Source organism: Dermacentor silvarum, chromosome 2 (genome assembly GCF_013339745.2).
Source record: "Dermacentor silvarum isolate Dsil-2018 chromosome 2, BIME_Dsil_1.4, whole genome shotgun sequence".
Lineage (NCBI taxonomy): Eukaryota > Metazoa > Arthropoda > Arachnida > Ixodida > Ixodidae > Dermacentor > Dermacentor silvarum.
The window spans coordinates 241474537-242007782 of NC_051155.1; the positions used below are offsets into that span (position 1 = coordinate 241474537).

The window sequence follows — 533246 nt, forward strand, 5'->3', positions numbered from 1 at the left end:
GACCTTATAGTACACCTGTAGCACATACCCAGTGAAGAAGCCACAGCGGCGAATGATGATGGCCACGGAATATTTCTTTCTGTCTGTTTATGGTGAGCAGAATCAGAAGATAGCATGAACGCGCATGTCAACTTAATTTCATAAGCTAAAAATTAAGATAACAAAGGGGAAGCCTCATATCTTCTGCCAATGTTCGAAGCATAAAAAAATTGAGTGACAGCGATATATCTTGTCCAATTCAAAAACCACGCTGCTTGAGAATGTTGAAAGGGTGTAAGCTGAGGTGAGTTGGTAATGCATCTTGACCACCACAGCCACTACGAAGGCACGACGGATGAAAATACAAGGATGAATAGTGGACGGGTTTGCCTAATCTCTTTTTAATCAGTGTGCTTTGTACTGAACTTTTTTTTATTTCTATTTTGCCCCACACCCCAGAATTTCATTTGACAAATTCCAATTTGTTAATTCACCTCATCCTTTTCTCTTAAACAAAGGGTTTCCTACAATGAAAAACCATGCTTTCACCACCCGATTCATGGGCAATCTCTCACTGACATTCAGGAGAACTTCGATTTCTTAGAGAGCTGTTTCAGTGATAATGCTGATGCACGATGGGCTCTTTGGGTTTCCTTTCCTACATAGGTGCAAAAATTATTCCTTGCCTTCCGTCCTCATCTTTTTATTTTTATTTTCCTTGTAACTTTTTTAATCGTGCGCCATTATACACATGCGCTGGTTCGAAGTTCAGTGTTTGTCCTTGTCTTTTACGTTCATGCATGAATTTATTCATGTCCTGGTTGTCAATAAATTTAAATATGAATCTTCCTTCTTTCTTTTCCTCATTTCGGGATTAAGCATCATTTTGTCCTTTTCTTAGATTTTAAGCGCGTGAGGTCAGCATTTGGATATTCCGCCGGTCCCATTTCACACAAAGTGACGGCGTATAGCGGATTTGGCGCTGTTTGGCGCGGGAAATGATGTAACGAACTACGAGATCTCGTTTACGCACATCTCTAATGTTTCCCCATAAAATTTGAACTATGTTCGCAGTGAAACGAAAACAAACAAACGCCACCGTTGTCACAGGCGCCGATGTTTAAAACCGAAACGTAAACATGGCCGCTGTTCATCTACGTCACAAACATGTCTGACGACTTACGGTTGACTGTGCTCTCTTGTACATAACTATTCACTCTCGGCAACCGTTGTTGTGCCAGTGGTTGCGCGTCGTACGGACCGTGCAAACTGTGGCCATATTTTAACCTGTTTTCAAGATGATTTCTTGGTTATTCCTTTTTCTGGCATGCGTTCCAACTTGTAAGTAAAGTTTCTACCGCTGCGGTGGTTAATTTTTGAGCCACGGCTTGCAGTAAAACTTGGTCAAAAGTCGGGGTGCGGCTGTCTGCACTCCTCTACATTCCTCCGAAGTTGTCAAACTTCCGCTACCAATGATCGGTGTTTTCTGCATTTCTAGTGTAAAAGTTATTTATGCGTGTGCATGATGAACGTCGTAATTGTAACCTTTCCCGTGGAAATAATGGTCACCAGTGTCGCGCATGGTTTTCGTGACTTTGAAACACCGATTGATGACACGATCCTTGCTCGCCTTGTTGCAGGCTTTGCTTTGGAATGCTACGTGTGTACGAGTCAAGACAAAAATAACGAGAAGTGTACCGAGACCATCAAAACGTGTGATCCTACTGAAACGCGCTGCCTTACCGAAGTTCGCTGGGGAAGTAAGTATATATATATATAAAAAAAAATGCACACTGCCAATAGCAATTCACGCTTCTGTTGCTAGATTTCTCGCCCTGGTTAATGTTATTGATTTATAGCTTGTCCGCTGAAATTCTTGTTTCTTTTTTACTGTTGTTGAAAATGCGTTTTACCATCCCGGTACAAGTACCGCTGTCAAACTCGCCTTTTGGCGCGCCATATATGCGTTGTCCCGTCGGAAAAAATATAAGACACAGATTTAACTTGACGCTGTCACTGTGTGAAATGCATCTGAAGTCAGATGTTAGCGAGCTGTGGCTTGAACATTGGACTGATGTTTTCTGGTAAACTGTGCGCAATGTGCTGCAGATCAGATCATCAATAAGAAGCATAGATGCTTATGTGAAGGCTGCATAGCCAAAGTGTGAAGCACAGCTTACTAAGGTTTCGCAAGTCAGTCCTTTGTGAATGGACAAAATGGTAACGCTGAGTGTTTAAAACCAGACATTGGTGTTCATAGCCATATAAAACTAACACCAGGTGATTGACTGCCTGTCTCCGCAAAACTGATCTTAAATCAATGTAGTCATTACTAGGCTAGCAAGGCTAGCTTAGTTCTTTGTGTCAATGCAACCTGAAAGTAACGGAACTAGTTCATTTGGAAAAGCAGGCAAAATAAAGAAAGTGCAGTGGACATAGCGAAGGCTTTCGACTTTTCAAAGACGGGGCACAAGTTTGTCAACTACTGTTTACATGCTGCATGATTGGATTGCTGTTGCCATGATATCTGCAGAGATTAGTTATAAACTTTGTTTGCTTGGCAAGTGGAGTGGGGAGGGAGATGGACTGTGCATATGCAGGTGCTAGTTTAAAATGTGTGTATGCTCTCATTAGATGGGACATTTACCTGAATCCCAGTGTCATGTCATTTTTTTTTGTTTTGTGTGGTATTGAGCCATTGTGCCTGCACCAATTCATATAGGCACTGTATATAAGGTAAATGTTCATTTTATTCATTTGGTAGTCCAGCATTGTCAGCATGATAAAGAGCCATAGTAGGGTGAAACTTGCACTCCAACAGTTTGGAAGCTCGTAAAATGTATACTGAAATACGTCCGTGCTTGATAGTGGAGACATGACAGTAGAGAAATTCCGCTGACACATCTGTGCTACTGCCATGTCTGTCCGTTATTATCACGTGATACATTTATGCCCAGGATCTGCCACCATGTTGTGGATCAGTGATCTTTGCAGCGCCCTTTGCCTCTCCAGGTTAATATGAGGAACTGTAAACTGTCACCATGCATGCTTCGCTGTGTGGTTTAATGTGGACTTTGTACTTCATACAAAATGGAGCTTAGCACCCTCTGCACTTCAAATAATCCTGTCTAAAGTGCAGTCACTGCAGTCAGAACCATGAAACACTTAAAATAAAGTGATACTTCAGATAAAGCAATTTCATTGTAATGACGGCTTACTGTCACTTGTCACTTGTTTGTTGCCACAATTCTATCAAAACCTGATCCTGGTGATAACAGTGACACAAAAGCAAACAAACCAATGACAAAGGGCAAAAAGAATAGAAACTAAATGGATCAGCCTCTAATTAGTGCTAAGCTTTTGCATCTCTAAATTTAAAAGACGGATTAACGAGGCCATGGCAGCACCTTTTAAAAAATGTATGTAATGTGTTTGTGCTTGGCAATAAATGGCAGCATCTCAGAAACTATCTCGAAACAAAAGGTTTCAAATGTGCTTTGTATGAGTGCCATTAATAGACAGTTATAGCGAAGTGTTCATGGTCAGCTCCGCTCAGACCAACGCATCCCAACAATTTGCACACAGCCACTCAGTGGAATGCTAGTGGGAGCGCTAATGCCCGTGCACACAATGCTCATACCGGCAGCAAAACGTGAAGCGTGGCCTCTGGTCCACTACAAGCCGATTGAATGGAGCGTGAGGGTGTGCCTACTGGTTTCTTTGTCGTTTTACAGCCAAGCTGAGAGTGTGTAGCTCGCGTCACTGTGAGATGCGCTTGGTAAATAAGCAAAATCAACACAGTTCATGTAGCCACCGGTGCGCATAAAATGCAAGTAGAGTGGAGCGTAAGCACTGCTCTGCTAAAACTGTCTATTGGCAGTCTGTTTCTCCTGCAATGCTTTCGCTGCCTTCCTCTCTTGTTTGTCCCTGGTGCACTTAAAGCTGTGCTGACAGCTGCACTTGAAGCTGCACTGCTCCACCTATCATCATGCCATCTTAGTTTCAGGGCTGTTGTGTCGTTTCTTGCCACTACATGGCACCTTCGCCTTATCAGTGATGAAATTTCTTCAGTGTATTTCATCAGGCCTTGCTGCCGACAAGTTCCACTTGAGTGAAGCACACAATTACTATCGTGGAGTGTGGTGGTCGACACACCACACCCTTGACACCTTAGCCTATGTTGATATAATTTCACAATGCTTGCACAATTTTCACAGGTACGAAAGGCATGAGACCATGAAAGCACAGAGGATAAGGAAAAGGGGGAACTGGTGATTAGAGCGTTGTCTGCTCTGGAGCCGACAGCCATCACTTAAGACTAGAAATGCAAAATTCAAAGCTAAAGTTCATTTTTTTTTGTGTGTGTGAGCGAGTTCTCGGCTCTCGCCTGAGCCTCCTGTGCCATCAGTACCATAGGTATGCACCCCCACAGCAATGCCGTCAAAAAGCGCAGACACTGACTGTGGCGACAAGGCCACCTTGAGATAAAAGCTTCTGCAACAAATTCATGCAAGCGCTGCTATAATTGGCAGCAGCATAAGACACTACTAGGTGAATGTAAATGAAATGTAAAATGAAACACTTTTCATTTTGTCTGCTTCTCTCTTGAATTTCGATGTTGAATAAGTTATGTTTGCATGTGCCATTTTTTTTTCTTGTGTGTGTGTGTGTGTGTCTGTGAACACAGCACCATACAAGGAAGCCTTTGAAGTGAAATGGTTTACTGCCAAAATTACAGCTTTAAGCAATGTAGAACTTTCTCCGTGTGAGTTAGGTATCAGTAAAGATTTCAGAATTCTGTAGAGACATTTATTCCTCCAGTGCTGCAGAAAATACTGTCAGTAAGGGGCTTGATGAGCCCTGTGTGACCCCTGTCAAATTGAAAAATTGCAGGTACGCCTTACTGGGCTCCATCCGGCGAAAAGCAGTACTACATCAGCAAGCACTGTTCCACTGAGGAACACTGTACGAATCAGACTATACTGTATCGTGAGCGCTGTGATCGCATCTGGTACAACGACTGGGAGTGTGTGGAATGCTGTACTGGTGACCGCTGCAACTATTATGTAACGGTATGGCTGCTTTATTGTGTACTGTAGAATCCGTTAGCTCTTTCCATGCCAACTTTTTTTTTCAGGATACCACCAGTATTTGCCAAATTTTTTCACAGCGAAGCTGTATATACCTATGCGAAACGTCCGTCTGTGCCCAGGAAGGCCCCTAGCGCTCTTGCCACTGCTCGCGTGTTCGTTGTCGTCTTCCTACACAGCTGGCAGGCTTTTGCCTTCACGTTTTAGAAACGTGTAACACTTGGTATAATTTTACAGCGAAGCTGTATATGCCTAGGCGAAACGTCCGTCCGTGCCCTAAAGGGCCCTCCGCAGGAACCAGTGTAAGAGCAAGAGGAGAGGGAATGTCCGGGTCGTTCACCTCGGAGTAACACGTGCTGGTGACATACATACACCTTCGCAGCGTTGGCTTGGCATGTACACGCGCCAAGTGTGAGGGAGCAAGAAGAAAGGGAACGTCTGGTTCTTTCACAGCATGGGTGTGACGTAGCACAGCCTGCGGGAAGTGCGCACGCGCCAAGTGTGAGGGAGCAAGGGGAGAGGGAACATCTGGCGTGCAATTGGCTGCGCGGTTGGTGACGTTCCTCTCTCGCAGCGGTGCGTGCACGCATCATTCTCTCTCCGACATCGCAATGGTACAGCCACGTGTCGTGCATCACCAAGATTACCAAAGTAATTGACATTCCACTTCGACAACATTTGGATTAATGCGACTCATGATTTGTTTCTCCATAATTGTTGTTTGACTATCACAGAGATTGCTGAACATGTAGGCATCAGCTTCAGATCCTTCGAAGGAAATTCTGACACGAAAACTCAACATGCATTGCATCGCTGCTAATTTCTTCGTGCCCCATGTGTTGACTGAGTACCAGAAAGCGAATCATGTTAACATCAGTCAACACTGACTTGATCGTGCCAGTGCTTATGTAAACTTATTGAAAACCATTGGAATAGGAAACAGAACCTGGGTCTACAGCTATGACGTCAAAACCAAGACCTAGTCGTCATTGCGGGTGCGGCAAAGATCGCCCTAACTGAAGAAAGCTTGGATGAGTCGATGCAGCATGAAAGTAATGTTGGCGGCTTTTTTTGATTGGCAGCAGATATCACGTGGCCAAGGAGTTAAATTTAGCATTTTGAAGCATCAGAGGGAAGCCTTATGCCAGAACAGACCTCAGCTGTGGACAAACCAGAGTTGGATGTTGCACCACGACAATGCACCAGCTCACTTTTCGCGTTTTGTGCACAATTTTCTGTCAATAAACAAAACGACCGTTGTGCACCAGCCACTTTACCATAAGTTGAAGTCTGCTTGTTAGGATGCTATTTCAACACATTTGATGAGATCGAGAAAAATGCACAGGAGTTGTTCATTATGCCTAAAGAAGTGTTAGAGAAAGCATTCCAAAGCTGGAATAAATGTTGGGAGTGGTGTATTGCTAGCATAGGGAACTACATTGAAGGTGAAAAACTTGAGTAAGTTGCATCTGCTAAAATAATGTTTTCATTGCAATAGTCCAGTCTTTTTCTTTTTTGGTCACATCTTGTGCTACCTCTGATTGTCACCTAGACCAGAGAAGGTAGCATAAAATGCATAATGAAATCAAGACTATATCTCCATCAGTGGCTCTGCTTAGCTGCTTGCAGAAGCTCGGCAGGCAGAGAAGATTATGATGTAAAAGCACTATGTACAGTTTCACCTTTTTGGAGGAGAAGACCATGAAAATCCATAAACGTACCTTTGCCGCTCAGAGTTATCCCAGGCTTCTGGCATTTAGGTCAGCTAGGGCGTGATGGGGATCAGAGAGACTGTGCCATCAACCCTTCCCATGATGGTGTAGCTACTTATACATCCCACTCCACAAAAAATGTTTTTGGGCTTTTTTTGTCAAGACATAGATGAACTGTAGAAAAATGGCAAAGCTGGCGAGTTGGAATGTATCCATTGTACCAGTGCACATGAAACAACACACAACAAAAAAGAAAGGAATACAAGATGAGCATTGATGATACAGCTGAACAAATGTGGTGAAAGTCAGAAACAACAAACCCTAAGTGACCACAATGTGTTCTGCTAAAAGCAACGAGACAGTGACATGTTTGTGGAGACGCTGAGAGATGGTGTCGAAAATTGCGAGTTGTATACACATGTATTTTGTTAAGCTTAGATTGAATTGTGCTCTGAATTTTTCATGGATGCTGTCCTATGCATTTCTTGCTCTTAATAAATTGTGTGGAGAACAGCATTTGCAATGTTAAAAGCTCAGAAGAGTTGGGAAATGTGAACTGTCTAAAACAACGGCAAAATACACTGATTTCGCCATGCGTTCAGCACTTCTAGAGGATGCCGTCTACTTCACGGGCCAAGAATGAAATTTTCGTCATTGGTGGCACTGTTCGCTGTTCCGTCCAGTATTATTGGCAGCTGTACGGTGCCTACAGTAATGAAATAAGTTATTCACATTGCAGGTGATTAACTTGTCACAAACGAGTGCTTGGGCTATTTGCAAAAGTGGTTTGTTTTTGTAAAATATTGCTGTGCAAATGGAAGAAAGGAACACACATGCTGTCGTGCTGTTTCTAAGTGTCTTCTTGTGTGGCGACCATTTTTCAATTTGTGCAGTAATTTCTCATGATATCACAAACCAACTAGGTCCCAAGATACTATACTGAAGTGGCTTGTAGGGATAACAGCCTGCATGGGCTTCTAATACTCCTAAAATTTCACCAGTGTTGTTTCTCTATCCTAAATTAGTTTGCACATTCCGTTGTGAGAATAAGCTAAAACTTCGCATTACTTAGCCATGTTAAAGCCCATTTTGCAGTGCACTGACGGCCTTTGTGTCCAGTGGGGAGTCCTGTCCACTGTACTGTGCTTGGTATACTGTCTGCGCGGGCCATGTTCACATTGAAACTCATGGTTTTGTAGAATGATAGATATGGTCTTTATTATGACAATGAAAACCAGTGTCATGCTATGCATGCTGTGTAGTGGAAGCTCAATACACCGGGACGTTCTGTATGATGAAGAAAATGTCTGAAGTTGTCATGTATAGTCTGTATTACAGTCTGATATTCACAACATTAGCACCACAGAGTCACTCCTCCTTTTTCTTGGTTGCAGCTCGGTGCAGGTCTCTCAAGGCCGTCAGCATGGATCTGCATAGTTGCCGCTGCTGTTGCTCTCCTGGCCTCCTATACCAGGGCATCATGATGCAGTGTCTCCCGCCTTCCTCATGGTTGTCATTGTCCCTCACGGATCGTTGCACTCAAGCTTTTGGTATGTGAGGGCGTTTCGTGAGGGTGTCCACCTGGCTCCAAGTTGCATGGTTCATCATATTTAGCAATACTGATTCTCAGGAGTGGTTTCCACAGTGCTCTTCAGCTGTATAGAAAGAATTTAATGTAAACTGTTGTGCAGTGAAAATTCTGCATTAAGATTCATGCCAGGGCAACAGGCAGGGGTTCAGTTATTTTCGTTAATATTAGTTATGGTTGTTAGTACTCTATGCCTTTCAGACATTCTGGTTTTTAGTATTCTCTTAAGGTTAATCTATTTTAGGAAGCATGCTGCAAACCTCACCATGGGTACCTGCAGTGAAGGTTCCTATGCTGACAGCAGCAGCATAATATTAAGCTAGTGAGTAGTGTAGGTGGCATTTAGTAGGATGCTCACTCTTTCATGGCACCAACTACTGTTGCTAAACTAGACACATGACTGTCCAGTTTCTGCTAAAGGTATGACTGGGCTCAGAAGTTTTGAGAACATGAGATCGTTGAAGAATTGATGTTTTCACAGTCTTATGCACAGCATGTATTGAGAGAATATGGGGTGTTGTTCTCCTATTACTGTACAGTCTGCTCACTTGGGTTCCATAATGTGCATGTCTTCTGTGGGCGGTGCTATAGACACCTTGATTGGAATATTGGCTTTCGAGTCTGACTTCACCTGAACGATATTTTTCACAGTACCCCTGTTCTCTAGACTTTTGTGGTCAGTGATACAAGTGTATGCTCCAGCGCTGAGGCATGTTCAATCGCAGTATCTATGCTAGGCTGGCTGCCCCATGCATACATGTGACGAAACAGACCTGTGCCTCAGATTGTTCAGAATGTTGTCCGATTTTCATTGAAGCCCAAGCGGTTGGTGTCTGCTGCTCAGCATGCTACACCGAAGTAGTGACAATGTCATCTGGCATGTGGAGGTAGTAAAAAAAGCTTACAAGAATTTCCATTAGTGCAGTAGACTTCCATTAATTTGACTCTGGCAAATTATATTTTTCGGTTTATTCGATCATGACCAAAGGTCTCAGCTGGCCTCCATGCATTTCTATGGACCCAAACTTTTGTTATTTAGATCCTAAAATTGGCCTTCGCCAGATAAATAGAACTTAGACCAGCCAGCATGCACATGCGTGACCCATACGGTGACCCCAATAGCGACCCCTGTAGTGGCAGCATCTGTGTTGGCAGAGTTTAAGCGACAGTGAATGCGTTGAGCACACATCAATTCCCGTCAAAAACGCCCGTTTTCGGCCTGCCCTAGAAGATGTTTATGCAATAATCGTAGCTCACAATTTCTAATTATAGCAGAACCTCATTGATACGTTTTAGAAAAAAAAATGCGATGACCAGGACAACGCACTAATGAGAAAAGGGAGCTCGCGCATTAAACGACGTTCGGCACAGCGAGTCGGATCATGTGTCCGTGGGCCTGGTGTGCAACACTCACGAAGGTCTGTTCATGGCGGTACCCGCAGGACGCCCCGCGAAGTTGTTTATGGCTGCGGGAAGGGGGGAGGGGGTGGTGCACCATCGCCGCGCCACTACAGATTTCTAAGCTGATGGTGGTGTTGGACTGCAGACCACGTGTGTGTGTGCCGATGAACCGCTGTGACGTCTGTGCAGCGTTTCGAAGACCAAATGGAATTCTCAAAAATTCAAAGAGGCCAAATGGGGTGGTAATTGCTGTTTTTGGAATGTCTTCTTCTGCCACAGGAATTTGGTGGAAGGCTCGCACCAGGTCAGTTTTGGAAAATGCTCTTGTGCCATCCAGTGCCGACGTGAAATCTTGGATGTTAGGCAGTGGGTACTGATCAGGAATGGTTTTTGCGTTCAGGGATTGGTAGTCCCCACATGGCCTCCAGTCACCTGATTTTTTGGGGTCCAGGTGGAGTGGAGACACCCAGCTACTGGACGATGGCCGTATGATTCCAAGTTCCAACATGTGTTCGAACTCTGCTCGGGCAATTTTGAGTTTGTCCGCGGCGAGTCGTCATTGGCGAGCAAAAACAGGTGGACCAGTTGTTAGGATGTGATAACGAACGTCATGTTGCAGGGGTTATGTCCAGTCGTTTGGTCGCATGACGTTGGGGAACTTTTGAAGGAGGCAAGCAAAAGGATTACCAGCAACTGTTGTGGTTGGGGCGACTATAGGTGAGTCAGAGGGAACGATACCGTGAACAGAGAGCAATGCAGCAGTGTCTAGCAGCCGTTGGCTTTTCACGTCGACCAGCAGTCCATGGTGGTTCAGGAAGTCAGTGCCAATGAGAGCACGGCGAACGTCAGCGACGAGGAAAACCCAACGGAACACGCGGCGCAGGCCTAGGTTGAGGGACCACGACTTGTGAACAGGGATCCTGCTACCATTGGCAGCTTGAAGGTAGGAGGTCGGCGGTGTCGTTCGGTCGGAACGTTGCGCGGGAATGATGCTGTCTTCTGCTCCACTGTCCACCAGGTACTGCTGGCCCGTGGTTCTGTTCATGACATGAAATAGGCGACTTTTGCTTTGGCCCTGACAGGTTGTCGCCATTAAAGGTCAGCCGGCTGGTTTCCCTGCCACGTGCAAGGGCGGAGGCAATGGCGCGCGTCCTGCCCGAAGCGGCGATGATAAAAGCATACCCATGGTGGCGTCTGAGACCGGGAACGTTCTTCTCTTGTACGCTGTGGTCTACTTGAGCTGCGGTACCTTCCGTGATGGGGTTGAGTGTGATGACGCTCTGCAGCACAAACTAATTGTGCAAGGTGATTGCAGAGCATGTCGATGGGAGAAGCGGCGGTGGGTAATGTTTGCGAAACTGGACTCACAGTGGTGTTTGATGGTGTTACGTTGCACACTACTACTGGCATCACTACCTCCATGACTTTGTCCGCCAAACTGGCCAGGCTGTTGAGGTTCATTGCACTGGCTGTAGTGAGTACCATCTGAACGTTAACTGGAAGGCATTGCATGAACAGTTCCCACAGGAGGCGGTCATCGGTGGCTGCTGTGTTGCCGCTCATGAGCTGTCGCATACGGCGAAGGAGCTGGCTTGGCCGGCGGTCTCCCAAGTCCTCCGCGGAGAGCAACTGCTGCATGCGGGCACGCTGCGATGTTGTTGTGCTCTTGAGATCGCTGTATGGTCGCCAACTTCTTGTGCAGCGGTAGGTGACAGCGCCGAAACAACTAGGTGGTACTTGCATTGTTCCGTGCGAACGCCAGAGAGAACAAATTACGATTCCGGTTGAAGAAACCAAGCTGCAGAGTTGCGGTCCCAGTATGGTTGGAGTCAGATTGAAACCGCGGAGACGTCTTGTTGCTCGGTTGTGGCGGTCGGTTCAGTGTCTGGCTGTATCTCGTTGCTGTGCATGGCTCCACAACAACTTCGGAAGTGCCGCGAAGATGAACTATGGGTCGCCACTTTGTAGAGTCGTGGTGAGAGTTGAGAGGAGAAAAGAGGGCAAAGGAGCAGAGAGCAGTACGGTGCACGGACCTAGCGCGAAAGGAAAGCAGCACATAAAGTAATGAGAAAAGGGAGCTCGCGCAATAAACGACGTTCAGCACAGCGAGTTGGATCATGTGTCCGTGTGCCTGGCGTGCAGCACTCGTGATGGTCTGTTCATGGCAGGCCCGCAGGATGCCCCACGGAGTTGTTTATGGCTGTGGGGGTGGTGCACCATCGCCGCACCGCTACAGCACGATCCGAGGTCACTAAAAAATTTGGCAGACTCAAATGTAGTTGACATCTGCGTAATGTGAAGCGTTGCATCAATTGTTGTGGCACGAGACGCTGATGCGCGCGCTGAGCTGGTGGGGTCCGAGTGTCCCGAGACACATTCTCATTACCTGCCATGGTGGCTTAGAGGCTATGGTGTTGCACTGCTAAGCATGAGGTCGTGGGACCAAACCCCAGCCACGGTGGCCGCATGTCGAGGGGGGCAAAATGCAAGAACGCCCGTGTCCTGTGCATTGGGGGCATGTTAAAGATCCCCTCGTGGTCAAAATTAATCCAGAGTCCATCACTACGAATTAATTGGAGACCCCACTACGGATAAAGTTACGCTTTAAAAAAGAAGTTTAACTGTATTATTTTTTGTGTTCTCGATCGCGAACGTTGGTGCCGGGAAATCGTATGAACAGGATCGTATCAACAAGGTTGATACGATCCTGATGCAACGTGTTTACCCAGTTCTAACACGCGGCTTTATATATATTTATATTTTTTCAAGAAAATTTGGCCGAAAATTCCCTGCATGGTACAATTGGATACAGAACTAAAACCGCATTCCCGGCGTTCATGTGTTTTATTTACCGCCTAACAAATTTACTGCGGTGAAGCTGGCATTAGGAATCCGGCCGTCATTGTGCAACACATATTAGACCCTTGCCCATTTTCTTTTGCTGAAAAATTGGGTGCACGTTAGATTTCTACATTGTTTAGATGCTTTAATGTAATTTCTACGTTAGTTTTCTACTTTGGACACATAGAAAGTGGATGTGCATTTGATTCGTGCATTTGATAGACTCGGCAAATACTGCCAAATGATTCAGCGGTGTGTCTTGCCGTTTTTTCCTGCATCTTGTTTAATTAGACCTGCCGGATAAGTCAATCAATTTCGTTAGTCCTGTCAGGGTTGAATTAATGGAAGCCTACTGTAATAACCTTGTTATTCTAGTATGGCAGCCTTGGAATGCGCACTTCTGAATGATTTCGTTTGTAGTTAGAAGCATGTAACGTGCAAACGAAGATGGTCAGAGGTCAAGAAGATGGGACACATATAATAAACTTGCAAGTATGTATACAGTCATACCTCTATTTAACAAACATTGATATAATGAATTATTGGCTTTAACAAAGTGAATAACAAGTTTGGCTGATCGTGCTTTATTTCAGTAGAGTATTCTGTTATAACGAAACAAAAAATGCAAGATCTATGTTTCCTAACACTTGCACTATGTGGGAGCTTTTAAAATGTACCGGGTGTTCAAAATTAAGCTTTACGGAATTTCGAAAAATTGCCTGTGGCAGGTAGCATAATTGTTATCATTGAGCTGGGTTATTCGAAGAGGCGGACATTAGTAGCACGAGAAATCGAAACACATATTCAACTAATTAACAAAAATTTACTAATGAACTTCTTAGTTAATTACTTTATGGCACATATTGCAATTTCCGAATTGTAGACGGTGAGCTTGCAAGACGCATCCACTTGAAATGAATTTCCAGGATGACACCAGTTTTCAAAGTGTGGGACGAAATACATGGGTGTTCCAGTTAGTTTTGTGCTTTAATGTATAAAACAGAATTTTGGTAAAAAAGTAAGTGGAACAACATTGCATTTTTACGGCGAGTTTGATGGCGCATATCTCCAAACTGGTCTCATTCTGGAAATTCATTCCAAGTGGATACGCCTGACAAGCTCACCTGCTACAATTCATAAATTGCAATATGTGTCGTAAAGTAATTAACTAAGTTAATTAGTAAAATTTTGTTAAGTAGTTGGATATGTGTTTCGATTTCTCGCACTACTCCGCCTCATCGAATACTCAGCTCAATGATAAGAATTATGCTACCTGCCTAAGGCGATTTCTAAAAAATTCCCTAAAACTTGAAAATGAACACCCTCTGTATTGAAACAAAGCTGTGCTCGATAAAGACAGCATGACAGTGTCGAAATTGTGCTGTGGTGTGTTAACAGCTGCCTTGTCTGTCAGTTTTCATCATCAGATAAAGTCATAGTCCTGAGGAGCTGCTGTCTCATGGTGGAGCAGCTTTCGATGTTCCCTTTGACTCTCAAGGTTGTTACGAAGAAAAGGGTCACTGTCTATGCTGCACCGAGTGGTTTCATGCAGATTTCCACTCGCGCCTTGTACTACACTGAGTCTGGTGCCACTCAACTTATAATAATCTGGTCTAAATTTCATGCATGGCAGTCAAAGTCATAAAAACTTCGAATAAAGTGATTTCATTATAACAAGGGTTTGCTATATATGTATACAGATACGGATTTTGCAACACCATTAAATTTTGTAAATTTGAAATTGCCACTGCTCAGAAAAACAAGTTGAAGGCACCAAGAAGTGTAAATGCTTGTGCTGGTAATGCAACTTATTTGCAACATTCTGTGGCAAGTCCTTTGTTTCACTGTCTTTACCTTGTTCTCGCCATGCAATGCACATTGAGCAGCTCTTTGACCAGTGTAGGGCACCAGAAGCTCCGTGGACAGGAGCGTGCAGAAAACACTTGCATTCCATTTGAACACATGCCTGAGACAATCTTCGTGCTGGGGGTGAAATTTTTCCCTGCACTCTTGCTGCCATTGCCATTCAGCACAGTACATTGAGGAAACATTCCACATATTGGTGGTGGTGAAATGTTAATGCAGCAGACTATGATGCGTGTTACAAGCATTCAGATTTATGAAAATTGAGCAACTGTACAGTTCAGCTTTTAATGTAGTTCTATACATTCTGCTGGGTTGTTGATCAGCAGTCATGCTGGAACTTGAAAAACTTATATTTGCATGGAAAAGATTTAACTGCAATATTTATCTGTGGTAAACTTCTACATTCCTATTTTCTGTTTTAAATTCATGATTTGAAGTCGCTAATGGTGTGCCTGAGAAAAGCACCTGTCTTGCATGTCACTCTGCCAGCACTAGTAGTTTGCAGCAGTAAAAACAGAACTGCTCAGCTACTGCTTACGGCATTGTATCGTTCGCTAGATTTTTGTAAGGTACCTTTTATTTAACTGCGTTGTAGTGAGGGGTACTATGGTTCCATAAGGGGACATTTATAGTATACAGAAAGTTGCATTTTTCACAACACTTCTGTGCGCTAAACCCCAACATTCATAAGCACTGTAGAACTGGGTCAACCTAGGTCCCTGCAAATTATTAGCTCTATTTTATATATGTCATATTGTAGGTTTATAATGTAGACTGTCCCATTATGTGCTTTACCTCTTCTCTTTGTTGTCATTTTCACCCATCTTGTTCTCCTTTCCCTCTTCACAAGTGCAAAGTGGCCAGCTTGAAGAATGTGGCTCAGGCTGACCTCTCTGCCTTTCCCATAGTTTGACTTTTCTTTCTCCCTCTTTCACTAGGTTCTTAGACTTAACTTCATTGTGCAATTAGGCATGCAAGCAAACTTTGTTGCTCTCACTGTGGAGGAACCTACTGCACACAGTTCATACTGCTAATGCGTTCCGGCTGTGGAGAAGCGTAGTTGCGATTCCAGATTGTGTGTCCTTACAGTTTGAAAGTGCATGGCGGTTATCATTTTTTACACAACTACAATAGTCTCTGCCATAAGCAGAACATGCAGACTAAAATGGAACTGTTTCGAGTTCTTTAGAACTTGCCCCTTTACGTGCGACTACTTACCAGCTACGTACTTGTACAATGTGGGATACCGGTGTTGAATGTTATATAGTTCAGAATACAACTGTACACTAGTGATGTTTTTATCATGATGAGCTCATAACTGCCTGTTGACTGCACTGCATTGTTATAATTGTTATGTGCCTTTAAATGACAAACACCCAGTTTCTTTTTTCTTTTTTTTAAATTAAAATATACCTTACCCATGCTTCTTGTAATGTTATGAATGAACACGTGGCTATATTCACTATGTTATAACATCCGTGCAGTGCTGTTTTGCTTGGCATAACTTTATAGCATTCCACTAAGTAGCATGGCATTCACAACTCGCAGTCATAGGCCCTGGTTTTATAAGTCCAAGCACAGTTGACTGAATTTAGTGTGTTATTAAAAAGTAGTGTTACAAACAAGCAGACATGTTGATGACCAGGTTGATATCCGTCCATTTTTTGTACATAAAGATATCTTCTGATGCATCTTCACGGTCATGTATATATATATATACTTTTACACAAGAAATATATATATATTTGTGGCTTTTCAGTAACTTTTCCAGTGTGCTTTCACTTTTAGCTAGCTTTCTTGTGACATGTTTTATTGCGATAGCAATTATATGGGGCAATTATATGATCACTCTAAAGCGGATTTCTGCCATCGCCGTCGCCGTGAGGTTCCGTATGACGCAATGGCAATGAAATCGTCGCCGCGCGCCGTATGCTGTATGTGCGAGTGAAAGGGCACGAGGGACGCGAACGCACGGCGGAGAGCAAATGCGCGTTCTGCGCCGTGCTCCCTGAAGGGCTGCAGAATTAAGCGTCTCTTTCCTCCTTTACAATCACCATATATATAGAGCAAACGCGACTTCCTCCGTTGTGCGAAAGGTCGTGGGGGGACGGGAGGGGAGGCGACGTTTAGCTGCGGCACCAAATGTCTATTTATATGGGTGGTAAAAACTTCCGACGCTACTCGATGAGTGTCCCGTTCTGATCTCGTCGAGAAACCTCCGAGCCGCCCCCAGAGGCACCGGCAACAGTCACCAACGCCGCGCGTTTGGTGCGAACGCGGGCAAAACGCCGACGGCGTCGACAACAGTTCTGCGCATTGATGGTGCTGCTGCATGTCCAAGTTTATACTGCTGATAAAACTACTATCCTTACTCTGTATAGCTCTCTACTAATTTGCTATCGCAATTGTTGCTTTGTCTTTCGGGTGAAACTGCAACATTTTTGAACTCTTGGCCAGAATCTCGTTTATGTTGGATATTTCAGAGTGCCACTGAAGCCGTAAAGATCTTGTTGCATGACATCGCATGATCTGAATCTCATGTTTATGTCCTCAAAAGAGGGCTGCTTTATACACGCAATGATCTGTACAACAAAGTGAGATATTAAAACATACTTTTGTGACTTGATGCCCTTATATGGTTTATCACATGTACAATAAATCAAGATGTCCGTTTGAGAACATGACCCTGTTTGGTTATTTTTACCGCTAAGAGCAAGCCACAGTGCTTTTCTACCAGTACTGCTTCTTATTCATAAATGTGACCAGCTGCTGCTCTACTACATTGGACTACCAGAGAGAATAGCTAAATTTGTGCTTTTAAGTAGAGGCTGGGGTATATTTAGAATGGCACTGACGCACTCCTTGTCCACAATTAGCCGTGTTTAAATTATTCGAATGATTTTGTTAGTTTTACTGCAGTACATCTTTTGTTACATCAAAAAAGTAAGAAAACAAGTGCTGGTTGGTGTCCTCATGCCAGGATAATGAACCGCATGTGGAAGGGAAATGCCCAAAAAGGAGAATAAAAAATTGACTGCTTAAAGGGTCCCGAAAAGATTTTTGTCATAGTTGAGAGTACTGCCTGAACATGGAAAGCATCTCCCACGGAATGCTTTTGTACAAGAATTTTATGTCAGTACGCTACGTGAAAAGTGCTAAAAGTGATTAGACATTATCTTCCTTCTCAAGCCGCAGCATTACCCACAACTCGTATCCCGTGTGGCCACGGCTACGTCTCATTATCTTGGGAACAATGTCACACGGTGACACAAGTGCTGTCTACTGGTTAATTTGAACCGAGTGTGTTCCAGCATCCGTCTACGATGCAGTTTTTCTTGTTACTGTAGTGATGGTGGCCTCAAACTCAAGTTTATGTGCTAAACTAACATTTTCTACAGCATTCAGTTGTTGCTGTTTACTTCCTACACACACCTGCTGTGTGAAAGGACGAGCACAGTACTGTGATGGTACAATTAATTTTTCTGCCACCAGAAAAAGACATTGCTGCGCCTATGTACATGCGAGATAATCCCTCGTGTGTCCCATCGGCTGCTGTTGTCACTGTACTGTTGTTAACCTTTGTCACATTCTTTCTGACTCTTCGCCTTCCTCCATTCAGCCCCACAATACTATGACAGAGCCCAGCTTTTTCGAAGAAACTCTTTATTCTAGTCCTCCTGTCACATGTGCAAATGTGCGTGCACAGACGACAGCCGTAGCAGACTATCTACATTTATTGCATTTGTTTTCATTTTTACACGCACCTAAATTACTATGTGTACATGTTCATATTATTAAAAAGAGGCCTAATGGAACAACATGCTTCAAGTATACCTGATAACGTCACGTGGAAGGGCAATCAGATGGCTCGCCTGGGTGACATCACTTGCCCATTCTGTGCTTAATAGGCAGAGGCAGCTGAATATGCAGGGATCGGCACTGCTGTAGTCTGCAGCGATGCAGGTGTTTAAAACTTAATAAATTACACAGTGCCTAAATTTGACCCTTGATGATCACAAGGACCTACCCTATTGACTCGGCGCATTTGTACAAAATCATTTCAGGGTCCCTTTAACTTGCATCCTTCCAGCATACACACTGCCTGCCTGCTGATGCAAGTTTGTTACATAGGTGCATTGCAGATGTGAATGCAAACACCATATAGTATGTTCACAATGAACCACACAGAAATGCTTAAAAAATTTATCCTGCCACATGTTGCCAACAATGTTAGCCGTTTCATGTGAACCTGTTCTGGATTGCCTGATGAAGCTTCACAAGTTTCAGGGGAATAAGACTTCTTTCATCGCCATTCCTCGGGGATTTGATTGTTTCTCGTGTTTATTCATTCTTTAGGGAAAGAACGTCTTTGTAGTGCAATTCTAGGGGGTTCTCTTTTTTAAAAACAACACAATTGCTTTCTTTTGCTGCTGCTGAGTAGTTAGAATGCAGCTCTTTCACTTTCTTCGTTGTCTGTACCCTTATGAGGAAAAGGTGGCCTGAGAGGTGCGCATAATTTAACAGTGCAGGTAACATGTAGCGTGTGCTGTACACTCGGAATCTTGACAGAGCTGTAGAGCCTTGTTGCACTCGGCTTACTGATTTTAGTAGCATTTATGGTAGTGAGTGCAAAGACTCTCTTGCTTTTCCAGGACACATCCAGTTTACGTGTCTATGTTAGGTGTACAAAGCACAGCCAAGTGCATTTTTATAGGCAATGAGGTGCTGTGAGCAGTAGATGAATACTTAGCTTGGTCATTTACCACATATGAGCAGCATGCATGTTAGCCAAAGCAGACAAGCACAATTGTGTTAATGTAAAACGATTTTATTCTGGAGGACACAAATGTATAGACACCGGAAGGAGAATTGTGGAAGAACATAACATTTGCCCAAAACACATCATACCTGGTTCTTTTTGTTTGTTTTTTCCACATTGTTTGGGCGTCGCATTACATGATCTTAGGAATTCTGCCCTTGAATTGAGGGTGGACACTGCAACAGCAGAGGAAACGATTGTGCTGAAGATAACAATGTGCAAGCCTCTATATTAGTATGAAGAAAAATGACATAGGTGAGCATTGAAAGAAAAGTGCATTGTCAGAGACACATCACAAAATCAATCTTCTTGAAATGTGAGTATAGCAGGTTGTTAGTTACAAACAAAAAAACTGCTGCATGTTGTTTATCTGCCAGTGCTAAGCAGTAATGTATTGTGGAGCTTCCTCTCAAAGAATTCTGACAACATGCAGTACTCAGTAAGTAGCAGTACTACACGCCTTCTTCGGGCCATTTGGGGCATAATTTCTTTTTACTTTATACCCTTGTCAATGGCAACATACACCATCAGATGCACATATGCCAGGTAGCTTAATAGCATGTTTATATCCTATAAAGTGCACAACAAATAAGATTGTAAAGGCAGAAACACAGGCAAGAAACAGGTGTGCTGTCCACACTGCGAAAACAAAATGTGTCTGCATTCAAGGACTTGCTGGCAGATGTTTGGGGATTCTTTCTGTAATCGTTTCACTACAGCAGCTCCCAACAGATCATACGAAGTTTAAAAACATCTTGACAGACCTATATTGCTCACATTTCGTTGTATGCTAGATGGCTGAAACTCTAAAACACGTCAATCATACCTAGCCTAGTAGATCTGTGAAAACACAACGCTGATTAGCGGGAGGTTACACGCACTTCACTATCAGCCGCTTGCACTTGCAGCTGAAAGTGTTGTGCTCTTGCATGGCACTGACCCCTGGCCCAGCAATACACGGAACGACCCGAGCCCTTGCAATGTGGTCTGCGGAATGCCATGTGAAACCTCTCCTCGTCTGTGGCTGTCCCGCAAAGATGGCTTTATGGCCACGCTCTTCTCATCAGGCTCATAACAACCCCTTTCCTATAGCTTTCATGAAAGGCAACCTCAGCTGCATCTGTTCCGGTAGCCACAAGAAGCCTCAGATGCCTGTATTTGCAGACTAAGCATTGAGCCTGACATTCGCTTACATGGCTGCTGTAGTGCTATTGCCCCCTTGTCTAGATCATTCTGAGACACACTCTGTCTGTGCAGTGCACCTATTGTGTTGCGTCCATGAAGCTTTGAATGCTGAGAGAGTGACATCTTCAACTGTAAGAACGGTGGGTGCTGAGCCCCCACTGAGGAAGCATCACACGATCATAAGCAACGGCCTAGGTGCATGCCAAGCTTGCTTTCCCTGCCATGTGCTTACCCTGTAATGTTTCAGGACAATGGAACATGCTCACATAGGCATAGCAAACTGCCCTGCTGAAATTTGCTGAGCAACTAACCGGATTCAGCCACTGAATGAAACCACAGTGTGAAGTGAACGACACGGTGCCTGTGCAATTTCATCCTGCTGGACAAAAGGGCAATGGACATGCTACGACCTCAATGGCCTCGAGCGAGGGCTCTCCTGTGCTTAGAGACTGTTGTCTGGCATCTATAAATCGGGTCGCTCCGTGAAGTCAATTTTTGCTGAGGCAAGCTTTTGCACAACCGAAACTTGAGGAGACGGGCATGACATCAAGCCTGCCCACCCGAGGAAAAGGGAACATGCTCCAGCAGCCACTTCTTCAACACAGTGTTCTTTGTCTGAGAACACCACCTGTGGCCGCTAAACAGACAAACCTAAGAACACACTTCGAAACATTAAGCCTACGTACTCGGCAAACACTTCTGTCTCACAATCATATAGCGACCATCAATATGTAGACAACGCATTCATATATATATAATATATATTTATTTATTCATTCATTTATTTAAATCATTTTTTGTCACATTAACACTGACATTTATATGTACATCTATAGAAACAACCTTTGTCTTTTAATAGAAGGGGATAAATATTTTAGTCCTACTATTTACACGAGGGAGACTGAAACAGCGGTAATATATGTATTTATATACTTACAGCAAAAAGCAGGAAGAGTGCTGGTGAAAAATAACTATAAAACGTGATTACGACATGCATTACTTGTATACCCTTTCTCATTCCCTGCTGAAGATCACCGCTCCCCTGTCAATTGGGCCGGTCTGTATTGCCTTCCCTTTACATTTGGATTTCACGACTCGCATCTCAGATCTGTGGGTTCTTTCACTGTTTCCGTCATGAGTTCACGCAAGCTTTTATGCTCGCATCAACGACAACTTGCACGCCACAGTGAAATGCGTCGCATGTGGTCGCTTCCCGCTTCATATGTGAAAAGTTGTGTTGCAATGATATTTCAGAAACAAGCATGGCTGAGTGCTAGGTATTGGTATAATTTTGTATTCTTTCCATAGGAGCATAAGAATTAGAAACACTTGAACGAAATGACAAGAGAAACATTGATGAGTCATGTGCAGTATCCTAGAAATCTTGCCCCTTGCTACCATAGCAGACAGTAGCAAATATTTTACTGGTCAGAGGGATAGAAAGAACGAACAATGGATGCATGTTTTATGCTGCTCACAGTGCAACTGTGTTGTTGCTTTCATTAAGTGTGTCTGTGGACATCTTTTGTCAGCGCGAAGCATATGAAATGAATAGGTTCACAGTTTGCACTCAGTGATGCTTGTTAGTGCTTGTGCAAAATCAATGTTTCACAACGTGCTTGCGCCGCACCTTTTTCTCAATCCAAAGTCAACTAATGCTGATGTGTACTTTAATTGCTCACTTCGCAATGCCATGGGAGACGGTAGGTAGCAATTTGCCAAAATGACATAGCTGAAGTTCTGTTTTCTGCCTCGAAAATCTCAAGCTTGTCACATGGGACGGTACTCTGTAAACTGCCCGAAGTATACAGTGCTGTACTGCACTATACTGCGAGCAGTTTGGATAGTTTTTGTAAGTGCCATGAGCACCTCAATGCTTATGATTTACATGACCAGGTTCCTGCAGGTCATTATACAGGGCAATAATTATTGGGGTTTTACATCCCAAATATAGTGTGGGCTACGAGGGACACCACAGCGGAAAGTACCAGTATAATTTTGACACCCTGGTGATTTTTAACATGCACCTAAATCTTTATACACCGAGAATTTTTTTATTTTGTTATATCTATTTTTTGCATTCCACCCCCATCCACTAGCTAGGGCAAAACTGGATATCTCCCAGGCGATCTGTAATGCACTTTTTGCTAGGTCCTTAAGTAAGACTCGCACAGAGCACTGCATATGCACCTGGCTACGTGTCTGAGTCAGCTTACATGCTTGGCATCAGTGCACACTCGTGTGGAAAGGGTGACTGCACTCGCAATACGAGCACCCTCACTGCAATCCAGGCACGCATTTAACAAGTGCAGGTCAGCCGTTGTGCTGGCCCCCACTGGACAGGTGCACGGGCCTGTTTTGGCTGCTGAATTAGCTCCCCTTTCTCCATATTCATGAACTCTGATTGGTAGGCGCACAGCTTGCCACCTGGGCATCACCTGCACACCGCTTCAGCATACAGACATTCAGGCGTGTAAGTTGACACTGACATGTAGCCAGACCAGTATGCAGGGCTCCGTGTTGATCGGGCTTAGATTCCACTGTAATGTCTGTAGCTGACCTGTTCAATTGCAGCAAGCCATCTAAGTGTGGAGTACCTTAACTGTGGAAAAAAAAAGAAAAGGCGCTTCGTGACAGACATGCTGTTTTCAGTAAAAAAGCTCTTTGCCTGGTGATTATGCAAGACTTGCCAAAGCTCCGTTGTTGCTGTGAGATATGCACTCGAAGATGGTTATAAAGTTGGGGGGGGGGCCGATTATCAGAAAGGAAAACGAAGCACAGCTGAATTATTGTTTGAGGCTCGAGGAGTAATTAGAGAACTGTTCCACGTCACAATACCCCCAGCGAGCCACAATCTTTCATTTGCGGGTGCAAAGTCGCATCAGGAGAACATGCGTGAGCACGACGGAAATGTACGTTCGCAATTTTTGGACCATGGTGGCACATTGCAGTATGAAATTTTCTTCTCCCATAAAACGCGGCCTTGTCTACCACATCAAACTCTGGCGGGTGACAGGGAAGCGAACGAGAAAAGTAAAGTTTTTCTGCTCAGGAGCATCCACTTTCTTTGCAACAATGGCTACCAACGCGATTACGCGAACAATTTCCACAGCCTGGCAATGTATCACCTACATGCCTGACCTACGACGCAAGACGGGATATGTTGTTGCCGAAAGAGAGAGAGTGACCAAGGAAAAAGCCTCCTACTGCGTCTGACTGAATCTTCGTAAATGCCTATAAAAAACGTGGCAGTGAGAGGACTACATCTAGGGGAAGGGAGGAGGTGCTGCTGGCTTTCAGTCAAAGGTGAGGGGGCCTCCATCACGGAACAGCGACACCGCATGCACCGCAAAAACGATACTGCTGTCTCCTAGCACACACACTTGTCCAGCAAAAGGTCCATGTCGGCTCATACATACAGGAACATACCATTCCTGCAGCTACTCAAGCAGTGCTATATGTGGTTTTCTCATCTGCTTTCGAATTGAAGCTTAGCAGAGGATAAGTGAATTCTGCTGATTTTGTACTCATTTACGTCTGAACTGCACTATATGTAGCGAGGAAAAAATAAATAAGTTATGTGGGATATTCAGTGCTAACAGCTTGGCCGCTGCATGCAGTGGCAGTGAGTGCAGCAGACGTGCACTTGCTGCATATTGTGTGTGCTAGAGGACTGCAGTGCAATCAATTATGTTTGCAATATAAAAGGCTACTGGTCATTTTCAGCACTCAGTAATGAGATTGCCATAAGTGGAATGATGGAAGTAACTAAAACCTGTATTTCGGTTTCTTCTTTTTTCCCTCCTTATTAATGTGCCGCAGGTTAATTTCATCAATTACGTGCAAGATTTGACATGCTTGCATGCATTCAAAATCTAGGGTGCTGCTAGGTTGCAAGTGAATGGCAGCTGTGTAGTTCTGTACACAATGCCACTTTGTGAAACGTGCAGGGAGCATTGCTATTCAGGTCTGTGTACTCACAGAGAGAGTCCCTGTGTACTCACAGTCCAGTGGCATGGGCTTGAATAATTTCTCTTTGGCACTGAGCATCATCATATGTAATCAGTGTTGACGCATGGCTTGAATATTCGTACTGTTCAAATGCATGCAGGTGGAAGGTTCAACAGGCATGGACACACAAGAAGCAATTAGGGCAGCTGGTCTCAGATGGTCTTTTCAGATTTGTCTTTATTGCATCTTGTTGCAGTACTTCCCTAGGGACCACGCTACGTAACAGTCTGAAGAAACAAGCGCAATTCCAATTCTGTATCTAACACAGAATGGCAATATCGTAATTACTATTTGTCTTTATAAGTGAGCATCTTCGAGTACTGCCCGTCTGGCATACTAAAAGACTATCACTCTTAGTAACTGCCATTTATCGCAGTTGAATGTTCCAATGTTCACCGTTTAGCACAATAGTTTCTGGAACATGCTCACAAAAGCCAAATTCAACATTCTATGCTATCAACAGCAAATGAATGTAACTTAGATACGCCATTCTCTCGGCTATAGCTTTTAAATCCAATCTTTCACGCAGTGTTTATTGCATTCAACTCCAGGTATTAGCAAGCAGCAATATCCCTTGGCATCACTTGCACAAGCCAGGCACCCCAAGCACAGCTAAACATGCCACGTGCATCCTTGAGGCTATGCATTCAAGAGACATGCTCTTTGCATATTGAGCGCCACCTTTACATTCGTGCAGTAAACATAAAAGTGCCCATGACTAGGTTTGGTGAATATTGTAGTACACAACCTAAAAAAAGAAAAAGAACGGCTTGCAAGCTATTGCTGACATGTCCTCAAAAACTGATACGGCCAAATAATATTATTTGTAGTGGCAATGAGCGGTGACGCTCCAATAGAATCACAGGCGCTGTTGCCTTTATGAGTATTTGACAGGAGTATAAGCTTTAGTATAGAGAATGTTAGGAACCTGCATTGGGTGTGGAATAATAATTAATCTTCATTACCCTTTACTCGGAAAAGAAGCATGCACACAAAAAATTAAGAATGCACCTCACGTGAAGTTGTGTGCAGGTTTTTCATTTTTCTTCCTAGCAGCATGCGCCTGTGTTGCTCCATGCGGGAGGACAGGAGAGGAATGTAACATTGTACGTCGAAGACACGATCACAGCATATGACTAATGGTTTCTTCCATTTGTTTCTTTAAATTCTCTCTCTCTCTCTGCCTATAGAACCGTGTGAGCAGCACTATATGTATATAATGTGTGTGTGTGTGCATGTGTGTGTGTGTGCGTGCTCATGTGTATATAGGAGGAAGGTTGACAGGACGACGCTTCCATCTGGAGGTAATGAAATCCGAGCGCTCGAGAGAAAAGCAGCATTCTCGGGAGATTTGACGTTGACTTTGATGTATACTTGAGACAGTGCGCCCTCTCAGGAGCCCAGAGTGCCAACGATACCTCGGCCCACCTTTTCCATTTCGGAATGCTCTCTGGCAACATTCGCCATGTGACCACCCAGTGACGTTGGGAAGGTTATGTTCCAAGATCTTTGTGGACATGGAGCCTCGAGAAAATGAGCTCGACGCCCAGGGATTTCTTGGACAGCTAGAACTGTTTTTCTTGTCGCACCGTGGTGTCACGCCCCAGCTCTTCAGCTCTTTAACAATTGAGATGCAGCTGCCTCACACACAACAAAGAATTCAAGGAACATAGACAAACCACAAGAGTCAATACATCTCAGTGAAATCTTGTCGTCAGACTTACTGTGCCTGAGAAGGAAAATGTTTGAGAGTAGAGGCGCATAAGTTGAGCTCTGCTTGTAAGGCACAATCAAAAAGGAAATCGAGTCAGACGGGTATCCAGCGCCTCATCTCAAAACTACAAGCTGCACCCTCATACTACATGTCGAGATTTTGTGAAGTGTCTACATGGCCTGAATCGACCGCATTTGGCATGCTGGAATCCCTGGGCGCGTTGCTCAAGCACACCTGGGTCCCAGTAAGCTACCCACTGAAATGAGACGGGGCCGCTGGCAAAGAGGGGTCCACAGGGCACGTTCGTCGCCAGCATGGGGGATTTCCCGTGAATCCACCGCCACTTGGCGACGCATAGATATTGTGTGCACACTCAGCACGGTGGCCACCACAACCAGACGTCATTGCTTGGTGGCCCGCATTTGCACTGCAGGCAGTGGAGCCACATCGCCTTAGCCTCTGGGCTTGTCGCTGTTTCCCAGAGGTGGGTCGCCACAACAGCAGATCATATGTGATGATTCGAAAAAAGTGCGATGGCTTTACAAGTGGTGGTGACTGAATTGTCTCCGCGGGCAGGCGTCTCTTTTGATACTTTTAAGCGAGGTACCTACCTCTTTAGACATTGAAGACATCCCATTACATTCCAGTATCAGCAGCACAACAAGTGCCTCATGCCTACACTGTATGGCAGCAATGTGATACCAATCAGCAACAAACTTGTTTTCAAGATACTAGTTTTCATGCAGGCAGCAGTGTTACACGTTCTGTCATCACATTTCTTGGGGCGCAAGTGGAAGCTCAAACATGGAATAGCATATATAAACCTACTGAGGTTGCTTTGTCAGTAAGTTGGCATTCGAAGCAGTGCAGTGCGGGTCCTTCGCTCTCAAGCGTTTTTTGGCTTGCTATACTGTTGTTGACCTGTATATCAGGCAGAGCTGGAGGAGTGATGAAAGCAGGAGATTGTTTAGCGCACTGTTAACCACACGGTGCAAGCACTTCACTTGAAATTTCACACCCGGCAACAATCGAGCCTGGACTCCCTCGCAACTGCATGACGAGAAAAGAAGAAAAAAAAAGGCAACATGGAGTCATCTATTGCTTTTATCTTTGGCTCTTTGAGACAGAAACGACCTCGGTTTCACCCATGAGGAAACGTCGGGGAAGACGTCATGGAAAAAGGAGAAAACGGGAAGCGGTGAAGCGTCTCCCGAAGGAAGACAAGAGTCTTCAGTTGCGACGTTGCCTACCACATGATGAGAGGCTGGGTATTCGGAAGACTGTAGGGGGAACATTCGAGAACTCCGAGGCTCTGGGAAAATTTGTACGTTTCTCACTACAGGAAACAATGGGGGTAGGGGCGGCTATACAATGTGCACTGACTGTAGAAAATGACAGCATGAACAATGAGGGTGGCTTCAGTACACGAAGGTAAAAACCACGGAATGAGAAACCAGGACGACAATATAGGAGGACTGTTGGAAACGGGCTCTGCTATCCCGGCCTACTCCATTTCCACTTGAGAAGGCCCTTCTTTAATTTCCCGCCTTCAATCATCGACAACCTTTGTGAACAGGAACAAAGCCACTGAGCGTTTGGCTGCAGCTTACTTCAGGTGGCCTCCTGTTGTGCCTGCACTAAACTCTGCAGAAAGAGGCCAACTTATGTGCTCACTTCCAACACCAGAAGATTCACAGACCTGACACAACACAGCCAGGATTCGGCAGCATTCAAACATTTAGTGACTTTGTTTCTTTTCACAAATTGAGTACCGACATGAAACCGATGTATCCTAAGTGGTGCCAATTGGCAACAACCATGAGCGATTATGCAGCATCCTGGAAACGCTACAGTGTGCAGGCTCAGTATTCCACAGGACTTTTTCTCCCACACTGGCACTGTAATATTGCTCCAGTCAACCCCACATGCAGCCCAGAAACGGTGACAGAAGCCACGCAGGCAAAACTGGTGGACTACGGAGCGAGGTGCAAACACGAAGAAGAAAAAAATTTGGAACCAAGAGCCTCGCTGCCTATCACGGGACTGAAAAACAGGCAAGTTCTTAAGTCTGCAAGCCAGTGCAAACTATGTGTATTGCGTCTCGCTCATTCTAATTTAAAGCCTACTTATTGCCCCAGATTTTAAATTAGTTGACCAGTTCATGTATTCCACGCGGAAGGTTTCCAAAATCAACGTGGCAGTCCACGCTAGTACTGTTTCAGTAAGACACGTAGTAAGCTGGCTTTAAGAGCCAGACTACATCTTTAAGAAGTAGCATATTTTTCACTTCACACTCAATGTAAGAGTGCAAATAGCTTAAAATATGACTAGATTTTTGTGTCAAGAGTCGCCCGCTCCGACGGAATGGCACCTTGCCACATGAGTAACTTAAGGAAAGGGTTCATGGATGCACTCACTTAATAAGAAGGGAGGGAATGAAAATGGGAAGAAAAAACCGTTTCAGGGTCAAAACCCACCCACGACTTGACGTGCAAGCGCGCAGTCTTAACCACCGGTTAGCAAGGTTATGGTAGCAGCTCATTACTGTGCTTGCTTTGGAAGCATATTGCCCCTCATTGGGTAAAGGTTGTGCAGACAGATAGCACAGTTTTGGGAAAGCGAGGGAATGCGTTGATTAGGCTTTTAGCATCGGTAACTTCAGGGCAGCGGCATGGTCCAGAATGTTAAAGGATTTATGTCAGCAGTGCCGCAGCGGGGAAAATAATTAAGCTTAACGCGCCTAGGCCTAGTAGGCATTGGTGTTTTTCAGTGGGTAGTTTAGCACTGGGTGTGTCGAGCAGAAATACGGAATATTAGCGCAATTTATAGCTCACTTTAGTTCATTTCCGGCGACTGGGCAGCGCACGTCAAGAGTGGGGCAGACAGGACTACATCTGCTCTGACCACCGACCGGCAGCATGCAGTTCTTCTGCAACAGCATGAACACAATTCAGTCATGCACTGCACGACACAGCATTAGAGAAGCTTAAAATAACGCCGACATTCGTCTGTAGCTTTTTGAGGTATGGCACAGGGTTAGTCAAAGAGCCAAGCAAGGTACAAAAGCAGGAAAAATATTGTGGTCAAAACAAAAACAATATGTTACCAATTCATGCATTTTGTAAGCAAAATTAGTTGTGAAATGATAAAAGGTTGTCAGGCACTGCTGCTGTGTGGATCGGTGATCAAGGCAGAACTACCGAACCGCAGCTGAGCTGGCGAAGAAGGCATACACAACTGCTGAGGCCGCGCGCACACTGGCTAGGCGCGCGGTGAACGTCGGCAGCCACACGTGCCAGTCATCGCCAGCCCATACCTACGGCTGCTTAGTCCCGCTTGGATTTTGACCCTAAAAGAGTAAAAAAGACACCCTAGTGCGGCGGGCGTCCTGCTTGGGCCTCCGGGGGCCCATCCCGTACTGTCAGATGCCCGGGTCTGACGAGCTGACGGCGCCTGGGCCGCCCTTAGACCCAAATCCCGTGCTGCCGCCTCCGTCACTGTAGCTGTACTCCTCCTCCTGGTAGCCACACTGAGAGTGCGCCCGGCCAGCTTCCGAGCCACGGAAGTCCAGGTTGTACTGTGCCCAGAAGCGTGTGCATCGATTGGTGTTCTGTCTTCACTTAAACTATGAGCTGCACGCTATGCCAGAGCCACAGTCAAGTCACCAGGATGATGCATTCTACATAGCTCTAATGTTACCCTCTGCAATGTCTTGCCATCTGCTACCTGAGTTCGTGTCAAAAGCACAGCATGTTTTTACACTGTTAACAAAAGGGTAAGATATATGCTGCTACACCTCTGCACCTAACCACAGTGACTCCCACTGGGCCAACTGGACCAGCTCACTAATGCTTGGGATGCGATGCCACAGGCACCAGATTGCACTCCAATGTCCGCCAAAATGTCATTTTGTCACGTTTAATTTCTGAGAAAGTACTTGGTTCATAATTTTTCACAAGAGCTAGTGAGTCTCAATAAAAAAAAAGATGTTTTCTAATCTGAGTGTATCTTGCAGACCCTGATGTTCTATGTTCGGATGTTACAATGAAATTTTTACTTCATTGTAATCGATGTTACAAATTTACTGGTGCATACAATTTAAAACGACTGGTGATTGGCAATATTCCGAAGGCACAGTTAATGTGCATAGAACAAGATTTACTCGTTATTATGTTCTTCGTTAAATCAAGTTAACTTCATAATATGTATATAAAATACGGACACAATATGCACCATGTAAGAACCTTAAGAAAAAGAAGTGAAAATTGTTGGTACGCCGGCTTAGGTCTGTTATCAGGTGCTCATTTCTCAGCACTGTAGCCCAACTGTGTTTCAAAGAACTGAAAAGCCGACGCCCTGTCAAATGTATACTGACTAATAACACATTTTTTAGCTTTGTCTCACATGCTGATCCTACACACTGAGACCACAGCTTATAAGCACTGCTTTGTTGCATGTTTTTGATTACGGAGTGAATCATATTAATGTATCCAATACTTTACCTAAGTCTGACTGCAGCCGTAAGATAATGTAGAATTATTCCTGTGGTAGCAAGAGGTATTCCATTATGCACATGGCATCTTAAAGGCCACCTGCTCGGTTAAAAAAAGCAATTCTGTAGAGTGTTCTGTGTTCTTTATTGCAGTACCTACTAAGTAATGTGCTCTAAACAAACAAAAAAAAAGTGGGTGGGTGGGAGCACACCTTTGCGTACACCTTTGCAGTGCTTTGTTATTCAGTTAGTCAGCCTTAGATTTGTTCTTGCGCTCAAGATTATCAGGTTAACAGTTAGTTTTATAAGTCACCGAGGTTTTTAATTGCCAGAATACACACAAACATGTTAAGTGAAATGCACAACAGGTGAGATCACACTCCTGCAAGCAGTAGCATGCTTTTGTTGCACACTGCATAAATGTACTGTTTACTTACCTTTGTTGCGCAGACTAGACAGGTTGTGACCACTTTAGAGATGACATTCATCAGGTTTTTCGTTTCCTGGATGACATTGTCAACCTGCAAGATTAACAAAAAGCACAAGACGTGGTGGCTACACATTTCAAGTCGATTCTAAGCTTGAGTAACAATAATGCAACACATATTGCCACACTGCCACTGCATGTGGCCCTTGCTTTGCTTGAGAAGATTGTACATGATGGCACAAACGCAATACAATGAGAAATTACCTTGGTAAAAGTAGCCGCCTTTCCCACTGTTGGGTTCTTCACCGTGAACTGTAGCTGCTGGACAAATGTGGGCACCTTGTCCAGAAACTCAAGCAGCTCTTTCTTGTGCTGTCCCGTGGGAACCTGCCAAAGAAGCATATGCAATTAGGTGACCAGATTAGTTTGGGTCCACAAGCCCTGTCCAAGCCCAAATAAGCTTGTTGCTCAAATATAGCCCAATACAAGTAGAGCATGTTACACAAAGAAAAGTCAGCTCACCTATATTTGTGCATCATACATTCATAGATGTCCTAGTAGTTCATTTTGATATTAAAGAAAACATTAAGAGGAAGCTGTCAAGATTCTGTTGTAATCTTTGGTTATCACTGACCACGAACAAGCAGAGAAAACTGTAGCAACTCGGGAATTTTGCAAGCAGCAGTAAAAGCCACAAACAATAACGCACTCTCATTAAGTGGAAATGGTAATTCTGATATCCACAATACTGCTTTGTGTGCATGCAGAAAAAGCTAATGGCTGAATATGCTCATTATTTTCACTCTTATTGAACATTCTGAAAAATAACAACTTATACACATCAGCTTAAACAAGACTGTTTTCAATGTTTTCACGACACTAGCCGAAAAAAAAATTCCCAACCCTTCCAGTTCCATCGTGGGCACACAAAATTCTGGTCTTCCAGTAGGAGCCCTAAGCATTAAGACAAGCTCACAAATTAACCTAGTTGAGTGATAAACCACTGTCAAATACTTTTCCTGTCAAAAAGCGTGCAAAAATGAAAAGCACCAGATGGGGAAAATTTGACGACAGTCCATGACCAAACAACATCAGCCACTACTGGATCATTCTCGTGAAGATGAAATTGTTTGGCGAGAGTATTAGCGGCATTATATGTCAGATTTTGATGAAAGCACACCTTGGCTTGTTCAGTGCAAGCTTTTGCCAGTTTGATTTAAGCTGTACTCAAAAAGTGAATAAACTGCCATTAGTGATGAGCTCCTTCTATAAATGAAAATGCTTAGAAATAAACATTTGTTTAAAAGTTGAATAAGTATTTCACAATAAATATGTCTCATAAATATAGTTCGGAGATATAAAGCACTACATGTGTATCATTGCCACAGTTTACTATTGGTTTGCACAGTAAAGTAGTTGGCAGGAGCGTGAACACAAGTTCAGGCTTGGTTCACTCATATCACTCTAATAATAAGACTAATGTTTAAGATTACTAAAAAAATGAGTGAATGCTGCACTGAATGGAAAATTTGCAAAAGAAGAGAGGCGAGGCAGACAGGAAAAAACAACAGGAAATATTCATGGAGAAAGTGCACTACAGTCCACTTCTGCTAATTCAACCTTGATGGGACCGACATAATTGACCAAATTATTCAGTGGGTCGAAATAAAAGAGGGAGGAAAGAAGACAGCAGACTTCAGCGATTCCTTCGGCTCTGAACTCATTTACTGCGACAGCAGCATTGTCCCACTGGGAAGACGACCATTTTGTTGTTGTTGTCCAGCAAACACATGGCTCATACCCACTATGCAGGACTGGCCAAGAAATGGGTAGATTATTCCAAGATATAAACAGAAATAAATTTTCAGGACTGTCAATTGCTGTTGAAAGGTGAAATCAAATGTTAAAATATAAGCAATAAGTACATATGTACTGAAATTGTTGTTTATTTTTGCTTGCCTGCTTCTTCTTCGATTAATTGCACTCACGCACTGTAGGGGACTGGACAAAAAGTCAATGGTTATTGGGCCGTTGGTTGAGGGGAGAGGTGCGGTCGCATAAAATATATCAATTTAAAGTAAGACTTTGCAAAAAATGAAACAATATTCAATATTTAAATGATAATTTTAAACTCTGTGATGTTAGAAAAAGAAAGTGTGGATTGCATAAATAAGTTGTGACGTCATCTTTGCAGTATATGCAATTACTAGAGGTAATTTTTGATGGTCTCTATCCACATAATGCTAAGCATTTTACATCCACAGCATTTTAGATGGGCTGGTACAGGATCATTTAATGGTTCTAGCAATGGATGCTATCATTGCTACAGCTGCATCAAAATGTGAAGAAAATTCAGGTACTGGCATTTTCTCCCCTGCTCTTGGTTGGTCTTTCTCCCTCAGAATTCCTAATTTCATACCAGTATTTTTGGCTGAATTCATGGCGGTAATATTAGCCCTGTAAGAACCAAGTTCACCACCTTAATCAGTAGTAATAATAACAGATTCATTATCTTTATGATGCCATCTCACATCTCACGTGCATTCATTCTCTTGTGCCTGCCCAATTAAAATTAATAAGACCTGTCTGGATACCTGGACATAAGGGATTATTTATGAATGAAAAGGCAGATAGCCTGGCAAGAGTGGGCCTCAGTGGCCCAATTCTTTCGGAACATCCAGTGTCAACATACATTACTACAGCTAGAGTCAGGTAATATGTTATCATGCTCGACTTTTTAAACCCAGCTATAACAAATTTTGCAGAGTATCGACACCTACTGTTCCCTTGGCGCGAAAATTCCTTTCAAACTTGTAAAACTACTTCCTTTGAAACAAACTTGCTGTCTCTATGGCATAGCAATGCATGTAGTGGAGTTCTAAATATGTACATGGACAGGCTTTAGGCCTCTCAGATTCCCCATGTCTAAGCAGGCTAGATTTATTTAGTTGAAATCTATAGCTTTATGGAACCCTTTGTTTGCAGGTGTTGGCCAAAGGCTTATGCTACTGATATATATATATATATATATATATATATATATTTTTTTTTTGTTCAGGGTGGTTCAACATTTTACTGTTTGAATATATTTGATTCATCCATTCTTGCTGCACCATGTTTACTTTAGTTTCTTTTCTGTGTTATTCTGGTGAGGTTGCGTTGTGGTCAGTGTAATAAGTTTTGAGAACTTTTGTGAATACAGTCATATTATCTGTTTCTATCATTCAGTGTGACAACATCCAAACACCTACCTGCCGAATGTGTCGGCAGTGTGGCATTTTAGATGTCCGTTAAATATAAAGTTTCCTTACAGCATTTTTTTTTAACTTGGTGTTTGTCATCAGTTGCCCTCGCTGCCCTGTTGGCTTTCTGGACTGAGGAAGCTAGCCAGAACAAATGCAACAACCGCTTCAGTAAACATTTATTCAATCAATCAGTGGTTGTGTAAGTCAATGTTTAACCCACTGGGGATGAGAAACTGGCTGTATTAAAGGCTTCTTGCGTTTTAGGCTCCAAGAGTGATTTTGAAGGCCCCGCCTGAGGATTAAGCAACTCTGAGGCCATAACTTCAGCTACAACTGATGTCACGGGCAAAATGATGCAGTGCTGACTACAAGATTTGAGTGATTGTTTTTTCCCAGTACATTTGCAGTGCTGCTATATTGGGCACTTGGTGGCTATGAATCCTGTGAGCTACTGTGTAAACTATGCAGCGTTATTGCTGTGACGTCATTGCTGGCATTCATGATGTCGATGCTTTCAACAATGTTTTCCACAAACCGCCTGAATCTCAGCATGCCATACTTAAAACTGATCATCATCGTCATGTATGCCTCCTTTGTGCTGCTGATGCCGTTTTCATGAGCATGACAACGAATAATTGCATGCCAACACACTGCCATCTTGTCAAGAACAATTTCTATGCAATGCCACATAATAATGTCATCCTCGTCCACTATTGTTCAGCCTCCAAAATACATTCACAGGCACCACCGCTTTCAGAGTCTGTGTAGAGTGCAAAACCTTGCAGTGATTTCTCAGCGCTGTTGTTGCGTGATAGTGCAGTGGTTGGTAAACGTGATTCTGAAGTGCACATTGCTCCAGTAAGATGAGTTCGATGTGGATACATTTTCTTTTTCCTCACATTGTGGTGATGGTGAAGCTGGGGATGATGAGGTGGTCTGATGACGACAAAAATCATTATGTGTCATCAATGATGACAACAGTGTGATCAATGATGACGTTGTCAGCATAACAAAAAGGACGGACAAGGCAAACCCAATTTCGAGCAGTTAACTGTTGTCGCAGATATATATATGTAAAACGTATTATGTCCCCAATTCTGGCAATCAGAAATAAGATGAAACTGCAGAGTTTACCTTCACAGAATGGAAGTTTAGTTATACCCAGGGTCAATCATCGTCAGTCTCAGACTAGCTGTCTATAATCATTGCTGTCCACAGACCACAACATGTTGCCCTCCTAGTGATCCACTGTGTTTGATGTTCTGCATTTCTCGGAACTCCTCGATCTGCTGCAGTGATGACTTACAAGGTGGTGAGCTACACGTAGTCTAATCACTTCGCCAGTTCATCCTGCGAAGCACAGAAGTCTTCGGAGCGCCGAAAACATATGACATGACTCTTGTTGTCACTAGCTTAGCATGTAAAATAACTTTCGAATGAGCTTTCATAATAAAGGCCTGAAAGCAGCACGTTGTTGCCATTGTCACCATGAACTTGTTTTTCCACAATCTTGTGATGACAGTGATGCTGGCTCTGATGGTAAGCTATTGCTAACGACATGGACATGCACATTTACAGAGATTTTGCTGGAGCTAGTTCATCTGACATACTGGCATATAAGTATTATAGTGCGAAAAATCGAGTACAATGAAACACACATTGCCCACCTGGCAATGTGTTTTTTGTCTTCCTTTTTTTTTTGCACTGTAATACTTATATCACCGCACGTTAGAATTGGGCATATGGATAATTTTATTTATGAATATTGTGATCTCAGAGCAGGGGAGGTACATCATAGCAGGGGAGGTACATAACCAATTGTTTCATAGAATAAGGAAAACAATTCATTTATCTGGAGTCGATTTAACAGAAGCCTACTGTGTATGAAAGTTTGTCCTCACACGCTTGAGGAAAAAAAAAATAACGATTGTGTTCTACACATGCTGACAGCAGAGTAAATTGCACATGGTAAACATATATATATGATTCAAAATCGGCGCTTGTTCTGACTGCTTTAAAATATTGTCTTAACCAAAGTGATGAACATTGCACTTTTTTTTTCTCTTTCTTTTTCTTTTTACTTAAATATTCACTGTGTTCAGCATATACAGAGTTCATTTTCAAAGTCAGACAAAGGACAAAGTGCCAACAGTTTTCTTATATCACAAAATGATCTGCACATATATAATTGCTTAACAAGAACGAGCAGTGGGCTTAAAATATTCTAGAAAGTAGTAAAGTGGTTGTGAGTGAGTACTGACATGACATTTCTCATTGCCAAAATGAAGGTCCAAACTCTCTAAATCTAAGAACAATACTTGCAAGCATCAGAGCACCCCCTAAATAATTTACTGTAGTACTTGTTTCCATGAAGAAAGTAGATGCATCATGACATAGGTTCGCTCTGTTCCTGTCAGTGCAGCCAGAAGACTATAGTGTGTCTTTGATGAGCAACATTATCTTAGCTATAGCCTTACTGCTACACTACATCAGCAAATTTTGCTCTTTGTCATGACGCCACAATATTGACGATGACGCCACGATGGAATTTCGAGTATAAAATTTAAATATCCTATGTTTCTCAAGTTTCACACTTTCTTTAAGTTTTATCCTTGTACATGTGAGAACCGTTGGTATAGTTTCTACAGCTTGGAATATATGAGTCCGTACACCTTTAAATAATGTACGGCACGTTGAACGCAACAATCATGCATACTGCGCTAGTGGAATTCAAACATTCTCTTACAAAAATATGCTTGTGCATAACCCTTGAATGACAAGACATATAAAAACCCTTAAAAAATGTTTATTTTCTATATAAATCTGCAAAACACATCAAGAATAACCAACAAAAAGAAAAAAAATACTTTGCGGAAATTTTTTCAGCAATGGGGGGGAAACCCCAGGCAGGAAACTGGAAGTGGGCTTCACCCCAAGCCACGTAAGGCTTCGTTTTTAATCTGTATAGACAGCTCTCATCATATGTGAAGCATAGGCACATATTTCATTTGCTTTACATCACATGTGTGACACCACCGCAGTTGGATATCTTGCATCGGCCTGTCTCCTCTGGCCTTGCTTTCAAAAGGCAGTGAGTCGCGTGCCAATCTTCTTCCTCGCCCATTGCTGCTCTAAACCAACAAATGGCACTTGCTGCCTGTCATTCAATGTTGGCTGAAGACATTTAGCTGGAAACTTCGTACTCAATACTGAAACTCGGCAAGAAAAAAACATTTTTATGGTATGTTGCCTGTAGGCAACACTCGTCAATAAAATGATGAGCTCATATGATGATGATGATGATTTATTGGCATCCCCTTTGAAACGGGGCGGTGACAAATAGTCACCTAGCCTGCTTGAGTTACTCAGGTATGCTATACATTAAATATAGTGGAATTCAAACATTCTCTTACAAAAATATGCTTGTGCATAACCCTTGAATGACGAGACCAAATAATAATAATAATAATTATAATAATAATAATAATAATAATACATGCTTTTCATTCTAGCATTTTTATATAGATCTTTTAATCTTTTTTCTCTTCCTCAAAATTTCGCTATCTACCTTGTACCGCTATCTATGCCTGTAATGGATAAGGCCGTATCAATCTCTTCCCTGCTTTTTTTTTCCACCAATACTCTAAACATCTCTTGCTTTTGTCCAATTTAAATCCAAGTGATTCTGGAAGGTGTACACTACCTACGGGTCTCACTGGGTGAATGCCCTCATATTCCATTCGGATGCGCTGAGAGGGCTCCGGATCTTTGCTGCAGCATACACATGCCTCATCTAGTTGCGAATATTTGCTCCGGTATGTTTTCGTTCTTAGGCAACCAGCTCGAACTTCAAATAGCACAGCACTTCCCTTTGTGTTATTTCTTTCTTTCTTAGCGACTTTACCACCACTTTTTCGCATCGGGCATGTTTCAAACCTCTTTCCTGGGATGATCCCGGAGGTGTGCACATCCACGCCAATAAATTTACATCATTTTCAGGTTTGAGCTCTGTTATCATTTTGCACATTTCATATTTGGGTCTGAGAAGATTTAAGATAAAAGGCACGCGCTGTTCGTGTTTTGTTTCATGACATTTGTTTGTGGGCTGCCATGCTCAAAATTATGAGGAATAATTTTGTCAAGAATGTAAGACCTGGGTTAGCAACCGTAGTGATAGAATGGTGTGGCAATATAACGCGTATACACCGCATGCCGTATATCATGGCATTGCATATAGCACACATATAGCTAAATATATACAGAACCTCACGGTGATGACGACAGCGAAAATTCGCTTGGAGTGTCCATATAATTGCTATCACAATAAAATGCTGTGTTAGCAACATAGTATGGCTGAATATGATACTCTTTCAATGGTAATAAGAAAACCAATGCTTTTTACACGTGGCTAAATTGCTGATGCATAGTGACACACACGTTCACCCACCTGGTATGAAAACTGCCGTACAACCTTATAGAGCTTGTTGGCTTCTTCTGCAAAAAACTCGGCTTGAGTGAAGAGATCCTAGAAAAGAGCAACAGGTGAGCCAATTACCTAAAACTGAAGGGAAGGGAACATAAATGCCCTTCATCAGAACTGAGAGCTGGGCGAGTTGGTGTGGTTGTTAAGATGGAACATAAATGCCAACTGCCTGAAATAGCTTAAAACATTTGTGCACTGTATACATACATGTTCTCATGAAAATGGTAATCAAGAAATATTTTTTTAACTTGTCACCTAAGTCATAATCACCAATTATGATTTGGCCCAAAAGATATTCACAGAAAAATGAACAGCGCAAACCACAAGGGGCAATGAAAGCACATGCCGCAAGTACTGACTCATAACTAAATTTAATTTTGAAAGTCATGCATGCGAAGAGCGAGATGGAAGCAATGATAACGAGCTTGTTTTGTGAAACTTAAAAAAAAGAACTGTTAGGTGAGTTCTGTGTCAATAATATTTTGTACTAATTTAATCTTGTACTACAGAAACAGTGTTCAGTTTCCGACTACTTATTTTTTTTTTTTACTTTACATTGTAAAAATCAAAGTTAGCAGACTTTTAGCAATATACATTTGTGCTGCACATTTATGAACGTGGTCAAACGTGTGTTCAGAAGTTTACTGTGCAGATGTACGACATTATATTCCTGCACTTGTATTATTTTACTTAATAAGGTTGAGCTTAATGCAATTTCACTGTTCAGGGCTCTTTAGTGGAGCAAGGGGAGCATGAATTGCGAGGTTGATCTTTCTCTCTCATTTTCGAATGCAATAAAATTATTCATTTATTTATTTGTTTATTTGACAATGAACTACTCCCCTCGGCCGGTCATCGCGACTGCCTTTGGCACCACAGGGAGCTGCTTCCAGAACAGAAAGGCCATATTGCCACCAGTTCCTTCATGGCATACCATACCTCTGCTCTCAGTGAAAATCAAGTACATTTGATACAGAGTTCAGAAGAATAGACTGATGTGCTAGTTGGTATTGCATTACGTGAGGTATAGCGCAAATGGGGCACACAAGACGTGTCTTTGTCTTCTCTGCATGCCATCCTGCATGCCCCATTTGCGCAATACCTCACGTACATTTTATATTTCAGGAGCGTAATGTACTAGTGAAGCTTGATACTTTTCTTTGGGGCTCCACTAAACGCCTTTATGCATGTGACCAAGGGGACCAGCAGTTGAGATTAAGAAACGTGCCTGTGTGGTCTTGAGATCGCCCTCTCCTCGAGTGAACTGGTACATAGAGAAGGCCATCTGAGACATGGCGCGTGCCCGGCCTACGATGTCATTCTCGGCGGCGGGCCACTTCTCCGTCTCGGCGTCCATCTCCGACGTCAACAGCTTCATCTCGAGGCCAAGCTTGGCAATCTTGGCCTGCTCCTGCGAATCGATGCACTGCGCTAGACTCGACACGTGTGCCAGCCTTTCGTGTTTCTCTCCCTCTGCTAGAGCTCTTTTCTTACAATGCATGTTGAAAAGGCGGAATGTCACGTGCTTGAATAGACAGACACGGCGGAAGTACCTGTGTGGAGAGCCCGCTCCGCTAGCTCTCAACAGATGGTGATGCAGAGGTGATAAGAATGTATTTGATGTCAGCTGTTGTGTGTATCATACAAAGCTAAATGACTTGCTAAGTAACTATCAGCGAGCACATGAACTCCATAAATAAATTGAGTTTAATATTTATATGCCCCAACAACCACTTTGGCCTTAAAGCAAATGAAATTTCAAAGTCACTGGCAAAGGCACTTCATGAAAATTCAGAGTATCTCTTCGTATCATTCCAATATCTCCAATTAGCACACATTATGTAGTAAATCATGCACATCAACTTGGCTTACAGGCAGCACAAAACAACAGATTCTTTATGAAGTGAATGAACGTCTAGAATTCGCTAAGACCTCTCACTTGCAAGAGACACCCACACACTTCCACATCGATGGTGCCTCGATACACCTTGCACAAATCACTTTCAGCACCTCATCAAAAGTGTCTCGCTTTCTGCTTGTTGCTGCGATCATCACGACGAGGACGGGCATCATGACATCTACAACCTGAACTAAAAGTTCTTTAAATGCACCAGCCTTTGACACTTGTCAAGCTACTCAGCCTCCTGACATTGAAACCAGCACAGTGGAATGTTGTGCACTTGCTTTCCAGTACCCCAGCCATGCTGCATACAGGCGATGTCTACAACATGAACTAAACATGCAACGTTTCTTACGGGGCACTGGCACACTCGTAATGTATCAATATGGCTGTAGTGTGTGAGTTGTGAACACTGCTTATATTCCTGAAAACAATCAGCATGCTTTGAGCTTTTTTTTATAGGTCTTCCTGTCTACTCAGCTATAAATCTAGAGCATTAAGTGCATATATTTATATCATATTATGCCAACACACAAATTTAGGACCACGTCGGGGCACCTATATACATGCTTCCTTGCTCTCTTCAAGCAAGCTTTCACAAATGTTTTGTGCATTATGTTAATTTTTCTTTCTCTTTTTTCTTCTTTTAACTTATAACTTTTTGCATGCCTCAGTGAGAAAGTGTAGCCATGTGCAGCTCTACGGTGATTAATTATATTTTATTATTTCCCTTTCAACGACAAGAAAAAAGGACTATTTTCCAGCCTCCAGACACCCAGCGTGCTTGTTAGAAGAAGTTGAAACAAACTGGAAAGGGAGTGACATACAAGGGCAGTTATTGAGTGCGCTTCTCAATATATAAAGTACAAGAGAGCCACAAGATGGTTTAAGTCAAGCATGAATAATCAGAAATGATACCTCAGTGTCAAGCTTCATGGGCTTTAGGGGCTTGCTCGTTGTGCCGTGGCGCTGCAGGACAAGAAGGAAGAGAAGCAGACAAGAGAAAGGAAATAAATGGAAAGGCATGATTACACTAATATAGGTTGTGCAGAGAGTGCAGCTACTAAGATTCACTGAGTTCACTTGGGATTTTTTTCTAAACTGCTTGTTTTCAAACTGAGAACAAGTTCATTTGCTGTTTGGTTATTATTATTATTATTGTTGTTGTTGTTGTTGTTGTTGTTATTTGGTTTGCACGCATGAAAAATATCACAGAAGAGGAACAACAGTGAAAATTCACTCATTCTCCACTGCACAAATTCTCCACTCATTCAGTAACTGGAACACCTAGCAATGCAATGCACCCATCACCATTAACTCGAATTCTTTGTCACCGTAATTTGCCCCGCGTTCGACACGCAAGGCTCAGCAACAGTATGATCAAGAGACTAGAGCATCAAGACAGATTCTTGCAAATTTGCACCCACCGCCTCTGACTAAGGCGGGCCCACTATGTATAGGTAGTGAGCACGCTTGCAAGATTATCCCGTAGGATATCATAAATTAAGCACGTAAGCTTTCTAATGCGTGAATAGATTTTTTTTTTTACTTTGGTATTGCTGTGTTGAGGGAAAAATGCAGCAGATCCAACGAGTTGGAATCTATATACAGCGAAGCTTTGTGTGAGTGCATAAAGAGCCGAAACACGAGTTTGTGTTTATTGAATGTCTGCACAAGGTGACACTGAAGACTTTATTCTGGCATTGTAGAGAGGCTAACGCAATGCCGCCGCCACTCCCGCGGATGCGCGGAGGCGAGCACCATCTGGCGGTGGTGCAAGGAACTCGGCGGCGGTGATGTCGCGCACGTTCTCCGCTGTGATTGGTTGGCCTATTTGGCGTGGCACCCACGGTCACGAAAACCCGGCGAGGTTCGCAAAAAAAGCTTCGCTTTTAAAACAGCATTACTCGGCAATGCATGTGTCGTCTGCACAGTTGTCACGCCACGCAAGACAATCGGAGCTAAATTTAGCCTCCCGTGCGGCGTCCAGAGAGGCAGAGCTCGGCACTACATTTGTCGATCAGAGCGGCAGTGGTCGTGTGTGAGAGATATCCAGGTGTTATTTATCAAACTCAAACTATTGCTCATCAGGAGTTATAAAGCCTACCAAACAATTTGATGCAGTAATTTTATGCTTGCTCCGATATGTAGACCCCCTGCGTTCGACACGTCCAGTCCAGAAATGGCGTGAACAGACTCGAGCAGCAAGACAGAGGGATACCCAACTCCTCTGACCACAGCGGAACGTGTCCCTCTTTATGTGCAGCGCAAGCGCGGTAGATTGAGGCGACTGAGGCAAGCTCAGGAGCTTACGAGTGCGACGAATTCGAGCGGCGCAGAGAAACAAGTTAGCCTCGTGCGCGACCGAAGACGGCGCTGCAAACGGCGCTCCAGTGACGTCAACCGGGGAACTAGCCTTTGTCGTCTGCTACGTTCCGGCTAGAATACTTTATTTTAACTCTTTCCCTACCATGGGGAAAATATGTTTTTTTGTATGTTACGGCAGATGTTTTTTCTGACGGATATACTGCACTCAATATTTAATGTAATACATAAAAAGAAAGCAAGATGAATGCACTTTTCACGCATAAACCTTTTATTAACGAGATGTATGTCATAAAAAAGATATAAATTGTTAAAATCAAGATTGTACGATCAAATCGAACAAAGCTTGTAAAGACACGCTTGTATCTACTAAGAAAAAAATGTTACGAAAATTACGAGATATACAAAATGTATTCCCGCCGATTAGGCACTATCTCCGAAAAAATCAAAATTTTTCATTGAATAGGTATTTCGCTACAAAAATTTAACTGCAAGCACTACAGTTGGGAGTGGCGACCGCCGATGTTCCGGGCCAGTTTGCGTCGTCATCGCTTTCAGACTCAAAGTCCGACGAAAAGTGAGCGTCCTCTGACTCGCTGCTATTCGATGTATCGATAAGATCAGCCACAGAGGCAGCGGAATCGCGATATCTGCGATTTTCCGAAGTGCGCGTGCCGTTTCCGGAGCCGGACATTTTTGCGTTCTGCTTTGACGTTCGCGAAACTTCGGAGCGCGTTTAAACATAACCGCTTGGCGGGAAAAAAGCGAACTGCTCAGAAAACAAAAATACAGTTTCTCCTCTTGCACGTCCGATGGCACAGTGTGTCCGTGAGCGGCGCGGAAGGTCTCGAAAGCGCTGTTTCAAACTAGAGCGTACTATTTCAAATTTCAAACCATCGATAGCGGGCGGCCATTTTTTCGTTCTCCTTTGACAATCGCGAAACTTCGGAGCGCGTTTAAAAATCACCGCCTCGCGGGAGGAAAGCGAACTGCTTAGAAAACTAAAATATAGTTCTCCCTCACGTCCGATAGCGCAGCATGTCCGTGAGCGGCGCGGAAGGTCTCGAAGGCGGCGTTTCAAACTATCGATAGAGGGCTAACCATGCCCAATGCACGGCGCCCTCCAATTACTACCTGTATTTTAGAGTAAAGCTGTTAGGCTTTATTTAGTAGGTCGGGATTTTTCGTGTCCGCGTGCGCGACCTTTGATCACAAAAATGTAGGCCGATCCCGGAGACAGTGCAAAGAAGCGGGAAGCGCACAGTGTGCTGCTTCTCCAAATTAAAATTAAATTAAATTATGGGGTTTTACGTTCCAGAACCACGATCTGATTATGAGGCACGCCGTAGTGGGGGACTCCGGAAATATGGACCACCTGGGGTTCTTTAACGTGCACCTAAATCTAAGTACACGGGTGTTTTCGCATTTCGCCTCCATCGAAATGCGGCCGCCGTGGCCGGGATTTAGTTGTATGTTAAGTAACCCCAGGGGGTCAAAATTAATCCGGAGTCGTCCACTATGGTGTGCCTAATAATCATATGGCTGGTTTTGACACATTAAGTCCCAGAATTAATTTTTTAAATGATAAAAATTTCTTATATATATACACAGCTCCCGCAGCCAGAGCCGCAATCTCAAGACCCAGTCATAAAACATCGTGCTGAGCGAGTGAATGAGTCTACGCGGCTTTGGGAAAGAAGCACGATCGCAGGGCTCATTCGCGAAATTTCGCGTCGATAAGTGGCGTTGTAGTTGAATACAAATTTTAATTTTCGCTAATAATTCTAGTCAAGTGGTGTCGCATATATAATTGTTTATTCTGACAATAAAAATCGCACCATTTCACTGACAAGCGGTTTATCTCCAACATCAGTTGCACTACGCTCTATCATGTTTGCAATCGTCAAACATGCATGATTTACGCTAATGCAAATAAATATCATTACCACTTCTAATGCAAAATTTGCATGTTTGTTTAGACTAGCATACGGCTATTTCTGTTTAACGCGCTTTCAGACTACCGCGGGAACTACTCGCAAAACATCAATTTATCTCTCGCTATCTTTCGCCTTAGCTTTTTGCATTACACCGATCCCGTTAAAGTCTGCTTCACTTTTAAACAAAAATGCATTGCTGGGAAGACGTTTATCTTATATTAAAATGTGAAGGCCCTAGGACCTTTCTTTATTATTTTATTAATTGTTTGCTATTGCCCCGACGCGCGTGTGTGTCCAAAACGCATTAGGCAGGCTAAATCCCAATTTGACCTACCGAGGATGCGAGCGCCACCTGGCTAAGATTTTCGCAATTAGCTTACCCGAGCGCCGCTGTTGGTATGGTAGAAATTCTGGCAAAAGGGGTTTGGTTTAAGTTTCCTCGTAACAGAATTATGTTTTCTCGTACAGACAATTAACAGTCCGACGCCACCATGTGTGCATGTTGTAGTTAAGTCGTACTTTACCATTTTTCTGGCGGATTTCACTGTGAGAAATTTAATTTTTGTTCACTAACACCTTGCACCACGCGGAGGGCTTGCGCGGTCGGGGTGGTTCGGGATGATTTTCTCCGCCACAGACGCCGACATCCACGCCGACGCCGGATTTTCTGCAATACGGGGCCCTTAACGCTATCACTTTAAAAATAAAACGCGGAAGCCTGTGAACATTTTGTTGCAACTTTGTACGTCTCCCCCCCACACCTTTATTTTCCTTTTCTTTTTTTCGGCGTGTTTTGCGCTCGACTACTTATTCGGTCAAGCACCAGCACACCCAAATTTCTCAATTTTCTTGTTTTTGTTTGGAATACATATGACGCGCTTACAGAACATAATATATTGAAAACGGTGATCTAGGCAAATGTTGCCTGTTTTTGTTAAGCAATAGCACTAGTTCTCGTCGCTGGACGAACCTCGCCTGTGCTCGCTACCCATGGCGGGAGCAAAGAATGAATAAAGAGTTACCACGGCTGCTGGATTTACCGCAGCCATAGAGTTCCAATCAGTCGACTAACATGCAGGGGCGAGCTGTGTCGCGGTGGAAATAATCAAGGTTAATTAAAATGTATTTACCCTAGTGCCCCAACTCCCCAAACCCCCTCTGCAAAACAAGCGGGGCCACTACGAATAGCGAGCGAGCGCGATTGCAAAATTAGACCGTAAGGACCCCCACCAGATGTAACCTAATTAGGCATGTAAGCTTTCTAATGCGTGAATAAATGTAACTTGTGTATTTGGTTGCGTCATTTCTGTACCCTAGCGCACATACACTATCTGCAGCACGCACAAGACGTTTCGTGTACACATGTACTCATGCATGCATGTACCCCACTTTTTTTTCCCGCGATCCTCAGGTATTCCCCCCTAGTTACGTGGTGTACTCATAATTAGAAATAATATGAAGTAGAAGCTGAGAAAATCACACTTTTATATAGTGTGCTGTCGACAAAAATAGGGTAGGAAATCTAGTTTTGGGAGGTCCCATCGCACGCACTGCGAATCACGCGGCTTTCCGTTGGCGCAACGCCATCTTGTTACTGTTGTAAAGCCGCCATCTTGATACCATCTTGATACCGTCGGGAAGATAAAGAGAAGAGATCGGAGCTTCAGATAGCCTGTGCGCCGTATTTCGCCGTGCAGGAATAAGGGCAAAAGCGTTTCTGGCCCGTGTCTCTTTCATTAATGCATCCAAAATGCAAAACTGTTGAATGAACGAAAGCTTATTTGATTGCGGAGGCTCTGCGGTCGCTTACCCCGGGCCTTGGCAGCGACATGTAGACGGATCGTGCGCTGTCAGGGCCCTGCACCGGCGGCCGGCACTGCTGGCTGGCCTCTCGCGATATCGAGGCCACGTCGTTGACCAGCGACTGCCACACCTCCATGAACACCTCCACGTTCTCCTTGGCGATCTTGCTCACTGGGTGCGTGCTCAGGGTCTGGCAGGCGCTCACCACCTGCGTCGATTACACGGCTCCAGCACCACGTACCAGCTACGGCGATGTGGTCTGCAAGCAGCCTCCGCGTTGTGTGTACTTTTGCAACAGGTGCCCGTGCGACGAAAGACGTTTCATGAAAGCTCGCTCTCTCAGTCGTATTACCAAGGCTTCAGAATCGCAACGCGGCTACTAAGTAAAACGCCCGCAAGGTAAATTATAAAACACTCTCAGGCATGTTGTTCAGGCGTCGGGTTCAAAGGCGGAAGGGCACACGGTTGAGCCAAGTCCCACTTTACACATAACGATACAGAACCGCGGAGTTCGAGCATGTCTCGGACAAAACGCAGACACATCAAGCCTTTGTGCTCCGGCTACAACTTTTTGCGATGCACTGTATAGCGCATGCAATTCTTGTTCACTGTGTTCAACTATACGAGCAGTGTACTTTTGCATTTGTCAGCATACAGTTCAGGAGAGCGAGACAGGTTTGATGGCCATAATGGCCATAGACGTGTGCTCACCTGGGAGCCGTAGACCTTGATACATGCATCCGTGTTTTTGGCGGTCACCTGGAGGGCCTCCGTGCTCGCCACGTGATAGAGAAGCCGACACACCTGTCGCGAGAAATGTACCTGAGGTGAGGCGGTTGCGTAAACGAAGGACTCGGATAGCGGCGACATTGTTCACACAGCACCTTCTTACTAAAAGTGGTAATGGTGTTTCCACACATTCAATTTACCGGCAGAAGCGAGGTTGATAGTGGAGCCCACTAGTCTGCGGATACTTGTACCAGTTACTGCTAGATACTTATGAATGTATGTTTGCTGCAACAATTCAGCACATATGCGCGGTCCTCCTCATGGCCTCAGCTTTGCCGAGTTGTTAAAAAAAATTAAATTATGGGGTTTTACGTGCCAGAACCACGATCTGATTATGAGGCACGCCGTAGTGGGGGACTCCGGAAATTTGGACCACCTGGGGTTCTTTAACGTGCACCTAAATCTAAGTACACGGTTGTTTTCGCATTTCACCCCCATCTAAACGCGGCCGTCATGGCCGGGATTCGATCCCGCGACCTCGTGTTCAGCAGCCCAACACCAAAGCCACTGAGCAACCACGGCGGGTTTTGCCGAGTTGTGACACCAGGTGCGAATCGCGGTCGGGGATCGCGCAATGATCGCCATACACAGGCGCAGGCAGCGTCCGGCGTCTTATTAGTGCAATTACTACAATGGCGTATCCCAAAGGGGGCCTTCCGCCCCCCTCCTTTCCCTCTTCACAAAAGGATCACAATGGGGGAGCCCTCCTCCCTGCGTCCTCTGAAACGCGTAGCCACGTCTCGTCCCGTTACCGATTGGCTGAGTACATGTTCTGTATACGTAAGCACAGATAAAGGAGTCTCGACTCGCAAAATTGTTCCTCGTACCCATATATTCGGCCTCATGCGCGTAAGTAAAGCTTCACGGTGCATATCAAAATGCAGAAAGCAGACAAATATTGGAGAGAAACATCAAAAGCGGTCTCTCTTCAAAAAACAGCCATGGAGTATAAGCATACTCGCGAACGCTGCCAGATAAGACTCGGTGACGTGCGCACGCCCCAAGTTCAGACTACGCTGGACACCTAGTCGCCGCACTCCTGCCGGATGAGGACCAGTGGGAAGCGCTCACCTCCTGGACGTGTTCGGCGTGCTCGGCGAATTTGTCCGCGTACTCCTCGAGCCTGGCGTGATCTCCGGCGAGCGAGGCGTTCTTCAGCCGGTTGAGCAGCTCGCCTTCGTCCATCGTCTTGAACAGCTCGTCCGCGTGGTCCAGTGCCGTGTCGCGTAGCTGCCCGACGACAAAAAAAAAAAAAAAAATGTCGCAGTTTTGCCCGAAAGGCGAAGCATCAATTGCGATAGCAAATTAGTAGAGAGCTATTCGGAGTATGGATAGTAGTTTTATCGGCTGCATAAACTTGGACACATTCGCTTAATACCTGAATTAAAAAGCTTGGTGTCAGCGCACAAAAGCAAGCATGAATAGATCACACCCAATGACCGCATACGACTGTCAAAACGCTGGCAGCAAGCGCAGCCGCCGCAGCGAGCGAAGGTTCGTGCGGTCTATCGCTTCAACGGAAATTGAGCGGTGAATGCACAGCGCATACAAAGGTCTGAGCCGTGTGGAGATCGCTTTTAAGAGACGGTGCGGGCGACCGCCACATCCGGGCAAAGTACAAATGCAGTTCTTGGCTGAGAAGCTGCCCCCCCCCCTTCCTCCCGCGCTGCCTTCCCGCTTTCTTGCTTTCGCGCGGGAGATTGAGAGGCCAGTTCCCCTTGCGCCTGGTTGCAAGATAAGCATTTGGTGCCGCAGCACAGCGTCGCCCCGCCTCCCTCCCTCCCATACCCCCACGGCCTTTCGTGCGACGAAGGTCGCGTTTGCTTTCCGCCGTGCGTTCGCTCTCCGTGATAGCGCGCGTCCCCCGCGCGCTTTCACTCGCGCATACGGCGCGCGGCGACGATTTTATCGCCCTTGGACTTTATACAGAACCTCACGGCGACGGCGACGGCAAAAATCCGGTTGAAATGTCCATATAAATGCTATGGCAATAAAAAAAAAAACAAGAAGTGGTTGTGTACAGTACGAGAGAACACACCGGGTTGGGGAGCGTACCTGTTGCTTGAGGTCTGCCGTCGCCCTTAGCGTCTGCTCGATGGCGTTTTCGAGGTCCTCGTTGGGAGACGTACAACCTGCCTGATCCTGCACGTGTCGAGTGAGAGGAGAGGTGCGATACACAGTTAGGCAACGCTTCGGACCAGCAGGCGAGAACGTGTGGGGCCACGAGACATGCAGGCATCGTGTACTACCAGGCTGACGCCGATCCTGAGGAGCTGGTTGAGCTCAAGCTTGGCCCTGTCGCAAAGCAGGAGGATCTTCTCGCGGTGCTCGTGCGACGTGTAGGCCGAGTCGGTGAAGTCCTGCGTGCGCTCCACCACCGCGTCTAAGGCACTCGACAACCGCTCACGGCAACTGGGCCCCACCAGCGTCATGCGCATTGTCTCCACCAGGTCCTGCATCACATGCGTCGCCTATTCGAGCCTCCTTCGCTGCCACACATTTCTACAGCTCATATCAAGAAGCCGTGGCGACTGAAGCAACACCATTATAATGTCACCGACGCATATTGTAGCTGAGACATAAATAGTCAAACTACGAAGTCTGTCCGGAAAGTTTGCGAACTTCTCAGTTTCCTGGTCAGTTAAAAGTGCCAGAATTTATACTGGCAGACCACTGTAAAGGATCCGAATGCACACTTTTATTTCACAGTACACGTGCTCTAGGAAACTACTAAAAGAAACGCAAATTGGTACATGACGCTAGTTGCATGAAAAAGGAGTCCGATACTTGTGTAAGCACTGCGTCTATTGCACATGTCGAACAACAAGAACAATGACTGTCTACGTCACCGGTTGGTTGCGTGTTACACGTTGTTGCACTTGTCCCACAAGTGGTCCCGCATGCGCCATCTTTTGAGCATTTAAGTATGTTAATTGCCGCGTGACTTTTACGGTTTATTTTACAGGGCAGCAAATCAATTGAAGACTAGCGCCCTTCCTGTGCTATCGTTTTCTCTGTGTTCAGAGGTGTCTTTCTTTTTACCCGGATGTTCAACCTGGTTGAATTTTGAGCAGACAAGCAAGCGGCATGTCTCGTGTGCTATCTGCAACAAAACATTTAAATGCACCGTCGAACGCCTCTACAACGAACGCCTATACAGCGAAATGACCTGTACAGTAAAGGATTGATTACGTCCCGGCTGAATTCGTGTTTCATATGTATTGTGAACGCCTCTAGAACGAAGACCACTACAACGAATTTACCTGTACAACGAAGTAATGCCGGCGGCTGATTTGTTGCTTTACAACGAACGCCACATAGTGGTGCTGGCACTGCTCTAGCGCTAACAGCATTTCCTTTTTTCTCTTCTTCTTCTTCTCCTTCTTCTCCTTCTTTTTTTTTTTTTTTTTTTTACAGCTACGCACTTGAGGAGCTTGCCGTTGTCAGCAGTACTCATGCTGCAGTGCTTCACTCACGAATCGCTCATACTCACCTCGAGCTCTGCTTGTTTAGCGCATCAGCGGGTGCGACGGCTTGTCAATACGTCACTTTTGATGACGGCGTGATGATGCGATCGTAACTGAGGACCGAAGAGGCCTTTAAAGCCACCTATAGGGTGTAAAGCGCGCGAATGTCGAAGGTAACAGTGATGAAGATTCTGTAAACGAACAATGAATTTTGACGGCAAGGGAGCCGACAGCAGCCATCGATGATCTGCAGCTTTACTTTGCGTAGCTCCTGCGTTTAGCCCCTATAAGCATGCTGTGAACCTCAATGCAATAAGGTTGGCCGCAATAGCACATTCCGTAAGTCGAATTGTGCACAAAGAATTTGCGGCTTACTTCACTAAGTCTCTCTTGAATTCATGTTAGATAAATATTTTCTTTTATTGGACACATGTGCATAGCCTGCTTTGTTGTGAGTGGCACGGTACGCGATTCTTACAACGAAGTGACCTGCATAACGAAGAACTTTGGCAGTCCCGAGCACTTCGTTATAAAGGCGTTTGACTATCTTCATTTTTTTTTTGTTGTAGGCTAGTTTGAGAAAGCCCATGTCAGTCACGTCTTACAATTTTCTTAGCCTGCTGAAATCCGTTACGTAATTTCATGACCAGCGATAAAGAACAGCTGCATAGTTGCATAAAGAATCCGAAACTACAATGATGTCCGACGAATTAAATTGAAAAACGGCCAGTCCGTGGTTTCTTTGGGTAATGTGTTCTGGCGAGAGAGAGAGAGAGAGAACTTAACGGAACGAGCAACGGTGCAGTTACTGCTACGTATTGGTCAACTTTTACTTGTGACAAGCTAAAAGGCGGCGGCGGCATGTGTGTGTCTCGCATAATCAAATTGTGGTTCTGGCACGTAAAACCCCAGAATTCAATGGCAAAGGAATATCGCCAACCAACCGTGCCTTACACAATGTCTACAATTCTAGTAATTTGAGGACGCTGATAATTTTGGACGCTTATAAACGAACTGAAAATAACTGTTACTAACTAGAAAGTACCAGCAAATACGACTAGAAACGACTTCACGGTTCTTTGCTTCAGCATAGCTTGCTTGACAATGTGAAATCCACTTATGACGCACTGTCAATGCCAAAAAAAGACATGTAATCTGAAAGGCGAGCGATGTAGAATCTAGCAGAATACTACGGGAAGTGTGACAAGCTGTGGCAGTATAATGGATGTGCCCCACTTTTGTTTAACATTTGCTTGCGCTTCACTCATTCGCGATATTTAGTCCTCGATATGTGGGGTTCACTGTCCCGTCATTCGAATATGAAAGTCACTATGACCAGGCCTGTTTGAAAGGCTAATTGAAGCACGTTCACCGGCTGATCGGTGAAAGCGGTAATAAACATGCAGCTCGCTTGTGATATAGGCCGAACATTGCGAGCGTCGCATTAGTTGCACGGGGACTGAATGACAAGCGACAGCCCAGCGGGAAAGCGAAGGAACAACTTCGTATGCGATCGGCGTCGCAGAGCACCGAGCCCACCTCGAACATCTTGACGGCGTTGTGGACGGTGGCGCATCGGTCGAACTCGTCGAGGCGCCAGGAGCCCCTGCGGGCTCCCTTGCGGCGGTACTCGGACGACGAAGCGGAGGCGGCGCAGGCGAGCTCCGGTATGACGCCGTCCTTGACCACGAAGTGCACCAGGTCCATGGCGCGGCGCATTTGCAGGAACACCGTGTCGCGGTTCTCCCGCGCCGTCTCGCACTCCGGGTGCCTCAGGCAGGCCTGCGGACAGCGGGACACATGGTCACCCCTCTCTGCGCCAGATCGCCCGCAATGGCCGGGCAGCGCACGCGATCGCGTCGCGGGGAAGGCAGAGACCAGCGATCTGGCTCTCGTCGTCCGGCTAGACGAACTCCCTTGTTGGGTTTGGCCTTCGCTGCACGAAGCAGCAACAAGCTTTTTGCTACGGTCCGTTCACGTTTTGCCACTACACGTGCACAGGTGGCACGTGCTGGCGCCGCCCCGCACCTGCTTGTACACTGTTGGAAAAATAAGGCCGTCATAAATGTTTCTCATGCATCGTATTTGCAATGTTTTTTTTTTTTTTTTTTTTTTTTTGCAATATATACAGAGAACGAAGATCTCTGTCAAGCGTGACTGCCTCATGCGTCGCGCGTAACTCGATTATTGATCAGAAAGTAACGTCTGATCAAAAAAATAAAAATAACATCGCTCGCCCAATCTCCAAAGGCCCTCCATGACTTTATGATATTCACTTTGTTGTGCTGGCTGTGGCTCGGTGTCGCGTTTACAAATTCGCACTCGTTTATAATTGTATGAGCCGACAGCCCTACCCGGCCCTTGCCTGCGGTTGTAATGAAAAAATCGTACATCTTCTGTGCATTTGCCCACGTTATAGTATAGAAAGCCAGTTGTGTACCGCGGTAGACACCGGACAGCCGGCCACTGCCAGAGCAAAGGCTACTAATAGGACTGTGGTCACAACGGACGTATGCGCTAAAGGCAGCAATAACATTAGTTTGCTTCCTGCGAAATGGAAATCGGCGCACAATATTTTGAGGCCGAACACGTCACTATTGTAGCCTATCTAGCAAGCCCGTATATAGACTAGACCGCAGGAAGCGAACTAGCGCCGTGGCTGCCTTTAGCGCTCACGTTCGTTGGGACCACTGCACTAGTATTTTTTGGTTTGACAGTGGCCGACTCTCCAGTGCCTCTAACGCGGTACAGGTGTAGCACCTGCCTTTCCGTCTCGTCTTCGTCCCTTACTACCTCTTTAAATCAAATGTTCTTTCACGCTTACTGATAATCGACTGATCTGATGTCAAGAGGAGAGAAGCGAGATGCTGACATGCACCATCGGAGAAGTGAAAGATAACGCGCGATAGTCGAGTATATATCCATCGCAGCATTCTGCATATTCACGATATACATGATTTTATTCTGCTCGAGTTGCTAAACACTTGGTCTGTGACAGAAGCACATCCGTAGTGTGTCCTCCGGCATTTATTGCTCCATTTGCTCAAATATTCAGGACGTTAAGATTCACCACGGGAAAACACTGCCCACCTCCCAATTCCATGGTATACAAAATATCGTTTTTAGAGATAAAAGGGGGGATAATAGCATCTGCCTCATATTCGACACAAAATTATACTTACTACGTCAACAACGCGTGTTGATAATGTAGACTGCTGTGCTTCTGCATGTCATCGCTACTGGCGCCATCAAGTGCCCCAGCATTTCTCACTGCGATAGAATCTCCGTCGCCGGGTGTTTATCTTAAATTCTTTCCGTGACTATATACGAGAGCACTTCCACCACCTTCGGCAATTACAGTCACCGATTTGCTCGGTACTCCTGCGTTAACGTTGGGTATAGTCGCAGCTTTTTGACCGGTGCGCTATATTTATTTCGACACCAACTCTCACGCCAACACCCGCCGCGGTTAGGCGCGGTATCGCAGTGACTACGGCATTCTGCGCAAGAGCACGGGTACGATATACCCGGCCGCGGTGGCCGCACTACGGCAGGGGCGGAATACAAAAGCACTATTGCCCGTGTTTTGGGTCTACGCTAAATAACCCAGGTTGTCGAAATTATCCCCGAGCCCTCTACTACGGTGCCTCTCATAGCCCGCTAAATCGATGACTTTCGGTAAGCGACGAATCATTCGTGATCACAGACAGCGAGACACTATGGCACTGGCAAGACGCTGCGATTGTTTGGCAGACATCATGGTTCACGCCAGCTTTAAGCATTTCGCGTGCTTAAAAAGCGCCGAGCTCTACCAAAGATACGTGCGAAATTTCAAGGTCCGCTCTGGGACACGATGTAACGAAGACTCCACTTGTGGCATATACAACCTCACAGGGTACTTGCGTCAATGTCTCTGAGTGAGGCGCGCGCTCTGCTCTTTGTGGAGAGACAAACGTACCAATGATGATCATTAATGGCATCCGCTTTGAATCAGGTAGCGACAAATAATCACCTAGCCTGTGTGAGCTGCTTTTAAGCGTTACCACATACTAATATAGCATTCTACCAACATCTGCTTTATATCGTAAAATTATCTATCTCTGTGATGATTCCGTCCCCATCTCTGCCCTGCTATTTTGCCGCCAATACTACAATCGTCCCTTACTGATTTCCACTTCTGTTAACGCATCAGTATTGAACCTTCTGATATAGATATATTATATTGGATATATTGCTATATTATATATTATATCAGATATATTACCCGCCGTGGTTGCTCAGTGGCTATGGTGTTGGGCTGCTGAGCACGTGGTCGCGGGATCAAAATCCCGGCCACGGCGGCCGCATTTCGATGGGTGCGAAATGCCGAAAACAACCGTGTACTTAGATTTAGGTGCATGTTAAAGAACCCTAGGTGGTCCAAATTTCCGGAGTCCCCCACTACGGCGTGCCTCATAATCAGATCGTGGTTTTGGGACGTAAAACCCCATAATTTTTAAGGTATATATCCCTCACAGTTTTGGTTACGCGTTTCATTGCAATGTGCCGAGTCGTCCCCGAATTCCTTCTGCAGCAGGAACACGGCTCATCCTGTCGCGAATGTTTGATACTGTATGTTCTCGTCTTAAGAAAGCCATCCTCGGACCTCAAAGAGCCATCCTCGGACCCCGACCGGTGGACGATACGGGCACTTGCAGTGGTGAAAAATGAACTCGCGCGCTTGAAGCAGCGTAATACCTTACTGCGTCATCTCCTGACGTTTGTGTACCAACAGTTATGATCGTCGATTTGCCAAAACCGACAATGCTTCCCTGGACTCGCCATGGAAATGCTTATTTCTCCATGACAGTATCGCGTAAGAAGCCACGCGACACTAATCTTCGACGCCTTCGATGAAGAGATATTTCTAGTTGCACTTTTAGAAGAGCGGAAAAATTGAGCATGCTCAGTGCGTCACGGAAAAACAGCGCGATAGAAAGCACGACGAAATAGGAAACAATGACGACCATTACAGATGAAATTTCAACGGACAGACGCCGTGAACATATGCACACGTGGTATAAGGCGTACACAAAAATTAATCAAGAGCACAAACCGGCAACAAACGAATTGTAAAAAAAAAAAAATGGTTTGCAGTAACGGAAACGGAAACTGCAAGTGCCCGTACGTCCACCGGTTGTGTACTGCCTTGCTCTTTGAGGCCCGAGGTTCCTCGATACAAGAATTACATTTAAAGACGATAATCTTTCTTGGGCTACCTAAACGCGAAAAACTTTGTCTGTCACTCGATTCAACCGCCCCGCCAAAACCAACCAAGCTACTAGCACTGGTGGCTACTACTAGTGGTGGTCATACACGTCAACATTATACAGCGCAAAGGAAACCTCAGGCTTATTCGAGGCAAAATATATGTACAGAACCGTGATCAGCAGCGTTCATTTAATTAAGAATACACATTAGACTGGTTTTTACGTTAGTAAATCAAAAATCAACGCGTTAGAAATGGTGTCGAAGAGACTGCTACGCGTCAAAAACAAGCCGACCGAAGCCGCGGCTCTGTAGCCGGCTTTAAGTCAACAGTAATAAAAGGTCCCAACAGAGTTCGCGAGAGCAAAGCGAACGCGGGAAATTTGAATGGAATTCAGCAAAACCTCCATTGCATCTTAACGGCAGGCGTTACTGGATTAAAGGAAGCCTCGAGCTCGCTCATTTCCGCCGTTGCCCCGGCTGCTGGGGCCGCCAGGGTACCTTCTCCGTCGGCGTCGCCGCCGCTGGGAGGCGGCCCTGAAAAGTTCGGAGCTGGAAGACCAGCTCTGGGCCGTCAGGCAAGCCGAAGATGCCGCCCGAGTCCAAGGAACTTCGAGCCGATACCTGAGGCCACTAAAAGCAAAGTGCCGGCACTTTAAATAAAGTTTATTTCTTCTTCTTCCATTGCATCTCCATCATGGGAGGAGTGAGAGGGGAGGGGAAGAGCGTGAGGGGTGAACGTATCAGGGGCGGCAGAAGACTATCGTCTTTCGACGTCACTTGCAGCGAAGTAAGCAGATATGCGGCTATTTTTTTTTTTATTTTCTTCACTTCGTTCGCTGCTATTTTGCCTTCTTCTGTGTTTTTTCTTCTTTTTTGTACACTTTACTACAATGTACGTGTGTACTCCTGTCTGTCAATTAAAACTGTAGTCGTCGTCCTCATTCCCTTTTTCGTCATCATTGTGAGCGTACTATTTTTCTACACGCGCGGCTCAACGCAGTGGTTGCCCTGTGTCTACGAACAGCAGTGGTGTAGCCAGACATGTTTTTCGGGGTGGGGGGAGGAGGGTGCACGGTATGGGGAGGAAGGGGGGCAGTCAAGCTGGGCAGGCCGCATACTAAAAGAGGAATGAGAAATTTCGGGCGGGGGGGGGGGGGGGGGGGTCACGTTCCTGGTGTGCAACTCCTGGCCATGTTGCGCAGACACATCTGACATGTGCCCTTGAGTCACCGTCACGACGTGCAACATTGCTCAGCTTTTCCAATACGGTAGACTATATATAACGATCGAGACTGCAGAATGGTTGACGCTTGGGCAGCGTACCTTTGAGGCCGTGAGCAGCAGCATGGTGGAGCGCTCGAGGATCAACCTCGCTGAAGCCATCTGGGCTCTTCTCTTGTCGTCCTTCATGTCCTGCGGTAGAGGATAGCAGCCCCTGATGACGTTAGAGAACGAGGTACACAGGGGCCGTGTTTCCCGCTGATCGCGTTCGCCTAACGCAACGACCGCGGTGTGCGTTCGCCTACTGGTTTCCTTCGTCACGTCGACTCTCGTTGGCTTAGCCAATCGGCGCGCACTGAAATATCACCGAAGGCAATCGGGAGAGAACACGGCCCTGGGTTCCTAATGCAGTCAGCCACAATAGAGCAGTCTATGTTGAGAGTCAGCAGCCACTGTAGCAGTAGAAAGAGAAGCGCCAGAGTGACGCCCAGCAGGAAATTGAGGTGCTGCTGTCGAACTTGGTTCTATACGCCTCTGTAGTTAACGGTTAATGGGGAAACCGGAGAAACCAAGAGATTACGTTCGCAACAAATCACAGCTAAGGAAGGCTAGAACTGCAAGCGATCGAAAACGCTATTCCGACGTGAATGGTGGGAGCAACACTCTGCTGCGAGCGAACTGTTAGTCAAGTTAGCATTGGCTGAAGGCTTTTTTTCAGCGAACAGGACTAGATATGCAGCTTCAAATGTCGCTGAGAAAGCGTGTCTGTGAAAAATAGCTAGTGTGAGTTACACTACACGACCGAAAGCGCATCAATCATACGTTGAAAAGCATTAGATAAACTATTTCGTTTTCTTCGCGATTTATGAGACCTTTTACAGGAAGCATCATTGTGACCAAATCATGGACGCAGTATCGCGAAGCAATGCGCTGGAAAGGTATACTCACGTTCTGTCTATCTCCAGTGAGATGAGCCAGCTCAACCATTTCGGTGCCGAACTGGCTGAATGCCTTCACAAACTCCGTGAAGTTAGCGACATTCTCAAGGCGATTCAAGCTTATAGATACCTGCGCATAAGCGGGATACGAGACATTCAAAAAATACAGGTAGGGCAAAACAAGCAGCAGTATGCACGGCAACTGTCAGTGTTTTGTAAATGTGCACTCATCAGTAACACTACATTCGGAGCGGTTAACGCAGGCGCAAGCCACAACTCGCAAACTCAGAAGTACATCCTTTGTCAAACGTGTACGGGATACTCCGAGCCTTCGCCATATCTAATATACCATGTGTCCCACTTAACTTGTGCCAAAATTTGAATATATGCAAGTGCCACGAAGTTGGGCACAACCAAGGTAATGTCATGGAGGCAAAAGGCGTAGCGCATCAGACACAGATGCGCTACGCCTTTTGCCTCCATCATGTTATACCAACAAGCCCAGCGTGCAACGTTAGTCAAGGTAATGTCGATCGTTTACCGTCGCTTGGAGCAAGACATACTACGTTTTGTACTACGCCTAATTGTATAATTAGTTATTATTAATCAACTTATCAAATATTATATTCAGAGCAACAGTGTCAATGAGAAAATTGTATATGGTTCTGAAAAATTCCCGATCCAGCTTTTTGTTACTCAATACGTGCTACATGCAAGTTTTTTCCAAGCCTGAAAGAAAGCCGACAAAACATGAAAAAGTGCTGCTCGACTCGCGCGGCACTTTCTCGTGTCTCGGTCGAATACGCTGCGCGCGCATCTGTCCACGACTGTACGAGCCACTGATGAGATGTAACTGCGCACAAACAGTTTCTCAAAAGCTCGTGTCTAAGCTCCACGTTTTATACCTGCAAATACGCACTCATTTCTATTTCTATAAACACTGAATACAGAACGCAATTGCACATGCGCCTCACGATGATGTCAAGGTGAGACGAGATGTTCAACGTATGCGGCAGCTTAACATCTAAAAGAAAGAAGAAACAAATTCGCCAGCCCTTCCCCTGTCGAGAAAATGGCGGTAAACGAAGCTTGTCGTGTGTGTATCTGACCTTCGTCAGGGTAACGTAAAGTTCACGACATGTCACGGTAATAAAACATAAACGTTTATTAAATGTATGCATCGAGGGAAGGAAACGTACAACGCAACGGAAGGAAAAGTTGCACGAAAGGGAAACAAAAGTAGAAGGAAAGGGAACGAAAAGTACCACGAAAGGGAACGAAAAGTAGTAGGAAAGGGAAGGGAAAGTAGTAGGTCAAGTACACACACGACAACTTTCGCTCACCCCCATTTTCTCGACAGGGGAAGGGCTGGTGATTTTCTTTCTTGCTTGCTTTCTTTCTTTCTCTCTCTATTTCTTTCTCTCTCCTTATTTCTTTCCTTCTTTCTCTCTCTCTTTCTCTATTTTTTTCTCTCTTTCTTTTTTGACCCTGGTATGTGCCATTGAGCTTGGACCCTTTCTGCACTATCACCACGATCGGCCCACTTTTCAGCGTGACACCACCGCCACCACCACCGAAACTTGTGAGCCTATAAAGCTTCGCTTAAAAAGAAAGGATGTTGCAGATATAGTGGGAATGTCTAGGACCATTAAAATGTTTATCTGAGCCCTCGCTTAGCAGAAGAACCTTTATTATAACGGAACTTCACTGTCTAAGCGAATCATCCAAAGTCAAATTACAGCGCGTGATTAGTGCTAACTAACGCAGAAATTAAACTGCGGCCGTAGAGATGAATGTCGGTGGCCTGATCGCGAGATATACAGCGTCGGCTTTGTCATGGCACTTCTTATGAGCATTATTGCGTTCTCCGACATCCCGTTTCAAGCTTTGAGCGTATGTCTGTGTACAGACTCTCCGTTCAAAGCTCACAAGCAGCACGTTCACACTCGTCTGCACGCACTCGTCTCGGTGGTCACATTCATCTAAAGTGATACAGTGGTCGGCTGCTGACGCTCTCAAGTTCAGGGCATTGCGCATGAATCGAGCATGCGGCATGTCCATGCGTTGTCTTATTGCGGCGTCGGCCTGTGCTTTATTCCGCAAGAGATGGCGACCGAATCGGCCGACTGACAACTAGACAAGTTTAATTGACTGACAATACTTCCAGACTGCCAGCGCGCCTCGCGACATCATTGCACGAAGGGGCATCAGAACTGTTGGCCACTAGGCATAGCACGTTATAGTACACCTAAATGCGAACCTGCCACTCGTATACACGTTAGACTGCCTTCGATGCCACCAGGGCTCAAATGAAGGGTGCACTCGTATATACTGCTGGACGCCGCAAAAGGCGGCTGCAGCCGTTGGCGAGAGGCCACGTACTCACCCTGTCTTTAGCGCTGAGAAGCTGCTTGACCACGACGGTGTCTGCTAGGAGGAGCACGCGGGTGACGGAGGCGAGCAGGGCGCGCGCGGCCCGCGCCAGCGCGCCCCGGTCCTCGGTCGCCTCGTCCATGCGGACGTCGCACAGCTGCTCGATGCTGGCGCCGGCGGCGCGCGCGCTTCGGCACGCGTCGTACATGTCGAGCTTGATCTCGACGTTGTCGTCAGCCAGGGCCTCGCCGACGGAGACGAACCGCTCCACGGCCAGGTTGACAGCCTGGCCGACGCGCGCACGAACCGCCTGCTCGCTGCGCAGCGCCCGGTCCTTGGCGCTTACCAGCGTGCTGATCTGCGCACATCAACAACCAGTTACGGCAACTCTCCGGTCATGGCGGGCGCGAAATTTCCGTTAATACTCCCTTCACGCGCATAGTGCCCAATATTCGGTCACTATAGCAAACGTGCGTATACCCACTATACGCTCACGAGAGGCATTGACAATATGCGTATATATAGAGACGTTCACTCTGCGACGTTCTGTAGCTTACGCTGTCGCCGCAGGTAACGATATGATTTGCAGAGTTCCCTAATCATCGTTCAGGTTTTCGCAACGAAAACGCCGGTAAATATGCAGTCTATAGCATCTAATAGTAAGCGTCACTTGCGGCAAGACCTTGCCTGTTTAAAGGAAATACAGACATCCTTCGCCATGTTCTTGGCCACATTATAGCCAAGTTCGCACGCACAGCAAAGAGCAGTGGAGAGGGGCTTCTTTTCTATAGACAAATAAATAACTTGCCATGGTTAAGGCAGAAAGCTAGGACAAATGGTACGATTACTGAAATAACTTTATTTAGGTCCAGAGAAGACGCAGGGGAGACCCCGTGTCACCCGGCTAGTCCCACGTGTATATATAGGGACCGCCAAGCCGAGCTTGACGGCCCGATCGCGTGCACTCTGGACAGCAAGAAGCAGACAGGACTGGCACTGATAACGATATATTATAGTTTCATGCTATGTGTTTCCGCTTTTTCAGTGCTGCAAATATGTCAAACCAGTGACTCGCCACCTCCAAAACAACTTAAGCCTCGCACCATGGTGCTCTGAAGAACCAGTTCTCTGTAAAGTAATATTTGGAGGACGCTTAAGCTTTGCTTTCAAGAGTGGAACGCGATAGCATTCAAAGATCCCTGACTGCTTCTTACGCTTTCCGACAACTGCAGCTTATGCAACCTTAATGGTTACCGGGAAACGCTGGCTCCGAACGCTATGCACGAACGCGCGCTTTCTGGTAGAAACGCGGCATCTTGCGTGGGCCGAACCCGGAGATAGTGCACAACCGCGCAAAAAAATTTAAAAAAAATGACATCGTTTTCAGGTTTCCGGTATTGTTTCGCACTTCAGTCTGAGAAGATTTAACATAAAAGGCATGCGCTGTGGGTGTTTTGTTTCATGACATTTGTTTGTGGGTTGCCATTCTCAAAAAATTCCGAGCATTAGCTTTGTCAAGAATGTAAGACAAGGTATGAGCAACATTAGTGATAAAATGGTATGGCAATATAACCCGCATATACTGCACGTCAGATAGCAAGGCGTGGTATATACATATACCTAAATATATTCTGAGGGCCCGCGTGGTTGGGGATGATTTTCTCGGCCGCGGACAACGGCGCCGAGGCCGACGCCGGATTTTCTGCAACACGGGGCCCTTAACGCTGTCGCGTTAAAATGTGGCTCTGTGGAAACAATGCACGACTACGCATTGTGCACACATGGACTTTTCCCCACAGCACCGCAGTCACTGTTACAGTCTGCACGAGCGTGCAGACTGTAACAAATAAAATGATACAAACGAAGAACAATACGTGGCCTGCACGTCTACTTGGCGCGCTGGACAGGACTTGCAGTGGACTTGCTTTTCAGTTTACTCATCGGGGGTTTGAAACAGGTGAGTAATGCGACTTTTTTAGCGTCAGGTTCACTGTCGACTTCCATTTTGCTAAGATGGAAGCCATCTTGGAAACATTCCTTCTCTCAGAACACAACGACGCAGCGAGCAACAACCTAGCCGTGCCGGTCGTCCCTATAATACACATTCACACGAGTCGCTTTCATTATTTCATTGTACTATGTGCCAATAAGCACATAGTACAATGAAATAATGCTTTAAAGGGAACGCTTAATTACCTCCCATCTTTCAGCACGTTGTAAAGCATGCGGTTGTCAGCCTTTCTTCGGTCAAACCAAGATCATTCGTTAAAAAAAGTACAAGAAAGCTCGTGAACTTGCAGAAGCCTATCTATCTATCTATCTATCTATCTATCTATCTATCTATCTATCTATCTATCTATCTATCTATCTATCTATCTATCTATCTATCTATCTATCTATCTATCTATCTATCTATCTATCTATCTATCTATCTATCTATCTATCTATCTATCTATCTATCTATCTATCTATCTATCTATCTATCTATCTATCTATCTATCTATCCGCCTACGATTCGGTGCTCTCATGGTCATATCGTTAACTTGGTATTTACCAAAATTGGCATACTATGACAAAAGTGTATGACGAACATAAATGATAGGTCATGACATGAATATGATGACACGTGTGTCATGTAGGTCATGAAACAGCTGCCTACGTCTTGGTGCTCTCATAGTCGTTTCGTTAACTTGGTAGCCTTCCCGCACACTGCTTCACATAGCATCGATTTCCACAGGGCGTGGGATCTGCCGGCTTTTTTCGCTGAGTCATTGTCATTTTTGCTGAGTCATGCTCACGACTATGACTTGTAGCATCATCCTTTAGTGTTTCCTTCACTTAGTGCCCACGTCCGAACCCATTCCAGTGGTTTTTGAGTGTTAATCTTTTTCGCTGAGTCATTGTCATTTTTCTTAATAAACTTCAGTTTTTAGACAGCGCTCGTCCTATGTCCTTCGTTTTTGTGTTGCCGTCATTTTCCGCGCTGACTCAAAAGAATTCACATAATGTAATCGCGATGGAAAGAGCAAAAACACGCAACACAAGGTAAACACGAGACGAACGTTGTTCACATTCGCTCGGAGCAATGCCTGTTTCTTTACAACTGATAGCGACACGGCCAGACGACGCTACGTTCTAGTGTTGCCATGGACAGAAACGGAGCAGGGTAAGGACAATAGCCCCGCCGTGTGAAAAAAAAAATAAAATAAAAATAAAGCGCACTATGCGTGCGTTCCAGCGCATTAATAATTTGCAATACCTGGAACATGTCTATAGATGGCGACATCAAGACTGATCAATGTTTTCTTGCTCAAACGCAGTGACAAACAACACAGAATTATTTTCTTCAGAGAATGCTGCCCCTCTTGAACACACGGACGTGGAAGGATTTTAAGCTTTAAGTAACCTTCCAATATTTTTTTTTTCGAATTCGGAAGTTTCTATGTAAAGAAGAAGCGTAAATTTCGCGTAAGTTTGCGAATTTGCCTAGTCTACTGTGACCAGGGGCCGTATTGCGTAAAGATTATTCGTTTCATTTTGCATTCTTTTTGTCCTTTGCGATTGGCTACAGTGACGCCACTCCTTCGTCATCGCCGGTATCGGCCACTCGCTGCGACGGGTGATAAGAAATAGAACCGAAGAAAAAGAATCCGTACACTACAGCCCAATATACGACCCCAGAGATTTGTTCCGCGTCATTAGGATTGAAAGATATATCTGCAGTATCACACGAGTTTCAGTGCTTCATAAGAAAGTAGAAGAAATAACATAAATTTGTGCTAGTCGTACCCAGTAAAATGTGGACGGGCTCCTAAAATTATATGACGTTGACTCGTGCTGGTAATAATACCGCTTTTTTTTTTAAGAAAAGAAAGGAACATTCCTTGCCACTTTCCTGCCATTCATTGTTCACGCTGTAATTCCAATGCCCTTAAGCCACCTCAAAAAAAAAAAAAAAAAAAAAAAAAAAAAAGACCAACCTTGCACTAGGCCGCGCAACGCTTGAAACAGCGAAGCTGGGCGATCGTAGTCCAGCATTTTCCAGAAGTGCGCGCGAACTTTTCATGATGATGATAATTTCTTTTCGCGCGTCTCGGACTTGCGGCAGTCACTGCGCGTTGCATAGCGCAGTTTGCAACACCGACACCGCGTTGCAATGCCGACAACGCGTTCCAGCAGACCCGCTCCGTGAATGTCTCTCTCTCTCTCTCTCTCTCTCGCTCTCATTTTCTTTATCTCTCGCCCGAGCAGAGCGCGCAAAACCTCTTCTTCACCTCGCAGAGCACGAGCGCGTGCGAACGCGCCAGCTGTGGACGAAGACGACGACGCTCGAATGCAATCATATGGTTCGCATAAATGCATGTTCTGCAAGCGTGGCTGTATAGCCTAGTGGTTACGACGCTCGCCTTGGGACCATGGGCACGCCGGCTCGAATCCCGCCTCGGCAAGAAAGTTTGTTTTCTTTCTTAATTGTTGACGATAATAGTTTCTTGATACGAACCACAAATTGCGGCTGGCTTAAACAGCTTCGCTGTTACAAATATGATTCGTATTCACGAAAAGTTCCTACGCTGGAAACCTTCGTGAGAGCAAAAACCGTCCAAAAGTGACAGCGAACGTATTAGCGAAGGTCGCCGACCAATCTGGAAACTTATCACGAACAAAAATTTTTGTGAATCTTTGCATACGAGAATACTAGTAACCCGTGGGTATACGAAAGCCTAGAAAATAACCACGTCCAAATTCCATTATACACGTTACCACGACTTTGCGCAAGAAAAATTAATCGTCTTTAGTCCTATGTTTTTTTACTATTTGAATGTAGTACACTTTGCTTAGTTTATTCATTCATAATTCTACACTCACCTATCAAAACATTGTTTTCTTTTTGTTTTTGCGAATGGCCATGAAATCTATACGTTGGCCGTAGAAAATAATATGGTACAGAATATGTATTCGTATAATATTTGGATATAGTATTCTAATCGTGTTTGCATTTCAGTCGTATCTAATTGAGTTTCAAAAACCAGTATTTGCACACCGCTGCCTAGGGGCACAGAGAAACAGAAAGTAGAAGAAAAGGCAACAGGTCACAGGTTGTGGCTGAACCAACAGTCCGACGCCTGAACGTTATAAGTGGATCTTGCTCGCAAGCTGTAACTTTCTTGGGGCCGCGAAAAACTCTGCTCGTGGTTTCTCGGCCACAGTCAGCCAGCTATTGCACGTGGCAATATGAAGTATCGTATCAGGGGCTGCGCTTGAGAATATGCAAAGGAAACGTCACGTCTCGCACAACGCTCGTTCTACGGGGTCTAGTTCGAAAAAAAGAAGAAATGAAACGAAAGGACGACGGATGGCATACGCACGGCCTCTGCGGAAACGTAATTTCACTCGGCAAAGAGCAGCACGTTGAGTGATGACCGTCACACCGCCCATGAACACACACAAGCACCGCGAGGCGTCCCGTGTTGCGAGGTCTTGCCTATGCGGCCAAAAAGAAGGGATCGATACCGAACACGGTCGTACGCGAGAAACTCAATAACACCAGCGGCAGCAGTGGCGGAAATCAAATAGGCGCGCCCCGTCGCCGCGCGGGACGGCCTTGCCCGATTTCGGGTGATTACGGTTCCCGGCACAGAAGTCCTGCGCTACCGGTGCGCGCGCCGCCCACCCTGCCGCGCGATGACCAACGCGCACTTCGTCATCGGCACCGCCGGCGCCGCCGGGAATGCCAATCGCGGCCCGCACACTTTTGCGGCAGGTCACGCGTCGCCCGGGTGTCCGCACCCGCCGCCTTCGGTCCGCTGTCTCGGTCGGTTCTCCGGGAATTCGCGTTAATGCGCTGGTCGGCCAACTAGCTCGGAATACAGTGTTCTATCTCTCGGAGCTTCGGGGCCCCTGTTCTGCATAGGTTGATTGCTTAGCCTCAATAAAGTGCTTCGTACGTTTCATGTTCTCGATAAGTACCCATTGCGAAGGAGTTATCAGGGCGCGGCTTTCCTACACGGCAGACGCGCGGGATGTGGCCACGTTCCCCTTAGCTAGCTCGGGAAGCGGCGCGAAATTTTCGTCTCACCGGCATGCCGCCGATCAGGCGTCGCGCGCTCGTGCAGCAGTGTCCTCGCTTGGCGACTGAACACCGGTCGTGTGCGACACCGTGCATAGCGACCCGTGAGCACGCTCACGACTTGAATGCAGGATATGGGCCGCAACGTTCGTACGCAGGCCGATTTCATCAAACGAAAACAAACAAACAAACAACAGCACCAACAGCGGGAAGCAGATTGCGCATCGTTTAGATTGTGGTAAATATTGGTGTTGTAGTCATGGATATTGCAGGAACAGAAAGACAAAAGGCAGACAATGTCCTGATGGTGCGAGGGGCATCAGTAAGCTAGGATGCAGTAAATATGCAATGGTGAGACGGGGTACATTAAACAACTGATTTAATATTATCACGGAAAAAGGAAGTTTCTGACAGTTTGAAAAGAAGTTCACCAATATTGGAGGAAATACAGGGTACATTGAACAAGGTTCGCACAACATTGCATATTCTTCAGGAAACTTAATTTCTGTCGGGGTGAATGAGGCCGACGACCGGAATGATAACGTGGGAGTCAATTTCCTTTCCTTTCTTTTCATTGTTTGGACATGCATGTGTTTCGCTATGAAATAAAGAAAAGTCAACAAGGCAGCAGCAGTCATCGGAATCTGGGACCTTGACAGTGACAAAGCAGATGCACATTTTACAGCAAAGCTGTTTGCCTCCACCCCCGTATGCATCCCCCGCATGCGTTCCCAGGAAGGGGGTTAGCAGGAAAATGTGGCAACGGCGCCTGTGCACGTGGCCTGCGCTTCTGTTTTATGACGTCACGCGCGTCGGAGGTGCCGGCGCGGCTGCAGCAGCGGTTGCGGCAGATACATGGGAGGTGCGGTGACCGCGGCGGCGCTTGTGTCGGCGTAGTGTGGTGGCGCATGCCGGAGGAACGAGCGGAGAGGCGTCTGCAGCAGAAACGGGAATACAACCAGCGACAGCGGGGCCGTGCAAAAGCGAGTAATTTGTATGCAGCCCGAACAGCTTCGCTGGTAATCCGTCCGCATATGAATGTTGCAGCCCATGAATTTACGGTTTCTTTTTAAGAAACGTGAGAAAGATAGTGATGACAGGCACCTCCAAACATGCGCTTATTTAGATGTAAAGTGAAGTCGCTGCCATCGCCTACAGCTACTAAAATCCCCTGGCAGACATTTCATGAATAAAAATGACATCGAGGACAGAAGTACTTGTACACTGTAATAACGAGGTGCTTATAAATAACTGCCAATAACGCCACGCCATAAAACACGAGAAGAGGAAGAAAGAAGCACACAAAAATGGTACCTTGCAGCTAACTGGCAGTTTCGGTAAGAGAGAGACATCACAAAACACAGAGAGTTTAACACTTTGGATGTTGGTATATACCAGAGACAACAGCGGATGACACTCGAGTGCCGGTATGGGAAGGCGAATGGGGTATCAAGCGCAGTCAGCACAACAATACACACAAAGCAGTTGAAAAATTCCCTTACTGGCCGGCAGTTGTGACCAACAAACGAAAATTCAGGAAGGTCTACGCAACTTTCAGCAGCTATAAACATCATAGACGGCGAGCAACTGCAGTCGTGCCGCAGGCTGCAGTGATGGTACAATGGCGTTTACATCGACATTAGAACGTTAATACGTTAAAACGCTTTAAAGCAAAAGCTGAAGAACTTAGTTAGACCCATGAAGAACTGAAGTGTACAGTGTTGAACCAGCTACGACGTGAATAGGTTAATAATTCTTCGCCTCATATAGCTGGTTCAACACTGTCTCGCGCACTGTGGTGTGAACGGGTGGCCAGTAAGCCAGTGCTGGTTTCAAAACTCGCACTTCGTCAACAGTGTCGTCGGTTTCGTCAACACTCGCGTGTTATCCGTGTGTTGTGCCCTACACGGATAAGCTTCACTCCGGCCGCAAGAGCGACTACGAAGCATTGCTTGGACGCCTCAAGGACGTCACGAAAGTATAGTTGATGCTTCTAGAGGAAACATCTTGTAACACCGAAGGCGGTTAGCAGCAGCACTCGGTGCCTCTTCCAGTCAGTGATGAGGGCCTACATGGCAATGTGGAAGCTTAATGCGATCTCCCTGTTGATGACGACGTAAAAGGCAACTTGCAAGAAAAAAAAAAAGCCGTCTGACGATTGTTGCATAGAAGTAATATAGACAACGGGCATTTAGGGAAACGTCCAGCGCCCTCTTATGGTTGCCGCCGACAATGTAACGGGAAAAGTGCCCTCCTGTGTTTCTGGAGTCCCGCCATAGCAGTGGTCGGCCCCTCCAGCGTTGACAGTATATATGGTGTCGTCAGGAACTGTCAGGGAGGGGCTACAACGTGAACCGAAATGGCGTCTGCATTCACACTATGTGTCGGAACAATCAACGTGCATACGGTAATGCTGGTCCGGGCTAGCTTGTTCGTTACGAAAAAGAAGCGAACTGCGCGAAGCGAACGATACATACGTGCTAGTGTTGCAGGATGGCAGACGGAAGCGACCGTTCCTGTGGGCAACACTTACTGGCAATGGTGCGGTCTAAGAAAGCAAATTTCGTGAGCATTATGTGGCTCATGCTATGCCAAGCGTCTGGTGCCTCATGCAGGCTGGCTGTTCTCTGTTCATCATAAAACAATCGGATTAGTCACTGTGGTTGTTGGACGTAGGTGGGAGGTGTGTTTCATTACATGTGACGTCTTTCTTGACGGCATGAGTTCGCAATTTATTAACGTCTACGCCCCTTTGAAGGTGACGGAAAAAAATGTCGCAGTTTCACCCGAAAGGCGAAGCATCAATTGCGATAGAAACTTAGTAGAGAGCTATACGGAGTAAGGATAGTAGTTTTATCAGCTGTATAAACTTTGACATGCAGCAGCACCAGCAACGCGCAAAACTGTTGTCGACGCCGTCGCCATTTTGCCCGCGTTACGCGCGCGGCGTTGGTGACTGTTGCCAGGGCCTCTGGGCGCGGCTCGGAGGTTTTCAACGAGATCAGAACGGGAAACTCGTCGAGCAGCGTCGGAAGCCTTTACCACATTCTCGCGTCGCAACGTTCCCTCCCTCCCTCCCTCCCGCCCGCCCGTCCCCCCACGGGCTTTCGCGCGACGGAAGAAGTCGCGTTTGCTCTCTCTCTCTCTCTCTCTCTCTCTCTCTCTCTCTATATATATATATATATATATATATATACCCGCCGTGGTTGCTCAGTGGCTATGGTGTTGGGCTGCTGAGCACGAGGTCGCGGGATCGAATCCCGGCCACGGCGGCCGCATTTCGATGGGGGCGAAATGCGAAAACACCCGTGTACTTAGATTTAGGTGCACGTTAAAGAACCCCAGGTGGTCCAAATTTCCGGAGTCCCCCACTACGGCGTGCCTCATAATCAGAACTGGTTTTGGCACGTAAAACCCCATAATTTAATTTTATATATATATATATATATATATATATATATATATATATATATATATATATGGTGATTGTAAAGGAGGAAAGAGAAGCTTAATTCTGCAGCCTTTCAGGGAACACGGCGCAGACCGCGCGTTTGTTCTCCGCCGTGCGTTCGCTCCCCGTGAAAGCGCGCGTCCCTCGCCCCCTTTCACTCGCACATACAGCGTCCCGCGCGCGGCGACGATTTCATCGCCTTTGCCATCATACGGAACCTCACGGCGACGACGACGCCGACAGCAGAAATCCTCTTTGAGTGCCCATATAATTGCTATCGCAATAAAAATGATATCTTTTTACAGCGAAAGCTGTATATGGCTAGGCGAAAAAAAAAAAAAACGTTCGTCCCATGTTTCGATAAACGTCTTCATTGGCTGCGCCGTCAGTTACGTCGTTCTCTACGTCCACCCAAGCGCGCGCGCCATTGGCAGCGCCGTTAGTGACGTCGTTCTCTGCGTCGTACCTGCTATGCCCGCAACGCCACCTCATCGGCTCGCCGTTGTCGCATGCGTTCGATATGTCGAGTTAGCTCGGCGTCGTGGTTAGCAGCATCCGCCCGCCATTGGCGCTTGCGTTCCACTAGAAACACAAACATGTAACCAATAATTGAGAAACGCTTTAATACAGCGTCGGGATTAACCCACTGCTAAACACCGGGGCCGCACGTTTCAGTTTCGCTGGTTAACCATCTGTACGGAGTACTTGGGCGGTGTTTTTTTTATGCGAAGACGTCAAATGGCACATTGAGCGAAAAGTCCGGCGTCTGTAGCAGAGAAACGGCACCTAAATTTCCATTGGCTGCGACGCCACGTCACGACAGCGCCTTGACGGAGCAGAACGGGCGAATCGTAACGCCTGCTGCCACATTAGCGCGCCAGGTGTTGCATGAGGGGAGAGCGCATCTCGGAAGCCGGCACGCGGTCCGTATCACTCTCTCACTCTCTCAACCCCACTGGGCGTAGCTGCTGCGCGCGCCTGCCAGACTTGGTGCGAGACGTTCATTGTGAAAGGCAGCACTATATTAGTTAAATAGGACGGAACACGAGAACATTGCTCGTCCTTGCGTTTCTCCTGTCCGTCCATGTTCAGTCTGCGCTGCTTTTCACAATGTACTACGTCTACCTGTTGTATAAGTGCATAACATTGAGCGTGAAAATCTCTTTCTCTCTGGTTATAGCTGGCTCGGGAAAAGATTTCATTAGGCATTAAGTCGCACCTCTTTGAGGTCGCGGACTCCTGCATGGTTTAAACCGCTTTCATCATGGTGCAAGTGCTGTTCAGGAGCTAACTCGACACACGTCCTGCCTCTTCGAGGAGTGAAGTGTAACTGACGGTGGCCCGGATATATATATATATATATATATATATATATATATATATATATATATATATATATATATATATATATATATATATATATATAACAGGTTATCGTTTCATCCACTTTCATTTTCATTTTCTTCCTTATTTTCTATATTTCAATTCATACCATAGGTAAGTTCCCCTATAATTTCCTTGGCTTCATTGCCTGTTAGCTTTGTATGGTCGTGTCTGTATATATCTAGCTCTTCTAAGATCTCCTATCTATGCTACCGCATCAAAAAGAAAAGAAAAAAAAAGACAAACAGACGTCTCGCATCCGATACCGACCAATGAATTCAGCGTTCGCCTTTCACTTAGGATGAGGTGGTCGTTTTATAAAGCGAATTTATTAGTGACCAGAGATAAAAACGAAGGTTCATGCAGACACGAATCTTTAAAGCCCCGTCTCTCCTCTCCTTGCGGCGTTTCTCCGGCACTGCGATTAACAACGTCTGCTGGTGCATCCCGAGCCGAAACGCATCTGCGGGATTTTGATGCTGGCGCCGCAGAACAAAAAAGAAAAAAAAATAACTCCCAAGGAAATGCATCCCCAGTTGCATGCTACCAAAGTTACGGCGTCGGGAAACGTTTTTCGTATACAAAGCCAGGAATATACGCAACTCCCTATTTCCCCAGAAGGGAGACGCGCGAAAATAATAGTAATAAAAGGAGAAACGCAAGCAAACGCAGGTGAAGAAGAAAACGACAGTATAGGATGGGCGGGACGGATCCGAGCACCGCAAACCGCGTGGTGGCCGAGTTTCCCCCGAACGAGGTCATGACCGTGTGACCTTTCTCGGGGAGCAGGTTCCCTCGCCCCGCTCCCGATTTTTTTTCGGGCGCTCCCTTCCTTGTCGGCGGCGGTCGCGGCGGCGTGCGCGCGGATTCCAGGGGTGATAAGGAGACGGCTGTAAACACGCTATCGGCTCGAAAACCACCGGCGTCGTTACATACGAGAAAGCAGCGCGCCCACGTTGTTGACGATGTGCACGGCCGCTCGGCACAAGTCTCTGTTGAGCTCGGATTAAACTTTTTCCTTCTTCACTGTGGCCGCTATTGTGCGAAGGAATTTCCCCGGTGAAGCGCTTTGATAGCACGTGCTTCTATTTTGCTGCAGAAGTTGTCGCCATGTTGGCAACAACAAGACGCCGTCGTATCCCGACATACACAATAAAAAATAAAATAAAATCTATTGTTTGCGCCGAAAAACACCGTTCATTGAAGGGGTGCGCCCCGCTGTTTCACGCAACCACAACTTTTTTTTTATTATTATTCTACAGACACAAGTTCGCTCTTTAGGTGTTTGCACAGGTAGGCCTAGTGAGACGAACGTTTTATCTTAGCAGTCATATAATGTCATGCTGCCAAAGTGCACTTAAAGCTCCAACTTTCAGGGTTCTCAGAGGCTTATTTCAGTCTCGATTAATCAACACAGTCCGAACAATTCAGTCTATAGATACAGTCACAAGTCCCTCCAAGGAAGCGCTGGTTGCTATCTGTATTGCATGCCACATGAGTTGGAAAGCATTCGACGCTGTGCGCTATGGAACCACGATTGACACTCTCTTTATGCGAAAGGGAATGTCAAGAGTACGCCATAATTACTGAAAACAAGTGTTGTTTCATCTTGGGCGGCCAAATTTTAGGGGTTGTATGGTGACAAGAACGGTAGCAGCGAGTCTGCATCCTCAGACCCTGCTGCTCTCCTGTGCTCGCAATAATTCCTGCAGCGCCCTATAATACGTCAGTATCACGGACGGCGCACACAGTGCACATAACAATGATTTACAGACAGGGCGCATCAGAGGCAGCATTATCATAGCAGTTTAAGTTTTGAATAGGTAAGTCGTTTTCATGTTTTTTTTTTCTGTACCTTACCGTTCCATGAATAAAACGAAAACATCTAATCAATACCGCCGAGTTGGTCGCAACGCTACGGGAACGCGGCATAAAAGCGCCCACGCCGCTGCCGTACAGCACGAATGGGGGCGAGTGAAGTACTGACGCCAAGAACTGCCGGGAGGAGAGGGGATATGCCGTAATAATGGAGCGCGTGGATGTAGTGCGTGCGAGATGATGTTTTCGGTAGTCCCGGCTCCCTCAGCTTCGCGACCTGTGTGCGCCGTCCGCTGGAAACGAGGGCACTCGACCTTATCACAAGTAAGTTGGCAGAAACGAGCTTGCTCGGCAATAATACGGAGAGCAGACGTTTTCCTGTCAGGGAGGAGAACAAGACAATACGTACCTTTTGCATTAAAGAAACGTGCAAACAACCATGAAAGAAGAAGAAGACGAAATAAGAACATGAAATCCAGCAGAAAAGGAGACACACCGGCGAGTTTGTCGTCGGAGCCGGCGAGCCAACGATCGACAGATTGAGGCCACTCCCGAGTCGCGAGGAAGAAAAAAAAAAAAAAAAGAAACAAAAAAGCGCTACGAAGCGTAGTGCACAGAGTGGCTCACGTGACGTAAACCAATGTAGCAAGTAGAAAGGATCATTTTAGGTGGATGGCACAAAGGCAGGGGCGCCGGGAGCGGTGAGAAAAATATTCGCTAGAGATAACAGTGCTGGAGAAAAAGACGGTAGGTAGCCGAGTGTCTTCGTTATCGTGTCCAGCAGTACAGGAAGAGCGTGTGCGAAGGTAAGCGAGGACACGGGGACATTTCGCGCGATGTGCGTCAGCCCACTTCGGCCTTGTCCTCTGGCGCCCTCCTCCTCCTCTTCCTCGGGGAATCGATGCCGCCGCTGCTGCGATCGATTCATTGTTCCGGGCCGATGAGGGGCTACCGGGAATGGAGGAGGAGGAGGGACTCGTCAAGTTTCCATTGTTTCGGCGCAGGACGCGCGAAGTGTCGGACACGCGGACGTCGTTCGCGCGCCGGCGTCAGCAGCAGCGGGGGGCGCGTTTTCGTGGGAGAAGCCGCGCTTCCCTTTTCTTCCCCCATTTTTTTTTTCGCTCCCTCGTTTCGTTCGGTCCGCGCAGCTACGCGACTGGTCGCTCTCGTCCGTCCCCGAGTCCTTCAGTCTTGACGCTTTATTGCCCCAGCGCCGCTTCCACCCGCTCAACTTTCCTACACCGTCGCCTCGCCTTTTCCCTTCGGTTCGTTTTTCTTGTTTCTCCGCGACACCGAAGTCGCAGTCACCAGGAGCATTGCCGCCTCATTGTCCTTCCTTTTTTCTCTCTCTTGTGTCCGGTCGCTGCTCTCCGATCAGAAACCACAGAAGCGCGCGGGGCGACAGCGGTGCACCGCTGTCGTGCCGAGATACTTTTGTTTTGCCTCGTTAAACGAAAAAAAGGTGCTGCGGTCTGCCCACTCCCCCCGTACACCCTTCTTACTGTTCTACACCGCTCCGGTTTCTGCGGCTCTTGAAAGTTTAATGGCCAACTGCACTTTCTGTCTCTCTCCCTCGGCGAGCAAGCCTTGCGCACTGCTGCTGACGAGTTTAGCAGCCAATCCGGGTGTTGCGCTTCCGCGGTATACGTGTTGCGCACGTTGTACGCCTATGAATCTTTCACGAGGAGACCACGGGAGCGCGCAGCCGGGCCCGATTACCGCAACACGGTTTCGCACGCGACCCCGCGGCGCCGTAACGGAAGACCGAGACTGCGTTGACAGCAACATGCGCGGAGACTGCAGCGCACTGTATACGAACAGGGAACGGCAGGGCACCGTATCACCGATGCTCGCATCGGGAGGGTGACGAGCCATGAATTATGCAGCGACGGTCGCCTGGCGGTATATGCCTCTGACGGTTCGATCTCGAAAGAATGAATCCAAAAATTATATATTCAGACAATTCTCAGGACAGCGGTGTCACGCCATCCTGTAGCGACGATATAAGTTGGCACAATAAACCACGTTCGCGAACGCTAATAGCGACGTGCATGGCGTTTTCAGTGGGACTATTAATTGATCGCGCCGTGCACCCTCTCGTAGTAGCAAAATCGGTACCCGTTTGAGTGCATTCATTTCATTTATTTGCTCTCGATGCCTTCAGGCCTTCCCCAGACGATGGGGCTGGATTAGCAACATCTTAGCACTAATTCGCAGAAAGTTTGCAGGCGTCGGTGTGATTTCATATCCCATCATTGAGTTGGCATCTGTTGTTCGTCGGAGATGCTTGCGTCGGTGCTCTTAGGATTTATTAGACTGCTACTTTAGCTGAGATCAGTTATTCGACACCTCCATCCCCTCCCCTTCAACGATATACCGTAATCCTCGGGCCAGGGTGACGCTTCGAAGAAAACGACACTGGCGCAATGTTGCCACTGGTCATAAAAAAGAGTATAGATATTTTCATGAAAATTTTAAAAAATCTGTAGATTTATTTATACTAGCTGGCAAAAGAAGCATTTTAAACAAAGCCTGTACTGGCACGGATCCAGTGTTTATTGTTAGTTTTAGAATGTATCATCTGCAATGACCTCCAAAATTCATGGCGCAGTGCGTGATCTGAAAAAAAAAAAAAAAAAAAAAACAGAAAACACCACACAGCGCACAGGGTATCCCGGACACCCAGCCACTAATAAGACGCCTTGTTTCAACCTTCATAACGGTCTTTTAAGTGCCTCAGATTAGGTCTGGTATCTGAAGCCTGAAGTGTTTAGTGTGTTGTGCCTAAAAAAAACTTACAGCCTTATGCTGAAAAACAAAAAGAATGAGAGATAGCGCTTGTTGCTCTTGCGAAGAAATAGTTGAACGAGCTTTAGCAGTTGTCTATAGGAAAAATGAATAATAAGTTTTGTAGAAAGCAGTAAAAAACGTACAATTTCTTAACAAAGAAGTAGACTTCGCTATCATATTTCGGGAACACGCCGAAGATCAGTAGATCCCGAATCCATATCACCGAATCACTAAAAAATGTGATTAAAAAAATCAGTAGACCTACTTACAAACCAGTAGCTGTGGAAACACTGCCCCGGCGGTTCGGAGTGCTTCCAGACCCTTTGTTTGCTATGCCGTGCGCATGCAAATGGAAACTTCGACGAAGAAAATGTAATCAATGTTATGCAAAGCGTTTTTTTCAGCAACTAGCTATCCAGCTCCGTTTGGGATACTGCAAAGCGTTACCAGATGCACCAACGTGCTTTATGTACGTCAAGCAATAGTGTGTGTGTGTGCAACGTGAGCGTGTGCGTCAAAAGCAAGCAGCAGGAAGACGATGACGGCGACAGTAATCGAGAGTGCTTCCTTTGAAAACGTGGGGGAAGGCATTAATATGACGGCGATAGTATGACTACATTTTTTTTCTTCGTACTCCTGCGAAGAAAAGCGAAAACCTGTCTCGCTACTACATGGGCCGATCTCGAAGCCGGTGCAGTGTAACACAGCGTCTCAAAGCGCTATAGCAGCCACGAGGGAAGGGTGAGAGAAACTAGCGCGCTCTCCCTTTTGCACGCAAGCAACTTGCTGACACGGCGACGCCCGCGAAAGACAGATGGTAAGGTTGACTATCACTCACGCGTTTCATTCCCGCGTCTGTGGCCGAATGGAAAGTGCGCGTGCGCGCATGCTCTCGCTCGTGCTATGCGACGTACCGCACGCACCAGACGCACCAGCTAGCTCTCGTTGGCGTAAGAGAAGTATGCGGGTGACGGACAATGTAAAAAAAAAAATAAATAAACTCCTCTGGGAGTCATCTAAAACATGCGTAAGCATTTGCTACTAATCGCCTGCTTTTCGTCGTCGTATGCTGCTGTGTTTGGCATAATGGCGAGAAACACCACGAAAGTCGTATAGAGAAACGGAGAAACACGGTTGCAACGCCGTGATATTAATTAGACGAGCATAAGATGACGGCGTCATGCTGCCCGTGGCGTCGCTGTCGGGCAGCATGAGCTTCTTTCTTTTTCTGTTGTTGCTGTAGCTCTTGGTCGCCATTATAATCCCTTGACTCTTGTTGCTTTTGTTCCCAGCTCGTCCCAAGTGCCTCATTGAGTTGTTTCTGGCGTAGCCTAAGCTGCCGCTCTGCATGCTTGCTACGGATGCGAAACACGATAGACATGTGGTTTTCCGCCGCTTTGCGAGAACGGATGATTAGCGCCGTGACTAAGATACCTGATTGAGTGAAGAAATCGCATGGTTCGAAACTCATTTTGCTAATTTACGCTTATAACCATCTGATTTATTTTTGTTTCGTTGGTTTATTTTCATCAATACATTTTGTTTATGCAGTGGAAGCATCAGCGACGGTTTTCCTCAGTGAGTCGACATAGAAATGCTTACGCATTTAAAGATTCTGAGGTATTGCGTGCCAAAACACCAAGTTGACCATGAGGCACGTGGGGGACTGCGGATTAATTTTGACCACCTGGGGTTATTTAATGTGCACCTAAATCGAAGTACACGGGCGTACTTGCCTCTCGTCAGTGCGCTCCGCGGGACCGACCCGCGGAGGCCATCTCGATCCCTCGAACGCGTCTTCGTTCGCGGTTTGGTGGCCGGCATAGGGCGAACATATTCGCTCGGTATCCTTTCGTCGTGAATCGAACCCCCTCGATTCCTCAGCGTGTTCTATTCCTTGTGTGCAGTTCAGCTAGCCGGCATTCTTGTGTATGAAGGTGCATTAACTGCCTTTTGTTAGTCAGCACTACCGTGTGTTGCGGTTCCTCTGTTGCCAAGAGCACTTCAGACCCCACAGTTGGTACTTTAAGAAATGAAAACAAAACGTTGAGACTTCGCCATTCGACCGACTGGACGATTTGAAGGTGCCAAAGCTGAGTCATTATGAAGTATTATATACGTAATTGTGACAAAAGATTCTTTGAGACATAGAGAAAACTCGACGCACGGCGCTTTAACAATCTCGCGTATTACGTGAACAAACCACGTCAAACAATATTACAGCAGACTCGAATCAAATGCATGCATCGAACACTTCCGACGTCTTTAAGTTTTTCTGGTGGTTCTTGGCAATAGCTCCACTGATAATCACGGCAATAGCACCAGGAAAGTCCGCACACAGCGGTATGTGCATGTTCCTTTTCTCAAGCGTGAACATGCAAGAATCCCGCTTCCTCAATATAGCGCCCTTCGCTCAGGCCTTTCTGCAGTAGCTCGCACAACGACCTCGCGCTCCAGAGCCTCTTCTTCACAAGTCAAGCCGGGCAGATACGCTAAGCAAGTTTTCAAGTTTCGAAAAGGATTAGGCATGCCAGAATCACGAACGGCGTGATTCTATTCCTGAAGCTAGGATCTCTGTAAGCTATATGAGGGCAGCATGCCACGACGCTGCAAAAGATGCTACAAGAGCCACACACGCGCATTTCAAAGCTGTGCGCGCTGCATTCATCTAGTTAAAAGTAAAAGAGGAATTGAAATATCAAGAGAAAAAGAAGCTTATCATTTCAATACTGCGAGCATGGCCTTGCAGCCTAACGCACTTTGATTCCATGCGAGGCAGTCTCACAGTACGACAAAGAAATAAACGAGAGAGCTCAGTCAAGGACTTCCGAACGTTTCGTCATCGAAAAACGCTCGTAACGTTACTCGTCCTAAACGAACGGGCGTCGACAGTAGGCCGTGTTTATGCGTTTCAGCTGGATAACTGTAAATCGACGCCAGTGTCACACGCGGACTCGCTCGCTCACATGCAGAATGATGCGATGTCCCCGCGCGTTGAGTGCTTTGCGGCTACATTCTGCTAAGCCGGCTCTGGCAGAGGTGGGCACGCGCACGCCCACTAGCCAGCGCTGCCGCTGTTTCACGGCGACAGCAAATCGGAGCTCGCAAATCGTTCTTTCCGTACATCCGTTCTCTGTGTGACGCCGTCATCGTAATCGTCGGGGTCATCTCCTCATCGCGAGCTTCGACCTCACCACGTGGCGGAGAAAGACAACACTGTGCCTACCACGGTAACCGTAACTTGTGCACTTGCGACAATGTGCAGTTGGGAGATGAACGCGCTGACCAATGATTTGTCTATCTCCCGACCTTTTTTTTATTTATTTATTACGTGAGAGTAAAAAGTATCCCCCCCCCCCAAAAAAAAAAAAAAAAAAAAAAAAAAACACTGCAAGCACAAAGCACTACAACACATTCACTGAAAAGTTAGACAAGCAAATGCAAACGCCCAATAAAGATATACAGTCCTCCGGTGGCTGTTGCGCTGACATAGACACTTCCAACATAAAACAGCCGATTTCTGGAAGAACGACCGAGCGCTTCGCGGTGTTTCAGCATGCATGTCACGCATTATACCACTATGCAGGAAAAGTAACATAAACATGTGTCATATATGGTAGGTCACAGGAATATTTAAAAATCCGGAAAACAAATTGTGTATGGGGTGTGATATCTGAATTCTGCTTATAAGCGTTCTTTAAAAAAATGTCCCAGGAGAAGACGGCATCCCGAAAGCCTACGAAACGACTCCGAGCTATCGCCCAACGCTTGCGCTTTGCAATTTGTGCGGGGTTTTGTACGCCACGCAGACACTGGAGCGTGTATTTCGGAGACCACATCAAACAGTAGCGGACGAAGATGGCGTATAGTACGCATAGCAAAGAATGATTTGAAAAAATGGTGTTGCTCGATTTAAGAGCCTGCTGCTTTCACGCAGTGAATGAGTTGAGAGCCGAAAGAATCGCTGCTGTTGGTTTTTTGTTAACGTATTGCGTTTACGAGTCAATTGCGCTGCAGCAGCCTTACGTTCTTATTATATGCCAACCACCCGTTCGCATAAACATCGCTTTCGAGGAAGGTATGCGCGGTCTTATTAAAGAGGGAGTCAGCGCAAAGGGAAGGCGCGCTGATATTTCAGAAAAGCAAAAAATTCCAGCGAGATACATTGAATGCAGGGTGACACACTCCGTTAACCTTACTGAAAAGCACGGGGAACTAACGCGTTTTATAAATCGAATAGCTTTATTTGGCATTTCGCCCGCTTTCGTGGCCGGTGTTTGGGCTTTCACCGCCGATACAGAGGTGCAGACGCAAAGGGCAAGTTCCTTTATGCAGCTGACTTGCGGGGCGCGTCCGTCGCCGAACGCTAACTATTATAGCTATTTTACACGCACGTGTTTAGTCGCGCGAGAGCTTTGAGGCGTCAGAAAGTTTAGAGGCAGCAATCGCCTTCTACGCCGGCGCTCGCGCCGCTGGAGACAACACACTGATAACGAATTGGCTTTCTATGTTGGCCACCTATACTACCGCTACAGGTGTGCTGATTAATGACTCTGTTCTCTGCGGAATTACACAGTGAAACAGCAAACGGTACCTAAAGATGTCATCGCTGCAACAGATATAAGCTTTCAAACGTATCATTCCTGTAATTAAGGAAATTGCTTTCTAGAAGAGTTCGGCCTATTTGCTTACATATTGACAATCGGCGACGATTGGTTTCTGCAAAATTTATTAGTATTATTATTATTCGGGTCCAGAAAATGTTGCTAACCAAATATCATCACCGCTTTGCTAACACAGGCACTGGACCTTGTTCAAGGACTGTTGGATTATTGTCATTACCCTTACTTCGCTGCCGACGAAATCGCGCTGACATGTTTGTTTTCAAACTCCTTCACGGTATCCTCACCTGCCCCGAACGCCTCTGTTGTATCATGCTGCGTATTCCGCGCAAGGTCAGCACAGAACATGGACCTTTCCATGTTCCTGCCCGTCATCATTAACGCTTATTATTATATAAGTCTTTATAACACTTATTTTCACGATCACGATATTTTTATTAACTCGCTGTCATTGTTGTTACCCGAGCTTTGCGTTGTTGTGTCATAATTTCACACATTGTTCAAATGCCCTTCTCTTTTTGTATTCACCTTGTACCTTGCTGCATGTACACTTTTCTTTTCAAGATTGTTATTTTTATTCATTGTTTTTTTATTTATATTATTTTTTTCTTTCTTTTTTTAATGTATGTGAGCGCCAGCACTCAGACCTCATGGTTGTTCCGCGCCTGGGCACGGTAACTAATTGATTGATTGATTGATTGATTGATTGATTGATTGTAAGTTCTGTTGCCGACATACATCAGCAACACAAGTTCACGTTCACGCTACTGGCAACGTAATAAGGGAGAGCCCTCACGACATCATGATACCCACGTGGTCGCTATAGACTTTCTTGCGCGCGGCTTGGCAGCCGTGAGCCTACTGCCCTAAGTACCTTCCGGTCTCGTATTCCGTTAGCCTACTCTGCCGAAAAAGAAAAGTGTAAAACTTACAAAATGCCTCAACACGCGAGACGCCCCTTTCTACGTTTTCAAATGAAAGAAACGCCGTGTCGTGCCTCAAGCACATATATTTATATGTTTTCGTCTAACATAAACAGCGCAATTTATCTGTAAACTTGTGGATCGCACCAGAGGAAAACAGCTGAAAATCCGCGGGGGCTTCTGTTCTGACGCATTATACGGCGGCTCGCCATTGTCTTTCTTGCTCGCTCTATTTCTGTGCTCAGGAAAACCGGAAGCTTGCCAGGGTCTCTGTTTGTAGAAAGCTAAATCGTCGGTAAACACCGTGTCGCAGCGTACGCGGAAAAACAAAAAACAAATAGAGGAAACCTCCAGACGTCGGTTTTACGGTTAAACAGAGAGTTCGCGCGACTACACGATAAACTGGAACACCCTTAAGCACAAGAAATAGCATTTTCGCCCAATGAGCGAAGCAGTGGCAGCAATATAGCTAACGCATTAGTGCACACAACATCACTCGCAAAAAACATTCTCGGCGGAATTCGAAATTGATGCTGATAACGACTTGCAAGTCATGGAATAATTATTGAATTCTAGGGTTTACGTTCCAAAACCACTATATGATTATGAGACACGTCGTAGTGGGGGACTCCAGAATAATTACGACCACCTGGGGTTCTTTAGCGTGCACCCAATGCGCGGTACACGGGCGTTTGCATTTCGCCACCATCGAAATGCGGCCGCCGCGGCCGGAATTGAATCCCGTGCCCTCAGGCTTAAAAACGCAAAGTCATAGCCACTATGCCACCAGAGCGGGTCTGAGTCGACGTCATCAACAACTAGTGCCTCTAGCAGCTGTGTGATTGGAACAGGCGCTTTTCTTCCTTCTTTTTTTATGTAGAAGCGACGCTCTTTGCGGCTAACTAGTTACAAGGGCCACCATGCAAAAAATGTCAAGGGAAAATATATTCTGCGCGCCTATAGCTGGACATCCCGCCTAAGTGATACTGTTCTCCACGTCCAAAAACTGCAGGTTCCAAATTGCGTGAGAATTATAAGGTACGCCAGTACATGGATGGCATCCACATTGAAGAGAAATTCTCACGCAAAAAAAAAAAAAAAGACTTGAGAGGAACCTACCCTGTCGACTAAAATGTTCCGGGCGTTTTACAAAGTTCGAGGACTTCGCTTGTAGCTAGTTTCGAGCTTGTCTCGAAACGATAAAGAACTTTCTGAAATTTCTGGCTACATAACAGGGCAAAAATAAATGGTAAAATGCAAAAAGCAAAATGGTAGATATCAGCCCGTGTCAGCGGGGGACCGAGCAGTTTTAAAAGTTGACGATCGCTCAGTGATGAGGTGATCGTGAGTTTGCATTCTCGTTTCCGGCGGTCGGAGTGTGTAGTTTACGCGAAGCATTCTTTGCACGAAGCATTCCTCCGCGCTGATTTATACGGAAGATGCCACGCCTCTACGCATCCGCCGGATTCTCCTACACAAACAGACGAACACGCTAGGGTCGCCTAGACGCCGTGACCCGTGGGGGCCCGGGGCAAGGTAACGAGGCGGCATGTGGCCTTGCTACCTCACACTATGGAGTTCTACCTTATCATCTGCGACGCGGGTCTCCCGATCTCGATGACCATTTCTACGCGAATTTGCTGTCACTTCGAAATGGCACGAGTACGACCCTTCCTCAAGTACTTTAACCGAGAGAGACTCAAACACATCACCCCTTCCACATCTTTAAGGACCTGGTTTTAAATGGTCCATTTGACTGTGTTATCTTGATCACGTAACTGTATTTTCACCGACATTTGAAACGCATCTCGACCGACTTTCCTCTATCTTTTCAGTGTTTCGCAAAGCCGGCCTGTAACTTAATTAATCCAAGTGCCACTTCGGACGTCAGCAACTTACAATGCTCGGTCATCTCGTCGACTCGACCGGTGGTCGCCCCGACCCTGACAAAGTTCGAGCCGGGCAGAAGTTCCCCGTTCCGACTTGCACAAAGGAAGTTCGCTACTTTCTGGGACTGTGCTCCTACTTCCGTCGTTCTGTCAACAATTTCACGAAAAACGCACGCCCTCTCACAAACTTACTGAAAAAAGGCGTCTCGTTTCTTTTTTTTTTTTTTTTTTTTGCGGGGGGGAGGGGGGGGGGGTGCTGCACATGTTGCCGCCTTCTCTACCCTCATCACATCACTCACTACACCACCTGTCCTGGCTCATTTCGACGGCTGCGCTCCAACAGAACTCCAGACTAATGCCAGCGGCCACGGAATGGGCACTCTTTTGGTCCAGCATCAGAATGCGCATGTCCGTGTTATCGCCTATGCCAGCCGTCTCCTTTTCCCAACCGAAAAGAACGACTCCATCACGGAACGGGAGTGTCTTGCTCTCGTTTGGGTACTGGGCAAATTCCGCCCCTACTTACATGGCTGGCATTTCACCGTCACTACCGATCACCACGCACTTTGCTGGCTTTCGACCCTTAAGGATCTCATTGGGCGTCTTGGTCGCTCGGCACTGCGGCTCCAAGAATACACCTATGTTCCTTTTAAGTCTCGCCGATCGCACCGGGACGCTGACTTTGTGTCCCGCAACCGCGTGGATCTGCCTGAAGCCTCCGATGATGCGCCTGTATGTGTATTCTCGCTCTCCGCTTTAAACCACATCCGTGATGAACAGGGCCGTGATCCCATCTTACGTGAGCTTATTCGGAAGCTGGATTCCGCAGCACACGATCCGTTCCCTTCGCCTCTTCGTGCTTAAAGATGGCACATTATATCGCCACAATGTCCACCCAGACGGAAGCGAACGGCTGCTGGTCATTCCTAGGCATCTGCGCTTGAGCATTCTCGGCCAGCTCCCGGACGCCCCGACTGCTGGTCACCTTGGAGTTTCCCGGACCAACGACTGTGTTCGGCGTCGCTTCTTTTGGCCCGGTCTTTAACGCTCCGTTCGTCGCTGTGTCGCTGCATGTGAACCATTCCAACGCCGAAAGAAACAACCCATGCCTTATGCTGGCCTCCTTTAGCCCCTTGATGTCCCATCTGACCCCTTCTTCCGAGTTGGTCTTGACCTCGTCGGTTCTTTTCCTGCCTCTACTTCTGGAAACAAATGGATTGCAGTGACCGTGTGACCACACCACCCGATACGCAATATACACGGGCTCTCCCTACCAGTTGTGATACGGACGTCGCTTATTTCTTGCTACGTGATGTCATTTTACATCATGGAGCCCCTTGTCAACTTCTCACCGACCGTGGCCGCTACTTTCTCTCCAGAGCTATCGATGACCTGTTTCGCTCCTGAGCGACAAAACCCAAATTTACGACGGCTTACCACCCGCAAACCGACGGTTTGACTGAACGATTGAACCGGACGCTAACTGATATGCTTTCTATGTATGTCTCTTCAGATCATCAAGACTGGGACGTTGTGTTGCCCTTCGTTACATTTGCCAACATTTCCTCCCGTAACGATGTCGCTGCTTTTCACCCTTTTCTGTTTGGCCGTGACCCAACGTTACCTTTTGACACTATCATCCGCACTGCCGTCCATTTGCCCGCTGGGTACACCTGCTACGCCATTCCCAGAGCTGACGAGGCGCGCCAGATTGGTCGCCATCGCCTTACTATATCGCAAGACCACCAGAGGCACCGCTATGACTCCCGTCGACGCGACGTTATCTATACCCCGGGTGCCCTTGTGCTTCTATGGACTGCGGCTCGGCGTGTTGGACTCTGAAAAATTGCTTTTCCGGTACTCCGGACCCTACCATGTCTTAAGACGTGTAACAGACGTCCCTTACGGGATTGGCCCGCACGAGTCTTCCTCTCGCTCCGTTTCACCGCCTACAGACGTTGTTCACGTATCCCGCATTATACTTTACTTCTCGCCAACACCATAGAAGGCAACGTGAAGGTGCTTCAGAAGCCGGGGTTCATGTCACGGTACTGTTTCTCTAGAGGAGCGTCGATGAAGAAGACGCTTTTGATCTGACTCGCGCTCTCAACCATATGGTTCAGCGCTTGATCGCCTTCTAAATATATTGTAAATGCGTTTTCCTGATGTGTCTGCTTCCACGTAACAATACTCCGTTTTCTTATTCTGTGGGTTCTTTACCGCTAAGTAGGGTTGCTGAAGTCAATGATCTCTGTGTACTCTTTAATGCCTCGTTAAGCTTTTCATCTCATACTGCACACTTTGCTATGCGTGGTCTGCGCTCTCAAGGTTCTGCCTCAGGCGAATTCAAATCTCCCAATATTTTCCTAATGCTTTATCAGTTTATATGTCTTCCGTAACTCGAATATGCACCAGTCGTGTGGAATTGAACTTCGAAATCCCACAGTGATAGATTAGAAAGAGTTCAGAAAAAGGTCGTAGCAATTTACCGCCATCGTTGTTTGCTGGCATTGGCAAATAGTGTAGCGCTTGCACTTTGTTCTTACCTGCCGACGTATTTCGCGCAGACCTTCTGTTTTTCTATAAGCTCCTTCACGGAAACCTGAGCTGCGCTGAGCTACTTAATTATGCCGCGCTTCGGATTCCGCAGAAGGTCACAAGGGGGCACCGACCATTCTTTGATCCTGCTTGTAACGGCAACCATTCTGCTTTGTATAGAACTCAAAATCTGCATCAATACCTATTTCGCTGATCTTCATATTTTTCATCAGTCGCTTTCGCCGTTCTGTTCACAGCTTCGTATTATCGTGTCCTAGTTTTTCTCGGTATAGGTGCTCTCTTTTGCCCCGTGTGCGATTTATACATTTTTCAGCTTGCCTGGCGACACGTCTAATGTTTCAGCTGCTTTTTTTGTACATTTAATGTGCTTGGTGAATTGCATTTACATTTATATTGCATGAATAATTTCTCCTTTCTCTATTAACTTTCCCTTACGTTTGTATCTTTAGCTATACAACTTTCTTTTTATTGTACTTGCTCACTAATCTTCTGTTCATTTTCGGTTTGACTTTACCTTTGTCGATACATAAGAGCTTGTTTTAGCAACTTTACTGTTCGCATCCCCGTGCCTTTGTATATATATAAGAAATGGAGCTGGGCAGGCCATGTATTGCGTAGGGTAGATAACCGGTGGACCACTATAGAGTTACAGAATGGGTGCCAAGAGAAGGGAAGCGCAGTCGAGGACGGCACAAAACTAGGTGGAAAATTGGCAAATTTGCAGGTGGAAATTGGAATCAGCTGGCGCACGACAAGGGTAATTGGAGATAACAGGAAGAGGCCTACGTCCTGCAGTGGACATAAAGATAGACTGATGATATATACAGGGTGTCACAGCTATAACGCAGCACGATTTTTAAAAAAAGAGGAACGGCGTTGCGCGAAGCAAACCTAGTGCGTATTGTTTCCAGTACAGTGGAGTAGTCGCCAGTATTTTTTTCGTTAATGAGATTTAATTAGGTAATTGTAGTTAATTACCTAACTCGAGAAGCACTGCTGTCCTAACTATCAAAGTGTCAATGAGAAAATTGTAGAGGAACATGAGAAACTCTCGATACAGCTTTCTGTTGCTCAATACGTACTACATAAAAGTATTTTTCCGAGCGTGAAAGAAGCCTGCGAATACACGCAAAGAGCCTCGAGCAGGCAAATCGCGCTGCAATTCTGTATGTATTCGCGGTCTATATATATATATATATATATATATATATATATATATATATATATTAAGCTGTGTATTAGCATTTTGTTAGATTAACTGTGCGCCAGTATTAAAACCTCACGGTTTTTCGTGGGCACATAATCTAAAGGCTGGATTGGCTAATTTATTTTTTGTACCTCTCACACATTTGTTGTTTTTCTCCGTCTTTTTGTTTTAATTCATCTTGGTTTTGTTGATTGTCAGCTGTTCCATTTCGTAATTGTGGTTTTCTCTTTTATATTCCTTTTTTTGACGTAATTGTATTTGAATTTGTATGTTTGATTTTTTACCCGTGCACCAGAACTCAGACCTTAGGGTTGTCCCTGGGCACGTTAAATAAACGATTGATTAATTGATTGATTGAACGGTTGACCAAGCATACGTTTAATTCCAAGCGTGATTTATCACATGAATAAAAAGACACGAAAGCGGCCTAGTCAATGGACAAGTAGAGCGCCAACAGCGTTCTTTCCCGTCTTTTTCTGGCGTCCGTATTTGTCACTACAATCACTCCCCGGTGAGAAAGAAGCTATCCTGTATACTTAGGGAAACGGCGATACTGGCCGGTCGAATAGTGCGGTTTCAGTCATTCGACGTGAACCGTTTAGGCACACGCGGAGCCGTTGTTCCGTAATTTGCTGGATGGGCTCAATGACGTAAATGACGCCGAATCCGGTAAGGACCGACATACTTAGCAGCTTTGTGGAAAGGCTGGGAGCGGAGGAGGAAACACGGAGTCACACCAATGCGCCAGGTGAAAATGATGGAGAAGATGAGCTATACTGTCGTGACAGTGTTTCTGGCGGCCCTGGTCTTGCGAGGTAAGGGAGAGCGCGATCTGGCGACATTCTTCTGCATAAGTGGTGACTTCAAATAAAGTCGTGGATTCGGAGGCATCGGGGACATACGGGAAGATAGTGCCCATAAAGGAGGAAGGCTTCCGGCCGTAAAGAAGGAATAACGGGGAGAACCCTGTGGCAGACTGAGAGGCGCTTTTGTTAACGTAGATAACGAAGGGCAGTATCCTGTTCCAATTTGTGTGGTCCGCGGAAACGTACATGGCGATCATATGCACCAGTATACTGCGATGGACAATGCCGCATTCGCGTAGAAATGCTTCTACTGCTTCGGATAAGAAAGAACATCCGCAATCACTGAGTAGCTCACAAGGCGCAACGTGCCGGCCGAAGAGCGAGGTTGTGAAGGATGAACAAGGCCACTTCAGGCGCTGTGGCTGCCGGAAGCGCTGAAGTTTCGGCGTAGCGCGTGAGGTGATCCCCAGCGACGATGACCCAGCGAGTGCCATTTGGAGTATTCGGGAGGGGTCCGTATACAAATCGATTCCGATGCGGTTCATTGTACGCGTGCCGAACTTGCGTTATCGTCGATGTGTGATGCGCCCTCTGTGTTGTCTTTCTCTCCTCCCCTAGCGGTGGTACCCCGCAGACACGGACATCACTCATTTTCATTCTGCTTTCGTGCCTCTCTCTGGCGACTGTGCTCCCTATTCCACCGCTCTGTTTTCACCCTCTGAAGCCACTTCGCATCTCGCAAAGACTTTCTCCTTCCCTTTGCACTCATCACAACCGAAAACCTTTGCGACGTAATTTATGTTACGAACCGGTTTTCTTCACCAATCACTATATTCCGTGGTGAATCTCTGGGTCGACTTGAGGACACCGATTCCGTTTATCCTCATCAACTGCCCGATGCCACGACAGGCCTTCATATCGACAGCCCCACTCCTGCTACCGGAGCTGCTCCGTCATCCTCAGATGCCTTCCACCCGTAAATTGATTCAGAACCCTCCGCTGCTCAGCGCATCCAGCACTTGGCATTCCTCAACCGTTTTCGGACATCTGTTGACAGCCAGCGACCTCCTTTGAGCCGCACATCTGCCATCGTTCACAATATCGACACCGGCACCCATGCACCTCCGCGCCAGCGTCCTTTTAGGCACTGCACTATTATTATTATTATTATTATTATTATTATTATTATTATTATTATTATTATTATTATTATTATTATTATTATTATTATTATTATTATTATTATTATTATTATTATTATTATTATTATTATATTAGAGGAAATCTCGTTCCTGAGCGAAGAAGTTTCCCATCTGCGAGAGGAGAATGAACATCTTCGCAAGGACCATTCCCGTGGCGTGAAGCAACAAACCCAAGCCGTCGCCTCCCTTCAAGCAGGGGATCGTTGCCTGCGCGACGAGCTGACGCGGCGTGCACCTGCCACGCCTATGAAGACGCCTGTCAACTCCAGAAGGTCTTCTACTTTGGCCTCAACGCGATCCAGTGTACTACAACACACAGCTGAACAACGGGCTGCCGTTTCACCACCTGCTTTCGCTTTCTTCACTGAAAAAGTCGCCGAGACTAAAAAAAAAAAAAAAAGCAATTGTCCTGCCTCGCTCCAGTACACGTGAAGAGCATTTTCGCCTGCTCGACTCTATAGCGGAGTAGAAGTCCAAGCCGCCACGGATTGTTTTGCTGCCCATTTGTCATTTTTATATAATGCTTCAGGTTTCAACGCTGGTGCCATTCAGCTGCACACGACGGCTCCTACATCTAGTGCTGTGCTATTTGATGAAAAGCTCATCATTGAATGCCTTAAGCGCTTGAACCCTTCTCTATCGATCCTGCGTCCCTGATGATATTCCCCTCCGCAATTCTAAATGTGTACGGCAGTATACTTGCGCCAGAAATGATATCTATATTTAATAACTCTTTAAACACTTCCACTTTCCCTCACATGTGGAAAACTGCTCGTGTTTTTCCAGTTTTCCCGTATTTAAGTCTGGCTGTAAAACTGATGTCTCGAATTATCGCCCGATCTCTCTTCTCTTTGGCACGTCCAAGATTTTTTAGCTTGCTCTTCACAGTATATTGCCTTTTACTGTGAAAAACTCATTGATTCCGAATCAGCATGGATTTCTCTCTGGCCGCTCCACTATAACAAATCTCGCAAGTTTCATGACGCATGTCTCCACGCCGGTACTTCAAATGCGGCAAGTTGACACCATTTACTGTGACCTCAGCAAAGCTTTTGATGTAGTCAGCCACTCACTGCTTCTGATCAAGCTTACGTACTTTGGTGTTGGCTAATCAGTTTTCAATCTTTTGAACAGTCATCTTCTTGATAAATCATGTTATGGTAATGTCAAGGGCCAAACTTGTTCTTTTTACTTGGCAACTAGCGGCGTCCCTCAAAGACTAGTATTAGGACCACTCCTTTCTAAAAATTTCTTGCCGCTATCCTGAATTCTTCTTTAGTTCTATATACCGATGACATCAAGGCTTTAAAGGAAATTCACACCGTTGGTGACTGTCGCATCCTGCAGTCTGATCTGTTTTCTTTTTCTGAATGGTGCAAATACCTCATCTTGAATGCTGCTGAGACAAAAGTCATGATTTTAGCACGCAAGACAGCAAGCATTTCTTTGTCTTATTCTGTAGATCCTGTACCATTGTGTAAGGTCCGTGAGATAAATGATATCGGTGTACTTTCTGATACATCCTTACACTTTTATTCTTAAACTAAACGCGTTGCAATGCGGGGTATGCGCTCTCCGGGCTCTGTTTGCAGACTATCGAAGAAATTCAATTCTCCTACACTGCTGCGCAAGTTGTACACAACAATCTGTCTTCCTCAACTCGATTACGGGCCGGTCGTCGTATGGAATGGCATTTCGAGATCCAACAGTGCCATTATAGATCGGGTCCACAAAAAGTTTGTAAGCATATATTATCACCGCTTTGCTAACACAGACATTGAACCATGTTCTGGCACCGTTGGATTATTGTCCTTGCCCTTACTTCGCTGCCGACGTAATCACGCAGACCTTCTGTTTCATTTCAAACTCCTTCACAGTATCCTCACCTGCCCCGGACTCATCAGTTGTATCCTGCCTCGTATTCCGCGCAAGGTCATCAGAGAACATTGATCTTTCTATGTCAATGCCTTTCCTAGCCTGTCATCACTAACACTCAACCGTCCACAGAATACGGAGTCTTTATAACGCTTATTTTATAACTCGATGTCATTGTTCTTTTTTTTTTAGCTTTGCGTTGTCGTTTCATGATTTTATGCATTGTTCAACTAACTTTCTACTTTTTCTTCGTTTGTATTTTCCTTGCGCTTTGTTGTGTGTGTACTGTTCTTCTCATAATTGTTCTTTGGATTAATTGTGGTTTCTTTTTTGGCTTATATTACCCTGTAGATTTTTTATGAATGCGTACGCGCACACTCAGTCCTTAGGGCTTGTCCTGACAGACCTTAGGGTTGTTCCTGAGCTCGGTAAATAATAATAATAATCATCATTATTATCGTCATCATCCCCTTCCGTGGCGGCGACAAATAGTCACATAGCCTGCTCGGTCTAATCAGATATTTCAGTCTAGCATTTTGCGTACATCCCCTCAATCTTCTCTCTCTTTCTTCAAACCTTTATATATAACTTGTACAGTTACATATGCTTGTAACGACCCCGGCTCCATCGACCTCTTCCATGCTTTTTTTTCCCCAACATTACTCTGAACGCCCCTAGCTATATCGGCAGCTGTCTAGTTAATGCTTCCCTCCGCTTTGAACTCAGCTTTTATGGAAGGTGGATGTTCCCTGCGGCTCTTACTGGACGAATATGTTGGCATTCCAGTACGATGCGCTCAATCGTCTCCGGACTTTTGCTGCAGCAGACACATGTATCATCCTGTTGCAAATATTTGCTCCGGTACGGTTTTGTACTCAGGCAGCCAGCTCGGGTCTTTAATAGTAAGGCACTGCCTTCCGTGTTATCGTACAGGCTCTATCCCTTGGTTTTTTTTATTGCAGCATTTGTTTTTTGTTTCGATCTTTTGAATTCAATTTACCATCTCTGTGTCTTTCACTTTCTTTTTGATGACTAAAAGCACGGCCAACAGCGACGCCGTGAATGCGTGTGGGAAACGCCTGCGGCAGCTATGGCTGCATAAGTTAACTTGCAGCTGAATCAGAACGCGAATGAAGACTCCAAGAGCGAATGCGTACGTTTCTTCATGATTCAGTTTCCGCTTGCATAAAAATATCCGCCTTTTCCATAGTGAACGGCTAGTTGTACGTGCAGGAAAAAAAAAGTGTCGTTTTGGACCTCAAGGCAAAGGTGAGCAAAATAGTTCTTATAATGAACAGGTACACCACACTACAGGCGCTAAACTGGCGTAATGCAAAGCAGTAAGGACAAAAGGCCCGAGCCTGCTTGCTACTCAAGGCTGTTGCGCAAGTTTTCCTGAATCTCTTCGTCACAAAATGTGGCTCATGCAATGCGCCTTGTGCCACAGTTTCTTGCTGAAGCTGTTGGTAACAGGAGTGCCGTAAGAAAACTGCGTAACCGAGAACCACGCACTTTACCTTATTTGACAAAAACGAATAAATAATCGCTTTTATTTTATGTCACTCCTATCGAAAATGCCCATGTGGCCCATGGCCCTCATATCCAATGACCGCACTTAACACATAAGCATATAAACACCACACAGATCTATGACCACTTGGTATTCTCAATGGCTATATTCTGGCATTGACTAAGCTCATAGCACCAGTGTAAATAACATAATTACGGCATGAAGGACGGTGAAACAGCACAAACACAGTTCAGCAGAATACGTTTACACAGACGCATTTCTATTCTTTCACTTGCATTCGCGTAGTCTCGCTGTCTTTCGATCATGTCGAGTAAACAAGCTCAAACGTCTAAACTGGTTATTGACGACGACAACGCTACTATAATAGTAACAAAATGCAATTAAATGTACACTTTATTTCGCTGCCTATAAAGGCACAAATTTAAGATGATAATTCTTACATCGTTGCACACTGCTGGCCTTGTAGACAGCTATCTTACCAATGGCTATAGAAAATGGTGAGTACAGAACTTCTGGCCCAACGCAAAACGTCCTAACAGGTGAACAACTTTAAGAATCAAGCACCCAACTGGCGGAGAGTGTCTCATGCTTCCACAACCCTGCGAGGTTCACTTTTCAGACACGGTTCAGGCTACAGGTGACGGTAACCCTGCATGCCGTGTTCAATCTTTCGAATGCGCGTCCAACCAGTGACGGTCTCGCAGGCTAGCCATTGCACGCTCGCCGAAGCGCAATATCATGACCGGCTATCCGCGTTTACAACCACACCGTGATTGGCCGCACACAAAGACCACAAGGATCTCGCACTCGGACTAATAAACAACTGCACAAACGGCTGCGTCGACACGACACCAAAGCCGCACTGTATTTGTCTTAAGTCCGTGCACGTCACTGGCGGAGGCGTCTCTGATCTTCGGCACTCGACGAAAGGACGGCGTTTCCTTCACAAATAAAGCAGACGTCAGCGAAACGCACAATAACAAACGCGTCGCGTAAAGCTTGAACGAGAATTGGTGAACACGGACGCAAACGTTGAAAAATAAAATGCCAAATAGAAACTGCGATCACGGAATTATATATATATATATAAAGACAATCTAGAAGACAACAAAACCAACCCAGGACTCCAGAATCCCCTCATCGTTCGTAAGACGACGACGGCACGGCTTCCAAGCCATTCCGCGAGGTTGGCCGCTCCGCAAGACTCCCAAGTTTGACAGGCAAAGCACGCTTTACAGGCTTCCGCTGTGAAGGGACACTAGAGGGAAAGAAGCGCCTCCTCAAAGGCTTCGCCTCAAGGGCCAACAGAGACGAAAGGATTCGCTCGTGATAACAAGACTACAAAACAATGCGTTGCACTTGTAGAAGTGGGCGTGCCTTTGTTTTTATTTGCTTCGCTTTCTTTTCCTGCCGGACCCGTACACCTGCTCTCGCTCACTACGTCATCGCTGCATCAGCGAAGGCCGAAACGGGACAAAAACGAGACTACACTCGATATTTGTCTCTGCCAGCCTAGCGAAAAATAATACGATGCAGTGTATCCTACTGGTACTTGTTCAAATATTTGTACGTGACCGGCCGCTTTTCATGGCGGAGAATGCTTGACTAGTGCTTACATTCTCTTGCTATCATGGTTAAGGCTGGTTGGCACCTCGCTGATAAATAATCAGCGTGAAAAAAGAACAGGGAGTTTTCGAACGGTCAACAACATTTCCATTGGTTGCTTTTTCTCTTCTTTATCGTATTTTTCTAACGTGAAGCCAGTTCGTATGAGAGCTTTAGACTTGCTTTATAATTTCGTTATACCGCTGTAGGCATAAATAATCGATACTTCTGTAACAGTTAAAGGCCGCACAGGCCTCGCATACACCTCTTATTAGTCATGATTTGAAAGGCTAATTAGGTTTCGTGCCTTAACTTTAGCTCGGTGCGACCGAAGCATAAAAAAATAAAAGAAAGAAACGATTGATAACTCGGATGAGGCAGCTTGGATGGTTACATTTCTGAAAGAACTCGCACGAATCACACACGACCCAGGCGCAAAAAAAAAAAAAAATGCGTGTAGCGCGAGCTGAAGCCCTAGCTTTTTTGTGTGCTACGTCCGATAAAATTTTCACTGAAACCTAAAATTAGTATAGGGTGAATTTATTTCTGGGTCGTACAGGCCCATCTGGCCTGTAATTCACCAGAGTAACCTCTTCAAGTATAGCATGGCGCGTGCTTGTAGTCACAGTAGTTGTCTACTGTCATGTCTTATGCAAATGACTTCTTTTGCGGCCATCGTTGCAATGTGCATGTCGGGGCGGGCGGTACGGGAGACACACATAACATATTTTGTGCTATCTAAATATATTTTTGGTATATTTTACCTGGTGTCAAAGTAAAACAAAAAAGAAAGATAGATAGAAATAAATAAATTATTTCGCGGGTTTTACGCGCCAAAACCGATTATGAGGCACGCCGTAGTGGAGGACTCTGAATTAATTTTGACCACCTGTAGTTTGGCATGCACCCAATTCCAAGTACACGGGCATATTTGCATTTCGCCCGCATCAAAATGCGGCCGCCGCGGCCGGGATTTCATCCCGCGACCTCGTGCTTAGCAGCGCAACGCCAAAGCCATTAAGCAACCACGGCGGGTGATTGATTGATTGATTGATTGATTGATTGATTGATAAATAGATAGATAACAACAGTCACTGAATACACGCACATAAGTGAGTTGAGTTGCTCTATTATATTGAAATCTTGTAACAAAACGTGATTTTACGTTCCTGTTTATATTCGAAATAGGAGTAAAATCATTATTTACAACAAGATCTATCTCGAATGAAGATATGTCAACAACCCGTGTGCTTCCCTTGGCTTCAGTGACAATATATCAACGCCCCTTATCAAACATAAATCCTACATTTCTTTGGTTCAGTCTCCCCTTAGTTTTTCTGTAGTTACTTCACTGGGTCGAGCTTTACCGCTGATTCCAACGGGAAAGCAAGTTGTCTACGAGTAGCGATATTTAGGCCACCAGAATAGAATGGCGATTTTTTCTTGTATTTTCAAATTTCGTATTTATTTATGCTTCTTTTACGTATTCTCAAAGGGGCTGTGATAACAAATTATCGAACCTGAACTGTGCATCGAGTGGTAATCTGTACGCATCCCATCACAAGCTGGCAAATTTGGGCGCATCCTGTGCGGCACATATTTTACTTATAATTATTTGATATCACACTTGAACCGTACGGTAACACATATGTGTGGCCTCATGAAGTAGCATTCCGCGTTGTTCTAACGTGGCTTCGTTCGCGTATGCGCACCTCAGGTACTGGCGATCAGTCAGACATCGTTTCTACAGGCGTTCTATGGCTCGTGCTGTCCTTAACGCGCAAGTGGAATTGATTGCTGACACAATGCATAGGCGACCTCCTTGCTGATTCCTCGGTACGGTGTGTACACGGTTTTGTAGTTTGGGAGCAGACGACACAGATGGCCCTGCGACTCGTGACGTCACACACATCACATACAATACATGGCTGGGACGGTATTCTGTAAGGGTCTACCTAGTGGACTGTTCATTTCGGCTGTCGCTGATTGGCTGCTGCTGGATGTATAGGAAGGAGACTGGCTGGCACCTTCCTGCACATCAAGCAGCAGCCAATCAGCGACTAGCCGAAATGGACAGTCCACTAGGTAGACCCTTACAGAATACCGCCCCTGGTCACCGTCGGTAAGGGGGGGGGGGGGGGGGGGGGGGGGGGGCACAGTGAGAGATTTCACTTCAAAAATTCGGTTTAAAATCTGCTCTCAGAGCGCAGTTTTTTTTTTCCTGAATAGTTGGACGAACTATGCCATAACCCCTTTAAGAGGGACAAATGTGGCGTACGAACGACGGTGCACTGTGCTTGCTTGCCCTTAAAGCTACTGCATATGCTCCCGCAGGGAGCATATGCAATAACTTTTTCTTGTCAATGGTCTTTAGTGAGCAAAATTTACCACAATACACCCACAACGTAAACAAACCAGCCTGCTGGAGCCTGCTGCTGTACTGCTGCAGGCAGCGTAGCATCAATCCGCTAACTATCCACGTTCGGAAGAACGTCACAAAAGTTGTCCATCTAATAGTTGGACACACCTTGAAAAGGACGGGGTTGTCCTGAGCAGCACTCACTTCGCAAGCCAAATTGAATGGTAGCTTACACGGCCGCCTGTGATTAGACCAGTGTCTACGACAGCTTTCAACGTGAATGAAAATAACGTCTCAAACTGTATAAGTGGGTACAAAAAGAGCTACCTATAACGGATGCAATTCACGCGCATTAATCTTGCATGTAATAAAAATTATTTGTCACGAGTGTCTTGCACCTATATTTACATAAAATATCAAAGTACTTTGTCCAGTCATAGTCGCCCATGAACCGATTCTACGTTTCTACCTACATTCGCGCATTACAGCGCTCAGTGGCGAAGAAAACTTTTCAGGCTTGCGAGGGGTCACAAACGTACGCCAAGTTTTGTGATCATCGGGCCACAAAAGAGATTGTGACAAGATTTGCAACAACAAATACAGGAATGGTATTCCGGTTTTGGCCCCCATAACCAGAAAATGCTGATTATATGCGCCAACGCAGAATATCCGAATATGTTTTTGACATCACTAGTTGATATGCAGAGAAAACTTCCAAAGGAAAAGATTTTTACCTTTCCTGCGAAACGAAATCGCAACTGAGACTTAATGGCTCTCTAATAAGGAATATTAGGTCAGGCTTTATCGTAAATTACTCTTCTGCAATAGCATAGCGGCTTTTGTACATGGCTTGGTAAGCCATGCACAAAGCTGGTAAACCAGCTTTCTCTCCTCCCATTACTGCACTATATGGTCATTGACTATCGGCTTAGCTGAAACATACACGGGGCATCGTAAAGTAAACACGTTTATCTCAGGAAATTCCCCACTGATACCGAGCGTATGCTCTATCATGGCAGCAGGTGGAACAGAAAAAGTCTGGAGAGCACTTCTCACGTCACTTAATAATATACCTAAAACAACTGGGTTATTTGCGTGAGGCTGTCGAAAGAAATAGACTTTATTTGAAAGAGCACTTACATAATCTGTGTAGGCTCTATCCCAGTCGTTTGTAACTACTGCACCTCGAATTTACTTTTTGGCAACGTTTGTAATCTCCTTACGCTGATTTCCGCATAACTGCAAAACTACACAGCGCATCACACCCCACTCCATGCGATCTCCACTTGCGAGATGTACCTTTATACTCTGGCAAGATAAATGAGAGCTTCATTTCCACTTCACTGCCTTAATTTTAGTATTGTCTAAACCTCATTCAAGATAGTGTGCTGTAGCCTGTCGATAATTTTTTTATTCCAGCAAAGTAAATTATATTACAGCTGCCGGTTTCTCGAAACACGTTTGCTCAAGCACCACCTTGTATCAGCTCCTAAACAGCATTGCCATTTTCGAAACGTCAGCGCGTGAACGCTGACGTCAAGGCACCGTTTCCAACTTGGTTTTCTTTTTACTTTCTTGTTTCACGATAGCGACGTAAAAGTAAGCTGAATGTGAAATATCCGAGTAAAAAAAAAAGTGCCTCGAACACTTTCAACGTGGACACACGAGGCCAGCGGAAGCGTCGCGCCAAGCACGAGGCAGCGCCACAGTGAACAGCAGCAGGCGGGTGTCCTGTGGCGTCCACCGGCGCCCGGTATCGGGGGCAAGGTCGCGCGCTCGACTAGGTCTTGCGTGCGCCGCGACACTAGGTTAGGGGAGCGCCGCAGGCAGTGATCGCGGGGCACACAGCGACGCACAACGGGGGGCCCAGCGACGGCCCCGAGAGGGGGGTTCCAGCGAGGTGGGCGACCCCTGGGACCCACGGGGTCCACGACCGGGAGGAGGAGGGGGGGGGGGGGGGGGGCGCATCCCAGTCGCGTACTCACTCGTCGCGGCGTGTAGCGCCTCCGGCCTGGTGGCTGCTCGAACGTTACTCCTGGCAGCGGCGATTCACAGTCGGCGAAGTTGACGCTGGGCGAGCGCAGGCAGCGTTGAGTCATGGCGACGCCGCTGACCAGCGCGGACTCGGAACGACGGATCCGACGCCGGAGCCCCGGTGGCCGCGCATGGTCCCGCCGCAGACCCGTAGTCGCGCCCCCCTGCCTCCGCCCAGGGACGCTGCTGGCCAGGCCCTGCTGCTGCCCTTCGGCACCCAAGGCAGCCGTGGTCCAGGCCTCGCGGCCGCCCGCTTCACCGAAGAGCGTCGTTCGCGCCGGAGTAGTCGGTCCGCCAGCGCAAGGAACACGGCGGGAGAGAGGAACGAAAAAGGAGCAGCGGGAGGAGCCCCGCTGGACGCGAGGGTGCCGACAGCCCCGGGCACCGTTCCAAATATGGCGACCGCCGGTCACGTGGCGGCAATAGCTTCGTCGAGCCCGTGGATACACTGCCGGCGCATACAGCTCGGTCCCAGGGTGCAACAGAATGGCCGTGCGCGGTCAGGTGGCGCGAAGAATGCAAACCGAGTTACGGCTATTCGCCGGTGCGCGTCGCGTGGGTCGGGAGTCTGGGGAGACCGTGGGGATGCGCGCGCTCCACTGCGCAAGCGCGGCGGGAAAGGCGCGAGCGGGACCAGGGTCTGATTTGGCCGGCGCGTCGATGGAGAAGGTGCGTCCGCGGTCGTACAGGTGGCGGTACGCGACAGGGATTCGGTACCCTTTCATTTGTAACGAGGGTGAAAGAAGTGGGATACCGGCGAGTTGCGAGAGGCGGCGCGGCCTCGGCAGGAGCGCCGCGTTCCCAACGAAAAATAGCGCACCTGTCAGGAGCACACCCACCTGGTGAGTAACCGCGGGGAGGCAGGAGAGAGACCCGCAAACGACTTCGTTACGCCGGCAGGGAGGAGGTCCACGAAGAGGCGACGCGATTCCGAGCAGCGACACGGGAGTTTCAATCAACGCCGAGCTTCAATTGCTCCCGCTTTCTCGCTCGGCGCCCATACAGGAGCGGTGGCGAAAGGCTGTCGACCAGATTACCAGTGGGCTCTGTAAATCGACGCGCGCGAGGCCCCGCTGGACGGGGCCCCGCTAGCTGACATTTCTCCTATCGAGTTCTTTCACAATATATACACATAACACGGAAATGACCAAAACACCGCCGCCAATGAATGTCGCAGGCCTTTTCGAATAGCGCAAGAAGGTTGGTGAACAGGGAATATTACAGAGGGTGTTTTATTTTAGCTGCACAAAATTTTTAAAAATTGCCTGTGGCAGATAGCTTAATTGTAATCCTTGATCTAAACTACTCGATTAATCGGCCATTACTTCCGCGAGAAATCAAAACGCCTAATTGAATTATAAACATAATTATGCTAATAAACGTTTTAATGAATTACATTTCAGCGCATATTTCAATCTACAAATTATAGCCGGTCAGTTCGCAAGGCGTATCCACTTGGAACGAATTATCAGGACTGAACTAGTTTCGAGATATTAATTTTCAAAGTGTACGACGAAACGCATTGGCGTTCCAGTTACCTTTTTGAATAAAACGCTGCTTTATGCATTGCAGCACAAAAGTAATTGGAACACCAACGCATTTCGTCGGACGCCTTGAAAATGATTACCTCGAAACTAGCGCAGCCCAGAAAATTCGTTCGGATTGGATGCACCTTGGAAACTCACCAGCTACATTTTGTAGATTAAGATATGTTCCGTAAAATAATTCATTAAAAAGTTAATTAGCGTAATTACGTTAGTTATTCAATTAGGCATTTGAATTTCTCGTCGAAGTAATGGCCGCCTCATCGAGTTTAGATCAAGGATTAGAATTGTGCTATCTGCCACAGGCAATTTTAAAAATTTTGGTGCAGCTAATATAAATAACCCTGTATATGAATGCGAACATGAAAAAAAAAAAAAAAAAGAAGGTAGAGAGCACACAATCGGTGCAATTTCATTATATATAATTTTGTTTGACAAGACTAGCGGAAGGAAACTGTGAATAGCAACTATACCAGAAAGTGATCTCCAGACATTTCTGAAGAAGAAGAGGAGTAGACGAACGAACCAAAAGAAGGAAGCGAGGAGGCGCATGGAGCACATTTCAGTATCCTTATTGCGAGTTTCAGTGATTTAATTATTGTCTGATTGATCGTTTGACTGAATGACTGATGTTGACGTTCCAAAGAAAGAGCTCGGTTATGAAAAGCCCTGCAAGGGAGCGGAATTCAAATGAGGATAACTACCCTAGGATTCACCTAGGGATATCACTAACGCACATCTAAATCTGAGAACACGATCTTTTCTGCACTTCGCCTCCGCTAAAATGCGGTCGTCACGACCGGGAATTGAGAGCAACATCATGATCATGTCTCCCGACTTCCTTTTATAATTTTTCTAGACGGGTTATCTCAACGGCAAACAAATACCTCGCAACTCGTGAGAATAATCCACTTTAACGATGTCCTACACTACATGAAGACGCTATAGCTTTCAAGGACGCAGTCGAACCGCAGTTCTCACCGATTCCAGCATGTATTCAACCTGAATGACGTGGTTCGTTTTCTGACGACAGTGGAAATACCAGAAGCAACAAGTTCATGCACTAACCCGCATAGCCCGCAAGACATCTATGCAGTGGCATAACCATGGAGCTCGCAGGAATCTAAGAAATCATTCGCGCACAGCTGCTGCTCCGACACTCATCTAAGCTGGTACACTAACCCCAATTAAACGGGTACCAAGCCAAAATAAATGGAGAAGAAATACGAGTACGAAGGCGCGTGCGCCCTCCCTTGCAATGAAAAAAAAGAGCACCTCCTACTTGCGACCCGGTCGCCAATGAGCTCGTCACAGAACGACATTCGAGCCCCTTCCTCTAGGCTTCACTAGAGCTGACACATCCATACTCGACGTGCAGCAAACATACACGCTCATGACGCGCCACTGCATAAACTATAAACAATACCCTCACGGGAAGAGTCCCCGCTGCGACGAATATACCATTTAGATGCTCATTTCTTAAAACATCGTCCAAATGTGCAAATCTCGCATCAAATTCGTTTTCTCTATATTTACAAACTATTTTAGTTCACTATATTCCAAGCTCCACACTCAAAGCAGGAATACTGCCTCACTGCGCCTGGCGGCCGCTGCAAAATATTCGCTCGAATCCGGCACGTCCGCCGCGCGATGGGCGAGGATTGGCGGGCGTGGTAATCATCGGTAGTACTTTCTTCGCAAACCTGGGCTGTCCCGGCCTGCCTCGAATGACCTCAGAGCGAGAATGTAGTACATCGGAATGGTTTTCCTTTTTTTTTATATATTGTCTCCTCCTCTTCTCTCTCTTCCTCTGTTTCAAAATACCGGTGTGGTACGTCCCTCGGCTGGTTCTTTGGTTATGTCGGCAAAAAAAAAAGAAATAAAGCAACAGCGCGCACTTCGTTCTCATTCCCCCCACGGTGCCCATAAGCGTGCTCGCGCGCGTCCTTGACGGAGCACTCAGAGAGCAGCCCTATCGATCACACGACCAAACACGCCCTGTCAAAACTTCGTCCCCGCCAGTTCGCTCGAGGCCCTCAGGCTCGTGCGATGTGCGCACACAGCGGACCGCATCCCGACGCCGCGTACATAGCACGTCCGGGGACCAGCCGTACAGCGATGCCGTGAGTGCGGTCCGTTTTCGCCTCCAACGCATTTCGCACGCCGCCATGTCCAACTCACGCCACGAGCACGGCAAGCGTGCCCTCGCACGCACACGATGTGGGACAGCGCCGGTGGCGCGTTGTTCCGTCATTTACGGACCTTTATGTACCGGTCAACTTTAGCGCCTCGCTTCTCCGCGACGTGTACACGCGACGTCCCTTCTGGCAGAACGACTCTCGTCCCGGGACGGTGTGGCACGCGCGGCGAGCAAGATGTCATGCGGGTGCTGAAGCGCAAGTCGAATTAGATGGAAAAAAAGATAAAAGGCTTCTATAACCACGTTGTGCCATAAGAAGTGGCGAGTGTAGGATTTCCTAGTTACAGAAAAAAAAGAAAGCATGCACATTACACGAATAATACCACCAGGTTTTTCTTTTTAATTCCTGTGGCAGCTGGTACCATTCCACCTCCTTTATTTTCTTTTCTCCAGCACACATGTACACTTATTTATTTATTTGCTCATTAATTTATTAAGTTATTTACTCTATTTATTTATTTATTTATTTATTTATTTATTTATTTATTTATTTATTTATTTATTTATTTATTTATTTATTTATTTATTTTCAGGTGGGCAATCTACGCATGAGTGGGCAATTTATTTATTTATTTATTTATTTATTTAGTTATTTATTTATTTATTTGCAATACTAGTGTTGCCCGAAGGCATTGCAGTAGGGGGTGGCATACAAACAGCATAAACACTTGAATGCGCCTACATTTACCAGTAAGTGTTAATCTTGCGTACATAACTCAGTGTGACGATGACATTTCTGTCGTTTTTGTAGCTGTTCGTGATGCAAAATCCCACGAATGCACTTTTTCTTTTGCTACAATTTTGTATTGTTACTCAGATTTGTTGCCGACTGCTGCCTATGGCTCGTCAAGCTGCTTATGCGCTTGTTTTCCTCTGCACTCTCAAGGTACTCCGGCAAATAAATGAACTTCAGAGGTGGGTTACTTTAGGAAGCGACCATTACCTACGCGACAGTGTGCTGTGCGCACATTGTGCACCTTCGTCTTCAAAACACTGAACCCACTCAATGCGAACCGGTTTTGAGACACGTTTTAATTGGCTTCTCAGGACTGCGTGTCACAAGACATAACGTCACCCACGTCAGAGCGCGCCAGCCGACGAGCTTCTTCTGTATCGCCCATGCAGCGTTAATTTGCGCGAGCGAGACGTAACACTGAGCGCAATAAGAATGCTCGGTGAGCAATTGATGATGCGCGGTTGAGTTTTCTTCTTGCCATTAAGATGATAAATTAGTTATGCAGATCCGCTACGCACAATAAATAACTGCTCCAGTATTGCTTCGGCTAGCGCTCGTTTTCAGGTGGGCAATCCATGCATGACTGGGCAATCCATTCGCTTGTATTATTTTCCGAGAGATTTGTCGCGGGTGTACAGTACCTGAATTACAGTGCTGAAGCGGATGTACTTCTGCACAAAACAATCAGACTTGCGAAATCGAAGAACAAAATAAATTCACGGCCCGTCACGATGGCGTGAATACGTCGACACATGCATTTGTCTCACAGCGACAGCGGCATGTTACCACTCATTAGCATTATTAAGGCCAAAGCCTTATATGTCTCATCGTTCAGTCGACCTTCAAAGTCCTTGAGCAAAAACGCGTCGACTACACGAAAGGTACAAAAAGGAGTCGAACCCTCGAGATTTGGTGGGATTCGAACCCACCACCTTTGGTGTTAATTAAGGCAAAGCTACTTAAGATAGAGTTAATTCAGGCACTCGAACCCACGACCTTCAGTAGGAGTCGAACCCTCGACACGAAAGGTACAAAAATGGCCGAAGCAAAAACACGTCAGGAAATGCTCGGATTGACGTCAGATTTCTCAGTGACTTACTACACCAACCCGGCATCGTGTCTTACCTATATTCAAACGCTCACGCAACAATTCTTCTATGAGTCTTCTATGAGTCTTCTATGAGTCTTCTATGAGTAAGCGAATTAAGAACATGAGTAAGGGGGATGACTAAGCGAATTAGACTAATTGAATTAGGGGGGGTCAGTCTTTAATGCATCAGCACATGGGCTTTCACCTTCAAGTTGTCTTAGGGATAACATAAGAGACCCTTTGAGTTTATTGATATGTTCGACGATCAACAAATTTCGACGGCATATTTCTGCACACGCTGCCTCAGCGCAACGTCAGGCAACGTTAAAATGACGCTGACAAATAGACCCAACCTATGACGTATTTCACGTGACATTTATTCAGCCATTCAGCACACGAACGTGCATTACGACTACCTCAGAACGCCACAGTTATTTACTCAAACTGCAAATGCAGGGTAGGGGCTCGTGCGCGCAACCATTGATAAATTTTTTCAGCGCGAACATCGCTCAATGTACCCCAAAAACAGTTTCTTTCAGATTTTTTTGTTTTTTTTTCTCAGATTCCGTTCTTTTAGCAAGAGTTTAAAAACCCGAGAATTATTCAGAGAGCCAACATGGCGGATGACACGGCCACCACGCGTGTTCAGGACAGCTCCTTTATGTGTATTGTCTTCGTTTCTATGTGCCTTTCAACAGCGTAGTTGCGAAAGAATTACGGAGTGTTTCGAACTATAGCCCCTACAGCTGCGTTGTTAACAGTGAAAAGAGAACGCATAACGAGCATGTGCCTAAATATCAAGATGGCGATACCAAAAAGACTGTTTTTGAGCAATAGTGGCTCGCCTTCCTCCAGTTCCACGTTTCATCTCGTTTAACACGTGTAACGTCTTTCTTTTGCTTGCAAAAGTCGTTAAACGAGATCTGTGGCGCACTGCGTCACTGAGGCCATTGGCAATTTACACGTTCGGCGCCTTTATACCTGGCAGCAGCTGCTCGAATGCTAGTAGCTAATGTCGTGTTAGAAGTCTAACAAGCTTTACTCCGTTCGAGACTTTGAGTAAATGCATTATTCTAGTCTGCAAGAATTTTCTAACAACCGCCTCACCGCGGCATCGCATTGACCCCGAATGGCAACCGAAATTTCCTACAAGCGCGGTCTAGCTATGTAACTAATGGACGAAGAATTCAACATAGTCATGTAATGCGACATTAACTTTATCAGTAGTTGTCATTCTTCGGCAGTCTTACTGCGGCCTGAGCACAAAATCCACCAACATATATGCGATGATATGGTATGTATGGTTTACATAGCCTGCTCAGCACCATTTCTTTCTCTTACTCTCAATTTCCTCTTGGTTATTAAGGCCCAGGATCAGACCTCTCAAATCCTGGCAGTCCAGAGGGCCCGCGAGAGGGCCGTCAGGTTTGACCTGATAGTTTAGCCAGGTGACGTTGACTTTAGTCGCGTCTATTGTGGACCGAATAAAGTTGTCTCACTCACTCACTCACTCACTCACTCACTCACTCACTCACTCACTCACTCACTCACTCACTCACTCACTCACTCACTCACTCACTCACTCACTCACTCACTCACTCACTCACTCACTCACTCACTCACTCACTCACTCACTCACTCACTCACTCACTCACTCACTCACTCACTCACTCATAATTTTTCGAATGCATCAAGATCAATATATCCAAGACTATGCCTGTCCTACAGGATCAGTGCGCGAAATATTTCGCTCCAACACTGAAGGTTTGGGGCCTCGTATGTTGTAAGGATTCTCGTCCTATTCATTTATCATCATCCGCGCCACTGTGTGGCTGATATTGACGATAGCGGGGACGCAGCTTAGTGCGAACCAATGACGGATGAACGAAAAATATAGAGGATGAACAAAGTTGTTAAAAAATACGACGACAGAGGGTTCAAAGTACGGCATTACTCCTTACCTGAAATGAACGGCGCACATCAGCGAAAATTCAGAACATGCGCACGTACAAGCAATCCCACATGTAACACCGCGGCCGCCGTCGTTACAATTTTAATGCTACGCGCGCGTTTTCATGCAGTACGGATACGACTTTACATTGAAACGAATAACATGGATAGCGACAAAGACAGAGTGCTGGCAGAGCTATTTCACTGAAGAAATAATCTTACCCTCGTGTACGACGTAGACACAACGTTGTTTTAAGAATCAGCGCATATCCACGCAGCTGCTCTCATCTTTCGGAAATGAAAGTACCTGCCTGCGCCTTCTTAGACCCCGTCAAATAATTTCGAAAACAGTCATGCATGCAGAAAATTGTTCGAAATCGGCCCCAAGCATTGACAACACAACACCAAGTGAAACGAGGTTCCAGGACTGTCCGTCGGCACATAGTGTAAGGTTCGAATTCTGTGCGCTGGCCTTCAAAATTAGCCAGGAATACTAGTGTAGCGCATACAAGACGAGAACACGAGAAAGGCACACGAACACAAAGACAGCCGTGCTCGTGTCCTCGTCTATAGTTTGTGCTACACTAGCAATCCAAGATGACATAACAACAAGCACGCATCGAAGCCCTAGTTATCCATGAGCTATATGCATCGTCATTCGCTTGCGCTGTCACGTCGCCACGTCTTACTAAACGCTACTGACAGCGCGCGAGCGAGCGTTGCTACTTACGACGCCTGTAATTCGTCGCCACTCTTTAGTATCTGTCGAGGAGCTGCAAACTAGCCCCCTGGAACGCTCGGAGAAAAAGAACTTGGAAGAAAGTTGCCGATCTCAGCCGTTGAAGGCAGCTTAGGCAGGAGAAAATTATTGGAAGACACCAAACACCGACAGCGCCTGTCGCTTCCTAAGGAGAAAAAGAAAAGGGATCTCCATTTCGAACAAAGGACGCAAGCGTGACAGAGCCGACTCGCTTGGCGCCCTGCTGCGGAAAGGAAGGCTAAATTGAGTTTAACGCAGAAAGAGGCGCGCGCGGGACGGTGGAGCAAAAGTCGTTTCCGTAATGAGCCCGGGGGATTAGGGCGAGAAAAGGTCAGGGCAAACGCGTGTAATGGGAGCTCAACGAGCAGCGGCAGCCCAACTTGCGCGGAGCGAGATATTGCTGCTCCTTTAATCTCGCACGCGAACAAACGAGACAGGCAGAGCACTGAAGTGCGCGTCCCACGAAAGGCAACGCGGGGCGGCGCTGCATCGGCCCCAGCTACGAAGCACAGAGCCCCTTCCGCGCCGTACATACACGTCATGCAAGGAAGACCTTCTGCTGCGCGCTCTTGTGCCAGGCGGATCGGACGAAGCTGTTTCCTCGTAGAACGGTGCAACATATCATCTACGCCTGCAACGTAAAGGGGCAACAGCCGTCCATCATAATGATATAAATGAGAACGCATTACCCTTTTAGCTGCAGCTGTGCACTCGATGCGCGTTTCTCTGACGCAAGTACTCTATGCGGTATTACGCGCCTATCTGCAGGAACATCGTGCCGCGGAATGGTGATTTAGTTCTTGAATGTCATATACTATACAAACAGCCACGGATTATGTGCCGTGAATGCAAAAGCATCCCCGCGGGTATATTCAGTTTTCGAAGATCCACTGAAAACCTCCACCATTGTATTACACCTATATATGCGATTTGCAAATGACAAGGTTAGCAACGCACAAGCTTCCAGGTGTACGAGTATAGTACTTAGTATTAATCCAAGCCAATGGACATCGCGTTTTCGTGCTTCTTCAAGCTTTCAACGCCCATACATCTCCCGAATATCGGGTCTTCTGTATATAGCACGTGGAATAATCTATACCTCAATAGACTATAGCTGAAGAGTGTCATTCAAGTGGTTATATGTCCGTCGGGTAGTTGTACTGTTGCATGTTTTTCTTGACGCACAATATGCCTACCATGCTTGCTGTGCATACCCACAGCGCGCATGGTAGGTACACGGTAAAGCCAGCCGTCATGTTATCATTTTTGACAAGCCATCGACATTACTCCGACAAGACGTTTCCATCGCCGTGAACAAGGAGAGAGTCACGAATACCACCTGAAAAAAAAAAAAAAGAAGCAGAAGAAGAAGAAAGAAAGAAAGAATGATAACGCGATTCGATTACCAGCCGTGCGCAGTACGTCGTGGGGTGCGCTTTACAAAAGGAAAACCTGCCGTCATTTTGACGGTTAAATGCTTAGAAATTGAGCTGCCAAGATATTTCCACGTCATTTGCTGCATACTTTTATTGCGATAGCAATTATATGGACACTCCAAGCGGATTTCTGCCGTCGCCGTCGCGGTCGCCGTGAGCTTCCGTATAAAGTCCAAGGGCGATAGAATCGTCGCCGCGCGCCCCATAGTAAGTGCGAGTGAAAGCGCGCGAAGGACGCGCGCTTTCACGGAGAGCGAACGCACGACGGAGAGCAAAGGCAACGTATTGCGTCGTGCGAAGGGCGGTGGGGGGATGAAAGGGATGTGACGCGATGATTAGCTGCGGCATCAAATGAATATCTTGCGACCGGGCGCAAGGGGAACTGGCGACTAAATCTCCCACGCGAAAGGAGCAAAGCGGGAAGGCAGCGCGGCAGGGAGGGGGTGCGCCTTCTACTCTACCAGCAACTGCGTACTTGTACTTGGCGCGGCGGCGAGCTGTCGCGCGTACCGTATCTTGAAAGCAATCTCCACACGGCTCTTACCTTTGTATGCGCTGTGCTTTCGCCGCTCAGTTTCCGTTGAAGCGATAGACCGCACGAACCTTCGTTCACTGCTGCCGCCACGCTTGCTGACGCGAGCGTTTTGACAGTGGTTGTCTGCGGTCATCGAGTGTGATCTGTCCATGTTTGCTTGTGCGCGCTGACACCATGCTTGTTAATTCAGTTAGTAAGCGAATATGTCCAAGTTTATGCAGCCGATAAAACTAATATCCCTACTCCGTATAGCTCTCTGCTAATTTGCTATCGCAATTGATGCTTCGATTTCGGGCGAAACAGCAACTTTTTTTTAACGATGCACTGTAAAAACCCGCCATGCGGCGTCGTACGCATTCCTCACTGTCTCCAATATCTGTTGTTATCGCTAATAATATTAATAACCCACGAAGTTTTATGCCACAAAGCTACAGCTCAGCTATGGCAAGGGCCTTAGCGGGGAAGGAACTAGAGGTTAATTCAGGCACCTCCTAGGGTTCATTAACGTGCGATAAAATCTCACCGCCGGGATTTCTTGCATTTCTTCCTCGCCCAATCGGGACTTCGTGCTCAGCTGCAGCGCTTTATGAATCCTTTCTTTTACACACCCTCTCCCCACGTCTAGGGTAGCCAGCTGCTCAAGACCTATACTAACCTACCTGTCTTTCCTTCCTTCTCTGTTTCCCTCTATAAACACCGACTCACAGCTGCGAGTTTTCGTTTACACTACCTGTGTTAAAGGAATTGGCCTTACTCGAGGTTCCAAGCCTGACCACTTCACATTCGCACATTAAATGAATCTAGCTGCCCCTAGATTTACTCCGGTTAATTTTTTTTGTTTTATCGTAACAGCAAACAGCCGCCCGAAAGAATATTGATGATGATGATGATGATGATGATGATGATGATGATGATGATGATTATGATGATGATGATGTAGTGGCATTCTGTTTGGAACGGGGATGTGACAAATAGTCACCTAGCCTACTTGAGTTAATCAGGTATGCTATCATGCTTTTTATTCTAGCATTTTGGGGCGTCTCCCCCTTAGCATTTCTTCTCTTTTTCAAAACTTCTATATCTACCTTGTACCGTTACCTATGCAAGCGTGTAACGGCTCCGGTCGAATCAATCTCTTCCCTGCTTTTTTTTTTTTCATCAATGTTCTAAACCTCTCTTGCTTATCTCGATCTTATTGCTATTTTTATAAATCGAAAGAAAGAAAGAAAGAAAACGCAGACGAATATAGTGAGAGGTTAAGTTTTCGACCATCAAAGTAATGCGCCACCGCACTTTAAATAAAACGATGTCGCACAAAAGTTTCAAGGAGTAGTGCACACGTTGTGACCGTGTGAACACCTCCCCGCAAAACAAACCGCTAGAGGAAGGCGAGGATATGCGAGCATAACCTCGGGAAGGACGGCTGCACAAGGAATGTAGCAAATTGACACAGTGATGTGGGACTTCCGCACCGCGGGAAGGCGCGCGCAAAGGTCGGCGCCATGAAAGACGATGAAGCGCGTAAGCTGCTCGTTCTTCTTCCGACCCGCCATTAAAGGGACGCGTCTATTTTCAAGCCACCGTCTTCAGCCTACGTAGCCTTACATTTTTCTGGTGGAGGTGCGGGGTACATGCTACCGCTCCCAGATCGAACCCCGTCTATAAGCCCAGCACGAAGTCCGATCCAGCTGACTCCTGTTCACGTACGGACAAGCCGTCGACTTCAAGGACCTGAGCACGAGCCTCTACCGCACCGTGTCAGAAGGATGAGTACATCAGTTCCTTCTTCCTCAGCTGCACCGACCGAGGTCGTGCTTAACCAGCCGCGAATCCCCAAATCATTCCATGGGGACACCTTCGAGGATGTTGAAGACTGGCTCGATCACTCTGAGCGCGTCGCCGAATACAACGGCTGGACTCCGGAGCGCAAGCTACGCAACGCCTACTTTGCCCTCGAGGACTATGCGCGGACATGGTTTGAGAACCGTGAAGCGGCTCTATCGACTTGGGACGAATTCCGACGGCAACTAATCAGCACATATGCAAGCCTCGACCGCAAGGAGCGAGCTGAATCTACAATTTAGGCGAGAGTACAGCGGCCGAACGAAAGCGTCGCAATGTTTGTCTAAGATATGTGCCGACTTTTCCGACGCGCGGATCCATCCATGCCGGAAGTAAAGAAGCTCAGGAACTTAATGCGCGGTGTCAAGCAAGAGTTATTCGGTGGCCTGATACGCAACCCACCAAACACCGTTGCAGAGTTTCTCGCTGAAGGCATATCAAAGAAATATGCACTGCAGCAGCGAACAAGGAAGTACAACGGCGACGTGTCTACCTTATCGCGTGACCCTCTCGCTGTACCCTTTGACAATACCAACGCCTTGCGTGAGCTCATTAGGCTTGTTGTTCGAGAAGAGCTCCAAAAGCTTCAGGTGGCTCCGGCATCGGTACCGCGACTCGCTCTGGCTGAGGTCGTCCGGGAGGAAATCAGGCAGGCAGTCCAAGTCCCAGAGCGAAGCGAGACACCACAGCACGAGTTACGGCAGCCACAGCCTCGCATGTCGCATGCGGAAGCTGCGCGAAGTTCGTTGTCCCCGATTTTTCACGGTGTGAGCGACGTCCCGGACTTTCATGGTATGCGCGCCATCCCGCGGTGCGGAAGCCCCACATCACTGTGTACGTAAGGCGATTTGGGCGACGGGTCGAAGGAAGCCCCGCGCAAATAGACAGCCGCAGCAAAACCGACATCTTTTCATAAGGCGCACCATATCGTACTATGAAATCACATTCGCTGGTCAATCCGCTGTCTCTCTCCAATTTCGCTTAACGGCGTTGCTGTCACGCACTTTCTTCCGACCACGAGTCGACATCGCGAGTAGAGGTTGCGCGGCCTGCGCGCGCCACGCTTTTCCTATAGCGGTCACCAATTTGCCACTGACCGCAACGCCCGCCAACAAGCGTCGGTGTGCCCGGCTGTTCACGCATGCGGTGCGCCAGTGCGAGGCGGGCGAGGCGCGCACCTGCCCCGAGCTGCTCCGAGGGACGCACGGCAGCGCGCTTGGCTGGAGCGGCGCTATTTTGGGGACCCAGGGGAATCGATGTCCCCCTTCGGATATCGCTGCTTGGGGAAGGAGAAGGGGGGGGGGGGGCGCTTTCGTGCACGGCCCCGCCCCTTCCCCATACCACCCCGCACGTCCGTTTCGTGGAAGCAAATTTGCGCGAGACGCAGGCCAGGCTGCGTAGCGCGCTGTTGCTCCAGTGCACGCACCAATTACAACCGCAGTTGCGTCGTGTCAAGCAAGGGCGCGCCTCGCATTCCTGTGCCTTGTAGACATGCTTCGCTCCCGTGAAAGTGCTTCGCGGACGAGGTAGAAGTTGGTCAACTTCCGGGTGTTAGTTTAGCTTCCTCGTATCGCGTATTGCAATATGCCCTTATCGTGTATTGATTAACGTTCGGGGATATCACTTTAAGCGGACGTTGATTGACTAACCGAGCGGGCAGAACGCCCGCCGCTTCAAAGAAACATCGCGCCGGACGCACATCACGCAAAAGTGAAAGTCCAAAAGGGATCAGCCGATAGAATACGGCTCTCCTCCGCCCTGACTCTTCATTTTATTCTCTTTCTTGGGGGAAGGGGAGTTCGCGATCGTTTATTTCATTTCATTTTCATTTATTTGTTTATTTTCCATTGGTTAAGACAAAAAGAGGTGATGAACCTCCTGACGGGGGCCAGCTCGCGCTGGGCGTAACAGCAGTAGTGCTCATTTTACAATGTGTTCATAAAAAGTATTTTATTGCGATAGCAATTATATGGACACTTAAACTGGATTTCTGCCGTCGGCGTCGCCGTCGCCGTGAGGTTCCGTATAGATAACATCATCGCCGCGCGCCGTATGCCCGAGCGGTAGCGTGCGGGGGACGCGCGCTATCACGGAGAGCGAACGCACGGCGGAAAGCAAACGCGACCGTCGCGCGTGGGGGTATGGGAGGAGGGAGGGAGGGAGGCGGGGCGACGCTGCGCTCCGGCACCAAAGGCCTATCTTGCAACCGGGCGCAAGGGGAACTTCCCACTCAATCTCCCACGCGCAAGCAAGGAAGCGGGACGGCAGCACCGGAGGGAGCGGAGGGGGGGGGGGGGGGGGGCGCACTTCTACTCTGCCAACAACCGCGCTCGTCGCTCGCCGGCCGCACTGTCTCTTATCTCCACACGGCTCTGACCGTTTCTATGCGCAGTGCATTCGCCGCTCAGTTTCCGTTGAAGCGATAGACCGGTTGAAGCGATAGACCGCACGTACCTTCGCCCGCTGCGACGTATATGCGCTTGCTGCCAGCGTTTTGACAGTCGTTGTCTGCGGTCATTCAGTGTGATCTATTTATGTTTGCTTGTGCGCGCTCACACCACGCTTGTTCATTCAGTTAGTAATAGTCGGGCCACATTTTCCAACGCACGCTACACATGCAATGCTGCCCGGATCGGCAGTGCAGCGCTACAGGTGTGTCCCTTCGCACGCGCTGCCCACGGGCAGCGCTTCTCATCAACACCACCGTTTCACACGCGCCTTCTCGTGGTCATCGAGTCTCTCTTCATGTCGGTCTACTTACGCCGCAGCACACCTGCTTACTTAATCAGCTCATGTTTACTACAATTCATATTGCTACCAAAGCCGCTCACCTTACTTCGTGTCGCATTGCTGTGTTGCTATCGCATTCATTGCTTCGCCCTTAGGGCGAAACTGTGACATTTTTTTTCTTGTTCGTTAAAAGGCCCCTAAACCACCTCAGATATTTTTTGAATATTGCAAGTAAACACGAGCATCGAGTTCAGAATGCCGTCACGATCAACGATGCCAAACGCGGCAGCGCTACGCGCCGCGGGCGTGCCACAAAATTAAAAAAAAAAAAAAAAAACAGTGCCGTCCACCTCCCCTCGCCTTTCCGGTATCCCCAGCGGTCGTCACGATGTCAGCAGGGGGAATCTGCTGATGTCAACTGCGGAAGCGATGTCCATTGGTTGAACAAGAACCTACGACTTCCGGTTAGTCTGCTAGCAGGTACGCGCGCTTTCTGCTCTCCCTCGTCGTGTTCGTGCGACAGTGTTGGCCTTTCCAGACATGCGCGCAACATAGGGTCTATAGCGGCACGCTTCGCTGCCTTCGCATCACGGGCCGGCACCGCAGCAACAGCGGGTATAGCCGAGAAGCGCGGAGTCCACGTCAACGTTACCGACACGCTAACTCGCCGCACGCCGTTTGCCATTCGCGGGCCGCCGTTCGACAGCGGTTTTGCTCGCGAGCGGCGAGATTTCCTTGCCGTACGTAGAGAGGGTGAGACCGGGACTCATTTGTGCGGCAGCCTCACCGCCGCTGATGGCTCGACGGCGCCGTTATCATCGCTAGGCCTTTTCCGTTTCCCTTCAAAGCTAAAGCGGACGGCGCTTCGAAATGAACTACCGACGCTCACAAGCCGCAATATTTTCTTATCGTTGTTATCGCTCTTCGCAATAATTGTACACAAAGAAGAAAAATACGCTGATATTAGCGGCGCCGTCGGCTGCGATGCGAGCACAGCCGAGCCGGTCGTCTCCCGTCGGTGGCATTCCACTGCAGCTGAGCTGCAGCCGATGTTTTCGTTCCGGTGGCGGAGGCGCGCAGCTTCGCGGTCGTCGATTGGGCCGTTGATGGTGCAGCGGGCGGGGCGCCGGGCGAACTGCCGTCTACTTTGGACACCTCTCGCGCGGCAGACGTTCTACGGCACTGGCGGTCGCTTCGCCGTCGGTATATGTGCCGCTAGCATGGCTAGCGTGGACGTGCCTTAACCGGAAGTAGGCAGTGTTTTGAAAAGCGCGTTGGCGAGGACGTATGTCACGTGACATTTCGAGCATCACTCGTCGAGGAGGGGAGACCAGCCGACGAGGAGAGTAGCGAAGAGAGAAACGATCGAGAGCCGTTTTTCGATCATCAAACGCGTGTAACTCCGCTATTACGGCACCATTTCCAAAAATTATTGCGGCTACGTGTTCGTTGTAGACTCGTGCACAACTGCAACACCACAACTAAATTTCGACCTCTGGGTGGTTTAGGGGCCCTTTAAAGTGAATAGAAAACAAAGATTATTAAGCAACAATCAGATTAAGCGTGATTACGGCACAGCGCCTTTTACTATCTTACCCCGAAAGGATAGATACGCGAAGGCCGAGAATAAAAAGAGAAGCACCCAAGAGCCATAAAGCCGCAACTTGAGCCAATACTATATGAGCTTATATTCAAAAGAACACTTAAGAAGCAGAGAAGAAAAAAAAACGGACAAAGGAAAAAAAAAGAAAGAAAAGCTCTTGTCGCAACGCGCTCAATGACTGCCACTGCTTTCGAACGCCCGTCCCTGTCACGTAAAGCAAGCCGCCGCCAGTTGCCTCCAATCGCAGCTCAGGAAAGAGTCCCACAGTGCAAAGGAATGTGAAAGAGCTAGAAAGGCGCACAGCAAAGCTTGTCGATATATAAAACAATACATAGCATTGCAGTGCGCGCCCGGGCCTGGCCCTCATGAAATTACTGGCCCCAGTGGCGCATCCGATGATTAGGCGCGGCCGCTGTACAGGCGGCAACCATGGCGGTCTCGCTGCTGATTGAGTTGGCGCAAACAGGCGCGCCACGAACTGCGATTGGTTATGAACGGCACGGGGCGAAGGAAATGCGGGCCTGGCTGCTCTCGCAACGATGAAAGTCCTCCCTCCACGCCCTATATATAGTACGGCACAAGTGCACGGCCCCCTTGCCCCATAGCATTTCATGCAAACGCTACTCGCGGTCGCTCGGGAGCAGCATGACAGAAAGTATAGGATGCCCAATACTGGGCTGGAATTGAACGCGAACACCGAGGCGCATGCACGGTACAATTACTGCTGAAGTGTAGCGTGACAGGTGCCCACAGTTCTTACACCGCATCACTGGAACGTGAATGACTCTGTTAAAATTTCATTCCGGCCTAAAGGCGTATGAATTTTGCTCTAAATTAGCCATCGCGTCAGGAGGAGACGCAGTGCGCTTTATTACTTAATGTTCAGTGTTGTAGTCTCCACGCATCCGAGCGTTGCTTTACAGTAATTGAGTGTTAAGAGTTCGGCAAATCGAGTGACAACTGTTTACCATACGTGGTCGCTGAACTTCGGTAACCAGGAAGACTCGTTAATGTTAAATTGCTTTTCATTGTATACAATGCCTCCTGTGGAAATTTCCGAGAATAGTTGGACAGTACTGCTGGGAAGTAACAAATTAACTATTGCCTTATGCAGAAAAAGACAGCAAAATAGCTCTAAGAGCGCGAGAGAGAGAGAGAGAAATGCAGGGAACTTAACCAAGCACAAGTAAGTCTCCGGTTTGCTATACCTTGCACGGGGGTTTGGGAAAAAGGGGTTAAAAAGAATAGAGGAGGAGAGCTAACGTTAGAAGCCATCTATCATACCACGCGAGAAGTTGGCTTTTCTTTTTTTTTTAAGAAGTAGCAACGGAGTAGAATTGTTACATTATTTCAGCCTAGTTTTTCATTAAGCACTTGGTCTTGCACAACTGCAGCCCATTATCTACCTTTTCAGGATTGTTTCACCGTCACTTTTATTTCTCATCCGATGTGCAGTGTTTCTTGCTTTTTCACTCTGAACACTTTAAAAAACTACAAGATTTACTCGAATCACGCCACTACTGATGGATTACCTGCCGAGGTGGACATAATTAAAAAAATAAATACCCATAGCTATCCACTAACTATACTAAATAGATCAATCAACTTTTAATTTACAAACTTTACGACACACGTAAACGTCACAAGAGTCTATTTTCACGTTTCTACATTCAGAAATGGCCATGGAGGCCGGAATAACTGGCGCCAAACTATTCGTTCAATTTACCTCGATACAAACGCGGGACCGCGAAGCGCGGCTCGCGGTCCAAATCCTCTGTGACGTAGAAAAGCGGCGTAAAATGAAGCTGCCGTTGCGCTTCACTCTTTCCGCGAGGTGACTCCGATTTCCGCTTTGCGCAGCTCTCGATTTACATTTACGCATAGTCGCTTCACCAGCAGGGAGGAGGCTGGCTACTTTACCACTCGGTATGGCGAAGCTTAATTTTACGACATCCGACACCTTTGACGAACACGTGATCAATTCAATAAATCACCCCCATGTACCTTGCGACCTCGCGCGACCGCGTAGATCTTCCACTATAGTCTATCCGGCGAGATGTCCTTTGTAAATGTTCTTTATCGTGTAAATGTTTTTCGAGCTTTTCCTTTCGCACCACAGATGTGTGGGAAAGCCCCCACTACGTCTACTTGGTGAGACGCCAAAACTGCAGGAAGACGCAAAGAAGCCAGGTCTACAAGATACACCTGGGCGACTGCAATGTGATGACATTATTAGGATTATCAGGTTTGCCCTGCCTGAAGGATCCGCTATAGGCTAGAAACCCATCAAAATTAAACTCTTTCGATGGCACATATCGTGCACCGGTGTAATGTCTGGAAGTGGGCGCTGGCAAGCACGAAATTTTTCATCATATAGATCATCAACATCATCAGCGCACGTCAATGGTACTCAGTGCGAGTACCAGTATTTCCTCAGTGCGAGGAAATATCAAGATGCCTTCAACACCTTTATGTGGACATTTACTTTACACATTTTGTGGACTTTGTTCATAGTATAGAAAAAATAACCACGTAACGAATAACGCCATGGAAACAACTTATTGTTTTCATGAGCCCGCTCTACAGCTTTTTCAATACAACTAGATTATGTAGCTCTAGCTACCAGGGCTCATTTTCGCACGAAAGTTCTTACGCTAGAACAAATCGTGGTGCTAACCAATCCTGATACTGGACATATTGTTTAGCGAAAGTGGCTGACCAATAAGGAGCAGCACTTAGCGAACAAAAGCTATATGAGTTCGGTCCCTGAATCTCACTCAACTCCATCGTAAAAGTGAACGCTATCCACAATCCACAAGTTCTGTAAAGCCGGCGCGAAAGAAAGGTTGAGCATTAAGTTATGGTGACCGCGAACAACGCCCAAGGCTTCGATAAAACAACTGATAATCTGAGCCCGTATTCGCACAAAGAAAAAAAAAAAGGAAAAGAAACAAATTATTGCGCAAGAACTATTCGTAAGAGAAGATGTCAACGAATAGTGATGTAAGACGTATTATTACCGAAACCGGCCGGCCAATGGCAAACAGCACTTAAAAAATAAAAGCTTAGCGAATTCGGCCCCTGATGCATATAAATGATCGCCAAGAAACAAACCCTCCACTACAGCATGGTACATCGTTTACTCGTGTAACAAGAGAAAGTTGGCCGCTTGCCAAACAAACGGCAACATTTCGCAGCATGTCGAGATGAAAGACAGGAAATCTGGTTTCACGATTAATGGCGATCTTACAGAACCACTCCAAGTCGTAGAAAGGAAGGCAACAGGCCTATGAGGTGCGTTGCTGTGACAGAGGCTTTGTCAAGGGCTTGTCAAAAGAAAAATATTTAACCTGCTGTTAATATATCAATTTGTCAAAATATCGGCACTGTAGGCGCGCCATTTACTGAAGTCATCTGATACTTTATGCTTTCTATAAAGCTTAGGAAATAGACCTTTGCTATTCTGAGCTTCGCAGTGTGAAGAACGTACGCCACAGCTAGAACCATTTTTCTTTCTTGCACTGTGATATAGAAGCTTTAAAGTTGTCCTGTAGCAACATATATATATATATATATATATATATATATATATATATATATATATATATATATACTTGGGGAATTAGCTGTACGGCTATTATTTAGGACGCTTTATTATGACCGGAACCGCTGCAAAGCGGTCACTCCAGCCAACGAGACTGCTTCACTCGTAGGGCGCAAAACTTTACACTCCCTACGATCGCAAAAGTAAGACACCGTCAACAAAGCATCAGGGGCGGAAGAATTCACAAAGTTTTTTGGTCGTAAGTGTTTTTCACTATTGGCTGCTCGCCTTCGCTAATAATATGACCAGCATCGGCACTGGCTGGAATTTTCTCTAACGAACGATTATTTCAAGAGTACACGAAGTGAACACGTCACAGCCTGCGAACGTAAACACGCATGGTGCAGGAATGAATTACCGTGCATTGGGTGCTTAGTACACGTCTCACACGGCCAATCAACGCGATTGTAGCGTAAGAGCGTTTTTGTTAATACGGGCCCAGAAATGCGCGACGCGTTCACCGTGACACCAAGTAAAAAGCTGTAGGGAGCGAACTTCCCGAAACCTGACCAGGCTGCGCTATGTCCGACGAAAGCGTCAATGCATTGATGAAGGAAGCGTCACTGCAGGAGGCAGGCCGGCGCAATTGGTTCGTGACCCGATCCATTAGCGCTAATTGGTCACGCAAGTCCCACCACATCGGATCACCGCAGCACGGCCCAACTCTAGGCCACGCTGCGGGCGGACATTAAAGTTGCCTTTGCTTCCACTGCCTCCATTCTCGCTCAGTGCAATCTTATTCTGCAGCGGCCGTCCTTCAAGAGCAGCAGAATCGCTGGAGCCCAGCGGTGTATACGCTACGGATGATACCCGACCGGACCGTGCCGAGTGGTCGTTAGGAGACGAACACCCCGCCGGAACCGGGACGCGGCTCGATGCAGCGGGCGAGACTTTGGGAGAGAACGGGAGAAAGCGCCCTGGGGGCCAACCGAGCAACTCGGCCTGCAGGAAAAGGTCCCGCGCGCTCCTATAGCCGCACAGACACACGCGGCGCGCGCACAAACGCACCCATGGACCCATCGATCTGCCGGAGACGCCGGGACGTCGTCTCCCTTTCTCCCAACGCCTCTCGCGCGCACACCTCCCGTCGCTTGCTTGGCGCCCTCGGCCGCTGATCTGCTCTACACTGCCCTTCCTTCGTCCCGCCGCCCCTTATATTCTCGACGGTAGGTCCGTAAAAAAATGTATTTTTCACTCCTCCTTGAAGTCGAGGAATTCTACTTTCGCTCTATCTCCCTTTAATAGTAGCGTCATTCATAGTCTGTTTATTTTATATTTTGTTTCTGAAGGAACGTTTCATGGCCAGACGTGGTGGTTAAAGTTCGTCTTGTTCACGCGAATAAAGCTATACGTGCCTCCAGGTCGGCGCAGTAACGTTTCCCATCACGTTTGCTTTGAACTCTTCCTTATCGCCCAAGACAGAGAGAAAAGAACAAAAAATACATTGTACAGCGGGTGGAGGGAAGTCCAGAGCGCCAAGAGGCTTGTCACCCAACTCGCAATGGGGTTTCGCCGTTCGCGGAACTCGCCTCCTCCTCCTCCTCCTTCATCTATCTTCAAGCGGGGCCAAACGAGCCGTCGTTCGTTCTTTGCGAGAGCCAAGAAAGCGACAAAAAACTTCGCCAGAGCGACAGCCCAGCCGTTCCTTCATTTCTCCCCTTTCTCTCTGTATTATCCTCGCTTCACGGAGTTGCGTTTCGGGGAACAGCGCGCTTCGGGCTCCGCAGCGCCGCGGAGGATCGCCAGCGTGCCTATTTGAACCAAGTGCCGTTCGGTGCGAAAACCCGTCCGCCCTGAGTTCTCGCCCCTATAGGCAGCGCTTCCCCGCCCACCACCACCCGCCTGCCCAGTTATGGATGGCTCGCGCCCGGAAGCTACGAGACGGCCGATTAACCTGTAGGTATAACTGATGCGAAAATCAAAACACTGCGCAGGAATTTCCGCTTTGGGCCGACATTTATTCCCCGTGCTGTAACGGGAGAAAGATATAGCGCTGGGAAGACATCCGTTTGACTATGACGTATAGGTCGATCGACCTAAAGGTTTCAGATCATTCAGAGCCACGCGTCACTGCTGCCGGAAACTGAGACACAGTAAGAAAGGCGCGTGCACGTGAACAGAGAGACAAGTGAGTCAGGCGTGAAAGCTTGAGAAAACTGTGATATAACTCAAAAGCCAGACTTAAGTTATCACACTGTGAGCTGCCAGCCACGCTCCGGTTACACAGGCTTAGTAAGCGTGTAATACAAGGAAAAAGCAAAGCACTCAGCAAACAACATCGTGTATGTTAATTTTTAAACTGCTGACATCAGCGCCAAATTATATACATGCAAACCAAAATTGCACGCATGATATATATAATAATCATTATACACATAAATAATCAAACCTGGCAGTAACGCTATCAAAGCAAGCTTTCAAAGTCAAAGCTCCCGGATGATCGTCCTTGTTTGCGTTCCATTACGAGTCCGTCCATGCAAAAGTTATTCAAGCAGCAAACGGGTCTGTCGTGGCTCATGCTCCGCGAGCGAGGCTTCTTATTCAGGCGTCCAAAAACATGGCCCGGCTGCTCAATTACTAAGTGCTTTCACTGGTACCGCCAGGGCTCAATACGAACGAGAGAAATCAACCGGGCTCCTATTCAGTAATGAGCACCCATAGCTTTAGTGAGACGCGCGCTGCCGTAAATATTTACGTGTACTTCCATATGTAAACGCAAGTCAGCCTGCATGGGCAGCGACCGCCTGCAAGTATAATGATTGCTATAGATTACTATATATATATATATATATATATATATATATATATATATATATATATATATAGGCATTCACATATTTGTTTTCAAGGATAGCGGTAATGCTGTTAAACATGACTTGGTAATGCCTGCCGTACGCGTTCCAACCCATCTTTAAGTTCTGTTAATTTCCTTATTATGATCAGGGTGCCCTGTGACTAATTCATCTATATCGATAAACGTAATCGTGCACAGATTCTAGGGGCTAAATACCAGTCATGCCGGTCTTCAGTATATAAAAACGCAACATGGATCGCAATCGCTATACACAAAACACACGGTGTGTAGTAATAACGGTTAATTACGCGCGGCAGTAATGAACACGCTAAGGCATCATCATGGTCCTCAGGAATTCAACTCGTGGAGACCACCACATAATGTCATTTTTGTTATTGTTTAGTTATTCTACGTAACTATACAGGCATTCTCAAATATTATGGCGTTTAAGAAGAATAAAATAGTGCTTCGTACGCGATTCGAGATTTTTAAATTCGGATTCTTAAGCATTCGTGATGTCCAAAGAACACGGCGCAGTTGCAGTTATTGGAGGCATCAGGGAGGAAGAGCTTCGGATATGAATACAGGCCGCTTCAAACACCAGCTGTAAGCAAACTCCACTGGATGTACTCGGCCATGCTTGCGGTTTCTTTTCTCTCTTTCCTTTTCTTTTCTCTCTTTTTTTTTTCTCTCTTTTTGCCGACGGCTACTTCTCCTCAGAAAACAAGAAGAAAAAAATGTAAGCACAAAAAAAAGGAACTGACACACTTTGTCTTGAACAACTTTACCACAGGGGCATTGGTCCTGCGCAGAGACCGGTTACTGATCGAACCAATTTAGCAGCTGAATTGTCTTGTACGATAACTCGTAGACATTTAGGCAACAGTGCTCCAATTATAGACCACCCGCAGATTTATTACGTCTATTTGCGTAATGTAACCGTTAGTAATCAGCTGTTTATCGGTATTACTAAGCAATCTTCCTGTCCGAGTGACATTTGACAGTCATTCTGAATGGTAAATTAACATATAACGAAACAAACATTCCTAAGTGCATTTAGCCGTGCGTAGGTAGTAGTCCCTTTCTTTCGTCACTCTTATTGTGACGTCACCACACGAGAAGTACCCACCCTTCGCCTTGTATCGCACATAGCGCTGCGGCTACTGGTGCACGCAGCGGCAGGTTTAGACAACGAACTATCATTTGGCGCGTTTCGCTCTGACCGTTATAGTTGGCGAGCTACAGCCGCTGGACTAAGCACGTGCACAAGCTGTTCGTCGAATTAGTGCCAAAGTGACGATGAAAGAGCTTGAAGAACAACGTGTGTGTGTGAACTTTTGCTACAATCTTGGCAAAACTTTTATGGAGACATTTCACTTGCTTAGGCAAGCGTACGGGGAGGACTGTATGCGTCACACACAGTGCTATGAGTGGTTTAAGCGTTTTGAACACGGCAGAATGTCGGTCGGTGACGATCCCAAGCCCGGACAACCTTTTACATCAACAGAAGATGACCACGTCGAGAGACTTCGTGCTGGGATTCCTGGAAATCGTCGTTCAACTGTTCGAGACATCAGCGTATGATCATGACATCAAATTTTGTGTGACAAACTTGAGATACGTTGTCTCAGTGCAAAATTAGTGTCGCGGTTGTTGACTGGCGATCAGAAACAGACCCGTATTGAAAAGCCAGGAACTGCTTGCCACTGCCAATCACAATGAAAACTTCCTTCAGAACAACATAATAGGTGACGCGACGTGGGTTTATGGCTATGAAATTGAAACGAAGGTGTAGTCGTCGCAGTGGGTGGGCAAAGGGTCTCCTCGTCCAAAAAGGCACGCATGAGTTAGTCAAAGATCAAGGTGATGTGGTTTGTGTTTTTTCACTGCATTGGCATTGTCCATCAGGAATTTGTACCACGCGGTAAGATGGTAAACGAAGTCTACCAGGGAATGCTAGCGCGTTTGAGGGATGCTGTGCGCAGTGAGAGACTTGAATTGTTGGAAAACCAGACTTGGACCTTTCATCATGCGCCGGCTCACGCGTCGCTCCTTGTACGCAGCTACCTAGCAAAACATCACACTCCCGTTGAGACCCATCAACCGTATTTTACGAACCTAGCCCCCGGCAGACTTTTTCCTGTTTCCCAAACTTCAAACCACGTTGAAAGGAAGTCGTTTCCAAGCCGTAGATGAGATTCAGGAGAATGCGACAAGAGAACTGCGCGCCATGCAAGAAAGTGCGTTCCAGGAGGCTTTCCAAAAATGGAAGAAACGATGGGTACAGTGTATTGCAAGAAGAAGGGACTGCTTTGAGGGGGACAGTGCTTAAAATGTTGTATAGTAAGCAATAAAGATGTTATAGCAAGTGTACTTGATGTTAGAAGCCAGCTTTTTTAGAATATTAGTTTCGCTAATTCTTCCATTGGAACAGCCTTAAATTACTAACGAAGGGCACGCGTTGTCGTCTGCAGGGGTCAATAAGAATGGCGACATAAAAAGGAGCCCCTCCCTTCTTGTTCTGCTGGTAGGTGTCTGAATGCTTGAGAGTGAAGAAACGTTTTTTTTTTATGCATTTCAAACCATCCCTGTTCATTATCCCGGTTCCTGGGCGTAACCCGCCGTTCTTGAACATCAGTGAGCTCAAAACTGACTATTTCTTTCTTGTTCCGGCTATATTAGCTACATAAGCGGTGGAAGACCTGTCCCCAAGTCGCAGTATGCTTCGAGCAGTCAGCCCGACCAGACCAGGACCTAGAACAAGCCAGGGGGACCCACCTACTTTTGTAAGTTACTCCCTTCCTCTTTTACACTGCGTTGCAGAGCAAACAACTTTTCAATATGTCCAATTTTTTAAAAGTTGGTTGCTCTGCAAGGCAATGTTCAAGTTTTTAACGTTGGCTTTTTCGCAATGCACTATTGCATTGCAGTGAAGCCACCTTTGCAGGTACAATAAATTTTGAGTAGTTTTGGTGGCATTTTTTTTTTTTTTTTTTTTCAGAATATGGTTGAAAATCGCGAGAACAAGCGCGAAGACGCCAGCAGCTGCGAGGACGAGGAACCTCTGCATTACACTTTGAAAGTATTTTTTTTTGTGATGATGAATGTATCCAGGGACAAGCTACAGGCTGTGTTGCTTCAGGCAAATAAAACTGTCCCAGTCAGTCTGGTGAAGGTGTGGGCCAAGGTTTAAGTGCAGGTTTTGCCGAATCAGGAACGTCACGAGGAGGAGTATCACAAAGTGTGCAATTCCCTCCAGAGTGGGCAATGCAGCTACTCGCAGTTCCTAAGCGAAGAGTTGTGCACGATATGTTTCCCACCCAAGACGACAGAGAACATGAGGACAATTGTAGCGAAATTACTACACGGTTCGAGCTCGGAAGAACGCAGTATGGAGTCGCAGCAGTCTCACTTCCCAAAGAGGCACGGGCCTCCCCCATGTCAATGTCGAGCACGACTGCAGATAGTCAAACGGCACCGGCCGATGTGTTATCTTCTTGGGGTTCCTACGAATACCAAACCGTTCGTCTGTTTTGTCTTCAAACACCACGGCATGCGATTTCTTCTATCTTATCCAATATTTGTATATTGAGCCTCGAGTATGGAGGTATGTTAAAGTGGGAGGAGCCGACTGGGGATGCGACTGTCGCGCTGAAGTAGTGGGACAATGAAACGAGTTTTGAAAGTACTGCAGTCGCAATTTTCGTGTCCAATTGCGTGCGACGACGGCTGCGGAGGTGCAGCGCGCAGTCGAAACACTGACGAGGTACGCCCGCAAGAGAGTGCAAAGCGCCGAAAACGTTCAAAAAGACAGAAAGAGGAATCCATGTACGATTGGCATCACGAAAACCTCGCATCGCTCTAATATTGTCCGCACTTGGGAGTGTGGACAATGCTAGTCGCCTCCCTTGAACCTTAAAAAAATAAATAAAAACTAACACGTTGAAGAAAGAAATATGCAGTTGTTTCCATTTACTTGAAGGTTATAGTGTGACTCACACAAGTCACAAACGTTTTTATCAGTCGTTCACGACTTAACGGTCGGGATGCAGTAAATAGCTTACAAAAGAATGTTTTGGCTGCCAGCAGGACCAGAACATTGTAGAGCATAGTAGAGTGGACACTTTTGTGGAAGTGGCACAGCACACGCTCTGAGAGAAAGACAGATATTGTAGAGAGAAAGAGGTAAGTTATAAGGAGAAAGGCAGGAAGGTTAACCAGGCTGAGCTATCGGGAAGCGGAGAAATAGGAGGGGAAAAAAGCAGAAAGAAAAGGACCCATGAGAAGGAGAGGAGAAATGTTAACAGCACGCACATACACACTCTAGCGTTTGCCGTAAAATCACGAGAAGTCATGTATGCTGGTGGATTGCCAAGAATCGGGTAGAACAAATATAAAAAAATTGGAATGAAACACAAGTTTAGTATAGGCAGGCTAGTGCTGATATTATCTAATTTCGCACCATCACAAGATATACACAAACTAGCTCATGTCCCTTATTATAGTAGAGCGCTTTAGAATTATCGTTCTGGAATGCTTCCATTTGTATGGCTGCACGGTAGTACAGTAATATACGTCCTTGCAGCTTTTTTGTTCACACGGTTTCATTCTGCCGGATGGAAAGACCTGGGTCCGTATTCTCCACCTAAAAAATGCTTTAACGCAATAATTCCTCGTAATTGCAATTTTTATGAAATATTATGCTGGACATATTATTATCGAATGTAGCCTGCCAATGGCAAAGAGCACAACGAGAATCTTTGTGAATTCGGCCCCTGCTGTACGGCCAGGTGTTTTTCCTGCAACCGCATCAGGTGCTGCTAAACTCTCGATAGTGATCACGAAGTCAACACATCCTGAAGCGATAAAGTGCAACATCGCGCCGCCTACTATGCTTGGGCCACCTATTCTTTCGCACCGCGTATTATTTGTATTTTTATCGCACTGTTTACTGTCATACGTTCGCTATTTGCTCCTGCGATTGAGGTTTTTTAAAGGCCCTGCGAAAAATCTCTGCGCCCACCGCGGCGAAGAAATTAAGGCTAGAGTCAGACGCACGCATGATCATCGCATTATCTGCACGGCCACGCAGCACCACGCAGTGGTCAATAGGCTTTCGCTTATTATTTCAGCTGCAGCAATGCAGTAGTCGACCAATCAGCGTGTGCAGCCATAACAGTGTACCGGCCGATGTCACCTCGACCGGTAAAAGGAGAATGATGCCTGCGTATCCGTCATTTTATTTTGCACACACTGGAGCACAGCATTACTGGCCGGATATAGCCGCGTGCTCTAACCTCATTTCGCGTTCGTGTACAAAGCAGTAGTATGTCATTGAATGATTTCGTAAACGTTCGCACACTACGATACGATCTAAACCAGCGAAGTTCGTTGCGTAAAAAAAAACTAAAATCTGGACACGTGAAAATTTTTACTGAAACAAAGCAGGTAAACCGAAGACTTCGACACCAGGACGTACCTATTTTCAGTGCATCGCGTGCTAGACGTTTTCTATATATACATGTATATGTCTACGCGCATGCGCCAGCGAATATGTTTGCGCGCAAGCGCACTAAGGGTAAACACAATAAGGCAAACACAAGTGATAACGCAAACACAAGTGAGGCGCTCGGGCCGCTATGAAGAACGCATTTCCGTCTTTCCGCGAAGCTTGGTGAACCTCACACTGGTTCCGATTACGTTCGCTGACAAGCACATTGACTTCACGGTGATCTTTCAAAGTACGAGATACGAATTCTTCTGTGTCGAATCTCGCAAAACGCAAAAGGCAAAGCCCCGTGTGGTCGGCGCGCAATTGTCTCGCGGTCAAGATCGCCACAGTGCAGTCGGCTGCCACTCAGGCCAATGGAACGCATCTTGATAAATGGCGGGGAAAGGTTTGCCAACGCTCATCGCTCACCCCATGGCGGCAGCTCGCGAGTCGACAACCGGGGGTCCGCAAGCGCAGCGCGTTCACACCAGCACGAGAGGCAGTAGGACTACAGTGGAGCACATATTTAGTTGCACACTGATGTTAAGCCACGTGGCAACCCAAGCGAGAAAAAAAAAACGTGTACAGTACTAATTTTATTGTACGTCTCGTAAACGGCACCAGAACAATTAAAATTACTGCGTCCAGAACATACACAAAGTCCCAAAGCTTACAGCGTCGTTTTGCAGCGTATTCGTTCAGCACATTTAATTGTAATTAATCGTATACAAGGAGTGGAGGGCTTCTGTTTCATGTTTTTTTCTACAAGGAAACAATAAAACTGGAATGAAAAAATTTTGCTGGGCGCCGATACCTCCACGCAGAAGAAAACGATGACGTCATAAACATACGGAGCAAGGAAGGTGGCGATGAAAAATAATTATTGCGAGAGGAAAGGGAAAGAAAAAGAACACACAGCGAAATATCAAGGATGAAGGCGCACGAAAAATACGAAAAGTGAATGCCGTGTGTTGAGCCGACAAAGGTCCTGCAGTGTCAAGCCTAGCTGCTTTACGTATTCGGAATACCCGACATGCCCTTCGTGCCGCGGTCTAAGAGCAAGAAAAGCATGGACCTGTAAACGTCACGTTCATCATGCGGCTTTAATGGTGAGCTACAGAAAAATGGCAACCACCCTCAGAGCCTTCGAACAAACACTTAACCTGAACACCACACCGTATTACGAAGAAAATTATATTTAAAAACGTTCCCAAAGATGCCTATATAAGACCGTGCCAAGCATCGTGAAAAAGTTATCGTTTGGCGGAAAACTATACAAGAAACAAATCTGCTAAACAAAGTATGTTGCCAAATGCAACCGACAACCTGATAATAATGCTTGTTTTAAGAGATGGGCAACTGTACCTGTTGTTGTGTCCTCAAAAGATGGCTTATACTCACCATAAGATTTGTCCATACTGATAAACACATCACGTGTAACATGGAGCAGTTCAACTGGGCGATACATCTAATTTTTCAGTTAAGTGCCGGTTATTATTCGGACAAAATTGAAAAAAAGAGAACACATGGCAAGAATCGATGCCAGTACTAGCAACGACGGCCTCGCGTGCACTCTCTAACGTGCAAGTTGCACGAGGAGGAACCACTTGAAGCGGATCTGCCGGATTTCTCAGGACTAATTTCTATATACAGGCGGGAAACACTAAACAGTTCGAAACGCCGATCGAGAACGACAGTATCGTTCCGAACAGCCCATTGCTACCGGACACCGTGTTTGCTACCAGGCCATCAGCGCAATGTGTTGTCAGAGGCAAAGGCTGAATACACAACACGGCAAGGAGAGACTGCCAGTGCGCGTGTGGTGAGTAACCCGAGCCCTTGATGAGCCGTCCGGAGGGGGGCCTGTGTGTCCTATGCACAAGTGAGACGGGTATACGCAACGGGTGACGTGCGCAAGCATTGCGCGGTCGTCGTCGAGGCCTATATAGAACACACTTTCGCATGCACGCCTTGCTCCGGCAGAATCTCTCATAAATAGAAGCCCATGTTCCTAACCCTTTCTGTACCAATGGTTCCTGTAGGAAGATAATGCTTTACAAGGACTGCCCGAGACAGAAAAGAACATGAACCAAAACTAACCTGAAAAGTCAGAGTGCTAGCAACCAAGTTACCATTGGTTCTCTCTGAAATTTAGAGAAATGTCTACAGGTTGGTGCATGCTGAGATTAGGCCTCTGCATCGTGCTGGCAACTCTGAAGCCCATTCTAAGGCCGGCTATGAGAATTTGGGGTAATGCAAACAGCCTTGTGACCATAACTGACAATTTTACCTCTGCGAATTTAGAAACTTGAGATGTCACTTGCTGCCTATACGATATGGAAATATCGTGAGTGAAGGCGTCGATATAATACGGATAACTACGCTGGGAATTTTCCGTTCAGCTTTATTTTTCTTTCCTTTTCTCGTTCATTTGCACAAAAACAGTTGTGACGTCAAAATAAAGATTTGGACCAGAAAGCGTCAAACTCACAGCGGCTTAGTTCCACCATCTCTGCACACAGCACCCAAAGGGCGCATCCAAAAATCTCCGAGCCGTCGGCGGTTTCGAATATACCTCGGTGGCATGGGTCGCTTACCCTGTTTCTATACATCCTTTGTCACAAATATACAGGCCACCTGCAAGCTCCAATGTTCCTCCTCGTTCTGGTAAGCCTTCAAGCTGAAGAGATGCACCAGGAGGCGCGCAGTGAACTTACAGGACACGCACAGAGTTGGCCATGATTTTCCTGTAATGGCCGCGCGTACACATTTCAGCCGCTGCCTTTACACAACCAGAGACCCGCAGTTTGTAAATGCTGGTCACCATCCCCAGGCGGGGTTGGACTGCAGACGACAGGGCTTGGCCCACGCTAAATCTTGCACAATCTAGAATGCAAAATATACCGGCATCTACCGGCCGCATTTCGTAACCTGCATATTTAGTTGTTAGAAAAAAATCTTAGGACACTTAAGCAGTTCATATTAGTTGTGAATGAGAAAGCATTACAGTCAAATTGAACGCCGCTGAGCAGTCTTTCGAGTTATGAACTTCTCGTGGGCAAGCAAGTGCGTTGAGACGCTTGGCGCGTTTTGATTTGGCCTTGCCCATAGAGTTTCTCACTATTACACCTAGAGGGTAATCTGGCGCCACCGTCTATGCGAGTTTCTTAAAGGGCGCTGTGCTGTCATGGGAATGACGGGATATGTGTCTGCGAGGCTTTTGTTGGCTGGTGTTGCACGAGGCTTCGTCTAAACGTGGATATGGCTACATAAATACTGTGTTCTTAAAATAACATCTACATAAACGGCTTTCATTCACCCATATTACGTCCCTCAATAAAGTTTACTCACCTTCAATGCAGAATCAATCGAAGAAAAGCAAGAACAGATGACAAGTTGTTCCAAAGCGAGCGAGAATCTTGACGTCTGTCCTCCAACTTTAGCGGCCAGCTGATAACTTTTACGTTTCATATAACTGTACATCTAATAATGAGTCCTCAAAATTACACAAAACATGTTTTTGTGTAATAAAAAAGCTAAAACAGCTTTTTACAGCTGTTTACAGCTGGGCCAGGCCTTGCCCGCTCCGTCCGGAAATACGTTGCGGCATGTGAGAAATGCCAGCGCCGCAAAACACCACGACGCTCCCTGTCGGGTGCCTTCAACCACTCGACATTCCTTCGGAGCCGTTCTTTCGCGTTGGCTTGGACTTGCTTGGCCCTTTCCCTCTATGAACGTCTGGCAAAAAGTGGGTCCCTGTGGCGACAGATTACGCCACACGCTACGCCATCACCAGAGCGCTTCCAACAAGCTGCGCCACAGATGTCGCCGATTTTCTTTTACACGACGTGATTCTGCAGCATGAAGCTCCACACCAACTACTCACTGACCGTGGTCGGACATTCCTTTCTAAAGTCATCGCCGACATCCTGCAGTCCTGCTCAACCAGGCACAAGCTGTCTTACCGTCCACAGACAATTTGTCTGTGGAGCGTCTGAATCGAACCCTGACAGACATGCTTGCAAAGTATGTCTCGTCCGACCATACTGATTGGGACCTTGCCATACCCTATGTCACATTTGCTTACAATTCTTCGCGTCACGACACTGCCGGTTATTCCCCGTTCTTTCTGTTGTTCGGCCGAGAACCCACATTGCCACTGGACACATCCCTTCCATCCGCCGCAGCAGAGACCACCGAATATGCGCCTGAGGCAATCACCAGGACAATCCAGCACGCGAAATTGCCCGCGCTCGCCTCCTGACCTCCCAAGAGAACCAACGGCGTTTTGTACGATCGCCAACACTGAGACGTCCACTTATCGCCTGGATCCCTGGTACTCCTGTGGTCCCCGACTCGACACGTTGGCCTGTCAGAAAAACTCCTATCTCAGTACACAGGCCCATATCGAGTGCTGCGTGCCGTGACTCCAGTTACGTATGAAATCGCCCCAGTCAGTACCAGTGCCTCATCTGCCCCGAATTCCACTGACGTTGTGCATGTCGCACGCCTAAAACCGCACCACCCTCCTGTTACCACCGATACTTAGACGCACCGGGATGGTGCTTCTGCCGCCGGGGATAATGATATGCATATTGCGTGTTTCTTGTGGACGCTGCGCGCGGGCGCCTCGACGAAGAAGACGAACTGCTCCTTGCTCTCCAGCTGTCGGCTGAACTGGCCAGCCCTGCATTTGCATTTTGTAAATACACATTGTAAATAGTCTCCAGTGCATAACCCTTCGTTCGCGTAACAATGTCTACTGTTTACAAAATCGATCGAAGAGGGCAGCCTGCGTCTGATTGGAAAAGGGCAAATGTAGCATCGGTGCACAAATCTGGACCACGAAATTTGGTGTTGAACTACCGTCCCATGTCGTTAATTAGTACAGTGTGCAAGGTTCTGTAACATGTTCTTTTCTATAACATAATTATACATTTAAATAAGAACACCCTGCTAAATAATTGCCAGCATGGTTTCCGCAGTGGATTTTCCTGTGTCACGCAGCTCACGGAATTAACTCATGACCTATAGCAAGTGTATTGGATAAAGGCGGAACGATTGATTGTATATTTCTTGATTTCAAGAAAGCTTTTGACGTTGTGCAGCATGATTTGTAAATAGAAAAGTTGTCATGGTATGGCATTGACACTACTGTAATTAATTGGATAAACATTTATCTGCAGCTTAGACGTTTGAGGGTTGTTATTAACGGAGAGAAATCGGGTGAGGATGACGTGACGTCGAGAGTACCACAAGGGTCGGTGCTTGGCCCACTGCTCTTTTTGATGTATGTTAATGAAATTGTTGACAATAATAACTGTACTGTGCACATGTTCGCAAATGACTGCGTATTGTACAGGGTCATTAATATTTTAAATGATTGTGCAAAATTACAAGGTGACGTCGACAGGATTACAACACGGTGGTGTTCGACATGGCATATAAACCTTCACGTAAAAAAAAAAAAAAACAGTACACATGTGTTTCTCTAAAAAGAAAAAGAAACTAATTTCAGTCTAATTATAATACTAATGGGACGCAACTGCTGACTGTGTCAGAATTTATATATTCGATAATTTATTTCACCACTGATTTATCTTGGACACGTCACATATTGTCACATTACTGCCAAAGCATCTCGTGTTCTAGGTTTTATGAAAAGAAACACAGAACAATCTCCAATCAAAGCAAAAGGCTCTACTCTATCTTTCCAGTGTGCGATCAATACTTGAATATGCCAGCGCGGTTTGGGATCCTTGGACACGAACAAACATAGACAAACTGGAAAGAGTTCAGAGTAGGGTCGTGCGCTTTGTATTTAAAAATTACACAAGGAATTTTAGTGTAACAGAGGCCAAAACGAAAATTGGGTGGGACATGCTGCAAAAACGACGTTTAATTCATAGATTAAAACTGTTTCATGATATTTTTTCATTCAAGAACAGGTATTGATCGTATGAAATATTTACATTTGTCCGACTTCGTGTCTATGAGAGTTGATCAAGAACTCAAAGTGAACAAAAAAAAAACTTTATGTAGAACTAACGTGTTTAGCAAGTTGTGGTGTTTTATCCTATGTTGCTTGTATTATGTTTCTTTTTTTTTTTCAACAAGCCTACAGCTCTCGAGAACCTGAGACCAATCTCTCTCACTTCGTGCGTTGGTAAGCTGTTTGAGCATATGGTCCACGACCGGCTGACATCGCACCTCGAAGACAATGGGCACTATCCAGACACCATGTTCGGCTTCCGCCAGCTTCTTTCTACGCAAGACGTCTTTCTTCTCCTAAAGGATGACCTCATTGACCACCTCAGCAAGAACAACAAGTCGTGCGTCCTTCATCGACGTGAAGGACGCATTTGACAATGTAAGCCACAAAGAAATACTACAAAACCTCGAGGAGACCGCCTGCGGTTCAAAGACCTACGGCTATGTCCGTAACTTCCTCACCGGCCGGACGGCCACGGTGGGGATATCCAACTTGCGCAGTAAAGAATTCAAGCTGCCGAACAGGGGAACGCCGCAAGGCTCCGTCGTGTCGCCCCTCCTATTCAACGTGGCACTCCTCAAGCTCCCCTGGCTTCTCGAAAACATCCCAGGCCTGCGTCACGCCTTCTACACGGACGACATTACGCTCTGGACACGAGGAACGAGCACCGGAGAGCAAGAGCGTTGCCTTCAAGAAGCGGTTGATGTTATCGAGCACTACCTTGATAGCTGCGGCCTCCACTGCGCACCTGAGAAATCGGAGCTACTCGTACTCAAGGCACGCACGAGGGGAAGACCTCCCACCTGCGAAGCTCCAGACCCATGCGTCACGCTCAATGGTATCCAAATACCGAAGGTCGCCTCACTTCGAGCACTCAGCTTGCACCTGCACCGAGACGGATCAGGAGTCGCCACGCTCCCACGGCTCCAACGCACAATCTCCCAACTCACACACCTCGTAAGGAGGGTAGCCAATCGACGCAGTGGCCTCAAGAAGCAAGACACCCTGAAAGTCGTTCAAGCTCTACTGACCAGCAGAATACGCAACCCCGTACCTGGCTCTCCAGAATTGCGAAGTCGACAAGCTCAATGTCATCATCCGCAAAGCTACGAAGCTCGCCATGCGTCTACCACCCGTGGCATCTACCACCCGACTTCTCAAAATGGGTGCTCATAACACCTGGCAAGAGCTGGTGGAAGCCCAGAAGACCAACCAACTCAAGAGGCTGAAGCTCTCGCCGACGGGCAGATCGGTCCTTGCGCGCCTCGGCTACGGAGAACGCTACATCTCCGACGCGGACCGCAAGGTCAAGATACCGCCATGCATAAGAGAATCCCTGAGCATCGACAAACTACCGCGCAACATGCATCCCGAGCATCATCGGGGACGCCGGCTCGCTCGAGTCGACGCCATCCGAAGACGCCACAAGCACGATCCAGATGCTCGCTACGTAGATGCGTCGAAATACCCGGGCAAAACTGCTTACGCCTTGAGTGTGGTTGACTCGAGAGGCAAAGAACTGGCATCCGCCACCGTCAGGGTGCGGAACTCGGAGACAGCGGAAGAAGCGGCGATCGCTCTCGCCACCACCACGAGCACGAACGCGGTCGCAATCTTCACGGACTCCCAATCCGCAGTACGCAATTACACGAGAGGCCGAATATCGGTGGAAGCAGTCACAATTCTGAAGAAAAGAAGCACTCCGCTCCCTTACACCTGCGTCACGTGGGTACCAGGGCACGAGGAGCTCGAGGGAAACGAAGCGGCACACGCCGCGGCCCGCGATCACGTCAACCGGGCTTCTCTCGCCGCCTCACGAAATCCCCGGCCGACCGCCTGGTGACGCAGCGGAAGCGGAGACAATACCCCCCACGTATAACGCCATCCTCCAACACTACCGACTGAGACGCAGGGTGTACCCGCCACCTCACCCAAAACTAACCAAAGAGGAAAGCACCGCATTCCGAAGACTGCAGAGCAACACGTACACCCATGGGATCCTCATGCATCGCATCCATCCGACACTACACACCTACAACTGCCCGATCTGCGTCGTGTCCAGACACTCTGGCTGATTTACTACTCGAGTGCCCGTGGCGCCCCGAAGACGCCGTTACCAAGCATACAACGTCCGAAGACGTGAACCTCCTCGCCGAGACGTGGGAGGCCAAGATCTCCACCCCGGCCCTGGACGAACAACAACGTCTTGTCGCCAGAGCCCGGGATGCTATCGCGGCCAGAGGATTCCTGGAATGAGGGACCCTCCCACCTAGAGTGGTCCACAGCTCAAACGCTCGGGACACTGTCTCGAAAATATAAAGTTTATTTCATCATCATCATCTGTTATGTAATCCCTATTGACGCTGTGGGTACTCTGGTAAATAAATAAATAAACAAAACTGAAAGATGTGACGTCGAGGTGAGTGACATACCCGCGTGCATGATTAAAACTTCAATGTGCAAAACGCTCCTTTTATTGTACGACAGTAAATTGCAACCTTACACGAAATCATTCAGCGAAGTTCTTGAGTTTATTGTGATCGCGTTTGAAGTAATATGTTACCGTTTCATTTGTACACGGTAGTAGATCATGTAAAGCCCCATTCGACTTGGCACTTCAGTTAATTCGGCGAACTCGTGTCCGGTAGTGAACGCTCTCGACCTGTCCCGCAATTTTATTTTGTTTTACGCCACATTAGCTCGGCACACACGATGATACGACAAGTCACACGGATACGCTATCGAGGATAAAAAATTGTCCGAAATAGCCGAACTCGGAGCACGGTTTCGAAAGCAAGCCTCATCAAAACTGTATTTTCCCCGTGAGGCGGCTGCTACGGGGGCTCTATCAAGAACGAAATCGATCGCAGACATTTGCTCGCGAAAGACCCCGCTTCATCCCCCACCCTGGTTTCTTCTTTTATTCGATTCTATCGCTGTGTACACACATCCGCAAAGCACAATAAATGTCCTTTCTAGCTGCTCTCGCGGGCGCTCCGTCCTTTGTGCACACTTCTTGCGGAGGAGGAGTGTCTCTCGGCGTTGTTGACACAAGCGCATAGACAGAGAAAAATCCGTGAGGATCCGCACAAGCGCTGACTTAGTGGCCGTCGCTAAGGCGCAGCTGTGAACAGGAGGCGCGTTACTTCGCCGTCCTTACACGAGGATGTCGTCACGGGGTGCCGGGATACAGAATCTTTCAGCAAGTTCGATATTCTCTCTTCATCTACAGGCTTTTCCAACTAAACGTCGCCAAAGATATATTGATTGCTTTATCTGGTCTACACTGTGGCAGGAGGCTTCCGGAAGGATAAGTAGTTCAATGACGTCATGAGAGCTTCCTCCATACCCCTTTATGACAGTATGCCGGAAATACGCAACGCAGTATTACAGCCTTCGATTGCTTTGAGCTCCACATTGTTTTGCGGAACGATCGAGCCATGTGTACAAAGAAAGCAGAAAAGCGTAGAGCTAGCTTATACAACAAAGAGAGCCGCTAGGTCTGTTACTTACGCTTAAATGAGACATATAATTCCTCTGTTATTGTAACAATTTAACATTCGTGGAAGAACGCACTGAAGCATTTGAATGTCATAATTAGTACGAGAATAATGAATGTTTTAAATTTGTTCTTGTTTTTTTAATGCAAATATTGTGCAAGAACGAATGTAATTAAGTGTACACGCGGCTTCAGTTCTCCGTACCAGTCGCCAGCGTATCTTTAGCGGCAAGTGACGGAATCTGTAATTAATTGATTTGGCTAACCTATTCATTTCACTTATGCCAGAGCTGTCAACTATAAATTTCTGGGGTGAACTGAGAAACACACGAATCGAGGAAACCTTGCAAAAGCCAACTTTCGCGTAGTTCTGTATCTCTTCATGTAGACCTTGATAATAACCCATTAAGAAGAAAGCGCCAACTTACTGCATTACCGCACACCTAATCCAGCTGAGCGCGAGACTGCGCAGAATAGAGAAACGTAATCCATGCACCAGGGAGGGAAACATTAAAGAAAAGGTTACTTCAAACATTGGGGCTGACAACTAGTCGCACATTTAGCAATTTGTTACCAGCACTACACTGTTCTAAGAGTGAACGTACGAGACACTACAGGTACAAGACACTAAAGCTACGTTAAGTTCTTGGCGGTGACGCGCCGTTTATTTACTGCTAAACAAGCGCATGAATACGTCCGTGCGCGAAGTGAGGTGGACAACGATATCATCTGAAATTGAGCTTGCTTCTTAGAAAAAAAAAACAATTCAATTCAAAGTAATATAATAAGGAAAGGATCGAGGACTTAGCGGCCACCTTGAATTATGCACCGCGACCGCAGTATCCATTTCAGAAGTAATGCAGGCTGATGCATTCACAACGATGGAAAGAATGTGCAAGCGTCCATGTGCAAAAATATTTTTTTTTTCGGTAAGAAGCACACAAACTCGGGCCATCTCGTAAACACATTCTATTTAAAGTTGTAGCTGTCAACCGTACCATAGAGATGAACACACAGCGGTGTCTATAGTCGTGTCATGACGCATTCTAGCACATTTGGCATTTTCCGCAGCGCTGTTTCAGAGCTTCGCGAATTTCGTGCTTTATCGCGGACTTTCAGCGCTTCCTAAAAAGAAATAATAAGTTTAAAAGAAAGCACATATCTCGTCCTGTAACAGATGACTGGCGTTTGCTTAAAAGAATTCGTGGGTGGCGATGCCGACAAACGCTCGCTCCCATTGTGCCACGCGTGCGGCCCCGGTGGCAGGCAGCGCAAACGAGCCAGGGGCGCCGCCAGCAGCTCAGCCGCGGATCGTGAATCAATAGCCGAGACGTCAACGCACTGATGAATGTTTATTGTCAAAGCGCGCGTGGCCACCGCTCAACACTCGCGCGGTGGGAGGCCTGCTCCTCGCGTATCGCACAAAAAACCGACCTGGCGTTCTTCCAGTCGTTTGTCGACAGGACACCGCGACGGCTGAAAAGCACACACAGTTCGAGTGGGCCGCGCTAGAAGCGACAGCAAGGCGAGACTGCCAACGAAGGGGGGCCGGTAACAAAAGGGGGATGGAAAAGAGAGAAATTGCGAGAAGGCGAAGAGAGCAGCACTTGCGGCGACTGAAAGGGGTGTTGAGGTGCATCTCCAAGGCAACCGCGCAGTGACCAGCACACACTCCAGAGCTTCTTTTTTCCGCCCCGATGCCTTCTTCTCGCGTCACTTCCCGTCCCTCGTTCCGGTGGCGCTTCCGGCCGTGGCTCTTCCCTCCCGGAAGAAAGAAGCAAGCAGGCGCCGTGAAGTAGCCGGCCAGTGTAGCACTTCCTCCGCCCAGCGCCGTTTAACGAGCGCGCGACCTTTTCTGCTATTGCGACGCGTCTATACGCCGCAACCAGAGGTCTCCGCAGCGCTAAGCACTGCGTACGACCGGAGCGCGAGTTCGCTTTATGCGGCTATTCACACCATAGCGTCATAATAGGCACAGAGTGATGCTATATTACAGCTTCTATTAAGAGCGAAAATAACAAAAGCGCGGAAGCAGCGAACGAGAGAATCTGTCATCCAGCGCAACCGGGAGACCGTTTTAGAATACCGGGCCGCGCGGTTCACAAAGGCACGCCCATTAATGGAGTCTGGCGCGTTATATACCCTCGTCGTCCCTTCTTGCGCTTCAGTCCTTAATTTCCGTGATCTATCGTCGAACACAATTACGCCCTCGCGCGCACCTACGCATCACTAAAGAGTGCAGCTGCCACTGGCAGTCTTTCCCGGTCAGGCAGGGCACGAGACGATTTCTACCCCCCTTAATAGGAGACTTCATAAATATATGCCAGCATTCTTGCGGGTGAGCGATCGTCGTGCCAAATATCGTCGACCACCGTGCAACATATATGGGCCGCGTAGCTGGGAGTAGAAAATCACTCTTCCAATGTCGCGAGAAGCCACGGTTACACGTACAGGTGCTCCTCACCAACCGCACCGCGAGCACAATTTCCAACAGGGCGTACTGCGATGAAGCCACACCAACACAGCACCGGGGAGGACCGACCGCTTTGAGTTTCTATCCCTGTCTCCACGGCCATTATTCCACACCAAATCGCTGTCACGTGACGGACGCCGGAGGGAGTATACTACAGCGGGTCTTGCAGTGGCTACAAGGTACCTCGTTTGCACGTTACTAAAGAAGAAGAAAAAAACTTCTCAGAGTACCGCTGCGTTTTGTATGTAAACACACGGAGGAAAAATGACGCCCCGCAAGAAATGTGAAAATGCGAGGACTTTGATGGATGCGCGCCGGTCGCGAGTGTCGTCAACGGTACCGGCGAGATGGGCGACGGCGGCGTCTCTGCTCCCGTCCCGGTGCCTCGATCGTCGCGCCAGATTGCGCAAACGAAAATAGACACCCCTAAGCGACAAGCATGCAGTCACTGCGCAAACACCGTACTTCTGACCGGCCGCACGGAAAGGGGCGTCGTCCGCTGCTGATGCATAAGCGCTATACTGTATATACTGCACCAAACTATTCCGAGTCTTCAGCGCGGTTACTTAAAATACGCTCAGTGCATAACAAAAAGAAGAAGAAAAAAGACATGGAGTCTAACGTCCCAAAAGTGCACAGTTGATTACGAGGGATGCTGTAGTGGAGAGCGCCGGGTTAATTTTGATCATCCGGAATTCTTTAACGTGTTCCCAAAGGACAGTACACGAGCGGTTTTCTTTTTTTTTTTTCTTCTTCTTCTTCTTCTTTTTTCATTCCGCTTCCATCAGAGTGCGGCCACCGCGGCCGGAAATCGAACCCGCGACCTCGTGCTCAGAAGCGATTCGATCCCGCTATCTCGTGCTTAGCAGCGCAACACCAAAACCCGCCACCACGGCGGGTTGGGGTACAACATTGCAACTAAAGGCGCTAACGTATATAGAGGGGAAAAAAAGTTCACTCTTTTTCGCAAATTTCGCCGATGGCACTTCGTCATGTATATCGCTCAGGACATCCGTCGTAGAAGCTGTGGTATTTCGGGTGGATAACCGCAGCCGTGGCCTTCAGAGGGACTCATCGAGGTCGAAGAGCGAGAAGGCAGCAACTTGGGAAATGATAGGCTTACCGCGCACGCCAGGTAAATACTTACTTTAAATTACCACATTAATCTTCAGCTGTGCTCCCCTCCCACCTCAAATCACTCGATATAACCCCTGTATTTTTGGCCGAAGAAATCGCTGACAATTTGTAATGACTCGTCACAGCTGTAGAAAGAAGGCCACCGTATGGACAACCGTTGGGCAAGGAGGTCACAGCCGAAAACGTGCAGATAACGTGGAGATGGCGAGATGTGTTATTATGGGTAAAAAGGTGAATAAGCGAAATAATGAATCTGTTCGCCGAAGTAAGCCTTCCTGCTGGCAGGAGCGCCTCCCATCCACGGCGTTAATTAACGTCATAAACAATGTGACCGTAAAACAAAGGTAAACAAATATAACGTGCAAATGTGACATTTGCAAACGCGAGAGCAGTTCTGAATCAAGAAGAAAAAAAAAAGAAATGACTTTCACCTATACTCCACCATCTTGACGCTGGAATTTCGAAAAGATTCATTTACAGTGTCAACCGCTGAAGAGCGGAAAAGAACTAGGAAAAGCTTTTTCCTCCCAGCGATGACCAAAAAACGAGGTGTTCTACAGTCTCGGTTTAAGTGACACTATACGTCATCACTGGGTGGGTCGTGTCAATTTTTTCGTGTTTCGCTATAGTGACGGCACATTTGAGGCGTACGTGTATATAGGTGGAGAATGAACGATGCGTCAGTCAATTCGCGCACGGCGTCTCCGGAGTCCACTCAGACAAGATACGTCAAGTTCATGTGTCCCCCGTTCGTGAGGGCGCCGATGCACGATGTATTGTTGGATGTGAAGTCTGGCTCATGTGTAGCGCCATAGAATGAATTAATGCTGTGTCGTGTTGACGCACACTTGCGGTAGTGCTCGTCGACACACTCATCTCGCAGTGAACGAGGTATGGATCCGCTGAAATAACGGTGCTCAGCCTGAAGTGTAAACAGTCCAAAATACTGGGATTCTGGCCACATCCGTCGCAGGCGATTTAAAAAAAAAACTATTCGCGTACTAGTGCAGTTTCTTGAAGTGCGCCGGTTTGAGTGAATTTTTATAGTCACCTCGCGCATCCTCCTGCGTGCGCGCAATGCTCACTCTCTTCCTCTTTTCCTTTTTATATTCCCCCCTTCCTTCGTCCCCAGCGTAGGGTAGAAAAGCGGACGCTCATCTGGTTGACATTCGTGCCCTTTCCTATCCTTGCTTTCTCTCTCTCTCTCTCTAATGTGGCTCTCGAGTTGCAACAATTCGGTTCAACCTGGTAGTCAACGTCGATTACTATCTAGCGTAAAACGGACTGTGGTCACGAAATTTTGAGGCTTTGCCAGCGCTGGCCGAGTATAAGAAAATACAAGTGCCGCTGCGAGGCGCTCGTCGTGAGAGTCAACTATAAATCCCGCCGAATACTTCCCTCCCCCTCCCCTCACTTCCCAAAGAATAGCAAAAAAATATATATTTCAAACAAATAGCAGTGTGGCATGCAGCAGGTGTACCTCTGGCTAAAAAAAAAAAGCTTTGGCCAGCACCACGGGATCTAATAAAAAAATAACGACATAAAAATTTCCTCACTGCCAGCGCACCCGATATAGTATAATCGAAGAGCACACTTTACAAATTACAGTGCGAGTGCGATCAGTGCACCTAGCAAAGCGGCAAGAAAATTTAGACTTTTTTTGCGACGTCAGTTCTCCGAAAATTTCGGCAGTAGAGTGTACATGCTCTACATAGCACTAGACGAAGTCAAATCCACTTCATTTACGGTAACAATTACAACGTGTTCACCTTTCCTGTCCATCGGACACACCACCGATGTTCCTTGTATCTCGCATGGGCGCAGCTTCTCTCGGATGCAAATGATATTCGGTGAGAGCGCTGCTGCAGTTTTCGGCTCAGAACTGCTGCGTTTGTCTGTGCGTATATACTTTAGCCGAGTTTGCTTGGTTAGTTTTCGTGACAGTGCAGTTTAATTTTTATGTACTTGTTGCTCAGTTCGTCAACACGTGTACGAATTATTCAAGCAGAAAAAGCCAGAAGATGAAAAACAAAAAGAAAATCGCCGGCCCTTCCACTCCGCGAAGATGGTTAACCAGCGAAGTTGAAACGCGTGCGGCCCCGGTGTTTATCACTGGGTTATTACCGAGGGTTCATTAAAGTATTCCTCAATTATGAGGTTACACACACGTTCGGCTGCGACGGAAAGGACGACGTCACTGACGGTATGCCTGCAGTCCGCCGTTGTCGCTTGCGTTCGATTTCTCGAGTTTTCTCGGCAGCGTGGTTAGCAACATTCGCCCGCCCCCCATTGCCGCTTGCGATTCTTCAAAATTAAATCTGTCCGTCACGTAAGACAATGAATGGCTCCTATCCCCGCAAACGAGGCCTCCCCATTACGACGACAGAAGAAAAGTGAAAATCTACGCTGGAATGATGAGCGGCAACGCAGCCAGCTGTGGAAGAAGACAACGACGACGAACGCAGGAGCCGTGGCATGAGCGCAACCCGAGGGTCGACAACGAGCCAGCTACGGAAGAAGACGACGACGCTCGAGCCAATGCTGATGATGATAATTTTCTGCACACAGGCGTTTTCGGCTAGCCATATACATTTCGCCTAGACATATAAAGCTTCGCTTTAAAAAAGAAACAGATGCGCTGTGAAGAAAGGTAGGTGCTCATCAATGCTGAACTTGTTGAGTAGATTATTTACCAATAAGTGCCCGCGGAGTTTGAAATATTCCTTATAAGTGCTGGGAAACCTGATGCCTAGATTTAGCGTTAACATGGTAACTTTTCGCCGCTGCGTATATACCAAAACGAGCGAATGAACTCACGCGGCAGACGCGATCAAAGTACCAGAACAGCATTAGAACAGGCGCCATAACACAAGACAAGAAAGAGTGGAATGACTACAGTTTAGATGTCGACAAGTTTCATCGAAGTTGAGAAATAAAGAGGCCTACTGACATTTGTCCATCGTCAAGAACAGGGCGAAATAAAGAAGCTTGCGATAACGGTGTAGGCGTCCCTCTTATTGAATACCGGTGGAAATCACTCGTTTCTTCCACTCGTGAAATGTTTGCTTCTCGAAGTTACGAGCGAGCAGACTGTCAGATGGCACTTGTCTCCATATCGCTCCTCGCGTCGACTGTAGTCGACTAGTCGGGTTATTGTATATATAGCTTAACACGGGACCGCAAGCAGGAAACAGCATATAGAGCAAAACAGCGCCAGCCGGCGACAGTAAGACTTGCTGAAAGCGGGTACTATACACAAGACAGCTGGACGAACGAGACGCGTCGGCTCCCGGCGCTTTTCAGGAGGAGACCTCCCACTCAGTGCATTATACGGCACGACCACATTTAGCGCCGGACCTGTGACGGTAAGCGCAGGGAGTAAACGAACGACGGCTTTCTTCTGTACACACAGCCCGAAGATTCAATTAACTTCCCACATGCCGCCGCGGCACCGTAGGAGAGCTTCCGGCGCCCATACGCGCGCGCAGCTCTCGCATTCATTTATTAGAAGGCGGCTCTCGAGTGAGCCTTCTAATAAGAACGGCTCCGCGCGGCTTTGTGCGTGAAGCGCTGTCTCGGAGACGGCTCTCTCTGCCTGCACGTCGTGTAATATTTAGCGAGCCATTCGGCGCATGTGCGCGAGACTGTTTGGGACAAATATGCGGAGCTACGGTTGCGCGTGTAAAAGCAGAACGTCGTCTTCTTGGCGAGCGGAGATGACCGCAGGCGTCCGACCGAACCGCTCCGCACGCACACCGTCGCAGGGAGTGGAGCGGGGGAGGCGACGGTGTCGACGGAGCGAACAACGTCCCGTGCTGCGGGAAATAAGGTGGCTGCAAGGAAGGTGCAGTCGATCGGTCGCCGTCGGCAGTGTGCGGGAAACAAAGCAAACGCGCGGCGAAAACAACCTCCGCAACTGCAGGCAGGCGTGCTCATGCGCGTCCTCTGGACTTGGTGACTCCAAGCCGGAAGGAATAAGACGCAAAAGTCAGGAGAGCATCGACGAAGTTATAAGGAAATGCGGAAAGGTTGACCCCATGGGTTGACTATCCAGAGCTGAAAGCGCTTGCTGTATATAGACCGTTTCACTGATTACAAACATAGGCCCTGCATGGTTTCCGGTTTCGCCCACTGACGTAGCTGCTGAATGTAACTGGCAAAGAAGCAACCGTGCGTTAAAAAGTAAGCCCTCAGATTTGCAACACTTTTACCCTCTATATACATAACCATAGTTTTACAAGTGCAGTTTCCAGTGAATTACACGAAAAAAGAAAATGTAGGTATTAGCCTTGAGGCATTATGCGTCATTCTTTTATTTGAAAACGTAAAAATAGACTTTCCGTACACTGAAACAACTTGGAAACATGCTTTTTGTTCCCGCGTAGCAGACTGATAAGGCACGTGACCGGAAGTTTATTGGGAGCGGCACGCTCGCTGCTGTTATCGCGAGCATGAAACCGTCTATAGTGTACGCATACAGTAAGTGCTTCCAGCCCTGGGCGTTCAACGCTCGCAATAGTGGGGCGATCCCCGTTATTTTTATTCTAAACGATATGCGGCAAAAAAGGATTTGCTTGTTCGACGAAACATGTTAATTCAAGATAAAATTCCAATTTGAAGATCTCTCATCTGATCTCACGCGGAACGGACTGCACGCGTGCACGCATTTACTCGAGCAACTTGCTCGTGTCGTCTATATCGTACGTCTTGTGGAACAAGACGCAATTGTGCATACTGCGTGCGTGGGGTTTTCTTTACAGGCTCTTAAGAACACAGCACCCCTAAGCCTTACGACCACGTCGAGCAGGCGCTGTGTGCTAGCCGGATAACACATTCCACCATGAATAACACTTGGAACACACTGCACAGAGCACGGGAAGGTTCGAGCTTTTATCTTGCACAGACGTATTTTAACATAATTTGCACTCATACTTTCCACTGACACAGTATGAGCACAGGTGTCTTGCATACACATGGGCGAGCGCGACCAGCAGGTAAATTTTTTAAAAAATCAAAGAAATAATCATAATAACAAAATCAAAACAAATTTCGAGCTGTGTTGCTGCTGCAGAAAGCGCCTGGCTCCTGCGCGCACAAGGAATGGCTTTACCACATGTCTTTGGAATGCAAGATGGTGGAGGGACCGCGAAAGCAGACGACGTGGTGTGCTGCCTGTTGGCTGCATCACATTTGGTTTGATCCAACTTTATCGTTCTTTCCTTCTTCTCTCTCTCTCTTCTATTTTTGTTTCCACGTTTGCTAAGTCAAAGTTAACACCGTTTTATGCTGTCCAGAAAAAGCGAGAGTCTTTACCGAAAACTGAAGATACCGACCCTGCTACATTGAAAACTTGCCACTTCCGTTGGAGGTAGTTGAGTATATAGATATGAAAAGGGTAAATAAAAAAGAACTAATCAAGTCCAGGTACACAAAGGCTTAGCAGGCTGCCTACGCTATGAGGTGCGTAGTCGAGTGGAATACGCCCCAACACCCTCAAATGCGAGCGCTCGCCTCCGCAGCTCGCCGCGCTCCCGACTGCAGCATATCCCGCGTGTTTGGGAGCTACGGCGCAATCGCTAAACATAGCACAACCCGCTGAGACACAAATTCGGCTCGTCCCAAAGCTGTCGCCAAACACAGCTGGGTTACTGGCCGACTTACCGGAATGGACGGTGTTTGCTCGTAGCTCCAGGCCGCGCAAATTTGATTCTCCAAGTGTGCGGGCGTACAGGTTATTGTGGAAGCTGGCTACTCGCGAAGCCCCCCCTTTTCGGAACGCAGGCAGGCTTCGATCGCGAACGTGAGCCGAGTGGGAAGGTGAGCTAATCCACTTCCAGAGCTGCTAATGCTTTACGCCCCACGCACTACTCTTTTTATCTTATTTTTTTTTCTTTTTGCAAATTCATTGCAACGAAGTTTACCGGTGTTTTGATAAGTATAACAAGTAATGCAATATGACGTTTATTTTCTTATACATGCGCACATTTAGTACAGGTGGCTTAAGCAAAAGATGCGCTTGCCTTCAAAAGAGTACAGAAAGAATAAAAAAAAACAAGTTTTCACATCCCATTTGCCAGCCACGCCGACAAATTAGGACGATCATAGATAATGCGCGCCAGTGCCACCATATCTGACAATGCAAAGCACTAGAGAGAGACAGAATAATTTATTGTGGAAATACAGCGAGGTCGGCCTGAGGTAAGAGTCCTCTAGCCTGCTACTATGCTCAAGGGGAAAGGGAAGAGGAGAAATGATACTGCGCATATACTACCGCCAAATTCATTTTGTCTGTTTTCTTTCTCATTCGTCAACGTACTACATGGCGGAATAACGCATAACGCGTAACGGCTGCATATATTTTCATTTCTTGGACGAAAAACAACATGGAACTACGTAAATATAATGTCCCCACATGTTTATTCAAAAGGAATCTTTTTACAGAGGTTATGACTAAATACAAATTGTGGGTATTGAGGAATGTGCCGGCGCCATTGCGCGGGCTTCACCTGTTCTGCCGTCCCCCGCCTATCCCCGCCCACTCGCAACCGGTTTCAGCGGTGGCGCTCCACTCGCGGTGGATTGCGTTGGGGGCGGTGCGCTGACGTCATGACGCGGCCGCGTTCGGCTGCGGGCTGCTGAGCGTGGCTCTCTTATTTCCGGGACCAGCGCAGGGTACGTGAGCAAAAGTATACGGACCAGGGCTCGCGCGAAAAAGCAGATTTTTTCCTCTGCCTATGAACATAACTTGAAATTGAGGACTGCACTCCAAACTTGGCATTGCGAAATTTTCAGCGTACTCACCAATTTCAGTTTATGCTTGGTAAGTACGAAGAAGTTCACTTTTTTCGGCGACCCTGTGGTCTGTATACTTTTGCTCACGGGTGTAAATGCTTTCCTCCCGTCCGCCGACACCTTTTGACTAGGACTTGAGCTCGCGCACGGTGCCTTTGCCCGTGCGGGGAGCGCGTACTTGGTGCTCATCCTTTCCTGACGCTAAGCCGAAGAGCGGCTCCTAGTGCTCGCGCGAGGTCGTACCACGCCGAGCCGCACTTGCCGAAGGCCCAAGCCGAAGAAGATTGCCCGAGCTCTCGCGAGTTGGCCCATTGGTTATCGCCAGAGCAAGTATAGCATAGCCGCCGGGACTTTTCCTAGCGGCGTGTCCCAGCTTGAGCCTGTGCTCTCGCAGCGACGTGCTATAGCCACCCGTGTCTGTATTTTCGAAATTGGTGCAGGACCCCTTTGGCCCTCCGCCGCCCGGGTGCTTGTGCAGTGCTGGTGCCGCCGGAGGCAATAAACGGCTTCCGATAACTCAAGGCAATACTGTGTTCTTGCGTGCTTCGCTCGGTAGCCCCTTGCGGCCTGAGCACGTGCGCAGCGGTGCTGGAGACGACGGCTGACGCGGCCCTGTGGCTCGCTAAGCTCGAACCCGCAGTGGTCGGTCTCCTGTGAGACCCTAAGACCCCACAAAATAAACACTCTCACGTTTTTACGGCACGAGAAGGTGGCGCCAAAGGCATATTTGCCTCGTGGAAATGCGGCATCTGTTGAGGACACAACAAGAACCTTCTCAAGAGAGAGAGAAAGGAAGAGGGAAAGGTAGGGAGGTTAAGCAAGGACGTGCCCGCTTGAGTGCCCTTCACTTGTGGATGGAGGAAAGGGGAAGAATAGAATAGAGGAAGAAAGAGAGCAAAATAATAAAGAAGTAGTCATTTTAAACACATTCGCAGAGGAACGTCCGCTGTCACAAGCGCTCGCGCAGTCCAGTCTATAGCCTTCAAGAAGTGCAGAAGGGCTCTTGTAGCCTTTTGCATGCAAGTATGCATAGGCCGTATTAACCTTCTCAAGATTGATATGTCACATGTGCGCTGATAATTAATGTTTGAACACATCTTTGGGGCTTTTCTTCTCAATACTGTCCCTTAGCGTACAATGTGGCAATTTTACGAAGCTTTACAGTGGGAATGTATTCACCTCGTGGTTATAAAGATCAACGCGTATTTGGCTCGAAAGCTCTTAAATATTGGATCTCAAGGCAACAATTGGCGAAATCTCCACAGTGTATTCGGCAGTACCTAAAGGCGCCCAGGAGCAACCGGGAGAAGTCACATTGTACGTACTATAGACGACGAATACGGGTGCAAACTCATTAAGGCTTTCCACATGAAAAGAAAATGTAATTTTGTTAGGCCGTCGCCAGGACACATCAATTATCTGCTGCAAAGCGAACTTCTTCAAAGATCCGGGATTCAGCTACCCGGCGCGAGAACTTCATAATTTGATTCCCAAACAGGGAATTCGTCCGCGTTCGAATATCCTCTTAAACATCTCGTTGCATTTTCTGTGATGCTACACAGGTTCAACTTACTGAAAAGAGGTAGTTATCCATTAAAGACTGAATCTGACATAGGTCCTTTCAATAGCTGTTAGTCTCTCTCTCTCTCTCTTTCTCTCAATATATTCTAACTTATGACTCAAGGAAAAGTAACCGCTTTCCAACATGGCACCGTCTAGAGCGGCAGAACCTGACATTCTGGAAGCCGTGAAATTTATCACCGAAAACGAATGCATCTACGACTGCATAAAAATCAATGTGATATAACAATTTATTGTGCGATAGTTCCTCTCTCTCTCTCCCATTCTCTCATATCTCCGACACTTTGACACTTAATCATTCTCAGGCCAACATATTCGCCTACTATGGGTAACCCTGCAGCCACATTCGCATAGAGGCAATTAAGTGGCGGACAGGCTGGCTACGGCGACAGTACCTTAATCTATATCAGACACGAAAAAAGAAAAAAAAGTTAAGTCCAGCGACATGACACTTTTTCAAGGTCAGTAGTTATTGCCGATGGGAATGTCATAAATGTGAAAAACTGTGCTCGGTGAAATGCCACACTACGGCAGAATGTGTGCGTCCCTCTCGAATTTGTTCATTTTTTTTTTTTACTTGACAAATCGACGTAAGTCAACGTCATGCAGCAGTCTCTTATGTGCAAGCTAAGCATTAAATTATGAAACAGACAATAGATCTCAAGAGTGTAAACGTATATCTCCTCACCCGACGCAGAACATCTCTGCGGCCTGCGACACAAGTAATAGCGGACTATATGTGGTTTGATGACCCAAGATGGCAATCATGGTAATGGATTTGATGAGCAGCGAAATGGCCCCACATTTGCGGCATAACAGATCCCTTGCTTCGAATTCTTTAAACCGTTTACACAAGATACACTCCAACACCCCGTACTTCTACGCGCTCTATCTCTTTTATGGCATAATTGCAGTGCGTCTAAACGAGCGCGTTCCCTTGGTTCTGTGGAGCACTGCTTCATCGAGCGTAACCGCGTCAGCCTCTCAGATAAATCGTTTATCTGTGGAGAAAGTATTAGGACCCGGGTCGTGTCCCGCTAAACAGATTCGCGGTCTCAACGTCCTGCGGCATCTTTTTTGGACAGTGACCGTATTGATTGTGCGCGAAGAACACTGTACAAGTGTTCTTGGTAGTGCTCTTGGTAATTTTAGTGCTCTTGGTAACTTTCCAAGCACGTGCGCCTTTCCCGTGTGTCCGAGCGCTCAGCCTTTAGAGAGCAAGTGCAGCACAATTTTGGTGCAATTGTGTCTCTTCTATCCAGTAGCGTAGCCAGGCACGTGCACCGAGCACGTGTTCCCCCCCTTTCCCCAGGTCAAATGCGTGTCCCCCCCCCCCCCCCCACACACACACGCACACTTTGAAAGAACTTTTCGGGCTACGCCATTGCTGTCATGCTTTCTCTTTTCAGAATTTCGTTGACATAGCGGCGGTTTTCAGAAAGCCAGCAAGTAACCAAAGTTCACCTAATTTTGCAGAAATTATGAGAAATTATGCAGGAGTATTATACAGGCGTATCTTGCAAGAGCAGTCTTGCAAAAAACACGCGTAACTTGTCAGCGTTACCTCTGCAGTTGTTCCGCCCATCTGTGTGGCTTGTAGTGACAAATACGGACGCCAGCAGAAGACGAAGAATTATCATCATCATCATCCTACTCATATCCACGCACTGCAAGGCGAAGGCCTCTCCCTGCGATCTCCAATTACTCCTGTCTTGCTCTAGCTGATTGCAACTTGCGCCTGCAAATTTCCTAACTTCATCACCCCACCTAGTTTTCTGCCGTCCTCGACTGCGCTTCCCTTGTCTTGGTATCCATTCTGTAACTCTAATGGTCCACTGGTTATCCATCCTACGCATTACATGGCCTGCTCAGCTCCATTCTTTCCTCTAATGTCAACTAGAATATCGGCTATCCCCGTTTGCTCTCGCGGTATATATATATATATATATATATATATATATATATATATATATATATAGAGAGAGAGAGAGAGAGAGAGAGAGAGAGGACGACGTACGTTGTATTAGCACAGTATATTTTGCAACGTTTCGGCTGGTGGACCAGCCTTCGTCAAAGCAACAAGTACATGCGATCGCGTTTACTTATATACACGCTATACATAAGATAGTGTTGTGCACAATAATGATAATGACAATGCAACGTAAAAATCGCGCTCACAACGGCGAAGCTGATCATACGGTAAGGATTTGGCATTCTCTCAGTACTCGCGACAGCATAGTCAATTCGCACGTGACAGAAAAAAAAAGAGTAAAAATAGAGATACACTTCGCAACTAACTACACTATATGTAGACATGTTCCGGCCGTAACTAATCATGTAATATAAGCAGGGGTGGCACACAGTCCACGTGGCACACAGCACAGAGATCATTGCAATGCAAGCCACTCGATATCAATAACAAACATTGAAATGTGGCTCACACGTGGCATACAGTAAAGGAATGAATCGTTAGTTTACTAGCCAACAACCTGTGGGGATAATAAAGCGCCATGCGACAGTACAATGCAGGTGATACGCACTGCTCAGTAACCGCCATAGCTGAGCAGGCTGAATGATGATGATGATGAAATGATGATGATGAGGGGAAAAAAGCAGTTTTTAAAGAAAGCGGCGTTTAATGGCAGACATCGGGAGTCACGGCTAAAGTCAAGGATGCTTAGTAGGAACGCTAGTTAGTGTGCCTGTGCTTTCGTTAATGCCAGATGACACGGTGTTAAATTTATAGATCAGGTAAGACTCGCGGACTTCGCAATCGTGATGGGAATGAAAGCCTGATTCAAATATAGTGACCCTGAGTTTTTCGAAAGAATGCCCTGGTAAGCGAAATGTCTTGATAATGGTAGGCTAGGAAGCGTGTTAGCATGCGATCTGTGGTTATTAAAGCGTATTCGGAACGAGTTTTCTGTTTGGCCAATATACTGTTTTCTGCAAACGGTGCACTCAAGCATGTATATAGCATTGGAGGTATCGCAATTAAGGGATCCGCTTATTTTTAGGGCAAAGTCTGAAAACGTGCTAATCGCTTTCTGGGTGGTTTGCATATGCACACACCCCTTGCAACGTGCTTTGTTGCATGGGGCGCAGCCAGATGTTTTATTCTGCTCATTTAATTTTGAGGATGTTAACATATCGCGGAGGTTCTTACCCCGTCGGTACACGACGCGAGGCGGTTCGGTAAATATATCGGAAAGATGGTCACTTTGGGCAAGGATATTGTGGTGGCGTTTCAATATAGAAGAAACTTTTGGCGCTGATGCCGAGAATGTTAGCACAAGATTGGTATTGGTACGTCTTTCGGGTAATCGATTACTGCTAAGAACATCGGCTCTACTTAATTGGTCTGCTCGGCATATGGCGTCGTCAATTAAGTTTGATGGAGACTACCATTTAACGAGAGCAAGTTGTTCGCAATTAGAAATAAAATCTTTGCGATCGGAACGCAACCGCTTGAAGCGGTGAGCCTGACTGTAGGGGATACCGGTTTTGCAATGTCGTACATGGCTGCTCTGGAAATGTAGAAGCTGGTTTCTATCCAGTAAGTTTGCGATGAAGTTTTGTCAGCAGTTTACTTTGCGATAGCGTAACTGTGACGTCCAGAAAATTGACCGAATATGACGAGTAATTGTGCGAAAATTTGATTGAAGGGTGAAAGTGGTTAAACCCTTCTATGAACTTTAACAAGCCAGCTTCCCCATGTGTCCAGATCAGGAAGATATCGTCAATAAAACGCTTATAAAAGAAAGGATGTAGGTTAGTTTTGGACAGGAAATCATTTTCTAGAACACCCATGAAGATATTAGCGTAACTTGGGCCTATTCGAGTTCCCATTGACGTACCACCGATCTGAACATAATGACAGCTATTAAATTCTAAGTTATTGAGCTCAAGAATTAGCTTTAACAGCGATCCCAGGGTTTCTTTATCAACAGGTTTCTCGAAACGAGAATCTTCATAAGTCTTAAGGATTGCTACATCTCCATCGGCATGCGGTATATGTTAGTATAAAGAGAGGTGACGTCGAGCGTTACAAGGATTGCGTTATGCGGAATGGCAAGATTTATTTACCTTGAAGAAAATGGTTCGTATCCTTTACAAATAAGGGAAATGTTCCGGGAATCTGGTTGATAAAAGAGTCTACGTAACGTGACAAGCTCTCAGTTGTAGTGTTTGTGCCGGAAATAATCGGGCGGCCTGGGTTACCTTGTTTGTGAATCTTCGGGAGCAAGTAAAATCTACCCGCCACAGGACTGAGCGGTACCAGAAGCCGAACGGCTTTTATTGCGATAGCAATTATATGGACACTTCAACCAGATTTCTGCCGTCGCCGTGAGGTTCCGTATAGATTCCAAGGGCGATAAAACCGTCGCCACGCGCCGTATGTGCGAGTGAAAGCGTGCGGGGGACGCGCGCTATCACGGAGAGCGAACGCACGGCGGAAAGCAAACGCGACCGTCGCGCGAAAGACCGTGGGGTATGGGAGGGAGGGAGGCGGGACGACGCTGTGCTGCTTCACCAAATGCTTATCTTGCAACCGGGCGCAAGGGGAACTGGCCACTCAATCTCCCACGCGAAAGCAAGAAAGCGGGAAGGCAGCGCGGGAAGGAGGGGTGGGGAGGGGGGGGCAGCTTCTCTGTCAACAACTTCTCCTCTGCACTTTGCCCGGCGCTGGCGGTCGCCCGCACCGTCTCTTATCTCCACACGGCTCTGACCTTTGTATGCGCTGTGCATTCGCCGCTCAATTTCCGTTGAAGCGATTGACCGCGCGAACAATTCGCCCGCTGCGGCGGCTGCGCTTGCTGCCAGCGTTTTGACAGTCGCTGTCTGCGGTCATTCGGTGTGATCTATTCTTGTTTGCTTGTTGCGCGCTGACACCACGCTTGTTAATTCAGTTAGTTCAAATGTGTCCAAGTTTATGCGGTCGATAAAACTACTATCCCTACTCCGAATAGCTCTCTACTAATTTGCTATCGCAATCGATGCTTCGCCTTTCTGGCGAAACTGCGACATTTTTTTTCATCTAGCTTTTTCTCTTTTTGTAGTGCCATAAGCGTATCTTTCAAATTGGCCTTAAAATTATCGGTTGGGTCATTCGGAAGTGCTTTGTAGAAACTGGCATCCGTGTCTATTAGCTTCTTCTACATAATCCTGCTTATTAAGGAGAACGATTGCTGCTCTCTTATCTGCAGGTTTAAAAACAATGTCATGGTTATTACCTAATTGTTCTAGCGTTGATTTTTTTTTTTTCCTACGTCAGATTCGGTCGGTAGGGAACACGAGTCTTGTACGCCTCGAGGATATCACGTTACACAGCACTGATGTACACATCTACACTTATCGCGTTGCGGCGGTGGTGTCCAGCGCTTGTATGTGGGCATAGGTAGTCTAGTCTCGTTAGGATTTTCACTGTTGTGAAAGTACTCTTTAAGGCGCATGTTTCGAGCAAAGTGGTCTAGGTCCTTTAAAAGCTGAAATTCACTGAATCCGCCTGAGGTTGGGCAGAAAGTGAGGCCCTTCGATAAGGCAGTTATATGAGCACCAGAAAGAGTAACCGCGGAAAGGTTTACAACATTGTTACACGGTTCAGTGGGCTTGTTTATAATAGATGATTCAACGGGAACATTATTTGTATTAGCAATTCAATCAGAAGGGGCTACACCATCGCGGATAAATTTACTGCGTTTGAGCGCGCATAAGTTGTTCTTCTTGCTATGTTTGTAGGATGCTAAATATTCCGATTCACGCGTCTCCAACTGCGTAGTGAGGCGCCTTTCTTCGCTCTGAAGACGTACCATGATGTGTAGTGATCAACAACTACACGCAATAACTCTAGCGAGGCGTTTTTTTTTTTAAATATCAATTGCCACTTTGCTTTGTTTAAAGCGGAAAGTTCGGAGGTGGCCGGTTTCAGTCTTAGCTGTAAGCCTCTTGGGACTACAGAAGCGCTCAAGTACGACGACAATGTGGTGACATGCAACTCAGAACGGATGCCTTTCTCAGCAACTTTTAGGAACGTTCGAGAAGGAATATGTAGAACAGAGTTACCGGGGACTGACAGTCAGTTTGCGGCGTTGTCTCGAGCGGAGTTCTTGCGGGAAGGGTAGCGGCGGCCCACCGACGGAGTTGTCTGTGTACTTTCTTCACGAAGGTTGTGATGGTTTGAGGCGGGAGAGCCATGCAAGGCGTCTGGCGAAGGTTGAGAGAACGACGTTCTAGGAGAAGTCTGGGTGGCACCATGCGAGGGGTTGCACGACGCGAATTCGCGCCACAGTTCACGAATAAGGCTATAGCTATGACCGCTACACCTTCGAACCTCGGATGAAGGCCGTCGGCAGCCAGTATACGGCTTGGGGGCAGGTATTGAAAGCCGTGGTCCACGAAAAATACTTTTCTTGGGCGACTGCAGAATCCGCGTAGCAGTCGATTGAAATAAGTGGCCTCCCGGTTGCAGCGTCGGGCGAAGGAAAGGTTGCGGTTGCCACTGCGACGGTTAGTACAGCGGGGAAGGATGAGCGTAGCATAGAGATATTCGGCATGGTCCTCGTAACAAGATGGAGCAGAGGTCGGTACCTCTCGAATGCTGCTGCTCCGTTAGATGACACCATGTCAGTGGTACCAAACAGAACTATCAGGGTGTTTGCCGTTTCCGGTGACGGGACATCTTCAATGTTGGCGCCTACTTGCGAAACGAAAGCCGGTGTTCCTGGTGAACTGGGATTGAAGCACTGATACAAATACTTCGACTGCGAATCACCGATGACGACTGTGGAAGTTTCCGTCCTGGGATACCGTAGGTTGATGTGCTTTAACGTAGTCGTTGCGGGGGCCATTGCGGGTGAACAGTTGTGCATAAGGAAATCACGCTGACCCCGGTAGTATAATGAAGAGAGGACGACGTACAGAGGTCAACACTCATGTCTAGAACAACGGAGCGTCGCGCTCGGGACTGCACGAGCGACATCTACAGTTTGAAATAGGCCACATCTGAGCATGCGCGGTGCCAATGACGCGCCTGCCTCGCATTTTCTTTCCTTGTTTATCACCGCGGCTGCAACAACTGCTTTGGCCGGCAGAAGCGCTGTCAACGGTGTAGCGCCGCCAAAAAAGAAAACCGCGCGGAATCGCCCGGCTCGGCGCCCTTATACTGCAGGCTTATTCTCAGTTCGCGGTATCGTCATACCGCCATTGCATCGCACATATATCTCGCGCATCACGCCGTATTGCGTTTATTGCCGTCTGTTAGGAGTGAATTTTACACACCTACTTTCATCGTTTTTTGGTCGTCAACCCGCCAACGTTAATCGCGAATAATTGTAGGTTTCGATCGCACATACAGAAAAAATGCTGCCTAGATATCTTGAACTTATGCGATTTATTGAAATCAACACATGTAGGTACCTCAAGAACGCTGTCAAATGTAAACACAACATACATGAGTGGTATAGCGGAGGCACTTCCATATGCGTTTCGTGAGCGAACATTGTCAATAATAAGCTTAAAGCACAGCTTGCACCGGGCGCCGAGAACAATTCGCTGCGTTTTTGTTTGTTTGTTTTTGTTTTTGCCTACACCGTTCACAGCGCTTTTGACGGCCAAAGCAGTTGTTGCAGCCGCGGCGATAAACAAGGATATAAAGGCAAGGCCGGCGCATCATTGGCACAGCGCATGCTCAGATGTGGCCTATTTCAAACTGCAGATGTCGCTCGTGCAGTCTCGAGCGCGACGTTCCGTCGTTCTAGACATGTGTTGACCTCTGTACTATCGCGATGGAAAGAAACGCGAACAGCGGAGCGCGTGGCCGAAGCATAACTGAAGGTGTAGTGCGCGCCGTCCAGTTATCACCATTGACAGGCGCGCTAGTCCGGTTTGATTGCGCTGTGCGATGATGCACTCCCTATACTGCGATATTTTTGTTTCTATTCTACTTATCTTTATTTGAAAACGAGAAAATGTGATGGCGCAGTAATGATGACAGCGCAAACAGGACAGCGCAAACAAAAATATCACAGTATAGGGGGTGCATCATCTCACAACGCAATCACACCGGACGTGGAAGTCTGTTAAGATGGTGCTAACTAGACGGCGCGCACTATACCTTCAGTAATGCTTCGGCCACGCGCTCCGCTGTTCGCGTTTCTTTCCATCGCGATAGTACGTTGTATTAGCACAGTATATTCTGCAACGTTTCGGCTGGCGGACCAGCCTTCTTTAGAGCAACAAGTACATCAAGCCACCCCTGCTTATATTACATGATTAGTTACGGCCGGAACATGTCTGCATATAGTGTAGTTGCGAAGTGTATCTCTATTTTTATTTACTCTTTTTTTTTTTTTGTCACGTGCGATTTGACTATGCTGTCGCGAGTACTGAAAGAATGCCAAATCACTTACCGTATGATCAGCTTCGCCGTTGTGATCGCGATTTTTACGTTGCATTGTCATTATCATTATTGTGCACTACACTATCTTATGTATAGCTCTTTCTTCGCTCGTGGGCACTCGAGCAGCACTTTCGGCATGGCCCGTAACTCTTGCTTCTGTCCTGTGCAGGCTGCTATCGCACTCCTGTTGGCGCTATCAACGGACACACTCACCGACTTGGAATGCGTTTCCGCGCATCTTCATGACGCAACCTGTGTTTGCATCGATGTCGACGCGCATTTTCCTGCCGTGGTGTCATCAGCAAGGCTCGTCTTCCGTGCGCCAACCACATCGACCACTGCATCGTCCATCAAGGAACACTTAAACGACTTCCCTGGAAACTTCACCTTCAGTGGGCACTCGAGCAGCACTTTTGGCATGGCCCGAAACTCTTGCTTCTGTCCTGTGCAGGTGTGTGCTAAACTTTCCTTATACGCTAGAAAAAAGTGATTACCGCTTCTTAGTGCTGTTCCCGTGCCCACGGGTACTGTGCGAGACCATTTGCGAATGCTTGACTTCGTCGTTTGCCTTATTGTTGATCTGTTCAGGGGATGCTGGGACAAACCTGGGCCTAATACTAGGGCGGACGCACTTTTTGATATTGAAACACTGCCTCACGACCCTGCGGAACAAATGAAGATAATGTTTCGCTTTATTAAACATATACACACCCGCTCACTCCAGTCCTCAAAAACTTTAGCCGAACAAGTCACCGATATTAAAGCTATCAGGAATGGCCAAAAAAATATGGAAGCGAAATTCACAGTATTGGGCAAACGGATGGACGGTATCGAAGAAAAATGCTAATAATTTCGAGGCACAGGGCGTAGTACTGTCTACTATGAAGAGCGCTGTCGGGGCCCTAAAAGAAGAAAACGCGATTCTGCGGGCTCGCGCCAATGAGCTTGAAGCATGGAGGAAGGAAACAAAACAGGAGAGGCCCTGACGTCACTTTTCTGAAGCCGGAAGTGCAGCCATGTTGGTGTGCCACCTCTCTTTGCGCCTCCAATCAGGGGTTCTGCAGCTCGCCGGAGCAGATGGGCGCGAACTTTGAACTTGCATTGTTACCACCCGCCGGAAGTGTGTGCTCCTGACGCGCGTCAGAACAAAGCCTACAAAACTTCTGTAGCAGTTTGAGTGAAGCAGACGCGCTCCTGTGTTTTTCTGTGGCACGTTGAAGAAGACGACGAAGACCCGCGCCGTGATTGCTTGAGTGTATCTGTTGCTGGCTGACACTCACACTCACAGACCCAAAACACAACTTTCAAGCTTACACACCACACTCCAAAGTCCGCTTTTCTCGCGAACAAAAGGTGCTGCGAGAAAGACACCGACGGAAAAATCTCATCTCACTTTTCAGAGACCGAGAGCAGCAGCGAAAGCTTCAGGAGCACGGTTGCCATGGCAACGTTGACATTTGGGGTACCCGTCCCAGTGCTCCTTTGCGAAAAACAGCACGTGACTTCCGCCACACCTTCTCCAATACGTTCGTGCTGGCCAGGGCCTCTCCTGTGGTTTCCTTCCTCCATGGCTTGAAGACAGATCTCGGCGAAACAACCTAATCATTCGCAACATTCCAGACGCTAAAGAAACATGGGAACAAACCGAGAGCAAGATTATATCTGCTTTGAAAACCGTACTTCCATCTTTTTCATCCGACTCAATTGAACGTGCTCATCGCTTAGGCGTTTTTTCACCGGGAAAATGCCGACACGTAATTGTAAATTTCTCGAGTTTTAAAATAAAAGAAAATGTTCGTTCACTACGTAATCATCTCAAAACAAGCAGTATCATTCTCAGCGAAGATTACCCCCCCCCCCCCCCCCAAAAAAAAAAAAAAAAAAAAAAAAAACCGTCTCGCTCGGGGAAATCTTATCGGGTTTGGTAAAAGTCAGCCCGGTGCACCTGCGTTTAAACTCAGATACGACAAACTACTTATGAACGACAGGTGCTACGTTTTTGACGCCGAAATGAAATGCGTGACAGAAAAACCGTCGCAGGTCCAACGCGCAAGGAACATAGTTCCCGCAGGTAATTTGACTTAGCGGAGCGAGAGGGGAAGTGGACAGACTTCACAACACCATGTGTCCATCTTTTTTACTAACATTGGAAGTGTGCTGAACAAATATTTTTCATTGTCCTCAGCTATTGACACTTGTTCTCCACACATTGTCGTCTTAACAGAAACGTGGCTTTCAAACAACATTAATTATTCTGAAATCTTTGAGGATGCTCATCGCTTCGCTATTTATAGGGAGGATCGTGCTGCGCGTCGTGGAGGCGGCGTTCTACTTGTCATTTCTAACGACATTGCTTCTTCACGAATTTCTGTTGCTACTGACCTCGAAATCTTCTGGGCTACATTTAACATTCATCACCAGAAGAGGCGTATGATACCGATCTCCTTCTTCCCTCACCCACATTCGTTAGCGAATTGCACGATGTAATTAATAACGTATCACCACGCTTTCCATTATCGCCCCTTTATTTATTAGGCGACTTTACCCTTCCGAACATTAAATGGCACACTCAACCTCCTTCATTACTGTCTTTTTCGTGTCAGGCCAATGAATTTTTAGATTTATGTTCCACTTTTTTCCTTTTCGCAAGTGGTCACTCAACCTACTCGGAATACTGCTAGTATCTCAAACACTCTCGACCTAGTACTTACTACTGAACCCAAACTAACTTCCAACATTACCTTCCTTCCACCTTTAAGTGACCATTCTGCTATGCATTTTACCATTAGTGCCAACCATCCGAAAAATATCAGGAAGAAGAAACAATACTCGACTATAGGAAAGCAAACTTCGAGGCCATCAATAGCGAGTTATGCACGTTTCTTGACACATTCCTCACTAACTTTGATGACCGTTCTGTGCAAGCTAATTGGGACATGTTTACTCATAAAGTTAATGAACTAATGAACAAATATGTTCCCAGCCGTACCTTAACTTCCAACCCACAAGCCCCTGGTATAACAGTCGCATTAAACGACTTTTTAACCGTAAAAAGCGTATCTACCGCTCAGCTAAGTTGTCCTCGAGTGCTTCTCGTTGGACGGCATACAAGGCGGCTTCTAACGAATATATTCAAGCGTTAACACTTGCTAAACGTACTTTCCTTACTGTTACTCTTTCATATATTCTTAAAACTAGAATTAAATTTTTTTGGAAAATAATTAGACCTGTTTCTGATAACTTAATCTTATTAGACGACTCTACTGCGTAGCCTGTTCCTAAAAATGGTGCTGCAACTCACCTTAACGAAGCCATTATCAAAAATTTTTCGGCGGTTCTTAATAAGCAACTTCCCGAGTTGCGTAACTATGATTATCCAGTCATGTTCCCAGTCATGTTCCCAGTAATAGTTCATGCATCTGGTGTTGCTAAACTTAATTACAAACTAGACTACAATTCTTCACCTGGCTTCGTTCGACTCAATTAACACCAAGTTCTTAAAGAACACTTCCGCGTGCAGTTCTATTATACCAACAAAAAATTTTCAACAGTCACTCAACACAGGCACTTTACTTTATCAGTGGAAGGTTGGGAAGGTGGTTCCGCTTCACAAATCTGGTAGCAAAAACATAGCAACCAACTATCGCCCCATCTCACTTACCAGCACGTGCCAGCACGCAAACTACTCGAACACATTGTATTCAAAAACCTCGTCGACTTTCTTGAACATAACTTTTTTTCACCTCCACAACATGTCTTTAGGAAATCGTACTCAGGCGAGACTCAACTCGTATCCTTCACTCATCAGTTGCATCGAATTCCTGATCGTTCATCATGCGCTGACTGCATTTTTTTAGACTTCTCAAAAGCTTTCGATAAAGTCTGTCACAAACTTCTAGTCCGCAAACTAACGTATTTGAATATTGATGGTAATCTTTTAAAATGGATCGAATGTTTTCTTGTTCATCGCTCACAATACGTTACTGCTAACGGCTGATGTGTTCTGTTGCTTCCGGAGTGCCCCAAGGATCGGTTCTCGGTCCTTCGTTGTTCTTAATATATATTAACGACCTTCCTTCGCAAGTAACTTCTAACATTCATCTCTTCGCTGATGATCGTGTTATCTTTAGAGAAATAACCACAGATTGTCATACTAACCGTCTTCAATCCGACCTTGATATAATATCTAACTGGTGCAGTTAATGGCTAATGGAATTAAATGTTAACGAGGGTAAAGCTATGCATGTATCTAGGACACCTGACGTCTCTCAAGTAAACTATTTAAATAACCTTCCTTTAGAACAGGTAACTTCGTACAAATACTTAGGAATTCATATCACGTACAACCTTACCTGGGCAACCCACATTAATAATATAGTGAACAATGCTAACCACGCTTTTTTTTAAGGCTCCACACTGTTTGAAATTATTGCTTTATAAAACATTAATACGCCCGAAATTAGAATACGCTACATCAGTCTGGGACCCTAATAACCTAAACTTAATTAACACATTAGAATTAGTTCAGAATAACGCTGCTCGTTTTATTCTTTCGAATTACAGCAGAACTACCAGCGTAACAGCCATGAAAACTAGCCTTTCTCTCCCATCTCTTGCAGCTCGACGTAAAGTTTCCCGTTTATCATTATTTCACAAAATTTTTCACCATACAATACTGCATGATGTATTCATTCATACTCCACACTACGTATCTCGTCGCATCAATCATTCTTACACGGTTCACGTCCCTTCTTGCAGCACAAATACATTTTCCCTGTCATTCGTACCTCGGACGTCATTAGAGTGAAACCACCTTCCCGCAAACATTGTATCCATCAGCGATAATTTCTTTTTTCGTGATGCCTTAACCAACATTACTTGCTAGAATGCGGTTTCATGTACTTGCATATCTTGTCTTTTTATTGCAATAGCTTTTTTTTTTTTCCTTGCTCATTGTGTTCCTACTGAATTATTTGTCAAATTGTATTTTTATGTTGTACTTGTTTCTCTTGTAATACTTACTGTTTGAATTTACTTGTAACCCACTCCCCTCTGTAAAGCCTTCACAGGCCTTGAGGGTATAATAAATGAAATGAAATGTATAGCGTGTATATAAGGAAACGCGATCGCATGTACTTGTTGCTTTGACGAAGGCTGGTCCACCAGCCGAAACGTTACAAAATATACTGTACTAATACAACGTACGTCGTCCTCTCTTTTCTTCATTATACTACCGGGGCCAGCGCGATTTCCTTATGCACAAATATATATATATATATATATATATATATATATATATATATATATATATATATATATATAGGGTGTTTCAGCGAACACTTTCAAAAATTCCTAAAGGTTACCTGTGGCAGATAGCACAATTCTAGTTCATGAGCTGGTCTACTCGACGAGGCGGACATTACTTGCACAAGAAATTTAAGTACATAATCGAACAATTAACAAATATTCAATAATTAAGTTTTTAACTAATTACCTGATGGCCCATATTGCAATTTACAAATTGTAGCCGTGGAGTTCGCAAGGCGGATCCACTTGGAACAAATTCTCGGGATGACACCAGTTTCGAGATATTAATTCCCGAACTTTGCGGAGAAATGCATTGGCGTTCCAGTTAGTTTCTTAACAAAACGTCGCTTTATGCATTGAAGCGCAAAATTAACTGGAACGCCAATGCATTTCTCCGGAAAGTTCGGGAATTGTATTTAAGGCAACCTTAAATACATTTTGAAAGTGTATTATGTATTACCTGTATTAGTGTATTATGAAAGCTAAGAGGGAACAGCCGTGAAATTGAATTTTGTTCGGCGGGCACGCCTTTATAATCTTAATAGCTCGCTAAACGTTATTGCGCGAGTATAGATAGAGTGACACTTATCCATAGCAGAAAGTGACCCACGACTACAAGGTATACGAGCGAAAGAGGCCCCGTATATAAGCGCGATGACTCGTCTGAAGAAAAATCTTGCGAAGCGCCTTTTCGCCGAAGCACAGACAGACGGCGACGAGCGAAACGAGAATCGTCAGAAGAAGCCAAGATAAACAACGCTGTGGGCGACCCCGCTTGCAGCAGTCGGTCAGAAAAGCTATAGCGATGCGGGTGCCTATTCCGGACGAACTGCCTCGCATGCCTCTGCGACTGGGTCCGTCGAGTTTGACGCACTTGAAGCACGTCCTTTCCTAATTCTGGCAATGACCGAATGTAACGACCATTCCGTGGTAACGACTCGTACACATCTGCTACTATACCATCGCCAAAAGAGAGAAGAAGAAAGAAAGAAATTTAAGAGGAACTGGAACAAGAAACCAGTATTTCCCATCTATACCTCTGAACAGAAAACTTGGCAACACATGTTATCGAGTTCTTCATGCGTGTTCTGAGATCGCGTTTCGCTGAATCCGCGTCGAAGAGTAATGGGCAGCGTTATTTAGCGTCGATCAAAATATATTAACTTCAACTTCAAAAGAGGAAGAGTGATTATGAAGAGAAAGAGGCGCTAGTTGCCTCTCAGTGGCTTTTCAACGCTGACGGCGATATTTTCAAAAGGAACACGGATAGCTTGACTAAGGCAAATTTTTAATGCGAAAGCATTATATGCCCCATGAAGAGGAAAATCCGGCGTCCGGCGTTAACATCCGATGGTACCAAAATCCACGTGACCAAATGATGACGTCATCTTTCAATGTCAATGAAAACCGACCTGGCCCACACCCAAGAAATTGACCTTGCCCAATTCGAAAATTGAGTTGACCCACGTTCAAAACCAACCTGGCCCACTCCCAAAATTGACTTGGCCCACCCCCAAAATATGGGTGGCCCACCCTCAAGATTGACTTTGCCCAATTCGAGCACATGACCATCATGTTATGTGACATAGCACGTGACCAAGTGAGAACCGTAAGTTGCAAGGTCACATGATCAAGTGATAACGTCATGTGATAATGTCACGTGACATGTACGTCGATATAGTCGACACGCCCAGTATGCTTTTGCATTCAATGCACGCAAGGAATGCAGTGCCTTTAAAGACGTGCCTTTGCAACTTCTTTAAAGTAGAGCTCCAAGTCGGGCTAGTTGGTTGACATGCATGGTAAGCTTTTTCAACTGCGCTAACCCACACGGACGAAGACGTCGGACAAAGACGTCTTGTCTGCCTCGTCTTTGTCCGTGTGGGTTAGCGCAGTTAAAAAAGTTTACCATGCAACTTCTCTAAAAGCTGCTTTGGTAGCTCTTTGCAAGGGCGATCAACAGTTTTTGTAGTTCCGTCCTTCACTTTGCCGAAATAAAACACTTCAATGACGCAGAACTTCGTTTTAGTTGTGCAGTGTCTCGTAATTTGAAAGTATATTCATAGCTCAGTATTTCGTGCTCTACACAGATAATTTTGAAATTTGGTATATATTTAGTATTCTACCGAGTAAATTTTTTGCCCAGTGTTTAGTGCATCTTGGATGCCTTTTTGGAGTATCTTGTATACATGTCTGCCCCCAACACACGCCTTGGTAATACGATTGCGTGAGAAACCATTCGAATGATCGGTAATTCAAGACCGGATTTTGGCACAGCCAATATTCGTAGTCTTTACATTTGCTGTCGGTAGCGAACGCTGGCCACACAATCTCTCACCATTTCACGAAGCAGCGCAAGGCTTGCCGCGGTGCTAGCGCGCACATTTAAATTGTCTGAGCATATAGATGGCATCATGCGGCGCTGACGAGCTACCATTCGTTCGGTTTCTTGTGTCAGCGGCCGTGTGCTCATGAAGGCTGAAAGCGCTAATGTGCTAAAGTCAGTGGTCCAAGTTAGCCATCAACGGCTACTCTTGCATGCAGTCCGCAGTGATTCGTATGTGATGAACGCGTCATGAATGCAGCACTGCATCAGCATTTACGAAGTACAGTACGCATGCAACCAGCCCATCGCCGTCAAGTTGAAACACGGCCTTTTAATTAACAGACAACAGCAAATTAATACATCTTAAAGAGTATTCAGATATGCACTGCACGATGATGCGGCTGGCCGTTGTAAGTGCAGCCTGTACAGCAGGTCACCTGTATACCAACACTTAAAAGCATAATACCAGCATTTGCCAAAGGATAGTTCACCGTTTTCAAGAAATCGAACGAACGGCCGTGTTCTATTCGGCAGCCGTGCTCGTCTACGGAATGCTTCTAAAGTCACTTGTGTGCCAGTTCTTGGAGTTTTCGTGCCCGTATGTATCGAGATGAGCCGCGTCGGGAGATATCATTTTTTTTTTTTTTCGGGCGTTGTTTGAGGAGATGCACACTTCTCGGGAGACTCGGACGCGGCCCAAATGAGCTTCTAACGAGCGCCATCACACTGGCCAATAACATCGGCCGCTAATCAGCCTTGAATATTCATTATAGGCTGGCATGCAACGCGATAGAAACCGCGGCGGGTCGTCCTCTCATCCACCATCTCGGCTGCGCTTCGTTTTTACATGACACTGTTCGTGACTCGATCGTTTATTTTATCTCACTTGGGCGCGCAGAAATAACGCACGAGGTTATACTGCCGGCCCGAAATCGATCAAGAATTCGATACACACTCTTTGCCGGTACCGTTTTTCGTCGGATTATCACATTGGTATCCAGTAACCGCTCGGCGCGAGGCGTCCGCACTTTATCCGAAATTTCTTGAGTATTGTTGTCGATTATATCAGGAACGAGTCTTGTCCATAGTCATTTTGCACGCGTGACGCGAATTGTGTTTTACTATACGTGCATGCTCTAGAGTACCTATACGCAAGCACCGCGCGCACCCGCCGCGGTATAATTAGCTCAGAGCTCTTCAATATTTATTCCTATAGATGTTGCGCTGCTCTCGAGGTCGCGGGTTCGATCCCCGTCCCGGCCGCATTTCGATGGGGCCGAAATGTAAAGACGCCCGTGTACTTAGATTTAGGTGCATGTTAAAGAAAAATTAATCCGTAGTCCCCCTACTACGGCGTGCCTCATAAGCATATCGTTATTTTTGCACGCAAACCCCAAGAATCTAATTGACTATTTAGCACCATGCAGCGATTGCTCTGGAATGTACAGTGATGATATATAAATATTGGACGTACTTGATCCGTGAGTTAGATGCGACAATTGCTTGTCACCGCTATATCTTGGTGTTGCTTGTTTTTTTTTTTTTTTTTTCTGGGCACAACTCCTAATAAGGAGATTCTTAAATGGACACTAATGAGAAAACTGATTTATTCGGTATCAGTTAATTACCCTTCTACAATATCAAAAGCACCACTCTTACCACGATAAGAGGTTTAGTTCAGCCAGAAAAAAAAACGCAATCACAAAATACAAGGTGTCACCGCCTCCTCGTAGTTCCATGGAACCAGCTCGCTGTGACGTCATGAATACTGACAGCGCTTTCTAGGGCCTATAGTTAATTCTTTAGCGGTAAATATAAACTACATTGTGTTCCAAAGGAGCCAAAGATTGAACATGGCGAGTTTCGGGCACTTTTGCTGAGTCAACGCGGCCTAAACACGACAAAAAAAAAAATAGTTTGAAATCTGTTACATCACAGTGGCGTCCCGGCGTTGGTGATTCGGCGCGAAATTCAGAAACGCAAACTTTGACCTTCGTTTTCTCTTCAAATCGTCAAACTATTATTTCGAAATTAACGACAACAGAGTTTTCAAGGAAGGCTTTATCCGTCTAAATTGATTTAGTGATTTTGCTTCAGTGTCACTTTAACTCACTGTTCTGGTGGTGCTTGCTTGTTCCCCATGACTACAACGTGACCCACATCCGGTGGCCAACGAACCTCTTTTAAAAACACGAAAGTTGTTCACGGAGGTGCAAGTTGATGAAACGTAACAGGCGGCCGTGCATGTTGCACTTCAGTCGACATAGCCTTGCATCATATCTGCACTGCGTTTTGGCTACGTGCAACGGCGATGAAGTTCCGAGCTAAGTGTACAAGGTCGGAGAGGATGGCTTCGCCTGTCGCCAGGCACACATGCAGTTACGGCAGGAATGTGCGGTCGTGTCCAAGGCTTACATCGTAGCGTACACTATTTGTGTGTTCACATAATCAGGTCATGATAAAATGTGTGAACGATAAGGGGATTGCGAAGAACCTGAGAGGGAAAAAAATTAAGACAACTCCAACACCTCGCTTCATTGCAATATAAAAATGTTGTTTGAGGACGCCCGTACATTTTGTCAGTGTGCTGTGTTCGCGAAGGTAATGACTACTGATGCATATATATATCACGTGTTACCGCATATATATATAAAAAAACATTTGAAAATCGCGATGCAAAATACGATTGGAAGACTTGCGATTTCAAGTTGTCGGAGGTCTGACGGCTGTGAATCTTATGTGAAGCGAAGTTTTCAAAGCTGTTAATCAAACGCTACACAACTAAATGCGACGTACACAATTAAGTTTATGTTTATCCTATGCAAAGTTTAATATCATGCAATGTTTATGTAATACCCGGCCAGTGCCCAAGAATGGAGGGAAAAAAGAAACAAACTGCGACGGCCGATCGCTAGACATTCGATTGTTCCGAAAGGCAACAAAGCCGGAACGTTACGTAAAGTTGTCTCGAAAATGCCCACATCAAAATCGTTACAAAAAAAATTTTTAAGGCGAAAGCCTTAGATGGCTCATGGGCCGAAAAATTCGACGACCGTGCGGCGTTATGGCACCAAAATTCAAGTGACGTCTCAGGTGACGTCTAACACACATTAAAGAAACTGTTATCATGAGTAGAAGCAAGTTCGAAAGGACTGTGAAAGTTACGAACATAGCCACATTTGGTGACGCATGCGCCAGCAAGCCACCAATTTCTTTATCACTAAAAGAGCTCGATCACCTCTGTTCGCGTTGAACGGACACCTTTCTAAATAATCAGTGTGGCCACAAATGTGTCTGCATGCAGTTTGCCCACTTTTGTTAATATTTGCCGAGCAATGTACGCGTGTCTTGTGACGTTTTGAAGAGTATAAGTAGGCCTGCAAGAACTGGAAATAAATCTGTTGAAAGTTAGCGCTGTGTGTTAGTCTAATGTGCCTTTCTGTGTCCCTCTCATTTTGCCTGCGCTACAAGAAAGTAGACGAACGAAACATAAAGAGAACCAGTCCTGTCCCCGAAATAAAGCCTAAATTTTGTGTCCTTCTACTCTGCCGCTGTCGTCGCATTAAAGCCTCGCGTTCAACGACGCCATTATAAAATTATGCTCATTGTCATGCTCATTGTGGTATGGATAGATGGATGGATGCTATGAGCGTCCCCTTTGAAACTGGGGCGGTGGGTTGCGCTGCCAAGCTCTTTTTCGTATTTTGCCTAATGTCCTACCTACCTTTCTTTCTTGATTAACACGTACACAAAGAATTCCCAGCATCAAACATTCTGAATCACTATAGGGAACTTCGCTTTTGTACGCCTCCGTTGTTTGCGGTCTTCCCATACTTTTCTGTCACCAAACCTACAATCGCTTTCACTAATCTCTATTGCGGACATGTTTACTTTCCCCTTGCTCTCCCTGAACCCAAGGGCTTCAAAAAGGCCAGCTGAGCCTAAACCGACAGCTCGGTAGATATGTTCACATTCTAATAAAAAATGTTCTATCACAACATACAACGAAATTACGCAGCACTTTTATCTCGGCAGGAGAGACTTTCCCCTTCCTCACAAGAAGTTAAATAGAGCGCAGGCACTGACCCTCAGATTATTGCAAACAGGCTCGTATCCCAGCCCGGCTTTATTACACAATCTTTATACCGACACTTATGCCAGTAGTTCTTGCAGACACTGCAATGACTTCGCTAGCCTAGACCATATGCTCTGGCGTTGCCCCTCGTTGCGAGGCACGGAACAAATAAATGAGGACAAGTGGCTCTCCGCTATCAAGAGCCCCGATGCCGGGGCGCAACTATGGGCTGTCCAGAGGGCCCACGATGCGGCGGTCGGGCATGGCCTGACTGTCCCAACGTGGGAGCGGCCCGCTGCGCGCTGAGTCGCGTACCTCAGGACTTTCATTAAAGTTTTACATCCATCCATCCATCGTTCCTCTAGCTTTACCCCAGCAAGCACAAGCTCCTTCCTTGGTGTATACCTGGCTTTATAACTACGCGTTCTAAGGCATTCTGATCTCACTTCGAAAAGTAGAGAGCGTCTCTTTGAGTTATAGTAACTTGTTTCTTTCCTGATTTCGTCTTTACCTTTAGGTAATTACTCATAGGGGATTTCTTTTTAATTGCCGCCAATGGAAAATTTATCTACAATATTTCTTGCACCGACAGCTTCACGCATCCACTGTTTGGACCACCATCGTTTCCAGTTCTCATTCCTTATACTGAGGACTGTTCAACGAGTACGCAAGGTTATCACTTTCTTTCCTCGCCACAAAAATAATTCAAAAGAAACTGCGCTCAAACCATTTCTTAAATTTTATTTAAACCAACATATGTAAGCTTTAGTGATGTTCAAGGCGTCTCCGATTGCATCAAAAGCTGCTTGAACTGTTCCCCATGGACAAAAGAGGGTGATTTTTATTTCATCTGGCCACTCGTAGGGATAATAGAAACTGTCAAACTAAACCATTGAAAACAAGACACACCTCCTTTAGGAGGAGCCATAAGTTAAGTGCACGGCGGCCATACGGTAAGTCTCTTTAGCGCTCTTGTTTTCAGTCGGCTCGGAGCACAGAGCGGGTGTAAACGAAAATTCAATGCTCGAGCTGGCCAACCTTTAAAGTACATTTCACAAAGCCGATAAATAACTCCACTGTTTTCCGCTATTTCCGCGTGCGCACTGCAATGCTCGCTTCGAAGGAAAGGTCAAGCGCTGAACCCCAAAGCCGGTGTTTCCAGGAATTGCTCTAAGCAAGCAGAGCGTGAAGCTTCTCTTTTGATGGTTTACCTGAGTAATACATTCGCGCCGTACAAATCAGCCATTTGAATCCACAGCGAATCGCGCGAATCATTGCTATCCGAGCAAACAGCCAGCGCGCCCGATGTGCCGGCGTTCGGTGCGAAGCGAATCGTCTGCGTCCAAGCATCGATAGCAGACGAAAATGCGCTCGTCCAGGCACGCGAGCAGCGATCTGTGCAAATTTCCGCACCCGCCCCATCCGTAGCGAGGCTAAGAACAGTGCAAAGGCAGCTCTTCAAAAGAAATTCGCCCGGCGAATCTCACCTGTTGCACCAGGGGGGCGATGGTCTTTTCTATGGACTTGATTTTGATGTCCAAATTCCAAGAGTCCGACCCACAACAGGCCGCAGCCATTTTGGCAAAAACAGACGCCAGGGCAGCGCTCGGGTAGATTTCTGTGGCGCTGTAATCGCTCACAAAATACAAAACAATAAAAAAATATTGCTTTATTTTCTTTAATAGTAAAAATAACTGTGACGTTTTGTACAAATAAAACATAATTTTGTTTCTTCGTATTTTTTGTATTTATTATGCATGTTGTTATGTAACGTTGTCATGACTTTAAAAATAATGTTTTGGTTTGTTCAATTCAGGTCAGTTGCTTGCGGTTTACCTTCATGTGCTTCACCCACCTTGACAAAAGCTTAACAAACTGTTTTTGTTGTAACAATAGCTTTATTTTATTTCTAAAACACATCATACATAAATATTCTGTGGTCGTTTTCTACATGGGAGAAAAATGAAAAATGTTGGCAGCACTGAGCGGCAGCATAGCACGTGTTAATGTTTACGTTTGACAGCCGCACGCCCGGCCTCCGTGGCCGTGAGTTACTCCGTGGTTGCATATAATGAAAAAATCATGATATTAACGTACGGTGGAAGTGAAGATCGTCTCACAGGATCGCAGATCTGTGAGGTTCCCGTTGCACACTTACTTTCGAAAAACTGTATGCCGCGGTCGCTCGCCAGAGTGTCTGTGCTTGGAAAAGCGTACTTGTGCGTCGTCTACCCGCATCGTTACACAAGCGACGTTGCCTACGTCGACAGAACAGTGGAACTTCCAATTAACAGCAACGTTACTACAGATAACACTGTTCATGTCGAACTTCTGGGTAAAAGCCAGCCTGCCGACAGCGTTGTTGTCACGGTCGTGCTTCAGTCTGCTCATGACTTGATCAAGTGGCATGGGATCCGTAGTGAGCGATTTTCCTACTGGCTGTCCCGAATTTTAAGAAAATATTACGTGAAAAGCGGGTCGACATTTGTTTGCCCTTCTAATCGACCCCTCTCGAGATTATGTGCGGTGCATGCGATCGTCCTCGACCAAGTCTCGCCGTCGGCTGACGCCTGCAGAGTGACTAGTAACACTAAACTAACGATTGCACGCGTCACCTACAACTCTGACGTGATCAACCGCATGCTATTCTCAGACATCTGGGAGCAGACATTGCGAGAACCGACGGCACTACTTGGGAAGTTGTGCATGTTTCCACATAAATATCCCAAGACCCTCGAGGCGGTCGGGTTGCGACTGCACCGTGGAATTCTCCTAACGGGACCTCCGGGCACTGGTAAGACTAGCGTCGTTCGCCATGTGGCTCAGAAGTGCGGCGCTCACTTATTGACCGTCAAAGGACCAGAGCTATGTCGTTCGGCTCCTGGAGAAAGCGAAGCCCTGCTTCGATCCATCTTTCTGGAAGCTGCGACGCTCAGCGAAGTACTGCCTTGCATCGTGCTAATAGAGGACGTGGACCTTCTCTGTGTCAGGAGAGGGTCAACTTCATCGCACCACACCAACAGGCTGGTCACACAGTTGCTCACGCTCATGGATGGCATGGAAGACAGGAGGCGCGTTTTCGTTGTCGCCACGACGACACGTCCGAATAGCATCGACCCGGCCATGCGGCGGCCGGGACGCTTCGACAAGGAGGTGATTTGTTTTCCTGAACATGAAATTTATGCTTGATGGATTGACAAGATTGAACTAGAACGTTCTAAGCAAAACAGGGGCTATAAAAGATGCTGTTGGAGGGCCACCTGGGGTAGTTTAATATAACCCAAAGCGCACTAAGTAAATGTTTTTGCAATCTGCCCTCATTGGAATGCAGCTGGCAGTCGAACCTGTGACCTCAGCTCATAAGCAGAACTTCAAAACCCCTGAGCCACCACGGTTTAATAAATTCACATTTGCAAAGAAACCATTCAAATTGCTCGAGAAAAGTAAAATTCCCAAAATGCTACTTCTCTCACCTAGCTGGCCGTGCAGGTAAAACACTGTTAGACAGTAGACAATTTTGGATGTAGACAGTATACACTTACCTTTCGGGCACACTTTTACAACTCCGTTAGCAATATTGCTCAACCAGACGGACGCATAGAAAATTGAAGTTACAAGATCTTTCTGGGTGTTACTATGCCCAATAAAATTTAAGCAACAATTTCAATTATTATTCTTAAACTTGTCCTTCAGTGGCTGATGGAAAAAAGTTGGAATGGCAGTTTTCTATCAGAGTAGAACATGTATTCATGCCGCAGTAGTTTTCCAAAATATTTCCTGTTTATCTGCAACAAGCCACATAAATGTGACTTCTTGTTGTCACTAGTTTGTAACTGTTACTGCTGGCCTATTGTGTAAATTGTGTAACTTGCTAATGTCAATGCAGCACTGGAGGGCATTGAAAAAAATAAAGTTCATAAGCTTGTGGAGAAATTATGGAGAATAAAGGGCACTGACGTCTCCTACAAAATTTTGTGATTGCATCTTGGGTCTTTCTGCAGCTGACATTTTGTTTCTGTACTGTCCTTGATTCTTGAGTGTAAGGTGCCTTGGAACCATGCTTTATGTTATGAAGTGTCCACAAGGGCTCCAGTGTACTGGTTGTTTTATTTTGATAACAGAATTTTTTACAGTCGAATCCAGGTATATCAAATCTGAAGGGGATCACAAAAATGTTCGACATATAGGAAATTCGATAAATGAAATACAGATTTAATATTTTTTTTATTTCAGGGGGATTTTACAGCTGTTCGTTATACATAATAATTCGTTATATGTGGGTTCGATATATCCGGGTTCGACTGTTGCACAAATCTACTTATTGAGCTGGATTACTTGAGGACACGGACATTACTTTTATTTATTATTTTTATTATTACATATTTAACTAAAAATGAGCAATTATGTATTACTGAGAATGCTCTCGCAATCACAAGATCAGCCAATAGCATTGGTCGGCCAGCGGCTTTCAATGTGACAGCATTGCGGAAGCAAGGGCAAGCGATTTTTCGCTGTGTTTGACACAAGATTGTAAATTCCCTTCTGCATGCAGTGCAGTAATATTTGGCTCCCATGTTCATAGCAGCCTCTATGACAGATCAGCAGCGTTTTCTTACTATGTTCAAGAAGTGTTTTATGGCCCTTTAAAAGACTAGCCATGTTAAAAAAAAAGTAGTTTTAGATTTCTCTGCACCTCCCGCATTATGTATTACAGTGTGCATATATAAGCACGTAAATAATTTTAAGTAAGCAATACACATTGCAGGGAAATGACTACTGAACTGGGCAACCTAAAGAGGCAGTTCTTGAGGTGTCAGAGGTGATGTTAGAATGTGCATACACATTCTAATAAATGTTTAAGATGGACTGACAGTGGCATCTTTGACAAATGTGTTCATCCATTTCTAACATAACTATTTGGTTGATTTCGATAAGAAACTCTCAATCTAAAATTCATATAGAGTTGGACTAATTATAACGAAGTCACATCTGACATGAAAACGCCTTCCTTATTTCTGATATTCGTTATAAACATGTTTGTTACATGCTGATATTAGTGAGAAACATTATAATTTGCTTCATCAGATCTGATAGTTTGTTGCACCTGTGTTCCTTATATTGAGGTTCGACTGACCAAACACAGTCTAGTGTAATGTCGAGAGTCACACAAAACACATGGTTGTGATTTTTTTTAAACATTATTCTGTTTCCTATGATACATTTGGTTTGGGCTCACAAGGGATGGCTTAATGCCAGAGAGTAGCACATTAGCGGGTTTAACTTGAATGGAGGGATAACTTTCTCCATACAACACAGCCACGGTAGGTAGTTACTGATCATCTCTAAAGCTCACAGCACAAATGACATGTATCTAATCCAAACTGTCATATCATCCTTAGCACCATTCGTTGCCACCAAAGCACAGCTGAAGGACGGTGATCAAAGAGCTCTAGTCATGTGGTTAAAAAAAAATGAATAGAATGTAGGATGCCGCTGCAAAATAGTGTTCCTTTCTGCCCCCTTGGTCTGTGCATGACTGCCTTGAACTTATTATCTTTCAGTTGTTGATTGGTGCATTGTCAACTCAAGAGAGAACTGACATCATGAGGACAGTTGGAAGCCAATTAGGCTTTGACTTGAGCCATCTTGTGCTGCCAACAGCTGGCTTTGTCCTTGGAGACATGATGACTCTTCTTCGAGAGTCTCTGATGGCCGCCATAAAGCGAACTGTAAGTACATTTTAAAACTGTGCTGTTACTCTACCCTAGTATGAGAAAACTATAATTAAAAATGACATGCAGTGTAGTGAGGATGATTGCACACAAAGAGGAAACATTAATTCAGCTCCACATTCTTTTCCTTTTTGGATACTCTAATTGGCTTTTTATTCCAAACTCATTATTTTCCCTTTTTGGTTCAGTCTCAGGTTTCAGAATGAATTGCAGGCTCCATAATTTATGAAACCCAAGCACTGAATGGGTATTGTTACATTGCACTGTGAAAAAAAAAATGTCTCTCGTTGGGCTGATTTCGCCCCTAAACAATAATCGTTATCTATATTGTGTGCATTTCTAAAATTTAATTTAATGTTGCGCGGCCACTCTGTTTAGTTCATATCCACATATCAGCATGGCATATCACTCCTGACAGGAATGTAGTGAGCACAGAGTGTTAAAGAAAAGAAAGCATGCAAGGTAGATGATGATCATTGTTTGTGTATGGATGGATGTATGGATGCAAATAACTTAAATGCATTGTTTGTGGAGCCCATTTTTTTTAAACTTTAAGCCATTTACAAATATCATTAAAGTAATGAACTCGTTAAAAAATCATTTACAATCATACAGGTCACATGGTTAGTCAGCGTCAACATATTTCTTTGTGCAGAATATGTAGAATAGGCTGCCCAATTTAACACTTAGCCTGTGTAGTAATAAAGAATGAACACAACTACTAAGGAAATGACAAAACACAGAACTGACCTTTCCTTAGCTGCGTCTATTTCTTTTGTACTGTACTGCCACTGTGAGTGCTCATCAATTTGCTGAACTTTTTGTTCTTCAAGACTATATGCCCACAGCCAGTTACAATATAAAGAGAAGCGACTGTCACATTACATAACAACAGCCTTAAAGCTTAATTATTAAGGCCATTCTTGAAGGAGCTATGTTAATGCTGGGTAATTTTGAATATGGACTAAATACAGTAGACTTCCGTTAATTCGACTCCGGTTAATTCGATTTTTCGGTTAACTCGATCCCGATCGAAGGCCCCGGCCGGCGCCCATACATTTCTATTGGCCCGAACCTCCGTTATTTCGATCTCAAAATTGAGCTTCACTGGATAATTCAAACTTGTTAGCTTCGCCGCAATACAGCATACCAAGAATGGAAAGGGGCCGCTGTCACAGGGCATAGTACGCGTTCCTTAATTATACAGGCGTGCACGTGCCGCCTGCGGTCACAGTACGAGCATCTAGATACCTAATAAGCATACTGGCAGCTATACAGAGCTGTTCGTGACGTTGGTGTAACGATTTGAACCCTCGTTTCGCCGAACATGCGTGTCTCGTATATGAGACCTAGCACGCGTTTCTTAATTATATGCGCGTGCACGCGCCGTGCACCGAAAAGCGGAGAAAAACCATCTGTGCTTCGGGAAAGCTAGCGAAAAGGAAATCGGTAAAAGGAGAAAACTTCGAAAGGTCAGGGTACATTTAAAGCCAACAAACAAACGGGGTTTACCTAAAGCTCTGAATCCCGCTTGGTATGCTTCACCGCATAACATTGTTGTATTGCGTTGAATCTAACTTTAAAGGCACCAGTGCCAAGTAAATCAATGGCGTGTTTCGGCGGGGTTTTTTTTTTCTTTTTTTTTTTTTTCTTTTTTTTTTCTTGCCTGTTGTATAATTCAACCAGTTTCGTTGGTCCCGTCAGGGGATCGAATTGACGGAAGTCGACTGTATTGTGTTTGAAGTAAAAAAATGACCTATCTCATCACCTACCTGCACGATATGTCTATAGAGAAAATAAAGGTCAAAAGTTAAGCTAAATTGACAGAATAGTGTTCTAAAGATAATGCAAACTTGAGAAAGCAGTGGTACCACCACTTTGTAGACTGAGTCTGCAGGTGGGAGCCAAACCCACATCTTTCGCATTATGCATGCTGCATTTTACCAGTTAAGGTGCCATGCCACTATGCTTTCGTCCACTTTCTTGGGTATTTATGTATGCGTACAAAGTTAGCCCTAGGAGAGTTAGGCAGCACCGCTCATGACCAAGGTGGTGGATGTGGGAAATCATCCACAATCATCCACTTTTGGCCACACGCATCACGTAATATGTGAGCTTAAGAGAAGGCAACTGGCCCAAAAAACCCTAATATGTTAACTTATGGCATTAAGACTGCCAAATTCATGGCTCTTGCTATGCAATGAGCGAAAAGAATACAGGATTCGAGAGTCTCGATTTTTTGTTAGTTACAACCACATGAAAAAACAAACAATGACGCCAGAGAAAGAAAAAAAGAATTGGCATGTTTAATTTAAATGTAGAAATAATTAGGTAAAGGATAATGAAAGTCAGTGTTCTACACATTTCTCTAAAGCAGGAACGAAAGCTCAAATCTCGTTCCTTCCCAATCCTGAAACGAGTTCCTGTAATGCAAAAGGAACACATTCCAGTTACACTTCGAACATTGGAACGTGTAGTTACATTAACCTTACATTTGATTTTTTAAAATTAAAATATAGTGTCGGATAATCCTGAGTCATAATAAAGTGAGCAATTTAAGATTCACATCGTACTACATATACTATACGAATTTTAACATCGCTGGCTGCAGGTTATCTGTAGATAAAAATAATCCAAAGAAACGCATCTAGACGAATTTTTTCAGGGAGCACCGGACGCACTCCAGACATGTCTAACTGCAACTTTGGTGCTTGTCTATTACAAGTGCAACATATATGGCACTTTGCACTTTGGTTTTCAAATGCGCAGTCAATAGAAAGTTACTCACATGCACCAAGGTAATTAAATTTCTTGCACAAGAAACCGTATCAAAAGGAACAATACATAGGTTTTTAATGAATGTTGATTCAATATTGAAGTATGAGTGGAAAAATAATGTCCAGAATACATATTCGCAACTTAGTAAAGTACCTTCTTTGAACTCTGCAAGAATGGCATCTCGATGTTGGTGTCCGACAGACGAACCTGTCTTTTGTCAGCACTTCGTTGGCAATGTTGAAGAGCCAGTCCACCGAAGTGCTTTAGGGTACTGCCATGTTCTACTTGAGCAAAATTTGGTTCAGTCTCATTAAAGTTCTTCATCTGCGACAGCGGGTAGTCAAATGGCACCAGCAGCTACCACGACAGCTCATTCTGTGCCTCAGCTGGAAGGCTTTGGTGCCTGAACAAGAAATTTTCTATCTGCCGCGAAGTCCCTCGAGTGGCGCTGTGATCCTGATGTCATCGTTCCTCTGCAGCAGGCCAGCATGCTGGCATGGAGGAAAGAAACTACAGGAGGGAGCGTCACATGACCATCTTGAAGCCTAGTCATTAAAAAATATAACGGAGAATTAACAAAAAAAAATACACCATAGTCTTGTGACAGGCAGGCGGTAGTTCTTTGCGCCCATCTGCCCTGCATGATGTGCTGTGTACGTGCATGCGTCTGTTCAAGGCCGTGGAACTTTTACAGAAGGAAAGCCGTTCCTTCTGCCGTTCCTTGGTAAACATAACAAGTTACCATTACAGTTCCACCGACCCTTAACGGAACGGTGACGTTCCTCCCAAAAGGAACTATTTCCAGGAACGTTGTTCCTTGGAACACCGTTTCATATAACACTAATGAAAGTAAACGAAAACATAATTTGCTGCAGGTGGGAGCTTAACCTACATCTTCCACATATTATGCGTACAGTGCTTTACTGATTAAGCTACCTGAATGAGAAAAAGAAATTAACTATTATGCTTCAGACCAACCTTTCTGCCTTTCTTATCATATTAAGATTTCTTTTTCTCTTTCCACCATGATTTCTTTTATCTGGCGGTGAAAGGAGTACTGACACAATATTTTTTTCCTCCTTTAACGGACTGCTGGCATCTGTAATCAGGATATGAAGCCTCAATTTCTTGAGTATGCAAGGGATATTTGATCACATCACATTTTATATAACCAGCTCCTGAAAATATGTGCCAAGCATAGTGTGGCTTATGCCACATAGTGGGCAGCAGGCGATGTCACAGCAATTGGAGGTGGTGTTGACATAGTATTGCAAGCCACCGCTGGATACACCTCTCAGCCCACTGTAGGATATGCATCCCCATTGCGACATACTAGAGAACTAGACTGTTGTTGACCATGATCCTGCTGCTAAAACTCTCACTGAGCCTTGTACACTGCCAAAGCTGCCCCACTTGATGGAAATACTCCGAGAGGAGGTTGAAAAGGGTGCTGTATATTCCCAGAAAAGTAACAACGCAGGACCATCTAATCCATGTTTAGGCGACATCAAATGCACATGTCAAAAGCGCAGGGTGAAGTTGTACAGAAGGGCTGATTTGGCTGTGCGAAAAATTGTTCAATGTGCTATCAGTTTTCTTTTCGGCGTTACCATTGTAATGTAGCCTACTTTCACTATACCAGGCTGACTGGAGGATTGCGATACATCAGTGATTTGTGGTACCATGCGACCACCATGTCCATTTGCAGCAATGTCAGCTCCTGCCTGCTTCATACCCAAAGCCATGCTGCACTTGGCGCGTGTTTTGAGCTGGTTGCATTAAAAAAAGACACATAATTATTCCTTATGTACTTAAGAAATTAAGGCTTCATACCGTAACTATGGAATCAACTGCTGCCTAATAAAGCAATAAAAATGTGAAGCACCAAAATTTTTGTGTCAGTGCTCTATTAAATTGAGAAATATAGGCTGTCATTAGTTCCAATTTTCTCAGTGACTGAGTCATCTCGTGGTACAAAACAGATTCCGATAAATCTTGAGGAAGATGTTCTATGTGGCTAGACATTTTGTTTGCCTTTAGTATCCTTTAACTTCAGTGAACAAGCATTGCAACTTTTCACAATTTTACAAATTCCGATAGATTTTGAGGAGGATGTTCTATCTCTGTGGCTAGACATTTTGTTTGCCTTTAGTATCCTTTAACTGCAGTGAACAAGTAACAATTTTTTGCTTCTTCATTAATTAATTTATTATTTTAGTAATCATGGTATTCCTTTGTTCACAAGGTTTAGGATATCTTTTGTCACTTCGCTTTCTATATTATTGACTCCTGTTTTGAGAGATGCACATTTAAAAACTGTATTTTGTTATGTCTTAGAAGTAATGTAACTACCCCTGACATCAAAGTTCATGCTACTTTGCATGCATATTTTCTGTCTCGGCACAGCCTTCAAGTGACAATGAGGCACTCATTACAAGCGAAGACTTCCAAGCAGCTCTTACAACAGTTCAGTCCAACTTAAACAGTCGTCTTGAGTTTGCAGTTGAAGTAGTTCCTCGATTTTCTTGGAAACAACTTGGAGGCATTGAATGCATAAGAAAGAAACTTCAAACAGTAAGTACTGGCGATGTTTTCAGTGCTTCCTTAAGATTTTATTATTGACGTGTAGTCTCCATTTTGTGATAAATAGAATTTTCGTGTAAAGCATGTTCAACTCCAAATTATTATGTCAAGATGCTGACAACAGTAGATATCCAAATGGTACAAAGGAATTGTTTCGCAATATTTGAAAGTATTTGCAAGGTTTGTGAACACTAAAATTACTTTTGAGGGGAGCCACCTTTCAAAAGTCTTGAACTGAGTTTAGGAGGGATGTTTTCTTGTATTCCCACTATCCAGTTTACCACTTATCATTATGCAGTAGGTGTGACCAATCTACTTCCTTATCCAGCCAGTTGGTGTAGTCACAGCTACAGTCCTCAGATTAATGGTTGAAAGTAGCATCAATGCTCTTGCTAATTATGCATACACTTCTAGAACAGCATACTTACGTTGACTCCTTGAACCACATTCTTGAATCTAAGTTAATACCTGAGTTTTCTCTCTGACTTCTTTCAAAACATTATTGCCTTTAGTTCCAACATATATGGTGTTTTAGAAGTTACATGTAGCTAAAATACTGATATCTGCACCTAACATGTAATGCTCTTCTGTAATGCCTTTATGTAATGCTGATTTGTAGAATACTTAAGGATATAAAAATGAAAATTAAGAATGAAACACGACAATGTCTTTCTTGCCCACATCTCCATGAATTTGCCACTTTTCCTACATTTTATATTGCATTCCCAACAACAGATCAACAGTGCACAAGTGTTTGGCTTTACCTTATGTCTCCTCTACCGAGAAATGAGGAAATGTCTCTTAAAAAAAAAAAAATGAAGCTTGAATTTGAGCATGTCACAGCATATTAGGAAACATTGCCATAGTAACACAATATTAGTAGAAATAGCCCATTCTTATGAGTAGATTCTGTTGGCTTCTGGCAACCATTTGTTAATAATTTTAATCTAGTGTATTTATTCTTGTTAGAACAACCATATCACTTTAATAGCTTAAAACTGGTACCATTGTGGCTACAGCTTCCTAATCTATCAATTTGTGGGTTTCCTGAATAAAACACTGTTCATGTGACATGCAGTCGAGAGCACATGCATAAATGCCTTCCTTATTGGCTGCAAGTGCCTATAGTTTCCACAATGCTGAAGGGAACTACTAAGAGTGCAGAGGATGTTGAATCTGTAATCAATAACAGTTTGCCAAATTGCTGGCACCATTTCATAACTTTGTGTATGCAGCAGACATAGTGACATAGCTTCCTACATTTCATACTGCAATAAATGCACTCTCATGTATTGCGGCTGTGATGTCAGATTATTATTGTGTGCAGGCTCTGGAGGGCCCTCTGCTGAACCCAGCAGCATTTGGGCGTCTTGGAGTGTCCCAGCCAAGAGGTGTACTGTTAGTGGGACCTCATGGATGTGGCAAGACTGCCATTGCTCTTGCGGCTGCCAGTAGCTGTCCAGGCTTCACACTCTTTTCGTTGGGAGCAGCTGATGTCTACTCTCCTTTCGTCGGGGATTCTGAGAAAGTTGTGTCTGCAGTAAGTTTAATTTTTGCTATTTCTCCTAACCAGCCATGCTTGAAGAAAGAAGGATATCGATTTACTACTTTTTACTGCAGGTTCTACATCAGGGCCGTGTCAGTACAGCTTAGTGTGCACTAGGAACGCCAACAAACTGTGCTCATGTATGCTCTGTTCTCCTAGCTCTGTTTTCTTCATGTTGGTATAAAATTTTGTAGCCAAGTCATCTTAATGATGTAATTTTATTTTATTTCTTGCAAATGCTGATGCCACACATGCCCAGAAATAATAGTTTGCCTCAGTGTGGTGATGCACAGTAGCTTGCAATACATTGTGTCATTGGGAACATTTGATATTAATCACATGTACGGGTGGGAGACGGGGTCATGCACTGTGCTGTGCACACAGACATGCCGCCACTGGACGTGCAAGCATGTCTGTGTGACATTCCCCAAGGGCAGCTATGTGACATCACTTTGAACTTTTTCCCTGATGACGGAAATCCTCAGGACAAAGCTGCAAGTAATGTCAGAAGTATTTGTAATAGGATTCTTGTAAATGTGGTGAAGAAAAAGATGGAAGTTAATACCAAGGATTTCACTGAGCTTAAATGATGTGAATAGCCATTTCAGGTGAAGTAGACACAGCAAAAAAGACAAGATTCAGTCAGGGTTCAGAAGAAAAAATAACAGTTTTAATGACATGCAAAATGAGACCGTAATGTGAGCTGTAAAGAATCGCTTCTTAATACATTGTGCTTAGATAGGAAGGAATATAAGCGCTATGCTTTGCTGCAAACAGATGAGCATTTTGTCTTCTTTACTGTTTTTTTTTTTTTTTTTTCTACATACCCATGTTTAAAACCATGCTTTCACAGTCACCATAGCTCAGAAAAATTTAACTGCTGTTCTGTTCACCCGCTACATTATTTTTCTTATATGTTTGTGATCCTCCCTCAGCTCATAAAATATGCCAATCCACTTCTGTCTGCACTCTCACTTTTTTCAATGTGCAATGAACTTGTTACTGAGTGTAAAGCATGTGCTGTGAATGACAAGAACACAGTATAAAGTCAATCTGTTTTACTTAAAGAATTTCAGAACTACTAGTATTCAATAAAAACTTATGATTGCATAAAACGTTTACGTGCTTTAGTAGTATCTTGTAGTGTTGAGTCTTCGTTGTAATAACACAGCCATGCAGCCATGTTAAACATGACAAGATTTTACCATGTTAGCTCAGAAAATACAAATAATTGAAAACTTAGTTGCGACCATTGAGTTTGTATTATGATAGCTAGGGCAGGGGCTGATGAAATCGCTTTGTTTGTGGATGCTTTAAACTACTTTATATACCAACATACCAAAGCAAAAGCAGAAATGTTAAAGCCTGCAGCACAGCTGCATGACAAGAGTCAATATGGTTGTCAATATGTTTATAAGCTAATTGTGGCATTGCGTAATTTAATAAAATTTCAGCATCATGAGTTCTTTATGACGATTAGTACTAGAAAAGGCTGCAAGCAGAACACACAAATGCAACACAAAATGTCTGAATAGGCCATGCTTGTTGGAAAGACAATCATAGTGGTTGAGATTGATTCAGTGTTTCCCTTTATCATCCATTAAGGACATAAAATAGTCATTAATTAAGTTTACCAAATCTATATTGGCAAAAGTTTCACCATTTAAGGGAATTTCAGTCAACCCAAAAGCTTCACAGCCATTATGACAAAGAATATATGGTTGACTTCACGCAAGTTCTGAATATTCATTATGTGTACCACACCATGCTTCACTTTAAAAAATAATGAGTATTTATGTCAAAATTTTAATATTAAGGCTAAATAAATCATGGAAGTGTCTTCTATGTAGTCAGATGTCCAAACATAAGTTTTTCAGTTCACAGCACAGAGTGCTTGTCCTGGCCAAAAGTTCAGAAATTTCAGTGCATTGTAATAAGAAACTATAATGGTTATGTAACGGGAGCATCACTTTCTGGAATTCATAAAATGGTAAGATTCTTTTACCATTGTTTAGCAGCCAAGTTTTGCAACCTTTAGCAAGTAATTTTACAACAATAAGCATCACCGTTCACAACTATAAGTGTCATCATTCACAGTCATTCTTTAATTCTGTGTGATTATTGCTTTCCCGTCGGGAAAATAGTAATCTGTGCATGGGCATTCCTCACACAAAAATCTTTGGCACATAGCATTATATTAGAGATGTGCCTGTGTGTGCACCAAAGGATGTGACATTTTTAAGAGTGAAGGATATGTCATTTTGAACCACCCTAATTGCTTCAATTTGCAGGTTTTTCGACAAGCAAGGCTTCGCGCACCTAGTGCGATCTTCATGGATGACTTGGACACTCTAGTTGGTCACAGATCTGGCGAGCATTCAGGGGCACAAGAACGCATTCTCTCTGCACTGTTGTGTGAGATTGATGGGATTGGTCAGTCGAAATTCACCATAATTCTTTTCCAATGCTTTCATCAATCCTTGCAGCATAAAAATCTTGATACATTGCTTGCAGGTACTGGAGTGCTTCAAAATACTGGGCGTGTTCAGGTGAGTTTCCTTTGAGGGAAGAGCATGTTTCCAGGTGTGCAATAAAAGGCGGTACAGCATTTGAGCAAGTACTCTTTCTTTGCAGCTATATTTCTAATTTTTTAACAGTACTAATGTCTGGGTGAGCCAGACTAAGTGCCAAGAAAGTTATCAGGCATGAAATGCTTTTATTTAATTGACAAACCAGGTTTCAGCCTAGCTCTCACAGCCTTTCACCAATGTGCGAACTTTCAGCTAAATTTTGACGGTAAAAATAGATATTCCATACAGAAGAACCGAGTTGCTGTGTATCACACTTCATGTGATCACCTGACTACAGTGTGCAAGTTAGCCATACTTACAGCTTGAGCTGAATTTCCTTTTAAACGTTAACTTTTCACAACGATTTAATCTTTCAATCTGTGAACCATTGGGCTGAAGGGGTGGAAGGAGAAATATCCTGAAGGCGGTGCAAGGAATTAGTGAGATGTGATGAGGGTTTTTTGAAGTAGCGAGAGAACAAATGTGGGTGTGGTAGAGGGGGAGTAAGTTGCAGGACATACGCCCACCTCCAGCTGTGCACAACACATATATGGCACTTTGACTTATATAACCATATGTGCTATGCCTAAAGATGTACTGGTGGCCAACTCTATTCTCTACAGAATTATACCATCAAATGAAAAATGGTGCATAATACCCTCATTGAAACATTTATATCCTTTCAAACATATAATTCCGCTATGAAAGTGAAGCTGTTTTTTCCTTCCTCCTCAGGTTTTGGCATATCTTCTCGGCCGGCTTCTCGCCACTAAAGTGGGCTGATCTCGTAGACAGTGTAATAGAAAACTGGGCCAATCCCATATAAAGAAATTGTAGGGGATGTGTTGGGAAAGTTGTCAAGGAGTGAGGGTAGGAATGTGGACCTGCGAGTTACCACATGTTGCTGTGATAAGATTTCAGTTTTGACTGTCTGCACAGACCTGGGCACTTTTAGAATAGTGGCATGTCTATCTAAATGCAATCTGTAATATGCTGCCAGCTCAATTACAGCAAATGAAGGCACAATTTGTTGTTTGCAGGAACAGCTAAACGTCGTCTTGGTAGCTACAACATGCAATCCTGATGCTGTTGATGAAGCATTACTGAGACCTGGAAGATTTGACTTAATTGTCTATGTTCCACCACCAGATGCTCAAGTGAGTGCGCAAACATTGCTTTTGTTTAGCAATCATCTATAGTAGGATACAACTTAAAAAAAACAGTTGTTGGCAACAAAGGCACATGGACCGTGTGGGGTTGAGTTACTCTGCCAGCCAATCACAGAAGCAAACAAAATCGTCATCATGTGACCTTTTCAAAATGGCGTCATACTTGATACGACTGTGTTTGTTGTACGTGTACGTTATACTATAATAGACGAGTGAAAACGTATAAAATTATGCGCTTATAATTTTATTTTTGCATTTACCTCCTTATTTAGGTAACAGGAAAAGTTTGAAGTATGAACAATTGCAGCCTCGTGGAGGAACAGTGGCTGGCGGTTGTGAGAGTGTGGGCGGGGTTTCACTGCAGACTTAAGCTGTATGCAACTATAGGGACTTTTTCAAGTATATATATATGAGCAGTGCTGCATCCTACAATGAGCTGTTGCACAGCAGCGGACAGCCATTGGTTCGTAAGATAATCTTAAAAGTTGTCTTGCTGAAAAGTATGTACTATTACTTTTTGCATTCGTGAGCATATACAAATGATGTCTTGTTCTGCATTTGCTCATTTGCTGTGCATCACAGTGGCAGTTCCTCAGTTCCAAGAGGCTTAAATTACACCGAAATTTTGCTGCACAAATTGAACAAAGCCAGGTGCCTAATATGCCCGTGGCTTTTCTGCAGGCTCGAGAACAGATCCTGAAAGTTTGTACTGCAAAAATGTCGCTAGGAGATGTGAATTTGATGTCCCTTGCTAAAAGAACCGAGTACTTCACTGCAGCCGACGTTGTTCACCTTTGTCACATGGTAAGTGGGAAACACACGCAATTAGTCCAGATTCTGTTGGTATCTTTGGGTGGCCGCTGTTATGCTCCGAATCCGAGCTGACCGATTCCAGAGGCACTTTGGATCCAAGTAGGAGATATCTTGCGCCAACCGAACAGTCAGCTGCTTTTCAGAGCAGTGAGAGGGAAGGAAGCGAAATCTGAGGGGAACTTCCAGTAGCGCAGTCGTGGACAAAGCAAAAGTTCCCCTTCACCAGCACAACCATGGGAAAGGGCGGGTTTACATGACCGGAAGGTGGCCAGATTTCTCGACTGCTCCGACGGCAATACTGGGCCTCTTCGATTATTAATCCCTGACAGCCTTGAACTGCCCCAGGCGGTGCTTTCAGCCAATGAGCATTGCATATGTAGCGTCTCAGGCAGTTAAGGACAGTCCGGAATGAGAAATCAAAGAACCCCCTAGGCACCTCTCGGCGCTCTAATCTGCAGTTGGGCGATTGGAAAGAGCCGTGTGAATGTAGCCGGAGCGCTCCTTTTCAGCCATTATAACAATATTGGCATTTTGGGATAGCTTCACACCGCTCGAAAACGATAATTCAAAGACTATATGTGTGCATTAAACATGTACTCCATGCATTCACTTTCTTTTCTAGACTCGTAGCATTCTGAATATTTAATAAGTTCCGAGATGCCCTAGGCATCAGTGCTTATGCCACTTGGGCCCATTTAAGCCAACACTGCACCACTCAAGACTTACTTTTGTGATCATGTGTTGATCGTGTATAAGGAGCAAAATAGACAAGACAGGAAGCTTCTCATATCAGAAAATTGGGTACAAAATTATGTATAAGTGAACCATCTGTCCAACATACTGATAAAGAGGTCACAATTATAAGGAGCTAACAGACAGTGACACCAAGGAAAGCATAGGGGAAATTATTTGTGGTTTGTAGTGAGTGAAGAAATGATAAATAAATGGAAATGACAGTGGACAAAGAAACAACTGTCCTCAGATGGGGTACAAGCCCACATCTTCACATTACGCAGCACCGCAGCACTATTTTCCTGTGAACTTTCTGGGCTTTTTATGTACTATGTATACGTACTAAACCTAACCCACGGAGTGTTAGCCAACGCCATCACTCACAGCCATGGCAGTAGATATAGAACATCTACTGCAGATATCACGTTGTGCGTGAACTTTTTTGGGTGAAGGATAATGGTCCATAAACCTTCACATGCTACCTGAAGTCATCAAAGCTGCCGGATTCGAGACCCTCGCTATGTAATGAATGGGGAAGAAAGGAACGAAGGGGCCCGATTTTTATTAGTGACAGTCATAATAAGTTAACAGACAATAACACCAAGGGAAGAATTTCCCCTGTGATTTTCTTTTTTTTTTTTTTTGGTGTCATGGTCTTTTGGCTTCTTATAATAGTGACCCACAAGCATTAGGCCCCTTGGTTTTCTTTCTTCTAATAAAGATATGGAAGTTTGAAACCAAACATTTAAATAATAAACTAAAGATACCAAGCTGTGCCTGTGTTCATTGCTGTTTATTTCTTTCTCCTTTTTTTTTCCCTTTTCTTTTTCTTTAGTTTGTTTTCTTGTGCATGTGTGGCAGTGATCTGTGGGATTTTTCATTGAATTTAAACTTAAGTGTAAGTCCAGCGCTCGTTCTGTGTACTACTTCTACTTTGGTCATTTCTTTTCACGTTGATGTTGTGAACTAAACGCCAACTTGCCTAGCAAACCACCCTACTTACTCTCTACTCGGAACATCCGATTTAATCAGCAGTTTTCACGCGCCTAAATGAGCAGATGAAAGCAGCAAATCTCACCTGCTACAGGTATCAAGATAAATTGGCGTCCTCAAAGAAACCAGAAAGCAAAACTTGCTGAAGCTCTGCGAGTGGCCATGAAGTATATGGGCATACCAGCAGCACAAGCACCAAAGTTCTCATGGCTGGTCGAAAGAACTAGTCGCCTGACCATGTGCAGCAGCTGCTTTTCTTTCACGAAATATCCAAGTATTTAAATGTGCTTTTAATTTTAATGCGATTTGCATTCTCTGGGAGCTTCACCAAGTTTTCGGTATGTCTGTCCGTTTGTCCATGCCCATCCTCTTTCGCACCAACTGGGGACACTGGGCAGTCCATGGCCTAATGGGTAAAGCATCGGGCTGCTTTGCTCAGGGAACTGGGTTTGAAACCAACCATCAGACCAACTTGGCTCACTGGGTATGTGCCCCTGTTAAATGATAAGTCACATTCTGTAAAATTTTTAAGGTGCTAGGCAGAAACTAACCTGTGTCATATATATTCAGGCAATCTTATCTGAATATACAGACACACGCCACGTGCGGACTCCGCAGCTAGATGATGCAGCATGTCCAGAGGGAAGCACAAGAGAGCAGCCCGGGCTGCATGCATGCCTCATAAATGCATTTTGGCAGTGACATCACGGTGTAACTGCATTGCTTCAGTGCTAATCACGTTGGCGTCGACAGTCATTGCAAGATGGGTACTGCTGGAATTTTTAATGCGAAAACATTATATGCCCCATTACGCAAAAATGGTCGGCGTCGGCATGACTGAAAGATGGTACCAAAAATAGCCGACGGCGCAGAGAGTCAAAACGCGTCAAAAATTGCTCGGATTGACGTCAAATTTTTCAGGGACGTTCCTGTAAACGAAATAAATTAATGGCTTTGAAAAGAAAATTTCGTAAATTTCGGTCTGGGTGGGAATCGAACCCGGACATCCGGGGTGCGAGACAAGCACGCTTCCCCGACGTCACGGTGGCTCCATGGTTCTGGCTGACTAAAGGTGTGCCCAGTGTGTGCATCATTGCACATGCAACATGGCAGCCATCTCGCTGACTAAAGGTGTGGCCTAGTGCGTGCATCATTGGGCACGTGACAGCGCAGCCAATGGGGAGGAGGTGGCGCCTTGTCATGAGTGTATAAAATGAGCGCGTTCATAACGTTTCGAGGTCTACAAACGGTATAATGCTTTCTCATTCCCACACTTAAGCAGTCTTAAGTGTCTCTGCTGAATGTTATTTTTTTTATATTAACTTTAAATTTGATACTCAACTCTTTCTTTCTTCATTCAATTCAATAACTACTATTTAGTGCTTGCACATCTTAGATGTGCAGTTTAGACCCCGAAATTTTAGACCTTGTTTCTTCCTTGCAACCTGAATTTGCTTTTATTTTTCAGGCTGGCCTGCAAGCTATGAGGGAACTTGGGTTTAATGCACCTTGTGTAGAACAGCGCCATTTTGAAGAAGCTCTTAGCAGCACATTTCCATCACTATGCCCGCAGAAAGTTGAGGAGCTGCGGCAACGGTGTGCAAAGTTCTGTTTAGTTACATAACGAACCAGATCAGTTCATAGTTGACAAGATACTGTCTGGCAAGAACTATTGTGCCAATAGGTGGTGTCCAAAACCCAACGTATATGGTGCATTTCCAGCTCCTACAATAACTTTTGAGATCTGCATGTTTATCCAGAGGGCACCACCACCACTGGAGCATGGATTTGGACACCACCTATACCATGTATTTTTGCATGTGTTGACCTAAGGTACTTGTCCTTGCTTTTAATAAAAAGTTGTGACTAAGCAAGTTGCTCTGCAAGTTAGAGCAACTGATTAGTTGAATTAAACCCGAGTGCAAATTTAGATAGACGAACAAGAGAATGGATAGCATGGGTGCTTGCCTGTATTGTCCCTTCTCTACCTAGACTGAATTTGCACTCAGCTTTACTTACGTCAGATGTGTACCAGCTTGCCTATCTGTATGCTGCTATGATAGTTTTATTAAGTGTCCAAGTTGTGACTTTCATCAAGAACATAGGTGTTATAACAAAATGATGCAGGATAGAATTGGTGCCACCACTGTGAAAATACAGTACCATCTCTCATGACATAGCTTGTCCCATTTATGAACGGTTTAGGTTCCAGTCAGCCCCTGATAATGAAAAGTTGATTACATGGCATTTCAGCATGAAACAAAATGCAGTTGTGTCACTTCTATTGAATTTTCTTACAGAACTTGCTGGTGCTACCTCTACATGCCACACTGTTCACACAGGTCTGGTGCCCTCTCTCTGCAGACCTCTGATTCAAAGTAGGCAGTAGTGCCCTGCAGAGCATGAGTTCCGAGATTAATGGCACTGCTACATTAGGAGAGTGCATTCATTGTGGGAAATTAGAATTCTTGAAGAATCCTGCTGCCCTTCTAGTCATAATTTTCTTCACAACTTAGAGGCAACTAACACTGTGAGGTCGCTAGAAGTGTAATACTGTTAAACTTCAATATAACGAAGTAGGTAAAATTGGCAATTTGCTTCGTTATATTGAAATTGCATCTTTTATGCAAGTAAGTACAGTCGCCGATGGAGTTTTATTACACCGGGAGGGGCCGCAAAGTTTTCCAAATTATCGGGCAATCGAAAAAGCAAATTTGAATAAGAAAAAAGTAATTTTGTTGAATTTGAAAGTCGGCGATAAAAAATACGGTTTCATGCCGTGTCGACGATATCTTCACATCAGTGGTAGGAAGCGAAGCCAGCCATGCTTTCGCGTCCACTCCGCCCCCGTGGCTGATAGTGTGGCCCTCAGTGGGACGATGCTATCATGAAAAGCGCTGGCCGCAGGGTGCGAATGCTTCATCTGCCTGTCGCTTCAACACGTCTTCGAAACTTGAGATTACACAACATCCAGTGCCAAACCCGCAGAAAGACGGTGAACGGTGCCACGCCATCCCAGCTCACCCAGTCTTTGAACAAGTGGTAGGTTACCTCCAAAGCAGGGCATGCAGGCTGCGTATGCGCTTAGCCACGCTGACAGCTGTGCGCAGCCTTGGCAGCACTAGAAAAGGAGACATGCACCAACCTATGCCACCCTCCCCCCTTACTTGATTGCGTTGCCACGAGCTCGCTCCTCTTCCCCCCTTTAACTTTCGCACGGGAAGACAGTGCTCATTAAGCCACCACCCTTGCACACTTTCACTCGCACCCAAAAAATACAGCACGCGGGGCACGGTAGGATTTTATCGCACTTGGACTTTACACGGAACATGACACTGCTCCGCTTGGGTGTTCGCTCTTGATCGCACAATTTGAGGTGCGTTCGCAAGCAGCCGCGTGTAATGCAACCATTTGACCATCTGTGTACGTGGAGGTTTCCATTTACTGTCTCAGTATTCCTTTGCCGCACCAGTGAAATTTCATTATATTGAAATTGTGCATAAACACTCTTTATATTGAGGTTCAAAATACATGGGTTCTATGGACAAGACGTTATTAAAAGTTATGCTTTTTTATAGCGAGAATTTTGTTATATTGAAGTTCGTTATATCGAGGTTTAACTGTACAATGATATAGATTGACTCAATGTTTGCTTTTGGTGTCCCTTTAAAACTTTACTGTAATTGCATCTTTTACTCATAATGGCCGATATATGTGATGATATAAGAAGATATGCACATTTTCATGGAATTTGAGGTAGCCAAGATTTGTGCCAGAGGTCTCATGCCTTGTGCAAATGAGCTTGAGCGTACAAATTGTTAAAAAACCTTTCTCATAGTTCACACCTGCCAGCCTGCAAACTTTAAAATCAGTAAATTCACACAGACACGATACCTAAAAGGAAGGGGGAGAGAGCATTCTTTTGAAGCTTGTCATAAGCACAAACCTTTTATGGGGTCCACATGCACTTCATTAATGGTGACTTAGCTTTGGATGCAGCAGCAAACTTGTAACAGCAAAGACTGATAAGCTCTATAGATAAGTTTCAGACCACAGAGACTTTTTCAGTGACATTGCTGTTGCCTATTTCGGGAACTTGTCTGTATTACCCCTTAGACCCCAAAAGGGGCCTTTAAGGGTTATTAAATGATGATGATGATAATCTTGCTCGAAACAAGTTATCCATCTTGCATCCTTTCACGATCAGAAGACTTCCAATGTCAGGTTTGGAGACTGACAAGAAAAGCTTTTACAGGAACAGAATTCATTTTTAGGAAATATCGCAACATTACATTTGTAAAACTGTAAAATGAGACCAAATTTCTAAGCGTTTTGAAAAGTTTGTGAGAGTTGGCAGGTATGCACAGTTGGACCCAGAAACTTTAATAGAAACTTTATTGTAATGGAAAAGATATTAAGGAGGGGTGGTCGGAGCCTCTCAGTCCAGGGCCCCACTGGCCTCTGCCGCCTGCCTGACCTGGCTAATTAAAGACTTTTGTCTTGCCAGGTCGGAGCTGGCGAGCTGTGCCTCCCACTGCTTCATTGTGTCACTGGTATTTGGTCTATGAGGGTGCTTAGCGCACTCCCAAGTTACATGAATTATGGTAGGTATGCCACCGCACCAAGGACAGTGGCCCTATAACGAGTGGCATACATGGCGTTTAGCAATTTTAAATGGGGGAATACCCCAGTCTGTATGTTACGCCAATCGGCGGCCTCTTCCCCGCTAATTTGTGGGTGAGGCGGCGGGTATTTTCTGCGGACTCCGCGCTGATGAGCAAGCATGTCTTTGGCATTTAAATTGATAGGATTTTGTGAGGGATAGTGCGAGTGGTTGGGGGTTAGAAGAGGACGCCATCGCTCGAGTTAGTAAACCCTTGAGCTAACGCGTTAGCCTTTTCGTTCCCCTGTACCCCCGCGTGGCCCGGGCACCAGAGTAGGCGATGACGGTGGTTGAAGGATTTGGGGATTATCGCGAGGCTAGCCGCAGTCACGTGCCCCTTAAGAAACATGAGACACGTCTCCTGCGAGTCCGTAACAACGACCGAGTCGCCCCTTTGCCAACGCTCCGCATGAGCGAGTGCGATCGCCACTGCTAATATTTCGGCCGAGGTGGGGGATCCCGCCGTGGCCGATGCGGTTATTTGCTGCTGGCAGATCACGTTCACGACTGCCAGTGCGTACCTCCTTTGCTAGCGCTGCCCGGTCGCCTCTGCATACACAGCTGCGTCCGTGTAGTACGTGTTGTACCTATGGTTATTAGAGTACGTTGATTGAATGTGTTGTGCGCGTGCTTTGCGCCTTTCTTTGTTGTACTCAGGATGGATACTCTTCGGAATTGGGGCTACTGTAATTTTGGATCTCACCGAAGAATGGAGAGGTACGGCCTGTTCGGTGAGATACATGGGGTATGGAGTCTAGTCAATATTGCTCTACCAGTTTTTGTGAAGCTGAGGCGTTCCCTGTCGCATCAGAGTGGCCTGCCTCAGTTCGTCGAAAGTAGTGTCCAGAAGTTTCCAACTACATAGGTGCCAGCTGAAGGTTAAGCAAGAGGCAATAAAACACAGAAACGTGAATGGTTTTTGTCAAAAATAACGTTTAATACATGAAGACATGGCTTAACACCAGAGAAAAAAAAGATGAAACATGCTGATCCTGTCAATGTGAACAGAGCAAAAGCTTCTGTTATGTACAGACAATGGTTTGCAACCATATGAAGAACGGAAATGGTGTATTCCCAAGACTGTGCACTCGAGGTGCAATATACCATTAGAGCAATAAAACAACCAAAACACACTTCAGAAATCCATTTCTGTTTTCTTTAAAATCACTGAGTATTTATATACAATGACTTGAAGTGGCTGGCGTTTACATTCTCGAAAACTAAAATCCAAGGTATGGCGCAACACAATTAAGAAATATTTTAAGAAACCGTGATGGGTGCCCTTTCCTGCAACGATTGCAACATGAAAAATTGATTAAAAAGGTGCAAAATGAACTATGTGGATTTTTGTATTTACCAAGTTTTACCCCCTCATAGTAAATCAGTGTCCCTCTGCTTCAAGTTGTCAATTAATTCGGCCTCGCTCTGCGATCTGCTAGCCTCCTTGTTAGCTCAGATGGTAGAGCGACAGGCCGTTGGTCCCGGGTTCTATCCCTGGACCAAGAGAAATTATTTAACTGTGATGCTCTTTCTTAGAAACCGTCATGGGTTTCCTTTGTAGCTTCGTGCTACAGAGTTCGTTTTTATAGTAGGGGGAAGAAAATGTGACAGTTGAAGAAATGCGTACAACACAAAAGGAGGCAGGGAGGAGTGCAGAAGAGCTAGGCACAATGAAAGAGAAATGTGTAAAGTGCAACCACTAGGTACTAAAACAATGCAAGCCAACAAAAGTGACATGTCACATATAAATAAATAACGGAAGCCTCGACACGTAGACCTCAATGCTTTGCATGAGGTACCTTTGCCTTGGCCTATCAATAATGACGATAATGTAGCCAACCTACATCAAAGGCCAGTGTCAGGTCTACAACAAATGACCCACAACCTAAAAGAGCGAGACTCACTGGGGCAGAAAGAAAAGAAAGCTTGTGCCATCACCTCATTAAAAATGCAATGTGGTTGCAGCACTGTAATCACACGTCTCTCAAACACAGCGCACAAATCACTTAGCATTATTGCCCTAATCTGGCTGCAGACAAGCTCAATCTTGTAAAATGTGGGAACACATTTGTGCTACACAAGCTGACTAAAGAAACAGTTCCCAAAATGATGCGGCTGTTCACCTGCAAAACAATGCTGAAAGCTGCCCAGTATTAGGTCCTCTTCAATTTACATCGGTTTTGTACTTTCTTTTCGAGAATAAAAAAGCAACAAGAAAATTCTATGGCAGCTATGACATGCACATTGCAGGCATAGGCAAATGTGCAGCAGTGCATAAATCAAAAGGGTGCGTGCAAAAAAAAAGGGAAAAAAAAACTATAAGAAACATAGCAATCCATATTTGCTGCTCCAGGAAGTCAACATCATTTGGCAAAGGAAAAAAGGCAGGGGACAGTTGGTGGTGAACAGTGGCTCCCTGATGAAATGCATGATGGGCCACATGATGCATACAAACGTCGAGGTGGGATGCATGAAGCGCTGAACAACAATGGCTGTACAAGAGGAGACACACACACACTTCCTGCAGTGCACTTCCAGAGGTCCTGCCTCTACAGTTTCTGGGGGGGCACAGAGGACACCTCAAATAGTGTGGCACACGGATGCGTGTGACTACACGGCAGGAGGCTCGGCATTCAGTCTTGCTTCACGAGGCAGCTTCAGTGCAGGCAGCACCATCGCAAGCACACACTGTGACGTGAGCACCAATCCTGCTGCAGTTACCGCTGGGATGATGGCGGCAGTTCTGTATCCTCCTCCGCTGCGGCAGATGCTACCAGACGACGCACCACCTTGTCAAGGCGCTCCTTTTTCACTTCCCTCTGCATGCAACAGCAAAGTTAACTAGGTCAGCAAAATGCAAGCAGATCTGTACCATTTGTATCATTGTATCAAGCAGATCTGTACCATTGGCAGCATGCTCTTGGCAAAGCAACAGGCTGCCAGCTGCGCAGTGATTATACAATGGTGCCTCTTTAAAAAGCACACTGAAGAGAAATATTAAGCTAGATAGGTAGACTGCACTAAATGCCATAATGAATCTCTGCTAGTGCACCCTCGCTCATCATTGTCTGCTTAAGACTCGCGCTCCAGAAGAGACTTCGTATTGCTCCCACTCCTGTCCTACACTACTTTCGGACTGAGTGGGTGGCATTCATGTAGGCCGCAAAAAAAGAAAGAAGCACACAATCCTCCAATTAACACTGATCATCGCACATGCATGGTCTTTTTAACTAGAAAAGAGAGACTCTGAAAGAGCGATGTTCTCGACTGTAATGCACACCCCTTGCATGTGGAAATCCACTCTTCCTGGTTGTGTGCAACCTGCGCAAGTTTTTCCACGTGAGTAGCATGTATTGGCATTAATCAGGCAAAGCCTTTCAGGCAATCACCAATCACCCACCAATCAGCTTCCTAAGTCAGGTGGGTGTTGTTCAAATTTACCAATCTAATGTGGCCACTTGCCATGGTCGGGCTATCTCAACAAGCCAAGTGTGACGGCGAGCCACACGATAAGTGTAATCAATGACTGCTCTTGGACTACTGCCAGAATAATAACCAGTAGTGGCATTTGCGTGAAAAACAAGGAATCTGTATCAGCAAAGTACTCTGGTTTTAATCTGCACTGAGCACGCAGCAATAGTTTCAGCAGCACTACATGCCTCAACACCATGGTTTTGTTCAATGAAGCAAGGGTTGCATACGGTTAGGGTGGTGCAACGTCAATTTGACCGGGTGTGCTGTGCTTCCTCACATGACAAAATGGGTGCAGGAAAGGCACCATGCCACACTTGCCTGTTTCCTTTAGTAAACCTTTTCCAGAACAAAAAAAAAAAAAAAAAAATGCACGTTAGTAAGCCAGAAGGCACACAAAAACAGAATTGTTGCGATGCCGTCTTGCAATTCCTGTAGCAACTCTTTGAGACATCATGGGTTTTGAATACGTCTGTTTGGGGCTGGTTAACTGTTGGTCAACAAGGGCAGGTTACACTGCATTCAAAATTAATCGAACACTAAACTCCACAACTCTGTCGACTTTTTGTGTACATGAACAGCTCAAATATGCAAAAATACAATCGATTTGTAATGTTGCACTGATATATAACTAGTGCCACCATTTGGACATAATATTGAGCCTGTATTTTCTGTGCAAGTAATCAACCTTCCTCCACCAAAAGAAATGCCAAATGGAGTTTAATACTCTACCTGTCTAAACAGACTTAAAATTTCTCTTTAGTGTCGCTTTATAATATGGACACTTTCATTCCCAGTCAAACCAGTCCATAAAGTGTCGTCCATAATAAACGTCCTAATGAAAAACAAAAAAGAGTTATTCACAGAAGACCATTGTAATTAAGGGGAGATGCTACTCGAAAAAGCTTTTCTTTAAATATTTGTGACAGCTCAATGAAATTTTCACCATTCACAGATTTGAGCTTCTCTTTTCAAATCTGCTTTTAGTTTTTTGATAGCTCATTTGGGTAATTTTTTGCTCACCATGCATTTGTAAATACAGTGCATTTTTGTGCAAGCTTAGGCGATAACAGTAAGTACAGGAAAGCACTAAAAAATTGCTCATATTGCTCCCAATGAATAGTAGAATTCAATAAAGCATAAACATAGTGTAACGTTTGCGTTTTAGTCTGGAAAAATTCCAATACCGAGTTTCAGTTTTACCATTTTCAATGAAGAAGCTTTTGAAATTATCTTAGTCAATGTATTTGTGCAAAGCTTTTCTGCAAGTTGTTTCTTTGAATTCAAAACATGTTAAAGAATAAGCATGCCAAATTTCATTATAATCAGACTATATAAAGCGCACAAATGTTAGTGCACAAACTCTAAAAAGGCTACAAAATGAACTGAGAAAAACATGTTTGAAAAAAAAAAAAAAAACGTTGCGACACTAGATTTTTGCAGGGAAACTTTTTTTTTTTTTCCGGCCTTTCAGCAAGAATGCGGCACTGCCGAAGTAGGCTCGGCCTACATCCCCAAGAAAATTCAAGAGCAGGCAATGCAGTGGAGCAAAATGCCACACGCACAAAATTCGGGTAAATTTGCACTTTCACGAGCCACTGCGAGTGCTTTTTGCATTTTTTTACTAACTTCTAGTTCATTCTCAGCTTTGATTCTTTAATACATAAAAGAGGAGGCTTGGAGGAATACAAAACACAACAAAAGACAAAATCAACTTTTCCAGAAAAAAATCCGTTTTTTGACCCTCACCTCCCCTTCCCTTCAGGTAAATAACATGCCATTTCCTCGTCATACTTTATTCTGACCCTGCATAGTTCTCTTCCACTTGTTTACCCTGAAGTGCAAACCAAAGCACTTTTCTGTTTTTCTCATGCAAACATTTTTAAAGAAAGATAGTACATATGTTCTGAATCTGCCCGCAGTTGTTATAACCCCCCGCAGTCTCGAGAGTTAACTGAGCTAGCGTGATTTGTAGTGCAACAAACCAGTGTCCATATCAATCTTGCTCAATCGCATGATGCAGCAAGCTATGTCTACAGCACATATCATATCAAACTAATCAGTCTACATGCAGGTGTGTCATTGCATTCAACATCTATAGTGGCAAATGTGAACACATGTCAACTGGCTCTTGTGTTTCTGTAAATCAGGAAAAGCATTAAACCTTTTTTACTAAGCCATTCCAAACTCAAAATAGTGGATACACAATGTCTGCTTAAGGTAGCTGAATTTGTGTTCATGCTAAATCTGTCTGTACTAACAGCAAAACATGTGCCTTTGATACCACTACCCATTTTTACATAGTTCATATTAATGAGTCATAAATGCACCATGAAAATTTGCTAACAGGCAAGTTATATTAACGAGTGTCATGATAATGAGGGATGAGTGTGATAGTTTTGCACATAATAATATCTCAGCATGGATATTTTGGCAGCCAACTGCAACTGAAAAGTCAGAACCTAAGCACACTTTTTCTGTGTATATGTGCACCCATGTGCCAATTAATTATTTCCATGAAGCTGCAGTGCATGCCAGTGTTAGTCCTGCATTGTGGCACAATAGTGCCTTGAAATGGTAGAGCATTTCTGAGGGCACCTAGTAAGCATAACGCTAAATCTATCTTAAGAAAGAAGGAAATATATAGCCTTGGCATAGAGGACTTGAGTACAAGGATGATATGCCATCATCTCAATGGGAAATAGCACACATTGCCTGTTGCTGCCATCTCTTGCGTCAGCCACCCTTTGAATGCATAAGCCGATCGTAAGGATCATCATCATCAGCATCACTTCATTAAGGCCACTGAAGAACAAGGGCTTGTTCCTAAGACTTTGCAAACTTTCAAATCTCACCAGTTCATTTAATCCTTCCATTGTTACCCATTATATTTCTAAATTCTGGGATTTTACGTGCCAAAACCATGATCTGATTATGAGGCACCATTCTATTTCTCTGACATACCGTCAGTCCGATGCATTAGAGGATCTCAATGAATGCATCTGCCTGCTAATATCATCTGTCAGGCTAATAGATATTTAAGAAGTTACTTAAAAACGTGTGCGGATTGCACACGTCAAATACTTTGTTGACGGTTAATGCTCCCAACTGACCAAGCACCCACTGTTGAAGCATTGTTACTTTATGTGGTCCAAATGCTGCACATAATCACTTGCTACCACGTGCAATGATTTGGCATCAGTTTTCTAGTTCCCAGTGTCATGCATTGCTGCCTGCATGCTTCCCACAGTGTCCTGAGCACAATGAACATCCAACGTCACACATAACATCACTGCTCCCGCAACATGCACAGTACTCTTCTGGGCCACTGGCATCATGCACCAATGCCCAAACTCCTGTGCATCATTCTATTAGTCCCCGAAATCACATATTCCCATGTATCATACTGACTCTGAGGCTCACTAATATGCACTTTGCTACGCATTCTGTTTTTGATTGCTTTTAATTGTATGAGGTGCCTTTCAAGATGAGGGTACAAGTAAATCTGTGCAAAGTTTATGCCCAATACCTTTTAATTAAAAATTATGGGGTTTTACGTGCCAAAACCAGTTCTGATTATGAGGCACGCCGTAGTGGGGGACTCCGGAAATTTGGACCACCTGGGGTTCTTTAACGTGCACCTAAATCTAAGTACACGGGTGTTTTCGCATTTCGCCCCCATCGAAATGCGGCCGCCGTGGCCGGGATTCGATCCCGCGACCTCGTGCTCAGCAGCCCAACACCATAGCCACTGAGCAACCACGGCGGGTCCAATACCTTTTGTTCCTCTATAGAGGAACCAATACCTTTTGTACCTCTATAAGCAGTTCTTTGCAAATAAACACATTTTCATGCAATATGAGGCCATTTAGCAGGCAACAACAACCTTAGTAATTATATGTGCTCATTATAATTATCCTGGTGCCATCTTTTAATGCACTCTCAGTCCACCCTACACCATACACTTACTACTCGAATTCCTCTGTCTGTAGTGGCAGTTTGAAATTGCTGAGCAAGTTGTGGAGACTCTGGATGTATGCACAGAACATACGTGATGGATACAGTGTAAAACTTGCATGAACTGTTACTGCAGTGAAATTTCTATTAACTCACGTCAGCACTCCGGTCATCAGGAAACCCTTGTGCTGTCTTTGCTCGGCTGCGTTTCTGGTACACGACAGGATTGCTTCGAGGCTAGGTGGTCACACACAAGAAAGGGAAAGTATGAAAACCTCTCGCAACAAACAAGGTAAAAAAATTTTTTATCAACGTGAAGAAATAATATTGAATTAATATGGCATCTCATCCCAGGAATAGACAAGGAACTTCAAAAATACTAACCGAGTATGTTCTCTTTGGAGCAAGCTTTGTGTCAAAGGTGTCAAAGGCGTAGCTTTTCATGCAAACAGGAAACCTGCATTGTAGAAAACAAAAAATATTCCTAGTTATAAGCTACAAACATGTTATGACAAATGCCACCTTGATCACTGTTAACAGCAACACAGGAGTACATGACTTTGTGTACTATCAATACAGCCTAACATCCAGGCACTGCATGTGTAGTGGAGTTGCAGTTTCACCTCACATCTGACATCACCACAGTGATTGTTTGTCACTTTCTGTAAACGTTGCACCTTAAATACAAGTACAACTTTGGCTGCATGCTGCATTTAAGCAGCAGAACTAGCCAGCCAAATTCATGTGCGTTTATAGTGCCATTCAAGAGAGGCATTCCAAAAATCAATGAAATGCTAAGTGAGCTCACGAAGAGTAACTATGAGGACTGTAACACTACTCCATCTTAGGTGTCTATGCTGAATAAGTGCAAGAGCTTGAGCCCTCTGATTTCTGCAGGTTCCATGAGGCACTTTTTAATAATTCCTACCAAGCTGTACTTATTTATGCTCCCGTCTCACTGATGCACATGTACTAGTGACTAAATGAATATAACTGGCTTTCTTTCGTGCAGTATTTTACAACGAAGCTGTTGAGGGCTAGTTTCCCCAGGATCGTGTCCGCGTGTAGAAAAAACTATCAGCAGCAGCAGCAGCAGCAGCATTTCGGCTCCATGAGCGTGGTGGTTTCCCGCCAGTTGTGCCTTAGCACAGGCGTCAAAACGGATGACTAACATGACTGATAGGTCATGACATCGATAACATCACATGCTCATCAGTTACGTCACGATTAACGATAATAAAATCATGTGTGGCGCATACCCGCGTTAGATATGCGGGTATGAGCCAGGGACAAGAAAGAAAGGAAGGAAGGTAAGAAAGAAATCACGTGTGGCTCATACCTGCGTTGGATATGTGGGTATGAGCCCCCGAGAGCAGTAGCAGGAGAGATCTCACAGGATCCCGATGCTGCTGTGCAGTGTGCCGCGGTTATGAACGCTGTAGCTCATACACTAGTCTATGACGATGAGGCAGACTTGGCGCAGCAAATGCACTACTTGGCCATAGCGCCATGCGAAAACAAGACGCCGGTGTCCTTGCTCTTTGCGAACATGCCGAAGACGCTCAATATAATCAATAATGATAATATAGAAATTCACTATAGCAATATTCAGTACAGCAGACCCACCACAGTCACAGCTTCGCTGGCTTCCATCTTCACAGTAGTGGAAGGGCTCTGATTTTTTTTACAGATGGAAATATAAACTTGTAAGGCTTTATTTCCCTTGCCAAAAATATCAAGGTTGTGCTACTTACTATCTCAGTTCATTTCTGTCAAAACAAAGCTATGCATGCATACTCCATTTGGGTAGAATACTTTCACACTAAGTCGGCATACATTAAATTGGTCTGGCCATTTATCACTCAAATGAAAGCTACTTCAAAGAACGGGGGAAATTAGTGTGAACACTGCATGTGGACTTCATCTGTACATACTCGTCATTAAATTGGTCTGGCCATTTATCACTCAAATGAAAGCTACCTCAAAGAACGGGGGAAATTAGTGTGAACACTGCATGTGGACTTCATCATTTTCATCTGCACATACTCGTCATCACTTCGCAAAACCGTTGTAGTGGGCGGCACAGTCATGGAGAAATTTAAGCGTCACCTATTGCAGTTTTTTCTACTCGATTCTGACATTTGTCACATTTTAGTGCACTTTGTGCAAACAGGTAAACGTTAGAAAAGAGTAAATGTGGTATTCCTTTGCATGTCCATTGAACACTGTGCAACCAACTTTTCATGTTGGCTAACAGGAAAAGGTGGAATTTCATGGTACCTCCTCACGCCACTAGGCACGCTGACATACCCCCTTTCAACCTTCTCACTGCTTGTCTAGTGGGATGTGAATTCAAGAAGCAGTGGCCCCAAATACAAGGGTGGGACTGCCCAAAGTCATCTTGGAGCAAGTAAAATTGCGTTTTGGAGCCGACAAAATTTCATTTTGGAGCAGCTTGGAGCAGACTAAATTACATTTTGGAGCATAAAATTTCATTTCGAAGCAGTTTGGAGCAGGCCAATCTGAATTTTGGTGGAATAATGGAATATGGCAGCACATTTCAAAACCACAACGAAACACAGAATAAACCAACACGAAGCGCGTAGTAGAAGCACGCTTTGTAGGTATAGCATACTAGAATATGGAAGAGTGGGTCGAGTGGTGGCACAGCGCGTGCTTTCCTGTAAAGCTGGAAACATCGGTGGCTCTACGATCTAACTATATATCGCTGCGCCGAGGCTCATGATGATTGCAGAAAATGTTCTCAAATTATGTGGTTCAGTCGATGTGGTAACATAATTTATGGGTCACCATATGTCACCTCAGACCAAAAGAGCCGCAATCAACCCTGGGCTGGTATAACGTAAAATTATTCCAATTTTGCTTTTACTGCAATAGCAATTATATGGACACTCTAGGTGCATTTCTGCCGTCGCCATGATGTTCCGTATAAAGACCAGGGGCGATAACATCGTTGCCACATGCCGTATGCTGTATGTGTGAGTGAAAGCATGCGAAGGTGAGCTGATGATGGCGTCTCAATCTTGCGCGCGCAAGGACGGAAAGCGGGAACAAAGCGCATCGTCTTCTGTCGCGCGCAAGGCACCGGGCAGAGGGGTGCTTTCTTACTCCGGCGGCTGCTGCATGTGGCGTGGCCATGCGGGCCCTATTTCGAAAGCGATCTGTGATGGGGACAGAGTGCGAGTGCTGATGTGTGTGCTGTGTTTTCGCCGCTTAGTTCGCGTTGAAGTGAGAGGCAGCACGAAGCCAATTCGCTCGCTGCTGCTGCTGCGTTTCCTCACTCCAGTGTTTTGACAGCGAGTTTCCACGGTCATCAAGTGAGATATGTTTATGTTTGCTTGTGCACGCGTAACACCATGCTTGTTAATTTAGTTCGTAAGCGAATTTTAGAAGTTTATATGGCCGATAAAACTACTATCCTTACTTCGTGTATAGCTGTCTACTAATTTGCTATTGCAATCATGCTTCGCCTTTCAGGCGAAACTGCGACGTTTTATTCCAAATCCGCCATTAGCCCTTCGTGATAGGTCAAAATGGCTCAGGCCTCACCTATATGGGCACAAAAACAGACTGGAATTGGTTTTACCTTACACCGGCTCTGGGGACAGAGATGCCTGCTGCACCCGTTGCAGCAGGCGCCTCCCTAATATCTAGTCCGCTTGCAGCACCCTCAGCCTACCTTATGTTGTTTTGCACTTCTGCTTAGGAGTGCAGCACCACTCAGCCCTCTCAACCGTATTCTAGTACACTCTAAATACAGCCACCCTCGCCATTCCAACAGCAGTAACAACAGCCGGGAGTGGCTGTGCGCATGCCGGCCACTTGACGGAAGCGCTGAAACGTCCAGTACTATAAGCGTGAAAATTACGAGAAACTGTGCGGGAGGCACTGTCGCGCGGTGTGTGGAATGTGAACGACTGCACTCTTTTTCGGAGAACAAATCTGTTCGCTGTTTGCGGCCATGGACGGAGCACAGATGCCGAAGCCATTCTGGCACAGCGTGGAGCATTTTCAGTCAATGTTGCGTGTTTGGAGCAGTTTAGTGCAATTATTTTCGTTTGTATCAAAATGGCGCAGGAGTCCCACCCCTGCAAATAAGATGGCCTGCATGCTTGCAGAAACTAGTGTGGAGGCTGTTTGTGACATAGCGACACAAGAGCGCAACGGAATTATACTCCATTTCATACAAAGCAGGCAATACTGCGGAACCTACGCAAGTAGTGTGGTCATAAAGGTCTCACTCCGTGCGCTTCACAAGGCAGTTGTTTTGGATCTGCTATGCTTTCTATGGAATAACTATATTTCATGTATCACAACTACAACTTGTGGACATAGGTTTAGGTCAAATCAAATATTACTTGTGCACATTCGTATTTCCAGTACAGGCGATGTCCTATATTTTGGTCACAGGAACCGATGATGCGCTGCGGTTCCTGATAAATAAATGTGAAATAAATAAGTAATATTTTGCAACACAAATGTATGAACTTAATTTTACATAAAACTACATGGTGTGTACCTACAAAACTATCTTTCATATGTGGCGCACAATTTTTGGGAGTTACGGAGTGTTGCCTGCAAGATATGAAACAGAGTATAGTAACCCTCATAAGACAGACTGAACTCAATGCCTAGCAGTGACCTAAAGGCTGAGCTACATGGAGTGAAAAACCAGCGTCAAGTGAAGAACTTTGGCCAGTGGCGGACGCCCGACCTTCGGCGTCCAAAAATTCGATGCCTGCCATCATTCTGCCTGGCTAGATCAGAAAAACTTAGCCCGGCGAACTTCGCCACCGAAAGCAGTGAGTGCGCCTCGCGTGCTTGCCAGGTATCACGACAAGCGATCTCCCTCCGACTTGTGGCGGATTTTTTTTGGTGAGTTTTTTGTTTTTCCTTTTTTATCCTAGTGCCGCAGCGGAGTGGCTTGAGTGCTGGACTGCCTTGAGGGAAAAAGGGGACGAGAGATTATATTTAGAAGCTGGCTGTGCCTGGTTTCCAGGCTGTATGCACCTGTGTGGCCCAAACTGCGCACAGAATGGCTGGCGGCATCGAGAATAAGAGCCGCTGACAGCCGTATTTCATGCCAAATTTCATAATGCTATCCTCTCCAGATAAAGTACTCATAGGTCGGCCCACTCACGCATGAGTGCACTCACTCACACTCACTCGCACTCATTTCAAAGGCGTGAGTGCGAGTGCGAGTGAGTGCCAGTGAGTGTGAGTGCAGGTGAGTGCGAGTGCGAGTGAGTGCCAGTGAGTATGAGTGCAGGTGAGTGCAGTGAGTGCAGGGAGTGCGTGCGAGTGAGTGCCAGTGAGTGTGAGTGCAGGTGAGTGCGAGTGAGTGCCAGTGAGTGTGAGTGGAGGTGAGTGCGAGTGCGAGTGAGTGCCAGTGAGTGTGAGTGGAGGTGAGTACGAGTGCGAGTGAGTGCCAGTGAGTGTGAGTGGAGATGAGTGCGAGTGTGAGTGAGTGTCTGTGAGTGTGAGTGTAGGTGAGTGCGAGTGCGAGTGAGAGCCAGTGAGTGTGAGTGGAAGTGAGTGCGAGTGCGAGTGAGTGCTGTGAGTGTGAGTGGAGGTGAGTGTGAGTGGAGGTGAATGTGAACGTGAGTGAGAGCGGGGCCTGGAAAAAATTATGGTGAGTGAGTGTGAGTGAGTGTTCTCCCACACTGCCGACCTATGAAAGTACTAGATGCCTGTTGTTGGAAGAAGCTTTCAGCAACTGAAACCAAAGTAAACGTGAATCCTCACAATGTGTTTTTGCACAAGAAAGTGAAGAACTAACGACACTGTTGGAAAACAAAACCTTCTGAAACATCTGTATGCTGCTGGGCCACTCAATTGCCGTGACCGCCGCGGTGCAGTCGCTTGCAGGCTTGCACCAAGCTTTAAGCTCTTGCCACCGCACAACATAGTCAGACGGCGCAATTCCAGCCTGCTAAAATGCTTACAGCTCAAGAGAATGTGTAGAAATCGTTCGTAAACACATCTATGAAACTTTTTTTAATTGCTTAGCTATTAACAACAGATAGTAGACAGAAATCTGTCTTTATCTTTTTTTTCTTTTCTTTTTCTTTTTTTAGAAAAACATGTTTATCGAGTTTGGCAACACTAACAGCAAGGCGGTGAACGCACAGCAGCGAACGCCTCTTTCTCGCTCCATATGATATAGCCAAGCCAGAAACAATCGGTGTCATGCCGTGTCTATTTCTGTGGCACGAAGTTTGCCACGAAAGTTCACTTTATGTAGCTTGGCCTTGACAGTGACGACTACTGGCACCGGCAGCACAAATCGAAAATGAATACCTCAGCTTCATTTTTGCTTGCCTGCCTCCTGCCTGGTTTCTAGCATTCAAGCAACACTCAAGCATTTCAGAAGCCAGTGTGTCTATAGGAAAAACTTCAATAAACTTTAGTGTTTTGTTATCACTGTGTGCATGTCATATTCTGCACTTGCACACTCATGTCTCACAGAGGTTGGCAGCACTCTAGTGCACGTGCACTGAGAAAAGTGTATCCCCAGTCCTGAATAAAACACAGCACACTCATTTAAAGGAATAATGTTGCCAGTGCCAGAGTGATTCTCACACACATGACCAGGAGCTGAAAGAGAAAGCTTCTCTTTTTATTAGAACAGTATGGCCTTTCAATTTGTGCCATTTGAGAAAGCAAAAGGGCATGATCTTTTCATACCTACCTTGCTTCCATGTCAATGGTACCACAGTTTGGGTGCGAAATCCAAAAAGCTTGGCATTCATTTTCTCCGCTAGTGGGCAACCCTTTCCAACAAGGAAATGCAGTTTCCAAAGGCTATCTTGCAAGATATATATAGCAGCAGTGACCTGATGATGTGGTACCACCACGCTTTGAAAAGTGAAATGTGGATGCAATGTGTCAAGTACTAACTGCAATAACCATGTGCAACACTTAAAAAATGTGCATACTAACAGCACAATAATTCCAATGCTGATTACTGACTGAACCTAAAGTGGCATATACGTTCATGACAAGATACAGGCCTCTCCAGCCACTTGGAGAAGTTGCGGGGAAATGGCAAAAGTGACAGTCAAGAATTGGGCTCGGGTTTGGGAAAGCATGCCAGAGTATAGGTAAGGTGTCTTACCGAGGCTTGTTGATCTTGTAGAAAAGCCGGGCACTCTTGTCAACACGGTACTCGCAGATGTAGACATCTTTTTCCGTTGCACCCCGTGGCCGACCTCGGCAGTAGGTGGCCAGGTCAAGCACCCAGCAAGCTCCAGCGACACATTCCAAAGGCAGGATCTCATACAAGGGAACACGTAGAACCTGCGCACCAAGTGTACATCAGGGTGAACTGCATTATGCCCTTACATGCCATACAAAGTAGGGATCACAAGTCATAATGAAGCATGTCTTAGCAAGCAATGCGAGTGGTGCTATACCCAACTGAGGATAAAATGCATCTTTGAACAATTGCCTTACCACATGCCATCATGGGTCAGTATTCAGTAGAAAAAGGAAAAAAAAAAAATACAGATGAAAAAAAAATTGGCAAGTAAAAAGAAATGTACAGAAAATTACGATCAGTAACGCAAATATAAAGTTTCATTGATTTATTGGAAGCCTCTTGTACTTTTACAACTAGTCATTCAACCATGCTTTCAAACTCAGCCTTACTGAAAAGCTGAGAAGGTGTTTAAAAGGCAAAACAATAAAGTCAAACCATCAACCAACATTCTTAAAGACAAAAAGAGGAGAAATATATATTCAGGAAAGAAAAGGACAAAGGATGAAACGAGCCCAAGTATGATAGCATCAAGCTTTGACAAGCAAAGAATGTGGCGTTTCTGGAACCTAGTGTGATGTCTTCATAACAAAACATGTTTGTACTGATGTAATATTTCTAGAAATTTCAAAGCAGTGAAAAAACATTTTTAAAAACTGTGTTTTTTCCCTGAAATTTTGGAAACACTGGAAAAATATCCTAACCATTCTTAACATTGGGAAGTAAAAATAACAGCAGAGGAGGGTACATGCAAAGGCATGATTCTAAATACTATTTTGGCAAGATATGGACATTCTATAACTAATAACCCACTTTTTATTCGCTCAGAGATTCTTGGTAGCTTTCAGAATTCTTGTCTACTTAACCATGAAAGCTGCACACTTTTATTCTATTAGTGAGGGAATGCTGGTGTACTGTCTGTCACAATTGCAGAACTTTCCAGTCTTTCAGATTGCGGATGGAGTGTGGTTGCCACTGTGGTCAATTACATGTTGCGGGTTAACCGTGCTAAAATCTAGGTCAAACATGTAGGCGCCTTTAGATGTATGAAATGGTGGGAAAAGAGCAGTCATAAGTATGTGTAAGATTTTCTACTGCGACCTGCTAGAAACCAGCTAACGATGGTGAATTGTCTTTCATAACTGTGCTTATTCATTCTGTGTGAACAAAAATGTTGGTAATTGAAGAAATTCAGGGCAATATTTTTTTTTTCATTTTTTTTAAGAGATGCAATCTCAAAAATACAGCACAGAACTGCCAAATTCTTAGCTCGCAGGCACTTTACATTAGGTTAAAGAAATACTGAAGTACTGACACGGAAATGTTGTGTCCCAAGGGCAGATCCTATATACCACCATAAGTGATGCAAGTTGAGGTTGCCTTTCTGAGCAACAAACAATCGAAATGCAACACAACACCGATATAAAAAGACTTACACAAACTGGATGGGACAATATTTCGTATGAATGTTTATACTCGCAAAACGACACTAATTTAACTTTCGCATAATTTACACCAATACACTTTATTTGGTGAATTGAACCCTTTGTTTTTCTCAGCTTTTTATTGCCTGGGAAAAAAACAAGAAAGAAAAGCTTTTTAGCCAAAATTCTCTTTTTTTTTCCAAGCCCTCACATCTCTAATGTTTGCACAAATGTAATGTGACTGGGGACCTTTGACAGCCCAGGAAATAAATAATACTACACATACAACATTAACCACAGCAGTGGGTTCAAAACAGAATGTTTCGTTCAAGTAGTGTGATGTGCGATCAACTACAGTGATGCATGCTCAAGGGCCATGCATGTGGTGGTGGTCACACCAGTACAGGCACCCATAGGAGTAATGTGTCACCCATCATCACAGGTGCATGTTTCCTTGCTACAACATCAATAGGCTACACTGTTGGAACCATTTAGGGCTCAGCATCTCGCCTCCCAACAATAACAGTCGTCTATTTTATGTGTCTTCCCTTTCACAAACACTGCCCTCGCCATACTTTCAAGTCACAAATAACATGCACATATCAGCGTGACATAGCATTCTTGAGAGGAAAGTAGCGAGCGTAGAGCATTAAAGAAAGAAAACGTACACCAGACAGACAACACTTAATGTTTGTGCACAAGATAAGCCCCAAAGGGTGTAAATTTTTTACAGAGTGTAAATTTTCTGGACAGCTCAGTCATCACTGGTTGAGCTCACTGTGTATTGAAAGGTGAAAATGAAAAATATATTGTTATATTTGGTGCACAGCTCGTAACATGTTAAAATGCACCTCTTTCTTTCTTTCCTTTTTTTTTTTCAAGGATTCAGGCAAAGTTGTGAGATGGCTGCAGAATGCATGGAGGACAGCATGTTAGCTTAGCAGGGCGATTACACAATGAGTTTGGCGACTTGTGGTCACACACGTTTGCCAGCCTACATACCTCATTGTGGTAGAACTTGCGGGTCGGCTCATGAAAGGTCTCGTGTGGCCTGAGGTAGTGGTGCCCGTAGATGAATTTCTCTCCTCTGTAAACAAACACAAGAGCAGTGCACAGGTCAGAAAAATAATTGCAGGCAGATCAATACTGATGATGCATCGGAAAGTTCACGCAGGTACAGCATTGAAACTACACATGCACTGACAAAAGTGGACTACAAGAATATTCAAGCAGCCTTAAAGGAACACTAAAGAGAAACCAGAAGTGGAGCTTAAATGGTAGATTATCCTTTCACAATCCCAGCCATACCATTCTTACTGCAAACAGATGTTTAATAAGCGAGAAAATAGCGAAAAACTGAAGGATAGGTGCTGACGCCCCTTCGAAATTCCCGCACTACATGTTCGTGTCGTCGGAGATTACAAATGCAGGCCGGTCGCGATTGGTCGAGAGCGATTTATCGCTGTTAATAAGACGCAACATGAAATACACCTTGAACGTACATAAACAGCATTTGCCAACTTTTTAAACCATTTCAAGCGAGGACGAACAAGTTTAGCAGAAAATTAAATAAATAAGAAAAAATGGCATGGAGATACATGCGGCCGTGATAGTTTCGCAGTTTCGTTTTTGGTCAATGCATCCTTGCGCGCGCCTGTTCCGCTCTATGGTGTTTGGTTGCGTGTTGCGTGGCTCGAAAAACGTTGACTTCGCGGGAAACAGCCAGAAAATGCCTCGTGTGTGCAGTGTTGAGGGCTGTATAAATGGCCCAAGGCGCTTGCTCAGGGGCAGCAGCAGTGTTGACTCGATTGTGTCCTTTCATGTGGTGTCGCGCGGAGAGCCCTGGCTCCCCGGCGTTCGCAATGGCTCAGTGCTCTGCCGATGATAAAACGGCAAAAGAGCCAGAGAAACCGATGGTGTGCTCTCTGCATTTCTCGCCCTCGGATTATGTGTATAATCTTGCCCTCGGAAAGTATCTTGGCGTGCCCCAGAGGCCAGTCCTTTCTCGAGCAGCTGTTCCCTCAATGCGGCCTTCATCAAACCCCCTACCGGTGCCCCTGCAGCAGCAAACTGGCGGGTCGGTGAGTGCTGAATGTCATTAAATAAAGCCACGAAATATCCATACCGAGTACGTGCGCAACTTTCTACGCTTGTTCTGTCGGGAACATCGTCGCCTGGCGGACCGGACGCTTCGCCTCCGTCGACGAAAACGAAGCTCTGCTTTCCGCCGGCGCGGCCGGCGGCTCACCGCCATCGCACGCGAAAACACCTACCGCTCGAGCACGGAGGATCATTTCGCGCTCCGTTTCACTGAATATCGCTGAAATGCAGTCCTGCTTCCCTGGCGAGCTCTTCGTTGCAAGGTTCAGCGGCAGCAACGGTAACCATCGCGGCGAACGCGAACGCAGCGACCATGCATGCAGCCATGATGCATCCAGCGCCTCGGCCGTTTACGCAAGCGGTGACGTATCATGGCGCATTCTGATTCGCTGAGAGCAATGAAATCTGTGACGACACTACTTCAGCGCCAAATCTGGGGTGAGAGAAATTGAGGAAGAGATATTTGGTCTTTGTTTACGAATTTCTCCGCTAATAACTCATATTTTTGCACCCAACAAAAACTGCATGCATTCCTGAAGGTCCCTCTTTTATTCCAGCTGAACTTCCTGTTTCTCTTTAGTGTCCCTTTAAGGAAGATTTGGGTCCTAGACAAAAAATTTAAAAAATCTTTATTCTTCAAGGTATGGTGCTGAAAACTTGTACATATGTGTAATGTTATGAGCTTGTTTCGAATATGATATTCATTATTATCTCCTTTGGTTCTAATTTTATGCATGCTTCCTTTATTTTCTGCAAGAATGTGTAAAATCTTTATTCCTTACATTTCCCTAAATACTGTATCAATGTCTTTATGATTCAAGGAATGTCACAAGACCAACCTTATCACTCTGCCTTACCTAGAACACGAGTTGTGAGGTTTTGAAGTTGAAACACGGAATAGTGTTTTTCTGGTGCTTAGCTTTGAAGTCTCATAACTACAGTGGAACTTCGATTATACGCCCCCCGGTCATGCGACGACCCTCATTTTACGACAAATCAGTTTGGTCCTGGCAAAACACTTATAAAAATAATGCATGAAAAACCTCATTATACAATGCAATTTTACGCTGACCCTGCCTCACACGACGCCTCTCTGGTACCGTCTGAGAAAAAAAAATAAAAATAAAACCTAAGCAGACGCAGGCTGACACGTGAGCGCACTGCAGCCAGCTGATAACGAGTGTGCAATACCGTATTTACCCGAACGTAACTGCAACCGCGACTATAACGCGAGGGGCAACTTTCAAGTCAAGCGAAATAAAAAAAATAAAACCACGAATGTACTGCTAGATGCAACGGAAAAAGAAATGGTACCTTTATTGAGGAATCGCAATTCTCTTCACTCATCATCATTGTCTGAGGAGGAGACGGAGCTTCCCTTGGGCAGTATTCTCGGGCGATTACTTTCGTAGGTAGTTTGAAATTTTGCATGACTCGGCACTAAAAGCGTCCCCTGACAAGTGTTGCTAGAGCTGTCCTAAGCCTATCAGCGCCAAGTGAGCTGTCAGCCGTATACTTTGAGGGGTTCGGTGCCGGGACGAGCTGAGTCTCACGAAAGGGAACTATCTCCAAAAGTGATCGCCCAAGAATCAAGTCATCTGACGTGCCATCAAGCTTGTTGGAGATTTAAGTACTTCTTAAAGACTGCACTACCATTTTATTCGCGGTCAATACCAGGCCACTTAAAGTTCCACAGAACCTTTCTGACTGCCTTAAGAGGGCCTGCCGCTGGTCCCGCTATCCGCAAATTGTCGACTCGTTGATGTCGAGACACCGAGCCGCGGCAAACTTTCCCAGCTCCTCGGCCATCAAAATTGCTCATCTCTTGAAGCGGCCGTCACACCAAATGTGTTGCGTCGCCATAACGTTGCGAATGAACGGAGTCGAACCGCAAAAGGCCATAGAGTATTGCAGCATCGTAACCAGACACAAACACAGCGAAAACAGCGTTGATTCCAACCAAAAACAAGTTCTGACTTCGGTCGACTCTTCAAGTTACAGATTGCCAATGTAACGCTAAACATAGCGGGATTTAGAATATTTATTTTAAAATGGTCGATATTGCTGTTATTTGAAAGTAATGCAAATTAAGTTTTTTTTATATAATTGAATTTAACTTCCTTGGAGCAGTACAGGTTTGTGCCGCAGGCTTTATTCAGGCTGTCCGTACCCGTTTTTTCGGCAAGACTGAGCATCACTGCCTATACCGTTAGTTTTTTGATTATACGACACCCGGATTACACAATTTTGCGTGGTCCCCTCAAAGTCGCATAATCGGGGTTCCGCTGCATTTTTCAAGAAAAGGCAGAGCAATAAGGTTGGTCTTATAGCACTCCTTGAATCATACAGAAGCCATTGATACCCTGTTTAGTGAAATTGCAGGAACTAATAGTATTTTGCAAACCTTTGCAAAATATTATTTAAGGGAAGCTAGCATTAAACTAGCACTGATAAACAAAAATAGACTGCATATTAAAAATTAGCACATAATCTTACATATATGTACAAGCTTTCAGCACCATATCTCGAAAAATAAATTTTTTCTCTAAAACCCACTGCCCCCTTAACAGCAAAGTTCATTACAGTATGAAAATAGAGCACTGCACAATGCAGGACTCCAGCACAACTGCGGCTGCTAGCTCAAAAACATTATAAATTTTGTTTTCGGAAGTAAGCCCAAAATGAAATCATGGACAATGTAACTCAGGTATGAGCACAAACTAAAGGTTAGCACCCCTATACACAGTCTTTGATGCAGTGCTTCTAATTTGCATGCTGGCAATGAAAGAACCACCTTGACCACTGTTTCCTTTCTGTCCTGCATTTCTTAGCACCATGAGCATATATTCTTTATTCAAGAAAGCACCACCTACCGCGTTATGTAAAGACTAAACTTGTAAAACAGACGTTCTCAAGGTTTAACACACCTTTCGCTTTTCCACAGTCGTTCCACGCGGAAAACGTCAAGGCTTCCACCCTCTTCTGAACTGGGACTGTTGCTGCCATGCAGGTTTCTGAGAAGCGTTGATTTTCCTCCACCTTCTTCTGCTGCTGCATCTTCAGCTTTGGTGCCATCAGTGTCCCCACCATCCTCAGTCACTTTCGATGTGTTCTTGTCCCCTTGAGCCTCTTGTGACACTGGCTTCAGTGGGCTTTTGTCTTTGAATTTACTCAGGTATACACAGTCTCCTGTCAATCAAAACAGCCCACTTGAGCTTCACTCAAAACACTCAAGGCAACCTCAACCAGCAATGGAACAGTAGTGAAAAAAGTAGTCAGATCTTGTAACGAAGTCACATAAAGCAAGAAAATACCTTTGTTAAGTCCAATATCTGTCTTATATAAGCACGCATTTGTTACAAGCTGTGTTAGAAAGAAACATTTCTTGCTGACACAGCTTCATTAAGTTCATTATATTCGAGTTTTCTAAATCGAGGTTCGACTGTTAATAATATCCCAAAACTACACTAATACTACAAGAGATGCTATAGACCTACACCACGGCGCTATGTCACGAAAATGCAGTGGCGCTGTCGTCGGAATTTAGTTTCGCATGGTAGGCACTCCGCCGCCGAGCCGCCCACCCGTGTCGCGCCTACCACAGCAGCCGCATGGTTACGCGGGTGGTTGCACGGTTCCATCTTTGAGGTCTTTATTCTGTGATTTTACAACGAAGGAAACACAGTATGTCGACGAGCTGAGTTGCGTCAAACTACGCAAGAGGCTAAAGTTTTCATAGGTTTCCTCTTGATGAAAACCGTGGCAAGCAATGGGCCGCCGTGGTAAAAAGCGAAAGTTGGATTCTGATACCAGATCATCTATTATGCGCAAAACGTTTCGTAACAGTTAAGCTTCTCTTTTATTTTGAGTGACGTGCATTAGTCAACCTATATATGATCTTAGGATCGTTATTAGCGTGTCATTACACTTTCTTGCCGCACTGTGGGAAAACTAGATTAGGATTAGCCTTGAATGTAGGTCGAGCGAGCAGACGCCCCACAAAGGTCGAGCGAGCAGATTGCCCACAAAGCACGTCACATTCAAATTGATTTTCATCTCAAAGAATTGAGCCACCTGTAGTGTAGATATCCTATCACACGTTCACATATGCAAGCAGCACAGTCACAGATGCATTAATTGTAGTGTGGATGTCATAAAAGCGCCTAAACATGTCACTTAAATTTCGAGCGTGAAATAAAATGTACAGTCGTAGTACAGAGTTGGAGAGATCGGACAGCCGCGGCCAACAGCTCAGATTGCAGAGGCGGCACCGTAGGGCCGCTACCTCGCTGGTCCCATCACCGAGGCGATCGCTTCTATCGCCGCTTACGGCGACGTAGAAATCGGCTACAGCTTGTTTTTAACATGAAATAGTTCTTAATAGAAAAGAATATCTGAAATTTGCGCGTGTTTCATAAAGCAGCGCCCAGTACTAAACCACTGGCGCGATCGGGAGCAACGATCCGACGGCATTTCGTCTCGCAAACGGAAACCAAGCAACGGCCGTCCCAGCGAGGCGGCTCGGTTGGCTTGGAAGTACTACGTTTCGTTTGCTATTCGCACCAAAGACACCGAGGAAACCAATTCATTTAAGTCCACATTAATAGTGTTGTCAAAAATAGGCGCACTATGATGAGCTGCAGGCCAGGTCGCAAGTGCTGTCGGCCGTCACTGCGGCAGTCAGCGAGCTAGGCCTAGCGTCTCGTTCGGCCAAATCCCGATGGGGGCGAAATGCAAGAACGAGCACTGGGTGCACATTAAAGAACTTCACGTAGTCAAAATTAATCCGGCGGCACCACTACCGTGTGCTTCATAATGAAATCGTGGTTTTAGCACACCCCACCACCACCCCATTAAAAAAAAAAAAAAAAAAAAAATGCGCCATGCGCGCGTTCAAGCGGGGGCGGCGAACGTGGGTTGCGCCTAAGCGATGTCACTATAAGGCCTAAAATATATCGACGGTGCCTACCGCTGTTTACAAACATGGTGTAGGTCTATAGCGAGGACCCTGCAGTAATTATGACCCCTCAGGTTTTCTTGGCATGCACCTTTGTTTAGGTACACTGGAATTTTTACATTCCACTCGATGGGAATGTAGCCACTGTGGCTGGAAATGTCTGCTGCATGCTGAGCACTTCCATGTGCAATGTGGAAATTCTAAGTGCCTGTTCTAAACAGGACATCCACTGAAACACCAACTCAAATCAAGCATTTCAATGAACGCATAACCAAGCAGAATAAAAGCAATAAATGTGTGTGTTGGTAATTGCCTATCCAGGTGAGTACCATCAACTTGGCGTCTGTTACGCTATGACAATTAGTTAGATACACGTGCGACGCCCCATTACCTGTCACAGTGATAATCATGAAAAGCCGCAGACAACAAATGCTTGTTGAAGTCATACAATACCAAAACTTAATAATACTCGCCGTTGTGCAATTCACTCACCCTGTTTGACTTGCAAGTTCCCTTTAAGAAGTGTCAGGTAAGACTGGATACCACCGTTGGCCACAAGAGGTCCCAAGGGAATTTCCTGAATGAAGACACAAAAAAGCACGTCTTGACAAACATCACATTTGAGAAACTCACAGCGCACAAATGATAAGAAAAAGTGGAAGCGTTTTTTTCTGGAACCAGGTTATTCAAGAAACCTATAGCCCATAAATCTTCTTTCTTGTGCAATAAAGAGTCTCAGGAGAAAGTCAGCGTTGAAAGTCTGTATTCTTTGGCTTTTGTCCTTGTTCATGGTCACGCTGTCATACCTTGAACCATAAATTTTAAAAATTGGTAATTATGAGATTTAACGTTCTAAAACTGCACAGTGGATTATGAGGAACACCGCAGTGGAGGATACCGGATTAACTTGACCACCTGGGGTTCTTAAATCTAACACTTAAATCTAACAAGCACACAAGCATTTTTGGATTTCACCCCCATCAAAATGTGGCTTCCATAGGCAGGAATCGAACCCACAACCACACGCTCAACAGCAGAATGCCACAGTCACTGAGACATCGTGGCAGGTCAGAATGCATAACTAAATCAATTGAAATGAATCTATAAAACTGTACTTGTCGATTAGAGCTAGCAGCCACAGTGTCATTGAATCTCCCAGCACATAACTTAATGTACAGTTGCCAACAAATTTTCCAGCCAAAGGAGAACTGCGAGAGCATCGGAACTAAAAAACTAATTCAAAGGAAAACCAACTTTACTGCGCTGTACTCCACTAGCAGCTGGAAAGCTGGCAAATGAGTTTCTTACTTCACTGTAGAGCCCAACTACAACAATATCGGCTTAATTGTAAATTCCCTGAGAAACATCATCACAATGCAAGTAAATGAGGTGTCACAAGACAGTGTGTTCGCATACTCTGTTGACTCATTTAAACACACATTTTCACTGAGACCCCGGCCCATTAAAAATGATGTCGTGTTACTACTGTCAGCACATGCAGACACTGCCCAAAATATTATTCGACATACTTGTGCCCAATTGATTCAACAAACCTTCTGATTAGGGATCCGCAAATACCGAATAGTAGATTTCAAATAGAATATCGAATTGAATCATGAAAAAAAAGAAAGCCAAATATCAAATCGAATATCAGAAAATTTAAATCAAACTTTAATGCTTCCAAATTTTGTACAAAAAAAAAAAAAAACAGTGCTGCACATGTTTAGGAGGCTAATAACATTACTTTACAAGAATCTTGCTAGATATTAATAACTTGAAGTGACACTAAAGCAAAACAATAAATCAACTTAAGACTGATGAAGTATTCTTCGAAGACTCTGCCGTCGTTAATTACACTGAAATAGGTCAATTATTAGAAGAGAAAATGAAACTCAAAGTTAATTGTTTTGAATTTTGCGTGCAAACCCCAACGTTGGCACTTCAGTGTGACGTCACGACTTCCGAAGTAATTTTTCGTATTTGGACCGCGTTGATTCAGTAAAAGTTCACGAGATGTGCCATATTCAGTCTTGGGCTCCTTTTGAACACAATATAGTCAATCTTTACCGCTAAAGAATTAACTGAGAACTAGAAGACACTGTCAAAATCTATGACATCATGATGAGCTGGTGCGGGAACTTCAAAGTGGCATCACCACTCGCCTCCGTGTTTTTCGTTTCCTTCTGGCTTAACCAGCGGCTTCTCGCGGTATGAGTAGTGTTTTCGGTATTGTGGAAGGGTAATCTACTGATGCAGAAGAAATCATTTTTCCCTTTAGTGCCCCCATAAGTACCTATGACTCGAGATGCATATTATGCTCCACTCTTATTAAAAAAAATACCAATTTAAATTTCAACAATGATAACAATTTAGTTCGTATCCGAAAGTCCGGAATATATCTTTTATCGATGGAATGTCGGTCAAATAAAATTAAATGCTTTTTTCCATCTGAAGCTGAAGAAATAGCAAAGTTGCCCTAAATAGTTTAATAGTGGGCCATACAGTGCCTAATGGCAATCTTCTATTGCTTAGAAAGTATTGCTTTCCAGTTTTCTTTCAGAAAACAGGAGGGTTTTTCCATCTTTATGGCAGGTGGTTCTTGTGGGTTATTGTCAGCTCGTTAAGGCCTATCGGCACAGCAGACAAAAGCAGGCAACGCGCATCCCGCCACTCGGCACCGCTCTAAGCAGTCATCGGCGCTGCACGCGTCGAATGCAGTCAGCGCTGATGGTAAAGAGTTCTCAAATCGGGAGGCCCACTACAAGTTTGCGTGGCGTCCCCCCCCCCTCTCTCTCTTTCTTTTTTTTTTCTTTTTGTCTGCATCCATCTGCCATTTGTGCAAATGTGTCTGCAGCCAGGGACCAGCGCTATATCACATGATATTTTTGAGTCCGCCATGTAAATCGAAAGCTAGTTTTGTGACGGGTCGCTCGAAGCTACGAAAACAGACCATTGTGTGCCTACAAATGGCTTTCGGAACGAGATTTTGCAAATATGGCGGCCGTGAATATGCAATGGTCATCCTATGCACTCGCTTTCATTGGCAAGGCGGTTTGTCAGCTTTCTGAGGGTTGTGCGACCACTGTGAATAGATCTGCGTGGAACATTAGTTTCTGTCACCCGACAACACAGTTCCGATTAGGCCTGACGAGATAGTGTGGCCGTGACGACAATTCGGAGCCGGCCGATGTGATAACGAGCCACAAACTGTCACGGAAAGCTTGTCACTACAGTAGCCGACGGATTTTTCGGACTCCAAAAATTCGGACTTGTTGGATATTCCGGACTTCATAGATGTACCGGCAGGATTCCCATAGAGCTAATGCATTTTCGCGACCGATTTTTCGGACGAATCTAGGTGCCGATGTTCGATTTTCCGGACTAAATCGCTCGCTCCGAGCCACGCTACCCGATCTTGGAGGCCGCCATGTTGGATTTTCCGCTGGCTTGGCCGGGCTTAGCTTCCAGTGGCCCCCTGTATAGCCTTCAAGATCAGTACACGCACGCTATCCTCTCGTTTCCGAGGCCATGCCCGCTCTTCCTTGGCCGACAAAACATTCCAAAAAGCGGCACTTGCTCTCTTTTTTCTTTTTTTTTTCCGGTCAGCTCGGCACTATCGTCATATCACTTAAGCGGAATCCGTTTTTTTTTTTTTAAGTTTCGGTTGTGCCGTACGCCGTGAGCGGGTGAAAGCTTGCGAGGGTCAGCCGGCAACCGCAATTTAATCTCACGCACGCGACAAAGGAAGGCGGCCGGAGGCGCGCGCGGACTTCGTTCGCTCGTGGGGCACGGGGAGAAGGCGGCGGAGACGGTGGGGAGTTGCATTCAGCTCTTGCGGCTGCTGCCGACGGAGCTGCCGCGCAGGCACCGTATCTTGAAAGCGATCTGCTATGTGGCCGAAGTTTGCGCCCGCGATCTGCGATGGGTACAAAGGGCGTGCGCCGAGTGCCAGCAGCTTCGTATGCGCCGTTTTTTTTTTCCCCGTTTTTTTTTTTCCGACGTTCGCGTTGAAGCGAGAGAATAGACAGCGCGAAGGTCAATTTGCCCGCGATCATCGAGCGAGATGTGTTCATGTAACCTGTGCGCGCGTGACACCGTGCTTATTTAATTAGTAAGCGCATATTTACAACTTTATACGGCCGATAAAACTAACATCCTTACTTCGTATCGGTGTCTATTAATTTGCTATCGCAATCGATGCTCCGCCTTTTGGGCGAAACTACGACATTTTTCTTAAGCCGGCCTCATATTTTTTTTCTCTTGGGGATGGGGGTGGGGGCGAGTTTCGCGGACTGTTCGGTTTTTCGGACTGCTCGATTTTTCGAGCTATTTTTCAGTCCCCGCGAAGTCCGGAAAATCGGTCGGCTACTGTAATATGTTTTTATGGGTGGCTCACCAGTGATCAGTCTCAAGATCACTTGTATGGGTTACAGCGGCATTCGAGTTCACAGTGGACCAGCAGGCAACTACCGCAAGCACGCGTACCAAGTTCGTCTGTCTATTTGCATATGGGTAGAAAGCTCCTAACTGTGCGTCTGCGTATGTATAAAATGAACTGGTGTATTCGATGCAATCAGGTTGCCTTCCAGTGGCTAATCAGCCCAATCTTCACATATGCTTACGTGCTCTACACATGCGCTGCTGTTGTAGTTCCCTCTATTGCCGTCATGTTAATCATTTCAATCGGTATCGTCGACCTGGTCAAACCTTGCTGACACCATGGTTGTTAATTTACCTAGTTAGTGAACGTTTGCAACTTTACACGGCCGATACAACTATTATCCTTACTTCGTGTAGCTGTCTATGCATTTGCTATTGCAATCGATGGTTCACCTTTCGGGCGAAACTGCAACTCTGTTAGAGGTGGCCGCAAAAAAAAATCGCTCAAAATTTTACCCCGCATAATTAACGCACCCCCAAACTTTGCACATACCGTAAAAACCCGCGTATAATACGAGGTTTTTCTAAATTTTACCATGTAAAATTTCTGCCTCGTATTATATGCGGATCCCAAAGTTTATAGCGGAAAATTTGCAGTGTCGGGTTCGTTTTTGCTCACTGCTATCATCATCAAGACTCGTAGTGGAGTATGTGTCATCTTGCGGTGGCGTCGGTAGGCTGCTGCTGCTTTCAACGGGCGCCATTTTGACCACGCTAAAAATCGGCACGTTCGCTAGTCTATCTCGCACAATGTCGGGACCACGAAAGTAGTACCCAGCTGCCTTTAAAAGGAAAGTTATTTTAGCTGCTGAGGCCATTGGAAATTGCGCCGCAGGGCGGCACTTCGGCGTCACCGGGGGTAACCGGGGGCAGCGTCCACGGCTGGGATGACATCCCAGTTGCAAAGTTGCAACGGCGGCAGATAAGCGCATTTGGCCTTGGCAACGCCGTCGCTTCGGTGGTAGTGGCTCCCCTCGCCATCCCTCTCAACTCCCTCGTAGCTCCCCCCACCTTCGACTGGCTCCGCGCGCCCACCGCCGCTCGCGTTGGCACGGCGCCCACTTAGCCCTTTCCCTGAAGTTTCGTTTTCTGCCGTTGTCGGGAAGTTGGCCGAGACCTCGGCTCGTACACGCGCGTTCCGGCGCGATGGTGAAACGGCGACCTTGCTATTCAAGAGTGAAATTGCCGCCGCGAGTTTTTTTTTTTTTTTTTTGTTTTATTTTTCTCCACGTGGCGTTGAGGGGTCTATCCTAAGCTTTTGCTCTATGGCGGTGTCGGAGCAATGCCGGTCGGAGGCGCCATGTTTACTTTCTTCTAGAAAAATGATGAATTTAGGAACCAAACCAAACAGTGATTATAACAATCAAACTGTAAACATTGTACAAACTAGCAGAAGCAGAAATTGTCAGCAATTCCTAGCCAATTCAGCGTATTCCCAGCCGTTTTTCACATCTGCATAACCTATCTTGTTATGCCTTGTCTAGCCCCTTTTTTGTGTCCTTTGATTTCGCGCTGTTTAACAAGACCGAACACAAGTTAGCTCATTTTCACACCCTAGTGTATAACATAACCTTGCATATAAGATCCAAATGATATGCACATCTGGCTATTCTACAGCTGAATGGTTTGCTTAAATACACTATGCACCATCAAAGCGCACAGCAGAAAACTCTGCTATGGACAGCATGCTGATTACATTCATAAAACTCAAAAACAATACCATAAAATATGACTGAATAAGCGTTAAGAAATTCAACTTGCCAAACAAACTTCACGTGGATTGCACAATTCACACAGGTAGTTCTCAATGTCACCATTTACGCCCATACAGTCGCAGTGCTGCCAGACCTGGAATGAAAGAATGTGATAGATGGAGACATCAACTACATTTCTAAAGATATGTTACATCAAATGAAGGTGGTAGCAACAGCAGGGGACAAATTGCACAGGAAATCCCAATACAGTGGGACCCATTGATACATTCCTCACTTCTGCGTTTTCTTGGCTGCTACATCACATTTTCACAGTCCCGATCTAAAGCCCATTTACTCTTATGTATTATGTTGCCATTTGATACGTCACCATTCTGTAATGTTGCCACATCTTACGTTGCATTTAAACACGCCGACGGTCACACAAAATTGTCGGTGAAGTGGCAAATACACTCTCACACGCTGCTATCAAGACGATAAATGCAACTCGCAATTACACCTGTCAAGCCCCACCCATGACCCTGCCCCGAAATGCTCTAAGTACGCAATCGTCAGTCCCAATAAGTGTGTCTCGGCGCGATTGGGGTTTTTGCTGGTTCCTAAAGTAAACTTCACTGCAATAGAACTGTGTTATTCAGTGAACCATACCCAAAATATTGCAGTGAAGTATATCAAGTGTGGAAAGGGGTCACTGTCACGGAACATAGTACATTATACACGTCTGTGCACGCCACCTCTGATCACAATATGAGTGCCAAGACCTCTAATAACTGCACTGGCAGCCATCCAGAGCCTTCCTCACTGTTTCGTTTTGCCAGCCGTTATATATTTTCTTCCCTGCGCTTTCCTTTAAAGATTTCAGCGGATTTCCACTGTAGTTTCAAAGAGTGATAAAATGACATCATTTTTTGCTTGCTCCAATTTGTTTCTAGGCCTGCTGATTCACTGTTTGGACACTCTGTATAGTGAGGCTTGTGAACTGCAAAAGACTTGAGTGGAAGGTGTACTTGCGCCACTGCGCAAAAAAGAAAAGCCAGAACTAGGCACCACAAACTCTATATAAGTATGTGCACACTCACAATGTGATGCTTGTGACGTCTCGACAGCTGCGCGCATACACCCATGATTCACAGGCGACCTTGCACACTCATTTATCAGAGTGGTGTATCCATACATCACATCGCTTTTGCGATTTCATGCACACAAGAGAGTTTGATATTTTGCGCAGCCAAAGTTAAGAGACCCAGACCTCCAGGCACACAAAAGAATGCAAAAGAAATACAAAAGAACATAAATGCTTGGGTGAGCTATTTAAGAAACTCGCTACTGTGATACGACCGTGTATGCTCAACACACCTCAAGTTTTCTGTTAGATACCTCCTAAGTGGATGAAGTCTATCTATAATGCTATAAAGAAATGCGTAACCAATGGTGGGATCGAATCTGTCTTCCCACACAGCAGCCCAATTAGACCACAATTGTAAGCATGCTTCTCTCATGCAAAAGTTGCTAAAACATATGGCACGTGAGTCATGTGCCAGTTTCTCGCTTTCTTGCCTTGTGAAACCTAGGGCTTTGAGACAAAGCACTGTGTTAGACTGCACTGCCTTTGGCCCACACTTTTTATCAACTGGATACCTACAAAGTTTGTGAGGATCACCTTATGCAATCCAAGAAAGCACATAAAAGAAGAGAGGGAGAGAGAGCAAAAAAAAGAAACAGACTTGGATGGTGAACTGTGCTTGTTGGAACTCATCCATGATAGCAGTGCACATGACAGCACAGCTATCTTGAAGGGGGTAAAAAAAAAGAAAGAAAAGCTAATCCAGAACGCTGAACTAAGGGCCGTGCTCCCTCATGGGCTGCAGCAGATAGCGCCAACCTTTCCTTTTCTCACAATGAACCACATTTGACTTCAATGTACTACTCTAAATATTTGAAGGGTTGCAGTGTAGCAGAATTTAGGAAACAATGCCTTACACATTTGACAAGTCTGACTTTCAGACAATATGTAGATTAATGTCATTCACACTAAGTTGTGTAAGTCAAATCAACATGACACATCTTTGCATGAAGAAAAAGTTGCAGAAGTGCACTTTTTAGGCCCATTTCAGCTTCACCTGGACAAATTTTATTTTGGACAATGCCTTACAGTTAGATCAGGAAAAAAAAAAAAGTACAAAAGAAGCCACAGGGGTTCCCTACAGAACCTTGCACTACAATGCAACACACTTACAAAGCACTTCTCGCACTGGATCATTAGGCCTTCATCCTTGAAGATGTTGCAGACACACCGGATCACCTCCTCATCCTCCTCCGCAGGTTTTTCTTTTACAGCATGAGACAGGAAAAGTGAAGAAAGCAATTATAGCACAAGAAAGTAACCAAGCAACGCATGACATTGCAAATATTGCAAATGTATTTCCTTGTATAAGAAAAACATTGATAAATGTAAAATATACAGTTGTGGCCATGCCAATCTTAAAAGGACCCTGAAACGATTTTGATGATTTTGTACAAACGTACTGAGTCGTTCGAGTAGGTCCTTCAGATCATTAATTGACGCATCTAAGCGCTCCACATAAAGCGTATAATTTATTATAAGGTTTTAAAAAGGTACATCGCTACTGATAGCAGCATGCCAATCGCCTGAGTTTTCAGTTCAAGTGACGCGATTTGACCATAACACATCAGAAGGGCCAGCTACCCGATTGGCTGCCCAGGGCGCGTCATCGTTAATTTGTCCAGCATTATGGTGAACAAATGTTGTTCGTAATAGTTTATATGTTAGTCAATTTGTTTCTATAAAAAGAAAGTAACAGAAAGAGAATGCACAAGGACATCTATCACTACCCTAAAAGCACTTCCGGCCCACAGCAAGTGTCGCCTGCTTGTGTTACAACGTGCTCCGTGTTGACAAGAGCTGCACTGGCTGCGTGGGTAGTGTTGGTCGCGTTCTTTCTTTTCGCGAGCACCATACGGTTCACCCTTGTTGCGTTGTGGGCTGCAAATGTAGCGATCGGCAACATGTCAAGCTGCGACATCATGCCCCGCTGCAAGGCAGCAAACGAGCGGAGTGGCTTCAGCGCATCAGACTGTATATCCAAACGGCACCAGCATCTACACGTTTGCGGCCGTCACTTCACGCCGAAGGATTACTACCACAATAGAGTTTAGCGTGTTCGGTATTCGGGTAAGCGCAAGTGTGATGAACAATTTACGTTTATTTTTAGGCGATAAATGGCGGTGCAAACATGAACTGCTTACACGGTGCAGCCACCTAGCGGCACAAAGCTCAACCATACACACAGCTAATATAGCAGTAACAAAGTTTTTAACACGAAAGTGTTTTATGCCGGGGTCCACCAAGACTTCACTGACGTATTTCCGTCACGGAAATACGTCATACGGAAATACGGAATGACGTTCTTACAATGTACACGAACATAATACAAAGAAAGAAACCAGAAGAAAAAGTTCCACAAACATGCAAAATTTGGAAATCGAACCCACGACCTCTCGGTCCGCGACGATAGATCGCCGAGCGTTTAACCCATTGCGCCACAAACGCATTTGCAGAGAGCTACACAGACGCGCCTTATATATCTAACACTCCTCCGTGTACCCGCGCTCTTGCTCGGGGCGGTGCCGCCGCCTACGAGCAGAAAAGAAAAGTACTGCATTATGACACTAACGCGCACCGACAGTGAACGCTTCGGTGGTCTCAGCACTACGACGCCTCGATGCCAGCATTCGAAGGGACGCTGGCATCAAGAAGCACTACCAACGCCACCTAGGTGGCGGCGTTCACCGTACTCAGCACAGCGGAGCATGGCCTCCGCAATTAGCTCTGAAAATGTTTCTGAAGTTGATCGCGGAGGCTGCAATTACGACGCGCTGTACGCGCTGATTTGACTCGGTGACGATTCAGTTACGTGCTTTGTCTTGCGCGTTGTATTAGTGTGTCAGTTACGTGCTTCGTCTTTCGCGTTGTGCTAGCGTGTGCAGCGTAGTGCAGCTTCCATATGCACGACGGTTGCTCATGGTCATCGACGTTGGTAGTCGTGATGGAGGAGACGTGCCACCAGGCGTCAGCGTGGGTGCATCAACGCCTAAGGGCGCTTTAGCCACAAAACACGAATAGACATTATATATCAATGTGCAATAAACATTACACTACTTCTGTGAAGACACGTTTCACTTTCGTGTTCTATACCGATTCCTATATAAGAGGGATCAACCACATTTTTTCTACTTTGCTGCTGGCTCAAATTTTCGGCAGGAGCGTAATCTTGAACACGTTGTCTTTTTCTATGTTTAAAATGTTTTACACTTGGTTACAGCAATACATGGAGGAAGAAAAATTTTCCTTCCTCCATGCAGCAATATAAGCTCTGTATTTGGCTGGTTAAGCTCTGCGCCACCAGATGGCTGGACCGTGCATGCTGGTCAGACCGCTCTCGTACGTCTACGAAGCTCCTTCATCGTAGCAGTATGCAGGGGCTTTAGTTTATGCCTCTGCCTATCCGTCAAAACACCCAGCTCGCCTGTGGTAACCGGAATACCGGACATGCTCGGCGCTGCAACAGAATGCTCGCAATGCACGCTGCTTGATCGCTCTCGCTGGTGATTGACGGCCAGGCGGCTGGTGGAGAGGTTGGAGAGCCTTCGCGCTGACGTACTGGCTCCAAGACAACCAGAAGTAGACGACAACACGTCACAACATGACGTAGAGCCAGCAAAGGCGGAGCTTAGCTCCGATCACTCGGCGAACGAGTTCAGGAGGAAATGCATGGCTAGGAAGGAGGGTAACTTGTAATCGTCCGTAGCTCTCTTAACATGAAACGATTCACTTAAATTGTGACGCGAATGTTTTACTGTAGCTGTACCCTACACGTCTACAAAATTTGTCCAAACCGTTTCAGGGACCCTTCAAGTCAGTTATGCTAAAGGTCAGCACAGAGGACTGCCTCATATTTCACTGCAGACATGCAGACACTACCTGACAGTATAGTACTCACAGTACCAAGAATAAATACTAAAGTTGCAGCTTAAATATAAATATTAAAGAATGCAGCTTAATCTCATGCTTGGTTATGATGGTGCAATGGCCACAGTGACTGCATAAACATACGGTGTTTTTCACTGGTCGATCTGGAGCAACCGCCGAAATCCTGGAGCGAGCGCTCAGATTTCACCAATCCGAATCTGCCAGTGGAGAGGAAAAATGCTTCGTGGTGAATCATACCAGAAGTCTGTGCGCACACGTTTCACAAACTGACTTCCACTCTGTACGTTTCCATGGCAATCAAAGCCACCACCTCACAGTGGGTGGAAGTGACATTTCCGCCCAAATCCGCGCCTCGGTAGCGGAGCAAGTGAGAGCGATCCGGTGCGGAGCGAGTTGATCCAGAATGACCAATGGAAAGCGCAAACCTGCTCTTGATCGACCAGTGAAATCTGGATTCGCCCCCTCAGAGCAAGAAATCCTGCTCCAGATCAAGCAGTGAAAAACACCATTAGGCTTAAAGGGGCACTGCAACACTTTCTGAACGTGGTAAGGTTATCGACCTGTATACGACAATGCAGCCATGCCCATGCAAGCCAAATATAATTCCACTGTATGCAGCGGGAAGCTCACAATCTCACACAAAATATTGCTCGCTGCGGCTTTCAAGGCGTCCTAGATTATGCCCTGCCTATGACTTCATAACCTCGCACGACAGCCCATAGATGCCAGACATTGAGTGATTGTTCATGATCAAAAGTCGCTGCGAAGCGAAAGCTTGCACAGGCATGCACACTCCTACAATCTTCTAGCATACAGGGAAGTAAGCAATAAACACATCCGATCTGTTCCTTAGTGCCAACTGCTCCGTTGGGCATTTTTGTCAGATGCCAACCTTGAAGGGGTACAATTAGTACACCACAAAAAGAATGAAAAGCAAGAAATGAGCAATAGGCAGGACATTGCTATCAGCACCACTCTAGCTCAGAGGAAATGTGTTGCAGATGACAACAACAGATGACGCATATGCAGTCAACTTCCATTAATTCATCATAAGGTGATTCAAACGACATTTTGGTATGAACATAGCCTTAAAGTTGGCCACACTTTTTAAGTGCCGTTAATTCAAACTTCTAAATTGTGAAAACTAATTTCACAGGCCCCGCCTAGGTCAAATTACTGGAAGCTAACTGTACTGCAGCAGCATTCTTCCGAACGAAAACTGGGCTGATCCTCACCAGAACAGTGAGCAGAATGACTAAAGTGCCCCTACTCACCGTGGTTGGCTGAGTAAGTGCTGAAGTGCGACGGCACCGGCTCTCCAAGAATGTCCTCCAGGATGGGCACTACTAGGTACTTGGCTTCTTCGTAACAACGCCTGAGCTTGCTTACAGATGTCATCAGGTCCGTATTGTCCTTGTGGTACAGCTGTGCAGCAGATATTTTGGCTCATTAAAACATAAAACTAAGCAGAGGAGACCAAGATCTACACAAAACATAAGTTGCACATGTGATGGCAAGTGTGGAATATTTCCCAAAAGCGCAAATTTTCCTGCAAGTACAAAAATTTGTCATAGTGAAATTAACTTGCTCTGTAGCCTGCCATGTATTAATATCACATCATTAAGCCCCCCATGACTTCACTGTTTCACGAGAGAAACATGTTTTTTTCTTCAACAGTGCAATAATGTTGCAGCATGAGAATAGAACACCAGCACATTTTTAGAGTAGGATCACACAGCGTCACTGCACACATATTAGGAAATATGACCATGAGATAATTTTGGCTGAAATATGCTGCATTCAACGGTTGCTGGCGCAAGCAAGCACTCCACAATATGCACTTCGGCCATGAAAATAGCGCCGTTTTCACATGACATAAAAGTGGATGCACTGATGTCATGCTGCAAATTGTCTGCCAAAATTATATTCCTTGCACTTACCACTTGAGGGGCAAATAAACTGGAATAATACCAGTATTAAAAAATTATGTTGTCTAAAGCAACAGTTTGAACTGACTATCATGTCCAGTCATGGCCATATGCATCTCAATAAGGAGAAAATCCGTCGTTGTAACACACAAAGAGACGTGGTGGTTACCTTTTAAGAAATTTCTTCTCATACCTACCACTTATCACCGAAATCCGACACCCAAAAGCAGACTTAAAATGCTGCATTGCACCTTTAGATCCACGGGTGCATAGTGCACATTGCATCAGGATTGCAAAGCACTTCATACTGCAAAGCACCCAAGGTAACGAACCCACGTGAACCTGCACGACGTTGGACTGGCAGCTTACTTTTTCTGTGATTGGCTCTGCATTAATTTGCATCATGTTGTCATTGTTCTATTCACTCAAATCAGGACTTGTTTAAAATTTGCTTTGTGGACAAATGTTACCACCATTGATGACCTTGTGTTTTTAAAAGTGTGCTATTCCAAATAGTGTGGAAGGAAGTTCTCATATTCAGGCTATGGATAGCTAAGTAATGGCTGATGTTGATGAGAAGCCTCTGATTTCATCGGCACCCCCAACTTATCAACTGCAGCCAGCACAGTAATGTACGTGGTGCATTACCAACAGCTAGGGTGACTCTTTGACAAGCATGAATTTTGATTGGCATGAACTAAGGATTGCATAAGTGCTTCACTGCTTCCTGTATTTATTCTCACATAAAATATATCGCCTTCTTATTGGGCTAACTTTGTACGACAATGGCAACACACCATCACATAAAAAAAAATTTGTGGCAAGGCCTTTACTTGATATGTATCAATGGAAAAGCCATGCAGTAACTTGCAAGTCTCTGGTTTAAGATATAGCACATCCATAGCTGGTGATAATCTTTTCCTTTCGGCTTTATCGGCGTTTGAATGGCACATGTCAGATAAATGTATGTTTATATCGCGCCCGTTTTCACTTTCTGAAATATATTTATAAGTCTGCGCTTGTACTGCTTATATCTGACTTATTCGTATTTTTCCGCGCTGCCCTGCCTATACTTACATAATGGACCAATTAGCCCAAACCAAAGTTTTAGTGCAGTGTCTATAGTTACCAGCATTAGTTTAATTCTTTCCTTACCACGGGGAAATTGGCTGTTTTTTGCATGTTTGAGTTGGAATTTTTCCTGCAACAGCCAATAAGTTTACAATGTCATGCAGTATATAAAAGGGAAGGTAAATGAACGTGCTTTCAAATAATATTTATTTTTTAAAAATACAAATGCGTTATCTGCATTAAAAAAATCTTTAAAAAATTTTCCATACAAAAATTTTGGTAAGAAGTAACATCTCTGGGAAATATACAAAATATACAAACTGTTGATATATCCCTTGGCAGCATTTTTCCAAAGAATTATACCCATAGATAAAGTACTCTTTGAGTTAAGAAAAATTACATGACGCATAGTGAAACATTCAAGTTCTTGGCTGGTCCTACTTATGATTTTTTTTTTCAAGAAAAAGATGATTTACAGCATAATATTATATACAAAAACACAAGAGCTACACGCACATTTCAAAAGTACATTTCGGAAAAGAAACAGTAATTACAAAATATGTAATAAAAATTACCAAACACAAATAATTTATGAAATTCACGGCAAACTTTCCTAATGATAGACTTACATCGTCAGAGAAAAAAATTATCTACATCAGTTTGTCAAGGATATGCGTCCATGCATATTTGTTGGTGTTTATATAAAGCATGAACGACCTCCGCCGTAAGGAACAAGCGACAAAAATAGAGAGCTCTCGCCAGCCGCTTCGGACCCCTACGGAGTGTCATCCCGAGGTCAATGCCCAGATCTCTCTGGGGCCGAAACTGGTGGCAGCACGTGTTGTTCAAATGAAGTGGACACACCAGAAATAAAGAAAATAATAGTTTGGACACCTACAGGGCAATTGAAACGGCTGTAGATATCAATAAACAAAACGGGAGTCGGAAACTAAACTTGCCGGTGGGTAACAGCTGATGTTCCCGGCTGATCTGATGAAGTTTCCTCATCCAAACTAAACTCCGACGACGCGACATCGATGTCCGAGTCATCGCTGCTCGAGAAGTCCAAAAGATCGCTTCAAGGATCGTCGGGATCAAGCGAAACTGCTTTCATTTGAGTGCGCGTGGTACCGGATGTCGACGCCATCACACCGCTCAAGTGCGCCTCAACCTTTGAGCTCACGCACCCTTTAAATATCCCCACCTCGGGGTATAAATGTGAACCGCGCAGAAACGGAAACTATACTTTGTATACAATCACCGAGATGGTGCTTTCGAGTCCAGGAGCGCAGCGTTTTTTTTTTTTTTAAATAGGTGCTCAAGAACTTCAGTCACCGGTGATCGATGCCTAGTGCCGTGGTAAGGAAAGAGTTAACATGCACAAGACTACACAGTAGTTTTATGTTCAGAAAAGAGACAAGTCTGTTTTCCTGAAGAGAGATCTTAAGAGGTGATCTTAATTCTAGTGACTGTTGGATGCAGAATATACGCGGAATATTGATTGCAGCCACCGCAGGGTGCCACGACAAGCCCTCCCCTTTGTGAGACGCTCAGACTGCAACGTAGCTCTGACCTGCAGCTGCCCCCGGCACGCTAAAAAATCACGAACACGGCATACTGGGACTTACGTCATAGAGACACCACCAGATGCACACATTGTCTGCTTAGATGCTGTTTAAAGGGGCCCTGAAAAACTGTTTATTGACGGTGAGAAATACATTTAAAGTTTAAACTATTTCAGTCATACTTTTCAACAAAAAGTACTTCAATGCGTTCAGCAGAAGCGGAGTTATTGGCAATCAAAGATCACCTTTGATCACTTTTGCGGTGCTTCCCTTGGCAAGCACTGCGAAGGTTACCAAGGAGCCCGATGATGCCCACAATGCTCTGCCTACTGAATGCCACCGTGGCGCGCAGTTCAAACTTGATTCGCATCTCTTTGCTGTGCTACAGTGTACCAGGCAGATACGCACGGCTGTGTTTTCTTGCACCAAGTAGCAAGGAGCACATTTCCTTTCGCATTTATCTCTCAGCAATCCCACAATTTCTGAGAGTCAAACAAAACATCCATCTCTACGTTCGCTCATGCGAGTATGTCAGCAGCGCCCACATCGAGTAAGCGATGAATGCCACACTGCAGACTCGCTAGAAAGGATTCTTAACATAAGGAGTTTCAACCGTGATGGCAACACACCTCAAAGGTGAGCATCTCGGGAAGCAGACAACCGTGCCAGTCAGGTGTTGGCGCTAGGGCCAGCTTGCCACGCGCCTGGAGCCTCAGTAATGCACAGAGACTACTCAGTGCACGCCGTCGTGTGCAGCGAGCCGCAGCGAGTTGAGCGAGCGGGCTCAACGCGGCACCCCGCAGCTGCCACGGTACGTACGCTACACAGCAGACACAACTACATGCAAGCTGGAGTGCACGCTTGCACTCACGTGCTCCAGTCAGGCCGTGCTACGTGGTGTACACCAGCTTTGTCTTGCAACAGCTTGAACGACGGATAGTAGCCACATCCAAATTTTGCATTTTGAAGCGCTGTCAAAATATCAATACGAAGCGATGTCTGCCAAGGTGTTTAACCAGGAGCGAGCGCATCCTGGCATGTGTGCGTGTGGTCCGACCTAAAGCGTGGTACGAGGCTAGCTGAGTCTTCAAAATCAATTGAAATTAGTGACACCTGACAGCTACGACACCGATAAGCAGTGTGGCCAAAGTTTAGTTCTTGCATGGCAGCCATGCATAAACAGACAATAGCTGGCTTCTTCCAGAAGTACGCAATTCTTATCAAAATTCAAAATGCAGATTTTTGCTTACTTCAGCTCATTCACTAAACTGCGTCAATAAATATGCACAGTAACAATGAGAGAAAGAACACTGATCCAAACATCCTTCTTGACTGATGTTAGCTATAAGCCAATAGTAGCTGTCTAGGGGGAATCTTGCATATGACGCATATGACAACATATGCAAACTGCCGGCAGTTTGGAAATGGGTGAGGAGAAGGCCCCGTTTGAAAAGAATATGCTTGAAAAAAAAAAAAAATCGACTTCGTGCTTCACTTGTGTGCTCCACGTGCCGCACACAATGTCAATATTTGTCTGAGATATTCACAGCAGCATGTGCTATTCGCGGAAAGTGTTTTTTTCACCAAGGCGGAGGAGGGGTGGTTCAGGAACCCTTTCACCATTTCATTTCTTGCTTTAGTCACACCCCAACGTTTTGCAGGACAGTGCTGCTAGATATACTTTCTCTGTCAAAGGTAAAGTAACAATGCATTTTGGTTTCCTTTAAAGACTAACTAGGCGTCTGAATAAGGCAAATGCTAAAATGTGTATACATTCTGTAACAAACCTCAGCATTGTCAAAAAGAAGATTGAAGTCAGCTGCAAAAGTCTCCAGGTCCTTGTACTCCCCTGTGATGATGTTCTTCTCAATGTTGTTGAGGTCAATTGGTGTGTGGATTTTCTCAAAGTAGTCCGGGCACCTGTGAACAAATTGTTAAAATTGAGCATTACAATACCTCTTAACATGTCAAACCAAAAGCAACATACAGTATAGACCACTTATAACATAACCACTTATAGTCCAGGACCGGATATAGTGCGGTCTTTTCAGACTCCCGTTAATTTTCTCATAGCACTCCATGTATACACGTATCGCTTATAGTGCAGTTGCGGGAAACGAAATACCGGTTACAGTGCGGCTGCCTGGGAGTACGGAAGTCAGCGGAGACGGCGAACGCTCCCCTCAAACAGGCGCCCCAAGGAGTGCTCGAGGAAGAGAGACGAAGTGGAGGAGAAGGGCACGTGGTGCAAACGAACAGCCAGTGAGGCTGAAACCAGAATCTTGAGTGCGAGTCGTGAAATATCACAGCGCGAATAGCGAGAGAGGGCCACGAAACTGCCAACGTCGGCCAACGCTCGCTTCACGATAACGGCAGTAAACGAAACTTCAGGGAGCGGGCGGCGCCGGCACGGCACGGCATGGCAAAGGGCGCACGCGGAGACCGTGGAATGTAAGGGAGGAGGGCGGCAGGGAAGCGGATTTCGATTCGGCAACTTCGCTGCTTCGGTGGCTCCCCTCGCCCTCCCTCGTAGCTCCCTCACTTTCGACTGTCCCCGTGCGCGCGCGCCGCCATGCAGGCGCCGCCGCTCCAGCCGGCCCGGCGCCAGCTCCCAGAAGTTTCGTTTTCTGCCATTATCGGGAAGCGGGCGTTTGCCGGCGTGGGCAGTTTCGTTGGCCAGCCTGGGACAGCGCCGCTGCTTCCCTCTGCGCCGTACCCGCAGCGTGCAAGGTCAACACGTGACTAGAAAGTAGAGGAAGCATAAAAGAGAAAGAAGGGTTCAGTGCATTTTTTTTCGCGTGGCTACGGTAGCATGGCTAAAAACATGCGTGAGAACACGCATGTTCCGGCGCAACGCAGAATCGGTGACCTTGCCATTTGAGAGAGGGTGAAATTTCCGCCGCGTATTTTTTTCTTCTTTCTTTCTTTTGTTCGCGCGCGACATTCAAGGGTCACTCCTACGCTTTTACTCAATGACGGTGCTGGAGCAATGCTGGTCGGAGGCGCCGCCGCGTGATTTGGTTCGAATTAACGAGATTTGACTGTAAATTGAATGCAAACGTTCTAGCCGCATTCCTCGACTGTCGCATACACGTGGCGGCTTGGTGCACCTGTTTTGCATATGTGTGGGCCTTGAAAATTGTTGCTTTGGTTATAGTGCGGTACCGCTTATAGTGCGGATATTCGCGACTCCGGCGACTTACGTTATAAGCGGTCTACACTGTGGTTGCATGCTCTCAACAGCTTCCTGTGCCACATTAATCTGATTTCGTAAAAAGCTCCCAACCCCTAAATATTCAATATCATTCAAAGTCTTCTCAAGATATTTCCGAAGAATAGACGCCACAAGATATTGCATCCTGCAGAGACCAGGCTGAAATCTTTTGAGCAATTGGCCCACCAGTGCCCACTTAGGTGTGGTTCCCCTGTAATTTTTTTTAATAAGATATGGCAACACCAACTGCCCTGTTAAACTTTTGTTTTATAGCGTGTATACAGTCAACAACCGATTTTTCGGACACGCCCGATAATTCGGACGCCTTTGTGGCACCGCCAAGTAGCACATAGAGTCGATGTATCAGAACAGTCTGAAATTTCGAACGCAAAAAAACTAGGGATGGGCAAATATTCGGTATTGTTGAATGTTCGATCGAATTATTCTCTATTACTTATTCGCTTCGATTCGAACTCAGGTATTCGATATTTTCGAATTATTCGGCGCTCCCTAATTAGCAGCCACAAGCACAGACGGTCAGTACAAAAACACATCTCGAAGGCTATGCTTTACGTCATGGCTGCCATACATCAACCATAAATCTCGAAGGCTATACGTTTTAGCATTAAAGAGCCGGAAATGTGCGATGCATAACAGCAGAAATGGCACTAGCGTCCAATGGAAACGAAGCGGCGGAGTCCGCACCGCCATAGTCGTCAGCGAAAATCGTACGTGAATGATAGCAACGACCTGAACGCATCGTGCCTATTTGTGCCTTTATTGCATTTACCACCGCGCATAACAACACGTTGGCCAAGGAATTTCATAGTCGCCATCTATGATCGCGTCGATAAAGGCCACTGTTTCTTACGCAGCAGTTGCGGCAAAATGTAGTTTCGTTTTGACTCAATACGTATGTCGGCTACGTGCCTAAAAAGCTGCATAGTTGCCATCCATGATGGCATAGACAGCAACCGCAATTTCGTCTGCACTTGTTGCAGCAAACGGTAGTTTCGTTCTGACTCGGTGCGTGCGTCGGCCGTGTGCCTTAAGTACCGCGCCCATTGGGCATGGTTAGCCCCACCGTGGTTAGCCCTCTATCGATGGTTTGAAACGCCGCTGTCGAGACCTTTCGCGCCGCTCACGGACATACTGCGCTGTCGGACGTGAAGGAGGAGAACTATATTTTAGTTTTCTAAGCAGTTCACTTTTTTTCCCGCGAGGTGGTGATTTTTAAACACACTCCGAAGTTTCACGATCGTCAAAGGAGACTGAAAAAAATTCCCGCCCACTATCGATGGTTTGAAACGCTGCTTTCGAGACCTTCCGCGCCACTCACGGACACACTGCACCATAGGACGTGAAAGAGGAGAAACCATATTTTTGTTTTCTAAGCAGTTCACTTTTCTCCCACCAAGCGGTGATTTTTAAACGTGCTCTGGAGTTTCGCGATCGTCAAAGCAGAATTCAAAAATGTCCGGCTCCGGAAACGGCGCGCACGCTTCGGGAGATCGCAGATATCGCAATTGCACTGCCTCTGCAGCTGATCTTATCGATATATCAAATAGCAGCGATTCAGAGGAACGCTGACTTTTCGTCGGACTTTGAGTCTGAAAGCGACGACGATGCTAACCAGCCCAGAACATCGGCAGCCGCAGCCCGGCACACCCAACTGTAGTGCTTGCAGTTAAATTTCCGTAGCGAAATACCTGTTGAATGAAAGACCTTGATTTTTTCGGAGATAGTGCCTAATAGAGCACTGCACGGGCCGATTTTTTTCAGCCCAGGCCCGTTTTTACGTTGTTGGGCTGCCAGCCCGCACTTGACCAAAAGCTTTATGGCGAGGCCCGAGCCCGGCCCAGGCCCGGAAAAAATCTACGTTACCCGCCCGGCCTGGCCCGCCACCCCTTTACCTTAGGCTCGAGCCCAGCCCAAGCCCGGCTCGAAACCGGCCCGAAGACCGAAAAAGATCACCGAGCGGCATTAAAAAAAAAAATAAAAAAAGAAGAGAATGAAAGGAATTTATTCTTATGGCATAAATACATGTCATATGCAATTATGAACACCATTTGAGCGGTCTGAACACAAAAACCAGCGCGCGAAGTAGTACAACTGACCCTGCTGAGCAGTATAGCCAGCAGTTTCCAACGGTGCGACCTTGATGCGGCCCAATCCACTTCTATCGCAGCGCCGCCACAGTATATTAACACATTGGGTGCCTTACTGCAAAGAATGCGCCCCCTCAGCCGCTCGTCCCACTCAACCGTATTCTAGTACACTACAGCCGAAGCGCAGCCACGACCGGTCGTGAGCGCAGCGCATGGATGGAGTGTGACCATAGCCATAAAAATATAGCCCAAACTTGGCTGCTACGGTAAGATGAAGGGAAGTGAAGGTCTGTAACACCAGTCACTTCCCATGAAGCAGGCAAACAGATCAAAAACTGAACGTTTGGCCTGAAGGGGGCAGTCTGGGTACCACCCACCATGTCAGGCCATGACATAGTTTTTGTTTAATACCATTTCTGCAGTAATAGAATGGCAATGAACATACTGTTCAAAGAGCCTTTTATGGGAGGTGTGCTCAACCTATTACTGGCAAATAAATGACAAGCTAAGTTACACAAAGATGCTTTCCACACAGATTTATTCGAAACTATGCCAGTAAGGTGGTGAAGTATCAGCCACAAGCCAATAAGAAAGGGGGGTGCCATTCATAGATGCTGCACCACCCTTCTTGCCTGTACTTCGTGAACTGGGGATTGCTCCTGCCTTCACACAAGCTTTACCATGTTACTAATGGCACTACCGCTGGCCACATTCCAGCTTAAAGAACTAGCCATCAAAAAGAGAATAGACAAGAGGACAGAGAGAGACACATAGAAACAATAAGATAAAAAAAGACAGACAGAAAAAGAACAGCATTTTTTCCCAGGGGACAGCGGAGGCTACAAGGCTATTTTCTGCACCTACCTACCTCTATGCATATGATCGTGGGATACGCACAGTATGCAGTGAATAAGCCAAATTTTCATTAACCGAGGTTTATTATAAGCACACCTGACTAAATTCGCAAGTGGCCATTGGAAACATGATAGGTGCTGCGTCATGCAAGTGTGTCATCAACCGACAGCAGCAAGCATATCTCATGACACCACCTCGAGCAACAGCATACTGCCTATAGACATTACGTCACTGCAGTAGCATATAAAAATGATGCACGCAAAGTAAAACCGGCTTTTTTCCGCTTGTGTTACTGACACGTTCACTCGAAACACAACAATAGGCAAGTTTTGTTTCATCAGATGTAATAAAAACAAACTCACTTTCGTTTTGATGGCAGGTTAACAAATGGTGTTGACAGCACCTTGCCGTTCTCATCTGAAAACAGTGCAAAATGTGCGTAAACTTGGAAAACACAAAAACACACACAAAAAAAGAAAGGAGAGAGAGAGAGAGACCATACATCCAGCGGCTGCTTGCTTTAAAGTTAACACTTGTTGCAGGATTAAAACAAACACGAAACTCAATTGATTTAGGTCAGGCACATCAAAAACGGAATTCACACATTAATGGCATGCACACAATGAATTCCTTGCTCTGGAATACCTAGTCTTGCTATAAATTGCTGTGTGATGTGTTTGTATTACAGTAGAACCCCGCTGATACGTTTTTCACGGGACCGTAAAAAAAAAAAACTAAGAGCCGGAAAACGCAAGAGCTGGAAACCAGAAAAAATTGTCAAATGGGAGTAGTGTTCAACTGCACACAATATTATTTTAATTCTTACATGTGAAAAAAGTCATAGTTTCGCCCAAAAGCCGAAGTATCGATTGCGATAGCAAATTAGTAGACAGCTATACAACGTAAGAATAGTAGTTTTATCGTCTCTATGAACTTGTAAACATTCGCTTATTAAATATATTAACAAGCATGGTGTCAGCAGCCCAAAGGCAAACATGAACACATCACACTCAATGAGCGCGGACACGCGCTGTCAAACGCTGGCGTGAGGAAGGGCCGCTGCAGCCGTGAGCGAAGTGACCTTTGTGCTGTTGCATGGCTGGCTTCGCTTCGTACCGCCAATGTCAAGATAACGCCTACCCTCAAATTCAACAAAATGAATTTTTTTCTCATTAAAATTAGCTTTTTCCAATGGCCCAATAACTCGGAAAATTTTGCAGCCCCTTCCCCGGTAAGAAAAATTCATCAGCAAATGTACTTAATTGCATGAAAAGTTGAATTTCAATGTAATGAACTTTCAATATAATGAACCAAATTTCCGATTTTACTGACTTTGTCATATCGAGGTTTAACTGTATTTGCATAAATATTTGAATTTCAATATAACGAAATTTTTATATAACGAAATTTTTATATAACGAAGTAACGTGCCAACTTGCCGACTTTGTTTTATGAAGGTGTGACTGTATTACACATTGGAAGTTTATTTGCAATGTTCAATATGAGCTCTAAAGTTGTGCAAGGGTAGCGTCTTATGCACATTGCCATTTCGTTGGAAAGTGCATCAGTGGGAGTGCACTTGCTGTAGACAGTAAAAAAGGCATCAGAAAATTCTCACTGAGACTTCTGGTACCTTTGCAGGCTAGCACAGAGCTGCAGATGTCTCGGAAGACCTGTGCCAGACGTGCTGTTCGTGCCAGCTGGGTGTTCTCCTGTGCACGGGCCAGTTGCCGTGTGCGCACTGACCGTGATGTATTGAGCGCAGTGAACTGTGTCCTGAAAGCCTCTTCCTCCCGCTCTTCTTCTTCCTCCACTCCACTGGTGGATGCAGCCACATGTGCACCCAGGCCAGCTGGGTGTGCAGACTGCTTCTTGCCACCTGCTGCCACTAGGTCAGACCCAGTTCCATGCGACTGCCTGCACACATAAGCACATGTGGGACTTGCACAAGGTTTGTTAGACACCCTTTTGCGCAACATTCTCGAGCGATCGTCACTGGCAATACCACCTTTTCCTGGATATAATGCATTGTTTGTTTGTTTGTGTGCATGCGTGTTTAAAACTACACTCAACACTTTCCTGCCTGAGCCTATCCCCATCGATAGCCCGCTATCGATGGTTGTAAGTTCGTATTTTTCCACTTTCCAGGTGCTCTTAGACAGCTGGCGCGATTGGGTTATCCAGGAACTATTTATTCAGTTTCACTTTTCTGTTTACTTGTTCCGGTGCACCGGGAATTTTAAAGAAAGCCTCTCGGAGAAGGGCCATGGTTAGCGCGATGAGCACTCGTAGTTCGCAAGATGGTGACACGTCACTTACTGCTCATCTATGAAAACATCACATTACTACCGATTCTGATGCATCTGTGCCAAGTTTTTTAACTTTGGAAGCAGCACTGACATGAAAGCCAACTTCGGTTTGTCAGATTTCGGCACAGAGTTTCACTTTCTTCTCCAAACCGTTTCTAAGCTGCCATGCGATATAAAGATATCCTGCGTGTTTTAAAGGTCACAGTTCTTATCTGCAGGATGTCAACATCAGTCAGTCACGATGATTTGCTGACGGCCGCACAGGAAGTCGAGTTTTGCCCTAAACAGCACCCAGGAGTCGACCTCAATCGAACCTGAAGTTTCTCAGTGAGGCTGAAACTAACAAACTTTACGCAAATTATAGATCAGATGACAGGATAAATAATCCTGGTGACTTCTGAGGTATGTGACAGGCAAATGCACATCAGCAAAGGTTGTGCTGATATTTTTTTCACTGGGTAACATAATGCAGCTGAGTATCACATTTATGGTTACAAAATTATGTAGCTTGTCCCTTACAGGGCAAGATGACAGCAACATTTGTAGCTAATAATCCACAGAACTGGGTACTGATAGCACAACTGTCTGGTGCGCAGCATTTAGTTAATGACAAGGTAGCCTTTTTCCAGAAACCTAAATACACTACCCAAGGCTCCAAAACTTGACAATACCTACTGTTTTTTAAGCTACTTTGCTTTGAAACACTGTCCAGGAACATACATATTTGACTGCATCCCATAAAAGCTAGAAATTTCTTGTGCAAGCAGCAAAGGAGAAGCAACACAGAAAAAAAAGTTCACAAAGGCAGCACCATTAAGGGATATCGGCGAACGCAGCTCGTCATGAACAAATGTCACTTTTTGGCTTATGATGAACCCACTTTATTGTGGGTATTTCGTCATTTTCAGGATGGCATGTTATTGCACAGTGGAAACTAAAACATTTCTTTTAACAGCGCAGATGATGGTAGACACTCCATCATCATCGCTTTTATTTAATTGGATTTCCACATATTTTAAGTCATATTTCTGTGTTCTAACGACGTTATTGAAGCACATCATGTCAGTAAAATAAGCCATTAAGGCCAAACCACACGTAGCTTGCTGGTACGCGAGAGCTCGCTGCAGCGTGCCTTGCGTTTGCCCAAATGCTGAAGCAGATATCCAAGCTCGCGCCGCACTTCAACGTGTACGATCTGTCCTGCACCATCTCCGCATGCAAAGGTGCGCCAGTGCAAGGTATCGCGCGCCACCAAGCGTACATGCAGTTTGGCCTTAATGGTACAGTTTTTTTGGGGGAGGGGGGAGAAGAGAGCCCTTAAGGGGTCAATGCATGCTGGTTTAATTTCTGATACCAAGCCTTCAAGTACAGTGTAACCACTCACCGGTCGCGCGACGGCCTGCTGGCACAGGATCGCTTGGCACGGTCATAATTGCGCAACAGGAAGCAGCGGTGCTTCTGGACAAAGCAGCGTTGCTGGTGTGAGAGGGGCTTCAGCTGGAGCTGGCTCAGCCGAGCTGTCACTGTGGGCTCTGTTACCGTTGCAGCAGCCTTCACCTTTGGTTCCCTGCTTGAAAACAATGTGAAGCCTGTGAGTGGAGCACCTTACTAGAGTTACCAGAAAACATTCACGAATGCCACAAGTTCTGCTTAAGCTCTACATCAGTGATATATCGCTTGCAAGCCGCTGTGCATGCACTGTCACAAGAGCCTCAATTGTGGACTCAAGTGGTTGCTAACAGCTGCAATGCAATCGTTTTACATTGAAGTCACAGAAGGTTTCATGAGAGGCCACTGCTACATTTTGTCAGTCACGTGAAAATGAAGGGAACAGTTTTAGGTGAAACAGCTGCTTTGTTGACTGCATCATCTGCCGAGGCTACTGTGGTAACAAAACACAGCACACAGTTGGGAAAACTGTCCTGAGAAAACTGTGGCTGACAATGTTTGAGGAGGAAATAGAAAATTCAGAACTTTTCTGCTGCGTGTAACCAAATCTTGCACATGCGTTTGTAATGTTCATAAAGTAAAACAAAATAGAAAATTAGCTGCTGCCTCAATTTTCTTTTTTCAAAACATTTGTATTAGGAGTGTGCTAATACTCGAAACTTTCGAAGACCAAATCGAATAGGACACTATTTGTAAATGCAAATATTTCTCGAGTACTTTTAGAATATTTCAAAACATCAACTGTGCCCAATTAAACAATAAATTGGAGCAAAAGTACAGCAAGTTTTCCTCCCCCCCGGTCATAGCATTGACATAAAACATGAGAACTTGCGAAGAGGTGCAGGCTACATCACTTAAGTAGCCATGAAGACAGGTTATACAGTGATCATTTGCACTCTCTGAGGAGCCCTGTGCATTCAAAGAAACAGCTTGTTTGCTCCTAATGCTCCACTTGTGCTTTTAGTAAACAACGCTTCATAACTTACTATGTAATGACGGAAACTTGCTAACTTTGAGTATAGCTGGAGGTGTATATTTAATTGTGATAAATGCTATTCATTATTTGAAAATTACTTGTTATTCGATTCGATTTGCTTCTGGCCCTATTCAATTCGGATTTGATTCGGTCGGGAAAATCATCATTCGCAAACCCCTAATTTTTATATGTATAGTGTGGACCTGATGGTGCACCCAAAAATGTCTTAGAAGACTCGTCCTGCTGATTCTTGAATATGCAGTGCATGATTTGAGAACCGAATCTGCAACCATCGGAGTCTTGAAGCAATACAGAACTGTATTTCCTTGACCTGTCCTTGAAGCAATATAGAACCGTCCAGCCTGATTTACAACTAAACAGTACAGATACCCATGTAGTGTTACTGAAATAAAGAAACAGCTAAACTGGTCTGACCTATCAACATAATAAGCAATTCTTCAAATTACTTGTCTTCCAGGACATACTTTTAAACTGCAGTGCAGTCCACAGAGATGATTAGCCTCACCCTCCAACATATGTTTTACTACAGTATACCAACTCACTAAAGGTAAAGAAAAATGCAGCACAAACATATCTTCATCAAAATTCATTTTTTCTGCACATGATAAGGCAATGTAATGAACTCCCTATGGAGTCATACAAGCCTCCCACACACAGATTTTCTTGACACGCTGAGTTGCCATGTGCAGTTATTGTCCTAGCACATTTCTTTTTTTAACTTCTTTTCATGTATAATGAACCACTGCATTAAACAAAATATTTGTATTCAGTTTTTCTGTTAATGCTAAGTGTTACCCTATGCATGTTTTTTTTTTATTATTATTATTATTTTCAGAGTAATTTGTAATCTTGGAACTCTTTATGTATTATGTTCCATTTGGAGAATGTGTTTCTATATCTCTACCACTCTGATGCAATAAATTATCTCACTTGGCCAGACCAAATCTTGCTGTTTTTGTAACTCCCCTACAGTAATGCCCTCAGGTGTAATGTAGGTAACAAATTATTAAAAATTAAGCTTGTAGTGTACCACCAAGGAGTGATGCAATGGCATTCGCATGACTTTCACAGCTTTCAGGATGTTAACAAAAGCCAGGAGTTGGCCATTATCTTCAATGGCTGCCCTCAGCTGGAGAGTTGGGTGTAGGTTTGGCTGTGGTTAGCATCAAGAGACATACAGTCGGTTTGCTGTTTGCGCAACTATAATAGAAAGCTGCCGTGACGTTCCAACAGAGATAATGCTTGTGGGCACATACAATGATTCATCAACAGCTCGAACCACTGGGCAACCTGAAAGCTTGGGACGGCATTACGAGCATTGCTGATGTAACCTTGCTGTGACATTCCTCTCTAATTTTCTGTTTGTTCACAAACTAGGGGTACATTGGCATAATAAACAGTAGTTATTTACTTTTTTTCTCTGTCCATATATAATTTATTATTCAGATAACACAGACATTAGATAATACGGACATTTCTTCCATTCCAGTTTTCGCAGCATGTGACTGCAAAAGACTAGAAAAGTAGTGAAACTGGCATGATAGAATAAGGGTAGATGAGACATGCCTCCCGCTTCCGGCGCAGCGGGTGGCGCGCCCGCTGCTGCTTGCGAACTGAACGGCTTGAGGTGCCCTTGGTGCCTTCCTTGGTCTTGTCCTTAGCTTGCGGATTGAGGCGCTGGCTTTTGCCCCCAATGAAGCCTCGACACTTGTCACTCCCACACTTGCACTCTTGCTGCAAAACAAGGACAAGCAACAAAATAAAGCTTCTGTGACCGCATTAGATTCTCAAACTAGACGAACATCCAGTCCAGCATCAGGCACACACTGTACACTTTTCTGGGCACACCGAGTACTACAAACCCATTCATGACAAAACAACAGTAACAAGAAATAGATTTTCATTTCCAGCACCCATTTGCTCTCTTCAAACAACACAGCTCGAGGGAGACAAGGACATGAGAAGAAAGGAAAAGCACTGTATGTTCCTTGTTTCCGCCTGCTGCAGTACTTCAAGAACGCTGCGCTTTCTACTTGCCGAAACTATCATCCTTGTGAACACAATTTGTGAATTTTTATGCAATTTATGTACAGTTTTAGTGAAGCATATAAAATAAATACATAAGTAAAAAAGTTGTAATCTTGACCCAAAGGCGAAGTATCGATTGCGACAGCAAATTATTAGACAGCTATACGAAGTAAGGATAGTAGACTTATCGGCCATATAAACTTGTAAACATTCGCTTACTAAATAAAGGAACAAGAATGGTGTCACGTGTGCACAAGCAAACACGAACACATCTCAGTCGATCCATCTTACTCACAGCCGGCGCCGATGTAGAAACACCCCCCTCCCCCGGTGCGATGGAAGACGGCACGCTTCCTCCCCGCCTTCCACCCGAGTGTGTGCGCGAGATAGACACACCATCGGCTCACCCTCGCACGTTTTCACTAACACAGACAGCATACAGCGTCCGGCCACAATGTTACTGCACTTGGGCATTATACAGAACATCACAGCAACAACGACGGTGAAAATGCGCCTGGAGTGTACATATGATTGCTATCGCAATAATAAATAAATGAAAGAGTGAATACAGTGAACATAGCAACGACAATTGTTTCCAGCCTCTGAAATTTACTGACCAATAATCTTTTCAACTGCAGCAAGTGTGCACCTATACAAGGCTCTTATTATTATTATAACATTATTATATTATTATTATTATATCGACAACATTATTATATCGACCCACCACGGTGGCATAGTGGCTATGGGAGTTCTGCTGTTGCTGAGCTCGAGCTACCTGGTTTGATTCTCAGCTGCCGCAGCCACATTTCGATGGGGGTGAAGTGCAACAACGCTCGCGTACTTAGCTTTAAGTGCACATTAAAGAAGCCCCGGTGGTGAAAATTAATCCAGAACCCTCCACTGTGATGTCTCTCATAACCAGAGTATTGCTTTGGGACATTAAACCCTATCAATGAATCATCAATTCAATATTATTCAGTGTATATTCAGTATATATTATTCAGTATATATTCAATATATTTCAGTGGTCAGTTATCATTGCTTTCCTGTGCTTTCCTCAGTAGAGATAATATGCAGGGAAGAGAAGAAAGGGGTCTTATCAAAAACAACCAGAAGAGGCAGCAGCAGCCACAATGTGCTCCAGCCCTTATTTCAGACTTCTACGTGAGGTGCTGCCTGAACAGCCAGCAAGCTAATTTCAATGACAAGGTAAACAGGAGTGCACAGCAATGATAATAAGTTGAGAAGGGTAGAGGTCAAACAATCTTTGATTCTAGACTGCAGAGCTAGGTGAGGAGAAAACAGCAGCAAGAACAAGGAGGTATAGTACCAGCACCATGATATGCAATCATGGTGCTGGACAGTAACATTTCCCATAGAAGGACAAAAGATGGCAGTCTCATGGTTGCTTTGTTATGACTGCATTCATGTGACCCAACACCTTGGAAAAACAAAGGCCATATCGATGGGCTTCTGTAGTACAATTAAACCTCAATATAACGAAGTATGTTTATACATGATTTCAATATAACGAAACTTGATTGCCACCGTGAAGGAATACCGAAACAATAAATAGAAACTTCTGCGAACGTAGATGCCGTTCCCAGACAACAGCCCTTGACTGGTGGCGCCACAGCGGGTCACGCCGTTTTCGATGCACGCGGCAAGTCGCACCTTTTTTTTTTTTTTTTTTTTTTTTTTTTTTTTTTTTTTTATCCAGCGTCTGTGGCAATGGCATACGGTATTACTGGCACTGTGCCAATACAGTATACGTGCTTGGCGCTGTGTCAAGGTAATTGATCCTGATGCAATATTTGAAGCCAGTCATCCAAGCATAAGCAGTTCCAGACATCCAAAAAGCTGACACTCCTACTTTGCATCGTAATGAATTCCGGGCAATTTCACTTTGAAAAACAGAACTGAACAGCAGAATCATGCAACTGTGATGCTTTTAGCAGACGCCTGCTAGTGACTGTAACATTTGCACCTCACCTTCACGCGAGCATGAAGCAAGCACCCTTATCAAACTATGATCTCCGTGAAACACTGTGAGCTCGCATATTGGCTTCTCTTGGTCACAGCGTATGGGCTGATTGAGCCTGCTCAAGATCGCTCTTCATCTTTCTCAAAGTCACGATTAACACGCTGTGACCACATTGGTACGCAACTGACCACACCCTAAATGGGAGCGAAATAAAAAAAGCCTTCGACTCCTGGCTCACCCCTGCTGCAGCTGCGTGAGACCACAACAAAGTGGCAGCGAGCAGGCGAGCAAGTGTACACGAGCAGTGATGGAAAAAACGGGGAAAGATAAGCCGGGAGCGCAGCCCAGCAGCACGTCTGGCTCGGCTAGTGAGCTGCCAGAGTGAAAAGCGAGTGCAAGCGACGCTGCCAGCGCTGCCTTGCAGGCTTTTTTTTCCGGGAATTTTCAGAGTCGACCATTTCGGGGTATCCAAAGTCCAGCACAAAAACTTTTCGAGATAAGAAGTGGGAAACACATGGGTTAACACCATGACCAGAAAAAATTTTAGACTTAACCGATAATTTGAGATACCAGAGTTTGAGTTAACGAGGGTTTACTGTATGTTCATGGCAGCTAGCATTAACTTAACGATGGTTAGATTAGATCTAAATTACCTAATCCTTCCAGAAAGCCATCCATGCTTTTCTAAAGAATCCAAAGTTGTTTATGTCAAATATGCAAAAAAGTGATGCCTAAGCTCTAACAAGCATGGGAGCACTGACAAGCTGTCAACAAGTACAAGATGTTTCGCAAGTATTCAATTAAGCACACACACTGGGATGACAGTCATTTATCAGAAGTGATCAGCTCATTCACAGGATAAAAATAAAACAAAAAAAACTTTCGCTCATGGCTTAACCTTCACGTATCACAAAACTGAGGTATTAGGTACAAATCTCTTTACTCTTACCTGGCGTTCATTGTTGAAGTTGTGGAAGTTGTAGTCATAGCAGATCTCAGTGTTCCCTGGAATATCTTTTAGGGCAAAAAGGCCTACACGATAGAAACCATTGACGGACCTGAAACCAACCAGAGATGGACCCATGTAGTTAAGCGAGGCTACTAGATTGACACGGCTACTCACAAGTGTTATTTTTTAATTATTATTTATATTCAATCATTCGTCTTTTCCTAAGCCCCCCCTTAGTCCCACTGTTCACTCATTACTTTTAAAAAATATGTATTTCATTAGTATATGGCTTCTTGACAGATTCACTTGTTCGCGTACATGGAGATGTGTACTTGCCCAACACCACTGAGTGGCTGTATAACAAGTACGCCTGATGGTTGAGCTCACCCCATATTCAAGGGTGACAGCGGAAAAAGTCTCGAGTTATATTCGAAGTGCAACTACAAACCCCCCAGATGCACAAAGCTTACATCAACTAGGCTAGTAAGCGAAAACATGATGCAAAAGAGAGACAAAGTGTAAATAGATGCTGCCACGACAAAGCAGAAGTGCTGCCTTACCACTTCTGCATCTCGCAGTTAGGGTCGCAGGCGTGGTTGACGAAGCGACCTTCCCCGGCCATGCGATAGCCGTCAATGACCATGCCAGAGTCCAGGTTGAGGCAGTAGTGGTGTTCATCATTGCGGTAGCGCTCAGCCATACGGTGCCGAAACTCTTGTTCACTCACTATTTCTCCCACATATTCAAGAATGAATTCACCTGCATGATGACATCAAGGGCACAAATCACAGCCATGAGAGGCAGCATCACAACAATTGCCAGGACAGCTTGAAGCAAAACTTGTACATTATACCAACCTGTCCCACAAAAAAAACAAAAACAAAAAAGAAAAAAAAAAGAAAGAAAAAAAAGCATGAAGTTTTTCGTGAAATCAAATAAGCGATAGGGGTCTATGCTTTTATTTATGCATTCTGTCTGCAGTGTCCACTGTCAACACAACATGCACTAATTCATGTCAAGCCATACAAGTCAAAATCTGTGGCCCAGACGACTGTTTCAAGGATAAACAAAGTTCAGCTTTGTTCACAATCCTAAATGCTTCAGTATATAGGTATTGATAAATAAGAAAAAAAAGAATATAGACAAACATTGAACTACTGCACACCACACATTGCCGAAAATCTTAGGAAAAAATTCAACATACGCAACATAAGAATGTATATTAGAAATGAATGCATTTCCACTTCCAGTATGCGTAATCAAGCCATAAAAATTATGAAAATCTGCAAGAATAAGGGCTGATTGGGAAAAATTTTGAGGATGCTTAAGCTTCGCTATTAAGAGTGGAACGCAATAGCATTCAAAGATCGCTGACTGTTTGTCAGGCTTCATAGCAACTGCAGCTTTTTTCGGCCCCTTCACCTCGGTGCGCCGCTGCCGAGGAGGTGAGCGCCATCTGGATGGCGTTTGTGCAAGGACTACCAACTGGGGTGCGCCGCTGTATAAAAGGTAGAAGTGCTGGAAAAGGGGTTTGTGTTTGAGTTTCTGCGTAACAATTGTTTTCTCGTACATTCAAATTACAATCACACTTTACGATTTTTCTGACGAATTTTACTTTGAAAAATTAAATTAGATCACCAGTGCCTCTGCGCCACGCAGAGGGCCTGCGGGGTCGGGATCATTCGGGATGATTTTCTTGGCTGCAGACACCGCACGCCAACACCGACGTTGGATTTTTTGCGACATAGGGCCCTTAACGCTGTCGCGTTAAAAGTAAGCAAGGTCTCAATTACCGGCCTTGATTGCCTCCCGAGTTCGGATTCCCCAGCCTCGGTCACGAGTCATGAAGCGCTCCAGACCTGGGCTCCAATCGTGTTTCTGAATCTTCTGGTTCCCACACTGCTCACCACATGGGCACAGCGTTGGCGAGCACTCCACGTACATCATCCTGCATACACACACAACACTGCATCATGAGCTTTCCCACAATATTACAATAACACTTGCAAGAGTAGTCACGTTGCAGCAACTGATGCCTCAGTGTTGGGTTCCCAAAGTGTTTTATGGCAATTTCGGGAACCAAATAACATTGTCAAGCTCCATAAAAACAGAACTATATTCATGCTTTGCCCCCACCCCCAATCGTGCTTTTTTCAACACTTTGATTTACACGGTGGCAGACATACTGGCTGCCTTTGTTGTAGTGCACACATGTTGGTAGGTAACCTCAACATTGGCATCAGCAAAAAATACTCATCACGGCCAGATGGAAGCAGCAGTCGACTTGAGAAAAGCTCAATGTATTACTGAGCCCTATAATGCAGATGAATCCTTCGCACAAATATTGCATAATCTTCAGCAAGGGCCACACCCATGTAGGGCAACAACTTGGCAGCCCCAAATTTCGAAAAACTGTTTCAACCTAGAAGCAGTCATATTCGGTGTGCTGGTGCTGCACGCGCGCACCATACGCTATTGCTTCTCGGTTGAAAATTTGTTTCACACGCCGCTGCTAGATGGCAAGAGCTGCGCTTTTGACCTCTGACGTTGGTGGGTGAAGAAGAAAGAGAAGCACGCCGCAACAACAAATTTTTAAAGGCGTTCCATGGGAAAGCGTGCAAGTTTCCGAAACTCACAGTAAAAGAAAAAAAAATAGACCAAATTGCCCATTTCCGTGTAAGAGCCACACCTCGTCAAAATCAAGAAAAAAAAGGTGCGGCCCTTACACAAGTCTATACAGTATCATTCCTGCTTTACATTTATTCTTCAAAAACCTTGTGCTTCAGGAATCGCAACATACTATATTAAAATAAATTCAGGTGGTTGCTTGGTCAGGTGGTCAACACTGCAAATTATGTCCTTTTACTGTGTCCTGCATTTTTGCACTGTGCTAGTTCCATTCCACATACTATGCTAGAGTCAAAGGTAAAATTGCTGCCTTGGCTACACAGTAACGTACCGACGTAAGAGCCGCTCTTCACATATTTCTGCTGCTAGCCAGAGAAATACAATTTAAAGCAATAATTGAAAATTTCTTCGAGAGAGCTTTACGCAAGAACTGAGCACAGTAAACCCTTGTTAACTAGAACTCTGATATCCCAAAATATCAGTTAAGTCAAAATTTTTTCCTGGCTCAGTGTGAACTCGCATATTTTTCACCTCTTATCTCGAAATGCTTTTGTGCCACACTCCAGATATCTCAAAACCTTAACTGTGAAAATGTTGAGAAATAGTCGCTACCCAAAGGTTTCCATGATTCGTGCGCAGCTGCAATATCACCTAAAAGTGACAAGAACACGAGTTTGTAGCAAATAGCGCCCGATTATACACCGCTCTCATCATCCACTGTTTACGACTGGCTGCGACCTCACTGATAATAGACATTTTTAGTTGAGCGCTGCTTATGCTCTGCTCCGCTCAACTTTCACGGCTGAGACACTGCAGGGAACATGCATTTACACTTGATAAGCGCGTCTTGCAGTACAGTCGAATCCCCTTACAACGAATGCCGCTACAACGAAATTTCCGCCACAACGAAGCTCTTTCAATTCCCCGTCAGCTGCCCATAGAAAGTAATACAAAAAAGTCTCTCCATAACGAAGGCGTTTTATTCAATATTTCCGCTTCAACAAACTTTTCGAAAACTAAACTGGGACTGAATTGAAATTGGAACTGCCGAGTAGTCAAATTAGAAGGCCCTTCCAAAGCTGTGACGATCGTATGTCCGCTTGAACGAGGTTTTCGCGAACGAAATCAAGTTCAAAGTACCGATTTACGCCACTGAAATCCATGCCATGCGTGGTCATCATGTGCCTGCACGAGACTGCACGGTATCACCACAATCGCTGCCGTTTTCTCTTGTGTGCGTCCGGTTGAAATGGCTACGCCAACGAAGAAGCATAAATTTGTCTCTCTCGAGGAGAAGGCACATATAATCGCTGAGGCAGAAAGCGGAAGGAAAAAATTTCACAGTTTCGCCCAAAAAGCGAAGCATCAATTGCGACAGCAGATTTGTAGACCGCTATACAAACTAAGGATTGTAGTTTTATCGGTCGTATAAACTTATAAACATTCGCTTACTAACTAAATTGCCAAGCATGGTGTCACGCGCGCAAAGGTAAACATGAACACATTTCGCTTGATGACCGCGGAAACTCGGTGTCAACAAGCTGGAATGAGAAGGCGCGGCAATAGCAGCGTGCGAATTGACCTCCATGCCGTCTCTCGCTTCAATGCGAACTAAACGTCGAAAGCACAGCGCACACGGCTCTACCAGCACTAGTTACACTTTGCCCACATCGCAGATCGCTTTGAAGATGAGGACCACACGGGCGCGCACTTGCGCACATTGCTTTCAAGATACGGCGGCCACGCCGCAGCCGCTGTTGTCAACATGATGCTAACGTCTCGTCATCATGGGAAAATGACAACCAGCTAGACACACTGACTCCGGCGACTGTTTTGAATGTAATGGTTGCTTTTGACCTCATCTTAGAAGTTATCAGAGCCCACGACAATGACATTGCAATGGCTCTTTTAACAGACTGTGAGACTCGAGTAACGCCTTTGCTTGTCGTGAAGCGTAACAAATCCAGGCTGACCCACTTCTGCAAATAAAATTCTGGTAAGCAAGTGCAAGCTTGCCAAGTTTACCGACTTTGTCATAAATATGCAATGAAATTGTGATAATTCAAACCACTTCATTGCGACGGTGCATGTGCCGCAATATAGGTGCTTCGCGATCGACCGGGCAGGCGCGTTGGGTTAGGCGTCGGCCGCAATGTACGAAAAATGCTGTAACAGCAGCACGAAATGCATTCTCTCGTGAAGTTGATACTTTATTGACTGCCTTCCGTACGTCTCAATCTTTGTCCCCACGCCATCGTGAAGATTTCCCGGACGATGGTTTCGGTTTTGTTCATGGCTTTGCCATTTGGCATACGTATATACATACCAATTTCACATCAACGAAGTTCCTCCACAACAAAATTTTTCACGTATCCCATGAATTTCGTTGTAGTGGGACTCAACTGTAGCACGAACAAAGCTGCAAAACGACCAAGCCAAGTACACTGCACGTTCCACTCAACTTTGTAAGTGGAGCGGGGGAAGCGATCTTGCCGCTTCTGGCATGAGCTTCGAGCACAAGCGTACTAGCATTCTTGTTAAGCATTTGTGTGGAAAATGCAGTGTCGGCATGACACCAGGACTCGCACGAAACCAGAAACCCATTGAGAGACGCGTAGAAGTCTTGTGTGCCCGTAGATAAGCAAAACTCCAAACTGTGTGCGTAAACAATGTATTCAATAGAATCTGCATGCCTTTCGATGGCTAATTGGTTCAATCTTCGCAGATGCTTTTGCGCTTTCCATGCACGCTAAGGCGGTATTCTCGGGTGATCACTTTTGGAAATAGTTTCACTGTCGAGTGGACCCGGGAGATCACATAATCGGGGGACATATAACCGGGGTTCCACTGTACTGCAAGAATTGTGTGAGGATGGCAGTGTGTAAGCAGTGAAAATCGCTGACGTTGGAGCGACTTTTATGACACTTCACGTGACTAGGCTTTGGACATGTCAGTGCCTACATGCAACAGTGTTTGCTTGGCTTTGTGCAAAGACTGCTGTTGCCCGCAGGCACCCGACATGTCAGGCACAGAGTGGCACAATATCTCACAAACGTGATCTACCGAAAATACCGCTTCTGGTATATTTAACTTTTGCAAGAAATTTAGCAGCTACTGGCACCTATTTCAAAAGGCTTTATGTGGTCTATGCGCGCAACCACGGGCGTATATTTTCATGAATTCGCTTATCTTGAAATGTTCGCAAGTTGTTACAATATTGAGTAAATGGGGTTTAGCGCATCTATAAGTGCAAGTATCAGTATTATAAGTAGTATCACATTACCTGTTAAGACAGTCCGCACCACAGCCCTTGTCAACTTTCATCTTTGGTCGGGCACAGTTACAGCTCTGGACCTCATATTTGGACACCGGTTTAACATCAACATACACATCTGTGTGCGGGAGAGAAATAAAAATGGCAGTTAAGTACAGCAACATACCATACTACGAATGACAACAATTTGCTAAATATTGTGAGAAACACAAGTAGGTTCTTCAAAACATGGGGCTTACTTGAAGTACTCACATGTGCTTTTCTATAATTTCTGCAGACTTAACCCAAGAACAACAATAAAAATGTGTCTAACAGACAAATTTTAGAAAATGATGGATGCGATACAACACACGCAAAAATACTCACTTGATTTAATTCGTTTGTAGTTGTTCACTGGGTCATAGCTATAAAGAAGCTGCAATAGAAAACGTATGAGAACGTGAGATCAAGTAGGGGGAAAAAAGAAGAAAAAAAGGAACTTTTGCATAGATGAGATTGATTCTAATATATACACTGCCAACATTTTCTATCAAAGGTCTCCTGTAACACCTTTTTAACAAACTTACAAAACACACCAAACACACAAATTTTTCATAACTGTATCGTATAGACCCTTTTCACGGCGATCCCATGGGCACCACCACGTTTGATCATGTGATGCTTTGCTTGCCTCAGCTGCCTCCGTGTTTACAATGGATGTGCATGAAGCCCAGTGTGGTTCAGCAAACTTCTGTTTTGGCAAATATCGTAGATGGTGATTGGGTGGACGACACGAGGCTCTGGCCACAGTTTCAGGGAACATATAAGCGCTTTCAGAGCTCATTACAGCTTGTCCAAGCGGCGTGAGCAGCGTATAGAAAATTTGTTCTAAAAGCGGTGCTAGAAATGTATTTAAAGCTGTCCAATCTTTCTGCTCATGAATTAAATCAGGATCAGTGCATTTTGCTCTTTGTTCTTTATCTAGGAAACACTTCGAAGCAGTGGCTTGTCATGTTTCTGACTCAGTGAAGTTCCTAGTTGCGGTCACTATGAGATTGTTTGTTTTCTGCCTAATCGCTCGCGAGTGTGCTCAGTTGCAATACACTTGTTTTTGCTGCATACTAGGCTTGAAATACAGATGTTCTGTCTTTTGTAATAACAACTTGTAGAAAGATGTTTTATAACTAGTCACTCGCTTACTCTGTGGACTGTCACCTTCAAACATTCGTGTGTTGTCATAATGTAGCCGCCGTCACCCTTGCTTCGGCACACTGATTCAAGTGTGCACCTATTCACCTGTTCTTGTTACATTGGCTATAGAGTGGGCATAATTTTGCACGTGAGTTGGGATATGTGTACAGATAATGTGCAAGAAACTTACTATGCCAGGAAGCGGCGCTATGCCCTTTTGTCACAGTCTAACGTGCGGTACTCACAACTGCTGACGTTCAGGGGTGGAAGTCTTTTTTTGGAGGTTAGCAATACAATGCTGACGGATGAGGGAATTTTTTTATCCTCGAATAAAGCTGTGCATCACGAAGGCCCAGCAACACAGGCAGTCCTTATGTACCAGCGGTCCATGGACTTAAGTCACACAGATTCATTCCATTCCTTAATATGACAGTCACTATTTTTGCAGCCAACTACTGCCCATGGCGTCCCTCTACTGTTCCACATTTTGCAGCATAAATGAAGCACAGTGCGTTAGCGAACACCGAGTTGCATTTCCGTCAGCTGATTGCACAGTAGCAGGGCAGAAACGGTGATGGTTTCGTATTCGTTCGCTTTTGCTGAGGCAAAGTGCAGCATGCCGCCGAAAGCGCCATCCCATACCTCTAGAGCAAAGTGCTCCGCAAAAAGAAACTATATCAGCAGAGGAAGGAATGGCAAGGAGATTCACTTAATGCTTTAAGGGGGCAGCCTGGTTCTGAAAGTGAATTTTCTGTATTTCTGAAGCAATCTTGATGAAATTATGCAACTTGATCAGTTTTTTATGCTGATTTCAACTATTATTTCATTTTTCATACAGCCCAATTATTTCCCAAGTTAATTATTAATCACATACAAATCATATACCATTGTTTCAGGCCTCTATTATTAGAAAATAGCAATACAAGAACTTAATTTTAATGCATGGGTCAATAGCCCAAAAATGGAAGATTGCAACAAGGCAAGCATTTTTTGAAAGTGGTCAATATAAGTGCCATAATAATACATGAAACTTTACACTTTGTAAGCTGGGCACATGGAGTAAGAACAGAGCAAAATAATGAAAATTTTAAGCCAGTATTAAAAATCTGGTTGCATTATAGCCCTTATCATACTTTTTATATAGCTCGCTGCTGCAAAAAAAAATTATTCTACCTGCTCCGGCTGCCAAGGTATCATCGCTTGCAGATTGCAAAAAATAAAAGAAATTCATTCTGCGGAAAACTAAAAAGTGAGAATTTAATAAAAGAAAATTACATTTATGTACACATTTAAATGATAAATGGCTAATAGCCACCATGGACATAGTCTAAGTGCTTACTGACATCAAAATGACGCTTCTTCAGTATTCCTTGAAGGCTATCAGCAGCAGTGCACTTGCAAGTAGAATCAGTTTCCCAGTGCTTGTCTTTTTCGTCCACACGTTTGGCACTTGTTGGACCAGGGTTAAAGCTGAGCTCTTTCAAAATTATTGTGAATGTTTTTGCATTGCCAGCGTTGAACCGCATCACTGCCTCAGTCACTGCAGCTTCAACGGTGAAAAGGGATGCGTGCCTCTCTTTTGGTGCTAGAGACCATTTGACAGAGTGCAAGCTGTCATTACTATTTTGGTTCTTGGACCTCTGGCACCCCTGAATAAGTTTTCTCTCTGAGAGGTGCTCATACACACGCAATAAAGCTTTGCGCACAAGAGGTGGCAAATTGTGGGTTCTCTCGCTGCAGCCGCATTTTGGCGGCACCACGAGTCTGGACCTCATGAGCACAGGCTGTGGTTTGAGGCAGTATTATCTGATGTGATATGGTAGTAAACGACTAATACTGCCTTCTGTGTTGCCTCTATGTCCCCTTTATGAGGTCTTAGGGCCCAACCATAATGGCAACTTAGTTTGGCGACAAGATCTGCAGTCAGCTTCCCCTGGCTGCCTAGGCTCTCTCCAGCAGTTCCTTTATGTTTTCAAATCAAATTGTGCAGGCCTGTGCCCATGCACTTTTCGACGTGGTTCACGCAGTCCTCCTTTTCAATTTTGATGTAACTGTACACATTCGCTTCTTGCAAAGCAAGTAATGTGCAGCTGTCCCCGTCGCACAGCACAGTTGTGTACGGCAGGTCATTTTTTTCTAGTGACCTTTAGAAAAGAATCAAGGCTGCCTAGTCTTCCATCTCACCAGCCTTTCTGTCAGTGTTTTTCTGGCATATGTGGTTGGCCCTTCAAGTTTGGTAGGCAGGGTCATCCTCCTTTGGGCCTTTAACCAGTGAAAAAAATTGCTGAGCACAACAAAATCGATTGCAAGATCTATAAAAAGTTTGATGACAACTCCTCCACCAACGTGTGATGAATGCCCACGCGTCACCCACGAACTGTCAAGCGATACCGCGATGTTGCAGGCATTTCTGAGATGAAGTTCATCATTGGTCACTTTTTTGGCAGCACGCATCGCCGCGAGCGTCAGCTTCATTTTCAGATAATCTTGCCACATCTTTTGCAGACTAGTACTCTGCATGCCACGTGCAACCAGAACATTTACAACAAAAGGGTTCTTTTTCATATTGCCACTTACGTGTGGTGAGCTTTATGCTGCCAACACCTCACCGCAATCGACACATATAAGGAAAAGCTTCATAGTGAGGACATATTCACACTCTCCATTGATGATAGTGACATCGCCACTGCTATCTTTGCATTGAGCAAACTTCATGAGCTCATTCAACACATCCAGAGAGACGATATTGAAGCTGTGGGGATTGAGGGTTGCGCCGGCATGATTGCGCGGGCTTCACCTGCTCTGCCATCCCTCGCCATCGTTCCCCGCTGGCCTCCTTCCCCGCCCGCGCCGCCTAACCGGTTCCCGCGGTGGCGCTGCACACGCGGCGATTGGCGGTGAGGGCGGGGCGCTGACGTCACTACCCGGTTTTTCGGCTGCTAGCGGCGGAGCATGCCTCGGGACTTCTCTCCGGGACCAGCGCACGGTACATTCATGCTTTCCTCTCGTCCGCCGACACCTTTGTGACTAGGACTGGAGCTCGCGCACGGTGCCTTTGCCCGTGCGGGGAGCGCGTACTTTGTGCTGATCCTTTCCCGACGCTAAGCCGACGAGCGGTGCCATTAGTGCTCGCGCGAGGTCGTACCCCGCCGAGCCGCACTTGCCGAAAGCCTACGCCGAAGGATATTGCCCGTGCTCTCGTGAGTTGACCCATTGGTTATCGCCAGAGCAAGTAGCATAGCCGCCGGGACTTTTCCTAGCGGCGTGTCCCAGCTTGAGCCTGTGCTCTCGCCGCGACGTGCTATAGGCGCCTGTTATTGTATTTTCGCCCTGGTGCGGGACCCCTTTGGCTCCCCTCCGTGCGGGCGTTTGTGCAGTGCTGGTGCCGACGGTTTCAGTAAACGGTTTCCGTCAACTCGGGGCTTTACTGTGTTTTTGCGTGCGTCGCTCGGTAGCCCCTTGCGGCCTCTGAGCTCGCGCGCGAGCGGTGCTGGAGGCGACGGCTGACGCGGCCCTGTGACTCGCTAAGCTCAAACCCGCGGTGGTTGGTCTCCTGTGAGACACCAAGAACCCACAAAGCGCATCTCATCAACTGTGTCGTTTTCCCCATCGCTGGTACCACCTAAACAGCCTGACTTGCACTTCGTTGCCCCAGGTGCTGTGAGCTACAGCAGCCTTCGCTCTGCCCTAATCTTATTTTCATGCAAATCCAATGGCTGCAGCATCCCTGTATCGTGGCGAACATGGGCACTGTCAGTAGGAGTAACAAGCGGCGATGCTGGGCCTTTTTTCTACATGGCGTCACTGACTTCGTCATGTGGCGTCCCGTGCGTGTCGTAGACTGCCGTGAAAGCGTCTGGCCAGGCCTAGCAGACGACATTAGCCAGCCTGATCAACCGGAGTGCGCAGCACAGTCACTTGCAGGCAGTGGCCAATGCGGTCCTACTTCTCGTGCACTTTTCTTAGTACAGCCGATGGGCGGACAGAGATGGCGCGAATTTGAAGTCGGAGGGTCGCTCTTCTAAACAAGACCAGGATGGCTGCTATCGGAGCCGCGAAACAACTTCGGCATGTTGCCGAAATAATACGATTTTAGGTGTCAGACTGCACGAATTCCACTTGCACTAGTATTTTTTAATGCTTTATACACATTTGCAGAGCAGGCAACTTGGTTAAAAAGTAAAATAAGGTTATAGATTCCGAAAACTGTATCTTCAGAAAACAATTTTTTTTTCTTCTTCTGAGAACCTGACTGCCCCCTTAATGCTTTAAATAAAAGAACACTGTACATGGTGTCGCTTGACCACACTGTCCTTTTAGTACAATTTGCATCTGTTGCCACTGGCCCACCAAAACCATGCACTATAGTGGAAATAGGTGCTTGCAGGACAAAACAGAGAGCCAGTACCAAACACCAGGGCACATGCACATACTGAAAAAACTGGCTAGGCTTCTGAGCATGGAGTACGACCTCAGAACACCTGGTGGCATAATTATGCCACCAGGTGTTGTCAATGTGTTTCTATAATTTTCACAGCACTCTGGGAACCACCTCAGCATGGCTTGTAGCAGCAGTTTTGTTAAGGTTCTGTTCCTTTTCATTTGGGTTCAGCCGTGAAGAGCCATACTGTGGCTACCATTCAATACACAAATGAAAGAAATTTGCGCAACAAATAATTATGAAGCTTGCTACCACGTGGTATTCTACTAAAAATCACTTACTGCTGCCCTTCACAAGGAGTTCCTCACAGGTTCACAGACTTATTTCCCTTGCATCAAGTGACTTCTAGGCTATAGATCAATAAGTAGGTCAATAAATGTTATAACTATAGGGCAATAATTATCGGTCAATAAATAGGTTGGATGACTAGCGTTAATGAAAAGTGGCACCATATTAAAGGGACACTAAAGTCAAATAAAAAGTCAAGCTAAAGTGATAGAGCAATGCTCTAGAACATCTAAGGCGTCAATATAATCGCGAACAGCGCTTTAGTAATTGAGAAATTGAGGTAAATGCAGGACACGATAAGAGACTCCCCAGGGACTTTCCGGTACTTACCCGATGATGAAGGCACTCCTCATAAAAAAATATGTCGCTAGTACTCAACCACTCGTGTTAAAAAGATTGTTTCGTTGGAATATAAGACGGAAGAAAATGTTACTTGTCTGCTTCTATTAGATTCTTAGAAAAATACCTTTTTGGCGTTACACTTGATAACGACACGGGCGGTCAAAAGGTTTCGTTTTCGCACGACTCTGCGCTGCGCGCACTTACGAGTTTCAGTAGCTCCGATATCGCATAGTGCTGTGCTGGTGTTGCTGGCTCACTAAACTCGCACTTGAATTTACTAGCAGCAGAGAATGTCACGTCCATGTGATGTCGCGGGATGCCCGAACGGTCCGCGCGACAGCACGTCCAGACGGTGACCAGCTCATCGGAGCTTAAATCGCTAAAATCGAGCCCAGCATCGCGAGCCAGTGTGTCGTTGTCAGGGTCGTCAACTAGTTGGTCCATTGCAACGAGCGTCGGCGATCGCCGTGTTCACAATTCGGCAGGCGCTTCACCTTCCGCTTTCGCACTGCCGTCGGCTCTGTCTTGGTTGTGTTACTGGCCGCGCGTTTGCGCAAAAAAAAGCCGTAGCGCTGTCTGCGGGCGCCGTTTTACTAGAGTGTACTAGTTTGGGTAGAGTGTACTAGAACTATTGAATGACGCGACCGAAGCCGGTGCACATTGCATACCAGCGTCCCCTCTTTTGTAGAAAGTAGCGGTGACGCTGGCGTCGCACACTCTTGAAGTAAGTTGGCGCGCTCCGGCCTGTAATGGGTGGGTGTGCGTGCGTGCGTGCAAGCTCTGCCGCCCATTTGTGACTCAAAAAAAGGGGGAAAAAGGGGAGGAAGAAAGCAGCGTTTCAATCACTGCTATGCACCCGGGTGCAAGACTGGGTACGCTCGCACGAACCAAGGCCGCAAGGTATCGCTTTTTAAAGCTCCCAGAGATGAAGAGTGACGACTTGTGTGGGCGAGAAATGGGTGCAGACTTAATAAGCTCGTCGGCACTGATTGCACTGTGCGCGAGCTTCACTTTGAGCCTCATTTCATCGTCACCAACTATGTGCACATAACGGAACAGAAGTTCGAGTGCCAAGAGGGAAAATCATTCTTCGACCTGACGCGGTGCCAACTATTTTGCCGAATGTGCCTTGATATCTAACCAATAAAACACGGGCACCGCGGTCACTGACGAAACGGCGTCAGTTCGCATCTGATAATGACGGCGAAATTTGTTGCATTTAAGAGAGAATGCCGAATTAAAGCAACTGTGTGTAGCAGAATTATGATTTCAGACACTGCACTCCTTACAGAAACCCACGAAAGAGAGCGCGTTAAAGAAAAAACTTAACAAAGCTTAGAAATCTGTAAATCTGCTTTAAAAACAGATATCGCAGTTGTGTGAACTGCATCTGTTAGAGCATCTCGTGTGGAAAAATTTCATATATCAATGTACAGCTTAGAAAAAATATTTGCAATGTTTAAGAACATGTTCAAAAATTCCTGCTAAGAAATCATAGGTGTGTTTTGTGGGGATGCGCGACTCTCATGCGTCCCCTGATGTTGTTTTCCCCGCATAGCTTGCATCTTCTGTAATCCGGCTTCTCCGCATGGCTAAGCGCCAGCGGCGGTCATAGTGGTTGCGACGCATTGCGAGAGATGGTGCGAGTGTTGCGATGCTAACGCCACTGAACGGCGGGGTGACTTGAGAGCAAAAGGTCAAAGGTGCTTCCTCTTCGGGTTGAGATCGGTGGGCAATGCAGACGTCCCGCGCGTGCGTCGGGACACGCTTTGCGAGACCATCTCGCGTGGCTAGGAGCAGGGCACCGGTATGGACGAACACGTATCGTTCGAACGCGCCACCGTTTGCATGACCGTACACTGAACGACTAGGCGATGGTGTCATAGCATGGGGCAAACATATTCACTCGCTATCCGGTCGCAGTGAGTCGGACTTCCTTCACTTGTCGCACGCCCATGTGAATGTTTTATGCATAGTAATTCGGCTAGCGTGTATTACTGAATGTTTTATGCATAGTAATTCGGCTAGCGTGTATTAGTATATGAAAGGAGCAATAAATGCCTTTTGATTATTAGCACTACTGTGTTGTCGTTCCTTTGTCCCAAGAGCACATGTGAGACCCCACAGTTTCAGAGCAGTGTATCATATTTCAGAGCATCATATTTGCGCACTGTAGATATCCCAGTAGATTATTGCAGTGTAAAAATTTGTTACATTTTTGTTTAGTACTTAGTTAACTTTGATGCTTGTTTTTTGTTTAGGTTTCACAATAACTGTATCAAAAAGATTGACAGCGGTAATAAACTTTCTGCTTCCTACACTTAATTTGATCATTTGAAAGTTTTCTTTCAAACTACAACAAACACCGTCAAAACGGTGCAGTGGACGCCGAGCAAATTGATCTTTTTTTTTTTTTCGCATGCATCTATAGGTATAGGAGGTAGATGTAAGCTTCTTGCAGTTGGAATAAAAATTGTGATTACAGGCAATATCCACCAATAGCCTTCGGCAAAATTGCGACTAAATGAAAATTATACTGAAACTTGTACTCGTTTTTCAGGGGTGACTATGTTTCCCTGTCTAACAAATGTTAGCGCTCCGCGCACGATGCATGTATAGGAAGTTCCTCGAATGTTATCGATGGTTCTATCCGCTGTCTATTGTCACCGAACCTTGCGTAATCTGATTGCATGTATGCGCGCCACGAATTGTGTAGTACTTTCTGGAAGACACGCCCGGCACCAGCGATTACTCTGGAATCTTCGATGACTCGTGTAGAAAAAGACTCATGTATAAAAGCCAACGCGCTTGACCCACTGATCAGATTTTCAACTGTGTTCACCGCTATAGTTGTGCTTTAAGTGTATTCGGTTTTTCTGGACACAGGTTCGCCCACTAAAGAGTTAGTTTTGCCATTCACAGTTTTGCTACTGTGTTCTCGACCGTCACTACCATGTGACAATACTGCTCACATGCTCCACTGTGCTTATTAGAATGCACAGGAAAATTTATAATCATTAAGCAGGCAATAAAATGAATGACGGGCATTGATCGCTCCAACAGCGACGTTTGATCCAATTTCCAAGCAGCAGGCTAATACAGTAGAACCCCGCTGTTACGTTCCCGGGTGCTTACGTCGTTTTCGGCCGGTCCCGGCACAGCTCCCATAGAACCCAATGCATTGGTAACCCCGCTGTTATGTCGCAACTGTGGGACCGTTCCCGCATCATACGTTTCGAACTGCCACACCGCGCCGGCCCGAGCGGCCATTTTGACTTTTCATGTCGCTTGGCTTGGTTGCTTGACGATGGCATTGGCCGCCCAAAGTGCTGGGGGTAACATTTATTACGTATTTTCGGTTTCCACCAGCAAAAGTATGGCCTTTGATATCCGCTTTTGCTATCTAAAGATGATGTCTATGACGCGTTGCGGCCCTAAAATTGGTTTTGGCTCATAGATGTTCCGTATAAAGTCCAAGGGCGATAACGCCATCGCCGCGCACCGTATGCTTTCTTTCGTGCGCGAGACGCAGTCGTCGGCTCCCCTCGCACGCTTTCACTCGCACATACAGCATACGTCGCCGGGCGGCCGTGTGCTGAATTTGCGAGTAAAAGCGTGCGAAGGGAGCCGACGACCGCGTCTCGCGCGCGAAAGAAAAGCAGGGAGGAAGCGCACCTCCTTCCATTGCGCTCGAGGCACCAGCGAGGGAGCGAGAGGGGGGGGGGGGGATAGCGGGCAGCGTTGTGCTCTGGCATCATACTGCGCGGCGGCGCGTGGTCCCGCAGGCCGTGTCTTGAAAGCGATCTGCGTGGGGGCAGATTCTACGCAGTGTAGGTGCGTCTGCGGCTCGTGGCTTTGTGCGTGCTGCGTGTTCTCGGCGCTCAGTTTGGGTTGAAGCGATAGACATCAGCACGAAGTTCACTTCGCTCGCTTCTGCAGCGGCGCTTAACTGCGCGTGTCCGCTCTCATCGAGTGTGATGTGTTCATGTTTGCCTGTGGGCGCTGACACCATGTTTGTTAATTAGTTAATGACCGAATGTTTACAAGTTTATACAGACTATAAAACTACTATTCTTACTTTGTATAGCTCATCGCAATCGATACTTCGGCTGTCGGGCGAAACTACTTTTTGTCGCACGTAAGAATTAAAATAATATTGTGTGTAGGTCAACACTACTCCCATTGCTCAATTTTTCCTGTTTCCTGGCTCTTGCGTTTCCCGGCTCTTACGTTTTTTTTTTTTACGGTCCCGTGAAAAACGTAACAGCGGGGTTCTACTGTAATGTGGTTTTCTAGAATAAGGTTATTGTCGCGCTTCGCCACAGCCAATCATCTTACAATCAATTTGCGCGTCATGAAAAAAAAGAAAACTCTCCGAGCATGCGAGGTGCTCGCTCGGTGCCGTAGCCGGAACAGCAATGTAGTTAAGTTGCGATGAAACCTCAATTTCTACGTTCCTTTCGTGGAAACTCACCGTTTCTGCAAACGCACCGGCAAGCAGCCTACCTGCGAGGCTGGACGATGCTTTCAAGAGCGGTCGACTACAGCGCCGCCGCTACTTTTCTACACGAAAAGGCTCGCTCCACGGCAGCCGGTCACGCTACTCAAAATATTCTAGTACACTCTAGTTTGGGGGAGTGGGTCCAATGCAGGCTCCCCGCTGAGGCTTCTTTTATTGAAAAGTTGGTGGTGCCACCGTCGCTTTCTCCCTAACAAGCGGTCCCGCACGCTGGCCGGACGCTTGTCGTGTTGGAGACCCTATTGCAGCTGCATGGAGCTTTGGCAGGCGGATACTCAGTAGCGGCAACACTGATATTATTCCCCACCGATCTATTGTAATTAAAATGGAAAAATAGTGCCGGAAAGAATGCAAACGAAGCAACGACGGTGCGTCGAGCAGATGACAGCTACTCAGCCCGTGAGCTCGCCTCAGCCAATGAGCGCTGCCGAAACAGCCGGAGCCAACGTTTATTGGCCGGATATTCACAATAAGGCGACGGCAGCGCCGCGGCAATTTCAACGTTTTTTTGCTTCACCGTCGGAGCTTGCCAAGGCGTCCGCTGGACCCACTTCCCCATTCTAGTACACTCTAGTTTTACTCACCGGCGGCACAACGTCACTATAAGGCCATGACGTCACCGCTCCTCGCTCGGGCGGGCGATTTGAATTGCGCTAGAGGTATGCGGACGATTCAGACGCAATTTTCTCTTAAAATAAGTCTTTTCTTGGCACGAAACAAGCGTTTCGAGGTTTCTGGTATGGTATTTTAACAGTCCACATTGAAATAATATTTGCCTTTACTGTCTCTTTAAGTTCTCATAGTTCAAAAACATTTAACATGCTACAGCTGTGCAAACAGCGCTGTCTACACTCACCTGTTTATTCTTGTGAAGCCACCAAATGTCATAGGAAAGCTGGAAGTCAGCTCGCTTCTGACGCAGGTACTTGCCCGCGTGAATGGGTGATGGCATCAAGCCCACACATCTCTCTTCCTCCACAGGCACTGTGTGGCCACTCTCCTCTTCTTCCTCCATGGTAGTCTCACTGCACATGTACACATGTACCATAAGAAATGCCTGTCACAGAACCCAGTAGTATGTCTGCATCAACAAGAGTCGCAGAGAAAGCCAAAGATCAATACTGCACACTGCTATCCACAACCACACTCAAACTTATACAGGCATAACACCTTACCTAAAGGCTCTGTCAAAATGGAATTTGGTATTTCACAGCTGTGGCTGTAAGTCTACAATGCAGAATGTATATAAGTGATGATAATTAAAAGAAAGAACAGTTATTAGCAGGTGCCACTAATATCATCTGGTAAATGGGATCAGTATGTTTGTTTTATTACCCTGGTTACATAGAGTGTCATCGGCAATGACACCCTGCCACCCATGCTGTCAGGGTGTCAGGGTATGTATGTTGTACAACATACAAAAAGCTACTTATTACACATTTGTTGTGTAACAGCAGCTAATTGTGTGTAACAACAGTTAATTAACTAACACAGTAATCCAGAATTATTAGTTCTAGTGCCTGCACGGACCCCACAGACTTGCACTGTGTCCATTTAAAGATGGCAAGGGCCCTCAAGGCACAGGTGCATCAAGAGTGTAATTCTCACAAAAACAGTACCAGAGAGGCTCTGTTTTGATGGTGGTGGCCACCATTTCCTCTGGGGGCACAGTGTCGGTGGTGGTTAGGTGGAAGCCATCGGGTGAGGCTGCCCAACACAGAACAGCGCTGAGGGCAGCACACAGAGCACCCAAGCAGCAGCAGCAGCAGCAACAGCAGCAGTGGCATCGGCAGTAATGATGAAAGGGAGAGGACAGGAGGAGGAGAAAGCAGAGCGAAGTGACAGGGTGCAGAGGCAAGACACCGGGCAGATGCAGCTCTGCGGCCCACTTGAGGGCAACTGCCCGCAACTCTCTAGCACGTGCACTCTCATCTCTTTAAGCTGCAGGGAGTGCACCCCCCTATCCACAAACGGGCCTAAACTAGCACATCTTCCTCGACTCCACTGGACAGAACACAGTGCCACCCTTTGACTGAAGATGATACTGCATTTGAGTATGGGTCCAAAGTGATCCTTAGAACCAGCATGAGTAATTTGCGAAACATATCTAGTTTATTTAAGCAGATGCTGCCTGGCTACAAAATCTTTGGTAACAAATCATCATGGAGTGTCACTAACACACAGTACCCACATCAGTCATGAGGTGGCCCTGCTTAATCGGGTTGTAGTGTCCATTGGAGTACAAGAACGTTCTAGAGTGGGGGGAAGGCGGTCAGGCTGCTGCCAGGTGAGTATGCAGCTTTACATGGTATTAAAAATTACTGCAACCCAGCGAACGTCCAGTGAACATGCAGTGGGCAGTGGAATGATATTGCACATGGTCAGTGTAATTAACCTAAGTGGCTAGACTTCAAGCAGTCATGATACGCCCACAGCATGCATTGAGCAGGTAGGAGAGGCGTTAAAATTCTTGCAGGAAACGTATGCGTGTTGAGATGCACAGATGGCATACATTTAAATATATACTAAAAGTAATGTCATCAAAAACACTCAGTTGAAAGTACCAGTTGTCTCCTGCACCCCCCATGTGCTTCATTTTCCCAACTACTGTTTACTTTAAAATTATGTGCAAACTAGAACAAGTTCTTTAAAAAATCCTAAACGCAAAGGCATTCATACAAAACAAATGTGTGTTGGCACACTCATCCACATTCAAGCACTCAAGAAGACATCATGCAACGTGCGGAGACTCTTTTTGCTGAATGTCAAGACAGCTTCTCCATACATGACATTTGGCCAACTAATGGTGACACTGGCCTAAATAAAGTCTTCAAGAAAACCAAGGCTTTGGCTCGCTGTAGCTCTAAAAAAAGCACGTGAAATCTTAGAAGCATATTTCATGCTAAAAAATGAACCAGGAAACCACGTGAGCACACCTTCTGTGGCACTGGGACAAAAAGCTTTTAAATTCATAGATGAATGTTTGATTAAGCCATACTTGTCAATGTGAAATCAGATGTGTGTAGATTAGCTTCATTTTTCATCTTTCATTTCATGTTTTTTTCATGGCCTTTCTAAATTATTACTCTGGCTTCAGAAAATGCCATGCTTCAGAAATATGCCAGAGAATAATCTACTAACTTACACTGGCTATGGACTGTGCACAACGTCTGCTTCATTCTGACATAACAGAATGCCAACTGATGACACAAGAATTAATTTCACTGGCACAAAACCTTGAACCACACAGGCCACATTAAAATAAGGGAGGCCGGGCACGACTGGGATTCATGTTGTAATCAGAGGCCAAAATGGTGTCATTCACTTTAGTAATCATAATCACACTCACATGCATAGTGTACGTCTGAACACCACCATGATAGAGCACAGAAATGGCGACATCAAGTACATGAATTACAGTGTCAACTTACTTTAGGTTCAGTGTACTGAGCTGTTCTGGCAGTGAAGTCTCTGTGCTTGCAACCTCCACACCATCCTTCGACAAACTTCTGCAGTCCAGTAAACAACACAATACCCATTTGATTGTTAGCTCTTTTAATTCTTTACTTGTTCCAAATGTTTAACAAATTCCATCCCTGCACAATCTGGGTTGGCTACCAATTAAAAAATTCCCAGCAGTTAAAAACATTTACGAGAATGTTAGCTAAAAAAGAACCTCTCAAGCAATTTCTGCAACCCAAAACCTACACCAGCCTTTCCAGCTTGCATCCACATAATCACCAGTCCATAATACTCTTTCTCTCTCTTCCCCTTTATCTTGTTGCAGAGTAGAAGGCAAGAGGAGTCAAACTCAGGCTCTATCATTTTTTCGTTAAATTTATCGTCTCTCTTGACTTACTGCGGTAATGCCTTCGATGCACTTTAAAACTTACGCGCATTTCCCAAAAATACCAGTGTCCATTTCATGCTTGCTTTGGTTCCCATAGTGGTCAGCATTTTCAACAAATGCAGGGAGCAATAAACACAAAAAGAAATGCACCATATGCAAGTTAAATGAACAACAAACTGCTGCTCATCTTACTCAACAATGTGCTTCTCTTCTTGTTACTGCACTGTTCTGATCATTTTCCCTCGAGATTAGCATTTTGAAATTTTTCTTATAAATATTTTAATTGTTGCAGACCTTTCCTAACAGCACCGACTCACTCCTTTTTCTTTTATAGCTAAGAGGGCGCAAAAGGCCTAATATTAGGTTCAGTTAATGTGATAGGTTAGTTATTAGAAGAGGAGCGCAAATTAACAACACACAGAGGAAGGAGACAGGATGTACAATACATTTTATTAGCCTTCAAAATCGCCTTTATAGTGCGCAAGAACTTGAAGACATGCACATAATCACAGGAACACATTTGAAAAAAGGAAATGTCTTGTAATTCTTGCGCACTACAAAGGCCATTTTGAAGGCCTAATAAAACAGTTGGTAGTGGCGCTCGTCCTGTCTCCTTCCTCTGTGTGTTGTTAATTTGCACTCCTCTTCTAATAGCCCAATAAGAAGTACTCCTATGATAGATTATTGTTTCAAGGTGTTCAAAACATCACTTTTAATGAGAACAGCGCTTTGATAAAGAAAATTATCTAACCTTGGTATGAAATTGGCACCACCGTGGTGAAAATATGGTACCAGCTTCCATGATGTAATATGTTCCATTCATAAAAGATACTTTAATAAAGTTACATATGATAAAGAGCTAAATTAATGTGAAAAAAATGCAGTTTATTTCATGCAGTTCTACTACAGAGGAACTCACTAATGCAACCTGTTCAGAATGCTCTGTCAGACCTTTCTGCACGAGTGTCGCACCTACTCTGTGCAGGCCTTTGTAGTAATCAGTAGAGCATGTGCGAGATCACATCACATCTGCCTAAGAACAGATGTTCATTGCTGATGATCTGAACTGCACATTAACTGTACAGCCATCATCTCTTGAAATTAAAGAAAATTGTAATAAATTACACCATTTCTAGAAAGGCATACCTGCCAACCTAGCAACATAAAAATTCGGGTGACCGCCGCGCAAGGGTGGGGGGGGGGGGGTCAAACAAAAATTTTTCCACCGTGTGAAACGGCGCACATGGTACAGAGTCCACACTTGTCACCTCTCCATGAAGTGACAAAGCACGGAAACTCAGTCGTGTATGATATCATAAAGTGCCATCCATCGCTCTAACTAAACTCAGGAAACAAAAAGTGGTTTGGCATTCCGCACTTCACTCGACAACCTGACAAAGCCAAAAGTGTAGCGCACTCACGATCATATAATGAATAGATTGGTAAAAATGCGTGAGCCAGCCAGAGACGAGCCAATCCGGAAAATCCAATATGGCAGCGCCCGTCGGTTGCTCGCGTTCGTGGTAGTGCCGGCAGCCGCTACCATGATTCAAGGTGCATGCTAGTGACTAACTGTTTCCGCGCTGCTTTCTCGCATGGTTATATTACAGGGCGTAATATAATTATAGCGCTAGGGCGTAAAAGAAAATAAGAACGGAAAAAAAAAACACTGTGCTGTGGCGACTACTTTTCGGGAGATTTGAGGTTGCATCCGTACAATCGGGAAATGTGGGTAAAATTTGGGAGGCTCCCGGAAAATTCGGGAGAGTTGGCAGGTATGGAAAGGTCATCTAAAAATTTTAATTGACTCGTTGCTTGCCTTTGGTGACCCTTTAATACCACGCTACAACTTTTATGCTAGATGGCATAAAGAGTGCAGACACCAAAACAATTCCACAAAATGCTGGCAGAGATGAAGTCACATACTCACCCATCTTCCTTAAAGCAGCTTGAATAAAGTCCTGCCTTCAGGTACTTCTTCTTTGGCAGCTGGTGTTCACGTCGTCTCCGCCGCCGGGTACGATGTGCACCATCACCAGTCGAAGGCTTTGTTACTGTCACCACAGGCGTGTCATCTTCATGTGGTTCACTAGGTAAGAAGTCTCACATGAGCATTTCAAATTAAAATTAAGTGCACAATGCAACTAAGTAAGGAAAAACCAGTGTTTGAGCTCTAATAATAAAAACTTCCTGTTATGTAGAACACACAGTCCTAACTGTCAATAACACAATGCAGTTACAAACATACATACAGCTGTGGCACCTGAAAGTCACACAACTAATACAACTAATGTGTTGACTCAACAGCAGGAGTTTGAAATTGGGCCATCTGGTGTCAGAATGAGTTAACAAATAACTACATTTATACACTAGAACTTAGTGCCTTACTGCAAGCAAGAGAAAGCATGGTCAGTGTGTAACTATTCCGTTTGCTCAGCTCTATCCTATTTTTGTTGACAATACCGGTTCTTTCATGCCCAATGTGAAATTGCTTTGCCAGTGCATTGCCAAATAAATAATTGACAAGTTGAATTGGATACTGTCCCATCAGGTTGTGGCTGCCATTTCTGATTGTCCCCCCATAAGTTGTCTTCTAAGTAGCAACAACCTCTGCAGCAGTGCTATCCAACATGTTTTTAATAAATAGAGTAATCAGTTATCTGACCTTTGCAAGAAAAGAACTATTATAAGTATTAGAAATATTTACAATAATGTGCTGCATCTGCCTTGCCTATTGTTTCTTTGAATTATGTACAGCATCACTGTTGTGAGTGTTATTTGGCAACTAAAACTTGACAGAATTCACCCATTGTGATTGAATGAGTTAGGAAGAAAATCGCCAGGCCTGTTGCTACTTGTTGCTTAGCAACATATTCCAGGGACTTAAGTTGGCACCAATTACAAATGAATGTGGGATAAGTCAGTTAGACCATGCCAGAACATGCATAAAGCAAGCAGACAACTGAAGAACTCATGTTCAAATGACAGAAGCATGATGCACACCTGCTCATAGATAATGAAGCCTTGGTTGAAGTGCTGTCCATCTTGGACTTCTTTTTTGGTGGTTTGCCACTAGAATTTACTGGGCACAGCCCTGCAGGTGGAGCAGACGAAAGAGTGGAAAGTGATGAACCGGATGCCGTGGACGATGACACTGCAGAGGGCACTGTGCCCGATGATTCACTCTCTGATGCAGGTGCCAAGAGTGGTGTACATTGCTTCTTTAGCTTGATCTTCTTGTTTTTTGGGGCACCTTTCAGCATCTTTGCCTTGCGTTTTGCTGCTGCAAGCATTCTTGCCCTGGTCTTGGCTTTTATTGGTCGTCCCACCTTCCTCTTTGCACCAGCTACAACAACTGCTTCAATAGATTCAGCAATCGTATCAACTGGCAAAGATTCCTCTTGCGTTTCTTGAGGTGTATCATCTGTTAATAATTCTCGCTGTATTTCTTGCGGAGTGTCCTCAACAGACTTGCCCTGTGTTGACTCTGCAAAGAAAATGTTCATTATTTTGCACTGCAGAACTTATGAACTTGCCCAAACTATCATTCTTCTAAACCTAATGTTCCTTCTGACTTGTTACTCCAAAGCTTCTGCACAGAAGCCTTCTTTATTATGTAACTGTGACAGCAGTTAGAAGCTTGAAACTGGGTTTGCACTATCTGCATGTCCGTACTCCCTTCCTTTCTGTCACGACAATGGTGGCAGCAGCAGTCAAGTCATTTCCATTATTGTGTCATCATCAGGCCACATTCTCATCCTCAGCTTCACTCTCAACATAAAACTGAGAGAAATGACTTTGCCAACTACCACCAATAAAGTTTCAAGTTTCAAGTTTCAATACACTACACACACTGCAGGCAATGCAAGCCCCAGCATACTGCCTCATATAGCACGGAATTTAGAGCCATGAATGAGTGCCAGTGAGCGTATCTCTGTTTGGTATCATCAAACATTAAATCACAACGTAATACCTGTGTGTGCGTGTATGTGTGCATGTGCGTTCATGTGTGTCTATACGTATGTGCACAGTGCAGTCCACTGTCAAAGGGAACACCCTAATGTATGGCTCTCAGTGTTGATGGTGTAGCTGCAACTGCTTGTTGAAGCTATGTCAATGCACTACACAGATGTGTAGAAAGGTGCCAGCGCCACCAACCACGAACTGTCTGCGGCAAAACCAGGAAATTGTACACTTGCCAGATGGAAAAATTTGCATGTGCTCTGCGCAGAACTCATGTGTTCCCTTTAACAATAGACTGCACGGCACATATGTATAGTCACCAGGCATCTGTAAGTCACACAGACCTGCTAATAGGAGAGTGCATGATATTCAATGGTTCCATTATTTCAATGCATTATTAAGCATTACACATGAACATTAAAAAACATGCAAAACGTTAAAAAATAAGCGCTTGCATATTTAAAACAAAACTCTGGCCATATTTGAGGCAGCCATGTTTCACCAGGATTCACTCATTCACTCACCACTGAGATTGAAAATTATGTCCCTAGAGCAACGTGCACTTCAAAGCAGAACATGCTAATTACTGTACTATGGCACAACATTCACACTCAGTAATTTATGCAAAGTAATGCGGTCCACATCGACTGTGAGAGTGGTGGCATCTGGTGGCCACACCAAACATTATATTGTAGCGCAAAAGGACATTATGTGCATCGCAAAGAAGCTGTTCTTCAGAAGATGGCAGTGTCAGCTGTAAGAGCCTGCTGCTGTCAGAGTAAATGAGTTCAGCACCAGAGAAATCGCTATAACTAATAAACTTGAACTGCAAAGGAGAAATGAGTGATGACAAGACGGATACAGACAAGCGTGTCCGTCCTGTCGTCACAATTTTCTCCTTTGCACTCAAGTTTATTAGTTATGAAATACCGACTACCCCACTTTCAAGTCTTGCTTAGAATCGAGGTAGTCTGCCAATGATTTTTTTATTATTTATGAGCTCTTGTATAAACTTCCACTAGATCTGTTGTGGCCCTGGACGCAAAAACTGACAGTCAGAAAAGCAGTAGCTTACATCTCAAATGTAATGCATCGCTTTTTTTTTTTTTTTTAGGCATACAGGAACATCCAGTCTACTGTCCAAACATTAAAGGAAACCCAGTTCATAAACTGAATTTAACCGGTGCATTTTTTTCATGGCTGATCGCGAAAACTTTCTATTTCATAGCTAATTCTTGTATGATGGTCAAGACCAACACCAATACCCACACAGCAATAAATATAACTCACCCAAGTCATTTGGCTTGGCACTTGTACAAGGCTTGCTTGACACCTGCTGGAACAACTTCTTGTTTTTGGCTTTACAGGACTTCAGGGCTTTCTTTCGTGGCCTTACTTTTTTTGGCTGTGAAGGACCTTCATTTTTCACCTTTTCTTCCACATCTTCAGAATTTTCTTGCTTTTGGTCGTCAGTCTTTAAGTTGATGTTTTTTACTTTTTTCTGCTGCAAAGCAGCTCCATTTTTCACTTCCTCAGCTTCTTCAGAATTTTCTTGCTTGTGGTCTTCAGCCTTCAAATTGACATTTTTATTTTTTTTCTTCTGTGAAGGACCTTCATTTTTCCTTTTTTCCTCCACCAGATCTTCAGAATTTTCTTGCTTGTGGTTTTCTTCAGCTTTCAGGTTGATGTTTTTCATCTTTTTCTGCTGCAAAGAACTTTTGCTTTGCACTTTAACCTCAGTGTTTTTAGACGTTTCTTGTACGTGGTTTTCTTCAGTTTCCCAATTTTTGTCAATATTTTCGGGCTCTGTCTTTGTGGCATCTACCCCTGCTTCCGACTCTTTACCACCACAGGCCAGCTCATTCTTAATTTGTTTTCCTCTCGATTTTCGGTTGAAAACTCTTTTTCTTCTGTTTCCTCTAGACCTTCTGGAAGTTTTAGGCTTGCTGGGGTGTTTAGATAGCTCTACTCTTGGCAAATCAGCAGCAGCAGTCACTCTATCTTTGCATGCTTTGTCATCACCTTTGTCTTCACTGCCGGCTGTCTCTTCGCCTACTGGTTGGCTGTCCCTATTGCTTTTCTCCTTGTTAGCAGTTGTCTTCAGTTTACTGTCAGCTCCCACAGTGAGCTTGCTATCCAAATTGTTAGAATTGTCTAACCCAGGCTCCTTATTTTCTTCAAATTTCTCATCTATCTCAGTATCACTGCTTATCTTGTCTTTTTCATCAACAGTGCAGTCATTAGTCTCCTCAGATTTGCCTTCAGCTTCTGCGGCAGGTTTAAACTCATCCTTGCAGTTTGCTTCCCTCTCAGTATTGGCACCAGCTTCGGCTTCAAGCAATGTTTCAGAGTGTTGATGCACTTCTATAACACTGTCAAGCCCCTCACAAGCTCCTGTAATGGAGCTGTCTGCTGCAGAAATGTCACGGGTAAGAAGCTCTTCAGCTGATGCCAGCCCCTCAACTTCATCAACAGCACTGTCCACTGTTTCGTCGCAGGCAGATGTGGTAACAAGACTCTTTTTCGATGCGACCCTTCTTCGCTTGACCTTCACGAACCCAGTCCTGTTCCTCATCTTTCGTTTCCTATGCTTCTTATTGCCCATCAAATCATCTTCAAGTGGCAAATCCTTGCTAACACGTTCTTTTGATCGACGTGCCCGTTCAACAGCTTTTAGCAACTTCTGTTGCTTTTGCTTGAGGAGAGAGATCTTTTTCAAAGGATTTTCAGGGTCACTATCATCTTCAACAAACATCACTGCTTCATCGTCATCACATCCATCTGCTTGCTGGGCAACTAAAGCAGACAGAGGAATGTCATCATCATCATCAACTGGATGAGAAGGCAGTTGGGTATCAGGCTGGTCTTCAGGTTGAAATTCAAGCTTGGACTCATGCTGGGACTGTGAATGGGACTCAGGCTGAGCCCCGGGCTGAGACTCAGACTGGGAGTCAGACAGAGGCTCAAGCAGAGACTGTGGGTGGGGCTCAGTCTGCATTACAGTCTGCAGTTCAATCTGGGACCGAGTCTGGGATGCAGTGTCGGATTCAGTCTGGCATTCAGTCTGGGATTCAGTCTTGGATTCAGTCTTGGACTCAGTCTGCAATTCAGTATGCAATGCAATGTCACATTCAGCCTGGGATTCAGTCTTGGATGTAGTTTGGGATTTGGCCTGGTTATGGGTCTCAGGTTCAGGCTGTATTTCTGCTTGAGGTGTAAATTGTCGCTTAAGTAGGAGATCAGCAAGGGATTCACATTGGACCTCAGGCAGCAAAACTAGCTTACTTTCAGCTTCCATTTGATTGCTTGAACTGCAACTGTGACTCAGCTTGACTGGCGACTTTGATCTGGACCGTAATTTTTCATTCAGCTTGGCCGAGTTAAGAGCCTCATTGAATTTTTGGATGCAACTCTCTATAGTGTCATCAACCGGGGAGTTAGTATTGCTTGCATTTGAAGGCTTTCTCCTTCCAATCTGATGTGACTTCTGTTTCCTACCTTTAGGTCCTGGTTTTTTCTTCAGTCCTCTGACATCCTGAGGTAAAGGTTCTAATGAAACAATAGGGTACATAGCCTTTTTTGCTGCTTTAGTAAGTACAGGCATTTCAGAGCGTGGCAAGTTTGGCAAGCTTGGCATTGCTTCAGGTGGACTACTTGTATTCTTCTTGTTTGCATCTGCAGTGCCTGCAGCTACAAATGCATGCTTGCTTTGGCTTTTTTCCACTATGTCCGCAGGCTCCTTACCTGATTCTTGAGCCTTGTCTTCGCTGAGTAGACAATGTCGCTTCTTGAGGGGTAGGCAACGGTCTCCTGAAGGTGGTGCCAGTATATCTGGAGGTGACTCGGGCATTGCTGAAGGAGGCTGTGCCTGCTTCTTTGCTTTTCCTTTCTTCCCAGGCACTGTCTTAGGTTCCTCCTTTTCTAACTTTCGAACTTCGGCCTTACTTGCACTGCTTATCTGTCGCAATGGCCTTTCAGAAGTGCGCTTCGGACGCAAATATTTTACTGGCTTAAAAATTGCGGGTATGTCGTCAATGTTGGCAATATGCAATGATGCCTGCTTTGAGATGAAAATGGAAGAAAGTGCATCAACAAGGGCATCAACTGACTCAGAGGTCATTGTGGCTGCTAAGCGTGCAGACTTCCGCAAACTGTTACTGCGGTTATGTCGCAATGGCTGCTGCACAAAGCGTTTCTTTTTCAATTTTCGCTGGTACATGTGGAGCAAGTGAGTCTGCTCCTCAATGTTGCACTCTCGGAGCAATGTATCCACATCAACAGAGTCATCAACACCTTCTTTTTTTGCAATTGTCCTGTTTTTCCTTGTCTCAACTACATCAGAAGTTGTTTTCACTGGTACATTTTCAACACAAGTCCTGCCTTTATCTGATGCATCTTCCTCCTTCACAGAGTTACCTGTAAATGGTTTCAGATCTGGCAAGTCACTCTTAGTACTTTGCTGCAACACATCCAGCCTAGCATCTCTGTCCTCGTGCCTTTCCCTCCGTGTATGCCGTAACACTGGCCTCTCCATTTTTACAGATGATTTTTTTGCAGTACTCAGCTTGGGTCGCCCTCTTCTGCGGGCTGGCAGTGGCTTTTCTTCAGTCTTGCTGATCTCAGCATCTGCATTCCCAGAAAGAACAGAGGCTTCATCCTTGTCCTCTTCAGGCAACAAAGCTGAACATGGCAAAGGGGCTGCCATCATTTCACCGGGTTCCTCTTCAGCCATGTTAAGCTGTTGTTCAGCAATTTTTCTTTTGACTGAACCTTCCTCACCCTCTACTATCATTTCAAAGTCACTGGAGGTGCCCATCGTTTCCTGAAACTGTGTGCTGATTGAGTCATGCACCCTTTGCACCAACTGGTGAAGTTCACGGTCCCCACACTCAGCTTTTCCACCATTACGTACAGCAGTCCTTAAGGTAGTGCTCCGCAGTGGCCTCGTACTAATACTTGATGGTGGCCTCCCCATCCTAGATGGCCTGAGCACTCTCACTTGTGCTGGCGCACTCTTCGCAGCTGCTTGTTCATCCCCATCTCGTTTCCTTCTTCTGAGCCGTGGTGGTGACACAGCAATGACTGACTCTACACTCTTTCTTTCTCTACTGCTGACCTTTCTATCACGTTTCCGACCGCTCAAGGAACAAGAGAGGACAGGAGGGCACTGGCCTTCTCCGCTACTTTCTTCCTTGTCATCACCAGTGCTGGCATTACCACTTTGACTGTGGCTGGAACTTTGTGGCTCCACAACCATACAATCCAACCGAGGAGGCGTAAGTTGAGGAGGTGGAGGTGTCGGATTCTTCAGCACCTCTGTCTTCCCGCTGGCCTCTCCATCCAACGTTCGACATGGAGAGACTCGTTCTAACGGACGCTTGTCTGATGGTGACTCGCAAAAGCCATACCTTTGTACCTTGCTCCCACGAGGTTCTGATCCCGGGAAACGTTCACAGAAGCTAGGAACGTGTTCTGATGAAGCCCTCAACGGCGAGTTCTCAGGAGTGTCTGTGATGAGCACCACGTTACAAGGGCTCTTGGCAGTTTCTGTGATGTCAGTCAAAACATCGAGTCTGCTTTCAGACCCATGTTGCTTCATGTCTCGCACCATAACCACATCAGGTAACTTGCAATGTTCCAAGTGAGAAACACTAGGTAGCCTTTCAGGGGTGTTCAAAAGCACTGCATCACTGCATGCAGTGGCATCTGGCAACTCCTGTGTGACGTGTTTTTTGTCAGCTTCCTCATCCTGACAAATAACATGTGCAGGTGAATCTTCGCGACACCCACCCCGATGCGGTGAGTCACCATGGCAACTCGCACGCTGTGGGGATTCTCCACAAGACTGGATCCCGCTGTCAGGCGAAACATTTGCTGATGCGTCCATGTTCAGATAAGGCAAGGGCTGTCCTATTACTGTGCTGCAGTCACTTGCTGTGGAAGCTGGCTTTTCTGCATTCCCCGTCACATCTGGACCGGCCGGCGCTGCAGCATTCAACTCTGCCTTTTTTGTGCATGACTGAAGTGGAGACGAGACACCGGTATCACTGCTCTGGTAAGCACGATATCCACCAGGCTTGAGAGGCGTGCGGCAGGTTGAATAATCTGACACGCTGCATGAGCTTTCAGAGTCCGATGAGCTCGAAGAACTGCTTGAGCTTGAACTCGACCCTGAGCTTGAACCAGAACCAGAACCAGAGTTCGAACCGGAGCTTGAGCTTGAGCCAGAGCTTGATGAGCCGCTGCTTGATGAGCGAGAGCTGCTGCACGACCGCGATGTCTTGCGAGAAGAAGACGTGTAGCTACACGTTGAAGGATCTTGATCTGTCACCTGCAAGGAAACAATACGCATCTTATGAAATAATAATTCTGCAGAGGTAAATCATGCATGAAGCAACTGTATGTGGCTACAGCAGTAACCACATTTACAGAGTGCCTCAGCCAACTGTATCCAAAGATTTAAATATACTTATGAACTAGGCACAACTAAAAGAATGCTATTGGCCATTCCACAGAGCCAAACACTATTAAAGCCAAGCTTTTTTTTGCCTTTTCCTTCAACTCTTGCGCTGCTGCTACTGCTGCTGCTGCTGTTTCTTTGCATGCTGCAGTGAGGAGTGGTTCAGAGCGTATATATCAAGAGCGTGGCAGACAGGAAAGTCAACACGAGAAACTCGTTTGGACCTTTCCATCGCGTGGCATATGCACAATGCCCTCTGACGCTCCCGGGGTGTCGCTACATTAGCCTCTTGACAGCTGCAATTATCCATGACCTCCTTCAAAAGCATTCCAAAAACTGCAGTGCTTACCTTTCGACTAACGTGCAAGTCCAGAGGGGAGACTAGACAGGCGACATCAATAACGTTTCCGTAAAGCGGGGCCACAACAATGCCCTCTGACATGCCCTGGGGGACGGCAAAATGCCTGCTGAAGCTCCTTGGGGGACGCACCAATGCCCCCTGGACGCCGTAATTAGGCGTGACCCCCCCCCCCCCCCCAAAAGCGTTGCAGGAGCTGCCGCGCTTGCCCAGGGAGGAGGTATGGGTAATGTTAGGGAGGGAGTAGAGAGAGAGGAGGCAGGGAATGGGTACAACCAGATCCCATACCGATGCAGTCAGTTTACGGGTGATTAACGTTAACCCTCTGCCCGCGCGGCAGTTCACCTAACATGACACGGGAGAAAGAAGATGCGTCGTCAGAAAGCATTGCTCACTTGGGCTCTCTTCAGTAAAGGAATGGGTGAATGAATGACACGTCTCTCTGTGTTTTGTGTACGACGGGGATAAACACTAGTGGTACAGGCAAGGTAACATTTAACATCACATCATGATTGTCGTATGCTGTCAACATCACCGCCAAATACCATCAATGAACGCAAACAGCACAGAAAGCTTCGCTTACGTCGATTCCCACAGTGCGTGGGGTCTGCATATTTTTCTTGTATTCTGTCTAATCACAAAATAATGAATATAAATTAATCAACTTCCCAAGTCATAAATTTACAAGAAAAACTGTCAATGGGAAAGTTGTATAGCGTACTAAAAAAACATTGAATTCAGCATGTCATATCTTTATGCCCATCACACAATACTAGTGATTGAACAAAAGATGCTTCTGGAGCCACAGTTTCAATACTTGTCTTCATCAGGGCAGCAACTGCTTTCCTTGGCAGTCCCACTTTTTGAACATTTCGACTTCCCTGTTCTATTTTACACCCCCCTTGCTTACTGTAGTTCCCCATTGAGGGTGGGGGAGAGCAAGCTATACAAATGTAGCAAAAAAAAATGCAGTTGTTGGCTTGGTGTTGGCTTGGCAAAGACAAGTCTTCTTGTCAAAATGTTGGCTCCAGCGACATCCTTTGGGTCACAATTTCGTAGCAATGCCCTTTTCGATGCTATTCATTTTCATGCATTTCTCGCTTCGGCAGTGGTCAAAGCGACATTGCGCTCGCGTTATCAATGGGATCAGCCGGCCATGGACAGTGGGTCATAAGAGTGGCATAAAATCGAGCGGAAGGCATCACCAGGAGACTGGAGCAGACAAACTCTGATTTTGGAGCAGTCTGTACCACATATACCTTTTATTGAAGCAGTCTTGAGCATGCAAATTTTAATTTAAAGCATCATTACAATTAAGTGTGATAACAGTCACAAAGCCTTACATTCTGCAGCATTAACGAAGTGCTGGAGATCTACCTAAAGACATTTTTCATACTATTTTTGTATTAAGCATTGGCGAAGTGACCGGAGGTGTTTTCGAACAAAAGTTGTGAAGAAGCTAGGGTTAGTGAATACAACAGTGGTACATTCAAAGACACTTCTAGGTAATGTGACAGTGCACCTAGCTCAAACCAAACTTCTGAAGATGGCAGACTTTGCACTTTGCTTTGCCACTCACTAGACTCACTAGAAGCACCTAGACATCTGAAGTCTAGATTGATTGGGTGCAAGACCCCTCAATAAACTAAAGGAAGCGACATTCCTCTTCACTTGAACTCTCCTTTTCCAGTGATCTCGCCCTCTCAATTTGCCCTTTTTGATCGCAGCGATACACTGTGCGGAAACGCGATCGACGTGATAAAAGGATTCGCGATCACCACTATTGCCACGATCTTGGGGTTGCGCGCCTCGATCAAGAGCAACTGGCATGGTGCCGGCGTGGATCAAAACAAAAAAAAAAACCATGAGAACAAAAGAAACAGCCGGCAACACACGTTCTCGCGGAAATTGCGCCAGCACAACCATGTGACTCCGCTTCACCAACAGTGAGGCGGGGATAAATCCCAGACCTCCTCGCTTACACTCACTCACTGCCTCGGGCGGCAAGCTAGAATGTACCTTTGGTTATATTATAATGCCTATAGTTTTATTCACGGGCCTTAATTGGGCACGGCTGTTCCCGCCCACTGGCCACTGGCAGCCAGAATACGGAAGTTACTTTCATACATGCTCCAAGCGAGACCTATGACACAATGCTCTGCCGAGCGCCAGTGATCTTTTGCTGACGCCTGCCAAAGCCAAAGTGGCAAAGCTGCTCTGGCACAGCATGGTGCAATTTCAGTCATTTTTCTGCTTTAGCCACAATTTGACACAGCAATTTGCTTGAGTATCAAAATGGCACGATTGGCGCAGTATTCCCTGCCCTGCGTAACTACAATATGATAGCCTTGTTCGATACCTATTAACTACTTTGTCTCTATCTTCCTGTGATTATGTGTTGTGTTTGGCTACATATTATGCAACAATTTTTCCCATTTCTAAAGCAATTGCACAAGGGAAAAATAACCATGTAACTGCCAACTTCACACACTCAAATACGGTAGGCGTGCAAGATTAGCACTTCTAACCAAGTGCTCAGCTGCTGTGAAAGCAATTGGGCAGCGATGCATACACCGGCTGCAAAATTTCTGCAGCCTTTCTTTAGTATGTGGAATCGCATAAGTAAAAAGCTCAATTTTGCTGAATTATGTGTTTCCTAAAGCCCTCTACAACTTTCTCATTGGAGGTTCTACCCCAAAGTGAAGGCTTGCAATGTCTGTTAACCCTGGCTAATTATGCACTTAGAACGGAAAAAATAGTGGGACTTGCTCCTCTTTATTTGCATCCTCCTATAGTGCACTGTCATGTCTTTAAAGCTTGGCTAAAGTTAGCTGGGATGCCCTGTATCTGGCATTACATATGGCAATAAGTTATATACTTGCAGTCAAAAAATTCATTACCAGAGCATTTCACTAGTGATGTTTCCATGTCCTAGCAGTACAAATAATTTCAATTGTTCATGTAGGCACCATACAATCAATTGTATGCATGACCAGCACTCTAACAGCACCAGCAGTGCCTGGTATCTTGCCCACAAGTGGCATCCATTTCATTCTGTTCACAACACAGCAACACAAAGTAAACTTGTACAATGCATCATAAAACACCACATTAAAGACCCTTCAAAAATGTTGCGCTGAAGCTCAGGCTAAGTGCAATCATATTTCACCATAGGTGAAACCTCACTGTTATGAACACCACATTTAACAAACTTTTCAGGTCATTGAATTTTTATGAAACCCTGCACTGACTGCGTAAGTTTCAATGTAAAAATATTTTAGTACCATGAATTTCAGGATATCAAACTTTTCAGAATAATAATTGCTAATTAATTTCCAGGGTAAGCTAACAACCCCTCATTACTACGAACTCATATTTCAGAGCCCAGGGATTCTTCAATTTCCATGCATCCCTCACAGCGAACAAGATAGGTCAACACACAACATGGCGCACAAAATGGACACCTGTATGAATGACCTTTTGGATGCCTCTCAAATGCCTAATTTTTCAAACCTGTGTAATTATTCAGACATACCGTATCACTGCACTGCCACCTATGGAGCCAATGCATAATGGCAGCTGAAATTTCGGACGCCATATGGCCATCCTGTTCGATTCTTTTTTTCCTGATCTGCATATACAGTCATACAATTGCAGCTATGAACAAGGTTAGCGCCATTCAGGCTGTCCCCTGTACCCTCGCTTTTGTTGGCAAGGCTGTTTCTTTGCTTTGCAAAGAGTCATACAGCTACTGCAAATACATCCATGTCGCCTTATCACAAATCACCATCACTGAACAAAGTAGCACTGGTAAGGCCTAACAGCCAAGGCAGCATGGCCATGATGAATCGTGATGGAAATTGACCATTGGCCTACGTGGTGGTAGGCAGCAAACCATAACAAGAACTTCTGTGCTATGGTGATATGTGCATACGAGTGAATAATCAGTGGTCAGGCCCCGAGGTCACGCACGCAGGCTAGACTTTGCTTCTACATTATGCAGCATTTAAAATTACTGAGCACAGTACCTTACAATTAAAAGAGCCTTCAATACAGAACTTCTGCTGAACACGCAGAACCAAATTTGTAGGCTGCAACAAGTAAGTGCTCTTTTTACAAGAGAAATACAAGAATATTTTTGGCATATCGATAATGACAAAATTGTATGACAAGAGAGAGGAACAAGTACGCCTAGGCAGGGGACATTTTTTTTTTCCTCATCCTTGCTTCCCAAAGCTGCAGTGCACGCTGTGAGGATCATTGTAGTGGGCCAGGGGGCACTGAATTTATTTTTACCATCTGAACGTCCCAGAACCATAATATAAAAATAATAACACATAATATAATAACATAGGCACCTTTGCATTTTTCCCGACCATAATGTAGCCACAGTGGCCAAGATTCAATTCCACAACTTTTTGTCAGCAGCTAAACTATGGCTACTAAGTCACTGTGACGCCTATGAACCTGTTTCAAAGTTTTAAGTGCACGACAAACAATACTGCACACATGCACCAGTGCTCACCTTTCCTTTTCTCTTCTCCATGCAAGAGCAGCGTGGCTGGCGTAGCCCTCCTGCATCCATAGGGCTCCGTGAACGTCTCCGCCTTCGGCTCTTGCGCTGCTTTATACGGAGCCGCACCGCAGCTGAGCCACTAGCCGCGCCACCACCCGCACCAGCCACCGCAGTCATGCAGGTTGAATCCTCAGCCTTTGACACACGCCGAGCAGCAATCCGAAGCTTGAGTGGATCGTGCGTCTGCTCGGGCTGGCGTACAATGGCAAACTCGCAGTTAGCTGGAAGGGAGCTTTCTTCATCTGAGCAGCTAGCTGATGAGCATGAGCTGGAGGACGAGGAGGAACACGAGGATGACGATGAGGATGAAGAAGAACACGACGACGCATCACTGCTCGCCTCACTGCTCACGCTGCTGTTGCTCCGAGCCCTCGGGCGATGCTGCAGGAAGTTGAACATATGTTACTGCAGTTTATTGTACAATGGAAATATGTATCGATTGCAACACGTATATCCCATTCTATACTGACACCTACTTCTCCAACGGCATATCAGAGAGCTTTACAGTCAAGCCCATGCATAACAAGCATAATGGTCACACAGGATGCATTCCTTACAGCCAAGCATTCATAATAAATGAACATGAAAGACTAATCTACTGAAATAGCAAAAACATTTGTTTCCAAAATAATCACTAAGCTTACTTTTGTTCTTCGATGCTGACCCAAGAACTATTATTTCCAGAGCAGACAAGGGCTCATCACCGAGAGTTTTGCTGCAGACAAGCTGTCTGCAGACAAAATTTCACATCGTTCATGTACAATCTTGCACATCTCCCGCCCTACCTAGCTGATGCGACACACATGTTTGCCCTGAGATAATCAAGTTCTTTTTTCCCGAGCGCGACAGAAGGAGCACTGACGCAGTAATCTTTTATTGCGATAGCAATTATATGGACACTCCAAAGCAGATTTCTGCCGTCGGCGTCGCCGTCGCCGTGAGGTTCCGTATGACGTCAAAGGCGATGAAATTGTCGCCGCGCGCCGAACGCTGTATGTGCGAGTGAAAGGGCGCGAGGGACGCGCGCTTTCACGGGGAGTGAACGCACGGCTGAGAACAAACGCGCGTTCTGCGCCGTGCTCCCTTAAGGGCTGCAGAATTAAGCGTCTCTTTCCTCCTTTACAATCACCATATATGTAGAGCAAACTCGACTTCTTCAGACACGCGAAAGGCCGTGGGAGGGGGGGGGGGGGGAGGCGACGTTTAGCTGCGGCACAAAATGCCTATTTATATACAACCGTTGTGAGGCGAGAAGGTGGTAAAGACTTCCGACGCTGCTCGACGACTGTCCCGTTCTGATCTCGTCGAAAACCTCCGCGCCGCCCCCAGAGGCACCGGCAACAGCCACCAACGCCTCGCGCGTTTTGTGCGAACGCGGGCAAAACGCCGACGGCGTCGACAACAGTTCTGTGTGTTGCCGGTGCTGCGGCATGTCCAAGTTTGTACACCTGATAAAAGTACTATCCTTACTCCGTATAGCTCTCTACAAATTTGCTATCGCAATTGATGCTTCGCCTTTCGGGTGAAACTGCGTCATTTTTTCATTAAAGATACAAAGAGCTTAAAAAATTTCCCGGTTTTTCTGAGTGCTAAATTTGTGCAACACACGTGTTCGTTAGAAAAACGCCTTGCATGCTTATGCGAGCAACGGCGAATGTGGTCGGCTAAATGACCAGCGCCACTTAGTGAAGTAGCATTCCCGCGATACTCTGGCAAGCGTTCATTTAGACAGTGCCCGGTTTTTCCAATATAGCATTTCCCACAGGCGAGGGGAATGCTATACACCACACCAACCTCACATTCAAAGTCAGCCTGCAAAATAAAGCACACCAAAGCCCTCGTTGAATGTGTGGTTAGTGTGGTGTATAGCATTCCCCTCGCCTGTGGGAAATGCTATATTGGCCAAACCAGTTGCTGTCTTACTGAACGCTTGCTGGAGCATCGCAGGAATGCTACTTCACTAAGTGGCACTGGTGATTTAGCCGACCACATTCGCCGTTACTCGTATAAGCCAGCATGCAAGGCGTTTTTCGAACGAACACGTGTGTTGCGCAAATTTAGCACTCAGAAAAACTGGGAAATTTTTGAAGCTCTTTGTATCTTTAATGAAAAAGATTACTGCATCAGTGCTCCTTCTGTCGCGCTCGGGAAAAAACAACTTGATTATCTCAGGGCAAACGTGTGTGTCGCGTCAGCTAGGTAGGGCAGGAGATGTGCACGATTGTACATGAATGATGTGAAATTCTTTTTGCTTTCATTTAGTTTTCAACGCCTGTGATTGTTGTGGCCTGAACCAAGGAATTATCTTTGGGCGGTCCGGTGCACTAGAAGCGCTCCCCCCCCCCCTTCCCCTCCCTGTGAACGTAAAGCACTGTTTTCCATGCATAAAATTCAGTTGTAGTCCGGCATTCGTGTTGTCTTTCTCTTCTCGTCCGTGTTTAATTGTGCGCTAGAATGATGTTTCATAATACTAATTACAATCAACTAGCCCAGCTGTCCACGCTTAGCGATATTTCTTCATCCAATTCATTGCTAACAAAGCCTTGCACCTCAAAGATGATGGCCTCATCCCGCATGAATTTGCAACATCCACTTCATGAGCCGCATCAAAGAAGTCACAAGGTAAATGAAAACCCGGTAGCGAAGCTTCCATGGAACCTCATACATTCAAAACATTGGTTCACAGGTCTTAGGGCCACCTGTGTGACGAGGGGACACTTACGGTGGAGAGAGAAATAAATAGTTTATTGATCAAACAGGGAACAAAAAAATTAAGTGATGCCAATGCCATATTCATTTTTTTTTTTAATCACGTCATTTCTGTTGACAAAGGCGCCAAACTTATTCCATTGGCCTGCCATTCTGGGCAGCATTTTTTAATGTCCCGCAACTCGACTCAATGGCCGTTTCAAACTTTTCGGAAGTTTGAAACGGCCATTGAGTCTAGTTGCGGGCAGAAAGAAATGCGGCGAAACGCCAATCATAAGGCTGTCGCAATCGCACCCCATGCAAAGATCACTTTCATTTCTTTGCGATCCAAAGAAACCATTGGGAGTTGAGTGCTGGTAGCATCGTCGAACGCCAAGCCCATCCACTAGCGCAGACACATGAAGGCAGCTAAACTGAACAATTATCTGGTGGTGGTAACTGACTACTTTTGACTGAACACGTTAATCAATGATGGAACACACCTTGCAGACACAACACCACCAGAATTCAGATAAATGTTGACAAGGGGGCGAATGTAAAGTGAGCGAATATTAGCAGGCAAACTTTATGAGCACGCGTTTCTGCACACGAGAGCTGCAGCGCCCCTTTTATAGCGGTTGCCGAAAAAGTGGTATTTTTTATTAAGGATAAAGTTAACGAGACTTGTCTTTTCTTTCCTGGCAGGCATTAATAAAATTGATTAGGAATTTTTTTTTCATTTCAATGAATTAATATTTTGGCTCGTTTTTAACTATGAAATGGGTTGTCTGTAACAATGTTTGTTCCCTCCTCACCTAGTCATGCTTCAATCGCAGATCCGATAACTGCCCTTGTTGACGTTGGTGACAATTGGTTTTTGACTGCTTTTGCCTGAAGCTTCGCAACCCATATGAATAGACCCTGATAGTCATCCCAACATACATCAGCAGCACCTCACTTCGCTTCAATGACGCACTGCCATAAATCCATAGGCAAGTCACCATTGCTTCCGATCTCCACAATTCCAGACTCACCTACCCCACATAGAAATCCAGCCTTGCGAAAATAGTTTTTCATGCAACACGCAGTGACCTCCATCCAAGCTATTTTCATCATACCACAGCTGTACTTTGGCATTCGCTCTAAAGGAGCTCGGAGCCGTGACATGTTCATTCTATCTAAGACGTGCTGCCACATGATAATTACGACCATCATGCTGTTTGTTTGTATTAACTGAGCATTCATTATAACTGGGATCGTTCGAAGTGGTCTCGACTGTAGTATAGAAAGCACTTTGCCTGTCCCACACGCAGAAGCTTTGCAACGAGTAATTGACAAGCTATCAATAACAGTTTAGGCCTCGCAGCATACATTTCAGTTCTTCATTAAACTCAAAGCATATATAACAGTCTCAGTACATCACTCTCTACCACGACAGCAATGATTACTACGCCCTCGCATGAAATCAAAGTGCAGCCCTCAAAACAAGAAAACTAGCTGCTACTTGTCCCCATCAAACAAAAATGGTAGTATACAAGCGTGACAAGGTTCTAAAATTATCTTGAAGCATAAAGGCCATAAAATTGGGTCTCGCATCCTGCGTCAGCATTCATACAGCATGTCTTCCACTAGGCTTAGGCTGCATAAAGAACCGAGTTATGCAGTGGATGCAGCCATACTCACATGCGTTGTGCACATACGCTCCTCACAATGTCGAGACGGGGAAGTGGTTCCGGTGCCAGGCACTCCATTATGAGCTCCGCCAGGGCCCAGCCGTGGTGCCTGGAACCTGGCGTCAGCCATCAGCACTACCCTTCGGTTGCTATGTGCTCTCTCTCCCGCCCCCCAGCGCCAGCATGGCTGCCACCACCTCCTCCTGAAATCACAATAGAGTGAATTGCAAACGATGCCTTCGCGCTAGTATCACAATGCCAAGATTTAATAAAGTATATACAGGTGCTTGTATGACAGATGATGTGTAACAGTGAGTAGATGAAGTGCTTTAACCATGGCTCATGGACTGGATGGATACAATCAAGTCTGCCTCAGCATGTGGCTCGTCGTCTGTCTTGGCATGCGCTTGGCATGAAGGAAACCGCTGACCAGTAGCAATGTCTGTTCATTTACTTTTTGAGTGACCCCCCCCCCCCAAGGACAAAGCAAGCACTAACTACCAACCAAGATCGCCTTACATAGGTAAGCTTGGCACTCCAGCCAAGGCGCCATGGGATGGCCATGTCACTTCATGTCAACACATGACTTAACGTGAAGGTGTTGTTACACACGCTTCCAACGTGCTTGGTCAGATTCACTAAGCACAACGAAGCAGAGATTTTTGTACCAATGCACTTTAAATAAAAGCTTTTTATCTGTTTTAAAAGCCAATTCATTAATAGCTTGCCATTAGCTACTAGCATCCAGTTAGCACTGATTGCCCAATATTGATAAATGCAAAGTGAATTAGTGAGTTTATGTTAATTAGGCTTGATCTTAACCCTCAACCCTCAAAGACTATCGTTGTGTCATGAATCCCCTATTTTATTCATTAGAGACAGTCTCACTGAAATAATCCACTGCTAAACACTGCAATGGTGCATAACATGGCATTATGTAAGCCATAAATCAGCAAAGTTTATTGAACCATATCTCTGAACGTAACACAAGGGGTCAAAAATGAAGCAAAATTTCCATGTAAACATTTTTGCCTATCTGAACACATGCACGAGCTTGTTTCTACTAATATCCTACTGTGAACAGCAGTTATCAGCAGACGGCACTGTGGACAGCATGTGTGTGCTGCTGTATGCAAGCTGCATTCTTCCTTTGTAGCGGAGCCTCTTAGCTTTGTCCAGGTGTTTCCAGTTCTTCCGGCACCACCGGAATTCTCTCAATATTCTCCAGAAGTACTTGGGGGTTAATCTCAACATAAAGTGAAGTTAACAGATCTCAGGAGTCAGGGTCCAACTGCTGTCCACAGTGACAGGAGTCAAGGGAATGCGAGTCACCAGTGTTCAATGTTGCGGAGTTACCACTCCGGAATTGGTATGACTCTAGAATCATTCCACATTTTCACGACCTCAGAATGGAATGAGAATAGAATTAAGCACATTTTTCCCGGAATGGAATGGCAATGGAATTGCTTGTTTTTCCAAAACTAGAACGCGTTTTCGTCTATGCGCTATTTTTTGTCAAAATATGCCGAAGAACCCTTATAGACTGAGTTGCTCCGAAGTTTGTCTCGATTCTTCGCGTAACCACGGCTCTATGCCGTTGGTATCCGTCGTACAGAACTACGGCGGCGGCATACTCCACCCCTTTACACCTTGCGATTTTTTTTACCTCGGCGGCGCCTTCGCCCTGGCCGCCTGCTGTCTCCCCCACCCTTCACTTCTTCGTTTTTGCTTCCGTCGCCGTCGGCGACTCGGACACATATTCGAAAAAGCGCTTCTCTAACTTGTGATGCGTATGAACGCTGGCGCGATGCTTGTGTTCACTGCAAGCGTTCGCATACCAGCTTGCGTGCCATCTCACATCGTACTCGCTTTTAGTGGTGACGAGCAGTGCCCAGTGTTCCATATTTGATGCAAAGGCACGACAAGGTGCTCGAGCGGTGCACTGTTCCAACTAATACCAGGAGGTGTGAAGGGTTCTGTTCCCCCATTAACCAAATCTTAGTTTTCTCCATATTCACGACCGCTCCAGACGCGTGACAAAACTGCTTAGTGAATATAAGGTCTTCTTGAACGCTTTTGTCAGCATAAAAATATGCTATGTCGTCATTTTAGAATTAACACGTTTAAGCTTACATAATATTAAAACATGACAAGCCGTTAAAACATTCTGACCATGCAAATACTATAGGTAGCGGGAGAACCTCCCCTATGGGAATTAGTAGGGTGGTTGTATACTGCACGAGATATGTCACCAAGCTACTATCCCTCGACCTTTGGAACGTCTTTTGCATATTTTTGCAGTTCTTAACGCGTCTGATGACATCAGCTTTATGGTGCGTTCATCGGTAACTCGATAAAACTGTCTAGATGCCTTTCCTACGTTGAGGAATTAAAGGAATGGAATTGAACTGCCTGGCCATTCCCGGAGTGGGAATGGGCTAAGTTTTTTTCATTCCGAGGAATTGAAAGGAATGGAATTGCAGCAAGCTCTAATTACCCGGAATGGAATTGGAATGGGGGTGCCCATTCCGCAACACTGCCAGTGTTTATTGCTGCACTTTCTGCAAACTAGATGATGCGGCAATCCAGAGTTCAAGACTGTGTTAAGGAGGTCAAAGGTGATCATCAAAAGTGTGTACAATAAAACACCTGAAAACTGGTATACAGCAGACTCGCGATAATTTAAACTTTCGGTTAATTCAAACAAATTTCAAATGTTTGGTTGGCCTGCTATGTTTTTAATGTATTTTAAAGCCGCTTAATTCAAACTGCGCCATTGCGTTATTTCAGTTAATTCATACTTTTTGCTTGTCCGTGCCGGAAAATATCTGCTGCTTTTGTCGCTTCTAGCTGAACATTTGCATTATTATATCACGAACAGTCGCAAATAACGCCAATTGCCTGGCTACATCTGTCATAGAGACCAAACCGTGTGCACCAACAATCGTGTGTTGATTAAGGACGCGCATGACCCTTGGCCATCTCTCCTTTTCCTGGTGTGCACACGTGTCAACTACTGATATAACGAGTACTTTTCGCGGAACTGTCAAGTTTGTTATAAATGGGTTCGAATGTATTATTGAATATATGTGAATGTTTCATTACAACACAAGTTGGTATGTTGCCCCGAGTCGTATTTACGGGAACTTCTGATAATTCAAACAAAATCCTGGGGTCCCCTTGAGTTTGAATTATCGAGAGCCTACTGTACTTCTCATCGAAAATGACAAAAGACCTTGACATAAAGTGGGAACGTTTTCTGAAATGGGAAAGCTTAGTGTTAAATAGAGACTAAAGCCACTAAGTTTAACTCTGTGTGACATAATGGGCTTAACTCTGTACCACATAATAGCAAGAGAAGTGCTCTGCACAACTTCAGCTTTAGGGCCCTATACTTTTCATATAAAACACACACATTCCCTTGTTGATATGAAAGCTTACAAAGGGGCATGGCATGCAAATGAAGCTAGAGATCACGTTAACTAAGCCCTATGATGTGTATGGCTCAACATGCGCATTTTGGTGTCGTTTGCATGTCTTGTGATGACAAAAGCTCTTTGAACCAAGTTGTTCTCTCTTTACATGATAAGACAACCTTAGCAGCAGAGCCCCTCAGGTTTATGCACACACTTTCTTCTTTTCATTTGCCGTATGGCGCATTTACTGTCTTCCACCTAAGCTTGTTTGCCAGCCATGGGTTGCCCGACTCCAAACACCCCTTGTGTCTCTCCTTATTAATCTCAATCTGAAGTAACTCAGCTATGGATTTTTTTTTTTTCTTTTTCACAACACTGTGCCGCTGAGACCAAATAAAAAGAAGACAGCAAAGTACAGTGGTGTTGCTGTCTGTTTAAAAAGAGGAAGGTGAAAGTGACTACAATTGGTAGTCACACTCACTTTCCTTAAGGGCAGAAGGCAGAAATTCTTATGTACAAAGATTTCGCCACAGGCCGATGAACCCCTGCTGGTCAGAGCTTGCCACTACAGCGCCTCATCGCGAAACTGGGGCTTTGAGATGTAAAACCACTATAATATTATTGTCGTTCACTCTCCTATACAACTACGTCCATAGCCTTCGGTACATTCTTCAATGTTTCTTTCCTCAGTGAATTACCTATCATTAAATGATTAAATGACAACTAAGTTGGGTTTCTTTGTTTATTCAGGAGCGACCAACATACAGGTGAGCATATGTTTTGCCATGCATGTGCCTAGCCAGAGTGCCAAGCATCAGTATTTATAAGATGATTTGGGCTATGGCTTACACTCAGTCACTTGCAAAATTTTTAGTCACAAATTTTTGGGTTTGTTGGAGTTCTAAATTTCCATAATCCAAAAAATGGTAACCTGATGCATCTCTTTGCACTTGTGAGTCCTTCAGCATACTCAAACTTCTTGGTGATCTCCACATAAGCGTTCAATTAAAAATGTAACTTTTGTCAGAAACGAATACAAAACCCAAAAGTTATTATATACCATCCCTTCTTATATCAAAATATGTAGCGTTCTTATGGATGTCTTCAACCAATTTTCTTCAATCATTTTAACAAATTTCCACCACCTCTTAAAATATGCATTTAATTTATTGTGCAATGTATATATTTAGTTCAAGCGAGCAAGATTTTAAATATGTACATTTGTTAAAATATTCCACTCATTTGTGCTATTTTCAAACTGGCCCTACCAATTTCCTGGGCTTGTTTTGACAGTGCTGTATACTTGTTGGCCTCAACTCACTACCTCCTAGAGAATGAAGGGTCACAGCTCCAGAAGACAAGCATGGGGGGCGCTCATCCACATCTCGCAATGCTGTCAGTCAGAATCAGCGCATACCTTCTTTATTTTCACAGCCACCCCAGTGCCCGTTTCTTTCATTTTCAGGATTACCCACTGCTTGAATAAGTATTACAGATATCTAAACGCTATACGCTGCGAAATTAATCCGTGACCTTTTCGACAGTTGTGCATCCGAGTGTTAAGGCGCATGGTCAATGAAGCTTCTCAGGTCATGCACTGGTTTACGAACTAAACCGCGCAACACTTAAAGGAGTCAGAGGGTTTGTATGAGGTATAAAAACAATGAATACCGCGTGTACTAAGTCTCAAAAAACAAATCGCTGAAAAATAACATGCCCGACAGTTTCAACTAGCTTTCCAGCCTTGCGACATAGTACCATGGAGCCGAAGGAAAGCTCCTAACGACGTTTCCGTCACTTGGCTCTTCCAAGTTACTTGTGGCGATTTCAGCCTATAAACGTCTTCGTAATATACACGATGCATGGAAGCGAAATGGACTAATTTCTTCAACGGACATTAAGGGAAGCCTATCGCAGGCCTACTTAGCGATCGCCGATCCAATTACGAGGCGATACTCACGTTTGATCTGTACAATAGTACTCAGCCAACATATTATGCCGTCTCAAATACTGAAATACGGCAGTTCATGTACTAATACACGATCCAGAGCGTCCAATAACAGCAACTTAGGAGATAGCAGCTTGTGGTGGTAACTATCGTGAGGTCGGTCTTAGTTTCTGATAACAAAATTAACTTGCGCAAACGTCAAACTTCACACGAAAAGTGACCGAAACGAGTAGCATTCAAGATAAGCTTGGAGCAGAGTAGATTATTTTATCATATCATTGCAGGCTTTGTGACCACGAGTTAACTAAGCGGTTTGTTGGAGCATTGGTATCGGTAAGCTGATTGAAGCAAGACGGCCGATCCCCGAATGCTAGTCAACTCAAAATGTAACACTGCACTTCCCAGTGTGTGCGTGCACGAGATCAAACAAACGATTATACGTGGCTTTTTGAATGAGACATGCAACCCCCCACCCCCCCCCCCCCCCCCTTTTTTTTTTTTTTTTTTTTTTTTTTTTTGTAACCCTCTTATCTAACCGCCAGGAAATTACATAGCGCCGTGTTCAAAACGAACCTGTAAAGCCAGCGACCACGCGTATGAACCAGTTACTATTATGGGTGCAGGAACTGGGTCTAGCGTAAAACTTCATAATGTTCCTGAAAGAAGATCATCGCATGGCAACTATTTAAAGATGTTGGAACAGACGCCGCTCTAGCACATCAGCTTCTGGACGTTTGAGGCGCGCTTTGCAACCACCCGCAAACCACAAGCAGTAGGACTGTTCTAACAGAAAATTCTGATTACAGCTTGAATAAAACAGACGAAAACTTCTAGATACAAAGCATTTGTGAGCCTCCACCACTCAACCCTCGTAACGATTGTCGTAAGGGTCTTCATTCGCGAGGTGCGAAAAATGCTAAAAACTCACCTTTTCACGCATCCATTGCTGATCGCACGGACTCATAACTGCGCACAACACAAGTGGACACGCACAAGCACTTTTTCAGTCTCATCGTCAAAATTTCCGAAGCAACCCGACAAGAACCGTAGTAGCCTCACAAATGGTGTTTTTCTTGTTTTGAGGACGAAAGCGTTGCCTTCAGAATAAACACATTATGGCCGCCAATCAACATGGCGGGAGTTCCTCGCGGGCGCCGTCGGGGCAAATCCGGAAACGGGACTTGCATATAACACCATACATTGGAAGGGCACAGACAACTTACTGTCCGGTACGGAGGCAACTGTCGTGGCAATTGTTATACGCAAATGGCTTGCAGAAAACTGAAACTTATGTTCCTGAAACTTGCGTTTGTTCAGAAGTTTCAGACGGCATGCAAAACGACCCCGTGTTCAACAAAGTGATGAAATAATGTGTAAATGATAAGTACAAATCATCGGTCAAAGCATGTTCTTCCAACTACGCGCGCAATTTTTACGAACACTCACGAAAAATGCGCTATGCACTCCTACATTTACCCCTACAACTTTCATCAACTCTCGCCAGTTTGTCCTTCTGCATGAACATGTACTGGATGTAATCGTACAGTTACAACTCCATGCACAGTGTAAAATAGTTCTTTCGCAGGGCTTCTTCACAAAACCTCAAAATGGATCAGGCAAGCAAACAACGATACTCAAAATTTCCCTCACACTTGCAACTTCGCCCACACATCTCTTATCAGATTTCCACCCGCCCGTTACGCACGCACGCACGCACGCACGCACGCACGCACGCACACACACACACACACACACACACACACACACACACACACACACACACACACACACACACACACACATCCTTGCCGCTAGTTGTCCTTTCGGCGTTGACACTTTCTGCGTTCGCTTTTATGTTTTCGAGCTACTATTTCATGTGGCTCCAACACTTACCTTCCAAGAAATTTCGCCTGCATCTTCAAAGTACGTGCAATGAAATGTTTCAGCCTGTACATATATCTTATGGAGCTTCTTTGAAACTCAATGGCTTGATCGAGCAACAACAGACTTATGATAACCCCAAATAACACTCGGTAATTAATCCCATATATCACTTGCCACATCTCCGATTTTCAGCATGCTACGACCCTTTGTCTCTTGAGATATAGACTGATATAGATGCGAACGGTTTGAAATGTATCTTGCGATTTTGTCGTTTACGTTTTCGAGTTATTTTGCACCAGCAACTTCGTTGTGAGTAAAAGAAGCGCGGGAGAAATATTCGTTCAGCTTACCCTCACAAATCATTTGCACTCCAATTTCACTCAGTAAAAAATATAGTGATGGTGGTATACGTGCACTTTATTCAATCAAGATGGTATCAAAGAGTGAGTTTACACATAAAATTGGGTAGGCTGTATCGGGGACGCGGCCGCAGTGGGGTACGTGAAACGTCTTGTGCGCGTTGCTCAGGGTATATGGGAACTAGGGAACAGAAATAACCTAACCAAATACGCAAGTGACATATATTAACATATTGCAACGCTTGTATGCTTAACTTCCGATACAGCTAGTGGGGGGTCCTAAGTATGCCATTTGTAGTATGGCAAAGTATGCATGACGCTTTTCTCAGCTTAAGTATCGTAACAGCGCAAACAATACAGGGACAAAAGGAAGGAAAAACGACAAACACGGCGCTGGAGCGCCGTGTTTGTCGTTTTTCCTTCCTTTTGTCCCTGTATTGTTTGCGCTGTTACGATACTTAAAATGAATCCCAACCAACTGGCCCAACTTGCCGTCTTGTTGCAGTATATTTCTTTTCTCAGCGTTCGCACGCACCCGCGCGCCATGCATTTCAGAGGCCACGCACAGGCTTCGCGGTGGCGGCGCTAGATGGCGCCGACTGTTCTTAGGGAATAGAGTCGGGAGCATATACAGTAAATCTATTAGGGAAGCGTGAAAGAGGAATCCCGTTGCAGTACATGCCTCGTACATAACTCGTTTCGACGGTGGCGATGTTGTGTCGCTTTATTGATGCAGTGCTAAAGGCATTAATTACCGCGTCGACAGTCAGCATGAGATGGGTTCTGTCGCAATTCTTAGAGCTACAGCTCTACTACTCCAGGTACAAACCCAGAAAACGCCTGATCCCATAAATATGGCCTTCAAGCTCAGCCAAGGTTAAACTGGGACTTACCCTGCCCCTACCGGCGGCTGCTGCGTACGCCGTGTGGGCGCCCATATCTTGAAAGCGATCAGCGATGTGGACAAAGTGTGCGGTTGCGCGGGCCTCATCTTCGAAGCGATCTGCAATGTGTACAAAGTGCGCCGAGTGCTGGTAGTCGTATGCGCTGTGCTTTCGACGCTTAGTTCGCGTTGAAGCGAAACGCAGCATTCGCTTGCTGCTACTGCCGCGCCGAGCAGCGTCTGTGTGTTGCCTTGCGGTGCAATTGTAGACGCGATAGTTGCTGACTGCGCCAAGCAGCGTCTGTGTCCTTTCCCAAAGCAAGCAAAACCGCGCTATCGCTCGACAAACTTGGTGTAACCGCGTTCAACCACGGCAATCTTTTTTTATTACGCATCTCCTGCAATGCGCAGTGAGATACATATAAACATTCATTTGTTATTAGGGTTGGGCGTCTTCATTATAGGGTGGAGCCCGCAGTTAAAGTCCCCATTGGCTCACAGCGCTCCGCGAGCCTGCTGGATTAGCCGTCGCTGCTCCCATATGGTTCTGATCTTGTCAGCGCAGTCTCCCAGGAGGCAGCTGAGGGTGAATTAAGAAATTGGGCATTTACAGGTGCAGGATATACTGTCGGCATTGCTCCACGGAAGGTACAGTATGAGGGATTTTGTGTGCGGTGGAATAGGTGCAGGGTAAGGAGACAGGGGAACAGAGCCGCGGCGTCTCGGTCAGGCGCGGATCCAGGGGGGATGTCCGGATGTCCTGACCCCCCCCCCCCCCCCCCCTCAGATTTCTGCATCGCCCCCTCGCCGACAGGGGGATGGCCCTGTCGCAAAAAAAAAAAAAGGCCACCAGCGTTCTTCAAAAGTATTTTCCGCGAGTACCAGTGGTATCAGCCATGTAGAAGTAAAGCTAGCTCGCTCACAAGCTTAGTTGTATTCCGTAGGGGTGTGGTGTCGCGAAGTTGCCGTAGTTATTTTTTCTCAAGAACACCTTGGACCTCCTGGCGCCGGCCGTGCCTTACTCGTCCCATCGGTGGCGTCGAATGAACGAGGGGACGTCCCTTTTGCCAAGCACGCCGATGTCCGCGCGAGCGCCTTTGCGCCTGATCAACTCAGTTCCCCATTGGGGTGTCATCGGTTGCCTCATTGGCTGTCATCGGTTCCGCGACCAACCTGCTTAATGAAAGAGATCTCTCGCTGAAGTGTTCATATATAAATAGTAACAACTAACAGCTAAACTAAGAACTACGCATAGGCAACTTTTTTTAAACTGTAGCACTCAGTGTGATCACAGTTACACGTTGACAATATCCAGTACGAGCACGGTACCGTTCGTACGCTACAAGTTTTTCATTGTAACTTCGCAGTTTTATTGTCGTACATTAAGCATAGGAGGCTCAAAGACGCAGGATTCGTTTATCGGAGTGGCCGTTCTCGCGGAGCGGGGCGAAGCCTCGAGCAGCGGCTGCGAAGTGGGGGAGCGTGACGTCAGCGGCCAAGCGCGCGGGAACCACGCGTGGTTACAGAAACGGGAGCAGATGCGCGCCTTGTGTAAAAGGATGTCGTCGCGTGGGAAACAAAACATGAAGACGCTGGCTCGCGCTCTCGGCTACTAGGCCACATCGTTCTTGTAGGTGGCGTCGTGAGTCTTCTTCATACGCGGTGATTCGCATATCGTAAACAACCAGCGTAGTGGTTGCCGCGTTGGAGCTCCAAATCAAACGAAGGTGTGTCAGCCGAACACAAAGAATCTTAAGGAAATCAAGGTGTCCCAACAGAACTCCAAAGATGGGCCCGTGCTTACGCATTTATAAGAAACCTGCGACAAATCATCCCAAATTTTATTTAAGAAACAATACAGGCTAGATATACCGGGTGTTCAAAATAAAGCTTTATGGTTTTCTTAAAATTAGGCCCTGGGAAGCACGTAAAGACCACCTGCGCAAATAAGTTATGTGGCCTGGGGGACACAAAGTGAGATGATAATTATCGCTGTCAGCAGCCGAATTACCTAAAATTGAATAATTAACTATTTATTGACTGCAGTAAGTGTGTATGTTTGTATTCAAAAGTTAGAGGCAGTCGTGTTTCTACACAGTTTCACTTGGAAGAATTCTTCTAGCATGTCTATGATCCGAGATATCCAACTCCAAATTTTAATTGTCGTTCGCATGATTACGCATGCAAGAGAGTGAGGATTGGCGCAAAGCTCCTCCATGATGTGACACGGCTGTTGGGTGCGGCCTTTAGTCTGACAACGCGGCGGAGGCATTGGCAAAGACAATAGCTGTCCCCCTTCCCCTCACGGCTGGCGAAAAAAAAAAAAAAAACGAAGAACCCGTAACCGCTGTCGTAACACGCGACCGCGCAGCCTGTAAAGCTGGCGGCAGCTGCCATGCCGAGATAATGGCGCGAGCGGAGAAGCCGGAGGGCAATGCGCGTGCGTATGGTGACTAGACGACCGGGAATGGTCATTTCCTGGGCTACGCAAATAAAGTGACTGCTGATTTCCAAGTATTGTAAGTTTTATTGAAATCAAAAGCAACAACTACACCATCAACAGCAGAAACCTTTTTAGCTATGCTAACGAATATTTCATATATACTGCCGCTTTAAGTTTGGTGTTGTCATGCACAAATCTCATGACAACACTTCACCCATCAGGATGTCAATGCCCTAAAAATGTTCAAAATGCCTCCCTTCCACAGCAACGCAAAGCATAAACCACTCCCGCGTCGACTCGATAACTCTGCGCAGTACGACAATTGAAATTTGGAGTTGGATATCTCGGAGCACGAACACGCCAGAATAATTCTTCCGATCGATGCTGTGTAGAAACACGACTGTCTCTAAGTTTTCACTACAAACATACCCACTTACTGCAGTCGACAAAAGAATAATTGTTCAACTTTAGTTAATTCGACTGCTCACAGCGATAATTATCATCTCACTTTGTGCCCACCTGGCCACATAACTTATTTGCACAGGTGGTCTTCGCGTGCCTCCCAGTGCCTAATTTTAAGAAAAGCATAAATCTTAGTTTTGAACACCCTGTATTATCAGGCACAGCCACCAAGCACATGGCTGTATTGGATAACGTCCTTTTCCTATAAGCTCGGAGAAACCGATACTTGGCTTCGCTATAGGGCTTCTTCCTCTTTCTGGGGTTTTACGTGCCAAAACCAGTTCTGATTATGAGGCACGCCGTAGTGGAAGGCTCCAGAATAATTTTGACAACCTGGTGTTCTTTAACGTGCACTACAACGCAAGCACACGAGCGTTTTTGCATTTCGCCTCCATCGAAATGCGGCCGCCGCGGCCAGGATTCGATCCCGCGATCTCGTGCTCAGCAGCCCAACACCTGAGCTGACTGAGCCACCATTGCCGGCTACAGATATTGCTCTAGCCGTATAAAACGCGGGTTTATCGTGAGCAGAAACGGTGAATTTCGGTAAATTAGAAAGACTACTATATCATCATCATCATCATCATCATTGACAGAAGCTGACCCCCCCTCAGAAGAAACCTGGATCCGCCCCTGGTCTCGGTTAACGGAAGGGGTGGGGAAGCGTCTCCTGCTATATCTGTAATGAAGCGTTGCAGTGAAGTTATTATTATATGGTATTTAGGAGATGTTGACGCCTTTAATTGCAGTGAAGTTTCGTGGAATAGCGCTAAAGACAGAACGATGACAAGCGACTTGCGCTTATGCGGGCACGATAAGTTGTGAGCTGCTGAAATAAAGATGTATTGTTACGGGCCGAGGTTTGGGGAACCTTAGCGTCTGCTTGGAGCTCGAACCAGGTTGACCATCGGAGAGGGTCTGGCAGGGAAGACGAGGCAACGTAAAAACAAGTAACAGAAGTTTAATACATGCTTACGGGTGAGCGGAGTGCTCCAAAGAAAACATACAAGAACAGTTCAGCGTGCATGCACCTGCACCCTAGGGCAAAGCAAAAGTGTCCTCCACGTGGCTGCATGGCTGGCTTTCTTATACCCTCCACCATCCGGGCACTATCCCCCTCTCCTCTCCCCCACTGCAGGACATGGGGCAAACCAGACGAAATAGAGATGGTGGGTGGCAGTCGCGGTGTGAACGTCCTCAGCGGGGGAGGAAGGGTTGCAGGGTGGCACGACACATAGGCGCCGACTACGGGGGGGGGGGGGGGGGGGGGCTCCGGGGCTCGAGCCCCCTCCGGAGTTTTCCGAGGGGGGCTCTGCCCCCCCCCCCCCCCCCCCGCTCCTAAAATGTCATTACTACCAGAGTCCTCTTCCCCAAACCGTTTAGGGTTTCTTTTGAGTTACCTCTACATGTTCCCTTAAAATATTATTGTGGTTAAAAGCTAACTGCATCATTGTTGACGCGGACGTGCACGGCTTTTATTCATAATTTCGCTTTATTTCTCAAATCCTGGCAGTATGAAAACAAGCGCATTAGAAGCACCAACGGCGGCTCCCTCATCCGTATTTTTTTACTTCAACATGTTATTTTTAATTCCAGTGTGAAGAGAAAGAGGTAGCCAACTAACAATTATTTCTAATGATATGGATAGCCTATTCCTAGAGAATCAATATGTTGCTGTATGTTCAACTCGCTACAATTGCTTTGCGCATTTTTTTTTTTTTTTGACACTGGAAAAGACCTGCAGCCTTCAGTGACTCCTTCGGCAGAGTCTTTTATCAACGGTGTGTGAAATGCACGTGAATGTGTCTCAGCATTGCTTCTCTTTCCAGTAGGTAATACTAGCGACTCAAAAAAAAAAAAAAAAACTCATAATAATTTACACCCTTTATTGGGAATCGAAACATCGCAACGTGCATGCAGAGGCCATAAATATATATAATTAACTTAGTAACTGAAGTGAGGCCAAGCCGCATTCACTCAAAATTAGAACCGATAGCAGTCATGCGCAGCCGAGCTTCTAGGACTCAGAAAAAAAAAAAAAAAAAAGAGGCTGCAGTTTTGCCGGAAAGGCGAAGCAGTATAGATAGTGAAGCATAAGACAATTACACGAAAAAGGTTCTTCCCGTATAAATCTGTGTAAGAGCCGCACCCCCAACTTGAAGGCAAATATATATATTTTTTTTAATCCAACCGAGAAGCAATCCCGTTCAGCGCGATTCCGATCGCGCTCCGCTGTGAATTTTCCCGCGCAGCGTTCTTTCGCGCGTCGCAACTCTAAAAAAAAAAAAGTCGTCTATAACTTAAGAAGACAGGAGAGGCGCCCCGCCCTGACCATTGAAGAACAGCAGCCGATTTCCACCGCGACTAAAGAAATTGTCCCGCTGACGTGACTCGGGCCAGCTCGAAGCGCGGGCTGCCATGTCCTCCGTCGTCGGGGTCCCCGGCCGTCCGGCTCATGACGTCAGTCTAGAGAGCATGCCCATTGGTGGATGCTCGTATGCATCCGCCTTTGAGGGGCAATTGCCGCTGCCTTCTAAAGTTGTACACGACTATAGATGGCGAGTGGAGGCGATCGCGGAGGTTTACGGCGGATTTCATACTCGTAGTTGGAAAAATGACATAAGATGGCCCGGTCCCTTGTAAGGCTCGTCAAAATTGTGGCAAGAAAGCGCGGCCCTCACGTACGCGAGTCTGTACGTTGGTTATATCGCCTATATGAATTGTAGTAACATTTACTCACTAATTAAAATAACAAACATCGTGCAATGCACAGACCATGTAAACCTGTAAATATCCCGCTGGATGACCACGAGCAGTCGCTATCACAACGCTGGCATTATGATGAACGCCAGCAGCGAGGGTGAACGGTTCGTACAGCCATGCGATTCACCGCGACTCCGAAAATTAGATTCATCATCATCATCTGCATATTTTTATGTCAACTACAGGACGGCTTCTGTCAGCGATCTCCAATTACCCATCTCTTAGGCTATGCGATCTCTAACACTTGGGGCGCGGAACAACAGCCTAAGAAGGAAGACAGCGCGCGCATGAAGTTAGCAGCCATCCCTGCTCGCCCTTGATCATTGCACCCCCCAATGATTACCAACAATTGGATACTGCATGCGGGCTGCGTAAGCTTCAACCGCACACAGTAAATTGCAGCTGCGGCAGGGCTAGATGAGAAGACGCGTGCTCTCCTCCCCATGTGCGCATTTGATCACGTGACCTCCAACTAACCCGAATATTGAGCGCGTGGACAGATAATGTCTATTGAGATATCGATGTCTTATTTATTTATTTGTTAATATGTTTATTTATTTGGGCACCTGATAATTTTTACTGTAATACCTTTGTTCTGCCTCCGGAAAATAAACGAAACCAGTGTCATAAGGCATGCTTTGACATGTAATGAAACTGTGGCGTTATGGAATCACATTATACTTATGCTTATAATTCTAGTCATAAGTTGTGTTCAGAAATTGTTATATATCGTTTAATGTTTATTAATGTTTATATATGTTATGTCTTATCTTCTCAATAACTGTCCTTTCGTCAGGAAAAGATTTCTTGATTGTATCTTTTGTATTAAATATTGCTTTTTCATAGATGTGTACTTGTGCGACTAAATACGCACAAAACACATGTATCTCCCTGACGTGTTTAACTGAATCCGCTTGTGGCATGGCTCAACCAAGAGACTGGGCCAGTCTCTTGGCGGTGCGAGGGGACTCAGGAACCTCCATTTACCACTCCTCTGTAAGTGTGCGTGTGTAAATGGAAATCAATAAATCAAATCAAGTCAATCTAAATCTAAAACTGAATTGTCTCCTACTCTGAGGTCTTGCAAATACTCATGGAGTATTTACACACATACACTGGAAACTCACGAAGTATCCAGTGTAACTGCTATTATGCTATACATGGGTGGCGTTCGGAAAGCTGGTCAGCCCCCCCCCCCCCCCCCCCTTCCACCGGAAAAATGAAAATTTTCCGCCCATGGCACGACATATGTTTCGTCTCTGACCCTCACGACTGACACGTCGATCTATTCATGTTGACGAGCGAGATCGTTAGGCACGCCGATTACCATGCGTTTGCACGTGGTCCGAGCATGGCCGCTCAAAGTGAATCGGAATTGACTACACGTGGTCCGGGCATCGCATCTCTAAGGGAATCGTAACAGTATGTATGTATGTATGTATGTATGTATGTATGTATGTATGTATGTATGTATGTATGTATGTATGTATGTATGTATGTATGTATGTATGTATGTATGTATGTATGTATGTATGTATGTATGTATGTATGTATGTATGTATGTATGTATGTATGTATGTATGTATGTATGTATGTATGTATGACAAGAAGAGACAAACACGACAAGTGTCAAGTACCTTCAAGTTAATACCCCTGTCACACGGGCACTCGAAAGTCTTTTGAGCAAAAAAACTTCTCCCGAAAAAGAGTTTCGCCCGCAGACACACGACAGGGAGCGATCTCTTTTTCAGAAGCGGTCTTTTCTGGAAGAGCCGAAGAGGAGTTCGCCGATCTCCTTTAGGGCCGAAAAGGAGTAGCCTCGAAATCAGTGGGCACCAGCAATTATCATATATTAAAGAAAGTAAGCGAATGCGTAATTTTCTGTCGCCTATGCTCATATAAAAATAATTTTATGTCTCGCAGAAGGTGTAGTAAACCCAGTAATGTTCATTTTCTTCTGTACTCTCGTAAGCAGGTCTGACGGGCTGGGGATGTCACGTGATGACGCTCTTTAAACTACTACAATAAATCTTTATATTAACGTTTCTTATGTTAAATTTATTTCAAAAACGTGTAAACAATAAGTTTTCGCTTTATACTTCGAGATACATAAGTTATTTTTGGCCGATATTGTTTCGAACGCTAGCGCCACGCTTTCGGTATAGCGTGTCCAGAAGGAAACACTAAAAGGAGATCGTCGGCGCCGTGCGTCTGCTGCGCAACACCTCTTCATTCAAAAGTCTTTCAACTTGGTAAAAGACCGCTTGCGTAAAAGATTTTTTGCGTGCTCGTGTGACAGAGGTATAAGATGCGTATCAACCAGCCCAACTGAACACGCTACTAAAGTTTAGTGGTTCTGTTGGTGCGTCGTCTGGGTTGGACAGTTTTTCCAATGGCGCTAAGTTATAGCGAGCTCTCGGGCTACCGCATAAGCACGTTCACTACCATGGAGAGATGGAGTGTCGAGGGGTCCACCCTGTGCGTACCTCTGTGGTTGGGCAGCGAGCATTGTGTTTCGTGCCTTACAGCGACGCGCCTTGCACGCCTGCAGTGTCGAGGAGGCGCTTCTCGGTTGCCACCAAAACAAACCACAATGTCGTGCCAGAATTCCTTGAACGCGCAAAAAATCTCCAATTTTCAAAATGCGCGTCAAATGGAGAGCGGTTCCTCGGCGGGGTTTGTTTACAAGTCATCTGTGTACGCGACGAAAATCGGAAGTATCACTCACACGCACCGGTCAACCTGGTCCAGTTGTCGCAAGCCACACAATGATCGTGTCTCACCGAAAATAAAGCCCCTCCACACGTGTCCGCTGTGCACGTGGATGGAGGGGCTTTAGCCGAAAGCTGGACGCCCGCCGCATAAACTATTATTTAGAATTTTACTCTGCGCTTCTCCGCATTCCGCACGGGGTGTTGTTGCCCTCCAAACTCGTGGCTCATACCCACTATGGGGGTTAGGCTATCGCTTCTTGTCTTGTTTCCTAAACTTTGGCGCATACCCACTACGGGGGATTGTCCAAGAAGCAGGCGGTTTCAACTATGTTTATGAGAAATTTAACAAAAAACCTAATCTGCATAGCAGTCGTTAGAAAAATACTATTAAGAATTTTGAGATAAAGCAATTTTGTCATAAAGAAGTGAAATAATAGGAATAATTCATAATTCTAGAAATTCAGCAAGGTAATCTTTTTGTATCTCGAATGAAATTGTAAACTTCTATTATAACGCGCATCGCCTTTAGGCCTTCTCACCTTCTGTCTGCTATTATCCCGTCGTCTAAAGCTCGGCGATCACATGCAATGCGACTTTGCCTACTGCGCCACGCATCAGTGATACCATGTGATTACAACCACCAGTTCTCTGGAATACAGCTTTTTCAATTCGCCACACTCAAAAACGTGACAATTCATTATTTGTTGCACGTTCCAGGGATTAAGGCGTCGTACTGTGATTACAGAGTCAGCGGCTGTCTAGCAGAGTAAAAAGAAGAAGAAAAAAAAGAAAAGAAAAGAACGAGTATAGGGGTGTGCGAATGTTCGAAACTTTCGAATGGTGATTTGAATAGTACATCGATCGTATTCGATTCGATCTTCGAATCAAATTGTCACTATTAGTAGCTGCGAATATTTTTCGAATACTTTTCGATATTTCAAAACGTCAACTGCGCCCAAAATAAACATAAAATTGGAACAAAGGTACGGTAAATGTTCCCCCTCGCGTGCATATGTATATAGACATAAAACGTTAGAACTTGCGTAGTGAAGCAGGATACGTCACTCAGGTAGGCCTACTTTACAGGCTGTACAGCGATCATTCGCACTCTTCGAAGAGTCCTGTGCATGCGATGAAACTATTTATTTGCTTCTAATGATCCGGTTGTGCTTTTAATAGACAACGCTTTATAACGTACTATGTAAGGACAGGAGCTTGCTAACATTAAGAATACTGGGATGTGAACATCGTTTTGTATTAATTTTTATAACGGTTGTTCAAATTATTCGCAAGCTATTTGAAAAGTATTTGATTCGCATCTGGCACTATTCGATTCGTATTCGATACGGCCTCAAAAATAACTATTTGCACAGCCCTAAAAACGAGATAGAAAGGTTGTGCCAGTTTTCTTTTTAGGGGCGGGGGACGGATAAAGTATTATAATTTACCAGTCCCTGATGGTTTGTCATGTGTGACTGACAATCAGGGGCCGTATATATTCTGAAACGATCCACTTCGGCGATACTATCGCCTTGGCCAACGGCACGCGCTGATTGGCTCTTTTAGCAAAATTTGATGAGCTGATTGGCTGGTTGAGCACGAAGTCATCCAGTTTTGCTCAACCAGCCAATCAGCGCGCGCCTGGCGGCGACATTGTCGCCGAGGTGATGCTATATATATCGCCTGAAGTGGATCGGTTCAGAATACGGCCCCAGGTCTGTTGATTATAAATGTAAGTGTCACTGACGCATTTTAGTGCCTCTCTATTTTATAACAACGTTAATCCGCAAACCTGTTTATATATATATATATATATATATATATATATATATATATATATATATATATATATATTGGAGGATGCCACAAGAGGCAATAACAATTTACGCGATTTTATAAGCACCATCCGTTATTGGGATATTCGCGGACAAAATTTGCCTTTTTTTCGCTCCGATACCGAAACAGCGCTGGAAGCACTGCCCACTTAGAGAGCCTATACATGCAAACAGAGCTTGCATGTAGGCTCCCTATGAACATCCACGTTTTTTGACGCTGTCTTGACAGAGCAGCCTCGCGGTGATCACCTGGTGAAACGTCAATCTGTCGTCGCGCGTTTGTACTGCACGGCGACGGTATAGGTCGCCGAAAAATGATCTTCTTCGGGAGATAAAATGGCAAGAGGCGCACACAGGCGGTCAACCCGCGGGGACCGAGGCGGGAAGCATCGCGTGGGCAGTTCTTCCGGCACTCTTCGTGATCCCAGTTTCGGTATCGAAGCAGGAAAAAAATTATTTTTTTTCCACCAATAAAACATTGGTGGGAAAAAAATAATTAAAAAATAAATAAGCAGATGGCGATTTCAAGATCGCGTCAATTGCTTTTGCTGCCTGCGGCGTTCACCTCCAATAATATACCATTGCCACGTTGGCATTGAAACCAGTGATTAAATAGTTAGTTCGTTTCTATATATTTATAATGAGAGAGAGAGAGAGAGAGGGGGGGGGGGTCAGACAGAAGGCGTCCCTGCTTCATGTTGTCAGCGACACCCGGGAATCGCTAGCATCTATGCTGACGCTGCCGATAAGAGCATCACAATAACTGCATCTATTTTTCTTTATTGAGCGAAACTTTATAGGCTCACAAGTGTCGGCGGTGGTGGTGGTGGTGGTGGTGGTGGTGTCACGCTGAAAAGTGGGCCGATCCTGGGGATAGTGCAGAAAGGGTCCAAGCTCAATGGTACTGTGGGCTCGGGGACCAGATGTAACGCGCCCTCGAACTACCCTTGTCACACGTGGGACCCAAAGAGACAAAATCACCAGCCCTTCCCCTGTCGAGAAAATGGGGTTAAGCGTAGCTTGTCGTCCGATTCCAGCGGGAGGGCTTCGGAAGCCCAGGCGAAACGTCAGCGAAGAGTCGCGGACCCCGAGTTGCGGGACCGCGATGTTGAGGCCAAATGTCAGTCCCTGCAAGGTAGCATGTATAATCCGGCTATACCCTCTGCTTTTCTATAAAGAAATTATTTGTCTCGTTACGCTGCATGGGTGAAAACAATCACAGCACCTCGTCTCGCCGACGCTGGGTATGGAAGGTTTCGTGGAATCAGGCCCCGCCTGAATGCGTCAATTAGGGAGCCTACATGCAAGCGCCGTTTGCATGTAGGCTCCTTAGCGTCAATGGGCACTATGCGTCACCTGGACGCGAGTTAAGCAATCACATTCCTTATTGTCGAATGAAGGCGCCCCTGTAGCGCTCCACGATGTCCAGTGAAGGGACAATTAAGATTTACAGGGGAGAAAAGATTTAGTATAAGGTTACCTCTAGTGCGTGTAAACTGACTAGAGGCGTGTCACACTAATCAGAGGACTTGTATTCACAAAAAAAAAAATAAAAAAATTCACAGTGGCGCGCTGTCGATGGTAAGAGATTATTTCACAACTTGAAGTTAGCGGGCCGTGTTTGATTTCACTTAGTTCAAATTCGACTGAGGTTGATTTGATTTTTGATGACATATTTACAAACCTGTGGGGATATGCGCGACGGTGGGGATTCGCGTGACCGTACACGCGAACGATTAGGTGTCGGTGTCCAGCATGGGGGCGAACATATTCGCTCGCTATCCGGTAGCGATGAGTCGGACTTCCTCGATTTGTTGCGCGCCCATCGGCATGTTCTATGAGTAGTAATTCGGATAGCAGGCATTAGTGCATGAAAGGTGCAATAAATGCCATTTTGATTGTTTGCACTACTGTGTTGTCGTTCGATCCTTTGTCCCAAAGGCACGTTTGATAACGCTCAAACCACTCAATAACACTGCCTGCATGTGCGCGTTCTTTCAATTTTCAATTCATGTTTCTGGTTTCTGACTCGGTCTTTGGGCCACAACCGGCGTTCGTTGGCGCACCATAAGGCCTCTTATTAATTGCATGTACGTGCTTTCGTGGGGTTATTTTCGGAAGCTAATAAGTCGGCTTTGGAATTTGGCCCGGCGTTGGCGCCTCGTTCATGGCGTGTGTGACACGGCACCGGACACCCCGTGAACTGTCTGACTAATGGTGCTATTTGAGGGTTCTGTTTTCGTTTGACACATGATACATTACCGCGAACACATCTCGAGCGGCATACGGCCTTTATATTGGCTAAGGAGTTTTGCAGCTTAATTCCACAGTGCTGCAATCGACTTGTAAGATGGAGCCTACGCCTTTACGTATATGTAGGGAGCCGTGCTTTAAAGGTTGACTTGCCGTAAAAGTAAGTTGAGCGCATTATTTTGTACGCCAGAGTCGCGATAAACAGCTCAAGCTTGATTAAATTACATCCGGCAAGGTATTCATCGCAGAGGCGGCAACATCACTCGCTCGTTGCTCACATTCATAGCTCTAAGAACAGGCTATATACACGATGCGATAGAAACCCTCGTCAAGTTGTCTAACATCGACGAAGGCCACAGCTATACTGACAGCCTCAGTGCAGCTAAGCAGCTCAAACAGGTATAACTCAAACGTTGCGTATCTGTGAGCAGATTCACAAAATTCACAAGACTTCACGTGTCAAGATTACTCTCCACTGGGTGCAAGCACATGGTCATGGCCACAACAATGAGGTTGCGGACCGCGGACCGCTGCTCACTCTTTCTCGACGCACGTTGCTCCTCTTTCCCTTCCCTCTGGCCACCGCTCTGTTCTCATTGCCCGAAAATCATCCGGCGGGACAAGCGTGCCCTCATGCTTCCGCGTGTCTGCTCCCTTCCCCACCGAAGATAGTGCGCGCCTTTACCTTCCTTCATACAGAACCACTTCTCTCTCAACCATGTGAACAAGTCCAGTGTCCGAAGTGCTCCGCTCTTGCGTCGGCAGCAGATGCCCGCCATCTACTTTTGGGCGTGCCCTGGGACAGACAGTCCACAAATGGGGTGTGAAGTTAAGAACTGACCAACCTGAAGGCTATGAGACATGGATTATGAACACCACCTTCTGTAAGTCGCTTTAGTAGTATCTGCATGAAACTGTCCTTCATGCATGCTTACATTTAATTTCACCCAGAAGTTATGCGACGGGGCAACCCAAGTGAATAATAATTATAAAAGAAAGGAAGTTTGGCGACTGGGCAAATTGATACGCGCACATGGTACCCCGTTCTCGGGTTTCCTGTCTAAATTTCATGGCTCTAACTTTTTTGGTGCCCGTGTTGGAGTTTTCTACTATTCGTAGGCATCGAACTGCAGCACCACCTTGTTGACTGCATTTATACGGTATACCACTTACTAATGTGTACAGGGAAAAAGAGAAATGCAAGTGGTGACTATATATGTATACAATGCTTAAAGTCAAGGGAGGGGGGAGCAGCGCTACGGTGCCCATAGCGCGGCAACGGCGACGGCGACGACGACGCCGTCGGCAGAAATCTGCTTTGGAGTGTCCATATAATTGCTATAGCAATACAAGCTCAAGCGCAAGCTCTAGCCTGCGTAGCCTTGGTAACGCGTGACGCGCCTTGGTAAGGCCAAATGAAAACGCACCAAGTGTCTCAATTGACGCGCTCACTTGCCCGCGAGGAGCTCATAACTCGAAGGAACGATGCTTTCGCATTCACAACGCATAAGAGGTGCATAGGTGTCGTCGGATGTTTATTGCGATAGCAATTATATGGACACTCCAAAGCGGATTTCTGCCGTTGGCGTCGTCGTCGCCGTCGCCACGAGGTACCGTATGACGTCAACGGCGATGAAATCGTCGCCGCGCTCCGGACGCTGTATGTGCGAGCCAAAGGGCGCGAGGGACGCGGGCTTTCACGGGGAGCGAACGCACGTCGGAGAGCAAACACACGTTCTGCGCCGTGCTCCCTGAAGGGCTACAGAATTGAGCGTCATTTTCCTCCTTTACAATCACCATATATATAGAGCAAACGCCACTTCTTCTATCGCGCGAAAGGCCGTGGGGGGACGGGAGGGAGGGAGGGGATGCGACGTTTAGCTGCGGCACCAAATGCGTATTTATATAAAAACGTTGCGAGGCGAGAAGGTGGATAAGATTTTCGACGCTGCTCGACGAGCGTCCCATTATCTCGTCGAAAACCTCCGAGTCGCCCCCAGAGGCACCGGCAACAGTCGCCAACGCCGCGCGCGTTCGGTGCGAACGCGGGCAAAACACCGACGGCGTCGACAACAGTTCTGCACGTTGCTGGTGCTGCTGCATGTCCAAGTTTATACAGCCACGGCCGCTGGCCATGATACAGCTAATAAAACCACTATCCTTACTCCGTATAACTCTCTACTAATTTGCTATCGCAATTGATGCTTCGCCTTTCGGGCGAAACTGCGACATTTTTTTATTATGTTTATTACATTTAGTTCTTTATTTTTGAAAATCTTATTTATTATTTTTTGCACATTCTACTTATCTTTCAACGCCTTTGTTTGATCAGAACACCGCAAGATGCCTTGAGTGTTCGTCTACGGTGTAGAAGCACGCGTAACGAATTCCTTTTCTTACACCCACGACACTCGTCTTGGGGGATGTGTCAAAGACCTGAACACTGCCATGATGAAGAGCGTGACTCCGCGAATGCGCGGTGAATAACCCTGTTATCAACGAGTAATTTGTTTAGCCCCCAGCTCTTTCCCACACTTTCTTTTTTCGTCTTACTTTCGTCTCGTTCTCTCTGTTTGTCTTTCCCCCCCCCCTTTTTTACCGTTTTCTTTCTTTCTTTTTTCTTTCTCTCCATACATACCGGGTGCGCAAGGTACCCCCAGCTGATTTTCTCCGGCGGCTGCAAGTCATCGTGAGTGACGACCCAGGGAATTCTATGTGGGCCATTGCGAAGGAACTTCAAGTTGCAGAGTCGACTGGCAGGCTCACTGTGCACGAGGACCTGAAGTACCATTCCTATGTCATGAGGAGGGGGCAATTCATGTCCGATAAAACTCGGGAGAATTGTCTGCTCCGGTCCAAGCGCTTGTTAAGCAAGCTAAAGCGGCCCGAGGAGTCTGGAATGCTATGGTGTTAGCCATCGTCAGCAACGAGGGTGACGTCATGCCGCCACACTTTTTTGCAGAAGGACTCCGGCTTAATGCTGCCGCGCACGTGGAAGTGCTTGCCACCGTTGTAAAGCCCTGGATAGAGACTGTTTCGAAAGGAAGACCTTATCTCTTTCAGCAAGATTCGGCTCCCGCCCTCACCGCCTGCGTCACCCAGGAGTGGCTGGCTGGCAACTTCTACGACCACGTCACTCCCAACTTGTATCCTCCTAGTTCTCCAGATTTAAATCCGCTTGACTCCTATGTCTGGGGCGTCGTTGAGAGAGAGGCCGACAAACAGCCACGTGATACAAAAGACTCGCTGAAGGCCGCCATTGCTGACTCAATGGCCAACATCTCTAAGGACCACCTGATCCGGGCATGCAGCTGTTTCCGAAGCCGAATTGAATCGGTTATAGCTGTGGATGGCGGATTCATTGAGTATTTGTGGAAATAAACCGTAAGAGGGGGTTTATTCGGGTCATAGAATAAGCAGCAGTGACAAACTCAGCGCCAGCAGAGGGCGTAGCCAAAGAGCTAACTGGGTAATAGCCACAGGATGGCAACGGGGCTGTTCAGCATGCCGATCTTCTTCCTCCCAATCACCCCCGGTATGGAAGAGCTGCCATCCTGGCGACCTATGAAGAGGTCAGCGGATCGTGGTACGGCTTGAGCCGGTCATTGTGCACAGTCTCTCGCCCGCGACGACGGAGATCGGAAGATGGCGACACGGGTTCAACCACGTAATTAACTGGTGGTGATTGCGCAACCACGCGGTAGGGCCCGTGGTACTTGGGAAGGAACTTCGACGAAAGACCAGGAGCAGCAACAGGCGGGACCCAAAGCCACACAAGGGAGTCGATGGCGAAAGGGTGAGGAGGTGGTTTGAGATCATAACGCTGTTTTTGGCGACACCGTTGAGCAGACGTCAACGAACGGGCCAGTTGTCGCATTTCTCGGCATGCTGAGCGACCGTAGCAACAGGTGAGCAGTCGGCAGGGTCCGGCCAGTACGGGAGAACCGTATCAATGGTGCTGGAGGGCTGGCGACCGTAAAGCAGAAAGTATGGTGAGAACCCGGTAGTGGCTTGGGAGGCAGCGTTATATGCGTATGTGACGAAGGGAAGTACAAGATCCCACTTGGAGTGGTCTGACGCCACATACATTGATAGCATGTCATAAACGCATCATCAGAGGCTTCCGACCAAGTAGAAAGTTCATTGTCGCCTTGGAGAAGGTGGTTTAGGGGTGCGATCACAGTAGCGAAATTGCGAACGAATCGTCGAAAATAGGAGCATAGTCCAATGAAGCTGCACGTAGTGCTTTCAAGTTAGTGGGCTTCGAGAATTCGGATACGGCACGAAGTTTAGCAGGGTCGGAAAGAATACCTTCTTAGGAGACAATTAACGTGACCTAGTATAGTCAGTTTTATAGCTGCAAATAGGCACTTTTTTCAAGTTAAGCTGTAGACCAGCATTCCGGAGACAGGTGAAAACTTTATGTAAACGGCGAAGATGAGTCGGAAAATCTGGGGAAACGACGACAACGTCATCGAGGTAGCAGAGACAAGTATATGTCACTTCAGGCCGCGCAGGATGCCGTCCACGGCGCTGCGGCCCCTAACATTCCTATATTTCTGTTTCTGCGTGGTCTTCGAGGCCATTCACCAACCTGCCCTCCCACCTGTTCTTAGCTTCTCTGGCCCAGCACCCCCGTCCTTGAAATATTTTGCCGTGCGCCATCAGCGTTCTGTAGGTCTTTCCTTCTTGTCCCGTTTTTTTTTTTTTTTTTCTTTTTTTTTGCGCTCTTTTCATTCTTAAAAGCATGTACAAACCAGCCTAACAGCAAGCTCTTCTCAAGTTTATTAACATAATGAGAGTCAGAGACAAGGGAAAGAAAAAGGAGGGGGGGGGGGGGATGGGATAGGGGTGCTTAATATGCGTCTATGTAGACAAGCAAGTCGCAATATTTTCGGAACGCTTTCCTTCCGCGTAGCGTGGTCGACGATTCGGTCAAGTACCAGAAATGAGAAGCTCTTCGATGACACAAATGGCTGGTGGGGAGCAACAATGTCTCCAAGTTTTATACCCTCGCTCGTCCCATCTTTACCTGTGTGTGGAATTTCTAGCGCTGATCCCCCCTCAGCAGTTATGGTTAACACGAGTAGAGGCGCGCCATGAGTGGGGCCGCAATGTTCTGTGCATGGGAGAGAAGATCGATCCCATGACAACTCCTCCCTTCGTACCGCCACTAGCCCTTGCCTTGCTTTGACACATTCAATCTTTACCCTTTCATCCATAGCGCTCTTTCTGAGCCCGTCGCCTGAAACTTTCTGTTCCGTGGGAAAGGGGGGAGAGGTTCGTCAGGAAATTTCGCCCCCCCCTCTGGCTACGCAAATGGTGTACGGCATGTACTCAAGATGTCCATAATTTTTTTTTCTCAATCGCAGATAGCATTGCACTTGTGTTCTGCTTATGGACTTGGATCGTGAACTAGTATAGTTTTTGTGTCACGACTTGTTAACTACTCGCGGGAACTCGTTTTTAGTGCTTTTGCGTTGCCATGGCTTTATTATTCCAAGAGTATTCATCTGCTTAATGCCCGTTGGAGAGAGGCGCAGTGTTGTACACGTTCCTCTAAAACAGGAACGAAAGCTCGTTCCTCGTTCTTTCCCAATCTTGGAACGAGTTCCCGAGGAACGCGTTCCAGTTACACTTCGAACATTGTAGCGTGTCGTTACATTAACGTTACATTTGATTTTCTTTAAATTAAAACATAGTGCCGGATAATCCTGAGACTAAATAAAGTGAGCAATTTAGAACTCACATCGAACTACGTATATTATACGAATTTGAACATTGCCAGCAGCAGATTATCTGGATATAAAAAAAAAAATCGAAAGAAACGCTCCTAGACAAATTTTTTTCATTGAGCACAGGACAAACTCCAGACATGTCTAACTGCAACATTTTGTGCTCGTCTATTACAAGTGCAACACAAATGGCACTTTCCACTTCGGTCTTCAAATGTGCAGTCAGGTTACTGCGGATGTGCGAATAGAAAGTTACTCACACGCACCAATATTGGAAAACCAGTGACGTGACCGCCAAAAATTTAGTAATCCGCACCCGGACCTTAGCGGGGAACAGGCTCGTGACTGGCGCCGACTACAAACGAACACGTACACGAATCTATACCGGCAACACCATATAAGCCCCACACAATACGTGGACATCTTTCCATGGTGTGAAGAGCGGCCCACTCTTGCCCACATTACGTAAGAGTGCAATTCGCGGCCCCTAAATATCAATTCCCCCAAATTAGGGCAAATACCCAGAAACAAGCAGTGGGAGACCTGGCTTGCTAGCACGGAACGGGAGAGCCAACTGGCTCTCCTCGACCAAGCCCGGCGAGCCGCTAAGGCCAGTGGAGCCCTGGACTGAGGGCCCCAACCCCTCACCTTTCAATCCCCTTCATGGAATAAACGTTTACTGCACCAATATAATTAAATTTCTTGCACAAGAAACCGCATCGAAAGGAACAATACATAGGTGTTTAACGAATGCAGATTCAATATTCCAGTATGAGTGGGGAAAAATGTCCAGAATACATATTCGCAACTTAGTAAAGCCCCGTGTTTAAACTTAGCAAGAGTTGTATCTCGATGTTGCTGTCCGATATACGAAACCGTTTTTTCGTCAGCACTTCGTTGGCAACGTTCAAGAGCTGTTCCACCGAAGAGCTTGAGGGTACTGCCGTGTTGTACTTGAGAAAACTTTGGTTCAGTCCCTCGAAGTTCTTAATCTGCGACAGCGGGTAGTCAACTGGTACCAGCTGGTACCGCGACAGCTCGTCCTGTGCCTCGGCTGGAAGGGTTTGGTTCTCTAACGACAAGAATTCTTCCATCGCGAACGAGGTGGCAACATCTTCGCTGGCTGGTTTGGTCCCCGCAGCCAGCTCTGTCTTTATGTTGATGGTCGCCTGGTCTCGCCTAGAACTGTCTGGGATCCATGATAGCTTAAATCTTGGGATTAAAGAACTGGCGAAAACGATCTCGCGCTTTCCTTTGAGGAAAAAAAAAAAAAACTCACGAAAAAAAAATACGCCATAATCACGTGACAGGCAAGCGGTAGTTCTTTGCGCCTGACGCGGTCGCCCGTCCGCCCTGTATGATGTGCTGCGTACGTGCGTGCGTCTGTTAATTTAGTGACATGGAACATTTACAGAAGGAACGTCGTTCCCTCTGCCGTTCCTTCGTAAACATAACGAGTTACCGTTACAGTTCCAACGACCCTTAACGGAACGGTGGCGTTCCTTCGTTCCTCCCAAAAGGAACTAGTTCCAAAAACGCCGTTCCGCACAACACTGAGTAGGCGCCTCTTCGAGCTGGAAAGAACCAAGGTAATGTTTGCTGTCGCTTGGATATATTCAGATTATTATTTTTTTGCATTCCGCCTAGTTGGATAATTAGTTTTAATTATTTATCAACTTCCTAACTATTATGATTAGATGAAAAGTGTGAATGAGAAAATTGTAGATCAACATGAGAAACTCCCGATACAGCTTTCTGTTGCTCAATAGGTGCTACATAAAAGTATTTTTCTGAGCGTGAAAGAAGCCCGCGAATACACGCAGTGCCTCAATCGGCCAGTCATGTATTTTGCGTGTATTCGCGGGCTTCTTTCACGCTTTCGTTCACGCGAGCTCCCCCCTCCCTCCTTCTTGTTCTCTGCTGCCTCCTGCACAAGATGTATTGCCAAATGCTGGATTGGCGGGAACAGACATAAGGACCGGCAAAAAAAAAAAAAAACTCTCTTTCGCCTGCTGTCCATTGAGTAATGCTTCACCAGCTGGACAGCAAGAAAGTCTTCAATGAACGAAGTCAGCGAAAACGTATCTATACGAGGGCCGTCTCAGCGGCAAGAGCGTGCAGCTCTTCGTAGATTGAGCTTCTCGAGCTTACCTGACACAAGGAAAAAGGGATTGAAGCTCGGCGACTTTCGCTTATGCTTTTCTGAAACATTACCATGTGTTAGCAGGCCTGGAAAGTATACACGCTTTCGGCTATAGGACGCCAGGTCATTTACCATACTGGAGGTCGGTTCGCCAATGGTCGTTTACCCCACGTGTATGGGGATGTGTTGAATCGCAAAATTGTTGCGGACGCTCATAACTGTTTCGCAGAGGAAGATGCCAGTGGCCATCCGGGGTGTACATTATAAGTGCGGTGGCCGGCCTGAATTAGAAAACTGTGAAGTATTAGCAAAACGAAAACATCAACCAAGTGACTGGAAAAATGATTGATTAAATAAAATAAAATTAAATTCAAGGCTTTTACGTGCCGGAACCACGATCTGATTGTGAGGCACGCCGTAGTGATGGGGAGAGGGAGGGGGGGGGGGGGCATAATAATTTTGACCACCTGCAATTCTGTAACGCGCACCCAATGCGCAGTACACGAGCGTATTTACATTCCGCCTACATCGGAATGCGGCCGCCGCGCCCGTGACCTCGAGCTCGGCAGAGCAACGCCACTGGGATAGCGCGCGGGGGGTGGGAAATAATCGAAGCCCATGGAATATCAATATCCACAAAGAAGTCTGTCAGTGCGCCATCTGTTCTGCTATCTGACGAGGAAATAGCATATTTATCTGCTTATCTATATGCGACCACGCATATGAACCATTGTGTAGGGCTGACTAAGCCCTGCCTCCTTTTATGTTTTGTTTGTGACTTTGACGATGCGCTCTATAGCGTATTTAAGTGTTTATCTGTCGCAATAACCAATCAATTGATAGCCAGCGCAACGAGTCGTTTTCCATGTGCCTGCATGCACCGGTGTTCGTGTCTTTATAGCTCTGTTCCCGCCTTGTTGTCAATAACCAACTACAGCCGATGCTCTCACGTTAAGTAACCTCATGTAGCCCTTTCTATGTCAATATATATTGTTACGAGCCACCTCCTGGATTAACGGAGAAGACGACGATGACCGGGACGTTGCGCGTGTTCAGCCATCTTGGCCATCTCTGTAAATAGTCTCTGTCCACAAATCGTGTTTCGATTTCATCTATTTGACGCCCCGTCACGATATATTGGGGCAGTAGTTCGTACAGCTTTTTATTAAAGACTCGGCGAAGACATAGCGCGACCCACGATGTTGATCACACGCACAGGCGATTAACAGGAACGACATATATATATATATATAAAGTGTGATGACAATGTGCAGATAAGGAAGAAGTGCATAATGAACGCGCTCTCACTCCCTCAGTTGAAATGTACTGCAGATGAGAAAACGTTTAATAATTCTCTATGGATCCCTAATATGTTTCAGTAAATACAGGTTCATTCGCTCACCTCTCCTTCTCGTATATGGAGATGGTGAGCTCTCTTCCGCCGCTTGCTGTTGCTGCAGCAGGTGACGGGCCAAAGCCTTCGGGTCCAAGTATCAAGGAAAGAATAGAACTTTCTGTTTTTCCAAATTAGTTTACAGCAAGATTATTTACAGTTAGACACGTAAAGAAAGATCAACTGAGGATGCCGACGGCCCGCCTGCATCGCCCGGCGTTCCGCGCGCCTCGCGCTAGACTGCATGCCCGCATCTCTCCCGACCTGTGCGTCCCCACGGCAAACAGATTAAGGGCCGACCACAATGGTTCAATGGATCTGGAATAAATCTCAGGTAAAGGCGCCGCGGAATTAGCCGCTCTGTACCCGTCCGGCTCCGGCCCACAAAGGGGAAAGCTCGCCGAAGCGCACCCCCAAGGGATCCATGGGGAGGGCATTTCCCGTTTCTCCCCTTTTTAGCTCTCCCCCGGCCGATGAGTACACAGCAGGCCTGACACCTTTCTTTATTTTACATGCAGTACCAATATTTATTTTATTTACAGGGAGAAATTAATACAGGGTAATGATGAAAGTCGACAGATGGAAATCGCCGTGTACGGTTAAATTCGATGAGGCAGTGTGAAGTGTCTCAATCAGGCTGGCTGATGTGGCGATCGGTGGGCGTATATAGAACTTTTGCAGAACCACATCCATGGGCGTCGCCATTTTTGCTCACGTGACAGCGCCCGCCATCTGATCAGCATTTGCTCGCTTGTCCAAATCGCTTGTCCATAGCGGCCGCAGGCGCAACTACAACGGACAGTGAATGGGCAAGCGACATTAGACTTTAGCTAAAGCTGCAGAGGCAGTGCAAGTACCTTTCATTCATCCGTTGTCACTGTCAGTGCTGCAATCTTAATAGTTTACAAGCTTACAGGCTGAAGGCGACAAATGTATACGAGCCTGATGTTCGCTTGTACCCTTTATATACAGCGCTGATTTGTAGGGCTGTTATACGGCCGTGCGCTTGTTGTCGTTAACTGTATATACGTGCAGCAACTTTGTTCGGGAATAGATGCGTGTTTGCGCGCAGAAAATGCTTGTTTGCGACCTGCTCCAACCACGGTGGTTGGTTCCGACCGGGTAATTCTTGTCGCCAGCGCTGATCAGATAACTTGGAAATGGTTTTCTGATTAGGTACAGCGCAGATTAACATATGTTTAGCATACGTTTTTTTTTTTTTCTGAGGCGATTTACTGATACTTATTTGCGTGGCATTCTCGCGTTTCTCTTTTCTCATCATTTCTTGGTCTCATTTTTAATGCTGTAGTAAATATTTTGTGCGTCATTCCATATATTAGTTGTGATCATGTATTCACTCCTGCATGAGCCCGAGGAGGACCTGCAGTATTGTAAAAAAAAAAAAAAAGTATCCGAGTATGCATAAAAAAATGTGGTTGATCCCTCTTATATAGGAATCGGTATAGAACACGAAAGTGAAACGTGTCTTCACAGAAGTAGTGTAATGTTTATTGCACATTGATATATAATGTCTATTGGTGTTTTGTGGCTAAAGCGCCCTTAGGCGTTGATGCACCCACGCTGACGCCTGGTGGCACGTCTCCTCCATCACGACTACCAACGTCGATGACCATGAGCAACCGTCGTGCATATTGAAGCTGCACTACGCTGCACACGCTAGCACACCGCGAAAGACGAAGCACGTAACTGACACACTAATACAACGCGCAAGACAAAGCACGTAACTGAATCGTCACCGAGTCAAATCAGCGCGTACAGCGCGTCGTAATTGCAGCCTCCGCGATCAACTTCAGAAACATTTTCAGAGCTAATTGCGGAGGCCACGCTCCGCTGTGCTGAGTACGGTGAACGCCACCTAGGCGTTCACCGTTGGTAGTGCTTCTTGATGCCAGCGTCCCTTCGAATGCTGGCATCGAGGCGTCGTAGTGCTGAGAGCACCGAAGCGTTCACTGTCGGTGCGCGTTAGTGTCATAATGCAGTACTTCTCTTTTCTGCTCGTAGGCGGCGGCACCGCCCCGAGCAAGAGCGCGGGTACACGGAGGAGTGTTAGATATATAAGGCGCGTCTGTGTAGCTCTCTGCAAATGCGTTTGTGGCGCAATGGGTTAAACGCTCGGCGATCTATCGTCGCGGACCGAGAGGTCGTGGGTTCGATTTCCAAATTTTGCATGTTTGTGGAACTTTTTCTTCTGGTTTCTTTCTTTGTATTATGTTCTATGACGTATTTCCGTGACGGAAATACGTCAGTGAAGTCTTGGTGGACCCCGGCATAAAACACTTTCGTGTTAAAAAAAATGCTTAACCTTGCACTCGGCCGCGCAACGCTTGAAACAGCGAAGCTAGCCGATCTTAGCCCAGCATTTTCCGGAAGTACGCGCGAACTTTTCATCTTATTACTCATGATGATGATAATTTCTTTTCGCGCGTCTCGGACTTACGACTGTCACTGCGCGTTGCATAGCGCAGCTTGAAACACCGACACCGCGTTCCAGGAGACCCTCTCCGTGAATGCGTCTTTCTCTCGCTCTCATAGCGCGCAAAACCTCTTCACCTCGCAGAGCACGAGCGTACGAACGCGCCAGCTGTGGACGAAGATGACGACGCTCGAACGCAATCATATGGTTCGCATAAATGCATGCTCTGCAGGCGTGGCTGTATAGCATATATATAGTGGTTACGACGCTCTGTCGTAACCATAAACCGTAAACTTTGTTGTAGCTAGGCATGTATACTCGTGCAGCTAGGTTGAACTTGGTAGTAGCTATATAGGTTCGACCTTGGCTGCGCCTGAGTTCCAATGCCGACACTGCAGGTTCCACCGCGTTGCAATGCCGACAACGCGTTTCAGCAGACACGCTCCGTAAATGCGTCTCTCTCTCTCTCTCTCTCTCGGACTTGGGGCCATCACTGCGCGTTGCATAGCGCAGCTTGCAACACCGACACCGCGTTACAATGCCGACAACGCGTTCCAGCAGACCCGCTCCGTGAATGCGTCTCTCTCTCTCTCGATCTCACTTTCTTTATCTCTCTCGGAGCATAGCGCGCAAAACCTCTTCTTCACATCGCAGAGCGCACGAGCGCGTGCGAACGCGCCAGCTGTGGACAAAGACGACGACGCTCGAACGCAATCATATGGTTCGCATAATTGTGCATGTTCTGCAATCGTGGATGTATAGCCTATGGTGTATGTAAGTTATGCACAATGTGAGGGGCTGCTTCGTGCCATGGTCCACGAACTGTCGACTGTGTCCACGTGCTGAAACCATAGATCACTGTTTTATAGACTGTACAGATGCTATATTTTTCTGGAACATTCTCCAACGGACGCTTAAAAAGGACATTGAAATCACTCCATACGCAATTAGGTTCCTACCGTTTAAGTCTACTGGCGGTCCTCCTTGTGACATGTTCATAGTACTGGGTTTATATAGCCTATATGGAGAGCTAGAATGTGTGATCGCCATGCCGAAAGCCCGCGATCTACAAGATAATTCTTTCAAGAAAGTGCAGCTTATGTAAGAAGTGTGTACGCTACGCAGGAACCTCCGCCTGACTGCATGCACTTGTTGGACGCATGTGTGTGTTTGCCCGAGTTCTAAGTGTGTAGCTATGTCCACACTGTAATATACCTTCAGTTTTGTTTTCCACGCATTAAAAAAAAAAAAAAAGTGGTTGTATATAGCCTAGTGGTTACGACGCTCGGCTTAGGACCGTGGGTACGCCGGTTCGAATCCCACCGTATTTTCTTTTATTCGTTTCTTCATTGCTGATGATGATAGTTTCTTGATGCGAACCACAAATTACGACTGGCTTAAACATCTTCACTGTTAAAAATAAGAAAGAAATAACAGGAACGGGTAAGAGAAAAGGCGTTCCAATCAGAGGCGTTCGCACAGGCCGGTCGATATCAAGAAGCGCAGTAGCGCTTGCACGGCCTTCTGATGCGATATAAAGTCGTGTCGATGTTGCAGAATTATTTCTTCCGATAGAGGCTGGTCTTCCAACTGGTTCAGCACGACGGAAGGCGATTGTATCTGCACACTGTGTATTCATCAAATGTTGCAGAATACCTATGGAAAGGATGCCCTAAAGAAAAAAAATAGTATTCGAGTATAGGTCCAGTGTTTTCGGGAAGGCCGTGAGGACCCTAAGGACGACACAAAAGCAGGACGCCCCTCCACCTCGTGGGAAGGTGAAAAGATCGATCGTGTGCTTTCTCTTGCTCTCAGTAACCGCCGCATGACTGTTAGAATGATAGCGAAAGCATTTGGTTTGGGAAAGTCGTCTGTTCACGAGTGTCTTACTGAAAATTGAAAAGGTTTGCGCAAAGGTGATGCCTAAACTTCACAAGATGAATTCTTTCAAAGGGTCATCACCGGCGAAGAAACTTGGATTTGCGAAAACGACATCGAAATGAAGTCGCAGAGCAAGGAGTGAAATAAGAAAGATGAGCCAAGGCCAAAAATAATAAGAATAATAACAAATAAAAAAGCGCGGAAGAACAAAGTAAAAATCCAAGTCATGTTGTTCGTATTTCTTTACTGTCACAGAATTGTGCACCACGAATTTGTACCTGAAGGTCAAACTGTCAGTGCAGCGTTCTACGTTGAGGTCCTGCAGCTGAAACATCTGAGAGATCTTGTGCGCCGCGAGCGACCAAATTTTTCGAACGAGGGGCGCTGGATTCTGCACCACGATGATGCATCTGCGCACTTTGCATTTATATTGCGATGCACTCTGCATCGAGAGGCGTGAGTTTTTGACACGCAATTCTATCTCTGTGCTTAACACACTCCCTATTCGCCAGATTTAGCCCTCTGCGATTTTTCTTTGTTTCTTAAATGGCAAACTGGTTCTCTGGGGGCGGCATTCTGGGGATTTGACGACGATTCAAACGGAAACAACGTCGCTGCTGAAGCGCTTAATAGGAGACGACTTCCAAGGGTACCTCCAGCAATGGAAGAAGAGGTGGAACCAGTTCCGGAGAGTATTATGAAGTTGACCACATAGATGTATTTGAAAGCTTGTGAAATGAATTTTCTTCAAACATACTGCACGAGCTTTTGGGACAGACCTCGTATGAGCGCAACGCAAAATTTCGCGTATTGTGAAATTTCGGTGCACGTTGAAGAACTGACGTAGTCATAATTTATCCGGTGCACTCCTCTACTGCGTCTCCAGCTGCAGTTTTGGGACACGAAACTGAATCGATGCGTTCACGCTTTCGCTGTGTGAGCCTTGGCCGCCCGAAATGTTGTCGCATTGGGCAAAGGAAATGCCATACGTCGCGCTTATGCGCCGTAAACCTGTGTGCACTCACACTGGGCACGCTGGCCTAGGCTGACGCGTGACACCTGTATACCCGTTCGATCGGGAAAAGCCGCTCGTCGTGGTCGTGTCCCCCTCGGCAGCCAAGTGCGGCGCGCATGGCCCACCGCTGCGCATTAGCCGGAGGGAGGGTCACCCAAAGCGGACGTCAACAACGCCGCACGTGGGTGGGCGGCCGGCGCGTCGCACGTGGTCGCCGCTACGAGAGGGTGGGGGGCTGGCACCGCCGGCCCGTCGCGCCACGACGAGCGCGGAACGCCCGGGTGCGCCCGTGTGCCCTTCGCGCGCGGTTTTGGCGCGAAGGCGCTTGCTGCTGGCTCTTGTCCAAGGCGTCGTTGCCCGCCGCAGCCCGGAACGCGACGGCGAGGGGAGGAGGCGGCGAGGAGGGCTCGTATCGCGTCCGTCTGCCAGGGGCGTTCACCTTCTTTCCCTTAGCCCCCTCCTTCGGCGCCGGCCCCTTCGCCGGCTTGGGGGCAACAAAAACAGGAATTGCGGAACGCGCTGTCCTTTGCCCTCGGAAGTGCTTGAGCGCGGTAGCCGCCACTTGCTGCTGCTGCATACGTCGCGAGCTATGTAGTGCGCCTCTGACGCGATCGACGGTAGGTGCAGGCTCGCGTAGGAACATAGCGGTATATTTATTTTTCGCTGCGCTTTCTGGTTGCGGGAGATTTGCAGGACATTGCATGGTGTGAGAGGCGTCTTGATTCAGCTGTTCAGTAGTGTTTTGCCGTATTAATCTGTCTTGGTCTGCCCACTCGCTCATTGCTTGTTTGCCAGCAGAAAGATAGAAAAGTTTTGTTCCGACAAAGTAGAACACACAATCTGGTGATCCGAATGGGACATGCGGCTGCTTTCATGGAGAGCAGGAAATAACCATAATTAAAAAAGCATGTTTCGTTATTTCCAATTCCATCTTAGGACGCCTTTCTCTGGCTGACTTTTTAGGCCAATTCCTGTTTTTAGCGTTCCACATATTCCATCACCGGAACTTCACCGCGTTGACTCGTACAGATAGTACGAAGTTCGGTCTGATATTTTCTAGCAATAAAGATTCGTTCGATAACAATACTCGAACGTGTTCTTGCCGCCTGCGAGTTCTTGTCGGCCTTTTAGAGGACCCTGTGAGGCCACGATGGTGTACTTGATGCTGAAGGTGGAGGTTTTTTTTTTTTTTTTTTTTTTTTTTTAACAAAAGGCCTTCGCATATGTTCGCCAATCCGAGCAACACTTTTCTCGAATTGGCTCACGCACATCAAGGACAGCGAAGCTGTATAAGGGAGTTCTCACACCCTTCAAATGTAAAACAAAGCTGATCACTCAGCACTACAGACTAGCTCCTAAAACGTACTCTTCGGGGCACAGCTCCATGCATCAACAAGATAGGATCTCGAGACAGCTTCAGACCAACACATTTACACACCCAATCCGTCTACACGCCATATTCCCTATCCTATACGTCTCCTCGTTCCCTCACAGTGGGGAGCCCGCCACGCTGATCGCGTCGGAACACGAACATTGAGGGGCTTGGTATGCCACGCAAAATTAAATTTACCTTAGCCTAAAGGCGCAGACGCGATACCCCTAAATATTTTTTTTTCCAAATTCGTCCCCTCCTCTAGAGATTAAGTGGACAATTAAAGTGGAGCCGGCAACGCAACGTTAGAAACAGAATTTATGAATTACTTCTTAAGATAAATACACAATGAAGTTGTCTATTCCACTGACTTATACGTAAGGTAACCTTAATTTTATAGCTTTTGATAATTACATTTTAAAGCAAATTCGGGGCTCCGATCCAGGCTGCGTTGGTGTCTCTTTTATAGAGAACGCCGCCGCCACACGAAAGCGGCCATGGAAGTCTCTTTGTAGTCCGTTGCATCGAAAGGTGCCAGCAAAACTACCTGCAACTGCTTGAAAACTCCCAAGGGGGGCTTTATGGGCTGGTCACCCCTTGTCCCCGAGGCATGTGGACAATTCTGACACACGCCATGGTGTATAATTTGCGCAGACAATCGATGACACTACGCAAGCGTGTGTACACAAGTAATACACGTATACAGTGTATGCGTCCCAGCTAACCTTAGCCACGCTGTTCAATGAAAACAAAGCTTTATAAAATACGGTGCAAGCTACAGTTATATAACGTATGGCGTTCGGTCGTCAGATATATATATATATATATATATATATATATATATTCTTTGACTGTCAGCTCCATATGGTTGCTATAGTAAATTTGAGCCCTGTTGAAACTGCAATCAAGTTCACTCTCTTGCAACCTTGAATTTGCAACTTGAAGCTTGCCCTTGGATACGCGTTGTCAATCAACAAGATGTGTAAAATGGGCTAGAAACGATATCTACTGTTCTGCAGAGCTCAGTACACTATGTCAGCAATAGCCCTCTTCCCCCTCCTCAAACACTTCACATATTCCTGCAGTTCTCTATATGACTATAAACTCAAGCATACATTACATGCGCAGGTCGTATTTCTAACCATGGCGTCATCTCTAAGCGTGACTTCATTAATTTTATCGACATCTGCTCGGGCCTAGTTATTTTTACAGCGAAGCTGTATACCTATACCAGCCGAGGAAATTTTCGTGTCGTTGGCGTAAGCAAAAACTATCATCATCAGCATTGGCTCGAACATCGTCTTCTTCCGCAGCTGGCTCGTTGGCGCCCCTCGGTACAGTGGCTAGAATATTCTAGCCACTGTACCCTCGGTTTGCGCTCGTGCCGTTGGATGCCGTGCTCGTCACGCGCTACCTATACTGCTCCCACGTTCGTCGTCGTCGTCTGCTTCCACAGCTGGCTGCGTTGCCGCTAATATTCCAGCGTAGAATTTCACTTCTCTTCTGTCGTAATGGGGAGGCCGCGCTTACGGGGGTATATGGGCTATTGATTAAGGGGGTATCAGCCATTGATGAGAAACTGTCGATGTGTCCAAACACGCACGTTTGAACGACGCCGCCGCGAACGCTTTCGGGAAAGGGCTCGTCGTCGACGTGCCGATTCTAGCGTAAGGCCTTCCGAAGCCCAGGCGAAACGTCAGCGAAGAGCCGCGGACCCCGAGTTGAGGGGGCGCGATGTTGAGGCCAAACGTCAGTGAAGAGCCGCCGACCCTGATTTACGGGAGCGCGATGTTGAGGCCAAACGTCAGCGACGTCTTGCCCTCCGGGAACCCGACAACGGTGGTGCACGCATCGGCAACGCTAACTTCTCCGGTGCTACGGCCAAGTTTCAACGCGAGTTTCTCAACCGGAACGTTCATGATAGACATGTTCGGTTGGGTGATGCCCAACTACGTTACGCTCATTCTCATCGTGGGGGAAATATTCACTACAGCAGACCCATCATAGTCACAGGTTCGCTGGCTTCCACCTTCACAGTAGTGGAAAGGCTTTGGATTTTTTTTTATCGGTAGATATGAACTGCATTGTATTCTAAAGAAACCAAAGACTAAACTTAGCAAGTTTCGATAACTTTAACTGATCCGCAAAGGTCCAAATACGAATACATTGAAATCCCTGACGTTCCCTCTGACGGCGCCAAGGCATCGGCACGAAACTAAAAAGAAAAGTGGAAATTTGCCCTATTACCGCGGTACAAACGAGAAGTTAACATTTGAAGCAAAATATAGTCAAAATTAGTTTGGTGTTTCTCTTTTTAGTGTCCCATTTGGACAGGCAGGTGCGCTCTCTCACGAACCACGGCGTTCTTAAAACGTTTTGTGTGATACTATAGTGCCTAGAATATATATTCTAGGCACTATAGTGATACTGTTGCCAACGATTCTTGCGGATGGCTTAAGTGAGTGCGAGCCGAACAGACAAAGCCGCTGACAACGCCAATAGGCAGTAAAGTGACAGTGCCAGACACGCTGCTCCCACTGCTCCTCCGAGGCGCAGCAGACATACCCCGCTCGATCCTCGCGGAGGCAGCGCGGCTGCGTCGTTTGAAAACGCCGGCGACACGCGCGCCGCGGGAACGAAACAAAGAAAAAAAGAGAGGGTAGACAAAGCCAGAAGCGAGAAAGAGTACGCGGCGCGGCCAGCAGCTGCTGTTTCGTCTGCGCCGGTGCCTCGGGGCTGCTGCAGGCAAGGGCGGAGTAGGTCTGCGGGAAGCGCCCGCCCAGCGATTAGGGGCCTCGCCATTCTACGAGCAGATGTGCTGTCCCCCCCCCCCCCCCCCCTTTTTTTTTTTTTTGCGGCACACGGTGGTGCTCTCCTCTCGCACACGGCGTGGTCGCGTGCGTGGTGCTGGCGGCCTCGCAACTGCCGTCGTCACCACCCTCGCTTTGCTCGCGGCGGTGGTCCGCTAGCGTTAGCGCAACGTTCAAACGGTTCAGCACTTGTTCCACTGCCTTCGCAACATGGTAAAGCAGCCGTACGAAAAAAAAAAAAAAAGCGATACAGTTATTATAATCAATTGTCGCGTATCGTTTAGACACGTTATTAAAAAAAAAAAAATCCAGAGAGAATCATGCACCTGCTTATATAATCGACTACGCGCCAGGCCGTTATTTCATGATAGCGCGCGTGTCCGCAACACAAGAATCGTGCACTTCGCTGATGCTACTATGCAATCTCCCATCCTCTCCGATGGAAATAAGGTAAAAAAAAAATAAAAAAAAAAAAAAAAAAGAGACGGCATGCTGTAAAGCGAAAGTACTCGCATGTGTCCAATAATAAATCACATGCCGAGTGTGAACCGCAGGGCACGCGTGCTCTAAATACGGACCATGCGCACAGTCGTACTTGTATGGCTGCGCTGAATATCCAGTAATTAGCATTACAGCATGAGAGAGAACAAACTTCATTGCGGTGATGACAGACCGAGAACTAGCATTAAGATATGTACACTGCTTAATTCAGCTTGCAAGCTCAACGAAGATTTTAAGCTGTGGCATTCGCTAACCCAGTCTCCACCAAAGCTGACCAAAGCGTAACATGCTCGCTCCACAACGCTACTAAAGTGCGGGAGTCAACCGTCCAGTTTTCTTTTATGCATTAGTTCTTCGGCGGACCCTGAACTTCCTGCACGCTTCCCCCAAAATCTACCAACGCCGCCCGGCTTCGCACGGGGTGGGTGTTGTTCAAAAGCTGAACTGTCCATTGTCCCGCCTGTAAGGCACGCCTCCCATGCAACATGCGCCGCCATCTTGAACACGCCTTTACGTGCCACAGAAGTATTCATGCGCGCAGCTCTTCCGCCGACGCTCTTTTTTTTTCCGCCCGCTTTGCCTCCGTCCCACCCGCGCGCCTGCGACCACCCTCCCATCCGTCAACAAATAGAATGCGTTTACTAGTTCAACAAATTATTATATGTAGTCTTGTAGTGTTGAAGAAACATAGAATAACGCTCGATATATTGTGCGGGCCTTCCGCAGGCGAGCGAAAAAATTCTCTCTCAGGAACTACATTTCGTACTGCCTGCGCACGCCGTAGCGCACACTCAGAGGCAGGCAGCTTGCTGGAAGGCTGCCGCGTTTGCCTATGAAAATTACTTCCCATATGGATGGCATCCTCAAGTGCTGTCCCCGAAAGTCCGAGTCCCTCTGGGACTCGGCGTAGGAGACAGTGCTCAGTGGCTCAGAATGAGCACGACCACCGAAAGGAGCCAAGAATCGGAATACGTCGTTCCCAGTGCTAACTCGCAAGTAAGTCGCTCGGTGCTCAGTCGCCTTCGGGCCGACCCTAACCCATCATGGCGTCTCAATGACCTGCCCCTCATCCCGTGACCCCGCCTATAACTGTGCTGTCGCTTGCCCCCACGTTTCGGACAGCTCGCGCACTGTCTCGAAGTGGGTGGAGGAACCGGGGCGCGAGCACATGTCCTATTTCTTTTCTGTGACTGCGATGCTTGTAGCTTCGCCCACTTTGTCAAGGCGTTATGTAGCTGCGACAGCCATGGTGACTTCTGTGTATGACTGCATGGCGCGAATGCGCTTGAGCCCAGTGAAACCGTGTCGAGGCAAATTGTGAGCTGATATAGTACGAGCCGTGGTGAACATGTTTCTTGTTCAAACTCTTAACGGCCAATAATAATGAAAAAAAATATATATATTTAAAACGTTCGTATGGTCCAATTTTGCGACGCCTTTACGCGGAGTCGCCACGATTCCTGTGCCACTGCCTTCATTTCTTTCACCGGTGACACGCGATTTTTCATCGCGTATTTTGTATGCAGCCAGTGTATAACGAAAAAAAAAAAAAAAGTGGCATTTAGCATTTCGTGTCTGCTGACAGCGGCTCCGTTCCTGACGTGCACAGCCTTGCGCAACGGCGGCAGCGCGGCCTACGTCATACTTTCCTTCCTCGCGTTTACGAAGCGCAGAACATAGGCTGCAAGATCACAATCTTGCGGACCACCTGTTGAACTCGGTTTCTCTGCTGGGGAGAGCTCGCGCTGCTGACTTCACTAATGTAATGGATGTGAACACTGTCTCTAGGCGCGTCGATGGCCTTGAGTGTTACAACTAGGCTAAATAAGTGTGTAACCTGACTCGAAATGCATGCTTGTAAATACTCTCAACTGAAATCGAAGGCAAGCACGTTCCAGCGCTCACATTGCGTGTATAGGTGCACTTCTCGCTTCTTGAAGGAAGAACATAGTCACCCGAACTGCCAGTCGTCATTCCGAAATATTCAGTTAGGCTCGTAAAAGAAAAAGAATTGATGCGCCGCGAAAAAAAAAAAAAAAACAATACTTGGTACGTCACCATGCGACCTTTCGCTGCACTTGGCAATTCAGTGACGTGCAATTTTCTAGAGCGCACTGTTCTCGAAAATATTTCGGTGATTAAGGGGCAAACGTACCCGCTGTACCTAACCAGAACAAGCTACTCATTTGAAAAGGCATATATTGATAAAGCGTGCATTCTACGCCTACACTTGGACTGAGGCAAGCACAAGTACTTGTGTTGTCCTTTCCCGGTTTGCCTGAAGATAACGCACTACCTAAAGAATTCCGCCAACTTTAAATAGAGAGGTGCATTGAAATACCTCCCTGAATTGTGAAAAGGGGGAATAAAGTACGAGATGTGGACAGTGGAAAAATGTGGGCCAAATGTTTACGTGTGGACAAATGTAAGCAAATTTTACAGTGACTGCTGCGTTGAAACCTCAACTTTTTGTATTGGAAGCCAGTTCCTTCTGCACTTTGCCATGGCCACAAATTCGAGATCTTTCTGTGTTCTGTAATGCAAACCGGCCGCAGTGCCTAACGGATTCTAATGTGTGTTACATTATTGACCCTTTTCGCGGAGCAGTTTGCTCTAGAGGAATGAGATGGCGCTTTCAGCAACGCGCCATACATTGCCTCAGTGAATGCGCACGAATACGAAACCATTACTGCTTCTGCCCTGCTACTGTGTGATCAGCTGTCGGAAATGCAACTGGGTGTTCGCTAATGCACTGTGCCCAATCCGTGCTGCAAAATGTGTAACGATAAAGGGAAGACGTGTGTGGTAGTTAGCTGCAAAAATAATGATTTGCATATTAAGGAATGGAATCAGCCTGTGTTGCCAGCCCTTTGCGATGCACAGCTTTTCTCAAGGATAAAAAAAAAACTCACCCGCCAGCGCTGTATAGCTAACTGCTAAAGAAATGACCAACTCCGGAACGTGAGTACTTAAAAGTGAGTACCGCTTGTTACAAAAGGAAGTAGCGCCACTTACTAGAATAGTAAGTTTTTTGCATGTTATCTACTCGCATCCACCCCTACTTGCACGCAAACTTACGCCCACACTATCGCGAACATGTCAATAAGTGAATGGGCGCACACTTGAATGAATGTGCTGAAGCATGAGTGACGGTGGCTACACCGACAAGACACGAATGTTGGAAGCTGAACGTTTCGTGATGGCCCACAGAGTAAGCGAGGGACTAGCGATAATTCGTATTTGCTACAAGCTACCACAAAGTATAGAACATTTGCATTCCAAGCTTTGTGCGCAGCAAGAACAAATCAGTCACAGCAGAGCACACCCGCGAGCGATTAGGCTGAAAATAATGAGATAATGGCCGCACCGAGCAACTTTACTGAGTCAGAAACATGACAAGCCGCTGCTTGAAAACGTTTTCCAAATAAACAAGGGAGAGCACACTGATCCTGATTTAATTCATAAGCATAAAGTTTGGACAGCTTGGAATACATTTCTAGCCCCGCTTTTAGTACAAACCCCGTATACACTGCTTGCGTCGTTTGGACAAGGCGTAATGAGCTCTGAAAGCACTTGCATGTCCTCTAAAGCTGTGGCCAAAGCTTCGTGCCGTCCACACAGTCGCCGTCTACGATATGCGTCGAAACTGAGGTTTGCTGCGCCGCACCGGCGTCATACGCTTGCATTGTAAACAAGGAGGCAGCTGAGACAAGCAATGGACGCGTCACCACGTGATCAAACATGGCAGCGCCCACGGGAGCGCCGGGAAAAGGGTCAATACAGTATACTTACTAAATAAAAGAGGTGATTGCATTCTCACAGCCTATATGTTGCAAGATCATTCTATTTGGTAATGCTGGAGGGACTAGCCCAGCTGAGAGCAATACAGGATCAATTTATATGTGTTCAGGGCCATTATAGTGTAAGCTTCCTTTCACTTGATTCTATTCCTATCTTGTCCACTGTTCAAAACTAGCCGATCCCAGTGATAATGTAGGGGAGCCACTGATGATGAAGCATGAAAAGGCATTGCATTGAAATAGAATTGCGACATCATCCCTGCCCAGCTAGTGTTCTTTTGAAACCCTTATTCATTTGGTGAGAAAAGCCTGATTATTACCAGAGAAAATGAAAGCCGAACTTCTCTTTTTACACCCAATCCTTAGTGCTGGTTTGCCATTGTGACATCACGTACTTACAAGTATTTTATTGTATGATTTTGTATTGTTTGTTTGCTAGGCTGCACTTCTGGCATGTTTTAGAATGCACTGTTGTGAAATTCTTTACTGATCGACATATAATTCCAACCGAATATATGCTGTAAAAATAAGTGATGTCAGGACAAGTTCTTATAGGAAATTTGCTGTGGTGTCACCACCTGTATTTCTTCCTTGCGTCTTTTCTGGCTTGCCAAGCCTCCTCTCTTGGTAAAAGTGGCCATTTGTCTATTGCATGAGTGCAATTTAAACAGCTTAACTCTTTAGTGCCCCTTTAAAAGCGAGACAAAATTAGATGCTCAGCGATGTCGCCATTGCAACTGCCACAGGCTTGTGGATCTGTGCCAGCGTTCCTTCGTGAGCTACAATGCCCCGCTGTCTATGGACATCTTCAGCATCATGGTGGACTGGGCATACTATCATGTCTGTTTACTGGGGCGGTAATTGTTTGACCACCAGGGGTTGAATGTGCTCCTTAATCTAAGTACATGAACGCTTTCGCATTTTGCCCCTATCCTGACGCAACAGCTCTAGGCAGGAATCCAACTTGTGCTGAGTAGCAGAATGCTGTAACCACCGAGCCGCGGGTCACTTGAGAAATTTTGGGCATATTTGCCAGGAGAGTAGGCACTCTTATGTACTAGAACCCTGACGCCTTTCTTTGTATAAAATACTCATGCAAAGTTTGCCTTTCTGCAGTGGCATTGATGAAAACAAAAGTACAGCACAGCTCAACATTATGCTGCACTTAGTGCTGTGATGTTGATACTCCACCTCCAGCCTTGAGAAACTGGGCTCTAACAAAGAATTAGCTTTAGTCATTGTGCGTTGTCATTTCTTGTAAAATAAAGGATCCGAGACTGATCAACTGTTTACTGATTTCATTCGGTCCTCTTCTTCTTCTTCTCTCTCTTCACTTTCTCTTCTTCTTTTGACCAGGACGTTACATTCTCCGGGTCTCTCATTGCCATCCTTCCGCGGATGGTAAGGCACTAGGTTACCTACAGTTGTAACTTCTGTCTTGCCTGCTGGTCCTTCAAAGTGCACAGACTTGAGTATACCTTGCTGCTTTACTGTTTTGAGGACGACATAAGGGCCCGTGAAAGCAGTCTTCGAACGATCAAGACCTTTTCGTACTAGCACCATGTCTCCAGGTTGTACGTTGGGCATATGCGTTGCGTGGCGCGAGTCGTAATGTTTCTTCATGGTACGTTTGTACATATGGTATTCTTCTGACGTCTTCTTGCGTTCTGGAATATGGATCTTCCCTACTATGCCAAGTTCGTGATCTGCTGGTAACCACGTTGTCTTCTGAAAGGCAGCAAACTGAGGGCTACAGCCAAGTCCAGCTGTGTGGGATTGATTGTGATGCCTAACCGCTGCCTCAAGAGCACACTTCCATCCTCCACGAAATTCTGCGTATATAGAAATGAAGGTCTTCAAGTCACGTATGAGACGTTCTGCTAGAGCATTTCCTTCCGGGTGATATGGTGCTGAAAATCTCAAAGTGATACCCTTTTCTGCTGCCCACCGACGGAGCCTCTCGCTGCGGAATGCAGGTCCATTATCAGACACAATCACCTTGGTGTGTCTAAATGCCTCTCTTTCCATCAGTGCAATCACACTGTTTGCATCTTCTTTTCCGGGCTTGGCTGCCGCCATACGTGTGCACTGGTCAACAGCCACTATAAAAGACTGAGTCCGGCGCACACCCTCCCCTTTCTTTTTGATTTCAGCGAAATCGAGATGGACGACTTCGAAGGGGACATCTGAATACAAAGGAATGACCATTTGGTTTCCATTTGGGCGGAACTTGGCTTTGATAGTCTGACATTGATGACAGGTCTTGACATAATTCTCTACATCGGCTTTCATGTTCTTCCACGTAAAACGTTTCTGAATCTTCCAGTAAGTCCGCCAAAAGCCATCATGCCCCCCTAAGTGTGGACTGTCATGATAGAGCCGCAATATTTTGGATATGCAGCTTTGAGGTACAACAAACTTTCCGTCGATTAATTTTAGTTCTTCAGTATCTTCCCACACACTTGCGACGTGTGCCCCTTGGTTGTTGTTTATTGGTGGTATGTGCAACCTCGATAACGCGTCCGCGTCAGGTAGCTTTTCACCAGGTCTGTGGCTAACATCAAACGTGAACTGCTGAATTTCGCTAATCCATCTTGCCACTCTTCCCTTCGGTTGTGTAAGGCTCAGAAGGTGTGTCAAAGCCTGATTGTCCGTGAAAAGCTTGAACCGACGGCCCTCCAAATAACTCCTGAAGTATCGTAACGCTAGCACTACTGCTAGGGCCTCCTTTTCCGTGGTGGTGTAATTGGTGTAATTTACTTCCGCTTTTGAAAAGGTGTAGGAGTAATAGCCAATGACCTTTAACTGGTGGCTTCTGTCTTAGCTGGAATCTCGTTGGTATAACACTGCTCCTGTGCCATAATTGGATGCGTCAGTGCAGAGTTCGAAGGGTTTGGCGAAATCAGGTAATATCAAGATTGGATCTGAAGATATTGCGCGCACCAGTTCTTCATATGCACAGTTGCACTCGTCGCTCCACACAAAGGGAACTTCCTTTTGAGTGAGCCTTGTAAGACACCTGGATATCGCCGCAAAGTCTTTAATGAATGCCCGAAAATGTCCTGCCAATCCCAAGAATACACGCAGGGAGTGAACATCGTAGGGCTTACGCATTTCTTTGATTCGTTGGACGGACTGTTCCTTTGTCGTCTTCGTGAAGCCGTCCAGGACTCTGCCAAGGAACACCACCTTTCTCTGAAAGAATTCACTTTTCTTCTTGTTTATTTTCAGTTGTGATTTGCTCAACGCTTCTAGTATTTGAGAGACGTGGGAACAGTGCTCTTCCTCGGTACGGGAGTAAATAATGATGTCATCGACATAAACATTGCAGAAATCTCCGATGAAATCTTTAAGTACCCCGTTCATCATGCGCTGAAACCAAGCACCCGAGTTCTTCCAACCGAATGGCAGACGGTTGTATTCATATATATCAAATGGTGTTATAAATGCCGTGTACTTCTTTGATTTTCCTGGAGAGGTACCTGCCAGTAACCTTTGCACAAATCGATTCGTGAGAACCATTGGCATCCTCCAGTATCATTAATGATGTCGTCAATCAAAGGTATAGGGAATGGATACAGTTCTGTTTGGGTGTTGATTTGCCGATAATCAGTACAAAGTCGCAGTGAACCATCTTCTTTGGGAACAATAGTTATAGGAGACGCAAAAGGTGACGTTGAGGGCCTTATTATTCCAGCGTTCAGCATTTGTTGGAGCTCTTGTTTCAGCCATACTTTCTTTTAATGAGAAATCCTGTAGGCTCTCTTCCGTACAATAGTCGTGTCGCGGAGTTCAAAAGGCACTTCGGTACAGAAGCTGCAGGTGGATATGTATCGAGGCATATAAGTTCGGGAAAAATTGTCCATATGTCATTAGCACATTTGGCAGTCCTCATCTGTGGCGGTGTCTGGACATTTGAAACCAGGGAGTCTAAAGTCATTTCATCTTTCCAAGAAATGTTCATTCATAGCTTCTTCATGTCGGGTCTTGACAGTATAAACAAGAATTCGACATCACGCATAACCAGCGCTTCTACTGTGAAGTCCTCCCCAGCCAAATGTATACTGACTCTTGTCCAAGTGTGCAGTGTTCGAGATGATCCATCTTAGCTCTTAACCGTTACCATTTTACCTTGTCGCACGTCATCTGCTTTTACCATGGTTTGATTAATCAGACTTACTGAAGCTCCTGTGTCGACTAGGGCACTTCTTTTCCGTTAATAAGCAGTGCCGTTTATAAAACGTTTCATCGAATCAAGTAGACAGCCTCGTTTTGGTTACACGGGTGGGGCTGTGCACCCACGTTTATTCGTTTTTTGTCTCCTTGACGTCTCGGTTGCTAGGGAAATAGTCAGAAGCTGCGCTTCTGGTAGATGCTGTCATTGCTGTCGCTGTATTATCCGGATGAACCCTGGCTGGATGGATCTAATTGTGCTGCGCAACGGGCCCAGGGGCTTCATGGTAAACGTCCTTAAGACACCCCAGTAGGTCTTCAACTGTCTTAGGCGACCTTATTTGCACTTGCCTTTGGCATTCCTTTGTCATACCGTGGATGACTAACGGTACAATAGACGACTCAGGCAAAGTAGGATCTGCTAACAGCAACAGCCGTCTCTTCTCGTAGAAATAGTCAATTAGTGAACTTGAGCGTTGTTTGAAAAATATAGCTTTGTCCCATCGGTCGACCGGGTTCTGATCAAAAGCCGAGATAAAACTTGCTCTCCAGTGATCCCAGGCGTCGTCTGGATGGTCTGTTATGAGGAGCTCATACCATTTCTTGGCATTGTGTACAAGAAATAGTCTCATATTTTGCACTTTATCCTGTGACGTCAACCAGCAGTTCTTTTCACAAGCATATTCAAAGAACTTCAACCAAGTGGTTGCCGACGCCGTCGTCCCATCGAACATGTCCGGCTTCACTAATTCAGCTTTGGGACCATTGTTAGCGCGCAGAGTCTCTGTTAGCATAGCAAGCAATTGTCCATGTTGCTCAATTTGAGACGCCTGCACTTTCAACATCCGCTCCATAAGCATAGCAATGTCCTGGCTATTATCATTTTGAAAGGGCTTGCTACTTGATAACTGTCTGAAGTGCTTTTCATAGTCGGACATTTTGATATTAATCTTCCACGTACCTCGGCTGACGAGATCTGCCTCGGTGACTTTAGCCTTACTTGCGATGAACTGGAGCAGGCTCGGTGACGTCGCTGTCTCTTGGACTCGGACTTGTTCTTCATCTTCGGCTTGGTATGACGTGACGTACGGTTGTCCCGCTGTAGTAGTACCAACTCGTACTTCCATCCACATCCTGTCGGGCTGCGCCAAATGTAAAATAAAGGATCCGAGACTGATCAACTGTTTACTGATTTCATTCGATCCTCTTCTTCTTCTTCTCTCTTCACTTCCTCTTCTTCTTTTGACCAGGACGTTACATTTCTGTAAATGTGCAGTCTTTCTTAAGTGAGCAAATTTATCCTGACTGCATCGTTGCAAACAGAGTATGTACATAGTGTGAAAATAATATGTAGGGCAGCATGTGTAACTCCACAATTGTCTCAACCATTGTTATCAAGGTCTTTTTATTTTCAAGTAAAACAAAGCAACTTCAGTTTCATGTGTTACTCTGTGCATGCAGTTGCATAGGAGAAGGGCAGAGGTTGGGCAGCAGTGCCCAAATTAAGGGTGCACAGCAATCTCATTGGTATTTTGTGGTGGTTGTGTTCTACGTGTTTGATTTAGAGTTAAACAGTACCATGCTGAGAATGTAGCTGTACTAGCATGTCCTTATTTGTAAGTCAGTAGGTTGCGAAAGCCCTACGCTAAATCTTTCATGAACGCTGTTTTGTGGATCCTGAACCACCACCTCTGAATTAGCTGAAAACGCTGAATTTGAAAAGCAGTGTTCAAACTTCACATCACTATAAGAAGCTCTGAACTAGCAAACAAGCTTTCTTTCATTATGAAGTTGACCCTGTGGCCATACACGTTTATGTGTGGTAGTGTTTGGTTCAATTTGTTGACTACAAACTATCAATTAAATTTAAACGCTGCCCAGGCAAAGTAGGGCTCTCTGTGAAACAGAATAAAGGTCATAGTCCATTATTGCTGTAACCGATTCATGCTGTCCTCAAATGTATGCAACATTAGCCATGACAACTGATGAACTTGACCCTTTCAGCACATGCCTGATAGTAACTCTCTCTCTCTCTCTCCAATGACTTTTTTTTCCCCCTTAAGGAATTGGTACATATGCAGATTTTGGGAAAAAAATGCACAACAAGCACATTATGAGTTCAGGAATTGGATTGTGCTGCACTCTGTGACTGCCAATATTATTTATAAAGCCACATAACAGTGACTTTCTATATTCTATATTTACCACATGGAAAAGAAGTGGCAGTTTGTGTACACCATGTTGGAATAGCTTTAGAAAGTGCCTGTATCTTTCCATAATCATTTGGAAAGGCAGGCGACACTGTGACGTTGGTTACAGAGAGCGCCTTTCTGCTTCTGCAGGAAGTGCAGCCATCCCCATTGGCCCTGCTAGCCGCCACGTGTAGCAAGATCGGCTCCCCGACGGATTCCCCAGCAGATGACAGTGGTGGCGGCGATGGCGCCAACGGAGACGCCTCGCCCGCCAAGACCAACAGTGCCACCGTGCTCTCAGCAGGAACAAATGAGCTGGTGGCACAGTACGTACAGGCACCCACTATGGGTGTGCTCAACCCAGACGGCACTGTCACACCTATGCCTTCCCCCACAGTCAAGGCACAGCCCCAGGCACAGTCTGCAGTTTTCTCTCCTGGCACGCAACTTGTGGCACAGGTAAACAATAAGGACCTAACCCAGTTTCATACAGCGTTATCTAGAGGGGAATGTGGCACCACCATCAACAAGAGTTTCTTAGAGTGCTGTGACATCATTGGAATGGTGGGATATAGATGGTTTGACTTGTTTTGAACATGGCTTGGCCTAAAACTTGGTCATTGCCGTGCAAATGTAATTCTTGTAATGAAAACTTCAAAAAATGTCTTGGTTCATGAAACCCTTTCGTGCCATGCTATTATCCCGAATTCTGACTTAACATCTCCGCAGAAAAAAATTTATTCACTTCTGCTTGCGCTGTCTCGTAGATTCTGCGCTGCCATTTACCAAACACGCAACTAAGCAGTGAGACAGAACTACGCTCATCCGTAGCATTGCTGGAAAATGCATAGTACCACTGATGAGCTGAGCTCCTCCGTGGCCATTTTTGCTACAAATGTGGGAATGTACCCTGCTCACCTAAGGCACGGAAGGGGTTATTTATTCGTGCCTACAATATAGTATAACTAGCAAACAAACTAAATGAGAACATATGGCTTAAACCGGCATACAGTAAGCATAAACCTCGTCTTTTTCGTAACTTTAGCGTACAGATGGTACTGTTCACTTTCCACATAACTGTACACTGTATTGTACTTGTCAGAATAAAAAAATATACTTAATAATAGAAAAGAAACAACTGTTGCTGAAACCTTCCTTCAAAAAATAAAGGGTAAGCAGAGAGCCAAGTTTCTATAGACCTGTGTTGAGCGAATTCATAAAATTGCTGTTTTGGTTACCTGGGTGAGTTATTATTCACTGGTGATGCGAATGGGGGGCTTTCAACTGAAAACGCAAATGCAACGTTAGTGCTGCTGATAATTTGCACACAGCGAGCACTCAAAGTCGGCGCTAGTGCGTCCTCCAATCAACCGATGCTCCGTTTGTGCGTACTTATTTTTCTTCCATTTTCTTGTAAGAGCAGATAGTACTGTGTAATCTGTCGTGACGGTGGTTTTGTGCAACCAATCTGTCGATAATATTGTTCTCCCTGCCTATCGCAACCATCTGTTCTTCTGAACATGCAAAAGACTGATAGTACCCAGAAATGTGCAAGCAGCAATAACAGTCACAGCTATATATGCATGAAGGTTCACCCATTTAGCTGTGCTATTGTTATATTATCTTATCAGCCAGTAAGTTAGTCAGATAAAAACGGATAGAAGTAATTAAAATTCTGTGTCCATAAGTGCCTTAGTGTCTTGTGCCTTTAATGAAACTGCAGACGATCAAGTTATTTCGTAGTCTTGTGTGAATATTAATCTTTTGGTTCAAAGCGAATAATAATTAATGCTGAATAATTTCGAAGCAAATAGTTCAAATAGTTGCGATTAGAATAAAACCATAAGAGCCAGATGTTAACAAAAGAGAAAACGGGTTCATCTCTGGAGTCAAATTATTTTCAAGGTGGTGTTACTCAGATATTTTGAGGCAAAAATGCATATTCAACATTTCTTGCGATACCAGCCGAACAGCTAATTTGTTTACAGGCTCACTGTTGTGCTTCACTCCACTTAAATTTTTATGGTGGTCGAGGCCGCAAGAGTGTTTAGCATTGGCCCGTTGTACATCATTGCGATCCTGTGAAATGCAACCTTGACTGAATGATATCGACAGTTTATGCTGTGTTGCGCAAATTAGTGCTTTCCATCTACACGTGAGCTTAACCTGTTCCGTTCTGTAAGCGCACAGACGAACTTGGTAGTCACGCTCGCCACTTTTGCGGACCTCAGTCTAGCCTGCGCACATGATCTGATGCCCGATCACCGACGAGCGGTAAACTTTCTGCGACAGTATTGCCATTCACTGCTGCGCCTGCCTTGACTGTTAAGTCTAACAAGCACTGTTTGACCGGGTGTCAGCCACCTAAGGTATGATTTAGTGTTGCGTCGACGCAGTGTATTCACAGCGGCTGTATGGTTCTCAAGAAGCCGTACAGCCACTGTACTACCATACCAATAATGGAGCAGATGGTAGAAATCAGTATGCGACTGAAATGTATTCGTCTTTGCCTTGCCTTTGCTATGAGATAACGATGCGTCTTTTTAACAAAACTGAATCTGTCAATTATACGTTTTAAAATTTACTCTTTTTTGTGTCTGTCATCATCATCAGCTTATTATTTATGTCCACTGCAGGACGAAGGCCTCTCCCTGCAATCTCCAATTGCCCCTGTCTTGCGCTAGCTGATTCCAACTTGTGCCTGCAAATTTCCTAACTTCATCACCCATCCTAGCTTTCTGCCGACCTCGACTGCGCTTCCCTTCTCTTGGTACCCCATTCTGTAACTCAATGGCCCACCAGTTATCCATCCCTACGCATTACGTGGCCTGCCCAGCTCCATTTTTTTCTCTTAATGTCCATTAGAATATCGGCTATCCCAATTTGTTCTCTGATCCACAAGGCGATATGTGTATAACAGGCACCGAAAGTATCTAAAATTTAACAGTAAAATAGGGGTGCAGAGCGCGTCCAGTGCTGCCGTGAAACAGGGCAAAGTTGTCTACTATCGGCGTCGTAGGATAGGTACGGAACAGACCCGCTAGCTGAAGGCGCGATGTGGACGATTGGTACTTATGTGACTGGAGACTGTTTTTACAAAGATTTGGGCGTCGTATGGGGTTATTTCCGCTGGTTATATATGCAAATTTTTTTTCCTGGTTGTTGCAATCGAGGGTGTGAATCATGCGTGGAAAAGTGTATATTCGTTTCTTTTGAATACTTTGAAAACTTCGAGCGCTGAAATTCAGGCCGAAGCGAATATAGAATAGCATAATATTTGCACAAGCCTCGTATTTTATTATGCTTTACATGCTGAGAACAGAATTTGCAATCAAACACCGTTTTAATGCCTGTCCTTGCCACAACATAGGAAAGTATGTAAGTACATGGAAGACGTTCTCGGTTTATCATCATGACTGCACGTACAGTCCATTGTGATTATACATATGTGCGAGCCCTGACTAGTCTTACGTTGCCTCCTGTTTATAGAATACACATTACCGAACACAAAATTTTTGTTTAGAAGCCATGGCAGCACGGTGACATAAAAGTGTACGAAAGAGCACTAAATTGTTCCACGTTTGTAGCTTTCTGTATCACATTCATATTGTAGTTGCACATCTCTATATCAAAGCTGAGTACTCTAATGTATAAAAATATTCGGCCATTTACTACAGACAATCACTTATTGGCTAAAGTGCAGTGTCCACACAACATGTAAACTTGTTTCCCCTTCGTAATACTTGTCGCTGGGCTAGTTGGTTCATACTTTATTACGGACCACAAGAACTATGGTCACTTAGCGCAAATTGACGTAAAAATAAGGGGTTTGGAAGGGGGTGGAAGGGACATGGTGAGCGCTAGCTGGGCTAGTCGGTTCATACTATTATTTCCCCTTATTGTTGGTAATGCAGGCTACGCCAGCATCTCGTAGTGCCGGAGGATGCTTCTTCAAATGCACCATGCTAATCTTTGCTTCATATCTACTGTATGTTATCCTACACCATTGTTTAAATAGAGTTAGCACAAGTCCATTCCCCTAGAGTGGCGATTCAGGCAGTCGACTGTGCGCAGGAGGAGTCATAAGTGTCAGAGCAGGTAGCGCCATCTCTTTTGTGCTCCGCAAACTCCGCAAAACGGTATAGACAATCTATAGTGATAGGAAAAAGGCCACATGTTAACCATTATTTGCCCAAATTGGCACATAAAATGAAAAATGTAGCTAATAGGTGCAAAGCACTTCGATTTCTTGACACCATGAAAGCTCGCTAACTCATGTCCACAAATTTTGAAACTGCTGAGGCTGTCCCTGTGTGGAAAAAAAAAAAAAAAATTGCTCGAGGCCATACGTTATTTGTGCGATTGGCATGGTGTGCAAAATCCAGCTTAGTTGTGGTAAGGTTTATGATGGCCAAACGGGGCTATTGCATTGATAACAGAGCAAGGGAACATGAGCTTTATTTATATCAAAAATAATATTGCTTCACATTTGCCTATGCATTGTGGTCTCTGCACGCACGAGCCAAGTCTTTTTAACATTCGCATGCTCGGCGAAAGCAAAGCAGCTTTAGCACGTGAATTAATTTACATATTCATGATTATGTCTCACTGAGTTCTGCATTGGCAAAAACAATATAACAAAGAAGGGAACAAGGACGAAGACGGACGTTTGTGCTTCGTCCATTTCCATCCTTGTTCCCATCTTTATTATATTGTTATTTTTTTTTTTCGAAAGCTTGCCCTTAGACATAATACAAAGTATATCAAAAATACATGAACAGACTTGATTCATGCAAAAAATCTAGAAGTGAACGATGATACGGTCCATGAATCCAACGTTCAAGGTCGGGTGGGCGGCCAGGCCGAAGGCCTGTTGCCCGTAGGTGGCAGAGATGGCTTAGGTGAAGTCATGGACACGTCCATAATAGGTGTGTCACTGTCACATTTTGAATCGTAGTGTCACAAAATGGGCACGATGTATCATAGGGACCGTGGTACTGTTGTGCCCAGAGAGCGGTCACAGACGGGGTGAGTGCGACCCCGACACGCAGCCTCCGTAACGTCACCTCCTCTCGGCGGGTTAACCCACCAGGGAGGTCTGGCCCACACGGAGGTATAAGAGCTCGTGTGGTACGTCGGAGGTTTTCTTTTTCTCGGAGCAGTTATCCGCAGGCGTCTTCGGGAAAATGCGGAAGTGGGTACGTTATGTTCTCAGGGTGGGTTGCCAAAACTGCTTCAAGTAGACCCGGCAGGGCTGCTCGAGGCACCCACTGAACGCGTATCACTAAATTCGTAGTGGCAGCAATACGGTGAATGCTATCCGAGAGAAGAGAGGACCGACATACCCTACGTATGTCGTGGGTGGCTTGAGTCGAGTCCGTGCGAATGATGAGCTGAGAATATTGAGCAGCTTGAACAAAAGGGAGCAATGCGGCCAAGCCGTCCCATATGGCGGCAAGCTCGGCAAGATAATCCACCGGTGCAGGATCGGCAACATACGAGCACGTTTAGCCTGCCTCTGGTATCAATGGGCACACGAGAGCTGTGTGAATCGTGGTACCATTAACACTGGCGTCAGTGTATGCTACGAAAGTCGAATCGTCTTGATTATCATCGGTGCGATGAAGTCGGGAAACTTGAGCGTTCGCCTGGCGAGGAACCGGACTATGCAGACGACCAAGAGGCTTATTGTCACTTAATCGTACCCTGTTCCAAGGAGCTACATCGGGTGTCGTAGAAGCTGGGTTGTCTATTTAATGTCCCATGTATATTGTTTTTGCCAGTGTAAATCTCGGCACAACATAATCATGAATATGCACCAACTATCCCCTTTCACTGCTTTACTTCAGTTAGATATACTACATTAAAAAAAGGGAGAAAAATTACATCGCCTATACATATCTGACCTGCTCAGCAGAGAACACCAATTCTTTGATTCTCTGTTGGAATAAGCATGCATTTTGGCCATTTGATTTCTTCGGTCATCTGGTCTGATTTGAGCGTACAATGTGTTGACGCATTCTGGCTACTTCCTTATAGAGTAAGCTCTTCGCTCTAAATGAACTTAGTAGTGAGTGGCATATTTTTCTGTCCTAGCGTTGTTTGCTCATATAGTTTCACGCCTTTTTAAGATGTTGCATGCTGTTGTAGTAGAGACATTGTGACAGATGTAACACTGACCTCTGCATGCAACTTCATGGTACCCTGAATCTCCTAGAAAGATGCTAGTCTGAACAGCTCCTACTTCCCAGCATCCCCATGCATACCACACACAGCCCCACGGTGTCACTTTTCCTTCTAGGTAATGACGAGCAAACTCAGCTCTAGGTAACTGTACAAAACTATGGCCTGACCGACTAGACAATACACTCCTAGGGTGTTTAAATGAAGCAAGTCTTTGCTTTCATCTCTATAATTAATTTAGTGTCATTGTGAGAAGGGGCTAAGGGATGTTGCACCTCATAGTAATGGCAAGACAAGTGTTTTACAGTCTAGGAAACTGGTGCTAGTTTTGTGGCAAGTCACGCCAGGGACTGGAGTGGTGCTCCACGCTGCCAGCTTGGACGCTGCACTGCAACACAGCTGCCCTTTTTTTTAACCATGTTCTATGGCAGCTTGAGTCAGCAGCAATCGTAGTTGCATACATGGTGTGTGTGTGAAGATCGCCCATGAACGACTTGGGATCACATTTTAATGAAAGTTGCTTAGGTGAATGAAAAGCATTCGATAAAAGGACAATGGTGATGTTTGGTTAGTCACTTGAAGAAGGCGGGGATGAGAGAACTCTATCAGCGGTCAAAGCAGATCGTTGAGCTTTCATTACGATTCTTTTGTAGAGATGCTCTTATCGCATTGCGTGCTTCTTCCTTAAAATGAAGGTGTTCTTAGTTAAGAAGAGTCTGAGGTGGTTGTGCGACAGGGATAAAAGTGGCTTAGCAGGACATTAGTGCAGTTTTTTGTAGCCTGCTAAAATAGCATTGTACTTGGGTACAGTGTTTATTGCAGCATGTGAAAGAGGAAAGCTATGGCTGTCTTCAGCTGAAGTTCACATGATAGAAATATGCAGTTTTGCTTTTTACCATGGCTTAAATTTTGTAAAATTATGTGTACACTGAAGTCTGCACCTGTAACATTTGTAATGCACTGTTCACTTCTAATGCTCATAACGTCTCTGTGTTGTGGTATTCTGAATGCTGCCACGTTTCGAAAAAAGGAAATAAGTGCCACTTTTTGTTGAAATAGTTACAGAATGGCCTAATAATTGTACACAAGCCTCCTCCTCATGCATGGTTACTTAACTTGTCTCTTGTCCTTGTGCAGGTGACACCTAGCGGCCAGATAACTTACAACGCCATCCCACAGATTCAGAACATCCAGATTGATGGACAGGAGGCCATTTTCATCCCAGCATCCTTCACTGGCGGCCAGCAGGCCATCCAACTAGCTGGTGGAGGACACGCACTGCTTACTAACCAGGTGTGAAGAGCAAGGGGTTGAAAGCAGGTTCAGCTGCATACGTAATTTCTCTGTCCACCTGATTACATGCACAGTGTGTTACAGGCTGGCCACAGCATGTTATGCTCATGGGAACAAAGGAAACAGTGCATGCTGACACAAAAACATTTGTTGTGCTTGTAAACAATACATTGGCTATCATGTCAAGGAGCAATTTATTGTAGAGACGGAGCTAAAGAATCGCAGTTCTACTTGCTGCCTGGGAACATGAGCAAACATTTGGTGGTGGGGGTGGAACTGAACATTTTAGATATAGAATGTGCCTTGTGGCGCAAGCTTGGCTCTAAGCATCAAGGAAATCGTCTGAACATTAAAAGAACAAACTCTTGATCTATGCGATGTCTGTTCAAAAAGGAATCAACGTGGAAGTCCGATGCCTGCTTGATAAGCATGAAGACTGACGACAAAAAGACAAAAATAGACACACATCTGCTCTTGCAGTCAAGAGGGCAAGGGCCTCTGAAAAAAAAAAGATAGTTGTAGCAAATGCATGCAAAATAGGTGCATGCAAACACACAAGCAGCCAGGCACACACCATGTCGGCGACCACCAAAGAAATCTGTTGTAGTCCTTGCAAAAGAAAAATAGCCGTTTCATTTTTTTTTTTTAGGTTGAAGGAATGGGCAGGTAGTCTGTAAGCTCTACTGTGGGCTCTTGGCTGCATGTACAGCAGTAATATCTGACTGCGCAAGTTTATTTGCTCTGTTCAATAGTTTCTGCAGGGCCCCATTAATTTGTGGCTTGGTGAATCTGTGAAGTAACTGCACACTGTGCTGGCATTTTATAAATTATTACAGTCGAATCTCGATAATTCGAACACGCTTAATTATTGGAACTGATGCTGTGGTCCCGTCAAAGTTATGTGTATTTCAATGGGCGAAAACGCTCGGTAATTCGAACGCGAAAGCATTTGCGACCATACCGCGGACCGACAATGCTCTCAGCAGCGCGCCAAATAACGCGGTGGCGCCTCTGACTGGCATTGCTCCAACACTGCCATAGAGCAAAAGCTTTGGAGAGACCCCTTAATGCAGCGGCGAAGGCCCAGTCCAGCAAACGCTTGCTTCCCGATAACGGCAGAAAATGAAACTTCAGGGAGCGGGCTATGCTGGCGACGGTCCCAGCTATGCTGAGACCGTCGGAAGGTGAGGGAGCTGCGAGGGAGTTAGGAGAGAGGGCAAGGGGAGCCACCGAAGCGGCGGAGTTGCCGAGGCCAAATCCGCTTCCCTGCCGCCCTCCTCCCTCACATTCCACTGTCTCCGCGCGTGCGCCCGTCGCCATGGCCATGCCGGCGCCGTCCACTCCCTGATGTTTCGTTATCTGCCGTTAACGGGAACTGAGTGTTGGCCTCGAATACTTCAAAAATATGTCCTTTCTTTACTTCAAACTTCTTTTAATTCGAACAAATTTTCGGGCCCTTTCGAGTTCGAATTATCGAGATTCGACTGTGTAACTCTGGACATCAGAAGGACAGTGTAATGTGTACCTATATGGTTCAGTCTCATGCATGCGTCTAATGTTGAAATATGCCATCGTGTCACACTCAGTGTCAAGTCTATTGCCATGAGATCTCCAGTCCTAGTTGCGTGAACACTTTACTATGGGCATATATGTAATAAAGGACAATACTTCCAGGTGTGGAGCAGAGTGCTTGCTCCTCAGAGAAGGAGTCTTTGGCTGACAAACCTGCATTATGCATTACCTTTTTTTTTTCTTTTTTTCTTTTTTGCAGGGATTCCTGCGCCCGCAAGGGTTCACACAGAATGTGGCCATCCGTCAGGGAAACATGGTCCAGACACTGCAGCTCCCATTGGCAACTGCGGCAGCTCCCATGCAGCAAACTATACCAGTGCAAGTGCCCATTTCAACGGGCAACGGCCAGACTATGTTCCAAACCATCCATGTGCCCATACAAACACTGCAGGCCGTTGCAACCCCGCAGGGAAACATGCTGGCCTCAGGGCAGCAGCTTGCCACTGCACAAGTTGTCCAGCAGCTCGCACAGATGCAACCGCAGATGGCCCAGGTAAGATTGCTCTGTAACACGCATCCTTGTGCTACTGTACTTCAGTTACAGTTTATGGCAACAGCCATGGCAGACCTTATGGATTAAAATGACCTTCAAGTGACCTTGAAGTTGATCGTAGGGCAAGCCCTAACAAGTGTGCATCCCCTGTTCATTTTATTTTGGCTCCACTAGAAGTGTTTCCGACACAAAAATCTGTGGGCCTGATGAAGAGCATTGCCCGGCTGGCACTGGCACACGCGATTTGTGTTCAAGTGCAAGTAGAAAGGATGTATTTTCACGTGCAAGTCGGAGGGAGTGTAAAAGTGGCTGGGAGTCACATTTTTCTCCTGCCTGGCCATTAAAATAGGGTGCATTATATTTTTTAAATGCCGGCACGCACTCAGTTTTCTCTTCCTGTAACAGCAAATCTCGTTGCGGATTGTCACACGTTGCATTTGCAGCTATCGCCACCAACCGTATTGCGATAAGCTTATTCTGCTATCTTTCCAATGTGAAGTAAGCGTCGTGTTTCTGGCAACATAGTATACCGACTTCGCGCACCAGCTTGATTTTGTGTTGGTTTCCCTTCCCTGTCCTAAAACACTACAAGCAGGAAAAGAACACCGGAAGCATGCTGCGATAACCCAAATGCGCTGCTATTTCCTGCTTCAAGCAGCCTGAAGTGAGCATCATGTTTCGCTCTGGTGGCATCGTGTTCTGGCGTTATAAACCAGCGCAATTTTGTTTTGATTTCTCTTTGCCGTCCTAAAGCACTACACAATAGGAAAACAACAGCGGCTCCGACTGCTTGGGCCCCGCCAGCTCGACGCGCGTTGGTGTATCGGCCCACAACAATTTGCACCGAGTGTGTGTGTCAAAACTTCTCTCCAAGATGCGCCACCCGAAGAAGCTGCTGACCCAGGCCGAGTTTCTGGAGTGCAAATTTAAAGGGCCCTTAAACCACCCAGAGGTCGAAATTTAGTTGTGGTGTTGCAGTTGTGCACGAGTCTACAATGAACACGTAGCCGCGAGAATTTTTGGAAATGGTGCCATAATAGCGGAGTTACACGCGTTTGATGATCGAAAAATGGCCCTCGCTCGTTTCGCTCTTTCCTTCACTACTCTCCTCGTCGGCTGGTCTCCCCTCCTCGCCGAGTGGCTCTCGAAATGTCACGTGACATGTGTCATCGCCAGCGCGCTTCTCAAAAGACTGCCTACTTCCGGTTAAGGCAGGTCCACGCTAGCGGCACATATACTGACGGCGAACCCGCCTCCAGTGCCGTAGAACGTCTGCCGCGCGAGAGGTGTCCAAAGTAGACGGCAGTTCGGCCAGCGCCGACAGATCAACGGGCCTATCGACGATCGCGAAGCTGCAAGCCTCCGCCATCGGCAACTAAAACATCGGCTGCAGCTCAGCTGCAGTGCACGGCTACCGGCTCGGCTCGGCTGTGCTCGCATCGGCTGTCCTCCGAGACGACCGGCTCGGCTGTGCTCGCATCGCAGCCGATGGAGCCACTAATAGCAGCGTATTTTTCTTCTTTGTGTACAATTATTGCGAAGAACGATAACAACGATAAGAAAATATTGCGGTTTGTGAGCATTGGTAATTAATTTCGAAGCGCCGTCCGCTTTAGCTTTGAAGGGAACGGAAAAGGCCTAGCGATGATATCGGTGCCATCGAGCCATCAGCGGCGGCGCCGCACAAATGAGTCCCGGTCTCATCCTCTCTACGTACGGCAAGGAAATCTCGCCGTTTGCGAGCAAAACCGCTGTCGAACGGTGGCCCGCAAATGGCAAGCGGCGTGCGGCGAGTTACTGTGCCGGTAACGTGGACGTGGACTCGGCGCTTCTCGGCTACCAGCTGTTGCTGCGGTGCCGGCCCGTGTTATGCGAAGCATGCCGCTATAGACCCTGTCTTGTGCGCATGTCTGGAAAGGCCAACACTGTCGCACTCTGTTCGCACAGCTAATCAGACCGCTAAGCACGACTGTGTTGGAACGCGAGCGATTTGGCACTTGCGGTGCGGGCTGTAATTACCGATTCGCAATGGCGCACAAGCGAGCAACACGACGAGGAAGAGCAGAGAGCACGCGTACTTGCTAGCAGAGAAACCGGAAGTTGTAGGTTCTTCGACCAATGGACATCGTCATCGCCACTGACATCACCAGATTCACCCTGCTTACACCGTGACGACCGCTGGGGATATAGGAAAGGCCAGGAGAGGAGGACGGCATTGTTTTTTTTATTTTGTGGCGCGACCGTGGCGCGTAGCGCTGCAGCGTTTGGCATCATTGATCGTGACGGCATTCTGAAATCGATGCGCGTGTTTATTTGAAATGTTCAAAAAATATCTGAGGTGGTTTTAGGGGCCCTTTAAGCTTGCTGAAACCGCATAAATGACAATGCATCTCTTGGGCTGCTCAGGCTGCGGCAGCTTGGCACACGTTGGTGTCTCGTGGGGCAATGATTCATGCTACACTTCACATTGCGTAGATGTCGCCCACAGTTGTGTCTGCTAGTGACTTTTATTCTTTTAGTCACTTCAGGTCGTACATTTCCCCAATTAGTATGTTTTTTCTTGAGTTTCTTTTCATAACGAGGTTTTACTGTACATTGTATTCTGTTGTGGTTTAGTACTGCTCACTTTCTTTTTCATAATGCTAATTATAATTTACCGTATTCACTCATGTGAGGCTTGCACTTTTTTTTACTTTTTTTTTCCGATTTTTAAATATGTGTGAGCCTTACATGAGGCTACTCACTGAAGTCCCAAAATATGCAAAAAAAATGCAACCACTGGCTTCTGACTAAGAACAAATTTACAGTCGCCAATCTACTTACCGAACACGGACAGTGCTGCGAAAATTTCTAAACAATAAAGCAGTCTGAAAAATTAATTGCTACGGTAAAATCATACTTGAGCCACCACAGTGTAAACTTCATTTACAGGCGTTTGCTCAGTGTTGTTATTTGTTAAAATGAAATTTAATCCAAATTTTGTGACAGCTAAGGCCATGGGTGGATTTTGTGTTCAACCATCACTCAGCCAATGTGGTTCGTGGGTTGTTGTGAAGTGCAGATACCGCGCATGTGGCCTTGACTTCAACACACTGACAATTTAGGCTGTGCTGCGCAAGATCAGGTTGAGGCTTTATTGGATTTACACCCACACGCGAGCTTATGCCGTTATGTCCGGTAAGCGCTGTGGTGCTTCATGCACATGGCAGTCAGTCTAGCCCATGCACGTGATCCCATGCCCAATCATCAAGGTGGTCTACTGGTGCAAACATTTTGGCGGTGAACTTCCCACAACGACCTGCTGCCGGCCTCACACACCCTGGCTAGGCCTAACCAGCGCCGCTTATTTCGTCAGAGTGCGACTGACCAAAGTAGTTGTTTGGTTCCGAGGTGCAGGATACGCTAATGATGATAATGCCATTATGGGCTGGACAACTAGTGCCATATAGTAGCGGCTTGCAGCAATTAACCAGCACGTGGGTAGTGCGTGACTGCACTTTTTTGCTAATTTTTTCACTCCTAAGTTGGGGTGCAGGCTTTACACAATTAAATAAGGTATAAGTAGACTGGGGACGTTCTTAAACACTGGGAAGCTCGACAAGACGACAATGGCTGGGATTTTGCCAAGATAAACTTAACCGAATGCACGTGATGACATGCGCTCAAACTTGTCCCATGTGGCACCTGCACAAGGGCACCGAGCGGTCTTGGGAAAGCCACATAACACCGCTGCTGTCGGCGGGATGCAACTTTACTCTGTAAACTTGAGAAAAGTGCAAGGTAAGAAAAGGAGTGTCTAGTGCTTTCCCGACCAGTTGAGCCTATTTGAGGTGAATACTCCGGTCCGGGATGGTAGACAGTGCAGAGTATGGAGTGGTTGGAACTCTTGGTCAGCACAGCTTTTGCTACGTAATTTAATTACAGGGTTTAATGTACCAAAGCAACTGGTAGGCTATGAGGGACTTCGTTGTGGATGGCTTCAAATTCATTTTTGACGGCCTTGGGTTCTTTAATGCGTCACCCAGCGCACACACGAGTGTTCTTGCATTCCGCCCAGTTGAAATATGGTCGCCATGACCAGGAATTGAACACATGACCTTGCACTGAGTAGCAGAATACAATAGCCACTGAGGCACAATTAATGCTAGCTTTCTTGGCTGCAGACCATGTCACATAGGGTTGTCTAATAAGCAATATCTGTTGTGCAAATTGTGGGGTCTCACACGTGCTCTTTGGACAAAGGAATTGCCAACACAGTAGTGCGAACAATCAAGAGGGCATTTATTCCACCTTCCATTCACTAATGCCTGCTAGCTGAATTACTACGCCGATGGGCGCGCAACAAATTGAGGAAGTCCGACTCGCCGTAACCAGATAGCGAGCGAATATGTTCGCCTGCATGCTAGACACAAATGCCTAATTGTTCACGTGTGTGGTCACGTGAACGGTGGGGTGTTCCAACGGTCCGAGTTTGTCCATTCCGGTGTCGTGCTGCTAAGCCTTCTCGGGATGGTCCTGTGAAGCGGGTCGGAGCACATGCGAAGTGTTTGCGCTGCTCGCCGACCCCACGCCAAAGAGGAAGACCCTGCTCCCTTGTGCGCCCGAGTAACCCCACTATTTCGTAATACGCCAAGCAACCACACCGGCCGCTGTAAAGCCACGCGACGAAGCCGGATTACAGGTGACTGGAGCCATGGGGGGAAAACATCAGGGGACTTTTTATTGAAGTCCAGAAGTGCAATTGAAGTTAAAATTGACTATTTCAGAAATACTTTGCCGCAAAAAGTATACTTCAATGCGTTCAGCAGAAGCGGAGTTATTGGCAGTCAAAGGTTGCGTATGATCCCCTTCGTGTTGCTTCTGTTCCTTCTTCAATGCCTTGCACTGCGAAGGCTATGACGGACACTATGGCTAACACTCCGCCTTCCGAACGTCACCATGGCGCGCAGTACAGATTTGTATTTGGATGTTCATTTAAATGCCACTACTTAAGGTTTTGACAGTTACGATGCGCCCAACTTCAAATGTGGTTGTCCTCAGCGAGCCGTAGTGCGCTCAAAAAGCGGACTTGTCGCAGCACCCCACGGCGGCCGTGGTATCTACGCTACATAGCAGACCGCAGCTAGATGCAACTGTAGTGTGTATGCACAGTGTTTCCTTTCTGCATGAAAATAACTTGAGTGTGCACTCGTGCTCATAAGCTCCAGTCCGGCCAGACTACATGGTGCGGACTGGTTTTGTCCTGCACCAGCTTGACCGATGGACAGTAGCCACATCCAACTTGAAGCACTATCAGTAGCTCAACACGAAGTGAAGTCTGTCAGGGGGTCTAAGCAGAAGCAGCCAGGAGTGAGTACACACTGGCAAGCGTGCGTGTGGCCTGACCTTAAGTTTCGCTTTGTTCGAGGTTAGTTGAGTGTTAAAAACTAGTTGAAATTAGTGAGACCCGACAGCTATGACACCGATAAGGAGGGTGGCCAAAGTTTAATTCCTACGCGGGCGGGCAGCCATGGCTGAGCGTGAACAGACTACAGTCTGCTTCTTTCGGAAGTGTGTAGTTTTCATTGAAATTTGAAGGCATATTTTCGCTTACTCCAACCTGTTTATTAAACTGCATCAATAAATATACTCAGCGACAGTAGGAAGAAGCACACTGACCCAAAAACCCATCTTGATTGATGTCAGCTATTGGCTAATAGCAGCCACGAGTGGGAATCTGCTATATTATGAAATAAAGCAGCCCGAAACGAGTGAGGAGCATGCCTCTATCGAAAAGAGGGTGTTTGAGAAAAAGATGAGTTCGCGCTCCGGTTGTGAGCTCCACGCATCGCACACGACTGCAAAATTTGGCTGCGATGTTTACAGCAACGTGTGCTAGTCACAGACTGTTTTTTCACCAAGCCCAAGGGGGTGGTGCAGGACTGTTTTAAAAAATGGAGATCCTTCAGATTAATGCTGGTTGTTATCTTTGAGATAATGTCACTAGCTTGTTATTCAGGCTTGGCAGGATTCACCTATATTCAGGAATTGGGAAAAACTGATTCTCAAGAAAAGAAACTTGTTCATTCTGCAAGTGGCGTGAGAATTGAGCTTGCCAATACCATATTGCTGTTCACACATGGGCTTGCATGTGAATGGTTTTATTCAGTAGAACTGCTATTGAAGCTGCTTGGTGATTTGGAGCTACAAGAACTAATAGCAGACAAAAATCACCTGAAAACATGTTTATTTAATGTGCTGTGAGCAACAAATGCTGAATGGGTAAAGTGCGCACGGCAAACATGCAAATGCAGACACGCCACTTTGGCAGATTGGCTTGGCTTGGCTTTTCCAGTGGTTTGGACACAGCTGGCAGCTACTGGATGCAGTAGTATCCTATTGCTACTTCCAACTTCAAGGAGGTGCTGCTAATGTACCAAACAGAACTGGTTTTGGCACGTAAAACCCCAGAAAGAAAGAAGAATGTACCAAACTAGAAAAGTCTCTCTTTTTGCTGATTGTGCTGGCCAAGTTCTCACATCGTTGTGCAGGTGGGGTCCAGAAGTGAAAGGTGCACTGTAAGATTTAGGAAATCTTGGTTGTCGGCACGCATACATCCGTGGTGCGAGTGGCGATACCATGAAGATGTCTGAAGAACCAAGCTTGTTTGAACTTTCGCTGGTCGAGGAATCTATTAAAAACTGTATGTTATTCTTGTACTTGTTACAAGGAGTGAAGCATCAAAATGTCAGTTTTCTATTACACAAGTAAACTTTTGTACAGTTCTACGAGCATTATAATCAGGGTTCGAGTGTTTGTGCAGGCCATATTTCACGGAGTAATGATAGTACATTACAAAAAAAGTTTTAATCGTAAGTTTAAGGTGTGTAGTGTGTGGATAATGTTAAGGGGGTTCTTTTCTTTTTACTCAAGCTTTGGTGTAGTGCTGGAGCAGGCTGTTTGTGTGTTGCTTGTTGAATAAGAGCACCAGCTTACCTTACATTATTGGTATACTAGCACTTGCTTGGTGCAAATGGTGTACTAACCTTGGTTTGGTGTGTGGCAAGGTTAGGCATGGTCACTTAGGTCAGGACTTTTTATGTGCAGTTTATTTAAATGTTATTGGGCTTCTGTAACATAACCGAATATGACAAACTATTTTCACTAAATGGACGCTAGATTTATTTATTGTTGTGAGGCCACCCAATGCGCCAGTAGGCGTATAAATTAATAAGGCATAAAACTGCTTTCCAGATAGCACCATTAATGCTGTGAAGAAAGCGAGGCCTTTTTTTTTTTTTTCCTTTTTACTGTTAAACATGCATTTGTCACAAACCGCACAAGTGTTTGCCATTGCTGGTCAGCAGCACTAACATCTCAAAACCCTTGGGCACCTTATTGATGCAGAGCAGATAGTTCTTTAGAACAGCACAACCTACCCGAATTTGCCACACACCTAACTAGCCTGCCTGCCTGCCCACTGCACTGACTTGCGGCTCTCTTGGGGTCTCGCTTTCCTCCTGCTCCTCTCTGGCCCCCCCCCATTTCTGGCTTGGTGGTGGTGGTGCACAGCTGACCGCCCAGGGCCAACTGCAGCAGATCCAAGTCACAGCCACGCCCACGGTGGCAGCAAACCACCAGCAGGCAGCCCGTCCCCAGCAGCCACAGCCAACAGCAGCGACCCCGACGTCCTGGTCAGGGGCCACCCAGGTGGTGATGACCTCGACGGGTGAAACAGCAACCATCACCACAGGGGGACAACAGCAGGCCACCGTCCAAAGTGCCTCCAGCGCTCAGGCGCAGCAGCAACAAGCCCAGCAGAATGCAGCCATGGCTGCACAGGTGCAGGTGCGCCACATGCTTCCTCCTCTTTGCACCCTGCCTTCCCCCCCTCTGTTGGAACATTTTGGTGGCTGCACCCTTCCTGCTTCACTTGCCATGGCAAAGCCTTAACTCGGTGTAGCAGAGGGTTGCGCTATGTGCTCGCACGTTTGGGCTCTGCGCGTTGTTTTGTTGTGTGTATTTCCCTCCTGGCTTGGCTCTGCTGCAAGCTTACTAGAAAGCTGCTTTCATCAAGAATGGAGTTTATTGATATTGAGTTTGTGTGTGTGTCTGTGTGTGCATACCTTGTTTGTTGACCATTCTATTGCAAGAACTGGCAGCTGCCTTTATTGGTCATGCAAGCTGGAAGGGCAAACTTTTTTTGATATCACAAAACCTTCCATGTCATCATCTACATTTTCTGCACCTCTTTTGCATCAGAGGTGCTGATCAGAGCAAAACTTGTTATATAATACAGTAGCTACAGTCAAACCTTATTATCCCCTTCAGTCACGGTCTACACATTTGTGCACGCGACTTATTTTTGCCGTTTCTGTGTAGTTATGGCAAGGAATAGACCAGGAAACCTAATCTTAAGGTAAATTAAACGTTCTGGTTACCTCAAGTACCTTCATTTTACTTCTGAGGGAAATCTATCGCTACCGAAAATCGCTTTGGAGAAGGCAATATTTTTATTTTCTTTCTAGTAAAGCTTGCAACCAATAATAACTTGTGCAGGTGATTCACCCCAGTGATTCAGTTGTTTTTTTATGACGGAATGTATCATCAAAGAGTGCACAAAAATTAGATTCTGAATCACTCTGTAATTATGGTCACTCATAATAAAATGCAGAAAGAGTCATTCTACCACCTTGACTTGTTCTTAATGGAGTTTGCAGCACCTTGGCATAAAGTTGTATAAATTTCATACATTTATCTACAGTCGTTCATAATTCATGACTGAAGGGGTTATAATGATTTATTGAATATAACGAAGTAAATGGGTCATTCCATCCCAACGTCCCAGACGTTGCGCTCGAGCCACTCTAATATTATTTTAGTAAATTGTGGTTAGTCATTTTGGTGCACTATTTAACCTCGTAGACCTCGTAAAGCAATTTGAATGTTGCCATAGTGGGCGAAACCTGGATTGCGAAAAAACATCTGCAAGAATCCAATACTACACGGAGGGCATTAAAAAGCTGATTGTTGCTAGAAAAGGAATTAGCTTTCTTATTCTTTAGCAATGGTGGCCGTTACTTGTCTCACAGTGTCCTTTATGGCGAAGCAATACTGCGGTTCTGTGCCAATTTTGACTATCTTTACAAAATTCTACATTACAGACACAATAGAACTGCATGATGTGGCTTCATAGTTGGCTGTAAGTTTGTAAAAAAAAATATTGACGATGGGCGAGTAGTTTCGAAGTGGAAGAGCTGCAAAACATTTGAAACATCAGCGAAATGCCTCATGTTCAGGCAGATGTAGTAGATTGGCAATGCGGTCCTAGTAAAATAAGCATGCTTGAATTCATTTGAAAGGCTTTACGAAAGAGGTTTATTTGTGAAAGTTCAATCGGAGTAATTTTTGGTTTAGGCAAGAGAAAAAAAATTATGTTGAGCGGCTGCCGTGCCCCTGGGTGCCGGCCGTAAGTCCGCTTCACTGCACCGCACACTTCTCTTGGGCAATGGAATAATGCAACGGCTGTGCATGTGGCAAGATCGTATGCTGCGTTGCGCTTTCACATTTCTGGTAACTTGGAACTAGTGTGGATGGTTGGTATTAAGTTTCGGAAGAGCATCAAAGGCTGCTGATTACTACTAGGAGCTGCTATTTTATTGCCACATCCATGAATTGGTGCAGGTACTACAGATGTAGTAGGAACTTAGCTTATGTGCCCGTTTTTGATGCTTTTGGGAGGTTGCAGTTTTTACTGCTGTCGCCAACATATGGTCTTTGCCACTTGAAACACCTGTGGTCTGTTAAGCCTTTTCCCCACGCTTTCTTTTACAGCGAAGCTGTTAAGGGCTCAGTCTTTGATGGTTGCGTCCGGATGTAGAAAAAAACTCATTGGCCGTATGCTGTATGTGCGAGTGAAAGCGCACGAGGGACACGCGCATTCACGGGGAGCGGACACACGGCAGAGAGCAAACGCCACTTCTTCCGTCGCGCGAAAGGCCGTGGGGGGATGGGAGGGATGGAGGATAGGCGACGTTTAGCTTGCAACCGGGCGGAAGGGGAACTGGCGACTCAATGTTCCACGCGAAAGGAGGACAGCGGGAAGGCAGCGCGGAAGGGAGGGGTTGCGGCTTCTGCTCTGCGAGCAACTTTTACTTTGCGCGGCACCGGGCGGTCGCATGCACCGTATCTTGAAAGCGATCTGCAACATGGCTCCTACCTTTGTATGCGCTCTGCTTTCGCCGCTCAGTTTTTCCGTTGAAGCGATAGACTGCATGAACCTTCGCTCGCTGCTGCTGGCGTGCTTGCTCGCGCCAGCGTTTTAACAGTGGTTGTGTGCGGTCGCACAAACAACGCGTAGAACTGTTGTCGACGGCGGCAGCATTCTGCCCGCGTTCGGGCACCGAACGCGCGCGGCGTTGGTGACGTGCTTATGAAGGACGTGCCAACCTTTGCTGTACACCCCATGGCGGTGTACTGTAGCGACCATAAGGCCATGGTCCCTGTGGTCACAAAATAAATGAAAACCACCGGATCATATATATTTCTCATTCTTTAATAGTTCAAATATCCAATTACACCATCACATCTTAATAGTCATAATTGGAAATACATAATTCCCACCATAGTACAGTTTCGCTGGTCTTCCATTACCACCCCAGTGGAAGGGCTGACAGTTTTTAAAGGACTCGTACCTATAGTGGCCAGCATCTCATTTATGTCTTCATTCGCAATGTCTGGCTCACTCGGATCAGAGTGAGCTCCACTTTCCTCGAGAGAACCTTCAGAGCTTGTAGCTTTCGGTGTAGTGTAGCACATGCGCTTGCACTTCTGGCACAACCTCTCCCCAGGTATGAGTTTCAGCGTAGGATGGAGTTCAGCCAAAGTTGTGGTAATAATGCATGTCCCACGCATATTTTTCACATCCACAAGGAACTCGTTAGGGCCCCATTTCGACGCCATGTGAGCTGTGTACTGTTTCACGAACATGGGTGTAGTGATGGTAGCTTACTGTAGAGATATCTCAGGTACGTACCACGCAGCTTTAGGAGACAACGTTCAGTTTCGCTGAAATCTTGCGCGTTAAATATCTGCTGTTGTTTTGGCTGTGTTGTCATGTGGCAGTCCATTGGGCCTAGTGAGCGCGCAGGCAGTTGACTTCCTGAAATGTAGAAATGGGACATAAATGTGCGGAGGAACTCCCTGCTAGCGTGTTCTTAAATAAAAATACAATGCGCCAGCAAAGTACGCTAGGTATGCAAGTACTGTTGCGCAGGTCATTTGGCAGACAGAATTTTCACTAAAAGGTGTAGTGAACGGATTCAAAAAAAAAAAAAAGTAATTATGTTTTATTTACATTTTGCCATGACGTACATATGTATATCAGAAGCTTCAGTACAAGCGTAATTGAAAACAGCTTCATTTTGATCGATAGTTCTAAATCATCGAAAAAACAAGCACCTCCCTTGAAGACGAAGGCATGAGACATACCTTACTAGTTCATTTGTAAGCCAAGAAATGTGTCCTTTAAAATTTTTTATGCTTACCTTCAGATGCAGAAGCATCCGCACGTAAACTACGACGTCTTTCTTCAGTCATGTCAGCCACACTAGGAGAAGCAATACAATCATCTCAAGCTAGAAATTTCTTTAAACGTACACCGTCGAAGAGCAAACCCCACAAGCTCTCTCGCCATCCACGTTGCATGCTATGCCTGCAGCTCAGTAATTGTCAGGCGGCATCGTCCTTCTAGATATTAATCGCTTCCACTTTCAGTTGTACAGACCAGCCTGTTATCAGTATAAGAGCACAGGCACTCCATGTAAAATATGACAAGGCAGCAGTATACTCGCCATTCGCAGTGTATATGGTACGTGCTGCCAAGAGATGGGGCTCAAAGACGACCCGCGGGTTGGTAATGCGACTTCCGTAGCAAAGTTCACCTCTGCTGAAGAGCAGAGCATAAGAAACCAAAGCAGCTGTCGACTCTGATGCAGTAACAGCGCGAGTCACGTTCAAGCGAGAAGCCCAGAAGAAATAACTATTAAGTGTATCCCCAATGTTTTGTTATACACTAAACAAACCGTTTCTTGTTTTCTGTGACAGCTACATAGCGGTGGCACCACGGGAAATCGGCGAATGCGTGTGAAAACCTGAAACTGCAAAGCAGCATACAATTTTGCCACCCGTGCGGTGGCCGTATCTTTCCATAGCCCTAGAGAAGCGTACGGCGCAGTGAAGCAGACTTACGAGCCGGTGCCCAGGGATGTGGACGTTTGGCATATTTTTCTCACCCGGCGGACTGCCCCCTGTGTGGTGGTTATGCGGACTTCGAGCATGTCCTGTGGGGCTGCGCATTTGCCGGTCCCCCTTTCACCCAAGAGGAAATGATGATGCTTATTAAGGCCCAGGATCAGACCTCTCAAATCCTGGCAGTTAGAGGGCCCGCGAGAGGGCCATCAGGTTTGACCTGATGGTCCCCGAGTGGGCCTAGCCAGGTGACGTCGAGTTTACTCGCGTCTATTGTGGACCCAATAAAGTTCACTCACTCACTCACTCACTCACCTAAAACAAAAATTACTCCGATCAAACTTTTGTCAAGAAATCTCTTTAGTACACCCTTTTTAATGAATTCAAGCATTCATTTTTAAGTGAACCTCACCACCAATCTAAACGTGCCTGGAAATGAGGCATTTCACACATTTAAAAAAATATTTGCGCCTCTTCTTTGAAACAACACACCCATCAACTTCAATACTACCTTGACAGATTAACGGCCAACTATCCAGCAATGGGATGCAGTTGTATCGTGTCTGTAAAATCTTTACAATTTTGCAAACATAGTCAAATATGGCACAGAATTGCAGTATTGCTTCGATCACCACAAAGCACTGTGTGAGAAAAAGTGGCGGCCGCCATTGAGAAAGAATATGAAAGTGAAATTTTTTTTCTAGGAACCAGCAGCTTTTTAAGATGCTCCATGTAGTATGGAGCAACACGAGAACTAGGTGAGAGCAGGAGCCAACGTTTCAACAAGTCCACTTGTCGAAACGTTGGCTCCTGCTCTCACTTGGTTCTCGTGTTGCTCATAGTCTTAAATTCCCATCTCCCGCATTCCCCTTGTAGTATTGTATTTTTGCATGTGTTCTTTCGCAACCTAGGTTTCGCCCACCAAGACAACATTCAAATTTTTTTCTTGCAAAAATAGTCTTTGAGATCAAATACTCCACCAAAATGATTGACTGGAATTTTTTCGAATAGAATTGGGGGTAAGGGTCGAGCGCAGTGTCTGGAACTTTTGGCGTGGAATGGCCCAAATATAAGTTCTCCTAATTCTAGTGAAACCTGTGCATTTAAAAGGTTATGTTTTATTGAAGCAAAAATTTCCTTTAGATGAATAAAACAAACCTTCCTTTTGTTCAAAGTGAATCTTAACTCATCATTTCACACCAATTAGTCTGAGATCTGATAGCGCCAAGGTGGCTAGCAAATTCTATGATGTAGGAGTTCAAAACTTTTGTGAGCTATCGGCTACTTGGCAATGCACCAAAGCCTGACGCAGATATGGAAAATGAAGTGAAACATCACAAAATACAGGCTTTACTCAAAATTCTTGGCCATAGCTATGCTTATCAGTTTTTCGTGAGTGTGCTGGTGCAGTGTGATAAGCTTCTGATCTTGTGCAATGCCCTTCGCTGAATGCCAGTGTAATGAAATGCTTTTTTGTTGTATAGAAAAGTCCACTTGAGACAAGCGCTCAAAACCAGAACTTGCAGCGCTTCCCTGACCATGTTCGTGTAACACTGTAAGGCTAATATTTAGGCTGCTACTTGTGCACACATGATTACGGCAAAGATGGACTAGTGTTGCCAGCTGTATTATAAAAAGAAGCCATTTTGTTCACAAAGACGCAGCAGAGAACATTCTTTCAATGTGTTTGTTCAGTGGGTTTGTTGCATTGGCTCTACCTTGTGATTTACCAACAGCCCATTTCCTCACGCTTCTAAAAGGCATTGTCGGCCGCAATGGCAGACAACTATTATAACAAAGTAATAGATATAATTAAATAATTTTGGATCCCCTTTCAACTTCGCTATAGCAAGGTTTTACTGAAGTGCATTCACAAAGGAAGGCATACTCTCAATGAATGCAGTGCCAGCACAGCTGCACTTGTTTTTTACTGGTTAGGACATTTACGAAGGTGGTAACTTGTTCACCCTGCAGCTTTTTGTATACTTTTGTAAGTTCTGCATCTTTTGTAAGTTCTGGCACAACCCATTGGATCACTAACGTCCTACAGATGTTGAACAGCTGTCCGAAACGGGACATTTGAACGTTAGTAGGACATACGTAAAAATTCTGTGGATGACTTTATGGACCATGCACGCGAATTGGCAATCCTAGAGACGTCCCACGAACGTCTTAATGGGATATTGGACGTCCAAGAGATGTTTAAATATGGATGTTTCTTTTTGCATAATCCCGAGTATGTCCGAAGGACTTTTTTGTCAGGATGTAGGACATTTCTGGGACATATTGTATTAGCAATTGTCCGAAGGACACCTGTGGGACCAAAAACAAATAAAAGCGCTAAAGATGCGCATGGTTAAATTCAGCAGTGCGACCGGCTATCACGTGCAGCAAGTGCACCGACCGTGATACAAATGCCTACAAAAGTTCAGCTATTCCAACCTAATGCAGTTGTACATTGCTCTTGCAAACGCGGTTACGCTAACAAAACGCGAACGGAGCTCAGGCAAGGCTATTCCAGACAGTGCGTGTCTGGAATGCTTATTATTATTAACATTATTTTTATTATTATTCTCCACTGTTCAAGAAAGATGTAACTCTTGCGGACTCATCCTGTGGGCTACATGGGAGGAGTTAGCAGCTCTAGTTTCGCATCCAGAAATTTTTTTTTTTTTTTGCAAATTTCAGCGCTGCACTGAAACGATATAGCACTGAGTAAGCTCAAAAGTTAGCAAAAAAGTAGCACGATGCGACGAAACTCAATATTGAGGGACCACAATTAACGGATCGTCCAATGTCGATAGATGTTACCGTTGCCGCAAACAATGGGGATGTACAATGCCCGGCATTCGATTACGCGCAGACACGACACGCTAGTCGAAAAGGTTTTAGGGCTGCTAATAGAAAAACACTGGCTTCATGAACTGTCATTTACCTCTTGATAGGTGTAAGACGTACAGGAGCCGCGGAGTTGGCACTCACGAAACGTTCACGCGGGAACTGATGAGTGCATAATGCAACCACCACGTTCAGAGAAAACGCGTGAACTGAGCGTGGACCGACCGGAGCGCACCAACCGTCAGGCATTCGGAGCCTACTGAGAAGGGCGAAGAGACCCAATAAAACTGCGCGGTTTAGTCATGTGACCGACTACGCGCAAAGCAGCGCTAAGCGTATAAGCAAGAGGCACTGGCGAATGGCGGCGATTCGACTGGGTAAAGGCAGTCTCTGCTCTGTTCAACGGCGGGGGTTGCAGTATTCAGCTTTCTCGACATGTTCGGAGAGCGTAGGTAGTTTACTATAGCGTAGGACACGTTTGATTCGGAAAGACCTTGCGGTAGGTTGTAATGCACAGTTGTTCCAGAGCTCTACCTACGTGACGTTTCTTCCCGATGTGCCTGTGTAGTTTGGGCCATTCATTACACAACTGCTCCATTTATCGTCTTCATCGGAAGTTTGATCTGAGTGTGGCAGCTTCATGTTGTTTTCTCACGTGTTGTCTTTTCCGAAGATCACGTACGTGTTGGATTGTGTGTGTTGGACACACATATGTCCCAAAATTAATGTCCATGTTATCCACTGGACGTCCTAACTGGGACTTGGACGTTCGGATCTAATCGGGACGTCATGAGGATATTTGTGGTCCAATGGGTAAAGCTGTTAAGAGAGGGTCTGCGTCACTTTTGAGTATTTTTAATCAGCATTGGTCATCGGCATACCTGCTTAGAAGAAAGTTTATTGTTGCATGTTAGCTATGGCAAGCTTGAATGATCAAGCCTAAAAAACGCAAAACGTTCTGTTCATTAAGGGGACTTGTGCTCGTAAACAAGTTAGATGCTTGGTGGCAACAGAGGGGACGTGTTTAGCAGAGCTTCTTGCTGAGCTAGTTGACACACGTATTTACTCGAATCTAACGCGCACTTTTTTTCGATAAAACAGGTCCAAAAATTGCGTGCGCATTAGAATCGAGTACGACCCTAAATCTGCGTTACCGTATAGCCGTTGGCATTTGGAAATGGCTGCCTCGCAAGCGCTTCAAGCCTAGCTACACTCTAGCCTAGCTGCCGTAGCTTCCTCCATGTGCTGCCGTACACGTGCTTAGGCATTAGTCTTCCTGTTTTCTGCGTCTCCTCTTTCACTATAAAGTGCCGAGTTCATCATGATGCCGCATTTAGAAGGAAAGTGATCATGTGTGCGGAGACGGATGGAAATCGTGCCTCATCACGGGCATTTGGAGAATCTGAAACTTGCGTGCGGGACTGGCGCAAAAAGGAGAGGATTTTCGCCAGCAAAGTAACGCGGGAGGGTTTCAGTACATTGTAGCAGGACGTATTTTGCGACGATCCACTTCGGCAATACGATTGCCGTGGCCCTACCTTGAAAGCGATCTGCGACATGGAGAGGTCTGCCGCGTGCTGTGTTTTCGCCGAGTCGCGTTGAAGCGAGAGGCATGCTAGCACGAAGGTTAATTCGCTTGCCGGGCTTCGTCACTCCAGCGTTTTGACAGCGAGTTTCTGCGGTCAACGAGCGAGAAGTGTTCATGTTTGCTTGTGCGCGCGTGACACCATGCTTGTTAATTTATTTAGTAAGCGAATGTTTGCAAGTTTATGCGGCCAATAAAACTGCTGTCGCAATCAATGCGTGGCCTTTGGGTGAAACTGGAACTTTTATTCATCGCAACTTTTCTGCACCGGGAGTAAATCTTTGTTTTTCCAAATGAGAGAAAGTTGTATTTCTGTATGAGAGCATGAGGTGCGCGGTACTGTAAAGGATCTTTTTTTTTTAATTTTAAGTTACAGGCGGCCCTCTCTAGATTACCGCGCGCCCAAGACAGGAAAGGCGCGACTCACTGACTGGAACGCGTATAGGAATGAGCTTGACGACGTTTCGGACATTGAAGCTTGGCTATACGGTATCGTGGGTGCGGCTGACGGCCACACTAGGACAATTCATCTAGACGAGGACAATCCAGCGGTCGATAATCACCTACTGCACTTATGGGAGGCTCTCGGCAATCGCTTCTCAAACGATGGCGACGGCAAAAGCTCAACCGCAAGCTCCAGCGCCGAATTGCCCTATTAAGCACGCAGGCACAGGAGTATGCTGAACAGCTAGCGAGCCAGAACTGGCGATCCTTCTGCGACCAACTTCAAGGGACGCTCAGCACAAAGAAAACTTGGCATATACTTCGAGCACTGGTCGACGACACCCACACCAAAACCCAACAAAGACATACAATTCACCGGCTAATCCACAACTATGGCGGCACAGAGGATCAGCTTCTCCAAGAACTTCAGACGAAGCTACACGGCTCAGCTAACCCGCACACCACTGCCACCAACCTTTCCACCACCAGGGAGTACGAAGGAGCGTCCAACGAAGAGCTAGACCGGCCTTTTATACAGGCAGAGTTACAGGCGGCCCTCTCTAGATTAACACGCAATACAAGCCCGGGCAAAGACAGAGTCACCAACAAGCACCTTCGACAGCTACCCCCTCGGGCGTTGGTGGCTCTCCTTCGGTACTATAACGACTGCTGGATTAAGGGCGAGCTACCAACAGCCTGGAAACACTCGGAGGTGACCATGGTACCCAAGCCGAACAAACCCATCTCCATCGCAAATCTCCGCCCCATCTCCCTTACGTCCTGCGCCGGGAAACTATTTGAACACATGGTCAACGAGTGGCTCACCACACATCTTGAGGACAACGATCGCTATCCACACACCATGTTCGGCTTCCGCCAGATGCTCTCCACGCAGGACGTCCTCTTCCAGCTAAAGGAAGATATTCTTGACCATTTGAGCAAACACAGCAAGTCATCCATTCTAGCTCTAGATGTAAAGGGCGCCTTCGATAACGTGAGCCATGAAGCCATTCTCCGTAACCTAGAAGATATCGGCTGCGGTGCCAAAACATACGCCTACATACGCGCTTTCCTCACCAACCGTACGACCATGGTGGGAATTGCCAATCTCCGGAGCAAGACATTTCACCTACCTAACAGAGGGTACGGCGCATGGTTCGGTAATCTCGCCACTCCTCTTCAACGTGGCCCTCCTCAAACTTCCCCGTCTCCTAGACACCATCCCAGGGATATTTCATGCTCTATATGCAGATGATATCACACTGTGGACGAGAGGCGCGAGCACAGGTGAACAGGAGGATCGTCTTCAGGAGGCGGTCAACATCATTGAACGGTACCTGAACACCTGCGGCCTCCACTGTGCCCCGGATAAATCCGAGCTATTAGTACTCGCGGCACGCACCCGGGGCCGGCCCCCAAGCCACGACGCACCGGACCCACAAGTCCTTCTTCAGGGAGTCCCGATACCGAAGGTCGACTCACTTCGAATCCTCGGACTCCATATACACAAGGACGGGTCCGGCTCCGCCACACTCCCTAGACTACAGAACACTGTGGCACAGCTGACTCATCTGATACGACGCGTGGCAAATCGCCGCAATGGCCTCAAAGAGCACGACACCTTGCGAATGATACAAGCCCTCCTGTACAGCCGCATTACATACGGAACTCCTTACCTCAACCTGAAGACAGCCGAGAAACAAAAGCTAAACCTCCTAATACGAAAGGCCACGAAACTCGCCGTAGGACTGCCAACAACCGCCTCCACTGACCGATTGCTTCGCATGGGAGTTCACAACTCCTGGGAAGAACTTGCGGAAGCGCACCTCATCAACCAGATCGAGAGACTCAAGCTCACAACCACAGGCCGAGCAGTCCTCCGACGCACAGGATACGCAACCAACCTAGAACTTGATGGCGAACGTAAGGAAAAGATCATGTCGAAGCTCCGAGATTGCCTACAAGTTCATCAGATCCCTCGGAACATGCATCCAGAACACCATCGAGGCAGACGGCTCTCCAGGGTAAACGCCATCAGACACAAGCACCGTAATGACCCGCAGGCGCGCTACGTGGACGCAGCCAAGTATCCGCGCCGAAACGCTTTCGCCATCAGCGTCACAGACTACAGGGGAACGACACTGGCGTTGGCTACAATTCTCGCCAAACACGCGGACACAGCAGAGGAGGCCGCTATAGCACTCGCCACCCATACAAGCGACGATGCCATAGTGGTCTTCACCGACTCTCAAACAGCGGCACGCAAGTACATGAAGGGCAGGATCTCCGTCAAAGCGATAAACATACTGAAACGTGGCGACACTCCTCCCCCCTACACCTGCATCATGTGGGTTCCGGGACATGAGGGACTCGAGGGGAATGAAGGGGCACACACCGCGGCCCGCGCAAGCGTCAACCGGCCTCCCCGCACGAGATTTTCGACATGTCCCACCCACCCAAATCAGCGGAGGAAACGGAATCAATACCGCAAACTTATCAAGCGCTACTGCAGCACTATCGGCTTGGACGCAGGGTATACCCCCCACCACATTCAAAACACTTGAGAAACGAAGGCACCGACTACATTCGACTCCAGAGCAATACCTTCACCCACGGAAGCTTACTGCATCATTTCCACCCGACGATATACAGCTACACCTGTCCACACTGCAACGTGCCAGACACCTTGGCACACCTCCTACTGCAATGCAAGCACACCCGAGCAAGCATTACGAAACAACCAATAGCAGCAGACGCAGACCCAACCCTCCTCGCAGAGACGTGGGAGGCTGCGATCTCCAAGCCGGACCTAGTCGACCAGCGCGAACTCGTCGCCCTGGGCCCGGAGGGCGATCCAAGCCAGAGGGTTCCTGGAATAAGGGACCCTCCCACCTCGACTGCCAACTAACTCACTGTTTCAAATAAAGGTTTATTCATTCATTCATTCATTGGTCACGGAAAACGAGTGCACGTTACAATCTAGGGCGCGTTGGAATTGAGTAATTTACTTGTGAACAAACAGCAAGACCAGCAAATACTAGGTGTATACGTATAAGAAATGGACCAGTGAATGGACTGAACGGACTGACGTCCAGCTCGATCAGTGGCGCGGTTTCCACAGGGATACTGGCTGGCGCGCCGCCGTCCCCAGAGCAAAAAGGCCTCCTGGTGGGGTGCGCCTGCTGTCGTTCACAGCTGCCACTCGTTCACAGTGCCACCGAGTGTACTCCAAAGGGAGACGTATGAGCGGAATTCGTGGTCGCCGTGATTGAATCCCTACAGGGGGCCGCGGCATACCACTGGTTTTGGCTGTTCAATTGAGAAGCAGCCAGCGTCGATACAACAGGTGTGTGCTCGATCGGTGTGCCACTGGGCGCCACTGAGTGTACTCCAAAGGGAGACGTATGAGCGGAATTCGTGGTCGCCGTGATTGAATCCCCACAGGGGGCTGCGGCATACCACTGATTTTGGCTGTTCAATTGAGAAGCAGCCAATGGGCAAAAGTCGGAGAGGGCTAAGGCCCCATTTCCGCGCTGCGCTACGATTACTCCCGAAGGAGTCAATGATCGGGAGCGCTGCGACATCGCGCTGCTTGGCATTCCAAAGGGAGCCGTGGCAAACGAATGTGCCCGTGTGCACTGTTCGGAGAGGGCTCTGTCCCCGTTTTCAAACAACGCTACTGCTCCAAAGGGAGCTGGTACGTAGCGCCTCGCGTTGCCGTCCCCACAGGGGGTCGTTACAAGCGAGGGTGCAGGGGTGCGCTGCTCAAGGAGGGCCCTGGCCCCGTTCTCGAGCAACGCGGCGTCTGCTAGCACTAACAAAGGACAAAGGTCACTACGCCTAGCAGACATAACGCGGCGAGTCCAATTCGCTAAGACGTATTGACTCGGCTAAGCACAGACAAAGGCTTAATAATCCGCGTTGGGCGCCAGTGTGGGGTCTCGCACATGTGCTCTTGGGACAAAGGAACGACAACACAGTAGTGCAGACAATCAAAAGGGCATTTATTGCACCTTTCATACACTAATACATGCTAGCCGAATTACAACCAATAGAACATTCACACAGGCGCGCGACAAATCAAGGAAGTCCGACTCACCGCGACCCGATAGTGAGCGAATACGTTCGCCCCATGCTATGACACCATCGCCTAGTCGTTTACGTATACAGTCATGCGAACGGTGGCGCGCTCGAACGATCCGTGTTCGTCCATACCGGTGTCCTGCTCTTAGCCTCGCGTGACGGTCGCGCGAAGGGGGCCGGCGCACGCGCTAAGCGTTCGTGCATGTTGGTCGCCGATCCCAAGCCAAAAAGAGAGCGTCTTCGACCTTTTTCTCCCAAATCACCCTGCCATTCGGTGGCGTTAGCATCGCGACACTCGCGCCATCTCTCGCAATGCGCCGCAACTCCGCCGCCGTAAAGCTACGCGGCGAAGCCGTATTACGGGAGCCATGCGGTGAAAACAACATCAGGGGACGCGTGAGAGTCACGCATCCCCACAAGGTTCAGGACCATTTAAATGCACACAGACAGTTCAAGTGGCTTCAATGCAGTGCCTTCAGGAAGCACATTGCTAGGTCTGCATGGCACACCTATCTTTCATTGTTGTGAGAACTTGGAAAATTGGTTTGAGTCACGAAAACCTAGGAAGGATGAATGCACTTGAGATGCTTGATAGTTTGAGTCATTATTTGCAGGATATATAAGTGAGCCTATACATGTGCTCGGTGCAAATTATCTTGCAAGACGGATACACACTACAAAACCTGGTGAGCTCCATATGTAACACAAACATTCAGCAAGGTAAAAGTGTGCTATCTAATTCAGCTTTGGTTGGTTGCAGCTTTATACAGCAGTATCTTTCATCGCTGACTCTCAAATTCAACATTATTCTTTTTCTTATTCAAATTTGTTTTTGTTTTTTCAATTGCCCACTAATTTGGAAAATGTTGCAGACCTCCTCTGTGTAAGACAAATCCAACGGCAACTATATTTATTTCCATAAAAGGACGAATTTCACTATATCGAAATTTAGATATAATGAAGCAAATTGCCGCTTTTACTGACTTCATTATATCTAGGTTTAACTGTATAATTAAATGATAATAAACATGGTTCATTTGCTAAATCACACTACATTAATACACTGTGTTGTAGAACAAAATTGTGGCAACCAGATAAATGTGAATTGCTAAAGCTAATGATTAAGCACAGGCTGCACTTTAGGAGATATTTGTCTGATTTCTGTGCATTGAAATCATGTGCAGAATATTATTCATGCATACACATGGTAAGGCACAGTTCAGTTCAATACTTTCTGTTTTCCTGGCACAGGTACTTTGGATCAGATACCACATGCAAGAAAAAAAAAACTATGAAAAATAGAGCACAGTAACTAGCAGAAGCAAGAACAGCACAGTGCATGTACAGAAAGAAATGTGAGACAGCATTAGTCAAATCTTTCCTGGAACCATTATCTCTGAATATTTGCACAGCAATGTCAGTTGTAATGTGCTGCTGTTCTTGTTCCTGTCAGTTTCCTGCTTTCTTTAATAGATTAATGGCACCCTACTCGCCCTACTTGTGCTACTACCACATTCAAAGTAGTATATACCAGCTTCAATGCTTTAGCGAATCCTACCTGTAAACAGCTTTTAAACAACCTATGTTGTAATGTAGGTGCATTATAATGCATGCAGAGCTTAATGCTGTTTTCATTTTGCAACCGTACATTAAATTGGTCAGTAAATATGCCTGTACATTGCAGAACAAGAGCTTCTGATATTTGAATATCCAGATATCACCAAATAGTAAATAATAATAATAAAAATGCATGCTCTGAGCTGCAAAAAGGCTACTGAACAGTAGTGCAGCTGTTCAGGTTATAGGCTAAACTTGAGAGCTTTTCAACATTCTGTCAAGCTCTTAACGAGCATCCTTTTGCCACAACAGAAATTGCTACTACTATGTGAAATGATTACTTCTGTAATATCATCAATTATAATCCTGCTGCTGTTAGAATAATGGCATTGCTTTGCTCTTGCTTTCCTTACTGGAAGGTAGCGAGGCCTACCTGTTATATTTGCATTGCATTAACCATATTATTTACAAGCAGTAATGTTTCCTGTCTTGGAAGTGACATTACCTATGCGCTAGCGGTGTCATATTTAGTCCAGTAGTGCCAATTTCAGTGGGGATAGTTGTAGCACCATAGTGTTGGTAAGATTACTTCAGTGTACACAAAAAGACAACCTTAAGTTTTGCACAAGATTAATGAGACATGATTACATTTTGAGCAGGAGGCTTTATTATGCATCTTGAATACAAAGTGAGGGTTGAAATGCATGAGGAAGTCGGATGTTAAACAGGAATCAACACTAAAAGGATTATTTCACTCAAAGCATGAAATTGTTCGGTATCTGTCTTGACCATTTATATTTGTATACAATTCAAGTTTGTTATTGTCAGGAGAAACTGTGTGAATGCATTATATAATATTAGGTAAGAGTAACACCATCTTCTGTCGCCTGCAGACCCAGAGCATGCTGATGCTGGCATCTTCTTGTCATCTTAATGTTACACCTACCATTTTCTGTACCACCACTCATTGTACACACCTTAGCTTCTTCTCAAGTTTCCTTCTAATGCGCCAAACTTCATGCCCATGGTTTTGTACTGTTAAGATGCACTGATTGTGTACTTTTCTCTGCAAGAAGTATTGGTAAGTTGCTGTTCATAATTGAATATCCACCTCCCAAAAAAGAAACCAGAACCTTGGGTTCATTAGGTGACCTCGTTGCAGCCGTCTTAAGTGTGAACCTTGGGGTGCAGGCGCAGGCACTGGCTGTGCAGCTTCCCTCAGGCCAAGTGGTCCAGGGCCAGATGGGGCAGCTGCTGGCAGCAGGGGGCGCAGCCTGGTGGCCTATGGGGGCCACTGCCATCAATGTCTCGGGCCTGGCTGGTCTTAGGTCACCCAACATAATTCAGGTAATTTTTTTGTTCTACTCATATCATTCCACAAAAACAATCCGAGCAGCGTGCCTAAACCCCATTTAACATTTGGAAGGCAATGCTGCAGAAGCTATGCAAGTGGTGCCCGCACACTTACTTTCTTGCACAAGGCCAGCACTACCTAGAGTGTGAAAATGTGGAAAAAATGTGTCACGAAGCGTCAGGCGCATATTTCCGTGCTGGTAAATTCTCAAAAGCCGCTTCAAGACTGCACTAGTCCATGCCTGAGAAATCTTTCGTCCACTGTAAATGTGTTTATAGCCGGCTTCCAGTGATTTCATTTATTTCCATAGCAGTCTGAGCACAGTTAAGCTTCTGCGAGTAGCCATAAGCCTGCCTCGCCTAAGGCCTGCACCCGCTAAAAATTCAACAAGTGTGTGTGTTACACAAGTAAATACGGTAAATACTGTTTTGTGCACTTCGGTAACAGTTTATAGTATGTAATGCAGTATGCTTTGGCCATGAATGCAGGTTGGTGGTGTGCTGTAAAAGTTGTGCAGAAAAAGTATTTATTGTCACTTTATTTGTTCCTTAGGGAATAGGTTCAGATGCGCAACGCAACGCCTTCTGTGTAATAATTTGTTCCTATATTTTGAAGGTCGATCTTGTGCCAAATTGAATTGCACATTCCTGTTTCTTGCTCCGATGTGGCATGAATAATTCCTGGTTACGAATGCAAGGAATACAAAAATTGGCTCCAAACTCTACATAGTTGCCTGCTATGGATGAAATGAAGTATAACGCAGTTCCAACCCACTTCTGCAGCTTGGCAGCCATGTGATTTCACACCATAATCAAATGTTCGGTGCTTTGCTGTTGAAATAGAATGCATAAACACCAATGTGCTGAGGTTGCAGCACACATAGACAAACTTGAGGTGGTCAGGAATAATCTGAAGCCCTCCCTTATGGAATTTTTCATGTATTGTGGTGCAGCCTAGGGAAACAAAAACAATCAAGTTTAAGTGAATTTGTGTGTTTTTGGATTCTTTATAAAAAAATAGTAAAGTTTTTACAAAAGATTGAGACACATTTCATGTGGTTAGTATGGTGTCCGAGATATTGATGGGAAACCTAAAGATGTATGGCAGTGCCATATTGGAATTCCTGCACCAGCTGCCTGTGACACCAGGGAACTAACTACTCTTAAGAAAATATTTGTTTCCTAAAACAAAAACAGAGAAAACTCGACCCTTCAACATGCAAATGTTTCCTTTGCAGGAAGTGCCCAAGTGGGCAAGAACTCCACAAGATCATACATTACGGGGCCATAATTCTGATGTGAAATTCAGAAAATGTATTTAAGATGTTTTTTTGGGGGGGGGGATTAGGCATTTTACTTTTGCACCGCTCAAATGCAGAGGCTTTTATGTCCCCTTTGTTGCCGCCCTTCTCTGTTTACTAGTTAAGAACAAGGATTCTGCCTGATCATAGCCTGTCTCTCTCTCTTGCTCCCTACTTTGACAGTTTGCGCTGCCATTCTGATAGCAGCGTTGTGCCTTCACGGCATGTGCATGCAGGTGCAGAGCCTCCCTGGCATCCAAATGCAGGGGGCAGCAGGCGGGGGCGCAGGGCAGCATCACCTTCTAGGGGGTGGGACCCTCCAAGCGCTGGGAATCACACCACAGGGCAATGTCATCGCTTCCCCTATGCAGAGTGCTGCACCTCTCAGCCCCCTGCAAACAGTGCAGGCTGCTCTGGCCAATGGGCAGCTCTTAGGTTAGTCCTCTTCTGCACATGTATTAATTTGGTGCTTTTTTTCTGTTGACTGAGACTGCAGCAATCCAAAACTGCATCCTGGCCTGGGAGCTATTGTTTTTCCTCTCTTTCAAACTCAGGGCACTCCCTAACACAGACTCTGCTCCTTTTCAATTTGCGAGCAAATAATTTTATGGTAGTGTTGCCTCCAGTCGTCCTCTACATCAGGGGTTCCCAAACTGGGTTTTGTGGAACGCCTGGGTTCCGCAGACAGCATTTTAGGGTTACGTGAGAGGCCAGTATTAACTATTTTCCTACCATGGGGAAAATAGGTGTTCTTTGTAGGTTATGCCATATTTTTTATTTATTTATTTAATGTGCCCTCCCTGCTGATCTCACGCGAGATCATAGCAGGGAGGGCACATACATGAGTACAGTGTAAAAGATACATAAGACAGGTATGTAAAACACAATCCAATACAGTGTTACAATAATTATTCATCAAGTCAACTGTAACAATATAAAGGACGAAAGTACTTGGAACACAGTAAAAGTAAGCAAAACAAAACTAATTCGGCAAAAAGAAGGGAGCACAATTGTGACGCAAGTGCAAAATCAGAATACATAGAACGTAATACAGTTCAAAAATGTACATAATGAGGTGTAAGATTAGTGATGAACAGCTATGCAGGTATTATTTCCTCGACCAATGCTAGAAAATTTTCTAAAGTCTTTTTGAGTGCTCGTGACTGAAGGGTCCAGTTGGTTCCACTCTCTGATTGCACGGTTAAAATAAGAGTATATAAAACAGTTTGAGTTGTACCTGTGTTCAACAAGGGTATAAGAATGTTTATGACGTGTAGGTCTTGTACGGGAGAAAGAGATAACTTTAGATGTGTCAATGTTTATTTCGTCTTGGATTAATTGATACAAGAACTTCAGTCGAGCTAGTTTTGCTCGATTTTGGAAGGCTAGCATACCAGCTTGCTTTAGTAAGGTAGTTGGTGAGTCAGTTAGCTTGTATTTATTGAAGATAAACCTTAACGCCTTTCTCTGCACCCCCTGTAGTCTGTCAATAAGTTCGTTAGTGAAAGGAAACCAAACAATGTTAGCATACTCAAGGATTGGTTGAACAATCATGCGATAAGCTAACAGCTTTGTGGCGGGTGGTGCCAGGCGAAGGCGTCTTCTCAGGAAGAAGAGTCGCTTCAGTGCAGTCGATGTAATGTTTTCAACATGCGTATTCCATCGAAGATCATGTGATAACGTTGAAAAGTACTTATGCTCTAAAACCCTAGTCAGAGGCGTGTTATTAATAGTGTAGGTGAAGTGCGATATTTGTTTCTTTCTAGTTATTGTTAATGTTACCGATTTCTGTGCATTTAGAGTCATCTGCCGCTCCTGACACCAAATGAAAACAGACTCTAGAGCATTATTTAGAATTTCATGGTCATCATTAGAATTAATTTCACGATACAAGATGCAGTCATCCGCAAAAAGACGGATATTTACATGACACCTAGCAGGCAAGTCATTTATGTAAATAAGAAATAAAACAGGTCCCAGGACGCTACCCTGGGGTACACTGGAAGTTACAGGGGCTATGCTAGAAGCTTCACTATTTATTTGAACGAACTGTGATCGGTTAGCGAGGTAGTTTTCAATCCAATCAACAACAGAACCGTGACCTATTGTTGAACAAATTTTTTAAACTAGTTTTTTGTGGGGTACGCGGTCGAAGGCCTTTGAAAAGTCTAGTAAAATTAGGTCTATCTGTTGTCCATTGTCTGTGCATTGAGATATGTCGTGTGTTAGTTCTATAAGTTGCGTGGCTGTCGAAAGTCCCCTTTGGAAAACATGCTGACACGGTGATAGTATGGATTCTTTGTCAAGGTATGTGGTTATGTGTTTTAGGACTAAGTGTTCAAGAAGTTTGCATACAGTTGAAGTTAGTGAAATAGGTCTGAAATTTGACGCCATCGCATTTATGATGGAACTACTGCACTCAATATCTTATGTAATACATAACCAAAAAGAATGAATGCACTTTTCATGCATAAACGTTTTATTAATGAGATGTATGTCATTAAAAAGGCAAACATCTAACTACAAGCACTACAGTTGGGCGTGGCGGGCTGCGGCCGCCGATGTTCAGGGTTGGTTTGCGTCGTCGTCGCTTTCAGTCTCAAAGTCTGACAAAACGTGAGCGTCCTCTGACTCGCTGCTACTCGATGCATCGATAAGATCAGCTGCAGAGACAGCGGAATCGCGAGATCTGCTCACTCCCGAAGCGCGCTCACCGCTTCCGGAGCCGGACATTTTTGCGTTCTGCCATGACGATTGCGAAACTTCAAAGTGTGTTTAAAAATCACCACCACGCGGGAAAAATGCGAACTGCTTGGGAAACAAAAATGTAGTTCTTCTTCACGTGCAATGGCGCCATGTATGTGTCCGTGAGTGGTGCGGAAGGTCTCGAAAGTGGTGTTTCAAACCATCAATAGCGGGCGGCCATGTGCTGCTGAATGGGCAGCAGCATGGGCAGTAGCTGAATTGCCGATTTCTTCAGCCATCAAAATAGCACGCCTCTTGAAACAGGCATCATACTGAGCACGAGATGTTGCCATTGTAAGGGGAGCCAAAGGCGAGTCGAAACATACGAGGGGCAACCAAAGCCACCGAGACCACCACAAACGATGACAAAAGAACAAACGCCCGATGCACTCGCTGTCACAGAAAAAAAACGGAAACAAAGAGAACAGTTATTGGCTTGTAGTGGATCTAAATGGCATTTGGCTCGCACATGTTGCCAACATAGATCGCGAAATGGCCAAAACTGTAGTCGTTGATTAGAATTGGGTGCATCATTGCACTTTTTAGACAACTTGAATTTCGGTATTCGATTCTAACGTGAGGATTGACTTCAGGTAGCAAAAATCTGGAAAGAAACTTGCGTTACAATCGAGTAAATACAGTAAGTTAGTAGTAAGTGTACAATTTCACTTCGACGACACGGTTTTTGCTCAAGGACGTTGAAGGTCAACTGAACGATGGGACAACAATGCTTTTGCCTTAATAAAATCACGTACCCGCATAGAATATACAGGTATGAGCCAGGGACAAGAAAGAAAGAAAAGAAAGAAGGAAAGATAAAAATCACGTGTGGCTCATACTGGGGCCGCACATTTCAGCTTCGCTGGTTTACCATCTGTATGGGGTGCATGGGCGGTGATTTTATTGAATACCTCTCTGGTGTACGGCAGTACGTCGCGAAGCTCTTTTTCAAAAGTCAGAGATGTAAAAATGCAGTTTGAATGCTTGCAACGCCCGCCAGCTACGTACTTTCAACTTCAGCAGAGCGGAGAAATGAGCCCAGACTTAGGCTAAGCGGAGGCAACTCGAGAGCCATCGCGTAGTGCGTGGTGCATTGCCGAAGTGCCGCCATTTGGCCACCTCTCCTATTCTACCACCGTACCCTGGACTGTTGCGCATTAGTGCGAAGGTATAAGCGCTGCTGTTTCTGCAATGCTTTTGCGGGGGGTCGCAGATAATTACAGCTGTCTAGAGGGTATTGTGGCGATACGATGCATAGTGAAAGGTCCAAACCAGTTTCTCACGTCACCTTTCCTTTCTTCTGCACTCCTGCCATGTATATACATGCTCTGAACCACCTCACGACACAGTGTGCAACACAGCGACAGCAGCACCAGCAGCAGCCGTGGAAAAGTTATAGGAAGAGGCAAAGAAAGCTTTGCTTTAAAATATCCTATCTGCATTCGACACTTTATTTGTGTCGAAACACTGTTGATGACACGCAATGCCTATAGTAGTCACCAAATGTTTGTTTCTCACTGCATTACACTGTGTGAAGGGAGGCAGAAAAAAAATTTTTCATGCGTTTATGTACTACTATCACAAGCTCCTCAGTCAAGTGAGGAGCTTGAGAAGGCCTTTGAGATTAAAGGGACACTAAATTCAAATAAAAATTCAAGCTAAAGTGATAGAGCAATGCTTTAGAACGTCTAAGGTGTCAATATAATCGCGAACAGCGCTTTAGTAATTGAGAAATTGAGGTAAATGCAGGACACGATAAGAGACTCCCGAGGGACGTTCCGGTACTTACCCGATGACGAAGGCACTCCGCAAAAAAAATTATGTCACTAGTGCTCCACCACTCGTGTTAAAAAGACTATTTCGTCGCATTATAAGACGGAGGAAAATGCTACTTGTCTACTTCTATTAGATTCTTAGAAAAATACCTTTTTGGCGTTACACTTGTTAACGATACGGGCGGTCAAAAGGTTTCGTTTTCGCTCGACTCTGCGCCGCGCTTGCTTTCAAGTTTCAGTAGTTCCGATATCGCGTAGTGCTGCACTGGTGTTGCTGGCTCGCTAAACTCGCACTTGAATTTGCTGGCAGCAGAGAATGTGGCACGTCCATGTGATGTTGCGGGATGCCCGAACGGTCCGCGAGACGACACGTCTAGATGGTGACCAGCTTCGTCGTCCGACGTCGCATTGCTGGAGTCCTCGCTGCTTTCGCGCCTGGAACAGCCAGTGTCGAGGCCGCCGTCGTAGTAGGCAACGACGCCGGCAGCGCGAGCCCTAAGCAGCATTTCACGCTCATCGGAGTTTAAATCGCTAAAATCGAGCCCAGCATCGCGAGCCCATGTGTCGTTGCCCGGGTCGTCGCCCGGGTCGTTGACTAGTTTGTACATTGCGACTGCCGTCGGCTCTGTCTTGGCTCTGTTTCTGGCCGCGCGTTTGCGCAAAAAAAAACAAACAAAACAAAGCGCCGTCGGCAGGCGCCGTTTTACTGGAGTGTACCAGATTGGGGGAGTGTGTCCAATGCAGGCTCCCCGCTGAAGCATTTTTTAAATTAAAAAGGTGGTGGCGCCACCGTCACATTCTCATGAACGAGCGGCCCCGCGCTCTGGGCGGACGCTTGTCGCGTCGGAGACCCTTTCGCAGCTGCATGGATCTTTGACAGGCGGATACTCGGTGGCGGCAACACTGATATTATTCCCCACCGGTCTATTGTAATTAAAACTGAAAAAGAGCTGCGGAAAGAAGATGGTGCATCGATCAGATGACAGTTACTCAGCCCATGAGCTGGCCTCAGCCAATGAGCGTTGCCGAAACAGCCGCAGCCAACGTTTATTGGCCGGATATTCACAATAAGGCGACGGCAGCGCCGCTGCACTTTCAACGTTTTTTTATTCACCGTCGGAGCTTGCCAAGGCGTCCGCTGGCCCCACTCCCCCATTCTAGTACACTCTAGTTTTTACTCACCGGTGGCACATCACTATATGGCCATGACGTCGCCACTCCTCGCTCGGGCAGTCGATTTGAATAGCGCTAGAGGTACGCAGACGGTTCAGACGCAATTTTCTCTTAAAATAAGTATTTTCTTGGGACGAAACGAAGCGTTTCGAGGTTTCTGGTATGGTATTTCAACAGACCACGTTGAAATAATATTTGCCTTTAGTGTCCCTTTAAGGGCATGCTCAACTGTGAACATAGGAGGCCTCAGGTTCACGCAAACAGTGTTGCTGCTGTCTCGGTCACATTCATTCATTCATTTTATTTCGGCATTATGGTACATTATAGCATGTACAAAATACTGGGGGCACAGACTAAAAGCCAAAAATGGCTTGACGAGGTCTGTACCCGATAATTGCACTTTGACAGGGGCAACAGGAAATGTTCGTATGCGACAAGCTTACAATGCCAAACTATACATGGCCACACAAACTCAGTCTGAACATTTTGCTCATGTAACTGATGCCTGAATTTCTAGTGGAATCTTATTTAATTAAACTTGTTCATGCGCAGCATAAGATTAGAAAATTGTTGAATTATTCTCACATATGAAACACAGAAACTTCAATTTAACATATATGTAACTACAATTTAACAAAGATGTCGAACTGCAAGTGTGACATAATGCAAGTTGACTGCATCCAGCAAGGAATCACACATTGATGCCCTCTTTAAATGATCCAGTTATTTGTGCACTGTTATTGTTCTCATTTTGACATTATCTACTGTGTGCAGCCATTTGGTTGGTTCATTTTCTACATTCATCTTTGAGTCTGTGGGTAGCACATTAATGGAAGCAAGGAAAGTTCCATGGCACTCTGGGAAGGCTGGTGGTGTTTTCAAGGCCAGAAAGAGTGGGAAGTCCTATTCTAAATGCTTGCAGTACGTGCCGAAGCTGGTTGCATCAACAGCAGTGCATTTGCTCTCGCTGCCTTGTTGGAGTAGCAGGCACCCCCTCTCAAAGGTGCAAGGATGCCAGTGCTAGTGACGAAATATCTTTTTATATAAACAGACCCTACTTTGAGTGGCTAAGGCCTATATATTTAGTTTGTGACTTCATTTTACCACAGTTTAACCACAGTTTTTAACCACAGTTTTGTGGGGATTCAATGTTGTTGATGACGTGTGCTTGATAAGGATCCCATATGGCGGAAGCATATTAAATTTTTGGGTCGATCAGCGTTATATGAGAGAGTTTTTTTTTTTTTAAGTGAATAAGGTGAATATTTGGAAATTATAAATTTTAAAGTATCAAATCCTCTTGAAGCCAGAATGGTAAAGTTTAGGCAAATTCATGCAGTAACCATCATTCCCATGCTGGTTGAGCGGTCATGCCTGCAGCATCTGTGAGTAGCACCAGAGTTCCATCCAGTCATTTTTGTAGGAAACTATGCATTATGCAATGCAAGATTCTGAATGCTGAAAACATGTGATGCAGCTTCCTTGCCATTTGCTTAGCACAATAAATATTCTACTTAATTGTCACTAATTTAGGCACTCTAGAAACAGACAGGAGACAAGATTCGAACCCCCCCAAAAAAAGATAACACACGAATGAACATGCCAGAAAAGGGACAAATGCAACAAATAGCTCTATAAACACCCAAGCTATAGCATCCCAAGTCTCAATAGGATAAAGAGCCAACAGTCTGACCACCCTAGCCTCCTTAGCTGCGTCGCTGCACGAAGGAACGTTCTTACTTAATGTCATTGACTCTTGTTGGTTAAAAGTCCGGGCTTGGTCGCATCTCTTCCGGGGTCACTACTCCCAACAATCCTGTACATATTGTCGCCTTAGTAGCCGCCTGTGTCCCGGTCCTCGTCGATGACGTGGCAGTGAGGCCCGGCGGGTTAGGCCTAGCGACGGGTTCGGCCGCTGCTTCTATCCGGTGCCTTGCTCAAGTGACGACAAGGTACCCTGGGGACTCTCTTGCGTGGCGCTGTTGGCCGGTCTCCTGTCCACGAAAGGGGATTGCTGCAGCAAGTCCGAGGAGCCTCGCACGATTGTCGCCGAGGTCAACGGCCATGTCTCGGAAAGCCAGCGTCATGGCCTGCAGAGCTGAACACCCGCTGCTCCCGTCACCAGTACGGTGCTGGCAAGCCAACCTTCCTTGACCGGAGCTACGCAGACAATGGCAGCTCATCGCTGTTTTTCTTTCAATCACAGCTTGGGTCACGCGCCTCAAGCGCTCGTGCCGTTTGGAACGCTGTGTGCTCTTCATCATCATCCTTCTTCCTCCGCATGCCCCTTACTCATGACATTAATGAGCTTTTGAATTGGAAGGGGCACGTTGCCGTTTTGTCATCACCAACTTTTGTAAGAATGACAGTAGTAACAACACTTGCTCTGACAATTACGCTGTTGCCAGTACCGCAAATGTGGTTTCGGGTTTGATTCCTATCGTAACACACGAATTGTAAGCTGCCAATTTTGTTTGAAACTCTGCTGTGGGAAGGCCACGAATCGGCATTTTCAGCAAGAGAGGGTGTGTCTTCAGTGCATCCATTGTCTAGTGATGACAAAGGAGATGCTGTAGCCATTGCACTCTTGATTGGGGTCGCTATTGGGGTCAGTCAGGCATGTGCAGACTGACCAGTCACGTTTGAATTATCCAGCAAAGGCCCACATCTCTTTTGAAGTATTTGTATTGTATCTCTAACGATCCACGGAATGATTTTCTGGTTTTCTTGCATTTTATTTTTCAGGCGCTAAATATTATACTGCGTTTAGATATTGTATACTTGTAACACAAACTTTTGCAATCCTGTGTTCCTCCTACTTGTATTTTCCTTAATATTTGATTATGATTTTGTGAAGTATTGTATACCTGCTAAAACTTTTTCATTTATGCTACTCCCGATTGTACTTCCCACCCTGCTAAAGTCCCTCGATGGGATTGCAGTATCTACAACTAACTAAATAAATAAATAAATAATAAATAAATAAATGTTTAGGCATCTTTAACGGAATGGTACTGTAATAACATGATGGTGCTGTGGAATGGCCACAAAATTAATGAAGGGCAACTTTTAATTGCTTCTTTGCTAATATCCAACCTTTCTTTCCTAAATATAAAGAAATAGATTATTAACAAATACTTTATCAGACTAAACTAATTTAGTTTTGATTTTTAGTGGCTCTTAGAGGGATAAAACCAAGCTTTTATTCCATCATTATGAGAAGCAATCCTTGCATTGGCACAATCACAGGACATGTCTCAAAGGCGGTAGACAGTCCCCTATTCAGTGTAGCTAGGCAAGCCTTCAGTGTTGTGAAATGTAACTGTGCCTTTTCTTTTTCTCCTGCACTGTCCTTGCAGCCCAGCAATTCCAACAAGATCCCAATGACCCTACCAAGTGGCAAGTAGTTACTGCGCAACCCGTGGCAGCTCCCGCGGCCAGCAATACCCAAACCCACCTTCAGGCTGGACAGCAGGTAAGCCATGTCACTCCATGTGGGGCCACCTTTGTGAATTATCTTGCAATTCGTGCAGTTTGGTCGCAATGCAAGAAAAAAATTTAATGGAAAGAATAAATCAGTGATACTGGACAGCTACTGGATAGCAGAGTTTAGCATTAAGAGAGCAGCTGTAGTACAGTCGACTCTCGATATACAGGGTTTAAGTTTTATGGAATTTTTAAAAATAGCCTGTTGCACATAACATAATTCTAGCCCTTCAGCTGGATTATTTAGAGGCGGACATCACCTGCTCGGAAAACTTAAACACATATTAACTAATAACAAAGATCCAATAATTATATTTTGAATTAATTACTTTACTGCACATATTGCAATTTACAAATTATAGCTGGTGAGTTTGCAAGGTGTATCCACTTCAAATGAAATTCAAGAATGGCGCCAATTTGGAGATATGCGCCATCAAACTTACCGTGAAAATGCACTGTTCTACTTTTTTTAACAAAATACTCTTTTATGCATTGAATCACAAAAGTAACAGAAACGCCCATGTATTTTGTTCCACACTTTGGGAAATAATATCTCGAAACTGGTGTCATCCTGGAAATTAATTTCAAGTGGATGCGGCTTGCAAGCTCACCAGCTACAATTTGTAAATTGCAATATGTGGCATAAAAATAATTAAGAAGTTAATTAGTGAATGTTTGTTAATTGATGCCAGACAAACTTCGCCCAACGGCGAACGGAACGCTTGACGCTCACCGTCCAAACATTTTACGCCCGTCGGCAACCCGGTTCGATCAGGAAAACTTCGGCCAGTGAAGTTCGAATGTCTTCTGCCGAATGTCATGAGTGCTCGAGTGCCTTCAGGGAGAAAGGGGACCAGAGATTATAGTTAGAAGCCAACTGTGCCTGGTTTGCAGGATGTTTGCATTTGCGTGGCGCAGATTACAAATGGAATGGCTGGTGGCATCAAGAACGGGAGCCGCTGACAGGCCCGTTTCATGACAAATTTCGATAAAGCTGTCCTCTCCGGCTGCAGTACTAGATGCCGCGCAGTCGCTTGTGGGCTTGCATGTGAAACTGGAGGCACACACCACACACACACGCACTATACAGGCTATTTTGTAACCGTATCAATTGTAAATGTATCTATAAAACTTGTTTTTAATTGCTTAGCCAATCATAGATGATAGAATGAAAACTAGTTTTATTTATTAATTTATTTCAGTCTGGCAGCACTAACAGCGAGGCTGCGTACGCCTCTTTCTTGCTCCATGTAGCCAAGCCAGTGAACAGTTGGTGTCTTGCCGCTGTGTCTTATTTCTGCTGCGCGACATGTGAAAGTTTGTTCCATTTCCGTTTAGGCCGGCTTTAAGTTGTGAAGTATACCAAGAGTATGTATTCCTTAATTACACATGCATGCACCCGGCATCTCCTGTCGCAGTATGCGCACCAATATGTCTAATAAGTGTACTGGCAGGCCTTCAGTGCTATTTTGGATGTTCCTGTGGTGATTTGAGCCCTTAGGGGCAGTAAATGGCATGAATACATTTTTTGACTTCCCAATTTTTCGGACGTTTTCGTGGCCCATAGGGAGTTCGAAAAATTGGACGCTGACTTTATTTAAACATAGAGAAGTGGAGCTAGTGCTTTGTGTGGGATTACATATTCAGTAGAACCTCATTGATACGATCCCGTTGCATACGGTTTCCCGGCGCTAACGTTTGCAATCGAGAACACAAGAAATGACCCAGTAGAGTTACATTTATTTTTGACCGGTTCATACGTTCCCGGAAAACATGATTTTTCGGCACCAATGTTCAGTTCATCGCCAAACTGCGATCGTATAATACGTTTTCAGGCCGCTAGATCGCATATAAAGAAAAAAAAATTCGTGAGGCGCACACAATCGAGAACAGTATATAGCTGCACCTGCCAGTCTTTCATGAGAACGCCGGAGCGCACTCAGTTTCTTATTTCAGTACCAGCAAATCTTCTCCGGAGCTGTTGTGCGCCAAATAGCATCGCATTGCCGCCAACCTTATTGCGATAAGCATTTTCACCTACCTGTTTCACAGCGCGAGTTACTTCGGATTGTATGTTTTCTCGCGTCCCCCCCCCCCCCCCCCCCCCCCCGATTGTTTGAACGAGGTTCTACTATACTAGTGTGATAGACTGGATAAAAATGAGGTCAGCAGAGTGTGCTGGTGTAAAGTATAGCTTAGTAAAAGCAGTCAAGTTTATTTTCAGACTTGAAAAGGCCCTTTTATTGGTCACTTGTGCATTTTAACAAACCCTTGCAATTTTTTATTTTTTTTTACTGGGGGTGTGTGACAAGAACTTGCCAGCCCATGTAGAAATCACTAAAGAGTTTAATATGCACATCCCTAAAAGAGTACATTACCAGTACATACTATGTACATGTGAGCATTCTTCTAATTAAGATTGTACTTGCAAGTCTGTGCTAGCTCCCCTTTTACTATGTGAGCGCTGCCTGAACCATAAGATCAGTATGTACCAACTTGGTAAGTTTTCTATCCTAATTTAACACAACATTACTTAAATGATGTTCTTTTTATAATGTGTGTCACAGTGAAGTGACCACTGATCAGATTGGCATTGGTGCTCCACCTTCCTTTTTCATCAAAAAAAAAAAAGGCATAGTAAAATGAAAAAAAAAAAAAAAACCTACTAGAGGTGACATGGGCACATAAGTCGTGTTTCTTCTGCCCATTGAGCTGGCTTAAATGCAGCAAGTTGCTACATCTTTTTGCTGGGTCTTTGTTATTCTTGTAAAATATTGGCACACTGGATAATCGTATGCATTTGTCAGGTTGTGAATACCGCTGGCATGATTAACTCGTCATGCCCACACTTTCCTAGCTTCATAATTATCAGTGGCTGCAATCAATGATCTGGTTGGTCGCTACTTTCCTTGCAGCAAGTGTGATCATTCCTTGGTTGCTGTGCCTTTAAAAGCAGAGAAGTTAAAACCTTCAAAAGCATCGATTTGTTTTAACTATTTTTGCGACAGACTAAGGTTTATTTCTCTTGTGCACTCTGGGAATGCTAGTCAAATTTGCACAACTGAAGCTAGCCTAGTCCCTCTGGTCTTTGCTTGTAAACGGGGCCTGTCATTATGACCATAAGACATCTGCACTCCTTTTGCAGCTCAGCAGTTTTTTTCCTCTCTTTCTCTTAAACCTTGCAGTTGTTTACCTTGTAATGCAGCTCTGTGCTCCCTATTGGACAGCAGAAATAAGCGTCATTTTCTTCTTCAATAAAATCACTACTACTACTACATTTCAAGCTGGGGAAATGCAAGTCGTGGAAATGATGCAAGCCTTTGCCTTTTTTCCCCCCCCCCTTTCTGCCTTCGTCACTTGTGTGAGGGGCCGGGCCGCATTGAGCCTGCATTGTTGTTCACCAACGCTTGCAAGTGGCACTTCCTATTAAATGATATACAATTGCAGTGTAGATGCAAGTATTTGCTACTTATATGTGACCACAAACTAATGCTTGCTCTATTTGAGGAGGCTCGTAATGATAATTGCAGTGCTTGGCAGCTTGGAACAGCACTGGACAGACCAGCAAAAGAAGTGGACAATGGCCAGTGGATCGGTCACTGAAGTGTTGACCTGCTGTTGTAGGTTCATCTGGTGCAGGCACAAGCCCAAACACTGACTTCAGCCGCAGGAGGTGCATCAACTCCTGTGACGGATGGCAGCGGTGGCCTGGAATCCCCCGACCTGACGGACGGGGGTGCCTCCCAGGGGGCTGCTGATGGGGCGAGCACCCCGACAGGTGCTGGCAGTAGTGGTGGCAATGCTGGCCTCAGGAGACTGCGCCGGGTGGCGTGCACTTGCCCGAACTGCCGTGAGGGTGAAGGCAGGTCAGTGGCACCTCTTGTCATGCCTTGTGATGTTTTGATTTTGCTGTTATCATGGCTGTCACGTCTTTCTTTCACTTTCTTGCACGTTGTGCTAACATTACGAGGTTGCTTTTAATGCGACAGTATTATATGCGCAATCACGCGAAAATCCATCAGCGTAGTGGTGTGATGGAAAGATGGTACTAAAAATGGGGGGCAGTGCAAGAACACATAAAAAAATGCTCGGATTGACATCAAATTTCTCAGAGAGATTCCTGTAAACAGAGTAAGTTAATGCCTTTGGAAAGTAAATTTGGTAAATTTCGTTCTGGGTGGGAATCAATGTTTCTTTTCCCTGTCTGGGGTGCGAGGCGAGCACGCTTCCGCGACACCACAGCGGCTCACGGCTCTGGTTGACTAAAGGTGCGCCTAGTGCATGCGTCATTGCACACATCATGTCTCGGTCATCTGGATGACTAAACGTGTGGCCTAATGCATGCGACGGCGCAGCCAATGGGGAGAAGGTGGTCCTATGTCATGATTGTATAAAAGGAGTGTTTAAAATAAAAAGCTATGATGTCCAATTGAACGTCACTGAAGCAGTCCTTTGAGTTATGAACTCCTTGCAGGCAAGCGAGCCCATTGAGGTGCTTGGTGCATTTTGATTTGGCCTTACCGAGGCGCAGTTAGAATGCAGGCGAGAGCTTGTGTGGACAAGGAACGTGTGGGGAAAAAAAAAGTTTCACTAAAGGGATTATAATGCTTTCACATTCCCACACATAAGCTGTCTTAAGTGTCTGTCGAACGTTTTTCACCACAATGCTTGTCTTTATGAGCGTTTAAGCAGCCATGATAACCAGCAATGTATGATAAAGCTTGCTAAAGCTGTTCAGTGTGCAGGCATTGTGGAGTACTGTTTTATATGAAAAAAAACAACTTGTTTCAGTAAAGTTTGGTGGGAATAACATGGTCCAGCATAATTGGTCCAGCTGCAGTATAAGAATGTTTAATGTGGAACTGTGAGACAAATAGTGTTGCAGCCCGGAAAGCATAACAGACTTGCTAATTTGATGGACTGCAAAAGAAGGTGATAGCAATTGCAAGCTTCAGTATATTTACCATGTTCATCTTTTCAATGTTAATAAGAGTAAAGCATCATTAGGGGACAACGCATTCTGCCAGCTTGCCTGTGGTCATTTATTCTAGCCATCAACCTCGTACAGGTGAAAAGGAGCACAGCCACGATATGTTGTGTCTGGTCATGCAGGAGCAGCGAGAACAAGCGACGGCAGCATGTGTGCCACATAGCGGGCTGCCATAAAGTCTATGGGAAAACGTCTCACCTGCGGGCCCACCTGCGCTGGCACACCGGCGAGCGGCCCTTCGTTTGCGAGTGGCTCTTTTGTGGCAAGCGCTTCACGCGCTCTGATGAACTGCAGCGACACAAGCGCACCCACACAGGTCAGTCTTTAGTTTTACAGAAAATGCAAATGGACATGTTGGCAATTCATGCTAAATAAAACGGAGCTGTCTTAAGATGTATGACGAGACAAGATGAAGCATTCACAAGACAACCCAGCGCGTCGTCTTGTATCGTCCTTCGTCGTCTTTCTGTTTGTGCTGTTCTCTTCACTCCACATTAGTAGAGGTGTGCGAATACAGTTATACCCACTTATAACGATCTCAGATGTAACAATCTATTTCTTATAATGGCCATATTTCTACCCTACCTGTTCGTGGCCAGATATAACAAACATTTTTAAGAATGCTGTACAGTTATAATGAACACTTAAACACTGTAGTAATAAAAGTAGGGCACACACGATATGGAAAAAATGCACTCAAACATCGTTATAACGAAACAGGATGTAACGAAGTAAATAAAATTTTACTTGAAATCCCCATAGAGATTTATGTAGTTACAACGTCATTTTAATGAAGTGAAATTGTCCTGCCAATGGATACCCTTGAATCTCGTTATACCGGAGTTGAAGGAGAAGCTGAAATTACTTCGTTATATTCATTACTTTGTTATATCGACTATTGCCCTTTACTGCAACATATGCCCTTAAACATGCAAAGCCCTTAAACATGCAAAGAAGACTACGGCTTCATGGCCTGCCGAACTGCTATGACGTGGCAGCATATCTTCGTGGCCACGCTCTCCGCCGTGTGCAACATGCAACTTTTTAGCACCTGATGCGGCAGCCTTTACGTTAGCGTTCTAATGTTCCAATGTTATGGTCTTTCGCTTCTACTTTCTACTTCGCTCGATCATGTTGTCGTAAAACAGTGACACGGTCGATGAGAACAGATAGCACGCTGCGATGCAAATCCGTCAAACATGTGGCACACAACTCGGTGCGCCGACTACGCAGCTGGGGCAGCATTTCCGGAAGACCTACGTTACAGAAGTAGGGTCAGCTGGGCAAGTTGGTGTGGTAACATAATTATAAAACAGCACCAGGGACGCAGACAGAGAAAAGAAACAATGCACTGTCCTGTCGTTTCTTTTCCCTGTCTGCATCCCTGGCATTGTTTTATAATTATGTGACCTCCATGACTTTTGGAAATAGTTTCACTTCGGTGTGATGTCGCAAACCCGTCAAAGTGTACGGCTGAGAGAGCTTGGCACAGCACCAGAAACACTGTCTGTCATATACGGGGAAGCGTTTGACCCGTGAAAGCGAAACTACCTGATCCACCGCTATCTCGTAACTTCATGGCTGCTATGGCTCCGCTGTCAGAGTTCATACAACCTATATGTACTCTGTGTCCGCTGTGTGAGGGCGCCGATTTGGCTTGGCCGGCTCATGCTGGTTTCACACAATCACGGAGGTCATGCCTAGCTGCATCACAGCCAGCGTGGTGTGCCGTAGTGAGAGAGAGAAGTGGAAGCGCTGGTTTTTTGGCACGCAAGCATCAACATAGCTACTTCGCACTGCAAGGTAGGCGTGGCCTCCGAGATTGCGATCTCAGAAAGTGTGCCTAGCGGCCTAGCTTTTCTAGCTATGTGCCGCAGCAAGAGAGAGGTATGATAAGATCAGAAAGAAGTCCTGCTTGCGCGTGGCTACGCGCGGTGGTGAGAAAGATCAGTGTTCTTTGACGGTGTATTCGATGCAGGAATTTTGAACGGCCATGCCGAACAAGTGCACGACCCAGCAGAAGGTGATATTAAAACACACCGCTAATTTATTTGGCAGTATTTGCTCTGATTCTAACATATCCACGAATTGCATGCGCCCCCACTTTTTATAGATTCAAAGTAGAAACGAACGTAAAAATGACTTATAGCTTCCACTACAGCATCAAGAAAGAAGATGGAACTAGCGAAATTTTCTCTTACGGAATGTCATTTTCTTTGCTTAATGTCTATTGCACTGCCAGACAGCCCTTTATTGTTGTCTATAAAGAAGCACAGCATGTCGTTTCATATTCTGCATTTATAATGACTACACAACAATTGCAACATAATGGTGGTGCACACCTAGACTAACTACATCGCTAGTTCGTCCTGTGATGCATGCAATTTTCCGGATCGACAATAACGCGTGACAAGGCTTCTTGCCGCTAGCTTAACATGTAAAATAACTTATCATTAAATGCGCTTCCGTAATCAGACTCAAAGCGGCATGTCGTCATCATCATCTTGTGACGGCAATGGCGATGGTGCTGGCTAGGTTGACTGACGATGGTAAATTGTCAGAGGCAGCGAGGGGCGTGCTAAGAACAACCTACGTAGTTTGTGTAGTGTGTTATTGCATCCTGCTTTGTGCTTGCAGTTACACGACCGTCTCCTAGGTAATATGTTCATTGTGTAAGCTGGCCTGCATGCAGGTCATCTTTGTTGCATCGACCACCATGACCACTTGTGCAATGTAGCACAATAATATGCACACAAAGATTAGATAAATGTACAGGCTATGCCACTGCATGGCCGGCAATATTAATAAATTATGTCTTAGGCTGTTATGCAGCTATGTTGGTTAACCTTGCTTAGAAAAGCTGGCATTCGTGAATACATTCTAAAATATTTGCGGTTATGACTATTCACGCCTTATAGAATATAAGGACTATTGAAAATAAATAATAAAAACTAAAATATAAAAATTATATACTTTACTTGTAATCAAAATTTCAGATATTTTCAAGTTTCCTTAAGAAATAAACTTGTGATAAAACGTTTCTTTCTAGCCATGTATCAAAGGAACTGAGTGTTTAAAGCTACACATAATAAATGTTATTGCACTTGTAATACAAAAGGGCTGAAATCGTCCCCTTCCATCCCAAATGATTATGTACTGTAGTCTGGTGGCCATACAAACAAAGTTAATTTTTACTCGCACTGACAATGGTTGGTCAGCAAATGCTGCAAAATACAGTAATTTTATTACTTTTTGAGTTGAAGTAAATCAGAAATGCGGGCAAAAAAGGGGACGCATGTTCACATTGAAAGTTGGAAAAATATATGGACACCTTAGCACACGATAGAAAATTCCTTTGTCTTTGTTATCTTTTTTATTTAGATGTAGAAGCATGGGAAGGTAGGCTATGTCAGAGCTGTAGTAAAGATTTATGGCAGACACATGAGGCATGCCTCAATGGCTCTGCCTTTTCACCTTGACCCTGTTTTTCACTGCAGGGGAAAAGCGCTTCCAGTGTGCTGAGTGCCTGAAGCGCTTTATGCGCAGCGACCACCTGTCCAAGCACCTAAAGACCCACCTTAGCAAAAAGGGCTCGATCTCCGGCGTGAGTGCAGCGGCCAACGCCTCACATGACGACTTTGCCCCTGACTCCTGTGACCTGGAGATGTCTGTTGACGTCTCGGACCACGACCTTTCGATAAACGAGTCGGCTCTTGCCGAAAACAATGGCACCACACATGTCCTCTCCACTTGAGACTGCACATCTTGCCAGCCCTATGCATCTCATCACATGTCTGACTTCTGTTTGCTGTGTTTCCCACAACACCTGTCGTGGTTTTAGATGCGTGCATTTGAATGTCCAGCAGTTTTTGAATCATTTGTGCAACAAGGACATGTCGGTCTGGGGCTTGAGAACAGCACTGCATCTGTCTCCTGCTTCGAGCTAGCACAGCAGACCGTACAAGAGATTTTGTTGCATCTGTACGTTAAAACCTCGTTACAATGAAAATAACTAGATGAAACTGGCTATTTCTAACAAATTTGTGTAAGGAACCTTTTACAGTGTAGACTGCTTATAACGTAAGTCGCCGGAGTCTCGAATATCCGCACTATAACCAAAAGAACAATTTTATTGCGATAGCAATTATATGGATACTCGAGGCGCATTTCTGCCGTCGCTGTCGGCGTGAGGTTTGGTAGAAAGTACAAGGAAAGTACAAGGGCGATAATATCGTCGCCGCGCGGCGCCGTATGCTGTAGGTGCGAGTGAAAGCGTGTGTGAGTGAGCTGGTGATCATGGCTAAATCTCGGGCACACAAGGGAGGAAGGTAGGGATGGGGGTAGCGCGTTCCACTCTGTGCGGCTGTGCACGCCTGTCGGCACCGCTGTATCTTGAAAGCCTTCTGCGACAGGGGCACGGTCCGCTGTGCGCTATCTTTTTGCAGCTTAGTTAGCGTTGATAGCAGCTTAGAAGGTCAATTCGCTTGCTGCTGCTGCTGCGCTTCCTCAATGTAGCGTTTTGTCATCGAGTGAGATGTGTTCATGTTTGCTTGTGCGCGTGACACTATGCTTGTTAATGCGCAGAGAGGCGCGGCGGCAGACATGCTTTCTAGCACTCCCGCCATTGCGTCATTCTGCCCGCTTCGTGCGAGGAATGCTGGGATGCGTGGCTGGTGCGGCGGACGTAAAATAGGAATGGAGCTATTCATGCGCCAGCAACGTTTGAACGTGCCCAACGGGCCCAGACATGCCGGTTCTGCTCCGCTGTGTCGTTTGAGTATAGACACCAGTTGTTAGCCACCGTGACGTTGCGGAGCTCAATGCTCCCACTTTACATTGGAGTATATCTGCGGCTTGAGGAGAGTGTTTGCGGTCATGATTGACTGCCGAACTTCCAGGCAGCCACACTGTAACCGGTATTTTGTCTCCCGCAATTGCACTATAAGCAGTATGCGTATACATAGTGCTATGGGAAAATTAACAGGAGTCTGAAAAGACCGTATTATATCCGGTCCTGCACTATAAGCGGTTACGTTATAAGTGGTCTATACTGTATTTTACTTTTTCGTGGAAGATTTACTGCTCATGTCAAGCCACTTAGGCCAAAATTTTATGGCATGCAATTTTTCAATAACTTGCCTGTTGCAGTAGTTAAAAACTTGCTACAACTGTCTGTCACCTGGCAACACACCAAACTGCAGACTTGGAGGCCGCTCTACTTTCACACTCTGCAAGCACATTCTGCCGCCACCATTACAGGCTCCCATACGCTGTGCCCATTACACACTGTCACTTGGTTTTGTGGACTATCATGCCGAGCGTGGAATAAAACCCAAGCAGGGCCAAGTGCGTGACTTGAAGCACATGTTGCGCCGTCTGACTGCAGCTGTCATGAACTGCTGCATATGTGCAGTTAAGTCAGTGGGCTTGCAACTTCACATTGGAGCTTGCCTCTTATCAGCATTTTGTGAGGCACTGCAAGCCTCTGAATTCATACAGTGCTCATTGCTGGATGAGGTAGCTTAATAAAATAGCTTTTTTTGTTCATGTTTAAAGGTATCTGCTCGTATCCAGTAACAAGCATTGTACGAAATCGAAGACTTGAAGTGCTCTGCCAGCGGACTCGCAAAATGGAACTAAGCCAAGCAATCACCAACAACATTAGAGCAGGATGTGAAGCCCTTTGATATGACTGAGCATGTAGAGCAGTTCATTGGGACACCACATACTGCAATCTGCAAGAACAAATTGAAATTGTCTGTGCGAAAAAATTTTCACCTGTGCATTCTTTCCCTTTTTGTGTTCCTTTGGTGATGCACAGTAGGATATGTTGCATCAATAACTGTCCCTCCTGTGGGCAACATTGGCTGTGCGGGCAGACAATGGTTAATATAAAGTAATGATCATAATGAACTTATTTAGGCTCCCTCTTTAAACATCATTGTAGCGAGGTTTTACTATAGTTACATAAAAATAGACACACTCACAGTAATAGTGGACTCTTATGGTGCCACAAGAGAGACAGGTTGGTGTGAAGCTCAACCTGCCCTAGCAGGCTGAGAAAAAGCTATAGGTGTGAGGAAGTAGAGAAGCGAGTAATTAGTCAACAAGCTTCTCAAGTACAGGAGTGTGCACTACAGGTCTGGTTGCATTCAAAGTGAGTAGGAGGCCTGGCAACCATAACAGGTGCGAAAAGTACAACAGTAGCTGTGCCACTTTAACAAGATCTGTGGTGAGCGAATCAATGATGTGCACAGGACAAGCTGCTGTGTGCGACTGTTGGTCATAAAAGTACATTTAAATGTGGGAAATACAGCAAAAAACTACAGCAGGGACACTGAATGGAGCACTCTTAATTTCAATATTGGCGTGTGAATGCAGGCAAAGAGAGGTGCAAGTTGGAGATCTCGCTTTTCTTTATAATGTTTATTAATTACTGCTTGCTATTATTCTTTTCACTGCATGCTTAGAAGAAGTATTCAAGCTATTAGACTGGGAAAGTTTAGGAGTGAGGATCAACGGCGAATATTTCGGCAACCTTCGGTTTGCAGATGACATTGTCCTATTCAGCAACAATGGGGTACAACAAATGATTCAAGACTTTGACCGAGAAAGTGTAACAGTGGGTTGAAGATTAATATGCAGAAGACGGATAATGTTCAATAGCCTGGCAAGGGAACAAGAATTCATAATCGCCAGTCAGCCTCTAGAGTCTGTAAAGCAGTATGTTTATCTAGGTCAGTTACTCACAAGGGACCTTGACCTTGAGAAGGAAAATTTTGGATTGCACTCTTGAGTGATTACTCAAGTTTATACTTCCTAATTTGTGTTCTGTTTGTTCGCACTATTACAGGAGTATTATGGCAGACAATGGGAAAATAAGGGGCAGGTTGGGCGGCAAAGGTGCTAGCAGACTCGCCAGTGCTCTCTTCAGTGACTCTAGCTGTAGTGTCTAGTTATCCATTTCTACATTATGCCTGCATGAATCTCTAGAAATTGATGAGTATGTTTCCATGGGCTGTGTTATGTCACAAACATCTTTCATAATCATTGGGAGGACATTATGCTTGCTGGTTGTACCATGTACATGATTGAAGTGTGTGGCAAACTTTGGATATTATGAATTTTTATTTTCTTCACTTACTGTAATGCTCTGAAGTGCCATATAGGATTTAATTTGTCCCAGATGTTCAGCCAAACTGTTGCTGTCACATTTGTCAGCTGTATGTGCTAAAGGTTTACTTTAACAGAAGGGATCACATTACTACATTGTGAATTGTTGCTTTTTAAAAGTTGTGCTCAGCTGTGTGGCCATCGTGGTGCAATGGTTGAAACAAGGAGTTTGCAGCCTTCATTTCCATTACAGCAGGCCTCATCATCCCTTTACTATCTTTAGCATTTCATTTGTTCCACATGAAGGTGCTCAGCTCGATTCTGGTGTGGAAACATCCTGGTTTAATAGCTTTGCAAGAAGCAGAAGCAATAACTAGTACCTTACCATAATTCTTTTACTCGGGAATGTAATTGGAAACAGAATCTCTCAAGGCTGCGTTTATTTCAAAATGTATTTTGTTTTGCAGAGACACCTGTGTGCTTCCATGTTGTAATTAGTTTTATTATGTATGTGCAAGTGGCATATGCCTAAATGGTTGGTGCTCATGATCATTTGTGAATAGCATATTTATTTTAATGTTAAGTGAGCTATATTTATTTTTTCAGACTTTTTTCAGCATAATGCACATATAGTAAATGCTGTCAGAATGGCTTCAATGTACTGGCTGTTGCATTGATTATGAATTCCAGCTCACTTTTTAGCGTACTCCAGTTAGCAGGAACGCAGGAGCTGCCAAAAATGAATTTTTTTTTTTTTTACTTCCTTAAAAATGCATGACTAAAAGGTATAGAAGCACCACACACCTTTCTCTGTGAGCACACAGTCCCCTTCAATTCCAGGCTCTATGCCCAACGAACAAGGACCCGGATCTTTCAAGAGTTCTGAAGATTTTCTGGGGCAGTCATATGTTTTACATGTGCTGCTGTGGAATGTGTGTTTTCTGTGAAGTTGATGTCAGAGGAACAGGCCTTTTGGTGGTGGAGGTTAAATTTAAGTTCAGCCCGTCATAGCAAGCAACTCACTTCCTACACTTGACTGTAGCAGAGTATCCAAAGTTTGCCGCACTGAACATAGTGGTTACATCAGCAAAGCCGTACTGTGTTGCCCCACGGCATTTCCTTGCTAGCTATTTCTGAGAAAGCGAGAACGAACCTTCCTTCTTTCAAGGAAAGTTCCCATAATTTGCATTAGTCAGAAGATGGCTGCAGGTTTGCTGTTGGTGCTTTGTCGTGGAGAGTCGATTACTTGCAGATTTCCTGCAAGTTGTAAAGATTAATGTGAAAATTTTATGCTCATATGTGTGGTACCTTGGACACTTCACTCGAGGTGACATTGTGGTGCCGCTTTCGCACTTGTTTGTAATCTTGTGAAGTACAATTTTTGTTACTAATATATACTGAAGCAGCATATCTGCAACATGCACACTGTGTGCCAAGTTTATGGAGTGCTCATCCTGCCTTGCTGAAAGTTTTTTTGTCACCTGAGCTTCATCATTGTAGTACTTTTCTTTCTACTGCACACATGTTAGTCATTTGTGCATGCTGCATTTGTCGTGAGCATATTTGATTGCTATGTGCAGATCATCACATCACTAACAATTACCAAATCAGTTTTGACTACACATCAACACTGAGCATAAAGACTGCACCTACATTTTTTTCTCTCATTGCTTTTTTATCGAGTGTGTTGTACAGGTTGTGCTGGCCACTTTCATATGACTGATGTAAATACAGATGATGGTGTAGCACGCTTTCATACTGGGTGTTTTTGCACTTTTCATATGCGGGAAATGAAGTGTTGCAGAGTTTTGAATACAGGTACCTCATGTCATCCATTGTTTTGTGTGGTATGGCTATCATCCACAATGACAACTTAGGAGCATGTTAAAATGCTACTCCAGCATAAATGTACAGATTTTGAAATTGCAGCTGTCACAGTATTCGAAATCATTTAGGTCATACAAGATTGAAATGTGCTTGTTGATGTTAGCATCTCATTTTTGCAGCCCCTTCTCCCATTAAACTTCAAAAAATTTGAATCATACATTTGCACTGTTTGTGAGGGTTACTCTTTATTGAAGATTGTTGACCAGCACACTTTTGTATATTTTCTGAGCAGGGAAAATGTGTTGTGATGCCAAACACTATGTCATGAACTCAGAAAGCGTGTTATTGAAGGTGTCAAATAAAATTGAGCCATGTTGAACACCTTATAATCCTGTCTTGGTATTGTCATTTTATAATAATCCAAGCTTCTGTAGGGTCTGTGTGTTTGCATTTACAGCTTTGTAGGTGGACAAAGCATTTTTCGTTTCCTCTGCACATGTGGAATCCACCCACCGTGGAGGATCAGTCCAGAATTGAGCAGTTTGCACAAAGTGCATTAAAGTTTGTGAAATAAAAACTGTTTCTGGGGCAAGACATGTTATTGTTTCGTACGGGACCTCGTGAACACCGTAATAGCGTGACAGCTGTGGTAACACAGCAGTCCTAACGATGCGGGGGAAAATTGTTTGGGCAGATGATAGTAGAAAACATAGTTTGCCATATTGCCGCCCCCAACAACACACTGCACCCTCTGGGCTTAGCTTACCCCCAAACAAGTGTTGCTTGCGTTTCCTTTCTTGAAAATTCTGCGCTCGCTACTTACCTGTGAAGAGTGCTGTCGCGCTGATAACGTGCATGCCGTTCGTAAACAAGAACTACCAGGCACGCAGCATTAAAAGTAGGCACGCAAGACAGTTTGGGGACAAGCCCCAAATGGTGCGAAGAGAGAAAGCTCCTAATTGAAGAAGTTGTTTAGTCAGCTTATCTATTCTGCAGGGAATGGGACGCAGGAGAAAAAAAAAAAATGCAGGTCTTGTGATATCGGCAGTAGAGTAATGTCCGATGCGATGAAGGTAGATATTTTTTTGTAAGCTCGACGGTTAATGCAAAATAAAATAGTCAAGTCTTGATGATACGACGTGCAACTCTTTAGAGAGTGCCGTTCGTGACGAGGAACTACCGGGCGCGCAGCGTTTAATAAAAGGCACGCAAGACAGTTCGTGGACAAGCCCCAAATGGTGGAAACTTTTTTGAAGCCATGAAACATGGCGGCTCCACGGCCGCCATTGCCGTAGTGGGTGGCCGCCTTGTGTCAATAAAATATGGTGCGGGCGTCATAAAAGTCCAGTCAAATTGCGAGCAGATATATTCATATGCAATGGGCGCACATGTCTTCGAAAGCTTGGCGGCGATATTGAAATGGATGTACTACGTTGCTGCCGGTCGTCGGTTCTTATTACACTGCTACCGAGGCGCGCATGAAAAGACATGGAAAAAATGGCTACTTGGACAACACCGCGCGTGCACCCAGTGACGAATTCTAGCATCTGCGTTACCATTGGCTTAAAATGGGCACGTGCACATAACTATCTGCCCTCTAGAGGGAAATCTTTGAATGTTGGCATCCATTTTGGATTTCATCTCCGTTTGAGTATGGAAAAGAAATGTTGTGTCAAGAACTGCCGCACGAACTCTGGAAAAAATACCAAGGACATTTTATTCTTCAAATTTCCGAAAGCTCGGAATCAGAGGAAAGTGTGGGAGAAAGCCATAAACGTGAGATGTTTTAAATCTAATAATGCCACACTGCTGTGCTCCCGCCACTTCCCTGAAAACAACTTTCACGCGATTCGCGGTCGATCAGTGCTGAAAAAAAGTGCAGTGCCATCGCTGGAATTAAATCCAAAGCCCGAGAAGACACCATTATGTGTAAAGAAGCAACTAGGTGAGTGAATTTCACGTTTTTTCATCCAGTCACTCCTCTTTTATTACTTTAGTGGATGCATAAATCTAGCGGTGCTTTTATTCTTTCTCCTGGTCCCATGCGAAGGAAAAGAGACAAAAACGGGAGAGAAAAAGAGTTTGGAAAAGAGCACCAAACCAACCCCAAACAGTAAGTGCCTTAAGTAACATTTGCACGCGGAACGTTTCTATGGGCTTGTTTTTAGGCGACCATGTGCAGTGCGCCTGGGGCTTACGTTAGCGATTACATATATAGCGGCTCTGCATAAAGCTTCTGCTCTTTCTCACACAGCAGTCCAATGTGAAGCAAAAGAGACGAAAGCGGCAGAGAAAAAGAGTAAGTGCCTTCAGTCAAATTTGCACACGCAGCGTTTCTATCCGCTTAACGTGTTTTTAGGCGACGATGTGCAGTGCATCTCGGGGTTCCGTGCGCAGATGCTTGGTGTAGGGTTTAGCCTTAGCAATCACAGATGCATAACTGTTCTGAATAAAGCTTCCGCACTTTCTCGCAGAGCAGTCCGGTGTGTCAGTTGCCCACGCGTTGTTGAGCGCACTCCGCACGGTTCCTGCGGGAAGCTTGATCGTGCTTGTTTTCCAAACGATCGACTGCCATCGCAGTCTGTTGCATTTGCACAACGCCAGGTGGCTGTGGCATTGCTGGGGGGGGGGGGGGGGGGGGGGGGGGACAAGAAAAGTGATTTAGCGTTTTACTGGTATTTGTACGCAACCTCCGAAGTCGTGCAGAAATAAAGTACTATATTCGTAGACGTTCGTACGGATAAGAGCAGTGTCAGCGGTAAATGCTCCTTATTCTGTTACACATTCGTGCGATGATGTTGTGGCACTGACAATTTCGCTCCTTGCAAATATTTCACTGTAGTAGAGCGGCAAATAAAAAACGAGCGCTGCAGATACCTCGCGCTGCTTTCAGTGAGCATCATACATACCTGTGCACAGACGGTAGGGCTGCTGCTAGCGCGTCACCTCCACTGACGGCGGTCGCACTGGCGAAACACGGTTCACATGTGAGGGCGGAGAATGTTAACGATCTATTCTTGCCTCCAGCCCGATAACGTCGCATGCAACGATCTTTAATAGACCCTTACACCTCTCCAAAGAGCTGTACTAAAGGCTTTGTTTCAAGGAAAACGTCCGAGTCAATACTTGAAAAATAAACAATGATAACATTTGCATATTTGCTGATCATGCAGTGAGAATGCGATGCAATTGCGTTAAACTGAAGTCATTCGGCACTATCAGAAAAAAACCCTGAAAAAAAGACCCTGATCGCTATTTTGTTTCTAGTATAGTACTAGATCTGCATGCCTCCTACTGCGTATATTACTTTGCTTGCAGAAGCACTTGTGTCTATTAGTGTCAGGTTTGGTGGTTCAATGAAACTTATTGCTTAACATTCGGGAGCACCTTCTTGCCAGTGAGTTCTATTTGTTTTCTTTTGCAGACTTGTCAAAATGTTTAGTTTGCCAGCAACCAGTTGCTTTCATGTACGAGTTTCTCACCGACGCTCACGCCCACAGAGCATTTGCCTTGAAGAAATTCATCTGTGGTCACTGCCTCCATGAGTTTGACAGCTTCAGTGACATGATGTCGCATGTCACTAGCATTGGCTCGGCTAAGGAGTATGTGCCTGACAGAAGTGAAGTAGCACCGGTTCCCCGAATGGCTCCACGTCGAGAGTATCCTTGTTCGCAGTGCAATGCTGTCTTTGGAACCACTATGGCAAGAGTCTATCATGAAGTTACTCATACTGCTGTAAGTGAGGAAGATTTCTGCAAGCAGTTGAAGCTCAAAGCAAAAGTTGTGGATGCATATGACAGTACTATCACAAGGCATGAGAAGACTGCTGCAAGGAAGCCGCTACTAGCGGGGAGACGACGTAAGATTCTTGCTACTGATCCATCTGAAATATGTTTCGATGAACCACAAGAGATAAGGAAATCTCAGTTTCCTGAGCATGAAAAACAAACTAAAAAGCTGTGCAAAGCAAATACCCCAACTGGTAGAAAGCAGCTGAATACCCTCAGTTCATTATCACTGCAGAAGAAACAGGAGCTTGTGTCAATAGTGTACTGCAATCGGTGTGAACAGAAATTCATGAGCCTAAGGCTTTTGGACAAGCACTACTGGTCTCAGCACCCAAACATGGACATCCCTTTGGACCTTGCTTTCGAGGTGGGCAGTGGGGATGTGACACCTAGGTCGACTCCGTGCTCAGCATGTGCTAAACAGACTGCATGTGTAAAAGCTATACAAAAATTGCTTGATGAAGCTGTAACTGACATTGAAACAATACCCTGAGACTGTCAGTGCTCTTGTTTTGAAATAGCGCTGAAAAAATGTAAGGCTGGTGGAAAGAGGAGCAACTTTGTCATTTTTTCATCATTCATTACTCTGTGGTTGTTGCTTGTCTCCTTGACTTAGTTGCCGTTTCTGTGGAAGTTCTGTGCAAGGCCACTTTACACTCCATGAACCTGTATAACAGCACTGAAGTGTCTGTCTGAGCCTCCTGCCAGCTTATGTCCTCTGATCTATAAACGAAACGACCACAATAAAATGGCTAATGTTGTTGGTGCTTGTAAAGCTGGATTTGTTTGTTGTGATATGTAGAAGGCTGTCAGGGTTCAGTATAATGAATTGTGGAGTGTTGAATCTTCATTGAAAAGTGCAATGACCGAAAGTTATTCTAAATGCCTCAGACCTGGTGTTGAAGATGCCATACATTTGAATAATGCATGACTTGTCGAAACACCACACCTACACAAATTTGTGTGAAACTTACATGTTTTGGTCTGAATGCCTTTTCCAGTGCTTAGTTATGTAAGAAATGGGCATTATTATACTCTGTCTTTGTTTTGTGCTTTGAAGCAATGCACATTTGCAGGCACATATGTGCACATTGCAGATTTTTCAGTTTCATAGAGATTTTGTTTTAGTGTTTGACTTGGATAAAGTCATGCATACTATTCTGTTCATGTTTCCTCTTTCTGTGTTGGAAGGCCAAATTACTGTGTGCATCATAATGCACAGTTTGCAAGTACAGAGTAGGCTGATATTTAGCTAAGCAGACAAGAAACATGGGTGTTATGTGCAATGCACTGCTGTTCTAAACAACCACTGGAACAGTTGTTTGCAATCTGCACAAACTCATGGTGAAACAGAGGAAAGGCACAACACACTGAGGAGAGAAAAAAAAGAAGGAAATAAGGAGGTTAGCCAGTGTTTGCACTAGCTTGCTACTTTTTACTGGGAAAATGTGTAAAAAACAAGAAAGGTGATAGAAAAAAAAGAGAGAGAGGAGTTGCGCACACAAAGGCAATGCAATGTGCTACAATTCTTAGTCGGCCACACACTTTGCTGTGCATTGCTCAAGTCTTCAAGTGGCTGAGCAATGCTTTCAAAGCCTTCTGTGCTGAACATGGTCTGAACCAGTGCTAGAGCATTCTCTCCTCCTTCGTCTCAAGAAGTGATTGTCTAGTTTGTCAAGCATAGTCAAGAGTGCTTTTCTAGCCAGTCAAAAAGGACATGCCCGATTGTCTCCGCAGCCGCAGCTGTCGTAAACAGGGCTGCCAGCTGTTCTGATGCTGAATGATTAGGATGCTGAGTGAATGCACAATACTTCAAAATTAGTTGTATGTCTGTCATCTGAGAAAAGCAACGTTTATGCATTCCATTTCTGGTGGAATCCTAAGTGTGCTCTGGTTAGTGTGATAGACATCGTAGTCATTTGCTTTCTGGTGAAACCAGAATAGTATGCAATTGAAAGCACTAAAATCTTTACTTAACTTTCTTGAATAAGTGTGCAAGATTAAATTGTGCGCACCAGCTGCAATAAGCAACTGTCCACAGAATACACATACAGATCAGTGAAGCTCTATTTAGATTGTGTAGTTATGAAGTAATTCCAACTTTTGATGTCCAGAGAAATTGTCCTTAGCATTATGTGTACTGTTGGGGCATGACCTCATGTTTTAGTGGAACTTGTAGGCCAAAATGCTAGTGTTAGGTGAACATGACACTTGCGATTGACTGAAGGAAGCTTTGTACATTATTTCACACTGCCCATACCACTCGAAGTATTGAAATGTTTTATGCTCAAGGAGATATACAAGTTGGTTCTGGATCCAGTTCTGAGCAGTTGTCTCCTATATTGGAGAGTGATGGCAGCACTACATTCTTACACTTCACTCATGTGATTGCAGAGCTGGAATTTCCTAATAAAATGGAAGTAAACGTGTGCCCATTGTTTTGTATGGTTGGACGATGATTGCAGAGACCCGCAACCCTGCACTTGGGCATTTAACTGCAAGATGGTAGCAGCACACTACTATTTTGATGTTCGTAGTGTTTTTTTCGTACATTACCAATGCAGTGAAGCAAAGCTGTCAGGCAGATGTCTGTTGTTGAAAGTTCACAAGGCAACATACTGCAACACTGGCCATTCCAGTCAAGCAAGTTTTGTAAGCAAAGGTGCTCATAGCTTCTTGCAAGCAAAAAGTGTATTTCGAGTGTAATTGATAGATTTGAAATGCGAGAACAGAACAGGCACTGGGGATGAGCACTCGCTTAACAAAAGTTACAACACGTCCATGTCTATCCTCCCGTTCCTAACTTTTTCTTGCACTTCAAGTCTAGTAATTATGGAATACCAGCTAGCCTGCTCCCAAGCCTTGGTCACTTGCATCTCCGAGTGTAATCAGTCTTTGCTAAGAGATGTTATTTTTTTGTCACTTATGTAGGAAGGCCTCTGACGAAATTGCAGAGATGCAATGAGCAATAGTGCAACTAATACTACAGTCAGACGGGCAAATTTAGTGACACTTTGAGCAAGTGCACTTCAACACAGTGAGTGTCAATTTGCTGGTGCGCTGCTACACGGGAAAGGACTGAAGTGTCATTGGGTGAGTCAGTCTGCACATCATATACTTGTTATTCTAGGCAATATATTTGCAAAACAACATAAGCTGGCAGTGCACACAACATTTGAGCAATGTGTTTCGTGTTTGGAAGTGAAGTGTTGAGAGTGGCGAAGCATTGGTGGTTTCTATTGCAAATGGCACGGGGACACTTATAACATTTGAAATAGTGGAAAAAAGTGGTTTCAGAATTAGTGCCAACCCTGCAGTAAGTGTTATTTTAGTTTTGATCCACTTCTATCAAGGCTACATACTTCAGTGCAGCGAAAGCGAGCTCGATGAACACACTCGCTGGTGACAGCGTCCTACATCAAGTGTCACTAAACGTTTCCATGTGACAACCTGCGAATTACACTAACGGCAAAGTGCACTCAACACTAAATTTGCCTGTCTGACAGGGGTGTAGTATGAGTAAAGGATTTATGAAAGTCAAAGTTGCAAGCTGCCGTCCATTATGTACATACAGATTAATGTGGACTGGCAAATGAGTGGCTATATCATGAACAAGTTTAAATGCAATTCAGAGAGAAGCACCTAAATTGTGCTGGGATTTGTAGACTAGGAGCCTGGGGGGGGGGGGGGGGATTGGCGATGATTAAAAAAATTAACTTAAAGCACATATTTTTTTCACTTTAATGTAAATATATGTCTTCATTGTTGACATGTAGCTAAATGAAAACAGACTTGCTACAGAATGACAAAAAAAAAAAAAAACAGTGCACCACTAAGTAGTTTCATTTTGTGCGCAGAATATGGAGAAAATTTTTCTGTATCATAGGTGTGCACCCTAATTGAACCTCTTGTGTATGTTTTAAGAGCAAACTTTACAGATGGGCATGAACTTCCCATAGTTAATTCGCTGCTAAACAGTAGCATCTTTTTGACTGCTCGTAGAATGCTCCAATGAGCACTCGGCCACTGGTGCAAGTTAAAATTTCCAGGTAGTTTCTTTGACAAGCAATGTAGCAGCAACTTTTGTGGTTGTGGTATGTGCCATGTTCTTTTTGAAGCAGTTCAGTGATTGATCTTTGTGGTACAAAAACATAAAAATACCCCCAATACTGCATTGCAGCTGCCTTGTTGTTTGTTTTACAGTCTTATGTATTGTGATCATTTACATGTTGTATTGGCAGCTGAAATGTAGCCTACTGCAATGAAAGAAGTTGAGAAGTAGCCACACTTGTCCACTTAGCGAATGCTGTGCATTCAGGCATTTCATGCAGTTGAGACGAATGCAAGTTTTTATTTTATTTTCTTATGTTGCGATTTTAAGGTAAGCTACTCACTGATTGCTGCTGTTTTACCTGTGCAACTTTCTGTTAAGTTAATTATTCATGCTGTGGAGTTTTATCAATGTCGCTTAATAAGTGGTGTGAGCTTAAAATGTTTTATGGCCAATACATAGGTGTTATGTGGGCTCTCTCGAAAGTAATCTTTTATGCTACTGCTGTTGAAATTAACAAAGGCCCCTCACCAAGTTTGGGTATTGCAAAGATACAAGCATGGCGAGCGTGACAATCCTGTCACGTGCACAAATACCTCTATGTAAGATGCACTGCCTGCAACACCATCGACAGTCATTGGGGGCATGGTAACAGGACAATTCACCGACTTTCTCCTCCAATAACCAATTAGAAAAAAAATACTTTCGGTAAAACGCTCCCTAGATAGTGCCTTAAAACTTCTAGTATATAACAAAAACTTTCAGTGGGGCCTGGTGAGGGGCACGGTACTTCAAGTGCGATGTTGAGAGAGCTTCGCAAATTTCTTAAAATTTGCATGTTTTTAGTAATATCATTCTTTGTTCATGTCAAGGGATTTATTTAATATTATCAGGAATCTTTGCACTTTAGTAAAAGAATATGTAAAAATAATAACTAATCCAATCGAGTGTTGAAATTTCTGTCCAATATTGTTCACAAAGTGGGCATTTGACTGAACTAAGACAATAACATTCACATTGTAATTCATTGCATACCCGCCGTGGTGGCATAGTGGCTAGAGCATTTCGCTGCTAAGCCTGAGAGCGTGGGATCAAATCCCGGCCACGGCGGCCGCATTTTGATAGGTGCGAAATGCAAAATTGCTTGCGTACCATGCATTGGGTGCGCGTTAAAGAACGCCACCTGGTCTAAATTAATCCGGAGTCGCCCTCTACAGCATGCTTCATTATCATATCGTGGTTTTGGCACGTAAAACTCCAGAATTTCGTTTTTTAAATTTGTTTCAAAGTAGCTTTTTTATTGTTGACATCCCAGTATGAGGGCAATTTGACAAGGAAAATATTTTATTTAAAAAGATTTACTTGAGGTAAAATAATTGTATTAGTTCAGTAGATGCATTGGAGAAAATACAATTCAGCAAAATCTCGCAGTAAAATGTTTGTTAGTTGCGGAGATAATGTTCCTTTTGTGGAGCAAGAACAGTGCTTTCCAGAAATCGTGTTAAGTGTTCAGTTGGGAACCATTAAGCCTAAAATGCAGTAGCGACATAATTTACATCACTTACCAGCCATATCTTTGCAAAAACCTTCCTGTCAATTATTGTTTTTCTCTTTAGGTTGCTTTTGAGTAATTGAGCGAGACACCAGTGATATTTAGTGGGCTCGTGAGTGTGGCTTCACCACATTGTTGACGCATGGAAGTATACCAGTTTACGCAGAATCTATGCTTTTTCTTCACATTTGATGCGAAACGACTGCATACCTGTCTTCTGAGTGTAGCATGTGAACAAGACCAATTTGTTAGTATTAAAAATTTTAGAGAATTGAACTAACAAACAATATCGCTGATAGAGAAACAAGCGTGCTGCCGTCAACAATCAGCAATGCTATTATCGGTGAATACTCATAACCCACAGAAGCTGAAATCAATTTTAAAGTGACATCTTCAATTGAAAAAGCAAGAAAAAGAAAGAGATTGCTTAGTAATACTTCTTCTTGGGCAAGTTGGTTCATAACTGAGAAGGAAAACAGAAGCGCGAAAGAAACAAGGACGAGTCAATCCTCACACCTGTGTAAAGCACCAGTCCTGTGTACTCGTCTGGTCCTCTTTTCGTTTGCACTTCTCCTTGTTTCTTTCGCACTTCTGTTTACCTTCTCAGGAAAAAAAACAAAAACTTTTTTTATGCTTCTAGCTCTTTAGAAGGAGTTGTATCAAATTGCCATCGAGCCGAGCCAGTCTTTCAGGTAGATTGTAACTTTGGCACCATGTTTGAAGCACTTCTAGTGGTTGTTTCGCCATGAAATTTGGATGATATATTCCTGATGAAGTGAAGTAGGTATTTGATGGTAGCAAGATTGTTTTCTTTTTTTTTTTTTTTGAAGGTAATTGCCTATCATCCCCCACTTAAAGGGCCCCTCACCAAGCCACATAGAAAATTTTGGTTATACACTGGAAGTTGTTAGTACGTGCCCTCTAAGGAGTGTTCTACTGCAAGAATTTTTCAAATTAGTTAATTAATAACACAGATAGGAATATTTGAAGTGCCGGGAACCCATGATTTCAGGAGGCGAGCGTTACTGCCAACATAGACAATCTTTCCATGCCGCTCTGCACGAGAACACATGATTAGCGGTATTAAGTCAGTGCCACAATCACGAGCAATGAGGCAGATGCGAGAAGATGAAAGAGCATGATCACGGTGCTGGAACACGGTAGCAAATGACAGTTTCGTTCTCTGCGCACGACGTGGGAACAAGCAGACGAAACGAAAGTGCATCTCTCTTGCTACGGTACAAAGTAAAACAAAAACATGCAGACATTCGGTTTGTATGTTTTATTATTTTTCTAAACTTTAATTTGTCTATTGAAGCAACAGATTAAACAAATAACCGATGTTGCCTTGAATAATTCTCGAACTGTCACATGTCACTATGAGCGACGTCACAGCATAGACATGTACGTAGGTGCACTTGCTCATATGCGTCATCAAGACGGGGGGGGTCGTGGAGCGTGGCGCCCGTGAGGAGAAGGGCGAACAGCGTTTAGTTTGATATTTCAGCTCGTTCCGCTGTTCGATGTAATTCCACGGCAGCGATGTAATTCTTAGCAGACATGATCGTGGGCACGCATTGTATTTACTGCACTTGTCGGCTTAAGATGGCCAGACCTCAGGAGGGGCCTTTTAAAGGGACACTGAAGAGAAAAATGATTTAACTTGTTAAATTACCCTTCCACTATACCAAAAACGCCACTCTAACCGTGAGGGGAGGTTTTGGTAAGCCAGAAAATGTGCTGAAGAAAGGCACAGAAATTATGATTTAAAATTATGGTGATGCTGGCTTGAAAATCCCGCACCGGTTTGCCGTGATGTCATGGATTTTGACAGCATCTGCTAGGGCCTAGTTAATTTTTATAGGTAGAAATGGGGTACATTGTGTTCTATAGGTGCCATAGATGGAAAATGTGAAGTTTCTGAAACTTATATTGAGCCAATGTGGCCTAAATGCTAAAAATACCTTGAAATTTATGATGTCATATTTATGTACCGCTGCCAGAATTTCGTCACAAATTTTTAAAAAATGGGACTTTGACCTTCATTTTCTTTTTTAATAATCTACATATTATGAGTTTTTAAAGAATACTTTATCAGACTAAGCAGATTTAGTGTGTCTCTTTAGTGTCCCTTTAAGGTTGGCAACTGACAAAGATGCCAGAGGACTAATTAACTGCCACTTCCTTGCTTGCTAGAAGATTGGAGGGGGTGTGCATGCATAATTCCTGGTCATGAACAATCACCCAATGGCTGGCATCTATGGGCTTGTTGCGCTGGCTATGACATTGTCGTTAGTGGCGAAAGATAAGGAGCTTCAGGAGAGCAAGCAATCTATTTTGAGACTGTGAGCTCCCTACTGCATGCAGTGGAATAATATTTGGCTTGCATGTTCATCGCCACATTGTCTACAGGTAGTGAACATTTTATTTTGTTAAAATAGTGTTTGGTGCTCCTTTAACAGCCTTGAGTACTTTTTCTTGGACAGTCTCGCTGCTAGGACATGTCCAAAGTAGGTGCATGTCTGCTGCAGATGCAGGGGCAGAACATCAGACATTGGACCAGCTTTCAGATGGTAGGCCCCAGGTCCAAGTGATAAGTGGAATAGCCATCCCTGCTCACAAGTCTTTGGAGAGAGACTTCCACCACCTGAGGGATACTCTGGGAAAAGGAGCAAACATGCAAAGGTACTGGGACATTTGTGTTGCTAGATGGGCTCGATCTTTTTTTTTTTTTTTTTTTTTTTTTTTTTTTTTTTTTTACAATCATATGATGAAAACAGACAAAAAAGCCAGAGAAACCATAAGGGAAATTAATTGTTAAATTTAATGGAAATGCAGGAATTGTACAGAAAGGCAACCTAGCTGCCACAGGTGCGCGCCAAACCTACATCTTCTGCATTATGTGTACAGTGCTTTACCATTCAGCTGTAGTGGCAACCATCCTGCCATCAACTTTCCTGGGTATTTATGTGTTTACAAGGTTACCCTAGGAGTGTAAGCCAGCACCACTCAACGGCCATGGCAGTGGATGTGGAACATGCTTTCAACTTCAGGCTTTGCATTGTACGTGAAGTTAGAAGGAAGCTGGTCAATAAACCTTTGCATGCTACCTCATGGCATCAACGCTGCCAAAGTCAAGGACCTCGCTGTGCAGTGAGTGAGAAAAATAACGAGAACCAAGCTAGGGGCTCGATTTTGGAGCACAGAATTTTGGCCAATGAGGACAGTGGAATGCGGGTGCAGTGGAAATGGAGCGGTTCCCGGTGACACGAGGTCATTGGATTGGTCCTGACCATGTGCCTGCACCAAGCAGACTCTGATGGTAGCACTCAACTTTTATGGTTTGATTGTAAGATTTCCAATTTTGAGACCTGTTGAATTATTTGGACCAACTCACAGCAGTGCCACCCACTCACTGTGTATAAAGGCAACATAATTTTCAGCTTCCATTTATGTTTCTGAATAAAGTCAATAAACATTTCCATGTTTCTGTGGTGCAGATCCTTCTTGAGAGATATAGAGCAGAGTGCCTGTTCACAGCGTCCCTTCCAAAATACAATTTTTTTTTTTTTTTTTGTGGTACAGACATCTTGAGCAATAAACCAATGTTCAGTGGTTGTTTTCTTTTCTTCTTTTTTTTCTAATTAAAGTATTTTTTCAACTGTTAAAATTGCCAGGTCTGGAAACACATGAAGACTTGTTAAGCATATGAATTTGTTCACAGATGCATAATTGCACTGAGTGATAGTCAAAATAAAAAGGTGATGCTGACCACAAAAATATATGCATAAAAATGAAGTTTCAGCTTCCATAGAGGAGCCAAAACAGTTGCAGAGCATTCTTTATCAAAAGGATGTGATGTTGACTCGGGTAGGATACACATGCTAGCCATTGAAAGAAATCTAAACTTGCATATTCATCTCGAGTCAATACTAATCCAGACAACTGATACCACGCTTCGCCGCTGTGATGGCAGTTTTCCTTCTGTTTATGCTCTCTGCCTGCGACATCTATTCATGTGTACATAATTGTCTGTGATTTCCTTTCATTGTGAACAAGGTTGCTGTATGGGCACTGAAACATCTTGTTTTTATTCATTTATATTTGTGGTTGGCGTCTGCTTTTTGTTTTTTTAGCTATAATTGATCTCGACCAGACAAGTTTTTGTTAAACACTTGACTTGCATTTAGTGAGTCAGTATACATCATAGATGTGAAGCTCATTGGTCTAAGGCAAGCTGAACAAAAACAGTGCTCACTAGCAGAACAAGTTGTCCTGTTACCGTGCGCCGTTTTCATTTATGTACAATGCACCAAACAGCCTCACAACAAGTTCTATAATAGAAGGTAAGCTGACCACAATTCCAGTTGCATTGTCTACAGCCTGCAGCTGAAGCAGCACATTGCATTACGTGCTGCCTGATCTTCTGAAATGTATGTTCCACCCACTGTTTCTGGTTTTTGCATCTTGCCACCATGTCATATGAACACTCTGGTTTTGTTTCGTCTTGTGCCTAAGTCGCAACATTTCTGAGCATGTGAGAAAGGAAGCAATTAGCATAGTGTAGGCAGCATTTTTTAATACAGTACAAAGCTAAACCTAACAAGTTTTGAGGAAATTGGCAAAGTGGACCTTAGCCTTGTGCAGATGTGATGCACCATTTTAATGTTGAAAGGTCTTTGATACTTGAGGTATCTACGTGGTTGATGACTGTGCCAGTGAAGATGGTCATCTGCTTTTGGCTGCATAACATTTAAGTTTGCTAAACCCTTGTTATAAATTTGCATTACTTTATGCAAGTACGCTGCATGTGAAACAGCTAATCTTGCTTGTGTAGATTTAAATCTTTGAGTTAGGTGCAAAATTCATGTGAAAAACTGTAAAATTTATCATTTTTAACCTGTCATGTTTTGGTGCAGTATGCTTTGTAAGAATATCAATTACTGTAATGATAAACAATTTTCTGCTACAAGATGACTGGTGTCCGAAACTGCTGTCTTAAACAGAAAGCACAAAGGCCTGCCTGTTGGAATGAATATGTCACTTTCCTGCAACCAATGGTCTCGCAGCTTTTATCAGAAGCCTGCTGAAGTTTTAGTATTGGCCATGTAGGTTTATCTCCACAATTTTTGCATATTAGTCCTTGAACTATACAAGATAGAGAAGTACATAGTTGGGCTGTCATTGACATAATTGCCAGTGCATGTGATCTCCCATTGGGCTTTCACACAGTTAGACAAGTTTGTACTGTCCCTTAGTTTGTACTGTCCCATTTGCATTTCAGATTGTGCCGATTCTACAGTAAATCTTTCCTGCCATGTGACTGGCATAGATGTAGAGGTGTTTGGAAAGTAAAAATTTCCAAATCGAATGAAATGTTTATCTAAAAACAGTTACTGCCTTGAAGAAAATGAGTGAACCCCACAAATTTTTCATTTTTTAAAGGAAGAGGTCACATTGAGGTGTGTAATATTGTTCAGTACTGAAAGTTATGGTTAGATGTGGAGTTTGGCATGTTAATAATGCAATACTGAACAAGGCTGTCATTACTCAGAAGAGATAACTACAGCATTACCTGTTACATTAGTGGCAGAGATCAGGAGATCCACCAATTAAATCTTATTCTGTAGATGGCACCTGTAGGCATCCATATATGGTCCTTGATAAACTTGAAATTCATAGTGCAAAAGTATTACTAGCGAGCTACTACTGCCATGTGTACCTGCAGTGGACCCTGCAACACCATTCAGTAGAGGCACTGCAGGAACAGCTATGTAGCTTAAACAAGCTGGCTAAGAAAAAATTCGAGATGGCCGCTACCTGCATTTGCCTGGTTATCTGGTGTTTTAATTCTGAAGCACCAGATAACAGCAGTTATCTGCAGTCTCCAGTTATTAATAGAGGATTCAAGACACAATGATAGTTTCTGTCAGCTGAAATTTGCACCAGGGGCAGACAAAATAAAACTCCCTTAACAAAGATTTGCTTATTAATGTTTTAATTATGAATGTTAGGCTGCAAATGCCAAGGAGCGTTTGTAGCTAATGGCAAGCTCAGGAAATTGGCACTTTATTCAGGATTTTGTTGTGCCCTGTGCCCATTTGTATGGCAGCATGGTTTTGAACTCGTGTCCTCCCTCAGACACTCAACCACAAGGCCGTGGCAGTAGTGATATGGATAAGAAACCCTTATTTAAGCCATCTGCCACAAAGAGTTCTGCACAATTTTGCATGTGAAACAAGTGTGTCAGGAATGTACATTACGACAACTTAAGGTTACATCACATGGTGATGTGTTGCAATATGTGCCATCCCATAGCATCTTGCTAAAGCTTATCAACTTTAGGTGACACGGCTGGCGGCTGTGTTTGGTTTGTGCTTGTCACCCAGGAGGAAGAAACGAGTCATTGCTGCTGGTTAGCAGTTAGTTCTTATGACTGGTCATCGCAAGGGCCCATTTTTCAGCATCATCATCGCTGCAACATTTTGTTTCGTGGCGTCGGCCACATGATGTTCTTGTTCCTTAGCGCAACCCACTCTAGGGGATCGGCCATGAATTGGGTGGTGAAAAAACTTGTGAATTAAAATGTCTACCGTTAGATATATTAAGATGGCAATTACAATTCTGATGGGCTCAGTTTTGCACACGCGATGGGTTGGAACTGTTTGTGCCAGCATGCTTTAGCCTATTTATTATGAGTTCACCATTGCAATTGGCAATGCCAGCCTAGCTTTGATAATTAAAATGTTAATTAGGCTACTGAATGATCTTTCAGAAACCTCTGTTGACCCTTCTGGGAATCTTTGCCAGCAAGAACAAATTCCCTTTTTCGTAATTAAGGACAGCTGCTGCTGAAACTCGTTTGAATTTGAGTATTATTTGTATTAATAGAAAATTGTAACTTTCGCTAATGCTATGAGGTTTGTTGTCTCGTTAACCAACTTAGCATCTATCTGCGCAGGCTTTGTAAAATCAATCCATTGTTAAATCGCCCTTGGTTTAGTTCTGTAGCATTGTGATATATTGCATGCAAGACCTGTTGCAGTTGTTCCAGCTCATCGTGGTAACTTGTGCTTGGAATCTGGCCTTTTATTAAAACTTGGTCCCAGAAATGCATGTCTGGTATAAAATATTCTCTGCATTTCTCCCGCAGCAAACTGCAAAAGACAATCTTGAGAGAAACGATGCTTCACAGCATCAATCTTTGGTTGTTGGCTTGAGGGTGTGTACAAGCTCTGCAGCCAATTTTGCGTCGGGCTTCCATATTGCTTTTCTCAGAAGAGCCCTACTTTCTTCTTCAGGTCAAGTTTTTTCCATCGCGGCAGGACATCAAACTGTTCGTAGCTCATGGCAAAGATGCGTTGGAAGTCCTCATCATTCAGGTACAGCTGAAAAGCAAAACCAAGTAAATGAGCCTCTGTATGATTATGCTATTCTCAAAGAAAAAGATGTAATTAGCGGCAAGTAAACGAAAACTTGACTGATGGACCTGCCAATGTTCAAACCTTGAATGTTCTGGATGGCTTAGTGTGAACAAGAGAGGCTAGTGAGTAACTAACAAGCACTGATGTGTAACATTGTGCCCACTGGGGCTACATGCTTTAAAATTTTCTACTGCACAAGACCAAGAAAAGATTCACACTGTACTGTTCTGTTATTGTAACGCTGAATTATCGAAGGGCTCCCAGGTTTTCTAAACCTGGCTGAATGGGCATTACTAAAACAAAGGGAAACACTAATGGCAACTGTAAAATTCACTTCCCTCATTTTAAGTACGCTTTCATTAGTATGTGCCTTTTAGTCTAGAAGAGAATTTGGGTTCACTATTCATCTACTGCTAGACGGTGTGGGGCGATGCTGTGTAGTAGTTCTTAACGTCGATAAGAGCCTTTGAAGGCCCAGACAGTTACCTCTTTGTTGGCAGGGTCAACACAAGCTGGCAGCTGCTCAGGATTTTTAACGTGCAACTTGTCGAAGGGAAACTTCTCCACCTCCGACCTTGAGTTTCGGTACATTGCTGCTTGTTGCTGCAAGGTTTTTAGTGGGATCATATTTAGTTCAGAACTGTTACAATGTTGCTGTGGGGCAAGAAGGAAAGGCACTGTTTACCTGCATGGCCAGGGCTGTTTGGTTGCTTTCGTCAATTTCATTTTTGATACTCTGATATGTAGGGAGTGTCTGTAGAAGGGGGAAGGCAAGAAAATTTCGTTTTGTAGAAGGTTCACTGTACAACAGCAGTTTTGCTCTATGAGGGTACACACAACCAATTCATGCAATTACCTTCCAGAAGTTGTCACTCCATGAGCTGAACAGACCAATGAAGTTTGGTGGCTCCGTGTTCTGCTTGACGCATGCAACTGGAGTGGTCATTGGACGCCCACTTGGATCGGTGCGCACATATTCCTAGGCAAGATGAAAGATTTGATAGATGATCAAGCTGACTCCTGCCGATGGAAATGCAGTGCCACTTGATTGGTACAGCCCTAGTTAATGCTAATAAGAAGGCCTGGGCAAGTTATGAGAATGCATTACTATGCGATGTTCAATATTGCCCTAGGTATATATGACTAGAATACGTGACAGGAGGCATGAGGTATTTGATTTGAGATCACTATTATAAAACTACATTTAAAGAAAATAAGATACTTGGACTAGATTGTGTGCACCCTTTGTTTTACTTCTGTTGTGAAGTATAACGGCCTGAAATAATTTAACCTATGCAGCTTTAAAAGCACCTAGATGCTGCCATCACATATTGCCCTTGACTATAGTTGGTCATTGCATTCATAATGGAATGGTGTCAATTGTCTCGTCGGTTTCTCTACATAACTGACAGCAAATGAGAAACTACAATATGAACAGCTATACACAATTATGTATGCCACGCTGCAAACCAACTGATAGATCTAAGAAAACCATAACCTTGATCAATTTGTGCCACACTATAATTCACACTGGCAGTACCTATACGTTATGACGCATTTCCACTGTCATTGATATGATGTTAAAACCATGTAACTGGATGGCAAATGGGCCACAAGGTGATGGCCACAGCAAACTGCTTAATGTAAAATGCCAAGCAAGTGATTGCCTGCAAATTTGAAGGGAGCAATGAGACAACCTACCCGGTGTATTACGGTGCCCTGCCCATACCGGGTGTATGAGATATTTGAGTACACAATGTTGGCTTCAGGCAGAGAAGAATATCTCCAGCAAAAATAGACATTTTCACCAAACTTTGGGAAATACTTCTCTTACAGTTTATTTCCACAATTACTCAATGAATCCGCCATCTGCAGCAATAACCTATTCAATTTGGCTTCAGAAACGGCTGCATGCACGGATCAGATGATCCTTAGAGACGTTGGCCATTGAATCGGCAATGGTGGCCTTCAGCGAGTCTTTTGCATTATGTGGCTGTGTGTTGGCCTCTCTCTTAACGACGCCCCAGACATAGTAGTCGAGTGGATTTAAATCTGGAGAACTAGGAGGCCACAAGTTCGGAGTGATGTGGTTGTAGAAGTTGTCAGCCGGCCACTTCTGGGTGACGCAGGCGGTGTGGGCGGGAGCTGAATCTTGCTGAAAGACATAAGGTCTTCCTTTCGAAACAGTCTCTATCCAGGGCTTTACAACGGTGGCAAGCACCTCCACGTAGGCGGCATCAGTTAACGCGGAGTCCTTCTCCAAAAAAGTGTGATGGCATGACATCACCCTCGTTGCTGACGACGGCTAACATCATCACAGACAGAAATTTTATTGGACTTGAGTTTTATCGAACATGAATTTCCCCTCCTCATGACATAGGAATGGTACCTCAAGTCCTCGTGCACAGAGAGCCCAACAGTCTACTCTGCGACTTCGAGCTCCTTTGGAATGGCCCGCATTGACTTCCCTGGGTCGTCACTCACGATGACTTTCAGCCGCCGGAGAAAATCAGGGGTTCTGACGACGTTTGACCGCTGACTGTGCTTTTTCCTTTTCGCTACAGATGCCACATCACCACCAGAACACACCAGTTCTGTCCGCAAGTTGTAAACGAAAGATATCGCTACGTTCAGAAAGGTGGCAATTTCCTAGTCACTGTGGTGTGCGGCCAGGGTGACGAGGACTGCATGGCATTTCATTTCCTGCATCAACCTGTATGCTTCCCTCTTTGAACAAACTGCTCAGTATAAATGATAAGGGGTCAACCAACTAGAAGCCACACGCCTAGATAAACATGATGTGCCTGCTGGTGTCTATGGTGATAAGGAATAGTGTTCTCAAATACCACGCGCACCCGGTATGTGGAGGGATTTAGCCATTGTGTTCCGAATTGGATTCGCCTTTGTCCATAAGAGGCATAGTGAGCAACAGAAAGAATTGGGCTAGTAGGTTATCCGCAATTCGAAGCCAGATCATGTGAACACCCCCTTTCTCTATTAATTCTCTATAGGTTTCAGACCATGTGCTTGGTCAAATTCTTTCTCAAATATTTTTTTTTTTTTTTGTTGCACTAGAGAGGTCAGGAACAAATCTCGCCAATTCAGCTACTGATGTTGCCACTGACCCAGTCACACAAATCACTGTCAGGTCATACCTCTGCACTGTGGTAGACCAACTTGCGGTGTTCTTTCTTGGCTTCATAGCCTATCCAGATGAAGATTGTGTGCCAAGCATCCACGAGCATCACTTCATCCTCGAGCAGGTCACTTTGGTCGAAGTCCACAATCTCGCGGGGAGCATAGTTGCCTTTGATGTCCCACAGATGGAAAAGGCGGGCTGCCCTCATGCCCGAGTCTTCCTGCATGAGGGCCATTCAGAGATGCATGTAATCGACGCATGTCCGTACCTGACATCACTGTGCACTGAGTTGACAGTCGCTACATTTAAAAATCTAATTTATCGCCCGCAGTGGGCAGTAAGTGAAAAAGTATGGGATCATAGCACCTCTTTAGAATTCAAGAAAGATCAGCCTGTGCTATCACATAAGCTGCGCTTACATGCACCAGGATATGGGTCTTAAGCTTGAAAGGTGTGGCCAGGAGTAAGGAATACATAACCACAACGAACATGCATAGTATCTGTGCCAAACCTGCTACAGAATGCAGAGGAGGGTTAATGAAATGGCTTATTGAACATTCAGTCTTCTAGCCCCTACCAAGCACCTTTCTTCTTGTTCAAATATCGCAATACAAGAATATAAGGAGCCATGTTAATTTTGAACGCTAATGAACAATGCTCTGCTAGATGCCCCGCCAGCATGTGCTATTCTAAAACTGAGTCCTTTAGTTCATTCGTGTGTTTGTGTGGGGGGGGGGGGGGAGAAGGGGAGGGGGGGTGCATGCAAATGCATGAGAACTGTAACGGACAGATGTTCACACTGGCACAAGACTTGGTCCAAGCTGAAAATGTGGTCATGTGCTTGGCCAAGAAGTGGCTATTATGTAAGGCCAAGATACCTAGTCACACAAAATAGTCTTCTCTCATTTCCTGATGCCACTTGCACTCGGACAAGTTACCATCTCTCCAAGTACTAAAATCCTTTGTTCAGTGAAATATTTGGCCACACACAGAGGCTTTTTCAATATTTTTCTACGAGAAATGGCAGGCACTGTTGTGCTTCCTTCACCTTAAAGGGACCCTGAAATGATTTTGACGATTTGGTACAAATGTACTGAGCCGTTAAAATAGGTCCTTCTGATCATTAATTGGCGCATCTAAGCGCTTCCATGTAAAGCGTGCAATTTATTATAAGGTTTTTAAAATGTACATCGCTACTGATCGCAGCACGCCAATCGTCTGAGTTCTGTGACCAAGTGATGCGATTTGACCATTACATGTCAGTAGGGCCAGCTATCCGATTGCCTGCCCAGGGCGCGTCATCGTTAATTTTTCCAACATGATGGTGAACAAATGTTGTTCTTAATAGTTTATAGCACTTCCGGCCGACAGGAAGTGTTGTCTGCTTGTGTTAAAACGTGCTCCGTGTTGACGAGAGCTGCGCGGTCAGTGTTGGTCGCGTTCTTTCTTTTCGCGAGCACCATGGTTCGCCCTTCTTGCGTTGTGGGCTGCAAACGTAGCGATCGGCGACGTGTTAAGCTGCCACATCGTGCCCCGCTGCAAGGCAGCAGACGAGCGGAGTGGCTGCAGCGCATCGGACTGTCGGTATCCAAATGCCGCCAGCATCTGCGCGTTTGCGGCCGTCACTTCACGTCGAAGGATTGCCACAATAGAGTTTAGTGTGTCCGGTATTCAGGTAAACGCAAGCGCAATAGTACTGGCTGTTTTACCATGTTTTACGTGATGAACGGAGGCGCAAACGTGAACTGCTTGCACAGGTGCAGCCACCTGGCGGCACAAAGCTCAACCAAACACACAGCTAATATAGCAGTAACCAAGTTTTTTCTACTTTGCTGCTGGCTCCAATTTTCGGCAGGAGCGTAATCTTGAACACGTTGTCTTTTTAGATGTTTAAAATGTTTTACACTTGGTTACAGGAATATTAGCTCTATATTTGGCTGGTTAAGCTCTGCGCCACCAGATGGCTGGACCGTGCATGCCCATCAGGCCGTTCACGTACATCTACGAAGCTCCATCACAGCGGTATGGAGGGGCTGTAGTTTACGCCTCTGCCTATCCATCAAAACACCCAGCTCGCCTGTGGTTACCGGAATACCGGACACGCTCGGCACTGCGACAGAATGCTTGTAACGCACGCTGCTTGATTGCTCTCGCTGGGGATTGATGGTCGGGCGGCTAGCGGAGAGGTTGGAGAGCCTTCGCACGCTGGCTCTAAGACAACCGGAAGTAGACGATAACACGTCACAACATGACGTAGAGTCAGCGAAGGCAGAGCTTAGCCTCGATCACTCGGCGAACGAGTTGAGGAGGAAATGCATAGTTAGGGAGGAGGGTAACTTGTAATCGTCCGTAGCTTTCTTAATATGAGGCGCTTCACTTAAACTGTGATGCGAACGTTTTACTGTAGCTGTATCCTCGTTTCAGGGACCCCTTAAGCACAACCTCCAGTTCTGTTCAATTAATGAGACACCAAAGTTGTGGCTTGCGCATTCTTTGTTTCAAACGCTTCTTATTACTCCAGGAAGCATGATACATGCTCGAAGAATCATATATTCTCAATAAATAATTTAATATCGCATTATTTATGTGAACGGTTTTGGTTTCTGGCCGCCGAGTTGGACAGTGACGTCACTGTCTAGGAAGCTTGGTCACATGGGCCCACAAAGCTGTGATGTACGCACTGCTGCATCGTCTGCTTTCGCACACACATGCTCGGCTAGTTCGGCAATACACTGAGAAAAACTAGGCGAGCAAGTGTGGGTTTGCAGCCGATGCGGCTCACTGCACTCTAGACTCTAGGCTCTCTAGGCTTGCCCGATGCTGTGGGTCACCGCTCATTGTACGTCCCTCTAATGTGGTATGACGTCACTAAAACTTTCGTTACACTTCCAACACAATGACCTCGGTGTCCATCACGCTAGCGATGGGCCTCGATCGCGAGAACTAGCATTTAGACACTCTTCGGAAACGAATTAAAATATATTTTAAACATTTGCTGTGTCCAACACTTAATGTTGAGTGTCCTTGAATACAGAGGAAGCCTATTGCAGGCTTTTTATAGCCTCAAAATTTGGTGTCTCAGCCCATTTAAAGGACATTCACATGAGGGACTTATCCAGAAGATCATGAGATAGATCGAGAATTCCATCAAAGATCCTCCCCACGAGCCAAATCCTGTGTACCTACAAAGACTTGGCAGCTATCTGTTGCCTGTGGTGTGGCCTCTTGTGGTTCTTGATCAAGAGTCTCAGCACACTCTGCACTCCTCACAAGTTGTTTGCCGCACTGCCAAAGGTACGAGGCGTACACCTTGCACAGAGGAATATAGTTCCGGGTGTAATTGTCTGATTATTAGTGGGATGGAAGTCTTATTTTTGCTTGATACATGATACATTACAGCAATATGTGACATGTTAGGACCTTTGCGCATGGATGTTGTATACCGTGAATTGCTGTGGTGGTGAGCAGATGACGCGGCGTAGAACACATCTCGAGAAGCATTTGGCCTTCCTTTTGGCTAAGGAGGCCTGCAGTTTCCACAGTGCTGCAAACAACTTGTGAGGTGTAGTAGAGAAGCAGGAGGCAGATCCTCCCTCTAGTGAATATCCCTTGATGACTTTCTTCTGCAAGCTTTATCATCCAAGGCACAAGGTGTGCTGGGCAAAGTTATGTTTACTTCTTAACTTATAAAACACTGGAATACATAAATGTTTGCCACTTGTCACAACTACACCAGAAAGGCCATTAAAGGAGGTAATGGAAAATGGAAAGTTCAGTCCATGTTGTATACCGTTCAATATAAAACCTGTCAGTTGCATGTATCACTTATCTGAACTTTTTATTACCTGAACATTTTTCTCACTGTTGTATGGCAGCTTTCCTCCAATGGCATCCCAGAATTCTTGCTTCTCCTGGCCCTCAGACACCAGTATTATTTCCCTGTAGATAAGAAGCGGTTGTGTGAATCCGCAACAATTGCATCAATATTTTATATTAATGTGCTGGATGTATCAGCCACTTAAGGGGACACTAAAGAAAAATATTGAATCAGTTTAGTGAGATAAAGTATTCTTGAAGAATGTTACTTCCTTTTATTTTGCGGTAATAGGTTGATTATTAGAATAAAAATTACAGTGAAAGATACATTTTTGAATTTACATTTCACAAGTTCAAATAGAACGCTCGTACTGTTTCATTATTGTTGCAGATATGGTTTCCAGCATTAATATAATAAATCAGAATCCAGCAGTTGACCATTTCATAGCCAAAAAAATTTTGCACTAAATTCACGTACTTTTATCATGAGCCCTACTTTGGCAGCGGGTTCAAAAATACTGAAAATGACGGAAGTGTACTCCTCTGTTATCCTATCGAATATTTTGTAAGCTTCTTGAGCACGTTATTTATTCTCATTTAATCAAATTTCCAGAAGACAACTCTTTCTTCACTAACTGCCAGCATGGTTTCAGGAAAATGTTTTCCTGTGAAACGCAGCTATGTATTATCTTTTATTAATGATCTCTTTATACATAATGACATCGACTTTGACATTGATTGCATATTTTTGGATTTTGCCAAAGCTTTTGATGGGGTGGCGCATGACTTCTTAAATTAAGCAAACTTAACATAGACACCAAGGTATTCCACTAGATTAAAGACTTTCTTCTGACCGCACCCAGTTTGTCACTGCTAACAATAGTTCTTACACTTTCTCCTGTCTCATCTGGCGTTTCACAGGGATCTGTTTTGGGACCCTTGCTCTTTCTCATTTGCATTAACGACCTCCCTGACTGTATCACATTTTCATCAATAATTATTTTTGCTGACGATTGCGTCCTCTATAAAAGAACTAGCCCAACCCTCTGATCAGCATAAACTTCAAGACCTTAACCATTTGTCCTCATGGTGCAATAAATGGATGATGCGGCTTAACATCAAGAAATGCAAAAGCATGCGAATATCTCGACAGGGCCACACTATTAGCAGCGCATATTTTCTTGATGGTATCCTGCTAGATTCTGTTACCTCTTACAAGTACGTCTGCATCCACATCAGTTGCGATCCTTCTTGACACATACATGTTGACTATGTTACTAACAACGCAAACCACATGCTGGGTTTACTACGTAATTTTTCCCGATCACCTTCATCAATAAAACTACATCTATATAAAATGCTTGTCCACCCTAAATTAGATTACGCATGCTCTATCTGGGACCCCAAAAACACTACACTTTCAGCAACTATTGAATCTATCAAGAATCGCGCAGCTCGTTTCATTCTATCAAATTATTCTCGGCATGCCAGCGTATCGTCAATGAAAGCAACACTTGCCTTACCTGAACTATCTTTGCACCGTAAATGCTTTCGCCTTTCATTGTTCCACAAAATCTATCATTATCAGATTCTGAAAGAATTTCTTTTTTCCGCTCTCATCTACGTATCATTGCGTTCAGGCCATAACTACTAAGTTGGTGTGCCATCGTGCCGAACTAATGCCTATAGAGAATCTTTCATTCCAAAGACTAGCAAAGAATGGAACCACCTTCCTGCTTCCATCACCATCATCACCGACACCGACAGCTTCAAGACTGCCATTCATGAAGCCTTTTGTTAACATGTTTTTTTTTTTTTTTTAACTTATTATAACTGTATCTTTTTCTTTTACAGTGCAAACACTTGTTATTTGCCACTCCTTTCTGTAATACCCTCGGGCCTTGGAAGTATGTTAAATAATAATAAGTAAATAAACAGAATACCAGAGATGCACATGCGTGCAGCAGTGCTGGCAATGCTTCATGTGATGCTGCATTGAACCAGAGCATGCTTAACCATTACTGCAATGGTCAGCCAAATTGGTCAGCCAATGGGCATCTGTTGCAGTGACGACACTGGCAGGAGCACATTTCTTTTTTTTTTTCTTCCCAGATTGATATTTGGCACAAGAAAGTGATCAACGTTTAATTAATAACTTTCTTACACATTGCAATTTGCAAATTGGAGACATAGCAAGTTCGAGAGGCATAGCCACTTGGAAGAATTCAGAAGCTGGCACCAGTTTAAAGCATTCGTCCCCAGAACGTGTAAGGGAATGCATCTGTGTTCCAGTTAAATTTGCCTATACTGCTTTAAAAGGCACTTCATTCAAGAAGTACCATCATCGTCAGGTTATTTCTATACATGGTTACAGTATAGTCACCTGGGCCCTTAGCAATACTGCTAGTTCTGGGCCGATGCAAATTAATACAAAACACCATTGCAATTCATGTTAACAGGCAATGTGATTTGTAAATACAGATTCTACTAACGTTGTTAACACAATATTAACAATAGCAATATCAGTTATTACAATATTGAAACATACTCATCATGAATTATACCTTGTAAGTTGTTTAAGAAGATATGAAAATCTTGGATTCTCTTATTGTCTTCTGAAGGTTCCATATTTTCATTCCAATGTAGGCTAACCTGCGCCTACCATGGTGGTACATTAAACATAACAGGTTGTATGTTAAAACTTCTGTTCAATTGTGCTCTCGTGTGCGTGTGTGGCGTGATGAAAATGGTACTTGGAAGGGGGTTATTGTCTGAAAGTATGGCATGAATTGAGCATGCTGTTTCGAAGTTCCTAACAATGACGAGTGGCATAATTTGTAAATTTTTGAGTATCAGTTCTGTGTGTTCCATATAACCAGAGAAGGACATAATTCAGAGCACTCTGTTCTGCAGCTTGATCACCGAATCTAGGTAATATGAATACGTATGCCCCCATCTCTCAATACATTAGGTTAAATGATTCGTAGTGTACATGCATAAAAATTGCTAGTTGCAAAATTTGTCCCAAGTGAACAATTCCTTGCGAATTCAATGAGGCTTCATTTATCAGTTGCAACATGTGCCATAAAGTGATGAGTTAAAGAGTTAATAACATTTTACGATAGGATTTGGGTTGAGGAGACGCCTCACATCCCCTCCCCCTAATAATTCGCTGAAACAAATCCACAGAGGCATTCCCCTCGGCATTCCCTTCATGGTTTCCATGAACCCAACAGGAAACTGGCATGAACTACTGGTCATCGCAGTATCAGCAAAGCATGTGCGCATGGGCTTTCGGAAGAGTAGATATGCCACAGGCAATCTTCCAATGTTTCCAATGAAAAAATAAATACATGGTATAATGTAACAAAGCGTTAATAAGAGGTCACTACCAGCACTGCTGCCACCAGCTACTTCTTTCGGAGTTGCAGTATTCTGTAAACCGTAGTAGTACTACACGGACAGGCTGTTCTTGTTGCCCTTGTAATCCATTCTACTTGCATTTTTAGATTTATTTGCAGGTTCCAAAACCTTTATAAATTAAATATCGCTCGGACCATTTCAATATTCAATGATTTCTGCATCTTAATCACCAGCACTAGTATAGAGACCATTTCTAAGTGCTCACAGAAGCATGGTACTATCTACACAATAGGTGTAATAGAATAATTAAGAAAAGATACTGATTATCTTTATCTGCAAAAATAAATTTTTGCCGGAATCGGAACATTTTCATAACTATACGGGTCATGCTGAATGCAGTCAGCTGGAAACTCAAACCTGTCTGATTCTTTTAGGTCTAAATAAATGGGTCTGAAATATTTCGTGTGTAAAGTATTGCTTCTCTGCCCGAGTGCCATTTGAATTTCACCATTTAAAGCAACACATGATGCACATGAAAGAAATTGTGAAAAAATGAAGCTTAATTCAGAGAAAGAACATTTCATCTCAACATAAGATTGATTGTGATGTACTATGCAGTCTCTCTTGTAGGCTCCAACTTCAGCTTTGATGTATCCTTAGTTCAGGTAAAAAGGCTAATTTGTGGCATCATTATATTTCTGATGAAAACTTATCTGATTTAGCTGCGGTTGTTTTATTAACTATTCACGTCAGTTGCACGTCAAAATAATTTACAAGAATATTTTGGCATGCAACAAGCGCGATATGCAAGAGAAAAACGAACCCGAGGTTGCAAAAACTATGTGTCATGTTTTCAGCTGTAAATTTTGCATTGCAGTGGTCTGCATTAAAATGTGCAAGGTTAGTTTCATGGAAAGATGCCTGAAATCAAGTGCTAATTGAAGAAGGCGCTCGGCTCTTACAGGAAAAAGACTTCCAGGATATATTTGCAAAGGTGGCACGAACAATGGCAGCGCTTGTACATGGTAAATACATGGTATTTACCATGTGTTACCAGTACCATGTGGCAGGGGGACTAGTCCGTCGTCATTAGGGCGATACCCTCTCCCATACACACACGCAAAATGTCTTCGCCATCGCACCAAGAACAAATAGGCGAAACGTGCAACTTACTACGCGTCAGCTCATGTCTGATTGTGGAAAAAGTGACTACATTTGTGCTTGTCAAAAAAAGAAAAAAAAAGAATTTTGCTGGCCGCCCTATAAATGGCTAACACCTGACTGAACATTGTCCTGCAAGGAGGGTTTTGCAATAAGAGGGAACGGAATAGGAGAAAGCACCGTGAGGAACGAAAAAGTAAAGAATTCACAATAAATACAGTATTTACAATAGTGAATATTGACACGTGCACTTATTTATACTTTTTCCAGGGACTGCATTTCACCCACTGACAACTTACAGCCCAAGACGCACCCGAATAATTAGGAAACAACTCAAATGTTGTTGATTCTATCTGTTGCGTATGTTCCCACCGAACTTTGTGCAATCAGGTTTTATGTCTCTACCTCATTTTGAATCGTGTTAACTACAACAGTTGAGGGGGTATGAGTGCTAAAAATTACACACAGAGAAAGATGGGACTAGCGCGTGCTTGAAACTTGGGGACATTGTTGCTCCCCACCAGACCTTAGTGTCATCGAAGAGCTTCAAATTTCTGGTACTTAACCTAATTGTCGACCATGTTGCGCGGAAGAAAAGCATTCCGAAAGCTCTCTTCTTTCTTTTCCTTGTCTGACTTTCATTATGTATATAAACTTGATGAGTAATTGCTGTTAGACTAGTTTGTACACATTGTTAAGAATGAAAATAGTAAAAAAATCATGGCAAGAAAGAAAGGCCTACAGAACGCTGATTTGCATATTGCAAAATATATCAAGGACAGGGGTACAGGGCCCGGGAAGATAAGAAACAGCCACAACAAGCAGGTGGGAGGAGAGAGAGGTAGGTGAAAGGCTGCAACGTCCATCACGCACTGCTTCATGGAAGTTAGACGTGAGCAGAAAACAGAAACGAAGGTAAACAGAAATAAAAAAAATGTTAGGCGCTGCCGCGCCGTTCAACAACCCGGTGAATTTTGAAGAGTGCGACAGTGACCGACGGAAAATAGTTTTAAGGAGGGGAGTGGGGTGATGGATACGAGGAGGGGTAGGGGGGTTGGGGTGGAGACGCGCATAGACAGCACCAAGAATGAAGGTGTAAAAAAATTATGAACATAGAAAGCATTTAGTCACCTGCCCAATCCCTCCACACCAGACGGCCGTGGCCAATCGCCTAGCCGAGGTTCACCTACCCCATCATAACACATGCTGCTTGCTGCTGAGAGCCCTATCCTAATAAAACATCTCTGCAGTCTTCAGAACAGCCAGGTGTCGGAAGACAGGACACTTCTAAATCTCTTGGACTTGCCAACCCATATTTTACTGCAAACTACGGATGCCTGATTTTGACAAAGGCTTCTAACACAGAAAGAAGCCTGCTTCTGACTATCTTCCCTCATTGGTTCATGAGTGTGATCAAATAATGATGTGCATCATGTGATGAGGACTACAATACCATAATCACAAGTTCCCTCCAAACATCTCTTGAAACTAGTCGGAAAGCAGGTCACCGAAAGTGAGTGAAAGTTGCATCATATGATACACAACGATTCGGTCCTGTATTTTAAATATACAAGAATGTAGCATGGCCACAATGCCGGGAGCATGATTGAGCAATAGGCGACTTGCAAAATGGTGCTCGCCCTTTTCCGTGCATAGCTGTGGCTGAACCACTCACTGGAAGATCCGCTGTTACCTGGGCTGTAACAGGTCTCTTATCTTTCTCTTTACTTTTTCGCGTCAAGCAGAGATTAAAGAAAATGCCAATCTTTTTTTTCATTCACGAAAAACTGGTAGAGAGTGGATTTTTATCCAAGTTTGTTGTCTTGCCCGGCTGTTTGGAGTTTATTTTATTTTATTTATTTCATACATACAGCTAATCCCAACGGCGATTTTAGCTCTTCTCCATTGACTCTCTTCCTTTCTCTAAGTGTGATTCCCCAAGGGGAGGAGCGCGAGTTCAAAGGCTTTAGAATTCCTCGGAAAATTTGTTGTCCTCATGGTTCCCGACCCCACACCTAGCTGCTGAGAGAAAATGTATTGTTGCGATTCAAATGCTTTTGCCATCACTGAACCCTAGACGATCAAGTAGTAGGGTTTGGAGAGGTAAAGGCAAAGGTGTTCGATGGTAAGAATACATTGTTCTGCTAGTCTGTGAACGAGAATATCGTGGTTTGAAAATACATCTCTCGCACATGCACAGAAAATATCTGCGAAGGGTGGGCCACAATGGGTTGCATTGTTCACTATGTATTTGTAAATGCTGCTGATTATATAAATGCTTGGAAAAACAAACAGTGCTAAAAACAGGGCTAAACAAGACAAGACAGTGCACTGTCTTGTTTTTGTTTGGTCTCGTTTTAAGCGCTGTTCGTTTTTCCAAGTCGTCTACCAACTAGGTCATCAACATACATTATATAAATGCATCAATTTGTAAACGAAATGATAGTCTCTTCTTTTTATATTGTTATTTTTAAAAATAGCTTAAGGATGACAGCATAATTTGATGCGAAGTGGCTGCACGCCTTAGCAATGAAAAACTTTTGTCAAAAGCTAAGCAAAGTGTTGTTTCGGCAATGTGCATCCTCATTATTAAAAGCATGCTTTTCCAGGGAGTGCTAGGAGTTTGTCTTTGCCATATATATTGTTACCAAGCAATGCCACAATATATATATATATATATATATATATATATATATAGATAGATAGATAGATAGATAGATAGATAGATAGAGCAGGGATAGTGGACGGTGGACTAAACAGATAGATTTGCAATTTGAGATTGATTGAGGTCTATGGAAAAGGAGATCATACTGAAACAGTGCACTCAAAATGCAGATCATGAGATGTGATAGGTATAGCTTGATTACATAGTTTGTTGTAGTCTGTATTTTGTGCCCACTGCTTCAATACGAACATATTCCAGCTTGTCCAAATACCATCCTTCTACATAAAAGGCATCGACAGCTAGTGTCCTGGGCCTAACTCTTTCAAGGAAGGGTGACCAGACATCTTGCCTTTCAGATTTCGTAGCAATCTTTTTGGCCATTTCACGCTCGTCGCCAGTGCTCTTTCGTCCTGCCCAGAGGTACACGGTGGAGCCAGAAAAGAGCAGGAACACATCACCCGAGTTGAGCGAGGCAGCTGTGAAAGGCACTTGCACAGCCTTAGTATTGTGCTCTGTGGTTCCGTGCACTTGCAGAAGGTACATGTTGGTTGCATAACCTGCCCAATCTGAAGCACCATTGCCATTGTGCACACCGCCCCCGTTGTAATGGCTGCTGTCAGCGTCCTTGGGAGCAGGGAAAGAAAGAAATCACACAGCGTGAGCACTTTGTTGGTCAGCTAGCATGGAAGGAATTGGCGCCTTGGTAAAGGCACAACCAGGCGAGCGAGTGAAGAAACGTCATGTATAGTGCCGGTATAGTTGAGGCCTTCACTAAGCTAAGGCCTGGAATCAAGCAACCTTCGTACAATAAGTATATTTATTAGCACCTTGTCTAGCAATGGGAACATACATGGGACTAATTGTATGTGGAACCAGCAATTTAGAAGGATCTGCTATGTTCACCACCATGCACTCAAAAAAAAAAAAAAAAGAATTGCACAGCCTAGGCTCTGAATCTATGGGTAAATTATCATCGAATTTTTTCGATTTTATTCATTTATTTTTAATAACGACATTTCATCACTCACTCACACCCTTTTGAGAAATTATTTTGTTCTATAACAAACTGCCAATATTGCATGTGTTTCCTTTCTTTAATGTTGCATGCCGAGTACTTTCTTGCAGGAATGGCATGCACATCCTGGTGTACTGTGGCATTCCTGGCAGGAAAGTAGAGAGCACAGAGCATTAAGGGAAGTGTACACAAGATTGATGACGATATGTTCAAAGAGTTCATAATTTTATTCTGTGGGCCAGATTGGCTCACACCCTCTAGGCTAGGTGACATCCACGTACATGACTACTTGGTATCTGTGTATGTGTAGCTAAGTTGGTATCTGTAATGTGCGTTCAGCCAACAGTTGCATTTGTTTTTCTGCACTTATCACGAATATGATGAAAAGATATGTAATGCACTCTCGGCTATTAAAGCGCTTCACTTGCACCATGATTTGATTTGTACTTCAATTATCCGTTCATCTAGTAGCTGCTAACCTATGCATCTTTGCCATAATACCTATCAGTCAGCTGGGTGAGTTCGTATGACGTCATTTTTGACACCAACTAAATGACTATGTTCTGTCTGTGCACCTGTTTGTTCTTTAGCACTGCACAAATATGACACATCTACTATGGGTTGAAAAGTTTCAGGGTCTAGACTACAGTGTTCATTAAACCTAGAGTAAATGATTGCTTGGCTTTTTCATTACTCCTGCACATTAAATTTTAACAAGCAGCTTGCATTTTAATGAACAGCTTGTCTTTAGTCTGAGATTTAGTGCTACTTCTAGCACTGTTGGTAAAAGCAAGCAGGCTTTGACACTTACCTCAAAGACAATCATCTGTCCTGAAAATATCATCATGAAGTGTGGAGTTTCATGCCCCTGGGCTAGTCTCACCTGAGGGCCAAAAGGGACGAGCATAGTAAGATTCTTTTGTGACAGTACTATTAAGATTTTGTAAGCAGAGTTTACATTACCAGTAGAACTGTTGCATTACTTTCATTACTTCTTAGCAGCACTGTTTCACATGAGCAGGGCAACTGAGCTTTAAGGTTCACTTAGTTGTCATGAAGAAATACAGTTTTACTGCAATTGAAACTTTTGCAAGTCACTGGAAGCTCTTCAAACTGAGCCACATCTAAACTGCAAGAAACCTAATTACTGATTCCTTAGCCCTGTTGGTATGCTTTACCGGCGGCTTGACTGCTAATGTAGCAAAAAATCAGGCCTGCCTGATCTGTTTAAATGTATAACTGCAGGTAATCACAGATGTATTGGCAAAAGATGTACCAGTGTGGCGTGTCCATTGAAGCGGTCATCCAGTTCTAGAGCCTTGGCCTCTGCTGTCACATGCTCATCATTTGCTGAATTTTTCCCCTGATTTCAAAAAAAGGAGGAGACAGATTATTACACATGACAACAGCTGAAGTCCACGCTAATGTTGCTTCACAAGTGGTCCATGCTATCATGTTTCTCACCAGCCAGCTGTAGATGATGCACTCTTCTTTTGTTCCAGACTCGTATACGTAAGCAATAACATAACAGCAGCTCGAGAAAAACTTTCCATGCTCTCGCACATCAATAGGCACCAGCTCCAAATTCTTGACCCGGAAAACCTGTAACAAACATTTTGTTTCATCCTCATCACTTGCCACAGTTGTTCAAACAGTTGTTTTCATTTTTACTCTTAAATTTTTTCCTAGCCTCTGTATGTAGCAAAAGTGTTCATTGTAGAACAGCACTTAATATGATTAGTTTTTCTTGGTGCATAGTACTATTTCAAAAGCGGAGTGGCAAGCATAAAGAAGTTGAAAGATGTAGTAGCTGAGCAACCAGTGGATAATCGAATCACCAGTTCGTACATGAGAATAAACAAAATTTTTTGGGCCATGGACACTGCAGCAGTAGTCTCTAGGTTTATGCTTTGTCAATTATTGCTCTCTTTAAGCGGCACGGAATAAATGCTGTGTATGCATTACTCACCTCTTTCTTGCCAGTTCCATCATCCACCATCTGCATCTGAGCAGCCAGGCTTGGGTTGTTTTGTAGTGTGCAGGCATCAAATTTGGTCTGTACTGTCTTTGCTGGACACAAATAAAGGACAAGGTGAAATGTATACTTTATCTGATCACTGCATTGCACCAGGTTCATAACTTCCTGTGTAACATTGTGCTGTCGTTAAAACATCACATTTTCTTGAGATTTGCATTGTTGGGCCAAAATCCCATCGAAGTTAATATTTTCATCGAATTTAGATGCACACTTGACTGCTTTTATAGTGTAAACAAAGTACTATTCTGGAAGGTTAGTTTTTGTTGTACAACTATAACAAATGCTGAATGGAAAATGTGCACTGAATTTTGTTAAAAGAAACTAAAGTGACATCCCAATAATGTGAAATGTCTTGATTTGAATTGACAGATAATTCGAACTTCTTTGTTGGTACCGGCAGAGCCCTATGTAAATGGATGGAGAAAAACTCCTGTGAACTCGAACTCCAAAAACCACGCAACGGTTATTTCGAGCAAAGTTTCTCACTCCCATGCACTGCTTCTCAGACAAACCCAAGCCAAAGGAGAAGGTTCGATGCATCACTAGCTACCGTAATGTCGCGTGCCGTAAAAATGATGAAGGACACGCAGGAAGCCCAGACTGAACTGGAGCAAGCAGAACAGCACATGCCCTCCTTCCCCATCTGGGTTAAAAGGTGCAAGAAGCAGCCCCCAGCACGCACACTGATCACGTTACCCCGCGCGTGCTCATCTATGTCCCCCATCCTAGCGTGCGCTCGATCGCATCATCTCCAACATTGGGCACGCGAAAGCACGGTGCGTGTCAAGCCACCATCATTCTCAGCTCACCCTTGCATGTTTTCCCTCGCACCCACAACAAACGGCGTGTGAGAAACAATCTTATCAGACTTGGACTTCATACAGAACCTAAGCTGCTTCTGGCACATGTCTCGCGCTGAAGGAGGAAAGCTAAAGCTTTTTCAATGCAAGCCCAGTAATGGTTCTGGTTTTGCATGCTGTACCACACAAATGATCTGATCACGCACTATATATTTAAAGGAGCTCTCCTGAGTTCAAACTCCATTTTATTCGAATAAATGTTCAGTCCCCTCGGAGTTAGAATTGATCATTTATTCTACTGTAATAATGTAGTAATGACTACCGTGCAATAAAAACTCGCCTACGTAGCTGTGCTCACGTGCATCAATATTTTCATTAATAAAAATGACACTTAGGCAGAATGTCGGAAGAAGACAAATAGATTACCAATTAAAAAAATGTCATTAGAGATGAAAATGCACTGATACCACTACGACCATGATGGCAATGTGATGTCGTGGATTTCATGGTACTTTTCATGTATTTGGGCTATTTATGGGCAGGCAGCCGTGGCCGTGAGTGGGGCTGGCTAACACTCCCAGGGCTAATCTCGTGCCCATACACAAATATCCAGGAAAGTGGACGGGAGGATGGCTCCAACGGTAGCTTAATTGATAGAGCACAACACGCATAACGTGGTTTGGCTCCCACTTGCGACAAGTTGTCTTTTCGTCCATTTTCATTTCCCTTTTTCTTATTATGTTTACATTTCAAACGTAACAATTGATTTTTCCAATGCTTTCTCTGGCTTCAATGTCTGTTTTATCCATATGCTTGCTGGCATTGTATTTTCCTTCAGTTTTCATGTTTACAAAAAAAAAAAATACTATCTTCGCTTTCATTCTTGGAGTGTAGCCACTGCAGAGAATGTGCAGGCTGCCAAATCAAGTACACACTCACCAATTTTTGTTGCTGAGTGTGCTTTCCCAACACCAACAGGATGATCTGTTTCATTCCACGATCGGAAAAGGCACTTGAATTCTGTAGGTTCCCCTCCTTCGACAACACGGGCAACTTGCGTGCAGTGTGGGTATCCTTTCTTCTTGATAAAGCCCTGTGTAGCACAGATGATGCGGAGCCTTAGTGATGCACTGCGATTGCTGCTTATTTCATATTTTTCTTCGTGAATTTCTGTTTAAGGGCTGTTCTGTCACTTATATTTTTAGTGGACTGTTATAAGGAAGTCACTTTTAGTGTGCTAAAAAAGGGAAGGTCACTTTAAGCCACTTCGTTTGAGTCTAATGACAAAAGTTCTCTGACTATATGATCATATTTGAAACATGCTTTCTACTTTTATTTGCTCAAGATATTTCGTGTTTTAGCATTAAATGCAAAATCAAGCCATCCTGTAAGAATTAGTGCATATAAATGATTAATTCAAAGTGCTACATTTTGAGAAAACCAGCTCTCATTCAGATTACTCAGACACCCATAGGAAAAGTTTATGCATATTTAATTGCTGGAAACCTGGAGTGCTGCTTGGCACGGACCGCCATTTGTTTTTAACTCTAGAGGACAGCTGTGCAGAGAAATCAAAATTAAACCTGGGCATTTCGCATGGCTTCTGTGCGCTCCTTGTGGCTAGCTTTCTTGCCAACCCAGACCCAAATTCCAGCCTCTGCATTGTCAACGATGTAAGAGTCCTGCAGAGAAAAGGAAAAAGATTGTAAAGGCACCATCATTGCATCATGTAGAACATGCCTAAAAATAATTTTATATTTTGCAAAACAGTCACGCTGTGACTGTTTTGCATATTGCATTTGCCATTATTTTAGGCTGAGATGCTGGCTGACAGATATGGACATGTACATTATAATTAGCACCTACAAAGCAATTATAATATCCTTGCAGCTACAAACAATTACTTTTCTTTTTCTACATTTAAGTGTATGCTTTACATACAATATTTCGCATGAGTATATCAATCACATACTGGTGGCAATACCACACACAGTGGTTGCTGATGTGGCGAGAAACTTAGCTTTATTCCACACCATTATGTCTACAATAACTTACCTGAGTATTAAGATCTTTCTGGTCAAGTGGTCCTGCTTTTACCTCTGTGACCCTCAGCGTGCCACCTTCATCTGAGCACCTAGATGTTTGGAGTAGGGGTGGAAGTAGTGGAGTGAAAACAAAATTTAAATCTGGAGCAGAGTGCAATCATTTTCATTACAAGGAAGCAACACACTTACTTTTGCCAATTTATTTATGTATTCTACATACCCCTATGGGCCCTCAGTCGAGAGTATTACATGGTGGGACATACGATGAAGAAATGATTCACTAGTAAAAAAAAGCAGCAGTAAGATGATTACAGAATATTAGTGCTGCAGTAAAACAAAAAGGTACAGGGTAACATGTCAAGCTATAATTATACAATAAATATTGTTGAGAGCAATCTAACAGCATAAATATACAAATAAGTATTGCCAAAATATACATCAGATAGGCTCAACGTCTGTGGTACTATATGGCAAAACTACTTAATTTTTGAAATTTACTAAGTTCGATTCAGTTGCAATATGTGTGATGGTAGATTATTCCAGTCAACAAAACATTATTTTTGTAGCATCTGCAGCTGTTTAATAGCTATGCTCCAAACTTCAATTCAGTTTTATACAGTGTTTCAGAGAACACTTTCAAACATTTTTAAAAATTGCCTGTGGCAGATAGCACAATTCTAGTCCATGAGCTGGTGGTCTACTTGAAGAGGCGGACATTTCTTGCACCGGAAATTGAAATGCATAATCAGCTAATTAACAAAATTTCACTAATTAAGTTTATAACTAATTACCTTATGGCATATATCTCAATTTACAAATTCTAGCGGGTGAGACTGCAAGGCATATCCACTTGAAAATAATTGTGTGGATGACACCATTTACAAGATATGCGCCATAAAACTTGCAGTAAAAATGCACTTTCGTTCCACTTACTTTCTTACCAAACATTGGTCCATTCATTGAAGCACAAAAGTAACTGGAACTGCAATGCATTTCCCCAAAATGTTCGGGAATTGATATCTCGAAACTGATGTCATCCTGAGAAATCGTTCCAAGTTGATCCGCCTTGCGAACTACCCAGCTAGAATTTGTAAATTGCAATATGTGCCATGAGGTAATTAGTTAGAAACTTCATTAGTGATTTTTTTTATTGCGATGGCGATTATATGGACACTCCAAGCGCATTTCTGCCGTCGCCGTCGCCGTGAGGTTCCGTATGAAGTCCCAACGGCGATAAAATTGGCGCCGCGCGCAGTAAGTTGTGTGTGTGAGTGAAAACGTACGAGGGTGAGCCGGCAATCGCGGCTCAGTGTAGCGCACGCGAGGGAGGAAGGCAGGCCGGAAGCCTGCCTTCCTCAGTTTTGTCAAGTTTACAGAATGTGGACTCCATACAAAAACTCTACCTACCGAAACATCAGATATGCGAACTTCAACTATTTCAAGTCTACCAGGCTTAAAAAGCCTGGTAGACTTCCAGTCACACAAAAAGCCACACAAAAATTATGACTGGCGCAAAACATTGTGAAAAACGACGGAAGAAGTGAACCCACTACATACGATGAAATACTCACGCCACGCAAAATACCCAACCATCTACCTTCATACTCATTTTACTAAACCAATTTGTCTGTGTAATTCAAACTTACAGTACTATTTCAATCAGAAGCGTTTCAAGATGTACAAGACACATTTTAAGTATTGTTACCTTAATCAATGCTTTTGGTGTTGATGCAATATCTGGGCATACACAATTGTGTATATAGCGTCTGAAAGGGTTAAATGTCACAAAACACAATGCATGTCATTGTCTTTATTTTCATCCTATGCACTGTGTAACATCATTATGTTTATGCACTTCATCATTCACAAGCCATGGCGGAATTTAAATCTTTGCACTTCAAAGAACCGAAAAATGTCCTAAAAAAAGGTTTTCTTTCCACACATCGCACAAGAACAGTTGAGCAGGAAGAGGTGAAACTTGGCAGCATCTTTATATCATCTCATGATGTTGAGCAGAAGGAGAGATAGTACTGTAACATTTACAATAACTGCCACTGGACATATTGCATGGTGTCATTTGATTTCCTTTATTTGTGTAACCAATGCCAAGCCAACTGAGGTCACAACTTGCCTGTAAAGCTTCACATCTCCACGGTGCTGGCTCTCAGCAGCTTCATCCTTGAGCACTTCTCGGTGGCTCTTGACCAACTTGTCCTCCAGTGGCAGCAGGTGGTTGAAATACTGAATGCACAAGGCAAAGAAAAAAATATACAAGTTGGCCTTCTGCAGCTTTTTTTTAAAAAGAGAGACTAAGTACTAGAATAAACAAATGATTTTGCGCTAGATGCTTCATAGTGTAAATTCTGTAGTAAGTGCCAGTAATCTCCTGGGTCTTCCATTACATTCTATGATGGTAACAATAAACCTGGCTCACTGAAACAAATAACGTTCATTCTTGCGTGCAGTGTCTAACAACCACATGTGCTGCTGTACATTCTTCTGTAAATATACAGAAATTTAGTGCTTCCATAAAAAAAAAAGTTATTGTAGTTTCGCCCAAACTGCCAATGCAGTGACAGCGATAGGTGATTGGGTGATTGAGCATTTCATACAGATGCAGAGACAATCACGGCTTCAGCTGTCCGCTTAGTATGGCTCTGTATGTGGCTCACCCATTGGACAAGATAGTAATTTAATCTAGAACCACTCAGCCTAATAGGACCTGTTGAGCGAACACGATCACTCAGAACTAGAGCACTGCACGGGCCGGATTTTTCGGCCCGAGCCCGGCCCAGGCCCGCTTTACAAGGCCCGAGCCCAGCCCGGGCCCGTAATACAGAGCCCGAGCCCGGCCCGGGCCCGGGCGTACATGACCGAGACCAGCCCGGGCCCGGCCCGGGCCCGTGGTTCCAAGCCCGGGCCCGGCCTGGGCCCTGGCGTTCAATACTAAGCTTAGCTAGGGCCCGCGTGTGCATGACCAGGCCTGGCCTGTAAGAAAAAAAATCTTTTTTTTATAGATTGTACCGTATCTGTCAGCCTCACCTTCTCGAGGTTTAATCAGATGCAGTATATAAGCAATAAAAGGCCGAAATCTTTGTTTCTCCCACGGGAACATCAGTAATCCGGCCTATTGCCTGTGCTGCTATTTTTCCGCTGGTGCCCATGCACTTACCTTGATTTGTACGATATGGTTCTATAATGTCATTTAGTATGCAAATATACAGGGTGTTTCATTTTAGCTCAACCAAATTTTTAAAAATTGCCTGTTGCAGATTGCACAATTATATAATAATCCTTGATCTAAACTACTCGATGAGGCGGTCATTACTTCCAAGAGAAAACAGAACGCCTAATTGAAGAATTAACATAATTACGCTAATTAACTTTTTCATTATTATTTTACGGCACATCTTTCAACCTACGAATTATAGCCGCTGAGTTCGCAGGCGTATCCACTTGGAACGAATTCTCAGGACTGAACCAGTTTCGAGATAATAATTTTCAAAGTGTCCGATGAAATCAATCAAATCAAATCAATTTATTCTCCAATTTACATGCTTGACGGTCATTTTGGACTAAAAGCTACATACGTAGCTTGACGTGACCCAAAACGCCAGGCAAGGCAATAGTACGTCAGCAAACGGAGTGCGCACATGTACACTAATTCACATATATTTCCAGCTGTCGCTGGAATTGCTCACGGACGAAATAGCTATGAACGGAAAAACAGAATATTTCCATCACGGCGAGTTAAGAGAATTGGGAAAAGTTTTAACAGAATGCATTTTAAACCACACTACAATAGCAATCATCATCATCATCAGCCTATACAATAGCAATACTAGCTATACAAAACAAGGCAACACCAGCTATACAACATAGCATGAGACTGAATTTTACAAGATTAACATTTGCTAATAAAACGAAACAGGATGTACATTATATACTCAGAGCCATAAACGAAGGCAGAATGATAATCACGTCAGATATATTACAAGCTACCAACGTATGGGCTGAGTTCTTTCTTACTGAAATTATCGACATTTTTGTATTTGTTCAAAGTGAATGGTAGGTTATGTATTAACAACTGATGCTTGTAGAGTGTTCTGAAGTATGGAATTGACCATATCTCAGAATTTTTTGTGTTCGCATTAATGCGACGACGCTCTAAGGAGGATAATTGTTTTATGTAGTTCCTAGCTAATTCTGACGCGGCTGGCCTAATGGATGGTGAAAACGCGTAATTGCATATTTAACATAATTACGCTAATTAACTTTTTAATTATTCATTTCACGGCACATCTTTCAATCTACGAATTATAGCCGCTGAGTTCGCAAGACGTATCCACTTGGAATGAATTCTCAGGACTGAACCAGTTTCGAGATATTAATTTTCAAAGTGTCCGACGAAATGAATGGGCGTTCCAGTTAACTTTTTGAGGAAAACGCTGTTTTATGCATTGAAGCACAAAATTAACTGGCCTTAGCGCTAAAATAATGCAATAGTATCGACACTGGTAATAGTGCAATCGCAAAAGCGGTAACATGGAAATGGTTTGAGGAGTGGTTCTTTGTATAATTTATTTTTCCTTACGCGGAAACAATGTTTTGTTTTTGTGGAAAATAAAAATAGCGTAGCACTGCCGGCGCAATGCTAAAGAGACAGCGGACCTGATAGGCACCTAGTTAGTCCTGGCTTTTGGGCTAGGCTAAGCACTACCAAGTCATCCCCAGAATTCCCCGTAATTTATTTACAATTGATTGAATATCGATTAGCTATTTATTGGCTTTCTATTTTCTATCGCAAGATATTGGCCACGTATTTGGGCTAGGCTAAGCACTACCAAGTCACCTACAGAAGTTTCCAGAATTTATTGGTTATTGATCAATTATCGACTAGCTATTGATTGGCTATCAATTGCCTATTGATGACTGACTAAGTTTAAGTAGTCCCCACCATTCTTAGCTAGACTTATCCAGGCTCAGCTTCGCTAATCCACAGGTGTATGTGTCATTGCGCTTGGACCCTTTCTACACTGCTACCAGGATCGGCACACTTTTTTTGGATTCAGCAGACACATTGCGCCCGGCTGAAACAGCTCGGCTGTTAAAATGAGAACATCATCTGTTTTACTATTTTCTTCGATAAGATATACAGTCATCCGATAAGATATACAGTCAAGAGAGCGGTGTGGATCAGAGAACGGGGATAACCGATATTCTAGTTGACATTAAGCGGAAAAAATGAAGCTGGGCAGGCCATGTAATACGTAGGATGGATAACCGATGGACCATTAGAGCTACAGAATGGATACGAAGAGAAGGGAAGCGCAGTCTAGGACGGCAGAAAACTAGGTGGGGTGATGAAGTTAGAAAATTCGCAGGCGCAAATTGGAATCACCTATTGCAAGACAGGGTTAATGGGAGATTGCAGGGAGAGGCCTTCGTCCTGCAGTGGACATAAATATAGGCTGATGATGATGATGACAGTCATTTTTCACGTGTGACTTCAGCTTGGCACAGAATGCATTGAACCATGCAATGCATAACGGTTGCGTGTGCTCGAAGGCCTACTTAAGTCCTTTAATGAGCGGGCCCGAGTCTGGCCCGGGCCCGAGTCTGGCCCGGGTTCGTGGCTTCAAGCCCGAGTCTGGCCCGGGCCCGCGGCCTCAAGCCCGAGCCCGGCCCGGGCCAGTGTCTTTAAGCCCGGGCCCGGCCCGAGCCCGCCAAAAAAACGCTTCGGACGGCCCGGGCTTTCGGGCCGGCCCGGGCCCGTGCAGAGCTCTACTCAGAACCACTCAAAAAGTCCCCTAAATTAATTAAATTATGGGGTTTTACGTGCCAAAACCAGTTCTGATTATGAGGCACGCCGTAGTGGGGGACTCCGGAAATTTGGACCACCTGGGGTTCTTTAACGTGCACCTAAATCTAAGTACACGGGTGTTTTCGCATTTCGCCCCCATCGAAATGCCAAAAAGTCCCCTGACAAAGGATTCAGGTAGCCTCAGCAGTGCCGGTGAGGCTGTTGAGAGCCATTGTGAGAGAGAGAGCATGTGGAGTAGTTCTAAGTGGCCCTTTTGCCCTCCAGAAACTGCCAAGACAGAGGAGAGTCTGGCAGCTCACTTATTTCCTGCTAGTAGGATTGGGTAGCTCAGTCTGACCCTGTGCGGACTTGCGATACAGACAACCGAAAACTGCAATGTCACATCACACTCTCTAGAGCTTCCCCTTGCTCCAGTCATGCTGCCATTGCATGTTCTCTTACACCTATAGTGTTATTTGCCTTCTATTGCCTACACTTGCCTTCATGCAATTTACCATTTTTTAGCCAAATTAATAAACAAATTGGCTGCCTGCCAAATTTGGTGGCCATTGGCGGCAGAACTTTTGAGCGTGCGCGCAGGGCAGTGCATATGTGTGCATGTGTGTGTGTGAATGTTTCTTAACAATGACATGTTCTCAGTGCCATCTATGAGGAGCTGAAACAAACTGTTTTTTATTTGTTTTGCAGTGCCCCTGGGGCTTTCTTTCATTACAATCATTGGTGATGCCAAGTGAAAATTTGTCAGGTACCTTGTGCAATATAATAGAATCTTCCACCAAGTGAGTTGTGCGCTACGCCCCACATGCTTCTTTTCATGTGGTCCTTTTTGTAGTGTCATCACAAAAAATGGATTTATTTCTCAAGATACATTTGCATTTTCCACACCTTTTGTCGTATGATTCACCCACATCTTTGCCACGAGAACTGTAGATATGTCTCACACATTGAGCTGTTTAAAGATACCACAAACAATTTCTAAACATTCCTCATCACTAAAAGAGCTGTGCACTTTATGCTTTCTGTATTTGGTTTGATGAGGAAATGTGCATTTTGTTAACTTGTGCCAGTCAAAACCGTGACATAACAATGTGCTGGTATGCTGTAACAGAAATCATGATTAGGCTGATAAAAAAAAAATCAAGGAAGTAAAGGTTGTGCTGCAACAGAGGAAACTAGAACAGCTGTCGCCATTGTAAATAATAATAAAATAAGGCCAGGATTATCTTTGTTCGGGATGGATGTAAAGAGCAACAAGAGTTGCACCATTCGAGCCTTGCTAATGGAGTTGAACTGGCGAGAAGTAAAGATGCCTGAAAAGGGATCAAGGTGGCAACCCACCTGCAGTCCTCGACTACATCTAAGCAAACAGTTTGGGAAAATAGTTGGTGAGTTTACATCTGTACTTGATGCTGATGCTATTTCCTTGCTTGTTACATTGATGTTTACTGCTATCCAATAAATATCTTGGTACTTCACTTTAGCTTTTGTAGGCCCTCTAATTACGCTTGCACCTGTGACTAGAATCTTCCCATGGCATGCTGTGGGCTCGAATTCAACAAAACTTGCTCTAATGAAACTGCCAGGTAAATAGAACGCAGGCACTGACTTTGGTTGACCACCTGTAGGCATAATGGCTACATACTATGCATCAGTTAAATGGAACCAGTCTGTTTGCAAACTTCATGTAAACTTTCCCTAGTACTGAAACTATCATGGCTCTCACCTGCTGATAGAATGTGTTTGATATGAAAACAGTTCGAAAAACATTTGAGGAGGTAACTTATGTGGCAAAAAAAATCAACTCCTTGGACAATTCCCTTGCTCTGACATGAACAACTCCACTGCAGCATTGACTTTGTCAGCTTATTAATGTTCCTTTTTTTTGCACGTCATGAAAGAAACAAATAGCAGCTGCACAAAGTGCTCATATGCACACTACGATAATGGACTTGAATGTGATTGAGCCGACGTTCTAACGAGTGAAATTGTGAAGAAGAGCACAAGTGTTACGACTGTCACTAGTATGGTTTTGATTCTGTGTGTTACAATATTGGGCCAAGCATTAAAAAAATTGAGAAAATCTACAGCGTCACATTTAACATGATGTGTGCAGAATTTCTAACCAACCTTTTGCAGGTGTGCACATTCATCTTGTGAAGATAGGTCACTGAAGTTGAAGCACAACACGGTTGTCTCTTTTTTGTGCCTCAGAAATATTAAAAGTATTAGCTGAGATTTTACGGTCCGCTCTGCTCAGACCGGTGTATCCTAACAATTTGCACCCAGCAATCCACTTGGCTTCATTGTCATTTTTCAGCCAAGTTGACTGCCTGTCCCTCACGTGCGTGGGAGATGCACTTATCAAACACGTGAGGTCAACACAGTTCTCTGCAGTGGCTCTGTGCGTGAAATCTGAGTGGAGTGGAGTATAAGCGTTGTTCAACTAAAATTGTCTATTAATACTCCACATTTTTAAACAGTATTGCAAGTTCTTCCTGCCCTTTGCCTCAGCAAAACTTTAAATAAGCAGAACAACTTTTCCTTCTTAAAGTGTCAAGATGTAACAGCGATAGCTATCACATTATTACATACAGTCAGATGTGCACTGTGTTGCATGGTATAAGTTGCAGACCCAGTCAAAAAAAGCAATTGACTTCCATTGGAAAATTTCCAATTGGTACCAACTGGAAAATTTCCAATCGTAAATTAGTACATAACTAGACCAATTGAACCAACTGGAACGTGACCAATTGGTTTTTGTTGGAGTGACCAATTGTACCCGATGGGTGCCAATTGGTTGGAATGGCCAATATTGCACCAGTGGGCAATACCAACACACATATATGCCCCACAAAGCAAACCTAAATAGGATTCCAACTATCAGAATCAGGTTTGCTATAGCCTTAGTACTGTATGCATATATAGCTATAACTCATTCCAGTTTCCTTGAATGGGTTCATAAACTGAAAGTATGATTTCCCAGTTGATTACCTTCTAGCTAGTTTATTCCTATTGGTAGTCCAATTAAACTCAGTTGGGAATGTAAGGTGGGCCTAGTTAGTTCAAACTGGCAAGTACATTTGGACTCAATTCGTTGCATCCCTGACTCAATCGTAACCAATTGGAGGTAAGGATTTCCCAATGAGCCCAGTTGATTCCAATTGGCAAGTCCAATCGGACTTAATTGGTTTCACTTTGAGTCAATCGTAACCAGTTGGAACTAGGGATTTTCCAATCGGTTCAAATTGGGTCCAGTTAATTTAAATTGGCAACTCCAATTGGTTTCTCCTCTGATCCAGTCGTAACCGGTTGGAAGTAAGCATTTTCCAATTGGTTCCTATTGGTCCCAGTGGATTCCTATTGGAAAAGCTAATTGAAGTAAATTGTTTTTTTTTTTTTTTTTTTTTTACTGGGGGAAAGCACTTTAGTAGTGCACAAGCAATCTGCTTTGGAGAGAGCTTGCTTCCACATGTTTCCAGCCCCCGTATTTCACTTATCATTGACATTTGCTTAGCTTTGTTTCATTTGGTGCAGCTTTATTATTATCTCCAGCACTGTGGTATGCACCAAAACCAGTGCCTCATAAGGTTATACCACCTTTCAACTATTGCTAGATGATCAATATGACCAGTATTGTCAACATGACTGGACAGTTCCAGGGTATGGAAAAGAGAGTTGGAAGAATAATTACTAGCTTTGGCACTTTGGTCTTGCGTGAGACTTGAAAACTAGACAAACATTGAGATGACTTACCTCTTTCTCTGGTGAGCTGAGAAGCTTTTCCTGTGCATCTTCAACAATGACAATTGTGCCCTCACCATGCTCTGCTTTGAGTTGCTGTGCTGTGACTGCACCCTAGTGGGACATCATATATGTTAGATATTGTTACGAGACTGCGTGCAATGGGACAAAGATGACATTGACCATTGGGGTGAAGAAGACGACCATTGAAAAGATTGTCTTTCCGCCATCTTGGCAGTGCTACAGCTCGCTGTATATAGTATATAACAATATGAAGAGCATAAAGCAAGTTAGACAATGCAACAGCTGCTGGAATATTAGTTAAATAAGAAGCTCGTCAACTTGTTACCCTGCATGCTGGCAAAAGATTCACTTTACTGCTATGAAACCTGCAGTAGTTAGTTCTCCGTAAATTTAAAAGAACAACTTACATGCACATTTGCCTCGGCACTGACATACTAATGTCATAGGCTGTTTATCTTTTGTTAGGCTGCAACTGAAAGCACTGTTGCTTTGTAACTAAAAATGAAGTACACTGTCCCATGCAAAACTTTTAACTTGAAGCAGCCACTTCATGTCTTGAACAAGTTCACTGAGCTGACGTACCTGAATTTTCTCAACATGGTTGGCATAGCGACCAGTCCACACAAAGATGATTGTCCGAGCATCAATTATGAAGACATCTCCGTCATTCATATGACTCCAGCTGACACCTGGCAACTGAAATAAAATTGCATAATGACTCAAAATTAGCATAACTTGTTCATTATTTTATGTGGAAGTGCTGCGAACAAGTCAAATCAGGCAGCTGCTAATTAAGAAGTCTATAAATCTTAATTTTAGACTATGTATATGACACCTTAAGGCAATTCTATATGGCATTATGCCACACATATGACCTGATAAAGGATGTCTATGGTGTCACATTGATGATGCTTCTTAAGCTGATGCAATCATTACTTCACAAAAATTTACCTTAAAGAGAATAGCATTAAGAACCTCTATTTTAAGCAACACTAACACAAAAAAATAACATGTGCAGTGTTAGTGACAGACAGCACCCATCACAATATTAACTGAAAAGTCCATTACTGCGCTGATCATCTTGAAATTTCTTGTAAGTTCTTTACGGTATAAAGCACCGACGTCTCATCAACATTTTTTTTTATTGCAAAAGTGTTCACTAGAGTTCACTCTATTGTACCTATATGAATTTACTAGTGCTTTCTATAGTATGTAGTCGCTTAAATATGCTTACCTCTTTCACAATAGGCCGGCGTTTACCCTTCACATGGTACATACGTGCTACGGTCTGATCTTCAACATGGTTGAGACCACTTGCGACCCCTCCATTCTGAATCCTAGGAGTATTTTTGAGTGAGAGGAATCATCAGGCATGTGTGCAAATCCATACGTTTATCATACTTGGCATTTCAGCAAAGATGGACAAAAATTACCGAAGAGAGCAAAAAGGAAATGATAATTTTTTTCTGCAACTCATTATTCATTGCAGAAAACATCAGGAATTGTGTGATAACCACAGATACACTCATTGATTGGAATGCACTCATTGACTTCTCAATTTTGATATGTTTCTCCATATTGGAAAGTCACCTCCTCCCAGTATGACCACATTATTTCCCCTTCATTGAGAGTCAATACATGTTAAAGAACCCCAGGGGGTCAAAACACAGTGTGCCTCATAATCAGACCGTAGTTGTGACACATGAAACCCCAAAATTTGGTTTTTAGTTAAGGCTTGAAGGCAGTGACTTCCCAAGGCACGTCCATCTTCTGGAACTCTCAGTACCAGTTTGGAGAGGCTCATCATAAAGGTGCATAAAAAAACAATTGTGTATCACACATTTTTCACAAGAGCCTTCCTTGTGCAAATTTGGACAGCGCTATGTGAAACAATATATTTCACTGCATTTTGGGGAAACCTCACCACAAAGATTCTTCATATATGGGCTTGCCTAGGCACCAGCTAGCTTGTTTGAATTATTTAATTTGTGTGCCTTAAGGCTAATGAAATTTTCATTGATTATATTTTATTTAACAAACTTATTAGCAGCTTTGACTCCCACTGCACCATATGTATTGCTGGAAAAGATTGCCCCTGTTCCCATTTTTTTCTTATTTTTCTTAATTTTTTTTTAGGGCTGTTATCTGGAGAATAAATTTTTGTGATGCAGGCTAAAATCAATAAATATATCAGTAATCCTAAATTCAAAGGTTTATCACAAACTTTCTAAGGTGGTAACTATTACCACACATTAATGTTAATAGAATAAGTTTTATTGCTACTTCTTTGTAGTAAGCAACTGGATTGAAGTAGAGAATCAACTTCCATTGTGACAGCATACACTGCTCAAGCACAGCTGTGATTACTGCACAATTGTCTGTACTAACTACAAAAGGAATTAACAATGTAGAACACAGCACAGTCGTTCCAGGCAAATAGTGGCAAGCAGCTTAATGGTTTTACAGTCAAACGCCTTTATAACGTGCCCAGGACCTGCAAAATCTTTCGTTATACAGGCCACTTCGTTGTACAGGTCGCGTATTGTACCGCTCACACTGGAGCAGGCTAAGCATGTTCAACAAAAGAAAACCTTTATTTAACATGAATTCAAGAGACTTAGTGAAATAAGTCACTAATTTCCTTGTGCACTCTTTGACTGAATGTGCGACTGCAGCCAACCTTATTTCACTGCATTTAGGGCAGAGCATGCTCTGCAGCAAAACGCAGGAGCTATGGAAAGTAAAGCTGCAGATAGTTGAATGCTGGTTATTGTGTCCCTTTCCATCAAAATTCTTGGTTCGTTTACGGGATCTTCATCACTATTGTCTTCTGTGACATTCACATCTTCTCCGCCCTAGCTGGCTTCGAAGACGTCGTCGGTCTCCAGTTACGATTACATAATCACATCATCATCAACTGCGAAGTACTCGTCAGCCGTCATACCCACTGAAACTAAGTGCTAGTGCAGAGCGCACCTTGGTGACGTCTGCGGAGGGCAGTGGTAGCACTGTTACGGGGCATTCGTTATAAAGCAAGAAATTAGTCGTTGTGGACACCTAAATTTCTTCGTTGTACAGGCAAATTCATTGTAGTGGTCTTTGTTTAGAGACATTCAGAATATATACAAAAGATAGGAATTCAGCCGGTACTTAATCAGTCCTTTGTTATACAGCTTATTTTGCTGTAGAAGCATTCACTATATATGCGTTCGACGGTATAATGGACAGAGGGACTGCAAATATGACGTGGGCAGCCATGTGTTATGCAATGCAAGGACGTGCTGACAGGAGGGGAGCATGGCACATAATATAGTGGGACGTTACAAGAACCAGAGAGCATTACCATTTTTGCTGCCTCTAAAATAACAGGAGCATTTATGTAAAATATTGATCAGCATATTGTTCATGTTGATGACATCAATTGCATTACATTGCCATGTAGTTGCTATAAAAGCATAAATTTATTTTCACTTAGATTTCTCGTACATATATGTGGCTTTATGGCCCTGAATTTGCAAGAACCAGCAACATACCAAATTACCATTACACATAATACATGCGTAGCTGCATGTTTAGATTTCGCTCGTAATGATATAGGTAGTCATCTTCATGCACTCTATAATGAGCACAGCTCTCTGCACTTCAGTTCCTTTGTTTCATTATATTACTGTCACGATTGCACAAGATGCAGTCACCTTTCACTCCTCTCATCTGCAAGCTGCCCAGCTGACATTTCATTCATAAGCAGCTTCGCATATATTGGACTTAAATAAAAATATTATTTCGCATCCTTTCTTTAGCGTCGCAAGGTTATGCAGAGGCTACGGGAGATCCCACAGTGAAGGGCTGACGACGAATGTTGACTAACTGCAGCTCTTTAACCTGCACCCAAAGAACTGAACACAAACATTCTGCCCTCATCGGAATGTGGCTGCCAGAACTGAGAATTGAAACTGCTACCTCGTGCTCTGCAGCAGAATGTCATGGCCACTGAGCCTCCACGGCAGATGATATTCAACATTGGGAGCCAGTTTTTCTAATAGTGGTACTCCAAATCAACCAAATATTTTCACTAATCATGCACCCCTTCTAATTAGGCGATATGGCACTTAACTCTTTCCTTACCGCGAGAAATGTGCTCATTTTAAGTGCTTTTAAGTTATAACGTTTTATTTTAGGACATATTAGTAGCAACATATATCATGATACATTAAATTGTATCCTGATCACTGGTGTTTTGAATGGAAGTAAAGCAGAAATAATTGCTCTGATAGTTTTTCAGAATCCTGATGTGCAACTGCAATGAAGCACCCCAAGAAGTATTAGTGAAAGTAATAATTTGCTATTTTTAGTGTAAGTACTGAGAGTAAAAAAAAAATCAGAAATATACAAAATATGCGCCTCTCTCCTAATTCCCAACTTCTGTTAGTTATGCCATGAAAGAAAAAAAAACACATATGCAGATTTGGTGGCGTAAATTTTAACTTAGTGATGCCCATGCTTTGCAGGAAAGCCGTGGCTTTGCAAATGTGAGAATGGGTGAGGACCTATGGTGCAGGGATCATTTGTTTTTTGTCATGGCAGCAAACACCTGGTTCCTTTTTTACTGAATTTTACAACTTTTTTACTGAATGCACAAGCCTCCTCATACTTGATTATTTTGTTCAATTAGCTTTTTTGCGCAGGCAATCTGGCCTAGTCATGCTTCCTGAACTGGCTCTGGAGCCTTCACATGCATTGCAGACTACTTTACGGCACTGTACAGTAATGTAGTGTTGCCCTATATTGTACAGTAATAAATGAAGGCATTTGTGCATGAGGAGTCCAAAACATAAGAGATTAGACTGCCAGTCAAGAATCTGCTGAAGGTCGGCGTGAATTCCACTGCATGCTCTTGTTCGAGTTAAATCTCCACATGATGGGAAGGATTGCTCATAATATGTTGCAGATACACTGCAGAAATGCTAATTGTTAAAAGCAACCCAAAGTGAGAAAAATATAAAGTAGCATTCGATATTAGTCTAACATAATTATCAAAGCAACACACTCTCCTGAGCATGTACCAATGTTTGCGACATCATTAAAACAGCATAGACCTGGATAGGCATAGTAGACAATCCGACAGAAGCTTCTGTGTCTTGCCTGCTGCTGTCAATTAAAAATAATTTTGCAGAGTCGACGAAAGCGCTAATTTTGCATTGTTTGATTAAAGAAGTGCTAAGAGCACTGGAGGCTAGTTTCGACGATATCACCTGTCAAAGTTGGCAGGAGATATTGCTCTCCTATTGAGCAAGTGACATCGCTCGTGGAACAATTCTGATTGCAATGTTAAACAATGTGCCAAAAAACTATTGATCATATTGATCGACTGATCGATTTCTTTGGGCCCATTAAGGAAAGAGCTAACTACTGCAACGTTAGAATATCAAACATCCTTTTTGGTACTGTAAAAAGTAAAGCAGTAACGCCAAGTAGATGTTTTGGAGAAGGTAGTCACCTCATTCCACGGGGGAAGTAGGACAAAAATCTCTGCGACTCGAATCCCTGCACTTCCCGGTGCTGTACAGGGGAGCCACCGAGGAAGTCATCCAGTTCCACAGTCTTGTAAGCAGCCACACCAGCTTCATCCTGAAAATTGTGGTAACAAACAAGAATGCCAATAATTTCTCAAGGATGGCAGCTGAGAGAGCTGATTGGTGCATTGGTAACTTGGCAAAAAAAAAAATGTCACAGAATGAGATGCAGATGGGAAGGGCCCAGTGCTTTGAGCATGTCCCATTCAGCACTTTATAGGTTTCTCGTACACAGACAATGGTGCGATGGAATCAGTTTGAAGGACAAAGCCACACTTAGTTAAAATTGGAATGCTACATTCTGAGCATCATGAGACAACTTATGTGTCAGAGGTGCCTATAATGAAACTGCGAAACTGCATAGAATACCATGGCACTGACAGAGAAATCGTACTATGCTTTTAATTATTTAGATCTGTGATTGGAACTGCAATACATAAAGAAGTAAAACAGAAACACTTTTTGTCAGAAATACACAAGTTACACTGCAGGTGACTGAGCACTAAATCTGAAACAACTGAGCAACAAAACTGAAACAATGAAATTTCCAATTGAAGAGACATGAACATCACCTTGTACTATTTCACCGCATTCATAACAAAGCTTCGATTCTCTTTTCTGTTTAAACATAGCTCTTCTCAACAACTTCACCCTTTCAGGCTCTGTGTGCACAATTGTGTACGACAAACAAAAGCAGTGATGAAAGTAATTATATTTAAAATGTGTTGCATACATCTTGAAACACTTCTGATTGGTATTGTGCTGTAAGCTTGAATAACATGTGCAACATGCTTTAGTAAAATGAATGGGAAGGTAGACGGCTGGGCGTTGTTGCTTATTGTGAGTATGTCGTTATGTAGCGGGATGACTTCTTTCATTGTTTTTCACAGTGTGTTGCACCAGGCATAATTTTCAAGTGGCTGGATAAGTTCTCTTCAACCCTGCTAGGCATGAAATAGTTGATATTCTCATATACGATGTTTCGAGTTTTTGCATGGAGTCCACATTCTGTAAACTTGACAAAACTCACTAAAGAATTGAAAATTTTTAATCTATTCTGCAGCTTCATGCATTTTATGATTCTGAAGATGTGAGAAATCTAGTGAAAGTAAGATTTGAATCTACAGAAATAACTGGCACCTCAAAGGGTTAATGACAAACCAACAGCCTTGTGCATCTATTGATGGTAACAGCTAAGCGACAATAATCGTAGACTACTTGCTGTCAAAATTTTTTTTTTCTTTTACTCCGAAGAGCTCTCACTAATTATGGACAAATGGCTTTGGTGTACACAGCAGTCAAAAAATGGAATGATTCGTGTGATGTGCTAAAATTTTCATCATCATTTGTAGCTTTTGAAGGGGTCCTAGACCACCTCTTGAGCTTGCAAACAAAGTGTGTGGGTACACAGCACGATCCTGTAAACATTTTAACCAAGTTTTGTATAGTTTGTATGCGGTGTCTGTAGCTAACAAAGAGAGCTCACCCTTTGTTTCTTGAAGATGCCAGCCCTTCTTGACACCACCCAGCTGTCAGGTGGTGTCAAGAGGCAGTTGTCTATAGACACCAGTCAGTGGGCGATCATTTTTAACCAAAAAATACTTGCACGTGTGCATACCCTCCCAGATCTGCTGAAGATAACTAGGAAACTGGGAAGCAATGGTTCTTAACACGCATGTCATTCAGCATTGTCCAAAGTTAATCTCCAAAAATTACCATAAGTGTGCAGTGAAAGGAAATAAAAGTGAGGCGTGACAGGCTAGGCATTGTTGTTGGCACCGCCCCTGCCAGGGACAACAGACATGGGGGAATGGGGAAAGTAAATATTGCACTCCTAATTGCTCTGTTCATATTAGGTCTTTCTCATTAATTGATTTGAGTTTATATGCTTCAAACTGCATTCAATCAAACATGTTTCTCGGGTCTCAGAAAAAAGTATTTAAGGGCCCCTTTAAATAACTTCTCGGAGCTTTTCTATAAAATGATTGCTGTTCTATCTAGTTCTTCATAAGCTTGCAATGAATACCATAATGTGTTCAACGTACAGATATTTTTACGTTATATGGCACGATGCATTGCATGTATGGTAATTAACATTGTTTAATCTGCTGTTGATTCTCTGTACTGAGCTTTAAGTAATTATTGTTGAGGCTCCCAGTGTAATGAAATATGGGACTCTTCCTTTGTATATTAGGATGCTTGTATATCGTCTTACTGAGACTAATAAAATAATTCTCAATGTGAGCTTTCACTTGTTGGTTTTGGGCTTGTTCTCTTTCATTCTTTTTTGTCAAGAGAATAGTGGTTTAATACTTCACCTGTCTTACCCAGAATTTTACCGTTTTGGAACCTGCATATGGCTCGTAATGACATGTACATTTACATGCACATTTCTCATCAGAAACCAGAAGACATGTGTGAACCATCACTTCTCAGCACAGAGTAGTGTTGTGATCAGTTATGCATATCAATTTGACTATTTTTATCAGTGCAAAAAATTCTGCCATCTCTCAAAATATGTAAGGATATTTTAGAGCCACTGTACACTTCTAATTCAATCTAGCAGTATTGCTTAATAAACCTGTGTGGATGAAACTATATATATATATATATATATAATTTTGGGCCATTTACAGACATGCCTTTGCTGTATATTTCAACTGTTTTTTTTTTTTAGACGGCTATCTATCCGCTTAGTTTCGCAAGTTCATTTGATCAGCTGTCATCTTCAACTCTTCTGTGCTTTTAGTTGCCCCAGGTTCATCAGCATGCTTCAAGCAGCCTGCAGACATTTCACAGGGTGTTGTGCCACTTGTATTTTTCCCTGAAGACACAACGGTCCTTGGTGAGCAGCACTGACGAAAGTTTCTACAGGTTCCTTGTTCTATTTGCTTACTATGTCACACAGCTCCAAGCTGTGCATCCTAACATGGCACGCTTAGCTTCACGTTTGCTAGGGAACACTGACAATTGGTCTGTGTCAGCAAACTGGCCTCATCTTAGTTTCAAACAATGCTGTCACCTCAAGTAATGGTGAAGCCATGACAGGAGCTGCGAACACTAAAAGGTGTGAATATCAATGCTGTTAAGGTGGCTTGAATTAACATTTGAGACAGAACTAAATAACTAATAAAATACAAAAATTGATTACTAGTTCCAACTACAGCTGGCAAAAAATAACAACATGGCTATCAATGAGGTTACATGTTCCAGGATCTTTAAGGATGCTCTTTTTCTACAGCATACCTCTACTACTGCCACTTGCAGCACCACTTTACTCTGCTTCACCTGCATGCATGTGTGTCTTCATTATTATGCCTAATTTATTAATAGTATTCACTCAGGTTATTACAGAGTTATAGCCAGTTGGCACAGTCATACAGCTTTGCTGTATACAACAGTGCAGAGGCCTAGTGCTCTATCACCAAGAAAAGCACTCAGGTTCAGACATGAAAAGGAAAATACACCTAGGGTCTACACAGGCAATGTGATTTCTATGGAAAAAAAAAGCACGAAGCACAAATGAGAAAACACTATATTTCACAAATAATTCAGTGCCTTTGTGAAAGTGAGGACAGAATTTGTAGCCATAATATTGAAACGAAATATAGAAAGCATGGCATCATTTGCCACAATTGGTGTACATTCAACGGATAATATTTAACATGACACAGAGGTTTTTGCTTAGAATTAGCAATGTTGAAAGCATCTGAAATGTTATGTTTACATAAGGCATCACCAATAACGCTGACACAGGCCATCTCATAGTAATTAATGCATGATTGGACATGTGTCATGTAGTTCCAGGGAAGATGCTAATCAGAGTTTTTAAAATCAGATATGTTAATTTTATGACGAGTTGCTAAATCATAGCGCCATACGAGTACCAATATTTAAAAAAAATTGTTCTCATTTTATTTGTTAAGACTTTTGTTTAGTGCAACTTGTTGCCTAGCCTTTCTTCTCATGTCTTCCTTGTTTGTTGGTACTAGTTGGCCATGGCTGTCTTGCAAAAGATGCCACGTATTTCTTTAGTACGTTTCATTTGTCCCAGCAATTCGCAGAATTTCCTGCAAAAATTGCTAGAGGAAACTCTGGCATTAGTGTCTATGGGACCTGCAAGCATGGTGGTTCAATCGCCAAGGGAATGATAGTTAGTACATAGATTTCATCCTTCTGGCTCCAAATGGCCTTGTGACTCTGCAAATTATTCATTTGCGACAAAGTATTGCATTATAAATGCAACAATTTGCATCGATTATGCATGTACCTAGAGTCTTACTACCTTCTATGTTTAGAAAGGTAGCATATTGCTCCAAAATTTAGGACAATAGAGGCAGATAAATTGCAGCAAATAAAGCCACAAACACACAGGTTAGACAAAGTCGTGCAGTAACCATTATTTCCATGACAGGTGAACCAGTAGCGCACCCAGGATCTCTGCCAGGGGGGGGTTGACAGTTTGCCAATATCATCTAAGCAGCACTAATTTCGATTTCTTCACGGGAAATTGTAAAAAAGAATGCGCTTTTTGCGAGTGTGCAGACGATTGCGCGTCTTACATCTTTGTTGCAGTACTCAAATGCATAAGGAAAGAAAAGGGGTTAAACAAAAGGGGGGGTTAAGTCCGCCTCAAGGGGGGGGGGGGTTACAACCCCCGAATCCCCCCCCGTCGGTGCGCCACTGATGTGAACGATCGCAGTGCCAGAGTTCCCTATAATAATTTCGGTAGGAGACTATGCTGCAATCCACTCTTTTGTATCGTGCTTCAGCACTTAAAATGGCAGGAAAAAGAAAAAAGAAGAAAACATGAAGCAGTGGAAGAGGAATACAGTATCATTATCATTTAGAAGAAGAAAAAAAATTCAAGTTGACGTACAGACTGTCACTAATTTTGCAGCCAAGGTGCTGAGTTTGCTCATTGTAAAAAAAAAAAAAAAAGAATAACAAAAGAACAGGCATGTCTGTAATTTGTTCAATGCATTGCATTATCTACTGGAGAATTCCAGAAAGCTCACCTGAGATGTTTGTGCTCCAAGCCAAAAGTGAATGTGAATGTCAAGGTTTCCAACCGCTTTCTTGCTCTACACAAATAAAGGGCAGAAATGCATCACTGTTTTTCTCGCATTTCAAGTTATCTTAGCAAAACTCTGAATTACAGAGCATGGTGCACAGAGCGTATAAATAAGATTTAACTTACTTTCATGTAGCAGTTCGGTTTCTCAGTGCTGTCCGATGCCTTAAAGTGAGTGAACAGAATGTGTCGTCAAGTCAATGCATTACACATGGCAATCATATATGAGGTACATGAATAATAAAATTATCCAGTTTCCCTAATAAGCTGCACACATGGCAATCGTATATGAGGTACATGAATAATAAAATTATCCAGTTTCCCTAATAAGCTGCACACATTAATGCCACTTTTTGTACTGATTAGAAGTGCAAAAAGCAAAGTGAATTTTCCTTTCTGCTGCAAACAATATGACTGCTCGTGCACAAAACTTTAATTATTGCATAGTGTAATGTTTCACTGTACTTGAGAAATAGGAAAAGTGAAAAGCTAACAAAATTTATAGTTTAGTGCACTTTTATAACAGTGTCACATACATTTGTCAGTGTGTTGCCATCACTGCTTAATTAGCTATGAAAAGTTGGCAAAATTTGTCTTGTGAGTAAATCCTTATTATCTTACCACTGCCACAATGTATGAATCTCCATTGAAGAAATATCCATAATTGTCCTTAGGAAGCTGCACAAGTTGCATTTTCTGAAAGTTACAAAATGGCATTTTAGTGGGCTTAATCATGCTCTTGGGCAATACAAAAGTGCAAAACAAAAGGTCATTGAAATAAAGCTTGCCTCAATTCGCCAAATAGTAAAGAATGTGCTATTCTTGGGCAGCTGACTTGAACATTGGATCTACAGAAGACATGATGCTGCAAAAAGACAAACAAATGTATATGTAGTTCAGACTGACATTTATTTCATGCTCCTTAAACTAAAGGCCACTTTTAATAAACCCGCACATACACCACTTTTACATTCAGTTCAGTCTGGAATCACTTGAGCTTGCAGATATTGTGCATTACATATGTCGTAAACTTGACTTGTAAGCAAATCAAGCAGCATGCACTAAACACGGATTATTCTCGAGAACGCATGCTTTATTTATTTATTTATTTATTTATTTATTTATTTATTTATTTATTTATTTATTATTTATTTATTATTTATTTATTATTTATTTATTTATTTATTTATGTGAGTTGATTGTGTGTATTCTTGACGTGAAAGAATAAGGCATGGTTAATTGTTTGGAAAGAAATTGAGTCCGGTACGGAGGGGCGCGCAGCTCCAATTTAAGTGCGCCGTAGGCGAAACGTACGAACGCGAACGCTTTTTCCGCGCGGAAAACGGCCCGCTCAAAAGCAGACAAACCGACGCGTTTGATCGTCTTAGCGATAATCTCCTGAATCGCATTTCCCGCTTCGCGCAGCGGATTTCAACTGGATACAATGTCTCGCTGGGGAGCACGCAAAACGGAACACACTCAGGCGATATGCGCGTTTTTGTTTGTTCGCACAGAGCTATTGTAGAATCCTGCCTCGTGGACAAGCGATGACCAGGATTGTCTGGCAGCGAGACCACGTAGTAGTACACTTCCCTCCCGGTTCCGCATTGGCATCTCGATCCCTTCCGCCTCTTGTCTTTATTGTAGTGAACTGCGCGTGCCCGGCAACTCCTGGATGTGTTACGCGCCTTGCCTCGGTGGTTATTTGAAACCCGCATGTGTAGGCTCAACAAGATACGCTAGCTCAATAGTGGAGCGAAATGTTTTTGATCATGTGGCCAATCGCGTTTCACAATATTATCTGGGTAGGTAGGTGCCGTCATTTCCCTTCAGGCAATTTTTTTAAAAATCGCTTTTCCATCGAAGCCGCAGGCCGTCCGAAGAGAGGGCAGTGCATATATAATTAGATTAGCAATAATTTAATTAGGCTTTCAGTTTACAGCTTTCCCTTCGATGTGACCGCGGTAGAAGGGCTACACGGCGCCTGCATATCCGCGTTCTCGAAGAAGCCTCCGATTCGCGTGCACGAATTACCGGCGCCTCGCGCTCTGCGCTCGATAGTCGGGGCGCAGCTGACTGCGCCGTGGCGTGTCCGAGGCCAACCATCCAAGCGAAAGGTTGTGTTGGGAAAACAAAGAACAACAAGAGAGAACACGGGGACGAGCTGGCCGGGAAAGAAGAATGGGAGAAAACCGGATGCGAGAGCCGCACGATGCCACAGGCAGCGATGACACGCATGGCTGGCTGGCGCCGCGGGAACAGTTGTTCAAGAGCACGCGGAGAGGTCCGCAAACGGAGCTTTTATCTGATTTCACTGCTGCCGCTGTCCTGTGTCGGCGCGCCACCTTGTCCACTACATGCACATGCGGTCGTTCTTTCGCATGCGACACTGAACCGAATGCCTATGTGTAGCGCTGAAAGCGTTATTTCAATCAATATTACACGCTTCGTATGGCGCTCGCGTATTACGGAGCCTCTTTTTCCGTTATAAAGCGGACATGGACTTATTCATCCGTATGATACACAATTAAGACACCAGAACAAACTGTCGCGCGCTAACTGCGTGCGCTTTCAGAACCGAAACCCATGGAGATGCGACGGCGGAACTTCGATCTCTGATTCCCTCTCTTCTCATCGCGCAGCAAGCGAAACAGCCAAAATCAGGACCTTCCAACGCTACGCCAGCAATCATCAGCTATGATAGACTACACAGGTGCTATGCCAGCAGCGAAATACCTCTTCACGGGACGCTCAAGAGATGTATGCGACACAAACATACAAAAAGAGCGCCGCCCAAGCCGGCAACACCTGCCGCACTTCCAGCAGCAGACGACAGAGGAGCGGGCGCACGGCGGCCGCTAGGCCTGAGAGGCGAGGTGCCGTTCCAATGCGCGACCAAGATCACTGAGCACCTCTAGAAATCCTGGACGTGTCCCGACGGGCGCGACCCATTGGCGACGAGGTTAGAAAATTACTTACCTTTTATGGTGCTGCTTACGAAGATTAACTCCAGATAAACAGACGAAAAGCAAAAGTCCCTGCAGAAACAACGAACGCGGCCGTATCACACCTCGCCGCTGGTTTCCATTTCGCCGCAGAACATCTACCGTTCGAAGAGACTCCCTGACAGGAAGTAGTGCGCTGCCAACACTCTCAAGTATCACTCGTCACGAACTGCCTTCTACCTATGAGTTTAACTAAAGCGGTTCTTAACAACTGGTTAAGTGCTCAGCTGCATGTTTTCTGACAGTGTGGCCTTTATCTTGCCATGTTGCTAGCGAAAAGAAAGAAGTGCGTGTATTCCTCCGCTGTCTCGAAACAGAAACCTGTTGTGCGCGCGACGGCGTTTCTGCTTTTGTGTGGCGCGTTCTTTCCCCTTCCCGACGCCGGCCCGTCAGCGCACACAATGTGCTTCTCACCCTAATTCCAGGGCACAAGAGCAATCATAAGCCACCCACTCTATTCTCGCTCTTCTAACGCATCTCCGTCTGTCGCGTGTTCGGTTTTCATCTGTTTATACGCCTTTTTTTCACAACTTCGTTCTCCTTCGCGTGCAAGACATGCGAAACTGACCGGAACGTGCGCTTGGTTTCGCTTTGACTGGCCTGCGTAACATGGGTCACCCGCCGCACCGCACCCGCTTAGTGTCAGTGTCCCCTTTGCATTCTCTTTGCTTCCTTTCTTTCGAGTGCTCGTCCGACAATGGCATAGCGGAACAAAGCCTGCGAGCGAATGGCATTTTAATCGGAGAACGAGGTCGCCGTGGTAGTGCACTTTGGTAGGACTCAGGTGGCGGGCTCCGGACAGGCGATAATCGGTCGCGGGACGTGTTTTAGCAACCGTGGCAACGGAGAACAGACGAAGCACTCCGCTTATAGTTGATATGAAATCGCCATATTTGTCGCTATAATTCGCCGATTCCTCATATATAGCTGTGCAGTTAGTTCGGAACAACCGCTTTCGATTATGTATTGCGATAGTAAAGCCTGCCAGTGCGTAAACACCCGCTCAAAAACCATTCAGGCCGGCTTCGAGTACAATACGCGACAAGGCGCACATAAGCTTGTAGAGAATAGAGCGTACGTACAGTCAGCCGCCTATAAGGCAAACAGCACGTCCACTCTAACAGGCTACGCGCAGCAGTCTCCTGCTCCAATTTTCATTGCTGGCAGCAATGCCTCGGGAGTCACATTTTGTCTTCTGTTCCACTTAAAGAGGGCAGGTGACGCGTCTGTACAGCGGTGGACTGCAGCGGGCCTCATAATTGCAGTGCGAAGCAGGTCGCAAAAGAAAAGACCCACCTCAAAGAGAGAGGACGACGTGAGCGTGGATGTCTGCTACTGGAGTTCTGCTAACGTGTCGGTCCGCTACCTTTTCTTTGTCATTTTGCCTACGTCTCGACTCTCGTCCCGTCTGCCGGGCCTGCTTTCCTGCTGCGCTACTGAAGCAAACGTTTGCCCAGCCGCGCCTCGGCTTCCGCGGTTATCCTCTCTGTGTTGGACACCATTTTCATTTCCTACTTTTTCTATATTCTTCAATTCGTGTCTACGTACTCGTACGCCTTTCGCTTAGAGGAGTCATCTGTCTTTGCGAGGCATATAGAAAATGCGCACATATAGTCGGAAGCAGCAAAAGGCAGCGTTCGTGAGCGGTATAATCTCTCCGGAGATCTGTGCGTAATACCCTGCTTGACTGCGAACTGTCTTACGCCGCACGTCGCTTATCTCCCACTACTCTCGCCGCTCGAACGGGAATCGACTCGGAGAATTCCCTCGGACCGTTCGTGTTTCAGCGCGTTCTCACGAACGGGGGCTGGCTAAACTTATAAACGCCAGGGGCGTCGATCAGGAGTTAAAAGGAATGATATGCTGTCTGTGGGCCGTGTGGCTCACAAGGGCACGTGCTTTCTAGACCGCAGCGGACACTCGATCACGCCGATGTTTCCCGATCGCTTCCGACAATCCATCTATAATCATGTTGCGGATTATGATATGTTTACCGACAAACTTACTGGCATGGTTGATTAGTCGCAATTCCAGCATGCACATAGCCTACATGACTATAGCCGATTGTGAAGGTGCCAATGGTTCCTCGGGAAATAATTAAGTTTGATGAAACGTAACTCAGCGATGGCGCTAGTTGGCATTCTGTAGCGAGTTTCCTTCCTATAAAAGGAAGTACCGTGCAGTAACGAAATCCGTCCAACTTAGTAACCTCAACGTCCTTCACGTTTTCAGTGGCTATAAGCAGCTAGGAAATTAACGTGCGCGATCCGCAGCTTACGTACAAAAATTATGCTCTTTAGGCATGAGCGATGGGCAATGAAAAGAACGAGAAAAAGAAATCAGTTAGATCTTTATTTTCGCGGAAATACGCCTTTTCTCCACACCGTATTGTTTACTGTTCGCACGCAAGCCCGCTCTTGTTCCGAACCCTGCGGAGTGAGCACGCGGTGTAGAACCGTGCCGCTTCATCGAGCTGCGTTGTAAGGAAGGAGTATGTCACCGCTAGCGAGATTTCGCCCTATCCCATGCGTAATCTCATTACAAAAGGGTCCCAAGTTCTTTGGTTAGGTTTAGGAAAACGCGCGCGTAAAATTGCAAAACATTCCTAATTGTAGTGATAAAGCTCAATGCATTTGGCCTAAGAAAAAGCGTACGCACAGAGTGTCCGGCGGGGCTCCGTGCGCCTGCAATTTTCCTTTACTTGCAGTGAACGTGGGACCTTATAATTTGATACTACCAGCTTTCTTTTGGCTGACACGTTTTCGCTATTATTTCCGTTACTTCCAATTTTGCTTAGCATTTATCTTACGTTTTCTTTTTCTTTCTTTCTTTATTTTTCTTTCTTTAATCCTTGCGCTCCCTTTCTGGCCGATTCCCCGCCGTGGGTATGTGCCATTAATTGAGAGCAAACACGCTTCATGTTCTGCTACCGTTTTCCTCGTTTCCGTGATCGAAACTGTGGCCAGGATAATTACGAAATGCACTATAACATCGTGAGTGCCGGGCGGCCGGGCACAACTTCAAAGCACGGGAAACGAAAGTGCTCGGACGTTCTGCACGCTCCGAAGTCTCCCCAAGGAGGTTATACCCTCCCGCAGGGCAGCAGGAAGTGTAGCGAAGTTATACTGAACAAACTGCGCGAACCTATCGCCAACGTCAGCAAAGCATGTTCTTCAACAGCTCGACTATACTGCCAGGACCACATTAAGTGCCGGCGCGCACAACAAAAAGGTGAGCACAACGATGATCACAGCGACGACGACGACGACAACAAAACAATAGTAATAATAATCTATTGTTGTTGTTGTCGTCGTACTCGCTGTGATAATCGCTGTGCTGTTGATAGTAATAATAATCTATGTACTGAGGATCATCATCATCATCATCAATAATCATCTATACAGCAGGGCGGGCTCCGCGTACATGTCAGCCATTCAACTCTCGGTGCACCGTTGGTCCCCACGTACGCGATTCAGTTTTTGCTGAGACATTCAAGAAGTGCGAATAAACATAGAACAGAAATATGTTTACGGTCACGTTGCTCCTGATGATGGCAGTAGGCGAACGCTATGGCGCCAAAGGGAGCTACATGAGATTCGGCCTCGCGAATACGGGTGTTATATGCATGCCGACGCGCCTCCGTAGATCTCTGGAGCACATGCACTGAGCAATGCGAGCGGCCCTCCGTTGCTGCGACACTTTAAAAGGCACGCCTGTCCCGTTTCTGTCATGTCGGAGGACAGCTTGAGGTGGCGAGGCCGCAGGCGCGCTTGTCGGTGGCAGTGTTCGCCTGAGGAGACGGCGCCTGTACAACCAAGGCGCTCGCAAATCTAGATGCTCGCACCGCCAAGAAGTGAACTTGTCGTGAGGACACGTTGGCATACTACGAGCTCATTCGACATTGTCCTCTCCCGCGAAATACAAGCGTGCACAGTGGCCACCGTCGAACCGGAAAAAAAAAAAAAAAAAAAGAGGGGTTGGCTGCCCACGATCACTGTATAACCTATAAAGTATGGCTACCTAAGTTACAAAAAAAAAAAAGGAGTACAAAAAATACAAAAGAAACCGACACAAAATAATAACAACCAAAAAAAAGAAGAAAAATAAAACCGTGATATAACATGCCAGCACAATAACTTTGAATAAGTAGATGTAGACATACATAGAAAATATCAGGTTAATTAGGACAGTAATTTTTTTACTCAAATAGGTAGTCCTTTAATTGAGATTTAAATATGGAAAGGGAGTTACATTGTTTTAAGTCAAACTCGAGAGGTCAGATAGAATTCGCTGAACTGTCGAAACTGATCAACAGGAAGAAAGTAAGGGATATCCGAAATTATAACGTGGAAAAGATTGAGGAAGCAGTAAAATATGGACGCAGCATGAAATCAGTGAGAAGAAAACTAGGCATAGGACAAGGCAAAATTGTATGCACTGAAAGATAAGCAGGGTAATATCATCAGCAATTTCGATGACATAGTAAAAGCAGCGGAAGAATTCTATACTGACCTGTACAGTTCCCAGAGTAGCCAAGCTACTTTCATTCGAAGTAGTGATGAACAGGATACAGCAGTGGCGCACCGACGGGGGGGGGGGGGGGGGGGATTCGGGGGTTGTAACCCCGCCCCTGAGGCCGACTTAACCCCCCCCCCCCCCCTTTTTGTTTAACCCCTTTTCTTTCCTTATGCATTTGAGTACTGCAACTAAGATGTAAGACGCGCAATCGTCTGCACACTCGCAAAAAGCGCATTTTTTTGACAATTTCCCGTGAAGAAATCGAAATTAGTGCTGCTTAGATGGTATTGGCAAACTGTCAACCCCCCCCCCCCCCCCCCCCTGGAAGAGATCCTGGGTGCGCTACTGGGATACAGAGGCCCCTTCTATAACTAGCGATGAAGTTACAAAGGCCTTGAAAGACATGACCAGGGGAAGAGCTGCTGGAGAAGACGGAATAACAGCCGATTTAATCAAGGATGGAGGAGATATACTTGAAAAGCTTGCGGCCCTTTATACGCAATGCCTCACGACTTCAAGTGTACGAGAAAGCTGGAAGAACGCCAACATTATACTCATCCACAAGAAGGGAAACGTTAAGAATTAAAGAATTATAGACCCATTAGCTTGCTCTCAGCATTGTTTAAAATATTCACCATGGTAATTACAAATAGAATCAGGGCAACACTTGACTTCAGCCAACCAAGAGAACAAGCTGGCTTCAGGAAGGGATATTCTAAGATGAATCATATCCATGTCATCATCCAGGTAATATAGAAATCTGCGGAGTACAATCAACCTCTCCATCTGGCTTTCATAGATTATCAAAAAGCATTTGATTCAGTAGAGATACCAGCAGTCAGAGGCATTACGTAACCAAGGAGCACAGGATGCATACGTGAGTATATTGGCAAATATCTACAAGGATTGCACAGCAACCTTGGTTCTTCACAAGGAACGTAGAAAGTTACTTATCAAAAAAGGGGTCAGGCAAAGAGACACAATCTCTCCAATGCTATTCACTGCATGCTTAGAAGAAGTATTCAAGCTCTTAGACTGAGAAGGCTTAGGAGTGAGAATCAACGGCGAATATCTCAGCAACCTTTGGTTTGAAGATGACATTGTCCTATTCAGCAACAATGGGGACGAATTACAGCAAATGATTGAGGACCTTAGCCGAGAAAGTGTAAGAATGGGATTGAAGATTAGTATGCAGAATACAAAGATAATATTCAATAGCCTGGCAAGGGAACAAGAATTCAGGATCGCCAGTCAGCCTCTAGAGTCTGTAAAGGAGTACGTTTATCTAGGTCAATTACTCACAGGGGACCCTGGTCACGAGAAAGAAATTTACAGAAGAATAAAATTGGGCTGGAGTGCATACGGCAGGCATTACCAAATCCTGACTGGGGGATTACCATTGTCGTTGAAAAGAAAAGTGTACAATCATTGCATTCTACCGGTGCTAACATATGGAGCAGAAACTTGGAGATTAACAAAGAAGCTCGAGAACAAGTTAAGGACCACACAAAGAGCGATGGAACGAAAAATGTTAGGTCTAACGTTAAGAGATAGGAAGAGAGCGGTGTGGATCAGAGCACAAACGGAGATAGCCGATATTCTAGTTGACATTAAGTGGAAAAAGTGGAGCTGGGCAGGCCATGTAATGCGTAGGATGGATAACCGGTGGACCCAGTGGCGCACCGACGGGAGGGTTCGGGTGTTGTAACCCCCCTGAGGCCGAGTTACACCCCCCCCCCCCCCCTTTCCACGCGTCCAGCCCCACCAGTCCAACGTGTACCTTCAGCGCTCTGTTCACATTTTCATTACAATTTAGGAGGTGGCTTGAGGTCGAATTTTCCTGATTAACAAAAGCACTCTATTACTGTCTTGTATTTATTCATGCACTCTTAAATTACTTAGAGCAAAACGCTGAAGAAATAAACATCGTCATAATCCTTAGTGTCATTATTATAATTATTAGGCATTTTATTTGCTGTTGGATTCCTCTGGCTAAAGCAAGGAAATTGCATATTATGCAAAGTGCTTGCTACCCCCCGCCCACCCACAAAAATTTAACTCCTCCCTGGCAGAGATCCTGGGTGCGCTACTGGGTGGACCATTAGAGTTACAGAATGGATGCCAAGAGAAGGGAAGCGCAGTCGAGGACGGCAAAAAACTAGGTCGAGTGATGAAGTTAGGAAATTCGCAGGCGCAAGACAGGGGTAATTGGAGATCGCGGGGAGAGGCCTTCGTCATGCAGTGGACATAAATATAGGCTGCTGCTGCTGCTGATGATGATGATGAAGTTGGTAGGCAGGGAGTTGCATAGTGATATAGCAGAAAAAAGAATAGTTTGTTTTCCATAGTTAGTGTGTACCTTAGGCAAAAGTAGATTGCCCTTAACAGAAAAATGGGTGCCGTTAGCATTAACCAATACGCATGATGTAATTATATCGAGGTAAAGATAGCGATGAAAAACTTTGAAAAATAATAGACCAAGAGTATAGTAATAAGATAGGGATAAAGATAGTACGCCATAGTTAATAAAGAAAGGGAGTGAGTGAGATTGTCGAGGTGCAAAAGAAATAATACGAATAGCTTATTTTTGAAGGGTTAGGAGAGGTGATAGATGGATATTATAGGTGCTACCCCAGGACTCAATACAATAATTGATATGACTGTGAATAAATGCATAATATAAAGTGACAAGTATTGTGATAAGAAAAAAAGCTCGAGCGCGAATGAGTGCCCGAAGTCCTGGTGCGGTTTTCCTAATGACAGACAAAATGTGGTCGTGGAATTTTAGCTTAGAGTCAATAACAACACCTAAAAAGGTAGTGCTACTGTTAGTTTTGATTTCTTGAGATTGAATATATAGAGAACGAGGAATTAAAGTTTTTTTTTTTTTTCTGGGGACACGTAAAAGCATAACAGCTTTTCATGAGCTGATTAAGTAAGCAGGTGTGCTGCGGCGTAAGTAGACCGACATGAAGAGAGACTCGATGACCACGAGAAGGCGCGTGTGAAACGGTGGTGTTGATGAGAAGCGCTTCCCGTGGGCAGCGCGTGCGAAGGGACACACCTGTAGCGCTGCACTGCCGACCCGGGCAGCATTGCATGTGTAGCGTGCGTTGGAAAATGTGGCCCGACTATTACTAACTGATTGAAGAAGCGTGGTGTGAGCGCGCACAAACAAACATGAATAGATCACACTAAATGAGTGCAGACAACGACCGTCAAAACGCTGGCAGCGAGCGGATATATACGCCGCAGGAGCGGGCGAAGGTACGTGCGGTCTATCGCTTCAACGGAAACTGAGCGGCGAATGCGATAAAGGCCAGAGCCGTGTGGAGATAAGAGACGGTGCGGTCGAACGAACGACGAGCGCGGTTGTTGGCAGCGTAGAAGTGCGCCCCCCCCCCCCCCCCCCCCCGCTTCTTCCGGCGCTGGCTTCCCGCTTCCTTGCTTGCGCGTGGGAGAGATAAGAGACTGTGCGGACGAGCGACGAGCGCGGTTGTTGGCAGAGAAGTGCCGGCGCTGGCTTTCCGCTTCCTTGCTTGCGCGTGGGAGATTGAGTGCGTTCGCTCTCCATGATAGCGCGCGTCCCCGCACGCTGCCTCTGGGGCATACGGCGCGCGGCGATTTTATCTATACGGAACCTCACGGCGACGGCAGAAATCCGGTTGAAGTGTCCATATAATTGCTATCGCAATAAAACACGTTTTATTTACGTTAATTTTTAGTTTTATTGCGATAGCAATTATATGGACACTCAAAAGCAGATTTCTGCCGTCGGCGTCGCCGTCGCCGTCGGCGTCGCCGTCGCCGTGAGGTTCCGTATGACGTCATTTGGAGATGAAATCGTCGCCGCGCGCCGAACGCTGTATGTGCGAGTGAAAGGGCGCGAGGGGCGCGTCTTTCACGGGGAGTGAACGCACGGCGGAGAACAAACGCGACACGTTTTATTTACGTTAATTTTTAGTTTATTTATAGAGAACCAATTATGAAGAGAGTTTAAATCTGTTTGAAGGTCGGACATTAGGTTGTCAAGGTTGGTATGGGAAGAAATAATGGTGGTGTCATCCGCATATATCGCATATGCACTGCGAAGAAGCTAGACACTGGGGGAGATCATTCATGAAAATTAAGAAGAGAATCGAGCCCAAAATAGAGCCTTGAGGAACGCCACATTTTATAGTAATTGGGTTGTAGTTAGCACCATTAAAAGAAATGCGTTGTTTCCTATTGTTCAGATAACTCCGTAAAACTTTTAAGGCTGGTCCAGTTATGTCATAACGCTCCAGTTTAATAAGAAGTACGTTGTGGTCAATAGAGTCAAAAGCCCTTGCAAAGTCAACGAAAATAGTTCCAGCATAAATTCCATTATCAATACATCTTTTAACTGTGTCAGTGAAGTTATCAATAGCTATATTAGTAGAAAGCCCCTCACGAAAACCAAACTGAGAATAAGAGAGAATATGAAACTTTGTGAGATATTTACTAAGGCGGATTCCAATTACTTTTTCTAAAACCTTGTCGAGGAAAGAAAGCACGGAAATCGGCCTTAATTTTCGACAAGCTTACAGTCCCATTTTTTTAAAGACAGGCAATACATTTGCTTCCTTTGCTTCCCTGCTCCTTTGCATTACGCTTCCTTTGCTTCCGCATCGCACGCGTAATGCGAAGACGTGGGTTCGTATCCCACCTGCGGCCAGTAGTTTTTTTTTTTTTTTCATCCACTTATTTATCCATTTATTTCCATTTATTTATCATTTCTTAAATTCAATTAAGAACTGCAAGTAATTTCCCCTATGCTGTCCTACGTGTCATTGTTTGTTGGCTTCATAAGATCTTAAGATTGACACGCATACTTCTTTATCCGGTGACCGCATTTCACCGGCTAACAAAGGTTAAAGGTTATCGCTCTGCGCATGACGCCCCTTTCTGTATCAGAACATTATCGACTATTGTAATCCATTCTGTCTGTGTCGTCGCAGGACTTTGTGTGATCAAGCTGTATGCGTTGGAATCCGTCGACGAGTCGTATAAATAGCCCACGCGTCTGACCCGTAGATCAGAATCGCCGACTCTGCTCGTCGCTTTCGTTGTTTTTAGAGCGTCACTTTTATGGGAGCATTTCGTAGTATGTGGTGCTATATAATCTGAGCTTCAGTGGGAGTGGCGACGTTCCCTCATAATTACATAACATGTTCGCGTAAGCTATATACAGCCTGTTTTATGGCATTTTTTTTCTTAATCACGACACGTAAAAAAATAATAAACTAAAAATTCTTACACGTGGCAGATATCGCAGTTGTCTCTCCGCTTCAGCCAAACTACTTCAGGAGATTACATGCGCGACAAATCGCAATGTGCACTTAGATGAATAACAAAGCGTCGCTAATTACTTTTGTACTTCATTATCTCAGAGCACACATTTCAATTGCGCAACCAAAGCAATTTAAAGTAGGTTAATTTCCTCGACTCACGCGCAGAGCACCTGCGGGTCTTTGTGACGTATACGTAGGATCCTTCGTTTTCGGGTTAAACCCGATAATTCCTGGTTTGCCCCTTTCATAGCGGATAATATTAATTGCAGGTGCTGCAGAACTAATGAACGTTACGCACCTTTTGTGAGCAAGTGGTCAAGATTTATTATTATTATTATTATTATTATTATTATTATTATTATTATTATTATTATTATTATTATTATTACAGTTGAACCCGGATATAACGAATTATCGTGTATAACAAAAAGCTGTAAATTTCCCTTGAAAAATTTTGTATGACATTTTTTATATATCGAATTAGTGATATATCGAACTATTTTGCAATCCCCTTCGAATTCTATATATCTGGATGCGACTGTATTATTATACGAATATGATATAGCCTTGTTATATATGGCCTTAACACTCAAGCGAGAACCGGCATCTATTAAGGGCCAGCCGGCCTTAAGTGAACGAAAACTTCCTTTCTGAGCAGCCGCTTGCACGTCGCGGCTGTAGTTATGTAAATGGCGGTAATGCGCCGAGAAGCGAATTAACGCAGCGCTGGCGTTGCTGTGCATTGTGAACAGTAGTCGTGACGTTGATAGGATTTTCACCTAACTATATATGTTACGACAAAGAAGGGTGGCTGATTCGTCTAGCTGGTATTCCATTAATTTGGTTGCAAGAACGTATACTGGGAGCCAGTAAAACAGGACAACAGACGGGTACGAAAGGCCTGACAGGATGGGCACAGAAATGCTCCCAATCGCATGTGATAATGCACGTCTGCAAGGGCTTGTATGAGATAAGTAAGAGCATCGCACCTCCTGAAGAAGCATGCCCCTGTGCGCTACCTTTTGTACTTTTTTCCTTTGTTAAAAAAAAAAAAAACCATACTCAGACAAGCAACGGAGGACTATGGTTTCCTGGAGTGAGGAAACCAGCTACTCTGGGCTAAGATGACAAAGCCCTGCTCATTCAATAAAATATATTCCTCCTTCTCGAACAATGTATTTCGCCGAAGCTTCGTGGGGGGTGGATATCGGTTAATTGTATTACTAATTTCAGAATTTCTGCTGAACAAAGCATAATCGTAGCTGGCTCCAGTTACGAATTAGGAACGTGTACCCTAGCTAGTATGCCTAATTATAAAGGTGATTAGTGGGTACTTAATTATTGTGTACACTCTGATTTGTTGTGCAAGTGATATCAGGCTCGATACGCGGCCCAGCTGCAAAGGCTGAATTCCCCTACATGTCAAAGCAATTTCTTAATGTTCAAATAACGAAGAAAAAGAAAGTGGTCAACAACAGCGTATTTGTCATCTATAAGGCGGCGAAAATCGCCCGCGGCATCCTGGCGACGCAGGCAGACCGTTCGTGGATAAATCTCAGCGTTAAAGGGAGAACATATGATGAGTTGCGTTTTTCTGGTGAACGAGTACTTTTTTTCCGGCAGTGCATCAGTCGTAATCATACTAGCTCCCAGGCTTAAAAGCGTGGTGGAAAAAAAAAAAAAGTAAATATGGCTTCTATGGACCATCAATAGAACCGTCAAGAAAGCAAACACAAGCGATAAAGGAAATCACGACAAGCAAACAACCCCGGAAAAGTAGGAGCGGCGCTTCCTTTTTATAGCTCAGCGTGGTCAGGAGAACAAAGATTCTCGTGCGGTCTCCTCCTCACACCCTTGCTCAGGGATGGTCCGCCGCCGAGGCGTGTACCGACCGTCGCTGGCGTATAGCCGCCGCCTGTACTATATACGTGTGAGTGTTGGCAGAACGTGGGCGCACTGCTCGAGCAGCTAGCACTCTCCGCCCGAACCGGTCCCGTGAACAGTCGGGAGTATCGGAGACTCACAAACACAGATCGCGTGGTGCGTCTTCCGTCTTCACCTTACGATCGACGGGGCGATGATCCCCTTCCGAAGAAACGACGCTGAGTTGCGCATGGGACGACGCTGCCCGCTTTTTCTTAATTGTCTGTGCCGTTTTTTATATTTTATTTTATTTATTTATTTTGATTTTTCTTTTGTCCTTACCGCTCGTGGGCTTTCCAACAGCTGGATGAGAGAACGGGCAACGGTAACTCGATACTTCCTGCGTTTTCTTGCGAGCCCAAGATAGAAGCTTTGACTTATGGATAATGTGTAGAGTATGCCGTTCCGTGTGCACGTCGGGGCACACTTATCGACATTGCCCTTTCCCCTACACCCGGCGTAGGGAAGCAAACCGGAAGCTCGTCTGGTTGACCTCCCCACCTCCCTCTCGAATAATGAACTTGTAAATACACCTACGCTTCACTAATTCTACCCCGCACCTCCACCAAAATGCCATGGGGCAGAATTAGTAAAGCTTAGATGTATTTACAAGTACATACAAGTTGCAGCAACACTGCGTACACAAGGTGGCTGCCCGAACCAGCCGCACGCTCTCCTCGCCAAATCGTCGTCTTGGTTCATATAGTTACCCTATGACCCACTGCTCCGTGGGTCATGTTGTCCGCTTAAATTCGGTCGTCGAATAGAGTGTCACTGTTCGTAAATGTGAACATGTCTTGAATACTATTGAAATAATTTGGTTCGCCAACTGCACGCGATCGAGCATAAAATTAGAGCGAAAGTGCAACAGATTGCATTCGCGCGGCCATATTAGAAATAAAACGCGCGGAGTTACGTATAGTGGAGCTTGCTATACATCCCTCAGGGAGCCACATTATCCGGCTAAACGCTACCATTCACACTCGCCGAAGAGTCCTGTATACACGAACTACTTATTTGTTCCTGATGCTCCCTTTGTGCTCTTGATAAAAAACGTACGCTTGATTCATAATGTAATGACAAATGCTTGCTAAAGTTGTGAATATACTAGGATGGTGAACATCGTTTACATTATGGCGAAAACGAGTCTGCCCATCATTCGAAAATCATTTGAAAATTACTCGATTTTCGATTCCATTCGCTTTGTTTCTGGTAGTCTCGCGCTATTCGATTCGTATTCGATACAGTCTCAAAATTACTATTCGCACATCCCTAATAGGCTCTTTTAAAATTGCTATTACGCACGTTTTTACAGCGAATCTGTTGGTGAGACTATAGATGCACTCGGAAACGTTATATATGCCAGTTCTCGCTGTCTCCAGAAAGAACTATAGATGATTTACTGAGTTTGCCCTTGGAACGGAAGTTCGCAGTGTGTAGGTTAATTACCCGCCATGGTGGCTATGGTGTTGCGATGCTGAGCACAAGGTCGAGGGTTCTATCCCGGCGGCATTCCGATGGGGGCGGAATGCAAAAAAAAAAAAAAAAAAAAAAAACGCTGATTTCGAGCTTTGTAGAAAATTACTTATACAAGCGTATATATCACCATGTAGCGGCCGTGATACTACTAACCGCGCAGGAAGCTTGCTAATGTCCTGAAAGAATTCAACGTGCCACAAAGTCGAAATTTTGAGGGAATGGGGCGCCACACACACTCCCACGTGGTTCCCCGCTCACATGGGATCCATCATGGGAGGCCCCACGAACCTCAACGAACTGGACCACTCCGAGGCGCGAGGTCTCGCTTTCCGCGACCATGGCGAACTCCCCCGCCGGCCCGCAGTGTTTTGAGAACAGAGACCAACCGACCACATATGACGAAATTAAGCAGCACTTTTATCTCGGCAGGAGAGACTTTCCCCTTCCTCACAAGAAGTTAAATAGAGCGCAGGCATTGACCCTCAGATTATTGCAAACAGGCTCGTATCCCAGCCCGGCTTTATTACACAAGCTTTATCCCGACACATGCCAGTAGTTCTTCCAGGCACTGCAATGACTTCGCTAGCTTAGACCACATGCTCTGGCGTTGCCCCTCGTTACGAGGCACGGAACAAATAAATGAGGACAAGTGGCTCTCCGCTATCAAGAGCCCCGATGCCGGGGCGCAACTATGGGCTGTCCAGAGGGCCCACGATGCGGCGGTCGGGCATGGCCTGACTGTCCCAACGTGGGAGTGGCCCGCTGCCCGCTGAGTCGCGTACCTCAGGACTTTCATTAAAGTTTTGCATCCATCCATCCATCTAATGCAAGTGTGTTCGAAAGCGTCATATGGCCGTTGCCAGCTATATTTCCTTACGTCCCGAGAGAACTATCCGTCACGCTGAGTTTAGATTTAGTGAAAGTGGGGCACATTTTAAGTAAAACACATGCTGAAGGTTAAACGTCTCTGGCTTAATTAAAAGCGTTGCACATAATATTCAAGTGTCGTATGGGGTTCATAGTTGGTTGCCACGGTGTCCTCGGTGAACTAAAGAAGGTACCTTGTTTATATTTGGGTAAAAATGGGGAGCAGCTTATGGGTAATGTGTAGGCTAAGATCAAAGTGTGTGGACTAGTTACGGCCTTAGCCGTAATTTATGTAAGCAAGCAATGCGGAGCGTTACGAGTATGTTTTACGAACGGTGCAGAATTTATCCCGTTGTCCTTCGAGAACTACGATCGAACGCCCCCGATATCAAATTTGGCGAAAACGTGGGAAACATTATAAATTGGTGTGCAAAGTCAAAATACGCGTGGATAAAATATAGCCTTTGTAAAAAAAAAAAAAAAAAAAATCCCGAGAAAGTGATTGAGAGCATTATATACGGGCCGAGTCATACGCAGACAACGTTTTAAAATATATGGTTTATTTTCTGGCAACTGAAATTCTTAATGAAACTGTTGGAAAGAAACGCCTTCGCTGTAAATTGGGCAGCGATTGTGCGAGGTCGCATGAGTCTGCTGTAATTTTTTTTTCGTTGGGGAGCAGCTTACGAACCAAACTTGCCCAAGCGAAGATTCTCCTACCCGCAGGTGAATTGTTGTTCGCAGGTTAGCTGTACATATACCGGCGGCCTGGCATGTCAAGAGTTGTGCTGTGAACTGACATTCACAGACGATGTTCAGGACAAAACGAAAGCGGAGCACCCGATCTTGTCGTTGTCTTCACAACGCACTTTATTACACTGCATTGAAATACCGGTTTGTGGTGACCGTCACTCCGCTTTCTTTTTTTTTTTTTTTTTTTTTTTTTAATCTGCATTTTCGTCCCCAAGCCGCTACTGAATATCAATGTCCAGCGCATTGAATATGTATGTCCCTGACGAGTCAGGTTCCTGCTACTTGAATTCTAACCGCGTGGTCTATATATGGGTAAGACCACGGTCCAAAGGTCATAGATAAAAATTGTGCCGAAGCCATCAACGATGATTCTCAATGTAAGCGAATAGCCGAGCGCTTCCAGAAAGCTATTCGATTTTTTTCTTTCTTTGTTCTTCTTCTTCTTCTTTTTTTTTTTTTTTTTTTTTTTTTTTTTTTTTTTTTTTTAAGGGATGATGCGCTTGACGGCCTACGTTTATTGTACTGAGGATATTTAGGTAGCGTTTGTTGTTTAATTGCGTAATTCCGTAGGGAAGGGCGCCGTTAACCGCACGTGCTTCGACGAACGTGCTCCAGAGAGCACGCGCTATTTGCATCGGTGCCTTTGTATCGGCAATGAAAGTCCAACCTCCGACCACCAGCCACCGACTATTAAAAGGAGCCAAATAAAGCTATTTGCTTTAAAACGGTGTGAGGCGTTGACTCCAAAGCACCCTGGACTTGGTCAGGCTTGGTGCCAACGTAGTAATCCGATCACATTTGGCGTTCTGTTGACCGGTTTCAACACTGCTTTGATTAGGTGACTGGCTGATGTTCATCTTTTTTAAAATTACACTGCGGCTGTGAAAGGGACAGTAAAGAGCAAAATGATTTCTTCTGTATTAGTAAATTACGCTTCTGCAATACAAAAAAAAAAGGAGAAATAGAGAGAGAGAGAGAGAGAGAGAAAAGAAGAAAAACAATCTTACCGCGAGAAGACCTTGGTAAGTAAGCAAAAAAAAAAAAAAAAAAAAGTGTGAGACCGAAGGACGGGTTGCGACGCCGCCTTCAAGTTCGTCACTGATTTTGACGGCCTTTTTTAGTGCTTAGCTAATTCCTTTGCGGTAAAGATCGAAAGATCGACTACACTGTGTTACAATAAAGTCAAAGAATGAATATGGCAATTTTCGGGAACTTTTACTGAGCCAACGCTGCCCAAATGTGAAAAAATACTTTGAAATTCGCGACGTCACACTGACGTACCGGGATTGGGGTTTCGGCGCGAAATTCAAAAATTGAACCTTTGACCTTCATTTTCTTTTGTAATAATCAACATATTATATCGAAATTAACTACAACAGAGTTTTCAAAGATTGCCTTATCCATCTAAACTAAACTAGTGTTCAGTTGAACCTGGATATATTGAACCCACATATAACGAATTATTTTGTATAACGAACAGCAATAAAATTCCATTTAAATGTTTTGTATAAAATTTTTAGTTTATATAGCGAAATACCTATATATCGAACTTTTTTTGTGACCCCCTTCAGTCTCGATATATCCGGGCTCGACTGTATTGCTTTAGTGCCCTTTGAATGTCGTCGTAGTGGCCAGTGCTCCGCAGAAAACTTGACCTATATTTGGAGCCGTTTTTGGTAACGTATCGTTAGAGAATACGGCCCTTGGATCGAGTTCCGTTAATTTCACAGTACACACGCGTTTTTGCAGTCCGGTCCTGTCAGAATGCGGCACACAACGCAGCCGGCAATCAAACCCGCGGCCTCGCGCTCAGCACCCCGTTCCATCGGAATATAATATATACGGTCAGCCACAGCGGCGGGTGCAAGGCAGAGCGAAGAAAGCCGCGTATAGTACCCGAGAGGGTCGTGCTGCGCGCGACCGATGGACCGGGATGACGCAGTGGCGTGTGTCACATACTGCGGCAGCCGCCAGCGTGACTGTGTCCTCGAGGACAAGGCCCGCTGGTGATTCTCGCTGGGACAACGTTACCGCACTAAACGGAAGGCGAGGAGGCGCACGTCACGTGACCAGGGTCACGAACCGCCCCCACGACGCGAGGCCGCTTCCCTGACGACGGCGGCGTGCCATTCCACGTCCACCCCCCTCCCTCGCGCATCTCTTTTTCGGCACTGTTTACCTGTCCGAGCCGCACGAGCGTCTCGGCGGACTTTGGCTGCTGCCTACCTGCCGCTTGAGCCGCTTCACGAAGCGTCGCGGCGACGCTCTCTCTCTCTCTCTCCCCGTCGCAAAGCAGTGTGAGACGACGGGCTGGATCCAGCTAACGAACCGGCGACGCGCTCCGCATCCCTCGGATGATGACACGGGCGTGAGCGATGCTCCGGCGGCCCAGCGCGGTCATTGCAGCCATGCAACTTCCGCACGGTCCTCGCAGACACTGAAGACCAGTTGTCTCCTTTTCCTGGCGTTTCCGTTAACCAAACTTGACAAAGTTCGGTGAATTCCTGCACACGCGTTTAATTGTACGTAGTTGCTGACTGGGAACCAATTATCAAATAACACAAATGTAACACAAAGGGGGCAATAAATTTTAACAGCCAGCAAAAGAAAAGCAGAATGCTAGACTACACTGCATGACGGTCTTGGCTAGTTGAACTTGGACCTTAGCCGGAATAGCGAATGAACAGGATGAAGAAATGGACAACGTACAGCCCTGATCAGCAAGTGCTGTCCATGATTTCTTCCTTCTGTCCCACTCATGTGCTGTTTCGGTTCAAGGGACATGAAAGAGAAATAATAACCTCAGGTAGGTTAGTATATTTCCCTGTTTTGAAATGCCAGATAGGTCAGCTTTATCATGAATAGAAGCAGAAATGTCTGTCTGGGATGTCATGGGTTTACAACAGGATCTGCTTCGGCCCAGATTCCTGCAATTGCATGTTAAAGTAAGCAATTGCTTAACATGGAAACTTTCTGGAATTCTTCCTTCAATAGGACTGTCCAAATACACAAGAACACAAAGAAAGCGGCAGAGTCATGCTGACATCATGGGTGTTGCAGTTGGATGCAATATATGAATACGAAGCTTTAACCTTCATTTTCATTGCCATATAATTAACCTTTTTGTGCCAAAGACAAAGTTAAGACAAAGTTAGGGCATGGGCAGACAAAGTTAAGAAAAAATGTTCTGCTAGTCCTAACTAATTTAATTGGTCCCACAATTCACGAAATAATCAAAGTAAATGAAGTGCTTGTAGTGAAGTCGCCAGCAGTTACTGAATTTGAGAAAAGCACATTGGAATTTCTGGCTCCTAATTTAAAGAGACCAACAATGACATGCTTTGTTATGATCTGTTAGAGAAAAGATAAGTTTAAGAAAAGAACATATCAGCCTAGAAACTGAGATATGGCTTGTGTCCTTCGATTCGGGCATTTTATAAATGCATATGTTAATGTAACCTAGTCTTGCGAGCATTCAGCACCTGCGATCGCCTCATGGTGTTCAGTGTGTTTAAATAAATCTTTGTGCATTGCCTACAAAAACTTGTCATTGCACGGTTGTTACAGGTGACCACGCTGCAATAAAGCAGAGACCCCTGGCAATATTCACGTGACAGTCTACATGAGGGCTCTGCCAACCAAGCACTGAATTCTCAAGATAATGGAGGTATAACAGTCTAAATAAATGTTATGTGTCACTTAGTGATTGCAAGAATGTGATAGAATGACTTGATAGCATGATCCTTAAAATCATAGTGAATTTTAAATCAGAGTTCACAATATATAACCCAAGAGTGACGCATTCACAGCAAATTTGAAGCTGCCACCAGATCTATGTTGCCGAGAGGGTCGACACCAAGACCGCATACTCTACAAGATGCATTGACAAGTTCTTTTGCAGGCTACTACTATGTCCAGAAATTACATTACAATGTCAACATTTTGATGCATTCCGCACTTGTCATATAAACACACCAGGCACTGACGAGGCTGAAGGTGCACTCAGTTGGGTGCATGTTCACAGATTGGCCAACCAAATTCTCGGCATGCAATTTCTAGGATCCCACTGCTACAATATTGTCTCAATGGTGTCTGTTATCTCACTGTCACTATGCCATTCATGTAAAGAAACGAATAAAACATTACAGCACAAACAACACACACATTGGGGCCGAAGGTCCAGTAGGCTCCATTTGTTGGATACTATAGCCAGAGAGGGTTCTGGCTCACCAGCGTTTTACGCCCCAAAAGAATGGAATGCCTGACAAGTCCCTAAGCGGAGAAGAGGCGACCAACCTAAGAGGGATACAGATGGACATATATCCACATCTCTTAAAATTACATGCTATACATGCACCGCTTTACCTGGCTAAATGTCTGCGGTGCGGAGGTAGGCCAGTACTCTACCACATTTCGTAAGGATGCGCATTGAAGTCCAGAGACCTGAGCTCTATATTAGGCAATCAGACAATAATTAGTATGGAACAGTGGGAGGCACAGCTCGCCAATTCGGACCCGAGGGGTGCAACTAGCACTTCAGGATCAAGTCCAACAGGTGGCGGAGGCCAGTGGAGCCCTGGACGCAGGGCCCCACCCATAAGACTCTATGACCCCTTCCCCCTTTTCCTTTTCAATAGTAATTCATTCATGCATTTATGCTTTACAAAAAACTTTAGACTTCTGGTGATGATCTCGCTATAAAAGTCGTCTCCTAGTCCACTACAAGAACACAATTTGAAAGATCAGCTCTTGCTTCTGTTGGCATACTCAGCCAAGCAGCAATTATTGATTTCGGCTTTGAATTGGCATAAATAATGATGACAAGACAGGGGTAATTGGAGATCGCAGGGAGAGGCCTTCGTCCTGCAGTGGACATAAAATATAGGCTGATGATGATGATGAAATAATGATGATATGTGGCATTTAATGGCGCAAGGGCCAGGTCTTGCCAAAGAGCACCATGCAAGTGACCAAGAGTTTTCAATGGAACAATGAATTGTCAAGGATAGAAGTAACAAGGCTATACAGGGGCCTAAAGAACATTCTCTGTAGAGTGTGTCAAATATACATGTACCAAAATTGTGACAAGGACTTCTGAGGTGTGCTGTGAACACAGAAGACATGTTTTGAAGGGACAGTATACTAAAATGTGTCAGTGCTAGTAGCACTACTGCCCCACCAGAACCCTTGAATACAAGGGTCTGGAGGCATGTGTCATACAACATGCTATAATTGTAGCAGCAGCCTTTATTTAGAGGGTGTGCTACGAATCTCTTAGGCTTATGCCTTGCAATGAATTAACATTATTAACAACTTTAAGTGATTTGCTGTAAAAAATGGGGTCTGTGTGAATTAACATTGTCGGATGGAGAGGAATATTCTGTCAGTAAGCTAGAGGAAAGTGCTTTTTACTTTTAGCTTCTGCTTCAAGACACTCTGCAGGTTCTGGAGTACAGTCAGCGAATTGGCATAAATCATGCTGACATAATTACATTTCCTTATCTCCTACACTTGTGATGATCAGAACAATTTCCTGTCTCCATGAGCGTTAATTCTAAAATTATTGTCTTTCAAATTGTAAACTACCATTTGTACCTGCTACTCACAGAGCCTTGAGTATAAAATGAATAACCAAGAAATGCTGCCAAGTATGCTGGTGCTGTTGGATGTTTAGTTTAAATCTATGCTTAAAGTTTAGATAATTGCTGTAGCTGTGCTGTCCTAACTGGTGCATTGCCATTAAAGGAGTAGATTTCCGACTGACATTTTATTGCGATAGCAATTATATGGACACTCAAAAGCAGATTTCTGCCGTCGGCGTCGCCGTGAGGTTCCGTATGACGTCAATGAAGATGAAATCGGCGCCGCGCGCCGAACGCTGTGTGTGCGAGTGAAAGGGCGCGAGGGGCGCACGCTTTCACGGGGAGTGAACGCACGGCGGAGAACAAACGCGCGTTCTGCGCCGTGCTCGCTTAAGGGCTGCAGAAGTAGGCGTCTCTTTCCTCCTTTACAATCACCATATATGTAGAGCAAACGCGCCTTCTTCTGACGCGCAAGAGGCCGTGGGGGAGGGGGAGGGAAGGGAGGCGACGCTTAGCTGCGGCACCAAGTGCCTATTTATATCAGAGGCTCCGGCAACAGTCACCAACGCCGCACGCATTTTGAGCAAACGCGGGCAAAACGCCGACGGCGTCGACAACAGTTCTGCGTGTTGCCGGTGCTGCTGCATGTCCAAGTTTATACAGCTGATAAAGCTAACATCATTACTCCGTATAGCTCTCTACAAATTTGCTATCGCAATTGATGCTTCGCCTTTCAGGTGAAACTGCGACATTTTTTAGGTAAATGAAGGAACAAACACTATAAACCTTAGGGAATCATACTGGCAAGTGCCAGAGTGCCCCACGTAAATTACTAAATACTTCTATGAACCATGATGATGCATGTTTTTTTTTTTTGTTTTTTTTTTTTGCGCAAGGGCCAGGGATGCCCAAAGAATGCCAAGCAATGGTATGGGGAAGTTGGTGACGCACTGAATCGCAAGTATCAGATGCAAAGAGGCTGTATAGAGGCCTAAAATATTTGCTGTTGGGTACGTTAAGATATACAAGTATTAAAATCATGTTAAGAACGAGTGATGCGAGCAATGACCATAAAAGATATTCCAGAAAGAGATAATACAAGAAAATGCATCGCTTCCAGTAGCACTACAGCCTCACCAAAAACCTTGAGCACAAGGCCCTGGACGTACGTGCTCTGTAAAACAGTACGCTCGCAGCAATACCCTCTCGATAGAGGGACGGCTATGAATCTCTTGGGCTAATAACATTGTAGCACAACATAATTTAAAAACTTCAGCACTGCTTTGGTCTCAAAGAAAAGTTCTGGGCCAAGAAATAATGTCGGATGTAAGGGAATATGTCTCTTGTATGCTAGAGGGAAGTGCTTTTTCCGTTTTGCTTCCGCTTCCCGGCACTCCAGCAAGATCTGGAGTACGGTCAGCCTCTCGTCACATCTACCACAGAGGGGAGGTTCAGCGCCAGTCAAAAGGTATGAATGGGTACCATATGTGTGCCCTATTCAGAGGCAGCACAAGAGGACATCAGATCGTCACGACTTTCGTGGTGATGGTCACTTCCCTAAAGGTGGCTTAATAACATGGAGCTTAGCTCCGCAGTTTTATGTGTAGGAATGGCATCAAGTTGGTGGCAGAAACGGGTATGGATGGATTGCTCTTTTTATGAACCAGTTCCAGAACCCAGGTGGTGTACGTGTCATGACGTCGGGGTACATTCATTTGCTGCTAATGTCACAAGTGAGCTTAGCCAGAATAAGCACACACATCATTTTTATTTTTTTATGAGCAACATCTTTATACCAAGCCTTGTTGCTGCACGATGTCAGCAAAGTTTGCTCTGTGTCATGACCTTACAATAATGATGATGCCAAGTCTGAAACTTCAAGATCAAATTTAGCTTAAATTCAAATATAAGATAACTGTTTCACAAGATTCATACTTCCTTCATACTTGTTTTAGCGTGAGTAGCGTGTGGTAAACTTTGTAATAAAAATGTGTGTCAGCATCTTAAGCGAGCAAGGCAAATAGCATAGTCAAATCATCTTACAGGCACAAATGAATACTTCTGTGTTACTCCCCAACTTTATTTGGCTGCTTGGAATCTTTCCTTTTCTTTGCTTTCTTCGGTGAGCCACCGCCAAGCTGGAAAATTTTCTTCTGAACCTTTTGCTGCATCTTCTCGCGTATCTGTTTCTTTAACTTCCTTTTCTTTTTTGAGAGGCGTTCAGCCTGAGAGCCCTCAAAGCTTACGCCCTCCAGAGACTCTTGAGACTTCTTTGTCTTCCGCTGGAAGGAAGTTCCTTTCTGAACAACTTTTCTGGGCACCGCCTGTTTTGAAAATGGCGATACCCTGATGGGCCTTCCAGACAGCTCCCGGCCAGTCATTTCCAAGGCTAGTGCAGCTCCATCCAACTGCTTGAAAGTAACAAAACCAAACCCTTTTCCCATGCCGGTTACCTTGTCCCTGACAAGACGCACCGCAGCTACATCACCACACTCTGCAAATAACTGCCAAAGTTCCTCATCTTGAATTTCATGAGCAAGGTTTCCAACGAAAACCGTTTGCTTCTCACTCACTTGTGATTTAGGAGCACCAACGCAGTCCACCCTAATGTGATTTCCGAAGAGTACACTACCATTCAAAGTAAGAGCTTCTTTGACTGCTTCTTTTGCCTTGAAAACGATGTAAGCATTGACAGTCTGTTTGTTCGAATGCAACGCTTTGCTGATGAAGGCAACCTTTTTGCTGAGGCTCTCTTTAGCCGGAACGATAGACCGGAATCGAATGCTCTCGATAATCCCGTACTTGGAGAACACGTGTCGAACACTTTTCGGGGTGGCAGTTCCTGGCAAATTACCGACGAAAACGGTCCTTTCGTCCTTGTCCGGCGTGTCTGGGTGCCGCAGTTTCTTCTCTTGTCGATGAACTTTCTTCTCCTCTTTCTGATTATTATCAGCCACAAGGAGTGAGGTTTCATTCTCCGTGCCCCTGTCCACATCGGAATGGGACACTTTGTTTTGCTTGCGACGTTTCAGTGGCCGCACCGGCTTTGAACCATCAGCTTCGTCGGCAATATTATCGCTCACCGCGTTCCTTTTGATCTCGGTTTCTTTCTTCTTGTTTTTCGGCAGCCTCGGAGAATTCTGGCTGTTCGTGACAGGCTTGTTGTTGAGAGGCGCATGCTCACCGTCGTCCGATTCGTCGATGCTGTCTCCGCTGTGTTCGAACTCCCTTTCAGCTTGTTCAGGCACTTTTTCTTGTGTCCAAGGTAAAGGCTCACCGTGAAGTCGTTTTCCAAGCCTGCGGTCGCGTCGTGATGCCTTTACTGGTGGTGAAGCAACCTTGAACTCCACATAACGCGGAACAGGACGTGCTGGATTAGGCGATTTCCTGTTGTCCTCAGATGTCTCCGCAGTACTGGAACTTGTAGCACATTTACTGCTGACAAGATCGGCAATCGCGCCGATCGTGTACATGATTAACAGTCTTTTTACTGACTCAAATCTTCTCGCACGTGTGAACACTGCGAGGCGCAAAAACAGACATGGCAGCTGCCATGTTGCCGCACATTGTTGCTCGCTCTTGATTTTTCGCCAAAAATAATTTCAACGCTAACGTTTGTCAAATATGAACTAAATTATTAACACAGACACGTTAAATAACAAGTTTTTTATTAAAGCTTAATTTTTTAAAGATTAAGGATTAGTTTGTTTACCAAAAAACAACAAATCTAAATTATAATAACGCTTTGATTTTTGGCGGATAGGTGGCAGCACCATTCTGTAAGCACGACTTCTGCCGACTTTTTGATCTTGCAATTGCAACATTTGGTGGACAGATGGCAGCACCATTCTATAGACTACGCATTCAATGAACAGTGCGTTGTTAGCGCATGTTAGCGAATCGAACAGTGCTTTGTTAGCGCAGCAAAACAATGGGAGAACCACTTTTGCGATGACGCCAACATTAGGCCGCTGCGAGCAACCGGTGTGCTTAGCGCGCAAAATTTGAATCTGTAGTGCGAAACTTTCTGCATTTATAAACTAAAACGCTACAATATATATATATATATATATATATATATATATATATATATATATATATATTATAATTCATATAAAGACTACATTCATGCTATAAATCAAGCTGCGTCTGGTCCGTATACGCTTGTACCACGTGGCTTGGACGCATCAGTGGCACCGTGCCACTAGCTTGGACCGCTTGGACGTTTCCTATCGCAGATCAGTTACGGTTACCACCGTGGTTGCGATATATCAGTGTCCACCGATTGCCTGCTTAATGCTTTGACTGCAGAAGGCAAGCAAGCGCTCGTCTGCCCGTTCCGGTCCTATGCATCCATGTTCTTTATCGAGGTACTTTGAAGTTATACTGGTCAAACGACGAAACAAACAAGGAAGCGACAACCCAGAAGGATCACCAGCACTGTGTAATGTGGGCTGCACTCTATTCTTTGAAGTTGAAGTTGATTTATTTACCACACAAAGTACAAAAGAAAATTGCACATGACATGTGGTTGGGAAAGCGGGAAAAAAGCTACAAAATGTAGCTTGACTGGCCCCACCTCCCAGTACCCGGCAGCGGGCACTTTGGCAGAATTAAGTAATACATGTACACAAAGACTGTTTCAGTTGCGGTACTAGTTTGCTAAACAATAGAGGACACTTTCGCAGAAGTAAATAATATATGAACAACAATACTGTTTTAGCTGCAACATTAGGTAAACAATAGATACAAAATGGAAACTATACTGCATTATGTCACCAAATGAAAAAAAAAAAAAAAAGCGAATTATAACAAGCAATCATACACAAAGCGCATACAAGTCATTTCTCGAAAGTACACGCAAATCCTCTATTGTGAGGTGGAATTTATTTAAAAGCTGTGGGACGCTTGACTGCATCATATGAAATCTATAGTTGGTGCGAGATCTTGGTACATGCCAAAGTGCTGTGCGCCTCAATGAGCGTAAGGAAGCGTTGTTTCGCAGGTTTGATAGTGCTCTCAGATAGTGTGTGTCCTTACGTATTTCACATTTAAGGCTGGATAGTAACTTAAAATCGTACAAATTGTGTAATTTCAAAATTTTGAGTCTAGTATACAAAGTTGTGTGTGCATCATATGGCTGCTTTGCAATCGCTCGGAGAGCATTTTTTTGCATTATCATTAGCTTATACAGAGCTTTCTTAGTGCCATTTCCCCATACGAGATGGCAGTAACGCAAATGTAATGCAAACAAAGCATTGTAAACTAAACGGTTCTGGCGGACTGGGAGAAAATACATACACTTCCTTAGCATGCCTAAAGCCTTTGCAAGTTTAGTGCGTAGGTAGTCAGTGAGGTGGTCCCAAAGCATAAATTCGTTAAAGATTACTCCCAGGGATTTGGCTGCAGGAGATATTTCAATGACAGAGTCCTGTAAGTGTAGGACGTCACCGAGATTACATGGCACGGATTTTGGGCGGAATAAAACAGCTTTTGTTTTAGAGCAATTTATTATTAATGGGTTTTCGACAGACCATACATTTAGTTTATGCAGAATTAGATTTCCGCGTTTTACTTGGTCATTAGCATCTGTTCCAGCAAGAAATATACTTGTGTCGTCTGCATATATTATCACCCACATATCACCAGAAAAGTGGCCGCCGGGATTCGCTAAAAAAAAGTAATGCTCAGGTATAATGTATACCGCTACCATCGCGTACACATTTCACGTGCTCCGCCAAAGGGCAGGAACAGAGCCTAATGTGTCCTGTCTTAAGAAGCCCAAAGTTGTATTAATCATTTTGGAGGAACCATGACGCATAAAGTACAGAAAGCATAACTTTCAACAACAGTGTGTCTGTCATGCACATTAGAAAGAATAAATAAATAAATAAATAAATAAATAAATAAATAAATAAATAAATAAATAAATAAATAAATAAATAAATAAATAAATAAATAAATAAATAAATAAATAACGCACACTAAGCTCCAGTTTACTTCTACGTAATGCGAAGCATGCATGGTTTGGTATAGAATGGTTTTTATGAATCATTTAACACGGCCGCTGGATAAAAAATAAAAATAAAAAGAAGGTAGTGGCACACATGCTGGCACGAGCCCACGGGAACGACCCAAGTTGGCGTCAAAGAGGTTCATTGAAAAGCGCCACATAGCCAATGACACATACCAGTGGGAGTGGTTCACGTTTTTATACTGCACTACCTACGGGATCAGCGAACATTTTACCAACTGCATGACCATCGGGATCGGCTTACATATCTACATATTAGACGATATCTTCGGTATTGGTACACAAAAAACGGCCAGATAGTCGTTACAGAAAACTGGGTTGAACTTGCCAAGAATGCTTCGCATTAAGATGCGGAAGGCGCGGCAGGAAAAACAGCAGCAAGCGATCGGCGAGCTCCGCACGGGCGTGTAAACATGTCTTCCGCGGCAACTGCAATCGTAGATCCCGGAGGCCCTGTGTTGCACCTACATTGCAACGCTTGCCAATGACGATTCCAGGCTGCAGCGACAGGTGACGCTGCCGTAGGTTGGTGTGCTCCACACCTTTTCGCCACCGAACGTCACACTATACCAGATCTACTTTCGCGGTGATATTGAAGGGAGTTTAATTGAATTTGGGGGTTTTACGCGCCAAAACCACGACTTGATCATGAGGCACGTCGTAGTAGAGTACTCTGTATTAATTCTGACCACCAGGGGAACTTTAAAGTGCCGCTAATGCACGGGACACGGGCTTTCTTGCATTTCGCCCCCATCGTATTTGTGGCCGCCACGGCCGGGATTTGATTCCGCGACCTCGTGCTTAGCAGCGCAACACCATAGCTAAGTCACCGCGGCGATTTCGCAAAGCGCTAGAAAGGCGGGTTGAAAAGGGTGAGCGGAGGCGTACCGGGGGCATTTTGGCTCATTAAAATTGGGATCAGAATTGATGCTCTCAAGGGTGATGTTAGTGGTGGGTTATGCATACATCAGCGTACACCAAACCATAGAGGCCTACAACGTACACCAAACCACAGAGGCCTATTGATCCCTTGCGTTGGCTTCCTTTGAAATTATAAATGCGGTATTATTCTACAGTGCTAAAAGAGAGATGTAAAACGAGCAGTAGGACAAAGCAATCCGCATCAGCGGGAGTATTCTGACACTTCCCTGTTGTTTGTGTCCTGTCTCTATTTTATGTGGATATGCTTTCCCTTTTCCGCTTTCCTTTCCATATTCCTGTCTCCCCATACCCCTTCTTCCGTGTAGGGTTGCAAATAGAAACACCATGCTTATCTTCCAAGCAAACTTCATGTCCTTCCTATCTCATTACTCTCTGCAGGAGTACGTGGAAGACAAAAAAGCCTCATCTTTACGAGGCGCAAGTGAGGATTCCTCTGATCATGAAGAAATTAAATAAATTAGGAGGCGGCGTCACGTGACAAAACTGAAGCCCACCAAAGCACGTGATTATGTCGCTGTAGGTTTCAGCGTATCGCACCACCGTGCTTATCATCATCATTAGTCTATATTTTAACTGCAGGACGAAGGCCTCTCCCTGTGATCTCCAATCACCCCTGTCTTGCGCTATCTGATTCCAACTTGCGCCTGCAAATTTCCCAACTTCATCACCCCACCTATAGTTTTCTGCCGTCCTCGACTGCGCTTCCCTTCTCTTGGTATCCATTCTGTAACTCTAATGGTCCAGCGGTTATCCATCCCACGCATTACATGGCCTGCCCAACTCCATTTTTTCCGCTTAATGTCAACTAGAATATCGGCTATCCTCGTTTGTTCTCTGATCCACACCGCTCTCTTCCTGTCTCTTAACGTTAGGCCTAAAAAAGTTCGTTCCATCGCTCTTTGTGCGGTCCTTAACTTGTTCTCGAGCTTCTTTGTTAACCTCCAAGTTTTTGCCCCGTATGTTAGCACCGGTAGAATGCAATGATCGCACACTTTTCTTTTCAAGACAGTGGTATACAGTGGTATTCAACGACCTTGCTTATACAGTGAACTATAGATATGGCCGTGCTGTCCGGTAACGACAGCGAGTGCGGCAGCAAAATTCAGCTGCCGCAGTTGCACGTGTAAATGAAAATGATAAACGTTGCAAGAAGCGACCGAAGTTGCATAAGTATATCGGGAGAAAATGTGCTCAGACAGGTTGGCGGAACATCGATCCGAACAAGTGCTCGTCGATGAAAACAATATCGCGAACCACGAACACCAAATCCGGCCGAGACTCATAGATCACGTAGTCGCCCGGCATTTGGAGCCACGGGAAGGAGAAAAAGTGAAGTGAATGGCTTCACCGAGAGTTCGCGAGCGAAATTTGGCTGCGTCACGTCATTCTCCCTCCTATAGCTCATTTCCTTCCTGCAAGAGTCCAATTACGAGGCCTAGATAATTATTTGAAAGATTCACAAACCGTCGAGATACAGGGTACCTTGGGAGCGTTAGCCAGCGCCACCACTCACGGCCATGGCAGTGGATGTACTAAACCAAGGTGGCCAAACTTCGCCCCTGGTGTGGCTCGCGGCCGTGTACCGTGTCGGGCAGCCGGTGTCCGATTTTACAGAAGTAGGTGGTGTTCACGAGCTCATAAAATGTTGTCGTGAACCAGGCTGTCGCTTCTCACCAGGGACGCCAAGTCAAAACGTAGCCGATTACATAAACATATACATATAGATTTATGTGACTCCTATATGACCAATCAAGAGACTAGCCGAGGGGCTCGATTTTGTTAATCATGACCACATAAAGCCAACAGACAATGAAGCCAAGGAAAGCATCGGGGAAATTAAGTGTGGTTGAAATTAGAATGTAGAAAATAATGAAGAAAATGGAAATGAAAGTGGACGAAAAGACAACTTGTCGCCTGCGGGAGCCGAACCCGCAACCTCCGCATTACGCGTGCGTTGCGCTACCAATTGTGCTACGGCGAGGGCCCTCAATTCGTCCACTAACTTGGGTATTTATGTTTACTAGATCTAGCTCTAGAAGTGTTAGCCAGCGCCACTCAGAACCATGGTGGGCGGATGTGGAACATCCTTTTTAGCCCGATGGCGTCGCGGAACACGTGATCTTGGGAGAGCAGGCGCGTGGCTAATGAACCCTCGCATGCTACCTAATGACATCAAGGCTGCCAGATTCGAGAACATTTGCCAAGAATGCAGGCATATTTTGGTGATAAAAAATATATAATTTTTAGTTCTTGCCCTCCATCCTCCCTTAAGTTGTTCTTGAATGTTTTGTTTTTATTAAATTATATTCTCAAATAGTCATTTTCTCGTGACATATATCAGCCTGCTTGTGCTGTTTTTTTATATATCATTATATAATGTTGTTATTTCTGTCTGTACTACTTAATTCTTGGATATTCCCGCAGGTTGGGTATAGGCCACTGCTGGTACAGAGGTCAACACTCATGACTAGAACAACGGAGCGTCGCGCTCGGGACTGCACGAGCGACATCTACAGATTGAAATACTGCACATCTGAGCATGCGCGGTGCCAATGACGCGCCCTGCCTCGCATTTTCTCTCCTTGTTTATCGCCGCGGCTGCAACAACTGCTTTGGCCGGCAGAAGCGCTGTCAACCGTGTGTAGCGCCGTAAAAAAAAAAAAAAAAAAAAAAAAAAAAAAAAAAAAAAAAAAAAAAAAAAAACCCGCGTGGTATCGCCCGGCCGCTCGGCACCCTTATACTACAGGCGCACATATATCTCGCGCATCGCGCCGTAGATTTTGCATAACGCATTGCGTTTATTGCCGTCTGTTAGGAGTGAATTATACTTCATCGTTTATTGGTAGTCCACCCACCAACGCTAATTGCGAAGAATTGTTGGTTTCGATCGCACATACAGAAAAATGCTGCCTACATATCCTGAACTTATGCGATTTATTTAAATCAACACACGTAGGTACCTCAAGAACGCTGCCAAATGTAAGCAGAACATACATGAGCGGTAAGCGGAGGCGTTTTCTTGTGTGTTTCGTGAGCGAACATAGTCAATGATAACATTGTCAATAAGAATAAGCTTAAAGCATAGCTTGCACCGGGCGCCGAGAACGATTCGCTGCGTTTTTTGTTTCTTTGTTTGTTTGCTTGCTTGTTTGTTTGTTTTTGCGCTACACCGTTGACAGCGCTTTTGACGGCCAAAGCAGTTGTTGCAGCCACGGCGATAAACAAGGATAAAAATGCAAGGCCGGCGCATCATTGGCGCCGCGCATGCCCAGATGTGGCCTATTTCAAACTGCAGATGTCGCTCGTGCAGTCTCGAGCGCGACGTTCCGTCGTTCTAGACATGAGTGTTGACCTCTGTACTACTACAACGGCCACAAGTGTATAAACATTAAACCAGCGTTGAAAACCTTTCGGCAGCCCTGCTCGATATTGATGCGGCGGGACTACGGAGGCCACGGAGCGAGCATCTGCGGACCGATAAGGTGAGTGTGCAAGACAATATTTTCGATAGGTAAAACCGCCCAGTCGAGGAAGATAAACCATTTGTTAAAGAAATGAAAAGACACGAGCGATTGATTGCTTCCGTGTCGCGCCAGAGAGGGGACCCCTCAGTCCAGGAGTCTGCCGCCGCCCGCCCGGTCCGCCACACCGGCTGTTGCTGGTCACAGACTCCCACTGTTCAAAGGTTGGCTTTACGATTAGGGGAAGGTTGGGAGTGTTGGGGCAAGCGCATGGTGGTGTCATCCATCGAGGCATACTCTCCACAGTGCGGATACTTGTGGGAGTATAGGGTGGGCTGTACAGCGTGGTAGAGGCTTAGGCGAGGATAGGTGTTTGTAAGCAGTGTCCGCCACGCAACTGCCTCCTCCCGAGTGGGGGTTTCATGAGGCGGGGAATATAGGCGGCGGGACAGGCGGTAGTGTTGGATGAGGTTTGAATAGGTAGGAGGTATCGGTTCCATGTGGTCTAAGTCCAAGTATGGGTTATGTGACCTTGTCGAGAAGTGGCGGGGAATATAGGCGGCGGGACAGGCGGTAGTGTTGGATGAGGTTTGAATAGGTAGGAGGTATCGGTTCCATGTGGTCTAAGTCCAAGTATGGGTTATGTGACCTTGTCGAAGAAGTGGTGCAAACGATGCTTACGATTTCATTCGACGTCAAGGTATTTTGACTGTCTGGTGCTGCCTTAGGGGCGTCAGTCCCAGAGAGGAAACAGGAAACATGGCCCGTTAAAAGCGATGCATGCAAAGGGGAGTGTGCGCACGGACGCAATAGGTGGGTCAGTATACAAGGGCCTTGAGAGTGTCGAGAACGACATCATAAATTTGTAACACGAACAGGAAGAAGTCGATTAGAGCGTGCCCTTAGCCGATTTCGCATGCTGCCTGTTGATCTGCTGAGTCTCCTTCCTTCCTTCTCTATAATAAATAAATAAATAAATAAATAAATAAATAAATAAATAAATAAATAAATAAATAAATAAATAAATAAATAAATAAATAAATAAATAAATAAATAAATAAATAAATAAATAAATAAATAAATAAATAAATAATAAATAAATAAATAATAAATAAATAAATAAATAAATAAATAACAAATAAACAAACAAACACATGACACGCATGACATATGTTACTGGCATTCGAGCTTTGGTGGTGGCGGCACCTCTTATATCTAAACATGTCGGTATTAATGTACTTGTTTATGTGACCTAACACTGCGAAAAAGAAAGTAAGTTGGACTGCTAACCACAACCGATCCTTCACCGTGGTAGATGTCGGGTATATGCCATGAGATCGTCATTCGTTATGGCTTTTAGTGCTCAGATTTACTGACGTCCGCCTTCGCTATATAGTCGAACGCCTCTACAACGAACCCTTCTACAGCGAAATGACATGTATAACGAAGGATTGATTATGTGCCGGCCGAATTCCCTACTTTCATATGCATTCTGAACGCCTCTAAAACGAAGAATTTGCCTGTACAACGAAGGAATTAAGGCGTCCCCGGTGGCTGATTTGTTGCTTCACAACGAACGTGGTGCTGCAACTGCATGCATGTACTAGCGCAAATGCATTCACTAGCGACTAATTTGACGAGCGTGTCGATACCTGAAGTAGTCCTGCTGCACTGCTCCAGCAATCGATCGACCACTGTACTCGCGGACAACTTTCTGTGGCAATGAAGGGAAAGCTACGGAGGCAAAGCGGGCACAAGTGAGAACGCTTCTGAACAGAAACCCGCGAAAAGAAGCTGGGGAAGAGAAAACATAAACAGCTTATTAGCAGCAGTTAAATAAGACAGAACACACCACCGAGTGTAAAAGTTTACTTATTTTGCGGCTTTTCCCTTTCGCGTCTGGGCAAACGCGAAACCGTCGCACGTGGAAGCTGCGCCGATTCAGCGTCTGTTCCGAGCAACCAAAAGCACTGTCAAACGCTGCCGGACTACTAGGCGAGGTAACACATGTGCAGCATCCACGCGCCCGTAGCTTTCCCTTCATTGCCACAGAAAGTTGTCCGGGAGTATACGTTGCTCAATGTAACACACCAAAGCATGCGACAGCTGACGAATGCGTCGAAGTTGATGTCGACGTGAGATGTAATCCTAACTTATAACCGACGACGTCTTCAACGTCATCTAAGGCGAAAATGACGTTAATTTCAACGGCGGCAAATGTTTTTTTTTTTTCGGCTTATTTCTCTAAGTTTCTCTTGACGATAAGGGTTTTCTTTTGTTAAACGTGCTTAGCCTGCGATATTGTAAGCGGTGCGATGCCCGACCTTCACAACAAAGTGACGTGTATAACGCAATATTTTGGAGGTCACGAGGAATTCGTTATAAAGGCGTCTTACTGTTGTAATCCATAGCAGAAAAAAAAAAAACTATTATCTTCACTGAAGTGTCTTTCAAAATTTAGGCTCTTTGCATTTGAAGCACATGCGTGGTACATGCTCACGTATATGGCGATCACACCATCGTATTGGTAGTTTTTAACCTCCTTATTCCTTGCAATATCAATACGCGCGGTTTCCCTCTCGACCGCTTCGCGACGCCTTCATAGAGTTTAGGCATGTATTATTTCATACGGAAAATCAACTGGCAGTTGTCAGCGTTCTTTTCTTCTTTCCGTGTGGCAAAATGATGCAGGTGCGAGGTGGAGAGAGAGAGGGTGTTAACCAAGTTGAACTCGGTTTTCTACCCTGCGCTGGTGGACGGGTGAAGCCGGAAGAAAAGGATGCGAAGTGATGCGCGCGTACACACATACACCAGCATTCAGAGTGCATGCATTCAAAGGTGGTCGTAGAGCCCAGTCGTTTTTAAGGAATTCAGTAGGATTCTGGTAGCCCTCTTTGCGGATGATAGTCGAGTCATCCGGGTAGCCGTATTACCGTATACGGCTAAAACAGAAACGCGGCTGGGCTAAATCTTTATGCATATAGCAAATCTCAGTGTCGTGTCCTCGCTGATTGTCAACAGGTATCCTCGTGGCGCGATCGCCCAAAGGTCTGTACACTGGCTCATCTCCTTTCAATGACCGGATGCCACGAAACAGGGTTGGAAGCACGTGCTGTTTTCCGTGGACCAAACAGCCGTGATGGTTCGCCGACCATGCATATGCCTAGAAAAGCCTTCCTCTGCGGTCGGTCTATTGCGATCGCGCCGCCGCGCTAGTGCGGGTCCACCGGGGCCGACCCCAGCGGTCGTGGCAAACGCGAAGAAAGACTGGACGGATAGCTAACGAGAAAGAAACGCGCTCCTTGCGAGCCACGCGCGCTCATTCGTGAAGCGGGCAGGACGAAGAAATGAAAAGAGACTACGAAGGAAACTTGCACGGTTCATGTTCCGGGCCAGAACCGAGCGGCATGGCGGCATTAGCATTCGCGTAATTGTTGGAATGTCTCTGCCATTGAGCCCGAGTGACGGAAACGATCTTTCTTTTTTCTTTTTCTTTCGGGAAAAATAAAGGGCGGCTGTGTGTGTATAATGGGCTGCTCGCGCTCGGCCGGACGGGGCACGGAACCGAGCTGGCTGGCGTCGCTGCACGTCTGGCCGGCTTCATTAATTGGCCGTGGCTGAGCAGGAAATTTACGTAATACGGGAAAATGTCGATGCGCAGTGTTCGCTGCGAAACGACTCTCGAGTACGCTGGGGGAAGACTTTTTCCGAACTGAGAAGGGGTTCGTGGCCGGCTGGGCGACCTGGCATGTTCTGGCATCGTCAGCACCGCCTACATTTCTGTGATTGCTGCACTTGTCTGTGTCTCACACTCCGTGAGCGTGTCATGAGGGCCCTGTAATCGGCAGCAGTAGCGGCGGAATTAATTCAGCGTAAATTCTGCGCGTACTAGCCTCAGACACACCACTCTGGCCTTTCGTTTATCTTTTGTCAGTGGAACAGACATCGCAGAATGCTTGAACGCGTCTCCGTGCGTGGCTGCGGCCGGAGTGCACGGACGCTGAATAGTACTGCGTCGTCACTATTACCCGCACCTAGCAGACAGAAGAAGAAAACAGAAAAAAAAAAAAACAGTATGCGCAGCATAAATGCGCGGTGGCGATAGTGGCGCGAAGAAACCCAGCGGAGAACACGAACAACGAAACTGAGAGAAACCACCCTGATGTGTACCCGACACTTTTTCCAACAAAACAGAGAGAGACTGAGAGTCTAATCAAATGTGTGACGAGTAATAGTTGTTTTCTTTATCAACTATGTGTGGTTCATTTTTAATCACGGACCGTTCTCTTCATTAGTAACTACAGCGCGACAGAAAGAGAAAGGACAAGAACGAAGTGTACACACAGAGCGCGTTCTCTTCAGTCACGTGTTATCATTTTGTCGAACCCTAAGCGTAATTCAACTGTATTCGTCGTGTGTGTAAGGGCCACTCGATTTATCACACGACACGTATCAAAAGAAGGCCTGTGATGAGAAAAATGTGCGATTTAACTGTATACAGCGCGGCGCTTGTCTCATTCGCGAATTTCCCTGAAATAAGCAGCTTCCCGAGTTGGCCCCAGTGTTTCGTGTTTTCGATGCCGTTGGGGCACTGAACAACACAAATAAACTGCATGTGTACCAAGCTTGCGAGATGACGAGGCCACGCTTGCCACCGTGTAAAGGCAACCACGTGTATGTAGCACACACCCCAACCCGAACGGGCCCGCGGTTGCTCCGACACAAAAGGAGGCGACCGGTGACGTTAGAATATCGGCTCCGTTGCCGCGGGCGGCAACTTGTTTAGCGCCTCGACCGCCTTGTCGTGCACGGCGTTATATGTGTCCGCTTACGTCCAGATTTGTCCGTGCTGCTTCGTTTAGTGTTGCAGCATACACGTGTTTCGCCGGTCACAGATTAATATTTCATTCAGAGCGGACAGATATCGAGAGCACAGCTTGATGTACGAACGGCAAAATCGCAGTAGCAGTACACTTCATTAAACCGCCCAGAGCATCCGCACCCTCTCGTTTACTTGGCGAGATGCGTTCACTGCGCTGAAATGCGATCAAAAGTCCCGTGCTAATGCGAAGGTAATTTGTGGCGACTGAAATCAAAACACGCCGCCACGTCAGCCGTTCTACTGTCGGTGTCTCGGCGCGAAGCTTCACTAGATTTGGACAAATTTCCCTTTTCCCCTAAATAGGGCTTAAAATTCCTCGATTTAGGGAAATCGAGCTAGAGTTGGCAGCACTGCCTACACATTACACGGCATGCACAGCACCATTTTCCCCTCGAGTAGAATATCGGCTACCACCCACCGTGGTGGCGTATACATATATATATAGTGGCTCGGCGTGCCTCATAATCATATCGTGGTTTTGACACGTAAAACCCTAGAATTTGCTATTCTTTGTTAACGTCCAAGTTTCTTCCCCATATATTAGTGCCGGTAATTTTTATTATTTCTTTTAACAGGCTTCTTCGCATTTTGGGTACTGTTTTTTTAAGTAGTCTCCTGGGCCTCGTAGGCGTACTGTTTTGAATTTCCTGCTCTTATTCCAATCGAGATTATTTACAGCTGAGTGCGTCGTGACCCTCCAAATTATTTTATCAGAATCTTGAAGGGAATTTCTGTAGACTGTTTCGTTTATTATTTCTTCCGAGAGATGTGACACGATTCCAGAATTTTCTGGAACACTGTTGTTCATCTCGCTTGTATCTGAAAGCAGCGATACTCTGCACCGTAAACTTTATCTCCAAGTGTTCGTGCCGATATAGAGTTTTTCCTTTTTCCCATCCCCATATGTTCCCTGGACGCATTGCGGCGCTGCTCAATCGCTTCTTTGATTTTCTTATTACACTAGCTTTATTTTTTCCTTTCGACCCGACCTTCTGTTTCTATAATCGCTCGCATCATGATGGACCTACGCTTATTCTCATTATTTCGGAATCTTCTCTGCTTCGTCTCCTCGTAAGTACTAGCTACTGTGCTTGCTAGTTGTTGGTCATTTTAATTTATTTTGCATCTTGTTCCCGTGATTCAATTTACTGCTTGGTACTTTGTTCGAAGTGCAAGTCCATATGTATACTTTTATGGTCACTGCCTAAGCGCAGCTGAGGCCTTCCAGCATCAATGCGTAATCAATAATAGGTTGTCTGTTTCCGGACTCCTATATATTAAGGAAACCTTCATTGCCGACACCTCTCTGCAATTTGGCGTGTCGTCTTCGTTTGTATCGCCGAGTAAATTCGGTCGCTCAATACCATATAAGAATGATTGACGTGTCCAGTGGTTGCTTTCGAACGCGGTTACCACAGTCCATTAGTCCGGTGCTCCAGCCATTAGACAACAAACGCCATGCCTGGAAGGACCGAATAACGCGCTTGCCAGTTTCCTTCGTGCAAGTCAGAGCTTCGAAAGGCTTTGTGTGTGAATCGCATCGTGGCAATTCACTTATAAAGTGAGAGCACGTGCTCTTCTTAAAAAAAAAAGAAAAAGAAAAAAAGACGAGAGGAAAAGAAAAACACGCAGATACAAGTTTTGCGCCCGAAAATAAAGCCCACGCAGCTGCACCGTCATTCATTCGCAGTCATGTATTCCGAACCCCAATTCTACAGTGTCAGAAAGATAACGCTTTAAATAATGACATCTGTACAACAAGCTTTCTCACTCATCTCACGACTTTAAATCTCTCTGTATGCATATATGTTTTTCTCCGTCTATTTTTCTTTGGTCGTTATTATATACTTAAAAGGACGGATTGTTTTGATGTTAAAACAGTAGAGAATAATGACATTAATTTTATGATTATTATTTTTAATAAAGCATCGAACATTTCTACTACAATGCGCCAAAAGCAGTACGGGAAGTAGCGAAAATACTAATGCAGAGGGGAGAAAAGAGTAGAAAATTAAATCGAGAAGCTCATCATCGGCTCAGAAGAGAAGGGATGATCCATTATGCGAGAGTCAGCCTATACTACTATGTTCGTCTCTGGCCTTGGCTGCTACCGTGCACGGGACCGCTAATTGGCGACTGACGGCCAAGAAATGCAACGCGGTGCGTTTTCCGCGTCAGCGAGCACGGATGGTGGGAAAGAACAAAAGAAACCTCGCCACGTTCTATCGCCGGTTTTGTGCGCGTACTCGCCCGAAGGTGCAATTTCGATTAAGTCTCGCGATGCGGGCAGTTCTTGTACACAGTCATGGTAGCGTAGTTCGCCGCGGTTATTGCACTCATTGTTGTCAGAGCTGCTACATATGTGGGCTACAATGTGACGCGAATAATAGAGTCGCTGTTGGAGAGTGTTAGGTGTGGGATGGCTTCATAACAACGGCCTCCTTTACGTCCATGTCACGTAGAATTGGTCGGTTCTCGTCATATCACCGAAGCTATGCAGCAAACAATCAGTGCTCGGTCAGTCATTGGGAGGCCAAAGCCGAGAGCGTAAATTTGCAGAAAGAGAGAGAGAGAGAGAAAGAAAAAAATATATAATTTATTTGCATGAAAGAAAGAGGCCTCGGTCTGAGTGGGTGCGCTTTCTTTCTTTCTCCCTATCTAGCTTTCTTTCTCTCTCTCTCTCTCTCTATTTCTCTGTCTTCCTTTCTCTCTCTCTTTATTTATTTCTCTCTTTCTATATCTCTTCCTTCCTTTCTCTTTCTTTCTCTCTGACCTCTCTGACCGTGTTGATTTTCTTTCTCTCTCTCTCTCTCTCTGTCTATCTTTCTTTCTCTCTCTATTTCTCTCTCTCTCTTTCCCTCTTTCTCTCTATATATATTTCTTTCTCTCTTTTTTTCTTTGACCTACGTGGTGATTTTCTATATTTCTCTCCCTCTCTCTCTCTCTCTGTCTTTCTTTTTTTGACCCTGGTATGTGCCATTGAGCTTGGACCCTTTCTGCACTATCGCCAGGATCGACCCACTTTTCAGCGTGACACCACCGCCACCACTACCGCCGACACTACCGCATGACACCGCCGCCACCACTACCGCCGACACTTGTGAGCCTATAACGCTTCGCTTAAAAAGCAGGGAAGAGATTGATACGACTGGATCCGTTACAGTCATAGGTAACGGTACAAGGTATAGATAGATAAGTTTTGAGGAAGAGAAAAAAGATTGAGGAGATGTATACAAAAAAATTGGGGTAGCTTGCACTAGTGACGCAATGCTAAATATACAGCGGAGCTGATCGATTCCTAGCTGGTCCTGGCTATACGAAGTGATGCTAAGCTATACGAAGTGTATAAGCATTTACTCGTGGTCTATGGCATCGGGGAACGTCTCGCGAAGTACCTGCAGTCCGAGCACACGTAGGGGAAGTGGGGCGAAAGCTATGCACAGTGTACGGGCGGCGCGTAGCAGACGACACGCCGGGATGACGTCACGGCGCATACGCAGTAGCGCGCAGCTGGTGGGAGCTCGGCCGAGCCGCCGCCAGAGGCGCCTGCTGCAGTCACGGACACCGCGAGCGTTCGGCGCTAATACGGGGAAACGGAAAAGCGCGGCTGGCGTCGGCAGCACCTCTGCGCGTTGCCTCATTGGTGCTGCTACAATTTGTTTCTCTCTCGCTCTCATTTTCTTTTTCTCTCTCCCGAGCATAGAGCGCGACGCGTGCGCTCTCTCTTGCTCTCACTTTGTCTTTCTCTCTCCCGAGCGAGGTGGTTTTTAGGCAACGCAGTGGCAGGCGGCACACATTACGGCCGGCTTAAACAGCTCCGCTGTTAAAAATCCAAAAGCGACTCAGTACACGTATTTAACCCATTAGGGACCACCGTACTTTAAAAAGTACAGTACCATTTTCATTTGTAAATAATGAAAGAGTAAATATACTGTGTTCCTTGGTATGCCATTTTGCTAAGAACAGTCCTGCCAAGACGACCCCGTTGTAGTTTTTTTGACAGCTGCATGATGTATTTGATTTATTCATCGCCAAACTTGGAGTAGTTCTGAACATAGCCGGTGCTGCCGTACATGCACCTTCTTTATTTTTTATTAAGTATATCATATGCTTCACGAAGCTGAGGTTTGTGTGGCAGTTTTAGAAAGCAATGACGTAAACGATGAATGCATGACGTTCCATATACAATACATATTTATAGCGTCGCAAGAATATGAATGTAGGTGTACTTTGTAAAGTACACTGGGCCTAATATATGTGTATGCTAGAGGGGTGTGCTGGTTCTCGAAGCACACACGGTGGCTTTTTTACCATTATTTTTGGCTAACTATTTTAAAATATATTTTCCTGACTAGAAACACTTCAGAGACCATCACAGGTAAAAATTATATTAAGGATTACATCAAGATTGCTATTATTCCTCCTGGTTCCTTTCTCGCTGCTGAGAAAGATGACAACACTCTTATCGTCACACTCAATAAAATAGCGAGCCGTGTTGCATTAAATTTAGATGAATAAAAAGCCATTTGGATATCATATGAACATTATTTAAAACGGCAGATAATTTATGCAGGATTTTATTATAAATTGGAAAATGGGTGGGAGGAAACAGAAAACAACAAAGACGATCTATATTCCTGTGCCAATTGAGATGAGTTATGCAATAAAAGTAGAGCAGCCCGCATTGAGGAACCAGACGAAGATACCATCTCTTGAAAGGTTCGAAAATTCTAACAAAAATGTTGCGGACCAAATCATATAACATGACTGAAATGAAAGAAACGACTGTTATTGGAGGAGATGCCACCAGTCCGTTGAATGTTTCAACTACCACTCAACCAAATGGGGGTTGAATGCTTTCGTCTTGAAAACCTGCATTCATCGTAAGATATCAGTAGGTGTGCGTAAATAATATATTTTCATCGCACGCGCCTCTGAAAGCAACACCAAAGTCCTTCACTGTGAAATTATGCTACACACTTGAATAGTAAAAACACCTCCCAGCAAACAATATTTCCCACTAAAATGCTCATTTTGCTACCAGAAGGTTATGAGGGCTTACGCAAAGTTTTACTCTTTGCCGTTGCAAGCCTTTTTGTTTTTTGAAGCTCCAAAATATAGCATTTACCATTTGGTAACCTACATCAGGTATAGCTCCCATAAAGGCCCAGCGTACTTTATAAAGTACACTATTGTAGCGTTTCAAAGAATAAAGCGCCACTCACGAAACTTTCACAATGTATTTACAGTGTGAAAATATCACCTCACACAAGAAATCTGCAAAATGTAACGGGTAGATTTTTCTTGGTCCTTAATGAGTTAATGGAATGTACAGACATCCATCCAGTCATAACTGCAAGGAATGTCCACCTTCCAGAAGAGTTGTGGTTGAAAGCTGATAGGAGCGTTAACTGGTCAAGTGCGTATGACCAACGAGACACAATTGGAGTATTGGTGGGAAAAGAAAGCAGGGGAGAGATGGCGACAGGATCGACACAGACATATAATACGAGATAAGGCAGAGATAAGTAGAGTGCTACATGATGATATGGTAATAATACTTAAGTAGCTTACACAAGTTACTGGTGAGTACTTGTAGCCACCCCGATTAAAAGGGGATGCCATTAACAATCACGATCTTCTTCTTTTTCACTAAATGAAGAATGCGAAAAAAGCGGCCAAGTTTGCACTCGGTCGTGCAAAGCTTAGGCACAGCGAAAGTGTCAATCCTCAAGTCTTACTGGCTGCTACTTCTAGGTATTAACTTGGTTGCTGCTAGGTCTTAACTTGGTTTAAATTAACTACGCATGTAGGGGAAGGTATTCTCGAGCGATCATTTTCGGAGGTACCTTCCCTTTCGCGACATTTCGCGTGACTAGCGCTGGACGCGTCGGCGCCTACGAGCGACAGCGTTCCTGGCATGCCACAAACGCAGGCAGGCAGGTGCCGTGTCTGTGTCGGGCGAAGCGAGCGCGCACCTGCGCCGGCGGTTACTAGGCAACGCGAGGTGACGCCATCGCTACTGCTTCGTCGCATGCGCGGCTAGGCAACGCGGGCGGCGTCGGCAGCAGCTCTGCGCGTTGACTCGGTTGGTGCTGCTACAATTTCTTTCTCTCTCTATCTCGCTCTCATTTTCTCTGCCGCGCGCATGCTCTCCTTCCTTCTCCTTATCGTCCCATGTCAAGGCAACATGTGCAGGGCACGGAGAGGAGGCGAGGCACACGCCGCTCCGCGAGGTGGTTGCTAGGCAACGCAGTGACGTCATAGCTCGGCGAGGTTTTGCGACAGCAGGCGCCACTTTTTACGGTTAGCTAGAACAGCTTCGCTGTTAAAATCCGAGGACACGTAAGCACTTCCTAAGAGTTGTGGATGCGAAAGTGTCCAATTGAATGCCACTGAGCGGTCCTTCGAGGCAAGCGAACTCCTCGGTCCTTCGAGGCAAGCAAGCAACTCCTCGCAGGCAAGCGAGTGCGTTAGGACGCTTGGCGTGTTTTGATTTAGCCTTACCGAGGCGCAGTTAGAACGCAGGCAAGAGCTTGCGCGGTGCGGATAACACAGGCTTCCGGGAGCGAGAGCGAGGGTGTTGACGTCGCGGCAATGCCCTTTCCCCTCACGCAACATCTGGCGCGCTACTGCCGCAGCAGGTGTCCTCTTTCGCCCGCTCTGCTCCTTCGAGGTGCGCCTGTGACGTGGCGTCGTAGCCAACTGGAATTTAGGTGCCGTTTCGCTGCTAGAGACGCCGGCTTTTTCGCTCAATGAGCCATTTAACGCTTTCGCATCAAAATTCTAGAATGAAAATCATGTGTAGGAGACCTGATTAACTCAAGCAGACTAGGTGACTATTTGTGGTCGTACCGTTCAAAGGGGATGCCAATAAATCATGATCATGGGAACACCCTGTGAGACGCGTAGATATAAGGTGTAGCTTCTAGAAGCGCTTGGATTTAAAGTGGACGGAAGCATAAACCAGTCAGCAGTCGAAATGAGCAATAGACGTTCAGAGTACTGGTGGGAAAAAATCAGGAAAGAGATTGATAAGACCGGATCCTTTACAGGCATACGTAGCGGTACAAGGTAGATAGAGAAGCTTCGAGCAAGAGAAAAAAGATTAAGGAAATGTATACAAAAGTGCTAGAGTCAAAAGCGTGTATAACAAATGCTAGAATCAAAAGCACGTACCTGATTAACTCAAGCAGGCTCGGTGACTATTTATCACCGTCCCGTTTCAAAGGGGATGTCAATCATTGAGAAAGAAAAAAGTTGGGAGGAAGCATCGCGCAACGCGATCGAAGCCAAGCGTGTCGGCCCAACACGTGATAGTGACGTCTGAACGCAGGAAAAATTTTAGGGCTCCCGCTCTGCATGCAGCGCTGCGGCAGGGCCCCCGAACAAGTGCGCATTGATTAAAAAAAAAAAAAAAAAACACGGGCACCAAATGTCTCGGCAAATATCGATGCTTGCTCCGTGATCTATAGACTCAGGAGGTCACGTGTTCGGCCGACACTGAGCAAAAGGCTGGCGTCACGGAGCGTTCGCTTGGCAAGACTGGATGCGTGACGTCATGCTCTCTCCTAACGTTTTCCTTCCTCCACAATTCAATAAATCATCATTATCATCATGCATTCTTGCGTCATATGAAAGCGAGATTTTTTTTGATGCACCGTGACTTCATTCGGCCCCCTCAGCGATCACCCAGCACTCATCAGTTGGGGGGGGAAAAAAAAAAAAAGAACTGAAGCGAAGTATTAACAGACGAAGCAAGACGTGCTTTGTGTTTATAATCTCGCATTCACAATGTACTCGTGTTTGCCAGCACCTTCTTTCTTTCATGCCATCATTATGGCCGCAGTATGCACTTCGGCTTGTTGAGGGTCCGGAGTCGCACTCTAAATCCTGACCCCAGGCTACTAAGCGCGTCTTTACTGTTACGCTGCATCGGTGGCGTTGTTTGACCCTCCGCGGAACGGACGAGGCCAAGCTCTAATATTTGGAACAATGCTTGTAACTGGCGAGACAGAATATGACATACAAGGCAGCGGCAGTCCCGCATCGACGAGACAGCGCGGGCGCATCTGCTCCCTGAGAATCCTTGCTTGAGCGATCGCGCTGGCTGGCCCGGCGAAGACCGGAGTCTGTCGTCCGGAACAGGTTGCGCGCTGACGCGGGCCCATAATTGGAAACAATGAAACAGCCGACGTATCATTGTGCGCCGCCGCGTGCGAACGAAAGCGCCTCTTTCCCCTTCGCTACCTCTTGTGGCTATCTATCGCGCGCTTCTTCGCCGGATGTATCAGCAGAGGTATTCCGAATTACTCGCCCGCTTTTGTTGCATTTCGCCGCTTGCCTTTCTCTCGCCATTCCTCCTCGACGCCTGTTTGCGCTTGTTTTATCGTCGTGGAAGGTTGGGAAAAGACAATGACGCAGAACCGGGAACCGGCGCGCGTTCACATGTCACTGTAACGCGTTATATACACATTGCTCTGTGTGCAGTTACCGGCATTGTCTATGCCTTACGCCTATCATTATCTTTGTTTTTTTTTTTCACATTTAGCACCCCCCCTTCCATTAGGACTGCGATCTTTTTGCTTGCAGCTACAATAGTTCCCGTGTCATTCTTGCTTCTCGGTGTGAACAGGTTGCTCACACGCAGGCCGATATTTCTCGAGGTTCGTTCGTAAACGACCCATCATCTGGCGAGATGTTTGCGCTCAGGACCACAGAACTCGTGCACAGGCAACGCCACGTACTGGTCGCTCCTATTGACACCAGTGCCATTCCGGTGCCCACGTACCATAATCTTCCTCGTGCAAGAACTACTTGGTGTGGGTGAAGTCACATGTATGAAAAGCCAATATCGCCACGTGTGCGTACTAAGTAAGCAGTTCGCAGCACAAACAGGTACTTTGTATGGGGAATTTGTAGAACCATTTCACTGATCTCCATTATGAAGTATATACTCGCCAACACCCCGTTTATGTTTAAAGGGACACCTAATAGCAACACTTAATCAGTTTAGGCTGGTATTCGAAAACTATGTATCTTCATTCGTTTGGCGGGAAAAGGTTGATAACTAGTAGGGAAAATGAAGCCCACACTTAATTTTCATTTCGCAGTGGGATGGCACAGAATTCAATGTCGCATTTGGACTGTTTTGGACCGCGGTAAAAAATTTATAATCATGTTGGGGGAAACCTTCGGCTCATTTCAAATGCAATGTCGTGTCATTTACTGATTAACAATAAACTAGACCACAGCAGATGCTTTCAAAATTCATGACGTCACTGGTAGCTGGTGCGGAGCTTCACGGAGTCGTCGACACGACTGGTGGCGAGACCGTGAACCCCTCCTCGAACCTGCGTTCTATGTGAACACAGGTTCACACAGTACAAGTGTGAACCTGTGGGAACGCCTTTGACTTAGTGGTGCCCTCCGTGCGCGTGAGCGAGTCCACCGCGTCTTTCCCGTTTTTTTTCGTCTCCCAGCGTAGGGTAACCAACCAGACGCTTATCTGGTCAACATCCCTGCCTTCTCCCTTTCTTTTTTAACTTCTCTTGACAGTGAGTGCTGAGGTCTAGTTAATTGTCTATCAGTAAATGATCACTGCATTGAAATGAACCAAAAACTTCACTTAAGAATAATCGAAAACGTTTGCATTTTTACTGGCTTACAAAGCCTCCGCTCAGGTGTATAGTCACTGCGTTGCTACTAAAGATCACGCGGACTCCACGCACAGTGGGAAATGGTTTAAGCTAAGCTTTCTTCAGTGTTTGCACTGATTGACGCTAATCATTTTGACGCGGAATTTCGATGTTGTTCAGCGCTTAGTGCAGTACGGCAGTATTGCCCTCTGGCAATGCACTGGCGAACACTCCAACACAAAATGACGCTTCGGCGCCATTTTGTGTTGGCGATCACAAAACTACCGCCGGAATGTGGTGCCACCCTGCGGACAAGTGAAGAATGCGCGATGTTTGTGTGAATGCGCACCTTGCAGTAGAGAAAACTAAAGTTAACGCTCTCACTTTCTGGCGAAACAGTTTCTGATGTATGCTTGCGAAATGCACCTAAAGCACCTCCTGCTAACACCTATGTTCTTTTATGCTGCTTTTCTACTCCAGCGTCCTGCGTCTGTTGTCCACGTGGACAAACATGCATGCTGTTTATATTTCGGTTACAACAGCAACGTACTGTGCCGTACCTTGAATTGAGATGGCTTTTCCAATTTGTTTGCAGCTGTTGTCATGTCTATGCAGTAGTAGCCAAAGTTGATACGATACGCTTATGTCGCATTGATGCAGGTGAGGCTTATAAAACGTATTGCTACGCGACACGCCGTTTCGCTTTGACGCGACTAGAAATGGTTTTAGGCGCAAAAAATTAGACACGACCGACAGAATAAAAGACACGGACTGGCGCACACTCGCAACTGATTTTTATTTTCCCCAATGCTTCACTTGTATACCCTCAGGCATGCGTACAAGAACATAAACAATGAGTTCACATAAGATAGACACCAAGCCTAATCACATCCTATCAACAAGGAAACGAAACTCATTTTCGTAAAGAGACAACGACGGAACGCTGATGCACTGGTCACCAAACTTATCTTATACACGACACCGACTGAACATTTCTTCAAAAAACAGTTTATGTGATTCTTTACACACTCGACACTTTTTACGAGAAAGTTTCCGGGGAGCCGAAAACACTACCGGTACATCGTACCTAGAAGCCGCATTCTTAAACGAATGATCCACTCTGTGTAAATGCGGAATGACAACAGGACGCGTTTGCCGTTTCTTTACGCACGAACGCTTTGACGTGTTCGTGCGATTCTGAGTGTCACCTTGCGAGCTGCTATGTATACGAGCGAAGAGTGGTCGGGTTGTTATTCACTCGCTTCGTGACTGCTTCAGTGGCCTACGTTCCCCTTTTCGTTTTCCTTTTTCTTTCTTTTCCTTTTTTTTCTTCTTTTTAATGAGTAGAACATCCGATTACTGCGTTACCCTTCGGGGTAGCCGAGTACCTAAGGCCGATTACTGCGTTGAAGGACGTGGTTCAAATCCTGCCTAGGGAGGCGTTTCTTTTTTTTTCTTTGCTTTTATTAATGAGACTCCAAACGAAGCAGGCTTTCTGAAGTTGCGTTTCCCTTCTCCCACGCGCTCTAATGTACACGCTTTCAACCCCCCCTCCTCCACCCCTCCCCCCTTTCTCATGACGCGGCGTTCGCGACAGCAGCTGGGAAGTCGAAAGAGGCAAAAGAATCTTCGCTTTAAAACTACAATTTAGTTACACAGCTTAACCTAATGTTCCTCTGAGGCTCCCTTTAAAGGTTAGGACCTCGACGCAAAGGAGGTCTTGTCCACAGCAGCGTTTGCTGACGCGCACGGCCGACATGCAGAAGACCAAGCTCGGATGTGAGCCGGTGGCAGAATGATCGAATGCGCACGCAAGCCCTCGCTCGGTTCACTGCATCTCGACGTGGCGCAGCGTATAGCGGTGAAGGAATGGCGTCGGCGGCGCAGCGAATCGCTCTGCTCTTCCCGCGATCACGTCCGCCTCACGCGTGCATATACGCGCATTTCAGCCACGCTTGGTGCACCGGAAATGATTTGTCGCCGCTGTGCAACGCGCGAGCGGATCACTCGCCTTGTCTTGCGCCTTCCTGCTATCGCCGGGGTCGTTACGGGGGGCGGGGGTACTACGGAATGGTTTTAGAATAAGGGTGCTACTCTGGACATTGTAAAATCGCGCCGTATTGTCGAAATTGCCATCATGTCAGCTCTGATTGGCCCACAGGACTGCTATGACCTCTTTGACTCGCTCAAAATGCTGCCATAACATAGTTTGACAACGATGCTTGCGGAAGGTATACGGTTGCCGGACTTCCGTCTTGAAACCGGGTGTTGAGCTTAAAATTTGAAGAGCACCCCCGTCTAGAGATTAACCAAATGGCAGCTGCTGGAAAGATACATGTGGGTGCACACGAAAAAAAAAAAAAAAAAACTACAAATGAGACAGTAAAGAGGGACAAAGGCTGGCCGTCCTTTGACGTGCGGGAAGCTCAGAGCATAATTTACTTAGGAATATGAAGGGAAATATAAGGAGTATATATATATATATATATATATATATATATATATATATATATATATATATGCGTAGAGGGAAAAACGTTGACTAGGAGGGAGGAAAATAACTGGGAACTTAAACAGTAAGTAATACGGTAATGTTGTGGACAGCGGCAGCGAACAAGCCGTTATAAACATAAAATTAGAGAGAGAGAAGGGAGGGGCGGGGCACAAGGGGAGGACAGGGAAGTTGACCCGGTTTAGCCTGATTGCTGCACTACATTGGGGAAGGTGGAATTGGACTGAAAAATGGCATGGAGGAGAGAAGTTCACGCTTTGCACGGTTGTACACACATCCAAGCGTTCATCGTTCAGTTCATCACAAGCGGTCATACAGGCTGGTGCACCTGAAAAAGCGCAGAAGCGCTTTCATGGTTTTGCACTTCGCAGACGCTCGAGGCCACGGTATCAGCATCTTCTGTAAAAGGCTTGTCACCTAAGTGCCCTAAAAGTGCCCGAAGGGCAAGCCTATCACCTTCGTATGGTGATAAGTCATATAGGGGGAGTTTTATGGTCTCTTCATGCCAGATGTGTCTGTCCGCCATTCCAATTGGGAATGAGTGGACGTTCATAAAAGAAAACCCTATTCGCAGGCGACATGGTAACGTTTCTTCCCGTCGAGTAAAACCGGGTAAAAGTTCTAACTTCATATATGGGTCTATGGGAAAATCAGATGCGGGCATCTTAATGTACCACTTTAAATCTCCCGCGGCTGCGCTGCACCGCCAACGCCCCAAGTCAAGCCAAGCTGGCCAAGCTGACCAAGCTAGCCAAGCCAAGCTGACCAAGCCTAAGTTCTGTTACCATGCTGTGCGCACTCGTTTGCTTTGTTTCGGAAGCGGGCGTAGGTCGGTCGGCCCGTTTGCTTTTTACGCCGCGTAGCCGGTTACACCACAGGAAAATTACTGACGGTAGCAGCTGCTCGAAACGAAAACGGAAAGTTATCGCTCTGGATCAAAAGGCAGCCATAATTAGAGCTGTTGCATAAGGGACGAAGAAAACGCAAGTGGCCAAGGACTTCGGCATCGCGCAAAGCACACTTTCTACAATTCTCAGCAGCAAGGAAGTCATCACTGGCGCTGTTGCACGCGGCGCAAAAGGTACGCGGAAGAAGCTTCGGTCTCCTGCCTTTGAAGCAGTGGAAGAGGCGCTGTTCAAGTGGTTTTGGAACCACGGGCTGCTAATTTGCCCGTGAGTGGGGCACTACTCCAGAAAAATGCGATACTTTGGCGGGCACGAAGACGGCGAAGATGGTCTCGAGATCGAAGCTGCTGCTGAGAAGGCCATCCTTCGCTTGAGGAAGATGCAGCAGCGAAGCATCAAGGACTTTTTTCGCGCCATCTACATGAAAGGCTACGTGGCTAGCGTCGAGCGCAATAAAATCAGCTCTTGTGTTTTTGTTTGGTCCTAGTTTTTCGCCGTTTTTCGATTAGCACTTAGACACAGCAGCTCGGCTGCGACGGGAGCTAATACCTCCGCGATGACTTACCTGTAGTGAGTGACTTACCTTACCTCGGATACAATAATTAGCCGTATAATAATTAGTCAGTGGCTATAACGAACTAATGGTTATAACGAAACTAATTCGGCGCCCGTTCGACTTCGTAGATATGCAGAAGCAACATATTGGATAGGGATGAGAAAGCCAGCTATGGAAATCGGACAACAAAGAATGATATCTTGCGAAAATGCAAATGTCTGTACCTTATGATATGTTGTTCGAAGCCAGGTGCATGCTTAAAGCGCAGAGTCAACGGACTAAATTTGCCGATGACAACGGTTCACGCGTAGCGTGTGGAAATGGTGAAGAAACAATTGAGCATGTTTATTGACACATCGCAGTATTCATTGAGAGATAAATGAGAACATGTAGTTACCCTTCTTGAGGCCTCGGGTTCTAAGGATGGTAGAGGAAAGATGAGTGAATCTGTGGCAAAGAATATTGAAGATATCTGTATGATTTGGGGCGTGGAAGTTGGAAAACGCAGAATAAAAATACATTACTTTGTAGGGCACTAAGTTAATTTCAAGATTCGATGACTACTTAACACGTACCGCGGTTCTTTGAGGCCGATAGTAAACGAAGCAGAAAAGTAAAAATAACGACAACGCCGAAAGCTGGGCCAGTTGGTACATGATTGAAGGTGAATAACTGGTGAATAAGGTGCAACTTAATCCCGTCACCTGTGTACGTTGTGTTTTCAACTGGTTATACAACTTCAATTAAAAAATACCGAGCTTGGTGGCATCATCCACCATGCCGTTTCAAGTGGATGGATGCTCATAAAATCCATCCATCGCAGTACATAATAAGTGAACGTGATCAATCGAGACCGATGTGGATACGGGCGTGGTACGTGCTACTGTAGCCCACACGTGGTGCAGTAAACAACGTGCTATAACAACGTGCAGTAAACAACGTGCGTAGCAAACAAGTGTAAGGCTTCCATTTGGATGAACAGATAGTGCTTTAATGTTCATAGAAAATTTGCCTCGGTGCAGCAGTGAGTCGATGCGATCTTTCACCTATTTCTGTAGTGGTACTCCTTCCACTTCGTTGTTGTATTAGCGAAAGCTTTACTTTTGTAGTGTATAAGTTTTAGGGATTCATTTCTCGCGATAAATGCGAATTTATAAACTCATGCATTTATGCGATCACCGCTTGGTGCTTGTTCATAGAGTTCTACTTAATTATAACCAAATTTGTCTTCTGTCAGTGTCTTAATGAATCAGGTGCACGAATTTATACCTGCGAGCGGTGTCATAGTCATGCTTCATCGAGCATTGTTGATGTTCATAATCTATCCATTCTAGTAGCGAGAAACTGGTTTGCAACGTTTGTGGCAAGCTTGTATAAACTGTTTGGGAAGGAAGAAGAAAATGTCTACTGATTTTGCAGCAGAAGCAAACAGTATAGTTCAATTGTGCTTGAATCCCAAAGCAGTGCCATGGATATCTTTTTCGTGGTTCTTCCATCTGAAGAATAAAGAAGGGTCGTCGGTCCCAACTCCTTTCAAATTCTCAGCTAGCTTCCCCGAAAATAATAAAACAACAGGGAAAGAAATTTTCTCGGCGCTGTCAGGACGCTCGCTCCGGTTGGAAACACGTGTTGCACACATAAAGATGAACGTCAATGTTTCCCGTCTTGGCCCCGTCACTTCTTGGTTATTTCTTTCGTTGCCTCTGCACCCTGTTCTGGCCCGTTCCTCTTTTCGGCTCATCGCGAAACAACAATGGCCCCGTCGCGTATCGGCCGACAGTGAATGACCGTGCAGAAACAAAACTAAAAAAATGTTACTCTCAAGAACCAAGCAACTCCCACGCACGCCGAAGCACCGCACGCCCCCTCCCATTTTCCTGCCTCCTTTCCGTTTTCTTTAGAGATTCTGCGATTCATTGATTGGCGTTCCTGAACGCCAGAGCGCCTCCGTTTCTCCTCCTCGGCGGCGCTCTTTCCCTCGCATGGCGCATTTCTCGCTGCCCTCCTTTCCTCCGCCGTTGCGCGTTCGCGATTTTGGCTTGTCGATGGCGAGCGCAGACAAAGATCGCACCCGAAATTACAGTCAAAAAGAGATTACGGAATTTTTACGACCGTCGCTGCGCCCGTGCGACGAGCGACGCTAGTATGGCACAGCGGCACGCTCGATCGCTCAAACTTCCTGTATCACTCGTCGTTTTGCTTTCTGCCTTTCTTTCTTCGGCTTACGTGTGCGCCCGGTCACTAGCGTGCGTAGTACAACTCGCGGATACTTAAGAGGTCTTCGAAAGAAATGGTTTCGGAATCCGTGAATGGCGTCCGTGTCTCCGAAGTGGTACCTTGCTCTTGCCTCTGCGTTTTCTAATGGCTCGTGTGTAGTGGAGGCGATCGGCGAGCGTGCGCCGACCTGAATGCTTACCGGAAATTCATCTGACTGGTGGCAGCCTTGTGGTGCCTTGCTATAAGCGCAGCGAACGAGCAGGATCCACGCAACAGCGAGGTAACAGAGACGCTGCTTACGCATGAAGTGATGTCAATGACGTCGTCAACCCGTGTAGGTAATGTGAGCTTTGCAATGTTTTGACATTCGCAGCTGTAGTGGCCGAGAAGTGACCGTGCAGTTTTAACACGATAGCGTTAAGGGCCCGGTGTCGCAGAAAATCCGGCGTCGCTGTCGGTGTCGTCGTAAGCGCCGGCGCGCAGGCACCCACGCAGGCACTCCACGTGGCGCAGAGGCGTTGTAATTTGAATGTGTGAGAAAACATAATTCTGTTACCAGGAAACTCAAACACAAACCCCTTTTCCAGCATTTCTACAATACTAACAGCGGCGCGCCCGGGTAGGTTATTTGCGAAAACACCATCCAGATGGTGCTCGCTTTCGCGGCAGCGTAAAACGGTGGAGAAAGAGGCGAACGTGGAGAAAAAAGAAAGCTGCAGTTGCCGGGCAGCCTGACAAGCATTCAGGGATCTTTGAATGCTATCGCGTTCCAGTCTTAACGGCGAAGCTTAAGAGTCGTCCTAATTTTTCTTACTGCTGTGTTATAAACGGTATAGGAGCAAGAGTAGCAACACTTACGAAAAATAACAAGAACATTTTGTTGAAACGAAGAATTTATTTATTTTTTACTTGTTATAACGTTCGAATGACATTAGAGCAGCTCAGTAGAGTAAAGAAAAAATAGGAAGAAAGAAGAAAACCGAGAAGAAACAGGAGGGTGAGAAACGTGCAGAACAAGGCTAGCACCTCTCCTGGCTCTTCTTTCACGGAATACCAGCTGATTGAAATCGCCACCCTTAAAAGAGGCGCTTAATTATGACACACACACACACGCACGCGCACGCACACGCACACACACACACACACACACACACACACACACACACACACACACACACACACACACACACACACACACACACACACACACACACACACACACGCACACACGCACACACGCACACGCACACGCACACGCACACGCACACACGCACACACGCACACACGCACACACACACACACACACACGCACACGCACACGCACACACACACACACACACACACACACACACACACGCACGCACGCACACACGCACGCACACACACACGCACACACGCACGCACACACGCACACACGCGCGCGAGACCGCCGGACTTTGAACAATAGGTTTTAGGGCTAGTGGTCCTGCGACGTTAAAATTCAGGGAACAAAACATTAACCTTATGGAACTAGACGTAGGTGCAAAAGCGGCACATATGCAACATTAACAAGGCGTGACTGCGTTTGCAATTAGAAGCATTTAACATTTTACAAGCACGCAAGGTGATGGAGAAACCACAATAACAGAACATCATCAAAAAGTTAAAAAAGTTGCATGACACGATTGAACAGTGAATGGGACAATCTCACCTAATTCGCACTCCCCGTCTCGCTGCTTTCGAGACGACATAGCTGGCGGACATGTCAAAGAGATTTCGCCTGTTTGTCCGTTTAAGCGGTACAAGAAATACATGAGTGACCTGGACGAAAAATCTTCTCATCGCATTGAACGAATTAAGCGACGTTTCAAACACAGATTCGAAAGTTTCGGTTGACCGAGCAACTTTCGCCACTCCGCAGGTCATCCGCTAGGGGAGTCCGCTGTTCTTCTTACTGTCTTGTTTGGGTTTCGTGTACTTTGTCACGCACGCACAACGGTTGTGTTGCTGGCCGGAGCGCAGCTGTTATCGTGCCACTGTTTCAGTGCAAGTTAGAGAATAACTTTTCCGTATCTGTTTACGAAGAGTGCCTATTTCCACTCTCATTTGAGTTTTCTTAGCTTATTTAAGTCGAGTACGTATTACACGACGGCAAACGTTGCTACTGTTTTGTCATTCACTATAGCATGCAGCGATGGCGAGTCCATCAGTTTCTTACTATATGTCTGCGCGACAACACCAGTGGCCGCTACCCATGTTCGTCTCTCCCCATAAAGAAAAATAATTTCTGCTTCAGCCGTGTCTCGCCCCTCGCTGTTTATGCGATACGGACCTGCTAGGCAGCGGCAGAGATGGATGAACGGCGGCCGTGCTGATTCCTGCGAGGCTGCGATTACCGGCCAGACTTTGGCGGGCGTTGCCGCGACGCTCATGAATTCCGAGCCACGGATGTATATTAAGTGCACGCCGCGTGCTTTAGCAACCGCGTACGTACGCCAGGCATGAGGAATCTACTCGGAACGGACATGCGGAAACGTCACTTCTTCTCTCTCATTCTTGACGGGAGCTTCGTCATTTTACGAGAGTGGTGCGTAAGGCTTGAATACTGTCGCTTCTTGGCAACAGACGCAGGGAAGTGCCACCGATCGCGTTTCGCTGATCACATTTCTCAAGTTGACAGGAGAGAGAGGAAGACATAGAAGGAAAGGCAGGGAGGTTAACCATGGTCGCACTCGGTTGGCTACCTGCACGTGGGGAAAGGAGGAAATAAATATAACAAAGAAGAGAAGGGTCGTCATAATATCACAAACTACTAATGCTTGTGGGCAGGTGCAAATGAGATCTTTCATAAGTGCCACATTCCCAACACAACGAAAGAGCTTCAAGTACGATTCCAGAGGAACAGCAGTAGACCTGTAATATTGTGGTCTCGATAGTTTTGTCCCAAGCAAGAGCCCCGGAAGTGTACACCGATAGGGGCTGACAGGAGGCGAGGCTCATTTCACCCATACTTTGGTTTTGTCATTCAGAGACCCGAATCGCACCTCAGAGCTAGGTGAGAACTGTCCCCTTCCCCTCCTCAATTTTGGAACAACTGGTTCCAAATTCGCTTTGTTGGTCACGAAAAAAAATAAGTATGAGTGGCCATCCTCTTCAAACTTTGCATTATTCATCAGTACATTTTTTTTCTTAATGGTCAGAGAAGTTTACAGTTGTCATCGGCAACCCACCGTAACTCCTGATGTGTTTTTTTTTCGGCAAGTCAATTACAGCTAATTGGAACCTATTAAAAAAGAAATGACAGACAACACGACATGCAGCTGATTAACAACTGAAATGTCTAATCATTATACAATATATGAAAAAGAAAGTTAGAAGAAACACAATAGGAAACAAGATGAAGCAGGGGGAAAGGTGGCTGCATGATAACTACAAGCACTTTAAAAAAATCCGCTCGCTTCTTGGATATCATCAAAAACAAGCTGTTCCGCATATACTTTGCTGAGCACTGTGCAAAGATTTCAGACGCTTGTCAACCATATGCGTCGTCTTGCCTTCTTTCTGTCTTGTTTCTTATCATATATGTTGTATGTTGCAGCAATCATGCACCGACTAGCACAGAAGAAATCCTTGTTGACATCAACTACATTTTGGTGAGGTTGTCGGCTATACGTCGTCACTGGCCTTCGTGTACGAATGCCATTATTTCGCTTGCATTGAAGGCTAGTTTAGTTTGCACCATTAGGGCAATTTTATCTAGATTCGACATTTAATGTTGAACATATTCCCGATTGCCAAGCTGTGCCTTTCAACCGCCCTGACGTTATCGTCAAGCTGTCCTCTCCTGAATACCAGATGGCATTGGAAGTAATTGTGTCAGCCGTTTTTCGGTTTCTACATTTACCTATTAAACAAGGTTCAAAGGCCGCTTAGAGCCTTGAATCTCTGAGGTTCAAGGCTGTAAGTGGACCCTTCGGACACGAACGCAATTGTGGTTGAATTATACTGCCTATATCCCTATCGTCACTTCTCATATATATATATATATATATATATATATATATATATATATATATATATATATACATATATATAATCAGCAGCAGATTTTTATGTCCACTGCAGGACGAAGGCCTCTCCCTGTGATCTCCAATTACCCCTATCTTGCGCTAGCTGCTTCCAGCATGCGCCTGCAAATTTCCTAACTTCATCACAACACATAGTTTTCTACCGTCCTCGACTGCGCTTCCCTTCTCTTGGTATCCATTCTGTAACTCTAATGGTCTACCGGTTATCCATCCTACGCATTACATGGCCTGCCCAGCTCCATTTTTTCCGTTTAATGTCAACTAGAATATCGGTTATCTCCGTTTGTTCTCTGATCCACACCGCTCTCTTCCTGTCTCTTAACGTTAGGCCTAACATTTTTCAATACATGGCTGTTTGTGTGGTCCTTAACTTGTTCTCGAGCTTCTTTGGTAATCTCCAAGTTTCTGCGCCATATGTTAGCACCGGTAGAATGCAACGATTGTACACTTTTCTTGACAACGACAATGGTAATCTCCGAGTCAGGATTTAGTAATGCCTGCCGCCAGCCCAATTTTATTCTCCTGTAAATTTCTTTCTCATGGTCACGGTCCCCTGTGAGTAACTGACCTAGATAAATGTACTCCTCTGCAGACTCTAGAGGCTGACTGGCGATCCTGAATTCTTGCTCTCTTGCCAGGCTATTTAACATTATCTTTGTCTTCTGCAAGTTAATGTTCAACCCCACTCTTACACTTTCTCGGTTAAGGTCCTTAATCATTAGCTGTAATTAGCCCCCATTGTTGATGAATGGGACAATGTCATCTGCAAACCGAAGGTTGTTGAGATATTCGCCGTGGATCCTCACTCCTAAGCCTTCCCAGTCTAAGAGCTTGAATACTTCTTCTAAGCATGCATTTGCCTGACCCCTTTCTTGATAGGTATCTTTCTACTTTTCTTGTGGAGAACCAAGGTTGCTGTGCAATCCTTGTAGATGTTTGACAAGATATTCACGTATGCCTCCTGTACTCATTGATTTCGCGGTATCTCTATGACTGCTGGTATCTCTACTGAATCAAATGTTTTTTCATAGTCTATGAAAGCCATATAGAGATGTTGATTGTACTCTGCAGATTTCTCCATTACCTAATTGATGACATAGATATGATCCATCGTAGAATATCCCTTCCTGAAGCCAGCCTGTTCTCATAGTTGGCTGAAGTCAAGTGTTGCCCTGATGCTATTCGAAATTATCTTGGTGAATATTTTATACAATACTGAAAGCAAGCTAATGGGTCTATAATTCTTCAATTCTTTAACGTATCCCTTTTATTGATGAGTATAATGTTGGCGTTCTTCCAGCTTTCTGGTACACTTGAAGTCGTGAGGTATTGCGTATAAAGGGCCACAAGCTTTTCAAGCATATCTCCTCCATCTTTGATTAAATCGACTAATATTGCATCGTCTCTCACAGTTTTTCCCCTGGTCATGTCTTTCAAGGCCCTTCTAACTTCATCGCTAGTTATAGAAGGAGCCTCTGTATCATGTTCATCACTACTTAAAATGAAAGTAGCTTGACTGCCCTGGGCACTGTACAGGTCAGTATAGAATTCTTCTGCTGCTTTTACTATGTCATCGAAATTGCTGATGATATTACCCTGCTTATCTTTCAGTGGATACATTTTGCCTTGCCCTATGCCAAGTTTCTTTCTCACTGACGTCATGCTGCGTCCATATTTTACTGCTTCCTCAACCTTTTCCACGTTATAATTTCGGATATCCCTTACTTTCTTCGTGTTGATCAGTTTCGACAGTTCAGCGAATTCTATTTTGGCACTTTCATGTTATGCCGTTTCCTTATTAGGTCTTTTGTTATTGGGAGAGCTTACCTACTGGTTGCCTTGGTGCCTTACCTCCCACTTCAATTGCTGCTTCTGAGATCAACTGTGTTACGGTTTCATTCATTACCTCTATGTTCTCTTTATCTTCCTGTTCTAAAGTTGCATATTTGTTTGTGAGCACCAGCCTGAATTGGTCTGCTTTTACCCTTACTGCGTCTAGGTTGGCCTGTTTCTTCTTGACTAATTTTATTCTTTCTCTCTTCAAATTGAGCGAAATCCTAGACCTCACTAACCTATGGTCACTGCACTTTACCTTACCTAACACTTCTACATCCTGCACTATGCTTGGATCGGCAGAGAGTATGAAATCTATCCCATTCCTTGTTTCTCCATTAGGGCTTTTCCAGGTCCACTTCCTGTTGCTACGCTTCCTGAAGAAGGTATTCATTATTCGGAGCCAATTTCTTTCCGCGAATTCTACCAACATCTCTCCTCTAGCGTTCCTAGAATCGATGCCGTAGTTGTCAATTGCGTGCTCATGAGCCTGCTTTTTCCCCATTTTTGCATTGAAGTCGCCCATTACTACAGTATACTGAGTTTGCACCTTCCTCATTGCTAATTCATCGTCTTCATAAAACTATTCTATTTCTTCATCATCGTGATTGGAGGTTGGGGCGTAGGCTTGTACTACCTTCATTCTATACCTCCTATTAAGCTTTATTACGACGACTGCTACCCTCCCATTAATGCTGTCGAATTCATTAATGTTGCCCGCTATGTCCTTATGGACTAGAAATCCTACCCCGAATTCTCTCTTATCTGGAAGGCCTCTGTAGCAGAGGACGTGGCTGTATAGTGTTAGTCAGTACTGTATAAGCCTCACCAGTTCTTCTAACCTAAGGCCAATAATATCCCAGGAAATACCTGATAATTCTTCAAATATCCCAGCTAAGCTAGTCTCACTCGATAGGGTGCGAGTGTTGAACGTTGCCAGGTTCAGTTTCCAGTGGCGGCCTGTCCGGACCCAGAGGTTCTTAGCAACCTCTGCCGCGTCGCAGGTCTGACCGCCGCCTTGGTCAGGTGCTCCGCAGCCGCTGGAGACTGAGGGCCATGGGTAGACTGTAGGAGTCATGAGGGAGGTAGTGGCCGAATACTGCACCAGGGAGGCCAATTCCTGTCCTGGTGAGGGAGTGACTTTGTTGAAGCTTAGTGGTCCCACTAGCTCTCGGCGACACTTCATACCTGAAAATGTAGTGGTGTATATATAAGCAGGTTGTTTCAACGAGCACTTTCAAAAATGTTCAAAGGTTGCCTGTGGCAGATAGCACATTTCTAGTTTATAAGCTGGTCGACTCGAAGAGGCGGACATTAGTTGCACAAAAAGTCAAAATGCATAGTTGATCAAATAACAAAATTCATTTATTAACTTTTTAACTAATTACCTTATCACCCGTATTGCAATTTACAAACCCTAGCCGTGGAGTTCGCAAGGCGGATTCACTTGGAACTAATTCTCAGGATGACACCAGCTTCAATATATTACTTTCCGAACTTTGCGGAGGAATGCATTGGGCGTTCCAGTTCAATCCTTTTTTGGTAATTAATGACAAGCAAATAGCAAAAGTATCTTGAGTCGCTCAAAAGGACAGTGAACAATAATACTATATAGTTGCATTCGCGCAGCGCACACCTGTTTCTTTTATTTTCTTCTTTCTTTTAGAAATTAGCTGAAACACCTTGCATGTAACATGCGGCTATCTTAGGCTTTTTGCTGACAGAGGCTTGCTGTCGTTATTTTCAATAAAAACGCGCTGATTTACAAGCTTGTGTCATACCACCGGTCGTCCACTTGAGAGACTTCAAAGTAACTTGGATCAGAAAATCGTAACTGGATGGTTCCGTTTCTTTCAGTTTTTTTTTATTGCTTCAAAGTTGCCATCGTTGGGACGCTGGGTAAGCCGTCGCCTTCATAGCGAAGCCAAGGATGGTGTCGCGTCTCCGTTGAATCAGATTGAAATCTGCCTACGTCGTGGTCGCCTTGAATTACGCCACATGAGGAAGACGCGATGGCGCCGAGTGGAAGGGTCCCCGGATGTGGACATCCAAGAAGACGGGAAGAAATGCCGAAGTGTCAACATTAGATACCGCTGCTCGTTTCGTATGCAAGTCGGTGGAGGGGAAAGGGAAGAGGGAACGGCGATTATAAGTACGCGTCAGGCCCGATGATAGCGCAGTTCGTGGTGTCCGGTTCCTATCGCGTCACCGCCATGTCTGCGTTTCTTCATCGCCCCTTTATGGGCGATTAGAAAACCACAAATCTCATTGCTCAGCGACCTCGGCCACTAACGCAGATCAAGTTTATTTCGCTCGCTCGCGAACGCATGCGTTGAAGTCATTTCCCAACCGTTGCTAACTCGTAGCTACGCGCTCACCTTGTCTTGTCCAGCAGCCGGTCGCATTCAGTCAGAAGGGGCAAGTTATGATCGAGTCAGTCGCTGTTTCACCCTTTAGTGCTTCCATCGCACGTTGCCATCTACGCACTGGTTTCATTGTCCATTCACACACATTATGTCTCATAACAGTGGTAGTATATACTGTGACGATTAATTCAAACGTGAACGAGTCGAGAACGACTAGAATGCTGCCGGACGTTTTCAGGTTCCCCTGCATTGATAACGGTGGATTAATTCAAGCTCCAAAACGAACGTACATTTAGAACAGCACAATGCTTTGATTTTGAAACTCGCTACGTAGCAATTACACGCCGCACTCCTATACAGTGTGATCAGTTTTAAGTTTTGTGGAGTTTTCAAAAATTACCTGTGGCAGATAGCATAATCCTTCTCATGGAGCGGGATTATTTGAAGAGGCGGACGTTACTAGCACGAGAAATAGAAATACATATTCAACTAATTAACAATAATTCACTAATTAGCTTCATAATTAATTACCTTTCGGCACATATTGCAATTTACGAATTGTAGCCGGTTATCGTGCAAGACATAACCACTTGAAATTAATTTCCAGGATGACACCAATTCCGAGATATTATTTCCCGAAGTGTGGAACGAAATACATGGGCGTTCCAATTACTTTTGTGCTTCAATGCATAAAAGAGCGTTTTGTTAAGTAAGTGGAACAACAGTGCATTTTTACGGCGAGTTTGATGGCGCATATCTCCAAACTGGCGTCATTCTAGAAATTTATTCTAAATGGATACCCCTTGCAAACTCAACGGCTAGAATTCGTAAATTGCGATATGTGACGTAAAGTAGTTAATTGAAAAGATAGTTAGTGGATTTTTGTTAATTAGTTCAATACGTGTTTCGATTTTTCGTGCAAGTAATGTCCGCCTCTCTGAATAATTCAGCTCGAGGACTAGAATTATGTTATCTGCAACAGGCTATTTAAAAACATACCACAACACTTAAATATGATCACCCTATATATACGATCACCCGTAACAGGCGTTCTTATCAGTGTTTCTTTTTTGCACTTAAGGTTCATGGTCAGAGGCAAGTCTCTTGTGCTGAGCAGAGCCTGCAAGGAGCACTGCTTATATCTTCACTTTCTACTCGCCTGTATTATGCCTGTCAAAGGAAGTGCTTACACCGATTTATAAAAAGATCAGCTGCGTGGTCAGGACACGCTTCAGCAGAAATTTTCGAATTTTGGAGTCCGGAAGTACTAATACTTTTCGCATTCTTCGAGTCGCACTCTGTGTAGCTTTGTAAGGGCTATTCAGGTTTCATTCATCGTTCCAACTCCACTGTGAGCTTCATCATATAGCCTTATCACCGAAGAGGCTCCGCTAGCCAGTAAGCTAGTGGCGGTCTCTGAGCATAAAGTTAAGTGCGAATAATGTCTCAGAGCTCCTTAAATTGTGTTGATATAGTATTTACTACAACGACGAAAAGATTACTTGTGCTTGGCTGCTATATAACTGTAAGCTCTAAGGGAAACCCGCATCCTTTACAGCTTCATGCTACTGTCGTGTGGATCACAATTTGCCGTTTCATGAAACTTCTTCTGACTTGTGGATTTCCACAGAGATGATGTTATCGTACCAGCATTTCGTCATCTGAGAGAGAGAGAGAGAGAGAACTTATTGAGGAGAAAGCTCTGAACTTGGCCGACTACGTCAAGCTCTGGTCTGCCACTCGGAAACCACGTCCAATTTCTTCACAAAGGTAATAAAAGCGTGGTCGTCGATTTGCCGAACGTCCCCTTCGAGCGGCCATGCCGATGCCACGTGCGCAGTAAAAGAGTCTCGAGGTCCTAGGAGGGCTTGCGAGATAGTAGTCCCCGCGCAGCGATGTGCATACCCCTATCTCCCAGCGAACTTTAACCGCTGTCAGCGTATAACTAACGGTTCTTCGCCCAAGCCTCGTTTTCAGCCTACGTCGTCTTCTGCCTCACCAGGGTCACAAGGAGGTGCGCGCCGCTGGCCGACGAGGTCGACGAACTTCGCGAAATCCGGAGGTAAACAAAAAACGTCGCCGAGCCTTTTTCGCTAAGGTCAGCCAAAGGGGTCACTTTCGAAAAGGTTGACGCCCTTCATGCTAGCGCTCGAGATCGGCCGCTAGTGTTTCCCCTCCATGCATGCAGCAACGGCGGCCGCTGATTAGGAAGGAACGGTTTGCGACGTCGGGTCAAACAGTGTTTGCCTGCCGTCGTATGCGCTGAGCGGGCCGAGCCTGGACCCAGCGCCACTTGAAGAAGGGCGGTGGCAGCAGGCGTAAGCTACGAGATCACGTGGCCGTTTTTGACTGGCATTACAACGTGAGCGCCGGCGTCGTCAACAGAATATCGTCTCATACTCTGTTGTGTTCGTTGTTGTGAAAGCTATTACTCGGGGTGGCGTAGTCTCGGGCAATAAAACCAAAATGTGCGCGTCATTCCACCGTTATGGTCCTTTGAGCAATTTACATGCAACATTATGGTACCTCGAAAATTACTTGGTAAGCGTAGTAAGTCGCGTGTTCAAATTCAGAGAGGCACACATTACCAAATCTCAGGAGTACAGCCGCTCGGCGACATTGCAGCTGCAACTAAATCGTGCCACAGAGCGGATCTCATAGGGACGCGTGCTTACTGCGTGCTTTCAACATATGCAACACTGTACGCAACTGCCGTCAAATGCTCGCCATTATTTTTCGTGCTTTTCGGGCCCTCGTGCCTACATGGATGTGAGCCGACGGGCAGTTTAGCATTCCAAGAAACGTCCCGTGATGCCGCTTTGTGGCGAAAAGGCGGCTCTGCGGAAAAGGGAGGAAAAGTAGGGAGACGTGCAATGTAGAGAGGCGGCTTTTTGTACACCGAACAAGGGAGGGGTGCCGCTTTGTTTGCCAGACGTGCTCGAGCACGATCTCGCTGGGTGTCCCGCGCTATAGATAAGCACTTCACGAAATAAGCTGTGCGCCACTCCTTGCAGGATGATGGTAAAGATGTCCATACAGATATGGCACGCTCACACGCATATCAGCTCGCCCTGAGGAATACGGCCACAGTACCGCCGCTGCAGTAGACACGAATCACGTGGCGGGATGAAGGGTGGCAAAGGGGTGATTGTGCCTAGTTCAACCTTATTATTAGAATTTTTTTTTACGAAGTCTACCTGGGCTATGGTGCACTAATTTAGGGAAGTTGATTGACTGTGTTGTTTGGCGAATACTAAACGCTACTGCTCGTAATAATGAGAAGGTGCTAGGCAACTTGTGGTAGTTTGATTCATTACCAGCTTTTATCCGTGTCTTTCAACAGCCAAGGGAGGGATTTCACATATGTTGCTTTTCTAACAAATCAGATTACTACTTCTGCACTTTAACTGTATGCGGCACTGAAAACGTAATGTCACTGACAGGGGAAATGAGGCGAGGACGCTTTTAGCAATTTCGCGATACCCTCGTAAACATAATAAACTCACGGAAGATAGAAATTAATGCATTAAATTTGACCGCTTTAGATGCTCTAACCTGTGCAGTTTACAGAACTGAGATGTCGGCTTTTCGTGCAGAGTCACGGATTTGTAAGCTTCCTGCTTCGATCCATTTTTTAAAGCTTATCGACTTTTGGCAATTATTATTTTAAAAAATTTCTGTCTAAATTAAAATTCTGCTTCCTACAGTCTCCAGAATTTAACGTTATCTCTTAAATGCAACAACTTTATTTTAAATTGGTCTAGAGGTTGTCTTATAAAAGCATTTCTACGTTTTTACACGTATTTGAATAGATGGCGTCCGATTTGTGCCCGAGCCGCAGACTCGTCAGGCCACATAGCAAATTTTAGTTTACGCTGGAAGTTGTTCCGTGCCCTCTAAGGAGTGTTCTACCGCAACAATTTTTCAAATTAGTGCATTAATGGCAGAGATAGAAATATTTGAAGTGCAGCGAACTCATGGTTTCAGAAGGCGAGTGTCCTCTCCACTTGCCCCGTCTAGCCTCCGCAGGCGAAATTCCTTCCCTGCGTTCTCCCATATCGGAGCCGGAGGATCGCGTGAACAATGCGTCACGGGCCCCGCCTTCTTCTTCTTCTTCTTCTTCTTCTTCTTCTTCTTCTTCTTCTTCTTCTTCTTCTTCTTCTTCTTCTTCTTCTTCTTCTTCTTCTTCTTCTTTCTGTCTCTCTCGCGTTTTTGCTGAGTGGCGCACTTCCGGTGACGGTCTCGCGCGCGAGCTATGGCGTTTCTCTCGTTTCGCGCAGCGGACGAGACAACCACGATCTGATTATGTGCTCTCTGCACGAGAACACCTGATCAGTGGTATAAGTCAATGCCACAATCACGAGCACTGAGGCAGACGCGAGAGGATGAAATAGCGTACCTGACTGTACCAGACAAACTCAGAGCTAATATTGCATCAACCAAGTGTATACTTTTTCGCTGCTGGTCTAAATTTTCGCAGAAGCGTTATTGTGTAGCGATTCGCCGCTGCCGAAAATTTACACCAGCGGCGAAGTAGAATACACTTGGTTGATGCAATACTAGCTCTGAGATTGTCTGGTACAGCTCTGCACCACGAGATGACACCACCTTCCCGCCCATCCGGTAAAACACCGGAATACCAGAATACCGGACAAGTTAAAACTCTATAATACCAATCGAAGCAATTGACCCCCCCGCGGCGGTCGTGAGCGTGCCATCACGATAGATGCGCATGCGCTCAGTGTTCACGCCAAACACCAGAGGTCAGATAAGCGCTAGAGTTCTTCAGCTAACTGTCCTCTGACCTAGCTCAGCTATACTGGGATATGTGAATGACTGGTTAGAATGGCCCCACCCCTGTCTACAGCGGACGCTGCAAGATAACTCTGTTCACTGCCTCGTAACGTCACGCAATGGCTAAATGGGACTCCTAGCACCCCTATGAAAATCTGGCTGTGTATTATCAATACTTTCCTGAAGCTGCAGAGATACAACATTGTTGTGTCGTTTGTGGAAGGGTGGGTGTTACAAATAGCTCTTTGTGATTGTAAAGGCTGACTCACGCCTTCAAGAGACATTTGTGGGTGAATGTCCCCGCTACGAGGACCAGCGCCTCCTGGGTCACTCGGGGTCGAAATCACTCCTGGTGTCAAATGTGATTAATGGACAAAGCTCTTGGCTTCTGGTCGTACTCTGACGAGGACACCCTGTCACATTAATTCGTGACAAATGGACAGTTACATTAAAAGACGAGCGGGAATCGTTCACGTGAATCGTGAACGTATTCGATTGTGAATGCGTTCATAATGTTTGCGCACGTTCATGTGAACTTGCAACAATCTTTTCTGCTTTCTTTGGCGTAATGTAGTGTATTGTCGTACACGTAGTGTTTGTATTGACGTGCGTTATCCTTCTATGTGTGTAAGGGCCTTCTCTAGTACTTTTTTTGTTTTTGTCAAGTGACTGTACAGGTAAATGATTGGGTAGCTCTTGCATTTCGTATATAGTTTGTTTATTTCTTAGGTCGCATCAAACTTAATAGTTATGTCGGATATGACGATGATGGGCGTTCTCACCTCGCTTGTTGGGGACAATGCACGAGGCGATAAAAGTTCTTTCTCATAGTGGGCAACTTTATCTCTATGTATATTACCTGGTATGATGCCGCGCATGGAAGAGCTGAGATGTTCATTTCTATGTTGGCCTACATGTAACCCTCGCACGCCAAACAGGCGGCCCGTCAACCCGTTCACTCTTAAAAGAGCCGGGGTTTACTTCCTAAAGGTCTATCGCGGGATCCTACGTATGCCCGCGCGCTCTGCGGGACAAGTTAAAAACCCGGAGAGAGCGCGCGTTGTCGTATAAATACCAGCGCTCGCTGCCTCCGAGGGGGGTGCGTCGCTTCCATGACGGGGATCATATATTAGCCGGGATGGGGGACACGCGTGTCAAAGCGCGGGTAATTCGGGTGTATAAACCCGGAAAAATGTTCCCCGGACGAAATGGCCGAGCTGCCGCCTCGCACTTGGTTCACTGCCATCCGTGGCAGGCGCCGAAGGAATCACAGGGAGCGGCAGCGTCGTTCGAGCTGTGTCCCGTTGGCGGCGGATTGCGTACGATGGGCACCGCAAGGTGCAGCTCTTAACTGAACCGCGTGCCTGCTTGAAGCTACAAAGTTTCTCCACTTGTTTTCTATCATAAGTTTCGTAAACAGTGATAGACTGACAGAAACCACATGAATGTGGTTTTTGCGGGGTGGGCTATAGCCCTGTGATTGCACCTTGTTGCTGGATTTTGCAATGAGAAGGCGCAGGCTATAGCCATCGTTTAGGGGGATTTATACCACGGACTCGGATCGTTAAAGGTGTGGAAATCACCCCTATAAGCGATGCAGGCTCTCGTGCACACTTTTGTTTTTCCATTTTCATTGTTGGCTTCGGCTGAAGAGTGCACCGAATGTTGTTCCACAGAAATTGTATGCATACCGGAGATCTTGACGTGGAACACCTGGGAAGGAAGTCGTTGGTGAAAAAAAAGTGCATTAGGGAAGTCGTGTAAGGCTAGTGAAAGTAACAGGAACTTGAAGATAGGTAAGTAGAATTTTACGAAGAAATATACGATGTAAAGTATTGCGATTGCTTGGCCGGCATGCATTTTACGCCACGCGTCGTTGTGACTGCCGTTTGGCTCAGATATATAGAGAAGTTATGCTTCACTTGTAGAAAGTACAATCTTCTCCTTTATAATCCACGCCAAATGGGAGTTGTTCTGTCATTTATCGTTATAATAGTTACAAACTACAAACACGTGCGTGCTTATCCAACTTGTCAGGCACTGTGATATCTTCACAACGCTGTCAACACGTGCGTTGAACTTAATTATTTTCTGTAGTTTTGCATGCCAGAACCACGATCTGGTTCAGAGGCGCACCGTAGTGTTACATGCATCCAACTCACAGTACACAAACTCGGCAGCGCAACGCCATATATATATATATATATATATATATATATATATATATATATATATATATATATATATATATATAGAGAGAGAGAGAGAGAGAGAGAGAGAGAGAAGACAATGTGACACGCTATGTCCTGTGCCCACTGAAAGAAAAAAAAATTATAAAGTCAGCAGGTCGCATCAACTGGCGCTCTAAGATAAACAAGATCGTTATGCTCCTTCATGAGTTTAATTACTTCAATTACTAAAGACGAGGAGGGAAAGAAAAATAGCCAGCTTAGAAGGACGGAGTGAATATATTGACGGGACAAACGGTGGACTCACAGTTATTTAAGTCTATTCATTTCACAGAATCTCCAGATTGAATAACGGATGCATGCCTCTATACTGTGATCGGCCTTCGTCGTAACTTGTCATTTCATCCCTCGGCCTGCTCCTTGCAGACCGCCTGCTCCACTCATTACACTCATTAAAGCGCCCTGGCCTGTCCACGATGACAAGCTAGCAGACTACCTAAATGCCATCAGCTATTGCCGGCAACGGCCGGATGACTATAAGCTTTTTTGTTCCTTTGTCTTTCTTTTTTCAAGCGAAGCTTGTACTGGCCCACAACGGTGGCGTTGTAGTCACTCAAAAACTTACGTGTGGCGCATAGCCGCATTGCATATGCGGGTATGAGTCAGGCACAAAGGTTTAACCAATTTTATTGCGATAGCAATTATATGGACACTCAAAAGCAGATTTCTGCCGTCGGCGTCGCCGTCGCCGTCGCCGTGAGGTTCCGTATGACGTCAATGGAGATGAAATCGTCGCCGCGATAAGTGGTTCTTGAGGGAAAGGGAAAGGTTGACGCTATCTTCTGCAGCCCTTGAGGGAGCACGGCTCAGCGCCAACGGGGAGGGGTAAGCGGGAGCGAAAGAAGGGATAGAGTGGAGTCGCCATGGCTGGGCGAAGCAAAACCGGCAGGCATAGGCGGCACGTATCAGGCCGAGATGGAAGGCCTTGGTGTGCTGCAGAGTCTGCAGGGGTGTTGTGCCAGGCCGGTCAGGCCCGGGGTGGGGTGGGAGGCCGTGAGGCCTTCCCGCTTGTAGAAATGTCCTTAGAGGCGTGCGGAGAGCCCTGACGAGTCAAGGAACTCCACGACGCCTCGAAGTGCAGAAAGGTGGTGTCGGCCGGGGAAGAGGAGATCTTCCTCCTTGCCAGAGGGGAGGCCCAGGCGGCGGAACTCTTGCAGGAGTGGGCCCCGCTGCTGGAGGTACGCCGGGCAGGCCAGCAGGAGATGTTCGATCGTCTCCCGAACGCTGTATGTGCGAGTGAAAGGGCGCGAGGGACGCGCGCTTTCACGAGGAGTGAACGCACGGCGGAGAACAAACGCGCGTTCTGCGCTGTGCTCCCTTAAGGGCTGCAAAAGTAGGCGTCTCTTTCCTCCTTTACAATCACCATATATGTACAGAAAACGTGCCTTCTCCCGACGCGCGAAAGGCCGTGGGGGAGGGGGGGGGAGAGGGAGGGAAGGGAGGCGACGTTTAGCTGCGGCACCAAGTGCCTATCTATATCAGAGGCTCCGGCAACAGTCACCAACGCCGCACGCATCTTGAGCGAACGCGGTCAAAACGCCGACGGCGTCGACAACAGTTCTGCGTGTTGCCGGTGCTGCTGCATGTGCAAGTTTATACAGCTGATAAAGCTGCTATCATTACTCCGTATACCTCTCTACAAATTTGCTATCGCAATTGATGCTTCGCCTTTCAGGTGAAACTGCGACAACTTTTTTTAAACCTCCTTGGCCAGGGATATGCGGCTATGAGCCAGGGACAAGAAAGAATGAAAGAAAGAGCATGTGCGGGGAAAGCTGCGCCGGCTCCGGATCATAAGAGGCGCGCGACCAATCAGGGTCGTTTGGTGTGTTGCGGGAAGGGAAAGGGAAGGAAAGGGGGGTTGGCGTGCGCTCCGCTGGGCTTCCCTCGCCTCACATCATTTTCGGCACCCGGATAGGAAGGCCGCGCGTTTGTGCGTTCCGCCGAGGAGCAGGCTGCGTTTGAGCAATGGCGCGGTAAATGCGCTCGGGAAAGGGCTCGTAGTCAACGTGCCGAGTCTAGCGGGAGGGCTTCCGAAGCGCAGGTGAAACGTCAGCGAAGAGCCGCGGACTCCGAGTTGCAGGAGCGCGATGTTGAGGCCAAACGTCAGCGTCGTCTTGTCCTCCAGAAACCCGACAACGGTAGCGCACGCCTCAGCAACGCTAGCGCCCGCTTCTCCGGTGCGACGGCCAGGTTTCAACGTAATTTTCTCAACCGGAACTTCGGAGCCAGCTGCAGTGCGTCTGACCGGTTGTAGTTCGAGCACAACGTGGTACTCGTCAGTGCAATTCGTTCGGAGCAACACCGAAGAAACACACGACAAGCTTCGCTTACACCCATTTTCTCGACAGGGGAGGGGCTACTGATTTTTTTTTTTTGCGATATGGTGCACATATGTTATACAACATTTGATTTATGATAAGCTTCCTAAAAATCGCACGAGACACAGACGAGCGAGAGGGCGACACAAGGGCTGAATGGCAGCTGAAGGTTTTACTCTGCACTCGGTTCAAGCGATGATGCACCGGGAAGAAACAATCATCATCGTATGATGTCGGTAAAGAAATGTGCTTTGTACAAGCCAAAAGCGCAGTCGACGATGTTGATTACGCTTTTCCTTTGATCACTGCTTTCGTCAACAATGTTTGCCAAGTGACTTTTAACACGATAGCGTTTAGGGCCCCGTATCGCAGAATATCCGGCGTCGGCAACAGGCGTGTGATCGCGGGTGGCGGAGAAAATCATCCAACCGCACAGGCCCTCCACGTGGTGCAAGGTTTTCGTGAACAAAAAATGAATTTCTCACGGTGAAATCCGCCAGAAAAATCGTAAAGTACGACTTTACCATTCGGCGTCGGATTCGCCATAGGATTGTTTACCAATCGGTGTCGGATTGTAATTTGAATGTACGAGAAAACCAAATTCTGTTACGAAGAAACTCAAACACAAACCCCTTTTCCAGCATTTCTACCAGACCTGCGCGTGTCGGGGCAATAGCAAACAATTAATAAAATAATTTAAAAAGTTGCTAGGGCCTTGACATTTTAATACATGACCACTTATATTGCCCCTGGAAAAACGTCTTTCCAGCAATGCATTTAAGTTTAAAAGTGAAGCCGACTTTACATAGATATATATGCATATATGTATGTATATATTTTTTTATTAGTTGCCTGAAATAAACTTCAAACTTAAGCTTCAAGAAGATCGGTGTATGCTTGGTCTTTGTATGCTGGCTTTCCCACGTTCAGTGTTGCAGTGAATGAAGCCTACTTGCCGTATGCGAACGGGTCCCGATAAAGCTATCGCGTTCTACTCTTAAAGGCGAAGATTAAGCGTCCTCCAATTTTTGAACGTTGGCCACGCCTATTAGGTCTGGAGAAAATTCACGCAATTAAATATTGTCGGTCCTTTCTGTTCTTTAATTTTTCCAGCTTGGAATGTAACTGCAGCACCCCCACATCTTCGGGACATTACGCTATGCAGCTTCTCTATAAGTGCGGACAGGATGGGCACGATCAGCACTGTGGCATTAGAGGGGGCTCTTCAGTTTGTGTATTGCTCACTCAGGCTTCAAGTTTATTGTCATAAATTCATATACAATACACAGGTGAAACATGATACGTTTCCGAGGAACAGGCTCTAAAGTAGCAACTGTGAGAGGGTCTTTTATCGGATAAAACAAATTTGGAGCGCGCAGAGTGAATCATGTCGTTATGTCAGCTATGTTGTCCTGCATGTTACGCACGGGCGCAAATGAAGCTATAGCCGGAGCCGTTCATTCCAGGCAAAATACAGGCTCCCGATGTAACGATCGCGCGCCGTCCACTCCGTACGTGGCGGAGCGGCCTACATCCTCGCGCGCGCAGCGGTCGGCTCGGCTGGTGTGCGCAGCCTCCTCCGCGCTCCTCAATGCGCGACACCGCGGAATCACTCTTCCTCAATGTCTTGTTACCTCGGTGCTCGACGCGATGACTGCCGCAGCATTGCGTGGCTGCTAAGCGCAAGTTTCTCCGCCAGCTTCATTTCATGCCTCCCGCGAGGCTCGCCTGTCGCGTTCCGCCTCCTCCCTTTTATTTTCGTCCCTTGATCGTCCTCTCGCTCTCGGTGGCACGCCGCGCTGCAGGCACGCGGCCCGAAATAAAATTAATGACCGAGCGGGACGCCACTGCTCCTCAAAGGTGGCGGCGCGAGCGCGCGTCTTGGCGCGGAACTCGCGCGTGCTGCTATCCTTACCCCGGCCGCGCGATGAAGACGCCTCGCGCGTCTCGAAGGGAACGCCGCGCGGCGCTGCTGCGCTCGAACATAGGTTATATCGCACTGCTGCCAACGTGCTGCGCTATTTTTTCGCTAATTTGTTCCCGAATAATCCTCAGGTGTCTGCACATTTGGACTGAGGGGAGCTTTCTCAGTGGTAGCTGTCGTGTTATCCATGACAGCTTCATTTTAATTGTACAGCTGTTTGCGTCTGTGCGTTAACCTAACCACCGACCTCGGGTCGGCCCTTAATGCACTGGTCTGTGCTATTTAGCCTTAATTTTGGTTTCTATTGTGTCAGGTGGTGTGTCACCCTTGTGTTTATCGCTGTGACAGGCGACAGCTCGGATGGGATTCCACAGGCTCCTAGTACTATATAGGCTGCCTTTGCCACTGAGGGTTATATATATATATATATATATATATATATATATATATATATATATATATATATATGTATAAGGATGACAGGGATGTTAACCAGTCAAGAGTCCGGTTGGCTATCCTACGCCGGGGGAAGCGGCGAGAAGGGGAATAGAAAGAAGGGGGAAAGAGAGACAGAGCCTTTGACTATGTAGTGCTATCCGACCACGTATCTCTGCCTTGCCGCTGAAGTACCGGTACTACCTAGTACAAGGCCGCCCTGCCACTGAAGTAGCCACCGTAGTAATACTATAGAAGTATACCTTTAGAAGTAGAAGAATACCTTTAGAAGTATACGAATAGCATAACGTATACTACCCACTACTACCCAGTAACCTAGTACCCACTGGTACCAATAGTCTAGTACAAATTGTAGTACCTAGTACCAGCAGTACCTAATACAAGTAGCCTAGAACTAGTACCAGCAGCCTAGTAGCAGTAGTACGTTATACTAGTAAGCCGCCGTTGTGGCTTTGGCGTTGCGCTGCAAAGCTCGAGGGCGCGGGATCGGATCCCGGCCGCGGCGGCCGCATTTCGATGGGGGCGAAATGCAAAAACGCCCGTGTGCCAAGCATTGGGTCCACGTTAAAGGGCCCAGGTCTGGCCATTTTGAGTTGACAAGCGCAGTGCATACAATGCGCGGTCACGATCATGTCTGCTAAGAATTACATCACAACGCGCGGCGGAAGAGCTGAAATTTCAAACTAAACGCTGTTAGCCCTTCTCCTCACGGGCGCCGCGCTCCGTGACGGGGTGACGGGGTGATGACGTGTATCAGCAAGTGCGCCAACGTACATGGCTATGTTGTGACGTCGCTCATAGTGACACGTGAAACTTCGAGAATTATTTTTTAGATGCGAAGCATCTTATGGTCGGGGACACGGTGGAAGAATATTTAGGTGTTGACACTGCGCGCGAGCGAGCGTCATTACGTTCGGCCGCGCGCGGGCGCACCGAGTAGCTCTGCTGCGAGCAGATAGATGGCGCCGCGGCCAGCGGTCCCAGCTTAGCGGCACCGGCGGCTTGGCATTCCTCTGCCTCCGCTAAATTTTCGTTCATAGAGGCGCCAGTAAAACTCAAAGCGCGAAGGAAATTCGTTATTTCGGATTAAGGTTATAAGTGTACCAGGCTGAATGCTCTGCTAACATGAACGTATAATGTGCAGGGCGTGAATGACGTGAACACGGATCGATCGGGCAGCACTCAACGCCCACTCACATTCCGCTCGCGCGCACAATTTGTTGTGGCCGATCTAGTCATGCATACAAGCATAAAAAAATGAAAGCGTAAGCCCGCGTGCTACCCCTCGATCAGAAGAAAATAGTGACTGCACCGGAAAATTCAAACTCAGAAAACCATTCAAGCATCGTCACGCGAATTCAGTGTGGGCGCGATATAATTTAAGAAATGAAACGGCGCAAGCTTGCGATATGCAACGCACTAGAGCAAAGTGGGTGTTCATGGCTAGAACCTATGATGAGAAAGCACATAGCTATGTAAAGAAATCTTTCAAAAGATAATTTATCAGGCGGGACGAAGGCAGGCGTTTTATCTTGGATTACAATATCACTAATACAGTTTACTTGTGAAAATCTTTTTTATTTCAATTCCACTTAACATAGACTGTGTATATTCCTTTGGCTTTCGTCGTTTGGGGAGCGAGTGACTCTTGCAGGATCTAAGAGGTGACTTTCTTTTTAAGTATATATGAGCATGTGAGAATGTAAGCTTATTTGACAGTGCATGCTATACTCTGTCTACAAATGCACTTACACCCACCACACAATAACGTCAGACTTTTTTTTATATTGCAAGGACACCAGAATTAAAAAATGTGCATGAAGCAGCTCAATAATTTTAACAGCAGATAACCATTCCAGAAGCTTACGCTTTCATGCACTCCCATAATGAAAAAATGTGGAATAAAAACATGTAAGCGTTAATTACACAACATGCGCACATTGTAAAAAAATAATTAGCTAAGATGGAACAAATATAAAAATCAGGTACAGATCTGCACAGACAACAGCAGCATTATATATATATATATATATATATATATATATGCAGCAAAATTTGCACTGGTTGCGTCGAATCGATGTTGTCGAGTTTCGGCCGACGTCGCTTAGGTGCTTGCGCAGGAGGTTCTCTCTTCCTCGGCGGCTTTCGTAGTTTACTTGACCGTGTGAGGTACTTTGGACAGTTCGGAAATACGGTGGGAACTGCATTTGCAGACCGAACAGGCCTCTTTGGCGCGTCAAGTAGCACCCTTCCATCGAGCTCCGCGTAATATGTCGTCGATATCATATGGCCTGAAAATGCTTGGTGTAGACGTGGTCAGTAGGCATTAGGTTCTGTCTGCCCTCGGAATTGCACGGCGCCACCGCTCTAAACGACCGCTGTCAGACGGCACTTTGAATAAAGGCACACGCTCCGCACAAGCTCGGTATCCAGAATTGCAGTTCGTGACGAAGCACTTTCTACCCATTTAAAACTCTCAGAAGGCCGCTTCCACCTTGGTCGAGGGCCCGTGGCGACAGTACACAAGCACAAGGTGATGAAAGGCGCGTGAACAAATGTGTGCCTTCAAAACAGCACGGCCGCAAATGCAAGCAAAAAGCGCACAAATACAGCGAAGCACGCGCCTTCCCGCCGAGGCTGGGACCGCATACCGCAGCGCCCTCTACGACGCCGCCGAACCAGCTCCAACCAAGCCGAACATAATCTGGACGCGAGCGAGCGGCGCTTTCGCGCGCGTTGGGGGGAGAGTGTCAGCACCTCTCCTTATTCTTACACCGTGGTCGGGGCTATGTCACTCCCTCCCTCCCTCCGCCGTGCGTTGTCCACACCCCAACTGCGCATGCGCATCCTCCTCCCCCTCCTCTTCTTGTCTCATCTCTCCTCTCGGCATTCCTCCTCTCCTCTCCGACGCTCCTCTCCGGATTGCGCAACTTTGGCGCTGAGCCGTGCTCCCTCAAGGGCTGCAGAAGATAGCGCCAACCTTTCCTTTTCCCTCAAGAACCACTTATCAACGAATGGCAACATCTGCGGCTCCTAGCGCGATAATGGGAAGCAGCTTAGGTTAGAGGCGCGACGGTAGGCGCCCCAGAGGCACCGGCAACAGTCACCAACGCCGCGCGCGTTCGGTACGAACGCGGGCAAAACGCCGACGGCGTCGACAACAGTTCTGCGCGTTGCTGGTGCTGCTGCATGTCCAAGTTTATACAGCTGATAAAACTACCTTGAGTCGACCCATGGCTGCTTCGCATACTACTCAGGCTTCCCCTACGGGAAGATGGTGTAATTTTTCATTTTACTTATTTGGAGAATACAGGAGGCCATCAGGAGGCCCTATCAGGAGTGGATATAAATAGATTCAACTAATACATACAATACACATATGGATCAATACATGAACACCAAGTACTGTAACAACAACAAATAAGGTTGAAATTAAGATTGATAACAAAGAAATCACCGCATATCCCCGAAGTGACATGATGAGTGGGGCGAAGCACTGGCGATCGTTATACCGTAAGATCACCCGTGACATTGCCCCACTCGCGCATGTAAATGTGTGACAACGTGGTGTACAGTATGTACAGTGTGTTTTATTGCTGATAACGAGTATATCGTGTTGAGTTCCGGGTAGCGTTTCGATTTCATTATTACTGCTTTGTGGTCGGTGAAATGCAGAGCCAGCGGTTCTTCTAGCGGATACATTCTAAAGTTTGCAAAGACGAGGTCTATGCACGTTCCCCTCGTGGTCGTGGGTTGCTTGTAGTCGTAAGAGATGCACCGTAAGAGAGCAGCTTGTTGTCGGCGTTACCGCTTTGCCGCCGCTTCCCGCGCCCTCAAATCCGGGTCCGCTTGGCGTTTTATTGCGATAGCAATTATATGGACACTCCAAAGCGGATTTCTGCCGTCTGCATCGCCGTCGTCGTCGCCGTCGCCGTGAGGTTCCGTATGACGTCAACGGCGATGAAATCGTCGCCGCGCTCCGGACGCTGTATGTGCGAGTGAAAGGCAACGAGGGACGCGTGCTTTCACGGGGAGCGAACGCACGTCGGAGAGCAAACGCGCCTTCTGCGCCGTGCTCCCTGAAGGGCTGTGGAATTAAGCGCCTCTTTCCTCCTTTACAATCGCCATATATAGAGAGCATACGCGACAGTCACCAACGCCACGCGCGTTCGGTGCGAACGCGGACAAAACGCCGGCGGCGTCGACAACAGTTCTGCGCGTTGCTGGTGCTGCTGCATGTCCAAGTTTATACAGCTGATATAACTACTATCCTTACTCCGTATAGTTCTCTACTAATTTGCTATCGCCATTGATGCTTCGCCTTTCGGGTGAAACTGCGACAACTTTTTGCTGCTTTGCCGCTGCTTCCCGCGCCCTCGCCGCCTGGGTAGCTTGCTGTCTGTGTAGAGGCTGAGCCGCAGCATGCCGCGCCTTACGCTCGTCCATGGCAGAAAGAGATTGTGTGGTATGGAACGCGTTACACACAGCAGCGCCATCTCGTGTATAGACGTTGAGCCGCTGCATGCAACGTTTCATCCATGACAGACAGATGGCGTGGCAGTCGATGTGAGCACGGACGACACCGGACGGGCAAGGCTAGACCCTAAGGAGCTTCGCCCCTAAAAAACTGTCAGGGCTTCCACTGGGGTGGAGACGGAAGACCAGCGAAGCTGTACTATGGTATGAATTATGTATTTCCAATTATGACTATTAGGATGTGGTGGTGCAATTGGTTATTTGAACTAATAACGAATGAGAAATATATATGATCCGGTGATTTTCATTTATTTAGTGACCACAGCGACCATGGCCGTATGGTCGCTACGGTACACCGCCATAGGGTGTACGGCAAAGGTTGGCACGTTCTTCATAGGCATGTCACCAACGCTGCGCTCGTTCGGTGCGAACGCGGGCAAAACGCCGCCGCCGTCGACAACAGTCCTGCGCGTTGCTGGTGTTGCTACATGTCCAAGTTTGTACAGCTCCTCGGAATTTTGAGAATGACAGCCCATGAACAAATGTCATGAAACAAAACACCGGCAGTGCATGCCTTCGCATGTTCTCGTTTGCACGCGCAGCTTTGTACCCCTGTGTAGCACCACTGTACATGCCCGTCGATTTTGATGTACCTTGACATGAGTCATTAGATGTATCGACACTCACGACGCCACTAAATCCTTTCAGTGACGCCCGCATGCTTTTTGTTAATGTTTTCAATAATCCCACTCCATGTACGCGCAACTTTGTACCCCTGTATAGCACCACTGTGCATGCCCATCGTTCTGATGACTTTGACAAGAGTCATTGTACGTGTTGACATCCATGACGACACGAAATGTGTGCACGCCTGTGCTCATGGGCTACTCACGATTTACGAGCTTGTTTTCACAGCCTTGTTGTATTCACTTTTTTATTTTTATTTTTTTAATAATTCCATTCTGTGCACGCGCAAGTTTCCATTTACGTGTTCGTTGTATTCTTTTTTACTTTGTATTTTTTTCTTGTCTCTTTTCACCCTTACGGCAAAAAGGTATAAGTTGAGCTCTGTATGCTCGTAAACGCACTCTTGATGAAGGCCGGACCCCGGCCGAAACGTCAGTAAAGACCTGTTATGTTT

General features: G+C 45.3%; 8 protein-coding genes across 17 annotated transcripts; 4 read left to right on the forward strand and 4 right to left on the reverse strand.

The window, feature by feature from the left end:
- The first annotated feature begins 1181 nt into the window (after positions 1-1181).
- On the forward strand, positions 1182-8314 carry LOC119442982 (uncharacterized). The gene is made up of 4 exons (XM_037708083.2): positions 1182-1320; positions 1620-1739; positions 4873-5051; positions 8176-8314. Exons 1-4 carry the CDS (start codon positions 1278-1280, stop codon positions 8263-8265), a joined length of 432 nt encoding a protein of 143 aa, XP_037564011.1. The 5' UTR covers positions 1182-1277; the 3' UTR covers positions 8266-8314.
- Positions 8315-8336: 22 nt separating this feature from the next.
- On the reverse strand, positions 8337-170437 carry LOC119442980 (alpha-catulin-like). 3 transcript variants are annotated; one of them, XR_007465745.1, is made up of 16 exons: positions 60870-61196; positions 58494-58613; positions 57648-57737; positions 52614-52856; positions 49857-50060; positions 49663-49749; positions 48679-48837; positions 47530-47622; positions 46826-47026; positions 41672-41722; positions 40082-40264; positions 38818-38895; positions 31390-31512; positions 31136-31219; positions 19379-19472; positions 8337-8430 (listed from the first exon to the last, which is right to left on the reverse strand). XR_007465745.1 is itself a non-coding variant. In XM_037708080.2 (16 exons), exons 2-16 carry the CDS (start codon positions 61062-61064, stop codon positions 29628-29630), a joined length of 2067 nt encoding a protein of 688 aa, XP_037564008.2. In that variant the 5' UTR covers positions 61065-61214; positions 170360-170437; the 3' UTR covers positions 18781-29627. The 3 variants fall into 3 exon arrangements, 2 of the variants coding, with proteins under 2 accessions (XP_037564008.2, XP_049518453.1); XM_037708080.2 differs by lacking the exon at positions 8337-8430 and adding an exon at positions 170360-170437 and having other exon boundaries at positions 18781-29783; positions 60870-61214; XM_049662496.1 differs by lacking the exon at positions 8337-8430 and having other exon boundaries at positions 18781-19472.
- On the forward strand, positions 156850-189433 carry LOC119442986 (spermatogenesis-associated protein 5-like protein 1). 2 transcript variants are annotated; one of them, XM_049662495.1, is made up of 10 exons: positions 156850-157004; positions 157334-157615; positions 174434-174601; positions 179789-179956; positions 181293-181505; positions 183803-183944; positions 184026-184060; positions 185122-185238; positions 185932-186054; positions 189257-189433. In XM_049662495.1, the coding sequence occupies exons 1-10, from the start codon at positions 156888-156890 to the stop codon at positions 189410-189412; spliced, it is 1521 nt and encodes a 506-aa protein (XP_049518452.1). In that variant the 5' UTR covers positions 156850-156887; the 3' UTR covers positions 189413-189433. The 2 variants fall into 2 exon arrangements, with proteins under 2 accessions (XP_049518452.1, XP_037564016.1); XM_037708088.2 differs by lacking the exons at positions 156850-157004; positions 157334-157615 and adding an exon at positions 170874-172025.
- A 3931-nt stretch (positions 189434-193364) lies between these two features.
- On the reverse strand, positions 193365-294006 carry LOC119442985 (serine-rich adhesin for platelets-like). 3 transcript variants are annotated; one of them, XM_037708087.2, is made up of 29 exons: positions 293785-294004; positions 287503-287695; positions 283081-283512; positions 273028-278068; positions 270778-271261; positions 269705-269863; positions 267356-267433; positions 265544-265651; positions 264781-264949; positions 253531-253579; positions 253174-253282; positions 249056-249210; positions 247823-248021; positions 247263-247371; positions 243865-244032; positions 241237-241409; positions 239177-239460; positions 237906-237960; positions 233154-233286; positions 228077-228227; positions 224028-224119; positions 221841-221927; positions 216132-216216; positions 213610-213871; positions 209585-209669; positions 207018-207199; positions 200264-200336; positions 200036-200116; positions 193365-195270 (listed from the first exon to the last, which is right to left on the reverse strand). In XM_037708087.2, the coding sequence occupies exons 2-29, from the start codon at positions 287620-287622 to the stop codon at positions 195169-195171; spliced, it is 9225 nt and encodes a 3074-aa protein (XP_037564015.1). In that variant the 5' UTR covers positions 287623-287695; positions 293785-294004; the 3' UTR covers positions 193365-195168. The 3 variants fall into 3 exon arrangements, with proteins under 3 accessions (XP_037564015.1, XP_037564013.1, XP_049518451.1); XM_037708085.2 differs by lacking the exons at positions 193365-195270; positions 200036-200116; positions 200264-200336; ... (7 more) ...; positions 233154-233286; positions 237906-237960 and having other exon boundaries at positions 239328-239460; positions 241237-241419; positions 293785-294005; XM_049662494.1 differs by lacking the exons at positions 193365-195270; positions 200036-200116; positions 200264-200336; ... (8 more) ...; positions 237906-237960; positions 265544-265651 and having other exon boundaries at positions 239328-239460; positions 241237-241419; positions 293785-294006.
- A 34513-nt stretch (positions 294007-328519) lies between these two features.
- Positions 328520-396329, forward strand: LOC119442987 (transcription factor Sp3-like). 3 transcript variants are annotated; one of them, XM_037708090.2, is made up of 11 exons: positions 328520-328732; positions 338052-338360; positions 345222-345377; positions 347149-347442; positions 354994-355269; positions 371369-371524; positions 373068-373266; positions 381884-381999; positions 385635-385876; positions 387123-387316; positions 390506-390667. In XM_037708090.2, the coding sequence occupies exons 1-11, from the start codon at positions 328670-328672 to the stop codon at positions 390520-390522; spliced, it is 2022 nt and encodes a 673-aa protein (XP_037564018.1). In that variant the 5' UTR covers positions 328520-328669; the 3' UTR covers positions 390523-390667. The 3 variants fall into 3 exon arrangements, with proteins under 3 accessions (XP_037564018.1, XP_037564017.1, XP_037564019.1); XM_037708089.2 differs by having other exon boundaries at positions 328521-328732; positions 390498-396329; XM_037708091.2 differs by lacking the exon at positions 354994-355269 and having other exon boundaries at positions 328522-328732; positions 390498-396329.
- Positions 396330-397329: 1000 nt separating this feature from the next.
- LOC119442989 (uncharacterized) lies at positions 397330-400875 on the forward strand. 3 transcript variants are annotated; one of them, XM_049662497.1, is made up of 4 exons: positions 397331-397885; positions 397991-398053; positions 398198-398239; positions 399365-400875. In XM_049662497.1, exons 1-4 carry the CDS (start codon positions 397429-397431, stop codon positions 400219-400221), a joined length of 1419 nt encoding a protein of 472 aa, XP_049518454.1. In that variant the 5' UTR covers positions 397331-397428; the 3' UTR covers positions 400222-400875. The 3 variants fall into 3 exon arrangements, with proteins under 3 accessions (XP_037564021.2, XP_049518454.1, XP_037564020.2); XM_037708092.2 differs by having other exon boundaries at positions 397335-397885; positions 398195-398239; XM_037708093.2 differs by lacking the exon at positions 398198-398239 and having other exon boundaries at positions 397330-397885.
- Positions 400876-412395: 11520 nt separating this feature from the next.
- Positions 412396-453894, reverse strand: LOC119442990 (advillin-like). Its single transcript, XM_037708097.1, is given in 24 exon segments — positions 412396-412719; positions 413242-413358; positions 413441-413509; positions 413612-413734; positions 415911-416114; positions 419740-419833; positions 427249-427523; positions 428726-428797; positions 429191-429277; positions 429379-429516; positions 429884-429984; positions 431692-431845; positions 432336-432434; positions 432808-432886; positions 434929-435038; positions 442375-442476; positions 442969-443082; positions 443621-443723; positions 447884-448014; positions 452978-453043; positions 453160-453198; positions 453655-453729; positions 453822-453863; positions 453865-453894. Coding segments are annotated over 24 exon segments (2538 nt in total). The 3' UTR covers positions 412396-412605.
- A 24634-nt stretch (positions 453895-478528) lies between these two features.
- On the reverse strand, positions 478529-480036 carry LOC119442991 (RNA-binding protein 34). The gene has a single exon (XM_037708098.2). It carries the CDS (start codon positions 479943-479945, stop codon positions 478539-478541), a length of 1407 nt encoding a protein of 468 aa, XP_037564026.1. The 5' UTR covers positions 479946-480036; the 3' UTR covers positions 478529-478538.
- Between the last annotated feature and the right edge of the window lie 53210 nt (positions 480037-533246).

Bases quoted from the DNA above. Each gene is read 5' to 3' on its own strand.
- LOC119442982 (XM_037708083.2), top strand. From the start codon at position 1,278: ATGATTTCTTGGTTATTCCTTTTTCTGGCATGCGTTCCAACTT. The intron at 1,321-1,619 runs GTAAGTAAAGTT...GCCTTGTTGCAG, and splicing joins TCTGGCATGCGTTCCAACTT to GCTTTGCTTTGGAATGCTAC. The intron at 1,740-4,872 runs GTAAGTATATAT...GAAAAATTGCAG, and splicing joins TACCGAAGTTCGCTGGGGAA to GTACGCCTTACTGGGCTCCA.
- LOC119442980 (XM_037708080.2), bottom strand. From the start codon at position 61,064: ATGTACGACGCGTGCCGAAGCGCGCGCGCCGCCGGCGCCAGCATCGAG. The intron at 47,027-47,529 runs GTGAGCACACGT...TAATCGACGCAG, and splicing joins TCAAGGTCTACGGCTCCCAG to GTGGTGAGCGCCTGCCAGAC. The intron at 31,513-38,817 runs GTGGGTGAACGT...CTTCTTTGGCAG, and splicing joins TACGGCAGTTTTCATACCAG to GTTCCCACGGGACAGCACAA.
- LOC119442986 (XM_037708088.2), top strand. From the start codon at position 170,955: ATGATATTAACGTACGGTGGAAGTGAAGATCGTCTCACAGGATCGCAG. The intron at 174,602-179,788 runs GTAAGTACATTT...GTCTCGGCACAG, and splicing joins TGGCCGCCATAAAGCGAACT to CCTTCAAGTGACAATGAGGC. The intron at 186,055-189,256 runs GTAAGTGGGAAA...TTTATTTTTCAG, and splicing joins TTGTTCACCTTTGTCACATG to GCTGGCCTGCAAGCTATGAG.
- LOC119442985 (XM_037708087.2), bottom strand. From the start codon at position 287,622: ATGGCTGACGCCAGGTTCCAGGCACCACGGCTGGGCCCTGGCGGAGCT. The intron at 265,652-267,355 runs GTAAGTTGACAC...TGCTGCCCTCAG, and splicing joins CTCAGTACACTGAACCTAAA to CGCTGTTCTGTGTTGGGCAG. The intron at 228,228-233,153 runs GTTTGTTACAGA...TCTGCTGCACAG, and splicing joins TTCTTTTTGACAATGCTGAG to CTGTACCACAAGGACAATAC.
- LOC119442987 (XM_037708089.2), top strand. From the start codon at position 328,670: ATGAGCACGACCACCGAAAGGAGCCAAGAATCGGAATACGTCGTTCCC. The intron at 347,443-354,993 runs GTAAGATTGCTC...GGTGGTGCACAG, and splicing joins TGCAACCGCAGATGGCCCAG to CTGACCGCCCAGGGCCAACT. The intron at 373,267-381,883 runs GTTAGTCCTCTT...CTGTCCTTGCAG, and splicing joins GGCCAATGGGCAGCTCTTAG to CCCAGCAATTCCAACAAGAT.
- LOC119442989 (XM_037708092.2), top strand. From the start codon at position 397,429: ATGGAAAAAATGGCTACTTGGACAACACCGCGCGTGCACCCAGTGACG. The intron at 398,054-398,194 runs GTAAGTGCCTTA...TTTCTCACACAG, and splicing joins CACCAAACCAACCCCAAACA to CAGTCCAATGTGAAGCAAAA. The intron at 398,240-399,364 runs GTAAGTGCCTTC...TTTCTTTTGCAG, and splicing joins GAAAGCGGCAGAGAAAAAGA to ACTTGTCAAAATGTTTAGTT.
- LOC119442991 (XM_037708098.2), bottom strand. From the start codon at position 479,945: ATGTACACGATCGGCGCGATTGCCGATCTTGTCAGCAGTAAATGTGCT.